This window comes from Sturnus vulgaris, chromosome 9, assembly GCF_052056855.1.
Source record: "Sturnus vulgaris isolate bStuVul1 chromosome 9, bStuVul1.hap1, whole genome shotgun sequence".
NCBI lineage: Eukaryota > Metazoa > Chordata > Aves > Passeriformes > Sturnidae > Sturnus > Sturnus vulgaris.
This window is the reverse complement of record NC_142251.1, coordinates 27,229,838-27,783,401: the sequence shown is the minus strand read 5'-3', so window position 1 is coordinate 27,783,401 and position 553,564 is coordinate 27,229,838. Positions and strand designations below refer to the sequence as shown.

At 48.6% G+C, this 553,564-nt stretch overlaps 20 protein-coding genes and 1 long non-coding RNA gene across 44 annotated transcripts; 12 read left to right on the top strand and 9 right to left on the bottom strand.

The window, feature by feature from the left end:
* Positions 1–4,517: 4,517 nt before the first annotated feature.
* Positions 4,518–9,739, top strand: FASLG (Fas ligand). The gene is made up of 4 exons (XM_014874679.2): positions 4,518–4,952; positions 5,252–5,297; positions 6,023–6,076; positions 8,546–9,739. The coding sequence occupies exons 1-4, from the start codon at positions 4,590–4,592 to the stop codon at positions 8,938–8,940; spliced, it is 858 nt and encodes a 285-aa protein (XP_014730165.1). The 5' UTR covers positions 4,518–4,589; the 3' UTR covers positions 8,941–9,739.
* A 93,468-nt stretch (positions 9,740–103,207) lies between these two features.
* TNFSF18 (TNF superfamily member 18) lies at positions 103,208–108,219 on the bottom strand. The gene is made up of 3 exons (XM_088170257.1): positions 107,481–108,219; positions 105,296–105,326; positions 103,208–104,487 (listed from the first exon to the last, which is right to left on the bottom strand). Exons 1-3 carry the CDS (start codon positions 107,628–107,630, stop codon positions 104,135–104,137), a joined length of 534 nt encoding a protein of 177 aa, XP_088026383.1. The 5' UTR covers positions 107,631–108,219; the 3' UTR covers positions 103,208–104,134.
* An 18,393-nt stretch (positions 108,220–126,612) lies between these two features.
* Positions 126,613–137,111, bottom strand: TNFSF4 (TNF superfamily member 4). Its single transcript, XM_014874680.2, has 3 exons — positions 134,348–137,111; positions 129,896–129,938; positions 126,613–128,484 (listed from the first exon to the last, which is right to left on the bottom strand). Exons 1-3 carry the CDS (start codon positions 134,546–134,548, stop codon positions 128,117–128,119), a joined length of 612 nt encoding a protein of 203 aa, XP_014730166.2. The 5' UTR covers positions 134,549–137,111; the 3' UTR covers positions 126,613–128,116.
* A 20,227-nt stretch (positions 137,112–157,338) lies between these two features.
* Positions 157,339–170,682, bottom strand: TADA1 (transcriptional adaptor 1). Its single transcript, XM_014874759.2, has 8 exons — positions 170,548–170,682; positions 169,766–169,857; positions 168,672–168,737; positions 163,256–163,353; positions 160,877–161,086; positions 159,747–159,898; positions 158,720–158,882; positions 157,339–157,777 (listed from the first exon to the last, which is right to left on the bottom strand). Exons 1-8 carry the CDS (start codon positions 170,619–170,621, stop codon positions 157,625–157,627), a joined length of 1,008 nt encoding a protein of 335 aa, XP_014730245.1. The 5' UTR covers positions 170,622–170,682; the 3' UTR covers positions 157,339–157,624.
* On the top strand, positions 170,680–178,099 carry PRDX6 (peroxiredoxin 6). Its single transcript, XM_014874761.2, has 5 exons — positions 170,680–170,842; positions 172,404–172,560; positions 176,270–176,416; positions 176,855–177,001; positions 177,500–178,099. The coding sequence occupies exons 1-5, from the start codon at positions 170,751–170,753 to the stop codon at positions 177,629–177,631; spliced, it is 675 nt and encodes a 224-aa protein (XP_014730247.1). The 5' UTR covers positions 170,680–170,750; the 3' UTR covers positions 177,632–178,099.
* A 1,327-nt stretch (positions 178,100–179,426) lies between these two features.
* LOC106852259 (protein FAM78B) lies at positions 179,427–186,144 on the bottom strand. Its single transcript, XM_014874760.2, has 3 exons — positions 185,810–186,144; positions 185,069–185,590; positions 179,427–183,464 (listed from the first exon to the last, which is right to left on the bottom strand). The coding sequence occupies exons 1-3, from the start codon at positions 186,142–186,144 to the stop codon at positions 182,942–182,944; spliced, it is 1,380 nt and encodes a 459-aa protein (XP_014730246.2). The 3' UTR covers positions 179,427–182,941.
* Positions 186,145–186,241: 97 nt separating this feature from the next.
* Positions 186,242–189,436, top strand: LOC106852215 (polyisoprenoid diphosphate/phosphate phosphohydrolase PLPP6). Its single transcript, XM_014874681.2, has one exon. It carries the CDS (start codon positions 188,709–188,711, stop codon positions 189,057–189,059), a length of 351 nt encoding a protein of 116 aa, XP_014730167.2. The 5' UTR covers positions 186,242–188,708; the 3' UTR covers positions 189,060–189,436.
* A 150-nt stretch (positions 189,437–189,586) lies between these two features.
* Positions 189,587–196,363, top strand: LOC148222873 (flavin-containing monooxygenase 5-like). The gene is made up of 9 exons (XM_088170255.1): positions 189,587–191,182; positions 192,680–192,837; positions 192,990–193,178; positions 193,262–193,424; positions 193,704–193,846; positions 194,166–194,365; positions 194,663–195,009; positions 195,335–195,407; positions 195,619–196,363. The coding sequence occupies exons 2-9, from the start codon at positions 192,706–192,708 to the stop codon at positions 195,962–195,964; spliced, it is 1,593 nt and encodes a 530-aa protein (XP_088026381.1). The 5' UTR covers positions 189,587–191,182; positions 192,680–192,705; the 3' UTR covers positions 195,965–196,363.
* A 138-nt stretch (positions 196,364–196,501) lies between these two features.
* Positions 196,502–201,498, top strand: LOC106852216 (flavin-containing monooxygenase 5-like). Its single transcript, XM_014874682.2, has 8 exons — positions 196,502–197,165; positions 198,322–198,510; positions 198,594–198,756; positions 199,392–199,534; positions 199,770–199,969; positions 200,058–200,404; positions 200,730–200,802; positions 201,014–201,498. The coding sequence occupies exons 1-8, from the start codon at positions 197,031–197,033 to the stop codon at positions 201,366–201,368; spliced, it is 1,605 nt and encodes a 534-aa protein (XP_014730168.2). The 5' UTR covers positions 196,502–197,030; the 3' UTR covers positions 201,369–201,498.
* Positions 201,499–201,798: 300 nt separating this feature from the next.
* Positions 201,799–209,585, top strand: PRKAB2 (protein kinase AMP-activated non-catalytic subunit beta 2). 2 transcript variants are annotated; one of them, XM_088170252.1, is made up of 8 exons: positions 201,799–201,880; positions 204,615–204,792; positions 205,021–205,187; positions 205,911–206,004; positions 206,567–206,687; positions 207,851–207,984; positions 208,284–208,352; positions 208,689–209,585. In XM_088170252.1, the coding sequence occupies exons 2-8, from the start codon at positions 204,631–204,633 to the stop codon at positions 208,764–208,766; spliced, it is 825 nt and encodes a 274-aa protein (XP_088026378.1). In that variant the 5' UTR covers positions 201,799–201,880; positions 204,615–204,630; the 3' UTR covers positions 208,767–209,585. The 2 variants fall into 2 exon arrangements, with proteins under 2 accessions (XP_088026378.1, XP_088026380.1); XM_088170254.1 differs by having other exon boundaries at positions 201,802–201,880; positions 206,567–206,681.
* A 206-nt stretch (positions 209,586–209,791) lies between these two features.
* Positions 209,792–245,375, bottom strand: PDE4DIP (phosphodiesterase 4D interacting protein). 10 transcript variants are annotated; one of them, XM_088170249.1, is made up of 44 exons: positions 245,200–245,375; positions 238,665–238,723; positions 238,374–238,546; positions 237,853–237,963; positions 237,377–237,453; positions 236,667–236,790; positions 236,445–236,599; positions 236,046–236,163; positions 230,104–230,223; positions 228,465–228,584; positions 228,146–228,238; positions 227,818–228,033; positions 227,146–227,304; positions 226,676–226,789; positions 226,343–226,480; positions 225,892–226,071; positions 225,469–225,663; positions 224,392–224,535; positions 223,338–223,416; positions 222,760–222,848; positions 222,470–222,586; positions 221,882–222,019; positions 221,444–221,559; positions 220,612–220,739; positions 216,864–216,952; positions 216,604–216,743; positions 216,233–216,512; positions 215,973–216,141; positions 215,727–215,843; positions 215,173–215,647; positions 214,710–214,945; positions 214,454–214,505; positions 214,030–214,247; positions 213,683–213,877; positions 212,934–213,155; positions 212,647–212,778; positions 212,441–212,560; positions 212,180–212,357; positions 211,974–212,098; positions 211,664–211,765; positions 210,898–211,481; positions 210,687–210,825; positions 210,539–210,585; positions 209,792–210,339 (listed from the first exon to the last, which is right to left on the bottom strand). In XM_088170249.1, the coding sequence occupies exons 1-44, from the start codon at positions 245,217–245,219 to the stop codon at positions 210,307–210,309; spliced, it is 6,636 nt and encodes a 2,211-aa protein (XP_088026375.1). In that variant the 5' UTR covers positions 245,220–245,375; the 3' UTR covers positions 209,792–210,306. The 10 variants fall into 10 exon arrangements, with proteins under 10 accessions (XP_088026375.1, XP_088026376.1, XP_088026373.1 ...); XM_088170250.1 differs by having other exon boundaries at positions 221,444–221,556; XM_088170247.1 differs by lacking the exons at positions 236,046–236,163; positions 236,445–236,599; positions 236,667–236,790; ... (3 more) ...; positions 238,665–238,723; positions 245,200–245,375 and adding an exon at positions 233,444–234,855 and having other exon boundaries at positions 210,898–211,041; positions 211,294–211,481.
* A 3,577-nt stretch (positions 245,376–248,952) lies between these two features.
* Positions 248,953–252,539, top strand: PHGDH (phosphoglycerate dehydrogenase). Its single transcript, XM_014874823.2, has 12 exons — positions 248,953–249,142; positions 249,376–249,527; positions 249,701–249,766; positions 249,849–249,903; positions 249,984–250,082; positions 250,186–250,318; positions 250,398–250,546; positions 250,765–250,917; positions 251,049–251,181; positions 251,395–251,522; positions 251,710–251,938; positions 252,244–252,539. Exons 1-12 carry the CDS (start codon positions 249,005–249,007, stop codon positions 252,399–252,401), a joined length of 1,593 nt encoding a protein of 530 aa, XP_014730309.1. The 5' UTR covers positions 248,953–249,004; the 3' UTR covers positions 252,402–252,539.
* A 428-nt stretch (positions 252,540–252,967) lies between these two features.
* HMGCS2 (3-hydroxy-3-methylglutaryl-CoA synthase 2) lies at positions 252,968–256,359 on the bottom strand. Its single transcript, XM_014874826.2, has 9 exons — positions 256,128–256,359; positions 255,465–255,904; positions 255,115–255,240; positions 254,722–254,886; positions 254,483–254,651; positions 254,228–254,398; positions 253,595–253,701; positions 253,385–253,510; positions 252,968–253,301 (listed from the first exon to the last, which is right to left on the bottom strand). Exons 1-9 carry the CDS (start codon positions 256,238–256,240, stop codon positions 253,195–253,197), a joined length of 1,524 nt encoding a protein of 507 aa, XP_014730312.1. The 5' UTR covers positions 256,241–256,359; the 3' UTR covers positions 252,968–253,194.
* A 775-nt stretch (positions 256,360–257,134) lies between these two features.
* Positions 257,135–259,157, bottom strand: REG4 (regenerating family member 4). Its single transcript, XM_014874722.2, has 6 exons — positions 258,774–259,157; positions 258,069–258,144; positions 257,865–257,962; positions 257,643–257,780; positions 257,467–257,572; positions 257,135–257,314 (listed from the first exon to the last, which is right to left on the bottom strand). The coding sequence occupies exons 1-6, from the start codon at positions 258,978–258,980 to the stop codon at positions 257,241–257,243; spliced, it is 699 nt and encodes a 232-aa protein (XP_014730208.2). The 5' UTR covers positions 258,981–259,157; the 3' UTR covers positions 257,135–257,240.
* Positions 259,158–261,780: 2,623 nt separating this feature from the next.
* Positions 261,781–348,653, bottom strand: NOTCH2 (notch receptor 2). Its single transcript, XM_014874743.2, has 33 exons — positions 348,532–348,653; positions 338,600–338,681; positions 329,348–329,607; positions 328,329–328,664; positions 321,955–322,077; positions 308,744–308,977; positions 306,970–307,125; positions 305,585–305,773; positions 303,762–303,875; positions 302,436–302,549; positions 298,938–299,171; positions 298,346–298,456; positions 296,522–296,714; positions 294,938–295,083; positions 294,322–294,441; positions 294,082–294,234; positions 291,009–291,237; positions 288,050–288,251; positions 285,100–285,253; positions 284,023–284,207; positions 282,012–282,144; positions 279,302–279,547; positions 276,852–276,964; positions 275,820–276,349; positions 274,801–275,148; positions 273,819–273,961; positions 272,851–273,061; positions 272,154–272,250; positions 271,509–271,677; positions 267,042–267,343; positions 266,595–266,742; positions 266,246–266,343; positions 261,781–265,355 (listed from the first exon to the last, which is right to left on the bottom strand). Exons 1-33 carry the CDS (start codon positions 348,614–348,616, stop codon positions 264,015–264,017), a joined length of 7,299 nt encoding a protein of 2,432 aa, XP_014730229.1. The 5' UTR covers positions 348,617–348,653; the 3' UTR covers positions 261,781–264,014.
* Positions 348,654–349,526: 873 nt separating this feature from the next.
* On the top strand, positions 349,527–350,217 carry LOC148222872 (uncharacterized). Its single transcript, XR_015805543.1, has 2 exons — positions 349,527–349,886; positions 349,962–350,217. It is a non-coding gene; the product is annotated as an uncharacterized LOC148222872 (long non-coding RNA).
* A 5,865-nt stretch (positions 350,218–356,082) lies between these two features.
* SEC22B (SEC22 homolog B, vesicle trafficking protein) lies at positions 356,083–363,838 on the bottom strand. Its single transcript, XM_014874820.2, has 5 exons — positions 363,687–363,838; positions 363,323–363,432; positions 359,943–360,103; positions 359,457–359,603; positions 356,083–358,101 (listed from the first exon to the last, which is right to left on the bottom strand). The coding sequence occupies exons 1-5, from the start codon at positions 363,759–363,761 to the stop codon at positions 357,947–357,949; spliced, it is 648 nt and encodes a 215-aa protein (XP_014730306.1). The 5' UTR covers positions 363,762–363,838; the 3' UTR covers positions 356,083–357,946.
* Positions 363,839–364,071: 233 nt separating this feature from the next.
* On the top strand, positions 364,072–436,882 carry PACS2 (phosphofurin acidic cluster sorting protein 2). Of its 11 annotated transcripts, none has more exons than XM_088170236.1 (25): positions 364,072–364,207; positions 390,684–390,771; positions 394,200–394,289; positions 398,733–398,858; positions 400,822–400,984; positions 401,978–402,051; positions 402,794–402,850; positions 404,901–404,960; positions 406,182–406,339; positions 407,954–408,044; positions 408,733–408,807; positions 409,505–409,626; positions 410,067–410,199; positions 411,448–411,552; positions 412,750–412,856; positions 413,540–413,694; positions 416,584–416,694; positions 418,546–418,654; positions 420,416–420,448; positions 425,033–425,075; positions 428,352–428,394; positions 429,392–429,527; positions 432,551–432,777; positions 434,773–434,886; positions 435,814–436,882. In XM_088170236.1, the coding sequence occupies exons 1-25, from the start codon at positions 364,080–364,082 to the stop codon at positions 435,930–435,932; spliced, it is 2,667 nt and encodes an 888-aa protein (XP_088026362.1). In that variant the 5' UTR covers positions 364,072–364,079; the 3' UTR covers positions 435,933–436,882. The 11 variants fall into 11 exon arrangements, with proteins under 11 accessions (XP_088026362.1, XP_088026360.1, XP_088026359.1 ...); XM_088170234.1 differs by having other exon boundaries at positions 410,064–410,199; XM_088170233.1 differs by having other exon boundaries at positions 408,730–408,807; positions 410,064–410,199.
* Positions 436,883–444,541: 7,659 nt separating this feature from the next.
* MTA1 (metastasis associated 1) lies at positions 444,542–519,346 on the top strand. 4 transcript variants are annotated; one of them, XM_088170228.1, is made up of 21 exons: positions 444,542–444,653; positions 458,668–458,735; positions 461,032–461,125; positions 467,634–467,760; positions 467,932–467,995; positions 472,964–473,081; positions 474,680–474,782; positions 476,809–476,908; positions 478,327–478,515; positions 479,594–479,668; positions 486,095–486,153; positions 492,440–492,555; positions 493,365–493,516; positions 495,131–495,320; positions 495,708–495,797; positions 497,588–497,740; positions 498,569–498,604; positions 504,251–504,262; positions 509,055–509,086; positions 511,902–512,053; positions 517,695–519,346. In XM_088170228.1, the coding sequence occupies exons 1-21, from the start codon at positions 444,626–444,628 to the stop codon at positions 517,831–517,833; spliced, it is 2,097 nt and encodes a 698-aa protein (XP_088026354.1). In that variant the 5' UTR covers positions 444,542–444,625; the 3' UTR covers positions 517,834–519,346. The 4 variants fall into 4 exon arrangements, with proteins under 4 accessions (XP_088026354.1, XP_014730256.1, XP_014730257.1 ...); XM_014874770.2 differs by lacking the exon at positions 504,251–504,262; XM_014874771.2 differs by lacking the exons at positions 504,251–504,262; positions 509,055–509,086.
* Positions 519,347–526,863: 7,517 nt separating this feature from the next.
* Positions 526,864–540,409, top strand: CRIP2 (cysteine rich protein 2). The gene is made up of 8 exons (XM_014874802.2): positions 526,864–526,989; positions 535,408–535,502; positions 537,311–537,368; positions 537,820–537,960; positions 538,187–538,255; positions 538,763–538,857; positions 539,153–539,210; positions 539,341–540,409. The coding sequence occupies exons 1-8, from the start codon at positions 526,947–526,949 to the stop codon at positions 539,406–539,408; spliced, it is 627 nt and encodes a 208-aa protein (XP_014730288.1). The 5' UTR covers positions 526,864–526,946; the 3' UTR covers positions 539,409–540,409.
* Positions 540,410–548,343: 7,934 nt separating this feature from the next.
* Positions 548,344–552,136, top strand: CRIP1 (cysteine rich protein 1). The gene is made up of 5 exons (XM_014874803.2): positions 548,344–548,481; positions 551,096–551,190; positions 551,283–551,340; positions 551,456–551,503; positions 551,792–552,136. The coding sequence occupies exons 1-4, from the start codon at positions 548,442–548,444 to the stop codon at positions 551,494–551,496; spliced, it is 234 nt and encodes a 77-aa protein (XP_014730289.1). The 5' UTR covers positions 548,344–548,441; the 3' UTR covers positions 551,497–551,503; positions 551,792–552,136.
* Positions 552,137–553,564: the final 1,428 nt, after the last annotated feature.

The following is a 553,564-nucleotide window of genomic DNA, read 5'->3' as shown; positions in this document are numbered from 1 at the left end:
CAAGTTACAGCACGAGGTGGAACAGCTTAGCAGGTTTTGCTTAATGAGGTGCAAACATGTTCCACTTCATTTGGAACAGTGAGGTGGAGAGCCCTGCCCACAGAGTGCTTTGTCTCATCTCCTGGAAACCCTGAGTGTCCAACAGCAGCTGCAGGTGCTGCTGAGCTTTGGGACAGCTCAACAAGAACCTCACCCCAGAGCTCATCCAGATAAAAGCTTGATGCCTTGGGTTTCAGCTTTTCTATTTTTCAGAATCTCTGCTGCTTAGTGTGTAACTCTGAAACTTCATGCTAGGTGGTAGTAAGTTCTCTTCACACGGGAGCTGGACAAAACAATTCCTTTTAGCTGGAGAATCAAGGACACCTGGTACCCAAAAAGCAGAAACAACAGCAAGGGAAAGGGGGCAAGCCAGGGGGCTGAGACTTCATAGCCCGGGGCTGTGGTTGGATAATTGACCCCAATATGCAGATGAATCAGAACTTATAAAAGTGTAAAAACCCGTGACCAGGATCCATCTTGGATTTGATTTGGGTGTAACCCCAGCCAGGCTCTTGCACTGCCCAAGGTGAATCCTTTCAATAAATTCCTATTTTATCCCTTTTGCTCTGCCTGGTCTCTGTTCCAGCTCAGCCTTTCCAGGGAACAAGCTTAGGTTGGGAAGGAGTGCTGAAACTCATCCCTCTCACTCAGCCCTTCTCTAATTTTAGCAGAATAGATGTGAAAGAAGCTTCCAAGGAGGCTTCTGCTGCCCTCCTGCTGTCTGGTATTGAACAGGGGCTGGGAGCTGCAGCTGGCTCTGGCTGTGCTGCTTTCCATTCCAGTCACCAGGAGCTCCAACAGCATTGGGAGGCAATGGAGAGGAACTGAACTCTGCCCCTTGTGGAGCTAGAGATGGAAAAGAAACGTTTGCCACTTCGGGGCTTGTTTTTCTCCCTTGTTAGATGTGGTTGGAGCCTCTGTGCTGCTGCAGGGCCCTCTGTGAGCTTGCCGCAAATAACAGTCCCTGTCTGCTATTCCTCTTCTCCCAGAAAAATGTCTGGAAGAAGCTACTGTAACTTCTGGGAGTCATAATGACACAGTTACAGTTTGTTTGTCTTGCCTGGGCTGAGACTGGCTGTTCCCAAGAAGTAAAACTCAAGCACAGACCAGGCCCCCCTGGCCCAAAACCACTCTACCTCATTTCCCTGCACTGACCGCAGGCACGAAAGAAATGAAAGCAGCAGAGTAACATTTTAATTACTCTTCTTTTTCCTATCTGCTTAGGCTTGTTGGGTTCTCTCTCACCTCAGGACAGAGGCCTCTCGCTAATTCAGTGCTGCTTGTTGGAACCAGGGTAAAGGAGAGGACAGAGCACCTTGCTCACTGGGAAAGGGACGTGTTAAACACTGTAATGCCAGGCTGAGCTGTTAACAGTGGACTTTAAAACCTGTTCTTGAATGTAAATATCTGAATGTCCTTGCCGGCTTTACAAATGCTCCTAGCAAGGAGAGCAGCTGTTGAGGAAATGAAAAGCATCGCCCTTACTTAGAAAACAAACTGTTAACAAGCACATAATAAAGGAAACATGAAGGTGTCAGTGCTAACTGCAAAGGCTGGGTGAGTTCTGGTGCCTTCCACACTCCTCTGAGGCTTCAGCAGATGGAAGTCCTCTCACAAGCATCCATAGCAGTGTTCAGTCAAAAATCCATCTTTTTATTCAAACTCCTTCAGATTTGACTCCCAATTAGTGGCTCCTTGGGAGGCTTTTATTCTGTGAGATGTAAGAGCTCTCTGCCGCTGGAAATGGCCTCTCTCTTCACAGGTTTTCCACACACTGCCCATCCCTCCCTGCCAATCTGCTCTCCAACAGGCACATTTGAACCTCCTTTCTGTCCAGCAGTTCCTGCAACTTCTTCCAGAGTTTCTCTGGAGTTGGACAAAGACTTGAAGTGAATTCCAGGAGTGTCTGTAGCTGTCCAGAACTGTGGGAGCTCTCATGGGAGCCCTCTGGGTTTTCCCTGCTGGAAGCTCTTGTCCTGCTGAGGAGCCTCTCAGCTTCAGACTTGTTTTCTTTCTAGCACAGTGTTTTCTACCCAAAGAGCTTGATCTGCAGTCTTTGTTTCTTGCCTTGTTTTCTTCTGATTCAATTCTCTGTCCTCATGATGTCGAATCCTGTGTTTTTGAATGATTCTTAACTTCCTCAGCTGCTCTTGGGTGCAATTCCTGCAGCCCTGTTGGCTTTCAAGAGTTGCTTTTTAACATTTCCTATTACACTAATGACTAGTGGAAACATTTGTTAATTGCTTCCAGAGAGACTCTGTCCAAAACACGGTGAGAGCCTCTCCTACACAGAGGTTCACACTTTAGTTTTTGAGTTTCAGGGTTTGTTTTCTGTCAAGTATTAGATCTGGATCATTGTTCAAGTCCTGCTTCTTTTGGGCTGTTTCAGGCAGGTCATCCTTCTGTCCCTAAATCCTGCTGGTACAAACTCTTGCCATAATTGTATGTTTTGTTAATAAAAGCTCCCACCTCTCCCCTGTGGGTGAATTGGGAATGGAGAATGTTCTGAGCAAATCCTCTTTTGCAGTCTGTGTAATGTTTTTTGTTGGTTTGGCAAAGGGGAGCAGTTCTTTGATGAGGACTATGGAAGGTGTTTCCACTGGAAAATATTCCTTCCTGTTCAAATGGCATAATAGGGCTGCTGGAAACAGGGTGCACAGACTGGGTCAAGAGGGGAATAGGATGGTGGAGGCAAATCTGACACCCTTTTGTCCTTCTTGTGCCCTGTTTTCTGCCCAGCTGTCCTTGCCCCACACGTTAGGAGGTCTCAGCCTTGTCTAAATTCTGGCTCTAGGCCTTCTAGCAAAATTCACGTGACTGAAGTGCCTGCCTCCAGCAAATTGTGCTGCCATTATTTCAGTATCCTGTTAATACCATGTGTCATTTCAGCAGCCAGCAGAACACAGAGCCTGGGTTTTTCTATGGACTGTGATCCTGATGTGCTGTGCAGACACAGCCCTGCCTGGCACCATCTTCCAGTCAGTGTCTGTAACCTCGGTGGTGGCTGAAGGGCGTGACAGGAAAATGGAGAGTGACAGCAGGAGCAGCACAGCAGAGGGAGAGGTCCCTGAAAAGCACGTTGTGCATCTTTTGATGGTAAAACAGCCCCAATCTTTGGTTTGCCACCACATGGGGTATTATCAGGCTCTTGATCTGGGCATCCAAAAAGGAAGGTGCAGCTGAAATGGCTTCAGTTGGTTTCCTTGTCTTTCCCTCTCACCTACATTTTAAAAAAGCATCTCTGTGAAAGTGGGAAGCAGTGGGTGTGGAGTAAGAACACTTGTGACATTTAAGGGAAGCTGCTACTCTCTCCTCAATCCCACCTCAATAAGCTGTTGGCATTAACACAGTGTCAGAAAAATGTGGAAGTGGATCCTCTCCAGGCAAAGCCACCGTGTGCCCCTCTCTTGTAGAGGCTGTGGGAGGGGGTGGGGACCTGTCCTCGGGTGGCTGCTCTGGGCTAGAGACAGGACTGAGCCAGGGTAGGCGTGACCAAGCTTGAACTTGTTAGAGTTGGATTTTTGTTGCTTTTGTGTCTCTATAACCCAGAAGTGTGAGGAAGAGCCAGATGGGGTTGTTGAAACCTGTGCTGTGGATTGCTGCTGGAGCAAAGGGCTGGTGAATATCTCCAAAAAAAGCAGTGACGTGTCTGGTGGTGCAGGCAAGATGTTCAGTTTTGTGGTGCAGTCTTGATGTTCAAGATCAAATCCTGTGTATTGTGATTGCTTCCTTCAGCCACAGGAGACAAATCTTGTGATAAGCATTTCCTTTTCTAAACACTACCCCATGCAAAAACACACTTCAACACGGGTCTGTGAAATGTAGGGAAAAAAAGTTTATAATCGCTTGTGTGCACCTGGGAAATCTGTGGGAAAGCTCACTGTCCCCACTTAGAAATCTGCAATAAATGAGGAATGGAAATGGAGAAATGGAAATGTCTCTGTCTCTCTTCATCGGGATATTGTAATGAGCTCCTAAAAGTGAGCTCATTAAGAGTGAGTGCATCCTTTGCAGCATACTCTGGATTCTGTGTTTTTCCTCGGCAGGCAGGAGGGCAGCACCTGAGCTGGGCTGTTCACGCTGGGGCAGCTCTGCTCGTGCTGCACGGCATCTCCCTCTTCCCAGCGAGGCTTTTTCAGCAGCAGCAGCAGCAGCTCATGGTCTGTGTGCTGTGCCTCGGCATCCGTGCGGAGCTGCCGAGGAAAGGCTGCGATGCTCAGCGGGAAGGGAAGCAGCGATTCCCCTGCATCCCACTCGGGCTGGGTTTGGATTCTGCATCTTCCCGCTGGGGAGGGCTCCTGGGCTCCATCTCTCCCTTTCGCTGCCGGATTCCGGACATTTCCTCGCTCTTTAATTTCGGGCAGCGGGGGTGCAGCAGCCCGCGCGTTTTTGGGGCGCTGCTGCGGCTGCGGCACCGCGGAGCCCCCGGAGCGGAGCTGTGGGAGGAGCGCGTTTCTCCCGAACCCAAGGCGGCCCGGAAGGGGCTTTGCTGCTGATGCTCGAAGCTTTCGGAGCCGCAGCATCCCCGCCCGGTGCTCGCTGCCGCAGGGATGCAGCCGCACCAGGGCAGAGCTGCCCCAAACCCGGCGGGCTTCGGACACCGCAAGGATGAGCCCGGCCCGCACGTCCGGCCAGTGCCGCTGCCCCCTGTGCAGCAGAACCTGAATTATTACCCCCAAATCTTTTGGGTGGACGGCTGTGCTGATGCCGGGGCTCCCTGTCCCCCGGCTCCCCCCGTGGCTCCTTTCCCACCGCCCGTTCCCGACAGGAGGAGAAAACCACGGAGCCCCAGGGAAGGGAGGAGCGTGGGATCCCTCGTGATGTTCCTGCTGATCCTGGTGGCCTTCACTGGAGTGGGGCTGAGCATTTTTAAGATTTTTCACCTGGAGAAGGAAGTGGATGAACTCAGAGAGGTGAGCTCTGCCTGGCTGGGTAAAAAACGGGGTAAAAGGATCGCTGGGAATGGTGTCTGAGATGTCCCCAGGGGGCAGGGTGGTGGCATCCCAGCGTCTGCTGTGACAGAGGAAGGGGGTGGCTGTCCCCGTGAGGGACTGGTTTATCTGTTCCTTTCATGTTTATTATGTTTATTATGCTGTTTATCCGCGTTCCTGAGCGCTGCCTGGGTATTTCCTCGCACTTTGCAGCCCCCCAGATTTCGGGCAGTCCTCGGCTGCTCTCAGCCTGAGCCCGTGTCCCTCTTCTCTCTTTTCAGTCTGCCGGCGCTGAGCGCGTCCCTCCGGCCTCCCAGAAACTCACAGGTGAGTCTGTGCCCGAGGAGGAACCCAGTGAAAATGGAACTTTCCACCAGATCCCGCCAATTTTTCTAAATGTCGTTTAGTGAAAAAAGATTAAAGAGTTTCAATTTGGGTGGAACAATTTAAAAATTGGGGTTTGAACTTCCAAGCTATTGCTTTCCTTCTGCATTCCATGTTAATGTTGTAAACGAGGATATCCTTTTCAAAAATGGCCAAGTCAGAAAGAAATTTTCATTCCTCTTGACAGTTTTATTAACTCTGAAAGTTATTTTAACTCTAAAAAGTTTTGTTTTTTCTCCCTCTTGATAATCTTAGTTGGTAGAAAATTTATTTTCAATTTTGTTCTGATACAGAATCCAAAATAATTTGAAATAGCAAAATTATTGGGAAAGGGCAGTCCTGATTCTCATCAATTCTTATACCAATAAATTTTCCCTTTTAGGGGAAGGGGAGCTGTTATTTGAACTGGATGCTCAGTGCTCTGACCACAGGCTTCTTTAGCAGAAGATGAACAGAAATAATAACCCTGAATTTCTGGCTGGATAAATAAATAGAAACAGGGAAATACTGTAAAGGAGAAGGGGGAGTGGAGAGGAAAATTGAATTGGCTGGAGAAAAGAAAAGGCTGAAATTAGAGAACATGGAGTAGATGATGAGGGAAAGTGAAGGGATGGAGTGGGATGGGATCCAAACACCACGTGGCCAATGTCCTCCCTATCCCTGTGCAGGGCAGAAGGAGCAGCCCCCGAAAAAGGAGCCAAGGAAAGCAGCACATTTAACAGGTGAGGGATGGGATGGGATAATGGGATGGGATAATGGGATGGGGATGGGATGGGGATGATGGAGATGATGGGGATGGGGATAGGGATGATGGGGATGATGGAGATGATGATGATGAGGATGATGGAGATGATGGGGATGGGCAGCTCTGGTGGGATCAGGGAGTGGTAGGGATGTGAACACACCTCACACAGGCTTCCCTTGGGTGACACGTCTGCTCTGAGTGGAAATTTGCTCCACAGATAAAACCCTCCCACTCATTTATGCTTCTCAGTGAGGCCTGGCTTTGGCTTGGTTGTTTTGGGGTTTTTTGGGGTGTGCAGAGCAGGAGCTGCCACTGGGGGCAGGTGTTGGTGAGGTGAGGCTGGGGAGGAATTTCCAGGATTTGGAGAACTGCTGCCTTATAATGTGGGGTGTGACCTGAGTGGAAAACACATCAAGGAATGTTCTTATGATTTACTAAAATATGAGTATTGATCTAATACCAATACCCAACTGTGATGGACAAGACTCCCTAACACTTTAGAGTTAGAAAGTGAATGCTTAATTCAGTGCTGGGCAGCTGTGTAATCTCCTAATTATTAATTAATTAATATGGAGTAACCCCCTAAAAATCACAAGTGATTACAGAGTCTATTTATTTAGAAAAGTTTTAAATATTTACATATCTATAACACCAGCACCTCCCATTTCCTGCTTTCTATGGTAATTAGCTTGAATGGCTATTAAGCATGTGTGGTTTGTTTTCTCAATTGGGTCTGTGGTCTTTTTTCTTGTGAAAAGAGGAAGTAAGGCCAGTCTTCCTCGCCCTGAACTTTCAACCCCTCCCATAGATGACAACACAAATGATCTCTGGGAGATCTCCAATTTCCTTCCTTCATGACTTTGAATTGGTTTTGAGATGTAAAAGATTTAAAATAGTTTGTGTTTCTTTATTTATCAGTTTCTCCTTTTCTCATTGCAAACCCAACTGAGCAAACAGAGAGATGACAAGCAATTAGTTATTTAAATTTGAGATAACCATCTCAAGTCCACAAGACCTGGCTATCAATATGCTTTAATTAATTCCAGAAAATCTATCTTTTAGCTAAAATCCTAATTTTTCTAAAATTAGTGTCTCACTTACTGTAAAAAACGAGGTTCAGTTTCCTGGTAGATTTTTAAAAGTTTAATAAAAGACAATAAGAGGCAATAAAGCAAAAGTTTATAACAGCCAGGTGCTTGGCATTCTGCCAAGAGCACACACTAACTCAGAAAACACTTCTTTAAATGCATCAACCTGTTGCATATTCATAAACCTTCATGCTTTATCCAAAATCATTCCCCCCCAACCTGTAAATCAACATTTTTAAACTTTTTTAAACTTTTTTTATTTTTTCCCTTGTGGCTCCTTCTTGATAACGGAGATCAATAAATTCCTTCCCTGGAGTTTTGGTGTTGTCACCCCTGCCTTCATCCAGACAGGATAATCCAAGAATGTGAAAAGTTTTCTGATTCTCTTTTTTACCATTCTCTGAGTTAGCTACATGAACAAAAGCTTTTTACATCACCACATCATAGTAAAAAAAAAAAAATCTTTATCACACTACTATTTCTAAGTTTTGTTAATAGCAGAACTAAGAGGAGCTACATTCATACAGCAAAATTTCCCAATATTATATGTAACAGAACTGGGAGTTTGCACCGCTTAATCCGTGCTTTGTCTCCATCTCTTCTGCCCTCGCTCAGAGCCAGGATTAACAAGTGCACGGTGGAAATGGATTTTCTCGTGTTCGGGCTTGGTTGGTTGTTAAATCTGATCAAAAAGTACAGAGTGTTCAGCAGCACTTCCAGCTGCCTGCTAGAAGTGAGGAAAAATGGAGAAAGATGCAGCTGCTACAAGGTCTCTTAAAGCTAAACAGTCCAACAGAGAATTAACACCTATATTATTTATCCTTTTAACCCAATAAGTAAATTCCCATGACCCTCAGTGTGACACTGACTGTCCAACCAGAAACTACTGCCTGAAACTCATGAAGAAGGAAGATGAGCACCAAAAAAGACACCACCCCAAATCCTCCATCTTGTCCCATACCTATTACTGTATTATAAAAACCTCAAATTTAAAACCCTTCACTATGTGAAAGCACACACTATTTCACTACACACCCGTGATTTTAACTCCATCACTCAAATTTGGAAGCTTCTCCAAGGCCTCAAGTCAAAAGCAGTGTTCTCCTGGGGGTCAGTGCCTGGCAGCACAAAAAGCTCAAAACCCCCAGTTTTCTGGGATCCAACAATTATACATACAGCATTTATTTTAATATTTGCAAAAAAAGCCAATAATACAATACAGTATGTAATATCATTTATCTATTATATATTTGTACATGGAATAGAATATGTACTTATAACACTTACTACCCTTTGTTTGTTTGTTTTGTTTTGTTTTTTCTTTTTGTTTTTTGGGGTTTTTTTTTTCCAACTTCCAGGCAACCCATCCCAGCAGGACCTGCCTTTGGAGTGGGAGCCCACCTCTGGCCATGCCCACACCAGTGGCATCCAGTACCAGGAGCGTGGGCTGCTCATCAGCGAGCCTGGGCTCTACTTTGTGTACTCCAAGGTGCTGTTCCGTGGCAGTGCCTGTGACACCCAGCTCCTGTCCCACGTCGTGTACAAGAGGAACCCGGCGTCCCCTGGCAGCCAGGTGCTCATGGAGGACAGAGCCACCCACTTCTGCACGGGGCAGAGGGTGTGGGCCAGGAACAGCTACCTGGGGGCTCTCTTCAAGCTCAGGAAAATGGACAGCCTGCATGTCAACGTCTCCAAAATCGCCCTGGTCAGCTTTGAGGAGTCCAAGACTTTCTTTGGCTTGTTTAAGCTTTGAAATGGAGTTTAAAAGGCAGCCCCTTCATACATACACACAGGGATGTGTGAGGGCTGAGTGCTGCCTGGGCACACAACCCACCCAGGATCCGTGTTTGGGCTTCAGCACGGGGGCATTCGAGCACCTGGAATGCACCAGGGCTGTGCTGCACCAGCCTGAGCAGGATTGCACGTGTTGTCCTCACAAAAACCCCCACAAACCCAGAAAGTGGCGTGCTGAAGAGCTCCCTACTGAGAAGATGCTGCTGCCCATGGTGTCACAGCCCTGCTGGGGGTGTTGAGGAGGTGTCTGGGTGGTGCCACAGCACAGACAATGCTGTGGGGATGAGTAGTGTGAACGATTGCTCACCCCAGGGCATGGCTGCCCCCTGGCCAGCACTGGGACTGCTGTAGCACAGACACTTCCCCCTAGCTGGGCCTGGGATAGGTGCTGTGCTCATTTTGTGTTAAGTTATGGACATTTCCCATCCCAGAAAATGCTCCCCAACCACTTTATTTAACTCACCCCAAGTGCCTTGCAAGGAACACACCAGCAGTGCCGTGGGGGGTGTCTGTCCCAGTTAATCAAAGCCAGCACTGTGTCCCACAGGTGACAATTTGTAACCAGCAGAGGGGCTTGAGGTGAAAGCAGCATCTCCAGCCCCCTCCTGCCCTTTCAGCACACGAGGGCTCTCCATGGTGTGCCACCCCTCTCCTGGTGCAGCTGGTGACAATTGGCACCTGCCAACCCGTGACTTCCATGCCATGAGATGTTCTGTCCTCAGGAAAACACAGATGGCAAATATATATTTTTCTAGTGAGTGGTGCTGTCCTCTCCTCATTTGGTGCTTGTGCCATGGCCAGAGCACTGCAGGGCCTCTGTGACCAGGGGTCAGGGCCTCGTTCCTTCTCCAGCAGCAGAAACCTGGGAGCCCCAGCCCTCTTTGCTGCCAGCTGGACAGTGTGCAGGGCCCTTTCCATGAGGATTTGGAGCTCCAGCATGGAAACATCAGGATGTGGGGCCTGGGGAGGTGTGGTGTGGGCAGCACAGACCCCTGTGGCCATGGGGAAGGGGCTGATCTCAAGCCTCAGTTTAGAGCCAGCACCTGTGGCCGAGCAGAAGTGCTGCTGTCCCCAAAGGCACCACCTGTGTGACCTCTGGCCCCAGGAGCACTCCTCACAGAGTGAAGGGCAAAGAAACAGAAAAAAACAGAAAAAAACAGAAAAAAACCCCAAATCCTATTTATTCATCCTGGTGTCAGGTCCAGGGGTTCCAACCCTGAGGCTGTCACTGTCACCAGGCAGGACACAGAGGATGCAGCTGTGCTCCAGCATCACCTCTGGCCGTGCTCCTGCCTTCCTGCAGCTCTGCTCTTGGTCTCAGTGGATGTGGCTCTTCAGAAGCCTCAGCATTTGTTTCCTTTTCCATGATGCTGCTCTCAGCTCGGTGGCCTGTGGTTTGTGTTGTCTGTTTCAGAGAAGTTTATTTCGAAGAAATAAACTTTATTTCTTCTCAGTGATCTGGCTACTGCTGTGGCCATCGTGAGGGGAAAACTGTTCACCCCTGTTCATGCAGTCATTGCTGAAGCTGATGCTGGTATTTCTCAAAAATATCTCAAGAGGAGGAAGTTTAGAGATCTTCTGGCTTGACTTTTTCCCACCGCCCCTGCAGGCATCAGAGGGTAAAACTGCACAGAGGAGAGATGGAGCTGCTGAATCCAGAGCTTCCCAGGAAAGGCTGGGAATTGCTGTCCTCTTCTGGTTGCTCCTTGGGCTGTGTTGCTCTCCTGCTGATGGGACATCCAAGGGGGAGTGGGCAGCTCTTTGTGCAGCTGTCTGTGTAGCCAAACTAGCCAAGCACATCAGGTGCTTTACGTGATCATCCCTTTTTCACTGGGGAGCAGCCTGGAGACAGGCAGGGTGTTCCAGGCCCACAGGGAACCTGCCCGAGGTTCCTCTGCCTGCTGGCACAGTGGTGGAAGGGCTGGAAGGATCCCAAAGGCTTCTCCAGTTCCACACAATAACCCATGCAGGCTGTGGCTGCTGTCAGCTCAGGGGCAGGATGAGATTTTGCTCTTGGGAGAGGATGAGATCTGTCCTTAAGCAAAATGCCAAAGGCACATCAGGGCTGCACATTCCAGAGGCAGTGGCCCAGTGGGGTGGGCAGTGTTGGGGTGGAGAGTGCTGGAGCTCCTGAGGTGGCCAGAGCTGGTGCAGATCAAGCTGGGGCTGCCAGGCTGGCTCTCCAGTCAGTGGCACAGCTGCCAGTGAGATGTGATGAGGTTCTGCTCTGTGATCCCTCCTCAAATATCCCCAGAGCCACTGCTCAGCTCCTGGGCTCTGAATTCACATTGGCAGCTTGGAAAGGCTGAGCTGGAACAGAGACCAGGCAGAGCAAAAGGGATAAAATAGGAATTTATTGAAAGGATTCACCTTGGGCAGTGAAAGAGCCTGGCTGGGGTTACACCCAAATCAAATCCAAGATGGATCCTGGTCACGAGTTTTTACACTTTTATAAGTTCTGATTCATCTGCATAGTGGGGTCAATTATCCAACCACAGCCCCGGGCTATGAAGTCTCAGCCCCCCTTGCTTGCCCCCTTTCCTTCTCTGTTGTCTCTGCTTTTTGGGTACCAGTTGTCCTTGATTCTCCAGCTAAAAGGAATTGTTTTTACACTCCCCTGTGAAGAGAACTTACTACCACCTAGCATGCAGTTTCAGAGTTACACACTGAGCAGCAGAGATTCTGAAAAATAGAAAAGCTGAAACCCAAGGCATCAAGGTCAGGACAGGACTGTACAATTTCAACCTGCATGGGCTCAATTCTTGCAGCCATTCAGTCATTCATTGTGCCACATCGATTTTAGTAAAGTCGTCAGTTTATCCAGCTAACTAGCCGTTCATTTAAAGAGATTTTTGCTAATTGTTCCCGCTCAATTAGTATTTAATGCTGATATTAGGCTCTCTCAGGCTGAGAGAGTTGGGGTTGTTCAGCCTGGAGAAGTTTCCAGGGATACCTCAAGGGGCTCCCAGAGAGCTGGAAAGGGGCTTGTGACAGGAGCATGGAGTGACAGGAAAAAGGGAATGGCTTTAAACTGAAAGGCTGTAGGTCTAGACTGGGCATTGGGAAGAAATTCTTCCCTGTGAGTGTGATGAGGCTCTGGCACTGCCCAGAGAAGCTGTGGATGCCCTGTCCCTGGAAGTGTTCAAGGCCTGGTGGGACTTTGAGCACCCTGATTCCTGCCATGAGCAGGGGTTGTTGGAGCTATCTTTAGGCCAATCCATTCTGTGATTTTTAATAGCTCTTGGGCTGTACTTAAAATGTTTTAATAAAAATAAATTTTTGACATTTAATTTGAACTCACCAAAGATTTTGTTCTCTCCCCAGCAAGGGAAGGGTCTCTGCACAAGAAAGGATATCTCATATTTGAATGTGCAGCTGCCCAAATCAGGGCTCTGCAGGGCAAATATTTATTCTGTTTTGTTCTGCACAGAAAGCTGCTTGGCAGAGATCTGCCCTCCCCTGTGGCTGATGTGTATTAGATGCTGTATCCAATTTACCTGCCCTGCTGGAGGAAAAGGGAAACCAGTTTCCAGCGCCCTGCAAACCTTGTGTAGGCTCAGGATGTGCTGTAACCAAGGGGGCAGAAGGGGCTGCATCACAAACTTGTTTTTTAAATCTCCTATTTTCACCCAAAGCCAGCCCTGGGCTCTCTGAGTTTCTGTTACAATTTCTGTCCTCTGTGGGATCACTTCTTCCAGCCCAAGGAGTTGCACAGGCTGTGGCAAATTTTTACCAGGTTGGGAAGGAGCATTGCCTAGTGGTTCGAGAGAGGAGAAAGGGAAGAGGGGTAGATTGATTTATTGCTGTTATTCTGCCAGCGCTCTGACACATGGGGGTATTTCATCATGGTTACAGAAGTGGAATTTTAGGCATGACTAAGTGACTGAGGTTCAACACAGAGCAGAGGGTGAGATGAGTAAAGACAGAGTAATTTTGCTGCAAGGTGAGGCAAGTTGCATGGGAATTTCTGGTTGGTTTTAATGACTTTAAAAAAAGAATAAAAAAGGGAAAGAGGAAGAAGAAAAGCTTGACAAGTTGCTGCTGATTCATCTCTCGGGGTAATGAGGAGAGCCAGGAGTTCTGTCCCAGGAGCTGTGGGACTGCCCCTGCCAAGCCAGCAGCAGCTGTGTGAGCAGGCACAAAGGCTCTCTGCTCTGGAGGCTCACAGGCTGGATTGGAAAGAAGCTGCTCATTCCTCTGGGTAGTAAAGAGACTAAAAGCTCCAGGTGGAATTTCGAACCACAACATGCTTTCCTCTCCCTCAGCTGCCTCCTCATTCCTCAGCATAGCCATGAGAGAATCAGCTTCTCTCCCCGCTTGCAAACCATCACAGATGTTTTACATCTCTCTCTCCTTCTCCCGTATTTCACAACCAGTTCCCTTCAACAACAGCTCAAAAAGTCTCCCTGTCCAGATTTCTTTTGTTCTTGGAGATCCCCCTGGTTGGCCTTGGTCAGGTCATTCCTGGGGACTGAAAGCCAGCTGGTCACTTAATTCCCTGGGGTTTCACCTTGGAAAGGTGCCCTGGGAGGGCAGAGGAGCAGCTGGCCTTGTGAGCCACTGGCATGGCTTTCAGGACTGGACTGCACCTTCTCCTCAGCCTGTGCTGGAGAGCATGCACTTCCCCTGATGTGCCTCTCTCCTCACTGCTGTGAGGTTCATGTCAACACGGAGTGTCTTGGTTTGAAAGACAGGAGCCTTTCTTGGAAAAGACAATGCAAACCCTCTCCATCCTAATTATTATAATTTTGAAATTAAGAGGCTCTCAGGCAAAGATATGGGAATAGGAATAACAGTTCTTTACTAGGAAAATTAAAATAGAAATGCAGTATTACAGAGAACAAACCCAAACCACTGCCAGAGTCAGAATCCAAGCTGACCCCCGTCAGTCAGTCAGGGGTTGGTGCAGTCCCATTCCATGGTGGCTGCATCCTCCTGCAGTGACAGATGTGGTTCTGGTGGAGCAGTGCTCCTGGAGAAGGTGCAGTTTTCCTCCAAAGCTCCAGGGATGATGTGGAAGGGTCTGGTTTTCCTTTGGAATGCAGTGGGAAAAGGCTGCTCTGATGTTCCAAATCTCAGCTTTGATCTGGGTAGGAAATGCTTGGCTCCTCCCCCTGGGTGGAGCATCTCCCAATGGGATGATGGAATTTTATCAGCCATGCCCTGGGACTCCATGGCCATTAACAGGAGATATCTCCTGGAGGGAGGATGGGCTGTGGGAAAGATAAAGAACACTGCCCCAGCTGGATTAACAGATGGGATAGAACACACACTGCTGGGCACATCCTGCATTGCAAGCCAAGATAAGAGGCAAAATATGTTTGAGAAAAAGGCATCAGAGAGGAGCATTTGTGCCTCCTAATAAGATTTCTGCATGAAGAACCCATGTCTGAGATTTAACTTTTGTTGCTTTCGTTAACTTTCTCTGAAAGATAAATTCAAATCACAGAAGATCAAGAATGCACGAAGGAGAATGGAATTTTCTCAAATTCCCTGCTTGATACCAGCAGTGAAGGACCAGGATGAATTCAGCACATTCAGTGGGTTGGCAGACTGGTTTTTTCCCCTTGAGCAGCAGAAGAGAATGATCATTTTGCTTGAAATTCCCCCCTCACATCCTGTGGAGACCCTGCCTGCTGTGCTGGAGGAGGTGACTCAGATAAAGCTGTCAATGGAAAGAAGGGGATGGTAATTTCCTAATCCAGTTTGAACCATCCTGAGGTCCTGTCTCCCTGCCCTTGAAGAGTCTATTTTGTCACCACATGCATTTTGTTCTGCACAGGGGGCTGTTAGTGACAAGACAGGGTGAGATCCATCTGCCAGTCTGTGCATCCACATCCCCAGAGCCCTCCAAGCCACAGATTAAACATGTTCCAGAGCTGGTGGGATTGCAGTGATATCCTTTTGACCTGAGGCCTTGGAGAAGGCTTCCAGATTTGAGTGGTAAAGTCATAGGTGTGCAGTTAGAATAGAAATGTGTGATTTCACATGGTGAAGAGTTTGGAATTTGGGGTTTTAGAATACAGTAATAGGTATGGGACAAGATGGAGGTTCTCAGGCCCCCATCTTCCTTTTCTTCTTCCTTCTTCTTCATAAGTTTCAGGTTGTAATTTTTGGGTGGACAGTTAGTGCTGGGATCCCTGGGAGGAGCAGAGCAGCACCTGCACACATCCCTGCTGCCATCAGACTCCCTGCTGCTGGTGGCACTGGGAGCTTCTGCCTCCACGAGCTGATTCCTCTCTGCTGCAGGACACTCCCTGAAAGTGCTGACCGTCCTTTCAGCCCAAATTGTGCCACTCACTGCCATCCTTTACCTTCCTGCAGACGAAATCAAGCAAAACCCCAGGCCTGGTGCTTGAAGGATGCTGGAGGATGCACTGGGGGGACAAAGCAGGAGAGCTTGGGGACGTGGTGGCAGACACCTAAGAGTGCTCCTAGGGGCTCTGTGGCTGAGGGTTGCCAGCAGCCATACAACCACTGAATTCTTTGAAAAAAAACCCAAACCCCAAAACTGGAACCTGGCAGCAGCGCTTTCATTTCTGCACATTTCAGTCACTGCCTGTAACCCCAGGGTTTGCAGGGCACTGAGGAGGAGCTTCCTGACTCCTCTCAGTGCCAGCACCAGAAATGTGTGTGGAGATGGTGACAGGGGTGAGCTTGTCCCCTCCACCAGCCTGCAGCCACCGAGAGAGAGAGAGAATAACATTCTTAGAGATGTTAAATAAATAAAACTCTTAGCCACCGAGAGAGAGAGAAAATAACATGGCTTAGAGAAAAGAAATTCATGGTTTCTGTCTTAAACCCTTGACTCTCCAGGAACATCACGTAGACAGCAAGTGCTGCTGCTTTGTACAGCCTTCTTTGGAAGACTGACCTTTCTTTCGTGGCCCAGCTGCTCTCCTTTGTTTTCTTGCAACTGTTTTCTAGTGGTTTGTGCCCTCTGTAAGTCTGATACCACTGTTGAACACTTTGCCTTTGCTCTCAGGGTGTGAAAACCTCGTGCAGAACCATTGAATCACCTGCTAGCAGAATCCATCACGTAATTGGTTTGGAAATTGAGTCTCTCTTTAACCGCTTTTTACTCATCTCATTCTTCTAATTTCCTCTGTGCCAAAGAGAGAGAAAAAAAAAATGCTACCCCTCCTCTGAAGACCTACTTTTTAAAAGTGCTATTTCCTGTGGTCTCCAAGAGCATATTAAACACAGAAATGTGAAGCATCTCTGTGCTCTTCTGCTGGGTGTGAAAAGGAGCAGTTGGGCAGTGAGACTCTGTGGTGACTTCCAGTAAATCCTCAGCCTCACATGCTGGGTCAGCTGGGCAGGTGCTGGAACCTGGAGAAGCCTGGGAGTTTTGAATTTTCTGTGCTTTCTGACACTGACCCCCAGGAGAACACTGCTTTTGACCTGAGGCCTTGGAGAAGGCTCCAAATTTGAGTGATGAAGTCATGGGTGTGTAGTCAGAATAGAAATGTGTGATTTCACATGGTGAAGGGTTTGGAATTTGGGGTTTTAGAATACAGTAATAGGTATGGGGCAAGATGGAGGTTCTCAGGCCCCCATCTTCCTTTTCTTCTTCCTTCTTCTTCATGGTTTCAGGTTGTAATTTTTGGTTGGACAGTGCTGCACTGTGGGTCACAGGGGTTTGGTTATTGGATCAAAAGTATAAATAATATAGGTGTTAGTTCTTTATTGGACTGTTTAGCTTTAAAAGACCTTGTAACTAACAAAATTCACCTCCATTTTCCTCGCTTTTAGCTGGTAGCTAAAAGTGTTGCAGAACTCTTTGTACTTTAGATAAAATTTAATAAACAACCAAGCTCGAACAAAAAATTCATCTCCTTCATGTTTTAATCCTACCTCTGAGTTAAAACAAAAGAAAATAAAAACAAGCCACTAATTAATTAGTGCAACTAAACCACTACAGGCAGGTTCTGTTGGGAATCTCTCCCTCCTTCCACAGGCCCTGCCAGGGCTGCAAATATGTTTCTGCCAGGGATGCAGAAATTATTTTTTCCCCCCTCTCAGCATCCCTGTGTGCTGAATGGGGCAAGCAGGGCTGAGCCAGGTGTGATGCACTCACCTGGAGTGTGCAGTAGGAGAGACACCTGCTAGCTGCACACACCTCTCTGTGCTTGGAATTTCAATATTGGCCACTTGTGGTGGGCTGACCCCAGCCAGCCACTCTCACTGCCCCTCCTGAACAGCAGAGAAAATATTGGAAAGGAAAAGGAAAGGAAAAAATTGGAAAGGCTCATGGTTGGGATAAATTCAGACAGAACACTTCCCAGTAATTTACTGTTAAAACAGACTCAGCTAGGGGAAACAAGCTTTTAAAAATTTATTATTTATTATTTATCTATAATTTATATTTATTTATTATTATTATATTTATTTCTTTACAATTTATTTATTTATTATTATTTATTTATTGCCAATTAAAAGAGGTTTGGATGGTGAGGACAAAGGACAAAGCAATGCTTTTCACACACCTCCAGCCCATTTTGATTTTTTCCCTTCATGCTTTCATTCCCAGCTCCTCTGCCTCTCCCTTCGTGGCTGCAGCCAACTGAAGAAACAAGTCCTTGCCATTCCTTCATCCTCATGCATTCCTCTGCATCCTGGAGAGGCATCAGTGAGAAGGAAGGTGCTGGGATGGGGCACACAGGAGGCTCTGGAAGTGGCTGTGGAGGAGACAAGCAGGGCTGTGCTGGCACAGTGGAGCTGTTAGAAGCTGTGGGAAATGGTCTGTATGGAAAGTGACACTGATTATTCATTAATAAATATTATCCATGTCTATGGACAGGCATTTTCCTCCCTAAACAAAGCAAACCTGCCCAGGTAAAACTGCCAGCACTTGAGGCAGGACCCTTGAATTGTATTTAAATCAGCAAGGAAATGGAATGTAATTGTTTTGCAACTGATGTAGTGCTTTTATTTCCTGTATTAGTGAGTCCCCCAACATCACACTTCAAGCCTGGAGGACTTATATGGGAACTTGTGTTTGTTTTGTGGCTCTGGCTGGAGCCACCTGAGCTGCTGGAGATGCATCAGCTGAGTCCTGATGTGTGTTGAGGAGAGGGTGGTGGTCTGAACTCTGTCAAAAGTTAAATTTTTGTGCTAGTGGCTGGAAAGGAAAGCCTGGATGGAAACGAAGAAATGCTTCTTTTTAGTAAGGAACAATTCAGAGCAAGGAGGGAGAACAAAACAGGCACAAAAGGTTTCCCTTCAGCACCTGGTACTCTGGGGACACTGGTCTGAAGTGGCCCTCAGTGTGCCCTTTGTGAGTGACATTTTCAGCAGAAGGGTGATGCCTTAGGATTTTAGCCTTTATATTTTTCATGCATTTGCAATCCTGCAGTTCTTTAGTATATAACACCAAACTCCACATACAGTGTCAGCTCCTGTTCTCCCAGACACACCAATTCCTCTCCAGGCTGGGAATCAAGGACACCTCACTGCCTCAGGCCCTGAGACATGGAAACACAAGTGAATTTTGGGGGGAGCAAACTGGGGGTAAATTACTTCATTACCTGAAGCTGTAATTGGAAGATTCACCCCCAATATGCAAATAGGCCAAACTTATAGAAGTGTGAAAACTTGTGACTCGTGTGTAGCCCCTGGGGGGGATTTGTCTGCCCAAATGTACCCGAAGGCTCTTCAATAAATAGAACAGCTTTTTATTCCCTTAATTTTGTCTGGCCTCTGTTTTCAGGTAAGCCCAAAAAGGCATCAGGGGGAGCAGGGCAGAAGTGTGGCCACACACATCACCCCTGCAGTGAACCAAGGGGCTGGAGCCAGGGCTGTGAGGGGACGATTGTCCCACATTTGGGCAGCCACTGGCAGGGCTCTCCATGCACTCATCTATCCCAGTGTCCCTGTGCCCTGCCTGCTGCCAGCAGGAATTGTGACACCCCCCAGCTGCCTGGGTGGTGTGGCACTGTGACACAGGGGGGTTCCAAAACAGCCTGGAGACACCAAGGCACAGCTGATTCATCAACATTTGCATTCTGCAAAGGATTCTTCACCGGGGAGGGTGAGTCACAGCTGGGGGTGCTGAGGGGGACAAGGCACATCAGTCCATGGGGACAAAATTCATCCTTCTATGGGGACAAAGCCCATCAATCCATGGGGACAAATCCCATCCATCCTTCCATGGAAGGATGGGATTTGTGCTCAGGGTGATGCTCTCAGGCAGGGAAAGCCTCCTCCAGCAGCCAGGGAGGAGGAGGAGGGGATGTGCAGGAGGGGATGAGCAGGTCCTCCCCATTCCAGACACCTCTGGGGTGACAGACTTCTTCCCCAGTGATGCCTCTCTGCCACCTGGGAGGGAAAAAATCAGCAGCAGTGGTGATAAACAGCTCAGGGCCTAATAGCACAGCAGATGTAAACAGAAAATGCTTCTTTATTTGGTGGAAAGGCAGCTACAGGAAACCAAGGGCAGGAAGCAGAGGTTACTGAGGACAGGGCCAGGAGAGCCAGAGGGGGTTGTGTGCTTCTGGAGGAGGTGATGCTGATCCACTGCTGCTCCAAAGACCTCAATTCCCTTAATTTCCACCTTAATTCCCTGCCAGGGGAGCCTCACAGGGCTTTCTGGGGGGCAGCAGGGCTGAGAGTCTGCCCTGCTGAGCATCCTGCATCTTCCAGGCATGGCTGGAAACAGCTCTGCAGGGAAGAATCTGAAACTCCTGGCAGCTTATGGACTGCTGTGATAAAAAATATATATTGAAGGCTGACGAAAGGACGCTTAAAGGGCACTGTTTAAATGAACACTCTGCTTTACCCGTGGAAACCTGCAGACTCACTGAGATGTGACTTCTGGAGGCAGGTACCAGATGTAAACATCCCAAAGTGGTTTTGGGAAAAATCACACCCAGGCTGCTCTGAGAATGTCAAGTGGGAAGCTGAATTCGGAGTAATCCTCAAAATAAAATCCCCAGGAGACTCAAAAGTAGATTAGGATCCAAATAAGCATCTGCTGAGTTCAGAGAAGTTGGAGGTGGATGTTCCAGTATTGTGTTACTGGGACTATTCACCAGGTGTTACTTCCAGCTGAATCCCTGAAGGGCTTTAGACAAATAAGGTGACATTAAATGACACAGGGACTGAAGTTTTCCCAGCTCTTTTGAAGATTTGTCATGTTGCTCTCTTGGGACCAGTGTGGGATGAGTGTGATATGAAATGCATCAAATTTAAAGTTTTAGGTTGGCTCATCAGCAAAGTGATGTGAAGGCAAAGGGCCCGAGCACAGAAGAGAAATCCTTCAATACCTGGATGGTTTTCAGCCTTCCCTTGCTCTTTGCTATTGATAACCCATTTAACTGAGATGTCCTTGCCGAGAGATGGGTCACTGCTCTCTGCATGGCTCAGCCTGCAAAAAGCTGCCCCAAAAAAAGTCAGGGAATTGTAACAAAACTGTCACAGGTTTGGAAAGGATAATATTGTTTGGGGAAGCAGCAAAATTTGGGGAAGCAGCAAAAGCAGGAGGAAGTGAGAGGAGTTTATTAGATTTGCGGGGCAAGGTTTTGGTAGCAAGACCTTGGTAGTTAAATTCTAGTTCACAATTAACCATTCTTGGGGGAAAAAACAGAGAAGGCTTTTTCCATTATTAGAGAAAGGCTTGAGATCCACTGATGAAAACCAGCCTGATCTGGGTGAGAATTGAAACACCTGGTGATGAAGCAGCCTGAGGAATTCTGATTTGCTCATTGTCCACACCTCTGTGGAGAACAAGGCACAGCAAAACTTAATTGCCTTGATTGGGCAAGTTACTGGAGTGGGGAAAGGTGAAGTGAAAGGCATTTTAGTTCTGCTGTGCTGCCTGGGAGGTAAGGCTCTGTGTTTTTCTGCCTTTTTGCTTCAAAATGTAATTTAATATTCCTCTCTGGGCTAGTGTATGGGCTGGAGTGTGCAGTGTTTGGAAGTGGCCTGGCTTTGTGCTAATTCATCTCTGGTCGCTGAGACAGTGCTTCAAAAGGAGGCTTGGAGTCTCAATAATGCCCCAAATACCCGATGTGGGCACAGCTTTCGTGTGGGTACCACATCTCCAGAGTTCTCTGGGGCAGCTGGTGAGGCTGGGGCTGGACAGACTCCAAAGGCAGCAGAATCCCAGCCAACAAGGAGTGCTTTGTGTCTGTCCTCTGCTGCTGACACCTGGAATGCAGAGGGATCGGTGCTCTAAAAACCTGCACTCCTGTCCAGGCTGCCCAGCTGTGAAAACAGTGCAAACTGTGTCTCTGTGATCTTGGCTAGCCTTCAGCTCCATCTCGCCCTCTTTGCAGGCCTTGGGGCCACAAGGTGGCCTGTGGCCACAAAAGGTATTTTTTATTTTTCTGTGGTCGCAAACCCGAACAAGAACTTTGAAGCTCACATGAGAGCGAGCGAGGCTCAGCTCACCAGCAGTCACACAGGGATCAAACAGTGTTTACAAGAGAGGAAGCCACCTGAGAAATCACCCTTGATGGTTTTACCTGATGAGAGAGCTCTGCTGGGCTGCTGGCACTCCCCCAGGCTGGCACTCATGGCGCAGAGGGGCTAAAGGGTGCGTGCCCAACATGGGCACCTCCAGGGGAGCATCCCCAGCACTCCTGCCATCAATCCATGGGGAGCAGGGAGCATCCTCAGCTCTGCTGCCATCAATCCATGGGGAGCAGGGAGCATCCTCAACTCTGCTACCATCAATCCATGGGGAGCAGGGAACATCCTCAACTCTGCTGCCATCAATCCTTGGGGAGCAGGGAGCATCCTCAACTCTGCTGCCATCAATCCTTGGGGAGCAGGGAGCATCCTCAACTCTGCTGCCATCAATCCATGGGGAGCAGGGAGCATCCTCAACTCTGCTGCCATCAATCCTTGGGGAGCAGGGAGCATCCTCAACTCTGCTGCCATCAATCCTTGGGGAGCAGGGAGCATCCTCAACTCTGCTGCCATCAATCCTTGGGGAGCAGGGAGCATCCTCAACTCTGCTGCCATCAATCCATGGGGAGCAGGGAGCATCCTCAACTCTGCTGCCATCAATCCATGGGGAGCAGGGAGCATCCTCAACTCTGCTGCCATCAATCCATGGGGAGCAGGGAGCATCCCCAGCTCTCCTGCTATGAATCCATGGGGAGCAGGGAGCATCCCCAGCTCTCCTGCCATCACTACACTGGGAATTGGCTGAGATACACCGTGCTGGATGGAGCTGTGGTCACTGCTGAGTGAGGTAAGGGCAAAGAGGGGCTCTGTGGAGGGGCTCCTGCTCAGGGTGGGGCTGGCTGCTGTGCCTGGTGTTTTTAGGGTCCAGCAGTGGTGTTGGTGGACACCTCTGTGCAGCTCATCTCAAGCTGCTCAGCACTGTTTGATCACAGTGTAGTGCAAGTGCTTCCCCTGTGAAAGCTGATGTGGGGAGATAAGCTACAAGGCAAGCCTTTCCATGAGACAGAAAATAACCTCTTTTCCACCACCACCACATTTGCTCCATGCCCTGGTGGAGGGAGATGACAGGAGGCAGGAGGGCTGAGTGGGTAGAGCTGAAGGCCAGTGCTGGCCCAGGGTCTGGCAGCAGCACAGGAATGCTCTGTACCTGCATGGGAAAGGGAACAGGAGCAGGTTTCACTTGGATTGGGTGTCCCCCAGTGCTCCAGCCCCTGCAGGAATGGGTCTTTGAACTCGCCCTGTAGTGAGGCTGGCAAAGGGTAAAGAGACTCAGTGTATTTATTGATGAGCTGTGGGGGATGCAAATGCAAAGCCCTCTCCATCACTTACTTTGAAAAAACCTTATTGTGTCCTGCCCTTGGTTGCCTTGAATGTCAAAGGTTGAGCATCTTCTTGCCAGGGAACTCAAGGCTGTGCTGCCACAGTAGGTGAATGTGATTGTCCAGGGTTGCTGAGCCTGGATACTGGGAATCCTCCTCCCATAAGGGCCTGGGAAGGTTTTTGGAAGGTTTTGAGTGAGGAATGTTCACTCCTTGCAGTGCTGTCTCCATCCTGTAATGCCTCATGCTCTCACCCATGCTGAGGTGGCTTCTGCCACTCCTGAGTTGCAGTATTTTGTTTCAGAGCTGTTATTTTTATGTATTAACTTAAAATAAGCGTGAGAAATACCATTTCTCTTTTCAAAGCCCTGTTTTGCTGCTCTAAAGCTCCCTGCTTGGGCAAAGGCATTGCAACTGCTCAGGTTTAGTGATTTGGGCTTTTGCCAGGAGATGCATTTTTGTCACCAAGCGTGGGGGACAACACTGTGTTTATTTCCAAGATAAAAGAAGACTGTTCATTTAAATACGTGTTTGAAAACCACATTAGGGGCTTACTTGCCGATGTTGGCTGCTAAAGGGAGTTGTTTTTTTTCTTTACTCTGTTGCAAAACCCTCCCCAAAGGTGTATAAAAAAAAGAAATCTTTGTTCTAGCTGGAGTTCTGCTGTTAGAACAGCAAGATTCTTGTGATGCTTTTTTCCTCTGAGGTTTTGCACTATGTTTCTGACTTTTTTTTTAAATGTGTTTGTTTGCCATTCTGTGAGCATTGTTCCTGGTGAAAATGCTGCTGGTGTCGAGGGTGTGTGGGGGCAGCTCCTTTGGATGGCATTGCTTGCTGTGCCCGAGGTGGCACCTGGCACAAAGAAACCTGCTCGATTTTAGCAGCTGAAAGCTGCCAAAAGGTGAATTCTCTGCGGGAACACGGGGAAGGGGCTCTCTGGATGCCAGGCAAGCAGGGAGAAAGGGAAATGCAGAGCAAAGGAGCCCAAATTTCGGGAGAAAGGCAGTTCTGGGAGAGGTGCAAGCAGCTCTGCGTGCTGTGCTGATGCCATCAGCCTTTTAGATACCCAGATAAGCAGAAAAAAAGCCATCCTCCAGGTGGCTCTGCCTCTCCCTAATCACTCGCATCTGCATTTTCACGCTGCCCACATCTGTGTGACATGCGAGGAGCCACCCTCGCAGCGCTCCGTGACTCACGCCGTCCCCCCTGCAGGAAACCCAGCGCTCCCCTCGCTGTGGCAGCTCCTCCTCGGCTCCGCAGGGGCTCCCACACCTCCCAAAAGGTGCTGGCAGCAGCTGCAGGGGCATCCCCACCTCCTCACATGCAGATGTGCTCCGGAGATGAAGGAGCATCATCCTCCTCCTCCTCCTGCGGCGTCGCCTCTGCGCGGAGCCGCCGGGGATTCCTCCCCGAGCCGGGCTCTTCTCTTGCCCCCCCGTTCTCTTCTCTTGCCCCCCCGTTCTCTTCTCTTGCCCCCCCGTTCTCTTCTCTTGCCCCCCCGTTCTCTTCTCTTGCCCCCCCGTTCTCTTCTCTTGCCCCCCCGTTCTCTTCTCTTGCCCCCCCGTTCTCTTCTCTTGCCCCCCCGTTCTCTTCTCTTGCCCCCCCGTTCTCTTCTCTTGCCCCGTTCTCGGCTTTTTGAACCCTTTGAGGGTTGTCGTGCCCTGTTCCCCGAGCTTTTCCTCTGCAGGAGCCGTGTTTAACGCGGCGTTCCTGTGCTCAGCAAGGCGAGGATGCCCTGGGGGAAAGCCTGATGGGGATATCCAGGGCAGGGTGGGAGTTTTGTGCTACTTAATTAATGGTTTGTTTTATTTTTGTTTGGTTGGTTGGGGGTTTGTTTGGTTTTGTTTAGAGTTAGGATTAACAAATGCATGATGGAAATCAATTTTCTCTTGTTCAGGCTTGGTTGTTTGTTAAACCTTGTTAAAAAGGAAAGTGTCTGTCCTGCTAGAAGCGAGGAAAAATGGAGAGAGATGCAGCTGCTACAAGGTCTCTTAAAGCTAAACAGTCCAACAGAGAATTAACACCTATATTATTTATCCTTTTAACCCAATAACTAAATTCCCATGACCCTCAGTGTGACACTGACTGTCCAACCAGAAATTACTGCCTGAAACCCATGAAGGAGGAAGATGAGCACCAAAAAAGCCACCACCCCAAATCCTCCATCTTGTCCCATACCTATTACTGTATTATAAAAACCTCAAATTTAAAACCCTTTACAATGTGAAATCTCACAATTCTATTTAACTACACACCAGTGATTTTAACTCCATCACTCAAATTTGGAGCCTTCTCCAAGGCCTCAAGTCAAAAGCAGTGTTCTCCTGGGGGTCAGTGCCTGGCAGCACAGAAAGCTCAAAAACCCCAGGTTTTTTGGATCCAGCAGGAAGGCTGTCTCCATTTTTGGATTATTGTCACTTGAAATAACCACAGAAAACCAAGGTAGGATGTGGGTTCAGAGTCTGGTGTGCACACACAGCTGCCAGGGCAGTTCTAATACATCAGAGCTCTTCCCTTTTTTTTTTATTTTTTTTTTTTTATTTTTTTTTTTTTTTTTTTTTTTTTTTTTGCTTTGATTGGCAAAACTGGGAGAGTTCAGGATTTCCCTGGTCATTCCTGGTGATGGAATCCAGCTGGTGATCCCTGGTGGTTGATTGTAAACTCTGAACAGGAGTGAACCCTCAGTCATTGCCATGTACTTCCCCAATTTCTTGGGTGACTTTATGATGCTTGTATCCCTAATCGTCTGTTGGTGTTAAATATTGAGTTCTGCAGCTTTAAAATTGGTTCCAGGAGTAAAAGAGAAAAAGAAAAGGTGCAGAATTTGTTTTCAGAAATTACACTTGCTTCCCCACATCCTTCAGGCAGACAGTGTTGTCTACAGTGGACAGCAGGAGAGAATTCCTTTGCTCTTAATTTTCTAGCTAGCTGAGGCAGAAAAGCTCCCTGGACTGTGTTTTGTTGTTTTTTTTTTTGTTTTTTTTTTTAATTTTCTTAAAATTATTCAAACTTGCTCTAAACTAAAACCCAAAAAAGCCACCAAAAGCTCACAGCTGTTGCCCACCAAGCCTGGCCTGGGCTGCAGCGTTTCCCAACACCAAAAAGATTAAAAGCAAACTAAGTAAACTGAACTGCAACCCACAAAAAGAACTCTTCTAAATTTGTTGTCTCTTCAAAATAACAAAAAATTTTAGTATTTAATATTGTTAGATTTTGTGCTAAGAAATACTTTGTTAAACTTTTTTTTTCACTTCTCCCCAAAAAAATATTTCGTCAAACCAGAAAACTGCTTCAATATATTTCCTAAAAAAAAAAAAAAAACATTCAGAAGTTTCCTCCCAAATTTACCCTAAACCAAAACACCCCACCACCCTGTGGAAATGGCTCTGAAATAAGACTGAGTTTGCTGGGGGAGACAAGGCTCTCCTCATTTCAGAGCGGAGCTGTAAGAACACAAATTAAATTAAATTAAATTAAAGCTGAAACTGCCTGCTTGGGTAGCCTGAAGAAGCTGTTGGGGTGGTGTGGGATATTACTGCCCAGCAAGATGTGTCAGTGTTGAGTGTGTTCAAAGCTCTGTGTGAATTCAGTGAATTCAAAGTGGCAGCCAAGGTGGATTTTGGCTCAGGTGCTGCGGTGCCTGGGGCACGCCCTGCAGGGCACGGCTTTCTCAGGCACCAGTTTCCCTGCCAAATGCCTATTGAGGTGTGCACTGGGGACTTTTCTAGTGTCTCGGGCCACAGAGGGGGAATACAGACTGTTATAAATGAGAGACAAAAGTCTCGATATTCAGCAAAATTTAGATTGCTTTATTTGATATAGACAGAGCAAGCAGCGCTGGGGAACGTGAGGGGTCACTGCCCACTCCACGCTCCACCCAACCTTGGTTTGCAGCCTCTTCTTATACTGTGGGTTCTCGTTGTAATCAATAATTTTTGGGTTTTTTGTTGTTATAATTTTGCAGGTAAGCAGTGGTGGTCGAATAAACATCCTTACACAAATTCACAAAGCCTTTGGGTGATAATCAGTCACAGACAGCCATTGTAGATAACCACCAGAGAAGTTCTGGAAGTTTAGTCCTTGAGATAGGCAGCATTGATCAGACAAAGGCAGGAAGGGCTATTGGGAAGTCTGATTTTGCAAGCTGGTAGCCGACACAACTTATTTGGAAAACATAACATAATGTGATAAATGTGATTCGTGCTAATTAAGTTGTAACTATATTAACAAAATTGTATTTAGATCAATAGAAGACAATTGTTACAGAGTGAGGGGGGAGATGGGTGAGACAGGACAAAGGACATTTTCCAGATGTTGGGAGTCGAAGAAGGATGTTGGAAGAAAGTCAAACAAGAATAGTAGAAGGACGTAGGTCTGACAAGCAGCATCTAGAAACAGAAAGTTTTGACCTTGAAATGGGCCAAAATGGGATGATTCCAGGCGTGGGACTCAATTATAGTCTTGTTATGGAAAACATCTGCTCAGTCACACAGGGCGCCTGCGCTACCTGCGGGTCACACCTCGGTCACTGATGAAGACGATGAGCCTTCATCGGAAATAAGACCCTCAAAAGGATGAGAGACCCCCTAACCCATTAGTAGAGCATGCACTGTACACACAGTGACGTAGATTTTAGGAATAGAAACTAGGAGGAGCTTTCTAGAAACTTCTGTAGCCTACAGTATATAAGTGGGATTGTTAGCCTGGATGCTTTGGTACGTGAGGAATGGGAACCCCTCCCTGTACCCCCGGTCAGGGGGGCCCCTCCCCGGTCGGTTTTGCTTATGCTTTATACAAACCTCAATTATACTAAATTACTTACTGCCAAATTTTGTATATTCTTAAATATATGCACTTTGATTGTATTCATCTCCAATACTTTGTCATCTCCAATACTTTGATTGTATTCATTTTGTTGCTATTAAAAACTTACTATTAAATTTAATTTTGTTGCTTGATAAATTGGAAAAAGTAGAACATCATTCATAACACATAACAAGGTGATTTTAAACAGAATGATTTTATCATATAATTTCTTTTATCTAGTGTCCATGCTTCATTTCAGAGCTTAGTATTAGTACAAACCCCAATGCTTTTGTGATTAACACAGATATTTTATCAATTATCACAAAACTCTTTAGAGCTGTCAGGGTCCCAGGCCCAGGCTGTAATTCTTGGAGGAAATCCCTGCAGGACACAGGGAAGAGGAGAGCTGAGGTCCCTGCACTGGATCACCAAGTGATGCCACTCTGGGGGGGCTGTGTTTGCTGAAATCAGCCATTCTTGAGTTTCCTGTGTCTCCTCAGTGCTTTTTATTGTGGGCTGGCAAGACCAGTGTTATCAGGGCACTGCCATCTCTTGTCTTCCTGTATGCAGGGATGCACAAAGGTTAATTAGCTGTGTGCTCCCTTCTCTTGCCACAAGGCTGAGCTCTCAGAAAAGCCCAGGGCATTGGGTTGGTCTGAAATAATTTGTTTTGTGGCCTGGGTTTGCTGTGACGGTGCGGATGAAGGGTGGGGCTGGTGGAGTTTGAGCACACACCGCTAGATGTCTGTACAACCCAGGCTGTGACTTTATCCACTCACCAGGAGCAGAGATGAAGCCCAGATTCATAAATTTCAGCACGGGGCAGAAAGCACAGAAAGGTGGAAGTGAAGGAGGGGGGTCAGGGGCACAGAGGGGACGGGGCATGGCCAGGGGGTGGCTCACAGGAGCCTGGGGCCAGGTCAATGTCACCATTTCACAGTGCTCTGGATGCCTGGAGAGACTCCTTAGAACAGAGGTTAGTGTTAAAGGAATAAAACAGGGATTTATTAAAAGCCCTTCAAAGGATTCACCTCGGGCAGTACAAGAACCTGGCTGTGGCTACACCCAAGATGGACTCAGAGTCCCAAGTTGTCACACTTTTATAAGTTTTGGTCCATTTCCATCTTGGGGTTCATTGTCCAATCCCAGCTCCAGGTTCTGCAGTCCCATCCTCCCAGATTCTCTCCTCAATTCCCTGTTGTTTGCACTTTTTGGGGCTGAAGCTGCAGCGGTGTCCTCGGTTGTGGGGCTGGCAAAGGATTGTTTTGTGTGCCTGAGCTGTGAGGAGAACTTGTAACACTTTGTATGAAGTTCAGAGTCACACCCCAATGCAGTGCAGAATCTGGAAAAGACGAAAGCTCAAACTTCAGGCATCGCTCTGGTGAGCCGTGCTCTGCCACTGCGGTCAGAACTCCCAGCAAAGAACTCCTAGAACTGCAGTGAAAGCTGTCCCTGGCTTTTTTTAATGGCAGAAGAGGTTTTCGCTCTTGAGAGGGGAGAGGAGGAGGAGGAGGAAGGGGCACTCCCAGAGCTTCTCCTCTCGCACAGTTCTCTGAACCCACTAGAGGGCAGGGAGGCTCTGTGAGAGAGCAGGGTGGGCAGAGAGCCATCCCTGCCGTGTGACATCCTGCAGCCTGGCCTGGGGCACGAGCAATCCCTCCTTGCCCAAATTCCCTCTTCTCCCTCTCTGCTGTGCTCATCATCACCTCCCCTCATCCTCCTTGACGCTTCCTGCTCGCTTCTGTCTGGAAAATTAATCCACAAACACCAGAGGTTTATGTCCAAAAAGGAGACAGAGGAGTCCTGTAACTGCATTCAAATAAAAGGAAGAGGCCATGGAGCATTCTCCTGGGGTCTCTCCAATTTTTGGAGGATGCAGCCTCCCTTTTTATCCCAATTTCCTGGCCGATTTTTCCCTCTCTTTTCCCATTGGTGAGGTACTTGAGAGGTCCAGACTTCCCAGAACACCTGATACCTGAGATTCCCCTCTAATCTACAACCTTCCATTTTAATTTTTCATTCTTATGGAATTCATGGTTTTTCTCCACTGCTTCTTTCATCTTTCAGTATCCAATTTAATGTATCAGCAAACCTACAGTTTATTTGTAAAGGCAAATATCTTTTTTTCCCCCATTCATCAATGAGTGGAATCCTTCCCATTGTTTCTTTTATCTCTCGGTGGTTTTATCCACCAGCAGACCCACAGCTTGTTTGTAAAGACAAATCCCTCATTCCTCTGGGCTCCATCCTCCCCATCCCTGGTTCCATCCCTCCACCATCCCAAACTGCAGCATTCTGCTGCAGAGAATAGCAAGGCTGCTCCCAGGAGGGACAAGCAGCCTCTGAGCATGGAATATCTGATGTTTGGTGTTCCTTGGGAGCTCAGAGAGCCCAGGGTGAAGCAGCAGAGGCAGAGTGGGCTGCAGCTGGAGGATGAGCCTGAGGGAGCTGGGGAATTGCAGGGGGTGAAGATGAGGGAAGGAGTTACTGAGCAAAGCTGACCCCATCTCTGTCCTCACCTTTAAAAGAACATTTGTCTGGCTTTTCTTGCAGGGCTTTCAGGAAAATCCTGCCCACAGATGTCTGTGCCCCATTAGGGTATTGCTCAATGGTGTTTGTCAGGGCCAGGGTTTGTGAAGTATGGAGTGTGTCTCCTGGGGATCCTCTCTTTTTGTTTTTTCTTTAATTCCAGTTGGCAGCACATCTTCTAAGAAGTTTGGACAGATAGCTTCCAAATGAATTGTTTAAATCAGAGCATTGGACAACCTCTGATGTATCTTTTGAAGAAACCAAATAATGCCCTGTCTTGGTTGGAAAGGCAGGTGTCTGCCAAGAAAGGCAGGAACCTCTTCTTAAAATGGAGAATGTAAACCCCCTCCCTCCAAATTATTGTAATTTTGAAATTCAGGGGCTCTCAGGCAAAGAATAGGAATAACAGTTCTTTACTAGGAAAATTAAAATAGAAATGCAGTATTACAGAGAACAAACCCAAACCACTGCCAGAGTCAGAATCCAAGCTGACCCCCGTCAGTCAGTCAGGGGTTGGTGCAGTCCCATTCCATGGTGGCTGCATCTTCCTGCAGTGACAGATGTGGTTCTGCTGGAGCAGTGCTCCTGGAGAAGGTGCAGTTTTCCTCCAAAGCTCCAGGGATGATGTGGAAGGGTCTGTTTTTCCTCTGGAATGCAGTGGGAAAAGGCTGCTCTGATGTTCCAAATCTCAGATTTTATCTGGGTAGGAAATGCTTGGCTCCTCCCCCTGGGTGGAGCATCTCCCAATGGGATGATGGAATTTTATCAGCCATGCACTGGGACTCCATGGCCATTAACAGGAGATATCTCCTGGAGGGAGGATGGGCTGTGGGAAAGATAAAGAACACTGCCCCAGCTGGATTAACAGATGGGATAGAACACACACTGCTGGGCACATCCTGTGTGTCAACCTAAGACATTCCCTTTGCTGTTGCACTGAATTTTGGATCCAGAAAAATACATTTGCCAGCTGATGTGGGAAAGTGTAAGGGGAATGGACCCTAGGAAATAAATGTTGAACACTTTGCCTTTCTGACACAGCTGGGAGCAGAGCATGGAGCCCAGTGAAGGCAGGGCTAAGGTTGGGCTGGGCCAAGCTGGAATTTTGCATCCCATGTCCACAGCATGGATGTGTATCCTTGGGCAGGCTGAGATGCTTTTTTATAACACAGACTGTAAATGTGGTAACTGTACTACATAATTAGTGGCTTTTAAATATTTATTTATTTATTTATTTATTTTTAATTTTACTCAGAGTTAGGATTATAAACACGGGTTTGACTGTTAATTAAATCTTATTTAAAGTAGAGAGAGTTTTGTAATACTTCTACTTACTAGCTAAAAGTGAGCAAAATGGAGGCTCGAATTTCGTTAGTTATAAGGTCTTTTAAAGCTAATAAAGAATTAATACTTACATTATTTATATTTTTGACTCAATAACCAAACTCTTGTGGCCTACAGTGCAGCACTATTTAACCAGAAACTACTACTTGAAATTATGAAGAAGGAAGAAGAAGACAGAAAAATATAACACTCAAAATCTTCCATTTTGTTTTATATTTATTATTATATCCTAAAATTTTTAGATTTAAAACTCTTCACTGTGTGAAATCACACACACCTTTATTTTAACTACACACTTTTGTGTAGTTAACTTTAACTACACCACTCAAAATTGGAAGCTTTTTCCAAGGCCTTAGGTCAAAAGCAGTGTTTTTTAGGGGCTCAGTGTTAGCACAGAATTTAAAAAATTCCAGGTTTCTTGATTTTAACAACTCCTCAGGGCATCAGAGGTAGGAAAATACTTTGGTTTTGTGGGTGCTCTGGGACAGGATGCCTCCTCCATCAGTGATGAGCAAGCCATGATTTATTTCTTACTGAGCAGAGGTGTCACAAAACACCAGAGGAGTTCAGAACCTGCAATCCTTTTGTTAGGTGCCATCTCCTTTTTGTTCTGATCTGCCTCTTTCCTTTTGAGCTTTTTTCTTGTAGAAACTTCTTTGCCCAGCACTTTAGCTTCTGTTTTGCTTCCCTTGCCTTGTGTGGCTGCACTTCCAGCTTGTGAAGGAGCAGAGAGGAAATAGAGGCGGCCAAAAAGCACAAGGAGGGCAAATAAATATATTCTGTGAGTGGTCAGAGCTCTGACTCCCAGCTGAGGAGGTTTTTCAGCAACTCCTGAATGAGCAAGCTCATTCCATGGGGATTGGGCACAACTTTAACAGCAGCAGAGTCTGGGGTGGCAATCCTTGATCAATGTTTGCAGCTCTGGCTTCTGCTTGGTTTCCAATTCAAGATGAATTTCCCATCTTTAGATTGGGGGTGCCATCTCAACACACCCCCCTCTTTTATTGTATTTGTTCTGTTATTTTGGCTGCTGCTTCTGGCCTGTGGGTGCCTGTTGGGAAAGATAAAGATTTGACAGGAAGGTCTCACAGATATGTATGAATAACAGAAAGATCTTTAAATGTAGAATCTGAAAAAAGAATAAAAATGATAGCAAGTTTTGATATAGAAGAATCGCTGAGCCAGTCTTACTGGATAACTAAGAAGCCAGAGAGTAAAATGAGTTAGAAGAAGTTTTTATGACTCAAAGTGAAGGATAAATCCATCTCAAACAAAAGATATTTTTACCAGGCAAAAAGATTTTCACAGACAAACAAGAAAGCCAGGTGGCCAAATGTTGCAAGTAGAAAGAAAAATCTCAGAATTTTCCACTGCAAGAAAACTGAAAAACAACTTCTAGCTTAAACTGGAACACAGTAACCTTTTGTGATTAGAAAATAATAACGTGAATATGGTGCTGTTAGTAGTTATGATGGGTTATAGGTAATAGTAAAGGTATTGATTGTTTGTCATGTGTTAAAATGTTGAACAAAAAAAAAGTATATAATGCATTGTAACCAGAACTAAAGTTAACTTCAGACAAACCCACGGCTGAGGCTGACACCTGTGGGCTGGGCTCTTGTCACCCACAACCCATAAATTGCTATATCCTCTGGATACAATAAAGAGCATTTTAAATAATAAATAAATTGCTGTATCATTTAAGTACAATAAACAACATTTAAAGAGCCAGTGTGGAGTCCCCATCCCTCGTCTTGGCTCTTACAGGTTCCCAACAAGCAAATCCTGGCAGGGTGCACCTTGTAGCCAGGCTGGATTGTTCCTGTGGTCTGGGCTCATCACTGCTGAGGTGGAATTCTGGCTGGAGATATTGGGAGAGGATTTGAGGACAGCCAGGATCACAGTGCCTTGCTGTAGGGCCAGCCTTGCTCTGCCACCTCTGCTTGGAGATGGTGATTGCTGCCTGGAAAGGCTGAGCTGGAACAGAGACCAGGCAGAGCAAAAGGGATAAAATAGGAATTTATTGAAAGGATTCACCTTGGGCAGTGAAAGAGCCTGGCTGGGGTTACACCCAAATCAAATCCAAGATGGATCCTGGTCACGGGTTTTTACACTTTTATAAGTTTTGGTTTATTCATATATTTGGGTTAATTATTTAACCACAGCCCAGGCTATGAAGTCTCAGTCCTCCTGGCTTGCCCCCTTCCCTGTTGTTTCTGCTTTTTGGGTACCAGGTGTCCTTGATTCTCCAGCTAGAAAGGAATTGTTTTGTCCAACTCCCCTGTGAAGAGACCTTACTAACACCTAGCATGAAGTTTCAGAGTTACACACTGAGCAGCAGAGATTCTGAAAAATAGAAAAGCTGAAACCCAAGGCACCAGATAACAAGGGAAATTCCTTCCTGAGGGTTTAAGTTGAGCTCAGGAGCTGGGAGATTTGCACTCACCAGCTGACCTTGTGAGGCCTTCCCAGCTGTGCTCCCAGCTGTGCTCCCAGCTGTGTTCACAGCTGTATCACTGCCCCCTAAGCTTGGGGTAACACCAGCCCTGCCAAAGCTTCTTTTACAGCAGGGTGGATGTTGGAACCCTGAAGCCTGGGAGTTTTGAGCTTTCTGTGACACTGACCCCCAGGAGAACACTGCTTTTGACCTGAGGCCTTGGAGAAGGCTCCAAATTTGAGTGATGGAGTTAAAAATCACTGGTGTGTAGTTAAAATAGAAATGTGTAATTTCGCATAGTGAAGGGCTTTGAATTTGAAGATTTTAGAATATAGTAATGGGTATGGGACAAGATGGAGGATTTTGGGTGTTGTCTCTTTCTGTCTTCTTCTCCATGATTTCAGGCAGTTTTTGGTTGGACAGTTAATGCTGCACTGCAGGTCACAGGAGTTTGGTTATTGGGTCAGAAGTATAAATAATATAGGTGTTACTTCTCTATTGGACAGTTTAGCTTTAAAAGACCTTGTAACCAGCTGGATTCAGCTCCATTTTGCTCACTTTTAGCTGGTAGCTAGAACAGAGCAGAACTCTCTGTGCTTTAGATAAGATTTAATAAACAACTAAGTCCAAACACAAGAAATTTGTCTCCTTCACGTTTTAATCCTGACTCTGAGTGAAGACAGAAGAAAATGAAGACAAGCCAGTAATTAAGTGGTGCAAATACCACCTTTACAGGTGAAAATGCAGGGTTGGAGCCAGCCATGAGTGTGCAAACCCAAACCATGCCAGTGAAATGAATCAAACCCTTCAACACCCAATGTCCTGCCCTGAGTGCCTCTGACATTTCTGAATTGTGATGCTGAGCAAGTTTGGATGGGCTCCCATCTAAAGGCAGCTGCTGACACCTTTCTATTCTAAGCTTGGAAATTTATTGTTCATCCTGTAAAAGTCTTGCTCTAAGAGAGAACCAGCTGAAATCCCCCATGAACCAACCACTGCAGCCCTTTCTTGGCCAGTCTGGTGGATTCACTCTTGCTCTTCAGAGGGTTCTTTCAGCATCTAAAAATGCTTTAATTCCTCTGAGCGTCCTTCAGGCAAGCTCAGAACTGTAGCTTGTCCCAGCAGCTGAGCTGCTTGGCTGGCTCTGATGTGGTTTGTGGTTTCGTGTAACATTGCTCATGTGGCCCTCCTGTGCTTTTGATTTTCTGAATCACCAGCGAGTGCACTTTCACAGGCAGGTGTGAGCCTTGCTCAGATGATGTGTGTAAATACCCTGGGGAGAATGTGAGAGGCTCAGCTTCTCCCAGCCTGACCACAGCAGGTGTAGCTTTGACTCCAAAATTCGACTCCACAGACAACCCTGTGTCCCCCAGGTGCTGCTGCAGCCCCAGGGACATCCTGCCAGGTCCAGCCCTTGCACTGAGCTGCTGGGGACTCCAGTGTGGGATGGAGCTCCTCAGGGTCATATGGGAGCCAATCTCATACCCTTATTTGCCAAATTACCCCCTCTTCATTGCCAAGTTGCTGCAGAGGTTGAATTTTGGCAGATTCAAAGAGTCTTGGTGCTGACCTGCCTCCAGGATGGGAGTTTTGGAGGTGTTTGCTCTGCTGGTGGCTTTTCTGTGTGCATGAAGTGAATAAAAGGCAGGCACTGGTGTTCCAAACCAGCCATGGCACAGCAGGGACAGAGGCCAGGCGTGATGCTGCCACTGGGACATGGTGTGAACCTTTTTTAGCCTTTTCTGCTACAACATGGCAAAGCCAACAGTGGCAATTTGCAATTTAAAAAGTAAAAATTTAGAGCAAACATGAAACCAGGAGCCCTGGTTTCTCTGAATCTGTTGTGTCAGAGCCCGGGTGCAGGTGCAGTTTGGAGCCACCACGCTGTTGCTGGTCCAAACCTCACTCTCAGAAATGCCAAGATGCTGATGAGAGAAGAAGGAACCTCAGAACAGGAGCTGCTGCACAGCAGGGCCCTCCCAGCACACTTTAACTGGTAGTTTGTCAGTCTCTTGGGCTGCCTCAACTGCATCTTCACCCCTCTGAGTTTCCAGCAGCAAGAGGAGCCTTCAGCAAAGCCTGACCCCATTAATTAGTGGTGGGAGTTCCTCTCTCCTGTGTTGAACAGTAACCAGAGGTACAGGATGTTCTTTCGGCAATGGCAGAAGATGTGCAGGGTGTTTGAGTGGTGGTGGGAGGATGATAGGAAAGAGGGTGCCCTAGATGAGAAGGGGATTGCAGCTCTGCTCCAAAATAGCATGCAAGGAAACAAAAATTGGTCAGTGAGAGGCACAAACAGGAGGGATTTGTGCAGCTGGAGGTGAGAAATAGAAACTGGTGGTTGAAGTCACCCAGAATCGAGACTCAATCTGAGAAGAGATTTCTTATGAAAACAGGAATACAATTAAAGCCTTTTTTTTTTTTTTAGAAAGGTGAATGTTTTACTTTGTAAAGATCCCGAGAGATTTCCCATAAAACTGTCTCCTGGAGAAGAGGTGATGTCAGAACTAATACCTGGCTTCTGATCCCACCCTGACAGACCAGAAACACACCAGGAAATATTGGCAGCATCCTCTGCAACTGGAGGGTCTCTTTGGCTCTTCCAGAAAGGAAGTGATGTTTTTCTATGGCATTTTCCTCCTGCCATTGAGTTCATAGTCCTCTGCTGCTTCTCTTAAATAGAGGGGGAAAAAACCATATAAAGCAAATTAGCCAAGTCTTTGTGGCAGATCTGGGGGCTGGACTCCTCAGTTTGCCAAGGTTTTCCTGCAATGTTTTCTTTTATTTTGGTTAAGTCAAACACTTAGACTCTTACAAATAGAAATGCCTGTGTTTGTGTCTGCCTTTTTGCCTTGCAGATAGGTGCCCTATGCTCCAGTTGGCAAATTTGATTTGGAAGTGCAGAGAGTTTGCATCCCTAAGGATTTGGTCGCTGAGACCTCTGGCCTGAGCAATGTCGAGCTCCATCTCCCAGGGCCTGGCCCATTTCCTTTTGTTGTGTTGTGCAATAATGCATTTGACTTCCAATATCAGAGGCTGGCAGCGCTCTGCAGCTCTCTGAGAAAGGTCACCGAAAGTCAGAGGAGTTTCACAAAAAACAGAGATGAAAAGTTGACTCAGATTCACTGAAATGAGCAAAACTCTTTCCTCTTTTTCTTTTAGAATTGTCTGTTTTTTGTGAAACTCGCTGGTTTTGCTGTGACCTTTATCTCTTACTCACTTGCAAGAGGCTTTGTTTTGGCACCCCGTGCTCAAAGCTGAAGGAAGAATTGAGATTTCCTGTGGCAATCCTGTCACCAATTTACAGCCTCTGCTGTTGCTGGTGCTCCTTGGGCTCTGGGGATCCTGTCCAGAATCCTTCCCCTCAACCATGCAGGTGCTGAGGAGCTGAGCTGCCTCTTCTGGGATTTTTTTTTTGCCATCCCATCAGTTTTTCTTGCCTGTCACTGACAGATAAAGATCCTAGTAGTTAAGAGTTATGGCTTTGGTATGAGTGGCAGTATGTGGGGGTGCTCACCCACCCGAATTTAAGGATTTTCCTGGCCTCCAGCTGCAGTGCCAGGCAGGCACTCTGCTTGTTTGGCTCCTGCATCCTTTTCTCCTTTCATTTTATCTTTCCTGTGTGTAACCCAGCAGTGATATCTGATGAGGTATCGAGGAGGCACCAGTGCAGAACAGAGAGCACTCAGAGGTTCTGATGCTGCAGATGTTTTTGGGGTGAGGTGATGTTTGAGGTAAGAAGTCCCAGCCTCAGGTGACTTTGGGGTGCTATTAATAACCTGTCAAGCACAAGAACAGCTGATGGCCCCTGTGTGGGCTGGAGGCTCTGCAGACACCACTGAAACCAGGGGTGCCCTCGCCTTGCCACTGCCATCCCAAGAGCTTGGGGAGCTCAGGGACACTGCACTGCAGAGAGGAAAACATTCCCTCCTCTCACCTCTGCTTCCCCTTTCCAAAATCCCAGATGGACACATCTCACATCTGCCTCCCCTTTCCAAAATCCCAGATGGACACACCTCACATCTGCCTCCCCTTTCCAAAATCCCAGATGGACACACCTCACATCTGCCTCCCCTTTCCAAAATCCCAGATGGACACATCTCACATCTGCCTCCCCTTTCCAAAATCCCAGATGGACACACCTCACATCTGCCTCCCCTTTCCAAAATCCCAGATGGACACATCTCACATCTGCCTCCCCTTTCCAAAATCCCAGATGGACACACATCTGCCTCCCCTTTCCAAAACCCCAGATGAACACACATCTGCTTCCCCTTTCCAAAATCCCAGAGGGACACGTGTCAGACAGGACTGAGTCTGTAACAAAGCTGTCTCAGGGTGGGGAGGGCTGGCCAGCAGAGGAAAATGCCCCAGTGCTGCAGCATGAGCAGTGGCAGGATCTTGGTTCTGCCCACTGTGGATTTTAAGGAGAAGTGAATTTTAGTGCAGGCTGTCCATGGTCAAAATGAGACCATTTTGGTGTTTGGAGGGCTGGAGATGAGTGAGCTCCCCAGCTGAACCTCTCCTAGCCCGGGAGGGTTCTGCCCATGGGAATTTGTTGATTTTTGGCTGCAGCAGCAGCCCAGAGCTCTGAAACACTGCTGGGGTTCCATGCCCAATGGTCTTTGTGTGCTGTAGCCATTGCCACCCCTCCAGGCAGATGTGGGTAGTGAGAGGAATGAGGATTTGTCTTTACAAACGAGCTGTGGGTCTGCTGGTGGATAAAACCAGCACTGAGAGAGAAAAGAAGCACTGGGAAGGATTCCACTGATTGATGAATGGAAAAAAGATATTTGCCTTTATAAATAAACTGCAAGTTTGCTGATCAATGAAATTGGATATTGAAAGATGAAAGAAGCAATGGGGAAAAAACAATGAATTCCATAAAAACTAAAAATTAAAAGGGAGGGTTGTACATTAGAGGGGAATCTCAGGTATCAGGGGTTCTGGGAAGTCTGCACCTCTCAAGTACCTCAGCCCGTGGGGAAAAGAGAGAAGGAAATGGGGCTGGGAAATTGGGATAAAAAGGAGGCTGAGTCCTCCAAAAATCTGAGAGATCCCAGGGGAATGCCCCATGGCCTCTCCCTTTATTCCAATAAAGTTCCAAGACCCCTCTGTCTCCTTTTGGGACACAAACCTCTCGTGTTGGTGGATTCATTTTCCTGACAGTAGGAGTTGCTGGGCCTCACCATGGCCATGTGGAAGGAAGGGAGCCTGGCTAAGGCACATGGGTCACTTCACCATCAACAGATGCAAAATCCCTCAGGGGTGCTCACCAGCCTGAGCACAGCCCAATGGACCTGCTCAGTGGGATTGGGTCCAAGTGAGTTCCATCTGTGTTTTGTGCAGCTTTGAAACCAGATGGGAAGCTGGGAAGAGAAAACTCAATAAAAAATTGACTTTGGGAGCATCCTACAGCATCTTCCAAAGGCTGCAGAGAAAGTGCACTGCCTGTATTCCTACATTATTTTGGAGGCTGATGGGGCCTGGGTATCTGGAATGGGTGGTTGGATGTTTCCCTGGCTCTGTGTCACGTCCTTCCCACCTGCCAAGGCTGAGAATTCATTCTCAGGGCATGTCCTTGCTGGGAGAATACAAGACTGGCCCTCTCAGTGGGACAAAGTGTTGTGCCTTCTCTGGGTTCAAACAGGGATCCATGTGTAGGCAAACAAGGAAGAAAGCTGCCTGGATTTAATTAAAATTTAAAATGGGGATTTTTTCAATTAAAAAAAAAATTTAAATTAAAATCTGGGATTAAAATCTTTGCCCATCAAACTGGGCTAGAGCCTGCAGAGGAGCCCTCAGGATTTGGGGTGCAGCTGGTTTTGGTGCCTTTAGGTGAAGGGGATTTGCTGAGCAGCAGGAAATGTGTGTTTGGCTGTCTTTGACCATGTGCATTCCAGAAGGAAAAACAACTCCCAGTTAGGAAGGACAGGGATTGCTAAAAGGTGCAATAGGAGTTGCTCTGTTGGGAGACAACCAGCCAGAGCAAAATGGGGTTTTGGCATGGCTGGAGGTGAGGCTGCTCCTTGGGACTCAACCTGATCTATTATTTTTCCTTAATCCCCCTGATGTAGTGGTTAAAATATACCTTGGATAGAAGTTAGGAAGCAGCTTCAGCATGAAAAAGAGCTATAGGAAATCATACCAGGAATGCTGAGACCAGAGGAGAAGAAAAGGGTGAAACTCAGCAGTGACTAAAAATGAAAAACTGCTCTTTAGCAGGAGCCTGATCAGTTAGAAAATACTGAGAATTCTGCAGTTGTTGGCTTTCACTATTATGTATTGGCTTTTACAAATTATTATTAATCAACGATTTTAATTGTTATAGTACAGTTATATATATAGTACAGTTTATAATCACTTTTTACTGTTTTAATATTAATTTTCCAACTTTTGTAGCCAATGCACTGTGTAGCTTATATATATATAGAGTAGTGTGATAAATATATATTACAATTTAGGCTTTCACAAAATATCAAAACAGAGACTATGTGTCATGCATTGTGATGTTAAATGTTTGTTGTTTTTTTTTTTGTAACTAACTGGCAATGGTAGGAATAGCTCAGATCTGTTGATTTAATGTACTTGTGGAGTATCTTATCTGAATGATAACATTAAAAAGAATCAGGAAAATGAACACCAAAGAAAAAATACAAGGAGGAATTTAATACTGCTTAGGCTAAAAAATTTTGCTAAAAAATGCAAGGAGGAATTTAGTAATTTACTCCAGTTATCAAGAAGTGTCAAAGCACAGAACAGGGCCTCAAGGAGAAATAAAATACATAAATTTCATCTGCAGGATAGCATGCACTTGAAGAAAACGAGTCAAAAGTGGAACCAAACAAAAGAATTCCCAGCACAGGAATGTTTGAATATCTATAATCCTCATGAATATGCATTTAAACAATGTAATGAAAAAGTATAGAAGAAAAAGTATATTAAAAAAGTATATAAGAAAAGTGTTTTAAGCTAACTGGTGTGCCTCGAGTTATGCACCCAGCGCTGTAAAAATCCCTTTTATCCCTTACTAAGCTTTTAAAAATGTTAAAGAGTGAGCCTTGTTTCTCACATCATTAATCTTGCAACCCAAAGTGCTTGTTCCAAAGCTGATGTCTAGCAGGCTGGCCCTTAGCAAACCCAGACTTTTTACTGTTATTTTTAAAAATCATCATCTTTCCATGTGCTTTCTGTTTGTTCTGTGAATTGCTCCAAACTCCCTGGTAGTGGCTCATTCTCCTATTGCTGCTTTCTGCTGAGTTTATTTCCCATGGGTGCCTTTTCCAGAGCCAGGGGGTCCTGCTGTCCCCACCCCTCTGTTTGCTGCCTTTTTTTACACAAATGGTTTCTAATCAGAATTCCTCATTTGGAGAAGTCTCCTTGGGGGCTTCATTCTATTCCCACCTGCATCCTCCTTTCTGGGTGTCACTTTGCTTAGTTCATTGGAGTTCACTCGATGTGAGTAAAATCAGGAGCAGCTCTTGTGTTTTTAAATATAGCTCTGTGTGTGTAGCAACTGCCAAATATCAAGCTTGCTCCTAAAACTTCTGGTTTTAAAAGAACCACTGGAGAGTTTAGGATTTCACTTTGAGTAAGGCTATTTTTCTTTTTATGGGAACACCACAAAGACTCTTCTTATTTTTGGTACAGTTCTGAGCCAACAGGTGCTGGGATAGCCCCTTTTAGAAGCAGCCTGTTTAAATTCCTGTGAAATTCAGGCTGCAAGGTGAAATGGTTAATAGCATGTGTGTTTTTGTTCTGGGATAATATTTATGAGCCAAAGTACATGCTGGATGGACCTTGTGCTTTCCTGATCCAGACAGTGAAATCATCCAGAGAGCTGGTTTACTTTCTAGTAAGAGTTTGTTGTTAAAGTTTCCTGAAAATGGAGCCTTTGGGTCAGAAAAAGTTGGTTTTTTTTTTTCTACAGTAAAGTCTAAACAGCTCAAGCTTTCTTTAGCAACAGAATGTGAATTGTTCAGGGTTTCACTTGGCAAAGCAGAGGCTCTTTTTCATAGTGCCAGTCAAACAGTGACAAATTACAGATAAACTGGCAATGCAGCAGGATAAACTGCCATGGTATGAAACCAAGCCTCTGCTCAAGCAGCACCACTAATAAATTCCTTGTGGCTTGATATTAATGATGTGGTTATCTTATTACAGATAAGGAAATTGAACCGGGTGTGATTTTAATATTAAACCAAGAAACACACTGAATCTTAGACTTTATCAGCAGATAATTAAACTGTCATCTTTGTTTACTGTAAGCCTTCTGTTTTCCTTTCTGGCAGAAAGAAAGGCTGTCAGCACTTGTTTATGTTCATGGGTATTTACCTGGAAATAACTGCCAGCTTCAGCTGGGGAATTCTGATTCTGGAGGTATTTTGGGCCAGAAGTATTGAGGGTTTGGATAGATGAGCCTGACTAACTGCAAGATATTTTTAGGGATTGCACCACAAACTCTCCCAGCCGTTTTAGCTTGGCTTGGCACTGGGAGCAGTTTGAACCTAAATTTTGAGCTGAGATTGCTCAGGTGCCCCTTTGTGTCTGCTCCTTCACTGTTTTGTGGGAGCTCAGCAAATCCAGCACAAACCTGAGACCCTCGGTGTCCTGGGAGACAGGGACAGTGAAGTTTACCTTCCTACAAACAGCTTTGTGAGGGTGAATCTGGAGAAAAGCAGCGACTGAGAAATGCCTGTGGGTTCTACCCGTGCCATTCCACACAAACCAGCACAGCTGCTGTTTGCAATGGGCTTTGTGTCCTTTTTTTGCCTAAACTGACAGCCCTTATCCCCAAATTTGACACACAAAATCTTCTTTTGAATAATTCATTCCAGAGTGTGCACTGGCATTTGTTTCCCTCACACAAGAGCCACGGGGATTTTGAGAGATTTAATTTGTCTCTTTGGCTGCAGAGGAATAACTACTGCCAGGGCCAGCTTGCTCAGCTCTTTGGTGGCTTTTTGTGGCACCTCTTCTTCCAGAGGGGTTTAAAACATCTGGATTCTGCCTCTGGATGCAGAGGTCCCTTGGTGGCACTGGCAGAAGGCGTCTGCTGCTGCTGCTGCCAGGAGGAAATGGCCCAGGAGATGTGCCTGGGTTGGCAGTGGGTGAAATACAGGCTGACCCCCAAGCTGGTGGTGCCAGCATCAAACAGAAATTCCAGCTGCTGCACAATGGAAAGAGGATCTGACCTCTCTCTGAGTGCAGGTTGGACTTCTTGCCCGAGTAAGAGATGAGTTGTCAATTAATTCCTGCCATTTATCACCTTTGGTGAGGTCATGGTTTGGCCTGTCAGTGTAGGGGAAGCTTAACTCTGGTTTCCCAGGCTGTGGAATATTTTGTGGGAAAAAGTTGCCCCTGACAGATGCACTCTGAGGGATGTGAGCCCTGGCAGCTCTGCCTCCAACTGGGAAGTAGTTCCACATGCTGTTTCAATTTATCTATGTTTTTAACTCCTTGTTTGTAAATTATATCAAATATTCTGTCTGCAGAGATAGATCTTCACTTCCCTGTATGTATTTATCTGTAAATGCTGAGGGGCTGCTCGTGTCCTTTGTGCCCCTGGCAGAAGGGCAGACTGGTGCTTGATCAAACAGGACGATGTTTTAATCCCTCTTCCTCCCCTCAAGCTGGGCTCAGGCACAGCCTGGACACATCCCAGCCCTGTGCCTGGGTGGCTTTGGGGCAGATCCTCCATCCCATACTCTGAACTCTCAATTCCAGAATTCTGCCGAGCAGAGGAGGATGCTGGAGCTGCCGGGACCCTTCTGGCTCTGCTCAGGGGGTTCCAGCTCTCCTCAGTGTTCCAGTTTTGTGTGTCTATAACTCTGGGTTTTTGCAGATCACTCTGAGACAACATTCCTGTCCCAAACCTGCTCTGTGTAGGCAGCACTGCCCCTCTGTGACTGGATCTTTGGGACCTTTGACTCTTAGAACAGTTGGATTTCAATGTCCTGTGAGGCAAGAACAAACATTTCCTGCAGTGCTGTGTGCTGGGGCTGCCTCTGTGGCTGTGCTCTCTCCTGCTGCTGCTCCCCAAGGCTATCCGGGGCTGCAAGTCAGGCACAGCTGAGCCAGAAACAGTGTCCAGAAATATCTTAGTAAGTCCAAGGGAAGCGTTGATGGCTTTGCCAAAAGCAGCATACATCACCTTTAAATCAAAATCAGCTGATGAGCCAAATTGCTTTTAAAGCAGGAAGCTCCCTTCAGGCTTATTGCCTTTGTTTAAATATTTATTATTTAACTTCTTTTTTGCAGCACATTAATCTTCTTCTGTACAGTTGCAATCCTCTTGATTTCTTGCTAATAACAAAGATAACTGTGATGATTATGTTGTGGTCTTGGTGGGATTTCCTGGCTAATTGCTAACTGATTCAGCAGGAAAGGGAGTATTTGTTTTTTCGGGGTTTTTTAACAACTTGGATACTGCACTCGCTTCCCACGTGCAATTCCTTAGAAAAGAAAGTCATCTTCTTGTTTTTTCAGTTAGTTTGCCAGTGGCCTGAAGATCAGTTCCACTGCACCAGGGCTGTGCTGCAAGGCTCTGGCCTTGCCCGTTGTTCCCCATCTTAAATCTCACACACATGAGCTTTGCTGTTTGCCAAACCTGCTCCCTTGTGCTCACAGGAATAAATGCCTGGGCCCTGACACATCAGAGTCTCCCACCTTGCTGCTGTTACCTGCTTGGATTTCTTCCCACGGCATCTCAGTGCAGGAATATTTTCTGATTCCACTTTTCATTTGCAGTCCAAACAATTTGCAGAGACCTTGGGAGGATGGTGCTGGTGTTGGCATGTGAAAAAGCAGACCCCAACAGGATTGTGAGGGTTGTGTGATCCCTGTCTGCTGGTGGTGATGATGCCTTGGAGTGGCTACCTAGAAGAGAGGCTGGACAAGGTTAAGAGAATAAAAGTAACAGCCTTCAGTAGATACACCTTGGGCATTCAGAAGCCTCCAAGAGGTATTAATGGCTCCACATATTAGTGGCTGGCTTCTTTTTTATTATGCCTTCACTCAGAGTCAGGATAGAAGCACAGGAGATTTTCTTGTTCTTGTTTATTAATTCTTATCTATAGTACAGTGAGTTCTGCAGCACTTCTAGCTAACGAGCTAAAAGTGAGCAAATGTCTGTGTATCCAGCTTGTTACAAGGTCTTTTAAAGCCTAACTATCCAATTAAAAGCTAACATCGCTATTATTTGTACTTTTGACCCAATGACCAAACTCTCGTGACCCACACTGCAGTACCTTCTACCCAGCCAAAAACTGCTGCCTGAAATCATGAAGAAGGAACAAGAAGGAGCAAGAGCCACTGCTCAAGAACCTCCATCTTGTCCCATACCCATTACTACATTCTAAAAACTCCAAATTCCAAACTCTTCACCATGTGAAATCCCAAACTTCTATTCTAACTACACACCAGTGATTTTAACTCCATCACTCAAATTTGGAGCCTTCTCCAAGGCCTCAAGTCAAAAGCAGTGTTCTCCTGGGGGTCAGTGCCAGAAAGCACAAAAAGCTCAAAACTCCCAGGCTGCAGGGTTCCAACAAGCAGGAAGCTCACAAGGTGTCAGGTGTGGTTTTGTAGGACAGGGATCCCCAGTGGCACAGGAGCTGATAAAGGATGCTCACAGTTGGCACCACAGGACAGGCAGCAGGGTCTGTGGAGCTCAGTGCCTAAAATGCTGCTCCCTGTCTTCCTTAATAGCAGCAGCTCATGAACACTGTTATAAGTACATATTATATTATTGGCTTTTTGCATATTAAAATGAACGGTGTATGTATAATGTTGGGAAACTTTGCTGTATGAATATAATTTCTTTTAGTTCTGCTACTAACAAAACTTGGACATAGTAGTGTGATAAATATATATTTTTTTTTTACTATAACGGGGTGATGTAAAAAGCTTTTGTTCATGTAACTAACTCAGAGAATGGTAATAAAGATAATCAGGAAATTCTTCAAATTCTTGAATTATCGGACACGAGAACCCCGGGGAAGGAAAAAATGTTGATTTACAGGTTGGGGGGAATGATTTTGGATAATGCATGAAGATCTATGAATATGCAACAGGTTGATACATTTAAAGAAGTGTTTTCTGAGTTAAGATGTGCTCTTGGCTGAATGTCAAGCACCTGGCTGTTATAAACTTTTGCTTTATTGTCTCTTATTGTATTGTATTAAACCTTGTAAAATTTACCAGGAAAGTGAACGTCGTTTTCCACAAAAACCAACAGGGGAATGAATGACTGGAGAAATGCAGGGTGCTGGAATGCCAGGAGGCTCCAGCTGGGGCAGGGTTAGACCTTGTTCCTCCTGGGGTATTGCAAAGAGTTTGGTGTCCCTGCTATTTCCACTCTTGGGAGTGGGAAACTCCTTCCAGAGACTCCTGAAGAAGCTGTGCCTGCTGTCAGACCCCCGGAGAGGGAAGATGGATTCTCTAACCAGGAGCAGTGGGAAGCTGGTGGCTTCTACCTGGGCCAGATCTTTGCTGTCGTGGGTTTTTTTCTGTGCTGGTGGAGTCCTTGGATTCCTGAGCATGGTTATCATTAAACTCTGCAGTTCTCATGGGTAATTTTTTGTCGTGGAGTAACATTCAGAGGGTGATGCTTAAAATCCGGGGAATCTGGCTAGAGGAGCACCAGTGCCACATCCCAGGGAAGGGTGGAAACCTTTTCCCATGCACATCCTTGCAGTTAATGGGAGGGTGGGAACCTTTCTCTGGGCTGTGGTTTGGATGGTAATTATGTTTATTCATTAGCTGTTTGCTTCTCTTTAGGCTGCCTGAAAATAGGAGTGAAAAAGATTCATTTCTAAGAATGAATCTCTTAATAAAGGATTTGGTAACAGCGAAGTTAAGAAATAAATTTGTGAGGGTTTAGACTATTTAAAGTATTTACCACCACTGCTATCTGCTAGCAAAAATGTGGGTTTTTCCTAGCACAGCACTTTCCTTGGAAATGAGTAACAAAACACAAAACCCCACAAATATTTGCAAAACAAAACCAGTTGCATCAGTCTGCCCATTAACAGAGAGGGTGCCAGAGGATGTCATAAAATATCCAGATGATGGGATGAGAATGTGGCAAATGAAGTTTATTTTGTTACTACTATAACAATGGTTGCAAAGCAGTGTGTGTGTGTGAATAAGGGCTTGATTTAGGCACGTAGAAATCGAAATTGCAATTGGTTCTTTCCTCTCTGAAAGGCAGCTGGGATCCTGCTGAAAGCCTCACTGCAGCTCTCAGTGGGAGCAGAAAAGGCAAACAGGGAGAACTTGGAGCAAAGTGAAATCTAAATCCGTATTTAATATAAATATAAAATATTGATTTAAAGTGAAATAGAACCTCGAACATCAGCAATGCTGCCGTGGCAGCTCCAGCCTGAGAAACTGCAGTGCAGAGGGGAAATGCAGAGATGGACAGCTGGACTGGTGAGTTTTCATGGGCAAGGTGACTCCTCAAAGCTGCTTTGTTTAGAGAGAGGCAGTTTAGAGCAGAGAAAGAAGGGGATTTATCCACAGAGAATGGAAACGTGCTACTTTTTAGCACTGTCAGAAAGAGGCTGTTGGGTTAGACCAGCTGTCCTGGCCATGAGTGTGTTTATGTGTAAACTGAGAAGGCTGTGGTGGTCAGTGACTTCGTGTGGTCAGCTTGGGAGGGATGTCTTGGTTTCTTGGGAGATGTGTAATCCCAATATCCTGGTACCTCCTTTTTTCTGCAGGCATTTGTACTGCGAGCAATGAAATATTAGCAAAGCTTTACCTAAAAATGTCAGGGGAAAACCAAACCAACAGCCCTGCACATGCTTTATCAGTCTAAAGACTCCAGGGAAAAACAGGAATTGGTCTTCCAGCCTGCTGCCCATTCTCCTTCTCGGCATGGAGCAGGAACCCTGAGATGCAGAGGATCTTGTAGGAGAGAAGCTGAGCACGTGTTCAGAACAAACCACAAGAACTTTATCAGCTGCTAATAGGAATTACCTGCTCCTCAACCTGCAACTTCCTTAATGCCTGGTGCTCGGCAGGGATTTCTATCTGAGAGGACCCCTTTAATGCTCAGCTGTTCTCTGCTCATTTCTGTCATGCTTGGATTGCATAGGATGTGTGTGGGCAGAATGAGAGGAAGAGGAAGGAAGGAAAAGCTTCACATAGTTTTTTGTGGTTTCACCCACAAGAGAAGCAAGATTTCCCCTGTTTGCATGATATCCTCCTCTCTTTGGGATAATAGCTGCCCTTTTTGGGTATGGTGGATGTCCTGTGGTCCTGTGAGCTCAGAGGACATCCAGCACACCTCAGACCCTGCATCTGCTCTCAGAAGGCAGACCCAGTGTTCTGGCAGATTTCCAGAGATTTGTGACTCATGGACAGTGTGTGCATTTAGTTGTGTGAGGTTTCTAAGAAAGGGCTGAAGATCCCACAGGAATCTGAGATTGACTGGAGATTTCGTTGTTTCACTGTGATGTAGAACACTAGGAAATGGATCTTGCATGTGGACCTTGATACAATTTCCTGTTAGGAAAAACGTAACAACAGTTTGCTGTGTGAGATCAGAAGAGCCACAGAAGGATGTGGGTGTATCCTACCAGTGATATTCCTCCTAAAGCACTTGCTGGATGTGCTAAATGAGATTTTTCATCCCAGCTACCCTTTACTGTGTGCTCCTGTGCACGGATGTAAAGGCACACAGTGGTCATCAGTGAATATCTGCCTGCAAATCCACTTTATCTCCCCTTCCCACCTGCAGGAAGCTGAGCACTCTGCCTGGGAGCTGGCTGAGGCAACAGTGCAGGTCTCCAGTGCAGGCAGAGAATCTTGCATCTGCCCTTCCCAGCTGGGGTTTTGCAAGCCAGGCTGGGATGCTTCAGTCAGTCCTGCACTTGTGCTCCACTGCCTTAGAGTGGGACCCACAGCTGTGGGTTAGAGAGGGTTAATGAATGAGGTTTGTTTTGAGAAGTATTCTCTGACCGAGGCTGCGGGCATGGAGACCGAGAAGAGAAGAGGAGAGAAGAAGATAACCGGGGGGAAAAAACCCCACAGCTGTGGAAAGTGTTTTTAGAAATGTCCTGGGAAGAACTGGGGTGGAGAACTTTCCACCAATGGCTGCTACGTTGACTAATTGTGACCAGGAAGGAAGTGTGAAGTGTAGAGAGGGTATAAAAGGTGGTGTGATGTTGTAATAAACAGGTATTGGCCTTCTGAAATGTAGGGTGCCTTTCGTGTGTGCCCCTACAGCGACACTGCCTGGTTTGAAGGAGGTTCCTGGGTGATTCTTGGACTACTGGAATCACAGTGAAAAGGGACGTGTTCTTCCCACCAACAGGCTGCTCACAAATTCCAGGGTCTCTGTCTCTGATGGAGCAGCGGAGGGAGACAAGGGAGCTCCACACAAGATGCAAAGTTTTCTTCCAAGCTGGAATCTGTGAATTGCAAGGGCTGGGAAGTGCAGTTGTGATCAGGTTTTGGCCAAATGATCCCACAGTGGGTGGAGGGGGATGTGCAGCCTCACACAGCCTTCAGAGGATGGTGTGACTTTGCCAGCAGAAGATCTGCTGCCTCCTAAATCTGTGCAAGAGCCCTGATGGATGTGGCTTGCACGGATCTGCTTCTTGCCCCACAAATAATTCTTGCAATGATATTGAAGAGGGCAGGGGGAGGACTTGGCTTGTTCATCTCACCTGGCTACTGGCATCTGGGCAGCTGAAGTGTTGTTTCTGTCCTTTCCAGCCTCCCTACACTGGATATTTGCAATATGAGGGAAAAGGCTTCTATTTTATCATCTTTGCTCTTCAGTTTTCCGCCCAGCATTCACACCTAAACAAGGAGTTGTCAAGTTAAAAGTAAAAAAGCTGGTGATAATATGGAAGGACATAGCAGGATGCTGATTCACTCCAGAGGGAATCTGATCTGTTACTAATGGCTTCCTGATGTCTTGACCCTGTGCTTGGGTATTAATCTTAGCCTAGTTAGTATTAGCCCTTCCACACTTGTGTAAAAATCCAGCTGACTCAGATGCTTGTGTGATGACTTCTGCTGTAAAAATGCTCCCTTCTGGAGTCTGTAGGGATGAATTAAGGAATTGGGCTGGGAAATCTTCATCCTTTAGATGTATGTGAGTGTTTATTTTACATGGCTTGCATGCTGCCACCAGCTCAGCTTTTTGTGTGATCAGTGATTGTCCCTTGGCACTTCTCTCATAGAAAAGATCATTTTCTGTGCAAATATTCAGGACTGGAGCATCCCTCATCCTCCTAATATGATAATTGTTATTCTTTTGCTCTGACTGTTGGATAAATACATGTTCAAAATAGCTTTTGGGAAGAGTATAAATATTTCAGGCCTAAAGCAGGAAATGCAAGTTGGCACAGCATGTACTAGAGAACAAATGGGTGGCATTAGACCAGAGGAGGGGAAAAATAAGATATCCTGAGAGAAGCTAGGTGAGCCTGATTGTTCCTTTTTGCTCTGCTGTGAGGGACACATCCACTGGAGTCAATGAAACACTGAGAGAAGTATCTTAGGATTAAATTGGCCTAGGAGCTCTTGTGAGGTTAACACGAGGCTAAGCCCTGATCAGTGTGTGATCAATGTGCTTCACCTACCTCAGGATCCATTTCCTGGCACACAGGGTACACCAACCACCTCTGAAATCACCTTTTCTAACATTTTTATCTCGGAGAGAGGAGCAGTGGGGCTGAGATCAAGTCAAGCCATGAGTTATCAGAGCTGCCAGCCAAAACTGGTGCTTGTTGTCACCCCGTGGCCTGAACCTTCTCCTGCTCTACCTCTGCATCTTTGCAGTTTTATTTTCTGTTTCAGAAAATAAAGCCATTATTTCTTGTGAGTTTGCTCTTCCCACTGGCATTGCCAGCACAAATATTTTCGAGACTCTATTGCTGCACATGCAGATGTTTTTCTTTGAGAGTCACTTCTGCCTTCCATTTCTCCTCTTTTCTGCTGATGCTATCAGACACTGATGCTGTGACAGATGTAGCCTGGTGGATTTCCATCCACACTTCTCTTGGCCTTGAGGTTTGAAGTGCTTTTTTTTGCACCTGGACAAGTGTCCTTTGCAAGTGTGATCTGCCTGCAGTGTGACACTGCCCTGTCACCACTGTGCTTGCTCTGGTCCTCCTTTAGAGATCTGCTGTGGTTCATATTCCAGGGAAATTTTGGTTAACTGTAGAACAGCTGTGGCAGCTTTGAAAAACATCCTGTCACAGAGCAGAAATCTTACATTTCTACTCTCTCATTAAATGTGAGCATTGAAAAGAAACATTTTTCCTTCCAGTTTCATCCTTCCACTGCTGACGTCTGCTGCCTCTTGGTACTTTCCTTAACTACCTGAATTTCTGGGGAACATTTCAAAGCAGTCTGTGTAAGCAAAACTTTGGAACTATTCTATTTTCACGCTTTTTGATTTTCAAAGAAGTTTTGTCACAGAAAGGCAAAGTCCTTTTGCAAAGCCAAAGATGTGACACGGCACAAATAAAGGAGATGTTCTGGCCTCCTAGGCATGGATTTCTTCTGTTGATTTCCTCATCTGAAGAAAATTACCTCATCTGAGGTAGATTAATGCCTTCTTTAATAAATTCATTGATGAGAACAGGCATTGTGTTGATAAACTGTGCTTCCCCATAAGATGGACCTGCTGGTGGCTCCAGCATGTCAGGGAATGCAATCTGTCTCTGAGCAGGGGTAGGAATCACACTGCAGGAGCAGGACCTGCTGTAGAGGTTTCATTCATAAAAAAGTAACATCTGCCTTCTTCCCATGGAAAATATGAATATTTAAAGATGCCCATTTTTGTCCTGCACTGAGAAGAAACAATCTCAGAACTGTTTGTGGAATCGGGATATCAACAGTTACTTGAAAATTGCCTTGTCCTCAAGAAAAATGTCATCATGTTGTTATCTCCCAGCTGGAGCCTTTTTCTCATCATTTGCTCTGGGGAATGTGGTGTGGGGGAATTTGCATTTGGAAGAAATTCCTGTAAAGTCTCAAGCCAGTGCTACTGCAGAGGAGGCTGTGATGCACTGTGGGAGCCTTGGTCTGCTCATAAAAATGAGCAAGTAAAAAACTCTTGCATGACAGCCCTGGTGTTTCACCCAGGCCTTTCAAGTTGATGTATTTGGATGGAAAATTGGGCGAGAATAAAAGCACTTCAAGAAACTGTTACTTTACTTTTTTTTTTTGAAACCTAACCAGAAGTGTCACTTGATGTTCCTAGAATAAAAAAAAAAAAATTATGAGGCAAAAAAATATTGTTGTTTTTTCTTGGGAAAATGGAGCATTTTATGTTTTTCCTGAAGAAAAATGTTCCCAGGCCTAAACCTGCACTTACTGGGGGAAAGTTGAAGAGAAAGCCTGTGAGGAATATGTTTCTATAAATATTGCCCAGTTCCTTGGATCCTGACAAAGTCCAGTTGGCTGAAAGCTTCTTCATGGACTATCCACATCTGGAAGGGATACACAGAACCCTTAGCCTGTAGTGGAAGGAGGAATGTGCTGGTTGGAGGCTCTGAGGATGAGCAGCAGGATTGGAGCTGTGTGTTGACAGAACAGCTCATCGTCCCTGATAAGGGTGGAATTTTGCTTGGGAATTTTAGAGCCAGACTTTGAGGGTTGTCAGCCCATCTGAGTAGGAAGATGAATGTCTACCAGCCCTTGGGACATAGTAATAAGTTGAAGTAATTCTTCATTTTTTCAGGGACTGAGCACCCTGGCTGAATTCAGCGTGCCAGATTCACTAAGGAATATTTCTGCACGTGGGAGCCTCGGTTTTCTAGGCAGAGATGTTTTTGTTGTACAGGAACAATTCCCAGCTTGATTTTGATAAAGTTCCATTTGCCTTCAGGGGCTTTCAACCAGCATAAAGCTTCACTTTAGACAAGACTGATAAATATTTTCTGCCTTTGGGTTGATAATTGAAATCACTGAGCATTCTTTAGGCTCTGAAGACCTCCCTGGGTGATGCTCACCTGCGGTGCAAGCCCCTAAAGGGTGTCAGTGGTCAATCCTCAGGGCAGCTGATGCTCTTGGGGTCATGAAATCATTTAGGCTGGGAAAGACCTTTGAGATGGAGTCCAGCTGCTGCCCTAACACTGCCAAGAGGGAATCATAGGGCCCTAAAAGGTGGGAAGTCAGCAGCAGCATCTTTGTAGGTATCCTCTTGTCTGGGCACTGAAGGTCAGACACAAACTACTCAGGCAATCAGAGATTAACTCCCTAAGAAAATCAATTTTCTCAATCAGAGTGAACAGAACTACTTAACCTCGTTTTTGTGTATGCTTTGATGTCTGTGGAACAGCAAGGGAAGAGTGCAAAGCTTCATTGGGACTTTGGAATGTCTTTTGGAATGAGCAGCAATGGGAAATGAAGAATGCTTCCCATACTGGGTCGCTTTTGGGAAATAGTGTTTGTAAGATAGAGGATAAGAACAAACAGCTTTCTCTCCACAGCAGCACATGACTGCATTTTACAAATCCTCAGCTGATGTTATACCAAATATCAAGGCAGAATTAAACTCTGCATCTTTGTGAGACTCTGTGAGGGAAACTTGAAGGAGGAAAGTATTTTACCATGCGAGAGAATTGCTTCAAATTTTTGTCCATCCTCACTCGTTTTGAGTCAATTCTTTGTAACAGTAGGAATGACATTGCTTCCCAGTGGTTTGGCTTCTGGGAAAGAGGTAGAGGTGCAGATGGTTTCTTTTTAATGAAACAGCTGAAGGCTCAGCCTGGGAAAAACTTTGTGTTTTCATTTTTTTTTTAAACTGGACCACTTAACAATCTGTGCTGAAAATCAATGCTGTGAGTTGTCCTGAGGCAGAATTTTCCCAGGAAACTGAGCTCAAACAGGTTGTGTCCATCTGGATTTTATGGATAGCAGGGGACAAAGCTGACCTGTCCAGAGGCTAAAGGGAGAGAACAGTGGGATGGGATCACAGCCAGGGGGTTCCTGAGCTCTTGCATTGTCCCAGGGTTATTTGGGGTTGTGTTGCCTTGAGGTCTGCATGGTGGGGCCCATCTTTTGTGCTACCTAATCCTTGTTCCTTTCCCAGAAAATTATGCTCTGGCCCATTTTGGACAAGCCACCTGTATCAGTGCTGTGCCACATCTGCTCTGTGCATCTCCAGGCTGCCCTGCCCTTCCCTGCCCTTATATCTGTACAGCTCACAGAGCTTGCAGAGTTCTCTGTACAGAGTTCTCTGCTGTACAGACAATTACAGCAAGTTCAGTAATTAGTGGAAGTTTTAAATAGTCTTAAATGAGTGTAAGTTGTCAGTGGTTTTAAATAAGATCAGGGCTGTGTATTGAACAACGAGGTGACAAATGATGACTAAAACTCAGCAAATTATCTTTTGGCTGCTCTGTGTGTGATGATGCCTAGGGAAAAACAATATTTTTAGGGATCACTGGAAGTTGTAAGTGTGTGAAGGGAAGCCGAAGTGAAGGGACAAAGGCAAGTTTAATTCAGGTGTTTCCTGAATCTTGTGTTGCTAATGACTACTTTCCCATGTGGTTTTATTTTTGTTCGCTCCGTAAATGGAACTTACTGCTTATGTCTTTCTTATTTTTTAAAGAAAGATAACCTTGTAAGAAACATGTTCTAATGGCAAGAATAGTCCCTCTGTTTTGTGCTATTTTATCCAGTATATTAGCTTATCATCCTTCCCTGCTCTCACGTCTGTGCACAGCTCACAGAGCTTGCAGAGTTCTCTGCTGTTGTACAAATTACAGCAAGTTCTCTCAGAAGAGGAATAATTACTCCTTTTTAAATAGTTAGTCCATTTTAAAATGGTCTTCAATGAGTGGAAGTTGTCAGTGGTTTTAAATAAGCTCAGGGCTGTGTCTTGAACAATGAGGAGGTGACGATGACTAACACTCAGCAAATGATCTTTTGGCTGCTCTGTGTGTGATGATGCTTAGGGAAAAACAATATATTTAGAGATCATTGGAAATTATATCATAAATGGGTAAAGGGAAGCTGAACTGAAGGGACAAAGGCAAGCTTAGTTTAGGTGTTTCCTGAATCTTGCATTGCTAATAACTGCTTTTCCATGTGGTTTCATTTTTGTTCACTTTGTAAGTGGAACTAACTGCTTACGTCTTTCTTTATTAAAGAAAGATAACCTTGTAAGAAACATGTTCTAATGGCAAGAATAGTCCCTCTGTTTAGTGCTGTTTTATCCAGATATTGTGCTATTTTATCCAGTATATTAGCTTATCATCCTTCCCTGCTCTCACGTCTGTGCACAGCTCACAGAGCTTGCAAAATTCCCTGCTGTTGTACAGACAATTACACCAAGTTCTCTGACAAGAAGAATAATTACTCCCTTTTAAATAGTTACTCCTTTTTAAAATGGTCTTCAATGAGTGGAAGTTATCAGTGGTTTTAAATAAGCTCAGGGCTGCGTCTTGAACAATGAGGAGGTGACGATGACTAACACTCAGCAAATGATCTTTTGGCTGCTCTGTGTGTGATGATGCTTAGGGAAAAACAATATATTTAGAGATCATTGGAAATTATATCATAAATGGGTAAAGGGAAGCTGAACTGAAGGGACAAAGGCAAGCTTAGTTTAGGTGTTTCCTGAATCTTGTATTGCTAATAACAGCTTTCCCATGTGGTTTTATTTTTGTTTACTTCGTAAGTGGAACTAACTGCTTACATAACTGCTTACGTCTTTCTTTATTAAAGAAAGATAACCTTGTAAGAAACGTGTTCTAATGGCAAGAATAGTCCCTCTGTTTTGTTCTGCTTTATCCAGTTTATTAGCAAAACACTAGGGTTTCTACATAAGGATCATAGTCCTGAAATGAGGCTCTTCCTGATCTGAATGTCAAAGAAAAGGAGGATTTTTGGAGCTGGCTTAGATGGGCAGTGTCCAACTGTCCTCCTGCTTTTTTCACATCACTTCTGCCCTTCCTTCTGCCACAGGCTTTCCCCAGCTGAGAGATGTGGAGCTTTTCCTCTTGGGCCAGTGCTCAGCCCCTGCTGCTTCAGTCTTTGCAGAGCACTGACACTCGAATGAGCACTGTTGAATTTTTTTGATTTGTGAATGATGGTGATGATCACTGCTCATTTTGGCCATTTGAGATTAATGCTGCTTGTTATATTTAGACAAAGAATGTTGGCTATACTTTTGCAATATGTTTGATACTAGGGCTTTTTAGAAATATCATCTTCTAAATATGTTGTGTTCTAAATATAAACCCAAATATTTGGTAATGGCTTTCTTATGATAAAGTCACAGGGATGACAATATTTTAACAGAGCAGGCATGAATCATTTACTTTGGATTAAATTAAAAAAACATTGCCCACAGAACTGAGCCTCCTCCTAAATCTAAAGTTTTAGTGGGTTTTGGCTTCCTGTTGGTCTTTTGCCAACAAACAGAAAAATGTTCTTAATTCCCTTCTGGACTGACCAATAGAAATTTTAAAATAGTTGTAATAGTTTACACCACGTGTAAACCTTTTTACATACTTTTGATGTAGCTTTTTCTGTGATTTGTTTGTGGAAATAGATTTTTCTGACACTTAGAGCACATATTTGGAGTTGTAGCTCTAAGGAGGAGAATTCGTTTGGGGATGAAATCAGTGAACCTCCATATTCACCATGGTGGAGGGAAAAATAGGCAGTATTTTTTAATAGGTAATAAGGTATGTAATAAAATATAATAGGTAAAAAGTAGTGATTTGTTAAAAGTATTAGGAGGCCTCAAATGTTGCTCTCCTTTATGGCTTTACTTGGTTTGGACAGAGAATTGCAGTGGGTGGGGGGAAAAGGAACAAAGAAAATATGCAGGATGCATTTGTTTAGCCAAGCTCCAAAGAATGAGGTCTCAGTGGGATGAGCTTTTTCCAATTATTTCAGGCTTTCTCATATGCAGATTTTTAACTTTTATCATTCTCTTAAAAACGAATTTTGTAGCTTGAACATCAAAATATTGAACAAAAAATAGTTTGAAGAAGAGATTAGGAGACATTGTTTGATTAGAGAGTGGGTAACAATGGAGGCAAGTAACCTAGAAATGAGCTTTGTTGTGATTTAAGATATTTTTTCTAGAGGAAAAGCTTTAATTAAGCCATAAAACTGGAGCTTAATGAAACAATTAACCAGCCTGTGGTTAGACAAAGTTAATTGAGGCAATGTCATTCAGGGTAGTGTCTTTAAATTAATCTGATGGTAAATCAAAAGAATTCTTCTAAGGACACACTCAAGCAACCACATTTTCCAGCCTCGGTGGTTTGGGAGCATCACCTACCTGAGCATTGCCCTGCCTGGGTGTTTTGCCCTCTTGTCTTTTTTGGATGCTTTTTTTCAGATGCCACTCACTCAGCATGATACCAGAACAGCTCTTGCTCATTTGAATTCTGAATTTCTCACCAGAAGGATTTTAAGTGCTGGGGTTTGTGCCTGGCAGGGGCCATGCTGGCAGCCTGAACATCATCTCCAGTTGATGCCTAAAGAGGAGAGGCTGGGCAGAGTTTAAGGAATAAAGCAGGGATTTATTAAAAACCCTTCAAAGGATTCACCTCGGGCAGTACAAGAGCCTGGCTGTGGCTACACCCAAGATGGACTCAAAGTCACAAATTTTCACACTTTTATAAGTTTTGGTGCATTTCCATCTTGGGGTTCATTGTCCAATCCCAGCTCCAGGTTCTGCAGTCCCATCCTCCCAGATTCTCTCCTCAATTTCCTGTTGTTTGCACTTTTTGGGGCTGAAGCTGCAGCGGTGTCCTTGGTTGTGGGGCTGGCAAAGGATTGTTTTGTGTGCCTGAGCTGTGAGGAGAACTTGTAACACTTTGTATGAAGTGCAGAGTCACACCCCAATGCAGTGCAGAATCTGGAAAAGATGAAAGCTAAATTTAAGGCATCACAGTCATTCTGAAAACTGGGTGCTTTCCCCTCCCTGAAGCAAGAAGAAAATTCTGTGTTCTCTTCAGGCTCAGTTTTGGGGTAAACCTCCTGTCATCTGCCTTGAGTGGAGTCTGAGTTGTCTTGTGTTTTCTTCTTCTTTCTTTTTTTTATGAGTGGCTCTCAAGATGAAGCAGGGCACCTAGAAATGGGCATCTTCCTTCTGATTTATCAGTATTTAGGAGATGGATTTCAAATCCCTACAACTGCTGTGGGCAGGATTTTCATGGATCCCCTGCTGTGGTGTGAGGGGAGCTGCCAAGCCACTGGTGCACAGACACATCTGGCAGGGTGAGGGTTTAATACTGAGTGTGTGCATCTCAGAATTCCCTGCTTTTGCTGCAGGATTTGTGGTTCCTTGGGCAGGCACAAGGATTTCCCAGAAGCTGCTGTTTCAAAACCACGTTTCTCGTGTTTCAAAGCCAGTGAAACATGAACAGAACTGTGAACAGCAGCTGTTCCATGGTTTGCAGCAGTGACCACAGCACTCAGTTCTAACATGGCCACTGGAAACAGATCACTCAAAAGTTCTGTGTCCTGTACCATCCATCAGACTCTTCCATGGTCAGTTTTTATCCTTGTCCCTCTCTTTATTGCCTTATAGCTGTGGGGCATTCCACACATGGTCAAGAAAGAACCGTGAGGTGTTAGGGCATGGGCTGGACTCAATGATCTTGAAGGTCTCTTCCAACCTAGTCATTCTGTGAATTCTGTGAATTCTGTGAATTCTGTGAATTCTGTGAACAAGTTTGGTAAATTAAGCAGCAGTTTTGTGGCAGCTACAATTGGCAGGGGGTCTCTGTGACACTGAGCAGACTTGGTTGGTTTGGTCCTGGTTTTGATCCAAGCAAGGTGAGAGCTTCTTCTCCTGTCCAAATTGGCCAAACCTAACACAGTGGAACAGAAATAGAATTATTTTCTGTAGCAATCTGTTATCTACATGACAAACTCCTCAACTTAGAGCTACTACCTTCTTTTGTTTTTGCATATTATTTTGGCATTATTTTTAGGCATCCTTATACCTCTGACCTCCCTTCAGTTTTAGCAGCTGCCAAATTTGACACAGAATCTGCCACTGCCATCTACTAATGCAGATGGCATCAAATATGGCTTTTAATCTGCCTTTTAGCTGGACTTGTGGTAGCTGAGGTGGGAGAGCAATGAAGTGGGGATAGAGGAAAGGAGTGGGGGAAAATATGTGAGTAGTCATGTTAGACCTTTGTCAGGGTAACCTTTCTAACTGAGTTGTTTGCTTACTCAACTTTCTGCTTCTGGGCTGTGTGAAATCCCCATTTATGCTCCCAGTTGTACCAACTCCCCCTTGAGCTGCCTGTGTGATGAACAGAGTGGTGTATCCTGCTCCAGCAGTGGGGATTTCTCCTGCTCTGATGTGGGATTGCTGTGATCCAGCAGGAAAACCAGGGCATCATTCCCTGGTTTTGCAGCTTTTTGGGGGAGCAGCACCACCTGAAAGTGTCAGCAGTGACAAAAGGTTTTTTTAGGTGCTGGAATCAGGGAGATATTTCACTTCTTCCCCCTTTCACTGTATAAGGAGGTCACTGTCACCCAGCCATTTATTTACAGGTATTTTTATTTACATTTATTTACAGATATATTTACTGCCCATGAGAGATGCACTGTGTGCTGAGGATCTTCAGCTGCTGATTTAAACAAATGAAGCTGTTCTTATTGTCTCTTTCCCCATAGTTTTGCCAGTAGGTCTGGTCCAAGCCATTTCTCCTTCTCTCTTTCAATTTCTGGAGGCTAAAATCTGTTTATTCTACCAGACAGGGCTTGTGGGGCTCATTAAAAACTTGTAAAGCATTTTTAGATCATTGGCTGGACAATGGAAAAGGCAGTGGGAAATATCCTGGTAATTATTTCGTTGTGAGAGCAGAGGAAGCAGTTGAAGAAAGCTCTGTGTGGGTATCAAGATGCTTTCCTGGGGTGAATCAAGCACATGGTTAATCTACCCCAGGTTAATTTTCATCACTGGCCACCACAAATGGCCTAAGAGAAAAGGGAAGGAAAGCTTAGGGAAGCTGCTGAGTGTTCTGCACGGACATTGCTTTTTGTTGTTGCTGTCCTGGAGTTAAACTCTTCATTGCTGGTGGCTATTAAAGGCCAACAGCTGGGAATTTTGGGGCAGCCTAGTAAGAGGAATATGAGTTTTTCACTGCATTCTGAACATTTACAGTGTAGGCACTGAGCTCCTTGCCAGAAGCAGAGAATTCTGGTGGTGAACCTGAGGCAGAAAGATTTTACTCTGGATCTGGACTGGGGGAGCCACAGGAGTGCTTTATTCTGGTATGAGGAAGTTTTCCTGGCAAGCTCCCTTTGTTTTGGAAGCTGTAGTACTTTTGTTTTTGGGGTTGGTTGGAGTTCCCTGAGGCTCAGGGAGCACGGGCACAGCTCTGGAAGAGGTGCAGTGGTGATTTTCTGCCTTTCCATGGCTGCCTGCCTGTACCAAGCAAAGGAATTTCACCATTTCTCTGCATTTTTTTATCTTGCAGAAGGATGGAAAGTAGTATTTTTAGTACAGTATTTTTCTACTCTTAATGTTATATATACTATTTTTGCTAATATAGTAAAAATTATATGTATATTATGTACCAATAATTATATTTATTATAGTATTTAGTATATAGTAGTTTTGCTTCTTAATGTTGCATATCATTATTTGCATTCAAATGAGATGAAACCAATAGGAAACAGGAGAGAAATTCTGGCTGATTCAAGCAGAATGACTAAGAAGAAGACTAAGATACCATAATGATAATTTTGGGGCACATTTCTTGTTGAGATGGATGATAACACACCAGTTTAGCCAAGGCAGATAAGTGTGTGCTTAACTGCAAATGTGCCAAAGTTGCCTCTGAATTTAGGGAGTGTTTGGGGCTGTCCTTTTATGCTTGGTTTTCCTGGGCCTGTGCTATTATTATGGCAGTGAAAGAGGAAGGGCTTTTTAGCCATACCTGATGATTTGAGTGCCCAGGTGAGAACACTGGAAATGGAGCTCACTGAGTGCTGGACCTTTAGAAAATCAGTGTCACTGTGGTGTCACCAGCAGAGACAAGTGGAATATTTCAATTTCCAAATATTGGAATTTTTTCAATTTCAAATATTTCAATTTCAAATATTTCCATTTCAAAATATTTCAATTTCATACGTGCTGATGACTTTGCAAAAATGCTGTGAGAGCATCTGCTGCAGCCAAGAGGGATTCCAAGGGAAATCCCAGAAAACTGGGGAACTTCTACAGAGGTTGAGAGGCAGAGGTGCTTGCACCTTGTCTCTGATGGTTTGCAGTTGGATGTGTGGCTGCTGCACTGTAAATCTGCATGGATTCCTGGCTGGTGGCAAATAATCCAAATAGGCACAGGCTGTTTTATTACCAATCTTTCCCTTCCCTGAACAACAACATTTGGTTTTATTTTATGACCTGCAGAGTGGTCATTTTTTAAATCTCTGATGAGCCTGACATGTCTCACATGGCTGCAGAGCAGGATATTATTGTGGCTTTAGGTTTTCATGATTCCTGGTGCTGCCAAGCTTTGCCATCTGGGATGTTCTAATTTCTGTGGGGATGAGGGAGGAGACAGGAGCAGATAGGGATTAATCAACTCTTCCTGCCCTTCCTGTATCAGGAGATAAATGGCTGATCTTCCTTCCTCTTCCTTGGAAGCAAGAGAATATTTTGAGCATTTTGGCAGCCCCACCTCTCTGTTTATGAGCTGTTAATTGCATGATGTCACATGTGGTTAGTATGGTTTAGGAGAGGGAGTCCTTCCATCCTTGCCACAGCTCTTTTCTCTTCAGATATATTCTCAGAAGGGGAAAAAAAATAAAAAAAATCCCCCTAAGCCTGGAAACTCCCGTTACTGAACCTCTCTTCTCCCAGCCAGGATGTGTCCCAGTTCTGTGAACTAACACAGCTCTCCACCTGAGAGTCACACTGTGACACTGCCCGAGGTTTGCAGAGCTACTCTAAGTGAGCAACTGCTCCTTCTTGAAACCAACCCCAAGGCCATGAAAAAAATGCCTTCCTTCTGTTGCCCTGTCCAACCTCTCGAAAAGGAGACAATCTCCCAGTGGGAAGAGCAAAATCATTTTTTGTCTTCCTTTATTCCTCCAGCTTTATTGTTTACAATACCCTCTTTCAAACCTCACTTTTGCTTGACACAAGCCACTTCTGTGTAGGAGTTTTCTTGACTTCTGATTTTGCATTCCGGGTTATTGCTTCCTCCTGCTGACCCCACTCTTTCCTTGGCCAGGCATGTCCTGTCATTTGTGTGACAATCTCTGGGTCAAACGGAGATTGTCCCTGGAAGTTGCTGCTTTTGTGCTGACGCCTGCCTGTGTTTGTCCTGCTGCTGTCTCCTCCCTAGGCTGGCACTGGCCATGGGATCTGTGCCTCGCTGCTGGTGGCAGCACGTCTCTGGAGAGATGGAGAGAGATGTCCCCATCTGTCACCTTCCCCTGCTGCAGGACAGGGAGCAGGGGAGGGGAAATCCTCGCTCTGGTGTGATGCTCAACAGGCAAAATTGTTGATTGGCAGCTGACGAAATCCTGAATAAAAGTGGGTTTATAAGTACATTTTGTTGTAGTTTACAGCCCTCCTTTCTGCCCAGCCACCACAGTGTGATGGAAATGCCAGAGCAGACCAAACTCTTTTAAAGTTTTAAAGCAAAGTTATTCCTATCAGTGTTTCAGTGTCCATCCTGGACTGAGCACCTGATGGAGATTTTGGCCCCTTTCAGTCTCTTCCCTGCTGTGCTTTCAGGAAAAGCTCTCAGAACCATGGCAGTGTTTGCATTGGTACATCTGATTTTCACTGTGCCTGCCTGTACCCCACTGCCAATCTTCCTGTCATGATATTTATGCTTTTTCAAAAAAAAATAAATTATTTATTTGTGGTTATGAGGGGAAAGCTAAGAGTTAAAGGTGAGATTGACACTCAGTGGTGATTCCCAACTGCACTTTAGAATAAAAGCAATATTTGCTCAAATTGGGCAGGCCAGGCTGCCCTGCCAGCCCTGAGGAGTTTCCCTCTGTGGTGTAGGGCAGTTTCAAAATGACTTTGAGCTGAGCTGGTGCTGGAGTCACAGTGAAACCTGTGTGGTCTCGTTCCCTCCAGTCCACCATCACTTGGTTAATTCTCCCTAATGTCCCAGGTCCCTTGGCAAATGTTGACTTTGAGGCAAGGAGGGAAATAGGTTCCACTTTTGGGTGCAGAAAATCACCCTGTGCTCACTTCTTGCTGTCCCCTGTGCAGAACTGCTGAGGAGGGCAGTGGAGCTGGCAGGAGATCACCCAGGCTGGTATATATAGATATATATAGATATAGATATAGATATAGATATAGATATAGATATAGATATAGATATAGATATAGATATATATTTATAAATATTATAAATATATATAACTATATATAAAAACTATATATATAAACTATATATAATTATATATATAGTTGTATATAAGTATATATAATTATAATATATATGTTTTATATATATATATATAAATGTTGTAAATGGCAATAAAGTTATTGGCTTTTTCGCATTTAGGTTTTTGGGTTTTGCAAGTTATTATTGATCACAACGATTTTTATACAATGCTCTTTGTAACCCCTTTTAAGGGCTTTAATATAGTTTAATCTGTCCCCTTTGGTATGCACTGTGTAGCTTATATAAATAGTAGTGTGATAAACATATATACATTTATTTAGGCTTTTGCAAAATATTAAAATGGAGATTATGGAATGCCAACGTTTGCAGGACACTTTTATTTTTAACTGACTGGCAATAGTGGCTGAGATAAGTTTGTGGAAATAGCTAAAAATGCCTGTATGCTCGGGTAACATTGAAGGAACCACACAGGTAACACTGAAAGAAAGGATGTGAAAAAACCTTCTGCTACTGACCCTGTGGTTATCATTATCTTATCAATAATTCCATTTATTTTATCAATAATTCTATCTGTTGTTGTGAGGAAATGGCATATACATTGTGAGGAAATGACATATAAATTTTTTGACTGCCAAAAATCAAATCTACACTATTGCACAGGTCAAGGGTTGAATAAAGCTAAAAGAATTCCCAGAACTCATTTTCTCAGATTCCTGTGTGAAAGAATTCACAGGAATGTTTGAATATGTGTAAACCTCATTAATATGTATGTAACCAATGTAATGAAAAATAGATAAGAACATTGTTTTAAGTTTAAGAGTGTTCTTTTGGCAGTTTGCTAAGCACCCCGGGACTGGATATTGTCCCTTTTATTCCTCATTTAACTTGTGAAAATTTTAAAGAGTGAGCATTGTTTCTCACCAGGGGCATCTGAAGAAGTGCCAGTAGCATCTTAACTCTTCAAACCCATGCAGTAAATAGGTTTATTCTGGTTTATAACTCGGTGTGCATGATGGGTTGAATGCTTCTAAGTCAAGTTTTGAGACAAACAAAAGCTGTCACTGGGCTGAGCAAACCTCTAATAAGAAATAATATGTCAGGTTGGTCTGTTGTCACTGCTGGAGGAAGGACACCCTCTTCATTCTGAAATCCTCATATTGCAAAGCACAGTGGTCCCCTGTGGGTCAGGCAAATACTGCTGCAATTAAATTCTAATATAATATAATATAATTCTATATAATTCTAGAGTATGTAGGAATAAGACACTGAAATATCTTAATTCAAATGTCATTCTGAAATCACCAGTGTGGAGACAAAGTCTCTTCCTTGTTGGTTGTCAATGTCATTTTGAAGCTGACAGTAAAGCACTGAAGTCTGAGCTGAGGAAAAAGCAAAGGCTTGCTTGCACATCTTCCTTTTTGAAAGCTCTGTTCATTTGCAGATTTTTTTTTGTTTTATCTTTGAATCCAAGCTATTGGAGAGCAGAAGGCACTCTCAGTGAGCAGGGAAGTGTTTTTGCATAGACCTTGGGGCTCTCCTTTGCTGGCCCTGAAGGACACCTGGTTACAGCCTTAAAAAAAAATCATTGCTCAGGTAAGAAAGGGCTGCTGACCATGTGGTGTGTCTATAAAATGGCCACTTCAACAGCTGTAGGCAAAAAAAACCCCTCTTGGATCTGAATGCTTGAAGTGTGTTGTGCAATTTGATCCTATCAGGTTCTGAATTTACTTGGAGGATAATTCCAGGTTGCTGTCAAAGGGAGCTCAAAGGAAGCCACTGGATGTGTGGTACAGAATGATCCTATCTGGGAACAGCAAACAGCCTAAAAATATCTGAAATGACTCCACTTTGCAAATGCTTGTTAATTTGGTGGCCTGCTAGATGTTTGTTAATTTGAGTGGGAGCTCTGGAGTCAAGCACTGAGAACTTGTCCTGGTCAGTGCTGAGCATTTTCAGCTCTCAGATAAATGCTAACCCTGCTGTCAGCATGGAGGGTCTCCTGGCACAACCTGCAGGTGTATCTTAAAGCCAGGCAGGAGCAGATATGGATAAGTTTGTGAGGAAAAGGAAAATAAGCCTTGATAATAAGACTGAAGAATTCAGCTGCAAGGTTCAGTCAGTGGGAAACCAGTCCTGCTGGAGGTGATTCCACTCATTTTAGCTCAAGAAGGGAATCATTTGTTAAAGGTTTAGCACACTCAGAGCTGATCCCAGGCTCTTGCAGGAAGGGAGGAATGGTGTCCAGGGTGATGGTTCCCATGGGAAAGGGCTGTGGTGGCTTTTTGTAACCTAATGCTGCGTGAACAGACCTTTGTGGTCCTGCACAGGAGCTGCAAATCTGTGTCTGTGGTGTCTGAGCCCTCAGATCCTGTGGGGTAGAAATGAGAAGCAGAGTCCAAGCTGGGATCATTGGTGAGGTGTGGAGGGTCAGCTAAACACTGCCCTAAATTCTGCCCTAAACACTGCCCTAAACACTGCCCTAAATTCTGCCCTAAACACTGCCCTAAATTCTTCCCTGGTGTTGTCCTGGTCCAGGAGGAGAAACCTGAGGATGGAGGAGTGCAGGGCTCTGGTGGCCTGAGCTCTGCTCTCCCTTTGCTTTACAGGAAGAAGGGGCTGAGAGGAACGGTGTGAAATTGTTGTGGTCACATTTAAATGTGAGGTTTGGAGTTTCACTACAGCCTAATGGCAACAGGAACTTTTCTGGGCTGACTCATATTACCCAAAAATACACTCTTGTTTCTCCATGTGTCCATGCACAAAGGAAGAGGAGGTCGTGCTGCAATCTTGGAATTATCCCAATGAAACCCAATTTTAGGCTGAAAACTCATTCCACCCCTCTCAGTGCTCTGTTGTTTGGAAGTGGTCTGGTTGAAATGGGCTTTGTTGAATATTGTTGGACAGCAGAAGTTGCTGGAGGGATGTGAAGAACCTTGTGGTGGGTGTGAGTGGTGAAAACAAGGATTCCAAGCCTGTGGCAGCTTAAATAGCCTGTGGCTGTAGGAGAGGCTGGGTGGGATGGTTGGAGAGGGACTAACTGGTGAACCTTTGGAATCCTTTGGCTGGGAGCCTCAGGAGGTCACACCAGTGAGAGCACTGGAGAGCGTGACCCAACTTCCCAGAAGGGTAAACTGTGGCACATTCCTTGTGTGGGGTTTTATTAGTGGGAAGCCTTCTGTAAAATGAGCACACCTCCTCCACAGGCTAGCAGAACCACCATGCTGCTTCTTCTGGGCAAGGATGTCTGAGGCAGAAGTGGGATGTGGATGTTTGGATAAATCTGGGCAGTGTAGGAAGTCCTGCAGGAGCAGAGGAAGGCTGATTGGAGTGTGTGTTACAAGCTCAACCAGCCAGCCAGCATTTCTGGGCAGAAAGAGACACTTGGCCTTGTAAATACAGTTTGTGATCCCCCCAAAATCCAACATTTATGCTCTGAAAATTAAAGATGGATAAGGCCAGTTTGGAAGCAGAGGGCTGACATTGCACAATCTGCTTCTGTGCTGTCATTTCTCTGTCCCTCTTTCCACCTTCTCGTAAAAATTCTCACTATTGAGCCATCATACAGTTATCTGGACTTAATTTTCTTGATTTTCTTTCCCCACAGGCCTCCTGGAGCCTGGCTGTTGTATAATTCCTCTGGTAGATGAGGTGCTGCTCTGTAAAATGATGTTGGTGTTGAGACATGTCTCCAGCCTTAGGTTATGCCTTGCCCCACAGTTCTGGGAAAAGAGAAAACACTGAGCATCTTTAGGGCTCTGGACTGTCTGGTGCATGTGGCAGGAGCTTTTGGGGTGCTCATCTCTTTGGTCCAGCGTGATGGCATCTCTCTGGACGGGCCCTTGGGGACAGTTCTCCATCTCTAAGGTTCCAGCTGTCACTGCTGATGTGTGTCGAGCCCTGGTGCTGGCACCACAAGCCTTTTAACAATGCTCAGCTGCCTGCCCATCCATGGTTACCCATCTTTTGTTTGTTTCTTTTTTCCCCCCAGTTTGCTTCCACTAAGTTGTTTTTGCCCAGCTAATCAGTGGTGCCCAGCTGACAGAGGATGTCCCCTGAAGGTCCTGGTGGATGGCAGTGCAGGAAAAAGCCACAGCAGTGTCACCTCTGGTCACATGGGTGTGCTGGGAGCATGGCAGGCAGGCACAGGGACAGTGTGACCAGTCCCTGAGGCTCAGTGCTGGGCTGTGGACCCCCAAATTCTCCTCTGTGGGTGCAGGCAGGCACAGGGACAGTGTGACCCAGCTCCTGAGGCTCAGTGCTGGGCTGTGGACCCCCAAATTCTCCTCTGTGGGTGCAGGCAGGCACAGGGACAGTGTGACCCAGCCCCTGAGGCTCAGTGCTGGGCTGTGGACCCCCAAATTCTCCTCTGTGGGTGCGACTGGGGCTTTCCCACTAGAGGGCAGTTTTATCATGCCTGCACTTCCAGGGGATGCTGATCCCACTCAACACCAGAAATTCAGATGAAAGCCCTGATCAAGGTTTAATTAGTTCAGCAGCCACCAAGAGCCTAATGAGGGATAAAGCCATTGATTTGGAAATGCACTGCTCGGGCTAAAGCAGGTATCAAGGCACAGATTTTTTTTGTGGGGGAGCAAGCAGCAGGTGCGTCACAGTCACATGGAAATGAGTGGGGCTGAGGTGTGTGTTCTGCACTGAGAGCAGGCACACGGCTCCTCGTGTGAAAGGGGAGATAGAGCAGGTTTTTGTCATGGGATTTGAATGTAGTAGTCAGATATATATATATATATATATATAGGGACACAGAGAGAGATATATATCTATATATATATTCTGGAACTTGACAGAGAAAACTGACTGTCAATGGAAAAGACAAAAGTTCCTTACTAAGACATGAGCAGACCTGAAGGTTTTGCTTCTCAGGTGAATAGTGATGCACTAATAGACACTGATAGACACTGCTAGGCACTAATAGGCAATCATAGACAATAATAGGCACTAATAGACGTCAGTCTATAGTGTCTGTCTGCACAGACATTGCAGAGGCAGTGAGTAAGAGCTATGACTTGAGGCTTACATAATAGTGCAGACCTCGGGGCAGCCCGAGGAGATGTCTGCACCGTGGGGTGTGGCTGTGTTGGGAACACCACACTCCATTCTGCTGAAGACATGTGAGAGGATGGGAGCTGAGTTTCTCAACTAGTGAGGAGCACAAGAGCAGTTATGATCTTGTCCTGTGACCCAAATTTGGTCATATTTTGATATGATGTTTTTCCCAAACACTGAGGTTGGGCTTGTTTGCTTCTGCTACTCCTCAGCTATGCATGCACATCATGGGGGGAATGTGTTCCTCTCTTCCTTCTGGGTGCCTGGGAACACCCAGGGTTTTGCCTTCCTGAGATCTGAGCTAATGAGAAATGTGAGGAATCATAGATGGGAGACCTTTCTGGGAAGCTCCACAGACGAGATTTCTTGCTTGTTTTTCGTAGTCTCGTTTTACTTGCCCAGGCCATTTGTCCCTAAGCCAGGCACAGCATCTGGAAAGAGTAGCTGAAGTCATGCTTTGTGTTCCTTTTTTCCTGGGGTCAGGAGTTTCTAGGTCTTTGCCTCACAAAGCCTTTCCAGCAAAGCCTGATCCACCCACTGTTACTGACATATTTGTAAGTTTGTGTTGCCCTTTCCCTCCTCTATTTGTGCAGACCCCAGGGAGCAGGGTCCGAATTCTCCTCAGTGCCTGGCCTGGCTCCAGTCTCTCACTTGTTTTCAGGAGACAGCAGGGCCTTTTGGGTCATAGATTTCCTTCTCAGCCCTGCTGGAAGTTGCCTGATTCCCCCAGGAGCCAACAGTGTCAGGTGGTGGCACCCTGCTCTAGGTGCAGGACAAATGAATGTGAGTCTGTGATTTGCCAGAATCTTGCTTGTATTGGAAACTCTGTCTGTGTGTTGGATCTCACCAAAAATCTGATCTCCAGGACAGTCAGAGCAGGTTTCCAGTTGTTTCCAAGTTGTCAGGAACAGAATGGTTGGGCTGTGTGGGGCTCAACCCATGCAGAGATGAGCAAAGCTCTTGTCCTCAAACTTTTGCCAGGCTCCAGTTCCATCTGTTGTCTCCTCGGTGCCATCCCCTCCTGGAGGTGTGTGCATCCCTCTTCTGGCAGGGAACACCAGGGTTGTGCTGCAGGCTCTGTCCCTGAATTCTCCCTCTCTTCCTCTGCTCTTCAAGGGACATTTCCAAACCAACTCTTCCCTCTGACCCTTGTCTCCAGGAGGAAGCACAGCTCTGTCCTGATCCCTTCCTTCCACCCTTGTGGGTTTGATCCAATGAGGCTTCTGCAACAAGCTTCTCACATTGTTTTAGGATCTCACGCTGCTTGTTTGTTTTGCTCATTGTTTCGTTTTCTAAATGTTTCCAGACAAACTGTAGGCAGCTTCCTGTTAACTAGAGAACCCTCTGTTCTCCTCATCTGCCTCTCTTCTTTCTCAAGTTTCCCATGAGAAGTTGTGTTGCTGTTAGGATCATGGTTCTTCTTTATTCTCTTTTTGTCCTAGAAGTTTTTTCTGTGCAGGTCTCTGTCCAGTCCTTCCTTTCCCTGCAGTGGTAAAGCTGCACTGACCCAATCCTTAGGAGAATTATTTTAACAGCTTTCTGCCCTCTTCAACAATTAGGAGCAAGATCTGTGGTTTGATTTTTCTGTGAGGTTTGACTAGGAGTGAATGGGGGAAATCATATTTCAATACCATTTTGTGGTTGCTCTGATGAAAAGTGGCTTTTGATGATATTTCTTGATGACTTGCTCTCTGGTTCATAACTCTGTTTCTGCTAACCACCAGTCTTAAAGACAATAGTAGAAAACAGGCTGTTGGGTTAATTGTGCTTGTCTCTGGAGGATGTGCTGGAGCTGCCTCTTTCTGCTCACTTAAATCCAGTTCATGCTCTTGCCACTTGAAATTACATCTGCTCATCTTGTCAGGGGTAGGGGGCAATAAAAACCACATCCTTTAGATCCTTTAGGGCTATTGTTGGATGGTACAAGGATTTGAGGGCATTTTCCTGGGCAGGAGGATTTCCTTAGTTTGGTCCTGCTTGTGATTTCCAGGCTGTCTCCAAATTAGAGCTGGAGCCCACCAGTGGTGGCAGAAAGAAAACCCAATCTGTTGGGTTGTACAACCTGCTCTTCACCTCTTATTCCAGTGTTTCTCTTCTATTGCCAGTTGGGGCTTTTTATTCTGTTCCCCTCAGAACACGAAAATAATGAACTGTGTTTTATTTCAACATGGAGCAATGCAGTCTGTCATATATTTTATTTTTCTTTTTTAACAAGTGATTGGGCAGAGGCACAGTGACTCATTCTGACTCAACTGAGGTTTTTCAGTGGAGCTAAGGCAGGATGAGGCCTGAAACCTGTCTCACATTCTCACTGGTGTGTGTGCAAGATCAAGGGGCTGTACTGCCATCATGTCCTGAGCTGGATAACTCTGCCTTTGGTTGGAAGGAAATTTTTCTTCACATCAGAAGGTTTTTGATTTTCCTCTTCCCCTCTCCTACCCCTGTTGAGCTGTTGTCTTTGCCAAGGTGACCCAGAACTTGGCTGCCCACAGCATCCTGGCTCTGGGAGAGTGGCAATTGGGACACATCATCTCACATCACTTCCCCTGTTCAGCCCCACCACCATGGAAAACAACACGGGTGGTGCTGGGAAAAGAGAATTTGTCTTCCAGTCTGCACAACATGAAGCTCTGGAAATAGCCTGGAAGTTGCTGATTTCTGTTTTGCAGTGAACTTTCCTAATTACTGTATGTACAACACATTCCTTGACTCAGTTGTTGCCCATCTTGTATAAACGTCTTTAAATAGAGTGAAACTATTTAATTCTTCTGACTCAGGGATTTTCTTCTGTAAGAAGACAATTTCCAGTGATATTTAGCTGTCCCACAGAAGATGGGCACTGTTGCTGCTCTGCTCTCCCTTTAGTCTTTGATTACTGTGCCTTTGCCCAAAACAAAGCCACTGTCAGGTGAGTGTTGGCCTTAAAGATTCCATTAATTTCTCTTTTTTTAAAAAAACAAACAAGGACAAAAAAGAAGAAAGATTAACAGTAAAAGGTACTGGGAGTCTTTAGTTATACAACACAGCATTCCTGTGGGTTTTAGTCCAAATAAATCTGCAGGGCTGTGTGGAGATTTGGGAAGAGTTGCCAGTGATTTATCAGAAGAGGAGGGGGAAGCTCTGCTGGCCAGGTGAATTTGCAGAGCAGAAAAGCTGTTTTCTTCTCAGCCATTGCATGCAGCTTCTCTTAAGCACAGCATTCCTCTCTCCACTAGCAACTCTTACACTTCCTGCTGAGTTGGAGTAAATATGTCCCAGAAATGGTTCTGTTGAGAAAGAAAATCAGTTGATTGCTTTGAAACAGTAAATATGTTGGCCTCGGGAGAGACTTCTTGTTTTCTTCCCAAGAGAAAGGTCAGAGAGGTCCAGGTGGGTCCCAAGAGGGTCGTGCCTTGTTTGGGTTATGTCTGTTGCCCATTGCAAAATCACCAAAGAAGTGGATCGAATTTCTGAATTTCCACATCAAGTCAAAACTCTGAAGTGTTGGTGTTAGACTGAAACCTGTCAGGACAAACTGGTGCATTTTAAATTGCTGACCTATTTCTGACGTTTCTCCAGACATAAAAAAATTAGTTCTGGTTAAAAAATCTGAGTGAGGCTTGCATATTTTCTTGTAGTGGGATATTAAGTACAATCTTCCTGGGAGGCTCTTAGCTCTTGAGTTACAGTCTGGGATTATGCTGTTGCCATACTAATTTCTAATATTAGTTTTGTCTATGAAGGTTTTGGCTCCTGCAGCAGTATACACAGCTTGAGTCAATTAAAAATTATATAAGAAATAGAGTCCTCTAAATAGCCTAGGAAGGCTCATTTTTTCCAGACTCCAAGGAAAGTGTAGCCCTGCAATATGTAATATTGCCTGAAAATGAAGTAGCTGCAATACAGGTCAGAAAAGTGGAATATTTAATCAGAAAGGAGCAATCTGGACAAAACTTTGCTGTATCATTTTCTTCACAGAAATTCAAAACAAAATTTAAAGATAAAAAAGGGGAGGGGGCAATTTGATTTTTGTGGAAACTTCCATTAATTCGGTGAGAAAACTGAATTGCCATTATGTTCTATCCAGCCTTGAGAGGGGACACATCAGTTCTCCTTGGAAGAAAGCTGAGCAAAACAAACCCCAAGTTTTAAATGCTTAGTGCAGTGTTGAATTGCTACAACTCATGCATCATCTGAAGCCATTTCCTTGCTTTTCTCTTGTCTTCTTCTGGCCCTGTAATTTTATAGGCTGTAATCCTGACCCTACCCAGCTCAGTGCCAAAGCTTCCACTAATTTCCCTTGAGAGAAGGGACTTCACCTGCTCTCTGTTTTAGTGCTGCTGGCTGGAATGCATCTCAGCCATCACAAAACCACTCTGCAGTGCTTTTCAGTTCCTTCTAACTCTGGTTTCATGTTTTACTGGTTCTGAGAGAGAAAGTCTCTAAGGAATCCTAAGAGTAAATCCGAGACTTGATCTGTATTTTATACAGTAAACTCGAAAAACTCCTATTGGAGTCGTGTTGAGGAGCTCCATGTCTCATGTGGGGGCTGCCCTATTCACAGGGAAATTTTTGCTGTGTTTTAGCATTGCTGGCAGGAGGTTTGGTTTTAGGGAATTGCTTAGAGCTTGAAAATTTAATGTCCTAAAGTCAGACAGATCCCTGGCTGCATGAGCTAAGCTTAACCTGGTCATAGACCTGGCAGTGGGGATGTGATGTCACCCATGAAGAGAGAGATTTTCAGGGTTCTACTCACTTATTTTACTAACATGCAGGTTTTTTTGGGGAATCTTCCTTCCACACCAGTTCTGCTGTGGGGTTTGAGACTTTGCTCAAACCCTTGCAGCTGTAAAAGCCAGGTTACTCGAGGCACCAGCTCACAGCAGCAGCTGGGATTTGGGAAATGGAAAATAAGGGGCTCCACCTTGCTTTGGAGGCTTCCTTTTGCCATTGTGAGTTACATCAATCCTTCTTCAAACCATGAAGAATATCTCCACATTGTTAAGAGAACACAAATAACCAGGGCTTGCCAATTTGTTCTGGGCTCTTTGGACCTCGAGGGTAACCAAAATACAAAGTCTTGCCTTCAGAGGCTCCCAGGGTACTGAAATCGGGGCACACTTGTTGTTAGTCCCCCTTCTCAACTGTTGACCTTTCCTCCAAATTTCTCTTACTTGGGCAGCTATTTTGAGTTGAAACACTGCTTGAGACTGAACAATTTTGCAAAACCCATTCCCTGAAAAATATTTCAGCTTCATTGACGGGAAATTAGCCTTTTGGTGCTTCACATTCTCCTGATTGTTCAGCTCCTGGTGTCTCTCTGTACCTGCTCCTGTCTGTCTCCTTGTTTTTATCTTTTTGAGAATTTATTTTTCTCTCTTTGTGAAATCCAGGCCATTAGAACACCCCACAGTCCCTGCTCTCCTCCCAGATAAGAGTTGGTGTTAACTCTCCAGTAGGAACCATGGAAATTGGTGTTCAGGTATCAGCCAGAACTTTCAAAAATCCCAAAGGCATTTTCAAGTGGAAGTAGCTCTTTTCAGGGAAATAGGTTTATATTGGCACAGGTATAAAAAGAGCCACTTCCTTTCCTGGAAAAATGGGTGCTTTATCTTGCCATGATAGAATCACAAGGAAGTGAGACTTCAAGCTGAGTGAATAACTGTGATGAACATGGGAAAAAGAGAATTTATTGACCAAAAGCAGCAAAGCACGAAGTGTCCAGTGCTGAGGAAGAGGGCTCTCCTGCAAGCCTCCAGCCCACACAGCATCCTGTCCTCCTGGGTGGGGGAATGTTCTCAGACGAGAGCAGCATATGCACCTCTTCACTTGCAGCACTCCCTGCTCTACAGGACATTGCATCATCTTTATCACCATGGTCTTTATGCATTTGAGAAGACTGCAGGATGATACAAGTTATTTTGCAAGCCAGCTTTTATTTTTAGTCCCTGCAGTTTCTCATGGGAGCTCACACAGCTGGTGTAGTAGTATCCAGCAAAGCAAAACATTTCTATTTGTTTCTTATAAATCTATTCCCTGGAAAGTCATTGGCTGCCCTTGGATTTTGTGCAATGAGGAATCTTCTTGTCACTTAGAGTTGTATGTCTATCTATTGTCTCTTCTTCCTATAGTAAAGCTTTCCAAACTGAAAATTCCTTCTTTGCCTCATCCTCATTCAGTTCTAAGCTTTTTTTTTTCCCCCACTTGCCCTCTCTTTGCCTTATTCCAGTGCATCTTCCATAAGGGTAATTCCTAATGTTCTGTTACTTCTCATGAGTAATGACCTTACCTTCAGTGCTCTGTGTGAGGACATTGGGTTCTCCTCCCAAATGAATTTAGTAACTCTTGCCATGTGTGTACACTGGCAGGTTTTCCCCCCCCCAGTTGTATTCCACAGAATTTACTGATGCTGAATTTTCTCTGCTGGTTTTCTGTTTGCTTACCCTGGCCCACAAGAGCCTTCTGTGACTCTTCAAATTCACCTTCAGGTTTCACTACTATGAATATTTATCATCTCACCCATCACCCTGGATTTCATTGCTCTGCAGTGTGAGCAGCACACATTTCACCTGTTGAAATTAGAATATTGAAAACTTGAAACTATTTGAAAGCCTCTGGGGAAGAAGGCATTTTTAATCTTCAGCACTTGATGTCTTATTTTGTTGTCAGTGTCTTTTCAGAGCTATCCACAATGACATTTTAAACTGTCTTTTGGTATGAGTAGGTGGAAATCAAGCATTCAAAAATCCCTCTGCATATTTGTCAGTTGTAAAATACTTTTGAGTCTTTTCTAAAACTATGAAAAACTTTTGAGAATTTTTCTTAGCTTAGAACTGTGTACACACACATCAAGTTTCCAGTATTAGTAGTTGATTAGCAACATTTTCCTGGAATTTCATGTCCTGCTGGGAGCTAATGGGAGATGGGAATACTTTCCAATTAAATGCTGTTGTTCAGTTAGTTGTCAGCCTGCCAGATTTATCGACACAAATTGCCACTGTCCAGCTCTGCCCAAAAGAGAACAACCTGTTCCCTCTGCACAGGTCTTGTGCTGTTGAGGAATTTCTTTCTGCCCCTCACATGCCCATTTGAATTTGGTCGAAAAACCCCATGTCCACTTTTCTAAGTAAAGCAGAAACAAATCCAAGCAGATTGAGAGCATTTGTCTGCATCTCCTCAGCAGTTCCTGCTGTGCAGCCAAGTGTCTGTGTCTGAAGGGAGTCTGTCTCCATGTCTGGGCTGTGGTTTTGCCATGTCATTTCTGCATCAACCAGTTTTCTTATTTTACATGGGCTCAAGGGCAGAGAGATTGCCTTGGAGCTCTCGATGCTGCCTGCTTTCTTTTTTTTTTTTTCCCCTTGAAGAGGGGGAAATCCTAGAGAGGCAAGTTAAGGATAAAATGATAAAATGCACACTAGAGGGGAAGTGTGGGGATGTGGAAGAGGGAGCTGGCATTGGCAGCGAGGTTATTGAGGAGCAGTGCTCCCACTGTGGGGTTTGGAGGTGTCAGGGATGTGTAGGAGCTGGGCAGGAGCAAGCCAGGAGCTGGCTGGGAGGTGCAGCAAAGAGGAGCTGTGCAGTGGCAGAATTTTCTGATGTGTCTGATCAGAGGACATTCCTTTGCTCACAGATGTCTCCTGAGCAGCTGTTCGAGTTGAACAAATTCTTTAGGAGCAACCCAGCTGCGTTTTACTCTGAGTGGTGTTTGCAATTCAGGACCCAGAAATAGCAGCAAGAAGCATAAATAAATTCCTTCTAGTGGCTTATTTATTTTCTATTTGTCAACAAGACAAATGTTTCCCTGGTACCTGCCTGACATAGATCCTGCAGAGAGGAACGAGTTTGGCTTTCCATGTTTAGTCCGTCTTCAACTTCAGACCAAAGATGTTTAATTTTAAGGGAAGAGCTTCATTTTACGGTCTGGAGCCTGAGATCCTGTCACACCTCGTGTTATCACTAGAAATAAAAACTGTACCTGACAGACTCAGCCTGGCAATTCCTGATTCCGACGTGGAACAGGATCTTGCTTGTGGAAATCTTAAATATGTGCTTTTGTAGCTCAAATTACCCGGGACTACTCCATGTAAGAAAAGAAGGATGAATAGGGGTAGAACAGTATGCACGTGCAGGAAAGTAAATTATTCTCCAGATTCTTTGTGAGTTGGAAGAAAAGGAAATGAGCTGGAGGAGATGTCTTCTAATATTCAGGATGGTGGGGCACTGTCATCATTCCTCCATGGCAGCTGCTGAGGCTCCAAAGTCACAGCTTTTCCAGAGAAGCTGCTTGTACAAAGAGCACCAGATGTTCTCATTAGCACAGCTAATAGTGCAGCTGAAGCCTCATCCCTTTCATCTTCTCCAAGATACAACAACGCCCTTTGTGCCCTGATTCCACTCCCGTAGGAATTTCTGGATTGTTTGGTTTGTCTTGTGCAAGACTTTCAGTGTCAAAACTCCCATGTCGTGGTATCTTGGTGCATGCTTATGTGAAAGTGTGGTGCTGGTTTGTTTTGGTTTTTGGTTTTTTTGTTGTTGTTGGTTTTTTTGGGGGGTTTTTGGTTGGGGTTTTTTTTTTTATTTCAGCTTTTGTTGCTATTCCAGCACAGAAAAGAGGCTCTGTGTCAACAGAACACTTCCAGCTGCTGGGCTAAGCCCATGCAGGTGTACTCACAGGCACTCCCTGTGTTTGAGCTGGGAAATTCCCAGATAAATTGAGAAGTGACGGTGCAGCAAAGATCCTGGCATGAGTAAGAGTGTCAGAACAGCTCGTTGTGCCCTTTGCCAGCCTGTCCTGCTTTTCTGGTGCCTTGGTGGTGTTATCAAGTATTTCATCACGGTGGAAACATGGGAATGTGGAAGGGAAAGAGATAATGGAAATATCCCTGTGCCAGGGAAGTGGAGCTGCCACAGTGCAAGCTAAGCAGTGACCTGGAAATGAGATTTCTGAGCCCCCAGGGATAGGTGCTCAGCCTCTTTGGAAAGAAAAGGTCTTTGCTGTGTGTGGGAGGCCGCATGGAGCTGCTTTTACACACAGGATGCAGGCTGGGATGAGCTGGAGAAGCTCCTGTGAGAATTCCATGAGCTCAGAATTCCTTCAGGATTGTGGCAGAATGCTGAAAGAAAGGTCACAAAAAACAGTGGGAAAGGGCCACTTCCACCTCTGTCTAATCATCCACAGTCTCCTGCAACCAAAACTGCAGCAAGGGCCTCAAGTGTGGCTGTGATTCACCACAGCTCCTGAACAGGTTTCTTGTTCTCAGATTTGCTCTAGAGAGGAATGAAGGATTTGTCTTTACAAACAAGCTGTGGGTCTGCTGGTGGATAAAACCAGCACTGAGAGATAAAAGAAATAATGGGATGGATTCCACTGACTGGTGAATGGAAAAAAGATATTTGCCTTTACAAACAAACTGCAGGTTTGCTGATCAATGAAATTGGATATTGAAAGATCAAAGAAGCAATGGGGAAAAACAATGAATTTCATAAGAATGAAAAATTAAAAGGGAGGGTTATACATTAGAGGGGAAGCTCAGGTATCAGGGGTTCTGGGAAGTCTGTGCCTCTCAAGTACCTCAGCCCATGGGGAAAGAGAGAGGGAAATGGGGCTGGGAAATTGGGATAAAAAGGAGGCTGCATCCTCCAAAAATCTGAGACATCCCAGGTGAAATGCCCCATGGCCTCTCCCTTTGTTCCAATAAAGTTCCAGGACCCCTCTGTCTCCTTTTTTGGACATAAACCCCTGGTGTTTGTGAATTCATTTTCCTGACACTCTTCTTAAGCCTTTCTATCACATCAGGAATTAGCCCGGGCTTCCACCCATCAAATTCTTCACATTTCATTGTCACAAGAGTCAGGGAATGCTCCAGTTGTTAAACATGGAATTACTCTGGAGCCTTGCCCATCCCTAATTATCTGATTGCAGGCTGGGCTTGATGACCTTTGAATTGATTATCACACAGAACCACGGTGCAGCCAATGCAGCTCCAAGGACAAAGCACCTGGGGATTGCCAGAATTTTAACAGCACAGGTGAGGCTGTATTGACCACACAATAGCAAGGACTATAATTTTGAAAGTGGATCCAGTTTTCCCAGGTGATCAGTGGTCAAATTCTGCAATGACATTTCCAGCAAGACCCTTGTGTGATAATGCCATTTGGATGAGATGTTCTGGAGGTCACAAACACAGCAAGTACTGAGCTACTTGGGAATACCTCTGAGGGAGACCTGTTCTTCAGAGATATGGCCAAAGTGGTTCAGGCATCAAAAGAGTTGGTGAAAACAAGATTTTGGTGTGCTCAGCTTAAAAAAACTAGGAGTGTATGTGATTTTTCCCGGTTTTATTTATAAGAGGTTTTTTCTTAGCCAGATAATGTTCTAGTCTTGGGTGTCCTCTGACATCTGTGAAAAAAAGAAATGGTTTTCAGTTTCAGAGTTGTGATTTGGCAGTGAAATGAGTGGGAGAGGGTTCCTGTGTTCTGCTGTTTTCATTGACTGCAATGCTTTGCAGAGAAGAGCTGAGCAGTGCTTCGGGTGGGTATTCAGGCTCTAAGCTTCTCCCATGCATTGCTTGCTTTGGTTGCCTTTTTTGATTTCTGTCTATTTTATGAAGTCTCCTGCTGCTGGCTGTGCCTGTGTTCGTGACCTTTATAATAATGTAATCACTTTCTAGTGTATGACATCCAGTTCATTATGAATCCTCATGAGCTCTGAAAGAAGCAGAGGCAGAGTTGTGCAGGTCACCCTCCAGGGAGCCTCTCCCAAGCTAGGCAGGGATGGGAGCAGTGCCACTGCAGCATTTGATGTGGTTTTCTATTCCTTTAACAACCTCCTAACTCGTTTTACCCCGCCCTCACTTCAACACTAATGGTTTTATCTCTGCAAATTATCTGGAGAATTGTAAAACGTTACTGTGTGATGATGGGCCTAGAGCAATAATCTGATTTCCAGCACGGGCCAAAACCAACTCATTTTCCTCGGTGTAATTGTTTTGATTTCCGAATAGACTGTAACGTGTTCTTGTTAAAACTTGGCATTGTGTTTCACGTCCTGCTGAACTGTCCTTTCTGCTGTGTGCTGCATCAGCTGTTGGATCCTGCTAATATTTCTTTTCCATTGCCCACGTTCGAGGGTGCAGTCTGTCTGCAGCGTGTCCTCTTTGACACTGACAGAAAGAATCCATTCCTCTTTTTCCTGTGCCAGTAACAATAATTACATCATAAGTCCCCTTCGGTTTTCCTCATGCTCGCTGTTTCAGTTTCTTTTTTCGTTTGCTTTCTGGATTTGATGCGTCTCAGAACTTTTTGCAACGACTGCAAAAAAGGATAGCCGCAAATGTGACGTGTCCGTGCTGAAATTCACCCAGAAATTTCTGCTTTTGTTGTTTGCAGTCAATGTTGGCACAGACGTTGGCTTTCAGAATTCTTTGGAGCTAAAAAAAAAAAAAAAAAAAGAGGATCTGAATGAATCTCGGGATTTTTAGCGTAGTTAGCTGCTTATTCTGCAACAGCTCGAGTGGGGATTTTGAAACGCCCTGCATGACAAAATGTTGCCCAGCTGGAGAGGTGGCCAATGATGAAAACCAGAGTATGTTGGTGTTAAATGGGATTGTTGGAAACACGTTGCTTATATTAGTCAAGTGTTTGCTGGGTGCACAAGTCCTGAACGAAAAAGCACCAAGTGGACTATTCATCCCTTCCCCAGCAGGCTGCTCCAGGAGTTGAAAATTTGAAGCACATGAAGGTTTTGATCACCACCAAAGGGCCCAGTAGCTGGTAAGACATTGGTTGAAAATCTTCCCAGTTCTGTGCAGTGACTCCTTCACCAGGCTGGTGGTTTCCAAGCATTTTGGTGTTCATCCCACAAGCTTCCCCATGCTCACCCAGCTTTTGTCTCATCGTGGGAGGAGTGAGGGTAGAAAACTGTTGGAGTCAGCATAAAGAGGTGTCTGTGCTGGTATCAGTGGGTGATTCATAGAAATTGCATTTCTCCAAATGTCCACTCTGCCAGAGCAGGCATTCCTGCTCTTGACAAGGAAGGAGGTCTGGCAGTAGGGAGTGTTTCTATTTTCTACCATTTCTTTGTATTTGTGCCTTGGTTGTTGAGCTGAGCCTGGCAGCAGCTCTGTGCTGCCACATTCAGAGGTTGGACCACGCTCTGCAGGCACAACCCTGGGCAGAAATGCAGAGAAATGAGGGCACATCGTGTCCCTGGGGAAACCAGTCCTGTCCCAAACTCACACGTGCTAAGGAAAGGTAACATTTGTCCTGGGCTTTTCAGTCCCAAAACACCTGGTGTGGGAAATGAGGAGACGGGGCTGTTGTGCCTCACCCTTCCTTTTGCTTTTCCATCCATCTCCTCTGGGCTCAGAGGGGGTCTGCAGCCAAAGAAAGCTGGTGGTTCATCCCAGCAGCTGGATTCAGATCCACCAGGGAAGAGGATGGGGATTTAGAACTTCACCTGCAGACACTGAGCCAAGCTGGTTGTACCTGTATCCTGTACCTGATATCTACCATGATCATCTTGCTGTGAGCTAGTAGAGAATTTATGTCCTACCATTCCTTTATGTCCTACATTGCTTTTCCCCCCCATTATCTGTCATTAATTCATAAAGACTTCAAGGCCTTACACTGCAGAAGCTGAGGAGAACAATACTGAACTTCCCATCTGAGGACCACATTCCTTCTGGTTTTGGGAATGTAGCAGTGGAAGCCAAGTGAATAGCAGGGAGTCAGGAGACTGCAGAAGTTGGCTCTGTTTTGCAGCATTCTGCCAAGGGAATTCCCTCAGCTCTTGTAAGAGCAGAGAACCTCGGGCTTGCAGTTGGTGATGTCGTCCCGAGTCACTGTTCTAGGCAAAGAATTCTAGGCTGAATTCTTGCTGATTCAGCCTTCCCTTTTCCCTGAGGTGTTTCCTAGGACTGAATAACAGCAGAAACCTGGACTGTTGGGTTGATGCCAAGAATTTCCAGGGACCTTTTCCCCTGATCAGTGCTGTGCATGCAGCCTAGGGTGACAAAGCACAGCTGCACTGACACTGGGGACAAAACTTAACAGAGAATGACCCTTCCTTTCCAAAAGGATTTATCTATGTCAGCTTCCCCGTGCTGCCTGCATTCATGTGCTCAGTTTTCACTCTCCTGGCTCGAATGGCAGCATTTATCTCTGGTTAGGTCAGTGATTCTGGAGATGTCCTTTGAAAAGAGGGTGGCAGGAGCATGAGAATGAATTGGTGCTTCCATGGCACTTTTGTGTTTAGGTGGGGATCAAAAAGGATGGAAAGGAGACATGAGAAATGGCAAGTGGGAATATCTCAAGGGAGGTAAGACAAGCAGCAGCTGTAGTCCAAGGAACACATGCAGTGAAAGTCGTGGCAATGGAGCAAAAGAGAAAATCATCTAGGTCTGAGCTGCTGGACTTTGGGCACTCTATTAACGCTTCCCTGGAAGCACCTGGGACTTGAATCCATTGCTGGGCCTCACTGTCTGGCCAAGGCTAAAAAAGGAGTAGTGGTAAGGGAGATTTTACCAGCAACACTCAAGCTACAGAGGTGCCAGGAGGCCTTGGCTGAGGTCGGGACCTGTGTGAGATGTTTCAGGTGTGAAGTGCACAGAAATTGTGCACAGATCATGGGTAGGGACACAGCTGGCATGGAGCAGTGGAAGAGGAGCAGGAGCAGTGTGGCCAGGCTGAGGGTGACAGCAGAGACAATGTGTGCCTTGAGGAAGGGCTGTGCTGGACCACGGAGCTCTTGTGATGTGTGAGAGGCGGCTGTGCAAAAATCAGCCAGGGGACTGAAGGAAAAGAGAAAGATCTTTGTCTTCTTTGGGGCGGAAAGACCTCAGGGCTTTGTGGTTTCTGCCCGACCCTCTTTGTGAAAGAGCCAACTTCAGGGGGTCAGTCTAGAAATTTGCCCTTTCCAACCTTTCTGATTGCCAAAGCCATTATGAGAGAGTCTCTAAACTATTGCCTTCCTGTGGGTTTATTCCCTCTCCTGAAGCTGCTGCCAAAGTTCTTCCCTTTGGGTGTTCTTAACTGGAAAGCTGTGGATATGACCTAAACCTTCCCCCTTGAGATCATCCTCGACAAAGCAGGAAGGATGTCGGTGTTTTTTATATCCCTTCTTTTTTGGATCATCCTTCCAAGCAGGAGGAAACATCCAGTGCTTCCTTTCCCATGAGAGAGGTGCTTGAATGCTCTGCCCTTATGGCTTTTGTGTTACCATGGAGCATTTTTGTACCTTTCTATTATCTGGGCACTGCAGAGCCCCATGGCTTCTGAAACCAGCAGACACCACCTGGCCTTGGATGCTCTGGGCCACACAGAGCCTGGCTGATCAGCCTGAGGTCTTTGAACCTCTCCGTGGTGTAGGTGGGGGGAAAAAAATGCAGCTGAACTTTGAATTTGTACTGAAAAAGTGAGTGTTGCCTCAGTTTGGCCTTTCAGGTGAGGCAGAGAGAGCTGGGTGCCTTGTGCATGGCTGCAGCAGAAGCAGGTTGGGTCTGTTTGCAATGCCACCATGCCCAGAAATCGTTGAGGAATGTAAAAGGAATCAAAGTGCTTTGTGGTTCATCATCGTGTTTGCTAAAAATACCAGGGCTGCAAAATTATCTGGGTTTTTTTGTTGTGTTATAGCCTACCTTCTGATCAATTATTTTGGGGTAATGTTAGGGAGGAATCACAAATTCAAGAAAAACACAATTCAAGAAAGTCAGGATGAGTCCTGATTAGAGAGATCAAATTTCAGCAAAGAACTAAGAAGTGCTAAGCCCAGACTGGGTTTGTGTCTAGCATGCCTTTAGACTCCAGAATATGAACAGGATGTTTTGTTTTGGCTCCATTAAAATGAAAATCAAGACCTGTTCCTTCAGAACAGATTGATGCTGGTTTTCATTTGTGAGGAGGAGCTGTTGGCCTTAGCAAAAGCTGAGCAATATAGAACATTGCTTAGCCATAGTGAGGTTAATATTGCTTGGGTCCATCACAACAAGTTTAATCTAACAAAAAAAAAAAAAGGCTGTGGCTGCTGGCCCTTAGGTGGAGGGGAAAATCCTGGCACAAATAGGTGGTGTCAGTTCTAAAGGCAGGCTGGGGTAGCACTCAGGGTGAGCTCAAACTGAAAATGGCAGCATCAGACTCTGGACACAGAATTTCGGCCAGAATCACGAAGTTTCAGCTTCATTTCTGTTATAAATGGCAATGTAGTTGTTGTGGCTTTTGCTATTATGTATCAGCTTTTACAAATTATTATTACTCACTGTGATGTTTATATAGTACAATTCATAATCACCTTTTCAACTGGTTTTTATTAATATAATTTGTTAGCTTTTGTGGCCAATGCCCTGGCCATGTGTAGCTTATATATCTATTACTATGATAAACCTATATTGTAATTTAGGCTTTCACAAAGCATTAAAATAGAGACTATATTATATAAACTTTGTCAGGATGCTTTTATTTTTGTAACTGACTGGCAGTAGTAAAAATAACTTAAGTAACATTGTAAAAATAGCTAGAACTGTCTATATGATTAAATTACATTGAAATATGAATTTCAATTGAATTGAATTGATTGAATAATTGAATATTTGGGTATTATCTGCACACAGATAACATTAAAAAAAAAGATGTGAAAAAGACTTCTACCACCGACTCTGCAGCTATTAATAATTCCCCATTTGTCATTGTGAAGAAATAGCCCATGCATTGTGAAAAAATAACATACACAAAAATAAAAAAAAACTTATAAAAATACAAAATAAACACATAAATAATAATAAAAAACCCTTATTTTTACTATTGTGAGTAATTTTTACTGACATTAGTAAAAATAAGTTTAATAAGTTTGTAAAAATAGGTAGGACTGTCTACATGATTAAATTACATTGAAAGAACCACACAGATAACATTGAAAAAAAGGATGTGAAAAAGACTTCTCCCACTGACTCTGCAGCTATTGAGAATTCCCCATTTGTCGTCGTGAAGAAATGGCATATACATTGTGAAAAAATACCATACAAAACTCCCAAAAATTTAATCTGCGGTATTGTACAACGAGTCAAGGTTAAACAAAGCTAAAGAATTCTCAGTACGTATAAAAGAACTCAAAAGAATATTTAAATCTGTATCATTTTCCTGAATATGCGTTTGATCAGTGCAATAAAAATACATATAAAGAAAATTATTACAGCTAACTGATGCGCTTTTGCAAGCTAGATATTGACCCTTTTGTCCCTGATGAAACTTCTAAAAAAATTAAAGAATAAGCCTCGTTTCTCACAGTTCCAATGAAGGGTACCATAAAGAAGAGTGATGGGCCAGCTGAGCAAACACCCCAAGCAACAGGAAATCCACAACCTCCATGGAATGCAAGGGCAGAAGGAATGATTCAGACTAGCCGTGGATAGAAAATGGAAATGAAATACGAAAAGAAAAAAGAAAAGAAAAAAGAAAAGAAAAGAAAAGAAAAGAAAAGAAAAGAAAAGAAAAGAAAAGAAAAGAAAAGAAAAGAAAAGAAAAGAAAAGAAAAGAAAAGAGAAAAATGAGTAGTGGAAGGAAAAGAATTTGGCCTCATAAACAAGGAGAACAGCTGTGGAGAAAGTAGAGAATGATGGACTTTAAGGAAGTCGGCCCAAATCCTGAATTAAAGCCTTAACTCAGTTTTCAGTAAGATGTGTAAAGTTAAGGTTAGAATCTGCAGTGAAAATGTAGGTGTGGAAAGGGAAATATAACATCTGGGATGGAAGCAGAATTTAGGCTGATTGCTGTGAAAATATGGTGGTCCCTGAGTGAGCCCTTCTCTTGGTTATTGAAAAAAAATGGCACTTGACACTGCAGATGGATTTGAGGAGATTTTTTAAATAATCTGTAAATTTGGGAAGAGAGAAGTAGCACATACAGTGCCTATCTTCAGAAATGGGAAACTTCCTATAAATTAGGAAATTGATACATTTCCCGATTTTCTGCTAAATGTATCAAGTCTTGGCATGGAAGAGGAAGGATGGCTGAGGGTGGGGAGGCAGTGGAAGGGGATAAAGGAAAAATCTTCACACAGACACACGCAAGGACAGTCATTTCAGAATTAATTCTTTATATTTTACAAAATGATTGCTAACTTAAAGGGTAATGCTATGGACATAACCAAGAGTCGAGCAAAATGCTGATCTGCCACCTCCACAAGGATCTTCTCTTCAGAAATAATCATGGAAATTACAAGATAAAGATGGGCCAAGTTAGGCTCCAGGGGGATGGAAGCTAGGACTGACCTCATTTAGTATATTTAGTATATTTCTATACAACCAAATAGATTCCTTGGTTGTGTAGAAATTTGGCCATGATGTTTGCAGATGGCACAGCTGGGATTAATGTCATTGCATGGAGGACAGTTGTTTAGAAAACTCCACTATGTTTCTTTGATCTAAAGGATTGAAGGCAACAGCATCCAATGGCTTTTTGAGGATAAAAGAAGACAAATTTTGCAATATTGTGGGAAATTATTCCTGAGAGAGGGTGGGGTATGAGAGAAAAGGATGAACTGCCTTTGTGACTCAGATGTAAGAAGACCTTAAAAGGCTTTAAATCCTTAGTAGAGACAAATTCCAAGTTTCAGTATAACTGTAGAAGCTGTTTGAAGACCCTCTTGGAAGTACTGTGTACAGTTTTGATCTCTGATATTTGAAATAAATTGAATAACTAAATTACTTGGAATGGTGCAGAAGGATTCCTACTATGTGAGGTTCATTTCCAAGAAATCAAAAAGAGAGGGAAGTTTTTGTTGTTTAAGACTAGCCAGCTGGTAGATTTACAAAGCATGCCAAGTTTCTCTACAAACATATATAGAGGGTGCTTCCTTCAGTTTGAGTTTAATCTCGAGACCAAAATCAATGGTTCATTAATAGATGGAGCTGAAAATTGCCTGAATTTTTGTAACCATTCCGAAGAATCTTTCTGGGAGACTTGTGAGATTGCTTCTTAAAAGAGGAGATAATCTGAGGGTAATATTATAATAAAGGCTGGGAATTTTAATGGCACCAATCCTTGGATTACCAGGAGAGCTGGTGGTGGTAAGAAAGGAGTGGAGAGTACTTGAAAATTGTTAATTTTTGCTAATACTGATAGTGTGCTCTGGGGTTCTGTTAGTCACCCACTGAAGTCAGGGTGTTCCTGTTTTTCTCCCTGGTGCAATCTGATTTCTGCATCTGGTGCCGGTAAAAGTCTTGGGTGACCACTGGAGTCAGGAAGAATGGGTTGTGCTGGCTCTTTTGCTGGAATCAGAGGCTCTGATGCTCAGTGGTCTGCCTTACTCATGCACTTCTAACTTGGCAGATTGCCATATTGCAGAAAAAAAAAGGGAATTTTTTTTCTCTGAGACTGGCGCCGTCTGCAGCGTGGAGCACAGACACATCCCAGCCGCAAGCAGGGAGCTCCACCTGAAAAATTCCCTTTTTTTACCGAGCAAATAGAGAACATTTTTGGTCTCTAAGCATCTCTTAACCTGGTGACTGGAGGCCCCTCTTTGGGCTAGTACTATGAATGGGGGCTGCTTCTTGGAAATTCATCATTTGCAAGTGGTGGAAAAGAGGAGAACTTGAGTCTGTTGAAAATTTACTCAACTGCGTAGGAAGCACAATCATCCTTTGGCTTTATCACATGCAGTCGTTCCATTGGAAAGATTTCTTGCTTTCCCTTTCTTACTCTCTGTTTTCTGGGGAAAAGACAGCATGAGAAGCAATGCTGAAACATGCTATGCATTCCTACTTTGTCCTTGCTTGGTAAACCCCTGTGCAAGTGACGTCCTCTTTTTTCCAACCATGTAAAACAAGGAATTAAATTATTTTGTCACTCAATGCTTTCCCCTTGCTAACCTGTCAAGTACAGGCTTCAAGAGAAAAGCAGCATTTCAAGAAGTAAGAAGGGCTCCTCAACCTCACTCATTTAATTAATGATGAAATTAGGATTTAGCTATAATGTTTTATTGCACATAATTATGAGGCAGCCCGACTTCCATGGGCCTCTTTATGAGTAATGCCTTTACTGCACTGTGTGAAAGCGTTGGCACAGGATCCAAATAATCCCAACAAATTACGCAGGACGGTTGTGCAATAATTCAGAGAGACATGGGCAGCCACAGACAATTCCAGCTCTTCTCTAGGCCTCTATGGAGATGCTGCTGAGACATCTAAACACTTATTTCTTTATTATCTCATCCCCATTGGGTGTGTGACCTTTCCATACCCTGAAATAAAAGAGAAGTGTCTTACAGAAATGAAACAAAGAAATGGAGAGAGCGTGATTTCCATGTGGCTCGAGTGATCTCATGTTGAGATGAGGGAGAGCACTGCTGTTCTTTTTAGGGATTTGTGTGCATTTTGCTGACTCTGCTGGGTTCAACTTGCCAGGTGCCCACCCTGCTCTGTCTCCCTCCTCAACAGGACATGGGGAGTAAGAAAGATGGAAGAGCTCATGGGTCAAGATAAGAACAGGGAGGTCACTCAGTGATTACCATCACGGGAAAACCAGATCTGACCTCCAAATCAGGTTAATTTATTGCCAGTTAATTACAGAATGAGATAGTGAGAAATAAAAACAAACTTTTAAAAAAAATCTTCCTCCCTCTCCACTGTTCCCAGGCTCAGCTTCACCCTTGACTCTTCTCTTCTCAACAGAGGGACAGCTCCTGATCTCATCTCTCAGAAGCTCCTGAATCCCTCCCTAAGGTTGACCAAAGTGCCTGCAGCAAGAGAGATTAAGTTTAGACTCCTTTGGCAATGCCAAGGTCCTGATCTGAGCTGCTCTTCCAGTTTTGATCTGCACAAACATTTCTGGGATCTCTGTGTTGCAGCTGTAACAGGCTGCTAACCACTCTCAAAGACAGGCAAATCTTTAACCTTTATTTCTAAGATCTAAAAACGTCAAATCTAAAAATGTTAAATCTAAAATCTAATGAGCTGTGTCCTTAGGAAGGCCCTTACAAACTGCATCACAGCTAATCTTTCCCTTCTCTGATGGGGAGCACCTGTGAAGGTGTCACACCTTTGCTTCATGCAGAGAAGGCCAGGGATGGTGCTGGGCTGGAAATGAGGCAGAAATATTCAATGCAGAAATATTCAATTCAAAAATATTCAACCTTCAAGTTGCAGGGCCGGGTGTTTCCCTGCATTCCCCTGAAAGCTTTCTAAAATGAAACAGTTTTCAGCCTGGATAAGTTATCACAGCTCTGCTGAGGCTAATGCAGGAGGACCTGGCCTTGCAGGTTAAAAACTGTGGGTTTTTTTAAATAGAATTTTTCTTGAGAAGTGTTGTCCTCACCAGGAAATGAGGGCTTTTTGCACCGTCTGACTGATGGCCCTGTCTCAAATAATCTCTCTGCAGCCAGCAGTGCTGGGAAGAAAGCTGTGATACACAAAACAGAGACTGATTAAACATCTCCTGGCACTGATTCTTTGCTGATTCCCAAACCAGCTCTAGGCCTGGGAAAGTCCAGTTGTAGGGATGGATAAAATGCATTTTATCCATCCATGTTTCCCCAGGATATGCCATAATTTCCTTGATAATCCCTTTGTTGCTAGCCAAAATAGGATTTTAGAATAAATATTAGAAGAAATGCTAAAATAGTATTTTAGAATAAATAGTTGCCACTATTTCAAATACCCCATTCCTAAAACTAGTTAAAATCTTAGATAAGTACTTCTAAAATTCATCAGTAGTTATTTGTATGTGATGGATTTGAGCCATAAAAGGCAAGGTGAAACAGAGAATTTAGTCACGTCTGTTTGGTATTGTTTCAGAACCACCAGCCTTTTTAAAAATAAACCCTGATGAATGCTCTGAAAAGGCTTAAAAGTACAAGGTGATTTCCAATTTCAGTTGGTTTTTTTCATTCCACCTCTTTTATGTGCTGTCCTGCAATCCTAGTCTTAGTCATTCCATGGGGGGTGTGAAGTATTTGAGACGTTTTCACGTTGAATAAACCCAAGACCTGAGATTTAAAAAAAAAGAAAAACACAGAAAGCTTCTGTATTTGAAGTGAGGTGTGTTTTTCTCTTTCAGTGCCTTTTGAGAGTGTCACCATCACTTGTTGTGCTGGTTGATGCTCCTATCTATTTTGGTCACAAACTTTGGCGAGCCAATCATTTGTGAAGTTTTGGTGGTCCCCGATTCTCACTTGTAATTTCAGTGATGGTGAAGGGAGGAATGTAACAAATCTCATCTCATCAAGATCTGAAAGGGGAACCACTGGGGGTGTCTTGCTGACATTGCTGATTTTTCTGTGTGTCCTAAGCAGTAAATCTCTTCTTGGAACAAGAACTCTGGCATAAATGAAACGCAGCCAACTGGAAGGACACCTGTGCTAACGTGGATGCAAAGGGCGAGCTGCAGGCAAATGCCTCCCCACAGGAATAACTCTTTTGCACTGTTTCACTCTAGGTGAGACCCTGCAGGGATCAAAAACCCATCCCTGCTGCCATTAACAGTTGTCATCCCAAAGTTATCCCTGTTAGCACTGCAGTGCCATGTCTGTGATTCACATCTGTCGTGTGTTCAGGTAGTCCACCCACAGTTAATTGTTTCAGACTGCTGTGGGTTTTGTTTGTTGAGAAAAAAGAACATTGAGTCCCAGCTTGTCCTAGTGCAAAGAATTAGCAGTGGGGTATTTCCTTCTTTTTTTCTCTTTTTTTTTTTTTTGATTCATTGAAATGATCCCTATGGAGCTGGGTCAGGGAAGAAGGGAGGTGAAATTTCGACATCTGGCACTGCAAATGGCTCGAGGAGGAAGGATTCTGCTCGATCAGGGACTGGTGGTATTTTTGGGCAGGAGAATACCTGTGCCAGTAGGACAGGCTCCATTCAAACTACAAGTGAAACAGGCAGCTGCCACTTCCCATCTAGAAAGGTGTCACCAGTGTTCGGGTGTGACATTGCGGTTTGGGGTTTGAGTGGGCTGCGGAGGTGGCACTGAGTACTTTGACTTAAAATTTAGGCTAATTTTAGGTGCTCAAGGATCAGTTTAGCAGAAGGCAGGCTCTAAGCCGTATCTTCACTTTGTGTGTGTGAATTAATGTGTGTATTTAGGGCTGAGCTAACAGAGCACAGGTATGGTTGCTCTAAATCAGAGACCATTCTTTTGTTTGTACTTTCTGAGTAAGCAGGTCCTTGTGCACAGAAAGAATTTTTGTGAGCTATGTCCAATTAATATCGATGCTAGAAATGCTACAAAAGAAGTGAAAATCAAAAGTAGCAGTGGCCACGGTCCATACATCAATTTCAAAGCAGAAATCTCTGTTGAATACCTCAGACTGCACCTGTGTGTTAAACTACTGTGAAGACTAATGGGTCGAGCATTCACAAACTGGGAAACTCAGCCTTGGAGCTGCCCCTGCATCTTTGACTTGGTTGCTGTGTACAGAAATCAGGGCAAACTTTTATTCACTGCTCCTATTCTTGCTCTGTTTGCATGTTCTGGGACCTTACTGCCTTCAGGGCAAGAGTGAGGCTGTTCCTTAATTTTATTTTATTTGTCAGAGTGCAAATGACCTTTTCATCTAATTTGCACCTATGGATCTATGTGGCTGTAAAAATGAGAGGCATCTCAGAGAACGAGGAATGTACCATTAGCAGCCACTTTTAAGAGGTTTTGGTTTGATTATTTGCTGAGCAACAGATAAATATGCTGTTTGTGAAGGGATAAAATGAAATGATCAAACTGTCCTGAAGTCATCTGTGGGTCTGCTGTCAGCTTGTGCCCCATGGATGGACCAGTTTCTGTGGCAAGTATGGACAGACTAAATCTTCCTTTTTCACTGGATGATATTTGCTGTGCAGCAAATGAGACCTGGTGTCCTGAGAATGTGTGATTCAACCAGAATTATATTCAGCATTTGCAAAGCAGTTTGCATTCTAACATTTCCTCAGCTTTGAGTGCTCGAGCTGATGACATGAAAATATTAAAATGTTAACATTAAAATATTTGGTTTGTACCCCTGTATTAACTCTGTGTCGAGGTTTGGCACTGGCCAAATGCCAGGCACTCGCTCACCCTCCCCTGCCACAGCTGGGCAGAGGAGAGAAAAAAAAATTAATGAAGGGTTCATGAGCTGAGATAAGGATCAGGAGAAAACACTCCAAGGGCAAAACAGGCTCAGCTTTAGGGTATAAAGTGAATTTATTGCTAGCAGTATCAGGGGAGGATAATCAGAAGTAAAATAAGCCCTTAAAACACCTTTTTTTTTTTCCCCCCAGCCCCTCCCTCCTTCCCACCAGCAGCACGGGGAAAAGGCATTTGGTCAGTTTGTCAGCCCAGATTTTCTTCTGCTGCTCTGGGAAAGGAGTCCATCCCCTGTGAGACTGTGTGAATCCCATGGGACACAGTTCTCCATGAACTTCTCCAGCGTGGGTCCACCCTCACCCAAAACTGCTGCAACATGAAACCCCCCAGGGACACACCACCCTCCCCAAACTGCTGCAATGTGAATTCTCTCCAGGGACACACCACCCTCCCCAAACTGCTGCAATGTGAATTCTCTCCATGGACACACCACCCTCCCCAAACTGCTGCAATGTGAATTCTCTCCATGGACACACCACCCTCCCCAAACTGCTGCAATGTGAATCCCCCCATGGACACAGGACTCTCCCAAAACTGCTGCAGTTTGGGACACTCTTTCCATGGGGTGCAGTCCTCCAAGGACAGGGACTCTCTTTGGTGTCACCTCCACTCTGGAAAGGGCAGAAGGAGAGCAGGAAAGCCCCAGGAGGACACATCTCCAGTTCAGTGCCTTTTCCCCACATGTGAAGTCTCTGGCTGATGTGGAACAGCTGCAGGCATTCAGAAGAAATTGTTATCTACTTTAAACTACTTTCCTAGGAAATTGTAGGAGGTACACTTGCAGAATCTCCTGTTTGTGTGCTTTGCTTATCTAGCTCAGCCGAGTGGGGACAGACACACAGAAATGTTGTAGGAAGAAAAACTGGGAAACTTCGAGTCCTTCCAGCCCCAAGAGATCATGCACAAAGGGAAATAATGGCAGTACATACATTGTATGAGAGGGAAAGGAGACCCAAGCACTGCCTTGAAAGGAAAAATCATGTGAATGTCTGAATTGCAAGGCACTTGGGTCTTCTCAAAGCAGCTTGAAATTCCCAGTCTGCCACTTTTGAGTGGCACAGCCAATGATAAGAAGGTCAGGCTCTGTGCAGGATGTGATCTTTGTTGCTGTTCCCTCAAAAGGGATTAAAGGCTAGGCCAGATGCAGGGTGCTGCAAGGATCACATCTTCTGCATATTGCTGGCTGCACCTGAAAATTACACATTCACCTTTGTGTGTCCCCATATTTTTTCTCTGTCTCCAAACAAGTGAGATAAAGCTCTTGGAGGGGATGGGGGACAGTGGGGAAGTGCCCATCACCCTATCACTGAAGTCCTGGCTCAGGGATCAAGGTGGATGTGCTGTAATTCCAGATCTGAGCTCATCCAAGCTCATGCTCGTCACTTCACCGCTTTTGTTTCCCTGCGAGCTGGAATGTGAATTCCCCTTTTCTGTGCTTAGAACAGAGGGCATTTTGGGCAGGGAGCTCATGATTGTGTGCAGTCCTACTTACCACAGCCCTTCTACTGAAACTGCATCAATAAAGAAGCAGTGGCAGAGTAAGTGGGGCACACCTCCAGGCACACCAGGAGCTGTCCCACCAGTGACAGAAGCAGATCTGGCCAAGGAAACTTGAGTTTCCTGCTTAATCCAACAAGCAGAGCTCAGAGGAAGTATGCAGGTGAATTCCAGCCATTCTGGACTTAGAGCTCCAATTTCTGCAAAGAAATGTCTCCTGCTCTCACTTCTGCTCTTGTGTTCTGAGCACTGGTCCAAGCTCGTCCCAGCAGAGTCAGGACAGCTCCATTTTGGGCTGCAGGATTCCAGGAAAAATCACTGAAGTAACGATAGGAACCACATCTTTCCTGCATTTCTTTGCACATCTAATTAAGAGTAGCAACTGAGCAATTATTTAATAGCTACCAGGAAAAAAATCATCTTGTCCCTGCCCTTGAAGGCATTCTTGAATTCCTGCTCCTTTTAAAGTTATCCAGATGAACTGACACAAGGCTAAGGATGACCACTGCTGAGGACAGGGTAGTGTCCTCAACCCCCACTTACTAAAAGGCCACATGGCTAAGATGATGTCACTGGGCTGGATTGATGTCCTCTCTCTCCCCCCATTTACGTAAGAATTACTATAAACAGTTAGAGATAAATTGTTTATATGGATTTCTATTGGTGTCTAACCCAGCCTGTGTTTCCAGTGTCAAGGCTGTTTTGAAACCATCTGAATTTCAGCACATAAATAACTTGTTTTACAAACATATATATATAAACATGTTGGCAGCCAGGGAAGTATTTCCTTATAGATCTTTATCAACAGTGAAAGCAAGTTGTTTTTCTTGGACTGGTGATAAGTGATTTTATAAGCCAACCTGTAGTATATTCACTTTTATATCTTTTGATTCCTTGATATCTTCCCTTCCCTTGTCAGTAACCCAGCTGTGTATCAGGGTTGAGGTCTGCACTTGGCAGCAGGGTTTGGATGTCTTCCCTGAAAGTCTTGGAAGCCTAAAGCACCTTGTGGCATTTTCATGTTCAGAATGGTCAAAATCCATGGTGATTTGGATCCAAATCTGGTGCAGGTGTGGTCCCTAGGACGGTCTTTTTTTCAGTGCTTTCTCCAAATGTCTTTGTCTCTGCTGTTCCTGTGCAGATACTTGGAGACAGAGGCTCCATCCCAGACAGGGGATGAGCAGGACTGAATTCCTTTTGGGGCTCATCTAAGGGCTTGCACCTCTGCTGTCTGAGGTAGCAGCTTCATCTGAGCACATTCTTTGTGGAACCCCTCCAATGGGGGATGAGAATCAAAAATTGTTATCTCTGAAAAAATTCTTCTCTCTGAAAAAACCCTTCTCTCTGAACACTGCTCATGTCCTTCAGGGAGGATGGGAGCCTTTGGTGTCCTGGGTCCCTGCTCCAGCTGTCAGCAGCCCCAGAACATCCCTGACATCACTGAGGCCATTCAGGCATTCAGAGAATCAAAGTCTGCTCTTTATCCAGTGCCAGGAAGAGTTTATGGCACAGGGTGTTCTGTTCTTTGCCCCAGTCTGATTTCTGGCTTCATGCTTGTCTAGACAATTGTCTGTCTGGAAAGGGAAGCTGGTTGTTAGCTGGGTCTCGCTGTGGTGTCCCCATCAGCAAACTGAGCAGTTCTGGCACAAAGGAGGAGAGCAATATGCAGCTCCAGTGTTAGGGTACAAAATACACATATTAGTGAATGAATTCAAAGGGAGAGTGTTGGGAAAGATGAAGATTTGACAGGAAGGTCTCACAGATATGTATGTATAACAGAAAGATCTTTAAATGTAGACTCTGAAGAAGGAATAGAAATGATAGCAAGTTTTGATATAGAAAAAAAGAATTGCTGAACCAGTCTTACTGGATAACTAAGAGGCCAAAAGTAAAATTAGTTGGAAGATGTTTTTATGACTCAGAGAAAAGGATAAACCCACCTCAAACAAAAGATGTTTTTACCAAGCAAAAAGATTTTCACAGACAAACAAGAAAGCCAATGTTGGAAGTAGAAAGAAAGATCTCAGAATTTTCCACTGCAAGAAAACTGAAAAACAACTTCTAGCTTAAACTGTAACACACCAACTTTTTGTGATTGGGAAATAGTGCCATGGATATGGTGCTGTTAGTAGTTATGATAGGATATAGGTAATAGTAAAGGTATGGATTGGTTGTCATGTTTTAAGATGCTCTGCAATGAAAAGTATATAATGAATTGTAACCAGAACTAGAATTGGTTTCAGACAAACCCACAGCTGAGGCTGACACCTGTGGGCTCTTGTCACCTGTGACCCCTGAATTGCTGTATCATTTAAATACAATAAACAGCATTTAAAATAATAAATAAATTGCTGTATCCCCTGTATACAATAAACAGCATTTAAAGAGCCACCTGGAGCCCCACATCCCTCGTTTCAGCTCTTTCAGGACAGTAAATACCAGAGTGTATAGATTTGATTGTAAGTGGCAGGGCTGGGGCAGAGTGACTGCAGATCACCTGAAGTCTCCCCAGCCACACAGAGCTTCTCCAGAAGGGTAAGATGATGATGATTCCCTGCAGGGTTTTTGTGCCAGGTACAGGAAAACCAAAGGAATCATTCGGAAATCAATGTGAACGTTGCTATTAATGTTCAGCACTCTGTAATGCAAGTTTCATAGAGCAGTGTGTTTTCCAATGTTGAGTTTTATTGTTTTGTTTTAGGTTTGGGATTAAATAAGCGAGACAGTATTTTTTGTTTGGACTTAGATGTTTATTAGTTCTTATTTATATTATAGTTTTATAAACTGTGAGTTTTACAGTATTTTAAGCTAATAAACTAAAAATGGTGCTTTATTTTTTTATAAGATTTTTTTAAGGGTTAACTGCTTAATTAAGAAATGTTACCTAAATTATTTTTACTTTTAACTTAATAACTAATTACTTGCCATCTGTCATGCAGATTTTTAAATCTAATTACATAATATTACTCAAACCCATGAAGAAGAAGGTGAAGAAGAAGGACTAGTCTCTGTCTTAAAAGTTTTATTTTGCTTTATATATACATTACTATATTCTAAAACCTTAAAGTTTTCTACCATGTGATATTACTTCTATTTAAACGACACACTTCTATTTAAATTACACACTCCTATTTAAATTACACACTCATCATTCCAGCTCTATTATTCAATTTTGGAAGCCTTTTTCAGGTGAAATGCAGTGTTCTCTTGGGTGTCAGTGCCTGTCAGCACAGAAAGTCTAAAATTCTCAGTGACCAGGGTTCCAGCATCACAATACAGAAGGAAAATCCTGCTCCCACTGTCAGTTATCAGTATGTGGCTGAACAACAGATTTTGATGCATGTGGTTCTAGATCCCCAAATATTTGGTCTCGTGATGTGTTTCTTCACAGTTGACTATAAATTGTCATCTTCTCCACGTAAAGGGGAACACCAGATCAAAAGGCATGTGTATGCTGAGAATAGAGAGCTTATTAAAGTGCCCAATTTCCAGAAAAGATTTCAACATCAGTTACATGAAAGAGCTGTATATTCCTCAGGGGTAGAACGAGTCTGAGCCTGTTTTCTCTGCATGTGCCTCTGCACTGACTGTAATCCTCCTGTTTTGCAGAGCTGATATCAGCCCAGCTGGAAAGGAGAATCCTTCCCCATTGCTGTAGTTTTGTCCCAGCAGGGCTGGCGAGTACAAGACAGAGTTCAGTGGAAATCCACTGCATGGGACAATGTAAGCTCCAGTTTCTGGAGGGGCTTCTCTCAGACTTGTATCTATCTCTAGATCCCAGCTGCAGGGATCCAAAGCTTTCCCCCCTCCCCAGGGTTAAAGGATTAAGCCATCTCTAATTTTTCATTGTCCACTGTAAGGTTTTTCCAGCTTTCTCTCAGAAAGAGCTGTGCCAAACAAGATTTCACTGTTAGAGATTCACCCCTGGTTTCCATCCCCATTAATTTTCCTGTTAAAAACAAACAAACAAAAAAAACAGAAAAACCTTTCCATTTTCTTAAAAGTATTTAAACACATCCCCAAATTTCAGTGCTGCTGCTCAGGCAGGTGTTGAAATGAGTGGCCAGACCATGAGGAGCTGTTCAGGTGTTTCCTCTCCCTCGCATGAGGAATGACCTGTCCCTGCTTCACTTCTCTTACCATGGGTGTAGACTTGCTGTATGTGAAGGGAATGTTCAGGAGGGAAGAATTTTGCACGACCCTTTAGGAGAAGAGCTGCAGATAGAATTATCTTGACCTGCAAATATTTTTTTAAAAATCTAATCTGATGAAGATCAAAAGCCAGTGGAATTACTCACCCTGGTGTAAACTGCAAATTCCTGGATTAGCTTTAGATTTGGAATTTGAAAGATCTTCCCATCATTCAGCCCAGCTATACAGTTATGACACACTTTTGAAGGAATTTGGGGTTTTTTCCAGGCAGGCATTCTGCTCAGGACGCCCCCCACTCTGTAAATTCCTGGGCTGCTCAGATCAGCACAAAAATAGCTAAAACTGGAGTTTGTTGTTGTATTCCTCTCCTCACTACATCTTGCAACACCTTCCCTTCCATGCATCTCAGAAGTTTGTATAGGATTTTCAAAGTTAAATCTCATAATGGGGTCCATGGGGAACACTTACATGTTTACTTAATATTGCTGGTCTTTTTAGATTATTTACTTGATCTTCTCTTATTGCTAATCTCAAATATTCAAAATTTTGATATCAGCCACAAATACTGTAAAAGCATACAATCTGGAGACTATTCAGAAGCAAAATACTTCGTTTCTGCTGTCTTGGAATCTTTCGACACCTTGTTTTCTTTTTCTTTTTTTTTTTTTATTTTCCTCCAAAGCAAAAGAGCAAACCCTTTGATTGAAGCTGCATTGCTGGTGGCTGGTGCTGTCAGAAGTCAGTGGCAAAGCTCCTGTTTAAAATGTTGTGGCACCGTTTGAGGAGACGTGGCAGTCAAGGAGTACAGGGAGCAGAATCCTTGTTCACAGAGGAGAGGGCACCAACCATCCCTCTCCTGGAAGTGTTTGAAGGGTTGGAATGACCCAAAGCTGAGAAAGTGAACACCAGGGAACCTACAAGGACAGAGCTGGGGGAAGGTGTTACCTGTGATAGCAAGGAGTGAGCTGGGGACTGCAGGATGGAGGAGCATCCAGCTGACCCCTCTGACAGCATGGTGTAATGGAATACTTGGTCTGATTTTTATGCTGGGAGTGAGTCATACCCCTGTGACTTCCCTTCTGTGACTCTTCTGTGAATTGTTTACTCTGCAAGGACAGGATGTGTTGCCTCCAAATCCTTTCTACTTCTTCAGAGGTTTGGCAGAAGGGGAGGCAGCTTGCTGGCCGTGTCAGCAGATGTCTTGTGCAGCAGCAGGACCACAACACCAAGCAGTTTCTCCTAAAACCACGCTGGAGCCCTTGTAGATGTTATCAGAAAGTCCAGGAGCAGATGTGTTTTCTGCGTTGTGCAATAAAGGCTGTGGGAGCAGCACCCAGTGACTGCTGTGGGGGCACTGGCAGCTCAGGTGCTCTGGGGAGGGGTGGCACGAAATCAGAATTTCTCCTTGCCAGGTTGAAGTTGTATGGCAAAGGAAAGAAACGCTTTTGTCTGTTCCCATCTTGAAGTAAATAAGGGCAAGGAGACCAGCTCCCTTTTAGTGCCATTTAGAGAAACCAGCTGGGGGTGGGGGCCCAAGGGGGTCTCACACACCACTGCTGCTCCCCATGGATGATCTGGAGGAGCAGGAATTCAGCTTTGCTGTGCAGCACAGCCGGGGCTTCTGTCCCCATAGGAGCCCCTAAGAACAGAATGACATTTAACATTAACAATGAACATGAAAACAGGGTGTTTTCCACAGTCAACAGAACAAACTCAGGAACTTGTTCCTAACACATCTCAAATGGGATGAAACGTGGGATTTGCCAAATTTATGCTGGGAGAGGCATTCGGTGTGAAATCCCACTTCAAAAGACCTGAAACAGAAATGGGTTTTGCTCTTGAGCTTGGGAAAGTCCATGGATCCATAGCAGAGGCAGGTGTCCAAGGAGGCCAGCAGAAATGTGGGTGAGCACTGTGGTAACAGCACCCCAGGCTGCACCACAGTCATGCTTCTGGCACTTGGGTCCATTCCTGGGATGTTCTGAATGGACTGTTTTCTTCAAAAGATACGAAAAAATGATAATTGAATCCATATGTGGCACTCTCTGGGGAATTTCCTCAGTAGTAAGAGCACTTTAAGGTCCACGATGAGGATGTTTGGTTGCAGAGTCACTTTGGTTGGAGAAGAGCTCTGAGATCAGCCAGTCCAACCCTGACCCAGAGCCCCTTGGCACCCAGGCCATGGCACTGAGGGCCGTGTCCAGTCCCTAAACACCTCCAGGGACAGTGACTGCAGCATCTCCCACATTCCAGCATCCCATCACCCTTTCTGTGCAGAAATTCCTCCAAATGTCCAACCTAAACCTCCCCTGGCACAGCTTAAGGCTGTGTCCTCTTGTCCTGTCACAAATAGCCTGGGAGAACCAAATATCCAAACCCCACCTGGCTCCGATCTCCTTTCTAGCAGTGACAAGGTCACCCCCGAGCCTCCTTTTCCCCAGGCTGGACACCCCCAGCTCCCCCAGCCTCTCCTCATTGGATTTGTGCTCCAAACCCTTCACCAGCCTCGTTGCCTTTCTCTGGACATGCTCCAGCACCCCAACATCCATCCTAAACTGAGGGGCCCAGAACTCGAGGTGTGGCCTCACCAGTGCTGAGCACAGGGGGAGAATCTCTTCCCTAGTCCTGTTGGCCACACCATTCCTGATAACAGGCGAGGGTGCCTCCCCCTGAGTCCCGTGCTTGAGATCCATCCAGTGTCTCTTTGATTCCCTTTCCGTGATAGATAATGATACAGGTCATCATTGTCACCATCCCTCATTTCTGGTGACCCTAAGAAAATCACATCATCTTGCAGTGGCTTTGTTCCCTGTCTCTAGAGTGCTGATGCTACTTTCACCGTCTCCAAGTGATGTTCTGCCTGTTAGACCAAAACCTGTGATGGTGCAGGCTCAAGCAAAGGTGCTGTGGAGAGCACAGAGAAACCTGCACGTGGCTGGCTCCTCACAAATCCTCAGCACCTGCCGTGGTGAGGCAGCTTTTGGTGTGCCTGGGAGGTGGAGAAGCTGTGCATGGTGCAAGCCCTGCTCTGATGTGGCAGAGGAGAGCAGAAAACCAAAGTGCTGTGCCTCAGCTGGGGCGTGTGACTTGTCACCAGAAACCTTTGGTGCCTTTTGGGTTGCACCATTAAACCTCCACTCAGCTGTGAAATAAAGACCTTCTTCATTCACCTAAAGAGAATTTAGGATAGAGTTAAATGGGTAAAAGCTGTTGTCACTCTGCAGGGATGGGAATAACAAAGTCACATCTCCTGTTTCAGCAGTTTTGAGCATTCCCTGAACTTGTCTTCAGAGCTGAAATTACCAGTCCTTAACTTGTGGTGCCAGACTGAATTTATTCCCTGGAAAAATCCCATTGGGACCGTTTATTTTTGCCCTGGAGGCATGGGCTGTGTCTCCCAGAGGAAAGGCTTTTAGAGCAGCCATCATCCCTCCAGGACCAAAGCCAGATTTCTTAGCTGCAATGCCCTTATCTGCATCATTTTATTGCACTGAGCTGCAGAAGGCTTGAGCACTGGAAGTTAGAACCAAAATTAATGATAGTTCTGCCTACACAATAGAAGCTACTCTGTAAAATTGATAAAAAATCAGTAGTTTGCTTGAAGCAACCCAAATTAAAGGTTTTCATTTACCTTTCCTCTGTGGTTGGTGAACAGAGGGACAGCACCTTCACTCATTTCACTGATCCAGTGGAGTTTCCCTTGGTTTTGAGACACAGGCAGAACCCACTGTGTCTTTGGGCAGTTCAGAACTGGGCGTGGTGACTTTGAGAGCAGCCTGAGGAGCCCCTGCAGGGGAAGTGTCCCCAACAATCATCAGAAATGTCTCTGTGCTGGTTGGGATGTGCTTTGTGCATGAACTTCCACATCATCCTTGAACACTCTCCACTGACTGTGGAGAGTGTAAAGCACCAAAGTGTAGGGGTGATAGGTGGCTGTGACTGTTGAACAAAAAACCATCTGATTATACTCTGGCTACTTGTATTCAAGTATTTATTTGTTTAAAAATCTGACTATGTCTTTTTTAGGACTACATTTTGGCTAACTTCTAAAGAGACTGAAATGTCTCCTTCGAGGGCCATTTGCATCTCTGTGCAGTGTAGCAAGCTTCTGACAAAACAGAAAAATCCCCTAGTCCTGTTGAAGAAACCACCACATTTTTTTTCCATGGTTGAAGGCACATGACTATCTATTTATACTGTCAATCTCATGATGCATTCATTTTCTTTTAAATTATACTTCCCATAGATTCGAAACCACATTTAATTAAAATGCATTGTGACATAAAGAAATACACTACTTTTTCCCAGCCCTGCACCTTAGCAAAATGGCTTTCCAAGAGACAAGTGTTGATTTCAAAATGTTGGAAAAATAGAGGTTTTAATGTAAATTATTGATTTGACAGTCCTGCATTAGACTTTTTATTTTTCAGAGAGGCAGTGTTTCCATCCTGAGGTGTGTGGGGTGACATCTTTTAGATCTGCTGTGCATTCCCAGATACCAGGGGTGAGGAGGAACATTTAAAAGTTGAAGGAATCCAAACACTGGCCTTTGGTTCATGCTGGCATTGATCACTCCTAAAAAAAAAATAAACAATTAGTGCTGGCATTCAATTGCTGCTCATCAGCCATAATCTGCCAACGTTAATTTGGCTTTTTCCCTGGCCAGGCTGGAGAATGAGAGTGTGAGTGATGGCACTCTGCCCTCCAAACCTGCTGCTGCTCTGCCAGTGCCCAGCTGTGGCTGTCAGGTTGGAAATCCTGGGTCTGCAGCTGCTCATGGGGCCAAATCAGCTGTGACTTCAGAGATTCTGCTCCAGGCTGCAGCAGGAATTTGGTGCTGTGGGACAACAATAATTTTAGAGTCAGGCAATGCAGCTGCTCCATGGAGTAGATGCTCTACAGTCTCTGGATTTCCTTTAAGGTCAGGATCAATGCTGAAGCCAAAAGACCACGTGCTGGTGTCCAGCAGTGCCAGGCTGGACTGTCTGGAATGGGCAGGGATGAGCAGGAACTTGCCATGTGTGCAGATTCCAGTTGATGCTGCAGCTTTCCCAGATCTGTCCCTTTGCAGTGCTTCATAAATTCACTTTGGGCATCTTTGTTGGACCCATTTAGCACCTTCTAATATCTCCTGCTGAAAGGAGCTGGAGATGAGATGCTGTGCCAGCAGCACTGGTGGGTGCCTGGGTGTCTGACCAGGAGAGCTCTGCAGGTGATGGAGCCCAGAAAAGTGGGGCTGATCCAGGGAGACACAAAGGGAGGTGTCACCTGCCTTTTGGGAGAGAGAGAGGGAGAAAGAAACAGGTGTGGGGGTCCAGCAAGAGAATAAATGCAGGAGACACAGCCTGGGACACGATGGCTGGGGAGAGGAGCTCTGGTGGCTTCAGCTGCTGCTGGAAGAGCACTGGGAGAAAGGGCAGTGCTCTGCACCAGGGCTGGTCCTGGAGAGTTCAACCAGTGACATCCTGGCACAGCTGGCCACAGACTGGGACCAGTAGCCACAGACTGGGACCTGCAGCCACAGACTGGGATCCAGCAGCCACAGACTGGGACACAGACCCAGGCAGGTTGGTGGCCCAGCAGGCACAGGTTGGTGGCCCAGCAGCCTGGACTGTGCTGTCCCTGCCAGACCCCTCCAAGGGCACTCTGGCCCCTGTCCCTGCAGAGCCTGGAGCTCCTGGCTTGGCTGGGGGCTCTGGGGAGCTCAGGGCTGTTCTGTTCTCAGCCCAGCAAGGGCTCAGCTGTGTCTCTGCCCACAAGGACAGGACACTGCTTCCAGCTCTGCTGCCTGAGTGATCTTTTGCTCATTAATAAAAGAGAGGAGGGACTGGTGCACTGTAATGATTTTCCTCTCCTTAGGCTTAGCTGATCTTCAGGCCAGCTGTTGCAGTGTCTGGGATTTTGGTGCTCTGATGTGCAGAACAAGATGTTCTTCACCCCCAGCAGCCTCTTTAGGGTTTGCTTTGCCTCAGAAAGTACCTGGGGAGGGTGGGTGGTGCATGGAGCTGCCCTGTGTGCAATGCAAACCCATGTCACTCTGTGCTGACACTGCCAGCCTCTGGGAGAAGAAGAGGCCCTTTAGTGAAAGCAGACAAAGGGTAGAGAAATGTGTCAGTCAGTTATTTTTTCAGCCTGTATCAAAGAACTGAGATATGCTTGTGGTTTGTAAGGGTGTTTTTCGGTTTTTTCTTTTCTTTTTTTTTTTTTTTTTTTTAAATTTCAAATTAAGGAAATCAACCAAGCAATGTAAGAACTAAAGTATAATTTTAATTGGTAACAGCTTGTATGAAACTGAACACAGGTCTGCAGACATAGCTGCAAAAGCTAAACTCTACATTGTCTGAAGTTACAATACATAGAATATAAAATAATAATAATAGTAATAATAATCATCATAAGAGCAAATAGCATTCCTAACGGCCTCAGTCCACCCTGAGTAATCATTTCTCTCCATCCAACTTCTCGGTTGCTTTGCTTTCCCATGAAAGTCTGTCTCTAGGGCTGTGACAAGCTGGGAGGAATGGCAGGACTAGTCACCCACCAAGGTCTGGGAGGCAGGAAAGCAAAAATCCCAGAGAAATCCCAGCTGCATCCCAAGCTCCCCGTGCCGGGAGTGTCTGTGGCACGGATTCAAACTGCTTGGAAAACCTGACAGGAAAACTCCTTGTGCTCTGAGCTACCCGTGAAGATGGAGCTTCCCTGGCGTGTTTCCCTTGCTAGTGGCAAGGAGCTGAGAAGATTTTCTGGTGTTGTTTCTGAACCATTTCATCCCTCTGCTGTGGACACATTGCTTCAGTGGCAGGCTGTGCAGGAAGGATATGAAATATCTTGTCTTTATGTAGCACCTCTTGTTAGAAGGGACCCAAGGGAGTGGCAGGTACCCAGCTCTGAAATGAAGAGTAGAGCTCCTCCCCAGCTCTGGAAATAGGGATTTGTTTTTCCAGGATCTCAGAGTCAACCCCACAAGGCATCAAGATTGTTTTTCCTCCATCTTTTGCTCACGCTTTGTGTCCATCAGCAGCTGCCAAAGTTTGCTGTCCATTGTCACTGCAGGGTACAAGCTTACTACAGCACGTATTCCAGCAAGCTGAATTTCACCCAAAGAGAAGCCGCAGATTCTTCATCCACGACCCGGAGGAATAAGGGAGGAGCTGGCTCAGAGCAGGGTCCTGCTACATTTTGAACAGCCCCCAGTAAGTCTGACTCTTTAGCACAATGTGGTTCACGTCGTGGTTTTTCATGCAGTACAGCTTATCTCCCTTCTGCAGGTGAAAGGGTCTCGCGAAATTGACTGTGCCATTCTCGTGTCCCACGGCGTTGTTGAGGGTGATCTTTGGCTCTTTGTAAAGCATCAGAGTGAAAGGCTTTTTGATCGTCTCCATGCGGAAGAGCTGAGCGTAGATGAAGTATTTGCCACTCTGCTGGATGATGAGGTACTGCCCTTGGTCCTGCACAACCCCGTTGCAGTTCTCTAATTGCCAATCCCAGTTCATCTCTCCTTCCTTTTCTGTATGAGAGTCATTTACTGAGGAAAGCACAGACAAAACGATGTGGTGATTAATTCTGTCCAAGGATAACCTTGTTCTGTACATTGTTTTATCACTGTGTCCCATTCTCTCACTCCCCATTTTGCTTCCTGACTTCCTAATTATCATTAACTACTCAATATTCTAGTTGCTGCTATTATAATTGTTATTGGTCATTCTTTTTGAGTTTACTTCCAAGTAAACTCAAGGTTTACTTGGAAGTAAATCACTTACAAGAAGTGCTAGAAAGGGCTCTCAATCTGCCAGGATAGCTCTGTGGCTTGGAGGTGCTCCCTGCCAGGATAGCTCAGCTGTGAAAAGCACTCTGGGGATGGGGGACCTTCAAGGCTTGAGTGTCTGAGCTGGCGTCAAAATAAGAGAAAAACTCCTAGGTGGAATTTCAGCTGGATCAGAGGACGGTGAGGATTACAGTAATCCTCTTGCTGGCTGCTGTGGTTACAGCCCTTCACAAGTCATCAGCTGGAATTTTATGGACACAAAAGGTTTTCATTAAATTAATTAAACCTCTCTGAAGGTCTCAGCTGCTCTGCAGGGCGTTACTTTAGAGCTGCCCGGGGGTTTTTTGCTTAGAGAGCTGGTGATTTACACCCAGCAGCAGTCAGTCAGTCTGCTGAGCCCTGTGGGGCTGGTTTTTGGGGAGAGAGGTGGCTGCTGGCTGCCAGCCCTGGGGATCTCTGTTTGTCACAGTGCCCTGGGGGCTCTGCCAGGGCTGACCCCTGTCCTTAAACAGGTGCCAGCCACCTCATGTCTCAGCACAAGGAAGCAGGTTACAATTTCCATACTTACAAGATCCATGTGCCCAGCACGTGCCCCGTGCCTGTGGAAAGAAGCAGGGCTTGGTCAGTGTTTTCTCCTGTGACTTTCTGTCTATCAGTGAGCTCAGTAGAGGAGCATTATCATGACAAGGGCACAAAAGCATTCTCCCAGGAAGAAAAGTTATCTTTCTACCCACCATTGCAAACGCAAGCCCTGTTTTGTTATGAAGAAACAGATGTTTTACAACAAAGTTGGAAATGTTTACTTTTTTTTTGCTAGGTTGATGTTTTTCCGTTTTGGTGGTATTTTTGTTAAAATTAAAGAAAAAAAAAAAAAAAGGACAACCAATCAGCAATGGCCTGATAAAAGTTCTACATTCCTGTTGGGTGACAGGTTTTCATTCCCTCCCTGGATTCTTGTGGACGCTCACAAGCGATGACTCTGTGGGCAAGGACTTGGCTTAAAGGCAGTGCACAAACGTGGCTAGTGGAAAATGAGAAACTGCACAGCGCTGTGCTAATTCACCCTCGTTAAACCCATGAACCTGTCCCGCTGTGCAGAGCGGTTTGGAAATAAATCAGGCAAATAAATTCAGCACTACCACACCAGGCAGAACACGGAGGACAGCTACTGAATTTTAAGCCTTCCTCTCTCTTACTGCTGCACATGCTTAGCTAGGGTGACAGGCACGGGTTTTCTGATCCAGCAGTGAGTTTTGCAGTGCCTTTCCAGCCTGGGGAAGGAGGTGTCTGTGTGGGTGTCCTGATGGGAAACTGTCAGTGGCAGGAGATTTAAAGAGATTTCAGTCTATTCCCACGACTCACAGCTTGGGCTTTGCTCATGGAGCTTCTGCTCCTCTTACAGCACCTTCATTGTCTCTCTGGCAGAGCCCAAATCCCAAATTTGGCATCAGCTTACAGATCCAGGGACCTGATTCTGCCTCACATTGCTCACACCTTAATGAATGCAAGCTCTGAAATGCTTAAATCTGCTCTTAGAGCACAGCCTCATTCCTTTCTCAGGAAGTTGCTGTCCTGAGTGCTGGGGAAGTTGTTGGCTGCCTTGCAGGGAAAGGCTTTCCTCGCCTTTCCTGCTTTCCCTGGTTAATAGGAACCAACAGGACTGAAGGCAGTCCTTTCACTAACTAAAGAAACTTTTACTAAAGGAATTTTCCTGAAAAAAGAGAAGGGAAGGAGAGGAATATGTGTGAATATCTGTGTGCTCGTTGCCATCAGAGGGATGCAGCTCTGCAGGTCACAGAGCTGCTGCTTCACAGCTCCCAAAAAGATGATGAAAGATGTGGGTTTGGGGCTAAAAGTGCATTAAAAGCAATTAATTTATTTTGGGAGGGGTTTTTTTATATTTTCCTGCCATGAGGTGCAGAGAACGTTCCTCTCTTGCGGGAATTTAGCAGAGTTCATGTTTCATTTTTAAAAAATCAGTGCCCTGTAGGATCAGCCCTCAGAGGGGTCCCTGGCAACATTATGCCCCGGGCAGCTCCCAAACCATCAAATTTCCCCTCCTCTTAACAGAAGGGAGTTTTTCCCTGTGTCTTCCCCTGAGGAGCTGGAACTGCAGGGAGGTACATTACAGTAGGATGTCTCAACCCGGAATCCTGGATTAGTTCTTGGCTCCTCCGGAGCACAGATTCACATTTTGGAAAGCAGAAAATGAGACACTGGCCTTCAGCTCGTGAGTCAGCTTGGCTCACCCTGTATTTCTGTTCAGTCCTGTGTGTGCAGTTAGGAAAAGTTCTGCTCCTGAAATGCAGAGCAAGACTTGGTTCAATAACTGGGGTTTGTGCTAGACTGTAAAAACCGAGTGTGAAAAGGCTTTATGTGCTGGGGAACCACCATCATTTCTCTGCCCCTCTGGTCCCTACAGAGCATCACCACTCTGTATCACGTTGGAACAGTGCACACCATCGGTGCAGGAGAAGAAAAACCAGAGAAACAAAACCTGGGGGTTTTTTTTTAAGCTTAAAGAAATGAAAGGAAAATGCTGAAGACGTTGAGGAGTTGGTGAGACAGTAAGGGATTGGCAAAAACATTATCAGCCGAAATCTTGGAAACCAGAAGCATTAGGACTCTTCAAAAAAGGAGGGAATGCGAGGTTGGAGTTAGCTGATAGCATCAACACAGCCCTGTTAATAATTAGGAACACTGATTACTGGGAATATTACACTGCAGAGTTAAGAGCTTTGCTTTGTCCTTACCTGCTGATGGTAGAGCAAAGAGAAGATGATGGGAGCCAGGGCTGAGATAATAACCCAGGCAAAAATGAGAGTGTAGGAAGCCGCTCGCAAGCCCGCGGATCTCCTGCTCTGCAGAGCATTCCCCTTCTCCAGCATGGCTGGTGCTTCCATCCTGCTGGTCGTTGGTGCAGCTGGAGGTGAGGATGAGGATGCAAACAGCACTTTAGGGTGCCGAGGAAGGCACTGCCAGAATTCCCGAGCTCCGTGTTGCCACGCCGGGACATGGACGGGATTTTATGCTGGCAATTCCCCACGCTAGTAAGGCCAAGAGGAGGAGCCAGAGGGTTTCATCATCACGAAAGGCAGTGAGTTAGCACTTCCTCACGAAACTGAGGCAGCTTTCATTTGGCTCCTGGCCCAGGAAGCCTGAAGTGAAACCGGCAGAGGCTCCAGAAATCACCTCGGAATAGCAACGCAAGGGGTCAAGGGTGAAAAACCTCCAGGGAACACAGATTTTGCTGGATGAGGCATGAGGTGCCAAGCACAGGAACCTCACCCTACCTGCTGCTGTCCCTCCCTGGAGGTGCCAGTGCTGGCATTTTTATCCCCTAGCCGAGGAGCTGGCAGCAGATGGGATCTGGTTCTGATTTTGGCAGCAGATCCGAGCGCTGGTGGCACAAGTGCATTTTTCCAGTTCCCCAGGGAGGTGCCACAAGGGCATTTTTCCACTTCCCCAGGGAGGTGATTCACGGCAGCAAAAGTGAAACTACAAAAATCTGTGACGCCACGCCACCAGTGGAAGCAGCAAATGGAATCTGGCTGCCACACTCCACTTCCCCCTGACGCCACCCAGGAAAAGAGTTGGGGTTCTGTAGATGCCTTTCAATCTGCAGCTTGAAATGAGCTGAGTTTCAAGGTCTTCTTGAAATAATTTTTAGCTTTTCCCTCCCTATAATTTTTCCCATCTGCTTTTTTTTTGGGGGGGGGGTGGGGGGTGTTCCCTTATTGTGGAAACAAAGCTGCGATCAAAGTGTTGCGTGGAGAAGGGAAAAAAAGTTTTAGGAAAGCAAACAGACTTGAGAAGTAACAAACAAATATAAACAAAAAAACCAACGAAAATAAGTATTCTAACTGTCAACCTCGAAAGTAGTTTCTATTTTTACATTCTGCACATTCATTTCAGTTCTCTTTTAATATGAAAAAGTGCTCTTCGTTGAGTTTATTTAGAAGAGAAATTCTGATGTCACAAAGATGTCACCGAGAGATCTCTCCCAGCTCTTCTGCTGCGCTCCCTTCCTGGCGATGGAACGCACTAAAAATGAACTTTATAAACTTTACTCTTGGCTCTTCACTGCACCTTCCCAACCCATGGGTGAAACCTCAGCTCTTCTGGCTGCATGAAAGCAAAATGAAACATCTGTGTGGTGCTGGAGGCAGCTGCTGCTCGGGGCAGGACACCCTTTGGGACCAGCCTTAGTGCAAACCGTGGAAAAGGAAAGCCCGGGGTGACTTTCCTGTGTCACCCCCGCAGCCTCTGGAGGTTTCCTGCCTGGCTTAGTGGCCATTTCATGTCAAGGAGACAAGGTACTTTCCACATACTCCTTCCAAAGGAAATCATTTTAGGACTTGGCCAGTGTGGGGAGACCTTTTTGTTCAAACACAGAGCTATTATTGCTGTCACAGATAGAGCTCGGGGCAGAAAATGCCAGTCCTGGGATGCAAAACTTGCCAGTTGCTTCAATAAATGCAGCGTTTAAATGTATCACACAAGGGCAGGATCATACAGGACCAAAAAGGATCTGGAGTTGGATGCTTCCAAATACTGAACAGGCTGGACTCTTCCTCGAGTCCAGCTAGTAATTTATTTATTTTTTATTAATGATATCATCTTACATTAAGCATGAATAACTGTTAAGGGACAGCACTGGAAGGCAGTGGCCAGGGACTGCAAATACTGTAAATCTGCTTTTCCATGTGTTATTTGTAAATATCCCACCAGCCCTGGCACTGCAGCCCTGTGCCAGTGATGCCACAAGCCCTGTGCAGGGCTGGAGGAGCCCTGGCAGGAGGCAGCAAACAGCATTTCATTCTGCAGGTCCCCCCAGCCTCAGCCAGGCTTGGGAGCAGTGAACTCACTGTTTAAATTAAGGCTCAATCTCTCTCAACTTGCAAGAATATTTATGGCTGCATCTCAACCATATTTTCTCTACAGCAGTTTTTGTTCATACAGTGTTTAAAGTTGTTGCTCTCAGTTTTTTTTTTAAAAAAAAAGGTACTCAGGCTAAGCAGAGCAGAAGATGCAATCACAACCAAATTTGGGCTCATTCTCTTCCTCATTTCTCAGGCTTCTCAAAAGCAACCTCAGCTCTCGGAATGGGATTTTGCAACCAGTGTGTACATTGACAGGATGCCCACTGTATGTTGTTGTCATCCTTTTTCTTTTCTTATTTTTTCTTCCCTCCCTCCTCACAGCCTGTTCTGGAGGTATGGAGGCACATTTAGTGTAGAAGCAGTTGTGCTCTGCATGAAGGGGCACAGGGACGTGGCTTGCTGGTGGACCTGGCAGTGTTAGATTAATGGTTGGACTCTGTGATATCAGAGCTCTTTTCCAACCTAAATGATTCTAAGGAGCAGGGTATGACTCTTACCTGCCTTTTCGCCTTTACTTCCCTTTTCTGGTATCTTTAGAGCACAGGAATTTGGCAGGCTGCTCACTGACGGTGCCACAGCTCAAAATACACGAAAGTAATTTCTGGTTTTGAATTTCCATTGTGCTGGAGTGCGTACGTGCAGGTGTTTGACTCCCTGCCAGCTTCTTAATCCAAAATATCTGTTCAGATGATTGCAGGGGTGTCATGTGCTCCACTGTGGACCTCACTTCCTCTGCCTAAGCCCAGCCCTGGGGACTTGTGGTCATGCCTCAGGCACAGACTGGAAGCAGCCAATTTAGCACACGTATTTTCAAGCAGGAACTTTCCATGGCTCTTTTGTCCCATCCCCTCTGCTCAGATGCCACCACACCGTGCCTGGCAGCTTGTCCTCTGGGCAGCTGCTTTCCAAAGGCTCATAAATATCTGCATTTTTCACCACCCATATGAGAATGAAGTTTGCTTTAAGCCTGAAGTTGGTTCCTCCAGTCCCGAGCAGCTTGTTTTCTGTCAAAGCCAAGAGTGCCCTATCCTTGCTCCATGGTGCAGCCTGCATTTCTGTGTGTTTGTGGGAAGGCTGGTGTGTTTCCAGCTGTCACAGCTTTCCAAGAACATGAGAGAGGCTTAAGAAGCTCTAGTGAAGTTTCAGCCCTAGTCTACAGGAGCACAGGAAGAGAAAGATTGATTAATTTGAATTTCAGATCTCTGTGTCCGGGCACTCCTGCTGTCCTTGTTTCTCCCAAATTGAGTGTTTTGGGGTCACGACAATACCAATGGGCAAGAATGGAATAAAATCGGGCTCCAAGGGGGAAATGCCAGTAGGAAGCCATGGCAGGATCCCTTCTTGGGGCAGCCCCTGGGCACTCTGAGTCCCAGTCTCAGGGTCACAGGCTGTGCAGATGGCACAGGGGGACCACTGTGGTGAGTCTCCAGTGGGAATCCTGGGCGTTAAGAGTGAAGGAAGTGATTGGAGTCCTCTGGCACCCTGTCCTGGCTTGTTCCTCATGCGTTGTCTGCCCTGGTTTTCATTTCTAGCTGTCTGTATTCCATTCAGCCCCTGGCTGCTAGGTTAGTGAGGGGTCAGATCTGAATAGTGACTGAAATCAGGGGTGGGTGAAGCAACACTCTCGTGTTAATTGGGACCTTAGAAATTTCCCATCCTGGCATGGCCACAAGGGTCGAGTGTCTTCATCAGCCTAGTGAAAAGAGTGGAACCCAGAGAAATTGTAGAGCCCTGTTGTCCTTGGCTGTGACTTCAGCAGGGACAGGTAAGGGTCAGGGATGCCAGTGGAGAGAAACCTGCTCCAGACCTTTGGGAGGGCTTGCCTGGGTGAAGGGTGTCAGGGCTGCAGGGATTACACTTTGGGTCTCTTGTTGCAAAACCAGATTTGTTGCAGAGATTGAGAATCTCACTCCAATTGCCCAAGTCCTGCATTCAAACCTCAGCAGGAGCAGAGGACTTCAGAGAGGGAGCTGGTCCTCTGTCTGACACCTGGTAGGAAAAGAGTGACTTGCCTAGTCCAAAACTCTAAAAAATGTTTCCTGATTTCTCAGCCCTTGTCACTGGGCTTGGAGGAAGCACTGCAACCTCATTAATTTTATTGCAGCCTTTGTCACTGGGCTTGGAGGAAGCAATGCAACCTCATTCTCTGCTGCCTCTTGCTGCAAACGTGGGGGAGCTCTGGTGTGAGAGGGTGAGTGGAAACAGTGTGAATGGGGAAGGACGAAAATGTGCTAATTGTGGTCTTCTAAAGACACCATATTTGCACTCTGCTCACCCAGAGAGTACCAGTGGCCATGGCTAATCTGGAAAATCACAGTGGTTCTGCACCAGTCTCAGAAAATCAAATTGATATTTGCAGATGCAGGGGTGAATTAATTTTCCAAGCCTCGCTGGAGCTGTTGCAGAAACCCAAAGCTTGTTCTCTCCTTCAGCTGCAAGCATCACCTGCCCAGGGAGCTCCTGTGCCCCCTGACCTCACCCCACCCCATGGCAGGCTGGTTCTGCCCTGGTACCTGAAAGGAATTTATCCAACCAAAGACCCCAAAGAGCCCCTCTGGTCTAGGTCTTCATTCTCCTTAAAAAATGTGGAGTTTGTCCTCAGTTCTCCGTGGGCTTCCAGATTAATCCTGTGGCCCCTTTCCCATCCACCATGCTCAGGTTATTCCTATTTATGGACAAATCTCTCTAGAGGACGTCTCTTGGGAGATGATTCCCACATTTCCAAGTATCTCATTTTTCCTTCTGATTATCTGTGACTGATTCATGCCCTTTCAGGAAGTGGGATGCTCGGTTCTAGACTCAGCCCTCCCACACACACCTTCAAGCATCCGTGTACATGGTGATTTCTGCCTTTTTCACCTTCAGCCTGGTCCCTGCTCCTGGGAAAAATATTGGGAAAAACTCCTGAAAAATCCACGCTAAAATATGAAAAAAAAACAAACCAAAATCCCCCCCAAAAGTCCTAAAACTGCTCACTGGACACCTAAAATCTGCGCTGAAACACCCAATGTCTGTACTAAAACACTCCAAACCCGCCAAAATTCCAAGCATTTCTGGGAAAAAAATCGGAAAAACCCAGGAAAAATTCACCCTAAAAAAAAAAAAAAAAAAAAAAAACAGAAAAATCCCTAAAAATTTGCACTAAGAAATGCAAAAATCGCCCTAAAAATGGCCAAAAAAGCCCTAAAATCGGCACTAAAAAACCCAAAAATGGTCCCAAAACTCAGCGAGATTCCAGAGATTCCTGAGGGGGAAAAAACAGGAAAATGTTGGCAAACACTGGGAAAAAAATGGCTAAAAAATGGCTAAATGGCTAAAAAACGGCTAAAACGGCTAAATGGCTAAAAACTCTAAATGGCAAAAAAAAACCAAAAATCACGCTAAATATGCAGCCTCCAGATGATTTTCTCACAAACTGTTTGCTCCTTATTGCATTTCTACTTCAGATCTTGCTTATGTAGGGCAGGAACTTGCACCTCCTTCTCCCTCAGTTTTTTACCTCGTTTTTTTTCAGACATTCTCTCCAGACCATTTGAATTTCACTCTGCCTTTTTGTGACATTTTTGCTCTCTTGGCCAGGCTGGAGTTGTGCTTCTATACCCAGCCCCGCGTGTTAAATCCAAAAAACTTGCAGGAAAATTTGGGCTGCATGGAAGGAGACAGAAGGGTCCAGGGAGACCTCGTTGTTTTGTCTCTCCATCTGTTTCCTTGCAGGTATTTTTTGCAAACCCAGGCACAAAGGTGTGTGTGTGTCACTGTACCCAAACAGCAAGGAGGAATCCTGGCTTTTCCTGGAATGGGGCAGCTGAGGTTTCTGGCTCAGCACAGTCCATGCAAACATCGGGGTTTTGCTTCTAGAAAGGACATTTTTGGAAAAAGGATCAAGCACAACACAAGGAGATGACTTGAGTTATTGCTGGGAGGGCAGTGAGATTTTTCTCCTGCAAGCTGGAGCAAACCTTCTCTTGTAAAGTGTGGGTGCTGCTGGGGACAGGGGGTAACCTGAGTCTTTTCAGGATGGGTGAACAGCTACTGGAGTTAGTTGTTCACATTCCCAAGGGTGGAACACAGGCAACCATAGAATCATTTTGGCTGGAAAAGACTTTCAGACTATCAAGTCCAGCTGTTATCCTAGCACATGGGAGACATTAAAGAACTTTCTTGCTGGTGGATGTGTCAGTGTCTCTGGGGGCTTATTGGGTGCTTATAAGAAAGGTGAGGACTATTTTAGACAGAGAGGACAAGGGTTAATGGTTTTACACTAAAAGCTCAGTTCACATGAGATATGTGGAAGAAATGTTTTACAGTGAGGGTGGTGATGTTCTGGCATGGAACAAGTATGTAGCAATGTGTTTTCCAGTGTGGGAGGTTGTGTACAGAACGATGGGACTTATTTTTTGTGTGACATTTCTGAGCTCTTGGGTATGCTGTGGAGTGCAGGGGTGCCTGGCATAGCCAGGGCACGTTGTGGCAGGGAGCCCAGAGGGAGGAGTGGAGGAAAAAGAGCAGTGGTTACCTCATTCAGCTCTCTCACTCGCCTTACAAATTGCTTTAGGAAAGTGAAGCACTGTTTGTTTATTCAGCCATCCTACTCCTCCTCTGGCAGAGAGCCCAGATTGCTGAGATGGAAAGGAAGAAATCCTTCTGAAAGTTGTGAAACTTTGGCATTGTTCTTTCCCAGCCCAGGAGAGAAGAAGGCCTGGGAGGCTTACATCACCCACTCAGACACTGATCATCTTCTTCTTCTTCTTCTTCTTCTTCTTCTTCTTCTTCTTCTTCTTCTTCTTCTTCTTCTTCTTCTTCTTCTTCTTCTTCTTCTTCTTCGTCTTGTCCTTCAGAAAGACTTAGAGCTCAGAACCTCACATTACATCAGCATCTGGCAGCCTGCCTCTCTCTGCTGCTGCCCTCCCTGGTAAAATGAAACTGCCCTGCTCTTGCTGGCACTCAGCTCGGGGCTGTGTGTCCGTTCTGGGCCAGCCTGCCAAGAAAGCCAGCTCTGGGAACTTTGGCTGAAAACCTGGGTTGGTTGTTAGCTCGGCAATGTCAGGGAGCAGTGCAGGGTGAGCCAGGCACCTCCTGGTGCTCCCCAGCTGTGGGGTGAGCCCCCAGCCCCAGCTCCAGGGCGGCTGTGCTAATTAAACCCTCTTCTTGTGCATGGATGTCTTGATAGCTTCCCCTTCCTGACTTTCTTCCCATTACATCATCAGATGCTGCTTTTATTTCCTCCATGCATTTGAAGGGCTGCTGCCCTGGGATGGAGCTGGGGCTGTGCTGTCAGCACGTCCAGCGCTGCCTTGCACAACTCCCTGCCCTGAATCATCACACGAGCTTTGCAAGAGGGGATTTCTTGCCCTGGCAGGGCAGCAGATGACGAGCACTGCCACAGGGACATGCACATGACACAGAACTCAGCTCTGGGGACCCGTTTTTTGGAGTATTGGAGCAGTTTTTGGAGTATTGCCCTTCCCATTCAAGCTTGTATAACAGTGGTTAAACTGAGGGGACCCAGGGGTCCCTCCAGTGTGGTGTCCTGCCTTAGACACCAGGTCTGGTGTGTATTTTGTTTCTTTCCTTTCAGTGGTTTCTGAGGGGCTCCTTGTGTGTGAATCTGCTGCTTCCTGAGCCTGTCCAACCTTTCAGCTTCCTCTTACAGCAATGACTTCAGCAGGTTATTTTATATGGCATATTGCACAAAAAAACCCCAAACTTCTGGAATTCCTTGTCTTCCACTTAATCCTGCTACCTGCTGATTTAACACGATGCTCCCTTCCACCTGAGCCCACTTTGTTAGGAGCAGCCAGCACAGATCCCAGGTCACCCTCCTGATGCTTTTGGGTCCTCTCTGGTCCAGGCAGGGTCAGGCTCCTCTCTGCTCTTCCCAGAGGGATGCAGCTCAGGATGCTCCTTCCCCCTGTGACCACCCATGACCCTGGGACAGAGGCAGGGATCTGGTGGAGAAAAATCCCTGGAATGTGGAGTTAGGCTCACCCAGCGCAGGGTTTTTTGGAAGCTGTAGCATTGTGCCACCCAGAAGAGCAAGAAGTGCCTGGTGTGCAGTTTGTGGTGAGGGAGCTATGCCATAAATCCATTAGCCACGCTCTCACTGCCCCAAAAACGTGCCCCAAAAAGACCACAGGCTCAGGCAGGCACGTGTCAGCCTGTCCCTCATCCTGCCTCTGCTCCCTGGGGACAGGATGCTCACGCCTGACGCTGTGACATCCCAGAACACTTCTTTTATTTGCTTTTAACCTTTGACTTCTCTCCATGCTATGCTGCAGATTAAATTCATCTATTTTCTCTCTCCTCGAGGCTCTGTTCTGTTGTTTTCACATTCTCTAACAGTCAGCAACATTTTTTTCTTGGTGTCCTGCTTCTTGTCTCTGTTACCTTATCATTCAGATAAGATAGCCCACAAATGTGAGAAACAATATAGCTAATTCACACTATTACCTAAGTTAGTTACACCAAAAAAAGCATTTTAACATTACATCATTTTTATTTTAATATTATGCTAAGGCCTGAATATAATATCTATTTATTACACCACTATTTATATAAGACATAGAGTGCATATATAAGATGACAGATTATACTATACTAAAAAGCAGTTAAAAGGAATTACAAACTAACTGTACTATGTTAGAATCTTTGTGATCAATAATAACTTGCAAAAGCCAATATATAAGTATTATAGAAAATATATAAATTATATGAAAGATATAAATGATATAAAAGATATAAATTATATAAAATATACGAATTTTATTATACAAGTAAATATAAATGTGAAAGCCAATAACTACATTTGTCATCTATAGCACCATCAACCACCCAAGGCAGCCCCTTCTGCCCTTGTGCTTGCCCATGTGAGAAACGAGGCTCAGTATTTAAAATTTTTATAGAAGTTTATTAAGGGCTAAAAGGGACAATATCCAACACGGGGGTACTTTGGCAATCTACCACAGATTAGTTTAAAACAATGTCCATTCATACTTTTACATGGATTATTGCATATTCGTGGGTGTTTATACATATTCAAGCATTATGGTGAGTTCAGATGTTCTGGGAGTTTTTGGTTTTGCTTGGTTTTAACCTTTGGCTTGTGTGTGTGCCATCTTGTAGACTAGATCAATATATTTTATTTCTTCTTGTGGTTTTTATCCTGTTGTTCTCACACTCCCTGATAACGAAGACTTAACACGTTTTCCCCTCAGTGCTCTGGTTTTTGTTACTGTTATCATTCAGATAGGTCACAAATGTGAGCATCAATTATTTTACACCATCCTCTGAGTTAGTTGCATGAATGAAAGCATTTCAACATTACATAGTTTCTATTTTAATATTATGCTGAGGCCTAAGCTATAATATATTTATCACACTGCTATTTATATAAATTATGCAGTGCACACAAAAACTGGCAGATTATACTGTATCCAAAAAAAGCAGTTACAAGGGATTACAAATGATACAAATTATACCTATCCAAATCATTATAACTTGTGAAATAAATGTGAAAGCCTAGGTTTATATTGTCATTTATAACACCTAGAAGCTGGGGAGAGACACCTGAACACTCCTGAGCTCCTCTCTCTGCTGTCTCCAGCAAGGTTTAGAAAAAAGGGAGTCATCCTCAGCCCAGCCCAAAAGCAAGGAAAATCAAATAATCCATCCCTTCAGACACCTTTGTGCATTATTTGTGCATTATCACTGCCAAGTTCCCCAGATTTGTGCTTCCTTGCACAGACTTCCCAACATCTGGGAGATGTCCTGGCTGCATCCAGCATGAAAAACCTCCCTGGGAGCGTGTGACTGTGGTTTATGAACTGAGAATTTGTAAAGAGATCAAGAAGGAAAAACATCTGCTCTTCCTTGCAGACAAAAAAGTTACAAGTTCAGATCTAAGGATATGACATTTTGTTGTGCTCTTAAGGCTTTTATTTGTTTGAGTTTGGAAAAAAAAATGTTATTTTTGAAATGAAGCCCTTTTTTGTTTTTGGGTTTTTTTTTTACATGAAGCATGGAAACAATCTCGAGAGGAATTAAGAGAAAATACTGCGTGAAGAGAAAATTACTTCTGGGAATGTGTCTTCATCTGTATCAAAATTATGTTAGTAGGGTTCAGTCCAACCCTTCAACTGATTTTATCCAACTACTGAATTGCATTCCTTGGAGATTTGGCAGAAATTAAGGGATTTTCCACCAAATCAAGTCTATATTCTCTGATTAAGGAGTCACCAACTTAATCCTAAAATTTAAGACCTGTCAAAGGCATCATGCTTGAGAGACTGTGTCAAGAGCTTGGTGAGTTTGATCCTCACACCGCCTTATTATTTTTTTATGGTTTTTGTCTGTTTTTAATTAGAGTTAGGATTGAAGTACGAGATAGGATTTTTGTGTTTGGACTTGGTTGTTGAATAATTTTTATTTATAGTATTGTGAGTTTTTTAGCACTCTTAGTTAACAAGCTAAAAGCGAGAAAATGTTGCCAGATCTAGCTAGTTACAGGGTTTTTAAAAGCTTAATTATCTAATTTAAAACTAACATTTATACTTTTGACTCAATGACTAAATACTTGTGACTCACAGCATAGTAATTTTTATCTAACTAAAAATTACTACTTAAAACTAAGAAGAAGGAGCAAGGAGGAAGAAGAGGCAACCCCTATGAACTTTCATCTTGTCCCATACCTATTGCTATATTTTAAAACTCCAAGTTCCAAACCTTTCACCATGTGAAATTACACACTTTTATTTAATTACACACAGTGATTTTTAACTCCATCACTCAAATTTGGGAGCTTTCTCCAAGGCCTCAAGTCAAAAGCAGTGTTCTCCTGGAGGTCATTGTCAGAAAGCACAGAAAGCTCAAAACTCCCAAAATTAAATTAAGGGTTCCAACAAAGGGAGATCTTTTTTTTTTTTCCCCCAGCTGCCAAATACTGGGAGTCACAAGTATTCAGCCATTGAGTCAAAAGTATAAGTGTTCGTTTTTATTAGGATAATTAAGCTTTTAAAAAGCCTTGTAACCAACTAGATCCACCAACATTTTCTCGCTTTTAGCTTGTTAACTAAAAGTGTGAAAAAATCTCACTATATAGTCTCGTCTCTATACTATAGTATAGTCTTGCCACTACACTGTAGTATAGTCAAACCCCAAGCTGGTTGAGACTTGGGCAGAAGAAAAATTAAGATTTCAGTCAGTTCTGCAGCCACGGTGAGGTTTTCTGCCCAGCCTAGAAACTGGTGAGCTGGAATTACCAGTTGGGAGCTGTCACATTCATTTAATTCTCAACCTCCTCGGGAAGCCCTTCCCATCAGTGTCCCCAGGCGAAAGAACTGAAATTTCTGTTTCTTTTGGTTAAGCAAGCTGTCATTTGTGGGTTCACAAACGGGGCAGGTTGCTGACAGATGTCAGCTGCCCACACAGCACCTGGCAGGATGATCTCATGTGCTGCAGAGAGGTCTCCTCTCCTCAGGTGAGCAGGCAGGAAAGGAGGGGCATTTTCATGTTTGCAGGAATTCTGACCTCAGGGCATCCCAGGAAATTGCTGCCAGAAAGGTCTTGTGATGACAGGGCTGTGACAAATCTCATTCCTCCTCCCACCTCTGCATGTTTTATTTTGTTTACACAAATCCAGATGTTTCTCCCACGCATCCAAGCTGCCACCACCACCTGCCAGCACATCAGGAGATATCCAGAGCTCAGAAATGCAGGGATATCCCAGGCATCTTTTCCCCCCAAGACTGCCCAAAATACTGGCAGGTATTGTAGTTAGAAGTGTTTCTGTTGAGCAGCTGATTTTCTCATCCTGACACCACTCAGTGCCCGCTGGGTTCTTCTCACCCTGCTCGAGTCCTGTGGCAATGTGCATGGAGATGGGAAATAACCTAAAACCTTCATCTCCCAGGGAAACTTGAAAAAATCAGGCAAAGACGGAAATCTGCTGGTGATGCTCCTGCTTTTGCATGAGGAAAAAATCCCGTGTGAAAGATGAGCATCGTTCAGCTTTGGTAGGACTGGAACCCAGAGTGAGATCTCTCTCTCTGCTGCACCAACCTTCCTGCTGAGCTTGTGTGGCCGTGCAAAGGGGTGGGACAGGGATAATGAGACCCCCAACTCCATTTGCAAGGCTGTGATGGGTGGCACATCCTTTGGGGGTTCTGCTTTAGGCTCTGTTTTGGGTAAGCACCAAAACCGGGTCCAGGAACAGAGAGCAGAACTCCAGTCCTGACCTGTCCCCTGTCACAGCCCCTGGTTTGGGGACACAGGGGCTGCAATGTGTGTGTGTGTGTGAAGCCATGGTTGTGCTGGCTGCTCTCTGAGCTCTGTGGTTGATGGGCACCTGCCCCAAAGCCCTGTCTGAGGCTGCATTCTGCCCTTTTGTGTCACCTCCTGCTGCCTTCACCCCTGGGCTGTGACCACAACCAAAACTCTCCATCCATCCTCTGAGCTGTGCCAGAGCGATTCCTGCAACCCCCCAGTGGCCAGGCTAGTGTTTTGAGCTGTGGAAATTCCAAACGCAGCAATTCAGGATCATTTCAAAGGGAACAGTGAGCCTGAGGCTCCTTTTCTCACCGCATTGCTGAACTCACACCTTGCTCTTGGCTGAAGTTGGTCTCACAGGAGCTGGGAGGGTACCCCGGGCGTATCTGCACCTGCGGGCAAGGGTGTGCAAGAACAGGCTCAGAAAGAGCTCAGCTGAGATGGGCAGTCCTCAGATATTTGTGGCACAATACCCGCAACCACAGACCCCGTTCAATCTTGTCTGAATTTGTTCTTGCAGTTTCCTGAGTTTGGGGAAAGTGCAAGTGCAAAAGTGTTGCAAGAATGAGAGCTAATGTACTTTCATTTGAAGTATTTTCACATACTCATGCTTTTGATGATCGTGGTCAGGAGGACAAGGAGAAAAACAAATTTTCAGACCTCAAGGTCTGACTCACTGCACTCAGCTTGGGGCAGAAGGTTCGAAACAGGACAAAGAGAAAAAAAAAAAAACAAATTACTCTCACGTGCCCTTGGGGCCACAGTGACCAGATAGTGATGGTGTACACAGAGCCGCTCTGCTCAGAGCTATGCTCCAAAATTAGAAGGCCAGAAAATGTTTCCCTCAGGGTGGGGTTATTGTACAGCTTTAGGCACCACAAGAAGTGAGACATCTAATAGACATCACAGCTGAAAAAAGCACATTAATTACTGCGCTTTGGTTTTAATTAGCGTGCTTACGTTTTTCATTACTGAGAGAACTGTGTTTTCCCCTTATGACTACGTTCTCTGACTAAACAAGCTTGTTTTTCAGTCACAACAATTCTTATTAAAACAATGTGGCTTTACATGCATTTGGTACGATGTGTTTTACCACACTGGTGCTGTGTGATTTTGCGCCTTGTCCTGGGCTGCTGCTAAGCCAAGACACTGCCACAGCCTGACTGTCCTTCCCAGAAATCTTCCAGGGCCAATTACATGGATGTGGTCTCTGAGGTTTTCCCAGGATCCCAAGGTCACTGTCCTGGGGGTTTTGTCTGCGGGAGCTGCTCTCAGCCCCCAGGAATGCTCACCTGCAGGGTGAGAGCTTGACCCAACACACACAGGGGAGCCACTTGTCTCTCAGCAAAGCCACCTTCACAATCTGCTTGGAAAAACCCTCAGAGCTTTCCCAGCTCAGCACTCTTTGGTGATGTTTTTGTCTCTCTGCTTTTCATCATCGTGATCATGAAGCATGGCAGGTGTTCATCATGCAGCACCAGTCGTTTCCACTAAGTTTAGGTTTTGCTCACCCATTCAGCCTCTTGTCTGGTTTAACTCAGCTTTCTTTAGTCAGAATTGTTGTGCTGACCTCAGGTTTGGGAGTGCTAATGGTGTGGAGTCACTGGTGTTCAGCTCAGACCAGCACCAGAAGAGAGCCAGAGCTTCTCTGGTCCAAACTCTGTGTAGATCCCTGTGGAAGGCTGCAGGATCAATGGAGGGTTTTGTCTCTCCATCTGTTTCCTTGCAGGTATTTTTTGCAAACCCAGGCACAAAGGTGTGTGTGTGTCACTGTACCCAAACAGCAAGGAGGAATCCTGGCTTTTCCTGGAATGGGGCAGCTGAGGTTTCTGGCTCAGCACAGTCCGTGCAAACATCGGGGTTTTGCTTCTAGAAAGGACATTTTTGGAAAAAGGATCAAGCACAACACAAGGAGATGACTGTTGTGTTCCCTAGATACATTGTAAATGGTACATCCCGTGACCCCTGCTGTACCCTGTATCTTGGTCCCTCTCCCCTCCTGGCCACACAGAGCTGGCTGGGATCCAATTTCTCCCCGCCCCCCCTTTCCAGACCCTAGAAAAGGTCAGGACCCGCTGACCTCGCTCTCTTTCCCGCATTTTTTCCCCTCTCTTGCCCCGTTCTCTTTTTTCCCACTCTCTCTTATCCCGTTCTCTCTTTTTTCCCCCCTCTCTTTTCCCGCACTCTTTTTCCCCCCACTCTTTCCCGCATTTTTTCCCCCCCACTCTTTTCCCGCATCTCCTTTTTCCCCAAATCTCTTATCCCGCTCTTTCTTTTTCCCCCCTTTTTTCTCTTCCCACGTTCTCTTTTCCCCCCCCACGCTTTTACCCTGTTCTTCCCCCTCCTTTCTCTCTCTTCCCCCGCTCTTTTCCCTTCCCTTTTCACTCACTACCCACGAGAAATAAACCTGTAACTTTATCAGGGGAAAGAGCCTCTTTTGATATCTTATCTACGTCTTTGTGGCTAAGGCCCAGAGGAATATCACCCCAACACCTGAGCTAGACCGGTGGAAGGTGATAGACTCTGTTATAGGCCGGGAAAAAGCCGTAACAGATGACTTGAGTTATTGAAACTAACTGGGAGGGCAGTGAGATTTTTCTCCTGCAAGCTGGAGCAAACCTTCTCTTGTAAAGTGTGGGTGCTGCTGGGGACAGGGGGTAACCTGAGTCTTTTCAGGATGGGTGAACAGCTACTGGAGTTAGTTGTTCACATTCCCAAGGGTGGAACACAGGCAACCATAGAATCATTTTGGCTGGAAAAGACTTTCAGACTATCAAGTCCAGCTGTTATCCTAGCACATGGGAGACATTAAAGAACTTTCTTGCTGGTGGATGTGTCAGTGTCTTTGGGTCCTATAGGAGGCGACAAAGGGAGAAGCAGATCAACCAATGATCCAAAATGCTGCACGTAACCCCTAAAAAATCCGAAACCAAGTCTCATCTGTTTGTCCCCATCGGGTGTATGCATTCTGCTCACTTTTTGTGCTGGTGACATCAAGCCAAATAAGCAGACACGGGGCAGTAGTAGAAACTTTAAATCAACAAAACAAAACAAAGGAAATCGAGTCCTTTAACTCCATGAGATAACACCAGTGATGTCTCGTCTCAGGCATGTACTTGGTGATGAAATGATGGGGCTGCTGATTCCTTTATGAATCAGATCCTATGCTGGGTTAAATGTTTGTCTTTGCAGTGTGGTCAGTACCACCTTTTCTATATAAAGGAATGAAACAGGTCTCTGGATTGCCAGTAAATAGGCGGATTTTGCTTTAAAGCAAACAATGAAAGCAATTAATAGGAAAGCCAGTCTGTGATCACATCAAGTTTTGTCTTGCCCCAAACTTTGCCCTGTGCCTTGGCTGGCCACCAAAGAACAGCATGGACTACCAGCCCCAGCAAAATGCAGAGGCAGGAGAAAGTGCAGGCTCAGAAATGGGAGTGCTCTTGATGCCTTAAATTTCAGCTTTCATATTTTCCAGATTCTGCACTGCATCAGTGTATAACTCTGCACTTCATACAAAGTGTTACAAGTTCTCTTCACAGCTCAGGCACACAAAACAATCCTTTGCCAGCCCCACAACCAAGGACACCGCTGCAGCTTCAGCCCCAAAAAGTGCAAACAACAGGGAATTGAGGAGAGAATCTGGGAGGATGGGACTGCAGAACCTGGAGCTGGGATTGGACAATGAACCCCAAGATGGAAATGGAACAAAACTTATAAAAGTGTGAAAATTTGTGACTCTGAGTCCATCTTGGGTGTAGCCATGGCCAGGATCTTGCAGTGCCCAAGGTGAATCCTTTGAAGGGTTTTTAACAAACCCCTGCTTTATTCCTTTAACTCTGCCCAGCCTCTGTTCCAGGGAGCCTCTCAAGCATCACTCTTGTGCTTGTGAGCAGCACAGGGACTCGTAATCCCCTTGGGCAAAAGGTGAGCAAGAGTTCAGAGCTGTGACACTGAAAATGGAATTGTGCACGAGGAGGCAGGGGGTGTTTGAGGGGACAGTGGCTGTGTTTAGGTGTTTGCAGAGGTTTGGTTCACTGGGAGTGAGCTGACAGGTGAAACCCTGTTTTAGTCCTGCCTTCTGCCTGTCCTACATTCCTGAAGTCCTAAGGACAGGCAGCCCACAGACCCCTACCAGCTCCCCATCTCTCCTGAGCTCTCCTCCCCCGTGTTTTCCTGGCTCTGTGCCCAGTGTCCTTGCCCCTGTGGGACAGCTAAGCCAGCCCCACTGTCCTCTCCTGCCCTGGCCTGGGGGTTTTCTACTCTCCAGGCTCCTCTTTCCTGGTGCAGTGGGTACAGAGAGCCTCTCCCAGCACGTTGTGGGATGTGTGTTCTGCTCTGGGATGCTGAACAGCTGCCAGAAAGTTGCCTCACTGCTCGACATCCCCATGGGGAGATGTGACCTCAGTCTCCACTCTGCTTGCTAGCCCTAAACAGCTTTCCTCATCCACTTGGAGAATGGAGCCCTTAACTGCCTTCCCCATCCACTTGGAAAATGAGCAATAACCTCCTGATCCTCCCTGGCCTTAGGGCATATAAGGCTGCAGAAGATGATAAATCCTCCTGCTGCTCTCTCTCCACTGTCCTTTTCTGGCCTGGCACCATCTCCTCCCAGCCCTCAGCGAGTGTGTTGCTCAATTTGCTTGTTTTGGTGGATTACCCCATAGCTGGAAGCAAGCATCTCTGGGGCTGGTCTGGATCCCTTGGAATACAGGAACCAACCAACTTCCAGCTCAGAGAACAGCTCTGAAGTTAGAGATGCTGCTGAGAAAAGTCTAATTTACAGTTAAACCTTCCCAACTAATTACTGCAGGAAGCTCCTTGATTCCAAATCATACTTCCCCATTTTGATTGTTGAACAAGGAAACTAAATTCCTGTACTTTCTGCTGCCTGATATGGACAGTGCTGGCTCTGCAGCAGCAGCAGCAGCCAGCTGCACTTTGCCAAGCAACCTCCAGCTCTCTTGGTCTCTCTCCCTGGTGAAGCTGACAGGCAATGGCTGTGACTCACACTGGCTGATGAAATAAGTGGTGTCTGAAAAACCACAGGCTCGTTATCCATTATTACTGATAACTATATGTGGTAGGAAATGAAATGATTTTCGGGTGTGAATGGACTTCAAGTGCTTCCCATCATTTGTTGTGTAAGGAGAAGAGGCCTCCATCGCATTTCCCACTCTGCTCTGCGTCACATTTGGTACTCCTGCCCAGCTGAGGCCAGCTCCTTCCCCAGGGGTGGCCACCAGCTCTGCCACCCTCAATGGCAGCCAGGACAGATGGGAAAGCAGAGAGAGGAGGCAGGGAGTGCACAGTGGCCTCCTCTGTGGCTTGTTGGACAAAAACCACAGCAGTGGGAGAGGCTGCCTTGACCCCGAGGGTCAGCAGTGACACCAAGGGTCAGCAGGGACACCAAGGGTTTATAATGACCCAGCTGATGGCTGTGTGCTGTGGGATGGCCTCATGGAAAGGGAGGACAGAGCAAAGGGTCCCCTTGCAGTGACAGTAAGCACAGGAAAAACAAATGTGCTGCCCCTCTGTAGTCAGGGATTGTCTCCAGAATGTGCCTGGTGCAGCCTTGCACTTCCACACCCCTGCACCTGAACGCTGGGTGCACTGAGCTGGCTGAACAGAGCTGTGAGATGGGGCTCCAGCACCAGCTGTGAGCTCCTGCAGGGCCTCAACAAGCCCAGCAACAAAGATCTCATACCACAGAGACTTTTAACCTTGTGGAGGAAAGGTGTCTCTGGGTACAAACAAAAGCTGATGGTACAGAAACTTACTGATGAGGACAGTGAGTCCATCAAGGAATCAGTGTCAGGAGGTGAATGGTTTCTACCTTTATTTCAAGACAAGGGCATGTATATGTATAGATATTTTCTTTTAACGAATTGGGTGTAATAAACCCCCAAAACATGTTATTGGAACTGGGATGCAGGGTAGGATGAAGAAACCATAAACAGTATATATCTGGAATAAACTTCAATACCTTAATAAACTTTCTATAAATAATTACTACTGAGACCAGCACAATAGCTATTCTAATACTCTCTACTGTAGAAACTACATGTTAGGGACACTACTGGAACTATTTGCAGATAAGAAAATAAGCCTAGGAGCCAGGAAGGTACTAAAACCTCAAAAAAGCCTAGGGACCAGAGACACATGAAGGCCTCCCCCCTGAGAGATCTAAACCCTACTAAAGAAACCCCATTAAAAATTTTTCTCCCTAAATTTACCCCAAACCAGGACAGATGTCCAGCCACAGCTCAGCCTGGAAGTGCAGTGGGATCAGTGTGTGGAATGCCCTCTCCTGCTCCAAACAAGAAGAAAGGGTGCAGCTTTCCAAAGAGCAATTTGTGTTCTTTAGGCTTCACCTTCCTCGCTGTCCTGTGCACCCCTGCACACACCACTGACGTGTGTTAGCACATGTTGGGAAGCACCAGCCCTGCATACCCTCGTGGAGAGCTGAAACAAAAGCTGAACTGGTTTTTTTTTTAAAAAAAAAAAGGTATGTGAAAATTTGGCATAGTTTTCATAGCACTGGAAATGCCTGTTCAAACACTGAATGTATAATTCTATAATTCACCTGTCACTTCCAACTTCCTTCTCCTCCCCCACCCCTGCCTCCAAGGGACACCACAAGCCCAAACGTTGCAAAGGGAAAATTTATTGGTTTTTTTAGGAAGAGAAACACATTCTCACTTCTGCTGGGGAGTGTGACAATCCCCAGCCTCGGGGCAGGGTGCAGCTGCCTTCAGTTCCCGTGGTGGTGAGCGTGGCCGGAGTTTAAAGCCCAAAATATCCCTTAATGATGATTATCCTGTGGGTGCAAGTCAGCCACAGCTTCTCAGTCGAGAGGAGAAAAGCTGCTTCTTGGCACATCATGAGTGAACTGCTTCAGCCAGTGTCCTCTGGGGCTCTGGCCTGGCCCAGGTAGGGAAGTTCATTAGCCTAAAGCCCAGGAAAGCTCTCCAAAGCCTGGAGCATGTTCTTATTTCCTGTAGCACCTGAGTGAGTCAGTCCAGGTGTGGGTGCCTGCAAAGCAGGGAGCTTTGGGAGCATTTTCAAAGAGGAGTTCAGTGCTGACAACCTGGTCTGAACCCTTCCCAGTGCTTCTGAGAAACCTGATGTTCCTGTGCCTGTCATTTAAATACATAAATACTTTGAACAAAAGATTTTTGGAGTGTACAAGCTGAAATGTGGATGGAGTTCACTGAGGGGACACGTAGTTAAGTCAATTTGCCCTTAAAACCTGCCTCACTTCAACCCAAAATCGCCCAGCTGCTGGCTGTGCTGAGGGCAGGGCAGGACTTGTGTCCAGCAAGGAGAGCAGGGATGGGCAGCCCTGAGAGCAGTGTGAGTGCAGCAGGAGGCAGGCAGGAGTGCTCAGGTGCCTCTGCAGCTCGGGGTTGTAGGACCAAGCCAAGGGCAGTCCTGAGAACCTGAATCTTCCCTGGGGAAAGGATGCTCAGACCTGCAGCTTCTGCTTGGTCTGTTAGAGAGAACTCACCAAATCTAGGAGTCTTCTTTGCCCTACTTTTTATGTGCCTGGATCACTTTTGGGTCAATCCTGTCTCTGTGTGTGTGTGTGTGTGTGTGTGTGTGTGCTTGAAGGGGATTTTCCTCTGACACCTCACATCTCAAGGTGTAAATATCCCACCAGATATTCCTCGGGGCCAGGCTTCAGTAGTCTGCAGGCAGCTGGAGCAGCCAGTGGGGCTCTGCTCTCAAAGGCTGCACCCCAAAACTCCACAGCCAGTGCTCCTGCTGCCCAGTGCAGTCCTGCCAGCTCAAATACCACCTTTTCTTACAGCCTTTATCTGGCTCACTCCAAAGGCATTCCCCTGCTGCCTCTTCCCTGATTTCCAGGCAGATTCGTGCTCCTCCTGCTCCAAGTGGCTTCAGGACACTTGAGGTATCTTCCTGGCTCACCAGACTTTTATTTGAGAAAAAACACAACACATTTCTACTATGTACAGACACTGTAAAGTAAATTGAGAAACCTTGGGTGACTTTCTTTGGCTTTCGTTTCTGTTCTTCCCAAGAGCTCCAGGCATCCCTATCCCCAGTGCTGGAAAGATCCATCCTGGGTAGCAAATCAGCTGCACAGAGCTCCAAAGAGGCATGCACTATGTGTCTGCACTGTGGTTTATCTGCACTCCACAGCCCCAGGGAGGGGCTCTGCCTGCACAAGGACAAGACCTACAGGTGGCTGGGCAAGGCTGTGCTTTCCCTGCTGCTTTTCAGGGCCAGCTCCTGCAGCTAGCACTCAGGCTGTCAGTGATCAACACCACGCTGAAGGACATGTCCCAGATGCTGGCGTTGGAGTCGGTCCACAGAGTGATGCTGTCCTCCCTGAACAGGTAGAGCACCGTGGTGAGGTTCACTGTGCTGTCGTTGACCTGCACAATCTGCTCCCACAGGGCGTTGCTGTTTGTCTTCTGTGTCCCCTGCAGGGTCAGCTTCAGCCAGTCCTCCTCTTCCAGGTAGATTAAGCTTTTCAGGGACACGAGGTAGAGGCCATCGCAGGGGATCATGATGGAGCCATTCCTGATCTGCATGGGGCCCCCCTCAGCAGTGAGATTCATGGCTACTCCTCTGGTGCTCCTGCCTGGAACGGAAGGAAACTAAGATGAGCAAATCAAAGGCGATCATTTTCCTCTAGGAAATGGCTTGCTTTGCACCACCTGATGCAGGGAAGATTGAAAAACATAAAATAGGGAGAAGCTGTACGGTAAACTAGAGAACAGGGCAGAGCAGAGCCAGGCATCATCTACCATGAAAATTGAGATTCCCACTCTCGACCAAGCCGGGCCTTTTGGCACATGGTTTATGTGGATTGCTCCTCCAAATTTTTATTTATGCACTGTTTACTTACTCTGTGTCTCAGAATAATACAGTAAGTATTATTACAGAAAAATGCAGTAAGTAAAGCATCACTGTGAGTTTAGAAAGTGCAGATCCATAAAAAGGACAGGAAAATAAAGATGATAAATAAGATGAGAAAAAGCTGGAAGACAAAAAGTGCTTTCTGTGGAGGTGCTGGTAACATAAGCCTTGCCTTGGAGTTTGGTTGTGGGGGTGTTTTTTCCAGAAGAAAAGATGAGATATCAGCAAAGAGACAGAGCAGAAGGAACTAATTAGTACAGAGCAGAATAAGGAGAAATTAAACCGGAATTTGCCATGAAAGGTTTTCCCGTGGAATTAAGAATAACAGCTCCCAGGGCTGTGCTGGTCATGTTTCCCTGCTGGAACCCCTGGCACCAGGGCACCCAGAGGGGCTCCAGGCAGGCACCAAACCCCTCTGGGCTGGGGCCAAATTCCTCAAGCTTTTCCCCTAAAGGACGTGAGTTCCTATCAGGTTGGACTCCCTGCTTTTAATTGGAAACAAACCTCACGCTTTCAATGAAAAGTCTCACTCTTTTAACTGAAAACAAAACTGTCAATAGCACTTTCAGTATGATTTTTTTAAAAATTTCAATAATCAGTTTTATCTTTGAGGTGCAGCACAAACATCCAATGTAGCTGACACGCAGAGCAGCACATCTGGTATGGTGTGTGGTCTCACCCACTCCTCCCAAGGAAATAATTAACATTTGCCATAAATCAGGAGACCATTGACATGTTTCAGGAAAACTCATTTAGTAAATTCCCCAAAATGTCTTTCTTGTTCGCTCACAGAGTGAAAGATGGTTTGAGGAGAGAGATGAGGGCTGCAGAAGTCCACCCAGGTTTTCAGGTTTTTTATTCTGCTCTGGGAAAACACAATTGTTTCGTTTGGGCCCCTTGCAGCGCTGGGGCAGGCTTGGCTCCTCTCCCTCTCCTGGCACCTGTCCTCCATCAGAAGAAATAGCCACCACTGTGGCACCAAGCACATAGCAGCCAGTGAGGTATTTTGGGGGCCACAGGATGCCACAGAGGTCCCTGGGGACTGTGGTGGAGCCCTCCCAGTGTGCCAGGGGGATGTGGCACAGGGGTGGGGGATCACCAAGGGGTCAAGGTCCCCCCACCCCAACACCCACCTGTGTACCGGATATGGGTCCACTGCACTTTGTCACTCTGGATCTGGAAAAGAAAGCAAAAATAATTTTAAAAATAATAATAATTTTTTTTAAAAAATTAAAACTAAATAAATAACGAAATAAATAAAATTATGAATAAATAAATAAATGGATAAATAAATAAATGGATAAATAAATCCTTGTTAAGGCTGACATCTTGCTGGTGTTGCCCCTTTCATTTCCCAGACAGGATCCTTCATTCCCTGCAGGAGCAGAGCACATGCATCTCCAAAAACAGCTCAGGAAGCCTCGGGGTCACAGCTGCTGCCAGCCAGCTCTGACCTGGACTGGATATTTTATCATTATTAGAGGATACCATTTCAGCATGGTTCCCAGCCAGCTCTGACCTGGGTTGGATTTTTAATCATTATTAGAGGATACCATTTCAGAATGGCTCCCAGTGCTGGGCGCTCCAGAGCACCCAGGGCAGTGTTGGTTCTGTTTAGAAAATCACACTGGTGTGTGCAGTGGAGTCAGAGCAAACAGCAAGGAAGGATTTTGGGGTGCAGAGGCTTTTCTCTACGAGCCTGGCTTAGAGCACCTGGCAAATAGAGCAGGGATCCAGGTGTGCTGTCCCCCCCTCCTGCAGGGCACCAAGAGCTGGGTCTGGCTTTATGGCTCCCTGCACTCTGGGTCAGGTTTTTACTGCAGGATGTGTGTGTCTCTCAGAGGCTCCCAAGTGCACGGAGATGGTTTAAATGGTTTAAAACCCTCCCAGAGCAGCTTTTCTGTGGAGGCAGGCTGAGAGAGTTGGGATTATTTAGTCTGGAGAAGAGAAAGCTTTAGGGAGCACTTAAAGCACTTTGGAGTACCTCCAACAAGAGCTGGAGAGAGACTTTTGACAAGAGTGATAAGGGAGGTTTAGATTAGGTATTAGGAAGAAATTCTTCCTAATTTTGGTGGTGAGGCGCTGGCACAGGCTGCCCAGAGAAGCTGTGGAAGCTTCCACATCCCTGAAAGTGTTCAAGGCCAGGTTGGAGGGGGCTTGGGGCAACCTGGGATAGTGGAAGGTGTCCCTCTCTGCTTATGGCAGAGGGGTTGGAAAGAGATTTTCTTCAAGGTCCCTTCCAGCCTCAATCATTCTGTGATTCTGTAATTCTGTGATCCTGTGAGTCTGTGACATTGTGAGTCTGTGATCCTGTGATCCTGTGATCCTGTGAGTCTGTGATCCTGTGATCCTGTGATCCTGTGATCCTGTGCTGTGTGTTTTGTGAATGTAACAGAGAAAGTGAATGGAAATACAGAAGTGTGTATCCTAGTGGTCGGATATGCAAAGCACCACTCTTCTGCACTGGATTTTTAAATCTGAACTCGGCATCTCAAGCTTTAGTCTCGTCATAACCACAGGAGACCCAAATCTGCAGTCTCTGCACAACCACAAGTTCTGATTAAAGAGTGAAAGCTCGGGCTCAGTGCCCAGCGCTCCTCTCTTTACCTGTGCCAAAGGATTCCTAAGGCAGAGACGTGCCTGAGGGGGAGGTGTGGATTGGGCTGATTCCGTGGATTCGGGTGTCCCAGGAGCACACAGGGGACGTGCGTGGTGTGAGCACAGCCTGTCTGCAGGAGCTGGGGGTGCTCTGAGCCGGAGCTGAGGTGGGTGCTGCTGCTGGAAAAGATCTGCTCTGGCACCCTCTAGTGCTGCCACGACTCCTGCAGGGCTGGAGATGGCCAGCAAGCACAAGCTTTAAAGCCACCGAGTCTGGTGGAGCTGTCTCCCTTGGCATCACCCATCCTGCCCATTGCCTCAGCTTGAATCTCATGCTGGATCTGATTTTGGAGAGCACAAGTTTCTCTCCTGGCTCGCACAGCCAGGCATTTCTCAACAGGACAGGAGGTCAAACAGCATCTACGACAATCTGGTCACTGATGGGCAGGGTGTGCTCAACACAGCCTGGGTGACAAGCTTGTTGCACTTGTAAGAATATCAACTCCCTTGTCACTAATGCAAATTTACAAATCTCTTGCAGTCATTGTGTGATCTCAAAGCACTTTGCAAGTACCTACTGGAGAATCCTGCTGAGGAGACAATTGGTTGGTGGACAAAAATTTTTGGTGGCACTGGAAGGACTCTGGGAGCCCAGAGCAAAGTCAGTGACCTCTCTTTCTCTGCTCTTCCTTTGGATAGGAGGCATGTGGGAAAGTGTGCCAGCAGGGCTGAGGACACAGAGGTGCTTCTGACCAACAGCATCAGATTTCCCTGTGCCATTCACACACAAAAGCTTCCTTTCTGCCTGTTCTGGATTCCCAAACAGGAGACTCCCTCCCACTGTGTCCAGGGTAGTGCCACGTGGCACAAGTTTCAGGAATAAATTCGGAGACTGCACAAAGTGCAAACCTCACACGTGGAGGTGCCCCACAGGTGGCAGGTGACCATTCTCTGAAAGTGGGCTGTACCTTCTCCTCACCAGGATCATGGGCTTTACCTCCCAGGTAAGAGGAAAGGTGTGGCAAGAGGAAAGGTGTGGCAAGAGAAGGGCATTCCAGAAGACCTGGGAATTGCAGATGCAAAAGCAGACTATCACTGACCTCTTTTTTAACTTCCTCATTTGGGAATCTGAGGTTTGTTCTCCAAGTGGTATCATGACAGAGATGAGATCACTGTCCGTTTGTGTTCAGCACAATCTGGGCTGCAGATGCTGACTTTGCTGAGTATGTGCTATGACATTATTTATGCTCTGTTTGCACAGAGCAGTCCAGGAGGGTGTTTTTTTAAGAGCCGTGTTTCCATGAGGACAATGAAAAGGAGTCAAATATGGTCTCTCTGTGAAAAAACACAGTTATTCCCTTGCAAATAAAGCCAGCATGGCACCCTACACCTCGGAGAACAGGAGACCCTTCCCAAGGATGGGGAGAGCCACTCATCCACTTCCATAAAGTATCCCTGAACTGCCCCAAAAGTCAAGTCAGATTTGTGCTGCTGTCCCTTCAGGAGACATTTATGTGGTCAGCTCATGATTATCCACTGAGCCCTGTCACTGCACTGCAATGAAATCTCCCCGTGTCCCACTCCTGCACAGAGCAGTGCACTCCAAACAGGACACCAGGGTTACCTGTTAAAAGGATAGAAATAATAGTGCTAACCCTGCAGTTAGCAAGTGTTTTAGACTGAGAAGGTCCTTTGGTGACTTCCAGGACCTGGACTTCTCATCTGTTGCCATTGCTGCTCCTTGAGCACCCTGTTTCTGTTGAGGAAGGGAAACTCCAGACTTTTACTGAGTCCCCTCTTGGGTTTGTAAGGCTCACAGGCAGCAGTGCCAGCCCCTGATATATTTGTCTGGAAGAAGAATGTTTTTTACAGAAGATCCAGGTGCTGAGAGATGAGGTTTCCTGGGTAGAGTGTGACCTGGGAGAGGTTTCTGCACCTTGAGCACCGTGATTGCTTTTCAGTGCAACTTCTGCCTCCCAAAGCAGAGGAAGGAGAAGAACACGGAATGACAAGTGTTATCTCTCAGTGTTATCAGCATCATTGCTCTGCCGTTTATCAGCCACTGGGAGCCTCAGGCCAGTGAAAGCTGTGCAGAGCAGTTCCCATTAAACAGCAGAGAACCTGGAGCACAAGGCCATGGTTACACACCTGGCTTGCCTCTGTGCCCAGCCTTGGTGGGAGGAAAGAATGAACTCGGCTAAAACGAAGCACAACAAGCTTTAAAGTGGTGCAAAGCTCCTGGAGAAGGAGAGGAGAAATTGCTGCTGCACCAGCAGCACTGAAGTGGCAGTGAAAGGTTGTTGACAATCCAGCAGCCTGCAAGCCCTGAGAGAGTCAGACTTGGGTTTGCTGCGGCTTGTGCTGGAAAATTGCGAGCCCTGAGCATCTCTGGTTTTTACCCTGCTTGCTCTGGTGTTATGGGCACTCAAAACTCTGCCTGGACACAGGCAGGAGGAGATGGCTGCTCCTGACCCTGCCTTATGGGCAGGCTGAGAGCACCCAAAAGTGTCAGGGGTCTTGCTAGAGCTGTCACGAGGGTAACTTGCTTCCCCACACATCTGCTTGCCCAGTTCAAAAGTTCAGGAGGTGTTGATGAGCGAGTCAGGTTGTCATTCACACACAGGATCTTATTCAATTAAATGGGAATACACACAAGCCACTGCAGGGAGGGGGAAGAGCGGGAGGCAGTCAGACTTCCCTTCCCCAAGAGTCAGTGAAAAGAACATTCTTGGAAGAGTCACTCTGCAGGAAACTTGGGCCAAAACCCTCCACTGGGCAACACTAAATATTATTTTGAGGACAGGAAATTCAAAATTTAAAAAATGTAAAAATACTATCATACAGAAGGGATTAATTAAAAACTTGAATAGGGATAGGGATAAACTTCAAAGCTTTTTTCTTTTCTTAAAAAAAAAAAAAACAAAGAAAAGGAAGCCCACACAAAGCTTGAGAGGCCAGAAGACAGAGGGTTGAACATGAGCTCTTACCGTTGAGGGCCGCAGGAAATCCATTCCCAGGTAAATGAGGCAGGCAAGCAGTAAAATCCACTGAGCCACGGCAGACACGATGTGCAGCGTGTTCCTAACCTGTCCTCCCTGCCAGAGCATCCATCCCTCCTGCACAGCTTCCCTCTGGCTGTGCATCTGCTCTGCTGCAGCTCCTGCCTCTGCCTCTGGCTCTCCTTCCATCCCAGCTGCTCCTGCTGGGAAAGGGGCAGGAGCACAGCAGGAGCCCAAAGGAGCAGGGGCTGGTGAAGAAAAAAAGTGAAAAGGGAAGCTCCTGTCCCAGGAGCAGAGATGAAGTGAACACAGTGCCTTCAGGAGATTGCTTTATGCACACAGAAGCAGGCGGGGGAACTTCTTTGTGACTAATCTAAATTTCCCCTTCCTTCCTTCCTTTCTTTCTTTCTTTTCTTTCTTTTTTTTTTTTTTTTTTTTTTTTTTTTTTTTTAATTTTTTTTTTTTTTTTTTTGGTTTTCTGTGCGAATGTGGGGGCTGATTTATTGCATCCCAGTTCAGTTTTGAGTAAGGGCCTTTGAAAGGAGAGGTGTTTATGTCTTTCATAGCTTCAATATCATGTTCTTTCCAGCAATAGCGAAGAGCTGGGTGGACAGTGCTTGTCTTCACCCAGTCTTTTATCAGTAAAAGCTCTCACCTCCCTGTTCAGCCTCAGATGGGGAGTTTACAGGGCTGGCTCTCCCTTTCTAGCATCTTGCAATGCTCCTGGAATCCCTTTTCTGTAAAGAAGCAACGAATAGAAAAGAATGTGGGACAGGTGGATAGGATAAGGGATTGGAGAGAAGACGTGTGCTTCCCTTTTCACTTTTTTTCCTCACTTTTTAAAGCCATGGGATGTTGTGCAAAGCATAGGAGGGAGAAAACTGAGAACTGTTTGAGAACAACTTCCCCTTTTGCACACTTGGAAACCTGGAGTCCAGAAAATGCCTCCAGAGGGGCGTTTCCTGGCCGTGCAGGCTTCCCTTCCCTGTCCCTTGGGATGCCTTTGGGACTTCTGCCTGTGACACCCAGAGCTGCCAAATATCAGGTGCCTGAAGCATCTCCCGTGCTGATTTTGGATGAGAGACTTTGCATCACTCTTTGGGGGCAGTCCAGCACTGCTCTTTCCACTGCTCTTTTTTTTTTTTTTTTCTGCTGTAAATCACCAAACTGTGACCGAAGTCAGGCGCTGCCTTCTCCTGGTGGGGATGGAGCCCACTGGGAGTATAATTACCTGCCTGCCTTCTAGGGATGAGCTGTCAGAGAGTTTCCCTTCCCCAAAATGTGCCCTCTTAACCTGTCATGAGACACATGTCCTGACATGTAACCTGCATGCAGAGGAAGCAGGAGCAATGTTCTTTCCTGTGTTCTCCCATCTAGGCAAGGATATTTTCTGTGAACCAAAACCAAACGAAGAGGGGAGTGTAGGATCTGCTGTGAGGACACCCCACTCTGAGTTGAGGGTGGATTGGGTCAGGAATACGCTCTGGTGTGTGCTGGAGAGCACACCACAGGTCATGGAAGCTTAGTGAAGAAAATTCAGCTTCCACATCGTCCACTTTTGAGCATGCAGAAATTCCTGTTCCCTTCCCACCTCTGGTCACTCCCCTGGCTGTGCTGGAGCTCCTGGCTGAGCCCAGCCCGAGGAGAGGCCCTAGGAAGGGCCCTCACCCTCGTTCCTCACCAGAAACACGACTGCAGCCACAGCAAGGAGGGCTGGTGCTGCCCCAGAGCAGCTCCCTCGGATGCAGAGTGTGACTTTGGTGTTTTGTGACATTTAGCAGCCACAGAACGCTGGCTGGCATGGGACCCAGGCTTGGCCAAGCCCTGCAGAGGAATTAGAGATGCCTTGAGGTGCTGCAGAGGCTGCTGGGGCTGGAGGGATGTGGAGAGGATTGTTGGCTTCTGTGGATCTGCAATGTCGTGTCTGGGCATTATGGGGACACCAGGAAAGCTGCTCTGAGTGGGCCCAACCTGCTCCCTCCAGGAAAAGAAACTTAGTTTCTGCAAAACTGCTTCGTTTCTGCAGAAGTGCAAAAAGATGCTGAGCTAAGACATCCCAAACCCTTGGCAGCCTGTAATTCTCACATTTTACACACATGCCTTGGAACCAGACACGAGCTCTGTCCCGTCTCTGTCTCCTCTCTCCCTGACTCTGGATTTTGTTCTGGTTTTCTTTCTAAACCTCTAAAAAAAAAACCAACCTGTGGCTGAAGGTTGTGCTTATGCATTTCTGGAATTGTCTTGTCATTTCTGTAGTCCCCCCGAGCAAGTGTCTCTCAGCAGCACTGGTAGCACAAAAAATCCGCATTTCCAGTGATGTCCCTGGCATTGTATCCAAAAGAGGAGAGAGGACAGCACGTCCAGGGGCATCACAAACACCTTTGCACAGATTCTTCTGCGATTTTTGATTGCTTCCAGCTTCTCCTCCTGCCCTGCACGTGGAATTTCGTGCTACTTGGTGTTTTTCAGAGGTCCTGCTCTCCTCCTGGAACCTTCCCTTTGGAATCCTGACACGCTCACCCAGCATTTGCCAAAATCCGCTGTGTTTATCAGAATTAGTTAGGTCCCCCTTGCACAGGGGGCCTAGAGCTGGAGTCTCTTGGGGTTTTCCCCCAGCCCTTTGCAGTCACCAATTCATTCCAGTGAGCAGGCAGGCTGGGGTGGCTTTGGGCACGCTGCTTCCTTTCCAAAGAAACGCCTCTGGCTGACACATGCAGGAACTTTGTCCCAGCAAGGACTGAAAGAAACCAGAGCAACTTGGGGGGATTAGGTGTGCTGGTTTGTTTGGTTCTGATGACAATCCAATATCTCCTACATCAGTCTGTCCTGTCTGGGCTTTCCCAGACTGGGGAGCTGAGTGATTTAAAACTTTGGCTAAAGAGTGTTGGTTACAGTCAAGGCTAAATCCTGCACGGTTGTACCAGGACTCAGCTGGCAGTGCCCAAATCACTGGGATGGGGCACAGAGCAGAGCCCCTGGCCCATGGGGACACTCTGTGTGTGACAGTGACAGAGCAGAAATCTTTAACCGAGACCAGGCAGCCCTTGCTGGCACCAACCTTCATTTAACCCCCATTTCCCAGGGAAAGTGCTCTCATCCCCTCAAAAAGGAGGAACTGGGGAGTTGTAGAGGAGAATGTAATTTCTCAGAAGAACAGTGGAAGAACCAATTAAACTGTTTGCAAACAGTTCCAAGGAAAAAGGAAGCAAGTAACAAGCAGAGTGGACTTCCAAGAAAAAAACCAGATGCTGTGTGTGGGGCAAGGAAAACTCCTGGGCAGAGGAGCAGCTGTGGGCATGCATCTTCAGCCTTGTTTCACTTTTTCATTTTACTTGTGAAGCTTGGTCTGTGTGGAAGTGCTGCTCAGCAGGTGGGGAGGTGACTGAAGGATTTTTGGTTGTGTTTTAACGAAAATGGAAGGATGCACCTTCTGCAGTGTGCCTTTTTTCCTTGGGGATCCTCTGGCAGCCAAGCAGCAAGGGGAGCATGCTCACAGGTGAGATCTGGCCTCTCAGCTCTTGCTGGTAGCTTTTATCTATCATTTATCTATAATTTCAGGGTTTGGCCTGCACCTGAAATTAATTACCAGGAGAGCAGTGTTGCTGCTCTCACTGCTGCAGTCAAGAATTACAATTTACACTCAGTGCCTGTGCGTGGGTGCCTGTCTTCCAGCAAGGCTCCCCTTGCCTCAGGAAGAAGTGCTGCCATGGTTTGATTTAGAGTGAAACAGTAGAGAAGAGCAAAGGGAGCCTTTGAGGGGGAGAAAAGCAAAGTGTTACAAAGGCAAGATTTTTGTGTGCCTCAGAAACTGTTGTTTAATGTCTCTGCCCACCCCAGAAAGAAAGCATTTTATAATCAAGATTTATTTGTCAAAGTCAAGGACTTCTGCCAAAAAGGTTTGTGCAGTCCTGCTCCAGTGTCTCTGAACTGCATTAACTTTGTCTCCCTTAAACATCAGAGCTAAAGACATCAAAGTCTTTCCCAATCAGCACACTAAGAATCTGTTGATTTCTGACAGATGTTAGTTGTTCACCCTAAACTGTTTTTCCTTTGCTAAAATAGATCATAAATCTGAGCTGAAAGGTTGTTCTTGGAAGTGGCAGGCGGAGATGCCCCCCTAAAAATTCAGGAAATGGACTAAATTATCCTTGCAAAGTAGATTCCTTCCAACTCATTATATTCTATGATTTTGTGATTAATTTCACTTCCATTTGGCTTCTCCTTGCTCCTTGTGTACACACACTTTTTGGCTGATGTGTGCGTGTTTGTGTGTTTTGGATTTCCACAGCAAAGGCACGGAGCCAGTAAGGAGGAGTTTGCGTTAGTCAGGCTGGTTTTGGCACTGCAAATGAGAGACAGAAATAGTGAAAATGCTGTGAAATCACAAATTCAAATATTGACATTTAGGCAGAGCGAGGATACTGTGGAGATATCCCCAAAGAGGAGCATGGGGTAAATCTCACTGTGGCTCATCCCACAGTATTGGGGTGCACTGGTATTTCCCCCCCCCGAATCTGCTCTGTGGGAGCAGGGAGATGAGCACTGGATGGGTTCCCCAGGGCACACCAGCTGCTGTGTGCAGAGTCACTTTTCTCCTGTTTGTCACAGTCCCTGGGCCGGGAGAAGGGACAAGAGGGCGCCCTGCAGAGCTGCAGTGGGCACAGCACAGGATGGGGACCTGCCCCCCTGGCAGCGCTGGCTTGGTGGGATCTGGCAGTGGGAAGAGCCTGGGATGTGTTTGGTGGTGGCTTTTTCCCCCTCTGTGGTTTCCAGCACAGCCCCACCACCGTGCACTCCAGACTTGCCAGGTCCCAAAGCTCAGCTGCCTCTGGCTCTTTTTGGAGGTGATAGCAGATTTTCCGGTGCTGCTGGTGGCCTTTGCCCTGAGCTCTGTCTCTCTCTGGGCTGCTGAGGACTGTGCTGTTCTGTTCCTTGCAGTGGGCTCCCCTTAGGAGCCATCAGCTGAGTGGCTGGAAGCCAAGAGATGCCTGGAGAGGCCACCTAGAACAGAGGCTGGACAGAGTTAAAGGAATAAAGTAGGGATATATTTAAAAGACTTCAAAGAACACACAAGAGCCCACCCAAGGTGGACTCAGGGTCCCAAGTTCTCACACTTTTATAAGTTTTGGTCCATTTCCATCTTGGGGTTCATTGTCCAATCCCAGCTCCAGGTTCTGCAGTCCCATCCTCCCAGATTCTCTCCTCAATTCGCTGTTGTTTGCACTTTTTGGGGCTGAAGCTGCAGCGGTGTCCTTGGTTGTGGGGCTGGCAAAGGATTGTTTTGTGTGCCTGAGCTGTGAGGAGAACTTGTAACACTTTGTATGAAGTGCAGAGTTATACACTGATGCAGTGCAGAATCTGGAAATATGAAAGCTGAAATTTAGGGCATCAAAAGCACTCACTGTGGCACCTCTGAAATGTCAAGGTGAACTTAGTCACACACATCTTCCCTCTTTTGTCTTATATCTGCTCCAGCCAGAAATCCCACCATAACTCACCGTGGTACTGTGAGATACCAGCAGAAAAAAACCAAATACATCTTTTGACATATTTCTGGTACAGAGAATGAACAATCTCTGACAAGAAAAGAAAGAATTCTAGAGCTGACATTCAGAAATGAAGCTCCTGCAGAGGTATCTGGGTAGCCCAGCTCCATTCCCACTCATTCCTGTGGTGTCAGAAACCCCCGAGTGGGACATGAAGATCCTCATGCCCCAGATACAGCTCTGCTCTGGGTTAAGGAAGTGGTTTCTCTTCCTATCTGGCCCTGCCATCATTGACCTGAATGCTTCCCCCAGTCACCCCTGTGGAAGTTTTTTGGCCAGCAGATGGTCCCAAAGTCATCCCTTCTGAAAATGAGGTTTTATTGCAGCTCTTGAGTCTTCCTGTGTGTTTCTAACCTGCTCACTTCTTTTAAACTTGAGAGGAATTGCAAGCAGATTTTGGGGAAGGATTTGCAGGCAGAGGTACTTCCTTTTATTAGCCTTATTAATTCCCTTAAACAGTTGAAGTATGGGCAGCTGGGTGGAGGGCAGGTAGAGACTGCAGTAGGAAGAAAAGGAATTAAGAGCTGGTGACATTTCTAGGACAGAGACAGGTTGGAGACTGCAACAGCTCTGTCTGCAAATCCCAGCCTCTGTTTTGGGGTGACTTGTGCTTTTTAATCAGTGGTGGTGGCCCTGCATTTGCTTCAAACTGTGGCATTACAGAGGTGGAGAAGTGTTAGATCTTATTCCTGCCCCAGCCAAGGCCAGCAAGAAAGATCCAGTTCCTAGGGGAGTGCCATTTCCTGCTTAGGACACTTCACCCCTTTGCCTGAGTTTTATTGGGATGATTTTTAGCATCCTTTGCTGATCAGGATGTGTGCAACACCACTTCTCCTACCTCTAACCATCAGCTTCATCAGCAAAAGTGAATCCACTCACTGTGGAACTTCAGAGACCAAATCAGGATCTGGTGTCCATAAAAACACAACGATCAGAGCAATGCTTCACCTTCATTAACACTGTGAACTCTGTCCTTTTCTGTTTTCTCAACATTGTTTTTTCATTTCTAACAGCTGCCAGATTAAGCTCCTGGCTAAATTGTTTCCTTCTCAAATACATGTTAAAGAGCTCTTTAACTTTCCATTCACAGTCATTCAGCTATTGTTCTTTCCACCTGGTCAGTCTGGCTCATAATTTCCCCTAACTTATATTAGCTCTTTTGCAATATCTAGTAGCTATATTACTGGCTGGGGCTGCCCTCCTTTTGCTCATACTGGCTGCAGGCACATCATGGTCACCAATCCTTCAGCCCTGACCACTTCTTCAGCAATTAAAAAAAACATCTGCATTAAAAGCCACAAATATTGCATGCAGTATAACAGTTCCAGTATAACTGTTTCAATATTAGGAAATGTCCATCTGAAACCACTGTAAACTCTCCCAACATTCTCCTTGGTCTCACACAAATCCTGATGGAGATTTTCCCAGCAGCTGCACTGTTCACCTGCTTTGCAGGGGGGAGGATGCTGGGACCTGGTGCCAATCTCTGTTTTAACACAGCACACAGAAAAATAAAAAAAGGGCTCAGTTTTCCTTTTTTAATCCTTTAATTTGCAAAACACAACATTATCTAGGTGCAGCTTTGATGAACGATTGAGAAGTCCTCATCACAACAGGGTTTTTGTAGGCTTAAACTTTTACTTTTGGGCAAGATGAGGAAGGACCCATACCTCCAAAAATCAGGCAGCCTTTGGCCCCTTACCCAAGAGCAGATCAGTCCTTGAGGTTTTAAATTTTCAAACTTCACTGTGTGCATGGCATTTACCAGCAGCACAGTTGTATTTCTTAATGCCAGAATAACTCTTGTTGATTTGTTTTGTCGAGTCCTCCCTGGAGAAGGGAACTCTGACAGCTCCAGCCTGGAGAAGCACAGCCCAAAGGCTGCAATGGAGTCTTGCAAATTCATTATTCTGTTTTTTTCTGATTGTTTTTTTGGGTTTTTTTGTGGTTTTTTTGGCCCTAGCAGGAGACAGGCAGCTGCTGTATCATTCTCCCCCAGCTGTGGAGCAGGCAGGCATGAATTGTTAAAACCAATATGTTCGTGGACAAAGACTCTCTAACTAATTAAAGTTACAAAGTGATGTGTTTATTAAGTGGTATATTTATTAAGATGCTGGTAGGCTGCACAGGGGTAACCCCCTAGAGACGTGGCAGCCCTGTACAAGGTTCTTTGCCTTCTATTTACTTCCCAAAAATCTTACATTCCATGCATTTGCATAACCCCAGCACCTCCCATCCCTGCTCTGTATTGAAATGAGGATAATAGTCCTTCACCAATTCTTCTCTTGAATTGGGTCAGTAGTGTCAAATTGGGTCAGTGGTCTTGAAAGATGAAGCAAGGAAAGTCTTCATCAGGTCTCTGTGACCCTCTGGCACAATCCAACATCCTCTGCTTGGTGATGGATTGGTAAAAAGTCCAGGTGTTAGCCATTGTTCTATTGGTTTCTATCTGTTCTTATAATGGGTCACTTACTCCTTCTCTTTCTATAAACAAAACTGAAACAAGCTCATCATGGCAAAAAATGCCTCTATTAAGCTCTAGCTTAAACATCTAATAATCGTTAACCTATTGTTTGTTTATCTAGCTTACACCCTGACCAATATGAGTTGCTTCTAACCTGTTGGAATCTGAAATCAAAGGCCTTTCTGAGTTCTTCAGAGGAAGAGCTCAGCAAGTTCTAGTGAAGGCTGAAAAACCTAGTCCTAAATACCAGAGTAGAAAACAAGTTCCCAAGAACATAGTTTTAGACATCATAAAACTATAGTAAGAATATTGCTTACATTTTTTAAACAGGACAGAACATATGTGTGGTTTCTATGCAACCTGGCATGCTAAGAAACTAGAATTGTAATAAGTTAAGAAGAAATGGTTTGGGTTGGTGTTTTTAGCTTATTGACTAATTTGTGTATAAGAATCTATGCATTGAGGAGGGCTTTGCTTTTGTTCCTGCTCTCTCGATTTTTCTTCTTACCACTATCATCATCACCCAAAAAAGATAAGAGTTGCTTTGTTCTCTTCTCCATCTGCCACTTTCACTCGTCCTTGGGTGAAAAACAGCCCAGCTGGGTCTCTCCTCATGGCACACAGACAAATCTGGGCTTCAGCATCTCCATTCCTGCCACCCCTGGGGGATCATGACACTTCTCTGCAGGCAGGCAATGGGGTAGGAGTTCACACCAACAGGCAGAAAATGCACAATCCTCACCCAAGCACCACCACGGCCTCCTCCTGTTCCCCTCCCTGGCTTGTCAGGATGAAAGCCCAGAACATGCACACCCATAATATAAATTCCTTCAGCTGCTAGTCTTAGGTGTACACTCTATCCTCCAGACTCCTGAGCCTTTTGTCCTGGTTTCCAGCTGGCCTGGCTCAGTGGTTGCTGGCCAACACCCACACCCTGCTCTCTCTGAATGCTGCCATCCTGGCACACAGGGTGCTTCACCCCGTGCTGTCCCTCCCGTCACAGCTACTCCAACCTCCACACGTGCCTGTGCACATCAAACAGCAGGGAAACAGCTGAGGAGAGTCTGGAAAGCAGGTGGGACATGCTGTGGCCACCAGGCACAGGGCTTGGCCAGACAAGCTCTTGAGCAGCCCCTTTTGTCTCCCTTTCCATCTGTTTTCCCCTGCTGGTTCCTCCCACCCTATTCATCCCTTTCCCCAGACATCCCACAGCCCTGTACAATCAGAAGGCTCTTCCCAGCATCTGTAACGAGCTCCATGTGCTTTTGGCTGATCTTGCTCCTTGCTTGGCAGCCAGGAAGGGTTTCCCAGCTCCCCACCCAGGCAGAGGCACTAATCCAGGCAGACGCCTCTCCCCATCAGGCCACCAGAGCTCACAATGTTAAACAGGTTCTTGGAGCATCTGATGCTTTTCATTTTCCTTCAGTTAGGTCCTTCTGGACAGACTCCCACACCGACATCAAAAAGCTCTTAAATATTTTCCTTGCATGACTGCAAAATCAGTGAGTTATAACTCAAGAATTGATGGCATCTCCATCTTGATAATTTATCTCTTCCTCATCTCTTGTTCAGGGATTCTTTGCTTTTTCAGTGTCTGCAGCTTCACAGAATCTAGAAAAACTAATTTTTCAGTTGCATCTTCAGTACAGACACAACAGAGTGCTCAGATCTGAGCAAAAGAGTTTATTGCCAATGTTCTCAGCCCTCTTCAAGGCTGGGTATGGGAGAAAGAATCCCAGATTCCCTTGTTTTTCACAGCATCTCCTCTTCTTTTGTGGTGTCTGTGCCAGACCCAGCAGCTCCAGTGGGAACAGGTCAGCAGTGGGGTCACCTGTGCCCCACCTGTGGGGAAACCTCAGAGAAGCCCCCAGGCAGAAAGAGCCCCAGCCCTGATCCCTTTAAAGCTGGAGAGGCCTTCAGCCTGCAAAAAAAAGATATTCAAGGGGGGGAAAAAAGGAAAAAAAGATAAGAAAGTCTGTCTCAGCTTTTCTTTCGCAATTCTAAGCAACCTTTAGTGCCAAGAGCAATAAAATCTGTGTTTTTTTCCCAGGAAATGCTTGCTGTGTACAGGGGTGCTGGGAGGGCCACAGCCAGTGGCAAAGCCCCTGCCTTCCTCTGCTCCAGGTTCCTGCAGCCTCAGGAGGAGGTGAAACCTTGTCCTGCTCCCATGGGGATGGTGTTCCATGTGGGAATGGGATTGCTTCCATGGGGTGACAGCGATAAACACCAGGCAGTGACTCAACACGTGGATGTATTTTCTTTGCAACTCGAGCAAGAAAAGCACTTGCAAGCAGTGAACACCTACCTGAATAGGGTCAGTGTGTTTGGACCCTGCAGGAGCTCACCCAGAGCCTGGCTCCTTTCCTCAGGAGAGGAATGAGGGATTTGTCTTTACAAACGAGCTGTGGGTCTGCTGGTGGATAAAACCAGCACTGAGAGAGAAAAGAAACACTGGGAAGGATTCCACTGATTGGTGAACGAAGAAAGATATTTGCCTTTACAAACAAACTGTATTTTTGCTGATAAATGAAACTGGATATTGAAAGATGAAAGAAGCGATGGGGGAAAACCATGAATTCCATAAGAATTAAAAATTAAAAGGGAGAGTTGTACATTAGAGGGGAATCTCAGGTATCAGGGGTTCTGGGAAGTCCAAAAAGGAGACAGAGGAGTCCTGTAACTTTATTCAAATAAAGGGAGAGGCCATGGAGCATTCCCCTGGGATCTCTCAGATTTTTGGAGAATGCAGCCTCCTTTTTTATCCTAAGTTTCCTGGCTGCATTTCCCTCTCTTTCCCCATGGGCTGAGGTACTTGAGAGGTCCAGACTTCCCAGAACCCCTGATACCTGAGATTCCCCTCTAATGTACCCTCCCTTTTAATTTTTAATTCTTATGGAATTCATGGTTTTCCCCCATCGCTTCTTTCATCTTTCAATATCCAGTTTCATTTATCAGCAAAAATACAGTTTGTTTGTAAAGGCAAATATCTTTTTTCGTTCACCAATCAGTGGAATCCTCCCCATTTAATCTCTCAGTGCTGGTTTTATCCACCAGCAGACCCACAGCTCGTTTGTAAAGACAAATCCCTCATTCCTCTCAACAGGGATGCTAGTAGGGGTCAGCCCTGCCTCGGGTGCCCTCTGGCCCTGCTCCCCCTCCTCTGTGGGGCTGGAGAAACCCCTGGCTCTGCCCAGAGCACCAGTGCAGGATGTCCCTGCTGCCATCCCCCATGACTCAACCAGGTCACCGAGGCAGGGAGGCAGTGAGTGGGGCTTTCTGTGCTCTGAATGCCACAGCACCCACCGAGCTGTGACCTTTTCCAGCCCTGGTGTGAAAGTGGGAAATCCATCAGGCTCACTCTTGCACGCCCCCTCGGCACCGTGGGTCCCTCTGGGAGCGAGTTTGCACCGCTTAATCCGTGCTTTGTCTCCGTCTCTTCTGCCCTCGCTCAGAGCCAGGATTAACAAGTGCACGGTGGAAATGGATTTTCTCGTGTTCGGGCTTGGTTGGTTGTTAAATCTGAGCAAAAAGTACAGAGTGTTCAGCAGCACTTCCAGCCGCCTGCTAGAAGTGAGGAAAAATGGAGAAAGATGCAGCTGCTACAAGGTGTCTTAAAGCTAAACAGTCCAACAGAGAATTAACACCTATATTATTTATCCTTTTAACCCAATAAGTAAATTCCTGTGACCCTCAGTGTGACACTGACTGTCCAACCAGAAATTACTGCCTGAAACTCATGAAGAAGGAGGAAGATGAGCACCAAAAAAGACACCACCCAAAATCCTCCATCTTGTTCCATACCTATTACTGTATTATAAAAACCTCAAATTTAAAACCCTTCACCATGTGAAATCACACACTTCTATTTAACTACATACCAGTGATTTTAACTCCATCACTCAAATTTGGAGCTTTCTCCAAGGCCTCAGGTCAAAAGCAGTGTTCTCCTGGGGGTCAGTGCCAGAAAGCAGAGAAAGCTCAAAAATCCCAGGTTTCTGGGATCCAACAGCCTCCAAGCTGGTGTCCCACCCTGCTGAGGTGCTGGGTGGTGGCAGGAGACCCAGCTGTGACCTGCCACCAAATCTCAAACGGTTTGGGCTGTGCTTTGCCAGGTTTCATGCCCATCTTTCAGGCAAAGATTCTCCCAGTTGATTTTCTACTCCCTCCACTGGTTTTGCTGTGGTTACATTTATCCTGGCAGGCTAAGTTTGCTAATGGATGGAAGCATTTGTGGTTATGACTCATTGCACACTTGCCATCTACAAAATCCGTGCAGATCTGGGCAGAGACGTTGTTTGGTGCTGGAAAATAAAGCCCCTGTAGCTTTCTGTGGCATTCACACTTGTCTCAAAGTTGTGATGCTCTTAGCCCTGTCTGATGGCCCACCCTGCCTCCCACGGGGACCCTGGGATGAAGGAGAGACTTTTAAAACCACTGTGGGATCTTATCATGGCAGCAGGAGTGTCTGAAGAGCTTCCTTTTGGTCCCTTTGCTTTCTAACATTAGCTCGATATTAGGGTTAGGTTTAGGCTCAACTGCGAAAAAAATCAGGTCGTTTGGTTTGGTTTTTTTCTGGAAAAAGTCTTAAGAAAAAAAAATCCCAGAGAAGTTCAGCTGATAATGTGGTGGAGTCATCTGCACAGTGCCAGGAGCAGTGCAGTCATGTCTCCCCACCCTGCGATATCATCAATACTGCTATGACTTGGGCAGGAGATAGGATGGAAAAACTGAAACTGCTCAAGTCAGCTGGAAATTTCTAGGTGGAGTGTGTGTCTGCTGCCTCCCAGGAGCCCACCACAATGGGCAGCCCCAGCTGCACGGCCATCCCTGCCCCAGAGCCACACCCCAGTGCTGAAACACCCCAGCAGCCAGAGAGAGCCTGGGATGGAGAAAGCAGAGGTGGAGGGAAAATTCCAGCCTCTGGAATGGAAGCCAGGGGTTTGTGGGGCTGCCAGAGAGGCAGATCCAGGCCGGGAGCTTTGTCAGGCTCTGGCTGCAGGTACACAAATGTGCCTTCCTGAGCAGAGCTCCCCGTGCCTTTGCACTGGAAGAGTTCACAGAGACACAGAGCCTGGGAGCCCCTTCATCTGACAGCCCTGGGGCAGCACTGCTCCCCTAGGGCCGAGAGAATTGGGATTGTTCAGCCTGCAAAACGAGCCTGTGAGAAAGACAGAGAGAGACTTCTTGCAAGGATAAGGGGGGAATGGCTTCTGACTGAAAAAAAGTAGATTTGGACTAGATATTAGGAAAATATTTTTTACTGTGAGGGCAGAGAGGCACTAGCAAAGGTTGCCCAGAGGAGATTTGAATGCCCCATCCTAGGCTTGGAGGAACCTGGTTTAGTGGAAAGTGTCCCTGCCCATAGCAGGAGGGTTGGAACTGAATGGGCTTTAAGGTCCCAAACCAAGCCATTATAGGATTCTAACCCCAGAGATAGTGGTACCAACTGGTCCCTGCTGTCTCAGCACAGTGTCCCTCAAGCTGAGCAGGGGGGTTTGAAGCTGAGAGTTGTGCCTTGGTGTCCTTTCTTCTCCCCCTGCAGAGCCCTCTGTAGGCTTTCAATAACACAGTAAGCACACAGTCAAACCTGGGGTAAAAATGTGCTACCTAAGGCTTGTGATTTTCCCAAAGTCAAAGCAACCCAGTGCTGGCATCCTCAAGGCTTTTGAAATGTTTAAAGGTGAAAAAGCAAAACCCCAGTTGTCAGATGCTGACAGTCTTCTGACTGAGGGTTTGTCTGTGCTGGACACCAGGTCCTGCAGAGCAGGGACACAGCCTTGTCCCAGTGCTGTCCTCCACCCTGCCCTGCCTGCAGGGGCTGCCTGAGGTGGGCTTCAAAGCCTGTCAGCAACCCCAGCACTGCTCTGAAACTTCAGAAAGGAGTCAAGCAGCTGAGGGAACTCTGTGCCCGGCCAGAGGATCAGAGAGCTGGGGGCATCTGAGATGCAGCTCTGTGGTACCACGGGCACTTGGTGCCTCCAGCCACAAATTGCTTGGGCAGATCTCATTTTTTAGCAGTTCTTCCCTCTGCAGGAAACCCCTCTGTCTCTGTGCTTGCTGGGTTTCATGAGAGCTCAAAGAATAGCAAGCTGGTTTCCACAAGCAGCTTTGCTATGCAGGCAGCAGGGAGAAATTTCCCCGGAGCCATAACCCGGTGATGCCTCCAGCAAAACAAAGTGTCAGGGGAAGGAATGAGCCTGTGTTCCATCCGTGTCACCACAAACTGACAGGTCTCCCCTCTTCTCCCCACCATTCCACATTATTATGGTTTTCTTTTAAACCTCTTTCTCAAGCTGATGCTTCCCGGGCTGGAAAAGTCTCTTGGCAATCTGCTGTCTGCCAGCTAATCCAGCAAATAATCAGCCTAAACTGATTCAATTATGCGGTGTGGCACTGCTGATTGCTGCACAGCATCACCCATGGTTGTGAAACTTTGTTGGCTTTTGCTGGGCTGGCTGCCTGCACCTTCCCCTGGCTCAAAATCTGCACAAGCTGAGAAACCTTGGGACCATTTAATCAACTTCCCTTGCCTTCTGGTGACTTCCTGGCAAATAAAGCATGATTTGCTCCAAGAGATTGTGTGGGAGGAATGGAGGAAATAAAGTTTAGGTTTTCAGGCTACTGATGGCTGGAAAGCCAATATGTCAGGGTTAGGGTTAGGGCTGCCTGTTTGGGGAGCCAGGTCACTGACAGTAGAGCTCTGCAGTGAATAATGACTCAATGCTCCCTGTGGGAGAAGCATTTCATCTGCTCTCTGGACTTTACACATGCTAGCAGCAGCATCAGCTTATATGGCCCTGTTGGTGCCAACTCCAGGAGAAATAATTCTGCATTTCTCAGGTTTCCAGAGCATTTCCGCAAAATTAACTCATTTGAGTTACTGGATGCGACATTTCTCTGAGGCAGTGCCAAGCTAATGTCTGGACTTTATGATCTTTAAGGTCTTTTCCAAGAGAAATGATTCCATGATTTACAGCACACAAGTTTCCCAAGAGGAGATAAACTGCAGGAAATGAGCTCACAGAGAGGCAGCAGTGGGAAGGCAACTGCTCTGTCATGCATGCACCATATGAGGCTTTGCTGTGGACCCTATTCATGGGTGCAAAGCCCTCAGAGAAGCTTTCAGCTGACTGCAGCTTCCCCTTGTCAGCCAGTTTCCCCCCAGGCATCCCCAGTGATGCTTCCAGCTCTCCACACACACAGAGAGTCCTGGTGGGCTGCACATAACCAGAAATGGGCTGGGGGAATTGTCCATGCAGGTATTTGCATTTCATCAGGTTTGGAGGAGCATTTCACACCAGGGGCTGTGACAGCACCTGTCAAGGGGAAGCCTCAGCAGGGCCCATGGTGGTGAATCTCCTGTAGTCTTGTGGTTCCATGACTCACCACGATGAATCTGAGCTCAAGAGCTCAGCAGAACTGGATGGTTTCCTCCTGGAGTCATGAGGGAGCTGGAGGAAGAGCTGGCTAAGCTGTTCTTCTTCACTGATGATCAATCCTGGATAACTGGGAAGGTCCCAAAGGACTGGAGGTTGTCCAGTGTGAGGCCCAGCCACAGGAAGGGTGTGTGGAATGACAGAACTGTCAGCCTGGCCTCGGTGCTGGGCAGATCTGGAGCAGATCACCTTGTGGTCCTGCCTCACCAACCTGATCCTTCATGACCATCTGATCCACCTGGTGGATGCAGGGAAGGCTGTGCATGTGTCTCCCTGGATTTCAGCAGAGCCTTTGACACCGTCTCCCACAGCATTCTCCTGGAAAAACTGCAGCCCATGGCTTGGACAGGAGCACTCTTGGCTGGGTGAAGAGCTGGCTGCAGGCCAGGCCCAGAGAGTGGTGGGGAAAGGTGCCACATCCAGCTGGCATCCAGACATCAGGGGTGTCCCCAGGGATCAGTGTGTTTTAGCCTGGAGGAAGCTCGGGGTGACCTTATCACACTCTACAACCACCTGAAAGGAGATTGGAGCCAGGTGGGGTTTGGATATTTGGTTCTCCCAGGCTATTTGTGACAGGACAAGAGGACACAGCCTTAAGCTGTGACAGGGGAGGTTTAGGTTGGACATTTGGAGGAATTTCTGCACAGAAAGGGTGATGGGATGCTGGAATGTGGGAGATGCTGCAGTCACTGTCCCTGGAGGTGTTTAGGGACTGGACACGGCCCTCAGTGCCATGGCCTGGGTGCCAAGGAGCTCTGGGTCAGGGTTGGACTGGCTGATCTCAGAGCTCTTCTCCAACCAAACTGAGTCTGTGATTCTGTGACAAACACTACAGGAGGAGGCACATAAACATTTTATTTACCCAGATATCCCCAAATCCTCTCTGGACATGTAATTGACTGTGCCCAGCCCAGCAAGGGGGAAAGCAGCATCCTCATGCCATGTGAGGTGACAGAGCCCCTCTCCAGGCAAGGACACACACCAGCTTGAAGGGTGATGGGCTTCTGCCTGGTGATCCTGGGAAGGAATTAGACTTTAGATGATGTGCCTTAAACTCACTCCTGAAGTGAGCAGAAAACCATAGATAAGGATGATGTAAAGATATTGTTAAACCGACAAGGAATTTCCCCAAGGGAGTGAGATGTGGTGGCAGCCACAGCCCTCCCTGATCTCCTGATCCCCCCACCTCTGCCAGACTCACACAGCCACCACGGTGCCAGGGGATTTCCAGAAGACCCAAGCACAGAGAGGAGCCTCCTGCAGCAGCACACCACGGGCTGGCCCCACAGTGCTGTGGGCATTCATTTGCACCCTTGGTGATGGCCCCACAGTGCCCACTCAGTGAGCTGGGCACCGTGGAGAGGGGACATTGGCCACACCCTGGCAGCCCCGGGGGCTGAGAGGAGATGTGGTGTGGCATCAGCATCCAGACAGCTGCTTCTTGGCAGTCTTGCTCAGGTTTGCAGCCCAGAGCTTCCACAGCTGATCAGGGATGGTGGTGGGGTCCCTCCCTCTGCCTTTGTGCCTGGATGTCCTGTGTGCCCATCACTCCTCTGGCCCCTGGCATGGATTGGGGCCCCTGGAGTGGCTGCTCTGGATTTGGCAGTGATGCCACAGCTGCCCCTGGGGTTTTGGGTCAATGCAGCTGCGAGACAATGCCCAGCTGTGCGAGCAAGGACACGGGGGGCTAAGGGAACACAGTCGCTCCAGAGGGACAGGCCGAGCCCCACCTCCCACCCGGGCACTGCAGCAAAAGGGGGCTTTTGGAACCCCCCTCTGTGCCACAGGAGAGCAGCTGCAGCCTCCCAGCTCCCTGTGAACCTCCCAAAAGTCATGAGCACTGCCCACAGCCTTTTTCTGCATGGCTGCCAGCAGGGGCACCTCCTGCTGCTTGCTCAGCCTCTGGACTTCTCCAGACTTCAAGCAAGCCGGGGCAAACTGCACCTGCTCCACTAGAGCAGCACTGTTACCCTGCCCAGGGAGCAAATGTGCCTCAGACACGTCCCAGACACATCCCAAACATGCCTTCATGCTCTGCTCTTTGAATGAAATCCCTAAGTGCTTCTCTTCCTCCTCAATCTGTTTGAAAACTGAGTCTGTCTCCTCCCTGTCACCTGTGACACCGACAGGGAGCACAGACCCATGCCCAGGGCATTCTCATGGCCAAGGGGGTGCTGGGATCACAGGTGTGGGGCACACCCAGAGCACTGATATCAGCCCAGCAGAGAGGGGAGCATGAGACCAAGGACATGTTTGTACAGGAACTGGAAATCTTGTTCTCATAAAAAACTGCAACGGCCAAAATCATCCCAAGCAGTTCAAGCCCAGCATCTGGCTAAGGATCACATTTTTCCCTGTGGTTACCATTTTCAGAGAGCCTTAACAAATAAACAATTAGAGCCCCAGAAAGCAGAAGCCATGACTAACAGTGTTGAGTTTCCTCCAAGTTCACTATCAGAATGAAAAACAATTACAGGAATAGGAATGAGACCAGACAGCGAGCAAAGGGCTGCTGGGAGCACCAAGATGCTCCTCCATGGCCTGGACAATCTGGTGTTCAGGCAGTCAGGCCTGTGCTTTTATTTGTCACACATTCCCTTGTCCATATTCCTGCACATCTCACAAATCACTTTTTTAATACGTGAGGAGTAAATTAAAAATCTATTTTTTACTATGTGGGGAATAATACATACTACAGGTATTCCCCTTTCCCCCACAGGACAATCAATCATAGGAAGAGCTCATGGGTCCCTCAAAAGAATTCCAGAACAACAAAAAGGCAGAGTAGAAAACCTGTCTACTGTAGAAAGGCTCAGTGAAGCTACATAAGTTTTTAATTTTCTGAATAATTCATTTATGGAGCCTAACCTCCCAATCATCAGTCATTTTTCTAACACCATACAAGCACAGTTAAAAGAGACACCACCTGTTCTAATCAAAGATCTTGAATCCAGTCAAATTCTAGGTCCTAATTACCTGGGGAAGAAGATATTAAGTGTTTCTACAGGTAGAGGACCCCACTGGGTTCTACCAAAAAATGTAAAACCGTATCTACAACCTTTAAAGGAACACCAAGATGATCCACAAGAAAAATCCCAAAAGGAATCTTGAGAACAACCACCTACCTGCTACAGAATTCCTTTATACTTCCCTAACTTTATCAGCTTTCCCACAGATTATCCCATTAAATTTGACTCCAAAGGGACTCCTGCTCACTTCTACCATGCTGATCAGCTCCCTGCTCCTCATAAAGACTTGGAAAATCCCACAGCCAAAACAAAATGTATGGGCAACTCTGGCAAAAGCCATAAAACAAAACACCCTGTGCTTTTGTTGCCAGCCCTGACAACCCCTTTTCCACCTGCCTGGTAGGGCTGCCTAGAGATGTGTGGCCAATAATCAATAATGCCACCCATAATATGAAAGATAACAATCCTAACAGCATATGGAAACACAAACCTGTAGATATCTGGGATCACTGAACCTAGAAGCTCCCACATGCATCACTTGAGCCCCAGGAGTCAGAGATTCTTGGCTCTGTGAAAATGGGTTTTTGCAAAAGGTTTTTTTTTTATAAACCAAAGTGAGAAATTATTAATAGACCCAGAGTCATAAAAGAAAGAAAAATTATTAGGAAAGATGTTTCCCACTACTACCCAGCTTACAAAAATCAGAGCCAATGGTGTAATGATACCTCATTCATCACTTCTCAGTCCAGTAATCACCGCTCCACCTACCACAGGGTGTGTTTTTTATTTGTGTAGATAGAATCATGGCTTGTCATACCCTCACATGTTAAGGGTGGGCCTTGTAGCTTGGGGAGGCTTACTTTGCTGGCACCCAACATAAAAATGATTCATATAGCCCAAAGAACAGAGCAAAAGGATCTACACATTACTCGAATCTGATTACAATGATGAAGTCACTTTTTGGACTAAAACCAAAAGAATTTTGTCCCTTTTACTGCCCTGGGTGGTCACAGAAAAAGCTTTAGGACAATTAGATCATCTTGGGTGCCTCCTGAGTAAACAAGCAAATGCTACCTCCCTTGCATTAAGTGGCTTGCTCTCAGACGTGGATGCCATCAGGCATTGCCACCTTGCAAAACAGGGCAGGAAATGTACCCTTGGCACATGGGCATGGCTGTGAGGGCTTCAAGGATATGTGTTGTATGAATCTTTCTGAACACAGCGAGTCCATTCATCACAGCATTCAGATTCTCAAAGAAGGATTCAAAAAGTTACAAAAAGATGATTGGTTCAACAGACTGTTCAAAAATTGGAACTTATCTAGTTGGGCTCTATCTTTAATCAACATGAGTTTACTGGTTTTTGTAATTGTTGTTATTGTGTTTATGTCATTACCCTGCTTCTTAAATTGCATGTTAAGGGTTTTTCAAAATTCTTTACCAAAGGTCTTTGCAAAGGAGAAAAAAGGGGCAGATGTGGTAATTGAACCAACAGAAATAGGAGACATAAACCTGAGACCCTGGGAGACTGGGCACTGCAAAGATGCTCATTAGCCCATTCCAAAGTAAATCTCATTCCCAGCCCTGATTCTCTGACATATAAGGTCAAGTCCTTGTCCTGCCTTTGGGATTGGACCTTTGCCTTCAGGTGCTCCCTATGTATCATGAACTTGAGCCTTTCCCCTGTCTTTGGTACAACATGGCTTTTGGATACTGCTTCTAGGACCACGTGGATTAAGGGATATCTCTGGCACACCATCATACCTATCCTGTTATTACTATTATAATTATTATTGCCATGCTATTACCCAGTAAGGTTGTCACTAGGGGAAACCCACCAGAACACGACACCAGTGGACTTTGAGATCTTTGAGGTTGAGCAGGCTTCAGAGTGGGACTCAGCAGACACCAGATTACTGCCACAGCTCAGGCAGAGGCACAGCTCAGAGCTGTGGTTAGGCACCAGCTCTGAGGTGCAGCTCATTTGCATTGTGTGCCTTCCTCAGTGCTTTGATGTTGCAGTGAGGTTCTGGCTCGGGGTGCCCCGAGCTCCCCTTTACTGCAGGAGCACAAATGTGCCCAGCCCAGTGCTCAGTGCCATCCAGGCAGGCTGCAGGCACAGCCCCACTGGGGCCAGCTGAGCACGGGGACATGGCCCCACTTGCCATCACCACCTTCCCAGGAGCCAGTCAGGGTTTGGGTGGGCACTGGGGAGGCTGCTCCTTCCTCTGCCCACACTTTTTTGTCATTTCTTCAAAATGGGGCAGGGCTTGGTGGTCAGAATTATCTTCCTCCAAGTTACTGCTCCCTCCTGCTGAGCTCACTCCTGGTGCCTCTCATCCAGACAGCCCATTCATCTTGAGATTGTCTTTTTTTTCCTTAAAACAAAAGATTAGCCAAGCCTAAAAAGGTTCCCAGTGCAATCATTTAGTCATAACTGTGTACCTATAGCTACTGATTAATGACTAAAAAAAAGAAATAGTAAAGTTGGTTTAAGTCTCAAGAGACTTGTCATTAGCAGCTCCTCTGTTTTAATTATGCTCTTCAGACTTTGCTTTATTCCTTTATTTTTTGGCTGTGGATGCATAATTTAAGTTTTAATGAGATCAGCAGTGTGCAGGGTCAGCTCCTCCCTCGAACACTGGCATGGAGGAGACCACTTGACTTGGGCCCAGAGCGTGGATTTGCTCTCTACAATGCCAAAGCTGCAAATACACCCACTGCTTGCACACCAAACCCTTGGGAGCTGGAAACAGGAGACCTGGAGGAACTGGAACATGCCCCATGCAGCAGGGAACAGCCAGGCTGAGGTGCTCACAATGGCTCTGATCCCCATATGGGCCATTCCCCTAAGTTAGGACTTCTGATCCTTGTGGCTCCCAACTCGAATACTCTGAGCCCTTGCAGCTCCATGAGCTGAGCAGCCTGTAAAGCATTTGTAAAGCATTTGTAAAGCATTGCTTCTCACAAAAACTCACACTTCATGGGAAAGTGCTTCGAGAACTGTGCCTTTCAGTTTTGAGATCTCTGCAATGCAGCTCGAGTTCCCTGCTCGAGCCTTTGTTGTGCAGCAGGCAAACCAAACACCTCCCTTTGTCAGTGTGGAAGAGATGACTTGGCTCTTCAGAGCACAGCTCAGGCAAGCAGGAGGGAGATTCTAGGGCCACACTGAGCACTCGTTTCAGAACCCGCCTGTGATGCTGTCGGAGGCTGGGTGCCTTCTTCAGATCTGAGATCCTCAGAGCTGCCCCAGAGTTTCTAGCAAACAAACTTAATGCTTTCATTTTACACCAGAAGCATCACAACTATCTGGGAAATCTCCCTCCCACACCCCACAGTCTGTATTTTGGGTGGCTTGATGATCTCACCACCATACAGTTACTAAGGTGAAACGCTGCTTTTTAAAACCCTCATGTAAAAGCCACTGAGGTCAACTTTTAACCAGGTTAAATACAGAAAAACAAAGCAGTCAAAAAAAGAGGATCAAAAGAAATTGTCCATCTTTTCTGCCCCATTCCCCTCTTAACCACACACTGCCAGACCCACCTACAACAGCTCCCATCCTGCCAGGCCCTGCTGCAGTTCTGTGTCCTTGCCTTTCCCAGTTTCCTCATAATCCTGAAATGATCTCATGAAGAGAGCTACCAATACCTGCCCAGACACTGCCTCCCACTATGCCTGACTCCACAGCAGGTTCCAAAGGGGATGCAGGAAAGCCAGGAACACAGGGACAGCTGCACAGCCCCTTGTTACAACATCAACAGTTACAGGGGACAGGAAAGGAAGCTATAAAAACAGTAACTGGGAAGGAATATCAGGGATCTGCACCCTCCTCAGTCCTGGGGATACAGCAGAGAAGAAAACTTCAAAAGAAATATGACCAATCTCCCATCCAAATACATTCCAAAGAGGAAAAAAAGAATGATGTGGAACCATGAGCTTTCCCTTTCACATTCCCCCAGAAGCAGTTGTTTCAATTCCATCAATCTGGAGGCACAGTAAGTGAGTCACCCTTCAGCAGGTACCTCCACGTTTGAGGTCAAACCCGGGCCATGTAGTAATTAAGACACTTCAATGGAATTTTCCTGTCATAAGGTAATTCCCACAGCTGACTCAGGGATACAGCAGAGCACCTGAAACCCAGAAGGTGGATTTTCTCCTTTTACACAGTGATCTGCACATCTCTCATGTGGAGATGTGTGGCTGCATAATTTCATAATGAAGTAATACAAGGCTGCATATTTTTAGAAGGAAGTGATAGGAGAGATTTGCTCATGCTGCAAATCCAAGGAGTCTCCAACACCAACACAATTCCCTTTTTGCCTTGTTTTGTCACAGTTTCTAATAAGAAGTTCCCCTGGTAGAAGAGGAACAACGTCAGCTTAGAGAATTGCTCATCTTCACAAGAGCCCACCCCATAACCAGTTAATGAAAAGGATCCCACAGGCTGCACCAGAAGCTGGACAAGGCCTCTGGAGTCTGAGCTCAGGAGGGAAACCACCTGAGAGGGGAGGGCAAGGAGGCAGATTCTCCATGCTCACAAAAGAAGACAAAAGCATACCTTATTTAAAACCAACTCTTTCCACTCTCACATTTATTTTTGCTAAAAAACAGTCCTTGCAAGGGTGTCTCGTTTCTCTTTTCCAATTCAGTGGCATTGCTGCAAGTACTCCACATGGCACATGACTCTGGGGAAGCAGAGGAAGTGTGCCACAACTCAGTCCCATTTCCATAGGAAAAGCTGACTCATAAATCACATCATCCTGGAGATGCTGGCACAGGTTTGGAATGACAAGTCCCAGGAGCAGGCTGGAGGCACCTGAGGGCTGGCAGGGCTGTCCAGCTCCAGCTCTAGCAGAGCAGGAGGCCCTCCTTGGTCGTCAGGCGCTGCCGATGGATCTTGTCCTGCTGTAGCTCCTCGTGGTTTGGGTGCCAGAGTTTCATCACAATCCTCTCAATGTTGAGAGCATAGACTGTGTGTGCAGGGATCACTTCTTTGTGCACCTGGAAACGCATGTTGGAAAACAAGCTGCATGCTGCCATGCACATTTGGGGGAATAACCTCCCTCTGCCACAGGATGCTCTGGGTGCCAGCTGTGCAGAGTGGGAATAAAGGGAGTCTCACAGGGAGAGCTGCTCCCTGCCAGCACTGCCACAACCACCTCTTACACCACTTTCTAAGGGAGTGTCATGCTAAAGAAACAGTCATTTTGCTCTTGGGAAGCCAATCAATCATTGGTCATCAAAACCATAGAAACAACAATTCTGACTAAACATGGCATGAGTGCTTGATCACAGCTCTGTGGGCTGTATCCACAGCTGTGAGACAAAATCCCAAGCCCTGTTCACAACAGCACAGATCAAGTGGGGAATTTCTCACAGCTAATTTTAGACATTTAAAGTAAGCAATGCCCTCACAGCTGCCACAGAGGAGGGAACACAGTCATACACCCCCAATGAAAATTCATCCAGCTGACCTTAAATGCCTCCCCAGAGTTGGGGTGATCACAGCTAACCCACGGCAGTGGCCTGCATGCCAGGTCCAAGCATTCCTCTAAGTACTCAGGTGGAACATGAGGACTAAGAAGGGACGTGCCAGGTAAGTTATTTTGCTTCAGCACTGTCAAAATCGGTCCAGTTCTGATATAATTCCAGCTCAGTTCTGATATAATCACTGCAGCCTTGCTGCAGAGTTCACCCATCTTGCATAGCTGTGAGATAGGAATTTCCTCATCAGCTCTGCAACTAGGGATCAGAACAAGCATTAAACCACGAGTCAACAGTGGGAACAAATCAAAGGCAAAGAATCTGAGAGGCAAAGAAGGAATGAGACTATGGGAGGACAAAACAAATCCCCCTCCAGGCATGTAAACCACACCTAACACTGGCAGCTGGCACCCAGGGCAGCGCAGCCTGTGACAGGAAGGTGTGACACGACCAGCTTACCTGCAGTGCCTCAAAGAGGTCGTACATGTTGACTGGAGGCAGGGATGCTGGCAGGGTGTCCCCAGAGCAGGCCAGGAGCAGGGCTGCCTGCTGCTCAGCATCGTCAGGAGCGGGTGGAGGGGCCAGGCTCTGACCCGCCGAGGGCGCCGCGCTGCTCGGGGGGCTGGGGGCAGAGCAGGCACAAAAGAGCCCAGTCACAAAACCAGCACCAGCTGTGGCTGTCACACGGCAGGGGCCTCGCTGTTCTGCACCAGCTGATGTGGCCCACATGTACATAACATCATTTCAGCTTGTTCTAGCAAAGTTTTCTTATAAACTCCAGCTTAACGAGGAGCGTGGCCTGACCCTCGACATGCTTAAATGATCTCGGTTGTGCCACTTTTGTCACTTGCAGACAATGGTTTCTACTCAGCAAAACAATTAAGGCACACACAACATTAAACTGGAACGCTGGCCGTTAAGCAGAGTTGTTTGCAGTGCTACAACCAAATCATAAAACACCCACGACCTCCTGTCAACTGCTAGAGGCTGCCACAGACAAACAAAACTGCCTTCTCATACACAAACACTGCCAGATGCACTGCACAAACTCTTTGACACTGAGACTCCAAACAGGAGGATCTCGAAGCCCAGCTAACTGGAAAGATGTGCTAAGGAACTATAAACACATTTAGATGCAGGAAATGACAGGATGGCAGGTCCTCACTGACATTTCAACTCTGTGGCACAACGGCCATGCCTCCACAAAGGCAGAGAATTGCTGTTACCGAAATTTTCAAACCGCAGTCACGAACTGCTGGACAAGCACAGGTAAAGGGAGAGAGATGTAACACAGCCCTACAGTCCAGTGCTGGGAAATCCTCCTATTCTCACTCCCTGTTTAGCTGTACAATCCTCCAGACCAATGCCTTCCTAGTGTGTGAAAGTGAGACACCATCAACACACATAAAAGAAGAAGCTGAGCCATGGAGTAATTCCAAGACTAGCAAAATCCATGTACATTATCAGTGTGCTGCCAGCTCCTTACCACTCTATTAAGTTGTTGTAAGCAACAACGCTGTTCTTCAGATATGGCTGAGGGTTGACATTGCTGCCAAAGGCATACTTGAAATGGCCATCCCTCAGACGATAGGCCTTCCTCCTGGATATCACAGAGGTCAGGATGTCCTTAAGGTGGTTCTGCAACAAAAAACAAATCTTGTGACATGTGCTGACGTATTCACTCATGGCTAGAAGGGCCTCACCAACTGGCACGACAGAAACAGTGCTGCAATGACCACAGGGATCTAAAGATGGCAGGCAACCAATATCCAGACAAATTATAGGACGTTTTTTATTGCTCAACTCTTGGATACAGAGAACATGGCACTTTTTGAGTACTGTCAGCATCAGCCTGTGAACTATACTTTAATATGTGACGCCCTGCTTCAAATGTCAAACGGGTGTCTTCAATGCTAGGAAATTCCCAACCTCTGATTAAGGTTAAGGTTTCATAATTGACACTAGATGTTACACTTGAACTGAAATACACGCCCTGAAACGACAGTGAAAAGCCACTCACTCATCTTATTAATTTGCTTGAAAAGTGCTGGAGAAGGAACTGTCTGAAAAAACCAAGCAGATAACAACTTGATTGGGCCTCACTTACAGATGGAGAACACATGTTGGGCTGCTCTCCACATGCTGAGTGCAGAAACCATCCACACATTAATGCTGTGTCATTCCTGGGATGTGGAAAGTGATGCACCACCAATGGCCGAAGCCAAACCAGGGCTTCACCTGCAGGTATCACCTGATCCTGTCCCTTCATGGCCTGGCCAGACACTGTGCCTGGAACAGACTGCTTTTATAGAACTGGTCAAGCTGGTATTCCCATTCTGTCCCTGCTTTTAAGTGACAGGAAGAGCATTTTCCACAATAGATACTTAAGCATGCCTGGGGTACTGTGCAAGTACCTCAAAACTAACACTGGCAGGCAGAAGTCCAAGACTTCACATCTAGGGCACAAGATTCTCCATTCTCACATTACTCTGGGGTAAAAGGCAAGTGGAGAACAACCAGAGCAGCAGCTTTCAACCCCATGCTGGGGGACAACACCCCAGATTGCACAGAGAGCCTTTTGCTGTTGGTGTCTGCTGCCCCCCAGCTCAGCCTCACCTCCACAGCATAAACAACTGCTGTCACTGCCTCCTCGGTGACATTGTCCAGCCCATGCTCATAGGCAGTGACAATCATCCTTCCTTCCAGCTGGCCACGTGTTGGGAGCATCATGGTGTGAGAGCACAGCTTCAAATCATCATCCTCCTGAGGATCCTTTGCCACAAACTGCTGGGCTCCTGACAATGGGTTCTGAGGCTGGAACCGGTGCTGTCATGAACAAAACATTGAAGATAATATTTAATCAGACCCTTTGCTTCATCAAGGGGACATCCCTCCTCCACTCAGAAAGCATACATCTACAAGAAACCCTCAAAAAGTCCTCCCCAATGACTTGTGACTGAAGAAATTGCTAAGTGATGATTGTGGGTGTCCTTTCATTGGACTTGTCCAGTAGCACCCCAAACCACCTGAACTTTGGGTATCCACAACACACTGCAGCAAGAAATGCTACACACCACATGAAGACTCATTTGCTCTGGCCTGCTCTGCACCTCCCCACCTGCTAGATTTGTTTAATTCTCCTGGGAGTCCCAAATGTGGTCAGTGACTGTACTTTTTATCTCCTTTCACACTACCCAGGTCAGTGACTGGACTTTCACATCTCTCAGACACCCTCTGTACTGAAGAGTTCTCAACTATTTAATAATTTCTTGTACAGAAAGGTATATTTTTACTTACTATCTGTACAGCTTCCCTCCAGATTAAAACCCATGATCCTAAACTTGTGTGATTGATTCTTACATTTCTCTAATGCTTTAAACTTAGCCAAATCCCAGCACTAATTTCATACTCCAATCTCCCTGTGTACTTCCACTACTCTAAGCAGAGCTGTGCTACAGAGCAGCCACTGAGATAGATTAGGACTATTTTTCAGAACTGACTCGGTTATTTAGGGAAAAAACTCAGAGCAGAGCAGGAATTCATACCAGAAGGGAACATTTCCCAGGCCACACATATTCCAGCCCAAATCCTTGCCTGCCCTGTGTCTCAAGCTCTGAGTGCCTGTGATGGCTCATCAGTCCCCAGATAAAGAGGGGAACAAAGGAAATTGAAATTATTGATCCTTGAGGACACCCATGTGCTTGGCCCAGCTGTAACCCACAAGGGAACAAGACTCATCACACTTCCTCTGCTCTCCAGAGGCTGTGGAATGGAATTTGCTGCAAGGCTCTTCTGGGGCACCAGGACAAACACATATTCATAAATGAATATTTGTTCATATTTTAAATATGAACAATGACTATGCAGCAAAGTGGATTTCTCACATCTTCGTTTCCGGGGAGAAAGGGGGGATGCTTCAGTCAAAGGACAGTGTGGCATTTAACTCAAAGTGAAAAACCAATCCACCCACTGCTGATGTGAAAGCAGGTTTCCCTCCCCATAACTCTAAAGATTTACGCTTTCATTACAGGAAAGTTGCATGCCTGGAAAAAAAGACCTTCAAAATGTAAGCAGCTCTCAAGAGGAATGTGGTTTGGGAGAACAGGAGCCAATTGGAATGGACCTGTGGTCATTCACAGCTGTTATCCTGGCCAGTGAGGGAAAGATTACAAAATGTCCAAGTTCTCACTACTCAGGAATTCCACTAGGACCAGACAAGCTCATTAATAACATGCACTTCACAGAGTGCTTACTGCCAAGCATTCCTGAACATGTGTACAAAAACACTAGAAATCTGGTGTATCCTAGAGGTAGTGAGTAAATCCAATTCTAAGAGTTCCAGTACACTATAACTTGCTGCTGAAACTCTCACCTACTTGCTACTGAACTGAAGAGTTATAGTGAAGTTTTAAGACAGGCAAGGTAACACAGACTGAATTCAGAACATCACAGTTCAGCTTGCAGCTGTGAGTACTGCAAAGTAATTTGGCAATTTCTAGCTACAAGGAGCCTTCAGCTAGACTTGCATTCCTTGGGAACACTGGTCTGTGAGTGCTTCATCATAGTCCCTAGAAGGGTACTATGAAGCTTATCAAACCCTGCCTGTTGAAGAGAGAGCCCCATCCCAAATCTCTGTCACACCAGACCCCCTCCACACTGGTCTGGCAGCACAGAAACAAGTGCAGAAAACACAGAACACACAGGACAGGGGTGTAACAGTACTGGGTGGATGTACAGAGCTGCAAGGTGAACTGGAGCTGGCACGTTTCTGTGCTACCTACCAGAAGACAGCACCTTTGAAAGGCATTTTCAGTTCTGAAACAACTTGATCTTCTGAAAGTGTTACACCCAAGGAATATCTCGCTTCTAACACTTTGAGAGTTAGTCAGAGAATTTGAGAGTTAGTCAGAGAGTTCTGTCTGACTGCCTGAATAAATAGTAAATCACTTATTTTAAGAATTTGGCAGATGTGTAAAGAGAACCATAGAGACTTACATCAAACTTTTGGCGAACGGAAGAAATCTTTTTCTTCCCTTTGGGTTTTCCAGGTTTAGTTGCAGAGCCACCTGGCCATGGCAGAGATCCAGAACCTTCTACAAATTGAAAAGAAAAAACAGAACAAATGAAAACAAAACAAAACACAAAAATAGAAACAACAACAACAAACAAAAAGAAACCAACCAAACAAAAAACACCCCACTCAGTTGATGGTGCTCATTTAGGGCCAGAATGAAACCCTTCACATTTGGCCACCTGGTAAGCCTCCACCCAAAATCAACAGCCATAGCACAAAGGAAGGTTTTTTGAGGGAAGAACACTTTTGGTAGCCCCCCTCCTCCTTTTTCAGCCCCTTGCTACTTTGACTCACTTACAATACCCATGACTTATGTAGCAATTTCTGTCCACAAACCACACAAAACCCATGGTGGAAGGAGAGAGATAAGCACAGCCTGTAAGAAAACCAAAAGGAAGGAACAAGAGCTTGCCTGGAGGTGGGTTCTCCTCTCACCCACTTCTGGTTCAGGTCAGATGCTAAACCATCTGAATTGAGCAGTCTGACCCCCCAGTTCTTCTGCTTCAGCAAGATTTGTCATGGATCCTTATTAAACATCACAGCTGATTGTTGTGTTACACTGAAGAGAAGGAGAAGGGGGAAGAGCTGCAGAGGCCACTGAGCCCAGGAGCAGGACGTCACTTATGTGACCAGTGAGTAAACAGCTGAAAAAGAGGTACCTGTTTAATACCAATAAATAAATACATTTGGTCACATCATCAGCTCAAAAGTCCACTGAACACTGCCTGACAGCTACACCTACAGCAGGCCAAACCACATCCTGATAATCACACAGCTCTTGGCAAGGACAGCCTAGCAAATTTCCTGCTGAGAGGTTTACAGCATCTGTGAGCAATTAATTCCTTCAGGAACGTTGGCTTAGGACAGCCCTGCATTGGATGTGTGTGTGCTCGCTGACAGGGAACAAGTGCAACTGAGAGACTGGACAGCCCTCTCGTGGCTGCAGAGCAGCCCGTGCTGTGTGCCTCCAGCACCCTCCTGCCCTGGTTTGGCACTGCAAGGGAGCATCCTTTCCTTTTGGAGCAGAGCATGCCCTGAGCCACGTCCCTGTACACCTCCAGGGAGCTTAACTCGGCTCTGAAGGGACTTCAGCTGCCTCCAAACAGAGGCTGCAGCTCTGCTGCCAGGCGATTCTCACAGCACAGCAAGGTCTTGGGCATTCCTTGGCCACACCTCAGCCAGAATTTGCCATTTCCTCCAGACAGGGACAAGAAGTGAATATTATATAGTCCCTATTTTAATGTTTAAGCCTTTGCACATCACACCACCCACAATCTGGCTAGCCTCACTGACCAACACCCAGCTGTGGTTCTCTCCTGCTCCCACAGCTCTCACCAGCTTCACACCCATCTGTGGGTTTATCTCTGGCTGTCCCAACTATGCTTAATTTGCTGTAATCAAGAATTAACTATGTTTAATTGGCTGCAAACACAGTTATACCACAGTCCTGTTTGTAAGGAGTGAGGCTGGCTACAAGTCCTTGACTATGGGGAGCTTCCCACACTCAAAAGCACCATGTCCTCTGCACTGCAAAAAAACCAAAATTCTAAAAGGATGAGGCTCAAGCAGAGGATTCAGGTGAAGTTTTTTGAATGTTCAGCTGCTAAGAAGGGATTAGAAACAACCTACACATACAGAGATGGCACATTCTCCCTATATTAAAAAAAAAAGTGACCAAGAAGTGTAGCTACATTCCATTAGAGAGGTGGAAACCCACAGTCTACAAAACCTGTTGTCAAAATATACTGGTTCAATTTAAGAAATTAAAAGATGATAAATAAAACCTCCCCCAAAAAATTGTACTGTTCATCAACACATCACAAGAGAGGCCCTAATAATGGGGCATAGGAAACCACTGTGGAGAACCACATCAAGTCCCACACAGCTCCTTCACAGCCTCATTTGTGACCAGAGAAAGTGCAATGGATGGAGACAGAAAACACAAAGACACTTTTCTCTGACGGTGCTCTGCAGATATAATAGGTTACAGCTAAGTCTGAATTTTTAAAATGCCTTTTTTAAGAAAAATAACACAGTAGGTTTTAAATTAAATGGCAACTAAATTTTTAGGCTTTGACTACAGATCTGAAAGATGCAACTTAATTGAATCTCAACGTGCACATTTAACAAGAACTTAGCCAAACTCGGCTGAAAACAAGGAAAAGGTGAGATACAATCTCCTCCTCCCCACTATAATAAGCACATAGCAGAATTTTTGGTTCCTTTTCCAGGTTTTCATATTACCAAGCCCAACTTGCACTAGATGAAGAAAGCAAAATTTCCCTCTAGCATTCTAAGAAAACCAGTACTTGCCTTCCTGGCCACAAATGACAAGGCTGGGTTGGCTCAGGCATGAAACTTCAGAGATGTCTGCAGCTTTTATTTCATCTTGCTAGCAAAGGAATCAGACCTGAACAAGCCACAGCAGTGGCTGCTGCTCTGCCCTCAAAGATCAGCACCAGATAAAAACTTTTTTTCTAGGAGCTGCCACATCTCTGCACAGCACCAGCCAGTCCAGACAGAGTCTGCCAGGCTTGCCTGACGTGCTACATGAGGAAAGGACAAAGATACAGAGAAAGTCACCACAGAAAGCAGCAGACAGAGAGAAAACACACATTTCCCACGCCTGTTTACTTGATCTCCCGTTTGGAGGGGGTTGTTTGTTTTAATCTTCTTGCAGCAACAAGGCTTTTGGTCCGGAATTCTGCTGATATTTGGCTGATATTTTGGCTGCCAAAAACTCACACTCCCATTTTCCTACTTTTCCTCCCTTCTCATTACTTTGGAGAGAAGCAAACACAAGCAACCTGAGCCGATCTCACAGCTCAGAGCCCTCTAAGCAAAGCCTGTGGCCAAACGATGAAATAAAATATTCCTATTATTCCACGTGAATTCTAATTCACTGGAACACCTTTTATTCGGCTCCAGACTACTACTGAGTAAATTAAATCCTCACATCACTGTTTGCAATTGTCTCAGTTTTATTGCTAACATGTAGCTAGGAAAGGAGGGAACAGTTCAAGCAAGATACATATTAACTGAAGAAACCTTGCTACCCTGAGTGCCTGCAACTGTCCCACAAAAAATATTCCAATACAGTAACAAGTACAATTTTACCACTGACCACATGATTACCTTTTAATACAAAATAACATTTTAAGGATGGTTATTTCCCCTTGTCTCTCACACCAAGGTGGAAAGTGCGTGCATTAGTAACCCTTGTGATGGCGTGCCAAGTGCCTCAAAAACACTTCTTTAAAGCTACTTATTTCCATGAATCATGAAGTAAACACCTTCTACCCAAAAGACAGTGGTTGAGACAAAAGCCTGTTAGCTTTCCATTGTTACATGGAGGGGGGAAAAAAAACCAGAGAGAAAGAAAAACAAACAAACCACAACAAAAAAATCTAGCAGGTGTCAGACTGGCATCTAGGGGAAGAAAAAGAAATCTAGATGTTAACAGCTAGTATTCCACTCCTACTGCATTTTCCTGGGCTTGCATGTACAACCCTACACAGCTGACAGTGAGATTTTGTCTGTAAGAGATCTGCCACTCAGGGGCCCAGAAAGAGGAACCTCAGCACAAATCAGCTCCCAAAATATTGGGGGACACTGCATTGATCTGTGGAGAGCAAAACTGAGCCTCTGGAAGGGACTAGCAGAATGCACTGTTAGCTCCAGAGCACCAAACCACATCTTTCAGACCACACAGCCATGATTAAACTGACTTATTTCAAGCTGGTTTATGCAATCTGTGGACACAGAGCCAGCCAAAGCTTGCCTGAAAGCCCTGGAGGTGGCCAGCACTGGGAAAGGATCCTGGCCAGCTGGTTCACTACCACATGGTGTCCCACTACAACCAGGGCTCTTGGAGGGCTCTGAAGAGAGCAGCTGCAAAGGGACAACAGAAAACGACCTCCAGGGACTTGAAATTAAAGAGATCAGGCAGGAAATAATGAGCATATGGAAAGAACCTGTGGAGCAGCACCCTGCTCTGTGCTGGGGCTCCTACCTTCAACACAATCCTAATTGTGTTGAAATCCTAATCCTTTTCAGTCTCCCTTGAAAAACCTGGGAGAGTTTGCTGGTGAATCCTGACCAGAAAGCTGCATGCCATCACCGAGTGGCATAAAGAGACAAATGATATTCGGTACAGCTGAGCCCAGATAGGATATATACACAGGAAAAACAAACCCCAACCTGATCGCTGCCTCTCAGAAGCAAGACCTCTGAGCTATGAACTCCACCCCAACGCTCCCAGCAGCTCACTGCTGAGCTCAGAGAACAGGCCCTGCCTCCCTCCCCCTCTCATTTAGACTCAGCTGCTCCAGGTGATAATCGGGAATCACTGTTCCCTGTGTAATTAATTATTCAACGTTGAAAGCAAGGAACAACAGATTCAGACATAAACTTTCTGATTTATGAGCCCAGACCCCAAAAGGGAACAAGTTTAGGACACACACGATGTTTCTGAAGTTCCATCAACAGAAAAAAAAGCAAGTTTGGAGGTGGGGATCATTAACATTTAATTAGCACAGCTACTAGAGTAAAGGACCAGCTCCAACACAAAAACCTGTGGGCATCCATGAATTTTGCAGGCATTGTTTCCTCTAGCTACAACAGGCACCTCAATAACAGGAATTCTCTCAAAAAACTCATCTCCTAGGTCTCAGCCCATGTGAGCTGCAACAACTTTCTCTCTTTTCCTACACAGCACTTCCATATCTTGAATTGCAGCTCATTTGCCCTTGCTACCACATCCCTGGGTTGAGAGCTCTTTTGAAAGCCAAACAAATCATGCCTTGCAACCTTGAGGACAGCCATTCTAGACATCCACAAAGTTAAAATGTAATTCTAGATGCTCACGAAGGTTAACTATCTGCAGACCATTGGGTTACTCGGTCATAACTCAACCAAGGCTCCCTGTAAGCACTTTTCTATCAGATATGCACTTGAAATCAAGATCAGTCAGCAATACTCAGCTCTTCACAATGACCAGGAATAAAGTTCAGAGGAGAGAGGAAGAGATAAGCAAAGCACATCAAAGAGAAAGCTGAATCTGCCTTTACCCTCCAGCTCAATCCAGAAATCAAACCAGATTATCACAGTCAGCAATCCAGCATCAGCCTCTAACCAAGCACACACACTTCAGTCATAGAAGCACCTCTGCTGAAATCAGCTGAAACACTATTTTTGCTACATTTTTACCTGTGTGGCAAAAAAAACCCGTGAATATTAAGGCTGAGAATACTGGGGTACTGTGAACACACACCCCAAACACACAAGTGGCAGGCACAGTGTTACACCAAGGGCTTAATGAGGCTTCTTGGGACTCACCTGGGGCAGAAACCAAGATCTGGCATCGAGTGAGAATAGCCAGGAGGAAATCATTGTGAGAGTGGACTGTGGAGAGAGAGAGAGAGAGCTCGTTAACAGCACACCAGTGCCCAGAGGTATCTCCAAAGCCATCCTAAAGTAGCTCCCCAAGCTTTCACACTTTTGTGTTCTCCCCACCTGCTCAGTTCATTTTCAATTCATGGTTTTTTGAGAGTTTTCTTCTACTGGGCTGAGAATCTACTACTGTGACAACACAGAAGATACTACACACAGAACAGAAACAATGAGTGAGTAACACAGGTGAGTGTTACACACACCTACAGTGTGTTACAGCTACTTGACAAGCCTGGTGTAGTCATCCAGTCAGGGGAGCAGCTGTCCCCATGGCCATGCAGGCATCCCACTGCAGTGCTTTTGGTTTTGCTAGAAAATCCACCAAAATGAGAGCCAGCCCCCCACAAGGATGAAGTCAACTCAAAGAGGTTCTAATAAAACAGAAGTTCACTGCAGAGGATTTCCAGAACACAGAGTAATTGTGCACTAGAGAAAATGAAAACAGCTTCAGAGGCAGGATCAGAGGGTTACAGAATCCTCTTTGGAGCACCAAAAAACTCCCTGAAGGGATCACAAAGGTGGAAGCCAGGAGCCCCCACAGTGAGCTCAGCAATGCCCACCCATGTTTGCCGACAGAGAAGCAAGGATGGAGGAATCTCACTCTTCAGCACTCCCCCAGGCCAGGAAGGACCTGCCTGCTGCAAATGCACCCAGGTGAATCCAGGGTCTCCTACTTCAGCTACAACCAAAGGGAAAGCACAGAAAGGACTGTGCCTCACGGTGACATTTTAAAAAAAGGCTTTTTGTTTGCTCCAAGAGCACGTTTAACATTTGTAACACGTTTACACAATGCCAAGTTGTCAGTGCAGGGGTTACACAGGGACTTCCCCATGCAAACCAGGGCTCCTCCCACCATTTTAACCCCATTGCTGCCAGAGCCCTGGCCACTGCAATTTCCCTCACAAGCATTTTCTCTGTTCGGGAAGCACTTCGGAACTTCCCAGGCCTGGCAGGGAAAAGAGCACCAGGTGTCATTTTACCATTGTCCTGTGTGAGAAGCCTGCGTGCTTCCAGGTCAAACTCCTCCTTACTGATCTTCTGCTTGAACCAGAGTTTCAGGTTGGCCCAGTACCTTGGGAAGAGCAGGGAAGCACAGAATCAATTGGGTTGGAAAAGACTTCAAAATCATCGAGCCCAAAATACCAACATCAACCAGACCGTGGCACCGAGTGACTCTTTCCTTCAGCACCTCTGGTTGATGCCTTCAGTTTTAGCTTTCATATTTTTCAGATTCTGTACTGTGTGTGATTCTGAACTTCATACAAAGTGTTACAAGTTCTCCTCACAGCTCAGGCACACAAAACAATCCTTTGCCAGCCCCACAACCAAGGACACCGCTGCAGCTTCAGCCCCAAAAAGTGCAAACAACAGCGAATTGAGGAGAGAATCTGGGAGGATGGGACTGCAGAACCTGGAGCTGGGATTGGACAATGAACCCCAAGATGGAAATGCACCAAAACTTATAAAAGTGTGACAACTTGGGACTCTGAATCCATCTTGGGTGTAGCCACAGCCAGGCTCTTGTACTACCCAAGGTGAATCCTGTGAAGGCCTTTTAATAAATCCCTACTTTATTCCTTTAACACCGTCTAGCCTCTGTTCTAGACAGCCTCTCCAGGCATCATCATGAAGTGCAGACAGCGGAGGAAGAGCGCTGTTCCCACACCCAGCAGCAGGGCCGAGGTTTTACACGGACACGGGAGGAGCCGGGAGCGTCCCGCAGTGCCCAGCCCCGCACCCCCCGCTCCCTGAGGGCACTCACTGCTTCACGTTCTCTCCCAGCGCCTCGCTCAGGCTCTTCTTGGCCGCCTCCAGCTCGCTCACGTAGGTCGCCATCACGGCCGCGGCCCCTCCGCGCCGTCACGTGACCGCGCTCACGTGACCGCGGGGGGCGAGGTCCGCGCGTGCGCAGAGCGGGCGGCGGCCCCGGGAATTGCACCGGGAATTGCGCTGGGAGCTGCAGCTATGCCAGGACTGCTGCTGGGCGACGAGGCACCCAACTTCGAGGCGGACACCACTCAGGGCCGCATCCGCTTCCATGACTTCCTGGGAGACTCGTGAGCACTGGGGGATGCGCTGGGAGCGGGGATTGGGATGAGGATGGGGATGGGGATGGGGATGGGATGGGGATGGGATGTCCGCGCCGCCGGGAATCCCGGGAGCAGGGATGGAGCGGGACCGCTCACCGCGCTCCTTCCGCCTGGCTGAATCCCGCGTGGCGGGTTCCCAAATGTGCCAAAATTGCCCCAAAATGTGGGTTTTTCTCGTGGAACCGGGAGGCCGGGCACGGCGGGGAGGCAGAGCCGCCCATCCCCATCATCCCTGGAGCCCCCGAGGAGAGGAGAGAGGCAGATTCCCGTGCACTCCCGGCACGGCAAAGCCAGGCTTGGCAGAGCGGCGCTTAGCCCAGGCCGGTCCTGAGAGCGGCTCGGGTGTCACGTACATCCCGGGAATTCGGAGGGTGCGGTGACAAAGGGCTCTGGTCCTGCCGGGCACCAGTCCCGCTCATTCCCGGCGTGCTCGGGACTCGCTCCCGCTTGGCAGGCTCGAATCAGCCCCTTCTGTCGGCTTTGTGAGCAAAAGGGAAAAAAAGAACTCTCTGAGCCTCTCTCAGGCCTTCTGGAACTGGCTGTTCCAGCCTGCTCACACACGTGGCACCTTTCTTCCTCCTCGGTGGTTTGCTGCTGTTCATTCAAGCAGTGTAGTTATTGTATGAAAAGTCTCGGCAGCAGGTAACTCCATAAGTTCCCGGTGATCCGTGTTGGTCGCACGGCAGAGCTGCAGGAGCCGCACTTGAACTTCTAACTGCATTCCCAAATCCCTCAGACAGGGCTTTCCCCACTGCTGTGGTGCTGGGGGCCGGGTGACAATCAGTGCAATAGAGATCTATGCAATTTGGGCTGAGAAACGGTGCAGCAAGTCTCTGGCAGGGCATTTGAAGTGCTGGGGTGGCTTTATTTTAGCACCTGGGAAGTCCTGAGAGCCTTTTTGCTCCTGCTGCCTTTCTCTGTGCACTGCTTTCCTTACCTGTGAGGTATAGGAATAGCATTTGCCTGCTCTAAAGACTCCAAATCCATTGCTGCCAAGCTGGGGGCAAAAGCGAGGTGGCTGAGTTGTTAACTCCTGGCCTCCCCTGCTAATTCATTAATTCTTACTTTTTCAAGTGTTTTTAGCAGCTCACAGCAGGAGCTGGGCTAAGGCTTGATCCTGTCCCATACTTTTGCTGTAGATGATGTACATTTGTGTGTCTCCTGGTGGGGATGAGCTGTAGGGGCTCGTGGATCAGTGACATCTCTGCCATAACCTGGCTGGCACCTGCATCCTCTTACACATGGCATCTCTGGGCTACCGTGTGGCTCCCCCAAAATTCCTCACATGGCATGGTGTCCACCTCCATGGCAAGAACCGTGGGCTATTCCAGCATCTCCTGGAGGGAGAGTGGGGCGAGAGGTGCAGGGAGTTTCCCAGAGCAGAGCTTATCTCATGGAGGTTTCTCGTGACAGGGAAGGGTTTCCTTACCAGATAGCCGGGCTGTTCCTGCACTCCGCACCGTGCAATCCGCACAGCTTTCTGTCTGCAGCACAAACCAGACAGCTCACCTTCAGCCTTCCCTTGCAGGTGGGGCATCCTGTTCTCCCACCCTCGGGATTTCACCCCTGTGTGCACCACGGAGCTGGGCCGGGCGGCCAAGCTGGCGCCCGAGTTCAGCAAGCGCAACGTCAAGATGATCGCGCTCTCCATCGACAGCGTGCAGGACCACCTCTCCTGGTGCAAGGTAACACCTCTGGGCACGGCTCAGGGGGCAGCTTGAAAGCCCTCACAGCCTTGGAGGGATGTATGTCACATCCCAAAGCGTGGGGGTGCTGGAATTCAGAGCGGGAATGGAGAATTCTCCATCTTTGTGGAGCGCCCCACAAAGTGCTCTGTGCTCTTTGATGCAAGAGGAAAACAATATTTTTGCTGTCCCACCACTAGCTGAAAGGGTTAAAATGTGTGGAGGTGATGCCAGAATCTCAGAGGAAGGCAACCTATCCACAGACCCTCAGGAAAGCTCTGTAATGGAAACAGGAAAGGAAAAGAGGCATCAGAAGTGAGGAGTGAAGTTGCAGTTCGTGCTTGGGCAGGGAGGAGAAAACAAAAGACAAATAGAGACGTGTTAAATATAAAAACATAAATAGGAGAACAATAAATGTAAAATGAACGTGAGGGAGTTTTAAAAAAGATGGGAGTGGAATAACTCAGTGAAGGAGCTAAAGTTTAACTTCACAGGCAGCCTGTGTGTGCTGCCAGGGAGAATGGTTCCAGGCCTAGAGGTGGTAGGGGTCTAAAATGAGTATTTCAGATAGAAATGGCCAGAGTGTAAAAATCCTTGGGTGAATTACCTGCCACTCTCTTAGCTCTTAAAATTGGGACTGTTCTCACATATTTTCCAGTGGTGAGAGGTGCATGCAATAAGAGGCATTAAAAGTGAGAAATTTCTACACTCGGACATTATTTCATGGCTGACTGGCTTTAGAAATTAGCTAATTGCCTTATTGCTTAAATCGACCTTTGTACCTGAGCTGTGCATGGCCAATGTCCCAGCAAGCCTCAGAAAAGCAATGTACATTAAATGAGATTTCTGTGCTGCTCAAACTGGCTGAAACCAGCAGCCAGATTAGCAAATAACATGTCATTAGAAATGTTTCTGTTTCATAACAGAAAGTTTGCATTGTGCTTTTGTGAGGGAGACTCATCTGCTGTTTGGATCAAGCTAAAGTGTTGGGGTGTTGCTGACTTCTGCAAAGGCTTTGAATTTGTAAGAAGCTTCCCAATGAAGTCAGCTCTGTGAAAGGCAGGCTGTTTCTTGCAGGAAAAGCAGTAATTTGTGTCAAGGGAGGGAAGTGCTGAGCTCTCTCAGGGTGTGTGGGGTTCAGCAGGCTTGGGTGATCTGAAAAAGAAGTTAACGAGCTGACTCTGCTGATGCTATGGAATTATTCAGCACAACCTCAGGAGAAGTTGCAGAACAGCCTCTGGATGCTGGCTGAGGGGAGGCAGAGCAGGAAAGCCTTCTGGAAAAGCCACGGAGAGGGCAGTGATTCAAGCTGTGGTGAGCCTGGCAGAAGCCTTGGAGACAGAGGTTTGGAAGTGTCAGCTCAGCACCTGTCAGAACTAGGTGAAAGTCGTCCAAGCAAAAGATCCAGTTGGTGAGGACAAATCCACAGAAGGAAGGCTGGAGTGTTCCATGCAGCCTGTGCTTCACTGGATTAAATTTAGAAGCCCTATGAGTGAGCAAAACTTTGGGCAGAACCCTCTGTGCAGAATTCCCAAACACTCCTCTGCTTTCTGTCTGGATGAAACTGCTTTTACCTGGAGCACAGCCTGCAAGGAAGCAGGTGGGCAAGAGGGGTGGCTGAAATCCTGCATGAAACTCTAAAGAAACTCCTGCTTGCTCTGCTGCCAAATTTCAGTGGGCAGAGCCAATAATCCTCGTGTCACTTGGTGCAGCTCTGCTTTCCAACCAGAGATGTCACAGCTATTCTTAGCCATCCCTTAGCCAAAAAAGAGAAGCTTGCTCCAGGACTGGGAGCTGTAGCTCAGCCAGGGATTGATCCCACCCTCCCCAGTCAGGAGCTTCTCCAAGGGCTGGGTGAATGCCTGAGCTCCTCCAGCAGGCCTGGCTGGCACATGCTGTGCATGTCAGAGGTTTCAGTGATACTCTGAAATATTGGCCACTGATACCTGCACCTTGGTGAGTCGGTGGTGAACAAATCACACCAGGGATGTCTGGTTTCAGCTTGGACTCTGGAAAGAAAATTAGTGGCAAGGGAAGGGAGCCATGGGTGTTGTATTGCAACACAGAGTGTGGTTTGTGAGGCTGCTTTCTAGAGCTCCCCAGGTCATGAAATTACGTGCATTTTGGAACGAGTCAGTCCATAGGGTCCAGATATTGCTTCTCAGAAACTCCTCATCCTCCAGCCCCTGCTCTAAAGAGAGAGGGGTGGGTGGCTCTCATTTGCTGCAGCCTCCTGTGACTCTGTGGAGCCTTCAGCAGCATTTCTCCTCAGCTGAACTCTCCAGCTCTGCTTTCCTTCTCTGCTCTGCTCTGACAAGGCAGGTTTTCAGGACAGCAGAACCCATTCCTTGCCTCCTTCCAAGGCAGGCCTGACCACAACCCAGCTGAGATCAATGGCCCCTATTTGCAGAGCCGTGGTGACACAGAAAACAAGCAAACAGAAAAGCTGGAAAGGAAACACTTGGCCACGTGTGCACCACTTGACCTGCTTGCAGCATCCTGAGCAGCTGGGGCAGGGCTCCAGCCCCTTTGTCAGCACCAGCAGCCATGGGAGGCTGAGGAGGGGTGCAGGTCCTGCCTGCTCTTGCTGCTGTTGGTGTGCTCTGAGCAGTGCCAAAGGACAGCAGCACTTCCAACCCTGAGCTCCCTCCCTGCTCTCCCACATTCAAGGCCTGGAGAAGGCAGAGAGATTTGTACATGGGGGTTATCAGCTGAGCTGATAGTGCAGCACAGCAGTGCCAGGGAGGCTCACAGCAGCACTGCAGTCAGTTTTGTCTCCTTGTAGCATGAAAAGGGGGGAAGGAACAGGCTGCCTTGTTCTGGGGCAGGAACCTTGAATTCTACTTGCTTTGATGCTGGCAACTGCTCTGCCTGTGCTGGGGCTCTATGTGACCTGTGAGGGTGGTACTGCAGACTTCAGGGATTACTTAAATGCTCTCCTTGAGTCCAGACCAGGTTTGGAGATGCTCAAAATACTTTTTTTTTTGTGTGTGTGTGTATTTGTGAAGCAGGTCCAGTTTGGACTAGCACAGGGAGGAACCTCATAAACCATGGTCACAAGTTTTGTGGTTACATGTAACTGCAGGGCTGTGGAGGAGAATGGTTTTCTCTTCTGTCCCAGGCATGGTTCAGAAAGGAGTGAGCAGTGTCCCAGCACCTGCACTCAGGCTTCCACTCCAGTTTTTTGGGAGCCTTTAGTTAAGTAAGCTGTGAATGACTCACTGAATGGTACTGGTCCCTTACACAAGACCTGTGGAGTGTCGGACTTTCCTTTGTCAGCTGCTGGTTTGCTCTGCCTCTAGAGAAACAATTCCTTAGGAGCACAGTCCAGTTCAGGTGACACCCACACAAGTGTCAGCAGTGCTAGCAGAGAGCTGGCAGAGGGACACAGTTCTCAGTGGAAAGTGGTTAAACCTCTCTGTGTCACTAACATAGGCAGGAATTCCTTATTGTTTCATACCCACTGCCTGGGCAGAGCAGCTGCTCCATGGGTGTGAGTGAGAACTGACCCTCAAGAACAAGGCACAAAGCCCAGCCTGGCACAAACGTTTCTGGTTTGTCACCTGGTTTCTGGAAACTTCATGGAAGGCCATGAGCCCCTGGCTGTTCTGTCCCAGGAAAGCAAGTCAGGAGCTTCTGCAGCTTCTGCTTCTGCCTGGCTCTGCCTCTGTAGTGGCCACAGGAACATCCCATGGTTTTGTCTGTGCAGGATATCAATGCCTACAATGGGGACCAGCCTGCAGAGAAGCTGCCCTTCCCCATCATTGCTGACAAGAACCGGGAGCTGGCTGTCAAGCTGGGCATGCTGGACCCCGACGAGCTGGACAAGGATGGGATGCCCCTGACTGCTCGGGTGGTGAGTGCCTGGCCCCACAGCAGTACAGAAGCACAGCCTGCCACCCTGCCCTGTGCCTGTGGGACAGCTTGCCTGGATGGCCATGGCCATCCTCAGGAGCTAGGATGACTCCTTTGGGCTGGAACCTTGGGCTGTGTCACAGTGACCCACCTGATCCCAAATTAATTTTTGGCTTGATCTGCTGGACTTTCCCTCTCCCCTCGTGAGCTTGCACTAGAAGGGCACAGGTAGCACAAGCTGGCATTGGACACAGGAGTTCCCAGAGCAAAACCACAATCCCTGAGCATCAGTTCTCTAGATCCCCTCCATGGCATCTCCCCTCTCCCAACACCTGTGATAAAGCAGCTCCCAGGAGAGAAGGAACATCAGGGCTGAGCAGATCCAGCAGAGCAGTCAGACCAATGTGCCCAGCCCCTGACACTGTCTCCCTGTGCTCAGGTGTTCGTTTTTGGGCCAGATAAGAAGCTAAAGCTCTCGATCCTGTACCCAGCCACCACTGGGAGAAACTTTGATGAGATCCTGAGAGTGGTGGACTCCCTGCAGCTCACAGCATACAAGAAGGTCGCTACTCCTGTGGACTGGAAGGTGAGGAGCAAGGCAAAGCTCAGAGCCAGGCATTGAAATGGCAGCCAGCCCCCTTGCAGGGGGACACACAGGGTGGGGGAAGCAGCAGCTGGAGGCAGCCTTGCCTCTGAAGGCTCCTGATCCCTGCAGCATAAGCTCCCAGTGGGATGGGCCAGCTCACCCACCTGCCTGGAAATTCCATTCCCCAGGGCTTGGAATCAAGGGGGAGCCAGCACCACATGTCCAGAGGTGCCTGAACGAGAGGAATGGATGAGCAGGCTCTGTCCATCATCCCAGCAAGGCTCACATTCTCCCCTCCTTACTCCCTGCTCCCATGGGAGTGCTGTGGCTGTGGGATGCCACTGGCAGGGCTGGCAGATGGCACAGCTCTCGCTTTGGACATCTCCTGGTGTAGCTCCTCCTCTGCCCTCACTGCTGGCTCCATGGGACATGGCTGGGGCACAAGGGCTGAGTGTCCAACCCTGCCAGCTCCTCAGTGTCCCCATTTGTCCCTATTAGCCCGGTGACAGCGTCATGGTCGTGCCCACCTTACCTGACGAGGAAGCCAAGAAGCTCTTCCCCAAAGGAGTCTTCACCAAGGAGCTGCCCTCGGGCAAGAAGTACCTGCGCTACACCCCGCAGCCAGAGTGAGGCGTCTGTGTGTCCGTCAGTCCTGCCGGGATGCCAGAGCCTTCCCGAGCCCAGCTCCCGCCCGTCTGACACTGCACAATCCACAGCCTGGCAGTACTAAACTAGCCCTCCTGTCCCTTTCACCCCCACATCCCCTCAAAACTAAACCCCAGTGGTTTCCTGCCTCCAAGGCTGAGAGGAACAGAGCAGTGGGGACTCCAAGGCTCCTGCTGTGGTGTCTGTCCTGTTTGCTTCTAGCCATGCTTGTCCCAGAGAAATGCTGTGGTGAGAAGGGGTGTCCTGCTGGGACAGGGAGCTGCTGTGTGCCTTTCAGAGCAGCCATCTAACCTTTGGTCCCAGGAGTAAGGGAGGAGCTGCAGAGCCAAATCTCTCACTTGTTAACTGCTTTCTCATCTCTTGCTGGAAGGTGATTTGTTCCCAGGTTTTGTGGAAGAGGGAATCAAGCAAATAAACTGACCTTCAGTACTACCTGCAGCGTCCCTTGTGTGTCTCTGCTGGCCCCCACAGCATTTGCTATGGCCATGCAGCTGGGATTTGTGCCCAAGCTCTGGAGGGGGGTGGCAGCAGCACAGACTTCCCTTGTTCTTGCTCTGCAAGGAGGGCATTTTGGAAAGACAGGTTGTGCCAGGGCACATGGTCTCAGACAAGGCAGTTGTGCTTCCCCTGCTGGGAAGGAAGAATGTGCCTCAGCTTGGCCTGCCCTTGGCTGCTGGGCAGAGGGTCCTTCCCTGCTCCTAGGGCAGGAGCAGGCAGGACAGGAGCTGTGCAAACTCCTGCCTGCTCTCCCACACCCCCAACTCAGGGATTTGTCAAGAGATGAGCAATGTTTTAATATAACAGTAGGAAAGGAAGCTGCTCACTGAATAGCTCATAGGGTGGCTGCCAGCATCCCTCAAAGCCCAGCACAGCCAGCAATGCCCAAAAGGAGCAGCTCTTAAAGAAATCAGTTGTCCTGGGGCACAAATGTTACCCCCCAGCAAGTGAGGACTGGCAGGTTGGATGTTCAAGGTGAGCAATGAGATCCCCCTCCAGGCTAAACCTCAGGCAGCCCTCTTTCATTATCCCTCCCCCCCCCCAAAAAAAGGGGTTTATTAATTTTTAATTGCCTTCAGGAACTATGCAGTGAATATTGGTGTATTTCCCCAAATGGCTTTTAAATGAACCTTCGTTATGGAACTCCATATTATTCCCATGTATTATTTTGACTGGGAGATAGGAACAGTTGGTCTCTGGGCTAACTTTTGTTCTCACTCTTCCACTTTGCAAGAAAGGGGAGGGGGAATCTACAATATCAAAAGGGAAACTTTTTTTTTTTCTGTGTAGCTTTTCAGCTTTATCAGGCTAGGCAGCTTTCCTAGTTCCCATGGCTGGGCTGCACAAACTCCTGGGTTTCTGGATGTTCCCTCACTTTGATCTGGTTTCCTAAGGGAAAAAGGAATGTCTGCCCCCTCCAAGCTTTGCCCAATTTTCTGAAAGCTCAAGGACACAGCCCTAGGGCAATCTTTGTGCAAACAGCTTGCTCAGAGCACCCCCTGGGGAAGGGCACTGCAGGGCCAGCACAACCTCTCTGGGACACCACAGAAGCCACCTGCAAGGCAGGACACAGTGGAGCAAAGGTCTGTCACCAGACCCAAAGGCTTAAAGCCAACAGGGCCAGCCACTGGTGCCACTGCTGAGGCAGGCAGGGGCTGGTTGAAATGTCATTAATTCAATTTGCCTGCTCCACGGTGCTGCCAAGGCCCCAGAGGTACAAACCAGCCAGAGAGACTCAAGCAAACACAAGCTTTGGCTCCAGTACAGCTCGAGTAGTTTTCTTTTAATCCCAGAGAAGTGAAATGCAACACTTTTTCGAGTTGGTAATAACATCCAGAGACAGAAGTCCAAGCCCCCTACTCGGTAAAGTCATTTGTGTTTAAGGCACTCTGCAAAACCAGCTTTCCTCTCGTTCTGATTTTCCCCACGCGGCAGCAGAATACCTGGTTTGGTCTGTTCTCCCTAGTGACATTCATCCACCCTGGCCCCTCCCGCCCTCTGCAAACAGCAAATCCAGCGGGAGAAGAGCCAGGAGGCCGGGTCAGTAAACAGGGATGGGCACAGGAGGGAGCACCGAGCTCCTGCAGGGAGGGGGCGAGCACCGGGTGCCCTCCCCGCAGGCACCAGTGTGGTTTCCCCTTCCTTTTTCTCCCTCTCAAAAAGGGGATGGGAGCGTGGGGCATCCCTCCCCAGAGGTGCTCCCAGCAGCACCCCACAATGCAAGGGGGGGTGCTGGGTGTGTGGGGGAGACCCAGCTGCCCCCACTGTGCAGCAAAAACGACCCCCTCCCCACCCCCCCCACCCCCCCACTTCCAGTTGTCAATAAATACCAATAAATAAATAAATAAATAAATAAATAAATAAAAATAAGTGACCCAAGGAGGGGAAGGGGCACCCCGAGGCTCAGAGTGTGAGGGTGGGCATTTCCATGAGCTGCCCCTCCCTGAGATAACGGGGTGCTGGTGGGGAAGGGGGGTGCAGGGGAAGCATCCCATGGGGGTCTGAGTGCTCATCCAGCCACAGGGAATGAGCCAAACTCAGACTCACACATGGGACCTCTCCCCCACCACCTTCCTTCCTTCCTTTGAGCAGCACCAGCCCCAGAGCTCCACCTCCACCCAGGTGTGAACACCTTTTGCCAACATGCAAAATGCCTGCACCTTTCTGTAAACGCTGCTTGTACGTGTTTTTTAGCAAACTTTTTTTTTTCTTCCCCCCCCCTTCTTTTTTAAACGGGGAAATGCCCACAAAGACAACCCATGCACCAAACTGAGTTAAGTGCATCAAATCCAGCCTCAGAGGAGCAAGAATGGAAGCCTGGCAGAAGCCTGGAGAGGTGAAAACACAGGCATGGCCCCAGGGCTCAGCCAACACCTGCCTGCAGGCTGGGGCAGCCCTGGGGGGGTCAGGCACGGCTACAGCCAGGCACAGAGCCTGATCCTGGCACCAGGATGTTGCAGACATTCATGGACAGAAATTCAGCTACTGCTGTCTCAGTGTCGTGGCTCAGACTGGCCAGCAAATCCCAAAAGGTGGCAATGAATTCAACAGCATCCCTGCAGCAGTGTCCCCGCTCTCCCAGACAGCTCCCTGGGCTGACATGCAGCCATTTCCCGTGGGTTTTGGGGAGCTGGCTCACACAGCCTCTGGACACAGCATCCTCTCCCAGCAGGAAGCTCCCTTTGGAGCTACCTGTTTGTGGGAGAACCCCTTCCTCTGGCGTTTTAGCTCTGATGCTGCCAGAGATGTTTCTGTCCCCCTGGGTCAAAAGTATACACTTGCCTTATTTCAAAGCAAAAGGTACTTACCTCTCCTCCCCCAGTCCTTAAGGAAAATTGTATTTCAAGTTTCTAACCCCTCTCCACACACACTTTTTGAGAAACAAAACATCAGCGATGGCACCATTGCCATCAGTCCCACACCAGGACAAAACCACAGTCTCACAAGAGCAGGACATCTTCCCACACCAGCAAGCTCCCTGTGGGAGCTCTGCTGCAGAAAACACAGCAAACCAAAGCTCAAAGCCTCCAAACCTGCCCCACAGCAAGGCTGCAGCCCCTATAAACCCCGACATAGGCACAGAAAGCAGCAGGTTCCCAGCCCAGCCCAGTGTGAGGCCGGGCAGGAGGAGCAGGAGCAGCCCTGGCACAGGGAAATGTTGAGCCAAGACGTCAAAAGGAAACGCTCCCAGACAAAAAATAAATAAAGTACTGGATCAGCAGCAAACACTACTGAGGGCAATAAATAGCACGGGGATTTCACAGGGATTTTTGGTCTAAGATGCCTCGGGAGCCCCTGTGCACAGAAGTGTCACCCAGGCTCCTCCCCGGGCTGTCCTGCCAGCGGGATAGCACATGGGACCTTCCCAGCAGGAATGTCCCAGGAATGACCTGCATCCCCAGGGCAGCACAGTCGCCCCTCCTGCAGTGTGAAGAAGGCAGAGCTGTGAGCTGGAGGAGCTGCAGGGGAGGACAGAGCAGAGAAAGCAGCAGAAGCTGTAACCACCTGCCCAGGAGTGATGGAGCACCCAGAGCAGCAGCAGCAGCAGCACAGCCATGGTTTATGCCTGCTGCAACTCCAGGGTGAGATCCTGGGAACTGCCAGCTGCATCCCCCAGCACGCTGCTGCCCCATGGACCAGCTGACACCAGCTGCCCAGGCAGCAAGGAGTGAGGAGAAAGGCAAAGAAATCCCCCCGTGACCCCTCCCAAGCACATCAGGCAGCACATTCATCCCCTCCTTCCCAGGCAAACCCAGGCCTGAACAGCCTCCACTCACATCCCTGCTTTCCACGCAGCTTGGGGAGTTACCACAAGGTCCCCTCCCCTGGTGGCCCAGCCAGTAGCCACTCTGCTCCGTGGGTGGCTGGGGAAGAGGTCTCCACGTAAACCAGCATTTGCCTGGAAAACGAGCAAGGACCCAACTTCTAGCAAGGGAGTGGGGTCTGTGGTGAAGCAAAGTGACTCCAGGGGTACCTCTGAGCTGGTTTGGGTACCCCAAACACACAGAGCACCTGGGCTGGGGGAATGGCACCGCTCCCCATTCCTCACTCAGCTGAGAATCGTTTCTGCTTGCACAAGAAAAGGGCCAGCAGGACACAGGAGGGGAGGCTGAGCAACTGCAAACACCCAGTGCACCTTAAAACAAAAGGACATCTAACCTGCCCTTAGACCTCACTCCAAGACAGAAAAGAGCTACAGCGTCTCCTACACTCACAACTACTCCAAACACACCCAGATGCATGCAAAACGTGTCCTGCTCCCCCTGGGCTGCAGTGGCACTGGCCAGCACCGGGCTCTGCTCGCCCCCAAGCACTGCACTACCCATTCCCACCCCGCTGCCAGCCCTCCCACCCAGTCCCATCCCAGGGGTGGGTTATCCATCTGAAATGCATAGGTATGGACACAGCAGGGACACGGGGCACCACAGCAGGCACAGCCTCCACCTCTCCCTCCAGCTGGGTGGGAAGCAGCATTTGCCACAGGCACGGTTCAACCACGCTCCTGCTCCTCGCGCTGCCCTGCAAGTAAAGGCGAGTCCTTCACATCAGACATCCTCCGTGCCAGCTGCAAACACTCCATTCTGCTTCCTGGGAAATCCTCCAGCTCAGCAAACCCTCTTCTGCCAGCCAGGCTCTATTTCTGACCAAGGAGGAGCCACGTTTCCAATCCAACCACAACAACAAAGGCAGGAGAAGCCAAGAGGTCCCGCTTTGGCTCGGAAACCCTGTCCGCCTGCAGCGAGGGCTGGGGGCACCCAGGTGCTCACCTGCACGCCCCTACTTGGGAGGTATCACCACGATGGGCTGCCCTCTCTTGGGCCTCCACATGAGGACCTGGGCGTCGTTGGCGTTGGGCTTCACCAGCGCGTTGGGCGGGATGGGCTCCATCCTGCTGAGGATCCGCGGCTGCTCCTGCTGAGTCCTGCCCACCAGCCGTGCCCGCTGCCCCAGCAGCTGCATGGGGTCCACCTCGATGTCCACCCGCATCCTCCACTTTATAGTCTGCAAGATGATCTTCTCCTTGGTGGTCGTGTTCATGGCCACGAGCCACGTGGTGAAGCTCTGGTCCCTTTTAATCCTGGTCAGCAGCGGCACGTTGCTGTTGCTCACGGGGACGGCCCACGTCACGCTGGGGTAGAAATTGTCATTCATGCTCACCGAGAACCTGGAGATCTTGTTGGTGGGCCCGACCAGGGTCACGGTTTCTGTGGTGTTCCCATACCAGGGGTAGCTCACCCCATCCGAGTCGCTGATGGCTTTTACTCGTCCTTCTCGCAGGTCGGGCAGCTCCCAGCTTGACCTAGTGAAGAGGAAGAGGAGGATGAGCAGGGAAATGGCAGCAACAGTGCCTGCCGAGGGACGGGGAAGCCAGCAGCACAGGGACCCTCTGCCTGCTTGCAGCAAACTCTCAGGGACAACCTGAAGAATAAATTCAGCTTCGGTTCCTCTACCAAGACTCGCACGTCCAGCTCGAGCCTTTGCCCTGCTGACACAATGCCATTTTAATTAACCTGCAATTAAACTGACTGGGTCAAAACCCACTGCAGAGTCTCTGTGGGGTCACTCTCTCCTTAATCAGCTCCTGTGCTGGAGAACAGCCTTCCCTGTGACCAGGGCACTGGCCCAGCCCATCAGCACCCCCCTCCTGTAGGTCTGTGATTTTTACACCTCAAATACAGAGACACGTGCAAAAATTAAATCGCGCAATTACTCCTGCCACTGGCACGGTGAAATCCCACCAATATGGCTGGGAGGGAGGGAGGGAACTCAGCCCAAATCTTTGCTGCTGGCCACGCTACCAACACTGCGTGGCTCCAGTGAGGCCTGCGTAGCAATAACAAGGGAGCAGCTTTGCAGCAGAGGGGCTGGGGCCACACTTCTGCCATCCCTCCAAACGATGATCTCCACTCATTCCAACATCCCCAAGTGCCCCATGCACATCAATCTGTCACGATACAAGGACGCAGGAAGGCAGCACAAGGACCTGCTGCACCAGCAGCAGGAGTCCTCCAGACCAGCGAGCTGCAGAACGGACCCCTCTGGACAGCCCCCCTCTTGCATCACCCCTTTCCAAAGGCAGAAATCACAGGTACAGAGCCAACAGCTTTGCCCCTCGGCATCCTCACAAGTCACCCACGCGCTCAGCCTTGGGAGAGGCTGTTTTCCAGCTGGCACTTCTGCCCAGCATTGCAACCTTTCCCTCCTCTAACACAAGCCAAGGGGGCAACTCCCCCAGCACGTGCTCGCATCCCAGCCCCAAAGAAGCGATGCTTGGTGGGAGGCAGCAGCCACAAAGCCCTTGGAAGGGCGAGGTCCAGCCCATCGGGATGGTGTCGGAGCCACTGTGGGGTATGAGGAGCAGGAATTGTGGGGTCGGGGTGAAGGTGTTGCCCGTGCGTGGCTATGGCTGCAGAGGTGGGGGAGAGGGGAAGCACAGGGTGCTGGGGTGCAGCACAGGGTACCAGGGATGCAGCACCCAATGCTGGGGGTGCAGCACACGGTGCCAGGAATGCAGCACCCGATGCCAGGGGTGCAGCACAGGGTACCAGGGATGCAGCACCCAGTGCCGGGGGTGCGACACCCAAAGCTGGGGGTGCAGCACACAGTGCCAGGGATGCAGCACCCGATGTCAAGGATGCAGCACCCAGTGCCGGGGTGCGACACCCAATGCTGGGGATGCAGCACACGGTACCGGAGATGCAGGACGCAATGCCAGGGATGCAGCATCCAATGCCGGGGGTGCAGCACCCGGTGCCTGCGGGCGACACAGAGCAGGTGCCCGCCCCGGGGATCCCACGCCGTACACAGCCCAGGTCCCCGTGCCCCCATGGCCGTGCACAGCCCGGGCCCGGCCGGACCCCCGTGCCCTCATGCCCGCCCCCCGGGCCCGCCCGCGGTGCTCACACGCCGAGGTCGCTGTAGGTGTTGTAGAACTCCATGTGGTTGCAGGCCTGGATCCAGCCCACCACCCAGGTGTGGCGCCGGGCGATGGGCGGCATGAGGACGCGGGCGGAGGCGCGGAAGTAGGGCGTGCGGTACCGCAGCACCACCGGCGAGCTCTCCTCGATGGCCGTGGCCGCCGGCTCGATGGTGGCCGACACGTCCGACACCACGATCTGCTCGCGGCGCACCCGCGCCTTGCAGGCCACGCTCTGCAGGCACCCCATGGCCGCGGCCGAGCCGCCGTCACCGCGGCCCCGGGGGGGCGGCCGGTCCCGCCGCCGCCCGCCCGCCGCGCATCGCCGCCCGCCGCACGGCGCCCGCACCGGCGCCGGCAGGGCGAAGGCGCCGCCGCGTCCCTTCCGGCCCTCGCCGGCCGCCGTACGCCGGCCGGGGCGGGCACGTGCGCGCCGGCGGGCGGGGCGCGCCCCGTGCGTCACGGGCGGAAGCGGAACAGGAAGCGGAAGCGGCGCCGGCGCCGCCCGGTACCAGGGGACGCGCGGGCACGCCGCACCCGCCGCGTCCTTGGGGACGCGCGGGGGACACGCCGAGAGCGGGGCGACCGCGCCCCGGCGGTGCGGTAGCGTGGGGCGGGGATAACGGGCAGGGCGCGGGGAGGGGGAGAGGGAAGCGGAACCGGGCAGGGTGACATGCTGGGTGCCGAGCGGGCCCGGCAGCGGGTGACCGGCGCCCGCCTCCCGCAGGCCGCCTCCCGTCGCCATGCCGAGCCCCCGGAGCAGCCGCGAGCGACGCGCCGGCGGCAGCGGCGGCCGCCTGGAGTTCCTGTCGCTGAGCCAGCGCGGGGCCGCCGCCCCCGACAGCCCCTCCCGCCGCAGGGAGCCCGCCGGCGCCGCGGCCGCCCCGCTGCCCGAGGAGGACTGCATGAAGCTGAACCCGTCCTTCGTGGGCATCGCCCTCAGCTCCCTGCTCGCCATCGACCTCTGGGCCTCCAAGCGCCTGGGGGTGTGCGCCGGAGAGGGCTCGGCCTGGGGCAGCGCCCGCCCCCTCATGAAGGTCATCGAGGTGTCGGGCCATGGCATCCCCTGGCTGCTCGGCACCTTCTACGGGCTCTGCCAGAGTGACAGCTCGGCGGCCAGGGAGGTGCTGCTCAACCTGCTCTTCGGTGAGGCGGGGGGCTGGCCCCGGGGCTGTGCAGGGGAGGGGGGACCCGAGGGATGCGGCAGAGCTGGGTAAGCCTGAAAGCCCCAAAAGCACCGGCTGATTGTGAGCAACCTGTGCGGGCTTATCTGCAGAGGGAGTGACCCTGCAGCTTAAAGGCGTGGTGACACCAGCACTATTCATCTTTCACAGGTACAACCACGCACTGGGGAACTCCCGACAGCTAAACTTTTCCCGAGGTTACAAAACGTTCTGGGGGCTGAAAGCTCTCTCAGCTCCTCATCTTATCACAACAGCGCATTCCAGGTGCAGCTGCCGAGTGTTGAGACACCAGCACTTTCCCTGAAAAGCTGCTCTGGCACACAGACGTTCACCCGTGGCTCCCTGCAGGCAATGCCTTCGTGGATTGTTCTGTACCAGCCAGAGAGGAAACTTGGTTTAAAGCACGAATTTTAATCTTGCATGATGTAGTATTTCACACGCACACACACAGAGTAGCCTAAGTGTATTTAAGGGGATTCGTTTTAGCTTATTTAGAAACTGTAACAGCTCCAGAGCACCAGACCTGCTCAGATTCCTTGTTGTTACTCTTGTATTAAGTTGCAAATCATTAGGATCTCACACTTAGAATTGGAATTGAAATTTGCTTGGTGGGAAACACAGGCTTGTGCATCTTTCTCATCCAGCAGCACATGGTTAAATTAGAGCCCCAGAGCAGAGCTGTGGGAAGGGACCTGGATGCCTCCAGCCTAACCTCTGCTCCAAGGAGATCTGTCCCAGCACCAGGGCCTTTTGCTCTGGGCAAGAGCCACCCACCTCTCTGGGGATCTGTCCCTGGGCTGCAGCACCCATGTGGGGTAGGAGGATTCCCTCATGTCCAGCTTGAACCTCTCAGATCCTGTATAGAAAGAGAAAAAGCCATTGATCTAGTTTTAGATGTGGGGGGGGGGAAAAATTTGTTCTTAAATGATTAACCAAAGGAAATGAACTGAAGTGACCAAAGGATTTGGTGTCCAGAAACAAGTCTTAGGACAAACAGAAGTTGGTCTCTTACACAACAAGAAGCAGCCCTGGCTGTGGGTGCTGTGCTAAGCTGAGCTAACAGGGATGGAGAAAGCACCCTCTGCCCTACATGAGAAGCTGCTCTTGCCAAATACTGTCTGAACACTTTATCACAGGTTTCTATCAAAACAGCCTTTAGCTGTCAGGGATCAAGCCACCATAAATTATCCTTTATTCATCTCTTGAGAACCAAAGCAGGGCTAACTTTTCCCCCAGGAGCCCTGGCACCACACCAACTCTGAGCATTTCTCACTGACCTGTGTTGGAGTGGAGTGGGTTGATCATTCACCTAGTCGGTTTGACCCCGGTCACCAGGGCAGACAGAGCAGTGCAGAGTCAGCACTGCCAGGAAGGGAGCTGTGGGGACTTAATGACTCTGCTGCCTTCAGGTTAAGGAACAGATTGAGCCCCAAGTCATGGCAAGATCAAATTTTACACAGAGAGAAAATGGGCAGAGCCCTGTAGGCTATGGCAGGCGAAAGATCTGGTGGTGCAGGAGGGGTGTGTGCAGAGGAGCAGAGGCTGAGGATGTGCTCATTCTGCTGCACAAGGCCAAGAGGAGCTGTGTGCTGTGCTCTCCCAGCCATGGGGAAAAACATCACCTTCAGGCAGCTTTGGCAGCTGAGTACTCCCTTAGCTGATGGTTGTGCTTTCAGTAGCTGTCTTGGTTTGAAAGACAGGTGTCTGCTAAGAAAGGCAGAAGCCTCTTTTTTTGAAATGGAGAATGTAAACCCCCTTCCTCCAAATTATTATAATTTTTGAAATTAAGAGGCTCAGGCAAAGATATGGGAATAACAGTTCTTTACTAGGAAAATTAAAATAGAAATACAATATTACAGAGAACAAACCCAAAACACTATTAGAATCAGAATCCAAGCTGACCCCCTGTCAGTCAGTCAGGGGTTGGTGCAGTCCCATTCAATGGTGGCTGCATCCTCCTGCAGTGACAGATGTGGTTCTGCTGGAGCAGTGCTCCTGGAGAAGGTGCAGTTTTCCTCCAGACGTCCAGTGATGATGTGGAAGGGTCTGGCTTTTCCTCTGGAATCCAGTGGGAAAAGGCTGCTCTGATGTTCCAAATCTCAGCTTTGATCTGGGTAGGAAATGCTTGGCTCCTCCCCCTGGGTGGAGCATCTCCCAATGGGATGATGGAATTTTATCAGCCATGCACTGGGACTCCATGGCCCATTAACAGGAGATAACTCCTGGAGGGAGGATGGCTTGTGAAAAAAATAAAAATGACTGCCTCACCTGGTTTTAACAGATGGCCGATTAGCAGAGAATATTTCCCACAGAGATAAGGATCACTGTCCCGCCTGGTTTCTACAGATGGTGATAGAATACATACATTTGGTCACATCCTGTATTGCAACCTAAGACAGTAACCCCGTTCCTGTCTCTCCCAGCGCTGCTGCTGGACCTGGTGATGGTGGCGGTGGTGAAGGGGCTCGTCAGGCGGCCGCGGCCCACGCACAACAAGATGGACATGTTCGTCACCATCTCGGTGGACAAGTACTCCTTCCCCTCGGGCCACGCCACCAGGGCAGCCCTGGTCTGCCGCTTCGTCCTGCGCCACCTGGTCCTGGCCGTGCCGCTGCGGGTGCTCGTGGTGCTCTGGGCTCTCATTGTCAGCATCTCCCGGGTCATGCTGGGCAGGCACAACATGACGGACGTGCTCTTCGGGCTGCTGCTGGGCTACGCGCTCTACGGCGTGGTGGAGCACTGCTGGCTGTCCCCAGCCACCGCGCCCGCCCTCTTCGCGCTCTGGAGCCACTGACTGCGGCACAAAGCAGGGCTGAGCACGCACAGGGAGCCCATCCTGGCACTTGAACTGGCATCCTAAACCCATCAGTCCAGCCAAGACTTCTCCACGAGCGGTGCTGCAGGCTCCTGCACTCAGATGTCTGGTGCTGTGCTGTCAGGCAGGGTCTGCACTGACTGTTCTCTGGTGACCAAACCCAGTCTCTGCAGAGCCTGGGGAGGGCTCAGCACACCCATCCGGCAGCTCACTGCTGATACTGTGAATCTGCATGCTCTCACTGGCCACCTGCAATAGCCCATGGTGTATGTGGTAGCTGTGACTATGCAAAGGTTTCTCTACAATCACCCCTGTATCTGTATCCTATAAATACACTGATCATGCTGCTGTCATAAGCATAGCCTGCACAGCCTGCTGTACAGCACCTGCCTGGAGGGGACCCACAGCGTCTCTCCTCGGGGTGGTTACACAGAGCTTTGCCTCCCTAAGCAATCTCTTCCCTATTGCTCCCAATTTAAGTGCTGCAATAAGGCTAGGTCTCGAGCATGTGGCTCCCAGAGCCATGGGGAAAGGATAGTGGCACTGACGAGTTGATCATCGAGTGGGCAACAGGGGAAGCAGCTCCTAGCCTGCTCCTGCAGCTCTTGTCCAGAGTTTCCCAGTTCCTTCTTCCCTCCACAGTTTTCAGTTTCTCAGGGGGTACAACACATTCACAGCAATTCCTGATCCATAGCATATTCCAGGCTGCAGAGAGAGTCTTGCAGAGCCAGCCCCTTCCCACAGCCCAGAAATACATCCAGCCCCAGCCAGAGGCCCTGGCTCTGCCAACCACCACCACAACTCCCTATGCTCCAGGCAGGCTGCCTCTCCTCCCCTAACACTGCTGGCAGCCTGTTTTCCACAGAGGGCTCCTGGTTTTTGGCAGGAGGGGACCACAAGGAGCCTAATCTCCTTAATGATGAGCTGGGGCCGAGACTGAGCCAGAAAATCAAAGAACACACTTCATCAGAGACCACAGCCAAGCAGGGAGGGAGAGCTCTAGACTGAGCTCAAATAATCTGCTTAAACAGTGCTCCTGGAATGTAGGTAGAGGGATTGGGCCCAGATGAGGCTCTTAGTGGTCCTTGAGGTCTATTAGTGCACTCAGGCCCTGAAAAACACCAATTAAGTCATATTAGGAGCAGGCAGTGTTGAAGTGTGCTGTTCTGGGTGGAGTGTGCAGGAGCAGCCTGTTGGCTGCTGGTACAAGCACTTTGTTGTACAGGGGCTGAAATGGAAGTGCTTGACATGAGAGGGTTCCCCTGGAGCTGAGCCCTGACCCTCTGACAGGGTGAGCCAGCAAAGCTTCCAGGTCTGGGTTGGTGCTGCAGTGACCAAGAAAAATAATCTCCTGGGCTTCACTGCATGCCTGGCATTTGCACAGCCGCACCAGGACACTCCAGGTGGGCAGGGCTTGTTGTGCTGTGCCAAAACATCTTTGCTCTACTTTCTCCAAAACACTGTGTTTTTTAGCTGCACTTAGAGTCTGTTTTTAGAGCTGTCGGGGTATTCCTCTCCACGTCATGGAGGATGCAGTAGCAACTTGTGCATGTGTGTGCCAAAAAATTGCTCTTGACTCACCTGCATGACATTCTACGAGGTTTTCATAGCACCCACTATCACCACTGCACAGCCCTTCTGGGTCACAGGTTGTCTGGCCACCCTCCCACCTCTTCAAAGCTCCACCAGAGAGACCTTTGCTCTCCTTCTGTGCTTGTCACTTATCCTGGGTGCCTGCCAGGTGTGGGGAACTCTGAATTTCCACAGGTAACAACCAACTAAGTACCAACCTAGTCCAAAATATCATGGTATGACCCCTGTGCCTGACAGAACAGTTTGTCTGTACTGAGTCCAGCTACAGCGGGGTAAAGTCCAGGGCTATGCAGCCTCCTGTAGAGAGAAGGCCAAATTCAGAGGGCAACCTGCACAGACGTTTCATAGCACAGCAGAGCGGTGGAGAGCTCAGAGGTCCCCTGTACCTGTTGCCCTTGGGCACTCTGTGCAGAGGTTGCAGAAGAGCCAGAAGCCAGCTGACTGCGGAGCAGGAAGAGTAGCACTGCTGGTGCTGCCACTTCTCCATTCCTGTGCTGATCCCTTGCTTGGTAAGATGCTTTTGACGCTTTTTGACAGGCAGGCACAGAGCGTGGGTTGGCAGCTCAGCACCTCTGCCCCAGGCAGAGATCAACCCTTGCTGACATCAAGGGACAGAAAGAGCTTTATTAAGCTTACTGCAAACATACTATGAGTTTTAGAAGATTAAAACCATTTCAGCTGCAGAGCTTGGCCCCTCTGCCTTTCTCAGCTCTACGGCAAAGTTCTCTGCATAGGGAAGAGCAAATTTCCCCTGCAAGCCTCAGGGGCTTCTAGCTGTGAGTATGCTGGGGCCAGCAGCGAGTTTGGATCCACCTGCTCTGTGGGACAACCTTTTCCTTACTGATCCCACCACCCTCACACCAGGGACGCCCCAACAGCGCGGTGCTCCTCCCACCGGGGTTCCACTGGCCCCAAGGATTTTGTTTGTTTAGGAGTGAGCCGTGGCTATAGGGACACTGTACCGACATGCCCAGCCCAGGGACACAGGGGATGTGGGCGACACACAGAGCCGTGTGTCACCTCGGCTACCAGAATTACCGGCCGTGGGCTGATCCTGATAATCCTACGGTAAAAGTTCAGGGCAGCGTTTGTTTACCAAGCACGCAACTACGAGGAATGGCTGCGAGCCCGTGTCCCCGCGCAGCGCCGGCGATGACTCCGAGCTGCCGGAGCATCCATGCCGGGACCCAGCCGGCTCCTGGATACCTTTTCCCTCCAGCCGGGACCCAGCCGGCTCCTGCCTTGCTTTTCCCTCCAGCCGGGACCCAGCCGGCTCCTGCCTTGCTTTTCCCTCCCAGCCGGGACCCAGCCGCTTCCTGGCTCCTTTTCCCTCCAGCCGGGACCCAGCCGGTTCCTAACATCCTTTTCCCTCCTGGCCGGGACCCAGCGGCTTCTAGCTTCCTTTTCCCTCCCGCCCGATTCCTGCTTTCCTTCCCTCGCCCGTGGGAGGAGTGACGGAGGGAACCGCCCCGTTCCCGGACGCTGCGCACCATAAAGGCAGGCCTTGCTCCGGCCTCAGGGCTCGGGGCAGCCCGGCAGAGACCCTCGCCCGGCTCCGTGCCTGCCGCCAGCCTTCCCCGGGCTGCTCGTCCCACGGCCGCAGGTCGGTGAAGGGTGTCCCCCGAGCTGCCACCGCGACAGCACTACAGGAGGGGAAGGGAGAGGGCGGAGGGGCTGTCACGCCCCTGGGAGGGAGCTGTGGGTCCCACAGCACTCCCGAGCACCGCCATCGCCGGTACTTGGCGTGGGCAAGGGAGATTTTGAGGCTCCCTGACGCTCTGTAGGATTTCTCCTCAAGGCAGCCAGAAGCAACACCTCAGTAGTGCAAACCCCAGCACTGGCCAGGGGGACAGCACTCCACACCTGGCCGGGGACAGCAGTGGCTTTGCAGCCCCAAACAAACTTCTGAAGGGCTGCCTCTCTTGTTTGGGACCTCTTTGCTGCACCAGGGTCAAAGTTTTGCACATCCCAGGCGGCTCAGCCCCGCTGTCCCACGCTGTCCCCAGGCAGAGAGCCGGTGTTGGAGCGCAGCATGGCGAAGAAGGTGGCCATCATCGGCGGGGGCAGCAGCGGGCTGTGCGCCATCAAAGCCTGCCTGCAGGAGGGGCTGGAGCCCGTCTGCTTCGAGAGGACCGCCGACATCGGAGGCCTCTGGAGGTTTGAGGTAAACCCTGCTGGCCACGTATCCCACTCTCAGTGGTGGCTGGGGGGGTGGCACTGAGGGTAGGGGCTCCATGAAAAGGAGCACCTCGTCAGCCCCAGCCATCCTTCCCCATCATTCCCTGGCCAGCACTGAGCTGTGCCCTGCTCCCACAGGAGCGCCCCGAGGACGGCCGTGCCAGCATCTACCGCTCCGTCATCATCAACACCTCCAAGGAGATGATGTGCTTCAGCGACTTCCCCATCCCCGACGACTTCCCCAACTACATGCACAACTCCAAGATCATGGAATACTTCCGCATGTACGCCCGGCACTTCGACCTGCTGCGCCACATCCGCTTCAGGGTGAGAGCTGGGCCCGAGGGGGAGGTGGCAGCGGCAGCGGGGGGCACACACAGGGTGCCTGACAGCGCTCGCCCTGCGCCCAGACCAGCGTGTGCCGCGTGTCCAAGCGCCCCGACTTCGGCAGCAGCGGGCAGTGGGAGGTGCTGACGGAGAGCGAGGGCAAGCAGGAGGCGGCCGTCTTCGACGCCGTGCTGGTGTGCAGTGGGCACCACACTGACGCACATCTCCCGCTCAGCTCCTTCCCAGGTACTGCCCTGGACACTGGCACGAGGTGACACTCTTGATAGCTAGTCCCTATTCTCCCTGCTGCTTTCCTGTAACAGTGGTGGGAGTTTGCACCTCCTTAATTTCCTTAATTCCCTTTCCCTCCTGGCCCCAACATTTCCCTGCCTTGCTTTGACTCCAGGAGTGCTCCTGTGCTCCCTAGGAGTGGTTTGGTGGGGCAGGAAGCATCTCCAGTCTTTAGGGGGAGTGATCCTCCAACCTGGCACCAAGAAGCTAAGCTTCCCTCCTCCCTGCTCACAGGAATTGAGAAGTTCAAGGGCCGCTACCTCCACAGCCGAGACTACAAGGATGCTCAGGGTTTCACAAATAAAAGGGTTGTTGTCATCGGGATCGGGAATTCGGGGTCAGACTTGGCTGTGGAGATCAGCCAAACAGCCCAGCAGGTAAGCAGGACTGCCCCTGTGGGACACTGTCAGCTCCACAGGGACATCAGGACCAAAGCAATTGCACAGCTGCTGCTCCGTGCCAGCACTCGCTGTGTTTGGCAATGCTGGCTCCTGCCAACCCCAGCTGCCAGGCAACTGAGACTTGGTCCCGCTCCCCTCCAAGATGCCAGTCACCAGCTCCCTCTGCCCTCTGGGTGCTTATCCAGTGCTTCGGCAGCAAAAAGCAGAGTGATCCCAGGGCAAGGGCATGTCCCACGCAGGGCAGCCCTTCCAGGACCATCAGTGCCTTCAGTGATGATCCTTCTTCGTTGTCTAGGTCTTCCTCAGCACCCGGCGTGGTGCATGGATCCTCAACCGCGTTGGAGATCGGGGCTACCCCATTGACACCGTCTTAACCACCCGCTTGAACAGATTCCTGCAGGAGCTGCTCAGCTCATCCATGGCGTGTGACTACATGGAGAAAAAGCTGAATGCCAGGTTCGACCACTCACGTTACGGCCTGAAGCCAAAGCACAGGTATCAGCAAACAATCCCCCTGCCCAAAAGGGATCATCTGCCTCCCTCTGTGTGTTGCCCAGCTTGGCTGTTCCGTGCTCCCTGTGCTTGGACTGGGTTATTAGTTTTCTTGTGCCCAGGCAAAGTTTGAGGGACCTACCACTGCCCCTTCCGAGGACTTGGAGACAACAGTGCAGGGGCAGCTGCCGAGCATCTCTGGGGATGAGCATTCCGAGAGCAGGGAGCAGCAGCTGGAGCAGGACACAGAGCAGAAAACACTCCTTTCCCAGAGCCCTAATGGCTCCTTGCACCTTCCAGGGTCTTTCACCAGCACCCCACCGTCAACGATGATCTGCCCAACCGCATCATTTCGGGCAGGGTGATGGTGAAACCAAACGTCCAGGAGTTCACAGAGACATCTGCCATCTTTGAGGATGGCACCAGGGAAGACATTGATGCTGTGGTTTTTGCCACGGGATACAGCTTCTCCTTCCCATTCCTTGAGGGCTTCAAGGTGGTGGAGAACCAGATTCCCCTCTACAAATACGTGTTCCCCCCTGACCTGGAGAAGCCAACGCTGGCTTTCATCGGCCTCGTCCAGCCCCTGGGTGCCATCATGCCCATCTCCGAGCTCCAGTGTCGCTGGGCCACCCGTGTCTTCAAAGGTAAGTCAGGCAAACCTGCCCTGTGGATGCAGCCCTGGAGTGAGGGCAGATGAGAAGGCAGCAGTGATGAGAAGGCACAACCAGCTATGTCATCCTGGCCACGGTGATGGCATGGCTGCCTTGCAGCTGTCACGGTGAGATGGCCTCTTCTCTGAGAGGCACGGGGACAGCCACAATCCACACCCTGAGCTCCACGGGCTGCTCCTTCCCATCCCGAGGCACTCAGACATGCCTCAGGTGCCAGAGCACACACCATGCTGGTGCTGGCAGAGGCACAGCACCCAGGCAAGGGCAGCACCACAGTGTCCTGTCTCATCTTCCCCAGGGCTGAGTGAGCTGCCCCTGCGGCAAGACATGGAGGCTGACATTGAGCAGAAGAAAGAAGCCATGGCAAAACGGTAAGATCCCTGTGGGAGCACCTTCAGCTCAGCTGCTCATGGGCATCCATCCTGTCCCAGGCATGTCCTGGCACATCTGTGTGTGCCAGCCAAGGGCAGGGATGTGCTTGGCCGCACTACCCACAGTCCAGTCTGCCCAATACCACCTTCCTGGTGTGCAGGGCATCTGCCAGCTCTGCTTCCAGCACCTCCCTGCCCTCCCTGCCCACAGGTATGTGAAGAGCCAGCGGCACACCATCCAGGTGGATTACATCCCTTACATGGACGAGCTCGCCTGCCAGCTGGGGGTCAAGCCCAACCTGCTCACGCTGTTCCTCACAGACCCCAAGCTGGCAGTGGAGGTGGCCTTTGGTCCCTGCACGCCGTACCAGTACCGGCTGCGGGGCCCTGGCGCCTGGGCCGGTGCCAGGGAGGCCATCCTCACCCAGCAGCAGCGCATCCTCAAGCCCCTGCAGACACGACATGTGGAAGAGAGCACCTCAGCCCCTGCCTTGCCCCTCATCTTCAAGCTGGTTGGGGCCGTGGCTATCCTGGCAGCTGTTTTTGCTTACTTGTAGGTTCCCTGCAAGTGCAGGAAGGGAGGCTTTGCACTGTGCTGTGGGACTGGCTGGCCACCCCTTCCCCTTGTCAGCCTGTGCACCCCAGTGGTGGCAGAAACCTTCCTCCTGCCTGGCACGGCCCAGCTGTGACCACACCAGGAGCTAGGGATGCACTGAACCTCCCCAGCTGCCAAAATAATTCTTAGGCTTCCGTTCTGCACCTCCCCTTGGGGAGTGCCATCATGGACAGAGGAGGAAACCTACTCGCTGCAGGCTAAATTCCAATCTGTCTCAGCCAGCGCTCCGGGTTTTTCTGCCCCTGTAACCCAGCCGTGCCAATTTTGCCACACGCTCACCAGAGCTATGCAGTAAAAGCACAGCACACTTTCTAAGTGGATAAATGCATTAAACAGCCAAGTGTCTGTCCTGTTACTGACACCATCACGACCCTCCATGTGCTGTGGGAATGCTCACTGGTTTGAGATCAGCCTCATAGTGCTGGCCCACTACAGCATGGGCTGATGTACACACACCTTCCACAGCAAGGCAGTCTCTCTCAAGGTGTGTGCCACTGCAGCGGGTCTGGTGGTCACAGTGGCATGGCTCAGTGCCACCCTGGTCACCTGCATGCGGCCCCTCTGGAAGGTGGCTGGGCAGGCTGTGGACCCTGAGTGGGTAAAGGATGGGGGTGCTGTTCATCACACGCCTGGGCTGATCATCCAGCCCCTCATCCCCCAGGTTTGTTTTCTGTGCCACAACCTGCTGAAATCTGAAGCACAGCCACATCTCTGCCCTGCTCGGGAAGTCCCGAGACAATGTCGGCATCATGAAACACTTACAGAACTCAATGTGCCTCTTGCAGAAGGCAGGTGCAATCCAGGAGGTGTGGCAGGGTGGTGGGGGGAACCTGTAGATCATGTCTGGAAGGAACACCTCTTGTGACACCTCAGCCACCCACAGGAAGCACAAGGATAGCCACTCCTAAACTGAGCAGCACCAGGCAGCCTCCCTTGGGGGACACACCTGGCTCTGTACTCCTGGCCACAGCTTGTCCAGCAGCCCTGCCACCACCACACCGGGGGACATGGCTGCCCGGAGAGTAGCCATCATCGGTGCTGGTGCCTCTGGCCTGTGTGCCCTGAAATGCTGCCTGGAGGAGGGGCTGGAGCCCACCTGCTTTGAGAGGAGCAAGGACATCGGGGGCCTCTGGCGCTTCGAGGTAAGCCCCGCGCAGCCAGGCTGCTCCGTGGCAGCAGCACGGATGGGCGTGGGATCGGTCCTTGGCAGACACCGACACATACCAAAGTTCCCCTGGCTGGCGTGCGTGCAGCAGGCAGGTTTACAAGGAAAACCACAGGAAAGTAAAACTGATTTGGCAGCATAGTGCCAGCTGGTGTGCCAGGCACATAGAAACCAACTCCTCCTCACCAGCAGCAGGATGAAGCCTCCCCAGGGACTTCACTCCATGGCTTGCTCTCCCAGCTCAGACTTCCCCTTTCCCATCCCTCCCTTCCCAGTCTCATTCACACTTTCCTCTGTTCTTTTGCTTTTGGTCGCTCACAGCCCTTTCCTACCTATCTTGTCCTATCTGACCCCACTGCCTGTCCCCATCCCTGTCCCACCCAGCCCTTTCCTGAAATCATGGTTGCTCTTCTTTCTGCTTCTGTGGCAGTCGCCCACACAGAGACACCACGTGCTGCCTTTTCTGTCTTGGCTTGCCCTGCCTTGGAACAATCCTGGAGCTCGTCTCTGCCCCCACCTAATGAGGCTGCTGACTTTTATCCCACGCACCCACCAACAAGATGACCAGTGTTCCCACTATGCCCTGATACGCGTGTGGGAGAGCCCTGGGGGGACACAGGTGGCACCATGCAAGAGTGGAGTCTAGGGTGGATCTGTCACAGTCCGCTAGTTCTGCCTGTGATGGGTCAAGGACAGGCTTGGTGGAGCAGGACCAGAGCAGCAGCATCCAGTTGCCGAGGCACAGACCTGATAAGCAGGAGCAGCCACTCAGCAGAAAGCACTGGAGCTGGCTCCACAACCGGCGAGACCTGATATGGCAGCCAGGGCAACAACACCACAGGAGCTTTGGGAATGCACTACCTCATAGGGGCAAGGAGTGGAAGTGGGGAAACTGAGGCACAAGACCACCATGACCCACTGTCCACACTGCCCGGCTCCCACCAGTCCAGAGCTAGTTACATCCCTGTTTTTTGGAGTGGAGGGGTCCCAACCACAGGAGAGTGCTGGATGCAGGGATGAGTACTACAATGACCTGTGGCCTAATCCTCCACCCACGGGCGAGGTGCCAGACAGGGCAGCCATCGTTCCCCATCATTCCCTGGCCAGCACTGAGCTGTGCCCTGCTCCCACAGGAGCACCCCGAGGACGGCCGTGCCAGCATCTACCGCTCCGTCATCATCAACACCTCCAAGGAGATGATGTGCTTCAGCGACTTCCCCATCCCCGACGACTTCCCCAACTACATGCACAACTCCAAGATCATGGAATACTTCCGCATGTACGCCCGGCACTTCGACCTGCTGCGCCACATCCGCTTCAGGGTGAGAGCTGGGCCCGAGGGGGAGGTGGCAGCGGCAGCGGGGGGCACACACAGGGTGCCTGACAGCGCTCGCCCTGCGCCCAGACCAGCGTGTGCCGCGTGTCCAAGCGCCCCGACTTCGGCAGCAGCGGGCAGTGGGAGGTGCTGACGGAGAGCGAGGGCAAGCAGGAGGCGGCCGTCTTCGACGCCGTGCTGGTGTGCAGTGGGCACCACACTGACGCACATCTCCCGCTCAGCTCCTTCCCAGGTACTGCCCTGTGGGCTGCTCGCCTGCTCCCTGACATCCCTAAATGCCCTTTTTAGGTGGGATTCCATGAGTGTCCAAAGGATCCTGCTGGCAGATGTCACCAATGCCGGCGTGCCTCTCCCACCTGAGACATGCTCCCTCTCCATGTTGCTGGCCAAGCACCTGTGGGCTCTCCAGCTCCTCACCAAGGCTGGAGGGCTCAGCACTGGTGGTGGTCTTGCCTCTGGATGCCTGGAGAGCTTTCAGCTGTGGAGATCCTCTTTGGCTGGGGAACAGGCTGGAGCACGCTGTCACACAGGGTCTGGCGAGATGGCACAGATCCTGGTTGTTCCTCTACTGGCAATACATGACACCAGACAGCACCTGCAGCAGAATTTTGGGATGGAAGCATGGAATTCTCCACTCCAAGCCCTACTCCAAGCAGGGCTACTCCCAAAGCCAAAGCAGGATGCTCAGAGCTATGCTGAGAATCTTCCACGCTGGTGCTGCCACCACCTCTCTGGGCATTAACCCAGGGCTGCATAACTCCTGTTGGTCACACTAGTCCTAGCTTCTTCCCAAAACCAGTCTGAGCAGGGAGCAGCCACCCTCCTGCTCCACATACCAGCCCAGCATGACTTCCCTCTCTCTTCCAGGGCTGGAAAAGTTTGAGGGCTGCTACCTGCACAGCCGGGACTACAAGAGCCCTCAGCCCTTTTTGGGAAAACGGGTGGTCGTGGTTGGCATTGGGAATTCAGGCATCGACATTGCAGTGGAGCTGAGCCATGCAGCCAAGCAGGTGTGCTGGGAGAGCTCACGGGGATGGGACCCCAGACGGCACCGATTATCCCCCACCATCCTTGTGGGCTCCCCTCCCTTCAGCACCCGGCCACAAGCACCCTATCCCCTCTCTGTGGGGATGGCCATTCTGGTCCCAGCAGCTGTGCTGGCTTCCCTGTCCCTGGAGCACACCAGGGGCCCAGCCCAGGCTGAGGATGCTGCCGTGCCACCACCCCTCTTCACCTTCCTTCCAGGTTTTCCTCAGCACCAGGCGTGGGTCCTGGGTGCTGCACCGGCTGGCCAACAGCGGGTACCCGTTTGATTTCAGCTACATCAGTCGCTTCACACAGCTCCTCCAGAACCTGCTGCCTCGAAACATCATCAGTTTCTTCCTGGAGTGGAAGCTGAATGCCCGCTTTGACCACACACTCTACGGCCTAAAGCCCAAGCACCGGTGAGAACCCCAGCAGCACCCAGGTACCTGCTCCAGCAATGCCCATCCCTCTGCCAGGACCTGAGTGAGGTCTGCCTGTGCCTTCCAGGATCCTAGAGCAGCACCCCACCATCAACGATGATCTGCCCAACCGCATCATTTCGGGCACGGTGCGGATGAAACCAAATGTCCAGGAGTTCACAGAGACATCTGCCATCTTTGAGGATGGCACCAGGGAAGACATTGATGCTGTGGTTTTTGCCACGGGATACAGCTTCTCCTTCCCATTCCTTGAGGGCTTCAAGGTGGTGGAGAACCAGATTCCCCTCTACAAATACGTGTTCCCCCCTGACCTGGAGAAACCAACACTGGCTTTCATCGGCCTCGTCCAGCCCCTGGGTGCCATCATGCCCATCTCCGAGCTCCAGTGTCGCTGGGCCACCCGTGTCTTCAAAGGTAAGTCAGGCAAACCTGCCCTGTGGATGCAGCCCTGGAGTGAGGGCAGATGAGAAGGCAGCAGTGATGAGAAGGCACAACCAGCTATGTCATCCTGGCCACGGTGATGGCATGGCTGCCTTGCAGCTGTCACCGTGAGATGGCCTCTTCTCTGAGAGGCACAGGGACAGCCACAATCCACACCCTGAGCTCCACGGGCTGCTCCTTCCCATCCCGAGGCACTCAGACATGCCTCAGGTGCCAGAGCACACACCATGCTGGTGCTGGCAGAGGCACAGCACCCAGGCAAGGGCAGCACCACAGTGTCCTGTCTCATCCTCCCCAGGGCTGAGTGAGCTGCCCCTGCGGCACGACATGGAGGCTGACATTGAGCAGAAGAAAGAAGCCATGGCAAAACGGTAAGATCCCTGTGGGAGCACCTTCAGCTCAGCTGCTCATGGGCATCCATCCTGTCCCAGGCATGTCCTGGCACATCTGTGTGTGCCAGCCAAGGGCAGGGATGTGGTTGGCCGCACTACCCACAGTCCAGTCTGCCCAATACCACCTTCCTGGTGTGCAGGGCATCTGCCAGCTCTGCTTCCAGCACCTCCCTGCCCTCCCTGCCCACAGGTATGTGAAGAGCCAGCGGCACACCATCCAGGTGGATTACATCCCTTACATGGACGAGCTCGCCTGCCAGCTGGGGGTCAAGCCCAGCCTGCTCACGCTGTTCCTCACAGACCCCAAGCTGGCAGTGGAGGTGGCCTTTGGTCCCTGCACGCCGTACCAGTACCGGCTGCGGGGCCCTGGCGCCTGGGCCGGTGCCAGGGAGGCCATCCTCACCCAGCAGCAGCGTGTGGTCAGGGCCCTGCAGCCACAGGCCTGCCGCCATGCCCGCTCCAGCGCCGCGCCCCACACCCTCACGGTGCTCTTCAGCATCGCCATGATTGCAGCCACCCTCATCTACGTCTCGCTCTCTCCTTAACCTAAAGGGAAGGAGACCGGCGGGTCCTGCCGGCAATCCGCTCCTTTTCCTTTGGGCTCGTGTCTGTGGTCTCTCACTAGTTGTGCCGGAGTACGGAGGGAGTCCTTCCTTGAAGGTGCACCCTGCTTTGTTGCGCCTTCTCGCTGTGCTACCAAGCCTGGTCACGGGCTGCTCTGGGAACATCTCCCGAAATCCCGGCCCGTCAGCCCCACGAGCTCTATCTATGGGTTAGGTCACAGAGGTGGTGGTGAAACTGGGAGAGGGAAATAAAGCAATAAAGCTTGTCCCCGTGCCGCGGGGACCGGAGACCACCGTGCCCGTCTGTGAGGTCCATGCTGAGGGCCGTGCCCGCAGCCATCATGGCGGTGCCCGGCGGCGGGGCCGCGGGCCGGGGGCGGGGCGGGGCCGCGGAGCGGGGCGGGGGCGGCTCAGAGCGCCCCGCAGCGGCCGGCGGGGGGTGGCGCCATCTTGGACGGAGGCGGAGAGCGGGGCGGCGGCGGCGGCGGCGGCAGGTGGGGTCGGGCCGGCCGGGCCCGGGGATGGCGGGGCGGGTGTCGCTGGTGGGTGTGAGGGTGGCGGCTCCCCGGGAGGCGGTGGGTGAGGCTTCCCCGCGGTGTGGCGGTGTCCCGGAGCCCGCAGCGGTGCAGACCCCGTGTGGCAGCCCCTGAGGAGGGCCCGGCCCCTGCCGGTGTGTCCCGCTCCTCCCCCGAGGCACGGCGGACCCGCGGGTGCCTGTGGGCCGAGCCCGCCGTGACAGCCCCGCCGAGCAGAGCCCCAGCCCTGCCCCAGCCCTGCCTGCTCGGAGGGAGATTTTCCGCCCCCGCTTTCCCAGCTCATCCCCTTCACCTCACAAACTCAGGGCTCAGCTCTGGTTCCCGTCTCCGAAAGGGGGAGAGCCCGGGCGGATCGGGTCACGCCAGCCCCGGGCGGTGTCAGCCCGGCCAGATTCTGGAGCCCATCCCTCCCTGAAAACCGGCTGGGAATGCCTGCCAGTGCTTCCAGTGCTGCTGCACAGACCCCATCCCTCCCTGAAAACCGGCTGGGAATGCCTGCCAGTGCTCCCAGTGCTGATGCACAGACCCCATCCCTCCCTGAAAACCGGCTGGGAATGCCTGCCAGTGCTCCCAGTGCTGATGCACAGACCCCATCCCTCCCTGAAAACCGGCCGAGAATGCCTGCCAGTGCTCCCAGTGCTGCTGCACAGACCCCATCTCTCCTGCACAAACCCCCTCGGGCTACCCTGCCAGTGCTTCCCGGCGAGGTCACTGTCCCGGCGACAGAGGCAGCAAGCCTGGCACATCCCAGGGAGGGGAATGGATGTAATTAATTTGCCGTTTTCCAAGTGGGAAGGTGGGGTGGCTGGAATCGAAGGGCCCCGGTGACGGGGCAGGCAGGTACCCACCTTGCTGTGGGCTGTGGCTGGCAGGGGCTTGCTGCCAGGCTGGGAGTGGATGTGCTGCGATGCCGTGGAGGTTTTCTGGGGCTCTGGTGTGGGCAGCGTTTCCATCCTTGACTTGGGTGTAGCTGTGTCACACCACTTCCCAGTGCTACAACCCCAGAGGGCTGGTCTGCATGCAGGAGGGTTTGAGCTGTAAAAGTTAATTCAGCAAAGCCGGGTACTGCAGGCTGCCCGTGTGTGATGCAGGGGATTCAGATGGCACATCCCACACAGGAGCCACGGCTTGGGATAAACCTCAGGGAGTGTTTGGAGAGTGTGACGTGTAAGGGACAGAGGAACTGGAATCCTTGTAGAGAAGAGAAACACCTTCACACTTGTTAACACCTGCACATATCTCTCAGGTCTGTCCAGCTACAAGGGAAGTTCAGCCTTTCCCACCTTTCTCCCTGTAGATAAATAAGGCAGCCTTAGTGGAGATACTGGAGAGGAAACTCCTCAGCAGCAGGTCTGGTGGTACAGGGGCAGTTTTTGTGAGGAGCTGTCTGAGATCCTCAGAGCAGGTTGGGAAGATGTCAGAGCAAGAGGTGTAGCTCATCTGACCTGGATCTGACCTATCCTCAAGGTATACTTTATCTGCACTGAAAGGGGTGGGAGTATGGATTAGCTGCCCACTTAAGCTGCCTTTTAGCCCTCAGGGTTTAAGAAATAGTGTAGTAATTGCTCCATAATGTTCTAAAGCCTGGCTTTGGCTGGCAGCCTGGCTTGGCACCCTTGGTATAACTTGATCTTTTAAACAGACCTCCAAATGTCACAAGTGAGCACATGAAGCAAGGCTGGCTGTCTCCTTGCTTGCTCTGTAGAGCCCTCGGTAAGCTAAAAGCTGCAGAATAAGCCTGGAAGTGGGCAAGAGCCCCAATCCATCTCAGCTCCTGGAAAGAGGGTAAGGCCTGAAGAGTCCTGTGTAGCTTGCAGTGGCTTTGTTGTTTATCCTAAAAGGTGTGTAGTTGTTCATGGCTTGGTCAGTTCTCCTGTTTTGCTTTCTCTGAGCTGGGTGAGAATGGGATGGTGGCTGCAGAGGGACGCTGAGGCGGCCAGGGCTGCCCTTCCCTCACCGTGTCCCTCCAGACAGCCAGGCAGGTGCTGGCTAGGTCACAACAAATGGTCCTGCTCTGTGTGCTGTGCTGCAGCTGACACAGTGACTTGCCTGGTGAATCATAAGTGAATGCTGCTGAGAGCTGAGCTTTTTGCAGACACCACAGCATTAGCCCTGCTCCTTGGACAAGCTCCAGCCTGGGCGATTCCATTCGGACACTTTAAATGCTCCCTGTCGCCTTTGCAGGCACAAGGCTCTGCTCTTCTGCCTGCGAGCTCTTGGAGACTTGCTGGGGACTGTAAAACAGCTGCTACTTTCACTCGCTGGCTGTTTTCTTGCTGGGTGTCGGGGGTTGTCTGTGGAGCCTGACTGCAGGACTGTGAAAGAGGCTCTGTTTAACGCCAGGCAGTTGATTTGCCAATAAAGGTTGGCTTTATTTTTCCCATCAGCTCTACTCTGTTGGCTGCCTAGGGCTGATGCAGGACACAGGTGAAGTTGTATTGGTTTTGGAGTCTTAACAATTACCAGCTTAACTAGAGTGATGGTTCTTGAGGCTATAATTAGGTCAAGCTGTCTTGTTTGTTGAATTCCCATTCAGCTCCCAAACTTGGTAGTGGAAATGAACTTGGGGCCTTTTTGAGGGTTGCTGTTGGTCTCCACTGGCAAGGAACATTTGGGAGACAGCTCTTGTGCTCCTGTCCGTGCTGCCAGAGCCCGTGGGCAAAGGCAGAGCCGTGTTGTGTCTCTGTCCCAGGGGCTGCTGAGCTGCCATGGGGAACACCACGAGCGAGCGGGTGTCTGGGGAGCGCCATGGCTCCAAGTCCCACCGCTCCGACGGCTCCGGTGCCTCCCACCCCGCCAAGGAGCACCCGCACAAGATCATGGTGGGCAGCACCGACGACCCCAGCGTTTTCAGCTCCCACGACTCCAAGGTAAGGGCTGGCTGCTGCCTTCCCTGCCTGCCCTCTGGAGCTTTGACACACTGCCTGTGTTCCCAGCTGTGCCATGGGTCTCTGGGAGGCTGGAGGAGCTCTGTGGTGCTCCTGTGTGCCATGTGCAGGTGGGCTGGTAGGGAACCTATAAGTGTTCTTACAGCTGTGTGAATGTGTTCACAGTTGTCTCTGTGTCTCAGTCACGTCTCTCTGGTTTTCTTTGCCCAGATTCCTGGGGACAAGGAGTTTGTGTCGTGGCAGCCAGATCTGGAGGAGTCAGTGAAACCATCCCAGCAGGCTCGTCCGACTGTCATACGCTGGGCTGATGGAGGCAAGGAGGTCTTCATCTCTGGATCCTTTAACAACTGGAGCACCAAGATCCCACTCATCAAGAGGTAGCCAGTCCCTCCAGTCACTTACTCTATGTTCATGTCTGCTCCAGTGCAGAGGATGTTTTCCTTTGCTCTCGTGGCTTTTTTCTGAGACAAATACACAGTCAGCTCCTTCCCTGCGTGGTGCTGCAGGGACAGTGAAAAGTTGTGAAACAGGGACAGGACAGGATGGGCCACTTTGCTTGCCCAGCTGGATGTCACACAGCAGACAATGCTGGCAGCAGAGCCCTGCCCAGGTATGCAGCAGTCCTCTGGAAGCTGTCAGCTCTTCCCTTGGCTGCAGCATTACCCATGCCTAGTTGTATTGCTGCCAGTGGGTGTTAGTTGTTTGTCCCTCACATATCTTCCTGCCCTAATGGTGTCCTCTCTGTTCTGCAGTACATCTGTGACTTACATGGAAGCTCATGGAGGACTCTAGCAGTTAATCTGGAATGAGTTTATCTCAGTTTCAGACTTGACAAACAGAGCTGTCTCACTTGCTCCCATCCTGCTGTGCCAGTACAGGGCAGGAGCTTTTCCCACATGTTCTTCTTAGCCTGGCTTGCACAGGGTGTCTGTCATATCCACTTTCTCATGCCTTGGACCACTGATGATGAGCAAGCCTAACCCTGCAGGAAGGTGTTGGGGTGGAGGGGCTGGGCAGTGCTGGTTCCTGGGGTTCGTGGAAGAGCAGCATTCAGAGCATCAACAGGGTGATGCCGTTGCACATGTGTTCTCTCTGCACAGCCACAATGACTTCGTTGCTATCCTGGACCTTCCAGAAGGAGAGCACCAGTACAAATTCTTTGTGGATGGCCAGTGGGTCCATGATCCATCTGAGGTAATGCTCCAAGCTTTATCTCTGCAGATCTTGTTTTCTTCAGGGAACTAGACAGGATGTAACTGCAGCAGAGAGGGAACAGGGAGAGCAGAGACTATCTCCTGAAACAAAAGGCCCCTGAGTAATTTCAGAGGCTGGTTCCTCAGGACTTAGTCATGCTTTATGGGGAAGCATTGGGAAAGGGCAGGGAAATGCCAGAAGGCCCTGAAGTCCCACTGAGAATGGGCAATGGGAAGATGGACCATGAGGTCAGCACTCATTTACAGGTTCTCCAAACTGAATCATGCAGGAGAAGCATGAGAAGGACAACACACCTACCCATGGGCATGTAGCAGGATGGAGGATGGAAATAGGAGGTGATGTAGGGGCCTGTGATAAAGGAAAAATCCTCCCAGGGTAAACAGCAGAGATCTACAAGTGCAGGGCAGAGAGGGACACCAGCCACCTGTGCTCAGAGGTAGCGTTGCAGCAAAGCCAGCTTGGATTGGGAGGATCTAGGAAGCGTTGAATGTGCCTCAGTTGGAGGTGAACATAGGAAGATTCTCACCCCAGTTCTTTCCAGCCTGTGGTTACCAGCCAGATGGGGACGATAAACAACCTCATCCACGTCAAGAAGTCTGACTTTGAGGTGTTTGATGCATTGAAGGTGGATTCCCTGGAAAGCTCAGAAACCTCAGGTCGGGGTGAGTTTTGTGGCATTACAGCTTTGCATGTGCTGTTTTCCACCTCCTCTGCTCTGGGTGCACAGACCCCCTGGACAGAGGTGTGGGGATGAGTAGTGTTGGGCAGCGTGTCCTCCCCAGCCCACAGCTGAGGCCTGGTTCCTCTGGAGGGGCTGTGTTGGTGTAACTTGTTCTGTGCTAGCACCATCCCAGAGCAGAGCTGCTGCCTGTGCGTGGCTGAGGGAGCCATTTCGGACTGGGAAATGCCAGGAACATCAGCCCTTTCTGTCTGGTCAACTGTAAGTCATCTGATCCGGGGTACAAGCTAGGTGATAGCAGGATCCAGTTTATTTTCAGCAGCTACTCTTGGTTTTCACGCCAAGGTAATTTGTAGCAGTGCTAGCACACTGCAAACCTCCCTGTCTCCTTGTGTTACAGCAGCAGGTTAGGTTACCATGCAGGCACTGGTGCTGCTGGCTCAGTGTGAAATGCTGGCAGGAAGCTGAGTCATCTGTCTGTCCCTGGTACAGCCCCATCTCAGGTACAGCTCAGCTCCATGTCCTTTCCCAGCCTGGGCAGAGACACTCTGCTGGAGAGAAGCCAGCAAGCAGCAGCAGCCCAAGAAGATGGAGCCCTTCTGGGGGGCTGGCTGTTCCCAAATGTTCAGATCAGATGTAGCTGGGAGATGCAGCCAGTCCAGCTTTCAGTGACCACGAACTCCTGAGGTCTCTCCTATGTTTGTAACAGCTGCTCAGAGTTCCTGTTTGCCTTCCCCAGACCTCCTCATCAGGCAGCACCTAGAGCAACCTGCTCCCTGTGCCCCTGCTGCTGAGGGCACAGCTCTGGAGCAAGCCAGCTGCTTCCTGCAGGGAGAGGGACCTGCCTGTGCCAAGAGCTGTGTGCTTTGAGGGGTCTTGTGATGGGTACCACGGAGTGCTTGTTGTGTTGTGTCAGTGCATGTACCAGCTCACAGCCCTGCTTGGGATTGCCAGGGGCTTGCCCAGCTGCGTTTTCTGCTGTGAAAGGCTGAGGTGTTGCTATAGAATAGATCCTTCGCCATGGCTTGTGGAGGATGTTTGTGCTTGAAAGACCTTGCTGAGTCCTTCTCAGCTTCCTAGGAGCTGCTCTGTGCTCATCTATCCTGCCTCAGTCATTTCACATCTCTGCCTTTGTCTTCTCTCTAGATTTATCCAGCTCCCCACCGGGACCTTATGGCCAAGAGATGTACGTATACCGGCCCGAGGAGCGCTTCAAATCCCCGCCCATCCTCCCACCTCACCTCCTCCAGGTCATCCTCAACAAGGACACCAACATCTCGGTGTGTACGAGCATACTGCCACAGAGAGAGCCACCCTGGGGTCAGAAAGGGAGTCCTGTCTGCAGGGAGCCTGGGCTCCCCTTGGCTGGGTTTTAGCCCTTGGCAGTTCCTAGGAAAAGTGTCACTTTTCCCATTTACCACACCGATTTGGCCTCCTGGTGCTTAGCTGAGCTCTGTTCCTGTTCAGAACAGCCAGAGGCAGTGGCAGCTCGAGCTGCCTGAGACAGCAGCTCCCTGTGCTGGCAGGGGCTGGGGGATCAGGGCTCTGCTGTTCCCCTGTGACACTGCTCTCCTCCTAGTGTGACCCAGCACTGCTGCCTGAGCCCAACCACGTCATGCTCAATCACCTCTACGCGCTCTCCATCAAGGTAAGCACAGGTCCCACGAGGCTGCCGGTGAGGAGCTGTTGTGGCTCCCAGGAGCCTGCAGCACCTGCTCAGCCGGGGGGTGGAGATGGGACCTGGCTGCCTGCTGAGGTGTGGCACGCACAGGGGCAGAGGGTGTGACTTGCTGACATTTCCTCTCAGCTGCCTCCATGTGGCGTGGGTGAGCTAAGCACGTATGGGACCCTGCCCTTGCTCTGCCCCATGCCCTGTTGTGTATTGGGCTGGCTGTGGGACTGGGGACAGCAGGGGAAGGCTGGGGCAGCTCCCTGAGCCCCTGGGGTGCCCTGGCCCCACATGCTGACGCTGTGCCTCCCGCAGGACGGCGTGATGGTGCTCAGTGCCACGCATCGCTACAAGAAGAAGTACGTCACCACGCTGCTGTACAAGCCCATCTGAGCCAGGGCCTCACACACTCCCCACGCAGGACACGCCGCTTGTCTGCACACACTGGGCCACAGGACTGTGTGACAACTGGCCACTGGCTCCAGCCTCAAACCTGGCAGGGACACGGGCCCCGGCAACAAGCTCAGGGTCACTGGGGCCTGTGACGCTGTCCCATCCTACTGGCGTGGTTTAGCCCTTGGTTTCCGCCCACCTGCAGCTTCCCTTGGCTTCTGTGAGTCTCTGGGACCACTTTGCTGCTCACCAGAACAGCCCCTCCTCACGCCCAACACGAAAAGGGCTTCACCCTGCCTGTCTTCTCCACCCTGCAAGGGCCTCAAGGTGGTCCTGGCACTGCACCCGGTCCAGGCTCCAGGAACACATCCTGTTGTACTGAAGGTTGCGCTGCTGCCCTGGTGATGAGTCTCCAAGGTCACCTTGTCTGCTAGGGACTCTGTGACACTCCAGCCTGGCACCTGCCCCCTGTCCCACAGCCCTGGCTGTGGGGCTGCCCCCCAGCTTTGAGGAGGGCTCTGCAGCCCCAGCCCTCAGCAAGGTTCGTCGAGCCGGCATGATGGATGGTACAGCTGGACACAGCCACTCTTACCTGCTGCTGTGAGAGCACCACAAGGGCTGCATCACCCTGTCCCAAATATCAGTTGCTTCTGTGGGACAGGGCTGACTGTCACAGCCAGAGGAGCACTGGCACATGCCCACGCTGGAGGGGCCTGGGAAGAACAGAACTGGGCAGGCACTCAGGACCCCGGCTGCAGTGCCTGCTGCTTCAGCAGTGCCAGGGGTTCTCTATTTATTACAGTATTTATTGTTCTCGGTGCTGCTCGCCTCATGTTGGAGAGGGGGTCCAGAACAGCGAGAGGAGGAAAGGGAGCGCCCAGTGTGGCACAGAGCTGCCCTTGTGTTGTTAGGGTAGGGCACAGAGCCACGCCCCTGGGGACAGCCAGTGCCTTTGGCACCCTGTGCTGCAGGTAGTTTGGGGAGGGGGAGCACGGCTGCAGAGACAGGCATGCCAGAAACACCACAACCCAAAGGAAACCTTTATTGGGGACCCTTTAGCCACTGAACAGAATATGGCATTTCTTACATCTTCCTCCTGCGCTGGGGCCCCGACGTGTCCGGAGTGCCCAGAACGCATTTCCAATACCTCTGTCTATATACATATACATACATCCACAAGCAGGGACAGGGACTCAGCAGGGTTACAGAGGGGACCAGGTCCCAGGGCAAGGGGTGCTCAGTGCGGGGGGCTGTATCACCCCACTCTGAGCACTGAGGGTGGAAGGGAGCAAGTGCTGAATCATGGGCCAGATAAAGCCCAAGCCAGCAGCTGCTGCTGCCATGCCAAGCAAAGGCTGGTGGAGGGCATGCAACCACCACAGCAGCCCAAACGCACTGACTGTGTAGCACGGGACACCCCAGACCCCTTTCCACCCCAGCCATAAGAGCAGCAGGGGCAAGGTCCGCTCCAGTCCTCTGGCATGGCTCAGCAGCCAGTGGGCTCTTCCATGTGGCCATTGCTCCTGGCCCTCCATAGGGCTCATGCAACAGGCAGGGCCTGCTGGGCCTTCACCTGGCAAGAGATGATACATGGCAATAAGGAAGTGCCCTGGGGACAAGGACATGCTAGCTGAGGACAGACAAGGAAAATGTGTCCCTGTGTCGCCCCACGCATTCCACAACAGCCACCACAGGGTGTGTGCTGTGTCCATCCCCAGGGCATCAGGACCAGGACACCCACCCCTATCCCACATGGGCCAGGGCACACTCACCTCCAGGTTCGTCCTGGCCTTACGCAGCACGCTGTGGGTCCTGGTCACTGCAGGAGAGAGAGATGGGGTCAGTGAGGTCCCTGTGCTGCAGAACCACACTGGGCACATGGGGACCAGGCCAGGCTGGCTGTGCCACCAGAGCACATACACTGACTGACAATGAACTGCTCCATGCTGTCCTTGAGCTGGGCTGTGCTGTGCAGCCTCCTGGCCGTGTTCTGCAGAGCATCCTCCCTCTCGGAGAGCTGGGCCCGCAGCGCCGCGATCTCGCCCTGGAGCAGCTGCTCCTGGGACAGAGGAGTGTGATGAGCAGTGAGCGCCCAGCCCCAGCCCCCTGCCGGCACCCAGTCCCTGCTCACCTTGCCCTGGTGCTGGGCAGGGCTCACGGGCAGCACAGTGCTCCAGAAGGCGGTGAGGAGACACACACACTCCTCCAGGATGCCGTGCAGAGTGCTGGCGCTGCCCCACAGATGCCCCTGCCCCGTGCCTGTCCATCCCAGGGCCTGTGGGTGTGGGAGAAGGGTGCGGGAGCAGGTGCTGCCGGGGCAGCGCCGTCCCGCTGCACCCGGGGACTCGCTCTGCTCAGCCCAGCACGGTAGGGCGGTGCCAGCAGCATTCCCCGGGCTGCAGGCTCCCCGCCTCCAGCTGCCCCTGCAGGCCTCAGGGCTGGTTCTGGGCTCGGGAGCCACGTAATGCACGGTGCACTGAGGGTCTGGCCCCCAGCTGCTGCCTGCCCCGTCCTGCCCACGCTTTACCTCCTTTCCCGGGAGCGCGCAGTTGGGCAGCCCGAGTGCTGGGCGTGTGAGACACATCAGCTCCCGGGCCAGGGCCTTTCCCTGCAGGACGTGCTGCTCCAGGGCTCGGTATGTGTCCAGGCGCCCGACGACGTGAGCCCCCGTCACTGCCTCGCTCTTCCTCGCCAGCACGTCTGCCCCACGTGGCTCTGTAGAGCGAGCTGGGTGAGGTGAGGACCACTGCCCGCTCCCCTTGTCACCCACCCTGTCCCATCCCAGGCCCTTGGCTCTGCCCTGAGCTCTCCAGTCCTGCTCAGTGAGGGTGCTGCCACGAGTCCATGAGATCTCAGCAGCCCCTGAGGCCTGCATGCAGGCAGGCTCTGGTACCCACCGTCCATCCGTCGGACCACCGACGTGCCAGAGGGCACTGGGGAGAGCAGGGCAGCTGATGAGTTAGTGCCAACATCACGCACTGGAGGAGATGGGAAGCAGCCTGGAACAAGAAACATCTGAGCCCCTGTAGACAGATGTGGCTCCGTGCCTGGGGCTGTTGGATCCTGCCCTCCCTCTCCGTCTGCCAGCAGGGCCACTGTGTGTAACCTGCTGCCACAGGAGAAGTGTCTGGCACCACCAGGGTTGCAGAGGGGCCAGGCAGCCCAAGGGCAGGAGCTGGGCAGGGATGCTGTGCATGGGTCCCATACCTGCTCGTGTCTCAGCAGAGGGGCCAGGGAAGCTCTCGTAGACGTGCAGCTCCGCACGCAGGGTCTGCAGGAGCAGGCGCTGCTCCTCACTCTGCTGCTGCAGGAGCGTCACTGAGTGCTGCAGCCTGCAGAGGCGACACGTGGGTCCGGTGCCAGCCATCCCTCCCAGTCCTGCGGCCCCAAGGCCACAATGCCCCAAGCCTTACCTGTTGTTGTCCTCCTGCAGAGAGCGCCGCTCGTCTCGGAGCTGCCGGATGCTCTCTTGGCACTCGGAGAGCTCCTCCGCCAGCCTCCGCTGCTTGCCACGCCTCTGGCCCAGCTCTGCCTCAGCCTCCCGTGCCCGGGAGCAGGCAGCCAGCAGTGCCTCCTGCACCCGTGCCAGCTCTGGGGACAGAGAGCACGGAGGTGTCACCACCACCCCACTGAGTGCCCTGTGGGACTCAGCCCCAGGATGCTGGCAGCCCTACCTTGGGAGAGGTGGTCACGCTGGAGCCGCAGGGTCCGGTTTTCCTCATGCAGAGCCTGGTTCTCCCTGCTCAGCTGCAGCCCCAGCTCCGGTGTCTGGGCATAGACATCGCTGGGCAGTCCTGTGGAGGGAGCAGAGTTGAGTGTCTGTCCGCAGTGCACGGGGTGAGCAGAGGGATGTGCAGCGCCTGGCCCCGGTAGCCCGTACCGCTGGCCTTGCCGGTGGAGGCCAGGCGGCGCTCCAGCTGCTCCCGGAGCCGGTCGTTGGTGCAAATGGACTCCTCCAGGCGCTGGCGCAGGTTGCGGATCTCCACCAGGTGTTCCTCCAGCAGATCTGCCCCTGTCACAGCCAGGGACACAGCTCAGGGCAGGAGGGGCGTGCCTCTCTCTATCCCCAGAGCAGAGCCCTGTCCTACAGCTGTTGTAGTGCCGGATCTCCTCCCATTTCCCCCACAGGCAGGTGGGATGCCCTGTGCTCCCCAGCATGGAGCATACCTGTCAGCTTCTGGCCCGAGGGGTACCCCAGGGGCAGGGCCCCGCAGAGCAGCTGGCCGGGCGGGGGCACGTCCCAGAGGGCACGGCTGTGAGCGGCCCCGGGGAGCTCAGCCAGGCCCTGCAGTGCTCCGTGTGGGCAGAACGATGCTGGGGCTTTGCTGCCTTCTCCAAAGGGGCCCAGTGGGACCGTGGCCTTTGCTGGTGCCAGGGGCAGTGTCACACCTGCACACACAGGACAAAGTGGGGAGGAGGAGAAGGACAATGAGCAGGGAGAAAGAATGGGGCAATACACTCTGTCTGCTTTTCCTCCCCTTCTTGCTCTGCACCATAGTGCAGTCCAGTGTCCCCCATCTGACCTCCTGTCCCAATCAAACCTATTCCCCCTGAAGAGCAGGGGCCCTCCCACGACTTGATGAGGTGTCTCCACAAGGTGGAGGGTCTCAGTCCCACTCCTACACAACTTACCAGATCAGCCTTTTCTTAGAGGACCTGGGATATGCCAGTGTCTACGCCTAGGGCAAGTGCGGTCTCTGGATGGGTTCCTCCAACCCACCAGGTCCTCTCTACATGAGAGCCACATGTTCCCATTGTCCCCCAGCCAGAGCAGTGGGACCCAACCTCAAAGCCATAGCCCAGAGAAGAAGGAAAAGATCAAGGGCAGGACATGCAGGTCAGAGAGGGTGGGGGATGATGTGTCACAGCACAGCATGCAGGGCAGGCAGGACCAAGCCAAGAGGCAGCGTGCTCACTTTCTCCCAGTTGCCTCCGGAGCACCTGCAGCTCCTGCTGTGCCTCAGCCAGGGAGCAGACAGAATTCCCACAGCAGCCCAGGAGTGGTGGGGCCACAGGAAGAGAGGGCCCAGAAGGGAGGAAGGGGGACAGCCCAGGGGCCAGAGCAGGCAGGGGGGCACTGACAGGTTTGGACAAAGAGTCAAAGTGAAGGCCTAGAGACAGGAGAGAGATGGAGAGAAATGTTACAGTGGCTCTGGCTCAGCCTACAGAGAGTCCTCTTCCCTGGGGCTCTGGGGACCCTGGCACACCCCGAGAAGCCAAGTCCCTGTGTCCAGAGGCACTGCAGTTGTGGCCCCTGCAGTACCTGTGTGTTGGGCAGGCTCCTCGTGGCACTGGCTGTACTCGCTGGCTGCATCCCCATCAGAGCAGGGCTCCAGCCCCTCAGAGGTGAAGGACGAGCTGCTGGCAGAGTGGGATGACTCCGAGGGTGGGCAGCTGCTACCTGGGGACTCAGAGCGCTCCTGCAGCTTCACCTCCAGGCTCTCAATCACCTTCTCCTTCTCCCGGAGCTCCCGGCTGAGCCTGCAGAGGTGGTACATCATCACCAGGTCTGACCTCCATCCCACAGCCCTCTCCTACGTGATGCCCCAAATGCCATGTCCCACTAGTGATGCAAGGCTGCTCAGAAATACAGAGTGCCCCAGAGCAGAGGCAGCCCCAGGACATCCACCTAAGGAAGAGATCCCATGCCAAACACGTGCCACAAACCCTTCCCTGGGAACAGGTACCTCTGTGCCAAGAGTTCATGACTGGTTTTATCCTCCCCGTCTTGTCGATCTCCTGAAAAAGCAAGCCAGAGAAGAGTCAGTCAGTGTCTCCATGCCTCAGGATGCCTGGTCCCACACAGAGCCATAGCAGGACAGGACAAAGCGGGTATCCCACATGATGTGAGAGTGTCTACTGCTTTTCACCCATCAGAGCATCCCTTCCTGACCCATCACACACCCATGACATCCAGCCCCACTGCCCCCTAGAGGTACTCACTGATGCCCAGCTTGTCGCTGAGCCTCTCAGCCAGCTGCCTGCCCTGGGCCAGCTGCTCCCGGAAGCCCTGGCCCAGGTAGTAGTCGATGTCAGTGCCACGGAGGAGGTCCTCGAAGGACCGCAGGGCGTCCTGCAGGTGCTGGGCCAGGCTGCGGCTCACCCCACGGCCCTCCCGCAGCAGCTGCCGTAGGTGGGACAGCTCCCGAGCCTGGGCCTGGATCAGAGAGTTGTATTTCCTAGGAGAGATGGGCAAGCAGGGTGTTCACAGGGCAGCCAGACTCCCTGGGAACACGGGAGGGAGTAAGTGCCCAGGAGGGAGTCTGTGCATCACCCATTGCTGGGACTCCGCCCCACCACACCAACACCCCAGGAGCCTGCCTGCAGGGAAACCATGCAACAAGGAGCCACCAGCCCGGGCAACTCTCTGTATGTCCCCAAACAGTCCCAGCCCCCAGGGCCATACCCTGGCCAAGTGGCAGAGTGCAGCTCCTTGGGCAAGGTGGCTCCATGCTTGGCTGTGGGCAGCTGTGCCTCGAGCAGGGCCACGCGGTGCACCAGGCTCTGCAGGTCACGGTGTGCCCGCAGGGCAGGGGGACACAGAGTGCCGTGCCCATCCGACTGCCAGCCCTCGTCCTCGTCCGTCAGGCTGTGGGCTGGGGATGCCAAGGCCTTGGGAGCTGGCAGGGGCCGCTCAGCACTCGAGGTGTAGCCACTGGTGACAGAGATGGAGCGGGCACGGCGCTGCAGGCTCTGGATCACCTTGTTGGCATTGAGCAGCTGGGCCTTGAGGTCCTGGATGTGCTGGTGTAGGGCCTCCACATCCTCCAGGGCCATGGTTTTCTGGGCAGTTTTGCCCCCTCTGGACATCCCTGGCTGGCATGGGGACCCCAGCTCCTCACCCAAGCTGGTCTCACTGAACACATCTGGCTCCTCGCACTCTGCAGAGAGTACAGTGTGTCACTTGTCTATGCCAGGTGGGCAAAGCACAGGGATCCCTAGCACCCTGGCTCTCCTTACCAGGGCTGGTGGTCTCCTCACGGTCAGCCTCGGTCTCACTTCGCCCACAGGTCTCATAGCCCAGGTCCTGGAAGTCCACCTGCACTTGCTTGCTGAGCTGCTGTGTCTGAGGTTCACCTGCTGGGCAGTGCCATCAGCTCAGGGCCCCCCGGGCAGGGTTCACCACCCCTGCCCCACGCCCAGCACAGTGCTCAGGACACACCAGGCTCAGAACACAACCCCACCCCACCCTGGCTTTTAACTCACGGAGCAGGACGTGGTATTTCTCCAGCTGCTCAGCTTGTGCCCGCACTGTGGCCTCCGAGGCAGCGAGCTTGTCCTGCAGCTCCTGGCACTGCCTTTGGCCCTGTGCCACCTGGGAGCGCAACTCTGCGCCCAGCCCTGGCCAGCCCCCGCCGGGAACCGAGCCCTCCACCTGCCGGAGGGAAGATGGGCTGTCAGCTCCCCGTTTCCACCCTCATCCCCATCTCTATTTTCATCTCCATCCCGGTTCCCTGTGCACTTACATGGCTCCCGTCCCCTCCAGCCGGGCTGCCAGGGCAGGGTCTCTTGGGCATGTCATGCTGGGATCGAGCCTCCAGCGCTGGGCGTTTGGTGGGCACAGTTCCCCTCTCTGCCGGGAGCCCCTGGCCATCCCCAAGGGAGCCGCGGCTCTTCCGCTGCAGCCTGCGGTGCTCAGGAGCCAGCCCAGGCTCCTCCTGCTCCCCGCTCTCCAGCAGCGACGTGGCTTCACCCATCCGCTCTTTCAGCTCCGCGTTTTCCAGGCACAGGCTCAGCATCGCCTTCCTGGGGGCACAAGGCACAGTGAAGGACAGGCAGAGGATGCAGACGCCGGGTGCCCCGTCCACCCCTGGCTCCAGAACCGCAGAGCTCTTGCCTGATGTGGGAGACAGAGGAGAAGCCGGCTTCCTCCAGCTGCGCCTTCAGCTCCCGCAGCTCCTGCTCGGCACGCAGCTCCCGTTCGGGCGCTGTGCTCCTTTCAGTGCCCCCATTTTCCTTGTGGGCCCGGGGGCTGCTCTAGAGGCACAAAGACACAGGGTGACAGGGACGTTTCCGAAGGGCTGGGAAGCAGTTTGGCGGTGGCGCAAAGCTCGGCTCCGCCACCTCTGCTCCCGGCGTGGCGCTGCCCCGACTCACCTGCTGGGCTGCCAAGCCTCGGGCTGCCTCCTCCTTCATGCTGTCGGTGAAGTTGGTGCTGGCATCGGTGTGTGTGCCTGCGGCCTGACCTAGGGGACAGCACAGCACGACAAGGCGCTCAGGACAGCGGCACTGGCAGCACTGTCTGTCCCCTCCTCCCTGCTCCCTGCGGGCAGGTTCTGCTCTCATACACACCTGGTGCTGGGATACTCCCGGCTGGACAGAGGTTTCCCTGCTGTCCCTGGGTGCTGCCACCCCTCCCTACACACTGGACCCTGTGCTGGCCATCACTGAGGGAGGGGACAGCCCCGGGGATGGGAGCACAGCAATGGCTCCTGTCCCATCCACACCTCGTGCTTGCTGCCCTGACACGCAGGCACATGCACCAGCCACCCTGCAGCCGCTTCACAAGCCACAGCAGCAGCACAGGCTCGGTCAGGGAGCCTCGCTGGGCCGCCCCAGCCCGGTGGGAGGATTGGGGTGCACACCCCACCAGGCAGGGAGCAGCCACCCTGCCCCAAGCCGTGCTGTCAGGCATGGCCTGGGGCTCCTTGCAAGCCCTGTGCTGGCTTTGCAGAGGTAAAGGGACACTTGTGTCCCGCACCACAGTGTATGGGGAGATTGGGCAGAGCTGGGGGTCACACTTTTCTGCTTGCACAGCACTCTGCACTGTCCCCTTGGTGCCAAAACCCGGGTGAGGACTCAAACCCCTTGTCTGGGCAGCTGGGACATGGGTGTATCCCAAATCCCTCTTCTCCTCAGGGGGACAGACATTTAGACAGGACCAAGACTATCCCCTAGGGCTGTGAAGGAGAGGTAACTGCTTTGCCTGCAGCCAAATCTACCACCACCAACTCTGGAGCTGCCAGGCAGGGCAGAACACAGAGCAGGGGAACACAGAGATGCCAAGCATCACTGGTGAAGGGAAAGCCAGCAGGGATGCATCTGGCTCTCAGGAAGAATAGCCAAGGAGAAGCCAGGAACATGCCTTGCAGCAGAGCAGGCGTTTGCACAGGGCACTGTGCTCATGGATGGGGACACACTCAGGAGACCGAGGCGTGCCATGAGGCTGCAGAAATGTGCAGAAGTGGGTAGACATCACCCTGCGTGGTGGAACCTGTCCCAGGGAGCACGGACAGCCATCACGAAGAACTGCTGTTCTGGGAGCAAAACGCCCTGTGACAGCTCTAAGAAGCGACAGCGCAGGGAAGAAGCATCTCCTGTAGGTGGCACTCGGCACAGCCAAAGCACAGCCCTGTGAGCCCCCAGGGACAGAACCTGCTGGTTGCTGAAGCAGCCAGGGAGACAGCAGTGCCTGTGGGGCCCTGGAGGGTGAGGGGATGCAGATTTTGCTGGGGGGCTGAGGGCCACAAGGCTCTCAAGGTAGGTGACCATGGCATGTGTCACAGCAGGGGGACACACCGCTGCTCTGGGAACACGGGAGAACCAGCTCTTGTTCCAGGGCACAGCATCGCACTTCTAACCACTGCCCACAGCTCCAGGGCTGTGGAGTAAGAGGGAATGCACTTCTCAAGGAAAAAGGACCCAAAAATCAACTAAAGACAAGGGGCAGAACAGGAAGCTGGTGCTGAGGAGCAGAGACGGTGCACGCAGGGCAGCTGTGCCCAGGGTGGTGATCACCACGTGTCCATCAGCCCCCAGCACAGCAGGCTGCTCAGCTCTGTGTGTGCCACCAGCTCAGGAGACAAGAGCTGCTGAGCAGATCCACAGCTCTGCTTTTCCACAGACTCCTCGGGCTCTCAGCCCAGCCTGAAGGCACAGAGAATTAGTTACATGCTTGCAAATTGTATACCTTGGGACACACAGGTACACTGGCTGCACGGGAACCTTCACACTGCTGGGAATAAGGGACAGGAAGAGAGGAAGGAATGACTCCCACAAAGAGCCATGAGACAGCACAAAGCACTGCACAGTTTGACAGAGGGTGATCTCAGATAGGGAATGCTAAGCCAGGACTACCAGGCATAAGAGGAGGCCTTAAAGAACAGACCAGAAAAGCTGGGGCATCCGAGCCTAGCATAAGATTACCCCTAAGGAGCACTTGACAGCAGTGATGCTAACACTAAGGCAGGGACAGATGTACAGCAAAACAGACAGGTGGAGAAGAGAGATGCCTGAGCACCAGCCAAGACTCCTCTCAGGCCATGCCAATCAGTCTGGGCTGGGTCCTGGGCTCCATGGTACCCAAGGAACCAGGGGGCCAGCTGGGCATCAGTGCCAGGATGGCAGAGGGAAAATGGAAAGGTAAGAACAGGGACACAAAGGCTTCTACAAAGTGAAAAGCAAAAGGATGAAGAGAAGATGGTGCTACAAAGAGAACTGAGAGGAAGGGAATGAGATGAAACACAAGAAAGGAAAAGCTAACAACATCCAGAGCTGTGTCCCTCCAAGCCACAGGGGAACTGCTGCAGTCACAATGCAGCTGAGTGCTGACCCAGAGGGGCAGTGCTGACCTGCTGTGTGCAAAGGGAGAGCTCTGCTGCCTCCCATCCCCGTGTGGCACAGGCAGGAGGAGCCCTCAGGGCAGCACAAGGCAGCTGAAGCAGTTGCAAGGAGCCATGCAGCAGAGCAGGCACGGGTCCAGGTGTGCAGCCCAGGAGCATGGAGTTCTTCTGCTCTGCCTGCCCCAGCAAGCACAAACAGATGCTCAGAGATGCAAAATTTGCTCCTGCCAGTTTGAGCAGTGATTGGGTACAAGACAGCAGATCCCCAGCCCACTGTGCATGGGAAGCCCCGGCCATTGGAAGGTTGTTGCTACTGTTTGTTGTTGCTACTGTTTTTCAGCTTTCACACGAGCTCTCCCACATTCCCAGAGGAGGTGGAAGAAGGCCTGGAAAAGGTATGTCAGTGGTGCTGAGGGGGACAGATCCCAGCACCTCAGAAATAGGGTCCTGTCCATGACCCAAGGGGCACATGGAACATGTAAGGGATATGTGCATGTACAAGTGAGGGAGCAGACCCAGCCCAGACCCTGGGAACAGGGACAGGTCTCAGTCCCCCCAAACCCTCTGTCAAAAAGAAGAGGAAACTCTCTCATGAAGGCATTCACAAGTTAGGTTGAAACAACTTACAATTAGGAAAAAAAAGCCAGTCAGTAAAATCATCAACACTAGAGTAGGATTTGGTTTAAGCATAAAGTGAATTGCTGGTTCTACACTCAAGTCTTGTGTTAAAGGCTTAGGTAAGTGTCCCCAGGTCTTGAATTCTCTGTCTCTGGAACACACTTTTCCATACAGGCTGTCTCCCTTTGGGCCAGCCACCATCAACCCAAAGGGTGGATGTCACTGGGTCAGAAAAATGGTCAGGGAATACAAAAACTCACACTCATGCACTTGGGAGATGATGGAAAACATCTGGTGTTTCCTTCGGAGATAGGGAATCTTTATTTGGCCCATGGTGGTGGGAAGAGAAGGGAGATAGAGAGGAATAACTAAAATGGAATGATCTGAATGTGCAAATACATCAGTGGCCACCAGGGTGGGGGCAGACAGGAACGTACACGAGACACAGGTGGATTGCACTGATCGCCGTTTCCAAAGCAGCTCAAAAATAAAACAAAAAACCAAAACAAAACAAAAGCCCTGCACCGGTTCTATCGTACCATCACTAAGTACCAAAGCTCAGAGTCAGTGAGACAGGTTAGTGACCCGTTTCCGTGGCAGGCAGGCGAGCGCCAGTGCTCAGAAGGCATGCTGGGGTAGGACTCTCACACGCTCCTGTTCCCCACCTCCTATGGCGCCCTGCGTCTCCAGCCTGCTCAAACACTCCAAGCTTCTGCCGAGAGCTTCTTCCAGCTGTCCCCGCAGCTCGTGGACCCCTTCCAGTTCCACCTGCAGGGCGTGGTCTCTCGCAGCGCTGAGCGGACACGCGGCACGGGAGGGAAGAGGGTTAGACAGGCTGCAGCCAGCGCAGCCCGCAGCGGCCCCGCCCTCGGGGACACCGAGCCAGCACAGCCCCGGGGGCTCCCCGGGCAGCTCAGCCACCTCCCGCCTCACCTCCGACCTCCCCAGAGCACAGCCACCCCCAAAAAAGGCCCCAGCCCATGCTGGGCGCCTGGGGGCACAGCTGTTCTGCAGTATTTTCCCAAGCACTCCACTTATGTGCTCCCTTGCTATCAGGTAGCTCAAATATCCCAGAGGCTGCAGCCCTGTGAAGGGCAGGGGATTAAATCAGGGGACAGGCAACTGCCTGGATAAGCACCTAGAGAGATCCTTATCAACCCAACAGCTGGTTGAGAACTTGACAGCAGTCTCTGAAAGGTGGCCAAGTGTGGGTGGGAAACTGAGCTGGGAAAAGATAAGCTGAAGAACAGAGATGGAAATCCCATGGGGATGGGGGGAGTTTAGGGAGCCATTAAAGCTGGCCACAGCAGAATGGCAGCCTAAAACTTGGACTCTCAAAGAGGCATTTGGCTGATCCTTTGCCTAGACTCCCTCTTCCCCACTGAAAACTCTCAGACTTGCAGAATGACTCCTGCTCCAGGGATTGCCCCTCTGGACCAGCCACGCCTGCCCTGGCAGCAGAGCAGGGCAGCACAGAGCCAAGGCAGCCTCACTTACCTGTCTGGGTGTGTGTGGAATTTCACCAGGCTGCCATAGAGCTGCCTCTCTGCCTGGAGAGCCTCATTTAACCGATTCCTCTCAGCCACCAGCCCTTCCAGCATCAGTAACAACTGCTTGGAGAGAAGAGACAAGGTGCAGCTCTTCAGCAGAGACAGAAATCAAAGCAGGTATCTAGTTATCCCCGACAAAGTGGGGGTTCCCTTTCCTCTCTTGCTTGTGTCCAAGCTGGTCTATGTCATCCCTGGGTTCCCAAAATACTCTGCCCTTTGGACAAGTGCTGAAGAGAATTGATCTTCTCTGTATTCCCACAACCACACACAGCCAGCTTCCAAGAACAAGCACACCCTGGTGTATCCAAAGGTTGAAAACAAAGCCTCAGAAGCGAGCACCAGCAGAAATACAAACACATCCAAGCCTGCCCCACTGGCACACTACCTGCTGCCTCCTGTTTCCAGTAGCCTCCTGTCCTTGGGACTCTGCTATGGCCACTTTCTCCCGAAGCACCAGCACTTCTTGTGTCAGCCTTTCCATGGCTGGAATTTCTTCAGGATCCACCAGCTGCATCTGCAGATCCTGAAACCCAACAAACAGCAGGTGAGCTCAGGGAGGAAGGGATCAGTAACAAAGACAGCTGGACCTTCACAAACCTCCCCGGAATGCAACTGCCAGAAGTTTCCAGTGTTTGGAAAGATCCAGGTCTAAGAAAAAAATGCCAAAGCACTGAGAGTGGATTAGGCACAGACCAGAGTGTTCAGTAAGAACCAAGAAGGGACACAAGAAGAGTGCATTCTGATTAAAGGATTCGAAGGAGGGTGTTTGGTACAGAAAGAGCAAAACACCAAATAAGAACAGTCTGGGGGTTTGGGGCCTTTGCCTTCTGGCCAAAGGAACCCAGAGAACTGTAGGCAAACCAGCAGCAATAGTATCCACAGGCAGCCAGCCTGCTACGAGGATGTGGGGGACCAAAAGACTCCTCTGCAGCCTTCCCAGGTGGAACTCAGCCAGCCTAGCACAGCACCTCACCTTGATGAGGTCTTCTTTCATCTGGATGGTTCTGGTCAAGGACTCGATATCCGAGGCCTGCACCTGCAGCTCCTCCTCCTGTGTGGCCACCACAGACTGGAGAGCAGTGAGCTCTCGCTGCACAGGGAAGAGAAGAGAAGCCTGTCAGAGACTTCTGACACCCCCCTGCAGGATGCTGCCCCACTGCTCACACTGGGGGCACCCTCACAAGAGTAGGGTCCAAAACCCCCAGCGAGGGGCAGCCCTAAGGTCTGCAAAGGTGATCAGCACAGACTCCATTACAAGCTCACCCTGCTTTCCCTTTCCTTCTTTGCCATTAGCTCCAGCTCCTCTTTGGCATTGACAAGATCCTTCTCCAGCTCTGCTGCTGATATTGTAACTGCAAAGACAGCTTGGTTACTGCAGGAACACCATGTGCCAGTTCACACCCCCGGATACACACAGTCCCTCTCTGGCAAGATGCTTGTGCTTCCTATCACACTGTTTCTTAGGAAATGCTCTTCTTCCCTGCTTGATCTTTCAACAGCAGCCAAAAGCAATGGTAACATCCCAGTCCTGCTGTCCTACCCCTGCCAAAGTTCAAGTGTCCTGGTCCCAACGCAAAACCCAAAACAGTTACACTTGTCTCAGCTCAGCCTGAAACAAAGTCCAAAACTCTCAGGTGGACAGCATCAGATCTTGAACAGAAGCCATTCTCTTTCCCTTACTCCCATCCTCAGATATCACTCAGAAGAGAAGCAGAGCTTTATTTCAAAATTCTTTTGTTCAAAGTTCTCTACTCTCCCAGAGTTTTATGTAATCATGTTTCCCCACAGCAGAAAACCCTGGTCATATCTGGGGACCTCAAAAGAAGCTGTCCCACACTCACCTCCCTGTGTCCTGCAGCTGCTGTCCTCCTGTGAGGATCCAGAAATAACTGTAGCTCCACAGGCTCTTTGCAGTATCTCCTGAAAACAACAAAATCTGTAGGTTTGCATTTCCACGGGGAACACACAGCTTCCTCAGAATTCAAGACTGCAGCAAAGCTGCTGCCTGTTCTGTTGACACCTCTAAAATGCGAAAAAACAATGAAGCAGGCAGCAGGAACAAATGATTTGCACCCAGAAGTTGTATATGTGGGGAAGAGGGCACTGGCCTTGTTTGATTTGGGCACTGGGAAGCTGCTGGCAGCAAGTGTCTTCACAGTAAAGATTAAACAGGTTTCACTCAACTGCAGCATGACAATCTTTCAACTGAGACTCTTTATCTCAGATGTGGCCCAAAGAGACCATGCAGGAAGGAAAACACATCCCTGGAAGTCTCTAGAGCTGAGAATAGAAACCTGTTTACAGCTGCTTAAAAACATTCAACACTGTCAGCTCACCAATAAACCATTAACAGCTGCTCAAGTAGGAGCCATGGCATATGCAGCCCTGGAGCTGTGCTCAGCCTCAAAGGGGGTTTTAGCAAAGCTGCTTTAAAAATACCAACTCCAATTGTGGAAGAGACAGCAAACAGCCAGTAGGCTCTGCCAAGAATTAGTGGGACCTAAATTTAGCTCTCTTGTCCCCTCCAGAATGTGACAGTGTCAGGGAGGGGATTACAATACAGCAAGGCAGCCCAGCCCAAGGAAGGAGTGGGTCAATGCTGGAAGGTCAAAGGGTGGATGTCTTTCATACTCTCACGTGCCCCAGGGATTCAATTACTGCTCTATCAAAACAAAAAGAGACACTAAGTGACAAAGGCTGGTGAAATCAAGATCAGAACATTCAGGCAGCATTCCTGCTCCTCAGTTTCTTCTCCTCCTATAAGAAGTCTTTCTGGTAATCCCACTTTCATTTCTATCATTCTCTGTCGTGCTCTTCTCTCTCTCCTATTTCCTTCTGTGGCAATCAGTTCTTTCTGAAGCCACAAGGCAGAGAAACACAGTGCATGATTCTCACCTGCATGGGTTGTTTGTCCTGCTTCAATGGCCTGGCACCAGCTGACTGGGTCCCAGCAGGCTCCTTCCCCAACACGTGCTGGCGCAGCAGTTGTAGCTCACAGCTCCTTTCAGCCAAAGCTTGTGCCATCTTCTCTGCAGCCACCTAGTTGAGGGGGAAAATTAGGGACAGGGCCATGATCCAGGGGGGTGGGATCCTGCTCCCTCTTCTTCCTTATAGACTAAGGGAAACCATCTCAATATTTTTCTATCACTGCATGTTGGAACCCAGAAACCTTGGAGTTTTGAGGTATCTGTGCTTTCTGGCACTGACCCCCAGGAGAACACTGCTTTTGATCTAAGTCCTTGGAGAAAGCTTCCAAATTTGAGTGATGGAGTTAACATCACTGGTGTGTAGTTAAAAGTGTGTGATTTCACATGGTGAAGGGTTTTGAATTTGAAGGTTTTAGAATATAGTAATAGGTATGGGACAAAATGGAAGATTTTGGGTGTTGTCTCCTTTCTGTCTTCTTCTTCCTTCTTCTACATGGTTTCAGGTAGTAGATTCTGGTTAGACAGTTAATGCTGCACTGTGGGTCACAGTAGTTTGGTTATTGGGTCAGAAGTATAAATAATATAGGTGTTAGTTCTTTATTGGACTGTTTAACTTTAAAAGACCTTGTAACCAGCTGGATTCAGCTCTATTTTGCTCGCTTTCAGCTGGTAGCTAAAAGTGTTACAGAACTCTGTACTTTAGATAAGATTTAATAAACAGCCAGGCCCGAAAACAAGAAAATTCATCTCCTTTGTGTTTTTAATCCTAACTCTGAGTAAAGACAGAAGAAAAGAAAGACAAGCTACCAACTAACACCTTTACAACTGGAAACTCCAAGTGCTCTGCAAACTAGCCTGGCAGTTACTGCTCCTGGCCCCTCACACCCACTCCAGTGCAGCCCTCCCACCTCTGCTCACCAGCCCCTCATGTACAGAGGAACAAATTCCTTTGTTTCTCTCAGCCCGCTCAGGAGCTTCTCTTTGCCTAACAAAAGTCAGGGCCACCCACCTCAGCCTCCCCACTGTGGCCCTACACAAAACTCACTCTGCTCTGCTGCTCCTTGGTGCTCAGAGCCTGCAGCAGCTCCCGAATTTCAGCATCGTGCTCCATGGTCTGACGGTTGCGGTCACTGAGGAGCTCCTGCAGCATCTTCTCCTTGTGCTGGAGACGCAGGCACAGCTCCTCTGCTACCTCGCTCTGCCCAGGGCCCAGCTTGCATAGCAGAGTTGCTGTAAGCTCCTGAGCAAGGGGGAGGAAAGGAGAGAGACTGGAAGTTGTTCAAGGACTCTGCAGCCTGAGTGTGGCCGAGGGAGCAGTGTCAGAAGGCACAGGTACGCTCAAGTGCCAAAAGCAGCCAGCCTCCAAACTCTGAGCACAGCTTCAGGTGAGGCAGCAGCCTCTGGTCTGGGACCACTCTCTTTATGGACAAACTGGCTGAAGGCTCAGGAAGCCAAGCTAAGGCCTTACCTCCACCTCCTTGTTCCTGTCATGCAGGCAGGTCTGCAGCTGTTGGATGATGCCCTCCTGCTCCTTCTGCCTGCTGCCAGATTTGGCCTCAATCTCCTCTTTGAGCCAGCGGAGGTTTTGGCAGGTTGCTGAGACCTGCTCCAGTTCCAGGGTTTTGGCTTTCAGGAGGCTCTCCAGGCTCTGAGTAACACAAGAGAAGCAGCTCAAGCAGGGACATAAACTTAATCCTGAATTAAGCAAAACTGGAAATGCCAGTCTCTACTGCTAGCAGAGTCACAAAGATTCACCCATCTGCTCCAGGTGTCCTCTACGAAACCAGAGTGACCCAGAACTTGCCCCACACACAAGGCCAGAGGAAGGCAAACACCTGTCCCCAGAGCATTCACAGGAAGGTCTGTCCAACACCAGGTCCCCAGAGCCGTGCTCTGCAGGCCCAGGTACCAGCACTCACGTGGATGGTGGCCTCGTTGCTGGACAGGACACTGCGCAGCCTCTCCAGGTCACCGCCGCGCTCCCGCATGCAGAGACGCAGCTGCTGCAGCTCCTGCTCCTTCTTCTCCAGGGCACTGAACTTCTCATCTACTGCTCGCTGTGTGACACAGGGGATGGCCCAGAACTGCGTGAGTCCAACACACTCCCCTCTATGTGCTGGACTGCAGCTCCCCCTGACAGGGGGACTCCTCTCAAAGGATAAGCCATGCAGGAGATGTCACCCCAGGGGTGATGGTAACCCAAAGGCCGAGCCTAAGGGAGAACTGAAACATTGCCTACAATATGTGCTCACCTCGAGAGCAGCATCCCTGTCACTGACACGCTGCTGCAGTTTCTCCAACATGGCGTTCATGGCTGCAGGGCTCTTCTCCAAGCTTTGCTGGCATTGCAGAAGCTCCCTGGACTCCTAGAGATCACACACACACTCCCTAGTACAACTGACAGTACAGAAACCTCCCTCACCCCCGAGAGCAGCACAGGAGAATCAGGGATAACTTCCTCCACTTGATGCTAGCTCTAACCTTCATATTAAAGGGTGGCAGTCCCAGCAGCTGCCAGGGCTCACCAGGCATTGCTGTGGGGTGATGTACATGGATATCTGTGCCTTATTCCTCGCCTTGGGGGCCCCGAAGCCTCTCCTCCCTTCCCTTTCTTCAAAGGGCATGCATGAAAGCTACAGACAGACTTTTGCATGGCCAAATACCAAAGGAGGATCAGGGACTCCATTGAATTATGCTCAGCTCAAGTCTTTCTGCATCTCACCTGCAGAAGCTGCTCCTTGCGAGCCAGCTGCTGAGTCAAACGCTGAACTCTCTGCTCCTGGGCCTGCAGCTCACGGCTCTTCTCCCACTCCAAAGTCTGGAGCTGCTGAGCCTTGTCCTGCAGCTCTGCCTGCAGCTGTTGTACCACAGCACGCAGCTCCTACAAGGAAAAAGCATGTAATTTGGAATTCTGTCCTCAACACAACCAGAAACTGTAGGCCAGTCTGAGGAAGGGCTGTGGGAACAGCTAAAAATGCTCTGCAATGCCACAGCTTTCACATCTCAAAACACACTGCCATGGTGTTTGAATTTATTTCATTGCCCAGGATATCCATCCATCTAAACCCCTTGCTCTGGCCATAGGCAGAGCTTCAGTCAATCACTAAGCTGTGCAGCAGGGGATATGAACATCACAAAAAGAGATGGGACATTTGCACCAGCCAATGATATACAAGTGACAACACACTCACTATCAAGGGTCTTTAATAATTCTTAATCCTCAGCTATGACACTAAGAAGGCAGGAGAATTTTCCCTGCTGTGTGTACAAGAGGCTAGGCAAGTGTGCCCAGTATGCTGTCAGCAGAAATGGTGAACAAGAGCAGAGTCTTGACTACATCAGTGCTCCTTAGTTCTGTGGACCCAGAAACTTCCAGGCTAAGTGCCTGTCATACCTGATTGTGTTTCCAGGTTGCCTCTTTCTGCTGCTCTTCCTCATGTACCGTGGTCTCCAGGAGCTGGGCTGCTCTCTTGGCTTCAGCCAGCTGATGCTCCTTCTGGTGCTGAGCTCTCTTCAGTCTCTGCACCTCCAGTTTGGTGCAGAAAAGCGTGTTCTGGAGATCGAGTGGTGACATCTGCTGCTCCTGGGGTGACAGTGGGCTCTCTGACACCTACCAAAAAGCAGAGCTCAGAGAAACTCAGAGATTCTCTTCACGTGAGGGATTTAAAAGCAGGATCCCTGCAGAATAAAAGCTGATGTATCTGAGGCTTTCCAGGACGTACCTGCAGCTGTCCCAGCTGGTTTCTGTGTAACATGTCCCGCAGCTTGGCCATGGTCTCATTCTGCCCTTCAATGATGTGGTACAGCTCCTCTGTCTGAGTCAAGCACAGGAAGCCCAGTCAGCGACAAACCAAGCACAAACTCTCCCATGCAAAGCCTCCAGCCCGGATTATGGCACCTCAGCACCACATGAGAGGCTTTGCAAGAAATAATTGACTGAGATGCAGGATGCCAAGCAGTGGCTCAAGCATTCCTTTTCAGCCCACAGGTCTAGAGCACAGCTCCTTGTTTTGGTGAGCACCACCCTGCCCAAACTATTACCTTACTGTCTTTGCTCTTCAGGGCCTCGTTCAGACTCTGGATTGTACGATCTTGCCTTTGTGATGTTTCTTGAACAGATTTTAATTCGAAATTCAACTCATTCAGCTTCTCCTGTAACAACTGAAGACAGAAATAGGTTGGGTTTATTTAATCCTGCTTAATGCTCTGTGTAAACACCCTTAATACTCCCTCCACTCCTTACTCCACACAGCTCTGACCACATCGAGATCAACGTGGCTCCCTCTAGAGTCTGTAAACACCGCTGGAGCTGGGTGGAGACCCGTGAGTACACACAAAGGCCCTTCACAGGACTTACTGCACTGCTTCTGCTCCCTCAGGTGCAGGGCAGAGGTTTCAGGCTTGGGTTCACAGATCATACTGCCTCCCACATACTCCAGGAGGCCCTCCCTCCCAGTTTCTATCATTTGTTTCTGTTTCCTCAAAAGGAACGGGGCTGCTTCAGCCCAAAATCCTCCCGAAAATCTGAATGAAAAATATCAGCATGAAGAAGCCTCATTCACTGATCAAATCAGCGGTTTATTTAGCATTAAATTCCCGGCTTCAGCACAAAAGAGCTTGGCCACTGCCAGCGGCTGCAAAGGGGAACCTCTCATCAGTCTCCATGGCGGGTTTACAACCTGAGAAACCTTTGACACTCTCACCCTAAAGAGAGCACCACCCACTCAAACAGTTTCAGGACAGTTTGCTGCTTTCACCTTAAAGCTCATGACACAGCACATGTTGTGCAGTTTAACAAGTGCTTATTAGCATTTTCAAATGTGCTGCCTCTTAGCATTCTCACAGTTGGATGATACACCTCTTCTTATAAACTTACTCAGGATTCAGCTTTTGTAGGTGTTGCCACATAATTTCTTCCTGTTGTTCATTAGTTTACACACCTGTCCTGTTATCTCTTCTCTGAGACACTCCCCCTAACCTGTTTAAACATTTCTAACTGCATTTACTGGGCCTTGAGTCTCTATTTCCGTCGAGCTTTGCAGTCCAGGCAGCTGAAGCACCTTATGGCCATCCTCAGATTTAAATAAGTACTCCATCCCAATTCTTCTTCCACATTTAACCTGTCTTTCCAGAGGATATAATTTACCTTAGAGTTCAAGAGCATATTTAAGAACACATACCCTTCTCAACATGTGCTAATATTGATCTGCCACAAGAGAACTCGGATACATGCTTCTTTCCCAAGTATTTAAACAGAAATGAAACCAGGACTCCCTCTGCATTAATCTCCCCTGCTGCTTGAAAAAAAAAACCCTTTCTCCCCTACACCAGGCTCAGCCCATGCAAATCCAAGAGACAGGGGGACAGCCCAGTGCATCTCTCCTTCACCAGCTGCTGGAAGGCTCACCAGGCAAGTGGAAAGTTTTCAAAATAATGATTTGCAAAATTAAGTATGGAAAATTTACAAAGCCCAGCTGCAGAAAAAAATCCCCCCAAAAAACCAACCAACAAACAAACAAAAAAAAAACAAACAAAAAACAAACCCAGATGCTTTTAATTGAAGCTGACAGACAACAGCACTGAGAATCATACACCAGCACACTCCCTTGCTGGGAGGCACCCTCTGGCACTAAGCACATCAGACTCACTAGCACTGGCTGTGCTCTCCATGAAGAAATACCTTGTTGGCAGCTTCAAAGTGCTGGAGTTTGCCCTGCAGCTCTGCTGCACGCACATCAGACACGTGCTCCCCTGCTGCAGTGCTACCTGGAGCTGGCTGCTGACGTTCATCCTGCAAATCCTGAAAGGAGAAAAGCAGCAAAACGTGAGAGAATGGCTCAACTCTTGCACTGGCCTCTTCTGCTCTGACTGGGCTCCCTGTCTCTCCTCACTGCTGCACCAAGAGCCCAGCAGTTTGTTTAGCTCTAACCACTGTCTTTGGGCTAATAATGGATCTTCTCCCCACACCCTAAGCCATATCCCTGAAACCTGCTCTCCTCACCATTGTGCCCTGCTGGCGTTTTAAAAGAAAACTTCAAAACCCGCACTGAAATGGTTCCCGTGTTCTGCTGAGCTTGTGTGTCTTTATCAAGCCTACAACCTTCAATCCTTCCCAGCAGCTCCCCTCCTGCCACGACCTAGCTGTCACCCCCTGCTCTGAACCCCTCCACTTGTGATTTTCTGGGCTTTCCTTCATCACTTCCCGTGCTCCAGCACCCACAGCGTATACAAGTCCTTGCAGCTCCACAAACAGGAGCAAATTCAGTGCCACAGTTGAGCTTTTTTTCATGACACATACCCATTTATTGGGAATGTAAACAGCCTGCTTTGTGACACGTGGCCTGCCAGAGCCGGCTGGCTGAGCACAACACTAATCCCTTGTCATCCCTCCTTACAATTTTGCTGTGTCCCACCCAGTGAGTTAACCCCTTAGGGCAGCACTCCATCCCAGCCACCCTCCTGAGCCCTCACAGGGCTCCTCCAGCGTTCCTGAATATTATCAGCCACACAAGACTGGTGCCTGCTCTAGGTGGGAGCCCTGGAAAGGGCTGCAGGGATGCAGCACGGAGGCCATGGAAACGTGGCAGGCATTTTTGGAGCACACAGACACAAGCACCAGCTCCAGGCAGTGCAGCACAGCCAGAACAGTCAGCTGCAATTAGACCTGTCAGGCTGAATCCTCATCCTCAGCAGCCACAGGAACACTGTCTGTGGGGAGATCCCTGTGCTCTCCCTCAGATCTGTGCACTGCCTCTCACAGACAGAAGTAACACTTCCCTCTACTCTGATGTTTTGTTAGGATTTCAGTGAAAAGTTACAGTCATGGTGATAACAAATTTTCTCTGCCACAAGGCTTTGGATGAGACAGGGAGAGCTGCTGGAATCTGTCACAGCAGCTATTTTGAAGTAAGGTTGATTAAAACAGAGGGGGGGAAAAAAGGAAAACACATTTCCTTAATTTTCACACTAAAAAAAGAAAAAAGAAAAAAAGGCAGAAAACCTGGAAAGAGCTAAGAGCAGGGAGGGGAAAGGCACAGACAGCTCCAGAGTCCAAAGTTCCAAGCCCAAGCTGCCTCCCTCGTGCTTCCCTGCAGCCATGTCGACTTCTCCAACATCAGCCTTTTACTGCCAATCTCTCCCCAGCAGTGCCAGTACATGCTGACCCCACCAGAACACTTCTTTAAAAAACAATAATCACAGCACTCTCTGAGCCTGCCAAGCTCACACTGCCCAGCACAGTGGGGAAGAGCCTGGCTGTCAGGAGGTCTTACAAAGGCTCCCTTTGGTGCCACTTGCCTGGGGCTGTGGTGGGAAAGGGAGAATTGTTGGTTCAGGAAAACCCCCGGGAGGACGGTGGTATCTACAAGGTCACATGCCCTGACACCAGAATGCTCCATAAATTTAAAGAACTGCAAAAGCAGTAAGAGAACTGTGGTCCTATATATTCTAGATATTCATTTCACAGGAATCACATATATTTATGCACAGGATTCGCTGGACAGCAGCAGCAGCACCTGACTTACAGGAAGGGTGTTGCTTTTACAAACCGAAAGAAAAATCATTTGTGCAAGAACTATTCAGCCTACCAGCTGCATCTGCCTTCCCATTTTTGCTCTTAAAGCCATCCGAAGGATTAAGCCCTTCCCCCTTCAGTCATACCCTGTGCTGCTGCAAGGAGCCAGCAGTAAAAAATCCCGCAGGAAAAATTCCTGGCAGGGCCGGTCGGATGGCAGAGGCTGGAAAAAACTCCCCAAAACACAGTACCTAGATGAGGATGGCCATGTGTGTGACACAAAGCCAGCCTGTAAATACGCCACGCTGTTCAGAGAAAGCCCAATTTTATCCTGCAAACACACCCCTAGCAGTGACAATCATCAGCAAATGACACGCAAATGACACGATGCCCTGGTTCACATCCTCGGCTGCCGGCTGCGGTGCCTTTGTGCTCCAGATGAAAACGAGTTTTCCTACGTTCCTCCCTAGCATCGTTTCTCGAGCAGGCTCTTATGGAAAAAAGCACCCGGCTCCGGGAAACGCCCGAGCAGATGGGGCAGCGAGCAGGCGGCTAAAGAGGAAGAGCAATTCAGCACTGCCGCAGTTGCCATAGTAATAAACGAGCATTTTCCTAATCCCCCAGGCTACCTACAGCATTAGGCAGCACTAAGGCTCTAATGGGAATGCAATTAGGCTGACATGGATATTCCTGAATTGAAGCTGACTGAGGCCTTCTATTCATTACTGGAAGTGGTAAAGAAGTTACAAGTTCGGCTTTTTGACTGCATACTAAAGAACATTTCATTGAAGCCAGCAAAACAGGCAACCCGGAGCTAGGACCGCTATGAAGACAGGTAACAGCATCCCGAAAGCAGGAGCTTTCATCCCCTCTCAGCAACACCTGCCACTAATTGATAGATCTTTTCAAAGGATCAGAAAATAAACCAATTATCTTGAATACCAACCCTAAAGTCACCCTCTGGCACAAATCCACCTGCAAGGAAAACACCTTTTCCTCAGGGCACACGCCACAGGTGCCTGGGTGGTTCTGCACGTTGGGCAGGTCGGAGGCCTGACCTGCAGAGGCAGGGCTGGAGGCAGGCGTTCCTCACACTCCAACCATTACTCAGGCACAAAGAAAACACATCTGCTGGAAAACACATGCCCGGAAGCTTAAAACACTCCCTTTGGTTGTGGAAAAAAAGCCACATCGGCTTTAAGCTTAAAGATGATGGCGTTTTCTCAGCAGCAAAGTGACAAAGAGCTTAGACCCACCTAGCAGGCTGCATTGTCTGGGAGGGCTGATGGAGGGGGAGAAGATTCATTTCCCAGAACACAAGGAGGAAACAGGAGACGAGAATGACTGAGGAGAGAGTGAGCACACCTAAAAAGGACCGAGCTGCCTATTCTTAGCCCCCCGTTCAGCCACACGTGGCTGTCTGCATTATCTCAGCACAGAAGAATCCCCAGTGGGCTCAGCACTGCGAGGACAATGCTCAATGGAAGGGCGGTGCTGTGACCTCTACCTGTACCCGCAGCGGCATATAATCCTCATAGAGGTCATCCCACAGCTCCTGCAGCTCCGAAATTTCCAGGGGAACGCCCAAAGGAGCTCTGGAAAAGGATTTTCTGTCTGTGTTCAGGAAGGCAGAACTAGCACACGCTAAGCCAGCAGAAGCACTGCCATCTGCCAAGTCACGGCTAAGCTTGGGAGGGGGCACGCTGGACTTCACAGGAATAGGTAGTCGACTGCCTCGGGGGCTCTGAAGGGGTTTGTAGTCCAAAGTCTTGATCAAATTGAGGGCCAGCTCCAGCCTGTTGCCGCTCAGTGAAGAGCTCGGGGTCATGCGATCATCCGAGAAATCGTCGCATTTCCCATTGCCTTTCACCCCCTTATCTGCATCTTCATCCTTCTGCTGCGGAGGGCTGGCCTCCACGGTGGTGTCCAGAGACTCGACGGAGGACGCAGGCGTGCCTTCCTCCATGCTGTCCCCATCCACAGCCACCCTGGAGCTGGTGGACTCGGCCACATCACACACAGACGACGACTCCTCGTTGCCCATGCTGGCCGACCAGCGGCTGGACAGCCCGCAGGAGATGCTCCTGGCCACCTTTCGGGGCACTTTGCAGATGGCCTCATAGTCGGCGTCGGCCACACGCAGGGCAGCACAGCCCCGGCAGCGCCGCGGGCGGCTCCCTGTTCCCTCGGAGCCGTGGCAGCTGTGCGGCTCCAGGCCGTGCTCTTCTTGATCCATCCAGTATTCAAACCCAGAGTAAGCGAAGTCCTCCTGGAGGAGGGCAGCGTACCGTGCATCAGGCAGGTTGGAAAGGTCCACAGTCCCCTCCCCAGCCCTGTCCTCCGTGCTGGAGTCGTCGTTGTTCCTGCGGTACATGCTTGCGATGCAGAACTTGAGCCGGTCCTTCTCCAGCAGCAGCTTCTGCAAGCGCTCGATGGAGAGGGCTTCGATGCGGGCGATGACAGTGTCGAACCTGTAGATGCGGTCCAGCATGAAGGCACACTTGCTGCAAGCGAACTCGGACCTGCCGTCCCGGCACAGCTCCCTGCCCAGGACGTGGGAGAGCAGCACCTGGAGGTTCAGCTTGGCCGCCGTGTGAAAGATCCATCGCCGCTGGTTGCCGCACAGCTCCCGGCCGCAAATCCGGCAGTTTTCCTTCATTCTCCCTCCCTCCCTCCCTCCCTCCTCCAAACCTACTCCTGCAGGCCCTCAGGAGACCTTCCCGAGGTCAGCACATCTCCCTCAACCCCTGAGCCTGCCGGCACGTCTCACCGCACCGATCCTCTTTCTAGGGTGGTGACACGCCGGGACTCCTGGTGCAACAGAAACATCCCACCCTACACTTCCTCCTTCACATCCTTACAGCCACACCTGGGCTGCCCCCTTGTCCAGGCTGCCCCCCCCCGCCCCTCTGATGCTGCTCCCTCGCCTCACAGCTGGACCCCCCGACGCTGCCCCCTCTCTCCTCACAGCCCCCGTCCCCAGGGCTGCCCCTCACGTCGGGCTGCCCTGCCCTGCCCTGCCCGTCCCGTCCCGCCCCGGCCCGGCCCCACCGCCCCGAGCCGAGGATGCTCCTGCCACGGCAGCGCCCGGCTTCTGGCTCAGATTTCAAGATGGCGGCCGAGCCCAGCCTCCCGCGCATGCGCACTGCCCGCAACGCCTGCCGGGATATGTAGTTGCCACGCCCGCATTACACATGCGCAGTGGCGGCCCGCGCCACCCCTGGGCAGACGGGCAGCGCAGGGGGTCGCGACAGAGACAAGGACAGCGGTCGATCGCGACGAGACAGCGCAAGGATCCAGTCTCATTGCCAGAGCCACACACACACACTGACGCTTGGCTCCAGTGCAAGTGCCTGTCCCAGTGTACCACGCCCCTACCTACCTCAGTGCCTGTGCCACGTCCCCGTCCCAATGCCAGATCCCCACCCCAGTGCCTGTGCCACGTCTCTGTCTCAATGCTAGCACCTATCCCCGTGCCAGATACACACTCTAGTGCCACATCCCCATCCCAACACCAGTGCCAGGCCCCCACCCTAGTGCCAGTGCCATGTCCCAGTGCCAGCCCGCCCCACTGCCCAGCCCCAGCAGGCAATGTGAGTGGCCACGTCCCCGCAGCACAGTGCCAACAGCACTTGCACAGTAGCCCATGCCACCCGGTGGGCAAACAACAGGGTCCCTGCAGGACCACAGCACGGGCAGCTCACGCACTAATGGCCCGCGGCCGCTGGGGACAGCACCGTGCCACCACCATGCAGCACAGCCAGAGCGGTGCAGCTGCCAGGGACATGCCGCTCTGATCTCTCACAGCCCCGAAATCCTGCCTGGCACCATGCCAGGCTGCCTGGAGTATTTTAAGACTTGGGATTTAAATGGCAGACGGGAGCAAGCGGCACCAACACCCGCAGAAGGACTGCACAGGCTAGTGGCCTATCCCCTGACAGCTCACCCCGTGTCCTCTGAGCCCCCCTGCTCCTCCCAGCTCCTGGCAATCACCAGACCTTGCCAGGATGAACATGGCACAGCACCAGAAGGGGACAGGGATGACGACAACCAGCCAAGCCCTGAATGGATTCCTCCTCCCAGGGGTCTCCCCACCCTTGCCCACTTACCTGCCCCTCCATGACCGGAGACCCCTCCAGGCAGTGCTGCAGGCCACACTTCTCTGCTGACAGCATTTCCACGAGCTGGTTGCTGGCAGCCAGCTCTTGGGTCAGCTCTTCGATCCTCCTGAAAGCCACAAAAGGGGACAGGATGCTCAGGGATTGGGCTGGCCCTGGGATGACACTGGGGACAGCTGATAGAGATCAATTTCTGGGGCAAAGCACAGCAGCCTCAGGACTGCTCCTCCTTCCCCACAGCTCAGCTCTCCCCCATTGGGGTGACCCCCTACACCCCACCAGATGTGCATGACTGAGGGGCTGTGCATATCACGAGCCCCTTGGTAGTCCCCAAGAACTGGCACAGCACACAGGCTGACAGCACAGAGGAGACACGTCCTGGACACCTACCTCTGGGCCATGGCGACACAGCCATTGTCGCTCCTGTCCTCCTGCTTTATCCTCGCTGCTTCCTTCAGCTTCCCTGTCAGCTCCTGGCATCTCTCCGCCTCAGCTCTGGCCAGCGCCGTGGCCTGCTCGGCCTCACTCCGTGCCAGCCTGGCCTCCTGCATGGCAGCAGGGTGAGCCTCGAGGCAGCAACTCCTCCCTGGCCCCCACCATCCCTTGACTCACCTCCTGCAGGAGCTGGATCTTGTTCTCCAGGAGCTCGTAGACGTGCTCCGACTCCCGCTGCCGCTCCTCATACTGCTGCTGGAGCGCAGCCTGGCTGCGGCTCGTCTGGTTCTCTGCAGCCACCCTGCCGGGCACAGCACGGTGTGCCACAGCCTGCTATGGCATGGCATCTCCCATGGCATGGCACAGCACGGCATGGCTTGGCAGCGTGCAGCATGGCAGAGCCTTTGTGACAGCCTCCACCCCAAACCAGCTGGGCTGGGTGATGTCTATCACTCTGAGGTGCCCTCAGCCTGGCTCCCCCGTGTCCTGCCCTGGGGACACAGCTCCTCTGGCAGCACCAGGCCATGTTTAGGCTCTGACCCACAGACTCCCAAAACCAGGGGCTCGCCAGCTGCTGTGCCACTGGCCCCCCTGCCATCAATGCCCCACGTTGAGACACCCGTGCCATGGCCCCTGGGCACGGCGCTGCCCTCCCCCACCAAACAGGTGCTGTCCTTTATTTTTGGCTGGCACCAGGGCTGTAAGAGGAGCTCTGCGGGTGCCCAGCCCCATTGCAAACCCCTCCAGCTCCATTGCAGGTCCCTCTACTGCTTGCTACGGGCAAGGTGCAGACAGACACCCCCATCCCCGTGCCCACAAAGCCACCACAGACGGGACATGGGCACCATGTCTGTCCCGGGGTGAGGGGCTCGGCCAGCCCCACTCACCATGTGTTGTCCAGGGCTTGTTGCTTCTCCTGCAGCTCCCGCTTCAGGCTCTCCACCTCCACCTTCAGCTCAATGTTCTATGGAGGAAGGAGGTGGGTAGGATGCCCTCATGCTTGCCTGGACACCCCAGCCCCACTGCCCACGGGAATGAAGCAGAAGTGGCACAGGGGACCCCCACGCCATGGCAGGGTTTTGGATGCTCCTGTCAGTGAGTGGCACGGGTGGTATTTTCGCCTGTCGGTGCCGGGACATTTGTCTGCCCCCAAAACTTGTACTGTCACCCACCTCGAGCACCCCACAGGGCAGGGGACTGTCCCCAGCCCTCTCTCTGCTTCTGTCAGAGGAAACAAGGGGCAAGCTCCCATACATACTCCTCCCGCCCCAGTGCCCGAAGCTCTCCCTGGCATCCCCCTGGCTACTCACCCCATTCCCTCCCCGAAAAGAGAGGAAACCCCCTCACCCCTCCAGGCACTCACCCGCCGGTAGACATCATCCCGGCTCTCCTCGCCCTTCTGCTGGACGCGCTCCTCCAGGAAGTAGATGCGGAGCTTGAGGCTGAAATTCTCCTTTTTGAGGTCATTGAGGTGCTGCGAGAGCGTGCGGTACCCGTGAGCCATGGCCGGCGCTCCATGGGGCGGGCATCCCGGCACCCCTCACATGGCGCCGCCGGGACCCAGCCTAGGCTCCCTGCCCGTCCGCAGCTCCCGTCGCTGGCCCCGCTGCTCTCCCTTCCCTCTTGGGTTTTTTTTTTTTTCGCCTCCCAGAGCTATTTGAGGAATCGCTGGAGCGGGGACAGCGGCTCGGTGAAACCCGAGCCTCGGAGGCCCCCACGCGCCGCAGCCGTGAGGGCGGTGAGGGGAGCGTGGCGCCCGGCCGGGCTCGGCCCCTTCTCCCTCCTCTCCCTCAGCCACCGCCGCCCCTCCTGCGCTCCACACGCCGCTGCTGTGGCCAGGAGAGCCGGCAGGAATTCTGCCAGCTCCCGGCAGTGCCCTCTCACCTGCTCGAAGTCCCGCAAGGTCTGTGTGTGGGCGAGGGGACCCAGATCCCGGAGGAGACACGTCTGCACCAAAGGGTCCGGTTGGGAGCCCGGGGGGCCGCTGGAGCCCCTCGGCTCGCCTGGCACAGCGTCCTCATCACCTTCACCTTCACCCCACAGCCCTCCTTGCGAAGCTGGCAGGGAGCAAGGGCGAGCAGCAGTTACACCTCGTGTGCCTCCGAGGAGAGGAGAGACCAGGGGAGGCGCAGAAAGCCAGCGGGGCGATGGAACGGGGCATGCAGGGTGCCTTACCCGCCATGTGTGCGGCTCCGGGCAGCACGGCTGGCACAGTGTCACTGCTGCTGCGGTCCCTGAGGAGAGCGGCACACGGCCGGGTCACCCACAGCACCGGGCTGCAGGGACCGGGGAGGGTGACAGGGGTGGGGAGGGTGACAGGGTGACCAGGGTGGGGAGGATTGACAGGGTGACCAGGGTGGGGAGGGTGACAGGGTGACAAGGGTGATGCCACTGGTGTCTGTGCACACGTGGGGACACACGTGTGTGTCCCCGCAGCCGGCTCTGAGTGCAAACACACCAGGCCCTGAGGGCTGCGCAGATGGCAGGGTCTCCTCAGCAGCACTTTAGGTCCATTAGCAGCCCTGTCAGGGCCACCTGAGCCCCCAGAGCTGACCCCTCAGCCCCAGGGAGGGTCTGGGGCACGGCTGGCCCTGGCTGCTCTCAGAGGGACCCTGTGCCTCCGTGCTGTTGCGGCTCACCAGCTCGTAATTGGGTTTATTTTCAGCTCAGAAGCGTGAGTCATTTCATGATTTAAAAGAAAGAGAGAAAGAGAAACCCTAACAAATAATAAAAAAAAACCCCAACCTGGATTGTTGGGGATTTTTTTTTTCCTTTTAAAGGAATAAGAATGTTTATTTTCTAATCTCAGCCTGACAGGTTTTTGGTGAGCAGGGAGGTGGGCACTCGCCCCAGCATCAGTGTGGGCACAGTGCCCTGCCCATATGCACGAGGCTGAGCCCCAGCAGCCAAGGAGGGCCAGCATGTTCCTGTGGCACAAGCCATGGTAGGGACCCCAGGGCCGTGTCCCCAGAGCCTTGCACATCACACTAGCACCTTGCAGCAGGGGACAGCACTGTCAGCCTGCCCAGAGGCAGACACAGGGTGCCACAGACCCTGCAGTAATGGAGGGAAACTGACAACTTTAAACACACCAGCACTGGTCAGGCGTGGCTGTGTGCCCTGCCAGACACCATAAGCCATGATACCCAGAGACAAAGCACCCAGAGGTGTTGTACCTGCAGACACACCCAGGGGCATCTTACCCAGAGGTGTGGAACCCAGAGGCACACAAATTTCAATAACCAGAAGTGTGATGCCTCAGGAGATCAAGAGGCACAACATCCAGGGACAGATGCCATCCTCTGGAGGCACGACATCCCAGGAGAACCAGTGCCCAGGGTGTGACACCCAGAGGTAAAACATCCAGGACTCAAGATGCACAAGGATGCACAACACTTAAGGAAGCACAGTACCCAGGGCATGATATCCCTGGAGGCAAAATACCCAAAAAGGCACATTAACCAGTGACATAACATGCAAGGCTTGACACCCAGAAGGGTAATACCCAGAGACTCAACAAGCAAGGAGGGATCACAGCCAAACACTTGATGCACAAGGAGACACAATAACCAGAGGCAGAATACCCATAGAGACAGTACAATACCCCAAATCCTGGGGATACCAAATCCGGGGTGATGACCAAGGGGCCAGGCTTACCATCTACAGCCTACACTGTGCACCCTCCACGTTAAATTTGCAGATGGAGATATGCATAGTTGGCTGAAAGAAAGGATGATCTGGGCAAAGGAGGAGGTCCTGTGAGATAGGATCATCCTGCTTTGGCTCTGAAAAACTGTGCAGAGTGAACCTGGAACTTTGAAGGATGCCGTGGCCAAAAAAGTACCTTTCTCGTGATTAAGGATTATTTAAATAATGAAACACATGCCACTGCACAGGCAAAAAAGCTTAATGAAATATATGCTGCCACATATATCACTCTGTTACTCAACTCTCTACCTAGATCTCGCCATATGTAACATAGGAGGAGGGAGATAAGATTGGGCTATACATAAGGAGGATTAAAATTTCACCTGATTAGGAGGAAAACCCAAAAATACCTTGGAGACAGTCAATGGGCTACTCTTGTCTCCCTTGTCCCAAGCCAGGGACACCTTGCTAAGTTTCTGCATATTATTTTTATTATTACTTGGGTTAACACAAGTGTACACCATCCTGAGAGGGAATAGAATGGGCCCAAAAATTTTGGAAAAAAAAAATAAAACAATTATTGGTGCAGTGTTGAGGGCTCGCTGATCTTGTGTGCAAAAGGAAATCAGAGCACCCTCTCTCCTAAAAAACGGCAGACGTAGAATGCACTGCTTTGAAATCACAAAAGGAGCAATTTAAAATGTATTTGGCCACAGCTGAAAATAGGGAAAAGCAACTGCAGAAACATTTAGAGGAAGAGAAAAAAATTGGAAGAAAAGGTAGAGATGATGCTTTTGTGAGCTCCTGATCCCCCTGAGATCACACAGATTAGAAAACTAATCATATGCCCTGAGGAACAGGATGGAAACATATGGAGTGACCCAAATGACAGAGAACTGGGGGAAGATGATTCTTTGTCTCCTTCCAATCCCCCTGAGTATGAAGCCAGATGCATTATAGAAACAGAAGAGACAACTGAACCTCTGTGAAGAGTGGGAAATCACAGCTGAAAAGCAATCCCGTTCAATCTGATTCAGTTTGAAAAGTGCTGTGGCCATCAGCCAGACTGAAATTCAATTCAGCAGGTGGAATCCTATCAGTGCATACATAGTAACAGCCCACACATTCTGATTCCAGGTGGGCCTCCTCAACTATGAACGACATTTCTAATAGATAAGGGAACACAAATTCCAGTATGAACACAGCAGGACACTGAAAACTTGGACAGAGTTGAAAACACTGGAGTGAACAGAGCAAGTGCTACGTGCCAAAACACCAGGCTAATTTATGGCTCCCAGGCGATAAGCACATGTCCTCCCCTCACTTTGCAGCAAAAGATCACAATGAAAACACTTTGGGTTTCAATGTTCTGAGCAGCCAAACCTGGCAGCTGATGCAGAGCAACGTTTGGTCCTCCTGTTCAACCCTGACCCTAAAAGAAATCCAGATACCACACTACATTCACCCCACACGGCGCTTACCCTCCCTCATTCAAAAGCTGCTAGTGTTCCATGATACAATTCTCTGCTGCAGCACGAAACTGAGCTCCTGAAGTTACAGCTGATTTGGGAAAAAGACAAATCAGCTCCAGAGTCCACTCCCCATATAATTCACCGATTGATAATTTGCCAAACTTTCACCCCATGTAATTCACCAGGTTTTTTTGCCATAAAAACTGGAAGGGAAATGGCAATTAGCTGTTGGTTACTGGCTCATAGACAGGGTGGCACCAGATTTGGAAAAAAGAGAGATGCCAATGCCAATACTGAGCCTTTAACCACTGCTGTGCCAAATACCGAGGAACTAGTAACTCAGCTTCAGGGAGTGCCCCACTCATGGATGGCAACCCTGGATGATAAAATACATGGTTTTTGTGATTCCACTCCAGGAACTCAACAAAACTTGATTCACCTTCACCTGGAAGGGGGTGCAGTGTATTTTTGATAGGCTGCTCCAGGGATATATACACTCTCCCACTATTGCTCATAAAGCCCTGGCAAAGTCTCAGCCACAATTGTGTCCCACCAAAGGTTACAGGATATCAGTAGATCAATGATATCATCATCATCGAAGCATCCCAGAATAGTCTGGTTTGGACAAAATCTTAAAGATCATCTCGTTCCAACCCCCCCTGCCATGGGCAGGGACACCTTCCACTAGCTGAGGTTGCTCAGGGCCCCTTCAAGCCTGACCTTGAACACCTCTGGTAATGGGACATCCACAGCTTCTCTGGGCAACCTAGGCCAGGTCTCATCACCTCATAGTAAATAATTTTTTCCTTCTATCCAATTCAAACCTACCTCCTCTCAGTTTGAAGCCATTCCCCTTTGTCCTGTCACTACATACTCTTGTAAAAAATCTCTCTCCTTCTTTCTTGTGGGCTCTCTTCAGGCACAATTAGGTGCCCCTGAAGCTTTCTCTTTTCCAGGCTGAACAAATCAAATTGTCTCATAGAGAGAATTCTCTCAAATTCCCTCAAGAGTTGCTCCCTCCCTCTAATCAATTTGGTTGGAGAACACCCTATGGTAGTTTTGCCCTCAAGGAAAAATGTGAACCTCTAGCAGTCCTACATCCCAGCATCAAGGGCCCAAGCAGGGGGTTAAGTTCCTGTGAGCCTGTTGGATTGAAGAAGCCACTTCTGTTCTCCTGCAAACCCCACAAAAAACAGAGCATGGACAGAATCTACCTAACATAAAGGAGTGACAGCAAGTTCTGGGAACTTTAGAAATATTATTAAGAGAACTGAGGTTGTTCCATTAGCTTAATCCCATATACCTATGGTACCATATACCATATATATATTTATGGGGAATGGGGGTTCAGTGAACATGGTTCCCATTTTAATCTCTGTCAAAAGGGGTTGGAAGAGCCAGAGAGAACACTAGACATTAGCTGCCACTCTTTCAATGACACTGGAACAAGATATTCCTCTCTAGAGAAGGGCTTGCTGTCCCTGGTGGGGCGGTGACACAAGCAGAACAGATAGGGAAAGAACAAAGGAAAGGACAGAGTGAGAATATTCGGGGGAATACCCAACTGACTGATACCAGGCCATCCTCTGCTGGCTACAATGCTTCAGACTGGGACTCTGGCAATGGTATTAACAACCTAAAAATAACCTTATGCCTGGGAAACAAAATAGCGTACTGCCCCGGGCCACCCTGAGGCGGGGCCAGCCTGGGGCAGTGGCTGTCTGCAGGCTCTGGGATGAATGAGCCAAGCACTGGCTTCCCAAAATCCAGCTGCCCAGCCAGAGGGGCAGCCCCACGCCTGGCTGTGGGAGTCCTGGGCCAGCAGGAGCCCAGGGCTCTGCCACAGCCATGGCTGGTTGGGCTGAGTGGGGGCTCCCCCCTCCCTGCCCCTGTGCCCAACACTGGGAATTTGTTTGCTGTGAAGGGGAGGCCACTGCAGTGCTGCTGGGGCTGCAGGAGGACAAGAGCCCTTTCATGCCTGCCTGGAGCACGGAGCAGAGCTGCCAGCACAGCACAGAACGAGGGGGGCTCAGCCCTGGGGCCCCCCACTCTCCCCCATGCACCTCCAGGCTCTGGCACGAGTAGAACCACGGGGCCCTGACTCAGAGCGCTCACTGACTCACAGCATCACACCAGGGCCACTGGCCAGCACTGGAACCCCGGGGTGCCATCGGAGAGAGGGGACAACAAGAGAAGGGCTGGCAGCCAGGGCACATGGGCTGAGAGCGGCTGCTGCCCATGGGAAAAGAATCTTGGGGTAAAGCATCCCCAAAGCGCACTAGAACCCAGCAACAGCAACTCACCTCCTCCTGCTGCTGGATCACCTCCCGCGGGGAGACAGACGGACAGAGGGATGGATGGAGGGATGGACGGCAGGCTGTGCTCAGCAGCAGCCACCGTGTGCCTCCAGGCTGGCAGAGAGGCTGTGGCACGGGCCAGGCAAGGCCAGGGAGAGCGTGGCAGCTCAGATGCCGAGCGTGGCACATCCCAGCTCCCCGCTGACTCGATGGCACAAATGTCTCAGCAGGGGAGGAGCTGCAGCGGGGACAGCCGTCCCCAAACCCGGTGGCTGCCGGAGTGTGCTAGCACAGCACGGAGCGCACGGCACGGCACGGCACGGCCACCCACCGACCTGCACACGGGGCACGGCAACAAGGTCCCCATTGAGCACGGCAGGCCGGGGGGAGCGGGGCTGGCGCTGGGCGGCTCCCGGCGCGGCACCGCAGGCGTGGCAGCCGGCACCGCTCCGGGAATCCGGCAGCCTGGAGAGGCACCGGTACCGCTCCGGGAATCCGGCAGCCTGGAGAGGCACCGGCACCGCTCCGGGAATCCGGCAGCCTGGAGAGGCACCGGCACCGCTCCCGGGGCCCGGCAGCCCTGCGGAGGTTCCGGCACAGACAGCAAGGCCAGGGGCTCAGCGTGGAACCGGGCATGAACACAGGCGGGGGAAGAGCAGGGACGATGAAAACGGGGCTGGGGAGATGGGGCAAGCCAAGCTCCCTGCACAGACACCAGCATCCTGAACCCCTTCCTTCAGGGCCGTGCTTGGCCCAGCACTTCCCAGCAAACCTCACATGCCCAGCGCACCGAGGAGAGCTCAGAGATGGTGCAGGCACCATCCTACAGCACCCTACAGCTCCTGCCCTGTCATGTGGCACACACACATTACCCTGACACCCACAGGCCCCCATGGCACAGCACCAGTGTGCCCCCGGTCCTGGACAAGTCACTCCTGATCCCTTTCATGCACGCCAGTGGCTCCCGAACTCTCTTTGGCTTCCCTTGTGCAGGGCCCAGAGGGCCACCAGCCCGGAATCCCAAAGCCCCGCCGCCAGCCCCAACCCACGGCCCAAGGGAATGGGGTTTGGGACCGGGGGCGTCCTGCCCTGCACAGCCCCGAGGGAGCGCACTCTGATCCCGCCCGCATCCCAGCCGCATCCCGGGGGGTACCTGGGCCTCGACCTGCCAAGGCATCACCACAGCCCAGCGTGGGCAGCCCCCGGCGTGCCCGGGACACACGGACATCGCCACCCGCATCACCCCGGACACGCGCACCCGCGATGTCACCCGCGCAGGGACGCGCTCCTCACCTCCGCCTCGGGGCTCGCATCCTCCTCCGCACCGCGCAGCCTGGCACCGGGCCACGCACCGGCGGCACCGGGCCGGCCAGCACCGAGCCGGGCCGCCGGGGATACCGGGGGCACCGGGCCGGGCCAGCGGGTCCCTGCAGGCGCTGCCGAGCCGGCCCGGCGTGCGCCGGGGAGGCGGCTCTGCGGCACCGGCCGGCTCCGCCCGCTTCGGCTTCCCCTCCTCCTCCTCCTCCTGCCTGCCTCCGTCCTTCATCTTTCCCTGCCTCCCAGCATCCCTTCCTCCCTCCTTCTGACCCCGCATCCTTCTTTCCTTCCTTCCATCCCTCCATCTGAGCCCCCATCTTTGCTTCCCCGCTCCCTCCCTCTGCCCTCTCCCTGATCACTCTGTCCATCCACCCTTAATCTCTCCAGCCTCCATCCTGTCCCGCCTGACGCAGCCACCCCCATCCCAATTCCCCACTCCACCCAGTCCCTCTGGACTGAGCCCCAATCCCTCGTCACACTTCAGTTCCCCAGAAACAACCCAGGATCCCTTCCTCTCCCCTCTCCATCCTTCTTCCAACTTCACGGTCTCCCGAAAAGACATCCAATTAGCCAAGATCCCCCATGGCACCCTCAAACATCTATCCTGACACCCCAGTTACCTGCCCAGTCGTCCTTGGATGCCTCTATCCCAACGTGACACCCCCAATCCCCTTTGCTACCCCAGAGCCCCACGAGTCCTCGGGTACCGTTCCAGTCCCTCAAGACCTTCTCTTGCAAATTGTCCATGACTTCCCCGTCCTCCACTCGGACATTCCTATAGCCCTTGATCCCCTTAAACAGCCACCATCCCTACCAAACACCCCAATCTCCCCCACCCCTTTCCTCTTTGCCACTCCCCATCCCAGCCCAAATAACCCCAGTCCCCTCTGACACCCCTAACTCCTTTAACTACTTGACACCCCAACACCAGCGCTGCCCCTGACTCCTCCCCCAGCCCCATTCTCTCTGCAGGGTCCCTGCCCCTAATTCCCTGTTGCTTGGCTCCATTCTTCTCTGTCCTGCACCCCCACAGCCCTCCAACCAGCTGTCCCCCATGGCCACCAAGCAGAGTCTGTCCAGGACCTTTGTGTGGAATGATGACCCATGAGCCAGGAGAGGTTGAAGGGTTATTATCCATTCCCTCTGTGTTACCTGTGTGGGTGGAGAACCACAGAGCTGGTGGCAAGAAGGAAGGAGAAGGTCCTGTGATGATGGGCTGATTCTGCTTTGGCTCTGACAAATGGAACGAAAACATATGACCAGGAATTTGGAGGTCTCAGTGGCCAAAAAAAGTAATTTTTGTCTGATTAAGGGCCATTTAAATATTAAGACACACTCCCTACATATGCTAATAAGCTTAATGGTACATGGAACCACGTCTATGGCTCCATACCATCCACTTAGGTTGTGCTCTACATAACATAGGAGTAGGAAAGCATGGGCTGGATGTAAGGAGGATAAGAATTTTACCTGGTTAGGAGGAAGACACAAAAATACCTTTGAGACAGAATGGGCTGCTGTCCTGTCCCTCCTCCCAAGTGGGGACACCTTCATAGTGAGTGTGTGCATACAGTTGTTATTATCATCACACAACACATCATTGCAACTGGTGCATTTATCAACAGCAATTCTCTATCTGTATTTATGCTGCTTCCATATAGCGCACCATTCATGAATCTGTGATTATGAAGGTTTTTATGGAATATGACCAAACCTATGGTGTTGAATTAATAAGCTGTGATATTTGTGAAGCTGCACTGCTGGAATTTCCTACTGAACACGACCAGACCTGTAGTGCCAAATTGGTTATACTCAGAAATTCACCTCAGCTGTCTCCAACGCTCTGGTCTGTGAGGGCCAGCTGGAACACAGGTGGGTTTGTTTTCTGCCAAATTTCTTACTCTAAACGCAACACCCGGTACAAATGGGGTCAGCAGAGGGGTGCTGTGTCCCCATACCCCCCCACTTCATGCCTATTGTGACTCATCAGCCACCACAGCCACAGTCCCCTGGCACCCATCCTGATGGCCCTGCCAACTTTGAGTCCCCTCCAGCCTTTGGGTCCCCTCCATCTGGCTCCCTTGGGGACCAGGGAATGGGGACACACACCTGCTGGCACAGCCGCCCTGCCAGCACTCCCGGTGTCCCAGCAGGGCCGGCGTGCCGCTGGGCTGTGCCTCTGGCCACAATCCCCAGGAGAGGGCACCAGCCGGCCGGGAAAAGCCGGCAAATGCGCTGCCACAGGCAGCCATGGCTTGGCCACGCGTGTCCTCCTCACAAACATGCCACCGGCATGGGAAAGGAGCCACCGAGGCCACGGGCAAGCCCGGGCGGAGCCGGGATGGCAGGTCCTGGTGTGTCCTGCGGGCACCTGGAGCAAGGTCCTGATGGCTAAAACAGAGCCCGGCTGTGCCAAGGGCTGCGGGGCTGTGTCCCGCAGTACGGGTGGCCCCAGCCCACGGCGAAGGAGCCGTGTGGCGGTGACCGAGGCACAGCTCCCTGCCGAGGGCACTGCTGCAGATTTCACCAGCCGCTGCCCTTGACCGCTTCTGTCACCCCGTGCCGGCCGCCCTGGACTTTCCCCGCTCTGGCGTCACGGTTGTTCCCTGGCTGTGGCTGCAGGGTGGCACGGGCTGTGGGTGGTGCCAGGCTGTCCATAGCTCCGGGCTGCCCATAGCTCCGGGCTCTCCCACCAGGTGCTGCCTGGGGCCAGGACAGTCATCCCATTCTGGTCACCTCCTGTCTGCTAGGACAGGTCCATCCCTTGGGCTGTGCTTGGTTTTACAGCTCCGGGGCCACCCAGGTCTCGCACAATTTGGTCCAGAACTGCTGCCTGAGGATGGCCCAATCCCATTGGGACCTGGCTTGGCAGCACTGGGTAGGTTCTACCCACCCCCCCCATGCGTGGGAAGTGGTGGAAGGAAGAGCCAGACCCTGCTCCCCGTGGGCAATGCCTGGTACAGGTGTCCGCTGGAGGTCTGGCCGCATCCCTTGCCATCCTTGAATCCCATGCCCGGTCTCACGGACCCCTCCCCATCGTGTCTCAGGGCCAGCCCTTCCCACTGCAGGGTCACTGGACGCAGCCACCTGGCTCTTGCCCCATGGAGGGCGTTTGCTGGGTGGCTCCCACGCACCCCCCGTCATTGGGAGCCAGTGGCCAGGGCTGGCCCCGTGTCCCCGGCCCCTTATCAGGGGCATTGCTCAACAGCAGGCACGAAGTCGGGGGTGGACAGGGGCCGCTGCATGCCTCACTTCTGAGCTCTGGGGTCCGGGGAGCCCCATTCCTGGGCGAGCTGGGGAGGGCATGTCTGGGCTCGCCATGGGCTGGGCTGCTCCCTGCCAGCGGCACCCCCAGTTTTGTGGGGAGCCACCCGCGCCACCGTGGCTGCCACTGCCGTCCCCCTCCTGCCTTACTGAGCTGTGATATGCGGGACGGAGGTGCGCAGGGTCGGGACACGCTGCCCCCGATTTTCGTGGGTCCCTGACCCACGGGGTGCTGGCAGGGCACCCCTTTCCTTTTTCTGGGGCTGCTGGGGGGCCCTGGCCCCGCACCCTCGCCTCCTCCCTCCCTCCCCCCGGGGGCGGGGGAGATGAGGAGGGGACCGGGCGGGCTGGGGCGGGGAGGGGAAGGAGGTGGGATTATGGAGACGGGACCCAATGAGCCCGAAAAACGTGCGCGGCTCGCAGCTCTTTTAGCGCGGCGGAGGGGCAGCAGCAGCCTCTTGGTGGCGTGCGGAGAGAACCGGCACCCCCGGCCCGTCCCGTCCGGCCCCGTCCCGCCATGGCACTGGGCAAGCTGCAGAAAGTGCTGATCAGCGAAAGCCTGGACCCCTGCTGCCGGGAGATCCTGCAGGCCGCCGGGCTCCGGGTGCAGGAGAAGCCCGGGCTGAGCAAGGAGGAGCTGCTGCGAGAGATCCGGGTGAGGCAGGGCTGCACCCACGCCTGGGTGGGTGGGTGAGTGGGCACAGCTGAGGGCCGGAGGTCCCGGGTGTCAGCGGGACCCTCTTCGGTCCCCGCCTCCCGTCTGATGCAAGAGCCCGGCCGGTTTCGCACGGCAGGTCCCGGACCCTGCAGGGCTGTTCTCGTCCCGTGACCCACTCGGGGCCACCGGACCCTGCTCTGGTCCCATTCGCCGTGTCTGTCACCCCTTAGGACTGCGATGGGCTCATCGTCCGCTCGGCCACCAAAGTCACGGCCGAGGTGCTGGAGGCGGCAGAGAGGCTGCAGGTGGTGGGCAGAGCTGGCACCGGCGTGGACAATGTGGACGTGGAGGCAGCCACCAGGAAGGGGGTCCTGGTCATGAAGTAAGAGCAGGACTGTGGGGCCCTCCGTGCCCGTGATCCTGGGGAGGCCGGGGAGACTTCACAAGGGGGTCCTGCCCATCCCTAGCACCACCCCGTGTGTCTCCATCCTCACGGGACACAGACCCCTGTCAGCCCGGGGGACACACACCAGTGACACCACTCTCCGTCCCCAGCACACCCACTGGCAACAGCCTCAGTGCCGCCGAGCTCACCTGCGGGATGATCCTGTGCCTGGCCAGGTGAGCACAAGGCGGGACGCAGACAGAGGTGTGCCCTACAGCCCCCTACCCTGCCCCGCACTGACCACAGCCTCCTTTTTAGGCAGATCCCGCAGGCAGCTGCCTCCATGAAGGAGGGCAAATGGGACCGTAAGAAGGTAGGAGGCAGGTGCAGCAGCTCTGGGTGGGGGATGTCCGTGTGTGGGGCGTGCTCTCTCACTCTCCCTGTGCCCCCCAGTACATGGGCATGGAGCTGAACGGGAAGACGCTGGCCGTGCTGGGGCTGGGACGCATCGGCAGGGAAGTGGCCACTCGCATGCAGGCTTTTGGCATGAAGGTGAGGAGATAGGGCCGGGAGGAATGATGGGGAGTACAGACCTGCCTGACCCGGCCAGAGCCACCGTGCCAGGCTGTAAGAGTGAGTGCCCGCTGTGCCTCAGACCATCGGCTACGATCCCATCATCACCCCTGAAGTCTCGGCCACCTTCGGCGTGGAGCAGCTGCCGCTGGAGCAGATCTGGCCCCGCTGCGACTTCATCACGGTGCACACACCGCTGCTGCCCTCCACCACGGGTACGGAGAGAGCGGGATCTCAGGGAGGTTTGGGGAGAGCTGGGGCAGCCCCCTGCCGCTCACAGCCCTCCTTTTGCAGGGCTCCTGAACGACAGCACCTTTGCCAAGTGCCGCCGTGGCGTGCAGGTGGTGAACTGCGCCCGCGGGGGCATCGTGGATGAGGGAGCGCTGCTGCGGGCGCTGCAGTCGGGGCAGTGTGGTGGGGCTGCCCTCGATGTCTTCACACAGGTGAGTGGGGCTCTGGGGACCCCCCGAGCTTGGTTTTGTCTCAGCACCACCTTGATTTTGCCCAAACCAAGGTACCTCACAGTAAACCCTGTGGGGCTGGGACCAGGAACAGCCCTTCTCAGCTTCCTTCCTTGCAGAGGAGGTGGGGTAAATGCCCCCTGCTCCGAGCTCCCAGGTAGGTGCTGGGAGCTGATGGCGGGATGGGACTGTGTCTGCAGGAGCCCCCGAAGGACCGTGACCTGGTGAACCACCCCAACGTCATCTCCTGCCCACACCTGGGCGCCAGCACACGGGAGGCACAGAGCCGCTGCGGCAAGGAAATCGCCATGCAGATCGTGGACATGGCCACGGGGAAGGGGCTGACTGGAGTAGTGAGTGCCCCTGCAGCACCCGAGCTCTGTGCTCAGTTACCCCAGCTGTTACCCATGGCATTGGCATGGCTTTGGCAGCAATGCTCCACGTGGGATCCCTGGCAGGCTCTCACCCCCACTCTCTCCTGCAGGTTAATGGGCAGGCTCTCAGCAAGGCTTTTTCACCCCAGACCAAGCCCTGGATCACCCTGGCCAGGGCTCTGGGCACGGTGTTGTGCACGGTGGGCAAGCAAGTGCAGGGCAGCATGCAGGTCTGCACCCTAGGTGAGCCTGGATGGGGGGACCACAACGGGCAGGCAGGAGAACAGATAGACAGGAAGGTGAACAGATAGACAGGAAGGTGGTTAACAGTGGGATTGGGGCTCTGGAGTGTGCAGGGATGGATTGGGTGGGTGGAAGGACCAGCCCCAGGCTGGCCACTCCACTGCAGCCCTATCCTCTCTGCTGGCTCATGCACACCTCCTCCCTGCACCCCAGGGACACCTCTGAAGGAGGCTGGCAGCTACCTGACGCCTGCTGTGGCCGCGGGCATGCTGGCTGGAGGGACACAGAAGGAGGTGACCCTGGTGAACGCCACTCTGCTGGCCCAGGAGGCTGGGCTCAAGGTGTGTGACTCTGCACCCCAGCCTGGTGCACCTTCCCCACCAAGCAGCACGAGCCTGGGGACACCCTGCTGGGCTGCTGATGCAGCACTGAGGCTGGCTGTTCCCTGGGATGCTTCCAAGGACACAGGACATCCCTTCCCCACGCCAGCCACGCACAGGGCACTGAGTGGCCGTGTCTCTCTGGCAGGTCACAAGCACCCACAGTGACGTGGCTCCCGAGCCCGACAGCAGCACGGGGCTGGTGCAGGTGTCCCTGCAGGGCACCCCACACCAGGTGATGGGGACAGTGCAGGGCAGCACCCCAGCCCTGCGGCAGATCAACGGGGCCACCTTCAAGCAGCCAGCCCCGCTCTCTGGCCCTCTCCTCATCTACAGAGCCAAAGCCTCCGACACCAGTGCTCTGGCCACGCTGACTGGTGAGTCCCTGTGGCAGCCCTGAGTGCAGGGACAGCCTGGGGACCCCCCACAGCCAACCTAGAGCTGAGCCCCTGCTGCAGCAGATGTTGGATGGATGGATGGATGGATGGATGGATGGATGGATGGATGGATGGATGGATGGCGGTTTGGGCAGGGAGTTGTGTGGTATTGAGCAAAGCACTTGGGGTGGAGGAAGAAATGGCATCCTGGACCTCTGAGTGGGGTGTTGGGGTGAGCAAAGGCTCAGCTCCGTGCTGGGGTAGTGGGACAGCCTGTGGTCCCTAATTCCTGTCCTCCTCTCTAGGGCTGCTGAGCAAGGCAGGGGTGCAGCTCCTGTCCTACCACAGCTCCTGCATGGTGGCAGGGGAGCAGTGGAGTGTCGTGGGGCTCTCAGCCCCCCTGCCCAACCTGGGTGAACTAAAGCCACGTGTCACAGAAGTCTTCCAGCTCCACCTGCCCTAGACCCCGACTGCCCACAAGGACTCTCCCCACACCTGCAGCATCTGGAAATGCAAGGGAAGCATTTCACATGGCCATCCCTGACCCCCACACTGGGTTTGGGGTGGCCCCACGTTCAATAAAGGGTCTAGAAGGAGAGAACATGTGGTGCCTTGTCTGTGCAGTCCTTTGTCCTCAACCCCAAACCCCCTCCCTCCTGCCCCTGCTGCTCCCCAGCCCTGCTGTTGTTTGCTGAAGGGTGCAAAGGTCTCTGTGGCTGCCGAGGTCCTGACCACAGTCCCGTGCTGGGACGTGGCCCAGAGAGCAGCACTGCAAAGGGCATGAGCCCTCCCGTGAGCCGCTGTGTCATCTGTGCCCTCCTGCCCACGGGTTTTGCCATGAGGATGTTTCAATTTAATGACACCATGGGGAAAATGCCATCTTGCCCCCCTAAGCTGGCCCCTGGGAGGCTGGGGCTTACTTGACTCCCCTAAAATATCAGGGCATACTCCCATGTCTAACAGGGCCATGGAATAAATCCCATAAGCAGCTGTGATCCAGACTGGTGGTTATTAATTGGGAGGAGACCATTCAAGACCAGGAGCCGGAGCCGGGCTGCTGCCCCCTCCCATCGCACCTTTATTCCCCTGCACTGCCCAGGTGTTTGCACCTCCAACAGCTCCGGGCCCGAGCCAGTGCTGGCCACTCCCCACGGATACAAAGGGAACTTTGCCACGCAGGCCAGCCCTGGATGTGGGGAGTGAACAGGGATGACAGCGGGAAAGAGAGCATCCTCCTCCCCAGAGGTGATCCCACCCTAGATGGGCTTCCTGGCGTATTCCCGGCGGTACTTGGAATCCACCCGTGTCAGGTACCAGGTTCCGGGGAACAGATCCGCCTGGGAGCCGTGGGGAGCGTGGTCGGCTGCAGGGGGAGGAGGGCAGTGATGCTCAGGGGTGTTGGGGGGTCCCGACAGGGCAGGGTTACACCATCCCAACCCCACTCACCCAAGTGATGAGTTTCCTCCCGCCTCTTCATGATCTCGGCGAAGTCCTGCGGGGCCACGCGTTTGCGGGAGTCCAGGCGAGCGGGCAGGTCAGCCAGGCTGGACACCAACTTGTCCAGGGGTGAGCCTGCCAGGGGGCACCCCACGCGTGAGAGGGCACCACGGGCAGCCCCACGCTGCCCCCCCCTTCCCTCTCTGCCCTGGGTCTCACCTGGAGCTGCATCCTGCGAGACGCGGAAGGAGAACATGCTGGCCGCCAGTCCCGAGCCGTAGGAGAAGGCACCGATCCGGGAGCCGGCCAGGTCCCGTGCTGAGCACCTGAAGTGAGAGTTGAGGGGGTTACAGGACATTTGGGATGAGGGGACATGGCGATACACAGGGTTGTGGGGGCAGTGGAGGGGGCTGCCTCCTTTGTAGGCAGGCAGGCAGATCCTTGGGGCCACATTTCTGAGGGATTGTAGCCCTGGAGTGCGGTGGTGGCACAGGGAGCCCCCGGATAAGGCTTTTGTCCCCCTCAGAGCCTGGCTGTTCCCATGACTCCTTTCCCAGGGGGTCACTCATTCCACTGGGCATGACAACAGGGGTTTTCATCCTCCTGGTGATGACAGAAGGGCTTTATGCACTGGCCCAGCTCCAGAGAGCCGGGATGAAAAGTCTGGCAGGGAGATGCCTGGAGCAGGATGCATCCACACTGGGGGCTGTGTGCAAGGAAAGGATCAGGTCCCTGTTGAGGCAGGGGGAGATGAGGGCTGGGAGATGAGTTCTGCCCCTCTATCCAGCCAGGGAGTGCCCTCCCCAAAATTATCTCCTCCCTCTCTCCGAGCCGGCGTTTTGGGGGACTCACTGGGACAGGAGGGAAGCCAGGCAGCCATACATGGATGGTGTGTACATGTTGCCGTTGCGGGAAGAGAGGAGCAGGGAGGGCTTGGTCTTCTGGTTGAAGATGTCCTGGCTGGCTGCCTGGAATGCCTTCTCCACCTCCTTGCTGGTGTAGGTGTCCTCCAGCTTCACACCACTGCCCAAAGAGAGAGCAGCTGGGACCCCACCCAGCACATCCCTGGCCGGGATGAGGGGTGGGGGACACGGCACGGGGACCCACCGGAAGGACTGCAGCCCCTTGTAGAGGCCAGAGGCCGTGTCCGGGTTGGGGGAGGCCAAGAAGTCATTCAGCAGCAGCCGCCCCACCGACTTCTGCACCAGCTTGCAGAAGGGCGAGTGGAAGATGATGTACTTGAAGTCATCGAGGGTGAAGGGCCTCTGGATGCCAGCTGGGAGGCAACACGGGGCCATCAGTACCCAGGGGGCTGTGCTGGGCGCCTCGGGGGTGCTGCCACTCACCCTGCTGCCACTGGGTCTCTGCCTTGCGTCGGTACACGGCGTAGCAGCGGTCCAGCGCCCGCAGGTAGCACTGGATGGAGAGCTGCCCGTCCACCACCGGGTACTCCGAGGACAGATTGGGCTTGTAGAAGTCGTAGGCGTGCTCCATGTGGGTTCCACGCAGGCCTGGGGGCACGGGTAGAGCCAGCTGTCAAATAGCATCGGGAGGTCCCTGCCATGCCACCCCGGAATTCCACAGCCTCCCTGAGTCACTCCGTGGTGCCCACAGGGATGTGGCTAGCCAGCACCCCCGAATATCCAGCAGAGCAGCTCTGCCCAGGGCTGGGAGATGGATACATGGCCCCAGGGACAGCACCCATCAGCTCAGCACCCCCAGGGCCTCACGGCACCCACCTCTCTCCAGCACCAGGGGGGCGTTGGGTCCCACCAGCATGGCGATGGCACCGGCGCCTCCCGTGGGCCGCGCGTTCCCCGTGGCGTAGACAGCGATGTCCCCACACACCACCACGGCATAGCGACCTGGGTGAGCACAGAGGGACTGACAGGGCCACCAGCAGCTGGGAGACTCCATCCCATCGCCCTGCTGTGTTCCTATCTCCGTGCTCCCAGGTGTCACAGCAAGATGAGCAAGAAACGGGTGATGGAGAGCCTGGAGCATCTTTGGGTTTTGGGACACCTCCTGCCTCCTTCCCCTATCCCACAGCACCCACCCAGCACCAGGCATGGACCCTGCCTGCACTCACCATCCCAGGCACTGGACTCCACCCAGGCAGCCGCGTTGAAGAGCGAGGCCGTGCCCCCGTAGCAGGCATTGGTGGTGTCGATACCCTCCACGTCAGTGTTGCCAGAATCATGGAAAAGCTGCATGAGGACGGTCTTGACGGCCTTGGATTTGTCGATGACGGTCTCGGTGCCCACCTCCAGGCGGCCGATGGAGTCCCAGGAGAGGCGCCCGCGCTCCACCAGCCGCTGCACCACGGTCAGGCACAGCGAGTTGATGTCCTCGTGGGCAGCACAGAAACCCATCTGCTTCTGGCCCAGGCCCCGCGTGTACTTGCCGGCCTCCACGCCATCAAACTTCTCCAGGTCCTCCTGGTCCACGTACTGGGCGGGGAAGTACACCTCCAGGGCCAGGATGCCCACGTCCTTGGGCCAGGCACCTGTCCCGGCAGCACTGGAGAGGCTGTGGGACAGAGGGAGTAGCAACAATCCCACGGCAGCCTTGGGGACAGAGGGTGGCCCTGGGCAGATGCCACCAGCGAGTAGCCCTGGCTGGGAGCGCTCCAAAATCCTGGCAGTGCTGCAGGGAGGAGGGAGAGGCTCCCCTTCCCCACCAAGAGCTCAGCCAGCTCCCCTCCCCTACCCTGGTTATGTCTGCAGCACCCTCGGTCCCTGCGGATGCTCACCATGCCCTGTGCCAAGCCGGGGGGTTCTGGATGCCCCGGGGTGCCCGCTCCGGCCCCGGCGGTGCCCACCTCGCCCCCCAGCACCGCGCGGCGCGCCCGAACAAGCGCAACATCTTCGGACAAAGGGACGGCCGGCCGGACAGACGGACAGCGGGATGGGTCTTGGCGTAGTGCTTTTATAAACTGCGTGGGCAGCCCGGCACAGCCCTCCCGGCCTTTATCAGCCGGCCGGACCCTGGCGCTCAAAGGTCACCGAGCGCCGGCCAACACCAAAGGGGCGGCGGAGCTTCGGAGGGGGGAGCGTGAGAGGGGAATTCGCCTTGTGCCCCAAAGCCTGGGGACACTGAGCCGGGGCTGAGCGGCGGGACGGGCTGCCCTGGGCAGTGGCAGCTCCGGTGCCAGGCTGTGGTCACTCTGCGGTCCTGGCAGGGAGCAGAGGGCGGCCCGGCTTCGGTGCCGGCAGATCCGCGCTGCCCGGGGCTCAGTCCACGCCTGACACGTGCGGCAGCTTTTGGGGGGGTAAAAAACCCACGAGCTGGATGGGGGCAGAGCCATCTTCAAAGTAGCAGGGCAAACAGCCACGTGATGCCTGTGGCAACACAGCAGTGACACAAAAGTGACCTTTGGTCCCGGTGCTGCTGTCAACACGGCCCTGGGGCAGTGTTGCAGCCCCAAAATCCCTGTGGAGCTGTCTGCACCTTGAGGGAGCTCCTGTCCCCATTCCTGCACACCCACGACAGCTCCTGCCCGTGTCCCAGGTCTCCGTGTCTGCATTTCGGGGACACTCCTGTTCCCCCGCCTGCTCCCCTGTTGTATTTGGCACCCGAGGGCCGGCATGAGCAAACACGGGCGCTCAGCCAGGAGAGCCACTGTCCCCGCAATTCGTGGGTATTCATCCCCAAACTCTGCTCGCACCGGCAGCGCAGAAGCCTCTGGAAGCCGGGGAGCCGTGGCAAAGCCCGTCTCTCTCTCTCACAGACCAGCACCAAGCTCACACAGCACAGCACTCTCATGCTTCTCTTTTTTTTATAAGGTGTATTTATAGGAGTTGAGGGAAGGGAGTCGGAGGCGGCACGGGAGGAGCGCTGGACCCCGCTCGGGCCAGCGGTGTGCTCAGTGCAAGGGGTAGAACTTGCAGATGAAGTGATGCTTTTGGGAGCACTCGGCACTGGACCACACTGAGAAACCTGCAGGAGAGACAAGCAGGGGGCTGGTGAGGACGGGCACCGGCTGTGCCCACCGCAGCCCTCCCAGAGGATGGGACCTGGAGGAAAAGGGAGGAGAGGGAGTGCCAGCCGAGCCCAGGTGCTGGAGCTGGGTGCAAGGACCGGGCACTCACCGCTGTGATGGGTCAGCGCGGCGCAGTTCCCCCCTCGGGCACTGTTCCCTGGCATCTCACTGGCGACGCTGTACTCCTTCCCGCTCGTCCACTGCCAGGCCTGGCTCTGTGCGGGCAGAGGGGGGTTCAGAGGCACGGCCCTGCTGTCCCCATCGCCCCTGCCGCCCACACCTCACCTCTTTATTCTTCTGGAGTCCAATCCAGACGGGCTGCACATGCTGGTAGTAGGAGATGGCTCTCCTCAGGACGACTGCCTCCTGGGCATTCTCCACCCAGGCCAGGTGAGCGCCTTTCTGGACATCCTCGCACCGACTCTGCAGGGACAGCAGTCAGTGCCAGGGCTCCTCAGGGAGACGAGGGGGTCCCCGTTCCCCTGCGCACCCCTGAGCTGGGCTTACCTCAGCCTCGTCCCAGCTCCGGGACTCCGTGAAGTACTTGAAGCAGCTGAGCTTGTAGTAGGACCAGCCGTCGGGGCAGTAGCTTATATACCTGCCATCTGTCCGGGGAGAGCGGCGGGCAGGGATGAGGGACAGCCGGGAGAAGAGCGTGGCTCCCTCCTGGCCCAGCTACAGCAGCAGCTGCCCCCCGAGCCTGGCACTCACCGACCGGCAGCAGGAGCCCCACGCAGCCCAGCAGCAGCAGGGTGAGTCTGGCCGCGGCCGCCATCCTCCTGGATCCCTGAAAAGGTTCCAGAGGGTCACGCAAGGTCCCTTGGGGACAGAGGATGCTACCTGCGACCAGAGAGTGCCAACCTGGCCCCTGGCAGGCTGTGCCTCCCTCTCCGCCCCACACCTGCACCCCACTCTCCAGGCATGGCTTGGAGTCCCCAGCCCACACTGGCAGCGGGTTTTCCTGGCCCCACCAGTCCCAGAATCTTCGAGAGGCATCTGGGAGAGCCAAGCTGCTCTGTGGGGACAAATGGGGAGTGGTGCTGTCGCGGACACGGGTCGGGGGATCCCAGTGGCACAGGTGGGGCTGCAGGGACTGCGTGCAGGCAGCGCTTCCACGCCCTGGGCTCGTAGCGCTGCCAGGGCTGGGGAGGCAAATCGGCCGCATCAGCGCAGTTCCCCTTTATCTGGGCTAATCCCCCGGCACCGGGACCGATTTGCAGATTCAGCTCGTCTTCCCCTCAAAGAAGCAGCGACAAAAGTCAACGCAGGGCTGGAAAATGCAGCATCACAGCGAGGGCAGAGCTCAGCTCCCGCGGGGGCTGCCAGGGAGAGAAGAGGGACCGGCTCCTGCTCGCCCGTGAGCCAGCTCCGAGCATCCCGAGGCCCCGGCTGCCTTGTGAGAGTCCTGTTCCTCACCTGTACTCCGGAGATGGTGAGGAATAGCGGCTCGTCGCGGTTCACCGGGACAGGAGAGGAGCTGCCCTTTATAGCGTGGTGCTCATCAGCATCTGTGTTTGCCCAACTCATGTGATTCTCACCATAAAAATCTTCCTGCTGACCCCCCTCCGTCCCCCTACTTTGCTGGAGGATTGCCCAGATCTCCACACTGTTTGCATTTATCATATCTCTAGAAGCAGACAGGAAGAACCTGTCCTAGTCGGTCAATAAACCCCCTGCAATTATCATTAATTGCTCCCGCGATACAGATAGCATCTTCCAGCCCAGAGCAGCCTGGCACCTGGCAGGGATGCCCGCTGGGCCAGCCCTGGATTGCCCGAGGGGTGGCAGGGATGAGCCCCGGGGGTGATCCCCCGATCCCGGCCGGAGCATCCCTGCGATGGGCCGGGCAGTGGGTGCGACCCCCTGGCACTGCCCCTGTCCCCAACCGAGGGATGGCACCGCACCCTGCCCAGCTGTGCCATGCGTCACCCACACACCGCCCATGTTTAAACTGCCGGGGGATGTTTGCGAGCAGGATGCGGGAGGCCGGGATGTGGGAACAGCCTGCAGCCGGGGGCTGGTGATGCCATCAGATAGCGGGAAGGGTGCCCAGCCCTGACGCAAGCCCTCGTCACTCTGTGTCCCTTCGGGATGAAGGGACACTCTGTGTCCCTCGGGGCTGCACCCCCAGCCCGGGGAACGGCATGGAGCCATAGGGATGAGCTCCCGGCCCCAGCAGCTGGAGCCCTTGGCAAGGTCTGGCACAGCCTTCTCTGCCATGGTCCTTGCTCCTCTGCACCTGCGGGAGGCAGCTGGAGTTCTGCACGTTCCTGCTGCCACCACACTGTTCTGGAGCTTCACTTTGCTGGCTCCTAATGGACCAAAGTAGCTTTGAAATCCTGCTGCCTGTCCCATGGCTCCTGCTGCTTCCAGCTCCGGCCAATGCCTGGCTCTCCATGCCCAAAACCCCCGGTGCCTGGTTCTCCATGCCCAAAACCCCCGGTGCCTGGTTCTCCATGCCCAAAACCCCCGGTGCCTGGCTCTCCATGCCCAAAACCCCCGCTGCCTGGTTCTCCATGCCCAAAACCCCCGGTGCCTGGTTCTCCTTCCCTAAAACCCCTGGTGGAGGCCAGTGGGGAGGAGATGAGCTGCCCTTGAGGGTCTGGTGCATTAGTGTGAGCCAGGAGGCAGCTGCCTGCAGAGGATGCAGAGCCAGGGCTGAGCCCTGCTTTCCCCCAGTGGAGAGCTCGCTGTCAGGCACAGCCCAGGGATCTGCCACGGGATCTCCTCTGCAGCAGCGTGTGCTGAAACATGCAGCTGGTGAACAGGGAGCAGCTCCCTGCTAGCGTGCAGAGGCAGGTCTGTCTTCTGCCCCGGGGAGAGAGGAGGATCAGACCCCTCTCCTTCACCCACACAGAGGGGTAGAGCTGCTGCTGCTTGCTAGGCATCCTCCGGGATCCACGGGGTGAAACGTTCTCGTGTCCAAACACAGCTGCTGCCTGCTATCAGCTCTGAATGAAACAACCTGCCACACATCAGCTGCCTCGATCAGTGGTGAAACCCTGCAAACACAGCAACTCCCCAGAAAACACGACTCCACCCTTGATTTATGGAAAAACTGTGAAAAAGCTCCCCCAAAGAGCCTGAGGCTCCTCAGTGAGATAAAAGGGATGTGGCAGCTCCCTGCCTGATGCTTGAGTACAACACAGCAAGTTTGCACAAGCCCCTGGCCATCCTGGGCTGGGGAAGAGGCAGGAGCAGTCCCGAGGAGACGGAGCTTCAAGCCTCAGCCTGAGCACCAGTAAGCTCAGTGCAGCTGTGCCAGGGGCTCGGCAGAGCTCCCTAAACTTTGGCACAGATGTGCAAGCTGTGGGAGAACATGGATGAATGCCTCCCGGAGGTTTGGACTCGCCCAGCTGGCTCTACCAGGAGATAAAGGAGCTGCACTGTTTGAATATTAAACCCTTAAAATGCCCCCAGCAGCTTTACCCCAGCTCAGCGTCGTGATTCAGCTGCTGGCTCCAAGAGCTGGAGAACAGCCAGGTGAGCACCAGTGGAGCCCAAAGCTCCAGTGGCACCTCCGAGCTCCGAACACAGCACAGCAGCTACCGCCAGCTTGTTTTCTGGCTGCTCCAATCAAACTCTTCAAGCCTGAGACCAGCACAGAGGAGTGGTGACTCCCTGTTTCAGAGGCTGGAGAATCACTCATCTTCGTGCTCTTAGTGTGGAGAAACGGAGGCTCAGGGGGGACCTTTTCACTCCCTACAACAACCTGAAAGGAGGCTGTAGATAGGTGGAGGTCAGTCTCTTCTCCCAGCTCAGAAGCAACAGGATGAGAGGAAATGGCTTCAAGTTGCACCAGGGGAAGTTTAGATAAGATACAAGGAAAAAATTGTCAATGAAAGGGCAGTCAGGCATTGGATCAGGCTGCCCAGGAAGTGGCAGAATCACCACCTCTGGAATGTTCCAGAAACATCTGTACATGGCGTTTGGGGACATTGGGTGAAGGGTGAACACAGCAGTGCCAGGTTAAAGGTTGGACTCGATGATCTTAGTTCCAACCTAAAGGATTCCATGCATCAGCTGCTGAGACAAAGCTCCAGGAATGAGGGTGGATGAGGGTCTCCTTCCCTGCTGGAAGGACAGGAAAAAAAGGCTCACAACCTTTCTAAAAGCCACACAAACGCTCTGGCCCTTCCCTGGCTCCCACAGGCAAGCCAGAGCTCTTATCCAAAGTGCCTAAGGAAGGACCCATCCCAGTCCCTCCCCATCCTTTCAGTATGCCCAGCTGCTTGGCTGCAGGTTACTGCCCCATTCTCGGCTAACTAAGAGACCCAAAATCCATCTGCTATATCACCAGGCTGCTTCCACTCCCTTGGGTGGAGCTAAATCGTGTGGTGCTGAGATAGAGCACCCCTGATTCATTTATAATCCAGTGCCACAGTAGCAAGGAAAACAAAATGAAAACAGCAGCACACAGACAATGGGCACATACTTTTTATTCTGGGGATAAAAATTGCTTATACATTTGGCAGCAACTATTTTCATAAAAGACTTTTATAAAAAATGTAAAAATAAGCAAATATTTTCCATTATTAATATAGGAAAATGCTGCTGTGTGAATGGTTACTCTACAACTTACGAGATAAAATACCACCTTAAGGAGATATTATCTTTACAAGTAGTTAAAAAAAAAATAAAAAGAGAGAGAAGAAAGGCAGAGGGCCATCATATTAACAGGCCAGGCACGGAACTGGCTTCATTCCACAGAAAGCACTCATCTTGTAAAAGGCAGCCACATATATAAAAAAGGCACTTGGTTATTTGGAGCTAAGGAGCCAAAGCCCTTTGTTTCTTTAGCATGGATGCAGCAACACTTCATTATTTGCAGTGAGAGGTGTACCTGGACAGACCCCCCTGGGGGTCTGAGTCAGCTGCAGCTGAGCTCTGCAGGCCATGCTGCAGTGGGAACTTCACACAGAATTAAAAACTTCAGCCCAAAGCCACTGCCCCGGGAACCAGCTCCTCCTGAGGCCCTGCCTTCATGTACCATTGAGTGGAATTGGGAATTAAAAAAAAAAAAAAAAAAAAAGAAAAGAAAAACGGCTTTGACTGTTGATTAGAATGCAAAGAAACACCAGAGACAATACTGTACATGGTAGGGTGTTGGATGGTCCAACTCGAGTCCTTTGGCAGCAGCCGGCAGCCCCCAGCTCTTTGGAAGACGTGTCTGCAGCATTCCCCTGAAGAGGCAGGAGCAAACCATCCCCACAAACGTTCACTGGGGCTGCTGGCTGGTCTGGAGCCCTTCAGAGAAGCGCTGCTTTTGTGGACAGAGCAGGAAGAGTGGCTTAGGTCAGCGACAGCTGGCTTCCACAGCCCCAAAACCATCGGGGGAGCCGTGCTGTGACAGAGCACATGGGCCACCTCGGCTGGGAAATCTGCGCTCCGGCAGAGAGCAGAGCACAGCCCCGAATCTGTGTGCTGAGCTGCAGGAGGTGATGGTTTCTTCTGAGAGATTTGTTCTGCTGCCACAGCCCAGCTCCCGGCTCAGCACTGCTGCCAGGGGAACACAAGGCAGCTCTGAGCCAGGGCTGCAGCAGAAGGGACTTTCCAAAGGGCTGGATGTCATTCCTGACGCAGAAGGACGCACACCGCAAACATGGCAGCACATGTTTGACACCTGCTGATAACACCATAAAGAGGCAGCATATGGTATCTGGAGGACAGGACACACAGCCACCCTTGGATGGAGGGGAGGGGACTACTGTGCAAGAACGCTGGGAGCTCGTGGTAGCAGTTTGTGAAACACTCGTGTGCTCATCCCAAAAAGGCCTGTATCAGTTGCAGTGCATCTCTTCTGGCACGGGAGCCCACGAAGGCAGTCGTGGACACTCCTGGCAGGATGGGGGCACGGGGAGGGTAGTGTGTCAAAATGCTCAGGGATGTCTTGGGGAAGAGATGGGGCCACACCGTGGCAGGAAGACCAGGTCAGACCAGCGTTTTCGGGAGGGAAAATAACAAAACAACCAACCTAAAAAGACTATATGCATATATAATCTCCTAATACCTGGGGAGCAGGCAGTGAGGACGCTAAGGGGTGTTAGTGGGTCTCTAGAAGACAAACTCCTGAAGGGGAAAGGGTGAAGCTGCATGACAGGAGGTGTCACTTGACCTGCAGGTGTTTTGGGAGGTCCGGCTCGCTTGCTGAGCAAGAGCGGACGAGGGAAGGAGAGGGGCCGGGAATGTGGGTGCAGCTCTGAGCTGTGTCAAGGCAACTTGAACTCGAGAACTAGTAGAAGGTGCTTCAGAGAGAGGTTACGTGGGTAACAGGAGGAGTAACAAAATAAGGATACAAAGCTGGTTTTGGCTAAATTTCTGGAGAAAGGACCACAAGATGTACTAAGCTGAAGAGCTGTCTCCCCAAAGCAACGGTGGAACATGTTTAAAAGCAGACTGGAGGATCCAGTGCAGACAGCAGTCACGTCCAAGGTGCGTGGGAGTTGGTTAGAACCGCTCTTCTCCATCACCAGCTTCTACAGTTCTCCGTTTAGCATAAAAGCATACAAGTCTACAGCGACCACAGTCCCTCCAACGAAAGAACATCCTGGGCTCATTAAGACTCTTGGATACTAAAATGGTTCTTCATTTCCATCCTGGAAGACCTTCATGAGTTCTGGAGTCCGCTTTACAGTGGGGCTGCGCCGTGGGCAGCCTTCAGGCGTACACCTGCATGTTGCTGCGCTGCTGCTCCGTCATGTGGGCGGCCGCTGGCCCGCGCTGGCTGTTGCTGGGGCTGGTGGCCACGTCGGACCAGTCGGAGGCAGAGTGAGGCGAAGAGCTCGACCACTGGTCCGGAGACTCGGGTGACGGAGTCAGGTACGGGTGCTCCCCTTGTAAGTGCCGGTTGTGGCTAGGAGTCCGTTCTGTGGCCGAGGAGTAGCAGCTGTGCTGGGAGGGAGGCGTGGGGTACTTGCCCATCGAGCTCTGGAACTGGTGGTAGGCCGGCAGGACCGTCTGAGCCACCTGCCCATCCTGCTGAGGGATGGCAGCCATGGAGAACGAGGCGCTGGGCAGCTGGGCTAGGTCTGGGATCTGGTACATGGAGCTAAGAGGCCCAGCCATGTTCTGAGCGCAGTTTGACTGGGCCTGCTGCGGCAGTGCTTGCTGGTTTATGCTGCCCTTGGGAACCAGCTGGAAAGTCATGATGGGGGGCAAAGACTCCCTGGACACCCCCAGGTGCTTCGCCTCTGCTTGAACCAAGCCGCCCTGCTGGGAAACGCTGGGGTGGGAATGCATCACCTGGGGCACCATGCCGAACATCTCGTTGTACTGCGACTCGTTCACCTCCATGCGGTTCATCCACTCGCTGGAGACGTTGCCCGGCCGCAGCCGGCCCAGCCCGCTGTTGGGAGGGGTGGTTCTGTGCTGGGACAGCAGCTGGCTGACGGACGGCAGCACCGTGCTGGAGCCACGTCCCAGGGGCTGCAGCTCGTGGAGGTTGGAGAAGGACATGGTGTGAGCGGGCTGCACCGACGGAGCGGCCAGCAGCGAGCTGGGCGACGAGTGCAGCACCCCCGGCGACGGCATGACGGGAGAAGAGGTTGGTTCTGATGCAAAAGCGTGGGGAGACTCCAGGGAATCCACCGGTGACAGGGTCACTGAGCTCTCTGAAAACTGCCCCTTGCCCTCGCTCAGGGACTTCTTCCTCCTCCTCTTGGCATCTTTGGTGAGGCTGGTGGGCATGCCTTTGGCGTTCGGTTTCCGCGACTTCTTGCTTAGCGAAGCATGTTTCAGGTTGAGGAAGGACCTGTTGGGGCCGCAGATGACTGGGGACAGGGCAGAGTTCAGCATGGCCCCGGGGTGGCCGGCAGGGCTGTGGGCCACGTTGTACTCGTTGAGGAGCTGCACGATGTCGTGGTGCATGCGGTCCTGGGCCACGTCCCGGGGCAGCCGGTCCATGTGGTCCGTGATGTCGCGGTTGGCAAAATGGTCCAGCAAGATCTTTGCGGCTTCGAAGCTGCCTTCCCGAGCAGCGAGGAAGAGGGGAGTCTCCTCCTGGAAACACAGACAGTAAATATTTCAGCAGCTTCAGTGTGAGAGGACTGACTGACAGCCCTTATGGTGTGGCAGCCTGGCAAGCACTGTATAACACAGTGTGTCACACTGACAGTCCCCAAGAAACACTACCCAGAGAGCTGCCCACTGAAAAAGGAAGATTACAGATGATTTCATACACAGCAGTGGAGCACAGGCTCAGCTTTCCCACCAGTCAGGGCACTTACTGTGCCCTGGATCCTTGGAGGAACCTCCAAGTACCTGGTGTCTTTCTCCTATTGCCCTCTATGAGGGAAATGTACAAAGGGCTAAAACAGCCCAGTAAGGCACTAGAACTCGTTGGTAGCTCTAAAATCCACTGGGCAATACACAACAATCCAAAAAAGATATTTCAGGCAGAGAAGAGAAATCAAGGGCTAAGACACAGCAAAAACTAACAGTGAAGCTACAGAGCATCTGCACAGTGCAGACAGTCTGTCAAACAGAGTGGCTTGTCAACCATCTCCACCCTGCACTGAGATCCCTGGAAATGTCACAGGACACAACTGTTGCTGTGCCACCAGGTGTTTTTCTGTCTGCTAACTGGAATCCAGCTGTTTGACACCAGCAGCACTTCACCTGCTGCTCTCACACTCCACTGAGTGTGTCTTGGGTTCCTTCCCTGTGAGGAAAGCAGGACAGCACTGATGCCCAGCACTTAGAAGGAAGAGACCTGCTTTCCCATATCAGAAACCATGTGAGACACCCAGCTCTTGGGGAAAGCTCCAGTCTGGGTTTGGAAGGCTTGCACTGAGCACCCAGTTAAGAAAATCTGAACATAGCTCACTACCAACAGTGAAGAGATGCTTTGAGTTAGGAAGCACAGGCTTGCTGACACTGCCACACTGTACCTTGTTATCCTGCATGTCTCTGTTGGCTCCATTTTTCAGCAGTACTAGTGTTGCTTCCACATTGTTGACAGCAGCAGCCCAGTGAAGAGCAGATTTACCTGCAGGGAGACGTAACAACATCAGTAACAAACCAAGGAGCTGTTTTGCTTCTCCTCCAGGATTGTTGAACCAAGCCACTGTGCAGCAGCCTGGAGTTCATTACCACTGGAGGACTCTGCAGGAGAGCCCCTTCTGTGTGATTTAGCACAGAATTCATGAAGAGCCCCCACTCTGGGAGAGCAGAACCCACCCCTCCCTGCTCACACCACGACAAATATTTGCCCAGCCTGGCACACAGTGTTCACTTTACCATGGTCATCCACAGCGTTGACATCAGCCTGGCAATTAATGAGCTCAGCCACCATCCCCTCCACAGCCAGACGTGCAGCCAGGATTAATGGGGTGGTCCCGTCATTCATCCGAGCATCCAAGTCTGTCACTCTGTTACGGATCAGGATCTGGACAACAGGGGAAGACGGATTTTTATTTTCTTTTCCAATGCCACTACAGACCAAAACTGAGGATTTGGCAGAATCTCAAGAGAAATTTTACAATGGCAAAGCAGCCTGAGCACTGAAATAGGTGACAAACAGACCAAACAAATACACGCCAGATGATTTATGCACGCTGAATTCAAGTTACGAACACCCGAGGAAACTGGATGCAAAACAGCTCTGCCCGGCCACCACACTGTGGAAGAGCAGAGCTGTGAGCAAACAGAGGCTCATATAAACACAGAGCTCTCCAGTGGCCATACCTGGAAGACCCCCTGGGCGTCAGCAGCCACGGCTGCGTGCAGAGGGGTCCGGCCCATGTTGTCCCGAGCGTTGGCGTCCGCGCCGGCATCCAGGAGCCGCTTGGCAGCGTCGGCTCGGGAGTAGCGGGCTGCCAGGTGCAGAGCCATCTCCCCTGTGCGGTCTGTCTGAGCCTGCAGGTTGGCCCCCTGGTAGATCAGGTCTGTGATGATGTTTGCTGAGGAGTCTTCACCGTCCTCGTCGTCCTCGCTGATGTCGGAGCCGCCCGCGCGCAGAGATGCCAGCATCAGTGGAGTGCATCCGTCTGCAGAGGGGACATGGGGGTACAGTAACCTGGCAAAGGCATGGAAACCTTCCTACAATCCTCCTGCCCTGAGCTACGGACAATCCCTCTAGTTGCTTTAACCCAGACCTCTTCTTAAAGCCTTCCATTTCTTTGTTGTCTTCCTTCCAAGCATGAGTACCTGGTACAAATCCAAAAGAACGTAAGATATTCCTCTAAAGACTGAGATAATCACAAAACAAAAAAAAACCCCTTTGCTGCTAGAGTGTAAAACTTCCACAAAAAGTAAAGACTAGCTGAGAGAAGCGAGGGCTACAAAAATCAAAACCAAATCTGACAATTAAGCGTAAATATTAGTACAGACGTTCTAATCACATCCCTGGGGAAAAGAAACAGTTGAAGGAAAACTTATTGAACAACTGATTATTGGTGACCTCCCCTTCAGATATTAACCTGAAGTGAAATGCAGACAAAAGCCTTCATATCTACAGCAAGGTTATCAAGAGAAGGATGCTGAAGTTGTGACAGTCAAGCACTCAAAGCTGACAAATGCCCCAGGATGAATACTCTCACAGTCTGAGTACTTTGGGAGACACTGGTCTTACTCTCCCCAACTCTCCAGTGATGGGATGACCACAAAGGCTAAAGTCACATTCATCCAACCTGGATCCCTGCATTGTCAGTAGAAAGGCTCCTCCAAACCTCAAATTTAACTTAGCTCCCTCTGATGAATCTCCCTCTCTGCTAACCAGAGAGGACAGTGCAGGAAGACCACCTCAAGATGTTGATTTTTCACCCTTGTTAATACCCTCCTTGATGCAGGATAATTAAGATTTAAAACATGTCCACATATTTTCAGCAACCCATAAAAATGCCAAATGCTTCAGTTCCAGCAGCCTCTGAACGTTACATGATATTCCCTAAAACCCCAAGACTGCAGCTGTAGACACTGATGCTTCCTTGCTGATTTCACTGCTTTCCTGCACATCCTTCAGAGGCACCTGGAAAGCAAGAGGGGCTGAGATGGAAGCAGAATGAAAACTTGCTCTGCTAATCACTCCACTGGAGAAATACAAGACCATTTCTTCAGGAAGTACCTGATCTGTCCCATGGGCAAGAAAGGGACAAACAGCAGCTTCTCTGCAACCACAGAGCACTGCACAAAGCCACACTGGGGTTCTGTGCACATAAACAAGGTGATATCTCCTACTGGAGCTGTGATGCCCTGCTCCCATTTCCCAGCTTCTGATCACCGAGTCTTCCCTGCTCTCTGCTTTAGGACAGTTCCAAAACTTTCTAGAAATGTAGGGCACTGGAGGAGCAGGCTCTGCCCAGGCTCCAGCAGCCTGCACACTCCTCCTAGTGGCTCCCCAGCACAGGACACCCAGCCTTCCTTCCACCCCGCTCCCTTCCCAGGATTTGCTGCACAGACTGCAGCAAAGTAAGGGCACGGGTTCAGTTCCAAGATCCATCCCTGTCTAGGGACCCTCTCTGCTGCTCTCCAAAGCTGTACCTCCTTTTGTGCTTGTCCCTCCCACTGCTGGCTCTGCTCCCTTGTCCCAAATGAACACTCCTCAGTATTCCAGTCAGGCTGTGGCCTCCTCTGTACTGCCACAACACAAAGAGCAGAGACACAGAGCACAGAAAGGAGTTTTCCTTTCCTCCAGCACCACAGCTCTGGGAAAAACCACTCTCAGGATAGCTCTGGCTTGCTCAACCACTGCAGTTGTCCTGGCCTAGCTTCTCCACAGGGACAGCACAGCATTACATCCCTGGAATAATTAGCTGCCACCCTCCACAAAGTTTCTCAGGTACATGCAGCTCTTTTCAGAGCCTTGCAAGTTGGCCACACACGGTTGGTTTTATGAGGCTAGCAAAAGCACATCCAGCTAGACAGTCACAATTAAGTGCTTGATGGACTACCAGAGGAAAAAAAAGCTGTGGACACAATGTCTTTTCTCCTCCTTCCAGCTTGTTCTCTCAAAGAGCTGGAAAAGAACCCAAAAGCATCCAGCTGGAGGCAGACACCCAGCATGGAAAATTCCAGTCTAAACCACTAAAGTTTTACTAACTGAAAAAAAAGAGGGGCATATAATAGGGACAGTTCATCAATTTTAATTATAGGTGGTGTTACCACTTATGCCTATAATTGCATTACCCTGGTTACACACTCACAATAACTCCAGTGAAAAGAATGTCCTCACTGCTCTGGGGGACACAGCAGAAGAATAGCATGGGGAGACAAAGGTGGTGGCAGCATTTTATAAAAACTCTTCTGTTTGCTGTCTTTCAGTAGGACAGCCCCTGAGTACACACAGAGTAAAGTCAGGAGTTCACCAGACTCAGGTGCTCCTGAAGGTCAGGTACAAGGTACTGCAAGCTGGGATGTAAGGAACCCACAGGAAAAATCTCTAGGCAATGCTTCTGGAGGACAATGGAGCTCTTGGATCCCCCTGAATCTGAGGGGCTGCAGAAAGTGGTGAGTTAAGAGAGGGAGCAAACCCTTGGTACACTGAGGTGTTTCTCCCCTCTCTAGAAGAGATCTCTACTGTCCAACCTGCACCTGCAGCCAGGGTCTCCCTCACCCAGCTTCAGGTGGCTCCAGCCCAGGCACCTGCACTCAGGTCAGTCAGCCTGAACACCCTCTGCAATTAATTAGGGGCAGCAAAGCATTACTGGGGTATGAACCATCCAGTTTTCAGCCTTCTTGGGACAGAGGGGGAACCACCTCTCAGAAGGGCCCATTTTTTCCATCTGCCTGCAAAAGTGAGGGTGGCCAGGGCCACCTCAACAGAGAAACAGCCACATTAACTGTGAGGAACTCTACCCCTCCTTACTAACCCGTTATTCCACCATCTGTCAGACTTGTAAAATTATTTCTGCCCCTGACAGCTGCTTGCTTCTGACACCACAGAGAGAAATAACTTAGAGCAGCTTGCTGCAAGCTTCACAATTGTATCTGGATGGCAGGAAAACAACTCACAGGTCAGTGTTATTTCATTGCTGTTGTTGGACAAAGCTTTGGGTGAACATAAAAATAAGCAGTCTGGAGTCTTAAGAACATTACAGCCTGCACTTGGAAAGCTTTTAGCCTGCCACACAACTAGAAGTTTCAATAGGGGAAATAAAGAAAAGCTTAAATTTGGCAGAAACGGATGGTTTATGTTCTCACACTCGTTACACAAAAATCCCTCCTTCCCTTTGCATTTAGGAGAGCTAACGGGTCAATGAGCAGAAAAGACAATGGAAAGGAACTGAAAGAATGGGTCCAGTCATCCTTCAATTGCATGGAAATATTCCCACAAAATGCAGCAAAAAAAAGGAATTGCAGCAATATCATCAGCATCACCTCCCTGCATTTGAGCAAGAGCCATGTTTGCAGCTCTGCCAAGCAGAATGAAGCTCTTGGTCAGCTGTCTCCTCTCAGAACCCAGAGATCACTTATTACCAGATGACCCACCCAGTTCCTTACCAGCAGCTCTAGTACTACACTTATTAAAAGCAGGAGAGGGTTCCCAGGACATCTAGCCATTTGAGACTGAGAGAGCAACCCAGTCTGCATGTTAAAGAAACCTTCCAAGTCCATAGTTGTGTTATCAATTCAATGACTTGATCATCATAAGCTGAAGATATGGATCAGGGAATTAAAAAAAAAAAATCATGTACAATCTTGATGCATTGCTGCTCTGTTCAGGACAGACACCTCACACACTGCTGTTGAGGGTAGACTGTCTGCTAAAAAGTCATTTATTCAGGAAAAGGCCATCAACTTCCTCAACTGATAACAGACACCTCAGGTATAAAATCTGCTAAGTTGGTCCTTAGAAAAGTCTGGCATAGATCTCTGCAGTGATCCAACTGCAGAAACTGGGAGTTATTTTCAGCAAAATTATGCATTCAAAATTTCTGACAATACCACTTAGGCACACACTGTTATAAATGAGATCCTACAGGTGCTTGCTAAGTGAACTCTTCATCCTGGCTCCATGATATTCCATGTGCTACAGACCATGGTTTAACCTTCCTGGTTTTTTTCCCCAAGGAGTGCACACTGTGCTTTCCTTGAGCACCATAAAATTCCTGCTGGTGCTCCTGCACACTCCATTTAATTTGTAACATCAGCAGCCCCACTGGAAACAGGGGAGGTTGGTGCCTGGCTGGCAGGACACAGACACTGAGTACTGACCTGGCCCTCTGACATTGACATCCAGAACATCCACTTCTTGGTCTGCCTGAGGGGGTGTGAGGGCCAGTGAGGTGCTCCCACAGACGTCTGCAGCCTCCAGGTGCTGCTGTGTCCACTGGCGCTGGTCAATCTCCTCGTCCCCTACTGGCAGCAAGGCCTGGTCCTCTGCCTGAGCACAGCAAACAAGCAGCTGCTTCAAAATATCCAGCAAGTGACACTCAGATTTCTTGGGGTGCTCTTAGTTTTGGTGGGATTTCTCAGGGTTTTGGGTTTTGTTTGCTTTCTCGATGTTTTAGGGGGCTTTGTTTCGTTTTAAGCTAATGGTGGTCTCTATTTACTTCTGCTTGGCATTCTCAGCTTTCATACCCTCACCATACATTATCTGAACTGCAAGACATGACATTAACCTTCTTGTCCCTTCTGCTGCTGTGGGAGGGGACACTGGAACAGAAGGCACTGACTTTCTCCACTTTCTCCACCAGCCTGAGGTGGCAGTGTTAAGCTGAGGATTTGCTCCTCAGACACCATTAATAATATATTTATTACCAATCTCTAGGCCAAGGGAGGTTTTGAGCAAGGGAAGTTAATGCAGATGGTTGTCCCACCAGCAGTTTCAGGTGGTATTTAAGTCTTGGAGCTCCTTACCTTAGCTCTCTTTGGCTGAGGTCCACCATCACCTGCCCAGTGCTCAGTGGTCCCAGGGTCGGCCAGGTTACCCTCTGGTATCTGCACTGACAGATTTCTGACAAACAAGGAGAACATTTCACTTTGCAGCCTGAGCAGGTGCTACTGCTGCTACTTACACTATCCTGCAGAGACCAATAAAGGGGTGCTTGTAAGTCTGGTAGCTTGCAAACAGAAGAACCAAGAAATTGCAAATTTCAGGCATCCAACAGTGGCATTAAATGCACTTGGAACTGCAAGGTTGTTTAACTCAGTGGAAAGCCAAAACTGCATAAAACTTTTGAAACTTTCCATTACTTCTGAGTCACATTTTTGATGCATTGAGCTACAGATAATAGAAGTTTGTCATCATCTATCAACCTAAAAATGTCTGGCCTATTCCAGGAGAAAATTAGGCAAACAGTGATCTATACTGCTCAGTGTCAGAATACCAAACTACACCAGGAGACCAGATCCCTTGCTGGTATTTTATACATTACAGTTAATTCAAATCCTTCTGGTCCAAACCAGATGTAGAGGAATAACCTAAGAAGTCCTACCTTAAAAGGAAGCTTTCTCTAAGGAGTTGAGTGCCTTTGGTGAAACGTGTATCAGCCACATTCTCAAAATCCTCAGGCCACTAATAGACAGAATGTCAGTGGCCCAAATGCAGACTTACTTGAGTCCAACAGCATCTTCCCCGACGGGCTCTCTGCGTTTGTGGTTGCTGGGGTCCCTGCGCAGGATGAATCCCTCCGGCAGCCACAGGGAGCCGTGCTTGCGCTTGCGCTTGGCCATCATCACACCCAGGAGAAGGATCAGCAGGATGATCAGAGCTGCCACAGCCAGCAGGTAAAGCAGCTGGGTCTTTGGTGGTAACAAGGGCTCACCTGAAAATCCCAGTTAAAACACAGTGTGATTAACACAGCAACCTTCAACCTGCAGGCTTTCTTTTCTCAGCACAGTCCTTCCCAAGGGGAGCATGTTGTCTCTACACAATGTTTAGGCTCCACCGAGACTGCTGTAAGTACATATCACTTCTTTTTGACTTCCCTCGGTCTGGGGTTTCTCAAGGTATTTTTTAGAGTATCTGGCTGCTGAACCAAAGATCTTCCTCCAGCCACCCTCACTCAGCATAGAGAGAGCTGACCTACATGAAGATACAAGCATGATCCAGCTAGGAAAAGCAATAATGCCAACCTAGAACAGCTTTGTAGCTGAGCCTCCAACTGAGGGAGATGGAGCAGAAATCAAAGAGATTACATATTGCCAGAGGAGAAAATATCTGGTAGACTGGACTGAGGCATGCCTCCCAGCCTTTCTCTCTAAATGGCACCTTTTCCATTGAATTCATGGCTTAAAGCACATTAATGGTTTTCGTGCAGAGATCACCACTGCGGTGCTGTAGCATGAGAGATTACTGATTCTTCAAGTATTAAAGTGACTGGGCTCTAAATTAAATGTCCTGCCCTATTAAACAGATGTCCCTCTGTGCACTTTGCACAAACATACTCCTATAACTGGGGACAAACACGTTACCTCCCAAAAACCATACTGAACACAAGAAGAGGATGATCAATAATCTGAGTATTTTGCAAGCTCAACTGCCTCCCTCAATAAGCAATTTTTTTCTCTGCAATTACTCACTTTGGACAGACACAAAGGGATAGGGCAGCATGCCCTTGATGGCCTGAGCAGCTAGGAGAGCTGCAGCAGCTTCTGTGTTGTGAAAGCATTGCTCCGAGTCCTCTGCACACTGGCGGTTGTCAATCTCCAAGAACACCTTGGTGCTGCACAGACACAAAGAGGACACAGAAGTCAGTGACAGAAACTTACGCCAAATCAGTGGGTTAAACTGCAGCAGCCTTTTATGTTATCTTTCTACCCCAATGCTGGACAGTTGCAATAATGTTGTATTTTCCCATTTAAAAACCAGCCTACAGCCCTAGAAAGTCTAGAATGCTCCATACAACTACAAGCAAGAGTTACCAGCATAACAAGGCCACAGGGAGCTTGTTGGAACCCTGAAGCCTGGGAGTTTTGTACTTTCTGTGCTTTCTGATACTGACCCCCAGGAGAACACTGCTTTTGATCTGAGGCCTTGGAGAAGGCTTCCAAATTTGAGTGATGGAGTTAAAATCACTGGTGTGTAGTTAAAACAAAAGTTTGTAATATCACATGGTGAACGGTTTAGAATTTGGATTTTTTAGAATATAGTAACAAGATATGGGACAAGATGGAGGTTCTTCCATCTTCATTTTCTTGTTCCTTCCTCTTAATTTCAGGTAGTAATTTTTGGTTGGACAGTTAGTGCTGCACCGCGGGTCACAGGGATTTGGTTATTGGGTCAGAAGTATAAATAATATAGGTGTTAGCTCTAGTTTGGACTGTTTAGCTTGTAACTAGTTAGATTCAGCTCTATTTTGCTCACTTTTAGCTGGTAGCTAGAAGTGTCGCAGAACTCTCTGTACTTTAGATAAGATTTAATAAAGTCCGAACAAGAAACCAGGTCCGAACGAGAAACTGGTTCCCTTCATGATTTTAATCCTGCCTCTGAGTGAAGGCAGAAGAAAACGAAGCCAAACCACTAATGAGGAGGTGCAGCTAACCCATTACAGCAGCCACTCACCCAATGACCTCCTGCTCCAGCTCTCTGTGCTTGCGAACGACCACGAGCGAGCGACGGCTGCGCGCCGCCGATTTCTCCCCGTAGTAGGGGAACACCATGGGGTTCCCTTGGGAATCCAGCTTGATCCTCAGGTTGGTGTGCAGGAGGGTGCCCAGGGTGCGCAGGAAGCTGCGGACGTCCTCCAGCAGCTCATCAGGGGGCATGAGCACCACGATGATCAGGGTGCCCTCTGCCAGCTTCTCGGCTTTGTCGCCGGCGCAGTCCAGCCCGTCCCAGCCGCACTCCTCGCTGTTGCAGCCCTGGTCGCAGCGCCCGTCTGCGTAGTGGTCTGCACAGTACTTGTCATACCTGCACCAGGGAGAGGCTTGTGGGCAGCACACAGCACTGGTGGGCTCTGCACAGCACACCTGCAAGTCTTGCACTCTCTGGCATCGTTTGAGGCAAAACCCATAATCAGGGTACCAGGAGAAGAAATGTAACCCCAGGTTGCCAGTAGGAAGCAAAGAACCCCCCCCACAAGAACCCATGATTTAATCCTGGTAATAGTGTAAGAGAACTGCTTATTCTGTTTACTTAAGATGACTAATATCTGCCTCACCAAGAGAGCATCATCACTGCAAAGCTGTCACAAATAACTGAAGACAAAGAAGTGCCGCCACGAATAAGCTAGAAAATGCATTCAGAGGCAGCAAACACAGGTATTGCTGGTATGCAGCAAAATTCAAGATAGCAGGCAGTACTATTAAAATCCAGCACAAGGTGAAATGCCTCCTATTTACATTTCCAGGGAAAGCAGGGCACATCCATCAAGCAGGTTAGCACATAACCATTGTTCAGGTTATCGACTTAGTGCACAGCACATAAATTCCAAAAAGAGAAGAGAAGTACAGAAAGTAGCAGAAACTCTTGGATGCCAAGCTTTCAGCAAGGACAGCGAGAAAAACAATGGGAGAGAAGGGAGCAACAGGCAGGAGCTATGTTAGTCACACAGAGAAAATGTTCTCAACATGGAGCCTTACTTGCACATCCTGCTATTCTGCTGACACTCGAAGTTGTCAAACAGGCACTCGGGTGTGTTGCAGAACTCATCACACTGTCCATTGAAAAGCATCCAGCAGCGCAGGGAGGACGAGCAGTTGGCCCAAGGATCCTCCATTTTCAGGGAGCAGTCTCCTCCATCCCACTGGCACGCGTGGGTGTTACAGTCCTCATCACAATAGCCGTCCCTGGCCTTTTCTGCACACTGGGAATCCAGACATCCTCGGGGCTCCGGGCTGAAAGTCACGGGCTGCTCACAGTGGCTGCCCTGGGTGTGAGCAGGGCACTGGCAGTAATAGTAGGGAGGCTGAGGATGAGGGTGGCAGCTGCCTCCGTTCTGGCAGGGGGCACTGGCACAGCCTGGGTTTGTCTGGCATTCCTCTCCCACAGACAGCTTGGGGCAATAGCACCGTGGACCAGAAGATGTTTGGATGCACTGCTCCCCCTTCTTGCATTTCACTTGTCCACAGGTACTGCGGCTGCTGAACTCACATTTTGCTCCAGAGTAACCCTACAGGGTGGAAAAAAAAGGCAAAACAATCCGTGTCACAAACCTATTCTTCCACACTCTGAGAGCTGGAGGCAAGGTGTCATGTGCAAATCCTTTCTCCCCTGTAACTCCTCTAGCCTCACTGCAGGAGCCATGACTTTGTGGACCTAAACTCATGGATAAACTAGGAAATAGGAAATCACAAGGCTCTGGTATGTTTCCAAAACAGCCTAGAAGAGCCACAAACAAGGGGAATCTTGCAGCAAGCACAGAAAACACAGGACTGTGCAAAAAAAAAATTTAAAAATTGTATTTAATGGGAGGTTTAAGACAAAAAAGCCAGCTGTGATACTAAAGACCATACTTTGGGAGGCAGTATCACTCTCCTGGGGCACCTGGAAGCACTGCTAAGCAGATAAACTAAGGGATGTGGGGATAAAGAGTGTCCAAGGTTTACCTGCAGTGAAGCAGTGAGAGCCTAGGCAGAGAGCTCTGGCAGTGCAGTGTGGGGACACTTGCTTACCTGAGGACACTGGCAGATGAAGCCATCGGGCATGTTGCTGGCCACAGCACAGGTGCCACCGTTCTGGCACGGCTTGCGGGGACACACGTCAATGACACTCTCACAGTGACGGCCTGGATGGAGCACAGGGGGAGGAGAGAGCAGGGAAATGTGTGAGTGATCACCCCAAAAAACCATCACAGCACAGAACACTGCTGTGGATAACCAGAGAGCTGAGCACCCCAGTGAGAGTCTCTTTGGATAAAACGTGGTCTCTGCCTCAGCTACAATTTTGATTTAGCTTCTGAGTATTAGCTTTGCCAGTTAAACATGGCAGAGGAAGTGCTAATCCTAAATAAAAACCAATACATCATAAAAATGTTTAAGAAGTGATAAAAAAAATGGACTGGGCTCACCGTATTTTAAGCAATTGCAGAAAAGAATATTTAACAATGTGGATTTAACACCACATGACTATCGTTGTATTTCTTCTGCATTACTGGGAGATTCACAATTAATTTTGTGGGAAAGGAAGCGGAAAACATTTTTAAATCAATTAATTGAAAGTTATGCCAAAGGTCCCACTGCTCAATTAACACTGGCAAATTTAACAGGAGAACCCTCACATGATAAAGCTGAAAATCAGGAAGTAGATTTGCCCAGAGCAGTGCTCAATGATGTAAAAAAAACAAACCCCAGAAGGAGATTTTGTGCAAATAAGACAAGGGCCAGAAGCCACAAGGTGTATTTGGAGACAGCTGACAATGTCTGCCTCCTCAAGGACACCCAACACAGCACAAAGACAGACTGTGCTGCTGTCATCTCCAGGCCAGCCAGGCACACAAGCTGGAAGTGGTGTACCACACCAGTCTGGGGGCTCCTAAAACTTTACTTTTTTGGGAGATGCTCAATGAGTCCAAATCACACTGTAACATGAACAGCCCTCAGGACCAGGAGAGAACAGGAGCACCAAGCAGAGTCTCCTCAGACTGATCAGCCAGACAGAAATCTCACTGCACTGACCAGCTTTGCAGCAGCTCCCACAATCAAACTGACACCAAACTTCTAAAAGTTGGGGATGATCTAAGCATGACTGGGACCACCTAGGGAAACATTAATAGAAGTCTGCAGACATGTGCAGCCAAGGCTTTGCAGACAGGGCAGGATGGCCCACAGAGTCCTGGCATCCCACCAGTCCTAGACCACAGCAAAGCCACCCCCTTCCAGGCAGAAGGGCCAGTGTGGAATGTGCAGGAGACAGACAGCTAGAGGAGGAAGCATGTTCCCCCTCTGTGCCTAACATTTCCAGACAGACTCCACGTCTGAGACACAGCAGCTCTGCCTGCTCCTCCTGGGGGGCAGCAGGCCTGCACTCCCTACAGCACAAGACCCAGCAACCCTTCCATGAGGGTCAGAAGCCACATGAGGCATAATTCATAAAAGCAACCTTAACAGACAGGCTTAAAATAAACCCATCTGGTGGCCTGCACCAGTATCCCACCAGCCCCACTTCCCTCATACATCACTCTTTCAGGAACTTCTTTTGGCAGGCTAAGTAATGCATTAAAAACTACTACACGAATTATATGAACATATATATCTTTGTGATTTCCTTGCATCTGAAACTCACTCATTTAGTGCAAAATCACAGCATCTTTTAAGTTTTAGGAAAAAATAAGAGCAAAAACTGCTGGTAAAGCATGCAGGAAAGGTCACTGGTAAGTAGAGAAAGTGAAAGGTTTTAAGGGAGGAAAACTGAATGCATAAGAAGTTAAACTGACATGGAAAATGGAAAGCTGAAAGTTAAGACACATCTGGAGACTATTAGACCAAACTTAAGCCCAGTGGGAGGCAGAAAGCAGAATAGCAGCAATGCTAACAAAGAGGAGTTCTAGAGAGAGTGAGACATAAGTCTGCACAGTGTGAAGTTCTTGCAAAGTTGTGATTCAAAGTTGGATTGTGGAAGGATCACCAAGCTAGGAATGCACAGCCTGTCTGTGCACAGAATGCTCCATCCTGACCACATAACCAATGTAAGGAGGAAAGGCAGTGAGGAGTAGAAAAGGAGGCCAAAAGCTGATTATGATACCATGACACTGATATATATATAGACAAAATGCATATGGCTGCTTTGCAAAAGAAAAAACCACAGATAAGCTGACACATGAACTGTTACACTTCCAGTATTAGAAATGTGAAATTATGAAGGCAAGAAAAGCACCACTAGGAAAGAAAAGTCCAGGAAGCCAAGTGTCTCAGGAGATTCCTTTGTCTGAGACAGCTCTGGAAGCCAAATTTCTTGGAAGGTTTAGAAGAAAGACCAGTTTAAAACTTGAAAAAACGTTGTAGGGAAAACAACCAGACGTTGTGAAAGGAAGTGGTTGGATAACAACACTGCAGGAAGGGACAGAACTCAAGACCATTTCTCAAGGTGCTGCCATTAAACTGGGAGTGTGCTCCTGACTACTCACCAGTGAAAGCACTGCGGCAGATGCACCTGTAGTCGTTTGTCAGCTGGACACAGTCCAGGCTCCCTCGAGGGTTGCAGGGGTTGGAGAGGCACTCGTTGATGTCCCCCTCACAGCGTTCCCCTGCAAAGCCCTGGGGGCAGAGGCAGCTGTAGCCCCCAATCTGGTCAATGCACTGCCCTCCGTTGAAGCAGCGAGGAACTCCAGAATCTGAGATGCAATCATCCACGTTTTCCTCACAGAAGCGCCCTGCCAACACAGAAAAGAGTGACAAATTCAGCATTCAGCACCGTGTCTGCCTTTCCTGTGATGCCTTAATCCAAATTCTGTACTGCATTAATATGTAACTCTGAACTTTATATATTAGTAAATTCTCTTCATAGCTTAGTTAGCCAAAACAATCTTTTTCCAGCCCAAGGACACCGCTGCAGCTTCAGCCCCAAAAGGTGCAAACAACAGGGAATTGAGGAGAGAATCTGGGAGGATGGGACTGCAGAACCTGGAGCTGGGATTGGACAATGAACCCCAATATGGAAACGGACCAAAAATTGTAAGAGTGTGAAAACTCATGACCAGTTGTCCATCTTTGGCCCATCTTAGGTGGAGCCATGGCCAGGCTCTTGTACTGCCCAGGGTGAATCCTTTGAAGGGTTTTAATAAATCCCTACTTTAACATTGCCTAGCCTGTGTTGTAGGTAGCCCCTCAAGGCATCACCTACATTGCTCATCAAGTTTTAAGGCCATGTCACACACAGTCCCTGAAATAAGCAGGTAAAGATCCCAGCTTCATCCATTCCCCACCCTCTGCAGACAGCCAGCTCCAGAGCAGGTTTAGGGTAAACGTGTTTTACATCTAGGCTGCCCTCAGTGCTGGGCCATCCTGGTATTTGGCAGCTTCCATACTTGACTTAATTTCAGGGCGTAATTAAAAACACAAAACCAAACCAAGCCCAAAAAAGATGCACTTGGTTTAGCCCTGGGATTGAGCAGAGCCCTGTGCTGTCCTTGAAATGCCAGAGCTGCCACCAGGCTACCCAGGGACTGGGCAAAGAGCATTTGTAGCAACAGCATAAAAACAAGCAACAGCAAGCCAAGAGAAAAAGCAACTGGGATAAAACATTGATTTTTCCAGTCTGGCTTCTGGGACCTACAGCAAACCCCCAGCAGCAGCCAGGGAGGGCAATTTCTTCTCCTGCCTGTGAGATTTCCTTTCAAGGGACAAGATCTGGTGCTGGTTCTGCTTTCACTGCACAAGGGGACAGTGAGGGGAAGATGAGCAAGTTTTTTGCTGTTCTTCCAACCAGAGCAAGTAAAATCCTTCACCCACATATAGAGGATGCTTACACTGGCATCAGTGAAGTACTTAACTACAAACTGAGCCAGGGACAAAAGCTAAGTTTTACTATCCTAAATAATTGTATCAAGTCTCCTCCAATTCTTTTCATTTACAAAAAAAACCCAAAAAAACATACACACAAAAAAATCTGTCACATCCAAAAAGTAATTAATGTCAACAAAGGAAGACTGAAGGACTAAAAGCAGCAAACTCAGAACCTCTCAAAGGATGGTGGGGGATTTAGTGGAATACAGAAATTCTGGCAATGCCAATACTGGACACTCTTGGATGTAGAGACCTAAAAAGCAGGTTTGCTTCTGCTTTTGTTTTATTTGCCTGTCTTTTTTTTTTTAATTGAAGAATAATGTTAAGAACAATACACAAAAAACTGGTAGTGCAATGATTTACAATGAAATCAACACTTATCCAGAGTGGGGAGATGTGCTGAGATCCACACTAAAGTAAACAAACTGGTGATATGCATGGGAAGAAAGCAAATGTATTATTTTATAATTGTACTTAAATTTACTTTATGAACTAACAATCTAGTTCTATCTGACATCTGAAGATTTCACCTACATTAGGATGACACACTTCAGAAAGAAAAAGTTCAGAGCAATGTAAAATTTTTAACTGACTTGAGAAATAAGCTTAAAAAAGAACAAAGTGAGAAAGCATTTTACTGATGGGTTAAAATGTTAAATTCTGAATATTTTCAAAGGTAGAAGCCAGGTTCCTAGGTCAGATATAAAAGGGAAGGTCAGGTTTCAAGAAACTTAACAATAAACAGGCAGTGGAATAATGCTTACTGAAAACTACTGATGTAAACTAAGGACTACTTTTTTTTTTCCCCCCTAAGGAGCTTTTAATAAAAGACCTCAAATGTGCTCAAATAGTTTAAGGTAGCCTAGAGTCACTCAACCTCTTTTCCACAAAAGACTCAAGTAATAGAGGACAATGAAGGGCAAAAATTTAAGCAAGTAAAGGACATTGGGAGTTATGCAAGAACTAAGGAAATTTCCTATTTATTTCATAGCACCTCAGTTGAAAAGAAACCTTGGATTTACTGTATCAAAACAGATAGGCTGGGGAGAGACCTTAACAGCAATCTCAGGCATCCACATTGCCAAAGAGGGATCACACATTCCCAAGGGACACTGCCATGACCTATTCCTTTAAAAGAACAAAAATTAAAAGGGAGGGAAAAACGCAGCATTTATTTTTAAAGAGAAAATATGTATCTCAAGGGACCCAGTGTGCTTTGGGAACATTCTTCAAAGAACATAATGCATTCCCTTTAAACTGTGCCTCGTGAAACCAGCAGTCAGGGAGGAAAATTCCCCCTTGTAACATTGATTTAATTGCTGAGCTTCCTACCTCGAGTTCCTGGTGGGCAGGAGCACTTGAAGTGGTTGACGAGGTCTATGCACGTCCCTCCATTCTGGCAGGGCTGGAACTGGCACTCATTTACTTCATATTCACAGTTCACACCCTGGTACCCAGCCACACACTGCCAAAAGAGAAATAAATGTGAATATTCTCCCAACAGACACATCAGAAAGGTTTGCTGGAAGCCTGGGAGTTTTGAACTTTCTGTGCTGTCTGACACTGACCCCCAGGAGAACACTGCTTTTGACCTGAGGCCTTGGAGAAGGCTCCAAATTTGAGTGATGGAGTTAAAATCACTGGTGTGTAGCTGAATAAAGGTGTGTGGTGTCACATGGTGACAGGTTTGGAATTTGGGGTTTTTAGAATATAATAATAGGTATGGGACAAGATGGAGGCTCTTGGTTGTTGCCCCATCTCCCTTTTTTTGTTCCTTCTTCTTCCTAGTTTCAGGCAGTAATTCTTATTTGGACAGTTACTGCTGCACTGTGGCTCACAGGGGTTTGGTTATTGGGTCAGAAGTATAAATAATATAGGTGTTAGCTCTCTATTGGTCAGTTTAGCTTTAAAAGACCTTGTAAGCAGCTGGATTCAGCTCCATTTTGCTCACTTTTAGCTGGTAGCTAGAAGTGTTGCAGAACCCTCTGTACTTTAGATAAAATTTAATAAACAAGCGAGTCCAAACAAAAAATTCATCTCCTTTGTGTTTTTAATCCTGACTCTGAGTAAAGGCAGAAGAAAACGAAAACAAGCCACTAATTCAGTGATGCAACTAACCCATTATGGGGCAAGTTAAAGCTGCCTTTGCAGCTGAACAACTGCAAGTGATGCCAAGGGCTGCACAGCTTAAGCACACAACTCGACAATGTGACACAGAACAGGGCACTGCAAAACTGAATTTGGGTGATTTGATTGCTGCAAAATAGAGCAGATCAAATCCTGATCCCTCTGGTTTAGTAGTTTTGGCTTAAGGTTTACATAAAACTCATCTTTTCCCTCTGGGCATGGGCTCCCAAGGAGTGCTACCATTCTGAAGAGCTCAGGGAGGTTGATGCACAATAATCTCATGGGCTACACTGCTCTCTGCATCATTAGGAAACAAAGCAGTGGAAAGCATTTCCCACCCTGACAGGCAAGGGATACTTTGCCTATCCAACAGGGAAAACACAGTATTACTTTAATACATTTTACAAATATTTTAATATAAACCACACCTCAGGCAAAAAGCCTTTCCAGATAAGAACCCTCTCTCCAATGACACAAAGAGCCTCATCAACCACAGTCCTTCCAATCACACCTCTTAATTCAGTCTTAAAAACCTCTCAGGAGTGCTGTTTTTCCTACAGCCAAATTAAAAATTCTTTCTAGGTGCAGGCTGCTTTTATCCCCTATTGGAAGCTACTCTACTACTTGAATGACTTTCTGATTTCTTCTGGTATCTTTCCATCTCTGTACCCTAAGTATTTATCCCAAAGCATTCTATTTAACCCTTTGTATCACTGTGCCCTATGTATCCCTAAATATTCTATTTATCCTTTTGTATCTCTGTGCCCTAAGTATTTCTCCCAAAGTATTCTATTTAACCCTTTATATCACTGTGCCCTAAGAATTCTATTTAACCCTTTGTATCACCGTGCCCTAAGTATTTATCCTGAAATATTCCATTTATCTCTCTGTATCTCTTGTGCCCTAATTATTTATCCTAAAGTATTCCATTTATCCCTCTGTATCACTGTGCTCTAAGTATTCTATTTGACCCTTTGTATCACTGTGCCCTATCTATCCCTAAATATTCTATTTATCCCTTTGTATCTCTGTGCCCTACGTATTTATCCCCCAGTATTCTATTCATCCCTTTGTATCAGTGCTCTAAGTACTTATCCCAAAGTATTCCATTTAACCCTTTGTATCACTGTGCCCTAAGTATTTCTCCCGAAGCACTCTGTTTAACCCTTTGTATCCCGAGGTATTTCCCCCTGTTCCCAGCAATCCCCCGGGTTACCTCGCACTGGTATCCGCCCAGGTGGTCCCGGCAGGTGGCTCCGTTCTGGCAGGGGCTGGAGTCACACTCATCCAGCTGCACCTCGCAGTAGCTGCCTGTGTAACCCACCTGGCACTGGCAGTGGTGGGTGTTCCCCACGTTGAGGCAGTGACCAGAGTGCTGGCACAGCTGGTCCACGGGGACTCCTGAAACCAGAGTTCAACCAAGTGAGCAAACATGGAAAACGAGCTCGCTGCCAGTGCTGGTAGCTCAGACAGGAAGGGATATGGGTAGGCCCAACAAATTGAAAAGTTACAGCTTTAAAGTTGAAGAGTTACTCCTTAAATTACAGAACCAAAAGTGGCTTACAAATGAAGTCACTGCTCTGTCCTCTTTGGCTCACTGGATTTGACACTGGAAGTATTTGTGCTGCTGTATTACTTTTAGCTGGCTGGTGAATACATATCTGAAGCACTATTGCTGCTCTACAGGGATTCAGTGTTTGTACCTAGAATGTCCCCAGAAACTATGGGAGCTTGACACCTTTCTCCTTTGACACTGAATCTGCTTGTCTGGATTTCCTGGACAAAAGTGGCATGACAGTGTCCATCTGCCTGGGCTACAAGCCATGTCGCCAGACAAAATTCACTTAAAAACCAAATCTTGTACATAGACATCATCTGAAGTAGCAAATTACTACTTTGAGGGGCCATGGTATAACCTACAAGGCTTTTTCGTGCACTTATAAGTATTTTTGCAAAGAATACTGATTATCACGAGTTCTAAGAAGCCCTTCTTGTACAAGGACAACATGTCTTAAACCTGGGGTGTAGCATGAAGAGATGATGCATTTTCCAAAAGGGCAGCCTGTGTAAAACAGTGCTACTGAAACTCGTAAAGTATTTAATTCCTCCTTTCTGATGTTTTTAGTGATGGAGAGAATCAAGAAAGCCTCAACTCCCAAACAGAGATTTTTAGTTGAGAAGTGACTGTCACCAAGCACCTGAAGGCAAAGCTCTGTGGGCTGTGCACTGGTGCAGGGGGAAGGAGATGCCTGGGGAGATGTTTTCAGCTGAAGCACACAGGATGCTGCTTTACCTCTCTGTGAAGCTGCCACTTGACAGGAGACGCTGGGCACGTCGCAGTAGGCGCCGGTCCAGCCAGGTGGGCACACACAGCGAGTCTGGGCCAGAGTCTGCACACAGGTGCCTCTGTTCTTACAGGGAGACTTGCTGCACAGATCCACCAGTGACTGCAGAGGGGAAGAAAACCCACAGGAAATATGGCAAATGCAGAGAAACAGCGCTCAGAGAATAAGGTCAAGGTGAGAAGAAAGGGAGCTCTGCAATCCTGGTTCCCTGGGGCACTGGAAGGAGCAGGACAGACTTCTCCAGCCTAAGCCAGCTACTGTATTACTGACAGTGTCATAAGCCTAGGAAGGTGCAAATGTACAGAGGGATAAACCCCAGATGGCAGCATCATTCCAAAGTTCTCACACCTCACCACGAAGGTGAATCTTTGGCTGGCTTAGTTGGAGAAAATCAGGTTTTAGCTCAGACTAGCTTTCTGGTTCAACATTAGCAGGAACTCCCTAACTCTTCACATCTTCATTGCTTTTTGAGGATGACAGATGTGTTCCACATTTTGATCCATACTTTTCCTTTCTGTCATTAGCTCACCATACCTGCTTTTGGCCCCATTTGCTGCAGTAGGATCTCTCTGACTTTTTGTGTCTTCCAAGATTCAACTGAAACTCCACAATAATTATATGAACTGAAGATGGGCTGAAGAATATTGCTTTTCTTGATTTCTCATATAAAAACAAAGAGCCTAACACTCAGTAAATCATCATATGAAAGCAAAGACCCAAGATAACTGTCTGATGTAACATAAACCGGCCACTAACCGTAATTTCATTTTTAAGCAATTAATCTTCAAATGAATACAGCTATTTGACTGATTTCAAGTTGACTTGAGGAAGGGTGAAGTTTTTCAAGTGAGTAGGACTGAATTTTGGCTGTAAAATGCAATTTCGATTGCAGAAAGTTCTGCTTTTCAGATGCAAACTGTCTCCTCACAAAGATTAAAGTAAAAAAAAAAAAATCTGCTTTCATAGGCAACCAAAAGGAAACTTGGAATTAAGTTTTATCACATGTAGTTGAGCGTGAAGAAGAAAAAACACCAAGCCTCTTGCTTCTGCATTTGTAATGAGTAGCTGACTGTTTTACATGCAAATTCTAAAACTTATGAATCATTGTCTGATTTTGTGCTGCTTATTTAGCTTCGCTAATTAGGTCAAGCCAGTTTACCACTAAGACAAGAACTACAGTGTAGCTGTAATCTATAAATCTCCCCAATACTGCTTTGAGCAGTACTTTTAAATTTAGAAAGTTCTGGTTCCCCGTGTAAAATGGGTAATACATTACAATCAGGCTTCTCTGAGCATAAAGCAGACTTTCTGAGAATCCACAGCATTTAATTTGGGGAAAGGAACATTAATCCTTTTCTCCAGTAAAAACAAAGCAAACATAACAGAAGAGGAACTACTGAACTTCACAGTGCTTCACCATCACTCTCAATGCTAATTCTCCCAATGAGGTTTAAGTGGTGTGCCCAGAATGCATAATTAGGGTAGCAGAGGGGTTGCTTTTTTCTACCACTTCATTACTTTGCATTCACTTCCTCCATTAGCAATACCTAGAAGCAGACCTGACAATTTAATGTCTAGCAACATGCTTCTGAAAAAGCACCTCCCCCACTGCCACTAAAGTTCTCCTTTCCAACACTCACTGCTTTACAAAGACAAGTTGGCACAAAAAAGAGCTGCAAAATTCTTACAAAATTGTAGTGTTTTTCAGCAATTTGAGAAATTAACTTTTTTTTTTTTAAATGGCAAGGCTGCTGGTGAAGATTTTACCATTCCAAAAGCAGAAATAGTCTCAAAGCATTGTCACTGTTTTGATAAGAACAGAATCAAACGAAAGAACTCTGATTTGAAAAACATCATTCTGTTTCCACTGTGCCAAGCCAAGTTAGAGTTTTTAATAGGGCACTAGTCAGTCATTTACAGTATATAGGGTTTGCAGCTCCTGTGGAAAACTCTAAACTGCCTGAACTTCAGTGTACAAGTAAGACCAGAGGTTTTTATTGAGGCTGTGAATAGGACAAGCACGTCATTTAGTGCCACAGAACATTTTCTGGCTTCTCATGAAAAAAAAAAAAAAAATTACAATCAACTCTGATTAAAATTCACCTCCCTGCAAAAAATGAACCAGTTAAATCTAAATCCTGCTAATCAGACTGATATTCTGCTTTTTGGTTTGTGCTTGTTTGCTGGTTTGTTTGTTTTTAAATACAGAACTGTCTTCAATCAGAACAATTTTTATGCTCTGAATGAAATGCAGCCATTTTCCAGAGTAACAGCTGGTTTTCATTTAAGAAAACTAATCTAGAAAGTTCCAGTGACACCTGTTCTCATAAATAACCACTTTTCTTCTCCTTACAAATAGACAGAGGATGAAATTAGATGATCTTTAAGGTCTGTTCTAGCCCATTCCATGATTTCCAGTTTTGAACAGGGGCACCTAAAGGAACAACCACCCCTCAGCAGGACTGAAGGCACAAAAGCTCAGCCACTTGTTTGGTAATTCCTATTTACTTGTTGGTAATTCCTAAAGTGGCTCTGATCCAGTTGATTTCCCCTAAAAGTTGCTGCAGGTCTTGCAAGGTGTTAACTTTAGTTTGAAGCTGTATGTTTTGAGGTCTGATTGATTGTTCTTTTATTCTCCACTTCCATGGTGAGACTTCTTGTATTTTTAAAGTGGAAGTTTCAAGTCCTGCATCTTGGACTGCTGTGACAACAATGTCACGAGCCTCTTCCACTTCCTTTTGAGTTGATGCTGCAATGAGTAAATTGTCCATGTAATGCAAAATCATTGCTTGTGGATGCTTCTCTCGAGCTGGAGACTTGAGTTTGGCCCCTCACACCTCTCCCAGTCCCCCTTGCTGCTGGGCAGCTCGAACCAGGATGCCACAAGAAGCCACCCACCTTGCAGTTCTTGCCAGTGTAGCCCACGGGACAGATACACCTGTATGTGCCCAGGCTGTCCACACAGGTGCCCCTGTTGAGGCAGGGGTGGGAGTCACACTCGTTGATCTCTGTGAGGCAGAAGGGTCCTGTAAAGCCCAGTGGGCACTGGCAGGTGAAGGAATTGATTCCATCCACACAGGTGCCTCCATTGAAACAGGAGCTGCAAGAGAAGGGCAAGAAAGGTGAGCTGAAACAAAATGCAATTAGCTCCCAGACAAGAGAGAACATAAACACGACTGAAATAAGGGAGAAAAGCAGAAAACAGGATCTTTTGACTGCTAACTTCTGGCTGAAGGAGCATAAATCAGAAAACAGCAATCTTAGGGGATTCCAGCTCATCCTCCAGCTCACTTTTACCTCAGCAGAGCAAGAAAGTAAAGCAGGGTTTTAATGAGTCATTAGTGATGGATGTAACTTATTTAATGAAACCGTCCCAGCTTCAATGTGACCACAAGCAGTACCTCGTGTGGCTTGCTCAAACTGATATATTTTATTACAAATTACAATTGTATTACAAATTATGAGAAACAAAACAATTTGCCTTTTTCTAAATCTTCAAAGGAGTCAGGGGTATGGTTTCTCAAGGAAAAAGTCCATGCAACATGCAAAACACAGACATGTTCTTCACTGAAATATGTGAAAGTATTGGTATTGCTAAATCCCTTCCTTCTCTTCTCATGAGAATCTTAAGTCCTGATTTGTAAAACTACTCATACATGCCCTGGCAGAATTCAGATGAAAGGAATTAACCCCCCTCCCCCCAATCTTCTGATCATAAGAAATTCTGCCAGATTAGGTGTCCTAGGGAGAAGCGACTGGGAAAGTTTGGAGAATTGATGCCTCATGCAAAAACGAACTCAGTTTTCCTTGTAAAGGAACTCCTGCTCCTCTGAGAGTAAGCCTAGATCAGACTTGAGATAATCAGTTTGGTAAAGTACACAAACCAAACTGTTGCCTGCTATCTCTTTGTGCCATGTCAAAGGGTATTTCCACAAGAGAAGCCGCTGACTCACAGTGCAGGGAAGCAAGTTTGAAATTCTGACTGTGATTACGGTAGCGATGTCAACATGAACCTACTTATCAAACATTAAACTGCTTATCAGAGAAGGTCCTCTGTCTTGGGGGCTCAATTCTGTTTCAGAGGGAGAAGAAGCTGCAGTTTACACTGGTGGCAAAGCAGGGAAGACAGAGGAACTGGCACTCACCTGGTGTGTTTCACTGAAACCAGGTACCAAAAGGAGAGGACACTCTCCCATAGGCAGATTCTCACACAACACAAGGAAGAATCATTTGACCCAAATTCAAATTAGCCAACCACCACGGTGCTCTGAAGCACAGCTCAGTAATTTTGGTTGAGAAGGTGTGACTGGTTTGGCTTGGCAGAGCCTTGAAAATTGCTACATCCTTAATTCATACCTGCAAGACTGGTTCCTGTCCTGACTGATAACAAAAACAAAAGCAGGATGAACCTCAAGGAAGAGCCAGGAGTTCTGCTACAACACCCAACATTCAAAAACTGCAGTGCAAATTAAACACACCCTCATCAGTGACACAATCCTGTTCTTAAGAAAGAGATATTAAAATACCTCCTCCTCAAATGCAATTCTATAAAAGGTAGGAAAGATCTTTTCTATTTGTACAGAAAAGACTTAAGAAAACCAAGAGTTTTGCATAATTTGTCTCTGGTAGCTAGACTACAGCAGACCACTTCTTAATTATTTTTTTAACCACTGAAAGTTTTAAAGAAATTGTTAGAATTGTTTCCCATTTGAGAATCTGAAGTTACTTACATCAATCCTAACTAAGCTTAAAATAAATATGCAGGCAGATGATGGAATCACATGTTTAACTCTCAAAGAGCTATTTAAACTACCACATGAACCATTTTATATAAGGACCAGCTGTTGAGCATTTTAACTCAGTTCCACACCTCCCCCTTTAGAAGGACCTCAGGTTTTATCTCAACACTGCTAAACTACATTCAATTTGTGAGCATTAAAAAATCTCTAATGATTAAATCTTTCCAGCACAGAAATTAGTGGATTTAGTGCTTCTCCTGGTTGCTTCTTCATATTTTTTGTTGTCAGCAACTCAGGGCTGATTTATTTTTGCTGCCTTTCTAACACTTGGCCGTTGCTTCCACTTTTGCAGCTTTTGTATTTCTCAACAGAGTAACCATTCATAACCAATTATTTCCCCTCCCCTGTGTGATAATGGTCTTGTAAAAATATGAATTATTTATATCTCAATAAGCTAGCATCTCTAACAGTTTCAAACTTTGTTGAACATTGTTAAAATGTCACATTCATCCCATAATGGAACTGTCAGAAGGAACTGAGAACCAGGCAACCGTCTTTTCTTGCAAGAATCACAGGGATGTGATGGCATGCCAGTTGTTGGGATTTTCTCTTAATTTTGCCTGTGTATTATTATTTTAAAAATGCCTGAGGATTGGTGGATCAGGCTCTGTAGAAGAACTGTTTAAAAAATCATAAACATACAAGGCTTTACTCAATCTCATCTGTGGTGTAGCTTGTGCCATCCTCCCTTTTCTTAATCTAAAATACTTTTTAAAGAGTGATATGTTCTTTCAACAATTGCTTGGCCTGTGGGAGACTAAGGAATACCAAAAGCATGTTGAACTGATTTAAAAAAAATCAGTCAACCTTTTGGCTGTGTATGCAGGGCCATTATCTGTCACTACTTCTTGAGGCACCCCTAATGAAGCAAAAGCTTGCAAAAAATGCTGACACACGTGGTTGGTTGTCTCCCCTGTATGCAAGGAGGCACAGACTGCACCTGAAAAAGTGTCCATTGATACATGGATGTTTTTAAGTTTCTATTTTCAAATGGCAGGAGAAGAGGATTGCCCTGGTGAAAAGCTGCTTTTGAGCAGGAGCAGGAAGAGGAGCCTCACCTGTCGGTGCATTCGTCAATGTTGCTCTCACAGTTGGTTCCCTCGAAGCCTGGAGGGCACTTGCAGGTGTAGCTGTTGACAAAGTGGGTGCAGGTGCCCCCATTCCTGCAGGGCTCACTCAGACACTCGTTGGTGTCTGTCTGACATTTGTCTCCATGAAATCCAGGCAGGCAGATGCACGAGAAGGAGTTGATCCCATCCACGCACGAGGCTCCGTTCTGGCAGGGGTCTAGGACACAAGCATTAAAATGGGTGAGTGATAAAGTGGGTGGCAGTAAAGGGCCAGGCCTAGAGCAGCTCTTTCTATGGAAAAAAGAAGTGTCACACAGTCCAGAGTGTGACAGGGTACTGCCAAGTTTTTCTGAGCCACTTTATGGAACAGGAAAAGCATTATCAATAATGAATTTACAAGAAGGTGTGGATGAAGGCCAAGCTTCAGGACCTAAAGGTTTCTCTGCTGGAAATTGTTCAACCAAAGCCTCTTGGATTATTGTTCAACCAAAACCCAAAGCCCCTTGGTTTATTGTTCAACCAAAACCCAAAGCCTCTTGGTTTAAAATTCAAATGCTGCTTTTGTGACAGATGCCTACTGGTGCAATAAAAACAGAGCAACAACTGTTTCTTCTTCCTTACCAAGTTTTATTCATCAGAGAACTCAGCACATTCTCTCTTTTCCAGACTCTGCTTAACACAAGAGAAAACTTGTGTGCTTAATTTTCAGCATGAAAGCAGCCCAGCCAAATCAAACGTGTATGTGTATATTAGCACATATATGAGCACTTATGCATTATTGAGCACTTGACATTTTTCCCAGCATTACAGACTGACTGGGGAAAGGCTGGCAGAAAAGCTCACAAACTCGCACACCACTTTGGATTCTCCTCAATCACTGCATTTCTTGATATTTTCTTTATCCCTGCCATCCTCTTGCTACTTGCATAGCACTGTTTTTTTGGTCTTAGCCACCTCCTACTACTATATTCCTTCTGCTTCCACAAGTACCAATCTGACTGAAAGATTTCTGCCAGTTTCTGTTCAGTAATTTCTTCCTGCTTTTCTCCTTCCACTTTTGGATTTAAGACCCACATTCCTGAAGCCAGATCCCTTTTCTACTCTGCATTCCACAGAGCAAAAGCCTAATATATGAAGGCAGAGAGGGAAACTGGGAGGGGGGAGGAAAAAGGGAGAAAGCAAGGAGGTTGAAAAATAGGTCACCGAGCCTTTTTTTGGATTTAGGACTATCTTTAAGTACTTCTCAAATATGAACTTGAAAATGCAAATAGACTCCACCAAAAATTTGCATTTTATCATAAGTATCGTAAGCTAATTCTAAGTGGGAAATGAAGAAAAGAAATGTGAAAGGTAATTAAAGCTCATTTATTAACTGAGAAATAAGCTCACATGTTAAAAATTTGTACTATGAGACACACCTGCATCCATTTAAAGGTCATTTGACTACTGCAGAGAAAAATCACATTCAAAGCAAGACCCTTGGCAGCTATAAAATGTTGTGTCTGTGGCAGTGAGCCATGTATGAGTGAGGCCAAGAGCTGTGCATTAATTCTCTGTGCCACACATTTACTGACAGAAGAAGGAGACTCGGGTATCAACCTCTCAATAAGTTCTTGTTGTTGGAGGGTTTGTTTGCTTCACAGATTAAAGACATTTGGCTCAAGGCATGGAAGGTTTTTGTTATGTTAAATGAAATCAGCTGTGGCAGCAATGCGAAATGCTTCTTCAGCCTCATGGGTGTGCTGCCTAAGACAACATGGAGTGAATCTCACAGCCCTCAGAACACTCAGGAGGAGGGAGAGAGATGTCCCAGCTGTTGGAGAGTGAAAGATGAACACTTGGGGAACGTTTTTATCCTCAGGCACCCACACAAAAACTAACAGGACAGGCAATGATTTTGTTGGCTTCGGTGAGCAAAGCTCTGGGTCGCTGCACTGTGACACTTTTTGTCCTGTACCTGTTTGTTCAGAAAGGAGGAGACAAAAGCTCAGGCTGAGCCAGATACCTCGGGAGTTCTTTGAGCACTGCTGCTTTGGGGGCTCCCACGGTAACTTTTGCTAATAGACTTGTTTGGATCCTTCTCTACAGCAGTCATTCATTTACATTTTTTTTTTCCCAATGCAAAACACAATTTGCTAAGTTCATGCCTAAAATCTTCAAAACTCCATTTTGTTTTTAAGCTGATAGTAAAAAATAGGGGTTTGGGGCTTTTTTTGGTTTTAGGGTTGTTTTTTGGGGGGTTTTTCTGTTTGTTTGGTTGGGTTTTTTTCGAGACCCAGCCAATCTAAGAATTACAGCATTGTGAACTCCTCCAAGATTTGATAAAGCACTTTTCAAATAGTAACAGATGAACTTTTAAACACATAACACTTCTCAGGAGAGACTGATTTTATCTGATGATGTTATAGAATATGCCCAGTAAGAAAAAGAAACTCCTAAGTATTTGATTTCCCTTATAAACAGCAGCGTCAAGGCCATGAAATAAATATTTGTTTTCTTGCAATTTGAGCCCTTTCAGCACTCATCAGTGCACGGGCTACCCTGACACCTATTCCAGAACAGAGGCCCTTCCTACTGCTTAATTTGTTTTCAAATATGGATTAACTGGAACTGCAAACAGGACCCACTCCTGCCAGAATATTAATGTCAGACAGACATTTCAGGAAGGACTGCTATACCCCAGATTCCCACCACACCTCAATCAAACTAAACACTGAAATACAGGTAAGCCCTGCAGTGGCACTTGATGCATTAAAATTTCAGGCAAATACAATTTTGCATTTAACAGTGCTTCTTATTAAAGTATGTAAACTCTAAGGACCTTTCCAAGTTAAGGATCTGGGAACAGCATCTGCCATCACTTAGGACACCCTGGTCCATTTCTAACATCCAAACACGATGGATTTTGACTGCCTTAAAGCTGAAGTTTGGGTCGGGTTTTTTTTTTTTTCTTTTTGGCAAAAGATCATAAAAGGCCGTTCAGAACCTGTCACACGGCAGTCAGTAAATTTATTTTTTAGGAAAAAAAGAGGAAGAGACTGAGCAATGTGGTGATACCCACTGGCCAGGCAGTCGTCGATGTTGCTGTCGCAGTCCCCGCCGGTGAAGCCAGGCCGGCACTCACACAGGTAACTGCCCTGGATGTTGTGGCACAGAGCGTGGTTTTTGCAGGGCTTGGAGAGACACTCATCAATATCCACCGTGCATCTTTCCCCTGAAAACGTGGAGAGTCCAAGGGTGAGACCTCTCACGAGGCTCAGTGCCAGCACTGAAAGCACAGCACCTTCCCCACCCGTGTTACCTTCCCAGCCAGGGGCACACTGGCAGCTGTAGCCTTCAGAGTCAGGAGATTCTTGGCAGATTCCCGAGTTCTCACAAGGATTAGGGGAACAAGGAGAAACCACTACCTGGCAGTTCACACCTGGAGAACAGAATGGGAAAAAGCAGAAGAATGTGCTGCTAAGAGCTTGGTGCTTCTTGGAAGAATGAACAAAGAGGTTGTGACTCACACGATTATCATACAGTGAGCACTGCCACATTTTGAAAAATCTCAGCAGCAGCAAAAGGAGAGCAGAGCACTCCTCAGGGCTCGGTGTAGAAGCAGCCAAGGCCATTTTGAGTTTAATGCTCCTCCAATTTCCAAGGCAATTTATGTAAATTTCATCATTTACAAAGAAAATTAAGCTAAGCTTCCAACAGGACATTTCTTACCGAGTCCAAGCAAGGCTGACACAAGCTCTTGCTAAGTGTTCTGTTACTGTATCATGTCTACAGGAACTGACTGTAATTTAACTTCATACAGCCATGGCATTTCCCATCTTGTTTACTATTTCCACGAAGTTTAATGAAAAGAAATGACACTGATGGTGCAATGAAGTAAAAAGGGAGAAGATAATAAATTTTCTCTGAATTTTCACCTTTGAATCCTTTCCTACAAGTACATTTGTATCCGTTCAGCAGATCCTCACAGGTTCCTCCATTCTGGCATGGGTTTGATTTACACTCATTGCCTTCTGTTGAACAGTAATCTCCTATCCAGCCTGGGTCACAGACACACTTGTACCTTGAAAGGCAAAACAGCAATAATTTTAGGGGATTCTGAAGTAGCTCCACTAACAGTTTTTCCTGCAGATTAGTTTTGGAGAGAAAACCAGAAGAACTCTCTTTAGAAGAGCCCTAAGTTACTTTAGATTGCTTACCCCAGCTGCATAGTTTTGAAAATACTGAAAATAAACCCTCCCTTAAAACCACAGTTCTCTCATTACAGTTTTCACAAAGTGCTCAGTCAACCAGCAATATGCTTCTGCTTTGATAAGACCATCTCAACATATTCAAACAAACACAGAAAAAAAAAAAAGACTGAAAAAAAAGTGGAGGGGAACAATAGGTTCTAAAGATAACTAGACTGATTTAATACCAAATAGTGGTTTCAAATGCAAACAGCTGGCTGGGAGCAGGAGCAATCTTCTCCATCACGTTTCAAAATCTGAAGTAGAGCACACCCCACCCACATGACATAGAAGCAAGGGCTTGGTGAATCACGTTGGACTCAGGCCACACAACCCACACTGGCCTCTCTCCTGCCCTGCAAACACAGCTTCTTTCACCTGGCACAGTGTGAGGTGTACATGGGTATAAATGCAAAGATGACAGACGAGATGAACAAAAATCTGTTTTCCATGCTTACAAGGAGGCTGAATTAGCAATAAAGGCAGCCTTCCTGCCAGCTCCAGGGAAAGTGCTGCATCCTGCCCTACAGAGCTACCTGCAGCAGCAAACCACTTCCTTGTCCAAGTGCTGACAACACTTCCCAGGATGCAGCACATATCTGGGAGGCTGTCCCATGCATAGTTGGTATAGCTGAGAACTTTCACAACCAGAACATCCCCAGGCTTCTTACCATCACCAAAAAGAAGTCTGTTTTACAGCTCCCAAAATCAGCATTTGGTCATCCTGGACGGGAAGATTCAGAAGCAACTATTGCCACCAAAATAGCCAGAGAGAACTTTCCTTTCTTTTCTCAGACATGCAACAATATGAGTAAAACTGACAAAATCTCAGCAGTGCACAAAGTGTCCGGAGTGAAACGTCCACCCCTAGTGCAAAAGTTGTCAGCCTGTCCCTAGATACAGTGTTTGGTTAGGAAGAACAGCACTAGCCAATAAAGACAGTCCCCATGCTCAATGGGGAATTGATGGTTTTGATGGAATAGATTGCTGCTGCTGCTCCCCAAAGATTTCATTTGGAACCATTTCTTTATTTTAATTGCATTCAATTCACTAGAACGACCAAACCTGTGCTGTGCCGTGGTGGCAGGACATCCTGCACTACACACCAAAAAACAACACGAGGCAGGACAGAAAAAATCAGCTGGCGAACAAAGTTCTACACCTTGCTGCGATTATGTCAGAGACATCAGATAAACTGAAACGGGCTGGCAGTGGGGACAAAGCAAGAAAGGCCAAGGCAGAAGGCAGCAGGTACGTGTGGAGAGGCCTTACCCCGTGGCAGTGTGTGTGCAGTTGCCGTGCACGCAGGGGTTGCTGAGGCAGCCATCTGCCTGCGCCTGGCAGTGGGGATGGTGGAAGCCCTCGGGGCACACGCAGCGGAAGCCGTTCACCTCGTTCACACACGTGCCCCCGTTGTGGCACGGGCTGGACGTGCACTCGTCGATGTCCGTGTTGCAGCGGGGCCCTGGGGAGGAGAAACAGCACTCACTGAGCAGCACTTCAATACCAGAGCGCTGGCTTTGCAACAACACGCACTGAGACGCGGCTCAGGGAAGCCAAGGCAGCAGCATGGAGCTCCGTGCTTTAACTCCAGCCAAGAGAAGCGTTTTTCTGAGAGATGCAGCACTTTGCTGTGCCTGGAAAACGGCACTTACACTCAGCAAGTATTCACAAACCATTCCAAAACCTCCAGGAAAAACCACCCGTTAATATTGATTAGGAAATCAAAAAACCACTCGGCTGTATCATGCTTGCAACAAACCTCTTGAGCTGCACTTGCTGTAGCCCTTGCTCCTGTGCTTTGAGGTACCTACCCTTTGAAGAACCAATACTGCCCACATGTCTGCAGTAAATACGGTTCTTGTGGTTTTATTGCGCAAAAAGGGGCTCTAAAAAACACCGTTTCCTGTTTTGCCTGCCTCTGATTACGACTGCAAGATCCTTGAAGCAGTGACCAAAAGGTCTTGTGAGGCTGGAAAGCTAAACAGAGTGAATGATGCAGTAAGCTGAAAGCGTTTTTGACAGAAGGAAATGACAAAGTAACAAGACCCCACGCAAGCCAGCTCCTTAAAGACTGGAGTATGCCAATTCATCATGTTACTGAATTATTTTAACAGCAAGAGATCCAGCAGGATAACAAATATGGAAAGCCAGCAGCATAGGAGAGTAGTAGGCATGAGTGATCAGCATCATACCTCATCTTACTCTGGAGATTAGAAAGTACCACAATGCCAGAGCCATAGGAAGGAAGGAGCATCAGGAGTTTAGAAAGACCCCAAGAGAAAAGCACAAGACACATGAAACCTTTTAGTGCTCTTTCTAATGCATTTCAGATCTATTCTAATTAGAATCATCCAGTAATAAACAGTAACAAACGTGATGAGAAAGCTGTAATAAACAGCACCAACTGCCTCACAATAATTATTTTGTACTACCCTCCATGGCTCAAAACACAAATGTCCTTATAAACAGTGGTGAGATGTGCTTTGGTCATCAGAAATAGTCCTAATGTTGACTCAGACTTCTAAACATGGATCCAGAGGAGACTAACCACTTATTTTTTCAGCCCACTTTTACTGTACCAGAGAAATTTTGTAGTTTAAAAAGAAAACAGAAGAGACCGTGCTATGACAGAGAAGTACTGAAAAAATCAGGTTATCTGAAGACTTCAGAGTGGGAATCAGCTCATGAGAACACCAAGTTAATGCTCTGATTTTGCAGAAATAGAAATACTGCTCATGGTCAAAGCCCAAGGTAGAGTCTAATCAAACACCTCTCCATATTGTCCACAATCTCTGTGTCCCTGGAAAGAGGCTGTAAATAATAAACCAAAGTCACGTGGGTTTATTTGTTATAAAACCAAGAACCATGAATTGGACTTAATTACCTAACAAGAATGGCATTTCACAGCACGGATTAGGCCATTTTTCTGCTTGGTAGAACTGGCTGTAACGTAAGATGCTAAGATCCAAAGATTAGAAGGATTTACTGAGATACCAACAGAATCCCCTGCAGTCAGTATGGAAAGAACAGCTTCCCTGGCTACTTGGATAACTATCTTCAAAACAATTCTGAGCTCTGGGTAGCTGACCTTACCTGTAAATCCAGGTTTGCAGGCACAGTTGTAGCGATTAATGCCATCAATACAGTCCCCATGAATGCACGGGTTACTGGCACAGTCGTCAAAGTTATTTTCACAGTTTACTCCTGGATTTAAAAAAAAAAAAAAAAAATGGAGTTAGAGGAATAAGGAGGGTAAATCTTACAACGAAGGTAAACAAAACAGCCAAATTAAGAATCCCACCTGCTTTAAATTGTGGGCAGCTTAAAGAGGTGATAATGCAGAAGCACTGCAACACCAAGGAATGTCACCTGAGCCACTGGGTGCTGGCTCAATACGACCCCGAACTAAATACTAAAAATTTAAACAAAGGAATAAACATTCTGAACACTCTGCCTAATTCTTTTGCAGGTCTGACTTTTTTGGAGTAAAGAGGAAGCAAATTCTCCCAAGATCAGTTGCAGCACCAGGGAGGGTTAGGCAATCCACACAAACACAGCAAAGTTCAGCAAGGAAAAGCAATGTGAAAATGATACTCTCACACCATAATCTGTCTCAAATTCAGCACGCACCAGAGCACACACAAGAAATAATTACATGCATGAATCCAAGGCTTTTTTTACATACCTGAGGTGCCCAGCAAGCAGTTGCACTGGTAGCCATTGACCAGGTCGATGCAGCGCCCCTGATGGAGGCAAGGGTTGCTGTGGCACTCGTCGATCTGCTCGCTGCAGATGGCACCCATGTAGCCAGGATTGCAGATACACGTGTAGGAATCGATGCCATCCTGGCATTCCCCGTGGTGGCAAGGATCAGGATCACAGTTGTTGATATTCTCCTCACATAGAAGGCCAGTAAAACCTGAGGAAAAACCAGCAACAGGAGTAAGGAAGGAGTTAACTGGTAGGATGCTGCAGTGAGTATAGAAAGAACTGTATCAAGAATCAGCAAAGTGGCAGAGAGCACAAAGGGTAACTGGGCACCTCAACTGCATTTCCAACACTCTCCACTGCTCACAGCATTAGAGAAAATCATGCATGGAGAACCCTGGCACTGGAAGTGGTCACCTTCAGTTTATTTGGAACAGTAGCCACGAGAGGAAACATGTAAATCTCCATCAGAAATATTTACTTGCCTCAGTATAAACTATCTGAAGGCACACTCCTGCCATTGTTTTCTCTACACAGTAACGTGGGGACAGAGTGAGGCTGACCTTGTTAGAATGAGAAACTACTGTAAAGATGCTGCTGAAACTTTCCCAAGGGAACTCCCTTGGCTCACATGAAAGCTTCTGCAGCTCTGCTCGTTAGAAAAGCTTCTTGCCTCTTTCACTGGGAAACTTTTCAGTAACTGCAATCAAACACCAACTGCAAACTTATTGAAGGCTGCATGCAACCTCTGGGTTAGGAGCAATGAAACAAGCAGCAATTTGGCCTGTTTCATTCTGCTTCAGCTGGGAAACATCCTGAGCAACAGAGAAGGACAAAACCTGTGCACAAAAAGTGCTAAAAGGGTTCAGGGTGCAGCAAACAACTCCCTCAAGAGCCCTGCTTTCCATGATGGAGCAGAGCTATATAATATATAATAGATATATATTATAATTTCAAATAAATGATTTTCAGAGCTGAGGTTTTGGAGCAGCAGCTCACACTGCCTTCCAAGAGCTGAAGATCAGGAAGGCAGAACTTGAAATTTCAAGACACCAGCTGGAGACTGATACAAACCAAGCTGCAGGGAATTTCAACAGCTGAAGAGTGGTTCTCACCTGAGTATTATAAGTGGATAAGAGGCTTCCCATTTTTCATACAGGTTTGTGGTTATTTCTGTGGTCAAACATACCAGGTGACGGCTAATATTTCCAAGTTCTGCGAACGTGTGCTTGGATGAATGGGTGTGGAAGTGGGTGGGGAGAGGGAAGGGAAGCTAGTTAGAGAGATGGATATAAAAAGATGTTAGGGAAGGAGGAAAAACAAACCGATAAAGGGACAAATGGTGGCAGAGGGGGGGAGAAAAAAAAAAGAGGGCAGAGACAAATAAAAGAGGAAAGACCTGAAACAACCCAAGAAAAGAAAAGCCATGATCTACCACTGGGAAGGAGAAGTGGAATAATGCCAGAAGGGAAAGAAAAGACAAAAAGCAAGCAGTAAATAGAGCTATCTGTACAGCATTTGGCCAAACATTTTGCAGTTTTCAATCACGTCGGCAGCCGGCGATTACCATTCAGGGAACACATCACTCACATTATGAGATCAGCAGAGCAAGAACACACTCAAACATTATTGTCCAGAAACTGACCTGCCCCCATGAGGAATTCCACATTTCAGTCTTACAGAAGGCTGTCAATATTAAATATGACACTTAGCACATGTTCATTCAAAAGGCATTACCGTGCCTGCTCAACTGAGCCGCTCAGAGATCAGGAATATTTCTGGATCTCTTAACTGAACATACCTCACCAAAATATGATTTCTCTCTTTGCAGACAAGAGGTAGACTAGGAAAAAACCATTTGGATACAGAATATGAGACTCCTTCAGACAGGATGAAAAACAGTCCTAACACAGAGTCCCTTCTTCCATTTTCAGTGAAAGATGTAACCAAGGATTTTACTAAGAACTGCAGCTTCAGTAACATGCATTTGGTTGCTTTCAGCCTGAAAATGCTCCATTACATCATTTGCCTTCATGGAAGCAATTGTCTTCCCTCCTCAGGAGGGACACCTAGAATTTCTGTGTTGAGGTGATTTATGCAGTTTCAGTGCCAAATTCAGAACTTGCTTTTCAAGACACAGCTCTCCACATTGTCTTCCTCTACACCACCCAAAACCCTCACAGGCCTGATAAGTTCTGCACTCTCAGTGAATGAAAGCAAACAGAACACACATCAGCTTGAGAAGGATCAAAACAGTTTCCAAGTTTGGAGAAGATTTGAGCTTTTCCTTCTTTTTTTTGCATATGTCTGCTTAGTTTGTCACATGAAGTAGCCAAAAGGAAAATTCTGACCATAGTAATTATTCTTCTCCTGGTCAGAACTACTGCTTTCTCCTTCTTCCCACAAATTCAGTGCCTCTTCAGGAACTTTGGGAATGGTAGAGACCATGTGTGAGAAAAAACAGGTTATTTTTAGGCTAATCTCTGCTGCATTCTGTGCAGTAAAGTCAAATTGACCTTAAAAATTTGATTATTGGAGTGATTCAAAATGAGAAAAGTCACACATAAATCTAACCAACCTCACTGCACATTACTGGGACTAAGATGGCTCCAAGAATTGTTCATCTTCTTCCCTAATGGAAGAGCTCCAGCCAAGGCATTCCATACCTGACTCTGTATCACAAGCAGAATGTCAGGCACCATTAACTGAAAGCAACCAAGAACCAAGCTGTTACATTCTAATTCTCCTTACTGAGAATTAGAATGTAACAGCTCTGAACCCTCTTATTTGACCAGATGTAAAAATGAAGATAAAAACATATCTACATCACCCCTGGAGGTCTGAAGATCAGGAAATCCTATAATTAAACCTGACGCTTCTGAATATGTAATTCATCATGCATTAAAAAAAACCACCTGAGTTCCAGCCACAGCTCTGTCAAAATTTCTGTGTGATACCTGACAAATAATTTCAGCTACTGAGTGTGGAATTTCTTCCACAACTGTTACTGCATTTCAGTCTTAGCCTTTTTGATATAAAATAGCCTGATGCAACAGAAATCAGAATGCACAGTAGCATTGCTCTGTACAGCTCTTGGCTTTTGACTGCACACAATATGATCTGTGGGATCAAGGGATCCTTGCTATGGGAGCAAGGGAGGTAAACCACAGATAAGAGCCTTCATGCTGATGTTTTTCCATTTGTGGATTCCCCAGCTGATACAGAAGAAGCTGTCATCTTCTGGGAAGCAAAAGATGGTGCAGAACTCCCATCCACTGTGAACTTAGCTTGCACAGGTGAAAGGCTTTCTCTACTTAAATACTATTCCCTGCACAAAGGAACAGAAAAAGCTCTGCAACAAAACAAGCAGCATTTCAGAGAAAGAAAGAAAAGACACTGGCATCTTTGTGAGCAGCCTTCCACGTGTTTAGGCTAGGAGTTCTGTCCACCCAGGGGCTCTGAGCAGGACACCGACCTGTGGCACACTGGCACTCGTAGCCATTGGGGTGGTCAATACATTTGGCTCCGTTGAGGCAGGGCGTGCTGGAGCAGTCGTCTATGTCGATCTGACACACGGCTCCACTGAAGCCTGCAAGGCACAGACACACAGGGAAAGCCAGCAGTCACTGCAAGGAGCTGCACTGTCAGCAATTACCTACCAGCAAATCCTCCAATCCTACCCAAACAGAAGCTCAGCAAATCTGCATTCAATGGCATCACTAAGCACACCCCGGGTGTATTGGCTCCTTATCCAAGCCACCCTCCAAAAGTTCTCTCTTCCAGGTCAAAGGAGCCTCAGCTTGAAAACTGAGATGTCCAAGCCAAACAGAAATAAAGCAGATGGAACTCAAATGGTGGATAATATGCCTGCCTGTAAAACTGAGAGCCCACCAATAAAAACCTTTGAGGCGATCAAAGCTAAAAATAAATTAACAGTGTAAAATAAAATCTTCGAGGCAATCGAAGTTAAAAATAAAATCACAGTGTAAAATAACATCACTAGAGCCTTCAGACTAGAATTACTATAGCAGTATGGAATGTAACTACAATATAGCACTAGAACTTTCAATACAGCCCTTGAAACAGTTAGCAAACTATTGAAAGGTGATGTCAGGTGATGCAGATCCTTGGGCAGTTCGAGAAAAAAAAATAAAAATCAGGAATTCTTCTCAGAGGAAGGAACCAAAGCAAGAGCCTGAACATCATTAGTCAGTGAGAAGGGATGCAGAGCAGCCTTTTGTCATCTATATTCTGAACTCAAAATTTTTTGTAAGCCATGAAGAAAACAAGTGATATTCACTCTACAGCTAACAGTGATCCCTCAGCTCAGCTCTTTTCCTTTTCTAGAGGAGCACAGTTCATATCACTCCTCATGCAAAATATAAACTAAATATATATACTAAATATATAAATAGTCTACATAAAATATAAACTATAAGCACCATAAGCTATACTGATGCAAAACCAGCTTCTGCCTAAAAACCTCAGAAAAAGACAAAAAGGGTGCAGAGGGTCTGATCTCTAAAATGTGCTGAGAATCTCACTCTGGTTTCCACAACAACAGGAGCTCATGTTGCCAGCTCCTCTTTTAGATGAGGAGTCCTACTGTGTGCTTGTCAAGACTTACCCAGTTATTGTAACCAAAATGAAATTATTCTGATTTAATAGCAAATGCAATTCACTCACTTGAACAGGTGCTGCCCCAAGAACAACAGAAACTCACAAGAAACAGATCACCCACAACACCTGGGCAGTTCTTGGGAGGGTGAAGCAGGAAAAGCTTCCAGAAATAAGAACTCACCAGGAGGACAGACACAGAGGAAGCGATTGACTTTATCAAGACACACTCCATTGTTCACACAGGGATTACTTAGGCATTCATCAATATCCTCTTCACAGTGCACTCCTTTAAAACCTGTTAAAAAATAAAAGTAAGTAAGAAGAGGTGACTGAAGGCTGCAGGAAGTGCCCTTGAGAGTGTAATTGCCTCTGACACCAGTGCTGAGTTTAAGCAGAGTTTCACTGCAAGTTTTCAGCCTGGACAGAAACTATGAGGTAAGAATATACACCAGGGGTTAAAAAGGGATGTTGATCGTGTAGGTTTCACTGTTGCTGAAGATGCTCACCTAATCAGCAACAGCAGAAGTCTATGCTGAATTAATACCTAATGTTTTCTTCCACTTGAGAAGGGGTTATGTTAATTACTTTGTAAAAGGTATATAAACAAACGCAACAGATAGTTTTTGCTCAAGGGCTTGTAGCTAATGGCAGAGTACAAGAAAAACATTAAGAAGAGTGAAATACCCGAAGCTAGCCTTTCCTGTTCCACCTTTCAAAACAAATGATATATTAATAAATACTATATTAATAAAAACTCAGTGTAATTGCCATGGTATCAGCTGATCACCTGCAGGGGTCACAATTCTTTATTTATATTTGTGGTTTTAGTACTTTACAAGTCTGTGCAGCTGGCAACTTGCATCCTTCTCTTTTTTCATCACTTTCTATCAGAGTGCAAAACTTGTTATCGGTTACATTGGCCACGCAAATTTTACAAGTACAATTTCCATCAATTCACTTTTTTTACAGTGACTTCCTCAGTTCAAAGGAAGCTTGCAATATTTGGGGTATTTTAAGCAAAGAGAAACCCCAAAAACCATTATCCAAAATCATCATACTCATACCTCAAAACACAGTCACTCTTTTAAGGGTTGCACCTGCTTTGCTGTCACAAAGAGAAGGCTCTGCACACACACTTTACCAGATATAATAACAAATACATTCACACATAGCCAGCTCAGGAGGCTAACTTCCTTTGTTGATGCAGGGATTGGTTTCTTTCTCAGCCCTCTAATTGCTTTCTCCCTCCCACACACAGATGCCAGGTCCTCCTGGCTGGTGCCACCACAGCAGGCTCTCTCTCACCATTTAGCCTCACCCTTTTGCAGCTTTGTGCTCCACCTCAGCAGAGTTGGCAGCCCTCCCTGAGCTCTGCCTTTATTACTTTTAGGGTTTTTTTTTTTCCTTCTTGTCAGGGATGAAAGGCATGAGAGAATTCCATGTTCGGACTCAGATGTTTATTAATTAATTACTATCTATGTTACACTGAGTGCTACAGCACTTATAGCTAATGAGCTAAAAATGGTGAAATGGTGATGGATTTTGCTCGTTACAAGGTCTTTAAGGCTTAATTGTCTAATTAAAAGCTAACACTTAAATTATTTTTTATTTTTGACTCAATGACCAACAGTGTGACCCAGTGACCCAGAGGGTGGCTTTTTCTATCCAATCATAAAAATACCACCTATACCCTAGAAGAAAGAAAACCTCTGCCCTAAAACTTCCATCTTGCCTTCTACTTATTACTATATTCTAAAACCCCAAACTCCAAACCCTTCACCATGGGATATTACATACTTTTATTCAAACTACACACCAGTGATTCTAGTTCTACCACTCAATTTTGAAAGCCTTCTCCAAGGTCTCAGTTTAAAACCAGTGTTCCCTTGGGAGTCTGTGCCTGACAGCACAGAAAGCCCAAAACTCAATTTTCAGGGTTCTAACATGCCTTCTGGTTTGGTTTCCCTTGCTGCAAGTCTCCTCTTTGCCAGAAACTCCTCTCACCTGGCATGCAGAGACATGTGAACCCTCCAATTTTATCCAGGCAGGTGGCATCATTTTGGCAGGGGTTGGAGTGGCACTCGTTGATGTCCATCTCACAGCGAGGTCCTGTGTAGCCCTTCAAACACTCACAGTGGAAAGAGCCCTCTGTGTTCACACATTTCCCAGCGTGCTCACACGGATTGCTGTTTGCTGCAAGGAAAGTATAGACATATGTTTGTGTCAACGCTCTCCTCAGAGCAGGAAAGCCACAGCATTCATTATTAGTCATGGTCTTTTCCAGTGGGCATTCCTTTCTGGCAAGTAATACTGGGGAAAGACTGTTCATCCTTCTGGGGTGTCCTCGTTTCAGTGTGAAACTGAGCAGAAACACTAATTTAATGCAGTGTAAAAATTTCACTAATAAAACTATAATAACGACTACTACTAAACTCTAATTTAATGTAGGGTAAAAATTTCAAGTAAAAATTTCATAAACCTTCACAAACCATCATATTGTAAAGGCCACTGGAGAAAACAGTGGCAGTTACTTGCAGGGGCAAAAAGGAGGATTGTTGTCACTAGCAGGGACCAGAGGAGTATCTCTGCTTCATGTTACTAATGACAGTTCTGAAAAGTACCAGCTAGCAGGGATTACAGAACTAATGATGTTTCCAAGATTTTCAGATCACAATTTACATTTACTTCATTCCTGAAGCTGACAAGACGCCACCACAGCCACAAAACAACCAAACTTATCCCTTTTGTGTTTTCAAAAGGAACAGCACTCTTGTCCAAGGCACACTGAGGAATGAAATTCAAAGAAGTGCTTCTTTCCAACCCTTCCAGGAGTGCTGGTTAGGAATTACCTTCACGCATCACGCTCTAGAAGCATGAACGAGCACTCACAAAACTCTAAGTAAGTCTGTAAGAGTCCAGTTAATCCCCAAAACAACACAACAGCATGCTATCAGAGAACCACAGCTTTAAAAGCCCACGTGGTCACCAGTCTTGGAAGGCATTCAAAAGATCCAGCCATATTCTGCCTGTCAAACAGCCTTGATGTATTTCTACCGAGGCTGTGGCTGCAACAGCTCCCACATGAACTGTGATGCTTTCATTGTACCCTGCACTTCTAAGGGACAGCTCAATTATCACATCTGTTTGCATGCACTCCCCACACCCTCCTGCACAAGGAAGGATGGTTAAGCATCTTGCTGCTTTTCATATTCCAGTTCAAGCATGGACAACTGTTCCAGCTCAGCCCTTTGCCCCAGCTCCCACACGAAGTTTAAAAGGCACTCAAGACACTGAAATGGAAAGGGGAGAGCACAAAAGGAGCCCCAGGTGTGTGCAGAAGCTGTGATAAAACCTGTGTTCTTGCTCTCAGAGAGCAAACAGAAACTCACCCATTGCACACTCATCCACATCCTCGGTGCAGTCTGCTCCCTTATGGCCCTGGGGACAGGTGCAGATGTAATTCCCATTTACAGGGTTGGTGTCACACAGAGCACCTTTCTGGCACGGGTTGCTAACACAGGCATCATCCAAGTGGCACAGAAGACCTAAAGAAGCACCCAACAGTTTATTAAAATAGAGACATCAGACTGTTTCATGCAAATTCCACAGATTTGTGTAAAACAAAATTTTACACAAATTCTGTGTCCTAATAATCCAAGTAGAGACTCCCACAGCTAGAAACTTGAGCACTGTCTAATGGATTTGAACTTAAGAACCACCATAGGGAATTCATCACACATTTACAGAACATTATATTTAAATACAAATTCTGCTACTTTAGAGGCATCTCCAGCACTTCTGAGGCAGGAAAATGGCTGAGCATTATCAAAATCTCATCCTTGGAGCAGTTAGAAAAATTATCCTGCTGGTTTGAGAGAAGAGTTAGCTGACAGCTGAAAAGGTGCATAGGAAGCTCCCTTTAATTCAGATATGCAGATCACTTTCATTTCCATGTAGCTTGGAGATCCACTTTCACCTAACCTAAACCAGAAAATTTCCCACTATACCAGTGAGGATACCCAGATCCTAACACAATCACACAAAAATACCTAAATTTGCCTTCTGGATTCATATAATTATTGTAAGAGAAAGTCACACTCATGTGCAACTTCTCCAGCAAATACAGATCCTGCTAAGGGCAAGAAAAAAATCTTTCCTTGCAACCCTAAACTGTAATAATTTTGTCTTCTAGCCTGGTACAAATACTTCTTTGTCTCAGGCTGTGGGTATTTTGTATGGAGTTAGCTGTATTACTTAATAAGTGGTTTGGGTTTTTTTGCTGTTTTTATTCAGAGTTAGAATTAAAGTGTAAGAGATGGATTTTTTGTTTGGATATGGTTGTTTATTAAATTTTATTTGAAGTATAGAGAGTTTTTGTACTATTTTTAGCTACCAGCCAAAAGTGAGTAAAATGGAGGCGAATTTATCTAGTTACAAGGTTTTTTAAAATTAAATCGTTTCATAAAAAGTTAATACTTATATTTAAAAAGTTAATACTTATATTATGTATATTTTCGGTTTAATAACTAAACACTTGCGACTTGTAGTGTAGCACTAACTTATTTAACTAAAAACTACTACCTGAAACTGAGGAGGAAGGAAAAGAGGAAGGAAAAGAGGAAGGAAAAGAGGAAGGAAAAGAGGAAGGAAAAGAGGAAGGAAAAGAGGAAGGAAAAGAGGAAGGAAAAGAGGAAGGAAAAGAGGAAGGAAAAGAGGAAGGAAAAGAGGAAGGAAAAGAGGAAGGAAAAGAGGAAGGAAAAGAGGAAGGAAAAGAGGAAGGAAGATGGGACAACGCTCAAGAATTTTTATTTTGTTCCATACTTACTATTATATTTTAAAAACTTTGTAATTAAAACTCTTCACTATATGAAATTATACATTTTTATTCTAACTAGACACTTGTGATTTTAACTTCATGACTCAGTTTTGGAGCCTTCTCCAAGACCTCAAGTCAACAGCAGTACTCTCCTGGGGGGTCAGTATCAGAAATCACAGAAAGCTCTAAACTCCCGGGGGTTTCTGGGTTCCAGCACCAGGCTACAGGGACTGAACTTTTCTCGTGGATAGCGCTTTTCCTTTCGGCGGTAAAAAAGAAAAGCTTCCAACAAGTGCATGAAGCCCAGGAAGCACCTTCCATGGAAGCTGCAGGTTCTGTGCCCTCACCTGCCTTTCCCTCTGGACAAATGCAGGAGAAGGAAGCCACCCTGTCGATGCAGGTGGAGCCGTTGGCGCAGGAGGCAGTGAAGCAGTCGTCGATGTTCTTGCTGCAGTCGTCGCCGCTCCAGCCGTTGACACAGACACAGGCGTAGCCCCCGTTGTGGTTGGTGCAGGTGCCCCCATTCTGGCAGGCATTGGGCTGGAGCTGGCATTCATCCACATCCTCGGTGCAGAACTGGCCTGGAGTACACAAACAAGCAGGTTTAGTGGCCCTGGAGATGCTCACACTCAAGGAGGCTCTTGCACAGACAACACAACCAAACGCCGTAATCCCCTGATTGCTGCTCCTTATTTCCAGTGCCAGAACTTCCACAGCACTGTCATCACATCAGGCAGACCACCAGCATCCCTGAACAACCCCAAAGCAGGAGCTGGGCTGCAAATGACTTTGAAAAGAGTGACTTCCAAAAGAATCACTTGAAAAAGGCGCAGTGTGAGAGCCAGCCTGCGGAATGGTGGAGATTCACCTCAGAGGTGAAAAGCAAAAAGAATGAAGAGCTGCCTGCAGGGCAGCCAAAAGGACTAAGAGAAGAGATGGCATGACAAAAAAATCTTGGCCAGAGAAGTATCAACAGGCCAGCAGCACAGGAGAACTTAATTCTTTCCTATATAATTATTCAATGATGATCACTGAGTGAGGAAGAATAGAATCCTTAAAACACTTCCACCTGAAATATGTATTTTCCTTGCCCCAGGTATTGTACAGACAACACAAAACTTGGGGGTTTCTTCGTTGTTGATAGGTTCTTTTTTCAGTAACAAAACAAATGATCTAGAAGCGTTCTTATGACTGGAGATATTAGACAGAAGAAAACAAATGTACACTCTCAGTGAGATTTAAGGAAAAGGACAAAGAATCAGCAAGTATGAAATAATTTTCAGAGGACGTTGAACTTCACAGTCACACCTACAGAAAGCTCTGCAATTCACACTTAGCAAAGTCTTTTTTTGCTGAAATCCATCTTGCTTTGACATCAAAATCTGGAGAACCTACCACTTGTGACAATATTTTGTTTCAACAGTTACTCATCTTCCCCATTAAAGTTGTGCAGTTTATGTTTAAGCCAAAATTGTTTAGCTGGGGTTTCAAAGTCATTTTGAGTTTCCTGAACAGATAAAACCTCATGAGCACCAGCTCATTCCTTCCCAGGCTGGCATATGGGTACACATGTGCAACCACAGATTACTGGTCACAATCCACAATCTTCTTCTTGATAAACTATTTCTCTCCTTTCAGTTACATTAAAATTCTCAAAGCCCTGGAAGCTTGCCTTTTTTTTTTTTTTTTTTTTTTAAACACTTCTTGGTAACTTGCTTTTGCCACCCTTCCTAAAACTCTGATAGGATGTACATAGTATCAGAAGATGGCCCTTTATCAGAGAGTAAGATTTGATTTGTTTGAAGTGACCTTCCCCTCTTCCCCATCTCCTCTCTCACAGCTTTCCAGTAGTTTTCTGTTACTTGGGCCAAGGCTCTTTATTAAATGTGCTTCTACCACAAGATTTCTCTTTTCCAGCTACTCTAGCTGCTGCACATTTACATTTGCATGGAATTCTCTTCGTATTCCAAGAATAAGAAATTCAAGAGCAGCCCACAGGTCTTCTCTGCCAACGCACCTGGGCTCCAGTTTATTCAGGCTTGCCAAATTAAAAATACTTATTAGATGTTGATAAGCCACATTGTTTGAAATAATGATGTGAGAGCACAGACACACCCTCCTCAGTACACCAAACTAAATATTTATCATGAGCAGGAATCTAAAAATGCCCAAACTTAACCATCTCCATCTATGATACTCATGATTCCTTTTGTTTTCAAAGTACTTAGATAAATCCTAGCCTTTGATCCCGTGAGACTTGGGGGTTTTTTTCCACTTAGGGGCAAAGAAATAAAATTATGATTAAAAAAATACGTTGCACTACTGTGTTCTGTGCATATGTTCCGTTCTTTGGTAGGACTAATTCAAAACAATTTTATCACTTGAAAAACCACAGTAAAATTTTGACAGTAATGATAATTACGGTAGAATTTTCAGAATTAATCTTCAATTCCCGGTTTGCTCAGTGAAACTGTGGGGGAGAACTCATTTCTCCTTGCTATTGTTACCTGTAAAACACCTCTGTGCATTATGAACAAACAAACCATGCATTTGTCACACCACAAGTGCTTTGTTCAGGAGCTCTCAGGGCTGGCTTATCAGTGGAAGGAGTCAGGGAGCTGGGGCTGGCTCTGAGCACTCACGCGTATCTCACAGCTCAACACAATCGCCTTCCTCCAAGAAAAAATAATCAGGACCTTATTTGCTTATTGTAAAAGTGATTTTCCTTCTGTTCTTGGAGGGAAGGAGGAGCTCTCACATCCTTTTGGCTCAGCCAGCTTGAGCTGCTGCCACCAAAGCATTTTCAGCCACACTACAATGTGGTGCTTCTCAAAAAAAAAAAAAAAAATAATCTGCCTTTTGACTGGCAGAACAGAACCCAACACATGAAATAAAGCACAACCCAACACATGAAATAAAGCATTCTATGGGCTTTCAGCAAGGGCAATTGAGTGTAGGAGTACATTATTTTAATTTGCCTCTTTTTTGATGCTGGGGGCTTTTTTGTTGTTGTTTGTGATTTTTTTTTTTAAGCAAAGATGGGCTGACTAATCATGCATATAAACTATCAGGGCTTGGTTCTGACTTCTCATTTCAAGTGTCACTAGTAATACCAACACTTAGGACTTTTTTTAGGATTTTTTTTTACTAGTACTGACCCTCCACTTCTAGAAGGGATAGTACCAAGTGACATCATTGATGTCCTTGCAATAACCCCATGTCCTCGGCTACTCCATTTTTCTGTAGCCCTAAACTAAAACAAACTTCTAAGAGGTCTATCAATGCCTCCACGAGAGAAGAAAAATACAGAGCTTAAACTTCTTCAAGGAGTTGAACCGTATTTTAAAGACATACCACATTTGAGCTCCTTGAGTCTGGTCCTCACTAGGCTTCTCCAATTTCTAATGCCCCTTTTGCAATACAATTGTATTTGTGTTTAATTATGGATATAAATCAGAGCTCCAGCCTAATGCAATTTGTTTTAAAAACAAAGGAAGTTCAATTCAATATATTAAGAGGCATAAATGAAGAATTAAATACTGCATTTTACAACTGAGTATTTTAATGAAAAGATCTTGTTCTTAATTGGAGACTTCTCTCTGCCAGGCCAGTTAGATTTAAAACCAAATGAGATGAGCTCTCTGAAACAATTTACTAACGGGATGCTGCTTTGACTTAACTGTAACAAAATTAATATATTTATTTGTAGCCATGTAGTTGGCAAGCTTCTTTTCTGCTTGTTAAGAGTTTTAGGAGGAATCAAGTCTTTCATTCACAGAACAGAAATTCAGCTTCCAAGTGCAAAGTCCATTGTGGATTGCACAAATTGCACAGTGCAATACACATGTCCATAACCCAAGTAACTTCTGAATGCTACAACTACTGAATGCTAATTCAACTAGCTGCAAGTCGGTGTAGGTATTTCTTTTTTCTTGTGCTCCTGCTAGTTTCAATTACATTTCTAAAAGACAAGTAGTAAACAGAGGTGAACTAGTGAAGTGTGAATACACTAACAACAAAATATTTTGATGGAAATGTAGAAACACACACATAAAAGATAACAAGAAAGGAAACATAATTTACTCCAAGAAGGTAATGAAAGCCTAGCCTGACCTTGATATTTGCAGAGCCTGGGAAATCAGTAAAATGCCAACTCAGGTTCTGAGTGACCTTGTACAAAGTAAACAGCTAGTCCATGTGGTATTTCAAAATTGAAAACTAGAAGTAGAAAAAGGGAACAGCCTTCAACTCTTAGCACTTTCTGCCCACTATGAAACTAAGTCACTTCCTGCATATTTCCCCTCAGAAAAGCCATATGGAGTAAGTCAGATGTGTTTGCTGCTTTGATTGCTCCCATTTTCGGAGCCTCAGGAACTGCAAGGAACTCCAAAGCTTCTCTGTTGGCAGGCATGGGGTTCAAGGCCTCCCTCAAAGAGCTGTACCAGATCTCATTGATGAGAAACTGCCAGTCCTTCTCCCTTTTTATGTCAGAAAGAAAATAAAGCCTGATTTATACAGGTAAAGCAGCATGCAAAATTAGAACAATCCTATACAAAAAGCGAGGAGCATTAGCTTGAACAACCCAGTCAGTGAAACATTCACCCTGGAAAGTAGCACCAGACATCTCCAAAAAGCTGATCCTACCAAACCTCAATTCATTGATGCTGCAGCTGAATGCAGGACCTTCAGAGAGTTCAATCAGAGGATTTCATCTCTGGCAGAACAGACTTTCCATAAAGGAGAACATTTTCTTGGCCTCTTAACAGCAGGAAAGTCTGCTGATGCACAGCTGGAGTATCAGAGGCTAAAGCTTCTGACAGCAGATCTAATACAGTTTAATCACTAAAAACATTTTGTAGGGCAAAGGGTGCAAATATTTTCCTGTGCCTTAAAAAAAAAAATCAAAAAAAAAATCAGTTCCTTGAAAACTGAGTTGGGAGGAGATGGCAATATCCCATTTCCTTCAAAATCACAACCAGCCCAATACTGGGCTCAGACTGAACTGGAAGTCAGTATCTTACAAGTTTAGTGATACTGGAAAGGCAATTTGATGAGGATCACAAACTGGTCCTTAACAGACACTGGAATGGGAGCATCAGGTTTGAAGGAGCTTTTATGCCATCATCCACTCAGTAGCTCAAGAAGTTTGTCACTTATGTCAGACACAACACACAGGGAAGAGGTCACTAGTTCTCCTGAAAGGGCTACCTGAGAACTCTAAACCAGACCTAGACAAAAAAGTCTTTCAAAGAGCAGTTTAATTCACAAAGTAGTCCAAAGACTGTTGTATGGGTTTTGAATACAACCAGTGTAGCTCAAAAAAGCACAGCTCATTAGAACTGTTTGCATCTTTAATCCAAGTTTTAAAGGACTCCTAGGTGAGAAGGTGAACAGCATGTTATCAAGGCTCAAGAAGGGGCTAAGAGATAAGGACCAGTGTTTGTATAAATGATCAAACCTAATCTTGGCAGAAGGTAATCAGTGCCACGCTCCAAAGGACCATGCAGCTTCTTCTCCTCTCCAACCACACGTGTGGACATGGAGGATAAAACTGGCAGGTCACAGCTGGGCATTCCTCTGACCAGTTCTGTCTTGTAACACAAGAAAAATATCTGCATTGACAGTGTAACCCAACATGCATCCATCAGCTCAAAGCTCAGTTTCCTCATGCTCCTGTGTGGACCTCCACAGCAAACAGAAAGGGAAAAATGGCATGGAACCATTGAGCTTTCTAGGAAAACAGTATCTATGAAAAATAACTTAGCTCCCATGGGTTGGAATTGTGCATTTGTAAAGCATTCAGTTCAATCATGAACACACAGAACTTCCCATACTCCTTGAAACAGTTCAGCAACAGTTACCACGTCCAGGCAATGAAGTGTACAATTAATGATCTAGAAGGTGATGAAACAGTAGGCAGCAGTGGCTTTTACAAACTAACATTTCTATTTTCCAAGAGGAAGCCTGGGATTTCAGACAGATTCAACCAAGTGAGGCTGCTGGGCAGTGCAACAGCAGACAAGGCTCGAGGCACAAATGCCAAGCAAAACACACAGGCAAACAGAATTGCTGCAGAAGGTTTGGGTTAGGCACTCCTTGAGGAAACATCAGCTTCCCTGGAAGAGCTCAGTGGGGACCTCTGCTCAATCACAGCTTTAATCAACAAAACAAACAGTGCTGAGCAGACGTTTGACTGCAAGGAACAATAACTAATGCAAACACTCGTTGTGCAATGGCCGTGGCACAGCCTCAGCCAGTAATACATTTTGCAGTACTGAATCCACCTCTGAATAAGAAAGAGGCAGAGTTCATAGTCTGACATAGAAGAACTTCCTAGGAGACTTATGAAGGAATTGCTACCCACAAGGGGAGAAAGAGAGCTAATAAAGAGCACAATCCATCAGTTATTGCAGGGAAGATAGAGCACATGGCAAAGTCTACAAAAGAAACTATTTGATTGTTTACATAATTTGCTTTATTGACACTAGGTATCTCAAAGCAGAGAACTGCAAACTTCTCTGAAAGAGGCAACACCTATTTCCAGACCAAAATGTCCCAAGCAATAAACAGGTAATATCGAGAGGGTCTCAAGTGTGATGCCCAGATCACACCCAAATTCTAGACCCTTCAACCAAGCCCTCTCCACAGTTCCCTGCAGGCAATCCAACAAATAAGACTGATACTTTCAGCTCCAAGGATGGCTTCAGGGGCACACAGAATTCCATGGACTACACTGCTTGCACCTGCCAGAATTGCATGTGTGTTTAGTAAAGGTCTTCACTGCTTAAGCTTCACAGTGGTTCCCACAGAAAAAAAGAACTGAAGACAACAATATTCTCCTTGCAGGAGTTTTCTAAAGAACAAGCATCACAGCTCTCAAAAACGTGCTCCTTCCCCGGGATCTCACAGCATCTTTCTTCCAGAGCAGCAAAGCAGCAGCAGCCATTCCCACACCTCAGGTGCTCAGGTTTTGGTCTTGTTTTTATTACATCTCAAATACATGTCAAATACCATCAAAGAAATAATAAAATTTAATAGCTTAATATAGAATTTGAACACTTGAAGATGAACCTACAATTGTAATGAGCAGAGCAAGCATCTGTGTTTATTTTAGGCTAATATGGTAGAGAAAAGAGTTTAATTTCATAACCACACTGGGAAGCATGCAGTGGAACTAATGGGCTTTTACAAGGGATTTTACAAGCCCCAAATACAAAACTCTGGGCTTTAAGAGACTTATGCACGGCCTGATCCATTAAATACTGCCCTAAATCACTCCCCACAGACTACTGGGTAGAGAGGGCAGTCCTGCCTGAGCTCCTCAGAGGCAGTAATACAAATGATCAGAACACGATTCATTAAAAATTCATTAAGACTGATGTGCTAATGACAGACTGGTTTAATATGGTGGTGGCAGGTGAAATGATTGAGGACAGCAGCAGGACAGAGAAGTCACCCACAGGAAATACACATCACCAAGCTACTCTCTGCTCTGTCCTTCTCTTTACCTCCTCTGGAAAACCCTGTGAATCAGGGAAATACCAAACAAGTGAAAAGATCTGCGAGGCAAAAAAAAAAATTAACAGCTGGAGCCAAAACTTACAATGAAAGCTTCATATTCTCAAGCTATCTCAGCAGCCCATCTTCAGTAATTACCCAAAGACAAATCACCTCATTTTAAGTACAAGGGAAGGGACAGGAACTGCCAGAAACAAGCAGCTGGGGATGTAACAACTGCTACCTATTAGTCTGGTCTCACAGCAGGCATCCACCAACCCAGCCCCACCAGAGGGGTCTGGCCTATCCTGCTTTAGTGCCAAGCACATAAAAGATGCTCTGAAAACCCAAGGACATCTCCACAAGAGATCATTTGGCACACTAGAGCGCTAAGAGGATTCTGGAAAGGCACCAAAGGCGTAAGGGAGGAGGCGGCAGCGTGCTCTGAGTTGGATGCTGTCATTCTGTCATCAGATCAGCTCAGCTGTTAACACCTCAGGTGTTTTATTACCGCCTCCCTCCCTCCCGAGGCTTGCCATTGGGAAATGAAAAGCAGCACCAAGCAAACAGGAGGTTGTGGAAGGTGTTGCAGAATCCGTACCGGATAAAGGGCTAAGGGTGGAACTTGTAATGCCTCTGGAATCCATCCCCTCTGCACGGCACTGAGATCAAGGGCCACAAGAGAAACAAACAACATACAGGATAAAGTCTGTTTGTGTCCAGCACTTCAAACCATTTGTACACTCCAACTTGGAGCTGCCAGCTCTGGAGGCTGCCACGTGCTCCCCGCTCCCTTTGTGTCTGCCAGTTCAAACATGACGGAAGAAGGTGAATCATGATCCCTCTTGGCCTCTTTCAGAGCTTCTCTAGGAGACACTGCTGCAGTGACACCAGCCAACTCATCAAGCTTGGCACAGACAGATCCCAGCCAGTACCAAAGAGGCCACTCTGCTTTTTAATAAAGCCTGGAGAAGCACCAGGAAGCTGATCACTGCTTAAGGAAGATGACTGCACTTCTCATGGGAGCATGGCCCAGCCTCCCTGAGCTAACACAAAGGTCTTGGGACGTCATCTAGGATCACCCGGAGGGAAAAGGGAACAGCCCTGACAGGGCTCTCTGTCACATCAGCAGCAGCAGCACTCTCCATGAAACAGCAAGGATGTGTATTTAATCATTTAGAAGACTGGCGTGTTCAATATTTATCATCCCTGTCACCTATTGTCAAGAGTTAGTTCCTCTACATTTTGACCTTATAAGTACTCCAAGAAGGCAGCATTTTTTTGAACACTAAACTAACACGACTTGTCACTGTATACTTTGGTGACACAGAAGCTGAGGAAATTGGTATTTGGCAAATAAAGTTTGAAGAAACAAAATACTGGAGCATATGATCTTACATTAAAATGTTACATATGAGCCTTTTGATGTTTATCCCCCTTCTCAGCAAAGGAAAGTCACGTCTGCCCAGAGTTAAAGACTGAGATTATCAAAGAAAATCAAGATAGGGAGCAAATATTACTCTAATTAAATAGGAATCAAACCCTTAACGCCCCTCTTTGAAAATTCCTGCCTAAAGCTCTGCAGAAAAAGTAATCCTTGTGCTATGTTTGAGGGCATATGACCAAGATAACAGCTATTTTAATTAAAAAGCACAGCCCTGCTGCCTGAAGAGCTTTTCTGCTCAAGACAAACATTTGCTGCTTAAGCTAACTCCCAGTGCTGGAGTTCTTTGGTGGAGTCAGCTGTTAGCACACTGTGCTTCCCTTAGAGACAAAGGTCGCCTAGATTTTAAAATATACAGCTCACTGGAGCCCTCTTTTCAGGGAAAAACAAAGCCTAAATAAATACAACTGCCATGGGAGTCCTGCCTTCCCAGACACAGGGGTAGAAATAATGAAAGGGAGTGAGCAAGCCAAGCCTGCAACTGAAGTTCTACAATGTAGGTTCTTCCAAAACCCACTTGAGAGTGGGCACAGTGTCCCCCAAACCCAGAGACTCATCCCACAGCTTCTGATGCAGCAAACTGTGCAAAAGATTTAACTCCATGGAGAGCATAACCTTTATCTCAGCTCCTGAAATACGATTTGGGCCAAAGGCAGATTCATGATGAACTTCTGAAACAAACACTGCAGACTTTCCAGGGAAGCATGTGTCTTTCTTAGACATACAAGAAAAACATAAGAATTTACAGTATTTAATATTGGTAACCACTCAGGCACCCAAATTCTCAAGAGATCTTTCTTGACCCAAAGTTGCACAGGTTAGATCAACGGGTGCATTCTAAACCAAGCTTTGCTTCTTTAGATGAGTTGTAGTTAAAATAACTTTAAATTCTCAGATGGTTTCCCCATGGGTGTGGAAGGACAGCCTAATCTTCCATATGCACTTCCCTCTGCACCCACTCACCGTGAGACTGCTCTGTGAATTTTAATTCCTGATCCCAGAAAAAAACCAAAGAAAAATTGAAAGAAAGGGGGGAAAAAAGGCAGCTGGACAGGATTTTTTTACTAGATTAGTGAGTGAAAGTGGCACACTCCAACAAATCCTAGAGGCAGCTCAAGGGAAAGGGAAGAGTGTCAGTGAGCAGGGAGAAAAGGTTATGACTTTCTTCCTCAGACCACAATGAGGCTGAAGAACAACAGCATAAAACAGTCTTCACATGGCACTTTATCTGACATTAGGCAGGATTTTGACTCGAACCACACTTACACCAAATTCTCTGGCCTGTCACGCACAGAGGAACAGACTTGACACTTTCACAAAAGCACCCAGGACTGCTTCCAAGGAAAGGTGGAGCTTCATTACACATCTGCAGCACTGTGCTTTGAAAGGACCCAACAAACACTGGTTCTAACAAAGGCTGTATCCTGGGACAAGATAAAGTCATCTTCAAACAAACCAACCATCAGTTAACATTCAGCAACAGGAAAGATCTGGGGCAGTTTCACCCAAACACACCCCAGACTGACTTGCCAGTTGCAAATTTATGAGATTGATAATCACTGTAACCAGATGAAATACGAGAACTTTGAAGGTGACAAAAACGCTGGTGACAGCAGGAATTTCACATCATTGTTTCTGAAAGGCAAGATGTTATCTTTCCGGAAAAAATAGCAAAATGAGAACGAGAAGGCAGGCAGGCACTTCAACAGAAAAAGAGCAGTGAGCTCTGTTTGAGGAGCAGGAAATAAGACTGAAGGCAAACAGCATAACAAAAGGTAGAAGAAAGCAGAAAAAAAAAAGCATTTTCTTTAAAAAAAAAAAAGAGTATAGTTATGTAGCCCAGCCTACCACCTGTCAGGGAATTACAAGAGGCAGATGGTTACCAAAAGGAACTGGGACAGATTTTGTTTCAGTAAAGGTTGCTTCAATATTGCTTTACACAAAACTTGTCCTGATCAGATGCAGTAGAGCTTCTTGATTTTTCTAGCAAGGAATGGGACTGCTTTCTCTGTGCACGAAGCACAAACCAATAAACATGAAAGAGCATCACCCACAGCACAAAGATTAAGACTAAAACTGCAGACAAACTTAATCTTCTTCAGGAATAGTTGACAAGTATTTGAAAGCAGAGACTGTTACAAATACAACACATCTACACTGTCAGGTATTTTTTAGAAAATTTAACATCCTTTCATTTTTGGCTGATGTTTCCTTACAGATATGGGTATTTAGGCGTTTTATGGTTTGTTTTTTTTTTTAAAGCAGTACACAATGTCCTCTAACCTCATGATCTCACTGGAAACTTTTGTCTTCCTGAACTGTTCATTCTCACAGTTTAGCCCTGTAGAGCTATAACACTTATCAGGACAGACTCCAAAAGAGTGGCCTGTTCAGCTCTCCCCTCTTCACTTACCTCAGAGATGATTTAAAATGTAATAAACCCCCTTTATGTAAAGGATGGACCTGCACTTAAGCAGTTCCTTATTGCTGAATAACTGATGTTTAATTGTTTACTCCTGTCAACACCAACTGCAGTTTAACCTTGAAACAAACATCATCTCTCTCTCCAAGCTATTGCAGGAGTCCTCCATCCGTCCTCCCTGATTTGTGCCCTGCCTCAGTGTCACCTCCTATGTCTCCAAGCTGGATGTGGTATTGTTTTCCTCACCTCCTTGGCCTCTAATTGAAGCTGCAGGAAAGGGATTGAAGTCCATTCAGAAAAAGAAAAGTTTTTTTCACAAAAATGCTACTGAGATGACAGAGAGGAGTCACAGAAACTTGCACTGTGCATTTCAGACAGGACAGTTCCATAGAGGTTCTAACCTTCACTGTTCAAACAGCCAAGCTGATGCTTCCTAAATTGTGAGATCATTTCAACACTGACCTAAGCCTAGAAAGACAACGGCCTGGAGAAGCCATCATCCAAAAACACTGCACTGATAACCTCAGCTGCACCCTAAACAAGGAAATTCTCAGAAAACCCATTCCATTACATTGTGTTAGAGAGCCACAGGAACCTAAAACGCTTGGGGAGCTCCTCTCTCTTCCCAGGGCTTCTCTGGAAGGAAGCATCCTCCATACACACAAGGTTTTCTGGAAACACCATCCACACGGGAGAAAGATGGCACAAGAGAGGCCACAACAGCCTCACAACTTTTCCCAATTCTACTCAGAGCCCATAAGAGGTTCAGAGAGGGAACCACCACAACTGCACCGCAAAGAGTTGATTGGGGAGACAACCTACCACAAAACCCAACAGATCACAGCCTCCTGCCTGTGACAGAGACCAAGACACCAAGGTCTCTTCCAGGTGAGTTGCAGAAGGCATCCCTAGCTGACAGCAGACACCCACCTAAATCCTGTAAGCCAAGCTCAATTTATGATGCCAGAATAATCCCTTGGAGGTTGTATGTTCATGATTATTATATCCTCTGTGTTTGGGAGTAAGACAGATTGATTAATTTGCTACTGACAGACACCAGAAATCTGGTTTCTGTCATTTAAATTATATTCTGTCATGAAATTATACCAAGGGTTATAATTTCTGTGGAATGGAGCAAGACTATAGGGGTCACTAAGGGTTTGTTGCCTCCACACCCAAGCTCTCATGTTTTCCTTCACAGGTTTCACTTTCTGCAGGCTTTCAGGACATGGAGAAGTAGCACAGAAACAAGGACACTTGCTCATTGAGGACAGGACTCATTTTCTCCTATTTACACATAATTTCAAAGAGCTATGGTTCAAGTTGTGGTGCACTTCACTCTTATGTGGTTTAAACTTCATTTAAGAATATATAATTATTTCAAGTTAATGAGGGCTCTTAACTGGCAGCCTCCTTTGCAGTTAATAACAAGCTGTTTACAACCAGAATCAATGCTCTCTGAGGAAAAAAGCATTTTAAAAATTGGTTTTAGGTCTTTTTTTTTTTTCCCCCCTGTGATTTTCAAATAAGGTCAAAACTATACTCAGCTGAAAAAGTGTGCCAGCTAAGAAAGACTAGTATGACTCAAAAAAACTCGCCCCATAACCGGAGGTGTTTGTTTATTTTTGAGGTATGGAGACATTTTGCAACTAAATATGACACTGAGTTTCCTGTAAGCTGCTTCCTTATATTGTGCATAACACTTTCTTGAAATTCACCCTTTTTTCCCCCCTTTCAGACTGAGAGTAAAAACAGACTCATTTATGAAGCAAAAGTAGCTTTGCTAGTCAGAGAACTCTAGATAAAAATAAGTCAAGCAGGAAAGTAACAGTAGCAAAACCATAAGCTTCCCATACATGCACTTCTCTTCCCTCCTTTTTCACATCTGCCCTGTTTCTCAGCAGCATTACCATAATCAACATGACTATTATCCCATCTCAGAAACAGCTCTACATTTAGCAAATACCCACAGGTGTAACAGCAAAGCCACGCTCTGTGCCTTTTGGCAAACATTTATCCATTTACAAAGCCTATCCACGGGAGAAGTGCAACTCATGCCGAAATCACCCCTCGTCGTGGTGGCTTTGATGCCGACAGCTTTTCTTGTAAGGGTTGCACTGGCATCTCCCCCTGCCTGCAGCCATGGGCACAGGGTGAGGGCCAGCAGCGCCGTGCTGGTGGCCCCCAGGACGTACCTGTCCACTGGGGAGGGCAGCGGCAGTTGTAGGTGTTCACCCCATCCACACACACGCCCCCGTTCAGGCACTTGTGGTTCGGGCAGTCGTCCACGTTGTGTCCACAGACGCTTCCCTCGAAACCTGGACAGAGCACAAAGGACAGCAGGCTGAAACAGGCTTCCCACCTCTTTGGAAGAGAATTCAGCCCTCCTTTTTTCCCTTCAACAGTTCACCTAATCCTGGTGAATCCCCACCTCGCAGGACTCTGCTGAGTGCCTTTGCTAACAGCATGAGGGTCAGGTGACACAGTTAAAACACTTCCACCCTGGGTAGTTGGCCAGCTTGTTTCACAACCCAAAAGACATGAGGATTTTCTCTTTAAGTGACTAAGGATCACTGTCACTCAAAGCAAACAAAGGGAAGACCCAAGACATTTCCTTTACCACGAGATAAACTCATCACTGCCCACCAAGCATCAGCCAGGACAAGTTTTTCCCATGGCCAAAACAGTGCTGGCGTTCACTCCATGGATACCTCAGCAGAGTCTGCCTTGGATAAGCCAAAGAAAAGTCTTTCATGCTTTGAAAAAGACCTTCTGAAGTCCTGATCTGGCTCTCTTCAGTGTCAGACGAATCAATCAATCAACAGATCGGCCACCACCCAAGTGATGCTTACATGCTAAGCCCTGCCTGAAAAGCAGAAGAAATTAGATACCCTTCCTCAATGAAAATCCAGGCTCCCAATGAACACACTGACAACATATTCTTGCTAGAGTTCCCTCTCCTTTTCAAAGAAAGAGAAGTGGGGACATTAGGGAAGGGAGCTGTCAGTGATGTGTCTTCCCCTTGATTTCCCCTGCTGATTTATTTCATGCTTCATTAAACAAACCTGCCACTTCTGCTGGATGAGAGAGCTATTTATCAAAGCACAAGTGGAATGCATGCTAATGTGGATGAAGTAAATGATTCCAGAGCACATGTTAATTTAAAACACCAGCTCTGCCTCTTCACTGCTTTGGAATGTAATATTACCATGACACAGTTCTCTCATCCAAAATCATGCTTTAACCCCTCTACTTTTGATGCCCCGTTCCAGACGCTTCCATAACATCTGTGTCAAGTCACACAGACCCTCTGAGTAACATCTGGTCCAACACAGATCTTGTTGTGTGGCAGATGAAATGGAGACTATAAAGCTCTGAGCCAGCTTTTCCAGACTACTGCTGCTCTCAAGAGACTTGAGGTGATACATGTGCATTCCCATCTCTTGAACTTCTCCAGCTCCACAGAAGAGCTGGGAAGTGCCAAACTGTATCAAGTGCATAAGAATCAGCAAGGAGCAACAGACTCAACATTACAAAACTAAAAACAAAAACAAAACAACTAAACTAAATCTACAAAACCTTCACTATTATTCTCTCCTTCAAAGCCCTTCCAGCCTCTACCCGTGATCCTAGAAATTTCATGGCAGTAGGCTTAAAACAAAGGAAATAGAGCATGCTTAGCCAGAGTCCTAATCATTACAGCAGCACCTTTCCTGGCAAAAGCTGCTGAGGAACAACTACCAGGGAAAACAATTATCTGTAGATCCCCCTATGTTTAAAACTGTACAAAGCCACCAAACTTGAGCAAAGGCTGAGCTGTAGAACACAGGGGTGTCCTATCAGCTTGTGTTTCAGCTGGGGAGGAATCATCCCACTGACCACATATTGCACTCATGCCAGCACATGATCAGCATGGAAATACACCCACAACCACAAAGACAAAAGGTTTAAGAACTTATCTCTTCAGTTTGGATAATATGGAGACCAGCCCTACTTTCTAGTAAACAGATTTCTGGCAGCAGACATTTAAACTCTCTCACTGTACTTCACACAAATTAAAAGTGGCCCAATTATCTCCAGAATAAAGCATATTATTAGCATATTAGTAGTGGGGAAGTCACCCCACTACTAAAATCTCACCAAGCCATTCTATATTTTCACATTTAACCAGTTATACTATCCAAGAGCTACTCTGAGATATGTGAGCTTTTCTCTAGCTGGGTCCCAGCATCTAATTTTGCAGTTATATAACCTGACTCTCTTCCAGAAAGCCACAGAGTTGAGTGTTTTGATGTATTTGGACACCTGACACTGTTTCCTGCTCCCCCCTGTGCTGGGACTCACATGTTGTCCTGTGTTTTCTCCCTGCACGAGTGCAATTTGCAATGCATATCCTGACTTTTGCTCCACATCTCAAAGCACATCAAGCTGAGGAATGAGAACCTCAAGGGGAAAAGTGTTCCCACTGCTAACAGCATGTTGTTCTTCCCCTAGCACACACACTGACACAAGCAGATAACTTTATTCCTATGTCATCTGAAATCTCCACCCCGCTGCAGAGTATCTGATCCAATTCCCTCCAAATCTCTTTAGCCTTATTTTAACCTATAAATTACACCTCAGACTTTCTGGGCTGGTTTCAGGGCCAGTTTCTACTGGGGACAGGAAATTATGCCTGGAAAATGTCGTGTTATTGCCAGACTTAGGTCCTGCTGACAGGATGCAGAGAGATAAAACTAAGTTGGGCTACTCGAGGTAGCATCTGAAGCAGAGGGGCACCCGCCTCAGCTGGAACCAAGGCTGCAGACCTGCTCAGGGGAAGGTGCTCACCCCCAAACCCCAGCAGGAAGAGGCTGCCCACCATGGGGAGCTCTGTATGTGCTGGTCCCCACTGGTGGCATGGCACAAAGTGACTTCCCCTTCCCAGGAAGAGCTCCAGCTCCTCACAAACAGCTCGCTCCAGCCTGACAGATCGTTTCCTGAACAAGCCCTTGGAGTTCCCTAGGGTCCTTATCTTAGTTAATGGGTAATTATTTTGATGGATAACAATGAATAATCACTTTCCCAGCTAAGAACTTCCTCTATTGACTTGTTTAACATTCCATTAAAGGTTTAGTTGCCAAATGAAGTCCTTTTTTGTCAAATATTTATAACTACAAGCTCATTCTTATATTCAAAGGAGTTGCTAATGCTTCAGGTTACATCTCCTTCAAGGAAATATTTTTTTTTTACTACTACACTGCTATGATTGACCTAACATCCCCACCTGTCCACAATCCTACTCCTACCGAAATAAACAAAGCCCAGAGGAAAAATGATTAAGCCAGATGGATAAAAAATTAGGTTACCTTCCAGATGGATGCAATACCAATAGTGTGTGTATATATATAAAAACACACACATATATATATATATAACTTCACTTGATGCTTGCCTCCAAATGCTGACTTAACACACATGACTTCACGGATTACCTAATGCAGGATTTGTTTGTGTACATCCACAAGTGACATGGGAACCTGGGAATTTCAAACAGCAGCTGGACATAAACACAGTATTCGTGTGACAGCAGAAAAAGCTGCTGTGACACACAGCTCCGGGTTCTAGGTTTTTCCTGCTTTTTCAAGCTCTCATTCTCACTCATCTGTATCTACAACTAGATTAAACTGAAAAGCTAAGAAGGAAACATCTACAGGAAACAAGAACCCATTTCAAGACTGGTGCAGTCGTAGCCTAGTTATGCCTAAATTCTTGCTCAGGCACAGTTTCTTCAAAGTTTTTACAGGTCACAAGATGCAAAATCCTATCAAAACCACTCCAGCAGTTTGAGATGTAGCTGCCTGCTGCCTCTGTGGCTGTGACACTCAGCGATGGCAGCATCTTAAGGCAGTCCAGAAGGGCCAGAGCAATTCCATTTATAGTCACAGTATCATCGGCATTGCTCCAATTCAGAGAGGGACTCTAAAGTGGAATTTCTCGTCCAGAATCTTGGCACTGTCTTCCAGAGGAGCAGGCCTTGTTCACATCCTCCCCAGGCGTGACAGGGCCACCATTTCTCTTCTCTTTCTGCTGACCTTTCCTTCCCAGACAGAACCTTTTCCAACACTTCAGAAATTTTGCTCTGCCTGCTCTGCACTAAGGGGGGAAAGAAATGGCTGGGTGCCCTGCCTTTATCAGAGTTTAATGTAAGCATTTGGGCCTCTCCAACAGCTCCCTTTTTTGCTGTTTTTCAAATGACTGGTTTTAAAAAAAATCAAGCTAGCAAAACAGCCTGGCCAACCTAAACAAATACAGGAAATAGAAAAGTAAAGGCTCTCAGAGCCACATTAACTCAGCTCCACTATACACAGCGTGTAGCAAGTCAAAAAAGACAGCTAACAATCCAAAACGTGTGAGGAGTGTAGGTGTGTAGCTGTTACTATAGTAATCGCATTTCCATTTCCTGACCGAATTTCAGCCCACACACTTGTCTAAGGGAAAATCTGCTCCTACTCATGTCTCGTGCCCCTGCAAGAGAAACACTAAAGCAAACTGTCTCATCAGCTTGACAGGATCAAGTCCTTCCACCTTCATCTTTCTCTCCTCTTCCTCCCACCATGCTGCTCCTGCACGAGGTCTTAAAGTCCTTGAACTGGTTAAACAGATCTGACTTGCAAGGAAATTCTGAATTTCTGGACAAGACTGTTAATCGAGAGATACTTGGTTTATAATTTCATTTTAAAAACGATGCAAAGCAGAAAAACAATTTCCTCCAGGGCAATGGTTAGTTAAGGTACTGCATTTTCAAAGACTCTCTCAAAGCACTGTCCCTTCAAACATAATTAGAATAATAGCTTCCAAAAATAAAACTGATCCATCCCTCTGTTTTAAGATTGACTTTGCTAAATTCTTCAAAGTCACATGCTTCCTCAGACAACCCAGAAAATCATTGTGCAGACACTAAGGTTGGCAATGTACATTTAAGGTCATTTGTGCCATCACCTCAAGACAAAAGTCTCCAAAAAGAGAACAATTTTCATAAGTTCTAAATGCCCTTTTCCACGCGGACCTGTGACTCCAGATGATCCTCATGAGAACACAGCCACTCTATATTCATCCCAAACAGCACAGGGCAGCTACATCTTTCACATAAATAACGTCACAGACATGCTTAAGGGAAGAGAGTTTACTTTTCTAGATTACCACACACCGAGTCTGTGTGTGCCAAACTGCAATACACTCAAGTAGGAAGTCTAGTCAAAAGCATTTCCAAACAGTCAGTTTCCCATGGAGTTGAATTACTCAGTTTAAAAAAAAAAAAAAAAAAAAATCAGCCTAAAAATACCCTGAATATGCAAAGACAACTAGTAGGGCCCTGTGGTCAAGGCTAAGTGGAGAGGGAGGAGGACAGGATGAGACCAGCATCCCCACCAGGTGACACTGGTAGAGGTGACACAAAACCAGTACAGCCCCGACTCCTGAGCATGTCACCCCTGCTGTGCATGAACTCAGGGCAGCTAACAGCATGACAAAACAAGCAATCAAAATTGATATGGAGAAAAAAAGGGTGTGGTGAGTTGGAACTGATATCTTGTGAGGTTTGGAGGAATTGGAGAAGGGAAAAAAAGGAGACAATAGAACTTAGTGTGTCTTAGGGTTACAGACAGAGAAGGAAAAAGACACACATTCATTCTTCAAACCCTGAAGTTAACTGAGGCCTTTAGTGATACGTTGATGCTTATGTTCACAGAATTCCACATTCCAGATGGGCATTGAGATACCACCCTAATCTCCTTGAAACTACCTCGCAGATTTTTCCTATTTGATTCTCTGACTCCAACTGGGTTCCAAAGAACTCTGTCGTTCCTAACCATCTTCCCTTCCCTTCCTTTCTGTATCACGAAATCCCAGCACTTGGGAATTAACATCCTAGAAAGCTCCCCCCAGCTTGCTGAGACTGCTCCCTTCCACTCAGGAACTAACATCCTACAGATCTCCCCCCAGCTTGCTGAGATTCTTCCACTCAGGAACTAACACCCTACAGATATTAACATCCTCCCTAGGTTGCTGAGATCCCTCCCTTCCACTCAGGAATTAACATCCTACAGAGCTCCCTAGTTTGCCGAGATTCTTCCACTCAGAAATTCTCATCCTACAGATATTAACATCCTCCCCAGCTTGCTGAGATTGCTCCCTTCCACTCAGAAATCTATATCCTACAGGTCTCCCCAGCTTGCTGAAATTCTTCCACTCAGGAATTAACACTCTACAGATGTTAACATCCTCCCCAGCTTGCTGAGATTCCTCCCATCCGTTCAGAAATCTATATTCTACAGATCTCCCCAGCTTGCTGAGATACCTCCCTTCCACTCAGGAATTAACATCCTACAGAGCTCCCCAGTTTGCTGAGATTCTTCCACTCAGAAATTCTCATCCTACAGATATTAACATCCTCCCCAGCACGTTGAGGTTGCTTCCTTCCACCTGGCACCGCACACAAACCGCGCAGAAACCCCGAGAGAAATCCATGGGAAGAACACAGCCAGGAGGGCAGTGCCAAGCCTGCCAAGCCCAGCTCCGGGGGCATTACCTGGCAGGCAGTTGCACTCGAAGGTGAAGTCGCTGGTTTGGTGGCAGGTGCCCCCGTTCATGCAGGGGGACGGGGAGCAGGGCACGTAGACGCTCTCGCAGCGGTGCCCGGTGTAGCCGGGCTTGCACTGGCACCGGTAGGAGCCGGGCAGGTTGACACAGGTGCCACCGTGCTGGCACAGCCCCGGCGTGGCACATTCGTTCACGTCTATCTCGCATTTCTGGCCGCTGTAGCCAGCCAGGCAGGTGCAGGAGAACTTATTTCCAGACACGGTGCATGTACTCCCGTTGGCACAAGGTTGAGAAGTGCAGGCATCAATCCACTGGCATTCCTTCCCTTTAGGAAATCGAGACCGATTAACAAAATAATAAATTTAACAAAAAGCTGTTTCTGAGGAAAAATCTCTGCCTCGAAATTTTTACTGAACTAAATCTTTGCATTGCTACAGGAAAACTGATGTCTGCATTTTACCATTTTATATATGAAATGGAAATGAATTTGTGCTTGCACTATGAAGTCATTTACCAGGTTGCAGCAAGATACAGAATGTTGTGATTTATAAAAATGACCTGAAGTCATAATACACAAACTGACAGTCACTATTCTTCTACCTCGCCTTCAAGAGTGAAAGGAATAAAATTTCCATGCTTCCCCTCAGGCATCTAAATATTCTTTTCCCATAGAAAGATTCTGCTGGCCAAATTTGCTTTTTCTTTTCCCCCTAGAAACTAGACTCTGAATTCGAAGTGTAACAGCCACTCCAGAGTAATTTCTGCATTCAGTTTTCCCATGTGGACAACCCCACAAGATCCAAATATTTTTCTGCTTACGTGTAAAGGGTAGGGAGTCTCATTCCCTATTCCCCTTTGCTTTTTTTGGTCATGAAGTCATTTAGACTTCCTCTCATTTCCTGTGCTGGAGCTAGAAAATTTGAGAGCATATTACAACTGCCCCAGAACATTCCAGGGTGAAGCGGTTCCCAAAGGACGGGGTCTGGAGGCACAAATGCAGGAGCCCACCTGTGAAACCTGGAAGACAGACACACTCGTAGGCGTCCTGGCCTTGGGGGTGACAAGTGCCCCCGTTCAGGCAGGGCTGGGACACGTAGCAGAGGTGAGATTCTGAGTACTGGCACTCCTCCCCAGTGAATCCTGGAGCACACTTGCAGGTTGGTTTTCCTATCAGGGATGCAGCTTCACAGGTTCCCCCATTTTTGCAGGTGTTGCTTTCACAGGGGTTTCTGTACTGACAGTAGTCTCCAAGAAATCCTTCTCGACACCTGCAAGAGACAAGAAGTGATTCCCACCTGAAGCCCTGCTGCTCTGGGAAGATCCCAGGAATGACCATGACCACCAAAAGTCCTGAAGTTTGCAATAAGCAGTGGTGACACTCACAAACCTAAAGGCTGACGTCACACGTGTAACAAGGACTTCCTGTGGGACTGTCCCAAACGAGACCACTGAAAACTTAAGTGCAAATGGTGAAATCGCTCATTGCAAAATAAATACCACACTCAATCAGAGCTGTATCAAATGCAGAACCTCGTTTTTGCACTTCCCTTCAAAACTTCAGAAAAAGCCTAAGCCCTAAAGAACTGCTGAGTAACAGCTCCTTGCACCTACTCCCATTCTAACAAGCACCCTTTTTTAGAAGAAAACCGAGCAGTTTAATAAGGCATTAACACCAGGTATTATCCATCTTCCAGGAATATTTATAAACACTGTACATTGTCTGGGGAGATCTGCAGCAGATCTTTCTGCACAAGGCTCCCGTGAGACAGGAATACCCTGTTATCCTCAGGCTGATAAGTGCATCTGGGACTGGGACTGGCTGCAGCCTGCACTCAAATAGCAACACAAGCACTGCAGTCAGGTCTCCCACGCCCCTGGCCAGCACCCTAACGACAAGGTCATTGTTCCTCTGTCTCCCACAGAAAAACGAGTACACACACACTATCTGCAGCCAGGGCAGTGTTTTATACAAAGATCTCCAACTGCAGAATAATTGCAGTTACTTCTCTCTAACCTAAACTTCTGTCAATACAGCCTGACTACGCCTGTCAGCTGTAATCCATCTTTTAACTTGCCTTTGTACTGCAGATTTACCATTTAACTTCCAGAGAGAGAGGATCCAGGCAAGCAAAGCCTGCAAAATCCACTTCTGTGCCCCCCACCCCAGTTCCATTTGATGCTCTCAGGTAGCAGAAAGCTGCAAGGGTACATATTGGATAAAAATAACACCTAACACACAGGACTGTTCCCTTGCAGCTCTTTCTGTAGTACACAGCTGCCTGCTATAACTGGTGAGTAACCCACGAGAACACATATTTCATTCACTGTAAAAAAACCAGAGCTGAACATTAGATATGCTTTGATTAGGAAAGGGGCAATTATTAAATGAATGAGTTACTCATATCTGAAGGGAGGAGATTCCAACTGCAATAACTATACAGTCTCTAGTCCTCAAGCAGGAATGTAACAGTAAAGAATCTTCTTTTTTCCTCATGCACTTAAAAGTGTATGGTAGATTGGAGGGGGAAAAAAGCAAAACCACACAACAACCACCACCACCATAAAAAAAAAAAAAACAAAAAAAAAAAACCATCACAACAAAACCCCACAATTAAGCAGACAGGCTCTAAAAATCAGTTGAAAAATCAAAGAATGGACATGAAGTTGTGTTTCAAACAGAATCCTACAGGAATCTGCCTTTGTTCCCATGCTATTCAACACATCTATTGATTATTAACAATGGAAAACATCAATGCTAGTCAAATATGTAGGCAGGAGAGAAGACAAGTTCTTGATAGGGAGTAACAAGGCAGTCAGCACCCAAAATGCACTTTAGCACTGCAAAATCATACATCTAGAAACAAAACACATAGGACATCCCCCCCAAAACAGGAAACTGAGCTGGGAACAACATACTTGCACTGGGGATCCCTAACAGCCACATAAATGTGAATTCCTAGTGTGGCAGTTTGTCCAGGAATACTTTACAGGTACAAATGGCAAATATCAAGGAGGAATAAATGAGATTATGCTACACCTGATAAATGCTTGATACAGCCACTGCATCAGTTCTGGTTTTTGCTCTTTAAGAGGGAAGAGCTCAAATGAATTCAAAGAAGCCAACAGTAATGATGACTAGAAAACTCTGGCCACAATGAAAAGCTCAGGTGGCTCAGTCTATTTAGCAAAGAGAAAAGGGAACAAGACAGTTAATCAAAAGCTCCAAGTGTCTACTGTGAAACACGGATTTAACAAGAATTCCCAACCTAGAAGATCCAGGATAACAGAACCGAGCATTTAAAACTATAAGCTAGGTGAATCCAAATTAGAAATAGGGGAGTATCTTTATTTTCAGACACAGACTTAGACACAGTCTCTCAGCAGCAGAGAGAAACAACTGGAACAAGGCATTTAAGGTTGTAGTGGAATTTCTCCATCACTCATGCTTGTTTAAAAGAACACCAGGATTGGCTGTTTCAGGGAGAGTATGCACGCTAGTTCAAACAAAGCTATTCAGAGATGTTATTATCCAAGTTATGCAAGGGGTCATTACTAGATGACCACAACTGTTTTTTCTCATGTTAGAATTTATTAACTAGCTTTAGCCATCTGTCTAAAGCAGGAAAGTCATATATGCATAATTGTAATTTACCATTGCCCACACCCAAATTAGACTCCTTTCACCATACCTTAATACTTTCAACTTCATACCCAAGAACAGACATGAAAGGGAGAAACTTTGCAGGGCAAGGCAGGATTAATAAAGTTACAGAAAACAAATCCTGAGACAATAGCAATGCAGAACATCCTCTGCCTCCTGTGCCATCCTCAGTGTAACAGCCCAAGGCTGTGGGTCAGCATGAGCTCAAGTGCTTTTTCCATAGAAAGGCTGTAAACCAAAGCACAAAGTCTAGAGGAATATTTCATGTTTTGTCCACAAGTAAATAGACACCCAAAATATATCTTCTCTCCAACCCCTAATGCTCAGGGGCACTGGAAGGTGCATTTAACTGCTGCCCCCAGCCAAGAGGGAGAAGGGAACCCAAACACTGATTAAGAGCATTGCTGGTCTGAATTAAAAGGAAAGCTGAGATATGTGCTCTGAGACAACCAGCACCCACAAACAGCCCAGCATTTTGTACACAAATGTTCTGGTACAAAGTTGAAGAGCACTCCAAGACTAGGCTTGTTCTGCTATCTTCTGAGGCTAATCAGAAAAACAGGAGGGAGCACTCCCGACTCCTCTTTTAACTTTAGCTCTTTTTATTTGGAAGAAGGAGCATGCCTGCCTATGGAAAGATGCTGGGTCAGGTATCCAGGGCCCTTGTACCCACCATTTTGCTCTCCTTCTGGAGAAGTCTTTGGTCACAGAGTTAGGCAATCTTGCCCTCCAGCAATTCAGTGCAAGCCTTTTTGAATGTTAAAGGACAAAAAAACCCTACAGCCCAGATTTTCAACCATGTCTCCTGCCATCAACGTTTCTAGGCACAAACACTAGTAATTTAGTTCTAAATGCTGGTGTGGATAAAACTGCAAATATTTGCTCCTGATTCACATTGAGCACCACATTGTTTCTCTAAAAACAGAGGCAAACACTGAAAACATGCAGTCTAAGTCCAGACTTTTTTAAAGGATATGATTAAACTCCACAGCAGCTCCAGCTTCCCATCACCCCTGCTCTGCTCTCATCCCAACCTACTCTTTCAAGTTCTCTTTAGGAGAGGGGAAAAAAAAAAACCACTTGTCTACAGAGCAGCTTAAAATTGTAGCAGCTTGTGTCAGCTCCAAATGACATGCTCAGAACAGGAAACCAAATCTTTTCCAAATAAAAGCCACTGTTTCTCCTCAGTTTTCCATCTAACACTGAGAAAGAGAAACAGGAAGATGAAGTTTGTTCTGGCACTTTCTGGAAGCACATGAGGTCTCTTAACCTACTTCAACAGGAATTTAATCTTTTAAGAACAAATTTCACATACAACTTAATTCAAATCATGATTTCTGAAAGCTAGAGAGCTTGAAATGGGAAAATGTCCTGTGGGCTGCATCAGCTATGCAGCTGCTTCTAATTAAAGCTTCTCCTTTACTCTCTCTGGGCTACTTTCCAGCACAAATACTTTAGAGCTCAGCCTTTTTTTTTTTTTTTTTCTTTTTCCCTCCTCCTTTTCAGCTCCAGCCTTCATTTGCCTTAGCTCAGGCTCTCATGGAGCTAAACAAGAGACGTAGAAACAAAATGAAGGTATTTATCCAGATTTGAAGTATCCACAAATCCAGAGAGCTGCATTCACTCTAACAACCTAATGCTGCAAATCAAAGCAGAAGACTCACAAAAGCTGTGCTTTTGGCTCTTCTGTCACAAAACTATGTCAAAGTTACCTTCCAAAACTTAGTTCTCTCTTGCTTTCAATAGACTTCTGGAAAATATGTCTGGTCTGTTGGAAAAACTTCCTCATCTGCTGTGCTATATTTGCCTGGGCACGCTCATAAGACAGTCTCTTCAAATGCACCTTATAGACAACTTTAACCAGGCTTCCAGATGTTTGATTTTCATGGGAGTTTTCTCCTCGGGCCCATGATATCATCTGGAGATGCAGAGAAGAAAGCAGATGGTTTCAATTTAAAAAGCCAAGGGAAGAATTTCCTCGTCGTCCTGCTTCTCCCCCCTCCAACCCAACGCTCCCTCCGCTTCCATTGGAAGACGCCTCATGGAAAAGAGGGAAAAAATTCCCTCTGATGACTAACGTGAGAAGGGTCCCAGCTATTTCGTTAGAGATTTTAACCAGACTTCCCTCTGGCTCCCGGCTTCTGACTCCCACACCTACACCTCCTCTCAGGAGGGAGAACAGGATTCTCTGGTTAGCTTTGCAAACGCTCCTTCCCATGTCTCAAGGCGTCCATTTATGCGTCATACTTGGGATGGGACAGCCTCCCTGCCCTGCCTTTAAAGCAGCACACAGCTATTGTTCCCAGCCACAGAAAGTGCCTCTGCACACAGCCACTCCACAGTGCAGCACTAAAGCTTTAGCTCAGCTTTTTTTTTGCCCCTCAGAGCTCTGGAGAGCTTTTGGTGCACGCAGGTAACTCACAATAAAAAAAATTCTGACTGGAAATCACAGCTCTGTTCCCAGAATCTAAGCTAGCCGTGCTTGTACTCTCCCCTTTTTCCTCTGCCCTGGTCTCAAGGGGCTCCTTTAACTTCTGAAAGGAGACGGAAGGAAACAGAAAAGGGCAGGCCATTCTCAGAAAGGGACAACTTCTCAACTTCTCCATTTAGCCTCTTCTGGAAAACTCTCAGACCTCATCCTGCTACAAGGTCTCCTGTGGGTATTCCCCATTCACCAGCCTAGGAGTGATTAGTCTCCAGAGACAGATCCTGAGCAGATATCAGCTCTGGCTTCAGAAGAAGTTCTGTGGCCTTGGATCTTGCCTCCAGCCCCAGAAGTCCTCTTAAAATCCAAGTTAAAAATTATTTATGAAGACCCGTCATGAAGAAAAGGTAAGTCAAAAACTTTGCAAGGCAGTTGAAGTTACTGGCAGCTAGAATTAGGAGAGAAGCCCCTCATTGCCATGCCATTGCTGCTTTGAGTTCAACATTTTTGGAGATCCTCCTATTGCCAGTCTACACATAAGATGCAGAAATCGTATTGTGCTATGTAAAGGGTGCACAAACTTCAGCACAGGGTGAGAGAAGCACTGCTCACTGAAGAGACAGAGCTGTACAAACCCTGGCAGCTTGGGGCATGAAAGGATGTGCTGAGGGACTGTCCTTTTGGCACTCCATTTGACTAAGCACGGCTCTGAGGTTTTTTACACCATCAGGAGTAACAGAAGACCTTAGTGTTAAAGCTAAGGGTTTCACAGAGGTACAAATCCCTTCTGGATACACAAATTGCAACAGTCCTAAGGTCAAAAATTCAGCTGCCAAGTACAAGTAGTAATGCCCAGTTTCCTCCCTAAACCTTGCAGCACCCTTGTGTCACCTCCCTTCCCACTTCTGCTTCTGCTCCCTGCCACAGGGCTAGGAAGCTGGAAGAGCTGATGGAACACAGGGAAACCAGTTCAGAGATTCTCTGCTCTGGAGCCCTGCCCCATTCCAGGCAGAGGCACTGCCCAACCCTGCACCCACCTGCAGCGGGGCACATCCCTGCGCTCAGGAAACAGCCATGCCAAAATCTCTGCTCTGCTTGTCTTTGGAACAGCTCCCTGTGCCCACACCTTCCCTCCCAGCCTGCTGCAACTGCAGAAATGCTGCAAGTTCACAGCATTGTCCCAGGAACTCTTCCTGCTACTGCTACCCAGCCAGCCAGCTGCAGGGAGACAAGAAATTGCTTTACTGTGATGGTCACAATCAGCATTAAGCAATGAGGAACTCTCAGTCTGCTTCTCTTTGGTACAAGAAGGCTCCTTAGTGTGTAAAAGGCTGCCTGGAGATGCTTTGAGGGGAAAAAACCCACCCACCACAACAACAAAACACCCATCATAGTGCAAAGCAAAGGCAAACTCCAAACTGAACCTGCCTTTTATCAAAGCAGGACCAAGAAAGCTCGGAAGGACAGGTTCCCTTCATGCTGCTGCACATAAATGCAGACATATTCTATGGAACAGAGCCACTGAATGAGTGTAGGAAAGAGCTCTCACACACACAGAAAAATCTGGCTCTGGAAGACGCAAACACAGGAATGCGTAATTTTCTAAATATAAAATCAAGGTCAGAGGAGGTCAGCAACTTTATCGAGCAGTGCCACAGAATGACAGCCATGGGCCAGCAGCGTCACCAGGGGAACAGAGCTGCTTAAAGGGCGCTCACAGGAGCAATCTGATAAAGCCCCAAGCCCTGCTTCCTTACAGGGTCACAACCACTGTTCCCAGAACAGATGCCAGACACACCATCATAAAGGTTTCTTAGCAGAAAACCAGCTTTCTCTTTTAATGGAGTAGGTGTTACAGGATTTTCAGACAAAGGAAGCTGCTTCAGCAACATGCTGCCCTCCCCTGCTGGCCCAAGTACCCAGACTAGGTGTTGGTTATCAGTGCTGACTCATATCTTATCACATTTGGTTATTGCTGATGCAGGCTCTCCCTCAGCAGCTCACCTAGGAGACAGCAAGACTGATGGGATGGCCCCTCCACACACTACAACAAACAGCTCAGCCAAGAGGAGATACAGAAAGAGGAAGGGAGCCTGGTATAATAACTTATTGCCCAGCAGAGGAAGTACTGCAGATAACTTTAAGAAAGTGGAAGGGGTGGGGATGCTGCTAATCATTGAGAGATGCTGCAGACTTAGAAGCCAAGCCACTTGCTTTAGTAATAAATTCATTTTCCCAAGCAAAACATTTCTACTCTCATGGCCATCAAAAATTCAGAAAGTCATTTATGTTACTAAACCAGAGAGAAAGTTCCTCTATTCGGAGTTCCTCATAGTGCAGGAAAGAAAAAAAAAAAAGCTAAAACCAAAACAGGATGCTAAGAATCAGCTTGCTAAAGGTAGAGACTCCACAATTGAGGTGGGTTTTGCTGCTTTGTTCCTTCCTTTCTGCAAAAAAAGTGTTCTTGGGCCAGAACTAAAAGACACGTACTAATCTTTGTATACTGCTCTTTGTTAGCCTTTCCAGTTAATAGGGCACCTGCAAAGGAACCGAGCTGTTTCTTGAAGGAGGAGTTGGTTTAAAACCTGCAAGGACACTTTGCACAACAAGGAGGAAGGCAACATTATTATTATAAATGTGTGCTAAAAAAAAAGTAACAGTGGTCAAGTTGCCATTGTAGTGAGGGAAATGCGTCAAGATCTGGAGTGCACTACAAACAGTGCAGAAGTTAATGAGATGAACCAACTCAGGCCCTAAAAAACAACTGTTAAGACATGGTTAAGAGGAACATGCAGGTTGGAGAAAATGTCCTCAGGAAGGTAAAAGCAGCACCAACATCAATACCAGCTTTGTTTATTACCTTTACTGTGACCTACATACTTTGGCTCCAGACTAACATAATTAAGTACATATCAGAAAGACCTACAAAAGACACCTACTTCTTTATTCAGTCTTAAAATGCAAGTGAAAAGCAGGAAAAGTTCCTGCTCTCTTTTCAGAATGGCAGCTCCTTTAAGCTGGCATCAATATAAAAGCATGGAAAGGAAAAGAATTGTAAGCAGCAAGAATTATTAAAAGAAACTTACAGGGAATAACAAGTTACATATTTGCTTTTCTGTGGCCTTTCTGCACATCAGGTATTGATTTGAACCTGAGGAGAACCTCAAATTAGATTATGATTTCCCCTTTGTGTGCCACAGGTGCAATTTAAGTACATCGAGCTCTATGCACCACATTAATAGAGAACTAAAGGTTGTGGTTAGGGAAGATGGAAGTGTAGAGCTCTGTACTAGCCAAGCTAAATCAACAGAGAAAATTCACTAATATTTAAAAAATGCTGGCACTATGATAATGTCTTAGCATGCTAGAAAATGACACAACTTCAACTGATGAAGTAAACAACCTTTAGAAAATAATCTGGTTACTGCATACGTAGTAAATTAACACAGCCAAAGAGGATTCATCTTTTGGCAAAATATCACTTCATTAAAAAAAAAAAAAAAATCTAAGTACTGCAGTTTGAAAGGTGAACTGCGTTTAAATAGATGTAATTGTCTCCAGATAATACACACCCTGCCAAAGTTCCTGATGATGAGCTTCCCACCATGAAGCAACAAAGTGAAGATAGGTGTCAACATTTACCAAAATCAATTTACATGATGCAAACAAATGTGGATGTTTGGTTTGATGGGTCCTTAATGTGTTTTAGCAACTCGGGATATTACTTGCTCTCAAGGAGTAGAAGGGACTTGGCACACTTCAGAGTGCAGAATAGTTCTGAAAAACCTCAAAAATACTTCAATTAATGCTGGAGCTCTATAAAGTAAGGTGAGCTATGAGACGGAGAGCAAGTTTCAACTTAGCTTGTGGGTCTGGAAACAAGGTACAGAGTTTAGCTCTATGATGGGTTTGGCCTCAGTTCCCAACCTAGTGCAAAGAAATTAAACTGACAAGATCCAAACCCAAATGCTGAACAAGAATCCCAGTTTTCTTACATTACAAAAAGCTAGCACACAAAGACTAATGCATTATAAAGAAACATCAACTGTGCTAAATCTGCTATGATGAAAGAATCCAGTAAGAAAATCTTAGAAATTCACATTTCCATTCTGGCTAAGGTCCTGAAGGAAAGAAAATGGGTTAATTAAATTGATTAGAAATGAAATCAACTTACTTGCAATATCCTGTACCATTTTGATATGGAATGCACTTTCCCTCATTAACACATGGCTTGGAGTCATCCATACACTGCAGAGCTGAAAGAAAAGAAAAGAAAACAACCATCAAACCCCCAGCCACAATACATGTCAGGTCAAAGCTTCATTAGCGTATTCGGGGGAATGAAAATTTTATAGGACTGGAACAAAAACAAAGACACTATCACATAGTTTAATTTCATCTCTGGCAGCATCAAGAGAGCCAGACAGAGAAGAATCAAATACAGATTTGTTCATCAAGCAACCAAATCTCTCCAGAATTTCTTTAAGGTAGGTTTTCAAAGCAAAGCATGCAATAATTTCAGCATTCATGTCAGCACCTGCATACTTCGGGTTAAGTGTCCTCAGTTACTACTTTCTGATCAAAAATTCTGGACTGAAATTCTCTGAAATACAAAGCAGCTACTCCTGAGCCTTCTTCCAGAGTATTTTGTCTCAAATCCTTCTTTTTTCCTATCTCTAGGGGTATTCAGCACTGAAACAGGGGCTTCTGTCCCTCATGAGCTGACCTGCTGAATGCCACCAGCAATCCAAAATTTGCTGCAACATGGACTGTTGTGGCCCTCTGATTTCAGACAGGATCATGTTTGCAAGTACCTGGAGCACACCAGAGCTGTTAACAACTTTCAGCAAAGAATTTGGTATTTCTAAGGAGATGCTCTGTAACTCAAACTTGACACTTTCGCTACTTTTTTAAAAAAGATATTATGCACGACATAGCTCAGTTTTTATCCAAGTCTACTGGAAGCTCTAGTGAGGTCTGTCCTGGTGGAACCTCCAGCTCTGGCAAGTGCTTTTCCCCTCACAGGGACCTGAAGCAGCACTCAGTGAGTGGCTGTTTCCAAAGTGACCAGAAGGGTGAGAACTATGAAACTCCACAGGAGCAGGGGGCACTTTGGAACCACAAAAACGGAGCCATTCCACCTAGACCACAGCCTGCCATTTGAATAGCACCAAACTGCCAGGTAAAGCTCTCAGAACTACATCAGCTGGGTCCTGTCCCAAACTTATCCACAAGAAAAGAAGCCACAAGCTCTTCCTAGCCTCCAGTTCTGTCTCCTGGCCCCAAACTCACACACTTTATGGACTCCCTCCCTCCACAACCTTATTGCATTTGGGAAAGCATTTAACCTTAATTAAAGGCATCTAAAGGAATCAATAATACTCAACCACCTAAACTGCTCACTTGTCAGCCAGCTGTTGTAGGGTTGACTGCCCCCCTATTGTTTTGGGTTTTTTTAAGGATGGTTTTCCTTTCCTCAAGCTGTACTGAATTTTCAACACAAATTCAGCAAGGGGCATCAGGGAAAACTGGTCCAAACCACCACAGAGGTTGATATGCTGGTAAGTAAGGAATGGGACTCAGAAGGGTTAACACAGCACTTCCACTAAGTTGTCCCTGAAAATTCAGTCCAGCAACTAGACAGCTTGGAATAGACTCTGGCTCTGCTGTCCAGGGCTTGAAGTGTTATTTCTCAATAACCCTGGAGCACATAAACAGGTCACACGCACTACAAGGCACTATAGGAACGTTTTATGCTTGCAGTCCCTATAGAGAACACAGTTAAATTAAACCCAGCTCCCCGGGAAAATTATCAGCGTTTCCCACAACACAAGTATGCTCGCTGCTGCTAACTTGATTTCTGAAAAAAGGGGCACTCTGGATGGCGCTGCCTTTGCAGAGCTCTCAGGAAATGAACAAAATTCCACTCTGAGCCCCTCTGAGATAACCCCTGAGGTCAGGGTTACCAAGCGACAGAAATATTAACGCGGATTTCGCATGGCATTCCCCCCCACAGCGGGCAGGAACGCTCAGGCTGCCTTGCACCTGTCTGACAATTTCTATCCCATTTAACCACGTCCACACAGCTCTGACTCCAAACTTCATCTGCTGCTGTCTAACACTGCAGCAGCTTGTTTTCACAGCCAAGATTAGCTCTAGCTAGCAGGGCTCGGTTACACCGTGTCCAAGAGAAATTGCTCTGCATCCAAGGGAAAGTGTTGGGATTCCGATGACTTCCCACTATCCAGGGAGATGGAGCAGGGTTAAAACCACGTTTTAGGGTACCAGGAGGGGAACCAGCCTTGGTATTCTCATCTCACCACCTTGAATTTCCATTCCTTTCACAGCGATGGAGCCACTGAAGCAAACGCTCAGAGGATTATTTCTTTTGTGCTCGTGCTTTCAAACACGATTTTGTAATCTCGCCGAGTAGCCGTGTCCCAGCGAGGACTGAGCAGCCAGTTGATTTTGTAACCCACATAGTAAAAGCTTAACCAGCACTTGGCCAAAAACACCTTCCAGAATAGAGGCATGGAGGGGAACGAGATCTCAACCTCTCTCAGGATCCCAACCGAGGATTGCAATTCGGTTTGCAGAGGCTTTAGCAAAGTAATGATTAATTTTCCTCGGGTTCTTTGACAAATTATTCCCACCTTGAACCGCTGTTTAGCAGGTCATTAAACCACTACCAGCCTTTAGAGTCCTTTCACAGAGACAATGGGACAACCAACTTTTAAATATGTATTTTGTCTCTAGTAATTCAGAAGTGAAAGAAGACACGGAAACAAATAGAAAAAAAACCCCAACTTTGTACTTTTTCAGCTTTAGACTGAATAGAAAGGCTTTGAAATGCAACTAAAGCTGAAGTGAATGTAAATGTAGCTGTATTCTATATTAAAATAAGTATTAAAGAGTCATGTGACTTCTCTTGGAAAAAAAAGAAATCACAAGGGAAATAGAAGACTACAGTTCTCACAGTAAAATTAGCATTTCTGTGCACAAAGCACTGTCTTCCTGTATTTCACTATATCTTTCATAAAAATTTCACAACACATGCAAAACCAAGGCATTTCAACACGAATCACTTCAAAAGCTACTTCTCTGCTACTCCACCACGTTGTGATCAAGAATCAAAAGTGCCAGGAGCTACCTTCTACCTCAGCCAGCATAAAAAGTTTGTTTTTATTGTGTGAACTGGAAATACTCTGGTGTGCACAGCACGAGAGAAGGCAGCCTCGCCTTGGAAAGATAAAGCCACTTTTCTAGAAGCCATATATAGGCAGCATCAGCACACTGCCAAGGCTCTGACAGCTGCTTTTGACAGTTTTCTTCTGTGTTTAACACGAGCAGAAATTGAGAATTGTTGGGTGGTGTTCTGGGCTTGCCATTGCCACAAGCTGGGTTAGTCTTGTGAATTTTATTCCAGAGATATTGGGAAGACAATCCCTGGTTTGCAAAAGACTGGCTTCTCATGGAGAGGGCACGAAAGGAACACCCAATTTCCAGCCGTCACTGCAGCCAAGGTTGAAGGACTTGGCAGAAAAGGGCTCTTGAGTGCAGGCAAGATGAACACTTTGAGGAATACTGCCCAGCCTGGGGTCCATAGCAACCCTTGCACACTCCTGCATTGAGATGCAAACTCCAACCTGACATTTAACATCCTACCAAGACTATTTTCCAAGGCCAGAGGGAAAAGCAGATAAGCACTGCTGTTATAAGAGCACAAGATACACTCTAGGGAACGCTGCGATTTTTGACATCCAAATCCAGAGCTCACAACTGGGGCACAGTTATGCCTAGATTTAATTCTTCTTTTTGGCTAAAGAGACAGCTAAAATCTAGGGGGAAAAGAAAAGTTTTGTTTCTGCCTCAGTGTTCTTTACGATGCCAAGATGATCTGGATGTTGTGATTTGGTTTCCATACTTCATCTGCCTACTATAAATTCCAGTATTTTCTGGGCTATAAATTTAAAAGAAACAGTGCAGGATTAAGATCAGAATCTGTGTCAGAGTTCAGCTTTGGAGAGAATTTTGCTATAGGGAAATCAAGCCATAACCAGAGCAAGTCTGAAAGGGCTTTGTTGAAACCACCCAAAGCAAAGTAATGCCAATAAACTCCTTGCCCACAAGTTCAGAAAAACTCAAGCAGAAACAGATATGAAAAATACCAAAACAATTAACGCTGTGAGAAAGAGACATTATAAAGCTGATTTCCTGTAGCTTTGTGGTAGATTATCCTGCATCTCAGAAGGTGCAGGCTCTGACCAGGGGATTTATTTTAGATAAGGGGAGGGTGATGTCCTGGCAGAGAGCACAGCTGAGTTGCTGGTGCAGATTTCTCCTTGGGAGGATACCACACGTGCCTCTCTCCTCTTTCTGTTCATAAGTCTTTCATTATGTTCACAGAAACTCAAGACCAAGACCTTTGTCCTATGTGGTTACAGCTTGCCCATAGGTACAAAAGCTTTCTTATGGGAGTGGGTGTAAAACAACCTACTTTAATGTAGAAAAAAAAAAGTCAAGCTAAAAACACATTTCAGACTGGATAGAAAATAAAGGACAAAATAGGTTTCCATAACCTTTATGCAGGTAGTGAATTTTCTGTCTCAATTGAGATTATTCACGAGAAAGAGCCTGTCAGTTCAACTGTGCCACCCTTTATGTATGAAGGGAGAGGAGGAAAAAGGATTTGAAGCCCTCAAACAACAGCATGGAAAATCCCATGCTCAGGGCTGCTTGTCAGAGGTGGATCAGCTCTGAAGAGCACGACCATCAGCGTGGCCAGAAACACCAGTCACACAACAAATCGAGGGGGTCTCAAATTCCAAGGGAGGAAAAGACAGCTGCTGACTCCCTTCAGGAATAACAGAGCATGAAAAAAGCAGTTAATGCTGAAACACGAGGTACGTTCTGCAGGAAGGTCTTGGGTGTGCAGAAAGGGACAAAATGCTTCCACAGCAGCATAACACACAATTCTGGAAGAGCTGGTAAGGAGTAAGCAGCACTGGATATATGGAGAGAATAGCCAAAGATAACCAAATTTTGGAGGCAAACCACAAAGGACTCATTATGCTGCTCACTAACCTCAAGAGATTACAGCTCCAGTGAGATTATACAGCAAGGAAGAAACCACTAGTAAATACCAGCTAGCTGAAAATAGGAAAATAGCTTTTTCTTTTTTTCTTTTCTTTGCTGAAGAACAGACCATCCTATGGCGGGCACATGAAGGGGGAAGGAAAGAAGCAAACTGGTAAAAATCCTTACTGTGAAAAAGCAGCAAAGCCATATACTCAGCTCAGATTTAGAAACCATTAACATTTGGGGAATTTAAACAAGCTGACCAGTTTGCACTTCACACACTGAGGGTAGTAGTTAAAGGCGAAGCTTGTCTACAGGGCATGGAAACAATCTGTAAAGTGAATTGCTTTAATCAGATTAAGACATCTCCACTGTTTTTACACACAAAAGCCTGAAATCAATTGGATAACGCAAGACTCATCAACTGAGAAGCTAAGCAGAGCTCAGAGAAGTGTGAAGGCACTCCAGCAACACCCTATTCCTTTTGGGAGGGAAAACTTTAATATCTAAACTGGTTTCCTTCACTAATTTCACTCTAACAAGTGCCAAAAAGAGAATATTTAAGTGGATTTCAGAGGAACAAGCCTGTAATCATGAAGAAATTCTGCTTTAGAAATTCATCAGGTTGTTCGTTTTAATCTGAGGATGTCAATAGCAAATCTGACTACACGAAGCTCTGGGACATGCAGAACCCTGTGCCCTGCCATCACCTGGTTCAAATCTCTCTTCCAAACACCTAGGACCAGCAAAAACTACGAATTAACTGCTCCTAAGAGCAGAGCTGGGAACCATCCTGTGCATTCACAGGTAGAGTTGAAGTCTTTCATCGTTGGGGTCTTAGGCCCAAGAAGCTGCAGGAACACTGATATTTATAGCAGATGCAGCTACAGCTCATGTGACACTGCTGCTGCTGAAAAAGTATCCATAAAAAAACTCACATTGAAATAGATACTTTATTTAGAATGAACTTGTAACACAGTTTGAAAGGCTACGGGTCACCATAATTCTCCATCTCCCCACACAGCTACTGTTCTCTGCCTTCCCCCATTTGCAGTTTTCCAAACAAAGCCAAAACGCCTAAAATCCAGAACTGCAACATAAAGCACTTAGTTAGGAGAGGAGGGAAAAAAAAAAAAAAAAAAGTTTTCGACAAAAAAATGTAGGGAAGGCAATTAAAGAGCTGAAGAGGTATTGGTGTTTCCATGGCAATCTGGCAGGCGGGAGCCATGCTCGCCTCTTCTCCCAAATCTCCCGTCCATTCTGCAGCACTAAATCTTTATTAATTTGAACGTCGAGCATGTTCTGCCCGTGCAGAAATGTTATCCCAGCGCTTGTGCCGAGCAGCCCTTCTGCAGCCATCCGGGGTGATGTCAGAGGGACGGGAGGAAGGCTTGCTGCATGGAACAAACAGCAGACGCCCGTGCCATTTTGAGATACAAAGCTCTTTTTTCATCCCCGTGGCAGTCTAAAAAAAGGACATGTGCCCTAGGAACAGACTATTTTCTAAACAGAACGGATGATTATTTCTGCAGATCTCAGATGACCCTGCTTAGAAGGACTCTTTCTCCTAGACAAGCCCTTGACTTCTGTTGGCAAGATGATTTCGAAGTGAACGCAAAGAAACTGAGGACATAAAAAGTCCACAAAATGGCTTTTTAACTCGAGCTTAGGAAAGCTCTTTTTCCCAAAAACGTGGATGACGTTTCCTTGAAGTGTCTCAAAGGAGGAGTGACAAAAATCACTGTATCAATGCTCCACCAGAGTCATTAGCCAAGAGTACAAACTCAAAGGAAGCGATGTTCCACCTGGAGCTACTGCTGAAACTGCTTGGTTTTGATGCTAAGCAAGATAGATTCCCAGGAGAAACAGAGTCCTGCTACTGCTTTTCCACCTACTCCTCTATTAGATTATATATATATTTTATTTTTAAATTAGAGTTGGGATTGAAAGCACAAGAGATGGGATTTCGTGTTTGGATTTAGTTTATTAATTTTTATTTATTATACAGTGAGTGCTACAGCACTTTTAGCTAATAAGCTAAAAGTGAAAAAATGGAGCGCTATCTTGCTCTCTACAAGGCTTCTTAAGGCTTAATTGTTTAATTAAAAATTAACAGCTAAATTATTTTTACTTTTGATCTAACGATTAAACACTCGTGACTTGCAGTGCGGCGTTTTCTAATTAAAAAAGTACTACTCAAAACCTAGAAGAAGGAACAAGAAGGAAGAAAAACTAACATTCCAAAACTTTTATCTTGTCTCATACCTATTACTATATTCTAAAACTCCAAATTCTTCACTATGTGATACTACACACTTCTGTTTAAACCATACACTAGTGATCTTAACTTTATTACTTAATTTTGGAAGCCTTCTCCAAGGCTTCAAGTCAAAAGCAGTGTTCCCCTGGGGATCAGTGTCTGATAGCACAGAAAGCTCAAAACTCTCAGGCTTCAGGGTTCCAACATCCCTCGTCCTGGGTTCAAAGGCCAGCCACCCATACCCTCTCATGGCACAGACACCAGTTTTAGAAATGGGAGAATCCAAACAGGATCTATTGAAGGAAATCACCCACTTATTGCAACAGCAGCAAATTACATAAAAAAAAAAAAAAAAAAAAAAAAAAAAAAAAGAGGGAAGTAGCTGTGGAAGTTGACAAAAACCTAACCCATCCACTAAAAGAGATTCAAATGCCACCAGAGGCGTGAGTCCTGCTTTCCCAAGGATTCAAATCCTGAGAACATAAGCAGGAGGATCTTCACGTATTTCTAATCTGACTAAGTGATGCCCTGCAGGAAGTGATGCGAGTTAGCCCCATTCTCATGATGCTCCCTTTTGAAAGTCTAAATCAGTATCTTTGATAAGAACAAATTTGATAGATGGCAACACCTTCAAAAAATCAAGTCAAACTTGCTCTCCTATAAGCAAATCTGTATCAAGCAGATCAGCATTATCTGAAGTTCTCCAAATTTCGCTGAGTGAATACTAAAGACCTCAAACTGCAGTCCACGCCAGCACAGCACCAATTAAAAATTGGGTTAGGATTATAGGATTGTAACCTGATAGAAACACGGGCTGGCAGGCAGCAGCAGCCCGGAGAGACAGAGCACCAGAGTTAATGACAGCGGGTAATTAGGGTGGGCTGGACTGCCAGAATCCCTCACCATGAGAGAAGGGAATGGTTCACAGCAATTATCAGGTAAGTATCCTCACCAAAAGCGCAGGTGTTGCTGCCCCACCCCAGCTTACTGCACCTTCAAATGCAGCCCTTTGCAAAACTAAACTGGAAAAGCGAGTTGCTGCACCATGGGGCTTGCGTGATGAGACAAGGCTGAGCAGTCCAAACCATAGTGCTCCGTGCATCCAGGAGCCTCCTATTTATTGACCAAGAGGGCTGACATCAGGTACCTGCCCTCTCTTGCACAAGAGCATCAAGCCAGTTGAATATGCACCCGAAAATACCCTTTCGGTGACTTCATCTTTCCCATTAAGCCAAGGCACAGCTCCCGCTCCCAGGAGTGATACTGACCAGATGCAGGTCAGGATCTCACACAACACGAGTCACTTTCAGCCTGGATTTGTCATCTCTGCCGAGCAGCCTTTGTTTGGAAGAGATTTCACCCACAAAGGCAGAAAATTTCGGCAGCGTTTGAGGGAGGATCTCAACCACCTCAGGTGTGCCCAGGCAAGTGACAACAGGTGATGCCACAGCTCCTTCTCTCAACGCCCGAGGGGAAGGGCCAGCAATAAGCTGCTAAATTGTTCGTATGAAAGTACAGTTTCACTAGGTGGACAGACATTTAGTCTTCGCAAAATTAGTATTTTGCCATCTCACTGTGTAAGCCACTTCCAGAAATGACAGTGCTACTATGCACCGCAAGTCCATGCCGCCACCAAAGCCTGTTTCTAAGACGCCTACCCCTGAAAGACCCTTTAATTTTCTTTTTGAACAAACCTAGCCAAAACGCATCTGTGAAACAGCTTTTTTTAAACTCCAGCCACCTTCTTGCAACACATTAGCAAAATTAAATCGGCTTTCAGAGGGGATTATTGGAAAAAAACCCCAACATTTCTCCCAGGAGAGAAACTGACCATTTCAAAGGCAGAAACTGACCATTTTTAATTTGACCATTTCAAAGTCAGAAGGGCTCAATTAACTGACCCAACTACTCTGCATCCAAGCCAGCAAGAAGCGGTTAAAACTCCGCATGCAACAATTTCCACTCCAAAACCACACTGAACAACAAAACTACTGAGAACACCAGTGTCTTGCTTGCTCGTCCCTAAACAACTTCCACCAACAGCTTCTCCCATGGCTGCGCTCTTCACAAGTCATCTGAAGCCTCTCAGGAGTCGAAGGAAGGAATGGGAAGGCACGCAATTAATCAATGACTGCTGCTCCTCGATAGCCTTAACGCGGTGCGAGGCTGCACAGGCTTTACTGCGGGAGCAGGAGCCGCTGGAAATGCCGTGGGATTTCCACCAGAACCCACCGGTTATGGCTACGAACCAGCGCTCCGGGCGAACTTCAAAAATGCCTCAAATAATGCCAGAGTGCGAGGGGGAGCAGTGACAAAAAGCGGCGCTTCCCTAGATGTGCACACATGGCTTTATCGCGCCCGGATTGATTAGCAGCAGGAGGAGGAGGACAGGCAGAGATTCTGTGTGTGTGTGCAGGAATGTCCCCAACAAAGGTTCGCTGCGCAGGTATGCGAACCGCACACGCCTCCCTCGCTCTGCGGTGCCCCTTCCCCGCGGCTCCCCGGGACCAGCGCATCCCTCACACGGGCAGCCCGGCCCGGCAGCGGCTCCGGGAGCGCCGTTCCCACGGGGCTCAGCCCCGCCGCCGCCCCCGCCCGCACAAAGCCCAGACCCCCAACACGATGTCACCCGGCCGCGGGTGCCCTTCCCCAGCGGCGGCGGCGGCGGAGCGGGGGAGGCGGCGCGGCGGAGAGCGGCCGGTCCCCCCCGCGCTCGCCGCCCCGCCGCAGCCTCCCCCCACCCATCCGCACCCCCTCCCGGCACTCACCGGCGGCGGGCTCGGCGCGGCGGAGCACGGCCAGCACCAGGGCGAGGAGCGCGGCGGCGAGCGCGGGCCCCGCTCCGCGGGCCATGGCCACGGCCGCTCCCGCCGGCACGGGCTCGGCGGAGGGATCTGGGCTCCCGCCCCGCGCGGAGGGACACGGCCGCGCGCGCGCCGCCCCCGCTTCCTCCGCCGCGCCGCGCCGCGCACCGCCCCGCCCCCGCCCCGCGGCGCCGCCAGGGGGCGCCCGCGCCGAGGGGACTCAGGGGCGGGGACGGGCCGGGGAGAGGGGGAGAGGGGCGTGGGGAAATGGGGATAACGGGGGGAACGGGGGAAATGCGGGAGATGGGGGAACTGGGGGACAATGGGGGGAAATGGGGGAGATGGAGGGAATGGGGAAATGGGGGAGCAGGGTTGGAGTGTGGAGATGGGGATAAGGGGGGTGATGGGGCAATGGGGGAAAGGGGGTAGATGGGGGTAAGGGGGGAGATGGGGAAAAGGGGGAGATGGTGGGAATGGGGATAAGGGGGAAATGGGGGGAAGGGAGGCGATGGGGGAAATGATGGTAATGGAGGTAGTGGGGGGAAATGGAGGGAAATGGGGGGAATGGGGAATGGGGGAGCTGGGGCGATGGGGGAAATGGGGGAGCAGGGTTGGAGTGTGGAGATGGGGATAAGGGGGGTGATGGGGCAATGGGGGAAATGGTGGTAATGGGGAAGATGGGGGATAATGGGGGCGATAGGGGGAATGGGGGAGAGAGGGGCAATGAGGGAAATGGGGGGTGATGGGGGCGATAGGGGGAATGGGGGAGAGGGGCTGGAGTGTGAGGATGGGAGAGAAGGGGGCAATGGGTGCAAAGGCGGGCAATAGGGGAGATGGTGCAATGGGGGCAAAATGGGGCAATAGGGGAGCAGGGCTGGACCGTGGGGATGGGGGCGATGGGGAAGCGGGGCTGGAGCGTGGGAATGGGGGCACTGGGGGCACTGGGGATAGGGAGTGGATGGGAGGCAGTGCCGATGGGGGACCGGGGAGCTGAACCATGGGGATGAGGGAAGATAGAGGGCAGTGGGGATGAAGTGCGGGGATGGACATGACGGGGAGCAGTCGAGGAGGGGACACAGGGGCTGGACCGTGGGACAAGGGAAGATGGAGGCAGTGGGGATGGGAGTGCATGGCAGCATGGGTGGGGGGAATGGAGGGTGAGGGCAGCAGGACGCGCTGTGCCCTTGTGGGGTGGCAGGTCCCCACAGGAGAGGACACCGGGGCTCTTCGCTCAGATGTGGGGTGCAGGGCAGGGAGCTGGAGTGTTCCCATCGGGATGGGAAATCCAAACCCAGCCTCGGTGCCCGAGGCTCACCGCGGTGAGCAGGGCAGCTCCTGGGGCAGACGGACAAACTCGCTGCCCCATGGCTCACCCCACAGCTGCTCCTCTGCAGAATCCCGGCAGGAGACCTGCGTTCCCACGGAAGAGGTCTCAGGAGGACAGCAGCTGGATTCAGCCTCAAGATCTCTCCCAGCCCTCAGCTATCATTTAAAGCGTTAAAAATCCTTCTGTCCTGGCTCAGGCTCCGGAGGACTGAGAGCCCTTTGTGTGCAGTGCTGACACGGCAGCCTGGCCCGTGAAGGCAGGATTGTATCGGGTCTGGGGGAGAGAGGGGGCCATGAATAAACCTCACTGTTTTCCCCCTGTAATTCTCCAGATCCCGGAGTTCCTCCCAGGCGTGGGGCTGGACAGTCAGCGCCCTAACCCCATTATGATTTTTCCAGGTATTCCAGCGCACCCCTTTGACAAGTCTCCCTCCATCCTGCACAGCTGCCAGAGCCTCCAACAGCTGCCCGTGGGCAGACGGCTGTGCCTCGCAGCCGTGATGGCCATTCCATGGGATTGCTCCTGGCACAGCGCCCTCCCTGCGGCTCCTCACCTGCTGAGGTGGAGGCCAGACCCCCAGTATGCCCCAAAACCTCCCACGTACCAAATTATGGGTGGCACTTATGATGACAAGGCAAGCTGGGGGTTTGAGGAGGGACAGACAGGGAATGTGACTGCGACAAAAAGGGTTTGGAGATGCTCTCCTGAATGCAAATTCAGGAGGAATCCTGGTGTTTCACCAGCAGCTGCCGTTTCCAGCTCCCCTCAGCGCTGAGCATTACTTATCACCCTTGACCTTGAAGTGGCTCATCCTCTGCTTTGTTTCACTTGGCCTGAGCTCAGGCCTCCGAGCCCCAGCACAGGGACAGGATCCACGGCCTCCCTGGCACAGCTCTCTGGAGCAAGCAGCTCCAGCTGGCAGCTGAGGCTCCATGGGAGAATCCAGCCAGGAAGAGGGAAAGTGTCCCTCCCCTCCTGCAGCCCTGGGGAACCTGCAGATTGCTCTTCTCTCCACGTACCCTCATGGTCGCACACTCAGCTGCTCATGGGAGGGGGCATCCCACGGCTCTGTTGGGAAGATAAAAGGGGTGAGAGCAACCATCAGGGGACCCTCTGCATGATAGAGGCTGGGAGTGACTGAATCCGGATGGATTTTGCTGCTGGGAAGGTGAGGGCCAAGCTTCTCTCAGCTGTCCTGGCAAGCTGAGTTGCCTGTGCCAGCAGAGAATTAATGCACAGAGCAGAGAAGGAAGGGGACAGGGACAGATGCCTCACTGTGTCCCCACGCCAGAGTTCCTCAATTAGCTCCCCATCATCCTCATGATCCTGTCGTTAAGCAATAAATCCTTTACAGAGGAGTTAAAAATGAGTTTCAGCATTTCTTTGTCTCCATGCAGCCCCCCAGCCTCATGCCCAGTGTCCCACCTAGAGAGGACCAGCAGCCAGCGCTGGAACTGGAGAGCTCTGGCAAGGTTTCCTGTAGTTTCTGTCTGGTTTCTGACCGTGCCTTTGTCTCTCTTTGCCCACGGAGTGTCTCACCCAGGTGTGGGAACCAAGCCCCAGCTGCCCAGGCTGCCGAGGGCAGGCGGGCAGGGTGCCTGGCACAGGGCTGGGTGTGCTCTGGCACTGGAAGCGATGCCAGCTGAGGGATTGGGAGAGCTGAGCAGGCTCCAAATCCACGGTAGGGTTTGTTAAACGGCCCCGGCAATTAGGGAAATCCTGGCACTTGTCTGACAAAGACTGGGAGATCAGGCACTCCCTGCGACTCCACTCAGAGTCTCACCCTGCCGCGATTTTTGGTTGACAGAGGATTCACGCACTTTTCTCAGAGAGAAAGCTCCCAGGGGCAGCCTCTCCCCACATCCCAGATGCCTCACCTCTCTCCAGCCAGGGAATTCTGCCAGGCAGACATGCTGGGGGCTCTGCAGTGCTCTCCTCGCAGAAGGCAAAATGCATTTGAACATTCTGAGGTGCTTTTTGTGCGTCTGCACCTGGTCAGTGTGGACCATGGCACTTGTCTGTCCTTCACTTTGGAGGAACTGCTGATTCCAACAGCTTTGTATTGTTTGCTCAGAATAAATTGTGTTTTCTTGCAGTAATTTTCAGTGACTTTGGTGGTGGTTCAGGCGTTCAGACCTCAGCTCAGCCCACACCCCAATGCCCGCCTTACATCCCTGGTTTTTACATGTTATCCCGGATAAACGTTGCCTTTATCTCGGATAACCTGCCCCTGTTCTGGGGGTCCTTAGGACAAACATGCTCGAGTCATATGTCCCAGCTTTCTCTTTTGTGATCCGAAAAGCTGGAGCTCCACTAAAATGGGAGCTGAGGGTATTTCATAGTTACAAGATGTCAGCAGCCAAGAGGTTTAAGAAAAGCAGGAGGGGGAGAGGCTTCCAACAAGATCCTCGGGGCTGGCAGCCTTGTGCCTGTGCCGCAAATAGCTTGTCCTGTGGCTCATCTGCAAACTCTTAACATCCACATGATTTGGCTTATGCCACGATTACCTTACCTGCCAGCCGGCCTCGTCTTAAAAAGAACCAGAGAAGTGCAAAGGCATTCCTGCATCAAGCCCTGCAGGAATGCGCTGGGCTCCCTGTTCCGCCTCTGCCGCTTTAATCGCCGGGGGAATTTGTACCCTCTGCCTTACCCGCAGCTGCCTGCTCTCAGCAGCCCCCGGAGGATTTAAATCAGACCGAGTTGCGCAGCTTTTACCAAAGTTGGTCTGACCTACAGAGTGGCCACTGAGCTCCCGAAATGCCGAATTGCTCGGGGCACGCAGTGGAACAAGAATCCGCAGGTTTGCGGTCACCCTCCGGGTCACAGCCAGCGCTGAGATGACGGCTGGCACAGTGGGATGGCCATGGCTCAAGGAAGGGGCAGCTGCTCGCCACAGTCATCAGGTTCCCTTTTTCGGGAAACTCCATGGAAGGTCCTGAGAGCCACACAGACCTCAGGGTCTCCAGGCTCGGGCACCCCAGGGACCCACGCAGGTCCCAGTGCGTGGCATTTGGGGTCACTGCAGCTTCAGCAAGCACATTTCGTTCTGCTCTTCTATGCAAATCCTGTCCCTGCTGCCGATTTGGGGGGTGCCCCGGTTGTGGCCGACATGGAGGGTGCACTTTTGTTCCGATGCTGTGGGGCTGGGGAATCCCGTTTGCAGGGAGCACGGGCAGCGTGCCAGGGAAGCAGAGGGTGCTGGGGTGGCCAGAGAGCACCCGCAGGGCTGCGGGGGCGGAGAGGGGAGGAAAAGACAAAAAAGAAAAAAAAGCCGTGTTAGAGGAAACAGGTTTATCATCTCTCTGCAGAGCGCTGGGGCTCAGCCACAAGGGGTTTTGTGCGCCATGATTCAAAATCGAACTGGGCTGCTGCATGCAGCCAGGAATGAGCTCTGAGGAAGCTTCATGGCAGCGTCCAACAGGGGTGGGCTGGGGAGCAGGGACTCCCCAGCTTCTGCTTTATTTTTTGAACTTTTTTTTTTTTAACTTCTGCCGTGGGTGTGTGAGCTCAGACATGAATGCAGCCAGCTGGGAGCAGCCATGCAAGGCTCAGAGCTGTGGGCAAACCCCGGGGCAGCCCTGCAGGGCACCCAAATGATGCACGAGGCAGGGGAGAAGGGGAGGGGAGGAAGGTGGCATGGCTGCTCCTGCGAAAGCAGAGCCAGGAACACATCTGAGCAAAGGCTGTGCAGGAGGGGATCTGCGATGGAGGAGTCAAACCTCACCCCAGTGCAGGATCCTCAAAGAGCTCAGCTCTGGAGTGACCAACAGGGGCAGAGTGGGGGGTCAGGGGCTAGGTGGGTGACCCAAGCCATGCCCTGGGGCTTGCAGAGTGCTCAGGACCAGCAGAGCTGCATCACCGGGGACAGGAGAGATGGCACAGCTCATCTCAGGGTGATCTGGGGCAGGATGTGGCTGACTCAGGCCAGTGCAGGGGGGCTGGTCCCACAGTCAGCTGTGCCTGGCCAGCTGCCAGCCCAGAGCCCCGCCCTCACCCTGCGTTTTTGGGTGGCAGAAAATCGACATCCTTCCTTCCAGAAGGTCACAGTGAGGCAACCCAGCAAGGTGTGAGGGGCAGAGGGGACGTCCCGAGTCCCTCAGCCTGGCTCTGTGGAACATGACTCCCTGACCCTGGGGGGATTCAGAGCCCTCCGGAGTTGTGGCAGCCTCACTCTGGCCACACAGGGAAGGAGAACAAGGACTACGATGTTCAAAGGCTGAACTTCAAGCCCTGTTGCCCTGGCCAAGCATATCTGTCCAAGAATTGCCGTCCAAGCACTTCTCTGGTGTTGGGTACTCTGGGCAGGTGCTGCAGGCACAACCCTCCACACCACCGGGACCTTCACCCATGGCAAAACAGCTTCCAGAAACGATCTGTGGACAGACTGCCCTGGGGTCCCGGAGGAAAAAGATGCTGAAACAGGATCTTCCACAAAACCTACTCAAAAGAAGGGTTTGCAAGTGCAAGGAGCTGCTTCAAAGCAGAGGAAGCAGCTGGTGCCCAAGTCAACACAGAAACCAAAACCCTCCTGCTCCCAGAGTGTGGCTGGTGCAGACAGCAGCCACAGCCTGTGCCAGGTGAGACCTGGTTTATATTTGACACGGTGGCTGGAGCACCCAGCCAGCTTTTGCCATCCTGCTGCACTCTTCTTCTCCACAGTGCCGTGCCCCACCCATGGCAGGTTTGGCAGCATCTGGGAACCAGCTCTGCCTGCCTGCTCCTGCTGCTTCACCCAGGGAGGAAAGCCCCGTCACCCAAACCTGGTGTGCCCAGCGATGTAAACCACCCCGTGGGCAGTGGGGCACACAGTGGGGAGCCCCTGCTCCTGCAGCAGGCACTGTCCCCAGCAGCACCCCTGGCTCTGTGGGTGACACCCAGGGGCGACCAGACCTGAGCTGAGGAGTGTCAGCAGCCAAAACTGGCAGCTTTTCATCTCTGTGCTCGCACGATAGGCAGAGCAGCTCCCAGCACACCCTGCACCATCATCTTTTCTTCTGCACTCTGCCTGTACCCCGTGCCAAAATTCTCCCAGTGGCAATGGGCACACTGTGGGAGAAGGGAGAGCTGCAGGAAGGGGGGGAATGCATGCTCAGCGGGCAAGGGTTGTTCCAGAGCCTCTGGAGCCAGAGGGGGACCCCAGAAGCAGAAATGGAAAAGGTGCCGGGTAGGAGGTGACAGGCAAACGCCCTGCGGGAAGTGTCTGCTTCCGTGGCTGCCGCAGCATCCCGGCTGCGCTCTGGGACGAGCCCGGGCAGCACAGTCTCCTCCGGGAGCCCTTGCAGGCACATCCCCGGCTCCACGGGGAGGCTGCGGCTCTTTGGGGAGCCCAGGGCTCGGCAAGGAGCCGGGGGTGCCCTGAGCGGAGCCCCCTTTGTGCCCGCAGCCCCGCAGCGCGCCCCAGCGCCGCGCAGGCACTGCCATCTGCAGGAGAGCCCCGGGGCCGCTGCCAGCACCGTGACCCCGGGCCAGCAGGACCTGCCACTGGGCTAGCAGGGCTATGACCCCCGGGCCAGCAGGACCAGCTATAGGCCAGCAGGGACTGGCCACTGGCCCCAGCAGGGCTGTGACCTACGCACAGCCGGGCAGGGAGGGTCCCGGAGCACAAGGAGAAAAGGGCAGTGGCTTCTCCTGCCCGTGCCCGAGCAGCCCGACAGGGGCTGAGCTCTCATGTGGCTGCTCAGGAGGAGCAGAGACCCCAGCAAAGCAAACCCTGCCCACCCCTCCGCTCTTCCAGGCACGTTTTTGAGCATCAAGGAAATTGCTCCTAAGGTGTTCCTGGTTGGACTGTGCGAGAGGAGGGCTCCTGGTCTTCCCTCTAGGCAAGTGGCCCTTGCAGCTCCGTGCCCTGCTCTCACTGGCACAGCCCCTGGTAGATACACCACCCTGCTCACTCCCTTGGTGCTGCTTCTCCTGCAGGGCCACAAAACTCCCCCATTTTATGTCCCCCATAAAATTCTGCCCACGCCAAGACAGCTGCCTGCCAACAGGCAGAGATGTGCCAGCAGGGAGAGAGCCCTGCTACAACCAAAGTACAACTTCTCCAGCAGAAAATGGTCAGGATCATGTCTTTAGTTCTGCCTCCAGAAGGCTCCATCTCTCTGGGGTCTTCACCCTCTTGTGTCCCTGGAAGCAAGGAAAGCGTCCCACAATGTCACAGGAACGAGACACAGAACACTCCAGGCCGCAAAGGGATTTTCCAGGAGCATTTATTTCACTGCTGACACCGGGGCTGCAGGAGGCAAGCTGCTCCTCCCCGAGCTGCAGAATCATCACCCCCTCAACCACAACAATCCACAGACGGGCGGGGTCTGAACGGTGAGACCTTTCAGCACCCACATCACACACACCTACATCACTGGGACATTCACCTGGTAGGGACACCACTTAAAAGGACTTAAAATAATGGTAATAATTATAATAAAGCAACCTACAAAGTAACACTTAGAGGCATCATGCAGAAACCGTATTACTTTAGATTATGTGGCAGCTCAGATTTGCTGGGCTCATCGGTGGACGAGTGCTGACTGCATTGTGCCAGTCCAACAAGGTGCCAGGTTGGGGAGCATTCCCAGACAGGACAACAGCTGTGCTTCCCACCCAGTGGCAGGAAACACTTCCAGCTCATAGTTTATACATCCAGAACAAGGTTATGTGCTTGTAAAAGGTGCTGGGAAGTGCTGACATTTCCTTCTGTGACACCACCTGCTTCCTCTACCAAGTGGCAGACACTTGAGTGCAGCAGAGTGCCTGAACTGTGGGGTTTTCTTTTTTCAGTCTTTTTTTTTTTTTAATAAAACCAAAATCTGACTGCTAAAATGTTATTTTTAGCACAGGTGGACCAAAAAAAATTATTAAAAAAAAAATCACATTACACTGGTGATATAGAGATTGGCCCATAAGAAAGAAGAAGTTCTGTACTACTGCCCCATAATGAGTTTTTCTTCACCTACAGTTTCAACTTCCCAAGTGAGGTAGGGAGAAGGTGACCACGGGTAAAAGGTGGTGTTTCTAAAGGATTCCACTGTTTTAAAGTTATCCTAATCCTTCATGTAAAGTTAAAGTGTTCTTTGAAGAAACACTGCCTTTTCTTCACAACAACATTCAGAGTTTTGATTTTTTGGTTGTTTTGGACAAGGGAAAGAGGGAGAAAGAAAACAAGGATCCCAGAGATGAAGTGCTGGCAGTTTTGACACATTTTGGAAGGAAAGCACAGTTATAAAAAGGAAAGAAATTATGTAGTAAATCTGCAGCTAGAAGGGAAAAATAGAGAGTGCTGACATAGCTTGCATGGAACTGTGCCCGTTCCAACAGCATTGAATTACACACCCTGTTCATGTGGAAACATACTGTCACACACACAGCTGTCAGGAGAGGGAAAGTGGACACTTAGAAACCTGGAGTTTAATTTTTCAGGAAGCAGTTAACACAGAAGCCTCCCACTGTCCCTCCTAGTACTGGACAGAATGTATTTTAAGGCATAGTTTAACATCCATTTCTTTCTAAAGCAATTTGAAGTGAAACAAGCCACGATGTCAGACACAGAACACTCAACAGGTATTCTGACAGAGGTGAAAGCTGGTTTATGTACAGTGAAATATCTGCCATCAAATGGGGGAAGTCTCGAAAAAGAAAGAAAAACAACTGCAGACCCAGATTCTAAAAAAGCAAACATTACCAACACAAGGAATGTTCATTAGAGTCCAGTTCCCACTAGAGCTACTCAACAGGAGGATGTACAATATGATTATGCTAAACAGCACTGACTGACTGTTCCCAGAGTGCCCCAGGAGGGGGAAGAACCTTGGGAGGCCAAACCCTGCAGTATCCCAGTGCAAACTGCCTCAGAGGAAAAGCCTGCAGTCAACAAACCTTTACACCCATAGTTAGGCTTCACTAAGAGATGCAGAAGCCAGGTGTCACCCAACAACTCCAGGACACTCCTGCGAAGCTGACGGTCCTGTGTGGATTCTAATGCACATCCCCCATGAGCAGTGTCCTGCACACCTCCACCTGCCAGGCTGCTGGCTTTCCCTCTTGCAGGGCTGGGCCAGCTCACAGCCACCAGAACCTGACATAGACAATGAGCATGATGAAGAACACGGCCACGGCCGCCAGCTTGGCGTACGTGGAGCGCATGTTCAGGTACTTGGCGTCCTGGCGGTACTTCTTGGACAAGCTGGACAAGTTGTTGGCCTTGGAATCCAGAGCTGTTCAAGGGAAAGGGGAGACGAGTTAGGATTCACTGAATGTTCTTCCTCAAACGTTACATTGAGTGCATGAGTTTCTCTGGAGCAGCTGGTTTCACGTGCCAGCCTGGCCTGTGCCTCCTGCAGTGCTCCAGGGCTTGTCCTGCTGGGATCAGAGCCAGCTGAGCTGCTGAGGTGCTGCTCTCTCCCCACAGAAACACCAGCCAGGTGTTTCAGAATACAGCTGATCCAGCTGAAACACACACTGGGTTTGTTGCAACCCTGGTCACTGAGAATTTTAGACTTTCCGTGCTGACAGGAGAACACTGCATTTGGCACGAGGCTGTGGAAAATGATGCCTTGGGTTTTAGCTTTTATATTTTTCAGAATCTCTGCTGCTCAGTGTGTAATTCTGAAACTTCATTATTAAGTTTTAGCAACTTCTCTTCACAGGGTAATTAGACAAAACAATTCCTTTCTAGCTGGAGAATCAAGGACAACTGGTACCCAAAAATCAGAAACAATGGCAAGTGTAAGGGGGCAAGCCAAGAGGGCTGAGACTTCATAGCCTGGGGCTGTGGTTGGACAATTAACGCCAATATATAAATAAACCAAAACTTACAAAAGTATAAAAACTTGTGACCAAAATCAATCTTAGACTCAGTTTAACTGCAACTCTAGCCAGACTCTTGCACTGCCCAGAGTGTATCCTTTCAATAAATTCCTATTTTACTCCTTTTACTCTGTCTAGTTGCTGTTCCAATTCAGCCTTTCCAGGCAACAAGAAGGATTCCAAAATTGAATTATAGGACTGGGATTATGGGTGTGTAGTTTGAAGAGCAGTGTGTAATACCACATGGTGGAAAACTTAAGAATTTAAGGTTTTAGAATGTAGTAATATATATAAAGCAAGATGGAGGCTTTAGGGCGGAGGTTTGTCCTTTTTCACCTTCTTCATGGGTTTGGGTGATATTGTGTGATTTGGGTAAAAAAAAACCTGCATTGTGGGCCATGGGTGGTTGGTTATTGGGTTAAAAGTAAAAATAATTCACGTGGCATTTCTTAATTGGACAGTTTATCCTTAAAAACCCTTGTAGAGAGATAGACAGGACTCCATTTTTTAGTTTGCTAGCTTGAAGTTCTGTAGAACTCAGGGTTTGTGAGACTGTAATATAGACAAGAACTAATAAACATCTGAGTCCAAACAAGAAATAGCGTCTCAAGCAATTAATGCCAATCCTGGCAAAAAGAAGGTAAGAAGCAACAGGGTTCACTGCTTTTCTCAGGAGGGTCAAGCCTTTCTCTCTAGGACACTCTGCCCACCCAGCTGCCAGAGGAGACACGGCTGTGTGTCAAACACTGGCCACTCCCAGTACCTGACAGGGCCTCTCCTCGCTGTAGCACCTCCTCGATGTTGGCCACCATAATCCTCTGCACATCTTGCAGCTCTGTGTTGATGGAGCCCAGGTTCCTCCTCGCCCGGCTGTCGATGTAGAGCTTCTTGGTTTTCTGGATGTAGGTGTCTGGAAGGAGACAGGGATGTCAGGGGCAGTCCCACCTAGCACAGAGCTGCCTGGCTGCAGGAGGAGTGGGAGCACTGCTGAGACAGCCACAAGACTACATGCAAGTATTCACTGGAGTGAGGCCAAGAGCAGGAAAAAAAAAAAAGCAGGAAATCTGAATCTAAGGACATGTGCCATTTCCCTACCACTTCTATATTCTCCTGCTCAGAACACCCATGTCTCTGGTGCCAAGAAGAATTTGAGCTGTCAATTCCACAGGACAAGCTGCAGAGAATCCTGTGGCTGCTGCTCCCCCCCAGCAGGAAGTTTCCTGACTGGCCACAGGGAGAGGGACCTCACCAAATTCAATGAAGGAATAGGGCCTGGAGACTGTGGGAACCTTCTTGCCATGCTGCTCATCAAACTCTGAGTACAAGTCCTCCAGGTAGGCAAAGGCCAGTTTCTTGGGGAATCCAGCTTCACACAGGACCAAGTAACACACTCCTTTCTCGATGATGTAGCTGGAAGAATGGCAGACAGAGCAGACATCCATCAGTTTTGAACCTATCCTGTCAAACATCATGCCTTTATTCCTATGAGACAATGAGAACTGGGTACAAGAACTTCTGGTTTTCTATGTCTGCATCGAGTGTAAACCTTTCTGCAGAGCAATGCTTTATCTTTTCTTTAGCCAAAATAAATTTTCTTGTAGCCTCAGACCCTACACCCATGCCAACAGTCTTGGCTTTGACTTCAGTTGAACAAAAGCTGGCCTGTGAATACCATTAGCTTCACAAAATACCAACAACAAAAGAGTTGTAATTTTGGAGTATAAAAGAGAGAACACCCCGTAGCCAGGAGAAGGGGACCACAAGAAAGTTTGCCAGCAGAATAGAGAGGAAGGTGGCCAACACTTCTCTAACTGGCACCATTTTCTTCCTTGCTTAGCCAATATAAAAACAAAGGCTACACCAAAACCAAGGGGGTGGAGAGAGTAAACAGCCCTGTAAACACTTCTGAATGCTTATCTATATTCTAGAGGGTGAAGTGTGAATGCTACTTTTAGGCTACCTTCCTTTGACTTTCTGCATAATACCATTATGCATTAGTCTGGTTAGCATAAAGATTAGCAGTGTATTAAAGAAATGATCCAGTCCTGAGGGCACTAAAATAAGCAGCTTAAAATTTTGTAAATAGACACATCAGGCTTACAAAACATCTTCTCCCCACTGCTTTTCCAGATACCCCAGCAGGGCCATGTCCTTTAAATTAGCCATCCTCACCTTGTTCCTGGGCTCAGGAGTATCCATTTCTCCTACCTCTATATGGCCTGTGTGTGAACCCTGGCAGCCTTCAATCAACAACTGATTTATGCCAACCAGAAGCAAGAAACTCCAGCTGCCATAATCCATTCCAAAGCATGCCCCCACGTGCTCATTCCTTTTTATGATTCTTTTTATGTCCCCCAGCTTGGACTGCATCAATGCCAAGACTAATCCTACACTCCATCATCAAGCCTCTGTTCCTCCCTTACCTCTGGAGACCTGCTTGCCACATTGGGGTTGCTACAGATCATCACCCAGAGCTTGATTTAGCCACTGCCATGATGAGCAAGAGTCAAGCAGATCTTTTGAAATGAGGAGCAGCAGTGTCAGAAGGGAATTCTGACAGCACTGCTGGAGCAGCACTCTGAGGAACATGTCCCATCAGCACAGGTCTGTTTATCTCTGCCTGGTCCAGCTGGTCCTGCCTGGAGCTCTTCAGCTGCATTTCCCACTTGCTGCTCTCCGGTGTGATACTCAGTGTTGGATTTAAAGCTGGTCTGTCAGCACCACAGAGAGCGAGCTCACCTCACTCTGCCCCAGATCCAGTTTTGTCAACCTCAGACCAGAGCTCCTGCACAGCTGGGCCTCTCAGTTTTGTGTGCACCTCCAAGATTCAGCACAGCAGCTGCCTGCATGTCCTCACAGGGGGCAGACGTGGCCATTTGCCACTGCTCACTCTGCACAGAGTACAGCCAGCAGATTCCTTGTAATCACGTTGGACATTTTGAGAGAGAAAAGCTTTATCCTGGTAACAGTGGCAAAGGCCAAGGGTTGCATTTAAACGACAGGTAAGAGTCACTTCAGCCATTCACCAGCCAAAGGTCACCTCCTCACTGACAGCACAGCAGGCACTGTTGGTATTCCTGCACCTGCACAGCCCCCAGCGCTGCTGCTGGAAGGGTGACACAGCTTTTGCAGCAGCTCAAACCTGGGCACAGCATTTCACAGCAATCCCCTGAGTGTTCACAATTTAAACGTCAAGTTTCAGTAAGGCTTGGCTCTGCTTTGAACTGATGAAGCTGTAGATGTTCACCACCACCTCAGCAAGTCCAGCAATACCCTTGGCCATGCTGCTAACTCCCCCCACAAAATGCTCTGTCCTGCTTTGTGCTGCCCTCAGCAGACAGAACTCTGATCTGGCAGGAAAAGATTGGTGTACTGCATTAACGAGCAGTGTGGCCATCAGTCAGCATTATTTCACACTAAATCTCAAATTCTCCCATCACCTCCCCTTTCTGCAGAGGAAAATTTCTGACCTGAAAGTGTTCTTTTCACACAGGTCCTGCTGTAATATCTCACCTCAAAGGAGGCAGAAGCAAGTGCTCTGCAGCAGCAGCTGTCGGTGGCCAGCAAAACCTATCCAGGGACTAACTCAAGCCAGAAGGAGGAACACTCCTGTCCCAGCCTGGCTGTTCCTTTGAGGCAGCTGGCAAAACAGGCCTGCCCAAGCCCTCCCTCCTGTCAGGACTGGTGTCATTACAAGCACCACTAAGAAGCTTTGATTTCCTGGGCAAGTGTTGCCACCTTCCCAGATAGAGCTCTGCTTGCATCACAGAAGTAACTCAAGAAGGGATTTACTGGGATCTGCACAGGCTCTTTCCCAAGGCTTCACTGCCAGGCAGAGCTACACCCATGCTGTGCCAAGGAGACACCCAGAAACGAGGGATTTTTTAAATTCTGTGAAGATTTAACTTGTAGAAAACGCAAGAAGAAGAGCAGCACTCAGCACTTAACTCTGGCAACAACATCCAAATCCAACAGGAGATAAGGATGGCCAGGCCAATCAGGGCCATCCTTTAACAACTGTAATTCCCTATCAAAGGCTACCAGAAGACCAGAGAAAAGATTTTTTTAAAATCTTGTCACAGTTAGCATACATAAGACAACCACATGAAAAGCATCCCCAAACAGTTTAAGAAATTAATTAAACACACCCAACAAACCTAGCAACAATAAATTTACTGGATGAGAGAAAGAAGTCTGTCAGATATTACGACAATAATAATAGAAATATCCAGAGATGCTCGGTGTGCTTGTAATGCACGGAAAGCTGAGCTCTCAGAGGGCACAGACAGGAGGAGCTCACAGTGGCACTGCCACATTGGCTTTACAAGGACAGATCTCTTTAAAGACAAGATACGGGAGACCAGAAGATGTACTGAGAGCATAACAGGGAATGCAAACAAACAAAAAGCCAGGAAAGGAACTGAACCTGTACTATCTGCAGCAAAAGCAGAACTGTGAACCTGGATAAAAACCGAGTGCCAGACACCTGTGCCAAGCAGTGACAACTCACACACTGCCCCTTTCCAGCAGGGAGCTCTCGCCGGCAGCCTCGTTTCTAACTAAAGAAGAGTCCTCGCCCGTTTCCACGGCAGAGCAGCCGGTATCCCCCGCGCCCCTCCCGGTACTCACTGGAAAGCCATGGATTTTGCCTCCAGGGTGCATCTGGTCGGGGACTGCTCGTTCAGCTTGCGGAAGAGCTGCTTCGCCTGGGTCTGGTACTGCTGCAGGTCGCGGCCTGACTGAGGAGGCAGGGAGGGAGGAGAACGGGCTGCTGAGGCGGTACCGGAGACACACCGGGCCGCTCTGGGGCTGCCGGGACCAGCCCCACAGCACCGGCTTGCTCTCCCCGTCCCGCCGCCACCACCGGGAGGCAAACGCTTGTGCCAGAGCCGCGCTGCCGTGAGGAGGGACTGCGCGGCTGTCAGTGGGTCGCCCCCCGCCCGCTCCTCACCGACACACCGGCCCCTCCCCGTCCGCGCCCCGCCTGCCCCACCTGCTCGTCCTCTTGCATAGAGGCGGCGAGCAGGAGCCCGTCCGCCACACGGGCGATCATCGTGAGCAGCACCATGGTCGCGCCCGCCGCCCTGCCTGCCACGGAGCCGCCCGGAAATTGTCCCCGCCGCTTCCGGTGCGCGCTGGCCGCACTTCCGGGCCTGGAGCGGGCGAGACCACGCCCCCTCACCGGAACCACGCCCCCAGAGCAGCCGCTCCCTTCCACACGGCCACGCCCCCAGAGCAGCCCCGCCCACTATCACGCCACGCCCAGCGCCCCTCCCCATTGGCCCCGCCCTCGGCCCCGCCCCGTGACGCGCCCCCCGCGGGCGGGGCGGGGCGGGGCGGCGGCGGCCCGGCGCGGTGGGCGCGCGCCAGGGCGGCGGGCACAGCCATGGCGGCGGCGGCCGAGCGGAGCCGCCTCAGCTTCCCCGGCGGCACCGGGGCCCTGGGGCGGCCCGTGCCTATGAACCTCTTCGCCACCTGGGAGATCGACGGCTCCAGCCCCAGCTGCGTCCCCAGGTAAGCGGGCGGGCGAGGGCTCGGACCCCACCCCCTTTCCTGCCCGCTGCTTTCCCGAGCCCCTTGCCCATCACCTGTGCGCTCCTCCGCGCCATCGCGGCGCCCCTTCCCACCCTTTGCCGCTACCGCAGTGACGGGCACGGCTCCGCCCGCCCGTCCCTTCAGTGGGTTTTGGGGAGGCTGGAGGTGCAGCCTACAAAGGGTGGGGGGCTGCTGCTGCCTGTGCCAGCCTTGCTGGGGTCACCTTCACGGCGAGCGTCCCCCAAAACCCCAGCCTGGGCTCTGTGCTGGCGGCAGGCTCTGGCCATCCATCCCCGGGGCTGCCGTGTTCCCGACGCCTCTCCCCGGGGAATGCCCGCCAGGGATGGGCTCGGGGTGCGCATCCCTTTCTTTTCCAGCCGTGGTTTTTCGCCCTCTGCCCGTCTCGGGTGTTTCCCGTGTGTAAACACGCGGCCGTGCTTTCTCCTGCGCTGGTTTCAGCCCGCATGGCAGGCATTCCTCTTAGTTCTTATAAATTTTGCGCTCTTCAAGCCTAGCTCAGAACGGAATGCCTATGAAGATTTGAACGTGACGGAGACAAATCTTTGAAGCGCTTCTCTTTCTCTTTTTGTTTTAAACGAGGACGTATAGCGAGCGAGCAGCAAGGGAACGGAGTCATCAGGCTGACCTGGCAGGAACGTAAAGCCCTGCAAGCTTTACAAACCCCCCCAAATCCCTGTGTCTTCTGCGCCATCCACATAGCAGGTTGGACGTGGTGGCCATGCCCCTGTATTGCAGGGACGAGTAACTATCCCGGCATCAACGCTGCCCATGGTGGCCTGACATCGTGGGCAGGGAGACAGAGGGGTAGAAGCAAACCTGAGTCCTGCAAATTGCAGGTAATCTTGGTTAATAGCAGCTTCTCTGTGCTAGCAGCGCCCCGGGCAGCAACTTTGTCAGCTCGTGTCTCGTTCTTTTCTGCAACGGGAGATCTTGGCATGGGTCTGGCACCCTGGGGAATGTGCCCCTCCTCAAGGAGTCTCTTTGCTGTGGAAGCTGGATGGGAATAGCTGCAGGAGCAGTTGGCGCTTTTTCATTTTTGTGCTAGACAAAAAAGCGTCCCTCCTCCTGGCAGGCGGTTGGACTGAAATGATCTTTAAAGTCCCTTCCATCCCACAGCACTCTGTGGTTCAGTGTGACTGGCGTTGTCCCTGCTGTGCAGAGGACACGGGGGTGTCTCATAGCACCGCTCTGAAAACAATTCCCTCCGCTGCACCCTTTACTACAGAAAGGCAGCTGAGTTTCCATCCCATCCAGCCTTGTAACAGTGGCTGTTAAACAAATAACAGCCCAAATGTCCGACACTGTCAAGGACTTTTCGTTCTGCATTATCATTTATGCTGATACTTGCAGATCTGCAAACGAGCTCACAACATAGCCTGCTTGTTTGCAAATCTGTAGATGACCAGAAAATGCAGTGTAAGGACACTGACCCTGCCTTGATGTGGCAGGGGGTGGGGAGCACAAGGGTGGGTCCTGGGTGCTGGAATTGTGAGGGGCAGCTGGTTGAGGTGCCTGGAGGAACGTGGGGAATGCAAAGCACATGTGGATATGTGCAGGTGGGGCAGAACTGGGGTTTGAGGGGGAAAGTCTGGAATTGCTGAAGCAATCTGTGAAGCAGGGGATGATGAAAGTGCTCAGATTGCCTGCCCTGAGGCATTGATGGAAGAACTGGGGCATTTGGGACGTTGTAGAAACAAAGCTTTTGGTTAAGGGAGTTCGGGTGTAGCTGTGAGTCCCTCTGCTCTCAGCCCTGCTGTTGCCATTACCTTTATTTGCTCTACCTGGGTGCCCTTTTTCCCTGGAGCCAGGGGGATGAGCTGCCATGCAGCTGCTGCATCTGCTGCTGCCAACCGTGTGAGCCTGCTTTCCCACAGATGTGGAGTGCCCCCATGGGCTGGGCACAGGCTGCAGGTGTAGCTGTGGGTGCCAGGTGGGTTTTGTTAGGCCAGAGTGAGGTCAGGAGCAGCTGAGGTTGCAGGTTCTACAGGGGTGTTGGTCCTGTGGCATGGTGAGGTGTGTGCTTGCTGGGCAAGCAGCGAGTTCTGCAGCAGTCAGTGCTGCTCTTTCTAATCATTGATCCTCATGCTTTGCGTTTCATTACAGGCTTTGCAACAGACCTTTGTGTCACAGAAAGCAGGAGTTTGAAAACCTTTAAGTTCTGCTACTGCCTCTGCCTTTTAAGTTCATACTGTAATGTTTTTTACTATGGCACCATGACACTTAAGATTCTTTTATGTTAAAGAGACATTAGAATGAAATCTTCTGCGTGGGAAATCATATCCCAAGTGAGCCTTTTGTCCCAGCAAAAGGGACGTGGGGACGTGAGAGGCGGATGTGGAGCAGAGTGAGCCTTGGAGTGTGGTCAGGCACTGTGAAGCTGCCTTGGTCTCTTTTGAGATTTTCACCAGTTCCCTTCTGGGTTTCTGTTGGCAGGACAGGCTTTCCAAGAAGAGGAGATTTGAACTTGGCACAAAGTCAGAAGATGCGTGTTTGGGGAGGGAATGTTGCTTCCTTCCCTTTTCTTTCTGGTCCAATAAATCTTAGCCTGTTTCTTAGGTGTTTCTCTAACCATGACCTGGAGCAGGAGGGGCTGGGTGGAAGCAGTGCCTGGAGTGGTGTGTGCCTGCACCTCTCTGAGCTGTATGGGTGGGTGCTGAGGTGGAGGATGTGTGTGTGCTTCCCTGAGAGCTGGGCTGTAGATTTTGAGAGCACTGTTCTTCAGCACACTCTGGTGGGTGATTTACTGAAAGTCCGTTCAGCTTGGGTGGGGTGTCAGCAAAATCTGGAAGGCTGCCTTGGTGCATCCATGGAGTTTCCTTGTGTGAAAAGGCTGGGTCTAAACTTAAGGAAGAATAGCACTGAGGAGTCATGGTGTTGTTCTGCAGTTGTGTGCTTAGTGTGAAACATGAGGTGGGGTGGTGTTTTGCATTTGTTCTGGCTTCTCTTACTCCTCTGCCATCTGCAGAAGTGATTTTATGATTTGTTCTTCAGCACACGTAGCTCCTGGGAGGTTTGGCCATAGCACTTTCTGAAATGCAGGAGAAAAGAATGACTTTGTTTTAGTCATCCCAGAAATGTGACTCAAAATGTCTCACTATCTGGGTGTATCCAGTGCATAGCAGAAGGAAGAGATACCTACCTTCTCCTGTTGTTTTCTTTCTCCTGTGCACTCAAAGACTTTCCTATATTACATAAAGTTCTCCCTGCCACCTGTAAAGACTGAGACTGATCTCCTTGCTGCTTGGCAGTGAGGGAATCAACACCTTTTTCCTCCCATTTTCCTCATGCCGTGAGAATGAAAGTAAGAATTACTCTGTGGATTTTGGTGTTGGCTTTCTTACCTTCCAATCTTTTGATGAATGACAGGATGCAGTACTGTCCCATGTCAGAGTAGCCTCATGAGAAGATGGCACCATGTGGAGGTTGTCCAGAGGAAGAGTGGTCTTGGGGGGAAGGTTTGGTTGAAAGGGTCTGCTGCAGCAAGAGAAGGCAATAATAGCTACTCTTCCCATTCAGGGTAGGTTTTGTTTCATTAGTGCCTAAATTATCACAAACTTGTAGAAATTGCTTCTGAACTTTGAACTGTCGAGTGGATTGAGACCAAACTGGATGTGGAACAGGTGTGACCCAGCGTCCCTGGGGGATATGAAGGGAGAAGTCTGTGAACAAACCAGTGGAAAGGTGGTGCTGGAGGTCTGGGGTTGCTGGCTGGGCACTGCCTGAGCATTTCGTGTGTTGGCTCCAAGGGGTCCCACACACATCCCCTGGGCTCACAGGAGGCCGGGGGTGCAGGGCTGTGGTACAGCACTCAGGCAGTCACAGCAGCCCTGGTACGGACATCCCCAGGGGCAGTGGAAATTGATGGGGATGAGATTTCGGATTCAGGCAGCTGAGTGGATCCTCACAGTGCGTGCTCCTGCCCCAGGCTGTGTGCTCCTCTCTCTGCCAGCTCCCATCTTCTTCCACTGACCTCTCTGGCTGGCTGCTTCCTGTGGGCTCATGAGTTGCAGAGGGCTCTGTGTGTCACCTAAAGGTGACAGCACCACTGATGTGTGACAGGAGGGACACAGTGAGGACTGCTGGGGCATGGAGCCACTCCAGCAGTCTGCAGGTTTGCACCCCTACCTGGTAATTCCCTGTCTAGCAGAGTGTTGAGGGGCTTATGATCTGTGTGAAGTCCACAGCTGACTCTTCCCCATGAGGATTTGCCAGAAATTCACTCAGAATGGGACACTTTGCCCTTTGGGAAGGATGCATTGCACTGGGAATGGGAACTTCTCTTGGCCAGTGAGAGCATGTTCTGACCTGGCTTGAGTGATGGCAGCTGTGCATCACATCCTCAGAGAGAGGTGAACAGCTTTTTATAGTAATAATTATCATCAGGTGATGCTATGTCATTAAAAACACTGATTAATTCGGGTAGGAAGAGAAGTTACTTTAAATGTATCTTAACCTTCTATTCTGTGGGTATGCTAACATTTAGGAGGGAGCTCTTCCTGGTTAAGATAACTGCTGGCACATTCATTGGGAGCTGAGGATAGATTTTCAGTGCACTTGGAACTAGGAAAATGTCTAATTACTCAGATGACTAGGTACGTTTCAGAAGTGCTTATTTGGAGGCTTTGTTTTGACTTTGTTTGAAAAGCATGAAATGCCTAACATTTTACCTCGGAAGGAAATTGAATACAAATGAGGGCACAGGACAGACTTTAAAAATACCACTGAGGTGATGCTGAATGCGTGAGATGCTTGAGGAAAAGCATTCACAGCTGACCAATGGAGATGGACTGCTTGGAGTAAATTGCAGTGGCCAGAACCAACCCTTCTTCTTGGAGCTAGAACATCCTATTTCTCCTCCTTAGTCTTTGGGGAAGAGATCCCAGTGATCCCTAAGTAAATCCTATCACTTTGTATGATCCTGCTGAATGTAATTTGGGTGCTTGTATTATTCAGTGGAAGTGTTCTGTCCAGTGGCTGAGTGGTTTATTGGAGACAGAGTTCCAGTGAGATCTGTTTGGAGTCATTTTTCATGGTGGAGCTTGAGCATGTCAGGAACAGCTCTGAAACAGATCTTAAAATCTCAAAGCCCGAGTCTCTGGATGGGATTTTACATGGTTTTCAGCTGGATGCTTTGTGCATGGAGGATGGTGGGAGTGCAAGGAATGGGCTGCTCTTTTGAAAAGTCCTCTTTCCTTGCCTTCCACCAAGCGAGGGTCCCCAAAGGATCTTCCCCTGGTGTCCCCTGGCAGGTCTGGCCCTGCTTGGCAGGAGGTGACCCTGCAGCTGCTTGTCCAGGAAATAGAAGCTCTTGTCCAGTGGAGCTGCTGATCTCCACCTTTCATCAGCTCTGAGCAGGCGGGCAATTTCTGTGGCTGTATCAAATTAGCTATGAAATGATTTGCATAATAGATTAATCAACCAGCAACCAAACATCCCTCTTTTCTGCCAAGAAAAGAAAGGCAACAACTCAGCTGTTACAAGAGGCCATTATGTTCCTTGCAACCCTTAATCTTTCTTTTTTCCAAGAGCGCTCCGTGTTTTGGCCTCACGCAGGAAGCTGGCCTGCTCACTGGCTTCATTTGCGTCACATCTTGGCAGCTTTTTCCAATTCTTTTGGGCCAAATTTTGCCACCGTTGTGGTGACCTTCTAGGGAGGGTATTTCCTATGGAATTGGTGGCTGGCTGCCAGACGACTCTGTGTTGCCAGGTCCTCTATTAGCCTTTGCCTTTCCATTGAAATTCCTCTGGGCCCCTTGAGCTCCTTCAGAATTGTCCCATTTCCTTGGGAAGTCGGGGAGCAGGAGAATAAGTAGGAGCAAGTCACCTCAGCACACAACTGAGTGGGCAGGAGCTGGTCACTGTGCTTTATTTTCCCTGTGTTTCTACCTCCATGTAAGCCAGCAGTGTGGATTTCCTAAGCTGTGTGGTCCTCCTGCTGCTCCAGATGTGACATCTGTGTGTCCTTGCCTGGCTGAAGGATGCCCAATCCGTGCTGGGGGAGTTTTCAGCCCAAATGGATCCCAACGTGCAGATGATAAGAGGCTTAGCGGGCTAATTGAATGTGATAGCGTGAAGCTTCTCTCATGGTGAGGTTTAATTGGATTATGATACTGTACAGTGATGTGGAGGGCTTGCAGGGCATGCAGCCAGCTCCACCAGGAGAGAGTGGATCCTTGCTAATCACCCGTTTGTTTAAAATAATGAATTGCCTGGAGAGCTCTGATGGGCGGGCTCTGCTTGCTGCAGCCGGTATCCCTGGAGAAGGGATCCCTAAAAAACCACACGTGTAGACCCCGTCCTGGGCTTGGTGCAGCTGTAGTGGAGGGTCTCCAGGTGAGGAGGAGACGAGCTCCTTTTGTTTGGGAAGACAGATGTTGTGTGCTGGAGCCTGGAAGGCGTTTCCTCCTCCAGAACCACTTCAGCTTTTCCCGCAGAGATTTCTGTGCCCGTGTCACTTGTCACAAGCTGTGCCTTTCTTTTGAGGTGCTCCTTCTCGTCCAGCAGCTGCCAGGCTGCCTTCCAGCACTCTTACTTGCAGGGCAAGAACTATTTTTTGATCAGGAGCTCAAATGCTTCCCCTGCTCCGGTGGGAAAGCAGGCTGATTTTTAAAGCACGCAGCAAAAGTGAAACTGAGAGCAGCTTTTGGAGGCTGTGAGGTTTGCTTGGTGTGTGTGTGTATAAACCAAAGCTGAGGTCTGCAGGTCAGACAGTGTCCAGGTGCTCACCTGGCTCGGGGTACGAGTGGCAGTACCTGTGTTTTGGGTGCTTTATGGAAGTCACTGCCTGAGCTGCTGTTCCTGGCAGGTTTTGCGCTGAAAGTAACAATGTTTGGTTTACTGATGTTTCAAAAGGGTTTGAAATGTGCATGGCTGCTCAGATCTGATCTCAGAAGAGTTGTCAAGGAAAATAGCATTTGTTCTCCTGCAAGCAGATGGATTAGCATAAAATATCAGCTTTGATGCCGTGTGAAGAGTGCTCCTCATGCATAGCCTTTGTACTGGTTTGGAAAGTTAACTGTTTGTGTCATCAGCGTTTGAATGGGCTGGGAAATGCCCCAAGGAGGGAGTGTGTGTCATTTGGGCAGGGAGCAGCACCTGGGCACTGCAAGCTTTTCATGAACTTGTCCTGTTTCTTGCTGTGCCTCATCCAAACAATCAAATAAATGTGATCACTTTGCTGCTGCTGGGAAATGGCCATTTAGCCACTTTTCCCCCAGTGCTCTAACATGTGGGACCTCCCTCCCTAAGCTCTAATGATAAACTCTCTCCCCTCTCCTGCTTGTTTACTTTTTTTGGCAGTCAGGTGCTCCGGAGCGTGTAGGAGGAAAGTGGAAAGGAATAGCCAAAGGGGAATGCTGGTGTTTAACCAAAACCTTGCTTCCAGGTCCTTCTGGACCTCGGGGAGGTAATTGGTTTTGTTCTAAAATGGAAAAAAAAGGGAACAAACCTGGTGATCCAGGATGACTTTTTTTTTTTTTTTAGTGCGTGTTGCTGGGGAGAAGTGGGGGTTTGAAGGTGGGAGGCTGTGAAGGAGCAGGGCATGAAGGGTATGCCTGTGTGTGCAGGGTGAAGTGAAACATGTTCACTGCTCAACAAAGCACTTTATTTTGCTGTTTAAAATCTTCTGAAAAAGACACCGTCTGCTTTCATCAGATCCCTTTGCTCTGTTGAGCTCAACTGTTGAAAATCTTTTCCTGCTCTTTTTATTTTTCTACCAAGCCATTGCTGTGCAAGGGCTTGAAGGTGCTGGTAAGTAAATATCTTGTGCAGAAGAGAGATTTCTGAAGGGATCTTCACCTCTGCAGGGAGACACACACATGGGAGGCTGTTAATGGAGACATGGGCAAACCATGGAGCTCATAAGGTGGCCCTGGCCTGTGTTTCAGGGGTTTCTAGTGCAGGGCTCTCATTTATGGCCAAAACAAGCTGCAGCTCGCCCATGCACTTGCCTGGTGCGTGTTTCCCAACAGGCACTAAGCCAGATCTAGATATAGAGCAGAGAATAACCCCCGTGGGGAGATTCTTAGGAAGCCTTATCTATATATAGTCCATATAATGTGTATCCCCTTTCTGCAGAGAGGACAGTCTGCCCTGGGAGCGCGATTAACTCGGGCACCACCCCTGCCGCATCCCGGATTGCCGCCGTGCGTGTCCTGGCTCCATCCACGCCGGGTGGCACCGGGGAATTCGGTGCTGAGAGCCCCAGCTGTGCTGTCCCCTGGGTCACCAGGCTGGTGGCACGCTCCCCTGGCTTGTCCTTGTCAGCCAGAGGGGACAGCTGCAGGGCTGGGGCTCAGCGTTCGTGCCTGCGCCTTCGGAGCGCGCTGCTCTGCTGGGTGCTCTCGTTAAAGCCGTGACATCCCAGCTTGGCACTGACCTGTCATGGAAAAGCTTGTGCAGGATTTTCATGTCGCTGCAGTTCCCTTTCTTGCAGCTGCTTGCCTGGGTGTTCTGTCAGAGGGACCTGCACAGACGTTCTGCTGCTTTGGGAATGAGAAGCAATTTGCAGTGTTCAGCCCACCTGCAAAACAACACAAACAAAAGAACCCGTGAGCAGGTGTCTTAGATCAGAAGTGGGAACACACAGTGAGGTGGACAAGGTGCCCTTTCACACAGCAGTGTGGTCTCCTGTTAATTTATGGTTGGGTGCAGTTTCACCGTGAGGATGTCTGAGCTCATTCACAGCCTTCCTTTCCGTTTAGTACATGACTTTTTCCAGCTGGTGCTCCACCATATTTTGTAGCCTTCTTTCTACTGCTGAGAGTTTGCTGCCCACTTAGCAGCTCTGCAGTACATCCCGAAGTCACAGCAGTGAAATTCTGGGGAGCTTTGTACCAGCTTGAAATGTCAGAGAGCAGCTCACAAGGTTCTGTTGGACCAGCTGGAGGCACAGCTTTCTCTTTGGATGCCTTTGGCTTTGGGACTGTGGGCCTAGGTCTTCAGAAAGCAACCCCGTTTTCTATGCTGGGGACATGGATTCCTTTCTCTTTTAGGGAGCTGGTCTGGTGTTGTAGCTTCCATGAAAGTCATGGGGCTGTTGGAGGACATCTCACACAGATTTTACAAATATAGCAGGATCGTTTGAGGTCACTCAGTCTTGAGTTTCTTCAGGGATTGCACACCTCAGCTGGAGGCTGTGCCAGAGCTCGATTTGATTGCCTCTGGAGGGGCTGTGCTGGAAATGGGTGTCTGTGTTATGGGGTCCAATCTCAGTACAGTCCTGCAAACTTCCCAGGTCTTATGTGTGTAGTCCTCACTTCAGCTTGTGGTGTGTGTCCTGATTTCAGCTGTGTGAGCACGGTGTGTGACAGAGACAGGGAATTGTAGTGCCTGCCTCCCAGCCGGCATCAGGGCTGCCTTCCTGCTGTCCCTCTGTGCAGTGCAGGTTTGGAGGGGTCAGACACAGGCATTTACCTCTCCTGCCACTTACAGCAGGGCTGCAGCAGCTTGGGGAGCTCTCTCAGATGTGTGCAGAGCTGTTGTGCTGTCCTGACACCATAAAGGCTAGAGGTGACTTTTACCTGCTCTGAAGATGGTGTGTCTGCTGCTTTGGCTGCTGCTTGCCAGCATCTTGTGCCAGTGCAAGCATTAGAGAATTGACTAATTGGTGAAGTGGATCATCAGGGTGGAGGTTTATGGGGGGCCAGAGGTGAGGAGGTGGGTTTGTGTTCAGCTGGATCAGTTCTCTGCTGTGGTTGTGCAGGTGGGGATGGAGCAGGTAACTCACTTAACCCAGCACTGCACCACATTTCTAACTCGGTGGAGCTTCTCTTCGTGGCCAAGGAAGTGACTTTGAAGGGCTGTGGGAGGAGAAGCCCAGCCCCTTGTTTAGAGGCTGGTGTTTTAGCTCTGTGCCATAAACCCTGGGTGGTCCCAAGGCTTGTGTGTGTTCTCCAGCTCTCGTCGGAGCTGCAGAGCGGGTCAGGGTGAAGAGATGGCTGAATGGAGGTGGGCTCTCCCTTTTTTTGGGAAGAAGGGCTCTTTGCAGTGAGATTGCCAAATAGACGCTTTCTAACTCGAGTATTTGACAGTGTAACCAAAGCTGCTGGAGATTGCTGGGGATGGAACTGAATCTTTCACACCGATTCTTATGCAAATTTAAACATGTGCTGCCGGCTTCTGATGGGACACCTACAAATACAACCAGCTCCATTCAGGAATCCTGCCATCCATGCCTGGATCTTGAATTGTTTTATAGTTACAGAGCTGCCTCTGTAGCAGTTCCTCGGTGCTGTCCTTACCTGTACACGTGAAATTTCCCTGCAGATCTTGCCTAAGTCACCTGTGGAGGTTCAGGTGTGTTTGTTGTTGGCACTGCCGATTGCCATCCTGCTCTGGCTCAGGAGCAAATGAGCCTGAACGTTCCAGTGCTCTTTTCCTCGCTGATGATGGGTTGGGGTTCATTAGAAGTAAATTAAATGACCTTGAGGTCTGCAGAAAATAATCCCGTGTATTTAACACTGAGTGCAAATCATCTTAAGTTTCTATCCACTAAATCTATAACTGTGAGTTGATGAGCCCATTAAAAAAGTATTATTTTTGGGCTCTTGGGGAAGATGGGTGTCTGCAACCTCCTGGTGCAGATTCAAATTCAGGCTTGTTTTTTTTTCATGCATGTGCCACGTGGTAATCGAGCTGTTGGTCAAAACCATGTGGACTTAATTTCTTTAAAGTACAAACAGCCTAGAAATGTTTGTTTATGTACAAAATAATCTGCCAGGGACTGTAAGCATTTCCATGTTTCTGCAAGAAATGAAGGTAATTATATAATCAGCAAAGATTCATATGGCTTAACTTGTCTTCCATCTGGCATTAGTTAAATTGATGTTTTCATCTGCATGACCTTTCAGGGTGGGGAGGAATTATGAAAATGGAAAGCATGGCTGGAAAAGACCTTCCTGGGACATCCAGCCCATGTAAAGGCTGGAACAGGTCCCCTGACAGCTGCTGAGGGGAGCAACTCTTTCTTTCCCCCCTGCCATGGTCCATGTTACTGGTAGGTATTTTTTGAGTTTTAAAGTGGGTGGTTTTACTTGCCTGTCCTGTATGCAATCCTTCCCCAGTGCATGAGTGTATGGACAGGCTAACTAGATTAACTACAGCAGGAAGAGCTTCCTTCTTAAAAGAAAGCTATTGTTAGAGCATCACTTATCATAAATCTATAGCACTCCTAATCCTGCTCTCCTCCCATTTCCGTTCTCCTCTGCTTTTTACAGTTTGCAGGGTCTGCTCTGAGTTTTCCTTGGGGCTGTCCTGCAGCCTTTCCTCTGTGATCTCTTCCTCTCAGATGGGCAGTTTCCAGCATCAAAAGGATCTTTCCAAAACGACCTCTTGGATGAAAATATATCTGTGTGCTTTCTAGGTGGTAGAAAGATGATATACTGCTTTCCTGATCAAGTTGCACCCACTGCCTCAAAATGAAGGATTTGCAAGGAAAGCTGAGAGCTGCAAGAACTGGATCATATATATTTCATGTTGCTAGTGGCTTGTTAGGGGCTGAACTCCCTTTTATTTGCTTTTCTACCTCTTCCCTGTGCTGTGCCAGAATTTAAGGTGCTCCAATTTCCTTCAGGCTGGAGGGATCAGTGTCTTCTTTTGGCCACAATTCTGCTTTATTTTGCTTAATAGAGCTGAGACCATTAGTGTGGGCTTTGTCCTTACTTCACAAATAGACTTTGGGTGTCTCCAGGTACTTGGCTAAGCTTTTCCTGTTCATGTTCAGTCCCAGTGAGGATCTGAGACAGCCACTGGCAGATACCAAAGCAGATCAGAGGATTTTTTCCTCCCAACGTGCAGCCTTCAGCAGCTCAAGTATAAAGCTGCTCACTGAGACAAAACTTTGGTGGCTTCTTACCCTTGGCCCAGGGGGATGTGCCTGAGGATCAGAAGCCTGGGTAGTGCTTAGTTCAAGCAAACACCTAGAACTTTTTCCAGGGAAAAGGGATTTCAGAGATGGATTTTCTCAGTTCAGCCTTCAGTCATCATCCTCCTGTTTTTCTGACACCTAAATGGCAGGTCCTGCTGGGCATCTTTAAAAAAACATTTGTAGTAAACTTTTCTTGTCCATTCAATTGTTTCCTTGTTCCAGATCACAACCTAAATGTCCAAGTGGCTGTCTGTGTTCCTGCTGCACCTGTATTCAAGGCCAGCTTTCTGCTGCTTGGGTTTGCCTGCTTAGGTTTGCTTGGCACCACTGCTCTCCTGCAGGCTCCAGTAGCCTGATTGCTGGTGTTTCCATCTTTGCACAGCTCTCAGGATCCAGAGGATCTCTGGATTAAAAGAACAGTTTGCACCCAGGTGCTGGAGTACAGAAATCTGGTCCTGACCCCACCGATGTCTCAGCATTGTGTTCTGTGATTTTTCCTTCTTCCCTGGCCTCTCCCAGCATTGCCATTGGCCCCTGCTGTGGCTCTCAGTCCCAAAAGCAGAAGGGACATCTGCCTGGTGGGCATCTGTAAAGCTGTACTGTTCATCACAAGCCTTCTGGGGAGGCCTGGGAAGGTGCTTTGTGTCTTGTGTGCTTTCATTTTACATGAGCAGCTCTTGTCAGGAGAGCAAACAGGATTCCTGCTTTGCCAAGCAGCGTGCTGGGCACTGGGCAGGGGTTGGTGTGAGGCTGCCACCACTCTCAAAGGTGGCTCTTAGTTCTTGGCTTTGCACAGCTCTAAGATTATTTCACTGTTTAAAGTTATTTGCTTTGCTTTGCATCCACTAGGTTGTCATATTTCTCTCTAGTGGTGGTCAGATTTGCTGATGGTTTGTATTTGAGCTGGGAAAAATGCCCCTTGTTGGGATTCTGGTATGTCTGTGTACAGAAAAAAATGTTGAGTGGGCTGGGAATAGCTTCCAGCAAAGTTGTATCAGTTTCTTGGAGCTCTTTTGTTTGGTAGAAATTCCTTTCTTTTCTCTCCCCCTTCGCATCCCCCTGACAGCCCACCTCTTTTCTTCATGGGCTTGCTGAGGTATAATTCACAATTGAGTGATTGAAGTGAAATATGCACAGCTGCAAATGCATTTTTAAAATGATGCTTCATCCTGAAAGCATCTCTCTGAACAGGTTGGCAGCCCCAGTAGCCATCAGAGTGCAGTAACGAAAAGGATTTTGTTGAGAACACTTGACTTTGATTTTTATCAGGCTCTGAGAACGTGTTGACCACTTGCTGCTTTTGAGTGCAGATAGGGAGTGTCTGGAGCTGGGGAAATCTGTTAGATGTGTCCCTGAGAAAAGGGGACATAGCTGAGTTTTCCTTTGCTCTCCCCACACTGTAAGGTGGAAATCAGCTGGCGTATGATAAAGGACAAAAGTTAGGAAAAAGTTTTCTTCACATTTGAAGCATCATATCCAGTCTTGCATGGTGCAGCTTTCCTCTGCCTTGCCACTGAATGGAGAATTTTTGCAGCTCTCTTTCCTTCTTTGGATCCATGGGATGCTTTTGCCATTCCTTGCTGTTCCTGGTGTGAGACAAAGCCCAGGGAGTGGAAGCTGCAGTGTCCTGTTACAGTCACAGCACTGGCCCAGTGCTGCCAGGATTTGGTGTGGGGCTGCCTGAATCTCAAACACACCAGGATCCAATGTCCATTTATCAACAAGGTGAAATGATTCATCAGGATCTGGGACAGCTCAGAAGGCTTGAATCATTTCAGTGTCAGAATTTGGTGTGGATTAATGTAAACAATTCTCTGATCTCTGGAAATTCAACATTTCTTCTTGTTTCCCACAGTTCCTGACTCTTGAACAGTGAGTCGAGGCTCCTCTAGCTTTTGTTTCTCTGTTCTCTGTCCTCTGCCAGCAGACTGCTGCTGCTCCTGCCGAGTCTCCTGGGCCTATCTTGGTTCCAGAATTATCACCACATTTTCCAAGCTATTGCATGAGTAACTTTGGGCTTTTCTCCTGCGAGTGAATTCACTCTCCCTCAGCTCTCCAAGAGGACTGTTCTGAGTGGAAGCTGATCTGTGCTACATCTGCAAAGAGAGCACCCCACTGAGTCATGCAGATTCAGGTGTGAAAACAGAGAATGGATTGGTAATTTGTAATTAGATGAACATTTGTGTATGATTACTTAACAAATGATTTACATAACACACAATGTCTTAGTGAAACACTTGTGCCACTGCTTCAGTTCGAGAGTTTCCCTTCAGCCAGGTTCAAGGTGCTTGCTGTGAGCAGATCTCTGCTTCACAGTGATGGAAATGAAGGCTCAAAATAAACACCCTGGAAGTGGTAAAAGATCTACACCAGTGCTCTAGAGAGGCTGGGCTCACCAGGGCTGTGCTGGAAAAATAGAATGTGCATAAATACATTTATTTTGTATGATTAGCCATAGACCCCGATGCAAAGGTTGATGTGCTTGCTATTACCTGTAGTCATGTGGTGAAAATCAGAGGTTGAGCGTGGTCCTCTGAGTGAGGACAACATAAAATCAAGGATAAATCCCATCCTGATGCTGTGGTACTTGGCCTTGTCTCATCCCCACAGGTGATCCTCAGCTGTTTGTGTGATGGAAATGCTCTTTGACAGCCTGAGTAAGTGTACCTAGCTCCAGATGTGCCATGCCTCATCCACGAGCAGGAGCACTGGGCACAAAATGATGCTGATATCTTTTCCTTGCTCTTAGCATCGTTGTCATGTTAGCATTAGCTGGTTGCATCAGCAGAGGCATTAGGGGAGGACGTTTTCAGGGGGCTGAGACTGCTCTGGCTGTGGAGTTTGGCCTCCATGAATGATCTGATGGTGTGATCTTGTTCACAAATGGAGTAGCTGTCTTTTTCCTGCACAGGCTTCTTGGTAATCCCTCCCTGCAGTGAACCTCAATATCCTGCTGGAGAAGAGCAGCCTTTCATTCCAACTCAGCTTGTTCATGCCTCATTTACCTCGGTCTGCTTATTTTGTAGAGCATCTACGGTTTATCTTGATAAATCCAGTTTCAGTGGGAACTCACAGGCCTGATGAAAGGTTCGGGGGACTGAATGGATTATGATGGTTATAAATTACTTTTTGTTTTATTGCTTGTGTTCAACATTTAAAAAGTCCTGCAGGGGTCTGTAGCAAGTTCTGAGCATCTTGGAGCACCCTGTGTCTTTCAAAGCTCACTGTTTTGCTGGCTTATACAGGTTACACTGATGTTTTAATAAATATTCTTGGCAAATTGAACTAGCAAGTTCAGGCACTTGGTTTGCTTTGCTGCTCCCTTATTGCTTTCAGGAATGAAATATCACCAGCAATGATGCTGAAGAACTGTAATCTCTAAATAATATTGAATCCCTGCTTGCCAGCTCAACTTCCCACGGCTGCTGAAGAGATTTAGAGTATTATGGAAATGCAAATGTTCTTCTGAGCAAACCACTGTGTTCTGCCTGCCACTGCAAGTGTTTGGCACTAGGATTCTTCTGTACTTCTTTAGTAAAACTTGTGGTTGCTTTTTTTCCCTGATAAGCTTAAAGGTGATGTTAGCTTTCAGAAAAGAGTGTAAACAGTGTCTGAGCTGCCAGGTTTTCTCCCTTTTTCATGAGAAACTCAGAGAAATCTCAGTCATGAGGGGTTTTTACAGAGAAGAAAAATAAACAGAAAACCTTGTGCTGAGTTATTTCCCAACAAGTGCTTTCTTTTTCAGTTACAGTTCTTTAAACTGGAGCATACAGGATATATTTAGATGTGAAGAGACTTGCTGTGGGGGAAGGCACTTTTCAGGTTTTGTTGAGAGACGTTTTGAGATCACCTGGAGACTGGGATTTTCCCTAAATTAAGCTGCTCTTTTCTGAAAGGAGATCAGAATTAGTCTGAAAATCTGAGCTATTTGCAAACCAGCTGGAAGTGCATGTCCTGGTGGATGCAGGTGCCTCCCCATTCAGGTATCTCCTCAGGGCAAGGGAAAGGTTTTTCTTGCAGTCCTTGCCAATCCAAAATCTGCTGCTTGTCTCAGCGTAAGGTCACCCCCACGGGTGAGCTTTAAAGCCTGCAAGAGATCCCAGGAGTTTCTGTTCATTGCTGCAGTGGTGGTGGGTTCTGCGCTTTGCAGGGCTGCAGTTGGAGAGCTCGTGTTGTGCTTGGCAGCGGGCTGGGCACTGCATTCTCTGTGAGCCTCTTCAGCCCAGTTCAGCTGGTTTTGGAAGTTAAAATGTTGCTTCTGCTTGCTGCTGGAGTTCCATCCCTGGCAGCAGCGCTGGGAGTTTCACTTCAGCCATCTCATCCTTGCAGCACCTGGGCTTGTGTGCTCAGCTGGTTGACTTTTGGAATCTTGCTAGATCCCTTCTTTCTGCTCTCTGGTGATTTCCTTCCCAGCTTATCTGTGCTCTTCTGAGCAGACAGTGTGCAAATGAGCAAGTGCTGCCCGGAATATTTGATGGAAAAAATGCAGGGGATATCTGCTGGAGCACAATGCAGCTTCCATCAGAGGCATTTCCTTGCAAGGAGTGCTGAATGCTTTGGCATTTTCAGACCTTTTTTTGACCACTGTTAATATTGCAAAGCTCCTCTCAGTTTGCCCCTTTCTGGGGAGATAAATCTGCAAGGCACTGCACCTTTCAGCTGCTGTACCCTCAGTGTTTTGTTCCAGTTTGAGGGCTGTTCATCAGTGTTTCCAGCAAGTTTAATGCTGAATGCCCCAGCTTTAGTGGCAGGATTTAGAGCTCTTTGTGAATTATATTTAGTGCTGATGGAGGCTGCTTTTTTCAGCTGGCTGTTGTTGCCTTGTAAAAACCAGCACTGTTCAAATAAACTCTTCTGGGAAAGAGCCACCTTTCTTTTATAACTGTTTTAATGTGTTTGATTTGGGAACATCCTTTGAGCTGTGGCCAGAGAATCAATGGGTTGCCAGTGTTGCAGTCCCAGGGTGAAAGCACCTGTGCACAGGTGAGGCAGAGCTGCTGTGGGGCTCAGAGGTCAGAGTGCACAGCTGAGCATTTACACAGGGTTTTGGTACAGCTGTGGAAATTGCTCTTTGTGGAGCTGGGGTTTCTCCTAACCTTCCTTTTTGCCCTGCTTTTGAATACTTTGTGGTTTAGAGTTTCAGTTTTCCTTCCCTATGGTTCAAGTTGTTAGTTCTGTATTTTTGCAGGCTGGAGAGAAATCGTATTTTGGGGTGCTAAATAGTTCTCCTGTATTTTAGGCACAACGGGAATATGTTTCAAACTTGGATAACCAATTTTGATTCTTCTTTCATTGTCAAACCATTCATCTCTGGGGTCAGGGGAGAAGGGAGCCCTAAACAGGGGACAATTGAAGGAATAGGGCAGATCACTGGCTCTGAGAGGTGTTGGGGTGGCTGGCTGCTCACGGCTGTCTGGAAGAAGGCCAGAATGACAGGTTTGCTGCAATGGGAATGGTATTGTTGGGATCTGTGTTGTCCTAGCCTGAAAGCAAGCCTGCCAGCAACATGCTTTGCATATTTGATTGCTGTGCTGGCTAATACCAAACGTACCATCAGTGTTTTTCACTGCTGCTAGCTGCTCTGCCTTTACTCTTGCAGGACACTGAACTCTCAGTAAAAAGAAGCAAACAGCATTTTGGGGTCTAAATTATGCCTGTGTGGTTCTCCCAGCTTGTGTATGTTGGGCCACATGGCAAACTCCACAAACAAAAGCCTCTTCACTGGTGCTTGATGCAGCTGGTTTAAATCAAGGTTACAGAAAATGTTTAGGAATGGTTCACCTGCCCCTGGCTTTGCTGCCCTGGTTCCAGATGAGTCAGCAAGGGGAAAAGCAAGTTCAAAACCAAACATAAAAATTAATTTTAAGAAACTCCTACAACAGTTTTTAGACAGTCTGTTTATTTAAAACAGTGTAATCTGGTTGTCTTCCAAAGAAACACCAAATCCTAAGAATTTCATGGCATCAGGATCTTGGCTTTGAGTGGGAGGGCCATGTGCCTGACTTGCTAGTGAGCTGGGAATTGTTCTTGGATGGCTGAGTGAGAAGTAATTTGATGTGACCCATGGTGTGAGGCAGTCTGGTCTCTGGGGTGGCAGGCTGTTCAGCTCGCCTCTGTGTCAGGTGATGCTGTGGGAGCTGTTTGAAGTGGAGAGAAATCAGGCAGAGGGATGGCACACTGTTCATGCCCTGGGAGCAAGTTCAGCTGTGGGCATGCCAAGGAGCCATCTGTTTTTCCTTGACTGCTTTCCTGGCTGGAGGCTTCTGGTCCTGCTTTCTTCTGCTGAGGAGATGACAGTGACAGCTAACCCGAGCAGCACTGAACCTTCTTCTGACACGAGCCTCAAGTCCAGGCTCCTCTTGGCATCGTTTTCTCCTCTTGATGGCTGATGTGCAGACAAAGGGGAAGATCAGAGTATTTGAGGCAGAGTCTTTTTTTCTCTAAAGGTTTGTAGGCCTTGGGGACAGTGTGCTGGGACTGTGACTGTGCTGTCTGCCCAGGGCACCAGGTGGGGAGCAGGAGTGTGCAGGGCAGAGTGGGCTCTTGCTGTGGGCTGCTCAGCAGTGGCTACAAAAAGCAGAATGACACCAGGCATCTTGAGTGCAGGAGTACTTGGAGAGCTCTGCTTCCTGCTCTTGAAAGGAAAATCCTGAATACTAAACCAGAGTGGGCTTCCCTCTGGATGTGCCTGCACTCCAGCCCTGGCTGGCTGGGGAGGGGAGCTCCTGGGGCACTGGGTTTTTTGGGGAACAACATTCTGGACACAGCAGTGAGGGAGGATTTGCCAGCAGGCTGTCAGAGGGGCTGGTCTCACCTGTAGCAGGGATGCTGAGAGGTTGGAGAGGTGCAGCTGTGACAGCCTCAGTTGCTGTGCAGATGCTGCTGCACACCAGGGCAGATGTGCTTCTCCACACCCTGAGGTGAGTTGCATAGAAGCCTTTAGCTCTTGTTATAAATACATATTTACACAGGCTGGTAAAGTGTCTTTGTAGCAAGTGAACTGCCTTGGCCTTGGGTACACCAGCTACCAGCACCAGCCATCGATAAAAATTAAAGACCACAGCCCAAATTAAGACTGATTAAAAAAATAAATCAAAACCACAGCCAAGAAACAAACATGCTCTAAAAAGTTGGACTCAAGGAGTGGCCATGTAAAACAGTTCCTAGAATATGGAAAACAGTTTATAGAAAAGTTTGAAAATGTATGACAGGTCTATGAATATGCAACCAGCTAATAAATTTAAGGGGTGTCCCCAAAACAGCAGGGGTGCTCTGAATGCTGAATGCCAAGCACCCAGACATTATAACCTTTTGCTTTATTGTTTGTCTCTTTATTGTCTTTTATTAAACTTTTTAAAATCTACCAAGAAACTAAACCTCGTTTTTCACACATGTGGCTCCTGCTAGTCCTGGAGGGCTCAGAAGCAGATGGGAAGGACTGTGTTCTGTAGTATGAAAAATGAGGTTTATTTTTTTGGTAGATTTTAGAAGGTTTAATAAAAGATAAGATAATAAATAAAGTAAGTAATAAATAATCAAGTAAATAATAAAGTAAAAGGTTATAATGGCTAGGTGTTTCACATTTAGTTAAGAGTACCCTTGTTGTTTTGGAGATACTTTAAAAATTTATTAGCCCGTTGCATATTTGTAGACTTAGCATATATTTTCAAACTTTGTTTTACAAATTATTTTCTATATTCTAAGAATTGTTTCATATGGTTACTTTGTGAGTTTGTTTTTTTTAGACTGTGTGTGTTTTTTGGCTGTGGTTTTATTTTTTATTAGTTTTAATTTAGGTTGTGGTTTTTAATTTTTGTAGATGGTTGATGTTTGTAATTGATATATTAGCAGTGGGTGTTTTTACTGGGTGTTATTTAACTAAGTAGGTAGTTTACTTATTACAAAAACACTTTATTAGCCTGTGCTACTCTTAAAATTATAGTTTAAAAACCATTTCAACGCTATACACATGTATGCACTATGTACAGTATTCAATATTACACGTATAGTATTTAATATTTGTGACAAACCAATGCCATAATATGTATTTATAACATGTGGCATGCCTGCAGTAATAGCCAGTCTGGTGGGGGGCAGGGTTGCATAAGGAGGGGTGAGCCAGGGAGTGGAGGGGCTGCTGGGCTTGTCCCAGCTGGGAAAGTTTCTCCTCTTCATCCCCCACCCCCGATTTGTTTTTTTTGCATTCTTCCTCCCAGAGTCTCCTCTGGGTCCAGGGCGTGATTCCTTTGCTCATTTGTGAATCTGTTTCTTTGCCAATGTGTGAGGGGAGCTGCCCTCCACCCTTGCTGGCTCCTAAACTGGGTGGGTTGTGCCTTTTGCTTTGCTGCAGACTAGCTGGGAAATGAAGCCCTAGCTACAGAAATGCCTTGTCCAGCTCACATCCTACAGGCTCCCCCTCCCTGGCAGTGGTGTTTTGGCTGAGCTCATTGGGTGCTCAGGTGGGAGATGGGCATTGCTGGGCTCTGCTGCAATCTCCTGCAGGCTTGTGAGACCCACAGCTGCCACAAGCCTTTGGTCTGTGGATGTGCCTGTGCCTGCTCTGCCTCCATCTCCTTCCTTCCTGGCTGCTCCAGCTGCTACTGAATTAATGCAACAGATAGCAGATGTGTTTGTGTCACCTGTAATATAGGAAATGTCTGTCACAGGAGCCTTGACCATGAATCAGCTTTTTGCTATTTGTTGACTTTATTCTTTAGAGCTAATAAAGCATCTTCCCACTGCCTAATTCACCAGTAGCACAGGCACTTTCAGTGATGCTCACTTTGGTATCAGGATGCTGTGCAGTCCTGTTGTTCTGGATGCTGAGTTTGGAAGAAGCAAACCAGGAGAGATGAATTTATCTGCATTCATGCCCGTGCCTGGCTTTGCAGGCAGCGTGGTGTGAACACCTAGGTGAGTTTGCCTGACTGCTTTATACTCCATAGCCTGTCTGAGAAACAGACTTAATCCCTGCTTTGTCAGTGGCTGGGTTTTTTTCCTCCTTTAATCCACCCTATAAAGGGATTTGAAATCATCAAATTGAAGAGTAAGAAACCAATGTATAACAGTGTGTGCAGGAGCTGAGATCCAACTGAGGCCAACAGATGTGTGAAGAACTACCCCTGCTACGTGTGAAGAGCTGGCCCTGAGATGATTTCCTGAAGGGAGAGAAAGCTGTTGTTTCTCAGTAGCACAGTTCAGAGCATGTGGCTGGAGGTGAGCAGTTGGTGTCAGACAGGCTGACACCCAGGTGGGACTTGGAACACCTCACTTCTTGGCCAGGTAGAGCAGTTGTGTGTGACACAACTGCCACAAGAAATTCATAAATTCTGCTTGGCTGCCTGAAGAGTGTGTGGAGCTATGGGGGTTTGGCTTTAACACCAGCATCACTGTGTCCCAGCAGTGCCCTTTCCTTCCCAGTTTTATACATTTTTCTATTTCCTACCCTGAAGCACCAAGAAGTGAGAAGTGCCAATGGAATATATAAACTCTGCTTTGTGGGTTATTTGGCTTGCAGGGACCCTGATCCCTTTGTGCCCTTGGTGAGCCAGCCAGCAATGTCTTGACCTACTGAAGGAAGACATCTCTCAGCATTTTCCAGTTGATATGTTGGATTAGGGAACCTAAGCTCAGCTGTACTTTAATACTTAAAAAGTAGTATTAACTTCAAGTAGCAAATGTGCCCGTGTGGAGTTTTGGATCTTGTAAAAATTACGCAGATCTGCAAGATTTTAACATACCCACTCCCTTTTTATTTGCTCAGTTTGGAGTAGGCCTATCTGTAATTTATTTGAAGTGGGCAGGACAGCATTTCAGCTATAAAGGGATAGTGTCTGTCTGTACACGTGTGTCCTTGTGAGGTCCTGGGTAGAACCTGTTGTGTGAAATAAGCTGCCATCCTCCTATCTGGCTGAACAAGACCTGCTTGCTCCAGCTTTTCTGTTGTATTTCTATAGCTCTTAGTCTCCAAAATCTTAAGAGCTTAATTCTCTGTGTGAATGCTGGGACAAGGATTTCAAGATCCTTGAGAACAAGAACAATGAAAATACTGGCTCTGCAATTGTTTCCTGGCTGCTTAAACCTTACTCAAATGGATTTATAGCCAGAACAGCTGATTAAAGGTCAGCTTAGTGGGAAATGTGAATGAAGGACTATTAGGTTTCTTTGCAGGTTGCTCAGGTTATGTTTCTGTCATGGTAGAAACTGGGTGCCTGACCTCTGTCTCCTTTTGATTTCACCTTGCCTGTGAGCTTTCCTGATAAGGTGACCTAGATTAGGTCACGTTTAGGGAGTTGTCTCATTAAGCTTTGGAAAGTGAGGAAGCATCTTCCCGAGGCTGCTACTGCTGCCCTTGACCAGAGCCCAAATCTGATGTGTCAGTGACATCAGAGGACAATACTTCTGCCCTGCTTTCTCCCCAGCTAGCTCCTGGGCCAGTACAGAGCCCTGTCCTTGGCATGTAAGTGCAGCAACAAGTGCTGTTCTTTTCTTCCTGGTGCAGGCAGCTCAGTGTGCTGCAGGCATTCATACCTTCCTGGAGCAGCCATCTCCCCAAAATGCTGTTCAAGGCTCCTGGCTGTGGCCTCTCCTGCACAGACACATGTGCAGAATGGCTCTGTTTGTCTAGGCAAGGTGTGTGTGTAGGTGGTGGGTGTCTCCCTCCAAGTCTCCTCCGAGTGGCTGGTAATGTATTTTGGGATCGATGAGGGTGTAAAGTGTCAGCTCAGGAGGCTGCTTGCTGTCCTGAAATGCTGAAATAACTTGGATGAGGTGAAACTGTCCAGTGGCCAAAGGGAAACCAATTCCTTCCTTGCAGCCATAGGCTGATTGAGGTTTTCAGACCTCTGAGGAAAGTGAAACACTTTGTCTAGGAACAGTTCTTCACAGCTCTGAACCTGGACAAAGGCTATCTGTGTCCTACAGTCTTCCTGCTCCCATCTTGTACTTGGACTCCCCTATAGCTGTGGATGCATCCTGTTATTATTCTCTACTTCGGTGGGGTTTAATTAAAATGCAGGTCTTTAATTTTTAATTTTTCCTTCCTGTTGATTCGACTGTCTCTGCGTGAACGAGGTCTCGGTGCAATTACTGTGCTCCCTGTGGAGAAACAGACATTTAATTCAGCAGGGCAGACTTTTTCTTGGAGGGGTTTATTTTCCTGATCTTCCTACTCAGAGGGATGCAAAAGCAAAACATCCAGTGAGTGAAGAATGCCACGCTTTATTTGGTTGTTGTGGACACTTTTGCTGCATCTCAGTTCCCAAAATGTTATGTTCTTTGCAGAGAGCTGCCTCCTGAAGCAAAGGGCTTGTGATGAAGCTGCTCAGCACAAATTGCATTAGGAAAGCAAATTGAAACCATTGGGTCAGGCTGAGGTTTCTCTTTAAAACTCTTTTCTAGCAGTGATGTAAAAAGATGGAGTTTCGTTGTGGCATTAAGATGTCTCATAATTTGTTAACCCAAAACCAGGACCAGGCAAGTACCTTTTACCTGCTGGCTGTGGGGACACATGAGTCACCAGAGGGGACAGAGGCTCCTGCTGCTCTTTGGGACCCAGCTGAGCTCCTGGCAGGGACACCAACTCTGAACCTTCAATAAAGGCTGGAAATACTGGCTCTCAGATTTCCACTGTCCTTATTAAAGTCTGCTTCACTAACTTAGTGCTTTTGCTGACTGAACTCCCCTCGTACAGCTGTAGGTCACTGCTGAAACATGCAGACAGGATTTCTCTGCACCTCCTGAGCTGCAGTCCCAGGCTTTCAAAAATATTTCAGGCTCTTTCAGCTCCACACCTGAGGCTTCCTTGGTTCTCCTTGTGTGTGCTAGGTTATTTTCTCTGTGTTCAGAGATTGTATCTATATTTATTAGACACTTCCAAATGCAGCCTTGTTCTTTTTCCACGTATTTCCAGCTCCACCCATGTCTGTTTTATTTACCAGTGTTTAAGCTAACAGGTTTGTTGATAGAAGTGAGCCTGATCCCTCTTCTGACCCCTGAGACTTGATGGAAGTACAGTAAAACCTTGGCAGAAGATAAGTGCACTGTTATCAGAGGCAGTTATGGCACACAAATCCTTGCTCTACCAGTGCCTGAGTGGTTCAGGATCCTTGTGCTGGTGGCAGGGACACACTTGGGATGTGTTTTTTCATCATGATTTGCGTGAGGTATGGCCCCTTTCTGCCACATGTTCTGAATATTGCTTTGATTTGTAAGCTGCCAACTTCGACTGCGATAGCATGTTGAGAGTAAGAGTGATTTGATGGGATTTAAAGTGATTTTTATCCATCCCCCACACACCCTGCCCCCCGCCGATGGGGAGGATAAACATTCCATTGTTTTTTGTGTGAAGTGCCTTTTAGTACCAGCAGCCCAGCAATGGGGGATAAAGAAAGCAGATGTGTCCCATGTCTTTTTAAACTGCTTTTGTTTTTCTGATCGCTGTAAAGGAGGCTTTTAATTTTATTATTTTTTTTTTTCCCCCCCAAGCAGCAAGTGCCCCACAGGGTTTGATCAAAGCTCATAAATGATGAATTGAAGGAATGCCCGGCGGAGAACAGAACGCCCTCCTTGTGCTCGGCTCTGTGTGCTGAGAACACCATTGTTTCTTCCCGTACCTTTTCCATCCTCCAGCTCGGGGCTGGACAGAAAAGCCCTTTGTTCCTTGCCTGCCAGCTGAGACAATGCCAGTGTGTTGTCCTACCTCTGCTCCCAGCACCTGACTGGTTTTTGGCAAGCTGGGCACAATTGTCCTGCAGCTACAGCATGACAAAGAAAGCAAAGGGCTTCCCAGCCTTCCTCCAGCCCCTGGCCCTGCTGCTTCACAGCCCCAGCCACGTGTGTCTGTCTGTCTGTCTGTCTGTGCCTGCTGTTTTATTTGGGGTGCAGGGCAAAATATCAGCACCCTGTGCTGTGCTCCAGGCTGGGAGATGCAGCTTCACCTGCCTGCCAGGGGACAGGAGGGGACAGGGAGCAGGCAGCCCTGGTTGTTCCACCTTCTTCGTAATTTCTGCAGCATCTCAGGCTCTGCTGTGTCACGATGCAAAAGAGAGAGCTTGTAGTTCTCTCTTGGTTTTTGGGGGGTTTTAGCAGGAACCAGAGCCTTGCAAATGAGAACAGATGGCGTGGGCTGGGGTGGAGAAGAGGCTGCAAGGAGATGTTTGGAGAGGTGCTGGGGTGCAGGGCACGGCACTGGCTCTTCCCTCTTGCTGACCCTGTGTGAGAAAGCAGAGCTCAGGCAGAGCCACGAGTGTTTCAGGATGAGACCAGCAGTGCTTGCTTCAATGTCTGCCCCCACTCCTTCAGGTGCACCTCTCCTGCTGTTTTGCACCCAGGTTGATCCTGTTTACCCTCAGGCACTGCAGCAAAGCAGTGGAAAAGGTGATGGAGCTGCCAGTCACCCTTGCAGTGCTGCATTGTCAGGCACCTGGCACCAGTGTCAAGTGCTGTAGTTCAACTGCAGGCTTCAGTCAGTGGCACTTGTGCCAAAATCCAGCATCAGCTCCTCTTTGATCCCCATCTCCTGCTGGCCTTCACCCCTCCATGAGCAGCCCTGGTGTTACATTTGATCTGGGAAAAGAGCTCGGCATGGGTTTGAGAAGAGCATTCCATGCCAGAGGCCAGAGATGCCCATGCCATGGAGTAAGGACTGACACAAAGGCACTGCTGGCTCCTGGCCAGTGTGACAGATGATGTCTAGTCACTACAGCCTGCCCAGCAACTTTCTCTGCTATCCTTCCATCCTCAAACTGAGCTGTCTGGGTTTCAGGTTTATCTTTGCCTGAAGTTTGTTTATGGGTATGCCTTCTGAATCCCCCCAGTTATCTGTGAAACTGTGACAGTGCCAATGCCGTGGTCCCCTTACCCAGAGCCTGAACTCGGCTGCAGAGGCTGAATTTCATCTCCCTGACAGCTTTAACCAGAACAATGTGGCATTGCCTGGGTGAAGAATGTAATTTACTTGCATATGTGTGGCATGTGAACACCAGGGCCAGAGGGCACCACTTGAGTCCTCTCCTTTCTCTTTTCCTTTTGTTCCCCCCTTCCAGCCCTTTCCATCAGAGAGCCTGAGCCACTTGCTAGCACTTTTGTTTGGGGGTGAGCAGAAGAATGTGTGGGTTGGCAAGAGGAGGTGGGAGCGAGATCTTTGGGATCCAGAAGGCTGAAACTGAAAAAAGCCAACAATCTAGGAAAGCCTTGCAGACAAGTTTAAAATTAGATTGACCCTGTGCTTTCATATTGCTGGAATTTAATTCCTCTGACCCTGCAGCTCTTGGTCTGACTGGAAGCAAGGGTTCCCAGGCTGTGGTCAGTGGAGTGCTCTCTGTGGCCTGTGTCAGAGACTGATGTACCTCCTGTCCACCTCGTGTTCATGAAAAGTTGGAGAAATTCAGTCTTGAGAAGCCAGGGAAGCCTCCTATATTCCTGCTGTCTTTGTCTGTGTCAGTGTGTGGCTTGTGTCTGGAGCCTGTCCCCCGTCAAACTGGGACACTGCTGTGTGTAAAAGCTGATCAGAGCTTTTTCCTTTTCCAGGCATGATTGTAACTGTTTCTCTTCTGTTCCTGTTTGCAGGTTGTGCAGCTTGACATTAAAGAAACTGGTAGTCTTAAAGGAATTGGATAAGGAGCTTATTTCTGGGGTCATTGCTGTCAAAATGCAGGTAATTGCTGCTCAGTTCTAAGAATTGTGTTGTTTGACTCAAAATACTGGCAGGTGCCCAAACTGAGCTTTACCTCCACATCAGGGTCCATTGCATCCACAGACTTCTTCCCAAGCCCATCAGGGTGTTCTGGATCTGTGTAGACTCTCTTCTGATTCTTCTCCCACGTTCCCACCTCATTTCACTGTTGTAAATGAAGAATATTGTTCTCCCATGGCTCAGCATGAGCTTCTCTGCATGTAAAAATGCTCTTCACAGATCACATGTCACCTTTTCTTCCTGAGCTGGCACTAAATCCAAGCCTGCTTCTCTATTTAACACTCTGGGGCTGAACATCTTGGTAACTGGGTCTTGGTTTGGGGAATCTGGGCCTTCATCTGCTGATGGGCAGCTCTGCTGTCAAGTCTGTTGCCAAGATTTGTAGGGTGCCTGTACAGACTAATTGCTTTTCCTAAAATACAGTTGTCATCCTAGGTAAATAACCCACTTCACAGCAGATGTTTGTGCCATTTAATTAGGTGCCTCCATGTAGGTCACTCTGCTTGCTCACGTGCTCCCATCACTGCAAGCTCTGAAGTGCTTAACAAGGAAAAGCCTAGCAGACCTATAAGCAGAACATTAATTGTGTGACTTGGTTTGAAAGACAGGTGTTTGTTAAGAAAGGCAAGAGCCTCTCTTGAAATGGAGAATGTAAACCCCCTCCCTCCAAATTATTATAATTTTGAAATTAAGGAGCTCTCAGGCAAAGACCTGGGAATAGGAATAACAGTTCTTTACTAGGAAAATTAAAATAGAAATGCAGTATTACAGAGAACAAACCCAAACCACTGCCAGAGTCAGAATCCAAGCTGACCCCCGTCAGTCAGTCAGGGGTTGGTGCAGTCCCATTCCATGGTGGCTGCATCCTCCTGCAGTGACAGATGTGGTTCTGCTGGAGCAGTGCTCCTGGAGAAGGTGCAGTTTTCCTCCAAAGCTCCAGGGATGATGTGGAAGGGTCTGGTTTTCCTCTGGAATGCAGTGGGAAACGGCTGCTCTGATGTTCCAAATCTCAGCTTTGATCTGGGTAGGAAAGGCTTGGCTCCTCCCCCTGGGTGGAGCATCTCCCAATGGGATGATGGAATTTTATCAGCCATGCCCTGGGACTCCATGGCCATTAACAGGAGATAACTCCTGGAGGGAGGATGGGCTGTGGGAAAGATAAAGAACACTGCCCCAGCTGGGTTAACAGATGGGATAGAATACACACTGCTGGGCACATCCTGCTTTGCAAGCCAAGGCACTGCTGAAAAGCTTCTGCTTTTCCAATGAAGAGCTAGGCAAACCCCTGCAGAGAGCTGGTTGTGTCAAAACACACCAGGACTAGTTTGGAACGTGAAATCAGGAAGGAAGAATACATAGCTGAGGATTTATTTGGTGCCTCTCACCTCTGAGCTGTCCAGCTGGGGTAAAAATGTGTCTCTCTAAGGTGGAGGGGGTTTGTGCACCCACAGCAGAGAGCAGAAAGGCCAGGAGCTGCTTCACACACGTGGATTTGTGAGAGCCTCAGAAGCAGCAGTGCTGTGGGTTTCCAGGCTGTCAGATACTGCTCATCAAGGCTGAAAGCTTTCCATATGTTTGTGCTCCTGGATGATGAATGCATCACTGTAAGCACCTGAGGCTTGTCAGCAAATGGTCTATGCCCAGAGAGTGCCAGACTTGGGTTGAAGAATTCAGGAGCTTTTATTAGGGAAAAACCTTCTTTTCCCGTCCAGATTACTGCTGCTGACACTTTCTATAGGTGAAAGCTTGCCCCAGGCCCACAAATCCACAGGGAATTTTAACACGTGGGGGTTTCACATCCCATTTTGTGTGTGTTGTGATGTGCACTGCTGCAGTGTTCAGACACTGGAACCTGAGCAGTCCTCTCCACACTATTAAAAATCCCTTTAGAGCTTGCAGGTTATGGTGCTGATGCTGACAGGCTTTTTCAGGGATGCTTTATTGGCCAGCACTCAGGTTTGTGACGTGGCTGTTGTTGGAGGCTGGTGGTACTGGATCATCAAATCCATGATCTCTGTCAAATGACTGCTTTGTGTGGGGGAATTGCATGAGAGTTGTCAGAGCCCTTCCAGAGGAGATGATTGCATTCAGACCTAATGAGAGCATCTCACCTGCATTTCCCACATCTCCCTGCAGCCTGCAGAGCAGGGATGTTCAAAGAGCTGTCAGCTGCATTTCCCCAGCCGTTGCTCTGTTTGTCTGCTGTGGCCTTTTAAAAGCAACTATATTTGGTGTTTCATTAGGTTTTGGTTGCGTAACCAGCAAAGCAAGATTGCTGCTGTTGGGAGCTTTGCACAAATGGAGCAGCTGCTGCTGCTGCCAGGGGCCAGGCTGGCTGTGCTTCACTTGCACGTGTGCTGCTTGTGCTGGGGGCAGCCCTTGGGTGCCTGGCTCTGCTCTGCTCTGCTGTCTGATCTGCTGGAGCTCGGTGTTTGCAGAGAGGAGCTGAGGCTGTGTTTGGGAGGAGGGGATGTAAACCAGGCTCTGCTGCCGTGTCATCTCGTGATGCTCTTTGAGGCTGATAGGGGCAGAGCACATTTCTCCTTGGAGGTGTTCACCCCTCCCAGTCTGTCTCTGATTTCCCAGATGCTGCTTTTTCCAGAGCTCCAGTTCTGTGCTTCTGGGAGATCAGCCCATCTGGACAAAGCCAGATCTGCAGCCTCAGCAGAACATGGAGCCAGAGCTCTCTGAAACTTGCCTCTGTGTTTGAACAAGGCAGAAGGGTTTGCTAGGCAGCAGTCTGTCGTGTTTCCCTGCTAGTTTTCCCTCAAACATTCTCTGGAATGAAATGCTCGCACAGTAAATAGCCTGGTAACTCTGTTAGCATAAGGCAGCCCACACACAGGGTTGATTTGGAGTTGCCCTGTGATACATCAAATCTCCAGACTCGACTGAGATGCTCTGATTTTTTTATTTAATATCCCCAGCTACTGGCAATTGTTTGAACAGGTTAAAGTCCTCATTTTCCCTAGGGAGGGGTGTGTGCACAAAAAGAAAAGCCCAGTCTGTCGTGGCTAAGGCTGGAGATGTAAGCATGATGCTGCAGCCTCCAGACCCAGGAGATGAAGAGCCTTGTACCTATTGGCTGAAGTGAAAATAGGAGACTTCAACTCCAGGGCTTGGGGGTTGACTCGGAGCCTTTCAAGGCTGGGGTTTGGCAGAACAAAAGCTGCATTGTTGCCGTTAGGGACAGCAAACATGCCCAAATCTTTATTAGTCAAATATCTCCCTTTCATCTCATTAATATTTCACAGAAGTACAAGGTCAGAGCCATCCGTTCACTTTTCCCTGGTAGTCCCTGACAACGTTTCCTGGTGTGCAGTGAGCCGGGCTGGGATGGGATGTGAGAGGTGGGGAATTCATGGGGTGCTGGACTTTGTTTCCTGCAGGGCTCCAAGCGCATCCTGCGCTCCCATGAGATCGTGTTGCCCCCGAGTGGACACGTGGAGACAGAGCTGGCACTGACCTTCTCACTGCAGGTAGGGAGGGATGGATGGATGGGAGGGATGGATGATGGGCTTTGCACAGCTTCTCCCTCGGGACATGTGGAGACAGAGCTGGCACTGACCTCACTGCAGGGAGGGATGGATGGGTGGATGGATGATGGATGGCTGAGCTTCCTCTGCACAGCTCCCTCATGGATGTTTGCTGGGAGCAGGGCTGCATGGTGCCTCTGAGGTGAAGATCTCTTGGAACCCTGAAACCTGGGAGTTTTGAGCTTTCTGGCACTGACCCCCAGGAGAACACTGCTTTTGACTTGAGGCCTTCCAAATTTGAGTAACAGAGTTAAAATTACGGGTGTGTAGTTAAAGCAAAAGTGTGTGATTTCACATGGTGAAGGGTTTTGAATTTGGGGTTTTAGAATATAGTAATAGGTATGGGACAAGACAGATGTTCTTAGGTTGTCTCTTTATCTTTTTCCTTCTTCATGGTTTTTGGTTGGACAGTTAGTGCTGCTCTGTGGGTCACAGGAGTTTGGTTATTGGGTCAAAAGTATAAATAATATAGGTGTTAGTTCTTTATTGGACTGTTTAGCTTTGTCTTGTAACTAGCTACGTTCACCTCCATTTTGCTCACTTTTAGCTGGTAGCTAGAAGTGTTGCAGAACTCTCTGTACTTTAGATGAGTTTTAATAAAACCAAGTCCGAATGAGAAAATTCATCTCCTTCGTGGTTTTCATCCTGACTCTGAGTGGAGGCAGAAGAAAATGAAGACAAGCCACTAATTAGGTGGTGCAGCTAACCCATTACAGAGATCCTGGTGAGCAGCAGCACAGCTTGAGTTGCCTCCCAGCACTGAGGATCTGGGGCAGGGTGCTGGTTCACAGTGTTCCTTCCACCGTGCATCCTTTGCAGCCTGTCCTCTTCAAGTCCTAGCTGTGGCAGGGGCTGGAGCAGAGTGAGCTGGCCCTTTTTTTTGCCTTTTGTTGCCTTCTTTATGAGCAGGCAGTGGAGGATGGCAGTCGTGGGGGTGCTGTGGAGTGTCAGGCTGACAGAAGGCAGTAGCAGGAAGGAGTCAGGTGAGCCTCTGATTTGGAGTTGCTGAGGGAGGCACCATTTGGGGAGGCAGGAGCAGTGTGCTTGTAGTTACTCCAGGCTCTGGAGTTACAGGAACAGCTGGGAATTGGACCAACTGCATTTTTTGGTTCTTCTTTTCTTCAAAAAAGAGGAGCTGCCCTGATGCTACCTCCTGAGCAGGGAAATAAAGTAAATAAGGGCTGGCTTGCTGAAAGTGAGAGAGAGGATCCTGCACACACAGAGCAGAGCCAGACAGACCTCAGGAGCATTCCTACCTGGATTTTCTGTGTTTTGTGACTGTTGGTTAGATCTTGACTTCAGGACTTGGGTCTGGTGAGGAGAAAGGCTCAGGTGATGCTGTGAGGCTGGTTGTTACTCAGAGCTGAAGCAGGTAAGGTTTCATTGCAGACAGATGATAACCCAAGCAGATGGCTGGGTTCACTGCAGCACTGCATCCCTCTTTTGTGAGTAGGAATAACTAAGCTGCATGCCAGGAATATCTGCACCTGGGTCCCGTGGCTGCAGCTTTCCCATGGTTGGGAGCAAAGCTGTAAGACAAGCCAGGTCTCCCTCTGCCAGTCCTGTGTCAGCAAGGAGCAAGTCTGCAGATCTGTTTGGAATTCATTTGGATTATGGTGTTTTGGGTTGTTCTCTGGGGCTCAGAGCAGTGCTGCAGCAGGATGCAGAGCACTGCCTTTAACTCAGTTTAACTCGGGGCTGGGAGCTGAGCCAGAGCAGGGGAGAGGAGTGGCTGTGACACTGAGCCTGCAGCAGAGCTGAAAGCAGAGATGTGCTGCTGGTCTCTGACTGCAGGAAGGGTTGGTGGTCTTGGATGCAGTATGGCCTGGGAAGCATTCTTGAAATGGCACAGCTGGGTTTTTATGGCAACTTTTACTGCTGCTTAATTGAACAATGGCTGAAAGATACTTCTAGCTAACAACTGTAGCTTAACTCAGCTACAATGTGAATTTAGTGCCTGGGGTATATTTGAGACTGGTGATGGGCCACAAAGTAGAAGCATGTGGGTGTGACAGAGCAAGGTTTTGTTGCCTTGCAGCAGTCAGAATCTCCATGTTGCACTGGCAGCTCTCAGCACTGTATGCCTGCCTGGATTTGCAGCCCCTTGTCCCTTCAGTCACTCACTGCCTGCTCAGTTCCTCCTCCTGGGGCCATTCTTGTCCTTTGCAGGGGGTGTTCCCTGGTCAGAGCTGGGCTGGGGGTGTCCTGCTGGCTGGTTCAGCAGTGAGCAGCCCCTGGTGTGTGGCAGGGCTCTGCTCAGGCTGCAGGGAGGAGATTGCTGCTCTGTGACACAGCTGAGTGAGGCTGGAGTCTCACCCAGTCCTGCTTCCCCTTCTGGCTGGGGCTAGGGCTGGAGCTGGAGCTGGAGCAGCCCTCCTGGCAGGTGAGCTGCCATGACCCTTCCTGCTGGAATGTCTGCTTCTCCTGACCCACACTTGTGTGGGGTTCACAGAGCCCAGGGAAATTCCCCAGCTATTCCAAGCACAACATCACAGCTCTCTGGCATTAATTAAGAGCTCTGCGCTTAATTCCTGCCTTTAATCTAATAAACCTTTCCAGATGGGAGAGATTACATCATTGGGGCTTCAGAAAAAGTCTTGCCCTGACTCTCACTGTTCTGGTGTGTGCATTTTCTCACCCCTCAGAGGTGCCTTGAGGTGTTTGATGCTCCCTCTAAAAGCTTTCAAATGTTTTGAGCCAGACTGTTTTCCTCTCCAATCTCTGTCATGGACTGACAATCACTGCAAAGTTTGTGTTGAAGCAGTTCTGTAGAGTTGGTAAGTCATGGCTGGTGTTAAAAAAGCTGGACTGTGCTACACAAATAGCTCAACTTTTCTTCTGGAGGCTTTGCTTTTAGTGGAGGAGCTGAGTGGCCCAAGTTTCTTTCTTTTACCTCATCTCTGAATGCCCATCAGAGGTGGCCAGGCAGTACCCTGAGAAAAACAGAAACTTGTACACGTATGGACTGGAGCTGTTCAGTTGAATCCCAGAAAACTGGACACACTCAAATTGAGCTGAGCTGGGACCAAGGGTGACTTAGGACTCCAGTTCTAGGTTTGTACTTAAGCAGCCTTGGTGTGGCTCAAATGCTTTGAATTGAGAGCAAGGAGTCCCTTTCCCTGCTGCCCTTCCAACACGTGGAAGGACCCCAAAAGCAAGGAAATGGTAAATTTGGATGTGAAAGTTGCCTCTGGCTTTTTGAGCCCCTCCTGTCCTTTTTCTCCTTCTTTAGGGATGTTGCACATCTGTAGAGTCACAGGCTCTGTGTGCTTTGAGGCTGTCTATTAGTTAGGACTGAAAGGACTTTTAGGACTGTTGTTCCTCTGTCCTGCAATGCCTCTGCCTCAGGCCGTGAGCAGTAGATCTTGCCCTTGCAGGGCAATCAGCTAATTAGTATTCTTCTTGTTTGGGTGGCCACTGCTCCCAGCTCCCTGCAGAGCACTCAGGCTTGCTCTGGACTGCAAATTAATATCTCAGGGGTTTCTGGTGGTGTTTGCTATTTGATTTCATGAAGTGTTTTGATGGGCAGGAAATTAATTTTCATAATGTCCCAAGGAAAAAAAAGGAGGTAGTTTTTCCCTGCAAGAGAAGCATCCTTCACTTGGGAATGTCCTTTTTGAGATCCTAGTGATTAGGTTCTCCTGTCTGCTGGTTATTTAATGCTATTTATGTTTCATATTTGGAGCAGGTGTCCCAGTCTCCTCTCGGGATGAGAACTGGTCAGGTTGCTGCTTTATCTTTTCTTTCATGGTTATGATTATGGCTAGCCCTACTCATTCCCTAATAGTCTCTGCTTGACTTCACAGCTTTCCCTTCCTGGGGACTTTCTGGAGGAGGTGTTCCATACAAGAAAATATATTTGTTTATACATGTCTTGGGAGGATTTATATCTTTGCAATGTAACCTGGCAGTAGGACAGATTTTGTTTCTTTTTCTTGACTTAATTACTTAAAATACAACCAACTGAGAAGTGTCCTTGTGCTGGAGGGAAGGAGAAAACTCCTGCAAGAGTGTGGGGGGTCTGTGGCTGTCCCTGCAGTGCCCACTGCTTGTGCAGGGCAGCCCATGGGCTCCACTTCTGGGCATCTTCTGTTCAACTGTTGGGGAGAGTGTCTCCTGGAGGCTGCTCATCCCCCTGGGAGCAGTCCTTCCCACATGGAGCAGCAGCTCTGTGGGGCTGGGTTGTGTTTTTGGAGCTGGGTTGTGTTTTTGGGGCTGGGTTGTGTCTGAGCTGTTGGGGCAGAGCTGAAAATCGCTCGCTGTATGAGTGAGCTGTAGGCACTCAGGAAAGCCCTGGGCTTCTTCCTTAGGGATGGAGCTCGTCCATGAAGCTTGGGAGGTATTGCCAAGACACAAAATGAACTTTTGCACTGTTTCCCACCTCAGTACCCTCACTTCTTGAAGAGAGAAGGCAACAAGCTCCAGATCATGCTGCAGCGGCGCAAGCGCTACAAGAACCGAACCATTCTGGGCTACAAGACCCTGGCTGTGGGATGCATCAACATGGCTGAGGTGAGCTGCCCTTCCCATGGTCTCTTTACCCACCTGGACATCTTCCCTTCTCTCCAAACCCACTGCTGTCACATTGAGAAGCATCTGGCTGGATTTCGAATCAGTATTCCCAGGGCAATGTTTTAACCAGATTTTGTTAGGGAGTGATAATATTGAGCTTTTTCTGCCTCATATCTTTTAACAGCTCAAGCTTTCTCGGGGATAGCTGGTGACCTTTTGAGGGTTTTGTTGTTGTTTTGTGGCTTGGTTAGAGTTCGGGGGTTCAGATCAAAAGTGCAGAATGAGACAGAGTGACTTGGGCAAGCCTTCCAACCCTGAGAAGTGGTAAAATTCAAGCAAGACTTGCTGTGCTTCTCAGTGCCACAGTATGAGAGTTCAGGGTTAAGTAATTTCTCTCATTTTGCTTGAAAAACCCTTGGCCATTGTTATTTCGTGGCTGTTGGTAATTTAGGTGGAGCTCTATTCATGAGAAAGTAAATGATAAAATTAATGCTGGAGTCAAGTATGGATAAATTATTCACAAAGGCTTTCTGAATGGCATAACTCCATGCTTTGTTATTTCATGGCCTGTTTAATCTCTGCTGTTTCAGTGTCTGAGTGTTTAGAAATGGTCTTAGCAGTAGCAAGTTCAGTTTAACACCAATATTTTTCATCAGACTGCATTCTGTCAACAAATGAATTTTATCCAAAACAAGCTAGTGTTATGCTGTGGTGAGTTATTACTATATCAAATAATTCACTTTAAATACTGCTTCTCTGTGTGAGTGCAGCTTCCCTCAGCCTTGTGGTCAATGGTGAGCTCCTTATTTGAGTTGGCCAAATGCTTGGTACTGCAGCTAACATTTTTCCTGTACTGTTTGATTTGTTGGACAACTGGAAAGTAAATACTGCTGTAAGGCAGAAAACATGTGGGCCCATTAATTAGAGTCATCTAAATGTTGGGCATTAGCTGCTGCTACATGTGGTTTTTCTTATGTCTGTTTGTGTGTCAGCTGACTGGGGTTGGAAGGTCAAAAATGTTCAAAGGTTCACCATGTTAGGAAATAGTTGCTCTCCAACTCATCTGGAATATTTATGAAATTGAAGTCTTCAGGAAAACAGATTTTACAAGCCCCCCCCTCCCCTTTGGAATTTATAGGATGATGACCTCTAAACTCCACTGACTCATTTCTTTTAAAAAAAAAAATTCTCCTAGCTGTGGAAACAAAGCAGTGAATTAATTGGAGTTGAGAGTGAGCAGTTTCAGGGGACAGATGTTCCTCATCAGCTCAGGTGTGTTTGGGTCCCTGTGAGGAGTTGGCAGAGCAGCCTTGGAAAGCTGATGTGCAGGTGAGGGGATGTGATCACTCACTCTGGTGAGCAAGAGGAGAACACAAAGTTCTGGGGAGAAACCTCTGAGCTCTGAGTGGCAAAGGAAGGAGAAATCTGCACCAAGATGTCCCTCTGCCTCCACCACTGACTTGGTTTTCATTGTCCCAGGGTGGTGGCCAGTTCCTCTGAGATTCTCGTGTCAGCTCTCTAGAGCAAAGGTATTTTGCTTCAGGAAGCACTTTACATCTGTATCTCACCAAGAATTTTTGCTTTTACCCAGCTCTTTTGCTGGGTTTTAAGACAAAATGTAGTTCCTCAATTAGGTGTTCAGAAGGTGGGTAACTTGATAATTCAAATCAGTGCTGTGCTGAGAAAGCAAATCCATAGTAATGAGGTAGTCAAGTATTCTGCTTCAAGGGTGAGCTAATCAGCTGTTAAGCTCAGAATGTTTTTTGTTTCCTTCCATCACTCTCATTGGCAGTCAGATAAAATCTCAGCTAGCCTTGTGTATTGCCTGCAAGTGGCTCCTGTGCTTACAAGGTCCTAGAAATGTAGAGTAGCTCCATTAACATAAATAACTCTTGTAGTATGCAAATGATACGAGTTTAAGCACATTTAGATGCAGATTTGTACTGCTTAATTTCTGTCCCAGGTCATGCAGCATCCTACAGAAGGTGGCCAGGTTCTGAGCCTTTTCAGCAACATCAAAGAGGCTCCAGTGAAGGTGGCAGAAATCTGGATCTTCTCCTTGTCAAGCCAGCCAATCGACCATGAAGACAGCACTATGCAGGCCAGCCAGAAAATCAAGTCTACAGGTAAGAGTCCAACCACATTCTCTGAGGAGCAGAGTCTTCCTGAACCAGGAGTTAACCCCCACCTGGGCTTGGAAGCTTCCTGGGACCAATGAAGACTGGTTTGCACAAGTCCCTGTGTCCATAAGTGATCAGTGCAAAGAAAACCCACGTTGCAGAAGTGCTGCTGTGTAAGAGTGTGACAGGAGTGGGGCAATGCATTGTCAGAGCTTCTCCTGCATGCCACACCACACCCGAGCCATCCAGCAAGGCTTGGCTGTGTCCTCACCAGTGCTCTCCCAGCATTACTGGTGGGTGTTTGGAGAGCCTGTAGCTTCTCACCTGGCTATCAGGGTTGTATTCAGGAGATTCACATTTAAGCTACTCTTCCATCTTCTTTTTCCTTTGAGTGTTCTACAATAAATTTCATTAACTTTAGATGAGACCTGCAAACCTGCAGCATGTTTTGCTGGGGATGATGGCCTGGCTTAAGGAGTATAAACCCATGATGTTGTGCACTGGATGGGGGAGTCACTGGGTTCAGACCTGTGGTGGTGTTTTAGTGTGCTACCAGCCCTCTGCTCACTGCTGCAGGGGTGACCTGCTGAAGGCAGTGCAGTGCCTGGGGCCTGGCAGCTCACCTGGAGGGTCATTTCCAAAAAGATTTTAGACTCTGTCATGTTTTACTTGCCCCTTTAAGTCAGTTATGCTCACTGTCAGGGAGAACAGTAATTTCCCTTGTGGGGAAACTCTTTACTTGCTGCTGTGTGCCAGGTGGTTTCCAGGGTAAGAGGAGGAGGAGCCTTACCTGTGTCCTGGACCTTCCTTCCTACTGGGTGTGTTTCTCCTTATTCCTTTCCTCCAGACAATTCCCATCTCACTGGTTCTAGTACAGATAGATGCCTGCAAGTTTGTCTTCTCTGTTCTTCATTTGTGACTTAGCTGGCCTTTTCTGCTCCTGAGATGAGACCTTGAAGGAGTTTCACAGGATCTCTCCCCTCTTTCCTTCCCTTTCAGACAACTATTCCGAGGAGGAGTACGAGAGCTTCTCTTCTGAGCAGGAGGCCAGTGATGATGCCGTGCAGGGCCAGGTACTGTTCAGGGCATGGCTTCTCCCAAGAGGGCTCCATGGAGCCTGTGCACTCCCAGCTCCTGCTTCAAACTAAAAGTCTATTTCTGTATCTAAACCACACCAGTGTGAGGCTGTTACCAAGTGTTCAGCTGCAGTGGAGAAGGCCTGCACAGTAACCCATTTCTTCTGCCATGCTGTGATTTATCTGTTCACGTGTTTGGACTTGAGCTCTCTGAAAAAACATTGGCATCCTTGTGCTTCTCTGCTTAATGGTCAGGGTGTCATTTCATTGCTTCTGCAGAGCTCATTGGATTCAAAGAGCCCAACTGGATCCCCAGCTGGAATTAAAGGGCCAGCAAGGTCTGAGGCAGCCTTTAGTCTTTATTACCTTTTGCACAGTAGGTCCTTATGGAGAATCCCCTGACCAGATGAGTTTGGGTCTTACTTGCCTTCAGACTCTGGCATCACCTGTCAGAGGGTGACACTGAGAGAGGGACCCACCAAAATGTGGGGCTGTGACTGTACTTGTTCCTTGAATGTAGAGCTAGGGCTGTTTTGCTTCTCCAAGCTGTTACTCCTGTCCCTGCAGACCTGTCTCACTTCCTTTTCCCCTCTACCATCATAACTGCAATTCAGGCAAATGCTGGATGCCTGGAGGACAGAGCAGCAGGTTCATCTCCATAGGAGGAACATTTTTAGCACTTAAATGCTTGTGTGTCATGGAATCACAAAGGTAACACGGGAATCCTCTTTCTGTTCAGGATTTGGATGATGATGAGTACGAGATGGGGAAGCCCAAGAAGCAGCGGAGATCGATAGTAAGAACGACGTCCATAACCAGGGTCGGTGGAAATTAGTTCTACTAACACTCATGGGCTTTGGCCAGGATGTGCAGTGCATGTGGCTTGTGGGAGGCAAGACAACCTGGCCCATCATGGAGCTTGGGGGCATGTGAAGAGCTAGAAAAAGCAGCCAGTTCAGGCAGTGGGACCATCCAAGGTGTGTGCATGTCTTGGCAAGGTTAAGGAGCTCCAAAAATCGTGCAGGTGTATTAAATCCCACCCCCATGAAGAAGCCAGTGCAGGGTCCATGCTCATGTAAGTCCTGGAAGTAGCTCTAAGTGCAGGAAAGCTCTCCTGTTTGTGCTCTGTGTGGGAGAGGCCAGCAGGAAGTTCTCAAAATGAAGTGGTTTAGTCAGGGTTGGAGCTAGATGGGTAAAATTCAGGTGGTGCATGTGCTGCTGAGGCAAAAGAAGTAGCAGGACATTATACATAGAGAACATGCATGTGGCTGCACACCCTCCCACACAGGCATGGGTGTGCCTGCAAAGCTGCACTTGTGTGGAGCAGGGCCTTGTGCTCCACCACACCATGGCCTAAGGCTGTTCCTGAAATCCATGTTTTGATGAGGTCTGAAATAAACCCTGTTTTGACCTCAATCTGTCACTATGAAGATCCTTTCTGTGAGGCCAGGAGTGTGCTGGTTCACATCCTCGGTGTCTGTGTGGTTTTGAAGCATCAGTGACCAGTCAGGACAAAATCCACCACTTGGTTATTAAGCAGGGAGCTCACAATAACAGTGCCTTGCTAGCCCTGACCTCTGAAGTGATGCTGAATCTCCAGCTGTGCAAAACTGGGCTTGGTGAGGCCAGTTAAATTAATACCAACCCAGTCCAAACCAGATCTCCTCTCTCTGAAACCATTCAGGCCAGCAACCAGCTCTTTCCATGTCACATTAGCTGCTGCATGCTGTGTCCCCCTCCATGGGCTGCTGAGCCTGTCCCAGGTGTTGTCATGGATGGTTTGACTTGCCACCCTGAGCCAGAGGAGAAATTTCGCTCTTGTGAGAGCATCTCAGCCTCAGGGATGCACTGGGGACAGAAACAGGGCTGTCTTGGGAGTGTGTGGTGCATTTATTTCACCTAAGCTTCAGCTGCCTCGAAGGTGGCTGCAGCTGCAGGATAGGAGTTCAAAGACCAAGGGTGAACTTCTGTGTGAAGTGTCTAAGGCCAGAGTTGGGAGTAGGCACCTGGACTTGGGAGAGCTCAGGAGAGTCAGCAATGAGCAACTTTCTCCACCTCAGAGTGGCCTGGTGGCAGGGATTTCCTTCTCCCTTTCCTCCTGACACAAGGATGCCACCTCAAATGCTCTGTACCAGCACTTGGAACTGGGCCCTTCTTGAGAATGTGCCTCAGTGACAGGCAGAGGAGGGCTGGGCAGCTCCTGGCAAACCTGAGCTGTGTGATCCTGCCAAAGGGGGAGCACCTGGGGGTGAGCAGGCACCAAGGAAATGCAGCAGTTTGCCTTCTGTTCCTGCTGTGTCCAGGACTGGGAGCATAACTCAAGAAACATTTGTGTGATAGGAGAAGTGCCAGAGCTTTTCACCAGTGCTGCTAGTGAAAGAAATGAGCAAACTCCTGCAAAAAAAAACCCATGCTTTGGTGGTAAAAATCATATTTGTTCTTGGGGTCAGTGGGTGGTTGTCTGTGTTGGCTCACCCTTGGTAAGAATCAAAAGTTGACTGTCAGGTGTTTTCCAGGAATATATCAAAAAGGCACAGGGAGCTGATCTGGCAGATAAAAATTGTTGTCCATTGTGTCCAACCCAAAGAGGAGTGCCATCTTCCAGATTTATAGTGCTCGCTTGAGTGGGACCTACCAGTTGGTGGTAATGAAATTATCCCAAGATTATTAATCTGGAAAAGCTGATTTCAGTGTAAGAGCAGCAGAGAGGTGCTCTGGGGTGCCAGGTATTGTTTGATTTTAAACAGCAGTGTAGCACCAGTGTCAGATGTGTCTGGCTTCTTGCAGGCTGGGAGAAAACAGCTCACTTAATGGTTTACTTATGTAAAAGTGTCTTTAACTTGCAGCAACAAAACTTCAAGCAGAAGGTTGTGGCATTGCTGAAGAGGTTTAAAGTGTCTGATGAGGTGAGTAATTCCTTCTGTAAACCTTCCTGCCTTGTGTGCTGCCCTCTGCTTGGTGCATCTTGCTTTAGTCTTCAGGAGCACTCCCCTTTTTCCTCCTGTTCCCTTCATTTTGTTTTCAAGTCCACAGTGGATGTGACCTTTCCTTACACCCTGGCCTTGCAGGGAGGCTTGAGGGCCAACTTCTAAATGTCAGCAAACATTTTCTAGCTGAAGTTTTATCAAAAGCAGATTTTGGCAGCCGTGTGCGTCTCCATTAGTTTTGCAGCTCGCTTTGAAATTATCTTTGACCCATTCAAAGGCAAACAGTCCAAATGCTGTGTATTGCTTGTGAAGTTAGAGCCCAGCCTGTTTGATCATCTTACTAGAACAGCCGTGAAAAAATTAGATAGGGAGCTCAATCCACACGAGCCAGCTGTTTGGTCAGAGCTGGAAAGGCAGATCCAAACCCCAGGGAACCTGTGTGACATGAAGTGTCTGACACAAAACCAGTTGACATCTCCTGTGGCTGTGTGCTGATTCTGTGCCTTGTGGGAAGGAGTGAGTAACTCCTCGTGCTTCCTGACTCTCCCAAGCAGTCCTGCTGGCTTTGCTGCTCTTCCCAAGGTAGCTGGGCAGAGCCAGCACCCGCAGCTGGGAGCTCAGCTGAGCTGCTGCTGCTTCTCTGCAGCTGCCACTCAAAAAGCCAGCTCTGGGCTGGGCACAGCCCCTGCTTGCTCCGGGGTGGATGTAAAATCAAGTTGAGTGCGAGCTGCTTGTTCTCCTTGCCTCCTCCAGGTTTCATGCGCCTCCTGTGGACATTTTTGGGTATCAAATCAGGAGTGTCAGGGCAGCTTTTTCAGTAAAACCCAAGACAGGCTAGGCTGTTGGGAGTACTGGAATTTTGTACCGGTTCTAGGAAAACCGAGACTCCTTTGGAACCTTTTTAAAGTTCTTTGTTTATAGAATAGCATTGAATAATGGACATAACCAATGGTTAAATAGCATGTCTGTGCATGCCTAGTCCAATATGGAACTCTTGCCTAACCAGGCATTGGCAAGCTTGATCCAAGACAAGCATTTCTCCTGTATTTTATGTTTCTTGGATCATTATCATATCCTAGCATCAGGAACAGAATCTTACTCCCAGGACTGGTGTACTGCAGTGGTGGAGGGAGCATGGGTGATGTGGGATCAGTCTGGCTCCCAGCAGAGCTGGTGATTCCTGTTTTTTGTCCTGTGCAGGTTCTGGATTCAGAGCAGGACCCAGCAGAGCACGTTCCAGAGGTGGAGGAGGATTTGGACCTTCTGTATGACACGCTGGATATCGAGAATCCCAGTGACAGCGGGCCAGAAATGGAGGATGATGACAGTGTCTTGAGCACTCCAAAGCCAAAGTTAAAGTAAGTGTGAGGCAGCTTGTGCTGGGCCAGAGAGACACCATGCCCAGTGACAGATGTTGGTTTTATTCTCAGCCTTCCATGCTCATTTTTCCCCTCTTGGCATGGTGGTGTTTGAATAGGAAGCGTGTGTGAAGTCTGACTTCCCTTCAGTCTCAGTCCTCCCTTGTTCCCTTTGCAGATGTCCTGCTGTCCTGCCACCTGAGCACAGAGAAGGAGTTGGTGGCACACAGGCAGAGAATTGAACTGCACACAGTATTTTGAAGAGGCAGCAGAAACAGGAAGGAAATGTGTGCTGAGGCAGGGATGAACAAGGCACAGTGTTTTTCTGGAAAGACCTTTCTTGTAATAACACCCTGTGTGGAAAGAGAGCCTTTGCAGGGATTGAGGGAGCAGAGCTGCAGGAAACAAATGAATTCCCCAGGGCCCAAAGGCACTGAGTGCAGCACACGTGGATGTGCTCAAGCCTGTTCTTAAAGAGCTCGTGTGGGTCAGTCCCAGCCCTGCAGAGCTGAGCTGGGGGTTCTGGCTCAGGGTCTGGAGCAGATGCAGAGCCCTGAGCTGACAGAGCTGTGTCACATCTCTGCTCAATAAAGGCTGAAAACATGAGACTGAGCTGCACTCCTGCTTCTGGCTGGTGTGTGCTTGCCTGCTCAGGCCCTCAGGGTGTGATGGCTCTGAAACAAAGAGCTGTGGCACTGACCATGCAGCTGGTCAGCACAGCAGCTGCTGAACCTGCTAATGACCAGGTGTCATTATATCCTCATTAATGTTGAATAACCTCATTGGGCTGAGAGCAGATTGTGAGTCTCTGTTCCCTATCAGTGAGCCAGAAGATGTCAAGGATAGACTGGGGCAGTAGTGGAAATGCTGGGGCTGGTGGCATGTAGAGGTGTTTGGTGTTTAACCCAAGATACCAAGCAGTTGGTAGGCCCTACCTTGAAGGGATTTGAAAATAGATTGTGTTGTGCTAAGCAGCTGCTTCGAAACAAGCCAAAATGTTTAACTTTCCACACTGAGAGTTCATATGCTGTTCCCTGGAGCTGAGGAGCAAACTGTTCTGGGATATGTGAAGGCTGGAACAAGAACTTCATGTGTGTGGTCCTGGGGAGACACTCTGCAGTTTCCTAGGTTCCATATCTCGAAGAGGATGTGATAAATGTTGATGGCTTTGAGGCAGGTTTTTCCCACTACGACAAAAAATCGGTTCCTTACGTTGTAATTGAGTCTTGTAGCCTGATGTGATGAGCTGCCTTTTGAGTGGAAGCACAATCTGATTGTGTGTGGTACCTTATCTTACTGAGCAAATGTGTAATTGGAGCCCAGGGCTGGCAGCCAAATCCAGATGCAAGCTGGAAATAAAATGCATATTAGCCTGAGAATCACCCAGGAGCAGAGTGCTGGGGTGTGGGGGGAAGCAGTGATTCTCCTTGCTGTATGTCAGTCAGATTCAGGGATTCCTGGACACCTTCCTCTCCTTCCAAAACCAGTCTATTATACTTGGAACCATTGGGGAGCAGGAAGATCTTCTGGGAACTGTCATGTTGCTGTGCTATGAATGTGGTGAACTTGCCTTGGTTTTGGTAATAAGAAATGGGTTTTACTTTTCTTATTCAGACCTTACTTTGAAGGACTGTCACACTCCAGCTCTCAGACAGAAATTGGTAGCATCCACAGCATCAGGAGCCAGAGAGAGCCACCAAGTCCTGTAAGTCACATTTCAAGTGTTACCCCTCTGCACTGTCTCTAATTGCATGTGTAAATTGAAGCAGCCTCTCTGACCCCCTCCAAAGATTTGGATGCAGAGATAAAAATTTTCTGCTAAGAAAACCCGTTTGGATTTTTGGGACATTGGGGATTTTTTTTTTTTGGCCAGTTTGGGGTTTTTGTTTTCTTTTTTAATGCAAATGTTGTTATTAACTCCAAGGGTGCATCTTTGGGTTATGTATTGAATACTTGCTGGTGGTGTGAATAGCCTCGGATTCCCATGTGCCTGAAATGACTGCCAGGATGGGAGATGTTGCCTGGGAGTTTTAGGGACTTCGTAGCACTCTGTGGAGGAAGCTTTTCTTTGCTGTTGTTGGGGTACTTTCGCTGGTGACTGACATTGAATGGTCTGGAGCAGCTCAGCTGCTTTTCCATTCCCTCCTGGACATGAAGTGTCAGTCCCATCCCAGGGCACTTCCTTGCCTCTTCTGTGTGCTGTGCATCAGCTTTGCCACATCCCACACTGATGTGTGCAGTCCTGGGGTGAGCAGGGAGCACTGCTGGCCATGCTGCAGAGCTGTGTGATGTTTAACTGGGCAAGCATCTCTTCTCAACAGCCTGGCCCAGAGAACGTGGCTGGAAACTGTGCTGGTGCTAAACCTCCTGAGGATTTTTCTTCTCTCAAGCAGGTAGAAGTGCCTGAAAAGACAAAGAGTCTTGGAACCAAACATGCAGGCGACAGTGTTTCTGACACTGTCCCTTATGTAAGTTGAAAATGCACGTGTTGTCCTTCCTGCTGTCAGTGTGGGTGTCAGCTGTGGGCTGCATCTCTCTGTCCTTATGGCTGCACATGCAGCACAACTCCCATGGGTAACATCAGCTGCAGAGAAGGTAGCACTGAGCTCTCCTCCTCACCTTAGTCTGGAGGTTCTCATCTTTCAGCCTTTTGCAGGTGGAATGCTCTATTTGACCTTTTGTTCAAACAGCCTGAGGAAGGCTGGCCCAAAGTTTGCTGTTGAGCACCTAAAGGATGCTCAAGGCCTTTATCAGACAGAAGTCTTAGTTTAAGCTGAATTGGCAGAAATGAAGCTGGTCCTGGGGTAAAAATCCCAAAGCTCAAGTTGCTCTGCTGGGAACGTGGGGTGTGGAGCATTTCTCTCATGTCTTTCTCTCTTAGCTAGTTCATTGGGGTAGGATGAATTAAACTGCATTGCATGGGGAGGCTTTGAGGTGTGAGAGATGCTGTTTGGATCAGCCAATCTGAACACCTTTCCCCCCTCCAGCTCCCCTGTGAGGCAGAGCTGGGTAGCCCCAGATAAGCACTACTGGTTTCTCCCTTTTGGCAGTGAGGAGGATGTCTGGAAGAGGCAGGCTCAGTGTGCCCCAGCCAGGACTAAGCTCCCAAGCTGAGACACAGGGGAGGGTTTGTTCCTGCTGACTCTGTTCCCTGTGTTTTTGCAGGAGTCTAACCAGCAAGCTGAGGTGCAGGAGGCTGATCTCCCCACTCCAGACGTGTTTGTGGAGAAGCTCCCACCCAGCGGGAAGATCACGAAGACAGAGTCCCTCATCATCCCATCCACCAGGTACAGGGGCACAGGGCTGCTCAGGAAGTCATGGACAGCCTGCTAGGATTTGGTCAGGGTGGCCTTAAGGCACTAAACTGCCAGGACACCCTCCTTGTGTTTGGGCACTTTAGTGATGGGTCTGGAGCTCTTGATAAATGAATGGCCAGAGGTATTCTGAGCTGCTTTGAGCTGTGTGACTGCACTTTGCCTGGCTGGATCTCACTGTGCTGCTGTAGCAGCAGCAAAGAGGTGGTGTGGGTGTTAGCATGGGCTGTGGAAGTCATCCCAGGACTCCTGGGAATGTGCTGTGCACTGTCAGAAGCAGAATCATCAGGTCTCACTCTAGCTCAGACCTACGTGCCAGAATTCTGCTGGCATGACCGGGGGCGCTGGGGATTTGGGGGCTGTGTCTCACTGGGAAATGTGCCAGTCCTGGCAGTGCCACGTGTGTCCAGCAGGTGTGAAGGGAAGCAGGCAGGACGCCGGGGCAGAAGCACATCCCTGAAGGAGCGGCAGGCGGTGAGACCGCAGAACGAGCGAGCCAACAGCCTGGACAACGAGCGCTCCCCGGACACCCGGCACCACCTGCAGGTGGGCACTGCCCTGCGCTGCTGCTCCTGCCTCTCCTCCCTGCCCGGGACAGCGCTGGGAGCGACTTTGCACCGCTTAATCCGTGCTTTGTCTCCGTCTCTTCTGCCCTCGCTCAGAGCCAGGATTAACAAGTGCACGGTGGAAATGGATTTTCTCGTGTTCGGGCTTGGTTGGTTGTTAAATCTGAGCAAAAAGTACAGAGTGTTCAGCAGCACTTCCAGCTGCCTGCTAGAAGTGAGGAAAAATGGAGAAAGATGCAGCTGCTACAAGGTCTCTTAAAGCTAAACAGTCCAACAGAGAATTAACACCTATATTATTTATCCTTTTAACCCAATAACTAAATTCCCATGACCCTCAGTGTGACACTGACTGTCCAACCAGAAACTACTGCCTGAAACTCATGAAGAAGGAAGATGAGCACCAAAAAAGACACCACCCCAAATCCTCCATCTTGTCCCATACCTATTATTGTATTATAAAAAGCTCAAATTTAAAACCCTTCACTATGTGAAAGCACACACTATTTCACTACACACCCGTGATTTTAACTCCATCACTCAAATTTGGAAGCCTTCTCCAAAGCCTCAGGTCAAAAGCAATGTTCTCCAGGGGTTCAGTGGCAGAAATCACAGAAAGCTCAATAACCCCAGGTTTCTGGGATCCAACACCTGTCTCCTTTCTTCTGGTCCTAGCTCAGTCCCTGCTGGCAAGGAACTGGTCCCTGCAGCTTCAGGAAAGAGGGAATTTATATCTTGGCTAAAATTGTATCTTCCATCCAGTCTGTTGGGGTTTGCCAGCTTGTAGCTTTGTCAGCCAGGCATAAACTCAAAACACTGGAACAGATTGTTAGAATGAGAAATGAATAGGGATGTGTTGAGGATTTACTCCTTTGAAATAAGGCAGATTGCTAGGGACTGCCTTGTGCACAGCATATGTGCCATGCTTTTGTTAACTCTGGGACTCCCTTATTTCCCTCCTTGAAGGAGATTCTTCCTGGCTTTTGACTCTTTCGTTCTTGGGCTGCTTTAGCTGGTATAAAGTGATGTGAGTAAAAGTGCCTGGCAGAAGGAGTAATGGCCAACAAATCCATGCTGGCTGATGCAGTGTCAGTCCCAGCATGCCAGTGTGCCTTTGCTGATGGGGTGACTGGCCAGCATGCACAGCCACCTCATCACTTACAAGAGCTGGAGGCTTCATGGTTAAAGGTGACACCTCTTACTCTTGTCTTCTCTGTGTCTTTATTTCCAGATCCCCAGGAAAACAGTGTATGACCAGCTAAATCACATCCTGGTTTCTGATGACCAGCTGCCAGAAAACATCATTCTTGTCAATACATCTGACTGGCAAGGCCAGGTAAGGGCAGGAGACATTGCTTGAGCACAATTCTCCTGTGCTGTTCCTCCTCAGGAATGGTTTTGAGCTCTGCACTGACCAAGTAGGTTCTGCTGCATTCTGCCTGCAGAGTGTTCAGTGCCCAGACAGGCTGGATTTCATCTGGCCAGGACATGCTGGGATCTTATAAAACTTTGCCACCTGAGCCTTTCCACAGAGGTATTTTCCCCTCCAAGCAATGCCATTCCTTCTGGTTAGCTGCACACTGGCAATATGGCTAAACCCTGGCACTCAAAAGCCTCCTAAACTGTGGTAGGCTGGGACAAAGGAAGCAGGCAGGTCTGACCTTGTGGTGGTTTAGGCTGAGATTTCTGAGCACGGCTGGTGAACAGGAGAAAATATTTCAGGAAATATTTCATCTCTGTAGGCATGTGCTTGTGACTGCTGGCTGCAGGAATCACCCCATGCTTGCTGAGTGATAGTTGTTTTAAGAAGAACCCAATTCTTTCTTTTGCTGACAGCATGGAGCAGTTTTGAGTCTGGAACAAATTTTGCTCCTTTTGGAACCTTATTCTGAGAAAGCAATAAAATATGTATGGAAGAGGACCAGTGGACATGTGCTGGGTGGCTGTTGCCTGGGGAACTTGTGCCAGGCTTGTGGAGTTACATTGTCCGGTTTGGATTTCTGCTCCTGGAAGAGCTTAGGTCTCAATGTGTGAGAGAAAAATACCATCTGAGCTACTGGTTCCACTTGATACTTGGAAGGCAGAGAAATGCCTTCTGGAGATGGGCAGAAAGTGTTGTAAATCATCTTCCAGGGGTTCTGGCAGCTTGTGCCTGCAGTGGCAGAGGGCATGAAGGATATGGACTGGGGTGTACAGATTAGTCATACAGAAATGCAAAGTGTGAGATCATCATGTGTACCTGAGGTGTGTGGTGTCCCCATCAGCTGCATGGAGGGAGAACAGTCCCTCATGAGTGTGGTAGCACCCTTCCCTTTCTGCAGTGTTTAAGGGTGGGCAGAACATTGCATTCCTTTTAAAATGGAAATCAGAGAGATGCACTTCCAGAAGCAGGCAGGTAGTGTCTGCTCTTTCCCAGTGCTGTCTGCTGCAGCTGCCCTGCCCTCTGTGGCTGTAAAAACTGTGCTGCTCTGGGTTGTCATGTACCAAAAAAAAAAAAAAAAAAAGGATATAAAGTGTTCTGTTCTCTCCTCAGTATCTTTCAGATGTCTTACAAAAGCACACCTTGCCAGTGGTCTGCACCTGTTCCTCTGCTGATATTCAGGCAGCTTTCAGCACAATTGTCTCCAGGATACAGAGATAGTAAGTTCTCACCTTGCTTGTGTTGTCTCAGCCCCTGTGCCCCAGGACTCAGGGAATTCATTTCTCAGCTGCTGCATGAAACCTTTCCAGTCTGCTCTCCTGAAGTCAGAATTGTGTGGCTCCTCAGCTCTCACAGCCCTGCAGGGTGCTGCTGCTCTGCCTCCTGTGGGGCATCCAAGTCACCCCCAGCAGTGATGATCAGAGATGGTGCTTTGGGGGCTGCATCCTGGCTCAGGTGCCTGCACCACTAAAGCATGCAAAACAAACGAGGGGGTGTTAAACAGCTCCTGCTCTCCCTTCCAAGCAATTGCCAGATGAATTCCTCGGTTCCTGAAGGCATTCCCTACTTACCTGCAGAGGGCTGTGGGTACCTGAGTGTGTTGTCTGACCCAGCAGTTAGCAGGTACATCCTAACCTAGAAATTCGAGCCCAGCCCTTCAGAATATCAAAATGTGCAAAAGAGGGAGCAGGGAGACCAATTAAGAAATTACTGAAGAATGTTGTATTTTATTAATGTTTTAAGCTGCTGAGAATAGTTGCAATATTGTCTTGTGTGTTGAACAAACTCTTCTGCTATAATTGTTATCAGATTTTTGCTTTTATTTTTTTTTTTTTTTGCTGCTTGTTCTGAAATACGTGGTTGAAGGCACAATTACAAATATGTTTCCTCTTTTTCTGTCCAGCTGTAACTGCAATTCACAGCCTCCAAACCCAATTAAAATTGCAGTGGCAGGAGCCCAGAATTACCTCAGTGCTGTGTTGAGGCTCTTTGTAGAGCAGCTGTCTCACAAAACCCCCGACTGGCTCGGCTACATGAAATTTCTGATCATCCCTCTAGGTAAATAAGGGCTGGTGTTTGTTCCCAGGAAGGGGAATGGGTGAAATGTGCTGTTCTCCCTCAGGAGAAGCCTTCCTGGAGCTCTGGCTTTAGGTTAAATGAGGCACTTTGTTCTGGTTTGTGCTGCTCTTGTGTGAGTGAATTTCATCTGTGACTTCCTGATGCCAAAGTCTGCTTGTAAGCCTTTGGTTTGAAGCAAAGGGTTAAGAACTTCCTCCCCACACAGAGGAGACTCTTATGCACAGAATATTGTTCTAGAAGCCCTTTTCCTTGGCTGAAATGTTAAATTCAATGGGCACCATGTTTCCCAAAGCAATAACTGTTCTGGCCTCCCTGGGCTTGACTCAGAAAATGTTAATAGAGGAGGGGTTGAAAATTTTTTAAAGGCTCTGAAACTGCTGAGAATTTGAATTATTCAAATTACATGCATCTTTTGGCCTTTACTTTATGTGCTGGTCTGCTCAGGTTTTTCCCTCAGTTTTCCAACAGCTTAATCTCTGCCCCTTCAGCAGCTCAGCAAGGCTGCCTGGCTGGAAAGCTCCCCAGCTTGGATTGCTTGTGGGGAGGGTGGGAGAGTGGATTGGTAACAGCTCCAGGGGCTGGTTGTGGTCAGAAACATGAAGAATGTTGTGGTTTTAGTCAGAAACATCAGGAATATTGTGGGGACAAGGCTGGGGAGCAGGGGAGTCACTGGTGCTGTGGGCAGGGACATCTGGGCAGTGCTGCTGTGGTCCAGGGCTTGACTTGTGTGGACAGAGCACTTGAGTGATTTAAGCAACTTGTAAGAACACTTGAAAAGCACTTTTTGCCAGTGTTTCCCACTTTTCTGGGTTTGGGAGCAGCTGTTGGCAGTTCCTGTAGGAATTAGGAGCTGCTGCCCAGCCCCATGAACGCTGGGGTTGGGGGTTAGGCTGTCCATTCAGGGGTGGCATTTGCAAAAAGTTAAATAAAAAAAAGGCAGAGGAAAAGAGCTGGATCCTTCTGTAAAAAAAGCACATTTAGTTTCCAAAGTGGTTGGCAGGAAGAGAAGAGAGAGCCCTTTAGGGAGTAAAAACAACAACAAAAAAATTAATTTCTGCAAGGTTAAATGTGCTTTGAATGAGAATCTGTGTCTGAGGCTTTGCTACTCACTTGCTAACTGTCTCCTGGTCTCAGAAGAAGAGTTTTCTGTCCTGCAGTTTTTAATGATCTCAAAATACTCTCTCTTTGAAGGTGAAACACAGGATTTAGCTAGTGTGGGTTTGGGTTGGTTTTTTGATCTTAAAACTTTCTTTTGTAATCAGAAAAGAAAAAATTAACCAGGCACTTTGATAATGAAATGCTTTAGAACTGTGAATTCTTTTAAAATTCTACTTTAAATATAGAAACTTCTCTAGCAGGACCCTTTCCATGGAAGTCTGCAGTATTTCCTGATTGGATCAAGTGCTTATTTCTGGCCAGCTCTCTGGCAGTTCATTAAAGTGATTGAGGAGCCACCTCTCACTTGTGACGATTGAAAAAGCACCCAGGACAGAATGGTGACCATGCCATAAATGCCTTAAAGGAAAATCCTCTCTGCTGCTTGCAGTACCTTTGAACTGGGGCTGGTGGACTTTGTCCATGGATGGTTTTACCTTCTGAGTCCCCAGCCACACACTCCAGTGACACAAGGGTCAACCTTAGCAGTCAGAAATGTTTAATTAAATTACAGTAACCATACAAACTGGGAGAGTCAGTCCTGCTCCATGCTACTGGTTCTATGGCTCTAAGACTCTCTTGCTGTCTAAAACACGACATAAACAACTGCAAAAGGGGAAAATAAAATAAAATGTTGGGGTTTTTTTGGCTGTTTGGGGTATTTTAACATTTTATCTAGGTCCCAGGGGTAGAACTTTTTGGGAGACTTCCTGTTTGTTGCTGGTTTCCATGTGCAGTGTGTTTTCCCAGCATGTGGGAAAGCTTCTCCAGTTCATGGTGCAGAGCTGAGCTGTGTGCACTGCTTCAAACTCCCCTGCAGGAGAAATGATGGCTCCCAGTCCTCATGGCACTGAGGGACCTCCTGCTTTCACCTCTCTTTGAAGTCTGGGAATCAGCTTGGAGGTTTGGAGGACTAACACAGTGGGTTTATTGTTGAGGTTTTTTGTTGGTTTTTTTTTTTTTCCCACCAGGGGTTTTCTGGACCATGGTGAGTACAGTTCAGCAACCGGGGGTCCTCTTGAAGGAATTTGTCAGGTTTCCAGTCACCAGCTGGTGTCTCAGCTGTTGCAGCCTCTGGAAGTGTGGCTTGGTGTGCAAATTTGGTGTGCAGGAAGGAGGAAAATAATGTGATTAAAGGGAACTCAGAGGCTGCTTCATGGCTGACAGTAAATGTGCAGGACTGGTGCTGAGCACGACTGCCAGGTGCTGACTGGGAAGGTGATCCTGGCACACCTTTTCTCCTGTGTTCAGAGACTCGAGTTGCTGAGGGGTGTTGTCTCTTTTGGGGACACAGATGGCCTGAAATGAAGGTGGCAGATTTTGTCACTTGAACAGCTCTTGGCTGTGGTGCAGCCTCTGGGCAGGAGGGGCTGTGTGGAAAAGCTGCTGGCAAAACTGAGGGGCTGACATGGAGAGCTGTAGAGCCCTTGTGCTTTCCAAATCTTTTATTTCCTCAGCAGTTTCCCAGTCCTGTTTTCTTTGGCCTTTAAAAATTTCATTTGTTAGGGGAAAGTGTCAAGTGAAAGAGGAGTGTGTTGAAGCAGTCTGCATTTGGAAGTCTATTTGCATGCTCTTGTAGAGATAAGCTGGACTAAATGTCTTGGTTATAACTCAAGAAGTTTATTTTTGAGGTGTCTAGTGTGGTTTTGATTTTGGAGTTTAATTCTTTGCAGATCAAACTGGAGAGCACTCATGTTTTCCTTTCTTTCTTAGGCTCTCATCCAGTGGCCAAGTACCTGGGCTCTGTAGATTATAGGTACAACAACTTCTTCCAAGATCTAGCCTGGAGAGATCTGTTCAACAAACTTGAAGCACAGACCACTGGTAAGGCTCTGTGTGTCTGTCTGGCCTGTGTGGGATGAAAAGCTTGAATGAGTAATTTTAGCAAAGGTCAAGTAAATATAAGAGGAAGCAGACAAGTGTTTTTGTTCCTCTTTTCTCCTCGCTCCACCACATTCCCATTTCAGATGCTGACCTTTCTAAGTCTTGCACATGGTGGTTTGCAAACAGTTCTTGGCTCCCAGAGGCACTAACTAGCTGCCTCTGAGTCATGCTGCTCTTACCTAGCTCTCAGCTTTCTTCTTTGATGTGGAGGTCTTGCTACTAAGTCCAGTACATTGCTTTCCTTCAGGAAATGTGCAGCCTAAAAACCTTTGGAAAACTGGAAGCTCTGGGAAGATTAACTTCTGTTAGTTGTGTGTGAGAAAGATCCTGCCAGCAGACTTGAAAACATTCTCATTAAAGAAGAATTTTGTTCTTTACCAGTGTGGTAACAAGTGGGAGCTGCCCTAGGTCAGACCAACAAGTTCCTGTTCTGATCTGAGTTTGTTCTAGGCCAGATTAAAGCCTTACTTCATGTTAAAGTATAATTTGTTTAAAATATGAATGCTTACAGTTTCTCCCTCCATTTCTTCAATAAGGGAAGGAACCAGGAGGATTTGCAGCATTCAGGGCCACGTGAAGGCAGCATTGCCCATACAGAAATTTCATTAGAAGGAAAACTTTGGAGTTTGTGTTGCACCATGAGCATGGGGAGGTTGCAATGTGGTTCTCCCTGCTGGAATTGCAGAGTTCCTGACACTCCTAAGATGCTCCTGGAAGTCCTGTAGCCATGGGAGGAGGAGAGAGACCTCTTGTCATTGTTGAGAGCTGGTTCCAGCAGGTGGGGACGTGGCTGGGCAAGGCCTGGGGCAGCCTGTTGAAGGTGAAGTCAGCCCTCTTTGGAGCAGGTGGCTGGACTAGAAATCTCCTAGTGTACTGTCCAACCTAGGCTTTCCCTTAATCCTGAATTCAGGGAAGAACTGGTTTCCTTTACTTGCTTGCTGCACTTGAAAATGCAGAAGAATGTCAATGCAGACTTGATTTTTGTGTCAGAATTAGGAATTCTTCATTACCTTTAGAAACCCAGAAAGAGCCATGTCTCTTCCTTAGTTGGTTATATGATGTATGCTATGAGGGAAATTCCACCTCATTTTTGTATAGTGCAGATTTTGTACATTCTGCATTTTTCTCTGGGTGGTGGCAACTGCACAGAAACTCCGTGATGGCCCAAGAAGATCTGGCAGAGAATCCTAACTCTCACCAGTTCACTGCTCAAATGCAAAGAATCTGGGTTGAAATGCCCATTGTAAAGTGTGGAAGTGCCTGTTGAAAGTCACTTTGTGTTCCTGTGATCTCACAGTTGAGGCTCTTTGGTTGAAACCAGAGAAATATGGAAGCCATTTAGGAAATGCCTTTGTGTGGACTTGAATGAACCACAGTCTCACAAATCCATGTGGTCTTTGTGCTCTTCCTACCCTTGTGTGTCCCTCAGTCTTTTTGGTCAACTCAGCAGGGCCATGAGTCCATTAGAAACTCGGGTAACTCAGTGCAGGTGTGAGCAGAGCAGCTCACCTGGCAGAGATGGCCAGGCACTTTCTTCAGCAGATACCTGCAGCTAAGGTGTGAAAAAGTCTAAAGCTGACTCTGGGCAGGTACAAAGAAAAGAGCTAAAAGAGCTCAGATTCAGTCAGAAACGCTGAGAACAATTCAGCTTTGCTGTGCTCTGGGGCAGGCAGAGCTGCTTGTACCAAGTGCAGCCCAAATGCAGCTGTCTGGGCAGCATGAGCAGTGCAGGGCAGTGCTGGCAGTGCTCTCAGGAGTCACTTGGATGCTTTTCCCTCTGTTCCCCTGCAGTTTCGGAAGCGCCCGACGTCGTGTCCCGGATAACGCAGTACATAGCAGGGGCCAACTGTGCCCACCAGCTGCCCATTGCTGAAGCCATGCTGACCTACAAACAGAAGAGGTATGACCCCCTCGTCCTGCTGCCTCCCACGACCAGCAGCTGCTTGAGGGCAAAGTGATTTTCTCATCTTGTGCCAGCGTTGAAAACCAGAGCCCTTGGGAGCCCCACGTTAGGCTGCACCCAGTGGTGTGTCCCACTCGGTGGATCTGAACAGCAGGGTTGCTTTAAGTGCAGTGATGCTTTTTTTTTTATTTATCGAAGGTATAAGGGGTTTGGGGAAGTGAAGGCTAAGCAGGATGGGGGATGGAGAGATTTTATCTGCTTAAGTTCCCTCGCCACAGTGACCTTAGGTGTGTGAGACTGCAGCTTGGCATCCTCCCACAAAGCATCTTCCATGAGACCTGACCTTTTTTACACTGGGGTTTAAACCCCTTTCTTTTTGGTGTGTAAATAGCAGAGCTTCTGGCAGCAGAGACAAAATCCTTGTTGATTGGCAGTTGCAAGCCACCAGGACTCCTGCTGAGGAGGGATGACATTCACCAGATTTCATTTCAACTTTTCTTAAGGGATAAGCAGGCTGTAGGAGGGAGGATTGGGGCCTGAGAACAGACTCAGGAGTATGTAGGGCCTCCTGTGGCCATGGTCCAGGAGGAAGAGTAGCTGTCATCAAGGGACAGAGGAGGATAATAGATTTGAACTCAGCTGATGTGAGTTTTCTCAGTCAGGGACTAGCAGCTCCCTAGGAGACAGGGATGTTGTTAATTTTTAATTACTTCTATCTGATTTTTCATTTTTGGTCCATTAACATCCCTTATATTGGTGTCTCCTTTACCTAAGAATTGGGAGAAATTAGAAGCGTGGGTAGCATCACTTCTTCCCCTCCTTTTTGGAAATTCTCATTGTATATTGCTTTTCCATTCCTGTGTCTGCTCTCACGTTACTGTGCAGAAATGATTCAGTGAAATTTCACCCATTCTACATGTTTTTCCTGCATTTCCAGACTGACTAGTCAAGTAAAAGAGACTAGTCTAGTCTCTTCATGTATTTGTGGACTTCTGTAAAGTTAACATGATGAAATTTAAAGAGCTACAGAGCACTTGAAGCTCTTGCCTTCAGTTTTGCATTTTGTTTTTGGTGTGAAGGCTTGCCTTTGTAACCAGCTCAGATTCCCCAGTGCAGTGTGAGCCCCTTCTGAGGCTGCCTGGTTCCCTCTCTGCACTGCTTTCCACTGCCTCCCCCCTCCTGGTGCAGCCTCACTTTTGTCACTAACACACATTTAAGGGTTTTGAGTTTCTCGTGTGTCCAGAAGGTCAATTCAGCACTTTGTTGGAGAACAGCTAAAACGTGTTTGGGCAAATCCTGCCCTCACCCCTCCCAGCAGTGTGCAGGACTGCTTTACCAAGCTGGTCTGACCCACGTGGGTTTGGCACCCTTTGGACCCTGGTGCCATGCCTGAAGCTGTTCATAGTTTGAATTTAGGAGGTTATTGGGAAGGGAGATTGCTGAAACTCCTGGTGAGACTCTGGCATAGCAATCTCTCAGTATTTCTGCGTGTCTGCCTTAACTTCTGCTTTCAGGTCAGTGCCCCATGAGCAAAGGAGAGTGAGTCAGAGGAGCAGGCTCTCCAGTGGAGCATGGGCATTGTCTCCTGGGTGCCTTCCTTTAGGAATGGGGGTCTCTGTCATTGGCAGCAGCTTAGGGAGGGGATTGTTAAAAACAGCTCAGGAATTGTGTCTCCATTAGCACTATCTAAACAAATGTATGGCTTTGTTGTAAGTATAATAACACATTTATCTTTTTCTTTGGTTGCTTCCTGAAAAGGAAAAAGAGCTTTCATTTTGATTTTACCATAAGGTATCAGTTCCTTTGAGGTTTCCTCTCCCAGCTCCCACCTCTTTTCCCGGTGATCTGGTGATTTGTGCCTTGTTTAACAGCTCCTGCGGGTCTGGGATGCACACTTTGTGCTTTAGGTTCAGTTCTGCTCACTGCTTTGAAACCCTGGCATCTGCTGGCAGAATGCATAGTTGAAAGTGACTGCTGTGCCTTTGGACCACACTTTTGGGTTCCCAGGATGCAGATTAAGTGGGAATGAAGGAGTTGTTGAGACAAGAGCTCAGAGCAGTACAACATGGAGAAGGTGGGGTTTTTCCTTGCCTTAGCTATCGGGAGATAGAGTGTGGCTCCAGAAGGATCAGGATGGAGAAAAGGCTTTTCAGTTCCCATCTGTTGGAACTGGAGTGCTGTAGGTGGCACTCAGAGGCCCAGGGTGGGGATTAGTCCAAGTGCAGACCAGCAAATCTCCCTGTAATCAAAGATTTGAGGACTAGTCTCTTACTGGCAGAGCATCCCAAACATATGGGGCTTCTCTGAGCTTAAGAAAGGGAAGACAGATGTGTGCTAGCACTGCAGCTGTGCTCTCTGAGCTGCCTCCAAAACCCTCATGCTCTGCAGGGTCCCCTGCTTTGAATCATATGATTATTGGGCATTTTTTAGTTTGTACTCAGCACACAAAGTTACTGCAGCTCCCTCCCCCTTGAGGCCAGAGGTGAAAATGGCTTTTCCAAGGCCAGCTTTCAAGGCAGTGGTCCAGGTAGAAACAAGCAGCACTACCTACAAATTCCTTGCAAGAGAAATCTCCCAGAATCCTGGCATCTGCTCTGTTAAACAAGCCCTAGTGGTCCAAGGAAAGCCAAGCCAGTCTCTAGGATGTAGCTGTATGTGATGAGCTGCTTTGTAACTCTCTTGCCAGCTGTCCCTCCTCTGACTGACCCCACTGTCCCCCTGCCCTCGTTCTGTTTGTCATGGCCAAGGTTGGCGCATGCACTGCCTGTGATGGACTGCAATGGTGCCAAAGCTTTGTCCTGCTCTTCTGGAGCATCTGCTCACCTTACCTGGGAGCAGGGGGAGGGGATGGCTGTGAGGCAAGGGGCTCACGAAGGAAGTGAAGTGCCATTGCAGCTCCTCTGAGTTACACTGGGTGACTGAACTCTATCTGTGAGCTCTGGGAGAAGTCCTGGTCACTGAATTCTGAAGGAACAGTGCAATCCAGGCAACACCTGGGCAGCTGAGACTGTGGGGAGGGGGTGGGCCTGTCTCCAGGAGGGGATGTCACTGATGTCTCTCTGCATTGCTTTCTTGGAAGAAACCCTGTGGTATTTGAGGTGTGAGATTCAGCACTCCCTCATTCCCAGTGCTGCTCAGTTCTGGGCTGGTGTCACCCACTGTAATTCAGTGCCCAGCACAGCTCATGCCATGTGGCTTCTGGACAGCCCTTGCATGGATCTGGGGAGCAGCCTGGCTGTTGGAAATGGAAGCATTGCTCACTTGTCAGGGCAAGGGCTGGATCACTGCCTGGTTATGTGTTTTGAGAGCACTTCCCAGCTCTTGCTCCCAGTTCCCTTGGGCTGGAAGGCTCCTGGGCAGTAGGAAACACGGGGTACACAGATCCTGCCTGCTGTGTGTCTCAGAGCAGTGGCTGAGCAGAGTCCAGGTCACTGCTCTGAGTGCTTCTCCTCAAGCACACCCTGCAGCAGCTCCTGAACGTGAACATGGCAAAGAGGAGCCTGGACCCTCCTGTGGCTCAGCAGAGCTCGTGTGATCTGCCTGGTTACTGCAGGAAACTCCTTGGGCACCTGCTGGAAATTCAACAGGAGTGCAGCAGGGAAGAGTGGAGGCTCAAGCAATGATGGATGTCCTGTTGACTGTGTCCAGCCCACCACAGGAAAGTGAAGAGTGCTGGAAAGGAGGTTTTTGGGAAGGGTGAGAGGAGGCTCATCTGATGTGTCGTGAGGTTCCTTGTTTGGTTTGACCCTGGTGGGAGCAGGTCAGTGTTATCCAGCAGACAGCTGGAGTTGCCCAGTGGGCAGGACAGATTTCATGTCACAGATGAGTGAAGAGTTGGTGGTGCCTGGCCTGAAATGTCCCAGAGTCCTGCTAGTCCATCAGTGATCAAAGTCCTCTCTCTTCTGTTGCCTCCTTCAGGACTGGACTGGACTAAAGGTGACACATCAGTAACTGCTAAAAATCACAAACTTGGGCTAGGTCTGGTTTTAAATTACAGCTGAGGTACCAGGGCCTTCAGAAGCCCTGTGGGTAAAAAAAAAAAAAAAATTAAATTACAGCTAGGTACCAGGGCCTTGGACATGTGGGGTTAACCCTCTGCAGCCTGGGAATCTCTGCAGCTGAGGGAATGAGGGGAAGCTGCCCCTCCAGAGATGGGAGATGCTTTAGCTGCAGGGCTGGAGGAGGGATCAAAGCAGCTGTTATCAAGGTGAAAGGATTCTGAATTAACGTTTTGGGATCTCAAGATCCTGAAGGACAAAAATTGGAAAGAGCATGAAGGAGGAAATGAAGAACAAGCATGGCCATCTCATCTTTCCTCTCATCCACAGGAAGAGCAGCTGTTTTGATAAGCTGCATTTCTAGAGACTAATGTGCAAGAGCAGAGTTCCCAAGGACTAACAGAGGCTAACAGAGCTGAAATCCAGCTGGATTGCTTCAGGAACAGCCTGTGCATCATTGTGAGCTCTGATAAATGGTGGCTGGAGCAAACTGTATTTCAAAATTGCCCCTGAGCTCTCTGCAGTGGGAATCAGAGCTCCCAGGGGGAAGGAGAATGAGTTTTCTGCTGGAACTGGGCATGGTTTGTTTTTTCAGAGCTCAGAGCAAAGCCATCCAGCAGCTGAGACATGACTGGGTGGCTCTTGTGAGTGGGACTCAGTTTCTGCCTGCCTCCAAGCCCGTGGAGCTAAAGGAAAGAGAAGAGAGCTGAGCCTGTGTTCTGTGCCTCTCCCAACAGCTCTGCGGATTCCTCCTTCCCCTTTGCAAACCTGGGGCTGGAAATGTCGTGTTTGTTGGAGATGTGTGGGCAAAGATGGGACCTCTCTGCCTTCCAGCACGGATTTAGGGACCTGCTCACTTTGTCCTGAGCTTCAGGAGAGCAAGAGAGGAGGGTAGGGGCAGTAGGGTGGGAGGTGGGAAGGGAGCAAATTGATGCCTTAAGGATGGATAAGCAGAGCTGAGCCAAAGCAAGAGGAGCTGTTTGCAAAATCAAAATCCTGTTCTGCTTTGGACCACGAGGGAGCTCTGGCTGAGTCATGCTCGCTGCACTTTTATGTCATTCTTTCCTTGAGGCCCAGAGGAATGTGTCCAACCTGTGCTGATCACACAGATTTACAACCTTTGTGCATTTGGTGCATTTCTGATCCCTGCTGGAAACAGCACAGAAATACCTGCAGTGTTTATGCTACTCCCAGCTAAGTTCTGGACTAAAGCAATGCTGGATGGGTTTTTCTGAGCACTGGGGGATGCACAGGAAGAGAAACATGAGAAGTCTCTGTGTTTGTCTGCTTCCTACCTGTTTCCTGTGCTCAGCCACTGAGAAATGTGTGTCTCGCCTTCCCTCTGCTGAGCTGTAGCTCCTCCAGACATGTGGATGTGCTCCCGTGGGTCTGTCTCTGCTCTCTGTGGCCACTGTAGGGAGCAATGGCTCTTCATGGCCTGCCTTCCTCCTCACTCATCTCCTCCTCCTCCTCCTGTCTTTGCTGAGTCTCCCCCTAACTCCTGCTAGGTGTGACTGGCCCTGGTTGCTGGCCTTTCTCAGCCCTTGCTTGCCCAGAGCAGAGGGGTGTCCAGATCTGTGTGTGCTGCTGTCCCCAGCCGTTTTGGGGACAAGGTGTGCCTGTTGTCATCCTGGTTCAGCTGGGGGTGCCTGAGATCTCACGGGGTGGCAGCTGCCAGCAGCAGGGAGTGTGCCTGAGTGAGTGTGAGTGTGCCTGAGTGAGTGTGAGTGTGCCTGAGTGAGTGTGAGTGTGCCTGAGTGAGTGTGAGTGTGCCTGAGTGAGTGTGAGTGTGCCTGAGTGAGTGTGAGTGTGCCTGAGTGAGTGTGAGTGTGCCTGAGTGAGTGTGAGAGAGAGGCTGTGCTGGTGTTTGATGTTGTGTCAGTGGATGATTGTGGGTGTGATGGTGTGTGATATTTTGTGATTGGGTTATGATGGGTGTGAGTGTTGTCCCTGCCTTGCCCCCGCAGTAACCACGTGTCACAGTTGTCCCCTGGGCAGGGCCACTGCTCTGGGGACGTGCAGGCCGTGGCAGTGGCTCCCGGGGAGGCTGCCCATGCAGAGCACCCCGGGCTGCAGTAAGTACCAGCCTTTGCTCCGTGTCGTGGTGGCACAGATCCCTGTCTGGCCCCAGGGGCCGTGTGTCTGTGCTGCCTGCCCTGCCATCCGAGCATGTTTCTCTGTGCAGCCTGAGGGAGGGAGGAAGAGCCTTTCCCCCTGGACATCCCTGCCCCTGCAGGCTCCTGGTGCTGCCAGAGGAGCCTTGGACTGGTGCTTGCATCCTGTCCATCCCTGCTGCATGCTGGAATGCCACCTCTGCAGTGACTATGGTGCCAGGGCTGAGGGCAGCTGCTAACAACTCTCTTCTCTTTGCCTTTAGCCCCGATGAAGAATCTTCACAGAAGTTCATTCCCTTCGTCGGGGTGAGTGTTGTCCTGGTTGTGCTGTCTCAAGCAAGCTGGAATATGTTCTCAGGTGTTAACCTAAACCTGCCAGGTCCCTGGAGCAGAGCAGAAGTGCTCTAAGGCAGATTACCAGCATGACAATCTGATGCCTGATATGTAAGCAAAGCTCCAAGACACTTCAGCAAACTGCAGGGTGTCTTTTGCTTCTCAGACAGCAACGTGATGTGTCCCTGGAAAGCTGATGGTAGGGATGCTGTGCCCAGCATTGCCCTGGTTGATTGTTCTGGCCAAATTTGCTCTTCCAGTGTCACTGCTCTGCATGCTTGTCACTGATGGTCTCCCATCCTCTTAGCATCCCATCTCTTCCTGGGAAATGGAGAGTACATCCTGGCAGGGAGGTGATTTATACCACTGTTCTGTATTTGGGATAGTCCCTCGTTCTTCCTCCTGTCCTGTTCCCATCTGAGGTGCCAAGTGCAGAGTGTCTGGACAGGGCCATGCTTGTTCTTCTGGCAGTGTGTTTTGTGCACTGTGCTCTTTGCCTTTCCTAGCTTCCCTCCCTTTATTTGATTTATATTTATTTGATGCTCTTCAACTCATTCAGTTTTAGGTGTAAAGCCATTGACCTGCAGCCAGGAGAAATCCCTTGGCTGCTCTTCAGCTCCTGGACATCCTGCATTCCCAGTTTGTGCTGCTGTTTGCACGCTGGCCTTGCTGTGCCTGCTCTGTGTGAGCTGACACGTGCTGTCCCCTCCTGTCCCCTCCGTGTCCCTCGGTGCGTCAGAGCTCTCTGAAATCCCAAGGCATTTAAAGAGCTTAGTCCCTCTCGGCCTCAGGCTGACCCTGCTTTCACTCTGCTGTCTCCTCAGAGTGAGAGTCTCTCTCTGCAGTATTCCTGAGATGGCAATCTACTTTTGTTTGTTGAAGGAGAGATTTTGCCTTCTCCAAAAGCAGAGAGACACATCCACCCAATTTGTTCCCTGCTGATGAGCTTTGCTGGGAGCTTCTATCTCCTGTGAACTGCAGTTTCGAGTGATGGACTCTTCCTACAAAACAGCTGTTTCACCTTCCTCAGTAACATGAAAAGCCTAGAGGACTTGGAACTTCCCAGACTGCTGTTGGGCTCTGCAAGCTTTTTTCCAGGACTGATTTAGCCCTGCATTTTGTGCAAGCAAATGGGGCTCAGAGTGTTTATTAAGTTGCTCTAAAGTGATTGTTGTCCTGACATTAGCACTGCTTTTCCAGTCTGATTATCTGCAAGTGGTGGAATTGCTTTGTTGTGTACAAAACATTGCCTTGAAAGCACAGACTGCCTTCCTGTGTCACTGGTGATGGGGGTCCAGTCAGTGCTGCTTGCTCCTGATTCTGTAGCATTCCTGACACAGTAATGAAGAGCCTGAAAGGCCAATTGCAGGTGTCTCACAAAGTCTGAGGCTGGGTATGAGCACTGAGGCTCTTTCCCTCAGCTGCAGCCTGCTCAGAGCTGTTGGACAAGGAAGAGAGAGAGAGCCAATGACTTCTGGGTTTGCATTCCTGATGTTGGCTGCACTCTTGGCTTTTTGGGGTGCAAAACCTGGTGTCCTGCAGTCTCTGACCCAGAAATGGGCAGGGCAGTGCTGTGCTGCTCAGCTGGGCTCAGAATGGTGGGAGTGGAGCCTTTGGAGGGGCCAGAGGGGCACAGAAGCCAGGCTCAGGCTGCCTTGGGCTGACAGACAGTTGCCAGGAGAATGGACAGGATGTGCCTCTTCCTGGAGGGAAAGGGGGCTGGCTGCTGCAACTTCCCGGGATGGAGACCTGGTGGAGCCTCCCTGAGTGGAGGGAAGGGCAAGTGTTTAAGCTTGTGTTCCTCCCATGTGTCTGAACTTGAGCATCTTCAGTCAGCCAACAAGGAGGAAAAGGCCACAAGAGATTTCCTGCCTGGCCTGCAGATCAGGGTGGCTGCAGGCAGCTTTCTGTGTATTTGTTTGTCCTTCCCCTGACTCTGCTCCTCTTGTTCACAGTGACAGTCTGTGGAGCATCCTCTTGGTGTTTAACACATGCAGCACAAGTGGCTGCTGCACTCCAGAGCCTGATTTGTTGCCCTTTGGGTGGAGAGTGGCCAAGCTGAGCTGCAGCCTCCACCTCCCAAGGCAGTGAGCCCTCAGGGAGCCTGTGTACACACTGCTGGATTCATGATGGCTTTTTCAGGAATGGATCTAAATGAGACTCCACCAGAGAGCCTGAGAACTCCCCAAAATCTACTGTTGAGCATGCCTCTCCCTGCCCTCCAAACTCTGCAAAGTGCTTTGCTTCTAATGATTAACTGTTTTTTTATTTTTTTGGGGGGATCCCATATTAGAGAAATGTGCTCCCTAGAGATGTGGTCCAGACATGGTCGTGTCTGAACTGAATGACCTTCTGTTTTCAACCCACACAGTTTGTGTGACATCATTTCTCATCCCAAAGCAGGTTTTATTGACCTGCAGCCCTTTCCCATTTGTCAGCATTTGTGTAGGGTAGGCATTAGCCCTGGATACAAATTTCTTAAGAGCCTGAAAAAGGCTCTTCCCTGCAGTGTTGAGAGTGATGATCCCTGTGTACCATAGCAAATTATCACTGCAGAAAGTCTCTGCTTCCGTATCACCAAAGGCCAGTTTATCTTTCCAGGCATAATGTGTTCTTGGGAGTTTGTTTGCAGCATGTTCTGTTCCACGGGTTACTGCCAGTGACATTTCTCATTAATCTGAATGTTCCAGCTGCTGATTGGCCACACACATTTGTGCCCTTATTCCAGCATGGCCTGCATCATTCTGACCTCTCCATGTGGTGGTTTGTCCCTGTCTGCCTCCAGAGGCTTTGGAAGGGGCTTTATCTTCTTTGCTGGACACTTCTCTTGGTTAGAGAATAGATAATTCTGATCAGAAACTGTTCTCTGTTGCTTCTGTGGTTTCCTACCAAACCCCAGCTGGAAGTGGCTGCTCCTGAGCACTGGGAGCAGCGTGTCTGTAATTAGGGATGTTTCTGACCCTTTCCTGTCCCTGCAGTTGCCATAGCTTGGAGCTGCTGGGCTGTGCAGGTCTGTGACAGCTCTGCAGGGGCTGTGCTGTCCTTTGGGTGGGTCAGGGAAGGGCTGTGAGCTGGCACTGCTTGGCTGGACACTGCCAGGACCTGCCTGGCTCTGGGAGGACTCCTGAACCACTCTGACTGCAGGGCCAGTGCCATGGAGAGTGCAGAGATGAGCTCATGCTGGGGTTTGGGCTTCTGAAGTTCAAGGGGCTCTTGTTTGACAGAGCTCTTCTGTTTTGTGCCCTTTAGGTGGTGAAGGTTGGAATAGTGGAACAATCTTCTGCAACATCAGGTAAGGAACATCCTGTGTGTGTTTTGTGTCCTACAGCAGGTGGGAGCCTGACTGCACAGGCTGAGCAGTCCGTTGCTGATGCCTTGGAGCTCTGTCAGGTGGGATTGGATTTTATTAGCTCCCAGTGATTAATCTGCCTTTCTCTGAAAGAGAGCCCTCTCTCTTGGGACAGGCCTTTTTTCTTGGTATTTTACATGGAGCTTCAGGCCAGGTGAAATTCCCACCCCTTCATCCAGGAAGGCTCTGCTCTCACGTTTGTCCAAACTCCATTTTTCTAACGTTGTTGGTGGGGTGGATTCTGTGGTACAGTTGTTTGAGGTTCCTGCTTCAGCCTGAGCAGACAGTTCATCACGAGTTCATGCCTTTCCCCCTGTAGTGGGCTGAATGAAATTGATCTCAGTGCCTGGGAACTTCAGGGTGGGCAAAATTTTAGACCCATTTATTTTTTACTGGAGGAGTGCAAAGCTGATATACAGGAGGATACTGCCTGCTTACATACAGACATGGGGTGGTGCTATTTTGTCAAAGTGAACTTATTTTTTTTCCTCCTTCATATGCACAGGAATATCGTTTTCCTTGTGTTGGGGTTGTTTCTTGTGCTGCTTCAGTGTCAAGCCCAGATTCTTGTGGCTTGGGTTACACACAGGTTTGAAGGGTTTTACCTGGGTTACACACAGGTTTGTGCATGGAGACAGCCCTTCTGTGCTGCCACAGTGCTCCCACCATCCTAAAGGGCCAAATGAAGGGGATGAAGCGTTGGTTGTGGAGGCAGATGGAGTGGGGAGAGCCCTGTGGTTCCTCAGAGGTGCTGGGTTCCAAGAGTGGTTGCAGGAGGAGATTCCCTGTAGGAGATCAGTGGGGCCAGCTGACCTCTGGATCAAGTCTGAACAAAACCTGTGCAGCAGGAGGGTGGACAAGGAGATTGAGCTTTACCCCAGTGCTTTATTCTGTGCTGTGAGACAAACCCAGACAAACAGTTTGATTTCCTCTTTTTCAGGTGACTCTGACGATGCAGCTCCCTCCAGCTCCGTTGTCCTTTCTTCCACCCCACCCTCCGTGTCTCCTGCTGTGAAAGAAGCCTCCCCCACGCCCCCTTCCTCACCATCTGTTACAGGCAGCTTCTCCTCCCCAAGGTAAAACCATGTTTTGTCTCCACTGGCTGGCTTATCTGGCACACACGTGGCACAGAACTCCTCCCGGGGAAGATCTGTAGTTCCTCTTTCATCCCTAGCAAACATTTGGGGCTGTCACCTTTCCCCTTCACCTCTTCTGCCTCTGGAGTGGCTGTGTCCTTGCTGAGGCTGGGGAGGGCAGGGGGGATTTTGCACTTGGTAGGAAGGCTGCATGTGTCAAGGGCAGGATTCTCTTGGTATTCTCTCTCTCTATGTATTCAGAAAAAATCACTGACTCTTAGGACACGTGGGGGCCAGGCTAATCCCTCATGATTTTTGTGTTTGTCATGGCCAAGTGAGTGCAAGGTCAGAGTGACTTCTGATGACTTTCTCTGTGAGGGTAATGCTGGCAGCTGTAAGGTGGAACTGCAGCTCCCATTCCTGTGTGTGCCTGAAAGGACACCTGAACAGCAAGGGGACTGCACCTATAGGAAGTACTGAGTCCTGGTTTAGCTGAAATTTTTAGGGGTGAAGGGAGGAAACCCTTAGGAAGCTGCCAGTAAGACTTGCCATGGCCAGGACTCCTCATTTTGTTGCTGCACAAGCCTTGGTGCAGTTGTCTAACACTTTGTGTGCACTTCTAGTGCTCAGTGGCACTTGGTGAAGTTCCCCTTGATTCTGTTAAGTCCCCTGAACCTCTGAGGGAGCATAGCAGCAGCCTTGTGAGAAGGGGATACCAGAAGCATTTGGACTCTGCAGGTTAGGAGAAGAGAGGAAAGCAATGAGCCACTCAAGCTGTGCAAAGTCAGGGGATTTTGGGTTTGTAGAGAGCACTGGGACAGGTACACAGGGAGGTTGTGGGGTCTCTTTCTGGAGACATCCCAAACCCTCCTGGATGCCTCCCTGCATCACCTGCTTCAGGTGACCTGCCTTGGCAGGGGGCTTGGACTGGATCATCTCTAGGGGTCTCTTCCAACCCCAGCAGTTCTGGGGTTCTCTGAAGCCTGTGGCACAAGAGATGGGAGCACACAGTGGCACTGCAAGAGCTCAGTTGAAAGGAGGAAAGGAAGGGACCATGTCTGCCTCTGCTGCTTCTGTGGCAGCATCAGCAGATCAAAGAGGGGTCAGACAAATGCACAGCAGCAGATCCATTAATGGCTACCAAAGGATGTCCCCTCTAGCCTCCCTCATCCTGTGGTTAGGCTGGGGAAGTGCCAGGGCAAGCTCTGAGGCTGGGCTCACGTGCTCTCCCTAAGCAGCATCCCCTGCTCTCCCTGTTGGAGACAGAATGGGAACCTTTCATCCCACCCCAGAGTGCCCTGCAGGGACCTTTCACCTCTGACTTCCTAAAGTGTCCTAAGAGTTCCCTTTTAAATGGGGATGTGGAGGTGCCAGTTGAGGTGCCCAGCACTGGGACGTGTCAGTGCCCACTGACCTGTGCCAGGGGCCCAGTTCCTCCTGGTGTGTCCTGTGGTTTGGTGGCAGCAGAGCCCTGTGTGCCCCAGAGGCAGCTGGCTGGCAGTGCAGAGAGCTGGGCAGGCTCTGGGAGCAGAGCTGAATCCTTCTGTGAGCTTTGTCTATGGGCTTTCCAAGGTGGAAGTGGTTTGGGAACTGGTGCCCCCCAAAAGTGCAGGGTGTTAAAGCTGTGAGCCATGGATGTGATAAATCTGAAGCTGACACCCCAGCTCTAGGAATCTGGTACTTTTTGGTTTCATGCTGTGTGGTAAACTCATCAGGAAATGAGGAAGTGTAAGTTCAGCATTGTTCCATCTCCTCTAATCTGCAAGTGACAGCACAGAGTGTGGAGGGTGACCCAAACTGAGTGATTCCACCACGTGTTCAACTGGGAATGGAACATAAAATCTTGCCTGGGTCTAGTGAATATTAGGCTGCTTTATGACTGAGTTGAGAAACGTGATACAAAGGAGCCTTAAAACTCAAAGCAGCATCATCCTTAAATAATCTCACTTCTGGATATTGCCCTGAGAACCAAAAGTCATCAAAGATGAACTCTGATTTGCAGTCTGACTTTTAGCTGAATAAAAGAGAAGGAAATGATTTGCTGAGAGGACTGTAATGGTGGGACATCCTTGTTTTACCTTGAGTTTCTTCCTAGACAGGTGGTGCAGAGGGATGCATATTTCATTCAGGATCACAGATTTATCTTCCTTAACAACTGCCATTTCTCAAACTGGGGACACAGACTGGTAGATAAATTTAGGCTTTTGTCTAGTAGTTGTATATTATTCAATGCTGATTGTCACTGTGTAGGATGGAAGTACAGGATGTCACTTGTAGGTCTGCTGAATGATGAAGCCCTGCTCCCCTCAGGGCTGGCAGTGAGAGGCAGGAGCAGGAAAGGGCTGGAGCTTCCCAGGCTGCTCATTTTACCTTGAAAGGGCTGGCAGCATGTTTTGGTGTGGCTGCTACCACATGATGCACAGGAGTTCTCAACAACAGAGCATATCCTGAAATCTGCTGTTGTCTAGCAAACCTCACAGGGCTGGCAGAACATTTTTTTCCCAACAATGGAATTCCCCAGCAAGTGGCAAAGCTTGGGGGTAGGCAATGGCAAAAAGCAGTGCAGGGAGACTGGGAACTGAGTGCCTGATGTTCAGGGACCTGCCAAGTCTTTGTTCACCCTGCCTGAGAGTTGGTTTTGGCAGTGCTGTGCCTGGACAGAGTCACTCATCAGTGCTCAGGAGGCAACAGCAAGGTGCTTACAGCCTCTTTTCCCCACTCAAAGATGAATTAATCTGGGCCACCTCAGAAGCTGCCTTTGCTGCTGTGTCACAGAACTCTGCATCATGTGAAGAAACTGCTTGTGTGCTCCCTTTGCTGCTGTGACTGCAGCAGGCCAGCTTGTCTTGGGTCACTGAGGTTGTGTGCAGTGGGACCCAGGCTGCATCTCTCAGGGGTGACTTCTTGAGCTCCTGTAATTGCTGAGATGTCACTGCCTGATTGCCCAAAGAGCCAGCTGTTTGTCCTCTGACCAAGCCCTGCTGAGAGCCGTGCAGAAATGACCTCCTGCTCTTGTTCCCCAGCCAGGGCCTCGGTGCTGAGTTGATGGGCCTGCAGGTGGATTACTGGATTGCAGCTCCCCCAGTGGACAGGAAGAGGGACCCGGAGAAGAAGGACCCCTCCAGTACCAAAAACACCCTGAAATGCACTTTCCGGTCCCTGCAGGTCAGCAGGCTACCGGCCAGCGGCGAGATCGCCACCACGCCAACCATGTCCATGACTGTCGTGACAAAAGAGAAGAACAAGAAAGGTGAGGTGTCCTCCTGTCCCTGTCCTGCTGCTCCAGAGCTGCCTGGCTTGTCATGCTGGATTACAGCACCTCAGTCCTGTTTTTATCCCCCAAATCCTAGTCAGTTGATGAGGGGTGTAAAGTGGTAGGGTTTGAAAGGGTGGTTCCTCTGTGTGAGGTGAAAAGGGGATGTGTTCACCCTGAACAGCTGAGATGGTGTGGCCTAAAAGGAAAAAGGTGAGGACAGGGCTAGGACATGCAGGAGGCCATGCCTGGACATTTCCCTGTGCTCCTTGGGAGCCTGCTGGTGCTGTTTTGGGATATTGGATTAGATAAGAGGCAGCTTGTGCCCCAACCACCAGGGAGGGTAAAAGGGGGCTAAACCCCCCCCCCCCTTTCTGGCAGTGTGCTGGAAACTTGGGATAGCTCTGCTTCCTGGGATGATATCCCCATCCTATGAGCATTTAGCAGGAAAGAGCCACAGAGAATAAAAAAGGAAAACAAAAGCTCAGCAAGTATCACAGCTCCCTGTGAGGTGACAAAGCAGGAGTACCCCCTGAACTGGAGTCTGGGGCCTCCCACTCTCCTGCTGCATCTGGGGGTTTCAGAATCCGGAGCCAAGTCCTGGCAGGAGCAACTGAGGGAGCTGGGAGTGTTGAGCCCACAGAAAAGGAGGCTCAGAGTGCCCTTATCACTCTCTACCACTACCTGAAAGGAGATTGGAGCAAGGTGAGTCAGTCTCTTCTCCCAGATAATGAGGGACAGGACATGGGGAAGTAGCCTCAAGGTTTGCCAGGGGAGACTTTGATTAACTATTAGGAAAAATTTCTTTATCAAAAGGGCCGTGAAGCCCTAAAAAGGGGCTGCCAAGGGCAGTGGCAAAGCCACATCCTTACATGCTTGGAGGTATTTAAAAGATGTATAGGTGTGGCACTTGGGGACATGGTTTAGTGATGCAGTTGGCAGTGTTAGATTGGCAGTTCAGTTCAATGACCCTGGAGATCTTTTCCAGATTTTATAATTCTTATGCTTTTGTTCAGAATGCTTTGTGGGTCAAAAGGAAATAGAAGATAAATACTTTCCTGTTCTTAAACTTGTGGCTTTATTTTCTCAAAGCAAACTAACAAAATGGCATTTTGAATGTTGTCAGTGATTTTGTATTTGCTCCTGGCCTTGGTAACGTGAAACATTTTAGAAATTGGGAACAGCTCTGCAACAAATTATTTTCAAGGAAGCAGCAAGGCAGTTCTGCATTTACATTTTGGCTGCCAGTGGTTGTCCTTCACAGCATCCTGTGCCTGTGGGCCTGGGAGTCACTGCTGGTGGGCTCTGAGAGAAGGCTGGCAGAGCCTCCTGGACTGCAGCACCTGGGTGCATAACCCTGCAGCCAGGCCAGCACAGCTGTGGCCCTGCTGGTAGTGGAGCTGTCACCCCTGGTGACACTCTTAAGATGCTGTTGGGAGACTTAATGCTGAGACACTCCAAGTGTTCTTTCCTGGGGGCAGCCCAGCCTGCAGCAGAGGTGTTCAACACCACCAGCTTTTGTAAAGCCACTCTGTACATCTTTGCTCATGCATTTGGGCAGTTCCTGGGGAACTGGACCCTTTTTTAAATTCTTCTTATGCCTTCCCTACCCACCAGCTGCCCCCATTTTGTAACCCCTCCTGCTCTCCAGGTGTCTGTGCAGCCCAGGCAGTGTTGGGCCACAGATTGTGCAGCAGGCCTGGCACTGCACATGCAGATGTTTTCCATGGTGTCCCAGCAAAGCAGGAGCTACCTGAAGGTGCCCTCTGGGGTCAGGATTATGAGCTGGGAAGACATAGAGACATTTGGGGATAAGATGCTCATGTGCATCAGTGATTGTGCTCAGCACTCAGGGACTCCTACCAAAAAGGGAGGATCTTAGGAGTAAGACTTTTCAGACATGAGTGTTTGAATGCAAAAACTCAAACAGGATTTGGTGCAGCTCCTGTGAGTGGCATAGATTCACCTTGTGCTGGTTTGCTTTTCTTCCAGTGATGTTTTTGCCCAAGAAAACAAAGGACAAGGAGGTTGAGTCCAAGAGCCAGTGTATTGAAGGAATCAGCAGGTTGATTTGCACAGCGAAACATCAGCAGAACATGCTGCGTGGTGAGTGCAGTGCTTGCATCATCCCTCTGGCTGCTGGGGCAAGGCTCACATGCTGTGATTGTCCCCCAGGCAAGGGGCTGAGCTGCTGTCCTGCCCTGTGCCCTGGACGGGATATACCTGGGGAATGGGCTTCGGTGTGGCCAGCATGGGGGAATGCTCTAATGGGTCTGGGATGTGGGAAAATCCTCCTTCAGCTAGCTCTGAGTCAGTGCTCTGGATGAGGACAAGGGTTGGACAGGGCTCCATTCCCCTCTCTGTCATCTTCTGTTTCTCTTGCACATCAGGTGCAAGTGTTGGTTGGTGAAGGGGGTGACATTGTGGCTGCTCCTCTGGGCAGGACACTGGCACATGCTCATGGCACAGCAGGAGCCATACATGCATCTTATAGACAGACCTGGAGTGTCTGGCAGTGGAGCTGGGCATCCAGGAGCAAAAATACCCTTGTGGCCTGTTCAGTTAGCAATCCCCAACAGAGGAACCTGCTTGGGTCACCTCCTTAATCCTGGCCCGGTCCCTGTGACACTGGCTGGCATGAGGGGTGCACACAGGACATGTGTCACCTGTGTGGGGGACGTGGATGTCCTGGTGAGAGTGCCAGTGAGGAGAGACTGCTGTCCATCTCTGTAAGAGTGCATTTGCCCAAAAGAGAAAATGCAGCGTGCTCAGGAAAGCTGAGAGGCCGGATCAGGTGACACTGAAATCAGCGGTGTGGGGGGCGCTGGTGTCAGTGAATGATGCTGGAGCAACAACCTGAGCTGTTCTCCCCTCACCTGTGTGCTCCTGAGCCTTCCCCCCGTGTGTGCAGCCGGCTGGGGCAGAGCAGCCGAGCTCTGCCGACTGCAGGGGGACTCCTGGCACAGCTGCCTCGGGCTGGTCTCCTCCCCTCAGTATTTTCTAACTCTCCTCTCTTTTTACCCTTCCCTGCAGTCCTGATCGATGGGGTGGAGTGGAACGACGTCAAGTTCTTTCAGCTGGCAGCACAGTGGTCCTCTCATGTCAAGCACTTTCCCATCTGCATCTTTGGACACTCCAAATCTAACTTCTAGCTGTGCTGGGCGCAGGGACCTTCTGCCCATCCCGAGGACTGCACACCAGGAGCCAGGAACTGCGTGCCAACTCTGACTCGCCTCGCTCTGCCCTCTCCTGCAGAATTAATCACAGATGTGCTTGGATTACTTTTGAATTACTTTTTTTCTATTAACTCTTTAAGTTTACTACAAAGGAAGGAAACCCCTTTAAACAAAGGCAAAAAAAAAAAAAAAAGCAACAAACCAACAAACCAGTCTTAAATATAGATGTGCTGACAACGTGAAGTCGTGGGGGAGTTGGCAGGAGCAGGCAACCTGCCCAAGAACACCTACCACTTAGGAGCAGATAGCTGAGTAACTGCACTGCTTATTAACCTGAGACCTCATTGGTGTGAGTGGGCTGGGGGAGCCGTGGATCAGCTCAGATTTGCAGAAGATCTCGTGCGTTTCGCTGCCTGGGCCCCCGCTCGGTGTTTCTAGGAGAAAAGGATGGCCAGTCCTTCTTCCTGCTGCCAAAGGATGAGAGAGCAGCGAGTCTGGAGGGAGTTCAGCTGGCTGCTGTGGAAAGCAAGGCACTTGCAGAGTTAAGGAGGTGTGGAGAGGAGATGCCCTTCGGAGCACGGAGCCTGCTGCGGGGACAGGCAGGTGTTGGTGCTGAACCCTGAGGAGGGTTGGGCAGGAACAGGAATTAGGGAAACACTAATAAGGAAACTCCCATGTCCCAGGTCTTTGATAATGACCAAACCAAGCCAGTCTCTGTGTTCCCCAGCTGGCTGTGCTGCTGAGGGGCACCACGTCAGTGGGGTCGCTGCTATTTACATACTCACACCGATTATTTACCTGTCAATAAAACCTCGTCCAGCCTCCAAAGGGAAAGGATTTTTTTTAACAGCTGCAGAATTTTTTTTTAATGCTTTCTAAAAAAAACCAAATAAAAATAAAATAAAAACAATAAATAACAGGAAAAATATTAATTTGCCAAAAAAAAACCCCACAAACCCAGGAAGATGAGCCGTTGTTCTGTGGAGTGATGATGCATCACTGCAGTGGCTGGACTGGGAGCCAGCCAGGCACTGTGTGTCCAGCTGCCTTCCTGCCCCCGTGTCACACTGCTCACCTGAGGTGGCACGGGCTGCTCTGTCAGGTGCTGGGTGGGATTTGGGGAGCAGGGTGTTGTTGTCATGTGGAAAAACAGACCCCTCTGCCCTATCAGGGTAAGGGACCGAAATTTCTGATGGGCCCTTTTGGGTCCCCACCTTGTGGGCAGGCCAGGCTCTGTGAGGCACTTTCTGAGGGCAGTGATGCTTTTCTTCTTTTTTTTCTTTTTTTTTCTTTTGTCCCTTTTTACCTGATCCCTTACCCTTGGGTTTTTAAAGGCTTGAGGAACCTGCTCAGAACTCAGGTTCTGTTGGGCAGGTACTGGTGGTGTGCTCTGCTGGCAGGGAGGTTCTGAGGTCAGAGCTGGATCTTGTGCCATCAGCTTGGGCTGCTTCACCAGCTGATGTTGTGAAACCCTTTCCCAGCACAAGGGCAACCTACATGGCCAGGGCCTGGCTATTCCCTTCAAACCATGCAGGGGAGAAGGGCAGTGTCCCAGCCTGGTGGCAGCTGCTGGGCTGGACACACTGTCTGGCTGCAATATTTGTTCTTCCTGCCTGCCCTGTGCTGGCTCCTGGCTGTGGCAGAAGCTGGGCTGTAGTGGGGTGTAGTTGTGTCCCTCAGCTGATGTTTTTGGGTGACCTGAGCTGATGCTCTGGGGCTGTATAGCGTTGCCTAGCAGCAGCAGCAGCGTGGGAGAGGGTGTGTAAGCACATCACATCTTGATCGAGGCTGTTGCATCAAAAAAAAAAAGCTTTGTAAAGGAGATTAGTCAGTGTGTGAGTCTCACACTGGTGTGACAAGGGTGATGGGCTGGGTTCCAGCTGTGTGCAGCCTGGGCAGCTCTGGTGGTGCTGCTGCAATAACTTTGTTTACTGGGGGGCGAGGGGAGAACCATCACTGTGCTCCTCTTTATATTTCAACCTACTGTAAAGAAAAATCCTGGTAGCTAGGACAGGGTTTCCAGAGTCCTGCCTATCAAATGTGTGTTGCCCTGCTGTACTCTGTGCGTGTGTGTGTGTGTGTACGTGTGAGAGAAACACTTCTGCTCGTTGCATTTCATGTTGGTTTGTGTTTTGTTCTAACTTTATACAAGCAAATTCATTGAGAGACTCTCTGTACAGGTGTTCTCTGTACACCTGAGGGCTTGATTTCTCCCCTGTGGAAAGCTGTTGTTGCTCTGAGATGCGTGCAAGAAAACATCGTGACTTCTCAGCCTTCTTATCCCAGAGGGAGTCCAGCAGTGGCAGGCTGGGCCTGCCTGTGGGCAGCTCTGTGCCCAGGGGTGGCTCTGGTGTTTCCTGGCCCTGGAGGCAAGGGCTGACATGCAAATTTGGTGGCACAGTTCTGATCAGGTCGTTGTGCCTCTGTTGTTTCTCCTGTGGAGCCACTTTGTGCAGCTGTTTCTTTCCCTGTCGAGTAGAAACAGGTTTCTGTCTCTGAGGAAAATGAGTGTCAAAGCACATGGCTCAGACTGTTTTGGGTCAGAATGAGTGACTGACCTTAGGTCTCCCAACTTCCCCAACAGTTTCTGGGGGGACCGTGCTGGGAGTGAGCTCCATGACCTGAGGGATCCTCACTGTGGGACCAGGAAAAGTTCCTGGGACAGCAGAGAGCCCGTGCCTGCAGAGCTGTGCCAGCTCTGGGTTGGGTGGTCATGCTCATGTCAGTGAGTGCAGAAGGATGGCTTAGAGCAGAGACTGCCGTGCTCTGGAGAGTTTGGGCAGGGAAGGGACATCTCAAATGAAGAATCTCAGGGGGCTGTCTCCCAAGTCGAGCTTGCTTTGAAGCTGTGTGGTCTGACAGCAAAGGCAGGGCCTGGGCTGGGCAGCACCTGAGTGGATCTCCAGGCAGGAGGTGCTTTGAAGGTGGTGTCCCCTGCTGTGTCCCTTCCTCTGTGTGCCAGAGCTCACCCACAGGGCCGGTCTCTGCCACCCCTCTGGCTGTGGCTTCTCAGAGCAGAGTTTCTTTCCCAGCTGCTCTGGGTGAGCTCTGGGGAGCAGGCTGGCTCCGCACTGACCTAGTTCAGCAGCTCCAGAGAGCAGATGAGAGATGGAAGGGTTTTGTGGCATCATGTTGCACCTTGAGTGCTTCCTGGTCCACTGGCTTGAGTTTCCTGGAGACAAAGGCTGGGCTTAGCCCTGCCAGTGCTCAGTCAGGGCTGGCTCTGGTGGCACTGGTGACATCAAGGACATCTTATGTGGCTGTTGTAGCTCAGTTCTGCAGTTCCCATCCGGTTCAGTTGTTGTTTCACATCACAGCAGTGACTGCAGAGTCCTCCTGAATTACACATGAGTTTGGGGAGAACCGTGGTCTCTTTGGCTGTGTTTGCTGCTTTAATTAGAACACAAGATAAAGCTCGTGGCTTTATCCTGCAGAGAGGGCAGGGGTAGGTGGCTGGGAGGTTTCTGGGGCTGAGGAGATGTGCCTGTTTGCTTTCCATCACCACTCTCAGCCAGGAACCACACTGCCCTGTGCTTAACCTGTGATTGCAGCAAAGACCCTGCCGTGTTTCTCCCCAGCAGCATGTGAGAGAGTCAGGGCAGAGGATGTTGCACTTGGAATCTCCAAGGTTAAGAGGGAAATCATGTCAAGAGGCAGCAGAACTGGTGGGCTTTTCCTGCTGCTTGGTGTGTTAAGGGATTGGGAAACTGGGATTAGGACAGTCCTGCCATGCAGCTGTAAAGGGCTTGGGGCCCTGGAGCTTTCCTGAAGTTAGGTTGGATGCAGTATCTGTCCCCTTCATCTGGGGGGTCTTGATCTCAGCAGATATTTGAGTACTGCCATTTTAGTGTGACACTCCCTCTGGGCTTAACCTGGCAGGAGAAGGCCAGAAATGAACAGCAGCAACTCCTGGAGGTTTCCTGCAGCCTCTTGCATGGTGTTCTCACTGGAGATGTTCCTGGCAGGGCTGGCTCCTGCAGGAAGGATCACTGGTGCTTTGGGACAGACTAGGGGCAGAAGGGGACGTGCCAACTTGTGAAGCAGCAGGTTGCTGGTTTCCTTCAGGAATTGCACTGTTCTGGGGCCACATGCAGGCAGCTGCTGCCTGGAGCCTTGGCTGGGCAGTGGCTGTGGACGTGCCCTGGCTGTGGGGATTGCCTGAATTGTGGGGCTGTGTGCCACCAGGCTTGTGCTGGCCGTGGTGTGCGAGGGGACGCTACCACTTTGTAGATTCCCGAGCTGTCCATCTGTTTCATTGTTGTATTGTTTGGGTTCTAGGGTTGTTTTTTATGAAGACAGATTAAATGTAAATAGCCTTTTTTTTGGAACAAACTGCAACGTGCTCGACCTCGTCAACTATTTTATGGTACTAATGCAACACTAATAAAACTGGACATGAAAGCACACACCCGTGCCCTGAGTCGTCTCTCAGCAGGGGCTGCTCTGCCATGCCTAGGGCAGTTGTTTGCAGGAGGAAACAGCAGCATGCCCTGGGGGTTCTTTTGTGTTATTTATCCAGCTGCCACTTCCAGGGCAGAGCTGGTGGATTGGCACGTCCTTCCCAGCACCAAGGCCTCCTGTAGCTCTTGCAGCCCTGCTGGTCTCCCTTCCCAGAAGGATCTGCTCACCTCCTGCAGCTCTCCTGGATATGACAGCCCTGTCCAGCACTCAGTCCTCACCTCTGCACAGCAAGAAAGGACCAGGCTGGTGCCTGTTCCTCATCTGGGGGCTGTGGTGGATGGACACGGTGGTGCCGGGGTACCAAAGGGGACATCTCAGGGGGGAAGACTGAGGCTATGGGAGCCTGAAGCTGTATGTGCTCCTGGGAGGACTGGGGGACAGGGATCTGTGGGATTCCAAGTTTGGCACTGGGGAATCAGAAGGTGGAGAGATGAAGGAAAGAGGAGAGCTAAGCTGTTGTTTTGAGGAAGGAAGGTGAAGAAGAAATGTTAAGAAATGGGCCCATGGCCATGGTCCTTAGGATGCAGGATGTTGGAGGCAGAAATGGAAATGATGTGCTGGAGCAGCCTGTGTCCTCGTGCTGTCCTGACCCGAGGGTGAGGGATGGAGGGGTAAGAGCTGGGGTGAAGGGACCCCACCAGAGCAGGCCAGGCTGTGTCAAAGGACACAGGTCTTGGTGGATATCTCAGATGCTCTGCATGGCCTAGCCAAGTGCAGATGCATTTATGGCCCAAGCCCTTTGCTGGAAGAGGGGACACAAAACCCACACATGGCACAGAGCAGGTATTGGATGATTCCAGGCAGGAGGGATGGGGGTAGCTCAGGAGAGGGCAAACTCACTAACTCACTACTCTGGAGTGCAGGAACAGCACCTAAAGCCATAGAGAGAGTCTGGCTGCTGGTGAAATGGGGAGGGGGGTACCATGGGAGAGCTGGGGGAGACAAACATTGAAGGCTGTGTTCTTGCTGTGTATTTTCTGCACAGGTTCAACTGTAAACTGGCACTGATGGCCTGGCTGTACGAAAGAGGCACATCCTGAGCAGCATCTTTTAAGAGCCCATGAAGGAATTTGTCTCAGCACATGAATGAGGGTGTGGGTGGAGGGGATTGGGGTGGTGGGAAGGCTTGTGTACTGCTGGGGGAAGCAGAGGAATGGCCCCACATCAGCAGGGAGAGCACCAAGTTAAGTGTTGCCTGGAAGAGAGGAGAAGGAAATGAGGGGTGGGTGGAGCAAGAATGACTTGGGGTTGGAGTGTTGCATGCAATGGGCCTGGAGAGCTTCCCTCATCCACATGCACTGGGACAGACAAATTTCTCCCAGGCAGCCCAGGACTGGGCTCTCAAAGCACTGGCATCTTTCTTCTGCAGGTCTGGGCCTTTCTCAGACCGTGTGCACCCTCACTGCCATGGGAGAGGTGTCAAACACAAGTGATGCCCTGTCAGGATGCACCAAAAGCCCTCTGCGAAGTCTGGATTTGCATGGTGGGAGTTGGTGGCACCCATGGGAGCAGGATTTGGTGGTGGGAGATGGGGCCTTGCAAGAGCTCCCTCCTTCTGGGCTGAGTCTGACAGCTCCAGCTCACCTCCCTCCCACTGCACAACGACCTGACCACAGCTGTTGCCTAACCTGGAAGAGGAACAGCAGGGAAGATCCGACACGTTTTTGTTGCTATCGTTTAAACACGATTTAGCATCTGGAAAAAGCAGCCAAGGCCGTGCAACCGTCCCCTTCTCCGCACGCAGCTACCGAGCGCGCTGGGATGTGGTTTGTAAATATTTGTTCTGGATAATTTTTCTGTGTCCTGCTGGATTATTTGCAGCAGCAGCAGCAGCCTGGGGAGGGCCAGCCCCCGTGTCCTGCGGTGTGCCTGGTGCCTGTGCCGGCAGGCGCTTCCCCGCATGGCTCGGGAGGGAGCAAACATCACGGCGCTGCTCCCCGGCGCACTGACCTTCTTTGGCTCACTGATCTTCACCCCTAGAAGTGTTTTCCTCCCTTAGCCCTGCTGCCCGTGCACGTTGGGAACATAAAAGCAGAGTCCTCTGCCCTCCTGCGACCTGAGGACTGCCAGAGGTTTGGTGTTAGAGGGTTGTTTGCCTAACACACAAAGCAAATTTTGACAAGAGCCCCGTTCTTTCTGAAAAATAGATGTGTTTTGGCAGATGTCAATGTTTTGGGCGGTCCTATGTAGGTGTTTCAGTACTTTTTGAGCAGCAGTGTTGAGTGCAAGCAGCAGCTCTGCCCAGCCCATACCCAGTAAAGGGTATGACTGTACTGTTAACCACTTAATCCAGCAACGAGTTTCATGATAGATATTTTTTTGCCATCCTGACCTGTGTGATGAGGTCCTGGGGTGCCACCTGGCTTGGGCAACACCAGGTGACTCTCCAGCTCAGTGCTGGAGCCAGGTGTAGTCACCCTGCCTTGCCTGAGAGGCCAGTAGTGCTCCAGGTCTGCTTCTGACCATCAACATGGTCACTTTTCACTGAGCTTCACCATCCAGCCTTGGCCACATGCATGGAGAAGTCCTCGGGGGGATGGCCTGCCACCTTCACTGCTGCACTTTGTCAGCCCTTGCTGGGGAACCTGCTGTAAAGGTGTTATGTACCACAGAATGCTGGTTACTTGAGGTGTTTTTTGGCATCAGCCAGTTCCTGTAGGAGAGGAAGTGGCAGCAGCAATGTGCAAGTTTTGCAGGATGATCTGGAGCTGACAACAGTTCAATAACTGTAACCACTGCAGGGCTGCTGAGGAGACCCCTGGACAGGGCTGAAGAAGGGATGTACCTGCATCCTGGGTGTGCCCAGGACCAGTGACACCCGCAGGCCAGCAGGCAAGAGAAAGGTAAAGCCATCATTTCACCTCTCAGGCTGACACCTGAGGAGGGGGGGAAAGCTGCAGCGTGGCAGTGGGGGACACAGGCACAGAGGGGACCCAACTGAGACAGTGCAGGAGTGTTACCAGCAGCGGTGTGCAGGGTGGAGAGATGTGCAGGGGTGTAGGTGCAGGTGTGAGCAGGAAGGATGTGCAGGGGTGTAGGTGTAGGTGTGAGCAGGAGGGATGTGCAGGGGTGTAGGTGCAGGTGTGAGCAGGAGGGATGTGCAGGGGTGTAGGTGCAGGTGTGAGCAGGAGGGATGTGTAGGGGTGTAGGTGTGAGAAGGAGGGATGTGCAGGGGTGTAGGTGTGAGCAGGAGGGATGTGCAGGGGTGTAGGTGTAGGTGTGAGCAGGAGGGATGTGCAGGGGTGTAGGTGCAGGTGTAAGCAGGCTGTGGGTGTGCACAAGGAGGGCTGTGTCTGTGCAGGGACCGGCTGTTCCTGCCCAGGGTGTGGATGGCCTGTGGCATTGGGTGTGTACAAGAAACACTCTGTGTGTGTGTGTGTGTGTGTGAGGGCCGGCCAAAACCACAGGTGGTGCCTGTACGTGATGGAGGCTGCGTGTGAATGAATACAGGCCATGAGAAGGACTGTGAGAGTGTGTGTGAGTACAGGTGGTGTTTGTGTGTGAGTCTGTACGTGTGTAGGGCTGCCCATGCCAGGGCAGGGCCGGTGCATGAGGAGAGCAGAGCCTGTGAGGGCTGTGAGGGCAGGGCTGTTGTGTGTGTGCACAGGCGGCCAGTGTGCGATTGTGGTGTGTACATTTGCAGTGTGTGTGCCACCGGTGTGTACATTTGCAGTGTGTGTGCCACTATGGTGTGTACATTTGCAGTGTTTGTGCCATTGGTGCGTACAGGCGGTCAGTGTGCGAGGGGAGCCTGTGCGTAGCTGCTGTATGCGTGTGAGCAGAGGTGCTCTCTGTGTGTTTGTGTACAGTATTTGTGTGTGTACGTGTGTATGTACAGTCACTCGCCCCCTGTGTGTGTGAGGAGGCCGTGCCGCCCCCAGCCCCGCTCGCTCCCGTCCCGTCCCTCCCCTCGCAGGCCGGAGCGCCGCCCTCACACGCCGCGGGCGGCTCTGCCTCGTTCTCCTCCTTCCTCCCCTCCCGCCGCCGCCTCCTCCGCTGCCGCCGCCGCCGGGCCCCCTCCGCCGGGCCCGGGCCGCCGCCGCCCCGCCCTCCGCCTCGCTCCCTCCCCGTCCGCCGGCGCGGCCCCTTTAATTCCCCCGCTCCCCTCCCCCGCCGCCCGCTCCAGCCTCCATTTTCCAGCGGATCCGGCACCGGGAGGCGGCGGCGGCGGGAGCGGCCCGCGCCCCGCACCCGGCCCGCTCGCGGGCATGGCCGCCAACATGTACCGGGTCGGAGGTAAGAGCGGCCGCGGCCCCGCTGCCGCCCCGCGCCGCTTCCCGCGTGCGGCCGGCGCTCGCTCGGGGCCCGGCGGGGCAGGCCCGGGGCGGGGCGGGTGGGGGCCGGGGCAGCCCGGGAGGGGCCGCGGGCTCGGGGGCTGCCCGCGGAGGGAGGCAGGCAGACAGGCCTGCCTGCCGTGGGGTTACGCGGGGTGAAGGGCTGCGGGGCCCGGGGCCGGGTGAGCCGGGGCGGGGGGCGCAGCGGGATGGCCGAGGTGAGGGGGAGCAGCCGCGTGGGGCCGCACGGAGCACGAGGGTGTGGGGAGACGAGGCGTGCGAGCTTCGAGGTGTGGGAGCTCGGGGGCTGGGGCGGGCCCGGCGCTGGGGCACCGTGGGATGGTGAGCGGGGCTGGAGCGGAGCAGCCGCGGGGCCAGGCCCCGGGATGGGGCCCGGCGTGCAGAGGCTGCTCGGATGGGGGTCATGCGAGGTTGTCGGGGTGGGGAGCCAAGAGGAGTTGGTGAGATAAGGAGCACAAAGATGGGCAGAGGCTGCTGGTAGACCAGGGGGCCGGTGTGAGGCACGTCCTGCAGATCTTGGCCTCCCCTTCCACTCTTGCTGTTTTGTTGTGTGCTTTTCCATTAGTCTTCTGTTCAGGGTTGTGCTCCTGTCTGATTGTCCTTTGTTTTGGCTCACGTGAAGAGAAAGGAGAGGCAACGGGTTTGGGACTGTGTTTTATGGAACATAAACTGAGGGTGGTCTGGCACGAATTTGTGCTCGGCCATTTTCCTTCATAAAAGCTGTTCTGTGGAGCTTCCTTCTCCCCAGGACTATAGACTGTACAGGAAGATGTTTTTGTGGAGTTCTCTTCTTTTCAAAATGCCCTGCTTCTTGTGGAGTTCTGCAACACCAAAGTAAAGTAAACAAGAGAAAAAATACAGCGAAGGTGGCCAAGCCATCCTGTCTGGCTGCTCTCCATCAACAACTACTTTCTGTTCTTTCTGCTCTTCTGGCCTACCCTTACTTTTTACCCTGGAAAATGCTGCTTCTTTTGTTGTGTTTGTACTTTTTTCTTGGTTGCACCTGGTTTCTCAGAGGTGTAAGAGCTGACTCTTGGCTGTCCCAGCTTTGTGTCTTGGGTTGCCCCAAGCCGATGGTGTGCCTGTAGCATTATGTTGGTTTGGAGACGCTGAGGGTAGGATGATAGGCAAGATGAGTTGTGGAAATTCACCAGGGTCAATTTCACCCTTGTGAATGGAAGTTTCCTGGAAATTTTTGTTCAACATTGAATGGCCAAGTCTCGTGTGGAGTGTCATCTCTTAGCATTTTGTATGGCTAAATCTGTACTGTGCATCCCACGGAAGGTGGGAAAGCACCTCTGAAGATTTCTAGATTGACCTCCTGCTGGAAAATGCCCTAGTAGATCCGAGTGCTCAAGGCTGGATCCATCCCAGGTTCTAAGAATGGTGATGCCACCGCCCTTACTTTGGGCCCTGTCCAGTGTTTGACCATGCTTACAGAAAATAATTGTTTCCTTGTGCCTAGATAGATTTTCTCTTGTTCCAGCTGGGGTCCCTTTTCCTGTTATTCCTCATCCATTAGTAACCAGCAGCCCAAGCCCAGTGAAGGTTGTAACTGCTGATTGTGGTCCTTCAAACCTGATGTTACAGTTTTCCCCCTACCTTTATCATCCAGTTTTTCAAGCATTTTTTTTTTAAGAATGCTGTGGGAGGCTTGGCAGGGCCTTTGACATGAAGTCAAGGTGTCCAACACTTTGGTCACCTTGCTCTGCCCTCAGCCACAGAGCCAGTCTCTTGGTCCCAGATGGGGGAGTCGTGTTGGTCAGGTGTGGTTTGCCTTTGGAATATCCGTTCTGGCTGGTCTCAGTTACTTTTCTGTCCTTCCTGCACTTGGAAATGGTGCCCAGGATTTGCTCCATCGCCTTTCTGGGCAGAGGGCGAGGCAGCTGGCTGCTAGCTGAGGTTACAGTGCTCTGTTATGGTCCATATGGATGAAGCCTTGATTTGATGTATTACCAAGATCAACATATGGATGGGTGCAGCTGTTTCTGTGTGGGAGCTCTGTTAAGCCCGAGCCCAGGAGTGTGTGTTATCGAATTGTTTCTGACCTCTGGTGCTGCTGTCTCCCACTGATGGTTTTGTGCACTGAAGTTGTGTGTGTGAACTCCAGGGCAGGATTAAATCCGGCCTGGGATTTGTGCACAGTCATTTCATACACTTCCCACTGGAAGACAAACACTCCGCAGATAATCTCCTATTACACTTGTGACTACCGGATACACTGTGTGAGCTCCAGACCTAACAGCTGCCAGAAAAGCAGCTAGAACACTACAGATCAATACTGCTCCTGGAAGTACATGTTCACTCAGGATGGTCACCACCAGAGGCCTGGCCGTGAAACACCACGAGATTTTGTTTCCAGAAGCCAGGGCTGGCTTGACAACAAGTGGATGTGAAGTGTGTTGTTCTCTTCATGTGTTCCTGGGTAGAGGAGCTGAGGATCCTGTGCTGTGGGGGCTGAAATCTTCCCTTTGTGCTGAGAAGCAGAGTGGCTGTGCTGGGGGTGTGGGAGCTGCCCCTTGAATGGTTGCCAAGCTCTGTGGGTAAGCTCACTGGTGGCATCCAGTGGTTTGGAGAGGGCAGCTGGTTCTGCTGGATCCTGCCAAGTTTCTCCTGGTAGGTTTCTGGTGGGAAGGGAGTTGGTTTCAATACAAATGGGACTGTCACAAGCTAGCACAGTTCAAGGGGGGTGATGTAAAACTTTGGAAATGTGTGGGGAAGAATGCCAGGGTATCAAATTCCAAAATGAAATGGGGGATCTTAGTTGGCCAGTAGGAAATCCTGGAATCGCCTGCCTCCGGTGTAGCAGAAGTGAAGATTTTCTTAACAGCTGCCGTACAGCCATGAAACAAATGGCAGCACGGAGAAAGTGGCCTGCTTTCACTTGGAAGGAGCCATGGTGGGCTGGTTTGCCTCTTCATGGAGCAGACTGGCAGCCTGCACGATCACAGACCGTATGGGAATGTTGGATAAACACCAGATCGGAGGAGCTTGGGACCTCTGAGCTGGAATTTGGGGCCTCTGATGAAAAAAATGCACGTGGGAGAGAGATGTTCATTGTTCTAGCTAGTGCCAGGCTCTGCTTTCAGGAGAGTGCTGTGTCAGCTGCCTGGAAGAGAACAGGTCATCTTGGTATCAAGAGACTTTCCAGCAGGTACTGTGTCTCTGCCTTCTCCAGGAGAGCTTAACTCTGGTGCCACAAGTATTCCTTCAGCGGTGGCAACTGGAGCCCCCCTGCAGGTTTATGCCCCCATGGCATTCCCTTGATGCAGTGAAACAATGATTTTTTTTTTTTTTTTTTTTGCATTTTCATCTTGCACTCATTTAAGGAACTTAATTTTTTCCACCTCCCTCCTCCTCACTTTTTGTTTTTTCCTGGATTATTTTTAATCTTGCATCAGCTACCCAATCTGGTTCACTGTGGGACTGTGTGAACAGCTGAATGGGCTCAGTGGGAGGGCAGGGAACAAGGGGATGGGGAAAGAAAGGATAGGAAGGATGGAGGAAAAACTACTGAAGGCAACTGTTCTGCTGAGACAAATGTCAGTTCATGCTTTCAGGTGGAGTCTTTTGTGTGTTTTTGGCTTTTATGGGTAACCCTCTTGTTTGGGAGCATGCTTAGCTACGAAATGGTCACTGGTTTTGAGTCTGTGGTACATTTAAGGTATGTTTAAATGGTTTAAAGTCAGTTAAGCACGGAAGTACTTGCTGCGTCTAGCACCTTACAAGTGAGGGAAGTGATGACCCACAGTGGCACCCAAGGTTCACAGCAGCTTTATTCCAGTGTGCTGAGGCTCCAGAACTTGCTGGATGTTGTTCATTACTTTGTAGCTGGTGGTGATGTGTCTGCCTGCCTGTGCTGCAGTCACACATCTTACTTCAGTGTAGTCCCCCCAGTTTTTAAGAATGGCAATGTGGCATCATCTCTGCCACCATGGGGTGCTATGAATATGTGGGACTGTGTTTGAGCTGCCCCCATCCCATTCCATAGTCCCACCTGGCATTCAGGCTCCTGTGGGAGCCTGCAGCTCTTGGCTTCCCTAGTGCAGCTGGGGAGCTGTGAGCACAGGGATGGTGCATCAGTCCTCTTGACATCACTATAATGTCAATAATAATTGTCTGAGCTTTCCTGGTAAAGAACTGAGAGCTGTTAAGGAGGCTTGCACAGAACATGCTGCTGAGTCCAAATCTGGAGCAAATTCAGATCATTTAGCTGCAGGATCACTTGTAAACCCTCTCCTGTCCCCTGGCTTTGTTGCCAGTGTGTATATGTTTTGGGTGACAGGAGGGCTTGCTGTGCAATATCCCTTGTTTTGGTTGTGTTTGCTGGCATTTTGCTTTCTAACTTTGCAGGTAACCTGAGCTGAGAGTGGCTTTAGTGGAGAGCAGTATTAAGTAACCTGTAAAGATAAAAATGGGGGTTTATTCTTGAAAATTACTAATAGGCTTCTGTGGTCATTGGCCCTAATAAATTTAGGACAGCTTCTAGCTTATCACCTTTCAGCAACAGCTAGGCTGTGGGTTTCTTCATTTTTTCCTTTCTTTGTTTCTAGTTACACAAGTTTATCTCGCATGTTTTGCGGTCTTCCTTTCCTTCCCTTTCCCCTCTCCCCTATATCAGACTGCTTCAGCATTTGTTAGCCCTTTATTGGGAAATGCTGCACCAGCCAGCTTAGGTGTGTTTGGGGGCCAGAGCTGCGGCAGCTCTGGGTTTGTCATAGCTGCAGGCCATTCACAGCTGGCACAATGGAGTGAAAGGACTGAGCTCCTTCCGGCTCTGCTGGTGAGTTGAGGTAGATCCTGGGTGAGAGGCTGGTTCTGAGGCACTCCTTGGCAGTGCCCCTTTTACTCCTTGGTGTTTTGCTTTTCAGTGATGGTGAATAAAAGACACTGTATAAGAAATCGTGGAAAAAATACTCCTAAAACTTGGTTTGTTTATCCAGTAAGATTTTGGTGAATGTAAAAGATGTTCCTTTCACTTGCATCTAGGTGTTTTTCAAACAACTTTTGATGTTTAAGCATCCTGACTTCTTTAAAGAAATTGAGTGCACAGTCTCTCCCTAGTAGGATGAGAAGAGAATGAGGTGGTTGCTGCTGCTGTTTTTACTTCGATTTATAAACCACTCCTGAGCAGTTTGAGGTCACTTGAAAGCAAAGGTATGAACTGTTGGAGGCTGGCTTCTGGTAGTTCTGGGCATCTGCTGGCAAAAAGTAACCTGTGAAATTACTTCTGCACCAAGTAAGGTGTTTTTTACACTCTCTCTTGTTGCTTTCCAAACATTGTTTTTTAAATCCCCCAAGCAGGTAAGTGACCAAGGCCTGCAGCTGCTTTGTCTCAGTTTCCCATGAGGTCTGGATAACTGGAACTGTTGGGAAAGGTGCTCTTGTAAGGTAATTATGATTCTAGGTCTTCAGAGCTCACCACCATGAATCCAATATACAAAGAGGCCTTGCTTCAGAGTGTCTTTGAAGGTCTGGAGTGGTTCCTTGTCCCCTCTTTACTTGTAATACCAAGTCTGGAAGGACCTGCAAAGTACTGGTCAAGCTTTTGGGCTGTAGCCCAACCCCAAAGAAACCATGCACACGTTTTTCTCTTCCAGCTCTTTGGCTGGGCCACCTTCAGGAAGGAGAAGTGTTTGTGAGATAACTTTTACTTAGGATATATCAGTGAAGCAAAGCAAAGAAGTTAGTTAGTGGCTTTAAAGTGAATTTGCAAGTGGAGGAAAGATTTGGTCTTCTCCAGCCCTTCACATATGTGTCACTTGCAAGCTGTTGGGTCTTCATGGTGCTGGGCTTCCATGGTTCTGGTTCTGTGCATTGCCAGATCATGCATGATCCATGTAAGATGTGACCCATGGTCATGTTTCTGTTAAATTGCACACAGTGTGCTCTGGTTAATTTGGGAACTTTATGCTTTCATGCAAGATGTAGGAGGACAGATGACACTTGACCAAGCATAAAGTTAGTGTGGCGTGAACAGATGATTCCTGATTTAGCACAAGGCTTGTCCTTACAGAGTTAAGTTGTCAACATCTGAGCAAATTGAAACTGGCCAAGTGAGACAGCTTCTGTGGATGTTTCTTTTGATAGTGTTGATGTAAGATGTTTCTTTTGGTAAGGTGTCCATTGAAGCAGTTGTAGCTGCCCTCTCCTTCCTCTGCTGGGCTTACACAGCTTGGCCTGGCTGTGCTGCAGAGCAGGGCAGGGGCTGGTTTGGTTGGAGACAGCTTTTTGACCCTTGTGAGTGCCTAACTGAGTTTACCATGTGCAGGCCTCCTGCCATCCAAGGAGAGGCTGTCACAGCTGAGGGGTTAGTATGAGAGGGCAGAGGATGAATCAGCTTCACTGGCACTCTTGTTTGAAGAAACATCTGCAGAAACGCTGGCAGGAGTTTACACTTTGTCCGTGTTTTGCATTGTGAAGCCGTGATGTTTCTGATTTGGCACTGAAACCCCTACCTTTGGACTTAGTATATTGTCATACAGTGGCCTAAGCAGTTGATTCACGTTGACAAACTGAAGTTCAACCTCACTCTTAAGCAAACAAGCAAACCCAAACAAGAAACACAACTTTTTAAAGTTTGTTCGTTTCTCGAGGGTGATGCCAAACTTGGTGTCTCGACTACTCCAGAGGTGGTTGTTCTGCAGCTCTGGAGATTCTCGCAGGGAACACGATGCTAGTTTCTTGTCATCTTCTCTGCTGCCTAAATATCTTTTGGAAAAGAATGCTTTTCTTATCTCTCCTTAGCAATGAGAATTACAATGGAACAGGCTGTGTTCTTGGCTGCTACAGATGGTGATTGTTGTTAGGCTGTAGCTTGTGGATGCTCTTCTTCCATTCCCCCTTCCCCTTCCAAATACTCCCCCATGATTTGAGGAGCTCTCACTAGTCTCTGTCTGCTCAAGTGACTCTCCTGTAAATTAGATCGTCCTGGTCTTCCCTTACAACACACCTTTGGGGAAAGGTTTTTCTTTTTTTAAGCCTGAACTATTTCCATGGTATTGACGCACAAAGAATGGCACTGGATGCAGCTGAAATTACATCGGCTCACAACTTTGCTACTGCAGAAAATGTTTGTGTGGCTACATTCTTTGGGAACTGAAGTGGCAGGAGAGGCAATGCAGAGCAGGCTTTGTGTCCAGAGGCCTTCAAATCATGCTTTGATATCTGCTGTAAAGCACAGAATAAAAAAAGTGGTTCTCCAGGAACATTTAGTGTAGGAGAGGCAGGCACTGGTCGTGCTGGAGGGAGTTGACTCAGTGAGCCTGAAGTGTCAGTGCCACATGCAAATGGGCCTTAGTTATAGCTGGAATATTGGGAGTGGATTAATTGAAATTAGTTTTCTTGAACTGCCATATAATTGATTTCAAACAGCAAAATTGCTTCTTGTCCTCAGGGTAATGCTTTTGAAGCTTAATTTTATTTTCAGGATTCCTGCACAGTTTCTTTTCGAGTCTTGTTTGTGCAGACTTTTGTGTCCTTTGGGATGGCATCTGTGGTAGCAGTTACTCCAGAAGGGCACAGTTCTTACCTAGGAGTGACCCATGAAGTACAGCTGACACCTGTAACCTCCTTGTCAAAAGCACCGGCACACTCCTGTCCTCTGGTTTTTTTCCATAGATGTCTGCAAGTGAAAACGGCCAACAGTGCTGTGAGGAACAGAAATAAGGATATTGACAATCTAAAAGTTGTGGGTTTTCTTCCATGAAGTGGTTCTTCCCTTTCTTCTGTTCTCCCTACTTTGGAATTTTACACTTTTTCTGGGAAAGGTACCATCTGTATGAGCTTTGGGCCTCATGCAGAGCTGAGATCTTTCCCTGAGATACCTGGGAGCACACCTGGCCATTGTGAATCAGATTAGAAGTGACTTGAGCCCAGGACCTGCCTTGAGCAGCACTGACAGCAGGGGAATTGAGAGGTGCATCAGAAAGCAGAGACTTCTGGTAATTCCTCCAAACACTGTGGGATCTCCAGTGGTTTGCTTTGAAACCCAGTCTATTAATTGTTTCTGAAACAGGAACCATTTCATATCTCTGTCTTACCTTTCTCACTTTCTCTTGTAGTTTTTGTATCTGTGTCTTTTCTATAGGGAACAATGATCAGAACTTAATTATCTTTGAGACTTCGGTCCATCTGTGAAATGTCTGAACAAAGGTCTCAGGAGTTAATAGGGAAGAACTAATGCATGGATAATGGAGTTGAATAAACCTCGTTTCACTAAGAATCAGGCAAAAAATGATACAAGATGGCTGGACAGGAATTTTTCTTGCCTCTTCCCTTGACATGATAGAAAGCAAAGAACAGAAGATGTTTGGGAAGTTCCAAATATCATAATGTTTCAGAGTTTAAACTGGATCAAGCAATTGACAATTTCTCCAAGCAAGTTGCATGTCATTAACTTTGATTCATTTTTCTTTTTACTTCAAAAAGATAGATTATGTCTTAGCTTGAGTAGCTTTCTGTATGGAAAGTAGTTTTTGTTTGTATCTACTATAAGTCCTTCAGAGTTTGGTGTTTTGTTGTTGTAGTTTGGGATGCTTTTGTTGTTGTTGTTGTAAGAGCTGTCAGGGATACACAACTATACCAACTTTTTTTTTAGACCTGTCTATAGTCTGTAGTCCTGTTACATGGATCTTGCCATGAATTGCTTCTCCTTTGAGTAATATTGAATCTGGATTTTTGGAGGCCTGTTAGAAAAAGAGATCCATAGGTTACATCTCAAAACAGCCAAGTAACATTGGCTTTCTTGTAACATCCCTTTCTTGTTCTGCACATTGGGAAGAAAATATAATGTGAGCGTTTTGTTTACCATATGAATGTGTAGATAATCCTTGCTCAAGAAACAAAGCAAAGCTGGCTTGATTTAACTGGGATACTTCAACTTATCCCTGCTAAATGTAGTGATGCTTTGCTGTTAACTGGTGGAGGGGAGGTTTCTGCAGGAGGTGTTTGCTTTTGCCATGTCCCTCACTAGTTGGCCCATAATTCCTTTAGCAATAGAAAGATCTGTTTCAATTTTGCCTTTCTGGTTATGAAAATACTGTGCTGGTGAATCTCTTTCTATTGAAACTCTGCTTTGTAGCTAAACTTTGTATTGGGTGACTGCTGCTGGGAGTGTTGCTGCTTTTTGTAGAGCCAGAAGGAGTTGGGCTCTGCCAGGTGAGATTGAAGGACTTGTAGGGTTTGGTACAATCCTACCAATGGGGATTGTGTTATCTAGAATGTAAAATGATTGATTGACAGTTTAGGGTGAATAATTTGAAAACTGGTACTTACTGAAGGAAACTGGCCCAAAGTTGAATTGGAGAGCCCAGAGTATGTGGAGGCACATATTTCCTGTAAAAGAAGTCATAAAATAAACAGGTCATCATAAGTTTATACACTCTCTTGATGCTCATCTTTAATTCAGGGCAGCAGCTTTGTGTGTTGGGGAGGGGAAATATTTACAACAGTGAAGTTACTTCATTATCTCCTGTCTGGAATTGCACATCGTACCCAGCAGTGGTGGTGAGTGTGGCAAGAGGGAGGCTCCAGCCTCCTTCATATTCTGGGTACATCTGCAGGCTGGTGCAGTAAGACTTCTGGGGGTAAGGTAGGGAATGCTCAGCTAGGTCAATCCTCAGAAAGCACTTGTAGCTTGAAAGGCAAGTGTGCTTTGGGAAGGATAAAAATACTTTTGGGCATTTTTGCAACTTGATCACCAAAAAGCCCTTAAGATTATTAGGTAGCTCAGACATGTCTAATCTTATAAATATATGACCTCTAGACAGTGTGTGTTATTTATTTTGCTGTATCCCCTCCTGCTTTTCTTTTCCATGGGCTGATGTAGACATAAGCAACAGCTGACATGAAGAAGGCAGAGGGGGAAACTCTTCTGCAATAATGTCTTAAAAGCATATGAGAGCAAAAAGAAATTCTGTTAATTGTGAATTGAGAACTGTTATTTTACTGCCTTTATGGGAAATTTTCATCTTCTGTGGTCTGTAGGCTGTCATTCTAGTTTTAGCTGCTGTACTTGTATCTGTGTGTTCTAGCAGTTCAGTCATTACCTGTGTAATACAGCTTTGCTTTCTGGCGAGTTGTGCATATTCAGAAAAAGAATTGTGGGATGTAAAGGCTTTTTTTGGGATACATTTATGTATGTGGGTACTTCTGCTCTATAAGAGCACTGGCAAGGGGAAGAGCTGCATTTGGAGTTTGTCAGAAGGTGATGATGTGTGTGATGGTCCTTTCTTGGGAAGCCTGATCACAGATAACTGCAACATGCATGAGTGGTGCCATTAATTATGATCGTGGTACAGATGCACGGCTGATTAATTCGGGGATGGTGAGCTGAAGCTAGCAGCTGCTCTGAAGGTATGGGGTTGAAACTCTCTTCAGGCAGCTGGGTGGTGAGGGATTGCCTTCCTGTGCTTATTATGGTGTTAGGGAGCATGTCATGCCTGTGGGGTGCAGAGTAGTTTTAGACGAGTCCTTTTCTTCAATTGTGTAAGTAGGAAAGCAAATAAATCAGCAAGGATAGATAATTAATTGTTTGAAGGGCCTGACTTGTTTTGTTTGCTATCAGGCTGTACTTTTCTGTCCTTAAACATTTTTATTTGTTTTAGTGGACTCTTCCTTCCTGTTCTTAGGAGTTGAGGTGCATATTTCCCTGTTTAGAGATTTGCTAATTTTGTCTCCTTCCCCATCCCCTCTTTCAGCCTGGGGTGCAGGATCCTGGCAGATGTGCACACACAGGATGTTGCCCATTGACAGCTGGACTGTTGGGAGTCTGTGGAAGGTTTCTCTTACTGGGGGTGTGTGTGTGTGTGTGCACATCCATCTGCAATTGTAGGCACTGCTCTGGAAGCCAGCTGGGAATAATATTAATTGGGTAGGCAGTATGGAAAGGGTGCACTTCCATGGCATGGGAGGAAGATGGAGGTGAAGTGGAAGAGCTTCTCAAGGAGAAAAGCAGTGTTTTGGAGTGCAGAGCCCAGTGGTTGTGCCTCCTTTAAACCTCCTGTGCAGGAAACCAGTCTTTTTGGGCTTAGTTGCTTGTGGAGTTCCAGAGGAGTGTTCTCACCAGCTCAGGCATCAGTTTGGAGAGTGGTTTGTTCAACTTAAAATTTCCATGTTGTACATGTGGAACAGGAATTCAAACAATTCTCTATGCAGGATAGATAGCATTTTAATTGTAGTTCTAGTATTCAAAATCTCTATGAAAAATGCAGACACTTTCCTCTGTTATGCATTATTTTGTGTTTTGTGGTTTGCAGTGTGCACTGCATTACTTGCAGAGAGGAAGAAGCCCTTTTCCTTGTAATTTGAGCAGTGGGAAATAGGTCTCCATTAGCTGCTTAGCATAGTTGTGGAATTAGTCTAAAACATGGATGAGATGTACTGGGCTGTGGATTTGAGGTGGTGAAGTCATCAAGCACTGGCCTAAGAATGCACCTTTGTCGTGTGTCAGCTCCTGGAGCATCCTGAGGGACAGGTTTGGTTCTGCCTTTCTGCCTTTCTTTTTGGTTTGCACTTGTTGGTTACACAGGGTGGGTCTGGGGATGCTCCTGCTGCTGACCCAGGCAGTGTTGGAGGGGTTTATTATTCAGTATGAGTTGTTCTCTGGTAAACCATTCATCTGTGATAAGCTTTCTTTAAATCCATGCCAGATTTTGCAATCAATAAACTGTAGTTAGGTGAAAAATCTTGTTAATGTTCACTCGAGGTATAAAATGTGTCTCTGAGAATGTGTGTGTACATGCACACCAAAAAGCTGATTAAAAGTGATGTGAACTATGAGCATTTATAACAACCACCTGAAACCCATGAGATTAAAGACAAGGTTCTATTTTCAAGACATAGATTGACATTTCCTTTTGTTTTAATTTCTGATTTTCAGTCACATTGTATGCAAAATAATATTTTTTGCATCTGCTCAGTCAGAATACCTGAAGTGAAGAGTAGCTGGTTGTCTTAGGAATTATTGGAGGGAAAGAACTCATCCTTTCTTCACTTGTTGGAGCCTTCCACTGAGGAAAGCTCCAACATCCTCTGCTGCAGTGCCCTTGTAGGTCATGGGTGGTTCTGCCATGGGAGAAATAATTTCTCTTTACTCTGCTGATCAGTAAATTGCTTATTATGCCCACCATTGTAATTTCAGTCAGCAGTTGTTATTGCTGAAGCTGCCAAATATCTGTTTGGTTCTGTGACTTCTGGTAGAGTTGGTCACAGTCATGTTGAGCCTGTTGTTTCCTGTTTGATGTGCTGCACAGAGGCAGGGTTTGGGAATGGACATTTAGGATCTCGTTACTTGGGTGTTTTAACCATTTCTGGTTCCGACCCACAAAGTTTTCTACAAACCTGATGTCCAAACTCTATTCCTCACTTGAGATCTTCCACCAGTTCAAAGGCTGCAGGGATGTGGTTAAGAGGAACTGACTCTTGGGAAGAAAGTTTTGGAGTCACTCAGATGCTTGTTAGCATATGTGAAGATGACTGATGATCAATCTGAGAGGCCTGGAGCACAGAATGCACAAAAATACCAAAAATTGGCTGTGCTGCTTAGTGCTGGTTTTCCACTCTGTGGTTGGGTAAACACTGAAACTCCTCGTTTGTCACTCCAGCCAAGACCAGGTTGGGACCTCACTATCAAGGTGTCTTGACAACCACACACATTTTGACAAGACAAGAGCTTGGGAAATCGGTTTGTTAGGAATTTGAAGGGATTGTAAGCCCTGGGATTCATGCTTAGTGAATCTCTCCTAAGGCAGCCAGCCCCATTGAAGGGACAAGAGGGCACTTGGGTTGTTTGCAGGCAGTGCCAGAGCAGATTCCTTGGGGTCATTTATCAGTGCTGTGCTCGTGTCCCACACAGCTAAGAAGTGGGTCTGTAAATCCAGGGGGACCTATGGATAAGGAGCTGTGAGCAGCAGTCTGAAAAAAGCAGTGTCTGCAGCTCGAGTGGTGTTACAGGGGCAGCTGCAGGGTAAATCTGGTGTGTCTCTGGTCAGCCCAGAGATAAAAGGGGCCCCTTTAACTCTCCTGGTTCAGTTTTTCCAGGAGCAGAAACCTTTGGGGGATGTCTTCCTTTCTCTGCCTCCCCCGACCCTTTTCACAAGGATTTCAGGGGCATTGAGGGTAACCCTCAGTAGCTGTCCCTATTTACAGAGGGCAAGCACCGCTGAACACCGGAGCATCGTGTTAATGCAACATTGCAAAAGATCACCTGAGGCGTGCCCGGGGGCTACGGCTGTTCTGCTACAAACACAAATGAGCTGGGAAATCTGGAGGGAAAAGCTCTCAGATAGTCCTGGAAGGAATTGTTGTCAGATCTGAGTGCAAGGTCAGCACCTTGTCAGCGGGGAGGAGGATTCAGCCCTGTCTTTGTCTCAGTCCAGGCTTGGGGTTTGGTTTCTGGAGTACTGGCAAAGAAAGGCCAGTCCATTCAGAACTCCTGAACATCTGTTTTCTTAAGCAGTGCTTTGGCATTAGGAGTTCCTTAATACCAAATAATTCATGTGGCACTCATGCATGTTTGGTTTTTTTTTTTTAAGGACACTACCTTTGGTAAATAACTCATTTTCCCCCTTTAACTTTATATGTTTATCCCACTTGAAAATACAAGTACTACTCACCAGTCTGGTCAGCGATATGGAATTTTGTTGAGGGCATTCACGTATGTGTTAAAGATCAGGAAGTAGAGAAAAAGATGAGAAACTTATTTGTATTCCAAGTAAATGAGCCATACTTGTAAACTGGAGGGGAAGAGAGAGCTCCATCACATATTGTTGGTGAGAAGTGGCTGGGTTGTGATAAGAAGAGGAAGCAAGTAAAGACAAAAATGTGTGGTCCAAGTGGAAATTATCTGATGAGAGAGAGAAGGAAGATCACGTGCTTTGCTCTCCAGGCTGATAAAGGTTTTGATTCGATTTTTAGCAGTTCATATTTTAAAGAGTCTTTTTTCTTTTTGTCAGATTATGTCTACTTCGAAAATTCTTCAAGTAACCCCTATTTGATACGAAGAATAGAAGAGCTCAATAAGGTAAACACTTTTTTTTATCAAGTCTTTGAAGTTAATTGAATTTATGATCTGCTTGATTTGATTAAAATCAAAACAATTCTTTAGCAGCTCTCTGGTAATTAGAAGCTTAGAAATACATTTGTTCTCTGATAATTTTCTGGAATGCTTAAAGACACCTTTTGTTCTCCTTTGGGGTGGAAGGACTGAGTGTCAGTGGCATGCCATTCTCAAGGTGATTATGCCCACCTTTAGGGAAGGAAGTTTCTGCAATTCTTCACTTCCACGCTAGGGTCACGGGATGGGCATGATGAAGAGAATACAAGAGTTTGCCTAGAGGATGGAGAGTTTTAATTTGGTTTTTCTTGTGGGAAACTCTTGCTCTGGAGCAAGTTTTGCAGCTGTGATCTGCTTGCTCAGACTCTTTGCTGGTTGTCCTTTGGGGCCAGCGAACTTTCATCTGCCAAATTCCCTTTCACTGGATGGAACAAGGGAGCACGATGGCTTCTGTGAGAGAAGGCAGATGAAATTCTCAGCGCTGAAATTTGACCAGATTAAAGGGGGGAAGACTGTTCTGAAGCCACTGGCTGTATCCTAAACATATCACGAGTTCAGGTTGAACACTGCCATTATGGCAGCCCATAGGGAAGGAATTTACATTGCTGGTTTGCATTTGGCTGTACATTAACTGAATGATAGCAGATATTTGTCTTGAAGCCACCAGTCATGGAAAAGCATGTAATTCTCAAACAATTATTTGGAAGAGAAAATGTCTCAATCTCCTGACCAATAAAGAATATGAGTGCTAGGACATCGTTGGTAACCTCCTGGAGGTTTTTTACAGAAATTCATTTAAGTCTCATTTACCTTAAAGAAACATAAGCTAGTTCTTAAAATGTTCCCAGTGGATCCCTATCCATGAGGTATCACTGTCTGTATTCCATTCCAGGATGCAGATTTGTTCATCACTTTCCTGGAAAGTGTTATTTTCCCCTCTTATTTTTCCCCTCACCTTTAAAAAAAGGTGAACTTTCAACCTGGATCCCCCACCTTGGTGCAACTCCTTCTTGAGCTGTGATTCCTCTGACCTGCACTTTAAAAATGGGTCTTTCAGGTTGAAATGAATCCTAGCTCTTTTATTTCCTTCTTAACTGAGTGTAAATGAATTTTGGCAGTTGAATAAATCAGATCAATTTACATAGAAGCTCTCTGTGTTTGAACAAGATGGTTCCTGGTTTGGTATTTTAGTTTCTCAAAATTTAAAAGTTCTGAATTATTTACCAGAAAAGGGTAGCAATTCTGAGACTCTACCAAAAACTTTTGGTCTGTAAAGGAAATACCTGTGCATGTATGTGGTGTCTGTAGATTTGTGTTAGGAAAACTGGTATTATAAAAGTTGAAACTTTTCCTTTATTCACATCTTAGAAATGAACACGTACATCAGTTTTTATTTTGTTCCCTTGTGGACACACTGATGGCTCAATCTTCTTTTTGGAGACTTCTTAGCAGGGAATTTGTGTCTTCTTATTTCCTGGAACTGTGCCTTCATTATGGTTTTCCAAGAGTCTTCAGTAGTAGTAACTCTTGGGTTACTTTTGCATAATTTGATTTATTTTAGAGGTAGTAAATTGGCTGGGGCTGTTACAAACCACTCGGTTTATTTCCCCTAGACTTTGTAAAAAGCCACTTGCACTGTTTGGCTGCCATCTTACCTTTGATCACATATCTCATTTTAAGAGTTTTAAGTAAATAATCTTTCAGAAATTCTGATTTTTTTTTTTTTTTTTAAATGTTGTCACTGGAATAGAGTTTATTGTCTGGTGCAGCTTCTTTGGTTCTCCTTCTGTAATGATTTTTTTGTGTGTTGGTCATTATTTAGCTCACCAGTCAGAGAATCTCTTGTAGTTTCTTATGCAAAAGTAATGATGGCTGGATTCTTCCTTGCCTTTATACTGCCCTGCAGAGTTTGGAGAACAGCCTGGATCTGAATTCTTTTTCACAGGTTTTTTATTAGGTTCTTAAAAATTAATTAATATAGGCATCACCTCAAAAGTAGCAAAGTGGCTTGTTAATAGGTTTCAACAGCAGGTAAGTGTTTTTCTCCCTTTGAAACATCTTTAAATTAAAAGTGGTGATTCCTCAGGAACCATTAGGAGAGCAGGGCCAACCTTCCTGGAATCTCCCTACCCTGGAATGGATCATGCTGGATCATGTGTGTCAGATAAGGTGTGCAGCTGGATTCCTGGGAATTGATGAAGTTCCTAGTTCAGAGTGTGCAGTTCTGCTCTTTCTTTGTGCTGAGTTTTTCCTTCTGTTCCAGACTGCCAATGGAAACGTGGAGGCAAAGGTGGTGTGTTTCTACAGGAGGAGAGACATCTCCAGCACACTCATTGTGCTGGCAGACAAACATGCAAGTAAGCTGCTTGGTGTTCAAATAAATATTTCAAGTATCAGTGTCTTAAATGTGTTTTTTTTTTCTGTAGTCATCTTCAGCAATTTGCATTACTCGTCTGGCTGACTTTTCTGTCTTTCTACCTTTTTTTTTTCTTTTTTGTTTGCCTGGTTGGTTTAGTTTGGATTTTTTGTTCATTTTTGTTTTCCTCTTTCCTTAAACCTTTTAATATCTAGTTTGTGTATGGTTTGCTTTTGGTGGGAGATAAGACAGAAGTTTTCAGTCAGGGCTGAGTAAAGACATCTTGTTTGCTCCACAGAAATTAATTTTTTAATTTTTTGGGTGAGAAAAAGTATTCTCCCTGTTAATATAATTTCTTATGAATTATTTGGTTTGGTTTGTATGTTTAAAAAATCTCCCTCAAACGCTGAGTGAATCAAGTAGACTGATTATGGGAAAGCAACTTGAAACATGGCCAGCTTGAAACCTGACTAACAGGATTTCTCTTTAAATTTCAATATTAATAATATTTCTTGTAGTGGCACAGCTTTTGTCTGAACATGCTCAATAAATACACTTTGAAAACAGAGAATTTGAGTATCTCCTATCACTATGTTGAATGCTCAAATAAAGCCCTTTTGTTGGGAAGCAAATGGAGTAACTAAACTTTTTCTCTTGTAAACAGAGTGTGTGAGGTGTGGCTGTTCAGATTGCTTGAAATTTAGCAAAAAGCATGGGCAGCCTTCTGAATCCTTGTAATTCAGGGCACATCTATAAATGAGAGAGAAGCAAGCAGATATGGGCATGTCAGAACTGTGAGTTAGCTGGCAAGCATCACTGTCTTTTAATGTGTGTGTATCAATAGAGTGATCTGGGGATTGATTAAATCAGATACTCAGTTTTAGGCACGAATATAATGGCTTGCTGTGTGCTCACTGCTTTAATGCCAGTGGGGAAAAGTCCCTTACTGATAAATTTGAGTATTTTCTCTTGTAGTCTGTCCACATAATCCCTCCATGGCAGCCATACCTTGAAAAGAGGTCGTGATGTTTGCTGTGTCACAGAATTGTGATGGCAGGCAAAGCTTTTTGAGATCTCTTCAGTGCAGAAATTAATTTCATCTGAGGATCCTGAAGCTCAATAGGAGCTTCACCATAAACAACGTGGCTATTGATTCCTTCATGTGTGTCTCACTTCACTAGGCTCAGTGAAGGAAGCAGGTGGGAAGGGTTCACAGAAACACATATCTGAGACTGAAAATGAAAAATATTTGAACCCACATCAATGCCCTTTGAACCTGCTGATTTCTCTTTGCGATAAGAAATCTATGTGGGGTTTTTTTAATATAAACAAATAATTCCTATGTGTTACCTGAAAGATGGGAAAATTCTTCTCTAGCAAAATTCTATTAATAGAGCAACCAGAGACAACTGAGTCTGCCTCTTAGAGTAAATTTCATTAGTAACTAGCATTTTCTCCAGTATCTTTCTTTCAGATATAAATAATAAAATTGCTCCTGAATGGCTTCCATTTATTTAGATAGATGTGCTGCTCTGTGGTTTCTGTTCTTCATAAGAAAGGAGAAGAGAGCAAAATTAAGCTTTTTGGACAGCCATTAGTTCTTTACTCTGAAAAAAATAAAAAACCCCAACATCCTGCGTGATATAATGAAATTAAATTTTGTAGATGTTAAGATTTTAGTTCAGATATTCCACACTGTCACTGACTTTGAGTTCATTTCCATGAAGTCTCCTGTTGCCTCATTTTGATGCATTTGCAGTAGATGTACGTGTCTGCATCGCTGATCTTTTAACTGCCTTTGTTCAGCTGATTAATGGAGCTTTCTGACTGCAGACATTTCTGGATTCACACAGTCTTCTGTTTAAGATGCCTTTATTTTAGACCTACTGTTGAGATCAGTGCAGTGAGAAAGCTAAGCTGTGGGGAGATATAGCCAGAGCATGAATGGAAAAATTGTATGGATGTTTTGTTTTTTTTTTTTTTTTTGCTGTTCCAATAAAGGAAGGAGAAAGCTGTAATTGTGAAGTTAATTTTTTTTTTTAAGTTTTAAAAAACAAAAAATAAAAAGTCACTCTAGCTTGGATGATCCATCAGATATCTGAAACAGGCAAGTGTGAAATGTCTTTTCTCATAAGTGTGCATACAGAGAAATGTGTTGGAAGCACCTTATTCTGTAGTTGGTGACTATAAATTAGTACCTGATGTATGTAACCTGATTCTTGGATTTGATCTGTCATCTTACTATTTTTATCATATGATGTAAAGCTTGTCTGGGCTGTCCTATAAATCTTTCAGCCTTATGATGTCTTCCATACATTGTTAGTGCTTTTTATTCATAAGCCTCTTTAATCACCTCCCAAATTATTCTGGGGAATTTCTCCAACTGTTTCTGACGTGAACTTGCTTCACCAGTAAGACACTATTTTTAAGTACTTGCTGAGAGACTTTGAAAACAAGATTGCAGACAGGACTTGATGGAAGAGAAATGGGAAAGATACTTCACTTCTCAGCTTATTGTTGGATGCTGTCACTGTGTATTTTCTTTATGTAATGCCTTACACAGTTTTTTATAATTCTTTAAATATTTGTAGCAATGACTGACCAGTTGGTAGTGTTTGGGGAACTGACAGTGCTGGCTGGGTTGGCAGATTCATGGTTGGTTTTCAGCAGGCACACATGGAAGTGCCAGAGCTTCTGAAAATAAATGGTTGCACAATACCTGTGTGCCTAAACAGGTAGAGAATTTTCCAAGAATTTGTTTTTACATTTTAAATAACACCAGTCTAAATCAAGTTTGACAATAGCTTCATGAATTAGCTCTTATTTCTTCCATTTTATTCCCCTTCTCTGTTTTGTCCCAGCACCACAATTAGGAGAATTAGGAGTCTAATCCATATTGTTCAGTTGTTGCTGAGAGGAGGGAGCTGTGGTTTTTCTTTTTGGGAATGGTGCAGTGAGGGAAGATAAAGGTGTCCAAAATAGTGTCCACCTGAAATAGTGGCCATGGCTGCAAGAGGTGACCACCAGGACTTTGTGCCAGGGAATCCACATTGATAATGTGGCAAACTCCTCCTGAAGCGTCAAGGTATAAGGATTCCTGCCTGTTCAAACTTTCTCCATGGTTTCTACAGCTACCAGTCAATATCTGGTTTTTGGTAGAGAAAAAAGGAATAAGGCTACAGCTTCATACAAACCACTTGAAACTGAACCTGGAAAAAGGAGCCTGGTGTTGTGTTTTAATTTATTCAAATGCAGCATTTCTAGAATGTTCCTCCAAGGTCCTTAGTTAATCTGTTAAAGCAGCCAGAGTTGCAGCTTCCTTTGCTGCTGAAGGAGCAGTTGTGCTGGTCAGTAGCACTGGTTTTACTGTTTCCCAGTGATTTGGCCCCACTCTTTTTCTTTATTCTTTACATTGGTTTGTTAGTTAGAACCACGCTAACTAATTCCTCTGTTACTGCAGACTGCTTCCCAAGCTGCTAAACACTGGGTGCTCTCTAAAGCTGATTTCTGTGTCTTGTTTGCCTTTGTGCATTTCTGAATTCTGTCATGTAGCTGCTTGTATGACACCCACAATGCAGAGCAAGGGCTGCTGCTTTCTGCTTTTGATGCTCTGGAGAGCCCAATCTGATCTATAGCAAATTGCTGTTCTTTCTCGTGTCTAGCAAATATTGATGTTTAATTTCACATCTCACACACCCAGTCATTTTAAATTACAATTACTGCCTCTTGGGTTTCTCCTGCCAACTCAAAGTTTACTCTTTCTAATTATTTTCCCCATATATGTTAGCTTTCACACCAGTCTTGCTGTTTGTGCCTAATCTGCCTATCTCTTCTTCCCAATATAAGTCATCTTCAAGCTTTGTTAATGTGCTATTAATGATTCTGCCATTAAATATCAAATAATACTTAATCTAATGCACTCCTTGCAGCATTCCACTGGCTACTGCTGCATAGCTGATATATTACTGTTTGTATTAAGATTAAATGTTTAGTTTCAAATCTGCACAGGCACATCTATCGAGCAGAAAGATTAATTTTGAAGTAAGGCTTTATGAGAGCACTGAAGTCCCAATGTAGTGCACCTCCTGTATTCCCATACCACTTATTCCACAGTACTGTAAAAAATGCAGACAAATCTTTCTGAAAAGATTTCTTGGATGTTTTATAAATACAGGCTTCTATTTCTTTTTTTAATTAGTCCTTTTTTCTTGAAGGCCACCATTCTTGATGTAGAGGTTCCTGTCTCAGATCCAGGAACTCCCCCATCCCTTGATTCCCAGTGCATTGGTCAGGTCTATTTTTCTGTTTTTTTCAGTGCTCAATCATGGCCGTGAAAAAGGAGGGACAATGCTCATATAGATTTGTTTGCTATTTCTTGGAGTGTTCCTACCTCTTTCTGGGGGTGCTATGACAGTTTTACTGCTGTGTGTGAGGGAGTTGTTTGTTACCTGTCTGTTTTTAAGAAGAAATGTATTGTGCTTTTTGGTTTTTGAGAGACTGTTCATAACAGAGCTGCCATAAGAACACGTGTGCTCTCCACCTTCTGTATTTTATTACAAAAGCAAGACACATAAATAAAATCCTGCTTGGAAGGTGAGCCTACCTGAAGGGATGCAGTCTCTGGGATTAGTTTGGTTGTGCTGGGTGCTTTCATTTTGCCTGTAGATTCCATTGGCACAAAGAGGTTGACATACTTTTTAGAAAGATGTAATTTCTAAAAGCTGTAGGCTATAGAATATACTGAAGACACTAAGTATTTTAGGTTGCTCCTTGTAGTATTTTCCCTGCATTACATTGCACCACTGTTATTTCCAGAAGCTGCTGTGAATTCCCTTTTCCTTTGTGCTTCCTTCAGTTTTCAGGCAAATGAGATTGGAACTTGCTGAATTGTTCCTAGATTGCTGCTGGTATATTTACAGTGTAGAATAGCAGTCACAATATTAATTCTCAACTAAAACAGAATCCACTTCAGTAAATAAATTGCAGACCCATGAAAGAGTGCAACAAATGTAAATTTGGTGTTCTAGTTCTCAGGAAAATATTAAAACCTGAAGTACATGCTGCTGTCTGGTTAACAGCTCGTGTGGTGTAGGAGCTATTGTGTGTTGAAGTCTGGTTTAATTATGCTGCTCTTTTTTTCCCTTCCTTCCTTGCTGGAGCAGCCTACCTGATGGGCAAACAAACTACAGGTCCTTTTTTTTCAGGGCAGTAAAACTGTGATAAATTGTGGGCAATCTGAAGCGTACATAATTTTGTCACCACCTTTGGTGTAATGGTGGCCTATTTAAAAGTAAATGCAATTTTAGTGTTTTATAAAGTGGAGATCGTTCTGTTTGCTTTATTTTTGGGATAACTGTGGGGATTTTAGTTAACTAATATTAAGGGTATGTAAATCATAACTGTGCCTGTATGTATTTTTCACTAGAAATGTTTTTTGGCAACAACTGTTGAATTAAGCTGCAGGCATAAGTCTGCTCTTTGAGAGTAATGCTGCTGTAAAATTAGAGTTTTACAATTCATGCATGAGGCTTTACAGCTCATTCTACTACAGTCTGGGAAACTTTGCCTGTGGTTTTGCAAAATACAAGTAACTGCATTAATTTCTTAGAGAAGGGGAAAGTCTGATCTCTTCTTTCTCAGCCATTCTTCATGGAGGATCTTTGGAATTTTTTTCTTTGAATATTTTGCCCTTTACAGCTTTAACTGCCATAACTGGCAGGATACTTCTTCTTACCAAACACAAAACACAGAATTTATTTCTTGAAGGGAAGATGCTTGAAGATCTTTGGGCTCAGTTGCATGTCAGTGTGGGTGGGATTTCACGTATTTCCTTTGGTGTGGATGGAGATTGGATGGCTCCAGGGCAGAGATGGTGGGTGCTGACTGCTGCAGTGCAGGAGTGTTGCAGTTGGATGTGTGTGGTGTGGGGTAGGGTAGGGTAATGAGGGTGGCATGAGTGTCCTCAGGCACTTGGTTACATTCCAGTTAATCTTGTGGCTGTGCTGGGGTGAGGAGAGCACAAAATAACACTGATTAAATAAACTGCCCTTTCCCGTGGGCATTTCCTGCAGGAGCTCTTAAAGCTGGGATGGAACAGCATGATGTCCTGAAAGAGGAGTAGGATTTAGGATGATTGCTGCCTGGCAAAGAGGAAAGACTTCACTTTGCCTCACTCATCATATGCCAGTTCTACCTGATGCATCCAGTGCACTGGTGGTCTCCAAAAGCAGCGCGCTCTCTCTCTCTCTCTCCAGAACTTCTGTTGGTAGCAGATTTGTGTGACTTTCAGCTTAGTGTGACCTGGGATGATTTGATGGTGCTGGTGGATGAATACAGTTCTTCACAGGCATCATTTCAAGGATCTGTACTAATTATGTAATTGTTCAGTTGGCCCAAATGTTGCATTTAATCCAATTAAAGTTTGTTATTTATGAAAGGTTTTGGAGCAGGTCATTCTGAGTTGCTCAAAGTCAATACTTGTCATGTTCTTATCAATTTTGTCTCTTTAGGAGAAATGGAAGAAGAGATGGAAAATCCAGAGATGGTTGATTTACCAGAGAAACAGAAGCATCAGCTACGACATCGTGAGTTGTTTCTCTCACGACAGCTGGAATCTCTGCCAGCCACACACATTAGGTAATGACTGTTCTCATCCATTTTATTAAAAAAAATCACACTGCATTGTTATTTTTCAAGTGCTGTTCAATATAAGATCAAGTCCTGTGTACAGCTTCAGTCATACCATCTTTAAATCACATGAGCATTTAAGATTGTTTTCTTTCATGAGATGTGTTTCTCTTTTTTTAGAGGCAAATGCAGCGTTACTCTGTTAAATGAGACAGAATCCCTCAAATCGTATCTGGAACGGGAGGTAGGAACCATTTTGTGCATTGTCAAGTTTATTCTGGCACAATTTAGGTTTGGTGCAAGTTTTCTTAAAAGAGTTATTTCATTTCTGCATGTATTGGGCATTGACAATGGGAAGCTTTAGGCTCTGCACAATTTTCACTGTGCATAAAACTTTGTGGATCTGGGGGCCAGACCTTGTGTTTACGTCCCTGTGTGACATCTGTAAACCCAGTTTGCTCATCAGTGTGGCAGGGCTGAGAGTCCCAGCCTGGAGGCTGATGCCCTGGGAGATGCAGTAACTGCAGAGGAGGGACCAAACCAGCAAGCTGTGCTTCTCTAGATTTGCTTTATCCTGAAATCATACAGATTTATGGTAATATGCTTTATGCTTGATCTTGCCTCAGATTTTTGAGGAGCTTAGTTCCCTGTTCTTTGAGTTCACTGGTCAAAATACTTATCTGGAGTCCTTCATATGCCACCACTGACACTTAAATCCTTGAAAAACTGCTTATCAGGTGACATCTGACACAAATTTACCCAGTCTGTCTCTTTAAAGGTATCTCAGACCAAGCACTTGAAACTGAGTTGTCTTGCACAGTTAAACACCATTCAGAATATAAATATTAGTCTTTACTTTTTCAGGTATTTAGTGATTTAAAAAAATTACTATTGTTTTTTAATACCTTTAATTGTGGCTAGACCAATGGCTGCTGGCTGGGTTAGACAGTCTTGGAGTCTGACAATCTGTGAGAAATTTACTGTAGAGATTAGCAAAGAACTTAGAGATACTATTATTTGAGCACATCTGCAAGCAAATAATTTGCATTTGAAAACACTGAAACGTTATACAAGAGAGGAAATCTTGTAATTAAAAACAGTAGGGTGATGGCCATTACTAGCCCTTAGGAAAGGAAGAAAAAGGCCATTTTTTTGCAAGGAGCATACTGCAGTCTCTCTCATAGCTGGGCTTGCTTTTTAAATGCTTTTAAAAGTATTTATTTAAGCATAAGATTGGTTTTAATCTGATACTTTAGTTTAAGAGAATTTTAAACAAAGCACAGGGATTAAATAGTTGAGTTTCTCTTTGGAATGTGAAACCAAAAAAATGTCGGCTCTGCTGAAGGCTGCCAAATGGCAGAGCATCAAACAAGGGACGTGGTGTTCAGCAGTGCCTGTAAGCAGCTAGCAGCCCAGGATATGCCAGTTTGGAAGCAAAAGTTAAATCAAACTGAAATGATTTCAGATTTTCTAGTACCCAGCTCTTAAGTAGTGTTTGCTCCCAACATGTTTTTATTATCATTGGTGTTGCAGGTAGGTGTGCTGAGGCTGAAGTGTGATGCTTTTCTCTTAATTGTGCAATGCTCAGCTGCAGATGTAGGCACAGAAGGAGATTTTTTTTTTTTTTCATCCTTTTGAACTTTCAAAATGCAGGATGAGTGATGTGGGTTATTTTTAGAACTGAGCAGACACTTAGAGATTTCACAGAATGAGAGAGTTCCCTGAATATGTCCTGTCACTTAGCCTGGCATTTTGCTGTGGTGCAAACTAACTTGGACAGATGGTAAAGAAATTAAAAGTTCAGGAACACAAATGTGCTTGGGTGGAGGGTAAAGAGATGAAGAGGAGATAGTTGTTGCCCAATGGGTTCCTAACACCTCATGGTATTGTTTTGAACTGTTTCTTCTTTCCTCCTGTTCTTAATCCATCCTTTGCTTTCAAAATGTTTCAGGGTAGTTCCTTTTCTTCTAACATGGCTTCTGTCAATAAAGCCTAAGCAGTTCTAGGGAATCTGGTATTTGATTTCTTAAACGTTATGACCAGTAAAAGTAGGCTTTCAGCCCAAGGCTGTCTGCCTTGAAGCAGGTTAAACGTTCCAGACAGAAATTTTTAGGGAGATAGTAAGCATAGCAAAATGACATTTCTGTTATCTCTGTTCTCCTCCTCCACCCTCTCTGTCATCTTCCTCAGGAAGATTGCCTTGTTACATTTGGAAAGCAGGCTGAAGGGGACCAGCACTGACTCTTTCACTGTGCCTGGTAAAATTGGGTTTGTAGCAGGAAAGAGGAAAAAAAAGCAACTGGAAAACCTGAATTTTCTATAGACACTTAATTCCCATGGAGATCAAGAGAAGGGCATAGCAAATTATGGCAAAAGCACTAGATTTCCCTATTCTGCAGAAAACTGTTTTGAATGTACTATTTCACTGCTCTGCTTGGCTATATCCAGAGGCTTGTGTGAATTTGCCTGCTGAGCAGATGTCTGGCGTATCTATTCCTTTTGGTAGCCCCCTAAAAATAATACGTTCTCTAGTTAAAATATATCAAATTCATGAAAGAAAATTTGTAAACTGCAATGAAGTAACCATTATTTAGTTCTTGGTGACTTTGGTTCTTGGCTATAGCTGTGGGTAGCTCAGGGGCTTGGGTAGGGGAGCTCTGAGCAGATGTGTCTGTCTAACAGTTGAGAGATTCAAAAAGTCATGATTCAATTTTAACTCTTGGCAGGTCATGTTAATTTTTTTTGGGATCTGAAATGAAAAGAGAGAATCCCTCTCTTCCTTGACTGCTGCAAACCCAGCTCATTTTGACAGCACAAATGAGTGTGGAGGATTTTGAAGAGCAGTGTTATTTTGTTGTGAACATCACTGTTGTGAAACCCTTGTGAAAAACTGTTCTCATCACGTCGTGGTCAGGAGTTCACACATGCTTTAGAGTACACAAGGATCTGGTTTGTTTCTTAGTTTGCATTGGCACTAAGCTGACATGTATTAATGTTTTCAGCAGTCCCACTCAGTTGAAAGAATGAATCCCATGTCTGTGAGGGGAGATGGCAGTGCCATTGAATTACCTCTGCAGTCTCTGTTGGATTCACACTTGGGCCCCCTCACTTCCATCTCTCCTCTGTTGAGGAGGTTCTGGCTGAGGAGAAGAGATCAGAGGATTTTTATTCTTTTGTTCAACCTGATTGATTTGAGACAAAACTGGACAAGACAGAAATGGATGACCTGAGACTAATAGAGATTTTATAGAGAAAATTCGTAGTGATAACTAATGAAAGAAAAGCAATAAGGCATCTAACAGTCAAAGATCATGGGAGAAACCTCCTCCACAACGTATGACTTTGCCTGGCCAAGAAAGACTAAGGAAATTGCCTGTGGGATTGGTCTTCTTTGGGGCCCACTGTGTTGTTACACTGCAGTGTGCTGCATGCCTGCTGGGCAACGTGCCTGCAAAGCATTCCTGTTGCACTGCTTATACATCATCCTGCAGTCAGGTATTTTGGATCTGGAGCAAACTAAACACTGTGTTTATAACCTGGAAGCCTGTGAGACAAAAGCTTTTCCTGCACTGTGGTTTTATTTCCACAAGATATTGCAGTATCTTGAGCTTGGATTGTGTCAGGGGGCAGGAGAGCCAGATTTCTTTACATAGATGTAATATAAATGAGTGTTCATGTGCTCTGAAGTTGCCTTCTGCCCGTAGGTTGATGTAACTTGACCCTGGTGCCTGTGGGAGTAGGAGTTTTTTCAGAAGTATCATTTGCTTAGGATGCAATCAAATCCTCTAACCCCAAACCCAACTACAGACAACCTTTCCAGCTGAAGTTCAGTTCTCTTCCAGAATTTTTGCCATGTTACTGTGGAAACTCACAGCAATTCTTCTTTTTCTGGGGCTTTGCATGACAGATTGGGAGACTCTTTTCCTTTGCCACCTCTTTGTAAAGCTGAGCAGGGCTTGAAACTCATGCTGGTTTTGTCCTGATTTTTGTTGCATGCTGTTGACACATACAAATATAGGGAAAGGGAAAAATGAGGTGAGCATGAAATGAGGTGTATTTTAAACAGGGTGTCACAGAAATAAGGGGAGTGAAAAAATAAGCCAGAAACCTGAGATGTGGTAAATGGCACAATTCTCCTTCCTGGTGACCATGTTGCTGGGGACAGAGGTTACAAAAAGTTTGTTGTTCCATGTCCTACCAGAGCTCTAATCCTGCCCAGAGCTGCACACTATACTGTGATGGAGCATACCTGGTCAACAGCTATAGCTAAGTACTTATCCATGCAGAAAAGTTTAATTGCTTAAACTCTACAGTTTGAAGTAGTTAAAAATTTTGGCTGTTTCCTTTCTGTGCCCTGGCAGAACAATCTCATTCTGGAATGCCTTCTTGCTTTAATTTTACACACCCAGGTAGCGGAAGCCAAGCAGTTATTTTAGCCTTTCACTCATCTATTTGAACAAAAGCAGCAAATTAATGGATTGCCACCTGCAGCTAATTACTGCCAGTGCCAAATCTGCTGCCCCTCTCCTAATAACAAGCAGAAAGGAACGTGGTGGTTTAATCTTACATGGTAGCAGGCAAGAAGTTGGTCAGCAGCACATCCTTGTGAGAAGGAACAACAGAAGCTGCTCTGTTTTAGCAGGAGTGTAGCCAGCAGATGGAGGGAAGGGGTTCATCCCCTCACTTCATCCCTTGTGAGACCACTTGTGCAGGTTTTTGTCCAGCTTTGAGCCTTGCACATTGGAGCAAGCCCAGCAGAGGCCACAGGGCTTGTTTGGGGCTTCACACCTCTGTGGGGTTGCATTGGTCTGGCTGGAACACTCTGAAGTTAGGCTTCAATTTGTGCTGGTATTTCTGTGTGGATAGGTCACTGGCATCTAATCCTCCTGGTCTGGAATATGGGAATTGCATGGGATGTGTGTCTCCTGGCCATTCTGAGCCTTGCCTGTGCAAGAGGAGCTTTTGTTCACTTCAATTTGAGAGGCTGCTGTTCAGAGCTAACACTTGCAATATAGAAGAAAGTGGTAGCACTTAAATGGGGTTTTAAAACTGGTGGTTTATTCACTTTTTGTTTACCCAATTTTAAAATATATATATATATATATAGGTAATGAAACCACACTTGAACTGTAAAAACTTGGTAGTATGGTCGCAAAGCTGAAAGTAAAAGCTAATAACACTGTTTACCTCTTTGCTCTTGTTTTATTTTTAGGATTTCTTCTTTTATTCACTAGTGTATGATCCTCAACAAAAGACCCTGCTTGCTGATAAAGGAGAGATTCGAGTTGGAAACAGATACCAGGCAGATATAACAGACTTACTAAAAGAGGGTAATTTCTGTAATTTATTTAAATTGTCAAGAGTTCACATCGAATGTGGCCACTTCTCTGTGTGAGGCCTGCCTAGGTGTGGGAGATGGTTTCCTCTGCCAGGCCATGTGTGCAGCAGTGGCTGGATTTGCTGAGGCCATTGCCCACTGAAGGCAATTAGTTCTCTTGCAAACGGGTCTTTAGGTGGGCCTTCGTCCAAATCATAAAAGTTGTTGAAATAAATTGAATTAATGGGCTCTCTCGGAGCTTGCACTCTTTTTATTAAGAGATTTCAGAATTTCCATGGGAAACACAAATTTCCATCACATCTGTAAAGCCTTTTGTGTTTTTAATCAAGCCTCACTTCCCTATAAGAGCCCCTCCCAAATTACTGCCAATTAAATGCTGTCTGCCCTCATCAATTTGCCCATTACTGCAGGGTACCTTTTCCCTGGAGCCCTCTCCCCATCCCAGTGTTGGCTGCCAGCCTAGACTTCTCACCTGCACAACAGGCAGGAGGGAGGATTTGCTGGCTGGAGCATGGGTTGAGACTTCATCCTGCCCCCACCATGCCGTGGAGCAGTGGGACCAGGAGGACACTGGCCTGAGGACAAGGGAGAAGTAGCAGGAACCAGGAATATTTATCAGATAGTAACTAACTTCAGATTTGTCTCTGCACTACCCTACAGATCCAAAAGTGAAAAACTGAGAGGCATGAGGAGTGTTGGCATCTAATTGTTCTTTCCTGAGCCCCATGTAATGCAGAGGGTCTATCCCTAAGTTTCTCCTAAGAGAGAGAGGGCTATGACCTGTATTGGGAAGACCACATCCAATCTGGGATCCACATCCAATCCAAGATGTGGAAGCAATGAGATGCTTCTGTCTTTGCTTGGCAGCTCTGCTGACACTGTTAGTCTCATGTTAAAACAGGCAAAAAAATGGCTCAGGACTCTTGTTTAATTTGTCTATGAAACCGGTATTTATTCAACAGCTGGGCAAGTCTCCTAAGTGAGGATGAACTCATCTGAAAGGCATCCTGTTCCCTCAGTGGGCCAGCGTGGGGCTTCAGAAAAGGAGAATTGCCAGATGTTTTCAAGGAAGCAGAAAGAAGAAAGTCTCAGTAGCTCCTCCTGTATTTTACCAGGGTGTTCTGGTTTGTCTAGACTCAGGAAAAGGAAGAGTGTCTGGTGCCATGGTTTCTCCCCTAGAAAGCAGCTGAGATGGGTTGAGCCAGCTACTCTTTGCCTTCTCAGAGCAGCTGGGAGTGTGTCTGTTTTCCTGGAACTGCTGCAAGATAAAGGAGGAAGACAGACGAGCTGGGGAAAGAAACTGAAAAGAAACTGTCTAGTTTGGGGAAAGATGCACTCTGTTTCCCATGACATATCCTCTGACAGCAGTTTGTGAAAATCCGATTGCCCAATTCAGATGAGCTGTGTTGCTGTGTCTGTCAAGCTAAAATTGTCACATACAAATAAGTGAGTGAAATTTTCACAGTGGCCTGTCAGGCAGAGTAACTGAGATGGGCTAACAGTGACATTGCGAGATTAAAAAAATTATCTAGAAAGTACTTCTATTTTAAAAGAGCTGTACTAAATACTTCTGATTTGTTTTTCAACCAGGTGAGGATGATGGAAGAGATCAGTCAAAACTTGAAACAAAAGTTTGGGAAGCTTTTAACCCACTAGTAGACAAACAGATAGACCAGTTCCTGGTGGTAGCACGGTAAGAGCATTTCACCTCTCCTTTGAAGAAGTAAATGTTTGTAACTCTTCCAAGCACTTTCTCATGTTCTCTTTTTGTTTTGTTAGCATGGGTGCTGGTTCTGGTTGCTTGATTCACTCACTCCATTTTAAGACATTTTATATGCCTTCGTGGGAATAGCGTGACTTTAGGAACAGCTCCTCAGATTCACAACTTGGTTTCATGAAAGCAAAGCAAGTTGCATGTGAAAATGATCCTGTAATTGGTGGGGTTTTTCAAATGCTTTGATCAGCATGCAGAAGACTTAGTGAATTAAATTCTTGGCAGTTCTTTGCTCTGTCCATTTATTGCCTTTTTCAAAACCAGTGACACTTTAACATCCATTAATGGTTTGCTAAGAGTTCTGGTAATAGCTTATGACTATAACATGGGATGAGGATACTTTCTAATGCCTAGATTCCAAGAGGTAGGCACAATAAATAAGACCCTGCAAATCTGTACTGATGTTGTTGTCATTTATGCCCAAAGCAATCTTTGTTGATCAACTCTTCCTTTAAAAAGATTCTTGAACTAATTTGTTTGTATCCAGTTCTATAAACAGAAGCCTGTATTAAATTTTAGGCTCTCATAGCAATTGTTGACTGAATAGCTTAGGGGAAAAAATATTCAGGTGACACCCTCCAAATCCTCTGTGTTTTAGATTGTACCTTTATAAATGAACCCTGATTCTGTCTGCCTTTTTTTTTTTTTTTTTTTTTTTTTTTTTTTTTTTTTTCCCTCCTGAGGGTTCATGTGGGTTGGTTTGTAGTGGCTGTGGAGCTGCTTTGTGATGGGAGTTTCCACCTTGTGTAGGCTTCTGGTGCAGAGCTGGTTTTAGTGGTTCCTTCTGGCAGTTCAGTGCTGCCCACTGGCTTTGCCATTGCAGCAAGGTGCAGGCTGTGATGAGAATCACTGCAAAGATGAGTACAGGGATTGCTCCTGTGTAGAATCAGCAAAACTTTCCAGTTTATAATTAGTTCACACACACACACAAAAGGATCATTTGAGCTAAAGCTGGGCACGGGGGAGTTGTGAGGCAGGGCTGGGGATAGTGACTGGGAGGCTGGAAAGAGGGCGAAGTGTGAATTGCCACAGACACTTGGATGGGGGAGGCTGGTTTGGATTTTGGCCAAAATTAGATGTTTGATGACAGCTAGTGCTCAAACATTTACCTTTCCTACTCCTGCACTGCTTGGCACTAGTGTGTTCCTCTGTGCTCTCAGTGAGTTTGGGGAAGTGACCTGAGTGGAGGGGGAGAAGCCCAACCCACCTATTTTTGTTGTAGTTGCTCAGAGGAGTTCAGCTCCAGTTCACTGTGCAGGAGGACAAATGTTTCACCCATGTGGTGCAGCAAACAGGCAGGGAGTAGGAATTTTGAGCACCAATTTTTGTTACAGGCTTCTCCAACTAATTTCTTCAGGATTGAGATGAGGAGCTCGGGGCTTGTGGTGTCAGATGCAGAAATGATGAGTTGTGAAGTATTTGAGAATTGCTGTGTTATAATTTATGATATATATTATACAATGTCAAGTCATAAAATCATGTTTCTAATTTTCTGAAACTTTTGGAAAAATGCTTGCATTGCTTCATTTTTTGTCTCATCTTGGCATCTGTCTCTGTACCTTTGGACAGTGCAGCACTGCTCTTGCCATTGTGGAAGAGACTACTGTCATTCATAAAGCTCGCCTGTGCTCTGTTCCCGTGCCAGCTCAAGTCTGTTGGGAGCTAAGGGATAAGAGAACAGCTCAGAGCTCCCTGTTGGTGACCCTTGAGTCTTTCTCTGTTTCCTCTCCCATGCCTAAGCCTCTTCAATCATATGAACTAAGTAAAGTGTTCACAGTAACAAACCACATTTGGAGAGAAATGGTCTCTGGTTCAAAATGAGCACCAAACCATGCAATCTTGTACCTGGGCAATGGAGTCTGCTCATCTCAGAAAGCCTTGGCTGGGTGTTTGTGTTTATGCTGGCTTTGCACACTAAGTTAACCCTGTGGTTCATTTCTGGCAGGTCTGTTGGTACGTTTGCCCGAGCCCTGGATTGCAGTAGTTCTGTCAGACAGCCAAGTTTGCACATGAGTGCTGCAGCAGCCTCCAGGGACATCACACTGGTAAGACTTTTTTTTTTTTTTTTAAGAGGACCTCAGGTTTGTGAGATATGCAAAATATTCACCTCAGCATTAACAGTTGGCAAAAAGAGAGAGGCAGATGGACTGTAATTGTGGCTTGCTGTGAAGCAGACCCTGCCTTTGTAAAGGAATCCTTTAGTTACAGATGAAGTAACTTTTTCTGGCCTTGTGCCTCTTATGATCCATCATGGATAATACTATGAGGCAATTTTTTTTTTTTAGTTTTATTAAAATATTCTGATGACATGCTTGACAGCCCATCCTTTGCATGGGTTCAGTAGCTCTCTCGAGAAGAATGCAAATTAATGTCTGCCTGTCTGTAGTCTTACAATGCCAGAATGCCATTCTTCATCCACCAGACTGTCACTGGCATCCTTGGGCAAGATTGACCAAGGATGTCTGGGGGAAAAGCTCGTGGTCAGATAAGAAATGTCAGTTGTGTTGTTCTCTTTGATGAGCTCCAGTTTAGAGTACCTGAGGAGCAATGATATTGTTAAATGTTTCATAATCAGAAATGATGCTGAGTAGATTGAGGAAAGGGAGAAAACTTGAGCTTTTATGTTACAGAAAATTGGAATAAAATGTATGGTATCTCCAGAGAGCTGTTATCAAAGCCTCACCTCGTAACTGGAGTAATGTAACTTACATGTAGAACAAATTCTAGTCTAGAACGGTGTAGCTTAATTATGCACGTGCACAAAACTGGTATGATGAAAGGCAAATAACATCTTGATTAAAACTGCAGAAACAGGGAAATAAAGCCAAGCTTTCATTTACTAATAGCAATTCCTCCCTCGCAGCATGTTCTCAGCCCTTGTAAATCACAAGTTGCAGACAGCCGTGGCTCGCCTTTCTGAGGAGTAATTGCCCCTGAGAGTCATTCTTTTTTCCTACTCAGCTGTGATGTGTGACATAACTTGCATTTTTGTTGAGGTTTCTGCCCTTTGTGGGGGGGATGTATACATGTGTTGCTGCTCTTGTTTTTCATATATGAAATTTTGGTGGATTATTTGACAAAGAAAGTGCGTGGTGATGTGAGGAAACGCCCTTGGGCCTCTATCTCAGTGCCCCATCTGTGGATGGTAGCTCAGTCCTGAGGGAGTGGATCTCTCCTGTACCAGCCGTGCTGCAGTGGGGGTGCTGGTGAGGAGCTGATAGGAATAATTGATAACCAAGGGTTTGTGTTCCACAAACCTCACTATTTAGTGAATGTTGCGTTTGTATGCTGACAGCTGCAATCAGTGTGAGGCTGGAACCAGCTTTTACTATCTTTTCTTAGGTACAGAATACTGCACCTTCAATTCCCACTGTAGAATTTGTCATTGCTGTTCCACTGTTGAACATTTTTCCCCCTCAGATACTTGTCCTTACATTTCTCTCTCTCCTTTCAACCCCCCTAGTTCCATGCTATGGACACTTTGCACAAAAATGTCTATGACATTTCCAAGGCAATCTCTGCACTTGTGCCACAAGGTGGGCCAGTCCTGTGCAGAGATGAGATGGAGGAGTGGTCTGCTTCAGAGGCAAACCTCTTCGAGGAAGCACTAGAAAAATACGGAAAAGATTTCACTGACATTCAGCAAGATTTTGTAAGTATTTAAAAGGGGGCCCCCATGATGACAGAGCTGCCTTCCAGCTTGTCTCAACTGTGTTTTTCATTGTGTTGAGCAAGGGGGCTTTGAACTGGAGTGTGTGTCTTGCTGTAAAGTGGGGAAAGGCAGGCCTCACACTGGTGACAGCCTGGTGTACAGTCAGAATTTCAAATCACAGATGATAGCTTTTCCTTTAGAAACATTAATTTAGGATCATCTGTTCCACTACAGCTCAGGGAAGTGTTGTGACAGCAGAGCTGCTCTAAATTAATTTGTGTTTGAAGGAGAATAAGTATTGGGCCTTCTGAAACATGGAAATGTAGTCACCTTTACAGCGTGGTTTCAGAAAGGGCCTTTTGAAAGTTTGCAAAAGGAATCTTGGGCATCCAAAGGAAATGTCCTGCAGTTTGGCCAAAGCACCACCCTAGGTGCTCAGCCTGCAGATTAAAGGGAGCCCTGTAAGGAGAGCCAAGTTTCACTGTGCTTTTGTTCAAGTCCTCTAGAACAAAACAAGGAGTTTCAGTGCTGTTTGTCCTGTGCTCTAATCTCTTAGAGGGGCTTGGAAACAGCAACACTCTGTGTGGTCCTGCTGAAATCCTCATGCTTCTCACACAGAGAACAGAGCTGCCAGGGCACAATTCTGTTAGTAGTTTGTTTTGGTGTTTTTTTAATGGACCAGCTCCATTGAAACAGTATCAGAACTGTGGTTCTGTGGTTGTGACTCCTGTTTCAGTCTGCTGCTGAAGCAGAGAGTCTGAGCCTGTGGGCTCCCTTCCACATTGTGCCTCTCTGGAATGGTTTGCTGAGAGCCAGTGCAGCATGAAGATTTACCTGCAGCCTGTTCCACTTTCCACTGAAAGCTCAGAGTATTTTGAAACGGCATTTAATTTAATATGGATCCCATGTGCATCTAATCCCCTTTGTAGATTCAGACTGTCTTTTTTTTTTTTTTTTGAGGAGAGTTAGTAGTTTGCAAGGCTCTGTTGCAACCATCAGTCAGAAGAATTCTGTGAAATTCAGTGAGACTGTGTGCCAGCTCCCTTCAATAAATGCTGCTTTTCCTTTGTGTCCCTAGCTCCCATGGAAGTCCTTAACAAGCATTATAGAATATTACTATATGTGGAAAACTACAGACAGATATGTTCAGCAGGTAAGAGTCACAATCACCTCTTTCATTCTAACAGAAGTTGTTTTTCTTGCCTGTGAAACCAAGCTTTGTTTCTCTATTCTCTATCTTGGGGTTCAGCCTTTCCAATGGGTGAGTTATGATCAGAACAATCTCTTGTCCCTAAACTCATCAGCCCTTCTGTACATACAAACAGCATTGGCAGGAGTGCATTCTTTTCATGTTTGCTGCTACCCAGTTTGCTTGGAGCTTTCTAATATCTGGTTTGGAATTCAGCAGAGGAAGGAAGGCAGGGCAGTTATTTTCTGGATGTGGAGTTCAAGAGCTACCTTCAGTGACATTTTGGGGGGCAGTTGCTGTACAAGAGGCCCCCCCCTACTGACTCCACCACTGCCTGCCTGTGACTCGATGGCAGATGTCAGCTCTGTGGGTGAAGTGTTTACCTGGCAAGTGTCACTGCCTCCAAGTCCCAGACTCCTTACACTTGAGAATCAGCTCTGAGTAGTGTTTACAATCCCTTTTATCTCTGCTTAAATACAAAGGCTTGGCTGGTCCCTGAAATAAAGCAAGCACAGTGCAAGCAGCATGCACAGTCTTGCAGAGTATCAGTTGCTGAAAACTACCTATGGTATTCAACAGGAAAATTGAGTAAAAGAAGGGAAGAATTTAGAATGGATTTCTCATTATAATTATTAGTCGTAAGCTTAGGCATCTATTTGAAGTATTAAAAAAGTGGAATTGTGACAAAATCCTGCCTGAACTTGTTTCCTTGGAAATTCAGCCTAGGGTAAAGACTAGATGCCTGAGACATTGACCAATGTTTGCTATATGCTGTAATGTGATTTTTACCATTGTCTTTCTGGTTGAAATTACAGAGGCACCCTCATGACAAATGAGAACTCTTTTTTGCATCAATTATATTTTACTTTTAATGAAAATATTAGTGGCATCCTCATTGCGCTATTTCCCCAAGTTCATTCTTTGACTGAAACTTTTCCCTCCACTTAGGAAATGGGTGGTAGGCACATGTGATGGTGATGGAAGCTGACATGATGGGAAAGAATAATACTTATGGTTTGCCTTCCCCATTGCTTTCTCCATTTTCCTAAAGTTTGTTTTTACATAGGCAAAATTACAGAGGAGATAATTATGTGAAGACTTTAATTATTTCTACTTGCAGCAGTCAAGAAACACAACAAACCTATGGTTTCTGATAATGGTTTTGCTCTGTTCCTGTGCACTGGGTTTTCTCTCCCAGTTATGCTGTACCTTACATGTGCTGCCCAGGAGTTTGCCAGGGAGTGGGATTTGGGGAAAACTTCCAATTAGGGACTCTGCACTTAGAGGACAGTAGAAGCTGAACAGGTAAAAGTTGCAGTGCAGAGTTGCCACATCAGTTAGATCTGAACTGAGCTGAAGACCTCATCTCAAATTCCCAGCTTGTACAAGCAAATAATACCATTAAACATTTATAAAAAGCTTGAGAGAGCTATCTGTAAGTAACCACAAAGAGAAAGCATAGGAAGTTGTAGTTCAAATAATGGTGTATTACATTTATATTTTACTTGATGAGTGCAGTGTCTTTGACAAATTACATCTGTTGCCATTTTTTCCATCTGTTTCTTCATAGTGTTTGTTCTATGCAGACTCTTCCCTTGGTCTAATACCACAAAACAGTTCTGAGGCTGACAGCGTTTTTGTACATAAGATATTGAAAGTATCCCAAGTAAGGATATGCAAAGTGTGTACCTCACATTTTTGCACTTCCACTTCCCTCTTTCTAAGAACATGATTAAATTATATTCCAAGTCTGTATGTTACAGTGTTTAATAAAAGTATTAATAATTTGCTTATTTTTATAAAATCTTTGGCTGAATGAGCGTCTAAAGTGCATTTAAATTGTCAATATCTGTGAGTTACAAAACATAGGAATGAACATTTGTGTCACCAGCAATTGCCTGCTTGGATGAAGAAGCAACAGTTAGTTGGGAGTTGTTTATATCCTTCTGGATTTCTGTATTTCCCTTGATGCTTTCTTGGCATGAGACAACACTGCCATAATACTGAATCACAAAGTCTGTTTCTTGCCATTGAGGAAGGGGCATTTTGAGTTGCCTTTGCCTGTTCTGAGAATGGAACAATAACTCGTGCTCATGCTTGGTGTGCCTGAGGCTCAATGCAGCACTCCCTTGTCTTGGGAGCAGGACACTGAGATGGAGATGTGTGTGCAAATTGGCTTCTTTTGGAGCATGCAATTGGATCTCTTATGCAGTCATTTTTATTTGGCTTTAGCTGTACCATGCTTTTGAACATTACCAGCATCAGTAGGAGTTCAGTCATCTCGAGGACTGACCCTCCCAGAAGAGAACTGCTAGAAGGACTAATTCTACTATGATGTCAACCCAGAATTGGTGCTTTAGTGCAGCTCCTGAATGCTGTCCACAGTGATCCCAAGAGCTGTCCTGTCAGTGACAGCCTTTCAGAGCTGTCATGAGCAAAGTGAGGGTGATGCATTCCAAATTCAGTATGCTGGGTCTCCTTTGAACGTGCTCTTTTCCTGGGCCAGATTTTCTGTGTCAGTACACAAGTGTCTGCTTGTGATTAAGGAAGGTTTGAAATGGCCTTGACCAATTGACATCTGTTTGTTGTTTTCTCCCAGTGATTTGGGAGCTCTGAGGGTTGATGTGGTGTTTGGCCATGCCTACATTTTCATTGGGTTAGAGATTGAGTTCTTAGGTAGTTGTGAATTCCAGGGTGATTTTTTTAAAAGACTAAATGCTTCTTCTGTGGTGCTTATCATTAGAGGAAGTGCTGAAAACTTTAAAACATTAAACTTTCCATAGGTTGGGACATGCCAGTGGCAGATTAACTGAATTAGTCACATTCTTTCTGAGAGTTAAAGGCTTTCATTTACTTTTTCCATTTTTGTTTCTGAGGAGCAGGTAACTTCAAAGGGAAGATCAAATACTATCAATTTCTACTGTTCTATACTTTATGTGGAAGTGCCATTAGAGAAGTATAGGAGGAATAAATGGTGAGAACACTCTGGGGAGCATGGAAATGCCCTTAGATTTGACTCCATGAGGTTGGGATGTCTGGGTCAATCTTGATGCAGATAGAAAACATCTTTTTGAAGGGCTGCAAGCCTGCTTTGTACCTAGCCCAGAGCTGTGAGTGATGTCTTAATGTACCAGCCTTCATAAAGTCCTGTGTGCTGAAGTGTAGAAATAACACCAATGAAAGGTTTTTTTCCACATTTATGGGATGTTTTATCCCCAAACACCTCCTGTTCAGCCTATGGTAATATGGAACTCAGGCACTTTGTTGCCAAATCTGCCATAGGTACAACCCATCCATTCTGAGATGTGTTGCTGGAGCACAAGCAGCTGGGAGCATTTCTCCCAAATGCACCACAGACTTAATTCCCTCTTCTGTCCCACCTCCCTGACCTCTGTTCAACACTTGTGTGCTCAGAGGTTTGAAAAAAGAATAAACAGTGTGAAAATTCTCCCCTGAACCCGGGAGGTGAAATTCGTTTTTCCTATCATAAACTAATAAAGGCTTAATATTTGAGGATGTCTGAGGCTTCCCTGTGCTGTCCACCAACCCAACTCTTGTGTTGTGGATGCTGAAATACCCACAGTGTTCCTGGATTACTTCTGTTATTTCCTTTTTATAAACGTTCACTCTTTAGGAAATGACCACAAACATTTGCTCTGGTATGTCACCTATTATAAAACTCTTTGGAGCTCAGTGGATAGGATGTCAAATCTGGGAGAGGATATATAAAGGACAGATGTTTGCACCAACTTGAATGTACAGTGCTTAGTGTTTTAATCCCTTGGTCCCTGTGGGATAGACAAGTTGGTAATATCTTCCTTTTATAGATGGGGAAAGTATGATGAGGTAAATAAGAGGATATATTTAAGATTTGTGTGTATAAATAACTTGGAAAAAGAATTTTTTTTTTTTTTTTGTAAACCAAACTGCTAGAAAAAGTTACAAATGTTCTGGATTTTTCTTGGGGGTGAGGACGTTCATAACTACATCAGATAGCATTAAGAATTTATAGCATAAATAGGCTTCAGGCACAGATCAATTAATAACTGGCAAAAGACCTAGCAAAGCACTCTCTCAGGGAAGGGATTATTCTGAAATTGTGCACAACTACATATCAGGCACCTTTCTTTTGTACCTTCTGGGATCAGTCACTGTCAGGAAATAGGAAACTCATCATATCTGGTCTGTCTATTGCCCAGAGCCACAAGTACTTCGTGCAAAGCTTCTTCTTCCCCAGGATATTGTGGTATTTTCTGGAAACCCTGGACTTTTCTGGTATGCTGTTTGTACTAGGGGTGTGTGCTGTGCTGCTCCCCAGGCAGTTTAGGAGAGGAGGGAGTTGTGAGGTCCAGGTGACTTAGGGCACTTGTTAGCTCATGGTCATGCTCCATGGTCACCAGTCACAAAAGGAAATCTGTGGGGTGAGGTTAACATTCATCAACTGCTTACTAAAATACTGCTTAATACCCTAAATTAGCCTAAATGGCTTTATGTTGTGCACTGGAGAATATTGCAGTTGCTGATAATCCTTTGTGCTTGGATGAAGCTCTTGAATTCATACATTTCCAAAGCTGTCATAACATAATGATGCCAGATAGTCCCCTTGGGAGATGGTGTCAAGAAAACTGCAGCTTTTTCCCCTCACAATCTAGAAACTTACACTGGTAGAGAACTGCAGTGCTTTTTAAGTTCCCTGAATTTCCTGTCTCAAGGAAATTAGATTCTGGCCCTGGTCATCAAGGTAGTGTTTTAAGCTGTTTGCCAGTGTCTGGTGTTGGATTTCCATGTATTTCCTGGGGGACTATAAGCTCTGGAGCTGTTCATCTGCTGCTGTAAGTGCCCATGGCAGTCTGTGCCTGGAGCATGAAGTCCTCTTTTTCAGCTGAGGCTGTGTGTGGAACAGGCTCCAGTTCCTGAGCTGAAGGGCATCTGAGCATGCATTTTGTTGAAGTAAGATTTTTTTTTTGTGTAGTGCTTCTTTAGAAGGTAGAGGAGGATTTCTGATGCTGTTTGGAGAACCATTGTGACAGCACTTCTGTGGGTGCTTTTGTTTCTTACATCAAAATGCTCAGAGTGACTTGAAAGCATTCAGTTTGTACCTGCAGATCATATTCAGGAGAACCTCATCACTGATGGGCAGCCAGATGTGTCTTACTGATTGCTGCACATCTGTAGGGCTGATGAGGCTTGTCTCCACCAGGTCTTTGTTTGGGTTCTCTTGAGGCCAGTTTAGAGGCAGCAGTTGTCCTAGGTCAAGTTTAACAGAAGCAATCAGGGAAAGTGGCCCATGGCAGCAGAGTCAGCCAGGAGTGCAGCTCTCTGGAGCTGTAGCCATCGTCTCGGGGAACTTTCAGAGGTTCTGCTTTCTCATTCCTTGCTCTCTTGTCTGACAACTTCATTCTTTGATTCCTAAGATAGGTTGGCTGTTATTTGCAGGAAAAGGGAAGAGAGGAATTCTTTAGGAGTCCAGAGAGCTTTGGTGAGGAGCTGTCGGAGTGTCATATGGAAAATTATTGTTTAAAACTGGCGTGATAAAAGCTTTATGCTTACAGGAAACATTTATTTTGTTGTTTCTGCGTTTGTCTGTGGTGTCTCTGCAAAAACAATTTTTATGTTTGTCCAGCTCCTCAGTGACACACTCTTCAATTTTCTTAGGTTTTCTGATGCTTCCTGCTTCTATGAAGATACTGACTTCAGCTTTGCAATTATTTTCCTAGACTGTGCCTTGAGGCTGCTGCATAGAAAATGTTAAGCTAACCTGTTTGTCTGGAATATTCCTATGCTGCTGGTTTGTCTGGAAAAAATTGTCACAGCTTTATGCAGGTTGAACTAGAGACCTCCAGAGGTTCACCCTAAATGTATTTTGCAAATGTAATAAAGAGAAAACTTGAATCTGAGTGTCTCTCTTACTGTTTAAATGGTGAAGGTTTGAGTTAAAAAAAGGAGTTATTTGCCTTCTTAATGTCTAAAGAAAAATATCCCTTCTCACTGAGCCTTCAGAACTTTAGGGGTATCAACACTAAAGTTTTACCTGAAACTTGGAATTGGTGCAGCTCTTGAGGATCTGTGATGGGATTGACAGTGACACATCAGATTTTCTTCTGCAGGGGAAATAAAAACTTGTAAATAAAAGGAATTGGAATTGAAGTGAATGGGAATGAAAAGTTGGTCCTCCTTTATAGTAGCTTGGCATCTCTTAGACTTTTTTGAAAAGCTACAGTCATGTGGTGCCCACAGTTGTCTTCAGTGAATATCGTCTTGTTGGAAGAAGATTTAGTGGTAGCTGCTCAGTCAATATCTGCTGAAGTCCTTATAGGTTTACTGTTTCACTCAGGTAAGATGGCTCTTATTTTCTTTTTATTTTAACCATTTTCTTTTTTCTATTCAAAGAAACGATTGAAAGCAGCAGAAGCAGAAAGCAAGCTAAAACAAGTGTATATACCCAACTAGTAAGTACCTCTTGTTTTGTTTTCTATCTCATTGTAGAGGGACTGCTGTAGCACTTTCCATGTCCTACCAATATTATTATTTCCTGGTGAGGATGTTGTGCTGTCGTGAGTGACTGTTACCTATCTTCTCATTTGTATTTTTTTATGGGCTGGGAGTTGGGGACTTGCTGGCAGGTCAGCATCGTTATGAACAAAAGGGTAGCTAATTAACTACTCGGTAATCTATCTGTTCTTCCTAATTTTTCTTAGCAGTGGATCACCAATGCATGTTTGCTTCCTTTGTATCATTATATATTAAAAAAAAAGTATAATTATTTATAGGCTATATTATGCATATTACATACTCTACATACCATGTTATATACATATTATATACTATATTATAGTACATATATTTTAGAACAAAATTATTCATAAAAATGTGTTTTCTATTGCATTTCTTCTGCACAGCCTAGTCAATAGTTGTTATAATGCAGAACTTCTAGTCTACCCTTTCCTTTCACTGTTCAACTTTTACTCCCAGATATGTTCCCCTGTGTATTATTCCCAATAACTCCTGTGCTCTTTTATGCTGTCTCCTTTTAAATATTTATGAACTTCTACCATCTGCTCTGTTACTTTAGATAAAACTAATTTTTATATATTTAGCTTGCAAGACAGCCCCTCATTTCTTCTGAAAATAGAGGATCCATGATTATATGTCAATACCTCTCAGGTGAATTTGCTAAAAATGAGGTGTAATATTCAGAGTGAAACCAAATGGATTTCTTGTCATGCAGTTTTTCAACAATATTGCTTTTTGTGGATGGTGTTACTCTGCAGGGGGACACTGGACATCAAATTAAACATGAATTCGCAATGTGATAAGCTCATAAAGCAAAAGGCAGGATAATTTAGACTGCAGATGCAAAAGGATATTGCAGACAAGAGAGCCTGGCAGTCCTGCTGTTCTCTTGGATTCTAATGTGTGGAGGGAGGGCTTTGTGTTTGGAAGGTTGTGCTGCTCATTTGATAATGGCTGCCTGGAGTGGCATCTTATCCCTCAGCAAGGTAATTCTTGTTCTTACCTAGAGAACATAATCAAATCAGCAACTTAGCTCCCTGCTTCAGGAAAAGACCTGGCTCTGCCCATGTGCCTGCTCTTCTCCTCTCTGCCTTTGATTTCCAGTCATGGCTCATTTTATGAGTGTTGTACCTTAACTTACATGTTATTTAATTGATAAAATGGGCATACATTTTCCTCCTCCTTCAATATCCTTTCATGTGTATCAGGAAAAGTAGCAATTACATGACTTACTTAATCCCACATGAACACTTCTGCTGTTTCCTTGCTATTAATACCTCTAAAGGTGGCAGCAATTAAATATTTCTGAGCTTTTTGGATTACTTCTACACAAGCTCGAGTACAGGGTCTGGCATGTAGGGACTGTATGGCATCTACATTGTCTTGTGACCTAGAAGATTTTATTCTTGGCTTGTAATAGCAATGCACGGTGTAGGGATCTAAATATCAATGTTATTGATTTGTCCTTATCATGTTACTGAGCCCATTCCTGTTTCTAGGCTTGAGCCATAATGATCCACTTGTCACCTCAAAAATAAATTACTTGATGTAAGTTGTCACAAGACCTATGCAGAAGCCTACCAGCTGATTGACTGAAACCCATTTTATCAGTAACTGGTGTAAAATTGTTGGCAGTGAGAGACCCTGGAGGATACGAGGCTCAAATAATTTTATCTTTTTTTTTCCTCTGGCTGTCTTCCATTGATAAGGCTCTTGTTTGTTTCCCTGATGGTAAATAGGAAAACCTAGCAGAGAGGAGGAAGATAATAAGAAAAAGAATAGAATCCGTCTTCAAACGTTGCATGCATGTTACACAGTGAAAAATAACAGCTCTATGTAAAGCTTTAGAGTTGGTATTTTTTAAATTGAGACTGTGCCCCACATTTATTAACACAGGTAACTGAAGCATGGAGGGTCATGCAGGTAAATGATGTGAGGTTATCGAGTCCTACACCAACGTGTTAGAAAAACACTTCTGACCCACACTGAATAAACATTTCTGTACCTCTTCCAAGAATAAACCTGGTTTTGGGGCAGATATTTGTAGTTGACTTGACAGAACCTAATGTCTATTAATATGGCTTTGCAATGAAGCCCTTTGGCTGAAAAGCACTAATGTGCTTTCCTGGTGAAAGGAAAAAGTGTAACATCAGTTAAACTCAGGAAATACTGAAAAACAAATATTTCAGTTGTTTTCTGTAGCACTGTCTCTGTCAGTGGGAGTGGTGTTGAAGCAGCAGCAGAAGTCTGAATGCACAAAGAGATTCCACATTCTCACATGCCTCATCCTGCCATCCTCCAAAGTGAGTGCAGTGCTTGGAAAACCTTCATGCAGGTGTGGTCTCAGACTCTTTCTCCTTCTAGTGTGTACCCAGACATACTGTTCAGGTTGTTGTGGAAATTGTACTCTGGTTTTACTGATCTTCCAGTTGTTATATGTACCATCTTCTTTTTGATGAAGATCTGGTTGTGTAGCTTGTGCTTTTTGGGAGTGGGACATCTGCAGTTGTGAAGGCTGAGACATCCAGTTTTGTGTGGCTTTTCTCTCATTTGCTTTGATCTATGTGGTGCCAGAAGGGCTAAGAACAGAAAGGGAAGAATGAACTGCTCCACACAATTTCCAGTCTCCAAAATGTACTGGTGAAAAATGTAACTTTGAACTCTGCATCTGTATGTGTTAATGAATACATTCTATTTACAGTATTTTATCTGAGAATCTCAAAGAACTTTGACAAAAGCTGCAGATGCTGCCTCTCAAAGGCTGTGAAGCAGGGAAATACTGTGCCCCTTTTGTGAATCCAACAGGGAGACTGGAGGAATAGGTCAAAGCTTTGCATCACTACAAGGGGCAACTGCTTAACAAGCTGATGATAATTCCTTTGTCTGTTTCTAGGTTGTCCTCTGCTTGAGGAGCAAGAAAAACCATTTTTCTTCTCGGTTTCATTGTGCAGAGGTCCATGGCAACATGGAAAACTTGAAAGGTGTAATGCTGCTCTTCCCTCTGTAGCTGTGCTAGTTAAAATGGCAATCTCCAACATTTTGTTGGAGAAAGCTGCTCCTATTCAGAAAGCATTGTTTAATGGTGTCATTAGGCCTGTTCTTAGAAGTGGGTATTTACAGGAGGGTGGAGAGCTGTGAGGAAAGCTCACCTCTGTTGCCTGGATCCACACACTCCCATTAGATGCCCAGAGGTAAATGGCACCAATGTGCCTTACAAAGGATTTGAAATTGTTTTTATTTCTGAGCTTTATTTCTTAATTGTTCTGTTGCATCCAGCACAGACGGGCTCTTCAATAGCAGGCAACATTCACCGGATGGTATAAAGTTTCTAATTATTTCTAACAACAAAAATTTTATCACCATGCTGTGGGTCAAATGCTGTCTACTCATCTGCTGAAGGGATATCAGTCTTCTGTGGGGATCAGGATTATCTTCAGGTTGTGCTTTCTTTGTGCAGGGGCTTCAGTCCATGTTGTCAGGCTTCTCTCTGCATGTGCTTTATTGCCTCCATCTCTTCCCTTGAGACCTTTCTGAAGAATAGAGTCCAAAAATCTGCATTTCATGGCCCTATTCTGGCATAACTGACTGCTCCTTCACAACTGAAACCCCTTCAAGAGACTCCCATTCCTGATGGAAGAACTGGAAATGACAGTTTGCCACACCAGCAGTATTCTCACTACCTTATTTGCATCTTTAGCTTCAGCTTCATTAATTGCTTAACGATTCATCCAGTTACTCATCTGATCCTCTTGTTAATAGCTATGGCGGGCTTTGGTGATATCAAACAAGTTTAATTAACATATCATCAACAATTAAGAGCTTTTTGCTTCTCATATGATGAAAACATCATCTGCCTGAATTTTATTGTTACTGCTACTGAGAAACTTGACCGTAGCTTTGGAGCAGGACACTCTGGTGCTTGCTGCTGCTTCATTAATTGCAGTGCTGCAGAATCCTGGAGTTTATCATAACTGCAGTGTTAGTCCTTCTGATCAGCGTGGTTTGGTGATCAGCTTTCACCAGTGCCTGCTTTCCACTCATATTTAAATATAAGCTTGATAATGGTTTTAGAGGGGATAATGGAGTCAGGCCATCATCCTCCTTTCTCATCCCAGTTCTTTGGACATGCTTTGTTGGGCTTTACTGATGGATTTCAGACTATTTTGCTCTATTTTTTGAGCATAAATCCAAGGTAAAGAAGGGAAACAACAGGCCTGATGTTGAAGCATTAGTTTTCTTCACTTCAGTCTCTCTCTCTGTGGAGCAATGCCTCTTGTAGCAGTGTGTATCTGTGAGGGCTGTTTGTTTTGCAGCACTGGGGCAATGTTTGCACATGGAGTTTGCTGTGAATCATTGGCAGGAGTTCTTTTGCAGCAGGTTACTATAGTGATGTCCTGGAGCAGAGGAGCGTGAATGTTCCCTCTTTCAGCTGCCCCTTTGTCAGACGTGCCTGTGGATCTCCTGCCATCTGCGGGGTCAGAACTCGCTGCCTTTCTGATAAGCACCCTGAAACACTTCAGTCTTTGTAGGAGCTGGGCAAATTTATAAGCAGAAGGAGGTGAAAACATATTCAGGCTTGTGAATTAATCTAAATGTCTTTTTTTTTCCTGTTTTCTCTGCTGCTTTTGAGCTGTGTATGTGCTGCTAAGTGTGCTATAGGAACAAACTACTTAGAGTGTTCCTGGGCCACTTGGCCTCCTGAGCTTTCTCTGCTGCAGAAAGGCTCTGAATTTTACAGTGAGAATGCTATCAGAAGTTTTTCCTGGACTGGGCAAACACACTCTTGCCTCTTTATGCAACCCGTGTGTGGTTCCTGTAGTTCATTCACAGCAGAACCTCTTTTGTCTTTGTCAGAATGGAGCTTTACTGAGCTCTGTATCTCAGGAGCTGATTGGACATTTGCAGATAAGGAGGATGTTTTCTGGCTTCCAGGGCATCATCAGCTTTCCAGTTGTCTTTGGAATTATGTCACTTGGAGCTCCTTTGCTTTCAGGGATCATTGCTGAGAACGTGAAACCTAATGCTGGTGCCCCATTAGAAATAAATTAATTTGGCTCTATTCCCACCATACTGTTTTTGTAGCACTAGCCCGGGTGAAACACAGCAAGTATTCTGAAATCACTGTGACTCCTGTGTCAGTGTGCAACAGATGTGTAAGAAAAGGGGGTTGCAGAAAGCCATTTTAAGATATTTCTGTTTCCGAATCATGGGTTTATTAGTTGGAAATAAAAGGAATATGCCCACTCTCTTCAGGTAAGAGGATATGATAGGAGTGTAACCAGCATTGCAATTCAGCTTTATGTTCAGCAGTTGGCTCCAAAGCCTGCCTGCTCTTTGTTGGTTCTACAATGTCAACTCCTAACAGAACCCAGAGTCCCTGCATGTTTGATAAGCTCCTCATGTGCTCTTGTGTGAGACTTCTTGTATGACTTCTTCCACCTTCCTCCATTCCCCACAAGTCCTGTCCCTGCAGTAGCAATACTCTGTCTTCCTCCTTCCCTCCCATGCCAGAGATTTTTTTGAAGGCCTTTTTCCTCAGGAGAGATTCTGTGCTATTCCATACTGCTCTCCGTGCCAAGGTTTTGTTGGCCTTCCATTCTCAGCTCCCACCAGTAGCTTTTGTTTTAGCTCTTGGCTTTTCCTGAACCATCTTTTTGAAGAGGGTGCAGGGATGAGCTGAGGTGACCCAGCTGTTGTTGCATGCTGGGTGTACTTGTGGGAATTGTGGCCACCTGATGCTAACCCTTGCAGTGAGACAACATGGAAATATTTGTGACTGCAGCCTAGGCTTATATTTCTCTGAATTAAGCAGATGTTGCCCTCTCTCTGCCTACTGCTCCTTCTCCAGCCCCCAGCCTTCTTTTTGGAGATTTAGATAAAATATCTCACATGTTTATGACTTGTGAGTGAGATCTGTTTTTACCTAGGCTCATGTCTGGGATAGTGATTAAGGTACCTACCTGGCTTGGTTTGTTGTTTTTTAAAAGGTTTTGAAGTCTTGTAAATGGCATCCAACTATCATTTTAGTCGTTTTCATTATCAATATTTTAAAAGTATTATTGGAGACAGTGTGTTTGTAAAAGTCAGATTGGTGGTTCTGGAAAACATGAATACTGAATGAAATTTGAGTCTTCAAACATTTTAGGCTATACCTTCAAAAGTCAAATAAAAAATGGCATACCTTAATTAACATTTTTTGTTGTTTTTGCTCTGTGTCTGCAGTAACAAGCCAAACCCCAACCAGATCAATGTAAATAATGTCAAACCAGGAGTGGTCAATGGTACTGGAGTCCAGGCACAGAATGCAGGAGCAGGACGGGCCTGTGAGAGCTGTTACAGTAAGTGCCAGAACAGCAGCTGAGATGGAAATGTTCAATAAAAGCTGTCTTGTGCTGGGGGTGGGGGCAGAACTGCATGTAGCAGCATTTAAGCAAAGGGGTTTTTTTTGAGGTTGTTTTTGTTTAGTTTTTGAACTACTGCTGTTACATTTGTAAATAGAATTGTGAAGTGCTGAAGGGGGAGTTAGTAAATGTTCTACATAATTGCAGGTGACTATTGAGTGAATATTTAAATCACCAACATGTAAATTTGACAATTTTTTTCATCATTTTTAGTAGATTTCAAAATATGTGACACCACTGTATTTGATCTACTGCCTGATATTAATATACTGACTTCTAATGATTGTGCTCCTTTATGGGGAGCCTTTAGAGATGCTGGAATGTAGGGCTGTGTGAGAAGTCAAGTCACAGACTGTACATTTTTCAGTTGTAAAATTAATATATGGGAAGTTCCTGAAGACAGTCTTTGCTGTTTCCCATGTTCTGAAGAAATCCTCCTGCAAAAAGAGAACCTTGGGTTCCATTGGCAGGACGTCTTCCCGTCCTAATCATTGTTTCTTTCTGTTCACATTTGACAAGGGATGTAGATTAATTAATGTAATCAATTCTGCTGAAATCACAAGTATGTTTTAACAGTGGTGATGACAGTGAAACCATCATCAGTTTTTAAGGCCTGTTTGAGCTTTGCTCTGTGTGTGTGTGCGGGCTGGGGGGGTGTTTTCTTTTGTGCTGCTTCTAAAGAGAATAAGATCTGAAAAGTGATCCTGTGTAAGGATATATATAATTTCCACCTTTGTTATCTCTAGCCACCCAGTCTTACCAGTGGTATTCTTGGGGTCCCCCTAACATGCAGTGTCGCCTCTGTGCATCCTGTTGGACCTACTGGAAGAAATACGGTGGCTTGAAAATGCCAACACGCTTAGATGGGGAGAGGCCCGGACCAAACCGCAATAATTTGGTGGGTATCCAGCAGGCACACTGCCTGGCAAGCTCAGTGTCATGCCACCTAACTGCCTGCTCACTGTTCTTCAATATTTAACCACTAAAAGAATGCCTCCAGCCTTCATTGTTGTCCTTGGGTTTGGTATTTCATGTCAAGCAGAAGTCGGCGCATTAACCTCAGCTAGAAGTAATTTGTTGCCAAGTACTGCCCTGAGAAAAAAACAAAACAAAACAACAATGTTATTTGTTTAGCAAACCAGCCTTCAAATGCATGAAATGACTTAGTGGAGATGGGAGAAACTGAAATGCCAGCCAGTGTTTCTGGTATTTGGTTTCCATGATTTTTGCTGTAGGGAGGAATAGCGCTGGTTTTTTCTCTCCAAAAGAATTAATTATTTCCTGAAGCCTATTTACTTTCCCAAGGCATATTCAGAATTAGATATACCTCAAATAGCTATTGGCTTTTTAGAGATCCTTTATCTTGTTTTTCCACCTAATCCTATTTTTTTAATAATAAAAAAATATCCTTTTTTTGGATAGGTTTGAGCAAACATTGTATGTATTTTTCCTCTCTTATTTGAAAACCAAAATTCTCAGATTTTTTTCCTGAATTTGGTGAAAGTTTAATCTGAAAGCATTAGAAATTAAGATGATTGGAAAAAGTACTGTATCACATAGATAGAAGGATAACACACACTGAACTTTTACCTCAGGATAATTCATTTCCTCTCTCATATTCTTTGCTGTCATTCCCTTTCCATTTCTTTTGTTTAACCTTTATCCTTTCCAGGCTTCTCTTTGCCCTCTGAAGCCTCCTAATTGCTGAGATAACTGCCTTACACCTCTTGTTTGTGAATTAAAAGTACATGAATAGTCAGAGAAGGGAAAGCCCTGTTCTCCCCAAACTGAAATGTCTTTGTTTTCCAGCTATGGGTGGGACTGAGGTAACAAGATACTCCTTGCATTATTTCATTGGTTGCTTAGTGGCTTTTCATAAAGAAGATAACTGCTTTGATTCTCAGTAGCTGATATGTGTCTTCCAGTAGTATTCTTTATGATATGCAATGAATATTTGACATCTGTGAGTACATTTGCTGAGTTAAGAGTAAGAATTAAAACAAATTCTTGCAGCTTTGAGCCAAAACCATTCCTGTGTGCCATACATTTGCTTTGGAAAGTGAGCTTGTGGTGTATATTTTTGTCATGCAGCTCTTCCTGATTTTCCTCTCCTTTTGACAAATGCTTTATTATAAGGAGTTTGCATTGTATCTCCTGAGCAGCCTTAGGCACCCAAAACTGGAGAGTCTTTCTGTTGAGTCTATGTAAATCATGTGATAGCACCAGGTAACTTCTTCATGTCTGGCTTTTGGATCCCTAACTTAAAACTTGTCACAGCACAGAAACAAATGCTTCCCTGCCAAGTGAAAAGATTTACCTTCATTTTATCCTCTCAGATATTTGGGGTAAGACTTGGGAAATGGGGAATATTTTAATCTGTAATATTATTCCCGTTCTTATATCTGAGAATCAGTAATTGAAAATGATTTTACATAATACTTTCTCTTCTTTAGAACCATACTTTCTAATCATTACTTCTTCAGAAATCCTTTTTATTTTCCTTCCCCTTCAGAGTCCTCACGGTGTGCCAGTACGAAACAGTGGGAGTCCCAAGTTTGCTATGAAGACACGACAAGCTTTCTATCTGCACACGACCAAGCTGACCAGAATTGCCAGACGTTTGTGTCGAGATATCCTGCGCCCCTGGCACGCTGCAAGACACCCCTACCTGCCTATCAACAGTGCAGCAATCAAAGCAGAATGTGAGTGTGCTGCATGCAGCTGCTTCTCCTTGCCCAGGAGCCCTTTGAGACTCCTGTCCTGTAAATTTTGGAGTTGCAGCTTGCTGAGATGCTCTCTTGCACGTAGCTAGTGCTTTCACCAAATTCAGTTGTACTTGCAGAGCCTTCTAATTGATGGTAGGCTGGGCAAAACAACTCTGAAAGTTCATGAGTTGTTTGTTTTAAAACATTTGTGTTTGCTGTTACATGGAGCATTCTCTGTGTTTGTGTCCTGTTGCCAGGATCTGCTTGCTACTTGTAAAATTCCTTGTAATGGCTAAGCTCTTTCAGGACACTGGACTTACTCACTTGGTTTAGCTCTAATAGCTGAATGTCTTCACCCTCTAATTATTTTTCTGTGTTTTACAGGCACAGCACGTTTACCTGAGGCATCAGAAAACCCATTGCTATTAAAGCAAGTGGTTCGAAAGCCTTTAGAAGCAGTACTCCGGTATTTAGGTATTAAACAAATCAAACCAGCACATGCAAAACCCTCCAAACCCAGGAAACACCCTCCTAGCTACTCTGCTGACCATTTGGGTCTAGATTTAGATGCTCATTCTGGATTAAAAACAAACAAACAAAAAAAAACAAGGCACAAAAGCCTCACCCCAAAAAGACTTTTGACTTGTCCTGTTTCACTGACAGACCCAGTGTCTCTACAATCCACTCTGGGGTCATAAAACTTTCTAGTGAAGGGAGGGCTGTGTTTGCTGTGATTTTTGGTATATGTGGGGACAAGTTACCATCTGCTAGTGGAGGCACTAACATCATGTTTTGGGAACATTTGATTATTCACTTTTGGTTTTGGGCTATCTGGAGGTAGTTTGTACAGTTGGGTCTTCTAAGAAGCCTCTTGGATTTAGGACATCACTGTGTCCCACAGTTTGTGAATCAGTTGATGGCTGTTCTGTGCTGAATCTAGACAAGGGGATTATACTTCCATTTTTCACTTTCCTCGAGTTTTGGTGGGTTATTATTTTTTTAATTACAATTTTCTTGAGGACTTTTGCCTCATGAGCTGATCTGTGTGGCAGGACTGAGTAGCTCCATCCAGAACTTCGGTGTAAGTTTGAGGTGCAGGAAGCATCCGGAGTGATGCTGTGTGACATGGCAGTGCTGACTCCTGACAAGTGCCAAATCCTTTTCCCCAGTGCAGCCAAACATGAATCTCTCCTCAGGGAAGTCTTGGACAGGGGCACTTGGAAGGCTTCCAGCTTAGCAAGGAAGTTGATTGCTTTTTTATTTAGATAAGAAGCACTGGAGTTGATTTTAGGTTTCTCTGAATTTGTTGATGAAATATTGTAAGGCCGAGGGTGTATTAAATATTTACTGCTTCTCTGTTAGGTGTTATACTTCTGCTGTGTACTAATGAGATACACAGACTGAAAAACCTTTGGAAAAATGTAGTGCAACAAAAGAGAGCAAATGAGGGGAGAAGTTTGCTTTTGGAGAAAATCCTTATTAAAATAATTGTACAGAAAGTAGCAGTAGATTTTGGGTTTTCCTTGCAGTGTGTCAGTGTCTGCACTGGATTGCTGAGCTGGGAGAAAAGAGTGAAGGAAATGGAGGGAGACTGATAGACTGGCAAGAAGGTTTTTTTGGTGGTTAGTGGGATTGAATTTATATTTTACTCTGCTGTTGTGCCTCTGAGAGAGACTCAGCTGAAGTTCCCATTTGCTGTTTCTGGTAACTTTCTCTCAAAGTCTTTTCACTTGAAGAGTGTGGGCTTGATCTGTGCCTTGGCCCGAAGCTTGAATTCAGATGTTGTGTTCTTTGTAGTGGACCTTTGAATCTTCACTTTTTTTGCTGTTGCAGAAACTGTATTTTTTATAAACATTTCTGGCAAACCGACAAAGTTGTAATTTCCCCAGAGTTTAGGGGTGTTTCCAAAATTGGGTTTTATATACACATTATTTATATACATACAAAATATACAGCATCCCAAAAATCACCCCAAATTATTTGAGAACAGTGTTACAAAAATAGATACAGAGTGCTTTTGCTATCAAATCTTATTTTAGAATAATACTATAATAACGATTTTAACATCTTTAGTAGTGGTGAATACCTAAACTTATGGAAATGCTTTATATCAGTAGCAATCTCCAGTCAAAGCTATTGACTGAGATAGTTTATATATAAGAGGAGGTGTACTTGTTCACCTTGGAAGTTCTCAGGTTGTTTTCAGATTTAGAATTCCAGTATCTTTGCTAATAAAAAAAATCTACTTTGCTGTTTTCCACCAGAGTCTCATCCATGTCCTCCAAAACCAGATCCTGCAAAGAGCTTGTCCAGTTCTCTCAACAATCTGACTCCTGCTAAGTTCACACCTGTCATTAATAATGGATCCCCAACTATCCTGGGAAAAAGAAGTTATGAACAACACAATGGAATGGATGGTAAATATTTTCCCACAAAATCTCTGTTGTGTCTATAGGCTTTTTCTTCTGTCCTTTTGGTATACAAGGAGATTATGTAAACTCATAGTCCATTATATAAATTCTGAGTTTCTTATTCTTGAGGGAGGTTATTTTTAACTTTTCTAAAAGCCACCTGTCCCATTTCTCCTTTTGGGTGAGGCACATGATTTGAACAGCCTGGGAGGTGCATGCACATAAAGTCACTGTGCTGGTGGAACTCTGCCTGGCTTGGCCAACCTCACTGATGGGATAGTGAAGGAGAAACTTCCCTTCAGTTTTTAAATTAGTAGTGTGAAGAATACCCTAATAGACTTTTGGAGTGATGTTTCCCTTGTTGGCCCTGTTACTGATATCTCTGTGCTTGGGCTTCACCTCCTCAAGAGGAGGAGGCAAGGGAAAGGTGTTTGAGGTGGGAGATAGAAGCAGGATGTTCCTGGCGTGGGCTCCAGGTGTCTGTTCTGGAGAATTGCTCTTGCTCAAGAGTGTCAGGGAGGAGAAAGTGCAGTCTCTATCTCAGGTGAGGAGAAAAGGGTCTGTTGGAATGGTCCTAACAGGAGTGAGATCATAGAGGGTAGCTCTCCTTAACGGGGGAGAGGAACAGTTGGTGACTGCAGCAGGGAGGGAGATCCAGACAGTCTTTCTCATTTTTTTTACCTTTAATTTTAATTTTATATGTAGCTTATCTGAAATATAATGACAAACATTTGCTATCTGACTGTGTTTTAACATTAAGAACTTTTAAAACTGCTGCTGTTCAGGTTGCTGATGTGATGTTTTTCTCTTTTCTGTTCACTTGTGCTCTATCAGGCAACATGAAGAAGCGCCTGTTGATGCCTAGCAGGGGTAAGACCTTGAAGCTGCGCTCAGCTTATGCTAGGAGAGTGATTTTTAGTTTCATCTGCTGGCTTGTCTGTGCTTTGTGGCTAATGAGTCTGTGTGCACCTTCTGTGTTGATGTCTAAGTGTTCCTTGGGTAATCACTTCCAGCCATGGTTTTGCTGCTCACCTTTCAGGCTTTTCACACACAGGCAACAAGTTGTACAACCTTACTGAAGACATGAAGTCCTGTGTTCAGAATTGATTCTTAATTCCTCAAGTTGACAAAACAGTCTTCCAGCACTTCTGTTGAAACTGTAGGAAGCTGTGATGGTTTGAAAATAGGTGTTGTTTCACTGTTTGGTTTTTAAGAAAGCAAAGTTTCATGTGACTTGAACTGCTTTGAATTCACTTGGACCAAAAGAAATAGAAGACAGTACTTACATCAAGTTCCAAGTTCAACCCTCTGTATTTTCCAGTGAGAGTGGACAGTATCACTGGTGAGAGACTGTCTGCACATTCTCTGCTGGCAGTGGAAAATGATTTTCAAAATTTCCACTGGTTAAAAATTAATCTGTTCTGAGTACTGAAGAGATGTCAGAATCTTCCATTTGTGCTAATGCAGGAAACGTGCATATGATGTCACTTCACCAAATTCAGTAGAACGGATCAATTTTGAATATTTCTGAGACAGAAAACCACAAAATGTCACTGTGAACAGGCAAACACAAAACATAAGCTTACATGTTGCCAGCACTGCATGCCCTGATGATAATCTTTGTTTCATGGCTGAGGCAGTGGATGGCTGTTACCCATATTTACATGCATGCAAATATGAGTGCATGTGAAGAATACAGCCATGAGGACAGTGGTTGTTCTAGTGTCTTGCTCTCTTTGGGAATTTATTCCTTGATGCCCTGTTGCTGAGTTTTTATGTGCTTTGTCACTTGTCTTTTGGGAAGAATAACAAAACCCTGCTGCACTGCTCAGTTTTGCTTCCTCAGAAGCTTCATCCAGTAATGAGGGATGTAGATGCAGAGTAGCTCACTGGGTTTCCACAGCTCCTGGTGACTACCTGCTTATGGGCACAGCTGCTGCTCCCTGCTGCATGTCCTCCTCAGCAGATGACATGTTTGGGAAGCTCAGAGATGTTGTTGACCCAAGGAGGGAAGTGGAAGAATGGATCCTTCCCTCTGGAGGATTGATAGTTCAAGACTGGACTTGATAACCCAACACAGTTTTCTGGAAATGGAGGATCCCTGCTTTAGTGTTCCATTCAGTTATAACTGTTGCTGGAGCTGTCTGCAGGATGATTTTGGAGAAGTAGCTGTTCCTCAGAGTTGGTGTTTCTCTGAAGCAGGTGTGTGTAGCTGTGCAGGGTCTGGATCTTGCCAAGCACCTGCTGCTCTACCTGTTGGGTCTGTTTTCACCCAGCCACTGAAATACTTGCTGGAGTAGCTGTTCCTGTAACTGCTAGGTAGCAGAGTCCAGTTCACTCCCAGAATCTGTTTATCTCCTGGAGTAGTGAGTATTAACTGGATATTCTTGTGAGCAGTTCAGCTTAAACCTGTTGGTTGAGATTTATCTGTGGATGGAAAATATTTGCCATGCTGCAATTTTGCATCTGTAATATTTCCTGAGCCTGGGTTGCTGGAAGCTTTGCCAGGACCTGGAGGGAAGGGAACCACCTGCAAGGAAACAACATTTAAAGAGCTTGGATTGAGATCTGCTGGGCACAGGGAAGCAGATGGTGGAATTTGGTGGGTCTCATTCTGTCCTGGTGCCAGTTTGTGTTGGTGCCTCTTAGCACAGGTTCCCACTTGCCTTGCATGTGGACTGGTAAACCTTGCTGCCTGTGGGCACGAGGACATCTGGTTTGCTGTGCCATGAAAGGACTGGGATTGTGGCACTGAGGCTTCTCCTTGGTTTTGGATGGAGTCATCCACACTTAGTAATCTGGAGGGCTGCTGGCAGGAAAGGCACAAGTTGGAATTGCTGTGAAGAAGAGGTGAATGGCAGTGAGAGTGATGAAGCCTTGTGGCCAGAATTTAGGAGCCAGTGAGTGAGTGAGTATAAAAGTATTTAAATAAACTCATCTATCCAGAAGAACTGGTTTTTGGACCAGTTGACCTAAAATAGTAGAAAAAGATTAGTGGGAGTAAACCTGAATTGTTATAATTGGTCAGATTCTGCATTTACATAGATACTATAGGATATTGGGGGTTTTCCTTTGTTATTCTCATATTTCTCATCTCCTCTTGACAATACTGACTGGTTTAGGTCACTGTAGGGAGGAGTGTACTGCAAAAAAAAAGATGGTGTTAAGGTGCCTGCACAGAGGGGCTGAAAATATTCTTTCCTTCATGCAGGAAGGCCCTTTGTCCACCTGTGTTTGCAGAGAGAGCTAACCTAGTGCAAAACTGTATCTGTTATCCAGGAGTTTTTTCTGCTTCCTGCTGCTGTGCTGCCTTGGTGGAACCTGGAAGACATCTTAGGGTTTGGACAGGTGACCTGTCAGTGACAGGGGACACTGGACACTGTCATGGTGGCCTTTAGCTCAACCTTCTTTGCTGGTGATAGAAGCCTTGTGGCTGAGCTATCACCTCCAAACACAGAGGAGAAGCCTGAACACTGGGAATTATGCCGAGCTGGTGGCATGGGATGGTTTTGTAAGGCTTTCCTCAAGGCCAGGTTGTAAAACAGAATATAATCAAGAGGTTTATTTGCAGGAAAGAGCCAGGTGACAGCTTGTCTGTATAGTGTAAAGCATTAAGGTACATGTTCATACAGGGCAGTTGCTGAACTTCAAGGAGTAGTTCACATTTTCCCCTTGAAATTCTGTTTATTTGTTTATTTTTTTCTCTTGCTACTGTAGCTCCAGCTAAGTAATTTTAACTTTTCTTTTTCTGACTCATCTCTGCTTAACCCTTGAGACCTAAACTTTTTCAAGCTCTGAATATGATTTATCTGGCCAGGCATTTTGAGTTTTGACCAGTGCCTGAATTCCAAGAACAGGAAAATAGTCTTCATCTCATGTTCTCTCTGCCTTCACTTTATTTTTCAAGAAGATTGTAGTTCTCTTATCTATTTTGTTTTCCTCCTCTTTAAATCAAGTTGGAGGCATCATTACACATACAGTACATTTCCCAGCTCTCCTTCAACATTAACTTAGCATGGACAAATTGCTGCAGAATCCTATTTTTGGAACATGAAAAGTACATGGAGTCTCATAAGCTGTCAAATAGAGTGAGATGTTAAAAAATTTGGTAGTTTATTCCTTTTTCATTAATGTTCTGGAGCTTGACTGACAATTTTTGCCATGAAACTTCCTCTAGAGAGAGAGAGAGGCTGTTTTGTGTGCAGGAACCTGTTTACTTGCTTCCTTACAGCCATGCCATGTGGAATCTGTGATACTTGGCCATGCAAATTCCTGCTGGGGGAAGGGAGGGAGCATTGTTCGATTTTTATTTTTCTCCCCTCTCTTTTACATCATGCTGGCTTTTCATCTAATCAGATTTGTTTTTCAGGGTCATCACATGCACTCCTAAAATTGGCAGAAAGAGGGAGAACATGAATGAGTAGCTGCAATAAAGGGAAGGCTTTTCCCAGCAACAAACTTGCATTGATAACACAGTAGCAGGTCGAATGCTGAAAATTGGAGAGGGTTTCTAGAAGAGCCATGAAAACAGTGAAGGGACTGGAAAACACACTGTGTAATGGAAAATGCTTTTATCAAAGTGGGAGTTGTAGATATTTGTCTCTGCTGACAGGAACAGCAGAAGTGTAATAATAGAGGGCTTTTAGTCTAGCTGGGAGTGGAATAAAGAGCTGCAGTAGCCAGAAGGTGCAGGAGGGAACTTTGGCTGGAGATAAGCTGCAGATTTTTGAGTCAGGTTAATTAACTGCTGGAATACCTTGCCTCTGCTGCTAGGGATTTCTAAACCCAAATGGAATGCCAATCTCATTTAACATGTTCTGGTTCATTGTTTCTCACATCCTTTTTGGGAAATGTGAATGAACCAGAAGTGGAAGCATTCATCAGCCTGGTTTGGCCTTAGTTCAGTTATCAAGAGATAAGCATGGCAGTGGAAAGATAGAGAAGTTCTCTAACATCAGCTGTGTAGGGGACCAAAATTATCTCAGTATTTTATATATACATGCACACACACATTTTTAAAATTTTTTTTCCTGGCTGTCTTAGGCAGAAAATGTGGACTTACCTATGTGCTTAAGTTGCATTACAAGTCTGCCTTTATCACCAGTGACCCCAGCTGTCTTTCTAAACTGAAAGATAGCCAGCCAATGGAAATCTGTCCATCCAGGAATTACTGTAAAGGGCAGGGAGTGTTGGTCTTTTCATAAATGGTGATGAGCTGGGGAAGAGGCTGGCTTTAGCTGTTGGGATCCAGACCCCAGTAATGCTGACTAGTGACAAGAGAGAAAATGTTCAGTGCCAGCTGCAGCACAGCTGGGAAGAATGTCAGGTTGCTTGAACTGCTTTTTGGAGACCCCAAGAACCATGTGCCTGTGCAACTTCCTTGCCTTAAGATTATTTGCTGAAAGTACTGATTATTTTTGAGAGTTTCACGTGGGATTTTGTATTCACATGCTAAGTGAAACAATTTTCACTTGCCTTCATCTTAGCCTTGATACTGTGATTAGGTTCTCTTGGTGTTGTGAAGAAAGATCTGAAAATAAAATCAGCAGATGGCCATCATGCTCTGTGGATCAACTAGTGAAAACTATTTCATTTAGCAGTGATGGCATGGAGTAAGATGCAAATGTTGATTGAGAGGAGAGTGCATATCCAAAGGCAATGGTAGAGATTAGGTGTAATTAATGTATTACAGAGCAAGGGCAGAATTGCAAATGCAGAGCCTGAATTTGTAACTGAGTGGAATATGTGACACATCTTATTTATATATATACACACACACTTATACATATATGCATATTTGTATAATACTCCTGATGCTAAGAACAGTGAATAATTCAGTGCTTTCTAGTTTAGATAGCTTGGACCAGCACATCCTAAAGCAGTGAGGTGCAGAGTTTTGTCTCCTCTTTTTTTAACCACTTGGTGTGTTACAGCCAGGCAGAATCCAGCATGATGCTCTTTTAGGAGTATGAGGGGACAGTATTGGCTCAGCCCTGAGACAGAAAGCAGCTCTCCTTTCTCAATGTGCTTATCCAAGGAGAACTGCTGGCTCCCTGCAGGTGGATGTCACTGCTCAGGAAGTATTAGCAGGATTCTTGAAGTGTTTGTAGCAGGAGGTTCAGCCTTGCCTAAGCAGACACATCATAAGGGAGGGGCTGTGGTTACAGTGAGTGTGACCTGCTGCACCAGCATTTTAGGGAATTCTGTCCAAATCCAGTGAGGTTAATGTGCAGGGCTTGGTGGAAGGAGCTGGGCACAGACCACTATTTGCTCATCCAAAATTAAAGTTGCTCTTTGCAAAAATCTCTCATTTGAAGTTACTGTGTGTTTAGTGTTGTCTTGGTTTTATCTGTCCAGCAGAGAACTGTGATCACTTCTGTGTTTCATTACAGCCAAACCAGTCTGTGTATCTCTATTTGTTGCATGGGGCTGAGCTACTGAATTCTGAACTACTTAAATCTTCCCCTTTTTTAACCTTAAATCTTTTCTTTCCTTTTCCTTTGCCAATCTTGGTAGGAACTTATTTAGGTAAGTAAATTGCAATTTTAACATTGTTTTTATGTACAACAGAATTTTGAGAAGCTGTTAGTCTAGGTGGTGTTTGGCACAATTTATACTCTGTTCTTTCCTTGTTGCACTTAACATTTCTGAAAGTTTGTAGCCTCTGGGTGTTAGAAGGTCGACACTCACAGTGGTAATAAAGACAATAAAGTGGTAAAACACTCCTGGTAGTTACAAGAGAGGCAGGGCTGCTGAAGTGTTCTTGCAAGCTGGCAAAAAGTGTATGTGTGTATATGTCAACACACTGAGATTGCCTTGAGTGAACCAGTAACTTGGAAGTGAAATCCTTGTTCATCAAGCCTCATTCATGCATGAATTTTTATGTTTTTTTTCTAGCTTTCTCACAAATGTGGTACTGTTGATGTTTTTGTTACTGCTGGGAAGGATGGAGTCCCAGGAGAAGGATTACTTTTGGAACAGGAAAATGCAGATGAAAAGTATATGGATTTTAGAAGGCAATAGTGAAGTGACTGGTTGTGAAAGAGTGCATGAAATTCTCTGTATTCATTGTGATTGAAGATGTGCTTCTGACTCTTAGTGCATATTACATGTTCTGCATGATACTTCTTGTGGGTAAACAAAGTCAAGACCAAATGCCATCTGTGGCTAATTGCTTGATGAAGGCCCCATTTTATTTTGTGTGTGTGTGTGGTGGATATTCAGAAGATTAGAGTTTGTAACTTTGAGTAAACACAAGTTCACCCACTCTGAGTTGTGTCCAGGTTGGAAGCTGGGTTATTCTTCTTCCTTGGTACAAGGGTCAGTTCTGTACAGATTTGTTTCAGACTGTGAAAGGGGCTGTAAATACACAGCAGCACTATGTATGTTCACATATACACAGTGTGGAAAAGCACTGGGTGGTTCCTGACCATGCAGAAAGTTCTCCATGCTTCAGCAGCTTCTTGAAGCTTGCTGTAGTAACTTCCTGGGAACATCCCTGTGCTCCAGGCTGTGCTGGGCTCAGTGCTGAGGGTTTAGGCTCTGCTGCTGCTGCACATGGCACTTGTGTGGTGCTGGCAAAACAGGCAGAATGTCAGCAGTGGGAGTAGTTTTGAAATTCTGCCATCGAGATGCTGAGTTGCAGGGGATGGGACTGGAGCAGCAAAGAGCTTGTCCCCAGTGGGACCAGATGTGCTGATCTGCTTCCTTTGGGAAATTAGATTCTCCCTTTCTCTCTGCTTTTGGGTGCCAGCTATCCCCTACTCCCACGGTGTGCTCTTGAGGTGGTGCTGTAGTTGCTGCTGGAATTTTAGACATTCTCTCTTTCCATTTAATTTTTTTTAACAAATCCAGAAACATGAGATTCAAACGACATGAGAGTTGGAAAAGGAACAGGTTGTTTGACTGAGAGGTGGTTTCCCCATCCTCAAAAGATAACATAAAGCTGCAAAGCAGCAGCAGTGACAGACACATGTTGCTGTTTGTGGCAGTCCTTCCCCACCTCTATTTCTTTGGGACAAAGCATATTCACTTGCAGCTTTGGTACTTCAGGAATTAAGGGATTATTGGGGCATAGTAACCTGCTTGGGCTGGTTTTCAGCCAAAATCCCTGTGATTGTCATCTGCTTGAGGAGCAGTTCTGAGGTCCTTGGCACTGAGCTGTGGGAGCAGACATGCCCTTAGGGTGCCAGTTAATCTCTGTGCAGTGATCAGCTGTTTTATTGCCATTTCAGTGAGGTGTAGAATGGGCTGTAGCAAAGGACGTTTATGATTGTCTGCAGCTATCCCTTCAATTGACTTTGTCTTCATTTTATCCTCTGGGGCTCCCTCTTTATTTCAGTTTATAGAGGAGACTGGCAGGAGGAATTGGATGGCAAGAGATTTTCTAAAGCTTTGGACTCTTTTAAATGCTATGGAAAAAAAAAACCCTAACATTTAATCTAGAGTTTTCAAAGTAGATTTCAATTTCTTTGACTGCAAAGGAGTGGAAGACCTGCTTAGATTTGTCACTGTATACCTTTACACTGTGGTTTTAAAGGTTTGGTCAATCCTGAAAACACTTCCTTTTGTTGTTTGTGTATTTTTGTGTCATTTGGAGGAGGTCAGTGTTGATGCTGATGTGGAGCTGTGTAAATTCAAGCAGTTGAACCTTAGAGATCATCAAAAGGAATAATCACATTTTCTACTCTGTGTCTTCTCTAGGCATTCCTCCATAAAATGTAGTCAGGAATCTTTTTTTTTTTTTTTTTTTTTTTTTTTGTGCTTTTTTGTTTTCCCCTGGAGAGGAGCTGCCAGAACCGTTGTATTTTGCTCCTGATTTTAATTCTTATGCTATCTTATTTTTTCACCTGCTTGTGGATGCATGGGGAGACATTTCTCAAATCTTCATCTGTGAAAGTGGAGCAGGCAAGTGGGGCACAGTGAGTTCTCTGCCTGTGCCACCACTCACCCACAGACACCCATTGGTTTAGTTTTTAGAGGTGCCTGTCTCACAGGCTTCCTCTTACACAGAAGCCACCAAAAACTTTTGGGTGAGAACCCATTGTTTCCAGTGCAGATGCATCCTGTTGACTTGCCAGCTGTTCCACAATGGGTTACAGATGTGCTGTCTCTGCCTCTCTTGGGTGACAATAGAAGTTGCTCATTTAATAGCAGTGCTTTGGCTGCATATGCTCTTACTGTGATTATATTTTTAATTGCAGACTGAATAAGGTCATTTTAGTGCCTCTTTTTGTTCTTTCAGACTCCAGTTATTGAAGTGTGACTAAAGTGAAAATTCATGGATTAATTCACCATATTAATATGCTAATTGATATCTTATTGCTGTGAAAGCAAGGGTATAAATTGCATTGAAGCTGTAGCTTTGTTTTGTATCCTATTTTACTGGAGCAAAAAGTTGTCACGGGCAGCTTTATCCTAGAAATGGCACTTTGGGAGGGAGATGTGTCCCTGTTGTTAGCACTGCTTCTGTGCTGCTTGAGGGCTCTGAAGCAGCCTTTGTTCAGTTTGCATCCCTCAACTTCTCACCATGGAATATTCTGGTTTAATGCTGGTGCTTGGAAATAGCACTGCTTACTGTCTGTTGTGCATCCAGCAATAGTCATGGCAGCAGCAGCCACATACCAGGACAGTCTTTTCTGGCATCAGGGGATGTTCTTACTACAAGAAAAAAACTGATCTGGAGTGTGGTTACAAGAAAATATGTGGCTTCAATCCAGGGACTAGTGTCAGTTGATTTACATCTCCGAGTTTCTGTGAATGGAGAAAACATAATCCTTCAGTTCTGGAAGGGGAAGGAAGTAACAAGTGCTGCAGCTTAGCTCTGAAGCTGACACATTCTGGTTGCATCCTGCTGGCTGTGCTGTTTCCCGTGGAGCCCTTTGTCCATCCATCCCGAGCAGCTGCTCACAGCTGTGTTTTGGATGCTCCCATGTAAAAATAAATGAATATCTGCCTTCTGCACTGCCTTTGTCAACAGCCAAAGGTTGTTTCTGGCCTTCTTACTTGGTGTCCTGCAGACTTGATGGAAATCTTTTTGGCAGCTATTTCTTCATCTCTGTGGATACTTAGGCACAAAAATATGGCAAGAACTGAAACCATGTATTTTCCCATTTGAAGTAGCCAAGAGCATAACATCTACTCAGGATGCAAAATGCACTTGATACAAACTGATGATTCTAATGTGGTACATTGTGATACTCAGTGCTCAGAAAATGTCCCCTGTTCCTCCTTTCTCACTCCTGACACTTTACTGTGCCCTGTCACACTCAATGCAAGAACAGGATGTTTGGTTTTACCAGTGAGAACCTTCAGGAACCTGCTGGAATATAGGCCGTGAGCTGGATTCTTTAAAAAGATTTTCATCCCAGCTAACTCACTAGCCATGGGAAGGCTCAAAGATTCCATGAATGTGCAAGCAGAATTCATGCTGAGACATTTGCAGATGCCTGTCCTGTCGTACCTGCTGGATTTGATGCACTGCCAGTTTGGTTCTCAGGCAGGAGGGGCTGAGGAAGGTGGTTTGGTGCATGGATGCTAATGAAGTGATGTTTTCTGGGAAACCAAAATAAACAGCTGTATTGGGTCTCCCAGTCCATTCTGTGCCAGGCCTTACAGCAACATCCCTCTCCCCCAAATCCCAGGAGCTCTGAGAGTGCTGCAGGGGCCCGTGTGTGCACAGTGCAGTCGAGGGCAGTGTGAGGGGTACCTGGTAGCACAGCAAAGCCCCTGGTGCTGTGTGTGGCTGGCAGAGGGCTCCGTGGTAGCTGCAGTGGCTGTGCTCTGTGCCTCAGGAGGTGTTTACTCGTGGCAGGCTCAGCAGATACACTCTGTTTGCTAACAGCTTGTAGCTGACATCTGAGCTGAGCAGCTCCCAGGGGACCCAAGGAGGATAAGAGAGATTCTGTTTGTTGCTGTCTTGACAGTGAATAATGCCTTCCACTTTCTCCTTCTTGACGTCAGTAAATTCCTCAGGCTAAGAGAGAACGTCAGATTTCCCCCAGACACGTGGCAGACCTGGGATGTGAAAGAGGAGGTGTGCTAATAGTGGTAGTGGGAAGTAAGATTTGAGTAAATGGAGAGGAGACTGGGAGAATGGAATATGTTTGTGACCTGGGGCCTCTGCTCTTCAAACCGTGTTGTCAAGGAAGCTTTTCTCAGTCACCTTCCCAGGAGGGCAGAAGGCAGCTCAGTAGGCAACTCTAGGCTTAGCAAAACAACACAGTTGTAATCATAGCTGCGTGTGTTTTGATTTTTGTACTTTTTTCTGTCTTGGAAAAGCAATGGTCTTACCAGCTCTATTCTCTTTCCTGTTTGTTAGGTCTGCCTAACCACGGACAAACCAGACAAATGGTAAGAGAATGTTCATTTAACCAAAACAGGGAAAAGAAGCATTATTAACCCACACTAGATAGAACACCCCATTAAACCGTAGTGCCTCACTTCCACCTTTGCTGTTTGCAGCTGGTCATAATTCCCAATTCACTGAAAAGGAAAAAAAAAAATTATTTTGGGGCATCTGAATCATCTTAGTGGTTAAATACAATTTAAACCTCAGATCTATCTATCTTTATATCTATAAATGAGATCCTGTTTTGAACGGAGCATTTTGTTTCTGCTCACGCACAAACTGAGTGGCTGCTTACAGCAAAGTTCTGGGATGTGTTTCTAGGTGGAATGTGTTTCCCTGAAGGAGAAAGGTTTAAATGATGGAAGGGTTTGTTTGGAAAACAGCTTCTTTTTTTTTTTTTTTTTTTTTTTTTCTCTTTTAGCAAGTTGGTGTGCAAGTTACCTGCTGAGAATGCTTGTATTTTACGGTTTTTTGGGGGTTTTTTTGAGTAAAAATTATTTGTAGCCTTTCATCTGTTGTGCTGAGTTTAATCAAAGGACAGAAGCAAGTAGCCAGTCTGATTGATGTGTCTCTGGCAGACAGAATTGTGAAGGGGCCAGTGCAAAGGCTGTGCATCCCCTTTCCCCCTTGCCCGTGGCTTATGGGAAACAACTTCAAGCATACACTTTGTATACTTTTCCCCGCCCCAAAAAAATGATTTTCTGATGTTGCTCAAGTGGACCTTGCCTGGTTAGCATTAGTGCCAGCAGGGTCCCTGTGACACAGGGAGCAGCAGCAGGTGTGGCTGATGGTCACTGCACAGTGATCACAGGCATTCCTGAGCCTGGCAGTGCTGGGGGAGTGTGCATGGCCTGGGGAGATGCCAGAGCTTGGGTGTGCCAGGCTGCTTGGAATAGCAGAGCATTCCTTTGGTTCGTTCCTCTGCCCACAGTGGGAAATCTTATTTCTCCTCAAATTCAGCCTCATTCCGTGTCACTGAGAAGACTGGCTACTTGTTTGTGTCTGCTGAATAAACCAGCTCAGAGCAGTGGGGGAATCTCTGATTTCATACTTTTTAGGTGTTTTAGGGTGAAACTCCCAGAACTGCTGTGATTTCTGGTTGCCTGATGAAGTGTGAATGAAAAATTAAAGGTCCTCATTTCAGGATGTGTCATTTGAAATAGGTTTCACCATATAGGTAGAGAAAAGGCAACCTGGAAGCACAGGGGTGCCCTTTCTAGATATTTTGTCAAGAACTTTTTCTGGAGTTCTTCTCCTGTGTATCTTCATATGTGGAGAAAATATGCTTTGCAGCCTCAATGAAGGGATTTTCTTGGACAAACCTGGAGGGGGTGAAAAAAAAAGAAAAGCTTTTATTTGAAACATTTTACTTAACAAATGTCAAATCTAAAAGAAATGGTTGAAGTATTTCAGTGGTCTGCTGTGGTGCTGAGGCTGTCTTGTATAACATGGAGCTGGGCAACTAAGAAATTAAATTGTTATTGCACTTGTATGCAGCAATTCTGAAGAGCTTAGGTTTTAAAAGGTGGGGGTTTGTTTGTTTAGCTCTAAAGCCCTGATGTTCTACAGGAAGCAGATCTTGCTAGAGCAGTTGATTAAGGCTGGTCAAAAAATAAGTCATTATCATTTTTTTTGTTTTCTGCTTAGATACAAAACGAGATAGATGCAGGATTTTGTTGGGTTTCCCCCCTTGGTTTTTAGCCTGAATTCTTCTCTTTCTAAGTCAAGGTGCTAAAATTCAGCTGAGCTATTGCAATGATCTGACACTTAAGGATCCGAAGACCCCCTGTCCCCACCATTCCTTTTGAGGTGGATCTCCTAGGGCAGACATCTCTCTCACAAATGCTCAGTCTCCCATTCCTTGGGCAGAAGGGGAAGCCCTGCTGCCTCTGGGGAGATGCTCTGACCTTGGATAACAGCCTGTGAAATACCAGAATTGAATTTATACCGGGGTGTTTTCTGACCAGCTTTAATTTATGCATATCAAATTTTGTGGGCCTTCATTTTGCATCTTTCCCAGCTGTTCAGTGTTACTGATTTCAGTGGGATTTCTCAATGTGCTGATCAGCAGGAAGAGGGGCAGCAGAACTGGACTTCAGTGATCAAGGACAGCTGCATTTGAGAAGCTTAACACTTTGCTCCCTTTCATCTGCACCTCTCTTAATAACAGCTCATGTTTTTCCAGCTGAGTGTAAGGGGGTTACTGTGAGTCTGGAAAATGATGCCTGTGTTGTTATGGGAAATCTGTGGTGTTCAATACTAAAAGGGTTCTGTCATGAAAGCTGCTAAGCTTTGTAGTACTAGATTTCTTTTTTCAGCAACATATTTAATTCTGTACTATCCTCATTAAATATTAATCTCCCTAGAACAAAAAGGATACGGGTAAGTTTGGTACTGCAGAATAACTGTAAAATTCTGATTTTTGTATTTGATTTGCTCTGTAGCTAGATTTCCTTCCCTGAAATCAATAGAGTTGCTGTAGATTTATGGTAGTAGCTGAAATCTAAGTCTGATGCTCAGTCTTATAAACTTGATGTCATCTTTCAGACACAAGCCACAAATTATTGGCAATGCCTTCCATTTATTATTTGTCCTGTCGCTGAAGTATTGCTGTCCTATTGCATATGGAGGGCGCCTGACTTGTACTGCTTGTGAACAACTGCTTATGTGTGACTTCTGTGTTCAGTCCTGGGCCACAGGGGGAGGCATTTACCTTAAACTCTCACCAAGCCATACAAAAACTCGAATTCTCTTTTCCTTTGAGTGGCTGCAGGTTTGTTGCAGTCCCTAACTGTGCTGTTTTATGTATCACGTTAGGGACCAAGCCGAAACTTGCTGCTCAATGGGAAATCATACCCAACAAAAGTCCGATTAATTCGTGGTGGATCCATGCCTCCAGTGAAAAGGAGGAGGATGAACTGGATTGATGCACCAGATGATGTTTTTTACATGGCCACTGAAGAAACCAGGTAGGAATTCAGAGGATTTAAGGGGATGCTTTTTGGTTGGCGGTGTGGTTAGAGAGGGATCTCCTCAGCAGCTCTGATGCTACACACTGAATGCAGAGAGAAAGCAGATTCTTGTTCTTCTTCCAGAGCAGTTGCTGTAGAAGGTGGGTGCAAAGAGAAGGAAGGCTGAGGTGGGAATTGAGCTGCTTCAGAGCCATGCCTGCCCCCAAAGGTGCCAGCACAGTGGGACAGGATAGGGCTCTCCTGGCTCAGGGGTGACACTGAGGAGCAGAGCCTCCTCCACACAGAGCTCTGCACGTCCTCTTGCATGCTGAACTCTCTTGCATTGCCCCTTTGGCTCACTCATTTGATATTTTCTTGGTGTGAGATAGGATTAGGAGGAAGGTAAAACAGATTTAACTTTAAATGGTACAAAGAGAAACTTTATTATTAGAAACTATAAGGGAAAAAAACCCTCAGAATAAAACTTTAGATTATTTTTCCTTCCTCCACAGACTTTTCTTTCACACTGAAAACTTACAGAAAACAACTCAGTCAATTTACCATCTCTATCTTTTACCAATTCACTTGGAAGAGGAGACTTTTTTGTCTTTACATGTGTTTCACAAAAACACATAAACTTCCTCATTAGTGTAACAGTGTGTCAATCCTAAAAATCCAACACTGATTAGTCCTTGTCAGATAGAAAAAAAACTGCCCAGCTCACCACAGGTAAAAATTTCAGGAAATCTTTACAAACCACCACAACCCCTCAAGACATCTCCACGTGTGTCTGGGTCCTGAAACCTGCAAGAGACAGAGGGTTTCTATTGTTTTTAAATTTTTTTTGGGGGGGATTTTTTTGGGATTAAAAGCACAAGAGATGGTATTTTGTGTTCAGACTTAGATGGTTATTAATTTTTATTTATGTTACAGTGAGTGCTACAGCACTTCTAGTTGACAGATGAAAAATGGTGAAATGATGATTTTTTTGTTGTTGTTACGAGGTTTTTTTAAACTTAAACTGTCCAATTAAGAACTAATACTTGAATTATTTTTACTTTTGGTTTAATAACTAAAAATCTGTGACATGCAGTGCACCTGTTTTTATTTAAACAAGATTCTTCTTAGACTTATGAAGAAGAAGAAGGTGAAGAAAGAAAACTTCCATTTGAAAACTTTTATTTTGCTTTTTACTTACTACTATATTTTAAACTCCCAAATTATAAATTTTTCACTATGTGATATTATGCAATTCTATTTAAATTACTGTTCTGGTTTAGGACAAAACTTCTGAAAGGGGTCCTTCTAGGAAACAGATTTAAGCAGTTCTTCCCCCTACTGGTTCGGGGAAATATTTCTAGTGATTTTAGTTTTATTACTTAATTTTGGAAGTCTTTTTTAAGGCTTCATGTTAAAAGCAGTGCTCTTTTGAAGATCATTGCTTGACAGCACAGAAAGCTCAAAACTTTTAGTATCCAGGGTTCCAAGAGGTTTCCATGGGCTGAGTTGACTCATCTTTTTTTTTGGTGGTTTGTATTTGCTACCAGTGAGATTTTGCCCTGCAGTGTCCATCTTCCTCCTTTGTTGGCACTGCTTCTACTAGCCTTAGTCCTTCTTGTTGGTCTGGCCACAGGATAAAAATAGTAGAAGAAACTTTCCTTGTGTGAGTTTCACTTCAAACTATTTGCCAACTGCTGACAGAGTGGTAGAAGCTGTGACCTGATCCCTAAGGCAAAATTCCCAGTACTGGTGTTCCTAGGATGGGAGTGTTGCTCCTGGGTGTGGTGAGAAGGTAGAGAAATTGCCTTGTGTGGTTTCCTCCCAAGAACTTGATGCCTCTCTCCTGGGTGACCTTGAGGAAGGTCAGAGCAAAGCTGCAGCCCTGCTGTGCAGCCCTCTGTGACAGCAGAGCTGCTGTCTGGCTTCTCTCTTGGCCTGACTTATCAACACTTGCACTATCAGTGCCCCAACAGCAGAGAAGCACTCGGCTCTCCCTCCACTTGAGGAGATGGACCTGGGAATTCTGGATGTCTGAACCCTTCAAGTGACTGAGGAGGTTGAGAGTTTTAGTGCTTTCTCTCTCCTGGTACTACTAAATTTGGCACTGCTCTGAGTCTTCATTTGTTCAGCTCAAAGGTCATAGTCAAGAGTGCTGGCATCTCCAAACTGCTCCTTAACCTGCAAAGCATTTCAAGTGTCAAGGAACTATTCTGTGGCCTAGTACCAAAGATGGGCTTTGTAGAATAGGTGATACCACTAACATTCAAGTTACTGATCTGTTGGATAATCAGTTTTCAGTGCAGGAAACACCTTGTTGGGAACTCAGAAGAAACATGGAATTAATTTCCCGGTCAGACTTGTTCCTGCAGACACATTTAATGCAATTGTGCATTTCACACCAGCTCGTATCTTTGCCACGTCTTTCCCTTTCCTTTCTGTGCCTGCCAGATGCTGTGAAAGAAAGCAGTAGAATTCCATATATAATTGAAAATAAAGCAAGAGGAGGATTTTATTTTCAGGGGGAGTGGTTCTCTAATTACTGCTGTTGCTCTGATGAAGAGGTCCTGGGATCCTGTTGCAGCTCTCAGATTCACGTGCCATTGTGGACTCAGGGTGTACAGTCTCTAATAGATTATTATTATTATTAGATACTATTAGATGCCCAAGGCTTGTTTCATAATCCTGCATCTAGGGAGCTCTTCTTGGCATCTTCACCATCCAAGGCACATGAAATACAGCAGGTGCATGGTGGCAGTGTGTCAGTACAAGGTCCTGCCCTTTGGCCCGGACAGAACTGTGCCAATATTCGCCCAGTGTGGTGTTGTTACAACAATTTACTGTAGGCACAGAATCTTCTGCTCCTACAGAACCACTGACTGAGGCAGGAAGGATCAGTCCCACAGCAACCAGCACAGCTCTAATGAAAATCATGGTTCAGTGATAGACATCAGCTCAGTAAGATCTTATCACTTCCATTTAAAAATAGAGAAAGAAAAGGAAAAAAAAACCCACCCAGGCTTCTTTGTCTGACAGCCATGCTGCTTAGCTGACTGCTGAGTGGTGAAAGGAGATTTTTGGCAGGCTGTGAAGAGCAGGGAAGCCTGAGCCATGGAGCATTGTCAGTGGCACGGGTTTTCTGTCAGGCATTTCACCTCTAACTTTTCCCTGAACCATCTGCTGCATTCCAGTGTCAGGAATGTAAGACTTGTTTGTGAGCTCTGAAACAATTTGAGCTTTGTGTTGGCTCTGTAGCAATCAATCTAGCTGCAATATCTGCATATCATCCTCCAGCTGAGGGTCAGCCTGTGTTTTCAGTCACAGCAAGGAGGTTTCCCTGAAGTTTTACACGCTGCCCCTCTCCCCTTTTTGTGTAGCTCTGTTGAGAGCAGTGCTGGAAAGCTGTACAGCTCTGAAGGAGCAGTTTGAAAAGCTAATTGAATGAAAGGAATAAGTTTTTTGAATTGAAGACTCCAAGTGAGGAACTTGGCATTTGTAACTCATGCAAGCGGAGGCAGCGGGTGACCTGATCAGAATCCAGAATGCTTTGGATGTGTTTGTGATGGCAGCCTGGCTCATGGAGCACACGTGGGTGCTGCAAGTGGATCAACTGCAGTCAAACATCTTGGAAAAGTCACTCTATCAAGATTGTATTTTTTTTTCTCTCCCCCACCACTGCTTTGCCAGCTTGTTTTTACCTCTTATCGCCCTGTGGCCTTTTAGTTTTAGAAACAGGGACACTGGGCAAACAAGAACGGTGTCTGTGTAAGTGCAGCAGCTTGTTCTGCTCAGTGGGCAAAAGAAAAAAAAAAAAAGATGACCAGACCAAATCTGACAAGAAGTGATTCAAAATCTTCAGCTGACGTTGATGGTTTGTCAATTCTGGTGGTGCTAAGGGGAAGTTTTTGAGGAGGGAGAGGTATTTTGACCACTTTCTTCAGCAACCACCGTATCTTAAAGGCAGAAATCATAGCACAGTGGTAGGCATCAGCTCAGTGAGAAGTTCTCTCTTCCATTGACAAATCAACCAAACCAACCAGCCAAAAAACCCCCAAGAACCAGCACAACCAATAAAAAAAAGGGGCTTTTGGCCCTGGCAGTGTTGCCTAAATGAAACTGGGGGGTAGGTGGCTGAAATGTGGGCTGTGGAGCCCTTCCTCTCTTGTCTCCTGGTCAGCCAAAACCTCGTTCTGTCAGGATCCTGTGAGGGAAGGCAGTGCTGCCTTGTCAGACCTTTCTTGTTGCCCCACTTCCTGAGCTGGAGACTCATGGACTACTCTTGTGAATATTTATTACTTCCCTTTCTAATCTCTATGTGCCTTTGACCACCACAACATCCTCTGTAAAAGAACTTCTCATTTTAATTGCACAGTACATTTTTCATTGTTGCCACATTTTGGGGTTTGGATGGGTTTTTTTAATGAGACTTCCTTTATCTCCGAGCCTGGTATTAACAAAAAAAACCAAGCAATCATTCACTATTTGTCTCTAACTTATTTTGGTAATTTTAAAACTTTGGTGTGTCTTTCTCTCTCTTTTGCTTTTTCTCCATATGGAAAACAGCTTCCTGCATCTGATAGGACTTGTTGCCAGTCTTGTACATACAGGGAAATCCTTAAGCAAATACAAGATGTGAATATTGCCCATCTCTGGGGTGAGAACAAGCAGTGTGGGAGAAAGGGAAACACCCTGTCAGTGTTGACTTGGCTTTGTAAACTTCCCAAAGCTGCCTGCAGCACACCCAACTGATCAGAATAAAGTCAGAATAAATCAGTGCTGTGGAAACTGTCCTATTTCACGTGTTCCATTCACAGCGAGTCCTACAAGGCTGGACCAGAATGCCTTCTGCTCTGCAGGGTGTAAGAGGAGGGATGTGGGATTTCAGGTTGCTTTTTAAAATGCTGTTTATTGTATTTAAATGATGCAGCAGTTTACAGGTCGTGGGTGACAAGAGCCCAGCCCACAGCCTTTTTAGCTAAAACTGTGGGATTATTTGAAACTAGTTTTTGTTACAATGCATGATATACTTTTTATTGCAGAACATCTTAAAACATGACAACTAATTAATACTTTTATTATTACTTATAGCTTCTTATAACTACTAGCATTACTATATTTATGTTACTATTTGTTAATTACAAAAAGTTACTATATTACAGTTTAAGCTAGAAGTTGTTTTTTAGTTTTTTGGCAATGGAAAACTGAGGGGTTTTTTATTTGCAACATTGGCTTTCTTGTTTGTCTGTGAGAATCTTTTTGCTTAGTAAAAACATTTTTTGAGTTGGATTTAATCTTTTGTTTTAACTTACATGTTAACATACACTTTGCCTTTCTAGTTACCCCATAAGACTGGCTCAGCAATTCTTCTGTATCAAAACTTGCTATCATTTCTATTCCTTCTTTAGGTTCTACATTCTTTTATACACACATATCTGTGAGACCTTCCCTTTTGCAGCACAGGGGAAGGATTCTGGAGCAGAGAATGCAGTTTGCTCTTCATTGTGGGGGGTTTATGAATGAGAACATGTGAGTTTCCCAGGGCAGGAGGAAGCGCTGTCAGCCCACCCTGATGTGCGGGTGTGGTTTTCCTTGGAGAAGCCGAGGCGAGGAGCCCGTGTGAGCTGCCCGTGTAATCCGTGCCTCTCCTCCTTGCTGTCTGCAGGAAAATCCGCAAGCTGCTGTCGTCCTCAGAAGCCAAGCGAGCCGCCAGACGCCCTTACAAGCCGATTATCCTGCGGCCCATGCAGGCAGTGCAGCTCCGGCAGCCCATGAACGACGAGCCCATCATCATCGAGGATTAACGAGAGCCTCTCCTCCAGTACCTACTCCAGTTTCCATGGCGACAGCACTGAGCTAACTGTTGAAGAGAGGGAACTTTGGAGGAACTGTTTTGCATCTTTTAAACCCTTAAAAGGAACTCAGCCCTGCTCTGAGCCTCTGACCACAGACTGCTCTCTCTCTCTCTCTCGCACTCTCTCCTTCTCTCCTATCTTGTTTTTTCTTATTTTTTCCTTTCTTTTTTTTTTTTTTTAATTTTTGGTAGTCTCTTTTCCCTTTTGCTTCTACCCCTTTTGTAGAAGAGGGAGGGAAAGTAAGTTTAACTTATTAAGAGAATGTGGACTAGTACTTTTTAGCTTTGTTTCCTCTTCTGATGTACGAAGAGCTAGAACCCTTCATTTTGTGACTGAGCTCTCGTTGCAAAGCCATTTTTATGAGGCTGTGTTGTAAGATTTTTCTTTTCTTTGCTCTTTTTTTTTTTTTTAATTTTGTGGACGGTGCCATTTTTTTATTTCATTTATATTATTTCTTTTGTAGATAAATTTCCGATCTTTAACTGATATTTGAAAATAGGAGCTGAAAGCCAGCCCCAGGTTCAGCCAGTTTTCTTTGGTCCTGTCCCTTCTGTTTTTTGGATCATTTTGCACAGCCAGTTGTGCTCATGCACAAGACAGACCAACTCAGGCTGAGAAAGGAGTGAGCTAAGAACTGAAGAACCTTGCAGAACATTACACTGACGTTGTGTGCAGTGGAGCCAGGCTGCCAGAGTTAGGTGTCCTTGCTCTAGTTGCTCCCTGGGAGATGTGGCCTCTCAGTAACCAGCAGTTTTTTGCGTGCTGCCTTCTCTGTGACATCTGGGATCCTACGTGCTGTAAGGCCACCAAGAGCCAGCAGTAGGCCCAGCAAGTGTAATGAATTGCTTTGCTCTGGCTCCAAGAGTCAAGTACACCAATGCCCAGGGACATTTTGCTTAGAACTCTGAACCTGTTTGTGCATCAGTGCTTTTGGACACATGTTTCCCAGGATGAGACCTGGTTTCTCTTTAATTGCGTTACTGTATGTTTCCCATTTTGAAGGGACTTTAAATTACAGCTGGGTTTTCATTTGAACACATTGTGTCTGAATTTAAGTGGTTTTTTCCCCCCCTTGACATTTCTTGTGTTTGAGGTTTTCTTGCATCTCTTGAACTTCTTACGTATTTGCAAGTCTGTATCATTTCTTTTTCATATGTCTTCTCATGGCAGTGCATTTGCTGGATGCCCTGCTTGGTTTGGAAAGGATGTAAACTATCATTTGCAACTTGTGCTGATCTGTACATGTACCTGCCTCAAGCAGACACAGCATGTAATAACCCCCAAGTCATTCCATATGTGTCAGCAGTGAGATGAGCCAAAGTTGTATTTGGGTTATCACAGTCCAACCGTGATTCTGTGCAACTCTGCTAACCCGCCGGGTTAGACGGAAAGGAATCCCCACAAAATGAAAACAATTCAGTTAACTTTACTTAATAAACCTGGAAAGTGAGCTTTTGTGAAACATCTGCTTTTTGTGTCTTCTGAACCAGCCGCCCTCGCTCGGGTTCTGCATTCCTGGGGCACAGAGCCCCACGCCTTCCATCCCATCCCAGGCTTATTCTGTTCTCCAGGGTCCCTGTAACCAGCAGTGGCCTTGAACAGGGCAGGAGTGTGACTTAATCACAGTTTGATTCCCCTCCTGTGCAGTTTAAACATTTCCAGTGCTTCAGCGGCGTCTCCCTCCTCCTCCTCCTCAAACCGGCAGCAGATGCGGGGCTGGGCTCTGAATGAGCCCTTTGTCCACAGCAGCTCCTGGTCCTGCCCCTGGCCTGTGCCAGAGGGACATCCCTGGGGGTCAGCAGCACAATCCGAGCTCTGCATTGCTCTATCCTCTGAGATGGGCTCTGTGGTGACTCTCATTTGCTGCTCAGGAGGGATGAGATTTACTCCGTGGTTGTGAGGAGCTGTGTGCCCTTAGGTCTAAGTGTACTTGTGCTACAGGTCACTTAAAAGTGGGACAGGACAGCCATTCCTGAAGGATGTGCTGCTCGGGAAGGGCACAGAAGCCCAGAGGCTGTGAGCAGCACCAGTGACCATTGGCAGTTTTACTTTGTCACCATCAGTCCTCAGGATTAACCCTGTGTAGGTGAGAAACAGGGGCTGCAGAAGGATTTTGTAACTTCTGTCTGTGAGGGCGAGCACTCATGGATTCCTCCTGTAGCAGAAGGAAATGTGGAGACATCCCTTGAGAAATCTCTATGTATGAGTTGGCCCCTGCTGTTCCTGGGGCTGGGGCAGCCTGGGCAGTGTGGGGTGGCAGCAGCCTCGTTAGGTGGCACCATGTGGTGTAGCTTACCCTGGGTGGCACATGGTCACAGCTGTGTCCTTGTCACAGCTCTATCTCATTTGCAGCCCCTTATCTCAACGTGGGCCCTATAACTAAGGCTACTGTGGCTGTTATCCTGTTCATTTTGTGGGTTAATAAGGTGAGGAATTAATGGATTTTTAACTTCCTCTGGAAGGCAGGTACATGGATTCAGGGCTATCACACACTGACTCTGTGTTTTTAGGGCTACTTTAATAATTGTACTTACTGCGAGGAAGTGACAGCAGGGGAAATTTTCTCCCAACCCTTCACCCAGCTTTTTGGGTCCACCCCACCAGTTTTCAAAGAATTAAATCCTCTCTAACGACGATACAGTGGCTGGTGTTGCTGATATGCCTGTTCTGTTTAGCATTCAGAGATAAGAGGAGATTGACTTGGATAACAGCCCTGATACCTACCCCAGGAAATTGGGATGCTGCCCCACAGCCTCCCCCTGCCCCACAGCTGCTGCTGTGCTGGGGATCCCGGGGATGGGGATGAGGATGAGCTGAGGATCCCGGGGATGGGGATGAGCTGAGGATCTTGAGGATGGGGATGAGGATGAGCTGGGAATCCCGGGGATGGGGATGGGGCTGTGCTGAGGATCCCAGGGATGGGGGTGAGCTCTCGGTGAGCCCGGCCAGAGGCAGCTCGGCTGCAGCGGGAGCGCAGGAACCACTTGGGGGTGCCAACTCTGCGGTTTCCAACAACTTAAAAGCTTTCTTGGAGCGGCTCCAGAGATCGCTCTGGGAACCAGTCCAGGCGAGCAGAGAGAGCACGTCCTGTGCTGCCCTAACTTTGAAGGACCCTTGCGTGTCCTTCAGCAGAGATGCTGGTTTTGATGTGCGGTGGCAGACTCCAGTGTATTTCACTGGCTTGTGTTTGTACCAGCTTGGGAGGAGGGGCTGGAAGATCCCTTCAGCAAGAGAAGGAAAATGCTGGGAAGTGCAGGGAGGGGTAGGTCCAGGTTCTGACCTATCCAAGCCCGAGGGTCACTCTCTTACTAAATCTCTCCTCTGTATTCACATTCCTGTGCTGTTACTGCAGGAATTGCCTTTGGTTATTCACCCCGCTGCTCTAGAGCCTTGTCAAAACAGAACAACGTCACAGAGCTGGGGCAATGTCCCATTTTCCAGGTCCCTTCCCTTGCTTCCCACCTCCTGAGGAACCCCTGAGATTGCAGTGGAGCTGAGAAGTGCTCGCCCACCCGAAGCAGGCCAGGTCTGTTGGGGTATAATAAGTTTTGCCACTTGCATTTGGGTATTTTCGCTTAGCTGTGTGTCCCTGACATCCCAGTCCTCTCTGCCATCAGACGTGGGAGCAGATATGTCCCAGGCTGTGCTCCCTGCTCACGTGGATGGAGCATGCTGACCTCCACACTCACTGCCATGCTTGCAATTTTACAGGCTTGAAAAGAAGCAGGAAGCTACTCAGGAAAGTACTTAAAAAACAAAACAGAAATCCAAACACTCCTACAATACTTTATGCCAAAATGCTTTTGTAACAGACTTAATTGTTTCTTTAAAAAAAGGTTAATTTTGGTATTTTGTGGGATTTTTTTTTTACATTGCATTTTACCAGCTTGTCAGTAGCAGCTCTCTGTGATCTCTGCTTTTGCTGCTGTAGCATGAAGGCAGCGCCCAGACTGTAACAGCACTGATGAAACAATGTGAAAAAAGCAAAGTATGACCAAAACTAACAATTCCCAACCTGGCATTCCTGCTGTGGGAGGAGGGTTGTAACCAGGACACTATTGGAGAGTTGTAAAGCAAAATACACGCTGAAATTTTCTTTTGAAATGGAAATTTGGAGCCGGTGCCAGCTCTGCTGCGGGCTCTGGCTCTCAGTGCAAGTGTTACACAAGCCAGACCTTGGGAAGCTGGAGAGGCTCTTTGGGATGGCAGGATTGCATCATGGAGGAGCTGCTTCCCACTGCCAGGAGGAGGAGGGGGCACTCACCTGCTCACAGGGGCATGGGATGAGTAGTGGCACGGGAGGCGTGCCAGCCTGGGAGATTTCTGGGAGGAGCACAAATAAAATCCGGCAGGTTTTGACTGTGAGGAGAAGGAATGAATTTGACTCATTTATAGAAAGTGGACCCTGAAATCTTTTCTATTCTCCTTAATCCAGCAAGAGGGCAAAGACTTAAAAACACCATTAACCCAAATAAGCTTTGGCAGCAGCATTAGAAGGAGAAAGGAAAGATTGCTGCAGAAAGGCAAGTCGGGGCAGGACAGCCCTGGAGCTGGTGAGAGAGGGTTTGTTTGGGGTTCTTCCTGTAAATGTAGTCAGTGCCTTTCGAGGTGAGCCTGCAGGAGCCAACAGTGATGGGATCTTCAGAATATGAAGGTGTCTTGAGTGTGGGTGGTGTTTATGGCCCTTCCCAAGGGAGGAGAACACATCTCCTTGTCCCTCCTGCCTTTGCTTCCCTCCCTGGGGACTGACAGAAGGGTTTTGCCCTGCTTGAGCAGCTTTAAAGCCTGGTGGAAGACTCAGTCTCTGGCAGTCACGTTTCCCCCGTGCAGGAGGAGGAAAGCTGCCTCAAGAAAAGACACACAGTAAATTCAGATGGGTTGTGGGGCTGGGGCTTGTCTCCACCTCTTCTTCAGCCTGGAAGAAAGTCAGGGCAGGTCAGGGTTGAAGCACACTTGATTCCTGCCCTGGGCTTTGCAAGTTCATTCACCACATTCCTGGAGTGAGAATGAATAACATAAATTCAGCATCTTTCTGCAGACAGCTTCCTCCTTTCCCTCCTGCAAGGGGACTCTCCACCTGGATGCAGAGCTCTGTGGGATGCTGGCAGCGTCACAGGGAGCAGATTTACAGGTTCTGGCTGGAGGGTTTCAGCCAAGTTGTGCTCGTTCAAAGATTTTCCATCTGAGCAGGAGCGAGTTTGTTCCCCCTGCCTGTGCTTTGGCTGCCCCCAGGCAGGACAGGAGGGAGGTGTGGAGCATGTGGATGAGCAGCCAAACTGGGTTTCCCTGAATCCAGGAAGCTGCCTGGAATATCTGGTGTGAAACGAGGCCAAATGCATCCTAGTGGGTGGGTGATGCTGAAGGAGAACACGGTGCCATGGGGACATCCATGGATTATGTGTGTCCAGTCCCTTCCCTCCCCCAGAGGCTCACTGGGAGTGTCCTGGAGGTGCTGTGCATGTGGGACACAGCCACATGAAAGCTGGGCAGGCACTGTGCACATTTTTCCTGCTGCCGTGCCAGCCCTCAGAGGCACATTGCACCATGGCCAGCCTGACCTCTGGCCACAGCATGGGCCGTGGGACTGACAGGGCTTAATGGCCAACTGCCCTGAGCTGAACTTTGCCACTGAAGCCTGGTCTGAGCACAGCCCGTTCCTTGGGACACCCTGGAAAACCTGGGGGACAGCCAGGCTCCAGCTACCCCCACCCCTGGCCACTCTCTGCATGGGTCTGAGTGCTGTGCTCAGGTCTCTCCAGCTGGTCTCCTGCCTTTTCTTGCTTGGAGCACCAAAAAAAGTTTTCAGGCATTGCACGGAGGCATCACCCCTGCCCCACCGGGATTCACGCCGAGCTCTGCATCCCCAGCATCTGTGTGCAGCCTGCCGGGATCCTCAGCAGCCCTGGGCAGCCCCGGCCCCTCGGGGACGACGGGGACATCCATTGCAGATGGCAAGGACAAAGGGGATATCTGCAAACCCGTTTATCGCGGGCGTGACAGCGCTATCGGCGCTGCCCGATACCAGCAGGGGCTCGGATGCCTTTTAAAGGACAGAGAGGAGCGACAAGTGCCTGGCTGGGGCTGCAGGGCCGGGCAGCTGCTCGGTGGCATGTGCTGCCTGACGAGCCCCTGCCAGCCCGTCCTCTGCTCCTCCATCTTCCCGTCTCCTGCTAATCCTTCCTAATCCCTGCGCTGAGCACTGATGCTGCACAGCAAGGCTGGGTACCCGGCAGTGTGGCTGTCCCCCGTGTGTGTGGCTGTCCCCCAGCCCAGCCAGCCCCGGGATCCTCATATTTGGGACACATTTCTCCTGGTCCAGGCAGGGTTCTGCCCAGCCCGCCAGATCCATCCTGGCAGGCACTGCACGTCCAGGAGGGCTGTACAGAATAAATGAAATAAGGAATAAAGTCTTCTGCCAGGTTTTGTGAAAGGCTCTTTCTCTTCCATCCCATCACAGGGAACTGCTCCCAGCCCGTGAAGGAAAGCCCAAACACTTTTTCCATTGAACTCCTGCCTAATCCAAGGATCTGAGGCAGAACTGGGGTGGCCTGTGGGCAGTGGCTGGTACTTGCCATGGGCAGCAGCCATTGTCTTTGTTTGGGACACAGGAGTTTCAGGGGTGAAATAAAGAGAAAGCTGCAGTGTGTCACCCTGGGGTGACCTTGTCAGGAGGGACAGAGGGCCCTGGCATGTGGCTGCACATGTTGCACCAGCCAAGGGTCTGCAGCCACACAGGGATCACTGGTCTCTGGGCACACGAAGCCAGCAGCAGGGGTTTTTACCATAACCTTTTATTATTTTTTTTCTCCATAATATTTTTTTATTTTTTTCCCCATAACCTTTTTTTATTCCTCACCCCCCCCCCAGCCTCTTCTTGCCCTGTAACAAATCCAAGGCATCCCAAATGCCAGAAAACACGAGAGCAGAGAAAGCCTTTCCAGCCCCCAGCTCCCCTTAGGAGCAGCTCTGTCTGGGTCCGTGAGTTTTTGTGGTATTTGTATCTGAATGAAGAAAAAAGAGCTGAGGGGAGTCCGTGCAGGGAGGGGGAGAGAGGTGAGCCAAAGGAGAGGCAGCCTGGAGGGAGTTATTCGTTATTTATTCCTCACTTTCCCTTAATCTCTGTGCGGAGCTCTCTGCTTGACCCGCCCTAGGCAGAGGTCCCAGCCTCGCACCTTCGGCTCAGCCCTTGGACAGGGATGGGCCCTGGAGTTTCTGATGGAAATTCATCCTTTGGTGAAATGATGAATGTGCTGCCTGGCGAGAGGCACGGCGGGCTCAGGGGTGTCCCCACAGCAGCTCTGCCATCCCTGCCGGCTCAGCCTGTGCTGCCCCAGTCTCCTGTCCCAGGCTCCAGGACATCCCCGCCCTCCTGCAGGAGCACGCCGAGCCTAAATCGGGGAAGATTAAGACACGACCAGCTAAAGCCACTTTGCTCCTGAAGCAGCATATCCGCTCGGGATTTAGCGCATTTACAGGCAGGGATTCACACCTTTAGGTGATTTGTCTTAATTCCCCTCAGCCTCTGAGTGTGAAAAGCTCTTGGCCGGCACCTTCTGGGTGCTGGTCCTGCAGCATCCCCAAAAGGAGGGAATGCAGCCTTCTTCCTCCTCCTCTTACACCCCTCGGCCCCCAGGGCTGGAACTCCAGCTGAGGCTGCCTCGGGGTGTGGAATGTGGAGGATTTAGACAGGAGACCCTTGTCAGGATGTCCCCTCAGTGCATGAGATGGGAGCTGCTGCAGGCACAGGGATGCTGTGCTGGCACCTGCCTGCTGCCATGGGGTGCTATAGGGCTGCAGGACACCCCGGGTACCACACAGGGACCCACAGGAGCTGCCATGGGACTGTGCTGGAGCCAGCAGCTGGCCTTCAAAATCAACATCTCCACAAATGCCCAGCTCCTGCCCTGGTGTCTGCAGGCCTGGGCTGGGGCACGCTGGCTCCACGGTGGGTCTGAGCCCCCCCCCAGGTCCCGTGTGGGGCCGGGGCGCCCCGGAGGCAGCGCTGCCACCTGCCCCCGCGCAGGGACCCCACAAAGCCACACATTGTTGTGACAGCAGCTGGCGGGGAGTGACAGGGATGCCTGCGCCTCCCGACCCAGCGGGGAGCACGGGAGATGCAGAACTCGCTGTGGGGCATCCCCGGCCCCTCCGGCCCCACGGCAGGGTCACTGCGTCCCGTCCCGGAGCCCCGGGCTCCCGTCCCAAGGCTGCCCGTGCGCCGGGCGGGCGCTTGGCAGCTGCACCAGCTGCCGGCAGAGACAGGAATTCAGTGACAATGGCGGCGGAGCAGAGCCAGGCTGATGAATAATGCAAGGCTGCGCCCGCCGAGCGGCAGATGTCCTGTTTACCAACAGTGCAGGGGCGCAGCTCCGCTGGCACCAGCCCTGGCACCCACCACAGCCCCGCACCACCCGGGCACCGAGGGGCTCTCCCGCCTCGCCATGGCTCCTCGAGTGTCCTCGCCGTGCCTTCACGGCTCCCTGAGCATCCCTGAGCAGCCGGAGGGGTTTTGGAGATGGGAGTTTCCATGGCAACGGAGTGGGATGGCGCCGGGAGCCGGGGGATGCTCGAGCGGGGCTGGGGCGGGCACGGGGACGCGCTGCGCGCTCCCGCGGGGGATGGGACATGCCCGAGCCCCTCTGCGCCCACAAAACCCCACTCATGTCCCGGGGACCGCTGCTGGCCGGGCTCAGCCGGGGAAGCTCCTGGCCGGATCTTTTGGGGCCGGTAAAAACCCCACAAGTCGCGTCGCTCAACTACAACCTGTTTATTATGGAGGGTTTTTTTCCCAGGTTTTTTCCCAGTCGGGAGCATTGGCGTCCCGAGTATGGTCTTTGGGAGACGGGGCAGGGGGTGTTCTTTCTGCCGCCGGGACCTGGCACCTGCTGGGCCGGAGCCGGGCCGGGCCGTACCGAGCCGTACCGAGCCCCGCCGCCGCTCGGCCCCGCCCCGGCTCCCCCCGAGCAGCGGTGGGCGGGGGCCGGGCGGAGCGGGGAGCACGGCGCGGCACATCACAGCACGGCTCGGCACGGCACGGCTCGGCTCCGCTCCGCTCTCCCGCCATGGCATCCAAGTGCCCCAAGTGCGACAAGACCGTGTACTTCGGTGAGCGCATCCCCTTCCCGCATCCCCGGTGCCTCAGAGCGGTCTCCCAGCCCGGAGCCGGCGCTCATCCCCGCCTCGCCCTTCCGTGAGCCCCCTGCGTGCCCGCCTGCCCTTTTCCCCCACGGGGCTCCCCCGGAACCGGGAGCAGCTCCTTCTCCCCGCGGTGTCCCCGGAGCGGCCCCTCTGCCCTGCCCCACAGCCCCGGCCGTGCTGGGGGCTGCTGGCCCTGGGCAGGGGGCACAGAAGGTGTGGGTGACCCCCGGCTTGCCGGGCTGAGGAGTTCTGTTTGAGGTGTGTGCCCGCACCTGGGGTGGCTCCTGTCCCCTGGTTTGGGTCAGGGGAGCCCAGCCCACCCGGCACGGCCGCTATGGGATGGGATGGGGGCTCCCGTGGCTCGGAGGATCTCTCGGGGAAGGGAAGTTAGCAGTGGCAGGTGCAAACAAAACCTTTTCCTTCTCCCAGCCGGTTCCTTTGATTCCCCGCAAACCTGGCCCCAGGTGCGCTTTCACCCCTCCCTGTCTCGCCTCGCAGCCAGCCCCCAGCTGGGCGAGCTAATGAGGGCTTTGGGCTGCTACGGGACTTTAGCAAAGGCGGCTTTGGGCTGCGTTAGGGCAGCAGAGAGTCCCTGCAGGTCTCCAGGGCCCTGCTCGGGGTTGTGGCTGGTCAGGCTCTCTGGGAAGCGGGGCTGCCGTGGCTCCTGTCAGCCTGAGGCTGGCAGGGAGGCGGGAGCAGCGGCTGATCCTCGACCCTGGTGTCGCCGTGCCGCTCCCGAGGAGCTGCAGTGACCCGAGCCCCTGGGTGAGCACCCTTGGGACCGCACCGTGAGCTCGGGATGGCTCTGGGGATGGATCCAGGGGTCCGGCAGGGCTGGCGCTGCCTCTCTGCAGCCCTCTCTGCCCATCTGCCCCCCCATCTCCAGGGTCCGGCCCCTGCTGCCTCGGTGTGTTTGTTTGGTGGAGAAATACCAAAGGGTCCTGATGATGTCTGAGCATTGGAGGCATTGGTGCTTTCATTCTTTTCCGGCCATCTCCAAGTAAACACAGGGAAATAGGAATTTGCTGTCTTCCTCCTTTAAATAAACCTATTTGTGTGTGGGTGGGAAGGGCTTGGCCCCTCGGATATCTTTCTTTGTGTGAATCTTTTCCTTTTTAAGCAGAAAATAGCGGCTGCCCGGCCAGCTGGGCACTGACCCGGGGGCAGAGTCGCTGCTGTCGCTCCGGGATGAGCCTGCCCTGCGTGGGGGGGTCGGGGCTGGGTCAGGGGCCCCTGCCTTGCTGGAGGAGGAGGAGGAGGCCAGGCTGTGCCAGGAGGAATCCCCAGCAGTGTCCGTGCTCTTTTTCTCTCCCCGTGTCCTGGGGGATTTGTGGGTGTCCTGAGGATGTGCTCTGGGGGGAACAGGGCTGTACCCCTGCTGCTCTCTGCTCGGGGGGTTTCTGTAGGTGCGGTGGTCCCTGTCCCGGTGCCTGCCCCACAGGCAGGGAGGGGGCAGTGCCAGCCCCCATCCCACAGGGAATGCTGCCCCTGAGAGAGACCTGGCGACAGGGGGTGAGCTGAAACGGGAGCAAACCAAAAAACTTCTCTGTGCTTAGAGCTGAGCTAGGCTGGAGCGTGTCCCTGTTGATGCCTTGAGCTTTCCCCTGAGGAACCGCCCAGGCTCTGGAAGAATAAACCTGAGTCCGTTTGTTCAGTGCATAAAAGCCCCATGCACATTCCGAGCCGTCTTTCCGGGATGCGGATCCCGGATTTTCCTCCCGGTGTGCCGGCGATGGGAGCTCCGAGCCCGGGGTTTGGTGTCGCTCCTGAACTCCTGGGCCGGCCCGAAGCTTAGCGGGGAGGTGATTCATAGATTCATAAAGCCCCGCTTGTTCGGGAGGCTGGCAGTGCTGAATGAGCAATGCCCGGATGCCTGGGATTGCAGCCTGGGATTGCAGCCCGGGATTGCAGCGGGTCACGGGTGAGAAATGCCGCCGGCTCCCGCTGCCGAGCCCCGCGCCGCCGCTCCCGGGTGCCCATGGAAAACTCATTTCCAGCCTGCCTGTTGCTTCATGCTCCCTGGAAAAATCCAGTGGGCTCCTCCCTGCGCAGTCAGGAGGATGTGGGCGTTTCCTGAGCTACAGAATGAGCTTTTTTCCTTTAAAAAGCACAGGGAAATATAAAAATAGATTTTTTCTTTTTTTTTTTTTTTTTTTTTTTTTTTTTTTTTTTTTTTTTTGAGGTCTGTGACATTGTTTCCAGGGACGGTTGGGGCTAACTTTCCTGCTTCGGGAGGTGAATGTTTAACTGGAGGAGCAGCCTGGGTGCAGGGCCAGCTCCCATCCCCGCTGGCAGGTGGCAGCGGGCTGGGCTCAGGGCTGGCTTTAGGTTATCACTCCTGGCAGGAAGCTCCGGAGGGACCAGAGTTCTCCTGCAGCCAAACCGCCGCACATTCCCCCAGCTCCCTCTCTCTTTGCTGAGCCTTAAATGAGTTTTGCAGGGTCACCGGAGCCCTGGCCAAGCCTTTCCGCCTCCCGTCCTTTCTTCCCAGAGCAGCGGGGGATTGTGGCAGCGGGAGGTTTCCTGTTTTCCCATCCCAAGCACGAGGCAGGCACAAGCTCCAGGGATGCAGCCGGCACACGTGCGGCGGGGTCCGGCTGAGGATGGGTTTTGGGGAGCGTGAGGAATGGTGGGAGGCTCTGTTTGTTCGGAAAGGGGCATCAGGAAAACAGGTGGGAGTCACTCAGGAACCCCTCAGGCTTAAAGCTGCTCTCCAGCGTTGGTTTGCGGGGGAATTCCAGAGGGGGACTGGGATGCGAGGAGGGCACAAGCTCAGCGTGCTGCCAGGGACATGCACATGATGCCTGACCCTACAGCCAGGTGTGGGGGCAGCAGGACATGGGCACAGCCAGGTGTGGGGCTCAGCCAGGTGTGGGGTGCTCTCCCTGCAGAGCACATCACTGCCGGCTCAGCCCGGTGAAATTCAAGCTGCAGAAGCCGCTGTGCAATTAATAAGTAACTGCAGTCCTTGGCTCCAGGCAGGGAGACGGTGGGGCAGGAGAGGCAGGAGGGCTTGATTTCCATGGCAGTCCCTAACAAAGGGAGCGGCTCAGGGGCAGTGTGGGCACAGCCAGGGCTCTTTGGGAGCTGCCTCCTGCCAGCTCTGGGAGGGTGAGAGGACCTTGCAGAGCAGTAACTAAGGATGCTCCAATTCCCTGCTCAGAGCCCTGCCGATGGGAGGGATGCCTCTGTGGGAAGCTGAAGAACAGGCTGACTAGCATTAGTTTTTCCCTCAGGAAAAAAAAAAGCACAGAAGATGGTCTGTGGGAGTGTGGAATGGGGCGGTGTGAGGGGTGGAGCCCCCTGCTCTCGTGTCCTGGGCTTTCTTGGGGCTGCTGGCATTGCCAGCAGTGGGAGCGGGGTTGCTCCTGGGGCTGTGGGTGCTGGAGGCTGGGAGCTGGCAGGAAGCTCTCTGCCAGCCCAGGACTGCTCCTGGCTGACTCAGTTTGGTGTCTGGATTACAGAGTCCTGCACCCGTGTCCCAGCTTCTAGGCAGAGAGAGATCCTCGTGTTCCCATCCTCCTTCCAGGTCCCTGGCAGGAGCACAGGGATGGGGAGAGGTGAGGTGATGGGACTGGAAAGGAAAGGCGGAGCAGGAACACCCAAGCAAGGAGTAATGGAAAATCTGTCACTGCGGTGTTGCAATCCAACGCAGAGCCTGGAGCATGAGCCGTGGTGCCACTTCTGCTTGTTGTGGGATGGTGGTGCCCCTTGCTCCTGCCAAGGGCCCCGAAGCTATCAGGGATGTGATGGAGGGAGATAGGAGGATGGGGAGAGCTGTGCCACCATCCTGCCGTGCATTTGTGGTGGGGACACACCAGTGCTGCGGCCCCAAGGGAGACCCTGAGCATCCTCAGCCCCGGGTCAAACAGGAAGGTGAGGAGCCATGAGGCAGGAGGGGCACTTTGGCAAGCTTGGCTGCTCCAGCATGTCCCAGAATCCTGCTCTTGCTGAAAAGGGCCAGGGAAGTGTCTTATTCTCCCAGCACTGCCTGCCAGAGATGACATCTCAGTGTGCAGAGGGAAGGAACAGTGTGCACTGAGGCAGCAGCTACCCAGGCAGTGCTTTGTGTGTGTGTGCCTGCCTGTGCCTGTGGACTCTGATTTTCCCTGGCGTCCCCCAGCAGTGTGGGCTGCAGCCCCTGCACCCCGGGGTCCTGCCTGCCATGCCTCACATGCAGAGCTGCTGTGGAGAGCAGCTGATTCCTTGGGCTCAGGATCAGCTGGAAGCACCACTGATCCTCTCCCAGCACAGACACAGCTGAGCTGCCTGAGCTCAGATTCATCCCATTCAGATGCTGCTTGGTGAATCCCTGTGGAAAATGGAGAGGGACTTGCTGGCCCTGCAAACCAGAGTGGGAGATTGGAGGCTCCTGGCCAGGGAAGTGCCTGCAGTAGGTGAGGCTGTGCCAGAGGAGGGGCAGGGAGCAGCAGGGTGGAGAGGAGCAGTGCTGGGCTGTGGCTGGGAGTCAAACCCCCTTCTCTTGCACCCAAGTGGCTCAGATCCCGGGACAGACCTTGTCTCTCCCCGTGGCTGGAAGTGGGGGAGCCCCCCTGGGATATTCCCTGCTCCCCTTGGCTGTGCTCTGCAGCAAGGCCGTGCTGAGCTGGCTTTGTTGCACACTTGGAGGGAGCCCAGCGAGCTGGAGGGCTGCCTTGCCTTGCCTTGCCTTGCTGCAGGGAAGCTAAATATACACGTTTGGCCACAAACCAGGGTGTGGTGTGAGCGTCAGGCTGCGGGATGGGGGAGAGGAGCTGCCCCAGGGCAGGGCTGGGCAGGCACTGCAGACCCTGGGCAGGGCAGCTTGGCTGGGGTACAGCCTGGCATGGCAAGGGCAGGAAACCCTCAGCCTGTCCTTCCACCTTTTCCATCTCCTTCTACTTCCACCTTTTCCATCTCCTGGCCACTTGGCGAGGAGCTGGGGAAGGGATGAGGCTGCTGGCTCATGGCTCTTGGCTTTGTTTCCAGCCATTTACCAGGCTCCTTTCCTTGCACCTCTCCTTCTTCATTCCTTTGTGTCTGCAGCTGCTTTGAAGTGCATCTACAGCCAGCCAGCCAGCATCCCTCTGTGCCAGGGATGCCTGTCGCTGGATTCCTGCGGGGATTTGGCATCCTCACTGCCAGACTTGCCTTTGCCAGCCCTTCCCCGTGCTCTCCCGGGGCTGTGGTAGGATGGATGCGTCTTTGTAGAGACGCAGCTGCAGCTCCAGCTCGTTTTGCTGAATAAGGCTCCTCCTGGGAGCAGCGCTGACGTCAGGCTGTGGAAATACCTGTGCGAGGGGCTGGGGCTGGCTCGGTGCGGCCGGCGGCGCAGAAACTGGGAGGAGGGATGCTCCCTTCCCATCCTGAGAAGATGCGCCCACCTCTGGCCGTGCCAGCGGCTTTGTCTGGGCACGGTGGGTAATTTAGGGCTGAGCTGTGCTGTCTCTGGGGCGGGGCTGCTCTGGAGCCATGGGATCAGTCTGCCTTGACAGCCTCCTCGGCAGTGTGGGCTGCATCCCCTGCACAGAGCAAATCCACCTCGGGGCTGTTCCCTCTAGGTTTATTATCCACGGGCACCTCACACAGGGCTGGCAAACCCCAAATCTGTGGCAGAGGCCAAATTCCTGCAGTGAAGCGCCCTTAACCCTGCCCTTCCAGGGGATGCTGGTTTAAATCCAGCTGTGTATAAGGGAGGGGGGGCGTTCAGGGGCAGAGCAGGATGTACGTGCAATATCTGAAAAAAGAGAGAAAAAAAAAGTCTGCTGCAATTGTGCCTTTTCTAGTGATATCTGTATCACTAGAATGAGAGAAGGAAAACAGCAGGATATAAGCATTAGCTAACTCTTCTGTTTGCTCTGTTGTGATGCTGAGAGCACAGGGAGTGGCCCTTGGTGGCACAGGCTGGGGACAGTGCCACACGTCTGCCCTGTGCCACCCCTGTCCCCTGCTCAGAGCCCCGGGACACAGCCCCGGGATGCTCCTGCAGGGCCGGGACTGCTGGGATGTGGCACAAAAAGAGCCTTTTCCCTGGAGCTGATGCAATAGCGGAGCAGCTGTGGCCGAGTGACAGGAAATCTGGGCGCTGGTCCCTTCCCTGCGCTGTGATTTATGGGATGCTGCCCTGGAAATGGGCTGGGGTGGCTCCAAGCGGCTTCCTCCGCTCCGTGCAAACAATGCCTTCTGGAAAAGGCATCCCGGCCGTGCATCCCCAGGGAATCCTTGTTCGGGCAGCATTTCCATGGGGGAGGCGGGGGCACCCCCGTGGTTCCCGGGCTGTCCCGGTGTCCCGGGTGTTCCTGTCACCTCCTCCCTGCTGCCCCATGCCCTGCCACGGACCCCTCCTGCTCCGCACGGCCCAGGGATGCATCCACCCGGGCGGAGCAGGGTTTCCATCTGCTGGAATATTCCTGGGGGGGTCACTGCGGGAGCAGGAAGGAGCTGCTGGGGGCTGTGGCCGGCTGTAATTGCCGTGGGCTCTGGAAAACATCCGCCTGGGTTTCCTCCCTGCTTTGCGACGGCGCTGGGTCGGGGCAGGGGGGAGCTGGGGGTGACACAGCCGGGGCACAGCCTGGCCCGGCTCTGTGTGCATCCACTGTGACAAAGCCGAGTGGTTCTTTGGCCCCGAGCCCCTGGCTCGGCTTTCAGCCCATCACGCTCCGTTTCCCTCCCTGGTCACCCCGGGGAGGAGCCCGTTCCTGCCGGGAGGGCTGGGGGGGATGCAGGGCTCCTGCAGTGGGGTGCTGGAACCTCTCTTATTCCCCTTGCTTTTGGGGGATCCCTGTGCTCTGGGGGCTGCTCACCCCATGGCTGCTTCTCTGCTCTCAGAGGCAGATGAGGGTTGCAGAGGAAAAGGAGGGCAGCTCTGGCCCTGGCCCCTTCCTTGTGTGCTGCCTTCTGTGTGGGGCTGGGGAGACATGGGCCCTCCTGAGCCCCTGGGCTTGCAGCCAGCAGGGATTAGCCCTGGAAACTTCGGGCAGGCAAAGTTTATCCCGGGCTCTGCTGGGGCATCCCTTTGCCTTGCTGTCTGCTCCTGCCTGGGTTTGGCTCATCAGCAGGAGATAGATTTGGAGTTTCTTCTGACTGATGTGAGTCCCCAAAGGCCATTTTCCACGTGCTTGCTTGGGGATACTGTCAGGAGTCTCCTGTGCACCCTGGTGCAATGGCTCTGGCTCTGCCCCTCCCGCCACCAGCCATCCTGCTTCGCGCTGGGTGGAATTTTTGGGTGGTGATGCCATTGTTTCGGCTTATCTTGGCCTTGTGGCATGCCCCGGATGCAGCTGTTTGCCTTGGGAGGAGGTGGCTCTGGAAGCCAGGACCTGCCCTGTGGGGAGCCCTTGCCCCCCATCTCGAGTGGGTGCACACAGGTGACATTTGCTGAGGTCCGGGGGACAAACCTGACGTGGTGGAGGAGATTCTCTCATGGCTCCCGTTGCGCTTTCATTCGCTTGTTAAATATTTTATTTGGCTCTCCTGATTTAGTTTTACGGTGGCTTTAACGGGCTCCCGCTGTTTTCCAGCTGTCCCCGCACATGTGCAGGGCAGAGGGAGGGCCAGCAGGAATCCGTGGGGGGCACAAGGCAGCCCAGGAGCCGGGAGGGAGAAGGGATGGCGCAAGGCTGGGGATGCAAGAGGAGCACTGGCAGCCTGTGCTGCCTCCCGGGGTGCTCCTGGAGTGCTCAGGGCCAGACGGAAGGGTTGTGTTTGTATTCACACAGCCAGTCTCAAAGCATTTGCCTTCCCCGAATTTGCCCACGGATGCTGTTCTCAGTGCTGGCAGCGAGCTGTGGCCATGCAAGGGCAGTGGCTGTGTGCCCACCCACACGTTGTGCCTGTTCCCATGCTGGGGACGAGGGGACAGGTGTTTTCCAGGGCCAAAAGTCCGTGCTGGATGACAGTGGAGGCTGTTCCCTCCTGTTCCCTCCTCCAGGAGCATCTCTGGAGCTGCAGCTGAGGCTCCCCAGGCTGTGCGTGGGGGGAGTGTGGCTGCACGGGTGGGGTGGGCATGGAAACGCCAAATATTTGAATGGGAGTGAAGTGAAGTCATTCCGGGTAACGTGGTGGGTAAAAATAGACGCGGGGAGCAGGAAAGAAAACGCTACCGCTGTTGGACTGGTGCGTGGGAAAGCATGGCTGTGGGGTGACAGCTGCAGGGTGTCCTGCTTTCAGCTGGGATGGGACTCGTCTTCTTCCTAATAGCCGGGGCAGTGCTGTGAGGGGTCACACTGCGGGTTTGTGGCCACAGGGCTGCAGCAGAGTGGCTCCTGTGTCGTGATGCGTGAGCAGCCCTTTGTGAGAGTGCAGCCCCTCTCGGGCGCAGCCCCCCGTGGTTCCCGCAGCCTTCAGTGCCACAGGGGCTTCAGGGGGTGCTGGGCACGGCTCACCCCTCTCTCGTGTCCCCTGCAGCCGAGAAGGTGTCCTCCCTGGGCAAGGACTGGCACAAATTCTGCCTGAAGTGTGAGCGCTGCAACAAGACCCTGACGCCGGGTGGGCACGCTGAGGTAAGGGCTGCCAGGGTGGGAGCAGGGCTGGGGGAATCTAGGAACAGGGCTGGGGGATCCAGGAGCAGGGCTGGGGGATCCAGGAACAGGGCTGGGGGATCCAAGAACAGGGCGGGGGATCCAGGAACAGGGCTGGGGGATCCAGGAACAGGGCTGGGGGATCCAGGAACAGGGCTGGGGGATCCAGGAACAGGGCTGGGGGATCCAGGAACAGGGCTGGGGGATCCAGGAACAGGGCTGGGGGACCCAGGAACAGAGATCTGATGCTGTGTGGGGCATGCAAGCCCAGGAGAACACGCTGTGGCTGCTGCAGCAGCTCAGGCTGCTCTTGTGCACAGCCCTGGGCAAGCCACAGAGTGGTGCTGGCACCACGTGTGGTGTCCCTGCTCTGTGACCCTGGGCTCCCAGGCAGCTGTGGCTGGGCTTGGCGTGCCCCAGGAAGCATCTGAAGCTCCATGCACTGGGCAGGCTCGTTTGGAGAGGTGTGTGTGCCGAGAGCCTGCACTGCCCTGTGGTTAAAAACACCAAGAATGGGGAATGCCTGGATTGCCATGGACAGGAGAGCTCGGTGCTGATGCTCTCTGTGCCCTGGAGCTTGTGCTGGAGTGTGATGCCACTGCCACTCCTCAGCACTTGGGAGTGTGAAGGCACCACGCCGGTGGTGGCAGCTGCTCAGGCTTAGGGACAACTGTGTTTTTGCTGAGCAGTGTCCCCGTGTGACACCCGGAGCCCTGGGTTTGCACAGCACCTGTCATTCCACGGTGTCACCAGCTCCTTAGCCTGGCTCTGGCAGGGACAGCCGTGCTGGTGGCCCCCACCCCGGGGGGAAGCAGGGCCTGCCCTGCAGGATCTGTGCTCCAGGCTGGGCAAAGCCCAGATTTGCTGCTTCTCCATATAAGGTTGGGTTCTGTTCCCATAGGGGATGGCAGCCAAGCCCCACTGACTGTGCTCAGAGCAGATTTGGCCCTTCCCTGCTTTTCCTCCCTCCTTTTGAGGAGGTTAGGTTGGAAAGGTGTCATGGGGAGACCAGTCAAATGTTTACCCTCCCCTCTGGCACGGCAACGCCGTGAGCACACTCACATTTATGCCTTGCAATATTTTGCAGCTGCCTTTGGCCAGCCCGCAGCCTTCTCGCTCCCCCAGCCTCACCTCTGGCTGTCCTGGCACCTCTGCTCAGCTGCCACCCTGCCCTTGGTGGACAAGGAGCCCTTGCGGGCAGCAGAGGGATGGGGGGCAGGAGCAGGGGGCAGAGGCAGGGCTGAGATGCTGAGCGGGGCTATGGGGTGGGATCCTGCCTGAGCACAGGCTCCCGGTGGGTTTTCCAGCCAGGCCCTGCTGGCTGGCCCCCTGCCCCAGCCACAAACACTCCTTCTTTTCTCTTGGACTGGCTTCCAGCTGGCCCATGAGAAGCGACTCTGGGGAGTTCTGGGGCTTATCGCCTGCCTCATGCCTTCCTGTGATAATGGCCCCAGACGATAGCGGGGTCCATAGCAGCTGGGCTGGGCCTCTGATCCTGGCCCAAGGCAGGGAAAGTGAAGCTCAGAGCTCCCACGGTGCTCTGAACACCCAGAGTGGGCTGGCTGTGCACAGGGGGCTGGGGTGAGGTGATGGCAGGTGCCACACAGGGCATGGAGGTGGCCGTGGCTGAGTGCACAACAGCCCAGTGGTTGATGCAGGAGTGCTCAGGTGGGGTAGACCCAGAGCTGGGTGCATTTTAGGGTGTAGGCATGGCCATGGTGGTCTCTGAAGGTGCCCCTGGGGGCGCCGTGGTGGCCACTCAGCATCCTAACCGTGCCCTCTCTCCCCAGCACGACGGGAAGCCCTTCTGCCACAAGCCCTGCTATGCCACACTCTTCGGCCCCAAAGGTAGGTCTGTGTGCCCCCTGCCCCGGGGCTGTGCTGGGCTGCAGCAGGAGCCAGGTTCCCTCACCCCACTGGTGGCCACAGCAGCATCCCAGAGATCAGGCTAGCTGGGCAGAGCATCGAGCCAGCAAATTGCAGTCCCAGCCTGCAGTCCCTCCTTGTGCAGAGGGAGAGGGAGAGCTGCTGGAGGGAAGGAAGGAATCTATTCTGACAGCTTCCCCTTTTTTTTTTTTTTTTTTTTTTTTTTTTAATATGTTTAAAAGAAACAAATTCCCATTCAGACAGAAGGTGGAGTTACTCTCCCATCCCAGATGTGGCTGGGTCAGGAGGAAGCAAGCCAGGGCTGAAGTGCAGCATGGCTCCTGGCTGGGTGGGGCTGGGGGAGTGGGACAGGGGATGGGGGGACAATGGACACCCCAGGGGTCCCAGGCAGCCCCTCTGTGCCCCTCTGCAGGGGTGAACATCGGCGGGGCCGGCTCCTACATCTACGACAAGCCTCAGATCGAGGGGCAGACGGCTCCGGGACCCATCGAGCACCCGGTGAAGGTGGAGGAGAGGAAGGTGAATGCTGCACCTCCCAAGGGACCCAGCAAAGGTGAGGGGCAGGGAATGCCATGCTGGGCTGGGCAGGACCAGCAGGACTGTCCCTTTGCCATGCTGGGCTGGGCAGGACCAGGACTGTCCCTTTGCCATGCTGGGTTAGCCACTGCACAGCCACCGTGTCTGGTGATGCTGTGGCTGCAGGGTTGGTGTGTGGGGTCCTCCCCACCTGGCTGAGATGTCCCCCCCACCTCCCAGGCTCATGTCCTCTTCTCTTCCAGCCTCCAGTGTCACCACCTTCACCGGGGAGCCCAACATGTGCCCGCGCTGTGGCAAGAGGGTCTACTTTGGTAAGGTGGCCACTGGGCAGTGGGTGCTTGCCTGGGGGTGGCACAGCCCCACAGGGTGATACAACCCCACAGGATGGCATGGCCCCACAGGGTGACAGGGTCCCACAGGGTGATATGGCCCCATAGGGTGACATGGCCCCATAGTGTGACACGGCCCCAGGGGCCTGGACTCTGTGCAGGAACCCTGGGGCGTGCAGAGAAGCTGGGAGCAGGGTTTGGATCAGAGAGGGGGTTGTGTGCACAGAGGGATGACCCTTCAGGGACGGTCCTGTTGGATATACTCCTGGCTGCAGGGCTTTATCTGCGTTGTGTCCCCTGCTGTCACCTCCCACGAGCTAATAGCTGTCCTCAGCCATCCTGTGTCACCTGCGAGGCACCAGAGGGGTGGGAGGCTGCAGATCCCAAGGGCTCTCCTGGGATTTTGTGACACCCCCATGGGGAATGCTGCCCTCAGCACATTGCAGGGGGCTGCTGTGACCTTCCCTCCTTGTCCTTGTCCCACTCCAGCTGAGAAGGTGACCTCGCTGGGGAAGGACTGGCACCGTCCCTGCCTACGCTGTGAGCGCTGCAGCAAGACACTGACCCCGGGGGGGCACGCCGAGGTAAGGGTGTGCCAGCCTCACAGCCCTGGCCTGCACACCTGGGGCTGCTTCTGGGGGTGGCTGAGGTGTCCCAGGCCATCCTGGTCCTGGCTGAGGTGTCCCAGGCCACCCTGATGGCACCCACTGCCTTTGCAGAGGGCAGGGCTGGGAGGAGCCCGGGCAAGTGCTGGGGTCCTTGGGGTGTCTGCAGGGGAAGAGCAAGGGAGGTGTCCAGCCAGGTGGGCACGTCCTGAGGACAGGATTTTCCCTGGTCCCCAGCCCAGGTGACATGTTTCTCTCTCTCTGCCCTCCACAGCACGATGGACAGCCGTACTGCCACAAGCCCTGCTATGGGATCCTCTTCGGGCCAAAGGGTGAGCACTGGGGGCACAGGGGGTGGGCACCAAGCCCAGGGTCCCTCTCAGTGCTCATGCCACCACCCAGAGGGGACACATCCCTGGAGCATGCCCCTGTCCTCACCCTGCTGTTTCTTGCCCCGTGCAGGTGTCAACACCGGAGCTGTGGGGAGCTACATCTATGACAAAGACCCCGAGGCGAAGAACCAGCCCTAGGCAGCGTCCCCAGCTGCCCACACGCTCTGTGCCCCCCTGTACTAACCTCCTGCTCCCACCTGAGCAGACCCTCACCAGGCTGGCCACGGAGCTGTGCCCTCTCTGCTGTCTCTACTCCTCTGGGCAGGACAGCCCTGCCCCTGGGTTATTATTATCATAGTCTCTAATATAAGCTTCAGTGTTTTAAGGCAAAGGTAGAAGGGATCTCCGGTGGTTCCCAATGTGCTCTGCCCTCCCCAGCCCTCTCACCAGCCCTCTGAGGGTGGGGGGCAGTAGGGCAGGTGCTGATGCCCCGAAGGGCTGAGGATGGGGGAAGGTGGTCCCATGGATGGATGGATGGATGGCAGGAGTCCAACCACAGGAGGAGGGTGCTCCAGGCTGTCCCTCCTCCGTGCTTGGGGTTGAGGTGAGGGTGCCCATCCCTCTTCCTCACCAGCTGCTGGAGATGTGTGACACCTGGCAGCAGTGCCCTTCACCTGGCCTTTCCCAGGCTCCCACTGTTCCTGGGTCCACTCTTAGGTCTGGCACCTCCCTACATCCCTGTCTTTGGATCCCTGTAGGTGCACCCAGGCAGGTGCCCAGCCTGCTCTGTGGGCTGGTTTAGGTTGGTGTCCCCCAGCCTGATGCCCCTGGGGGCCCCTGGCAGCTGCAGCCCTGGTGCAGGGGGCTCTCCTCTCCCCTCCCCTCCCCACCTTTGGAGGACAGAGCACATTGGGCTGGTGGCCTGGGCAGCAGGACCCTCCCCTGCTTCCCGGAGCCGGAGGTTTCTCCTTGTTGTTGTTTATTTATAAGCAGTTGTACATGTGCTCCTTGCTTTGGAGAATGACACGTGCCCCCCATGTCACCCGTCCCCCCGTGCACGCCCAGCCCTGCTGCTGCCCAGGAGCAGGGGAGGGGGCTGGGGCGGGGGGCCCTGGGTGCCAGCACCCCCTCCCTTCAGCCTCCCTGTGCTGCTGCAGGGCTGACTTTTGTTATCTGCTGACAATAAAGGTTTTGAGAGATGTGTTGTGCAGCTCAGCTCCGGGAGGAGGTGCACAGGAGGTAGGGGAAGCTGTGCACACCACACAGCGTCCTTGGGGTCCCACGACGAGGTGGGAGCCTGCTGCTGTGGCTGGCTCCTCCTGGGGCTGGGCTAGGCAGCTCCAGCTGAGCCTGAGCTCATCCTGAGGAGCTGTTCCCTGCCCTGCGAGCACAAGAGGCTTGGAGGAAGCTGTGCTGGCCCTGCAGATGGGATGGGGTAGGGTGGGATGTGCCCTTCCCAGCTTTGGGGAGTGGGAAATGAGTGGAGTTAAAGAGCAGGTGCCACTGTTCTCCCCAGCCTTGGGTTTGCTGAGCAGGCACAGGGGCTGCCATGGGGAAAGCTCAGCCTGGCAGCAGCAGGGCAGGAATGCAGTGTGGGGACACTGGCCAGCCCCTGTCCCCAGGCACATCCCAGCCCTGCTGCCAGGCCTGGCTGTAGATTTCCAGCTATTCCCCTTTGGAGCCGGGCGCCTGGAGAGTGAGGCACGGAGCTTTGGGCTGCCAAGCCAAACACGGCTTCTGGGAACTGCTGCTCGGGCTCGTCCCTTCTGTCACGTCCTGGTAAGAGCCCCCGGGGACCCAGGCATCCCCCGGCCCCGTGTGCTGGGACAAGCACAGACCCGCGGTGTGCTGAACCCAGCCCAGCCCGGAGATGCTCCATCGCCCGCTAGAAGGGTTTGGTTGCCAACCACAGCCCCTGGCTCGCTCCTCGCCCAGGCACAGCTGCAGGACAGGCACAGCAGCGACATTCCCGCCTCAGGACAGTGGTTTTTCCCTGCTGGCGGCGATCCCAGAGGCACGGAGCCTTTTCCCAGGCACGGAGGGCTGGGCAGCGCAGCTCCGGGTCGGGAGCGGGCTCAGTGTGTTGGTGTTTTGCTGGGGTTTCTATGGAGAGCTGACCCCGCGGATGCTTTAGGGACAAGGCTGCGGTGTAAATCAGAGCAGTGTCACTCTGCTGGCTCCTCCCCTGAGCCGCAGCCAAAATTCGACAAGTCTGCCCCGTGCAGCATCAGTGGTGCCCATCACTCATCCCACTAGAGCTGCCAGCAGCGCCCCTGGCACGGATCCATCTCCCCTTGCAACTCTTATTTCCCATCATTAATTAACGAGTTTAATAAGCCAGCCTCCCTGTGCTAGCCTGTGGCCATCCCCTGCAGCAGGGAGCTTCCCTGATGGCCTGCACAGGCTGATTTTCCTCCCCAGCATCTCCCTGGCCCCAAAATGTGCACCAGCCACTCAGCAATCCCAACAGGATCTGGTTTACCCCCAACTCCCCAGTTCCTTTTCTTTCTTCTTTTTTTTTTTTTTTTTTTTTTTTTAAATCCTTACATTTTTCTTTTGCCCATGAGGGTTTTGCTGAAGGAATGCAATGAAATTAAAAATACACAAAATTCAGCTCTGCTGCCCAAGGGAATGCTGGGAAGCCTGGAAATATCACAGCATCCTGCTACACCAAAGGGCACAAGCTGCCTGCTCAGGATCTGAGTGAGCAGTGTCCCCCCATCCTCAGGACTGGGCACCTCTCATGACAGACCTCGGTGCATTTTTGTATTTATTTTTGGAAGGTCTATGTGAGCTGAAAGTGCTCCTTTACTTGATGCTCGGAAAACATCCTTCCCCTCAGGGATGTCAAATATTTTATTTTTTTTTCAACTTGGACTTGGACTTAGGCTAAAAAAGTCGGAGGGCCCTGGTGATTACAGACATGCTCTCCAGGGTACAGATGAAAATAGAGAACAAAGTGGATGCAGCTTTGCTTGGAAATCCCCCAAGGCTTGTGAATTTGTCCTGGGCCACTTCACTTGCTGGCTCCCAGGAAACCTGGGAGCTTAGCAGAGAACTCACCAGCTTTTCAGACTCTTCTGAGGGCAATCTGGGTGATGGGTGCCAGCCTGGGTGTCCCCAGGCTGCAGGAGGAGCAGGATTGTCACCTAGTGGTGCTTCTCAACACAAGGCTGAGGGCTCCTGTGCCACCAGAAAAGGGACTGCACAGCTTGTGCCATCCTTCATCACTCACAGAAGGGATGGAGAGTGCACAAAGGCTGCTCCTGGAGAGGAACAGCACACATGGAAAACACCAGGAATGGACTCATAGGGGTAGGAATGATGAGGGCAGCCCTGGGTATGTCTGAGCCAGTCCATCGTGGTTTGGAGGGTCCTGGAATGCAGGGAAATGGCAGGACAGGATGGCTCTGGGATGCTGGGGGCCAGAGCAGCACAGCCAGGCAGGGAAGCCAGACAGATTTAAAGCATTTGGTGGGAAGTCAATAAACAGGAGCCAAGAGGGATGAAGTGCTGGAAGATGTGATTTAAGATGGGATATTAAAAGTGACCCAGTAAGCACAGCTTGTTTCCACGGGGCCAAGAGCTGGCTCAGCTACTCCCTGAGTGGGCAGAGGGGCTCTCCCTGGCCTGGCTGAGCTTTGGCTTGGTCCCAGGGGCAGGTTAAAGAATTGGCAGAGAGCGTAGGAGACCCTGCAGGGCTGAAGGAGAAGGAATGGCACAAAACCAAGCAGAGGAGAAGGATTTGGGCTGTAAACCCCCCTGTGCCAGTGCAGTGCCCTGGGCAGGAAGAGCTGCTGGTGCAGGCTCTGGCTGTGACACTGGGGAGGGAGGGTGCTGCTGGCTCCTCCTCACCAGCTCTGCTGTCTGGGGGCATCCCAGGGAACATCCCAGGATGCAGGCAGAGATCTGCATCAGCCTGTAGGTTTTCAGGTAGGGTGAGAGCTGGGAATCATCCTGGGGAGCTCAGGGGGTTCCTGGAGTGCCCTGGGGCAGGCTGCTGGTCATGGTTGTGGGTTGGAGACAGACACATGACTCAAGGCACTGAGATCATGGGACAAACTGTGTGGTTTATTGTTTTGAACTCTCTTTTATAGGGGGTTCAAAACTGCTTGAGTAACTGATTGGTCGTGGTCTCAGCACCACCTAGCTCTCTAGCTGGTGATATGTTTGCATTTAGGATTGGTTGGGGTTGGCTGAGGTCTCCTGTTTGAGTTCAAATCTATCTTATCGCTGCTTACTTAGGGGCTGGCTTATTTCTTTTCTAGAATGAACTAGGCTAGCTGAATTGGATTTCTGTTATGGCCAGATTTTTCTCATGGATGGAGGTGTGCAGGCTGCTGATGGCTGTGCAAACCTGGGACTCCTCCTCTGCTCCCCTCTCCTGCCCTGCCCTGGCCCTCTGTCGTGCCTGGGGGTGTCACAGCACTGCAGTCACATCCTTTTCACCTTCCTGCTCCGCTGCCGCGGCATGGCCACACCGAGCAGCGTGCTCAGAGAGAAAGCAAACACTTCTGCACCCCTTCGCCTCACCTCCAGTGAATTTTTAACCAGGAATTAAAGGCGTGGCGTCAACAGCCTGGGGCCAGCCCAGGGCAAGTAGTGCTGCCAGGGAGGCTGGGGAGGTGATCCCTGGCAGAGTCCCCAGTGAGCATCCCCTGAGCAGTGTCCAGGGTCCCTGCCAGCCCCCAGCACCCATGTGCATCTCCCTGGCAGGCAGAGGCAATGCCTCCTGGACACCAGGCAGCTTTCCAAAGCAGCAGACTCTGCTTCCTTGACAATCCTGGCTCCATTTGATAGCCACAATAGAAACAGCCAGGCCATGCCAGGAAAATGTACCAAATCCTCCCCCAGCAGGATTTAGCCAAGAGGTTTCCTTGGGCTGCCACTAATGGAAAGCTTGCAGGAAAGAGCAGATGGCAGCGGAGACTTTGGCCAGACTGTACTCAGGGAGACTGGAGGAGCCTGGGTGAAATTGGAGGAGATTTTTCCACATCTTGTCAGTCTTGGAAAGGCAGACGAGGGCTGCCACAGCCTTCTGTCCCAGGCTGGAAGTCACAGCCGTGTCCCCGTTGTGTCCCCACGTGTGCAGCCCTGCGCGCTCAGTCCGTGTTTGTTATTGCTCGTGCAGTGTCACATTAACCCGTGATGATAATTCACACCCTGCCTCTGAGGGTGAGAGCTGACCTGGCAAGGGGGCAGCCAGCTGCCTGAACTGGCCTGGCAGCGTTTTTACAACTTCAACTGGATGCAGACATGTGATTGCCCGTGCCCATGGCAGCGCGGCTGTGCACTGTGTCCCCAAGGGCACTGAGCACAGATTTTGGCGTGGCAGCAAGGCTCAAACTATTTGGGGCTTTCCAGCAGCAGTGGCAGCGTGCTGGTGGGTGTGCCACAAAGCCACAGAGTGCCCCTTTCCAAGCCCCTTCCCCAATTCCCCCGCTCCTGGGAGGCCTTTCTTGCTGCTGTCTTGCTCACAATTACTCCCAGCCAGTGGAGTGGGCTGTCAGCTTCATGAAGACGTATCCCAGAGGTTTTCCTCAGGGTGTAATTCGCCCTGACAGCCGTCTTCGTGCCGTTGTTTTCCTGTCTGTCTGGTAATGGGATTAGCCACGTGCAAATCCGGAGGTGCTGGGAGGGGAGTGGGGGCAGAGCCCGCCAGCCCCTGTTGCAGGGTGCGCCGAGCAGCTCCCATCCTTTTGATGGGATCATGCGCCTGGCAGCTCCCCCCAGCTTCTGTCAGGCTGGTTCCAAGCCATCCTGTAATTTTCTTGTCAAATTAGAGTTCCATGCTGGGCTGTGTGGTGCATATTTTACAACAGAGTCTTGGCTTAGAGGGCCTTTGACTTGCACAAGCGTGGGCAGGGAGGGAGATTTTGCAGGACTCACAGTTGTGACAGTGCTGGGACAATGCTGGACTGGAGTGTCACTGGCCCCTGGGTCACAGCCTCACTGGTGCATCCTCTCCCCTCTGTGCAAGGATGCTGGGGGGCTGTGAGAGCTGTGGAAGCCTCATCCCCACTCCAGCAAGGTGGGGCAGCCTGGAGCTGCTGCCCGGGCAGATGGGCTGGTCTGCTCCACGGAAATTGCTGTTTTTTTTCTCTCAGCGTCAGCAAAACAAACCCAAATTGGCTTATGTCACCGCCCTGCCTGCAAAAATGCCAGTGGTTTTCCCAGTTGTTACTGCAGGAGTCACCGGTGGCCAAGATGCTTGAGGGGAATACTTGGGCAGGCAGCTCTGGCACACTCAGGAGCTCCTGACTCGCAACTCTGCCCCAGCAGCCCGAGAAACTCTTGGGGGCTGGAGGCACCTTGCACGAAATACACCGCAGATGGAGCTGGGGAGCTGGTGCTGGCCCTTGCCAAGGGAGGGGATAGCCCTGGCCATAACAACCCCAGCCAAACAAACAAATGAGACAGCCCAGGTTTTCCCAGGGCTGTTGCCATGCCATCGGGGAGCGCTGGCGCCGGATGCTTCAGGATAGAGCCTCACCCACAGATTGCTATCAGAGGGCATGGACAGCTGAGACATGCTCAGTCTAATGGTTAAATTAGCTGGAACAAGGTCTGCAGATAAGATAAAGCCCCGCTCTGCTGAAGAGCCTGCTCTCCCTTGGCGCTGCCTGGGCTGTTTCCCTGTCAGGCTAGGAACCTTGATTTGGGATGATGCTTTGGGTGGGACCTGGATTTGCTGAAAATACCACCCCTGCCCTTCTCCTGCTGCTCCCCGGTGCTGTCTGTGCCCAGCACTGGGGCTGCCCCCTGGATGACCTTGTCTATGTGCGTAGGCACCAGCATCCCAATGCAGAGGGATGAGTTCGCTGCTGCTCACTGCCACTCCAAAAGGCTCCCACACTGTCACAGCTTGGTTTTGTGTCCTGGGGAGACCCTGGATGGCAGAAGGAGCAGGGACCTCAGATGCCAGCCTGCTGCAGTGTTTCCAGCCAGCTCCCTCCAGCACAGTGGGGCCTCAGTGTCTGCTCCATCACAGCGCTGATGGGTTTCACACATCCACATTCCAAGTGTTTATGGACTCACTCCCTGTAAAATGGGTAAGGAGCTGCATCCCAGGGGCTCCTGGAGATGCTGCCGTGCTCCAGGAGCCCTTGTAGCCTTTCCTCCCTCCCTGCTGGGGCTCTCAGCCCTGCCAGATGGCTTTGCTGCACTGGCCCAGCCCTGTGCATGCCTGCTGATCAGGGGGACCACGACCAGCACAGCTCCCATGGTGTGCAGGATCCCGGGCTGTGTCCCACAGCAGCCTTCCCCTGAGATTGGCTTGCTGGCATCCACGTAGGTTTGCAGGGCACACCAGCACCATGCTTTGGCTCACTCCTCGTGAAGCAGGCTGGGCTTAGCCCAAGATCTGTGGGTTCTGGTACCAAGCAGGGCCAGCCTGGACATCGAGGAGCCACGAGGGGCCAGCGGGCACACAGCCTGGGCTGGCAGAGAGCATCCTGTGGCTCAGTGGCCCTGGTTCTGTGCCTGCTCTCTTGAGTGAGCACAACAAACTCCAGAAAGTCCACGGGGACACGGAGAGGAGGGGACAGCCAGGCTCTGCTTCAGCTCGGTGTGCAGGGCCATGCAGAGGCCCCTGCTGCCCCAGCTGGGGTGGGAGCATTCCTGCCACAGAGGAGCTGGGCCAAGTGGTCCATGGGGACTGCAGCAGGGCTGGCCAGCTGGAGGAGACTTGCAGGAGGGCACTTTTCAGCTGCTGTCCGCCACAAAACCTGCCTTAAAAGGGAGTGCAGCTGAAGGCTCTGCCCGAGCCAGTCAGTGGCCCCAAAGCAGCCTGGCACCGTGTAGGACGGCAAGCAGGGCCACCAGAAGAGGGGAGAGGATGTGCCTTGTCCCCTCTGTTTCATCAGGGTGCCGGCTGCACCCCTGGTGGTGTGGGGAAGGGTCCTGGCGTGGGTAACCCAGCTGGGTGCTGTGTCTGGGTACAGGGGGATGTGATGGCTGAAATATGGATGCCTGCATGTACTGGTGCCTCAGGGCAGGAAGAATGGGGAGGAGGCAGGGTGGAGGCCCTGGCAGGACACGTCTGCCTCCCCTCCCATTCTCCAAGACACCGTCTCAGCATCTCAGCATGACTCACGCCCCAGCCAGGAGCTGCTCCCGGTGACACCCTGCCGGTGTGGGTGCTGCCCACCCTGCCGAGCCCAGCGCTGCCCTTGGAGCAGGATGCTGCTCCCCAGCCTGCACTGGGGATGCCGATGGTGGGATGAAGGCCAGGGACCACCGGCAGCAGCAGGGAGCAGCAGGGAGCATCAGCAGGGGGATCGTGCTGGGAGGGGAGGCTGCTGGAGCCGGGCTGGGTCCTAAAGCAGTCCCAGCCGAACATGAACTTCGCCTCTGGGCGAATTCCCCCTCTCCTCCTGCACCCACGGGTGGGATCCGGTGTCAGCAGGGCCCTGTTTGTAGCGAGGGATGCCTCGCATTTCGGGAGGCAGTCACCAGGCGTCCTGGCGCTGGCTTTCACAAGCCCTCCTGACCTTTCCAGCACAGCAACGTGCCCTGGGGAGGATTGTTTCATACAAAACAGACCTTTGGATAGGCTTTTCATTTCCTTCACAGCCAAGCACAAAGGAACAGCAAGTCCTCCCTCCTAATAAAATGACAAAGTCAGTGACACAGATGGGCTGGCTGGAGCCATGTGCCGCGCCCACGCCATTCCCAATGTCCTGCGACAAGGCGGGACGGGGGGGGGTTTACAGTTCATCCCACACCCCAAAATTCCCCATGGGCAGGAGATTCTCTCTGAGGGTCGAGTTTTACACTCCCTTGGGAAAAAAACATGGGTGAGGCCAGGTGGGCAGCATCCCGTGAAACTTTATCAGGGATTGTGGCTAATTAATTGACAGGTGCCAATCGCAGCTCCGCCCTGGGCCACCAGCGTGGGCAGGGCCGGGCTGCAGAGGGGACAGGGCTGTGGGATGGGGGGCAGCGGAGCTCGGGGCCGCGGGGTGTGGGTGTAAGGTGGAGGGAGCGCAGGGGGAAAGGGACGCGGGAGGTGTAGGGCTGGAAGGGGTGCAGGACCCCGTCTCGGCAGCCCGGGCAGGGCCGTGCCCCGGGCGGTGTCCTCCAGCGGCACATCTGGGCGGGGCGGGGCGCACATCTGGGCGGCGCTGGGCGGGCCGGGGCGGGGCGGGCGAGCAGTGACTTCGGCGGGGCCGGCGTGGAGCATCCCAGAGCCGGGGCGAGCCGAGAGCCGAGCCCAGCCGAGCCGCCAGCATGCCCAAGTGTCCCCGCTGCCAGAAGGAGGTCTACTTCGGTAAGGGCTCCCTGCCCCTCCCCGGCTGCCCCAACCTCGGCACTTGTCGGCACCGATGCGGGGCTGTGCGTCCTATACTGCGCACCCCATCTCTGCAAATCCCTGCGGTGTCCCAAAGCTGCTCAGCCCTGCTGCGCTGCGGGTCCCCAGGGTGCCCCGGGTGGGTGATGCTATAGATCCACCCCCGAGGAGGTGCGGGTTGCACTGGGTGACTGCAGATCTGCACTGGGTGACTCCAGATCAGCGCTGGGTGATTCCAGATCAGTGCTGGGTGATTCCAGATCAGCACCGGGTGATTCCACATTAGCACTGGGTAATTCCAGATCAGTGCTGGGTGACTCCAGATCACCGCTGGGTGATTCCAGATGGGAGCCCAGCCCCACTTCCATCCAGCACAGCCCACAGCCCTGAGCCAGTCTGGAGCCCAAAGGCCCAGCTGGTAAAGCTGGCTGCTCTGAAAGCCTGGGCAGGTGAAGCAAACACCTTCCCGATGGTAAATCCTGCCCTCGAGCAAGTGACTGGGCCGGTGGGTCGCCCACGCCTTGTTCTGGTGGTTCAGCACAGCAGGATGACACCTCTGGGTGTTATTTTTAAGCTGCTGTTGCAGGGTAGCTGTGAGCCTCGTTGGGCTGCTGTCTGCTGCTGGGCTTCCTGCAGATGTCTTCCCTCCAAACTGGGGCCACAGAGCTCCTGCCCCTTCTGGGGCCATGGACCTGCTGTCCTATCTGAGAGCATTTGTGGAGTTTGAGCCTCTCACTTTGCTCTCAGCTTTTTGGAACAGGCATGTTCCTCTGCCAGAACTCTCCACTACCTGGCGTAGCTGAACTCGAGGGGGTTTGCTGGGAGCAGCTTAGAGGCACTCCCTGTTTTCTAATTTACTGGAGATGAGGGGTCTGGAACCCCATCACTGACTTCTTTCTCTGCTTTATTTCTGCTCTGCTGGTGCCCGTGCCCCACCTGTTTGCTGCTCTCTGTGCCTCTTAGCAATGCCCATCCCAGGAAGTGTGCTGGGGCTGTGGTTCCTGCTGTGGGCAACTTTGCTTTGCCTTGAACTCACTGCTCACAGCCAGGCTTTGGGATGGGAGTTTTGGCACAATGCAGTTCCTGTGACTCAGGGTGCTGGCGTGCCTAATTTACCTGTGAGCTTTGACACCAGGAGCCACCAAGGTGCTGGTGGCAGCGTGTGCCTTTCCCTGTGGTCTGTGCCAGCCTGGTTGGGGTGAGCTGGGTGTGCTGTGCCCGCAGGTGTGGCCGTGGAGGAGCTGGGCAGGCAGCGTTTGGCCAAGGAGGGGTTTGACCTTGTGCTTATCACGCCTGCACTTACTACGAAATGTTGATGCAGAGGCTCAGGAGGGTTCAAAGGCTGCCGGAGGACCAAGCTGGATGCCTGATTTGTGTGCCTGCAGATTATCCAGAGAGCTGGCAGAGAGGCAGAGCAATCCTGGCTCTGGGGCACCCTGAGAATTTCAGAGCCTGGCGATCCTGCTTGGGTGTGCCTCGGGCTGCTCTGGGCTAAATCTGTAGAGAGCAGAGGTGGGGAGGAGGTGATGCTGAGAGGACTGGGATGAGGTGTGCAGCAATTTTGCCTTCTTGCCTGAGAGCTGTAAAGAGCCTTAGCAGAGCTCCTGCCCGAGAGTTGGTGCAAATGCGTGTGCAAGAGCTGGGGAGGCTGTGCTCCCTGTGATAGGAGAGTCCTGCCCCGGGCCAGGATCGGGCTCCTAGGGGCACCCAGGGGGAGGACACTGCTGCTCCTGCCAGGCTGCAGGCACAGGAGGCCCTTTGTGCCACTGGGGAATGGCAGCAGGGCTGCCTTGTGACATTTGGGCACTGCCCCCGCTGCCACCTCTGCAGCCACCAGCTTGCTCCTTGCACAGCCTCTCGTGGGCATATTTGGACTGCAAAGAGGTGCTTCAGGCTGCCCCAGGGCATGCACTACCCACACTGGCTTGGTCCCATTTGCAGGCATGGGGACAATGTTCAGACCCGGCTCTGACACGATTCCTGTGGACAGCTCTGTTTAATCACTTAATAAATTCCCAGGAGCTCGGCTGCCAATATGAAGAGAGCACAGAAAATACCCTTCTCCCCTGCTGTGCTCCAATTAAAAGGGGCCCTGTGCTCCCCCCTCTCTCCATAAACAGGTCCTGGCTCCAGGATGTTGTCCCTCCCAGGGCTGGCTCCGGCTCTGCTCTGGTTTGCCGTGGTGCCAGCAGAATCCGAGCTGTGGCTGCAGGGGACTGGTCTGTGTTGGCAGGGTGTGGCAATGGCTTTGCCTCCCAATCCTTGCCAGCATCCCCTTTCACCCCTGCCAACTTCAGTGATTTCTTGGGCTCCAGCTCACTGGGGAGAAATGAATCCCCTTGCAGGCTGATGCTGGAAGGAGGGAGATCCTCAGAAGTCAGTCCAGCCTCGTGGGTGCAGCCATGCTCACCCCAGCACTGTGTTCCTGATGTGCGTGGCACTGTGTGTGCACACTTGGGTTTGAACACAGTGCCCCGACTTGAGAAAATGCCCCAAAATGTCCTCCCTAGGGTTGGCAGCAAGGCAACCAATCTGCCAAAACTCCCTTGTGCCCGTTCAGTGCCTCAGCTAACCCACCTGCTTTCCATGGCAGCCGAGAAGGTGACTTCTCTGGGGAAGGACTGGCACCGGCCCTGCTTGAGATGTGAGAAGTGTAACAAGACCCTGACGTCTGGAGGCCATGCAGAGGTGAGCTTGGCTGCCCAGGAGGTGCCTGTGCCCTGCAGCTGAGGGCTGGCACAAGCAGAGGTGAGGCTGATGCTCTCTGTCTCTCCCTGCAGCACGATGGCAAACCCTACTGCAACCACCCCTGCTACGCTGCCTTGTTCGGGCCCAAAGGTGGGTACCTGTGGTGGGGTCGTGGAGGGACTGAGGGGGCTGCGGGCTCCTGTGTCTTGGCAAGCTCCAGCCCTCAGTGTGCCATGCTGAGCTGACCCATCTCCATCTCTTGCAGGGTTCGGCCGGGGAGGAGCTGAGAGCCACACGTTCAAATAAACCTCAGGTTGGTGCTTGCCCCGGAGCTCCCCTCCTGTCTCTGGCTCCACGGGCTGGCTGGGAGGCCAGTGGGGAAGGCAAGCCTGCCACAGCATCATTTTGGGCTGGCTGGGACTCAGAGCTCCTCTGCACCAGCCCCAGCTGGCTGTCAGCACCCTCTTGGCTCCAGTAGCAGATGCCAAAGGCTATTGCTGGCAAAACATTGGCAAAGACAGGATCTGTCCTGGAGCACTGGGATATCTCTGCTGCCAGCCCAGCCTGACTTCATCCACTCCTCTCTTCCATCCCTCTCCAGGTCTGATGTCCAGGGTTCCCAGCACAGCGTGAGGACAGCACAGACACACGGCAACAGACATGCATTCTTGTTTTTGATTCACCCTCTACTAGACTAGCACTTTCCAAGCAATAAGTAACCAAGGCTGGGCTGGTGTGGAGAGAGGCTGTGCTCCAGATGGAGTTCTGCCAGGGTGGGGACTTTGGGTTGCCCTGCTGGGTAGGAAATTTGGCTGATACTGCTGGAGGCTGCCTGGAGAGGAGACCGCGCCCTTGCAGCCAAAACCCAGCTCTGCTTCAGGCATCCAGCTCTCGTGGCCGGGCCCACAGTTGTATTCTCAGTCTTTAATAAATGAAAAGATGCTTCCCTCGTGTAGCAGCAGTGCTCTCTGTGGTGGGAATCTCACGGGATCCACCTGTGAAGTGCCCCTTGATGTCCCCGTGGCTTTTGGGTTGAGCCCCACGCTGTGTGATGGCCCCAGTGCCCTCAGCTGGGGCAGGGAGGGGCCTTGCTGGGAGGGGATTGATATCACATCACAGGGACAACCTGGTACTTGCTGCTTTTGATGTGAGCAGCCCCATGAAAAGGCCAAGAAAGCAAGAGCTGGCTCACAAGAGCTTTGCTCTTTCATGTTTCAATCTTTTTGTCCCGCTGGAAAAACGGCACTGACAGATGTCAAAGATGTCAGCTTGAGGAATGTTCCTAAAACGGTTTCTTAACCATGCCTTTCCCTAACCTGAACGACTCCATTTACATATTCAGAGATATCTCATCACCCACTGGGATATTTTTGTCTACAGTTTTTGCACGCATTTCCTTAGAGGCTGTTCTGCATTTTTCTGTCACATCAGCCTTCCTGGGACTTGGCCAAACCCCTCAGGGCTCAGAGACACATGTCCAGTGTCAAAATCCTCGGTGTCAGGAGCAGCCTGATCTGATAAGCATCTTAAAACTCCCAATTAAAACTTGCTTGGTGCTGCAAGGCGCTGCCTCACTTCCCACCCCACAGCACAACAAACGCAGGAGTCTGTGTCAAAGGCAAACCCTGGCTATTGCTGCTGGGCTGTCATCAGCCTTCCAGGGCTCGTAGGGACCTCCTGCTCCCACTGCTGCCTGTGCCAGCAGCGTCCCAAGGGTGCCAGCATCCATGATCCCGTGCCTCCTGGCCATCCACATCATCCCTCTCTGCCAGCCTGCCTCTGGGGCACTGGGACATGGCTTTCCCCTGCCAGCTGACTTCAAAGCAAAGCAGTGATATAATCTCAGCAGCCTGCCACTGAGATAGTGTTCTCCCTCAGGCATTGGCAAACACAAGCCTTGTCGTCCTGGGGATTTGCATAAGCGTGTCCAGCTGGGAAAAGGAGCCGTGGATCGGGCTCAGGGTCCTTCCCACCAGGGACCTGCACTAAAATTTCAGAAGCAGTGCAGCCAGCAGGGATGAGGAAGGAACCAGTGAGAGGTATGGAAAAGCAGGGGCTGCACAGGGGGTGATCCAGCCCTTCAAGTGCCAGCCCTTTTCACTGGCAGTGTTTGCTGAGTGCTGCTGTTTGCTATGTCCTGCCCAAGGATCCCTTTTGCTTCGGTCCCTGTGTACTTGTGGTGGCTGGGGACACCTTTCCCTGTCCAGGGTGCAGGCAGGGATGTAGGAACTGAGCTATGCCAGGTCTGTGCAGCTGCAGCTAAGCCTGCTCCTGCAGGAGCCTCACTCTGTGCTGCAGAGGGGAATAGATGTGTGTGTTAAAAAACAGGGGGACAAGCCCTTGGTACTGACTGCCAAAATCTCCTTCCTAGAGC

What these genes read in the sequence shown, in the direction of transcription:
- NOTCH2 (XM_014874743.2), bottom strand. Translation starts at nt 348,616, where the DNA reads ATGGCCCGCGGAGCGGGGCCCGCGCTCGCCGCCGCGCTCCTCGCCCTG. An exon ending in CGAGTGCAACTGCCTGCCAG is followed by an intron (nt 322,078 to 328,328) that starts GTAATGCCCCCG and finishes TGCTCTGTCCAG; the next exon opens with GTTTCGAGGGAAGCGTCTGT. An exon ending in TGTGGATGAGTGTGCAATGG is followed by an intron (nt 305,774 to 306,969) that starts GTGAGTTTCTGT and finishes CTTTCCTTGCAG; the next exon opens with CAAACAGCAATCCGTGTGAG.
- REG4 (XM_014874722.2), bottom strand. Translation starts at nt 258,980, where the DNA reads ATGATAAATGCAAACAGTGTGGAGATCTGGGCAATCCTCCAGCAAAGT. An exon ending in GGGGCTCCTGCTGCCGGTCG is followed by an intron (nt 257,963 to 258,068) that starts GTGAGTGCCAGG and finishes CTCCCCGGACAG; the next exon opens with ATGGCAGGTATATAAGCTAC. An exon ending in GACTCCAGAAGAATAAAGAG is followed by an intron (nt 257,573 to 257,642) that starts GTGAGGTGTGGG and finishes CTGCCCGCACAG; the next exon opens with AGCCAGGCCTGGCAGTGGAC.
- CRIP2 (XM_014874802.2), top strand. Translation starts at nt 526,947, where the DNA reads ATGGCATCCAAGTGCCCCAAGTGCGACAAGACCGTGTACTTCG. An exon ending in TGGCAAGAGGGTCTACTTTG is followed by an intron (nt 538,256 to 538,762) that starts GTAAGGTGGCCA and finishes GTCCCACTCCAG; the next exon opens with CTGAGAAGGTGACCTCGCTG. An exon ending in CCCCGGGGGGGCACGCCGAG is followed by an intron (nt 538,858 to 539,152) that starts GTAAGGGTGTGC and finishes TGCCCTCCACAG; the next exon opens with CACGATGGACAGCCGTACTG.
- PRDX6 (XM_014874761.2), top strand. Translation starts at nt 170,751, where the DNA reads ATGCCAGGACTGCTGCTGGGCGACGAGGCACCCAACTTCGAGGCGGAC. An exon ending in CATGACTTCCTGGGAGACTC is followed by an intron (nt 170,843 to 172,403) that starts GTGAGCACTGGG and finishes CTTCCCTTGCAG; the next exon opens with GTGGGGCATCCTGTTCTCCC. An exon ending in ACCACCTCTCCTGGTGCAAG is followed by an intron (nt 172,561 to 176,269) that starts GTAACACCTCTG and finishes TTGTCTGTGCAG; the next exon opens with GATATCAATGCCTACAATGG.
- CRIP1 (XM_014874803.2), top strand. Translation starts at nt 548,442, where the DNA reads ATGCCCAAGTGTCCCCGCTGCCAGAAGGAGGTCTACTTCG. An exon ending in CGTCTGGAGGCCATGCAGAG is followed by an intron (nt 551,191 to 551,282) that starts GTGAGCTTGGCT and finishes CTCTCCCTGCAG; the next exon opens with CACGATGGCAAACCCTACTG. An exon ending in TGCCTTGTTCGGGCCCAAAG is followed by an intron (nt 551,341 to 551,455) that starts GTGGGTACCTGT and finishes CATCTCTTGCAG; the next exon opens with GGTTCGGCCGGGGAGGAGCT.
- TNFSF4 (XM_014874680.2), bottom strand. Translation starts at nt 134,548, where the DNA reads ATGGAAGGAGAGCCAGAGGCAGAGGCAGGAGCTGCAGCAGAGCAGATG. An exon ending in ATTTCCTGCGGCCCTCAACG is followed by an intron (nt 129,939 to 134,347) that starts GTAAGAGCTCAT and finishes TTTCTTTTCCAG; the next exon opens with ATCCAGAGTGACAAAGTGCA. An exon ending in GACCCATATCCGGTACACAG is followed by an intron (nt 128,485 to 129,895) that starts GTGGGTGTTGGG and finishes CTTCCGTTCCAG; the next exon opens with GCAGGAGCACCAGAGGAGTA.
- HMGCS2 (XM_014874826.2), bottom strand. Translation starts at nt 256,240, where the DNA reads ATGTTGCGCTTGTTCGGGCGCGCCGCGCGGTGCTGGGGGGCGAGGTGG. An exon ending in AAGGGGCTGCAGTCCTTCCG is followed by an intron (nt 254,399 to 254,482) that starts GTGGGTCCCCGT and finishes CTCTTTGGGCAG; the next exon opens with TGGTGTGAAGCTGGAGGACA. An exon ending in GGAGGAAACTCATCACTTGG is followed by an intron (nt 253,302 to 253,384) that starts GTGAGTGGGGTT and finishes CTCCCCCTGCAG; the next exon opens with CCGACCACGCTCCCCACGGC.
- FASLG (XM_014874679.2), top strand. Translation starts at nt 4,590, where the DNA reads ATGCAGCCGCACCAGGGCAGAGCTGCCCCAAACCCGGCGGGCTTCGGA. An exon ending in AAGTGGATGAACTCAGAGAG is followed by an intron (nt 4,953 to 5,251) that starts GTGAGCTCTGCC and finishes CTCTCTTTTCAG; the next exon opens with TCTGCCGGCGCTGAGCGCGT. An exon ending in GAAAGCAGCACATTTAACAG is followed by an intron (nt 6,077 to 8,545) that starts GTGAGGGATGGG and finishes TCCAACTTCCAG; the next exon opens with GCAACCCATCCCAGCAGGAC.
- PACS2 (XM_088170230.1), top strand. Translation starts at nt 364,080, where the DNA reads ATGGCGGCGGCGGCCGAGCGGAGCCGCCTCAGCTTCCCCGGCGGCACC. An exon ending in ATGATGCCGTGCAGGGCCAG is followed by an intron (nt 402,052 to 402,793) that starts GTACTGTTCAGG and finishes CTTTCTGTTCAG; the next exon opens with GATTTGGATGATGATGAGTA. An exon ending in ACTTGAAGCACAGACCACTG is followed by an intron (nt 416,695 to 418,545) that starts GTAAGGCTCTGT and finishes GTTCCCCTGCAG; the next exon opens with TTTCGGAAGCGCCCGACGTC.
- SEC22B (XM_014874820.2), bottom strand. Translation starts at nt 363,761, where the DNA reads ATGGTGCTGCTCACGATGATCGCCCGTGTGGCGGACGGGCTCCTGCTC. An exon ending in CTATGCAAGAGGACGAGCAG is followed by an intron (nt 363,433 to 363,686) that starts GTGGGGCAGGCG and finishes CTGCCTCCTCAG; the next exon opens with TCAGGCCGCGACCTGCAGCA. An exon ending in GCAAAATCCATGGCTTTCCA is followed by an intron (nt 360,104 to 363,322) that starts GTGAGTACCGGG and finishes CCATTCTTCCAG; the next exon opens with CTACATCATCGAGAAAGGAG.
- PHGDH (XM_014874823.2), top strand. Translation starts at nt 249,005, where the DNA reads ATGGCACTGGGCAAGCTGCAGAAAGTGCTGATCAGCGAAAGCCTGGAC. An exon ending in GCAAATGGGACCGTAAGAAG is followed by an intron (nt 249,904 to 249,983) that starts GTAGGAGGCAGG and finishes TGTGCCCCCCAG; the next exon opens with TACATGGGCATGGAGCTGAA. An exon ending in GCTGCTGCCCTCCACCACGG is followed by an intron (nt 250,319 to 250,397) that starts GTACGGAGAGAG and finishes CTCCTTTTGCAG; the next exon opens with GGCTCCTGAACGACAGCACC.
- LOC106852216 (XM_014874682.2), top strand. Translation starts at nt 197,031, where the DNA reads ATGGCTGCCCGGAGAGTAGCCATCATCGGTGCTGGTGCCTCTGGCCTG. An exon ending in TGCGCCACATCCGCTTCAGG is followed by an intron (nt 198,511 to 198,593) that starts GTGAGAGCTGGG and finishes CCCTGCGCCCAG; the next exon opens with ACCAGCGTGTGCCGCGTGTC. An exon ending in AAAGAAGCCATGGCAAAACG is followed by an intron (nt 200,803 to 201,013) that starts GTAAGATCCCTG and finishes CCCTGCCCACAG; the next exon opens with GTATGTGAAGAGCCAGCGGC.
- PRKAB2 (XM_088170252.1), top strand. Translation starts at nt 204,631, where the DNA reads ATGGGGAACACCACGAGCGAGCGGGTGTCTGGGGAGCGCCATGGCTCC. An exon ending in AAGATCCCACTCATCAAGAG is followed by an intron (nt 205,188 to 205,910) that starts GTAGCCAGTCCC and finishes CTCTCTGCACAG; the next exon opens with CCACAATGACTTCGTTGCTA. An exon ending in TCTACGCGCTCTCCATCAAG is followed by an intron (nt 208,353 to 208,688) that starts GTAAGCACAGGT and finishes TGCCTCCCGCAG; the next exon opens with GACGGCGTGATGGTGCTCAG.
- LOC106852215 (XM_014874681.2), top strand. Translation starts at nt 188,709, where the DNA reads ATGGTGGCGGTGGTGAAGGGGCTCGTCAGGCGGCCGCGGCCCACGCAC.
- LOC148222873 (XM_088170255.1), top strand. Translation starts at nt 192,706, where the DNA reads ATGGCGAAGAAGGTGGCCATCATCGGCGGGGGCAGCAGCGGGCTGTGC. An exon ending in TGCGCCACATCCGCTTCAGG is followed by an intron (nt 193,179 to 193,261) that starts GTGAGAGCTGGG and finishes CCCTGCGCCCAG; the next exon opens with ACCAGCGTGTGCCGCGTGTC. An exon ending in AAAGAAGCCATGGCAAAACG is followed by an intron (nt 195,408 to 195,618) that starts GTAAGATCCCTG and finishes CCCTGCCCACAG; the next exon opens with GTATGTGAAGAGCCAGCGGC.
- LOC106852259 (XM_014874760.2), bottom strand. Translation starts at nt 186,144, where the DNA reads ATGCCATGGCCCGACACCTCGATGACCTTCATGAGGGGGCGGGCGCTG. An exon ending in GGCATGGCGACGGGAGGCGG is followed by an intron (nt 185,591 to 185,809) that starts CCTGCGGGAGGC and finishes CGTCCCCTGGTA; the next exon opens with CCGGGCGGCGCCGGCGCCGC. An exon ending in ACCTACAGCGACCTCGGCGT is followed by an intron (nt 183,465 to 185,068) that starts GTGAGCACCGCG and finishes CCTCTTCACTAG; the next exon opens with GTCAAGCTGGGAGCTGCCCG.
- TADA1 (XM_014874759.2), bottom strand. Translation starts at nt 170,621, where the DNA reads ATGGCGACCTACGTGAGCGAGCTGGAGGCGGCCAAGAAGAGCCTGAGC. An exon ending in GCTTCTCACACAGGACAATG is followed by an intron (nt 168,738 to 169,765) that starts GTAAAATGACAC and finishes CTCTCTCCACAG; the next exon opens with TCCACTCTCACAATGATTTC. An exon ending in TACAACAACTTAATAGAGTG is followed by an intron (nt 158,883 to 159,746) that starts GTAAGGAGCTGG and finishes CTCTGCCCCCAG; the next exon opens with CCCCCCGAGCAGCGCGGCGC.
- MTA1 (XM_088170228.1), top strand. Translation starts at nt 444,626, where the DNA reads ATGGCCGCCAACATGTACCGGGTCGGAG. An exon ending in CCTCCAGGGACATCACACTG is followed by an intron (nt 476,909 to 478,326) that starts GTAAGACTTTTT and finishes CAACCCCCCTAG; the next exon opens with TTCCATGCTATGGACACTTT. An exon ending in AGCAGTACTCCGGTATTTAG is followed by an intron (nt 495,798 to 497,587) that starts GTATTAAACAAA and finishes GTTTTCCACCAG; the next exon opens with AGTCTCATCCATGTCCTCCA.
- TNFSF18 (XM_088170257.1), bottom strand. Translation starts at nt 107,630, where the DNA reads ATGGAAGCACCAGCCATGCTGGAGAAGGGGAATGCTCTGCAGAGCAGG. An exon ending in CTTTGCTCTACCATCAGCAG is followed by an intron (nt 105,327 to 107,480) that starts GTAAGGACAAAG and finishes TTCTTTCCACAG; the next exon opens with GCACGGGGCACGTGCTGGGC. An exon ending in GTGCTGGGCACATGGATCTT is followed by an intron (nt 104,488 to 105,295) that starts GTAAGTATGGAA and finishes TGCTTTCCTCAG; the next exon opens with TAAATGACTCTCATACAGAA.
- PDE4DIP (XM_088170242.1), bottom strand. Translation starts at nt 234,595, where the DNA reads ATGAAGGAAAACTGCCGGATTTGCGGCCGGGAGCTGTGCGGCAACCAG. An exon ending in ACTTTGAAGCTGCCAACAAG is followed by an intron (nt 228,585 to 230,103) that starts GTATTTCTTCAT and finishes TTCTGTCTTCAG; the next exon opens with TTGTTACAGGAGAAGCTGAA. An exon ending in GCGTGACCACCTCTCCCAAG is followed by an intron (nt 212,358 to 212,440) that starts GTAGGGCTGCCA and finishes CTCTGTCCCCAG; the next exon opens with AGCTGGCACGGGTGCAGGAG.